The sequence below is a fragment of the Larus michahellis genome, chromosome 2 (genome assembly GCF_964199755.1).
Source record: "Larus michahellis chromosome 2, bLarMic1.1, whole genome shotgun sequence".
Taxonomy (NCBI): domain Eukaryota; kingdom Metazoa; phylum Chordata; class Aves; order Charadriiformes; family Laridae; genus Larus; species Larus michahellis.
In genome coordinates, this window is record NC_133897.1 from 8,213,395 (window position 1) to 8,790,110 (window position 576,716).

At 41.5% G+C, this 576,716-nt stretch overlaps 5 protein-coding genes across 43 annotated transcripts; 3 read left to right on the plus strand and 2 right to left on the minus strand.

The window, feature by feature from the left end:
* Positions 1 to 16,028: 16,028 nt before the first annotated feature.
* GALNT11 (polypeptide N-acetylgalactosaminyltransferase 11) lies at positions 16,029 to 70,230 on the plus strand. 5 transcript variants are annotated; one of them, XM_074574099.1, is made up of 13 exons: positions 22,866 to 23,846; positions 24,758 to 24,956; positions 32,691 to 33,023; positions 36,766 to 36,889; positions 38,849 to 39,015; positions 43,307 to 43,432; positions 45,499 to 45,748; positions 48,662 to 48,779; positions 50,606 to 50,758; positions 53,361 to 53,579; positions 56,939 to 57,043; positions 67,015 to 67,152; positions 69,410 to 70,230. In XM_074574099.1, the coding sequence occupies exons 3-13, from the start codon at positions 32,729 to 32,731 to the stop codon at positions 69,539 to 69,541; spliced, it is 1,827 nt and encodes a 608-aa protein (XP_074430200.1). In that variant the 5' UTR covers positions 22,866 to 23,846; positions 24,758 to 24,956; positions 32,691 to 32,728; the 3' UTR covers positions 69,542 to 70,230. The 5 variants fall into 5 exon arrangements, with proteins under 5 accessions (XP_074430199.1, XP_074430203.1, XP_074430200.1 ...); XM_074574098.1 differs by lacking the exons at positions 22,866 to 23,846; positions 24,758 to 24,956 and adding an exon at positions 16,029 to 16,144; XM_074574102.1 differs by lacking the exons at positions 22,866 to 23,846; positions 24,758 to 24,956 and adding an exon at positions 16,099 to 16,267.
* A 3,218-nt stretch (positions 70,231 to 73,448) lies between these two features.
* KMT2C (lysine methyltransferase 2C) lies at positions 73,449 to 276,615 on the minus strand. Of its 34 annotated transcripts, XM_074574090.1 has the most exons (62): positions 276,541 to 276,615; positions 276,002 to 276,288; positions 275,452 to 275,628; positions 226,225 to 226,313; positions 213,494 to 213,632; positions 199,237 to 199,443; positions 196,348 to 196,487; positions 194,625 to 194,734; positions 169,522 to 169,684; positions 168,654 to 168,825; positions 166,764 to 166,878; positions 165,829 to 166,001; positions 164,927 to 165,087; positions 162,249 to 162,362; positions 160,710 to 161,449; positions 151,306 to 151,425; positions 148,759 to 148,875; positions 144,267 to 144,368; positions 143,986 to 144,090; positions 142,645 to 142,826; positions 141,720 to 141,884; positions 141,000 to 141,109; positions 134,710 to 134,775; positions 133,033 to 133,245; positions 129,149 to 129,307; positions 127,182 to 127,301; positions 124,474 to 124,604; positions 122,622 to 122,808; positions 116,366 to 116,470; positions 115,966 to 116,013; positions 114,687 to 114,824; positions 114,489 to 114,521; positions 114,289 to 114,408; positions 112,069 to 112,207; positions 111,731 to 111,945; positions 111,520 to 111,593; positions 108,718 to 108,900; positions 106,183 to 108,063; positions 104,633 to 104,958; positions 101,958 to 103,780; positions 100,488 to 100,599; positions 99,621 to 99,699; positions 99,441 to 99,504; positions 97,069 to 97,301; positions 92,284 to 94,032; positions 90,372 to 90,584; positions 89,768 to 89,932; positions 88,345 to 88,486; positions 87,414 to 87,561; positions 86,377 to 86,555; positions 86,120 to 86,274; positions 85,677 to 85,929; positions 84,961 to 85,100; positions 83,852 to 83,956; positions 80,869 to 81,988; positions 79,347 to 79,483; positions 79,027 to 79,169; positions 78,593 to 78,761; positions 77,546 to 77,662; positions 76,834 to 76,907; positions 76,327 to 76,435; positions 73,449 to 75,505 (listed from the first exon to the last, which is right to left on the minus strand). In XM_074574090.1, the coding sequence occupies exons 3-62, from the start codon at positions 275,625 to 275,627 to the stop codon at positions 75,413 to 75,415; spliced, it is 15,060 nt and encodes a 5,019-aa protein (XP_074430191.1). In that variant the 5' UTR covers position 275,628; positions 276,002 to 276,288; positions 276,541 to 276,615; the 3' UTR covers positions 73,449 to 75,412. The 34 variants fall into 34 exon arrangements, with proteins under 34 accessions (XP_074430191.1, XP_074430174.1, XP_074430166.1 ...); XM_074574073.1 differs by lacking the exon at positions 276,541 to 276,615 and having other exon boundaries at positions 92,332 to 94,032; positions 129,149 to 129,277; positions 276,002 to 276,404; XM_074574065.1 differs by lacking the exon at positions 276,541 to 276,615 and having other exon boundaries at positions 129,149 to 129,277; positions 276,002 to 276,404.
* Positions 275,172 to 317,354, plus strand: LOC141738615 (uncharacterized). The gene is made up of 5 exons (XM_074574105.1): positions 275,172 to 275,249; positions 275,633 to 275,798; positions 306,388 to 306,500; positions 311,042 to 311,111; positions 314,997 to 317,354. Exons 2-5 carry the CDS (start codon positions 275,654 to 275,656, stop codon positions 315,389 to 315,391), a joined length of 723 nt encoding a protein of 240 aa, XP_074430206.1. The 5' UTR covers positions 275,172 to 275,249; positions 275,633 to 275,653; the 3' UTR covers positions 315,392 to 317,354.
* A 1,035-nt stretch (positions 317,355 to 318,389) lies between these two features.
* Positions 318,390 to 332,299, minus strand: XRCC2 (X-ray repair cross complementing 2). Its single transcript, XM_074574103.1, has 3 exons — positions 332,193 to 332,299; positions 327,568 to 327,649; positions 318,390 to 321,519 (listed from the first exon to the last, which is right to left on the minus strand). The coding sequence occupies exons 1-3, from the start codon at positions 332,229 to 332,231 to the stop codon at positions 320,804 to 320,806; spliced, it is 837 nt and encodes a 278-aa protein (XP_074430204.1). The 5' UTR covers positions 332,232 to 332,299; the 3' UTR covers positions 318,390 to 320,803.
* Positions 332,300 to 355,633: 23,334 nt separating this feature from the next.
* Positions 355,634 to 382,557, plus strand: ACTR3B (actin related protein 3B). 2 transcript variants are annotated; one of them, XM_074574107.1, is made up of 12 exons: positions 355,634 to 355,859; positions 363,424 to 363,479; positions 365,301 to 365,425; positions 366,419 to 366,529; positions 366,922 to 367,017; positions 367,173 to 367,280; positions 368,295 to 368,438; positions 369,046 to 369,219; positions 372,177 to 372,269; positions 380,383 to 380,508; positions 380,949 to 381,032; positions 381,630 to 382,557. In XM_074574107.1, the coding sequence occupies exons 1-12, from the start codon at positions 355,816 to 355,818 to the stop codon at positions 381,723 to 381,725; spliced, it is 1,257 nt and encodes a 418-aa protein (XP_074430208.1). In that variant the 5' UTR covers positions 355,634 to 355,815; the 3' UTR covers positions 381,726 to 382,557. The 2 variants fall into 2 exon arrangements, with proteins under 2 accessions (XP_074430208.1, XP_074430207.1); XM_074574106.1 differs by having other exon boundaries at positions 381,634 to 382,557.
* Positions 382,558 to 576,716: the final 194,159 nt, after the last annotated feature.

A 576,716-nucleotide genomic window follows, 5' to 3' on the forward strand; every position in this document is an offset into this window, starting at 1 on the left:
AGATTCTCTAATGTTATATATCTCTTGTAAGATGTTAGTGAGATGCAGGTGGATCTAATTAGGTCCAGAAACTTGACAGGAAAACCAAAACCAATTTGGAACTGTCTGGGTAAATGTAGGACGGAAGCCTGCATGCAGCAAACACTTTTCTGTTTATATTGTCTTGGGGTTTAAAGTGTGTTCATCTGCAGTTTGGGATGGGTCCACATGCTTTATGAGTTTGTTTTTCATTTTGTTGTATCAGAAAAAAGCTATATATAAACCTGGAAGCCTGAGATACCTAAGTTTCTTTTAGCAGTATGGACTTCAACCTGGCCATACAACGCATGCATTCATGCTATTAAAGAGTAAAGTTTCTTTCTCTTAACATCTGTGAGGAAAACCGTAAGAATTTGATCAGTACAGACAGGCGTGTGTGCAAGGAACCTGGAATAAGAATTGTGAGACCTCTGTATTAGCTTAAATGCCTCCTAATTGGCAATCTGAAGGCCGACGTTGTTAAGTAAGTTAATCATTAACTTATTAATATGCTTATCAATTATATTTTTTGTTCATTATTATTTGTGTAAGAAAACAAACTCAGGTCAAGACTTACACACAAATGCCTTCCTTGGTACCCCAAACTAGGCGACGTATCTGCTATTGTATCACATTCTCTACCTTCCAGTCAGGAAGAAACCAAACTAGCAAAATAGCTGAGATGTCCACTGGCAGTTTTCTTACAAGCAGTTAGAGGATGTCTACTGCCAATCATTTAACACCTGCCTTTCAAAAGTACTGTGTGCTCACAGTTTTTATTGGAGTAAGTGGGAGCTACAGTAGGTGAGGCTATATCTCCTTGCACCCTGTCCCCAGCATGGACCCGACCCCATCACTGACATTAGTGGTCTGAAGCAAGAACAAAGAAGGCAACAGACTCCTACAGTGTGGGAATTTTGCCCAAGAGAAATCTTATGGGGGTTAAATTCTGTGCTACTATTTTCTCGTTTGTAACCCAGGATTTATAAGTCTTCCCTATTTCAAAGGGCTGTGGCATGATAAAGGGTTTAACACAAATACACTGTAGTAATAACATAATATGCTACATATTCATGAAACATTCTCTGAGAGCCTAACAGAATCAGACAAAAATGTTTTAAAAAGCCATAGCTGGAAAAGTAAAGCTGTCTTTTCCTTCTGTTCTGAGTCAGCTTTGGCAAGAAGGGATAAACTGCAGAAAGTACACAACAATTTTTGCCCTTTCAAATGTGGAAGAGAGTAAGAACTGTGTTACAAGAATATTGCATTATAAAAGGATGATCTGAGAAAGCACATGTTGTTTGGTTTACACAAATATCACTGACCTTACAGTTTCTTCTGGTTTTGTTCAGGCTCTCTCCTGGACAGCACGTAGGACACCGATGATCTAGTATCTGCAAACAAGCATTTAATTCCAGATGAACACTTTTGTCTATAGAGAAACCCACTGAAGTCAGTGGAGTTCACTGTGTACACAAAAACATGGTAATTATAGTCCAGCTACAGCACTAGACTTTTGGATCCTGGCTTTCAGAACTGTTCATCACGTTAAAGTGCTCCAAGAGCAATCTGTAGCAGCTAGGGACAGGCAGCTAAATAATTTTAAAATAAGGCCCTTAGCACCATATTGGACTGGACCCTTCTGGCTTAAACTTTGCATGACAGGGCGATGTGTATTACCATTACTGTAAGGGAAATTCTCTCTTCTGCCTGCTTTTGCCAACAATGTTGGCTAGTGAAGTCCGCTGTGTAAAGGAAAAAAATATCCCGCAGCTTACCCTCCCGCTTCCAACCCTCATCTCTAGAACATGAAGATTTAAAGCAACCTTTTGTGCAATACACAAAATAAAACAGCTGGCTGCCCAGAAGGCCTCACCCAAGACAAAACAGTAAGAGTCCTTCAGTTAATCTATCTCCCTGTCTCAACCAGACGCCAAGGAATCCAGAGCCTCCCAGACTTCTGGGAAGCAAGCAAATATCCTAAAATGCCGTAGGTCAAACCATCTAATGCTTCTTTGCTGTCCCTGATCCATAGCTGTTGGGGAACTGCTAGTCCTCAGACTGCTGGCTAGTGCTGATATGGTGGTGGCAGCACTAGCTGGCAGGATGCTGTCACTGCTAGGATTGTGGTGTTCTTCTTTACACAGCAAAAATTAAATCACCTCCCTGATTGCATTCCAGAAAAGGCCTGGTAGCTGAAATTGCCCCTTTGTAAAAAAGGGTGGGGAATAAAAAAAGGCAAACAAGAATGTGTGAGTACTTTGTTAAGTTCTTTTATTTTTTGTTTAGCTAAATACTTTTGGTGTGTTGGAAGCAAAGAAACAGCCTGGAGCTAATACCTGCAGATTAAAATGCGAAGTTGATCACTATCAAAAATAGTTTGTGACCTAAAATGAAGCTCTGAGTAATCATCACAAGTGGCAATAAGCAAACTGAAGAATTAAACTTCTTTAAACCACCACAGTGACATTGTCAGACAGAGTACCCAAAACTTAGTTTCCACTTTAACAGCTTAAATAGTTTTTACTTTGCATGGTCAGGCTTTCTTCATAGGGATAGATTTCACTGTCATACGACGTGATTTGATGGCAGTGTACCAGCAACGCTCTCCATGTATCTCTGCTGTTAGCAGCAACTACTCTTGCCATCTCAGTTCTGTGTTTCACTTATTTATATGGATCTTTATCGATAGAAAATCAGAAAATCTCACAAATTTACTTCCCGTCACTCCTTATCTCCCTTTCCTATAAGTCAAGAACATCTTCTTATTCCCATTGAAGAGCTAAGGAATGAAGGCACAGTGAGAAGTGATTTGTATATGACAGTTGGTGGTACAGGAAGAAACTGAGCATACATCTACAGAAATCCTGGTTGGAAGCCAAACCAGATGACCACATTTGAACCAAATCGAACTAAATTAAATAAAGGCTTTCTGCAGCACTCAGCACAATGTTATTTATGCCTTGAAATAGCATATCTGTTTCCCAGATCTTCCTGTTCAATTATTTAAAGGCTTGGTCCAACAGAGATAACATACAGAATCTGACTGTCAAAAGATCTGCTGCCAGCTGCAGTCACCTGCAGGGACTGGGAAGAAAGACATGTCTGATGATACCATCAAGACTTTGGCTGAGACTGTTAAGCTTCATAAAGCTGTCATTGTTTGAAAAGTGATGTCTGTTCTTTCTGCATCATGATGGAACCAGCAATGATCCATCCCTTGGATTTTACCCAAGGAAAGGCCAAAGAGAAACGTGAAAAACAAAGGAAATGAGCAGACCGCTGTTGCCTGCTTCTGCCCCCGACCACAACCCACACGAGCTCAGTTTGTTGTTTTGGCAGGAGAGCAGGCACTGAATAAGCAAGAAGAGCTGAAACTGGCAGAACAGTCAGAAAAGTATTTAGAGTTGTTTATGTATGAATGATTGCAGGGTGGGAAGGGCAGACATCTTCTATTTGGATAGATCAGGTAAAGCCCTGGGGGCAACGCTGAAAACACAGCCCTTTGCAATCAGATGAGTAACATGATCCTGGACTGCTTTCTCTTTTCCCTCTGTGCAGACTCCAAGTTATAGTCGAGCTTTGCCTTGGAGTCCTATTGAACACATTCGCAGGCATTTGTTAAATCCTGCTGTAGCCCAGAGGATGCCTACTGCTTTAATCCTCTTTATTAACAACTCTCAAATTTTCTGTGTTGTAGCCAAGGTTCGCTTGCTGACTCTCAGCCTCTAGAGGCCTTGGAATATTTATATGGTATATCTACCTCCCTCTGATTTCATTACAGTAGTGATACTTGGCACTTCTACAATACCTCCTATAAAGAAGGGACAGGTCTGTCACTAGGTGTGACACCACCAGCTATGCTTAATTGCATTCAAATTCTGAGCAGTAAACCGAGAACCAGTCTAAATGCAATGCCCGTTTTGCACAGCTAATAATCTAACCGAGAAATTGCTAGTATTTGAAATGTCTACCATTGCCTTTATTGTGGGGATTATAATACCCTTTGTAAACACAGCCACTGCGGGGCAGCAACGCATAAGCATTCATCACTGCAGACAAAAGTCTAAGTGCTTTGCATGTCCCAGGGTCCTGATGAGGCTGCTAAGTGTTGTTACCCTCTGCCTGTAGTCAAGGGGGACAATGCAAAGGGTAAGTGGTTAACACCTTTTGCTGTAAGCGTATTTCCCCAACCAGGAGGACTTAGTGACTTGGGAACCATTATAGTTTTTGAAGATAACGTTGAGATAAGGCAGGACCAAAACTGCTTTATGTAGTTTATATGTCTATTCTGAGAGATGTTGTCAACAACTCATAGCTTAAGGATGTTTGAACTTCACTTGCGCATGGTGCCAAATTATATGTTCTCAGGAGGATCACGCCTACATGCAAACAGGCAAGTTGCTATTTGCTTTTGCCATTTTCCCAGAGGAAATAATGGTGCCAGACAAGTGTGAGCAGCCCAACCTCATATAGTATGTCTGGCTTTGTGGTTTGTAACTCTGGAAGTAGAAATGACGAGCACTCCCACTACACTGTGTGTAATTGCCCAGGGACACAGAAGGGTGACTCTAATCCAGGAACGCATGAGATCCCCCTACCCAGGTCAAGTCTCCACGCTCAGACACACAAGAATTTTCCAAATATGAATCAAAGTTTTGTAAGAATTTCTCACTGTTCCTCATTGTCCTGGATTCCTAGAGCATCTGCACTCATCCTAAATGTAGATTTAGCCTAGAGCTGAAGAATGGAGATTGTAACTGATACGAGCTTGATGATGAAAGAGATAACTATTGGAGGTCATAACCATCACTTAGAAACATAAGTAAACTTAAACAATATAGAAACTATTTTTTCCAAGTTGAGATTCTTGCCGTCAAAACGAAGTCAAAGAGATCATTAAAACTAGTTTCGGTAAAACACAGAAAATTCTATATACCTACTTGCTAAAGCCAGGAAATCAGATGTTATAGTAACTCCTGAGGATTAATTTTGAGCCAGATCTCTGACATTTAGTACTACCATCCCTCTCTGTACTGTGACAGCCTTTCTCTTGTCTTGCATTAATTATTTGACAGACTAAGATTTTCTGAGTTTAAATATAGTCAATAATAATCAGTTTTATTTAATGTAGGTTGGTTACTGAGCAAGGAAACAATCAGTTTTAGTTTTCAGCTCATACTTGTAATACATAGTGCAAGAATTTTCCAAACCTTTCTTTGTCCTCTAAATATAAATCACAGGAAACAAAACCTTTAGTTAAATCAAAATTTGCACTTCTTGGTAGACCTCCACATGAATTGTCTTACCATGTCAAATAAGCAGATGAAATAGATTAACTTAAGGAGCCTGGATAAGAACGGGAATAAAAAAAGAAGAAAAAATAAATCCAAACCTCACAATAACTGAAATTGGATGGTTTGATTTTCTTTCTGAAGATGCCAAGAAGATGCCCGAGTGGGTATTGAAAAGATATCTTTAGATCAGCCCACCAGAGGTAAGAGTTATCCATTCTTAAGTTAAATCAATGCTACAGACTACACTATAAAGAGAGCTAGCTTTGAATGCACAACCCTGAATGTCAGAAAAAGCCAGAAAAAGACAGTATAGAGCTCTCTGCAGATTAACTGATCCCCTTTCTTGCAGGGTGAAGACACAACCCGAGACAGTAAAGAAGCTACATGCCTCCTCATTCAGAGCACCGTGACTTTTAAAGACCATATAGTTCTAACTATAAAAATCAGCAGAGTGAAGAGCTGCTGTGTTCCTGACTTACAGTCTTCTCCCAGGTTGATGTGACAAACGGGTGCTGCAAAGGCAAGAATCACATTCAGACTCTGGTGAGAAGACTCTGGAGAAGGCATCACAAATGGCTACCCACCATTGGGTTAGACTGGCTTTCTAATAGGAGATGAAAATATATTGCTAATTTCTCACTTCTTTTTCCTTAATCTTCTCTATTGAGCATTATGGAATAGAAAGAACTGAAGTTTTGTGTTTGGGTTTTGTTTTGCTCAGGTTTAGGGGGTAAATCTTTTTTAATGTAAGTAAATACTCATAAAACACTTAAAAGAAAATTTCTGAAGATTTTAGCTAAAAAGTCTTTCTTGTGTAGTCACAAGGAAAACACACATGGAAAAGATGATTTTGCTTCTTTGTTTTGACTAGTACGGAAAGTTGCAAAGCATTAAAGATGACTAACTTTTTATTTTGGAAAAGAAGAATATATGCAATTTTGCTAACCAACGAGCTTTGCATCACCCTTTGAAAGGTAAAATAATTTCAAAACTTGATAGGACTGTATCTGACTGGTTATAAGAAGAAGAGCACATTTATTTTAACTTCAGTTCAAATAGCTAAGTTAGAAAGACAGTAGTCCTAGGAAGATCTGCAAGTCCAATCCCTTTATGACAACTTCCCAACACTCTAATCAGTTTTTTAAATCACTAAGTTGTACATCGAAACATGTATGCAGTGAACTTCTGCCAAAGAAAGTTATAATAAAACTGACTGGGAGATACATTTACCTAAATGTGTTCAGGCTATTCAACAAATTGCTTACCCAGTGTACTGTTGTGGGGACCCACCTAGTGAAAGCATGAAGAATTGCACCAAACCAGAAAATGAAAGAAACGGAATATGGAGCCAAGGAGACAAATAATTGAACAATATAATTTAGAGGCTTCCAAGTGGTGAAACATGTGGCAAGACGAGAGAGACCGCAAATTCCAGCCAACCTACAATCACCATCTGGTATTACTTTGCAACTCTCAGATAACTTGGTTCCATAATATGGTATAGCAGAAGCTTGCATTTAGGAGAAGGGATAATATATTTTGGTTTAACTCAAATTGGTACAGTGTCAAAAGACATATTTGGGACTCAGTATTACCAGTATTACCAGGGCTCAGTATTACCAGCCTGAGCATTAACAAAACCAGGAGTCGGTCTCTGTAAAATCAGAATCACAGAATCACAGAAACTTCAGAGTTGGAAGGGACCTCTAGAGATCATCTAGTCCAACTCCCCTGCTAGAGCAGGATTGCCCAGAGCACATTACTCAGGACTGCATCCAGGTAAGCCTTGAAAGTCTCCAGAGAAGGGGACTCCACAACCTCCCTGGGCAGCCTGTTCCAGTGCTCTGTCACCCTCACTGTAAAGAAGTTTTTCCGTGTATTTGTATGGAATTTCCTATGTTCTAACTTGTGCCCATTGGCTTTATGAAGAATGGCTTTATTAAAAAACACTAGAAGATACTTCACTTTCTCTCTTTTTTTTAAATTATTTTTTAATTTGACTCTTGTAGGATAAACCATCATTTCACATGTCAAATCTTCAAGATCTATTTCTCTGACCACAAGGGCTGGAGGCTTTCATTACAGCAAAAGCTGAAATTCTTACCTTATTTTTTTTGGCATCAAAGACTATAAGAACACCAGTAGGATTGTTTGGTTTACGAGAAATTTTTACACAATGAAGTGCTGCAAATTTTGTTACAACCAATATCGATCTGTTCAAAGGGATTTTGCTCTCATTTCCTCATTTCCCTGTCCTCACTTATCTAATCCACAAAAGAACCAAACCATTCATAAGAAATAAATCTGCAAAATATGTAGACATTAAAATCAGACACCTGGCTAAACCATTGGTATTTTATTTTAATGATACAAAAGGATATCTCTTTTTTCCATCACAAGGACATACAAAAGGGGTAGAGATTTGGTATTCATTTAGTGTTGAAAATAGCCTATAATACTCCTTTTCTGCTTGAATGAAGCAGCAACTATCTTTTGTTTTGGCACCTGAAGATCCTGCAAAACAAAGTTGCAAATACTCAGTATCCAGTTACAAATAGCTGTTATAGTGCAGGATTTCCCCCCAAACTCTTAGAATCACTTGCTTTTAGTCTGTACTTGTATAGACAATGCTCTTGTCTATACATTTTTAGGTCCACATGATTTGTGTGACTTTATTTCCAGAAAAGTCCTGGATAACCAACCCCACTTGCTAGCATCTAGAACTGCCGCTTAGGTTTGGAGAAGAGCCAGACCAGTTTAGACACAGAATTCTAGTTTATCTATCCTAATTACAATTTCCTTCTTCTCTCTTTCTTGACAAGACTAGACTAGACTAAAATATTTTCAGTTGTAAGGGATCTACAAGGATCATCTAGTCCAACTGCCTCACCACTTCAGGGCTGACCAAATGTTAAAGCAGTGATTTTTGACCCCAGTAATAGGAACAAAAAGCTTTGCTCCCTAAGGCCTTCCTCTATGGCTCAGCACCTCCTATTCCTCCCTCCCCCTTTGCTGAAATAGTTCCTTTTCTCCTGTCCCCTCCCTGCTTCTCCTTCCTCTTTTCAGCAGCCCCAAATTAGTAGAAATTGCTGTAGGAAGAAGACAGGGTATATTGTTGCTTGCGGTGAATGGAGTTGAGACACCTGCAAGGGCAGGTCTGGGGGTCCCATAACCCTCACAGTGCTATGGTAGAGACATCTTAAGTGAAGGAGTCTCCTCTCTCTGTGGCTCTCCAAAGCCTCTCTAAGCCCCCCTTCCAATCCTCCACAAAATGGGGCTGACCTCTTCATTACCTGGATCCCCATTACCATACAGCTGCCTCTAACTCCTGCTACTGAAAATATTACCTAAAACTGAGAAGCTTACAGCTAATGCTCCTTACTGTAAATGGCAATTAGATCCTAAATGACATTGCTACCAATCCCTCTGCTGCTGCTTTGTGGTTTTTTGTAGCTTCTATTTCCCTTTTACACTTTCTTATCCTCTCTACATACTTCGGGTGTTTTTTCCTGCTCTGACCATGTACAATGGCTGAACTTTATAACACCAGGGGGCACCTCACAACTTGCACAGACTTGCTATCCCCTTGTACAGCACAACGTCTATCTAGGACAGATTTTAGCAGTATTTATCTTCCATTTTCACCGTTTTCCTTAGGCAGTATAGTTCTTTTGAAGCTTGACATTTTCAGATAGTGCAATAATGGTTTCCTCCAGTCATTCATTTAATTTCCTACTAATCCTTTGCTAAAATCATTAACACAAAGGTTATGTTATTTGTATTAGGGTTTTTTAACAGGCCCAAAAATTATCTTGAACTCTTTAATCATATAGGGTTTTTTTCATGCTAAAATGAGTAAGATTTACAAATAGCTGCACAGCTCTTGGGTTCTGTATAGACTGATTAGAATACTTATTTTCTAATCTGTTTTCGTCATTTATTGAAATCAAGTTTATGACATATCCAAAACTTACATTTTAGAAACATTGCTTTCGATAGCCTACCCTAACACATTTCTCTGGTAAACCACAAGTTAGTGATGCAACAAAGAGTATGTTGCTCATGGGGATTTTTTTTTGTTGTTTTGCTTTGAATTTGCCTATGAATCCTAGGAGAGTTGAGAGTTCAAGAGGTCAAGTGTCCTTGTTTGTAGTGATACATAATTGCCCAATACCAAACTGTGTTTGGCCACAAGTTCTTCTAATCTAAATAGATAAAACAGACACAGGCTGTGGGGATAAGAATTTTAGCAACATACTGTATATAACAAATGAAGACATCAAGCAATAAACCCAGATTTATGGAGGGAATGCCTTGAGGGGACAGTCCTGTCCTTAATTCTTGTCCTCTTAGCTATAAGAATATAATTTCTCTTCACTTTCTCATACATGCATAATATAGGAGACACAACTACTACTGAATTTCACATATTCTTCTTTGAAAAAACAATACAAAGTTGAGGTATTCTACTGATATATCTCAGGCACCTGAAAAAGAAGAATGATTTACAACAGCAAGTTTCTAAATAGTTGTCTGATTGTTCATGAAAACTGTAAAGTTGTGAAATGTTTTTAGGATGGGTTATAGAAACAGCAGATGAATGACAAATTGGAGAGGGGGTGAAAGAAGAAGGGGTATAAGCCCTGTGATTACAACAGATAGTAAAGTTCCTACAGACAAGCAGAAACTGCCCTAGTTGGTATGAATCAGCATAATTCTGTAAAAACAATGGGAAAATAGAACTAAAATGAAACTATTGAATATTACCAGATAATCATTCTTTGCTTGTTATACATACTTCCTTTTTATGCTTTTCTCAGTGCTAGGAAAGTGAAAATCCCATCCTTGAGAATGCAGAAAATTAAACTGAAGCATGAAATAAATAAGTAAAATAAAGGCTCAGCATCCTGTTGTACAAAAGGTATGGGGCTAGAGGCTGAGGTATCTTCTAATGAAACATACTTGGAAGATTATACCTGCTATGAGAAAGAATTACCAAAAAGATACCCGTACAACCCAAGTGCCACAGCTCAGGCGTGGAGTCTTTGTCTCAGTTTGTATTGTATCTAACCTCTGTTTATGTGACATAACTAAAAGTTTTGGTTTCTGTGCTTCAGGAAGTCTGAATCTTTCTCACATGCTTACCCATGAAAGCTACATTTCAGACATTTTCCTCAAAACAGGAAGACTGAGTGATGCAACAGAGTGAGCACTGAAGGATTTGGTTCTATTTTTTGTCTGCCACTGCTCTGTTGGATGACCTGAAATAAACAACTTCATCTTTCTGTGCTTTGACTTTCACATCTGTAAAAAGAAGATAATGCGACTGACATCCTCTGCAAATAAACTTTTCTTCCTCCTATCAGGGAGTATAAACAAAGATGGACGGAAACTCTTGGTAGAGTTCTAAGACAACTCATTGGGAAAAAGCTGATTCAGTTATGAGATTTCTGGGTTTTATGGGATTGTTTTCACTCTTAAAACTTTGCAAACCGGTCCAAAGTGGAAAAGAAATCAGCCCAGGCTGGCCCAGACACCGAGCCTGTGAAGTGATTGGAGCACAGTTGAGCAACACTGGACAGAACGTTTAGCCAACTACCTCCCTCCACAGATTCCAAGGAATGTTTTTTTTCAATAAAAAGAAATGACAGAAAATGTAACATCTCAGTCCCAGATCTTAAGAGTGAGAACTTCTGAATACCAAAAACAGATGGAATTTTTTCAGCAACACTTCAAAGCTAAAACACAACTTTTCCACAGTTCTTGAGAGACTCTACAGAAAGTATCAGAAGAGAGGTGTTAAGAAGTACAGAAAAATAACACAGATAGGGCTAAAAATTGAAGAAAAATGTTGAAGGGAACTGAATAAAGTATGACAATTTTCTTCTATGTATACTCAGTGCTGCAATTCCTTGCTGAGACAAAACAAGGCAAAATCCTTAGATATGTGAATTCTCCCAAGTGACTGTCACTCACACAACTGGCTTCTTCCTCGCGTTCGTGCAGATTTTAGGGACACTTCACATATTTTCATCATTCTACCCCGCAACTTCTTTCTTGCTTCATTAGCATGGGTTAATATTCACATATTTAGCTGGTTGGTAGATCTTCTCTGTGTCCCATGTGTGGCAAAAGGGAGATGGGCCTGCTCATTATCATACTAGGTTTGTTCTTGTCTTTGTCTCATCGTGAAGAGCAGGACATTTGAGAGATACAGATGCTCCGTTAACAGCAGTGATGCTAAGAGGGAGTCTCTATTATTTATTGTACTATGAAGGCATTCTGTTAATAAATATCAAATGGGAACACTGCTGCAGCAACAGAACTGGTGACCAATGCAGTTTTAAAACCATAAACTCTCCTTCATAGCTTGTTTTAAGATATCCAAAAAGCAAAGTCAGAACTTGCTGACTTCTTTTGTTACAAATTTCGTCAGCTCTAGAGGACAGCATTAGTGCTACAAGTTCTGTCTTTCCAACTAGAAAATGTAAATAATTTGAAGCGTGAGAGATTGAGGAAAAAACCGATTCTACTTTCCAAAACTCATCTAACTATCATTTAGCTTTTCTAGTTATCTTTTTTTTTTTTAATTTCTTTGGCCTGAATCTTAGCCCAAATTCTTCTTAGGCAAGTTCTGCAACTCTAACAAGATCTGACTGGTTTGATTCACAGAAGGGTGTAAAGCCTGTCATCAACCAAATTACTTTTGATTTACTTTTGTGAAAAAAAAAAAAAACAAACCCAAAAAAACCCCTTTCAGTTACAGGATCTAATGGCTTAAGAATTTGACATTCTGGTGGCTTCATCAGTATTATCTGTGGTTGCCCCAGAACTCTTGGCCATCGGGTATCTTCCAGGCTTAGGGAGTCATCCAGCTGTGTTTAAAGCGTCACTACATATCAATGCACCATTACACAATGCACTGTGAATCTAAACCTTCACGCAATCCTCATTATCAATAAATCTGAGCATCTTAAGAAGGTTTTTCATACATAATCTCTTGTATTCTTCCCCTAAATCAATCCCAGCTGAATCAACTTGGTGGTGTGACTAGCTAAGGAAACGTAAGGAAATAGCATTAAAAAGATAAGCAATATGCCCTCTGGTACAGCCTGGCAAAACCTATAAATTATGACACCTAGACTGAAATGTCCCCATGCAGGTGTCTTCATCTGAATAGAATTTCTTCCTACAGTCTATAGAAAACTACTCGATACAGTTAATGAAGCTGAGAGCTGTTCAGCTGTTCAAAATACAGCTGTTCAAAATCACCTTATATAAGGTGATCTGCATAGCTTGCTGTTATCAACTATTAGCAGGGTTCAGCTTGCTAAACATAGGTGCTTAGTGACAACTGCGATGGTCTGAGATACCAAAGACTCCCACGTGAGACTTCAGATATGACAGGCTTTTTAGGAGACCTGCTGCTTCTTGGAGCAGGAGGCCAGGTAGAAAATGCCACAATACCTAAAATGGCATTTGATGCCCACATTTATGTAACTAAATCCCACATTAGTTCTCTACTATGTATAAAGGGAGCTTAGACATCTGGTTCACATGGAGACACCTACACACTAAAACCCAAATTTAGGTGTCTTAATCTGATCTCTGAATCCACCCTTTACTTGGAGATTTCCTGAGCTGGCAGCTGCATTAGCATTATGTTTAAGGGACATTTTTTCCATTTCTAATCCACTCATGAGCACATTTATACTTTTGGCCTCTATAATAAACTTGCAGCAATTTACAATTGTAACTCAAGAAAAAACATATTTTCTTTTGTTTCTTTTAAACTTACTGCCTTTTAAATTTACTGGAAATTTCACTCAGGACACGTAAATCTTGTGCTATAAGAAACACAGAATTCACCTTCTCTCTAACAATAGATTTTTACATCCTTATCACATTTCATCATAGTCCTTCTTCAAGTTAAACCATTCAAGAGATTCAACAATATTAAAACTCTTTTTTTTTTTTTTTTAAGAAAGCAATTCCACACCTCTGATGAGCTCATTGCTTTTCTCTGTACTTTTCTTGGTGCTGTAGAGAGAATTCCACACAATATTCAAGATGTACAAGCACTTTGGGTTTTACAACAGTATCCCATCTTATGTTTTATTCCTATCCTAATGTATCTAGCATCATTTTTGCCTTTTCACCTACTACAAATCATAGAACTGATGTTTTCAATAGACTAGCCACAACAGCTCCTGAGTGCTCCTAATTTAAGGGTATGTGGGACAAACTTGTCCTACAGGCTTTTCCTCAGTAGTGGATAACAGTCTCTCTCTTCCATTCAGATATCTATTTTGTCAAAGCTATTTAGAATACAATCTCTTTGAGATCTCAACCCACTGTAAAATTTGATGAACATGACCCCGAATTTCAAAAGTATTTGAGAAGAGAGAGCAGAGCAGATAAACCCATGTACATATTCTGAGTTGTTATTTGACCTTCTTTCTAAAGGGATAATGCAGCAAAAGTAACAGTAGGAAGGAAAAGAGCAAGAGCAACCAGATAAACGTCCTGCTTCCTCAAATATTCCAAATAAACTGACCAGCACTTACATCCCCCCTCTTTTAGGGGATGTGCAGACTCTGACTTCAGTCATGGACAGCCGATAGGCAAACTATTATAAAAGGAAACCACTGAAACTATTGCTAGTTATCCCAGCTATTGAAAGAACAGTTGGAGTTTCCTCCAGTATTCTCCATCACAGCTGGTCAACAAGCTCTACACGTTAGCTGGAGAAATTTGTTCTGAATGATCTGGAATAATTTTGTTTGGATTTGGGGATATTCACCTCCTTTTTTACAAAGTAGAAGAGCCAATCTAAGAAATGAGACAGGACTTAATGAATACGTTTTGTAGCTCAGAGTGTCCCTTTCTCTTTTGTCATTTCTGTGTCCAAGACATGTCAACAACAGAAACATTTAATAAATGAAATATCAGTGCTTGAGTGCATATGTATCCCAAATTCTGACCACAACCCATATTGACAGAGGATTACTTTGGGTTACGACTTCTTGCCAGCACTTATTGTAAGTTCTTGTCCTTTGCTCTGAGCACAGAGCAAGTGGGTCAATTGGGCTGGGCAGATTATCATTATCAGGGATTTTGAGAAATGAAACACATGTCTCAAAGACCTTACAGTAAATGACACTAAAAAGTAGCAGTTTATTAATTCTGTTAATAAAATGATAATCCAAGTACCAGGGAAACTCTTTTTGATAAGAACTAAAATAGCTATTTGGCTAGATTAAATACCTGGAATTACAAGGTAGGCAAGAATTGGCCAAATTAGAAGGACTTCAAGGATAACGCTTCTGCAGAAAGCAGACAGTGTGCGTGCTGAGGTTGCTTTTACCTAAAAAAGCTTAACACACACCTCCAGTCCTCAGGCTAAATTATTACAAGAGAAAGATCAAAGCAGCATATTAGCCATTATGAAACTGGTGTTATGAAAAGCTGTCTGATAGGGATGGTGACTATGTGGCTATCTCATTTAACTGCCCACATGACTTTCACCTTGATCCCTGCTACCTCCTTGTCATCTGTCTGCTAACCCCTCCATGGACTGTCACTCCTTTTTCTCTCACTACATCTTCTGATTATATATTGCCTTTTTGGCCTTTGAACTTTAATGCTGTAGCTACAGCTTTTTGACAAGTTCTGTATTCTGCTCTATTTGTGTTACGATAAAGCACCTTGCCGTAATCTCTGGACACCAGGGACAGTATCTGCCAAAGAACGGACTCAGGTGTGTCAACCCTGTTTAATTTCCACTTCACTAAAATAAAATCTGTCATCTTCAAAGTGTCACTTGGCATCTCAAGTTCTTTATCTGTGTATTCACAAAAAAGCTCCTAGTCCTGACTATGCTGAGCAAATCTGACACTTCGCTCGTTCTTAAACGCCACCAGGGTTAACAAACCCTATAATTCCTTCCAGCTTCACTCCTCCTCCCAAAAGGACACCTGCCGAGTCGGGTCCCACATGAAGACAGATCAGTGGTGAAGCTACCCCATCACCCTTTTGTCCACTAAGCCAGTAGTGAGATCACTTACTCTGGATATGAGAGATCTGAGGATTCAACATGCCTCTCCACCTGTGAGGATGTCAACTCTTGTTGCTATAGATGCACATTAATCACCAAGCTCAGGTGATTTTAGGGTAGTTGTGGTTGATTTCCCTCAGCTCTCTCCCCCTTCCTGCTGAACTGAAGAAATGAGTCCTCCATATTCCAGCCAGCCAGGCAAACTACACGGTGAGGAGAACGTGCTAGTTAGCGCAGACATCCTCTGTCAGCCTGACCTACTCTTTTCTGCCCTTCAAAGGGCAAGTACTTCCAGTGGGCACTTAAGACCACGAAGCTCAAAGCAGATGCCTCCTTGGAAGACTGGAAAAGGCTTTTATCCTCAGAGAGGGCTGCAAGGGAACTCCTTGCAAGCCTGGTGGGATGGGCAGATGCACAACAACTTTGAGGGGAGAAGGGGGTTGAAGGCCGCACATCTACATCCCTTCAGTCCTGAATCCCCCTCACAGCTTCACAGCCGTGCACCGCTCGGGCAGGAGCTCCAGACAGGAGCCCCACAGCCCCGCCACTCTCCCCCTTACTGGGCTCGCCATCTTCTTACGCCGACCCTGCCCCCGCCTGTCATGGCGGGCGCGCCCCGTCCCCCTCACGTGACGCCGCCGGCCGGGGAGGGAGGGGAGAGGAGGAGGTGCGAGCGGTCACGTGGGGCACCACCGCGCGCGAGCGGTGCGCGCCGCCGCCGCCGCTGCTGCTGAGGGCACGGGGCGGTCGGAGTGGGCATGCCGCCGCCCCGGTGAGTGCGAGGGGGAGGCGGCGGCTCCGGGGTGGTGAGCGACAGGGGTGGTGCTGGCTGCGGTGTGAGGGGAGGGGGTCCCGGCGAGGAAACCGGCGGCGGTGTGAGGAGCACCTCCGGGGGGTGAGGGACGGGGCCGGCGGCGGTGTGAGGGGCAGCCCCGGCGGCTGAGGGGATGGTGTTTGAGGCGGTGTGAGGGGACGGGGACGGCGGCGGTGGCGGTGTGAGGGGCAGCCCCGGGGGCTGTGAGGGGACGGGGCCAGCGGCGGTATCAGACCGGCCCCCGCCGTTTTCCCGCCTGCCCTGAGGGACGCGGCGGAGCCTGTCCCGGGGGCGGCGATTCCCGTTTCTCAGAGGCCGGGGTCAGATTCAGGGTTTCCCGTCTTTCTGGGTAAAATAAACGCTGTGAGCTGATAGCGGGGAGGCTGCGCTCGGTTGGGTCGCCGGCTGAGTCCGGCCGCCTTAGTTTAACCTGACCGTGGGCCCGGCGAGGGTTGTGGTGCATAGGATGGAAGACAACGTAATTATTATCTCTTTTTAGTCTTTAAACGCATGGGAAGGAGCAGCAGCAGCCGCCCGCCTGCAGGTAGACTGAAACTATGCAACTGTCAGCCCGAACTGTGGGGATCTGTACGTGTTAGCTTTGCTGGCACTGCCCCTCTCATTGATTCATTTGCAGGGCCAGGGCAGGCGTTGCTTTTTGGAGGGCTGTTTGACCTCGTGCAGTATTAAAGCTTTCTTATCTTTATGACTGGGAAACTTATTTTTAAACCATTTCCCTTTTTCTTTTGTTTTGTTTTTTGTTCATGTGGTTTTCAGTATGTACTTTGCAACATTGAGGCTCCCTTTTCCTCTTAGCAAGTACGTGTTATTCTACGTGGCTGGTCTCCAGCCTTTCTAGTCAGTTCCCATTGCCATGTGTTTTGTTTTTTGTTTTGTGTTAAAGCTTGTAAGGAAGGCTGCAACAGACGATGCTGATAGCAAATTAACTGTCTCCAAGTTACTTGTAAGGCAAAAGAAAGGTTCTCTGGTCCCTTGTCTGCATGCAAACAGATCTAGCTGAGCAAGGAACCAAAACCTCTGCGCTTCTGGTAGCAGGGGGTTTAGCAGGTCAGACTCCTCTATGCTCTAGCAGGGCACTGGAAGCAAACATTGCATTCAGTAGCTGCCTTTCCAGATAGCTGTTTCACCTTCATTTGCTTCTTCATAGGTGTCAGCCTTAAGACTGCTGTTGAGACTAATGAAAACACTAATGTCCTCTAGTACAGCATCTCTGCCAAACTGGGTCCTGACTTCTTTTCAATATCAGTTGCAGGGGAGCTGGAGTAGACCTGACAGTATTTTATTGTATAACTAGATATAAAGTGTAGCCCCTACTCTTCCAAAGAAAAAAAAAATATCTTGTGACTTGACTTTGCTGCTGCTCTGTAAACAATCTGTACTTTATCTGTTTGGTCTAGTGTATTTGGAGTATTGCTTTCTGTTTGAAGGAATGGTGAAATCTCTTAATGCCAGTACAGTAATTATGCAGGTGGGCAGGATCATCAGCACTCTGCCAATATGCCTTTTCTTAAATTTTTCTGGAAAATGTAATTCAGCATAAGATCAAATCCACTTTGTCCTTACTTAGAAAGAATAGTCTGTAAGTGACATTAAATATTCCTGAATACTTTCTGATCTAGCATCTGCTTTTTTTTTTTTTCTTTTGTATGGATCTCATCTTAGCAGGATACTTCTCCCAGACATCTCTGATTAGCTTAAGCTGATCCAGGTGCAGGCTGTGCCCAGGAAAGGATGGTACCAGCCTTTCCCTGACAGTATATTTCTGCCCTGCTACCCTGTAGAGAACCTCTGCATATGTGAAGTAGTCCAGCTGTGATTCATAACCTCATTTTAGAACAGCATAAAGGTCCAGGTGGTTCCAGATAAGAAGCTTTTGATTAAAAGCAATTGGCCTCCCCCAGTATAACTGTCTCTGAAGAACTGCATGCCTTCTGCATAAGCTTTTCCTCATCTCTGGGTAAGATAAGCTCCTGCAGAGTTTTAGGAGCTCTTCTGCAGTAGGGAAGGAAAGTAATGCTGCAGCTCTAATGAGCCTTCATCTCTCAGCCTCAGATGAGGAAGCCAGCAGGCAATGTGACATGTTCTGGTTTAAGAGATTTTGACTGCAGATTTCAGAGCCTGTTGCCTGTCTTCTGATAGCTAATCACTTTGTCTCAGAGGATGCAAATTGATACTCCATTATGCATAGGAGTAAAACTGGAAAGAATTCTTGATAAGCTGCTGTGTGATGGTAGTTTATGAGAATGGGTGAATCTGTTCATCTTTTTCATAGTGATGATAACAGTAGGTGTGATTCAAGCTTTTTAGGAGGAAGAAAGCCCTGAAACAGCATGGCAAGGGAAATAAAGATGAATTATTAGCATTTTGAAAATTTATCTACATAAAACATGCTTTCTGATAATAAATGCTAGAGAAACAAAAACTTTAATGGTAGTTATAGGGCATGTGTGTGGAGCAGGGCAAACTGTGGGTCAAATGGATGAGATTAGAAATACCTGAGCAGACAGTAAAATTGGGGATTTCAAATCTTCCAACAAGAAATAATAGGGTACTGTAGGGATGAAAAGAACAGAAGGAGGATCATTCTTTCTTTAGTTACATGGAAGGTATTGTAAAAAGGTTGTGGTCTGAGAAGCTGGCAGGTGGAGTTTGGCAGCTGAGTGTTGGTTACTGAAGCAGAGAAGCAAGGGGAGGCTTCCAGCTGAAGAGAAAAGGTAAAATTTTGAAAAAATACAATCATTCCTCTCTGTGACAGTTCAGTTTATTGACTTCCTAAACAGTTCCATCTGTTGGGCTAGGCAACACTACAGTTACAGGTATCCCTAAAAATCAAGTAATTTTCTTTAGTACTGTTCATTTTGGAGAGGTGCTGCAATACAGCTCTGTTAATTGGTGTTGAAGAGCAAAAGTACGCTTGTGTATTTGAAGTGTAGAATTCTTTTTCTCAAAAAATAATACAGAGTTGAAGTGTGTTTCAATCCCTGTTAGAGTGTGGGAGGTAGATAAACTGCCTTGATTCTTATCTAAGGTTTCTTTTCAAAACATATGGTGGCTTATGGAGATTAATGCATCTGCTGTTGCAGCTACTGTGTTAAAGTACTGTCAGTACAAAGGCCTCGGCTGTTAAACCAGTGTTTAGCAGTGTGAGTAAATGAATTTGTTCAGCTCATTTTGTGGAAGAGTTAATAGTATCCACCACATCCTTCAGCTGTGCTCTAGCATGTTTCTCATGTGAGTCAGCATTGTGTAATAATTACTGTAAATACTTTATTTTGAAAACTCTATAAAACGTAGAAATATACTGCAACACAAAGCGGGGAAATTGGGAAGCTGATGATACTGTTTCAATCTGAAGTTTACTTCAAGTATACTAAGTTTCAGATATTTTGTTGTATGATCTCCTTCACCTAGATGTGAAAATATGCTGTCTGTAGGTTAAAAAACTGATTGTGTTACCAAAATGTAGAGCGTGGATTGAAGTCTCTGTAAGAGTGACACTCTAATGTTGTTGTATCTCATCCCTTTTTTGTGCATTCTAGGGTTTTGGCAGCCAGATACTTTGCATGTTTGAAACTGGAATCAACAGGGGTGAATCAGTTTTTCCGCTGTTTACACTAGTTAGAAACCCCTAATGCAGGGAACCTCAGGACTCCATACTGCCTGCGTTATGCTTTGTAGTATGAGCAAGAAATAGGTGTGCAGGCTAGGGAGAAGTCCAGACCCCACTACCCCATACTGCTCACAGGTAGGTATTTTGGTGTCTTTGCTGGCTTTAAGGTCAATGTGGGACAGGTGAGCTGTTGTGGTTTTCTCTTTTGTGGCAGCAGTGGCATTGTGAGTTCTGCATTTCTGAGACTGAAGGTTTACCATGACTGATAAGTTATACCTTGTCGGCTGAGGTAGTCACTGTTTGTGTGCATGCTCTAACCCCTCTCGCCATGGAGCAAGCTACCTTGACTAAAATCATTTCTCTTGCTGTGCAAGAGGGAAGGAGTGTGAAGTAACATTGCAGAGCGGCTGATGGGTGGTAACTGCTTACCTGCAATAACCTTTTGTCGTTCCTGACTTCAACTTCTTGAATGGTGCTGTGTCTCATAGTTGAATTTTAAATTGACAGGTTAAGCTAATAAACTTGCAGAGGCATGCTAAAAAGAAGGTACCTCAGTAAATGATTGCTGTGTGCCAAACTGATTTAAACAAATACTTAATAAATGTTAGGAGCATGTTCATAGAGGTGGTCTTTTTAGTTTATGTAAAACCATTCAAATATTGCTTGGCTAAATGACACAGATTTTCTCGTGCAGACAAGGAGTAAATTAGATGCTTTAAACCTTGGAGGTGGCCTTAGTTAAAAGAGAGGTCCTTTTCCAGGAAGCATGAAACTGTCCTGTTTTGATAAACAACTCCTTATGAATCAATCTTCATAGGTATATTGACTATTTTGCTAATTCCTGAAGTGTAACATCAGGAGTAAATTATGTCACTGTCTCTGTTGATACCTCTTGTATTTGTCAGTGAATTTGTTTTCTGGAAGTGCTTTCTTTAGTTTTCTGTTTCCTGGAATACCTTAATTTTGTTAGTTAACATGAATCTCTTATCTCTTATGTCAGCAGAGACTGAGACTCATCACTTGTGAAGCAAGAGAAGACTAAGTTTCGGATTGCATGCTAACCTTCTGTGCTAGCAGTGTGTTGGAAAGCATGGCTTCTAGTGAAGTGGGAAAACGTATTTTTGATCTGCTGTTTGTTCTGTTGCAACATCCTTGATTTCAACATCAAAATTCTGAGTACGTTTTCCCATTAGAAACATTGGCAATAGATAAGTAGAACAGACCAACAGGGGATGGAAAAGGAGTGGTCCACAACTCTTTCCTCAAAGGGATTTCTTTGAAGAAGGAAAGAGTGGAGTCTCTAAGATCATGTAGAAGGGAATGAAAGACAAAGGAAATTAATTTTTGGCTCAGCTTGCAGAAGCTTGCTCTCCTAACAGACAGTGTAAAATCTTTTTATGCTAGTGATTTATCATTCTAATCCAACAGTTAATGTCCACAAAAATATTCTTTTTTGGAAGCACGCTAATAAAAGGTCTGTTACTTACATATTTGGAACAGTCCATTATTACACATTGTATTATCAAATACAATGTTTAGCAAGATAATCTTATATTAAATTGATAGCTTAGTTTAGATGTGTGGGTGAAAAGTGTTTTCATTGATTCCATCTGTAGGTATGGTTGTACCAGCAACGGTATCTCTCTGTTAGTATTACTGTATTGTGTTAAGGAAAGGAAAAAGAGAGACTGTTTCCTATATGATGCTAGTAAAATTTAGAAATAGGCTTGCTAGGAGAACAGAAGGAATGAGTTATTGCTGCTCTAAACCAGAGTTCTGCTTGATATTTGTATCCTCTCTGGTTATTGTGGCCTCAGAACCTTTGAAGTATTTGCCTTAATGCATCGTTCAGTTTTTATAGGTGGGAGCTGAGACAGTGAGTTGCTGAGGATCTCATCAAAATCCATAGCAAAGCAAATAGCTCAACCAAAATGTCCCACAGGTCAATCTGATAACTATATAGGTGTTCTGGTTCAGTCAGTGAGTTGAAGTGAGAACATGTAGTAGGTGTATATCCTTAGGATTCCTCTCTTATATTAACGGCTGGAGACATTAGTGAGAAAATGAGTGAAACCTATGCACTGGAATTACTTTAAACTTTTGTTGAGAAGCAAGAAGATTGCAGTGTTTTTTCGTCTTTCATTTTTCCCCATGAGGAATTCTTCCTCAGAAAGTCCCATGCCTCTGCTGTCCCAAATGGCATGGATACTGTGGACTCCCTCCTAAAGCTTGGCTTGAAAAACTCCAAGTGACCTTTGTTTCTGGCCATGAGAAATGGAAATGGACATTGAATTCAATTCAGTGCCTGCTTTTAGAATTTCTTTCAGTTCTACTTTTTTTAACAATGGCCATCCACCCAGGTAAATTCAGTTAGGACACGATGTATTGCGGAAATCTTTAAGATCGTGCCATACCTTAATAGTGTGGAGAAATGTAATGGGAGTTAAGAACTCCGAGCAGTTTAGAATGAGTTAAATACTTTTCTATCAGAGGCAGTTTGGGGATTTAAACTGTAACTTGTTTTAACCTCACTCACAGTTCTGGTGCTACGTTTCATCTCTTTTTTTTTTTTTTTAAACAAATATTGTCAGTGTGTGCTCATATCAGTTTCTCAGGCTCCATAGAGGCTAATAAAACTAATCTGCAAGGGCAGATTGCAGTGCTTCAGCAAGTAGCTGGCCGCTAGTGCTGTCTTACTGTGACATCTGACTGTGAGTGTAACATGTCAGGGATCCAACCATGGTACTTCTAATGTATTTTTATGTAAGTTTCTGCATATTGGAAAGGAAAACCCTGCAGAAAAAAGAGAAATGAAGTAGACTTGTATGATTTGTGGGGAGTAAGCTTGGTGGTCTATGAATTCTGTAATTTGATGCTGTAGGATAAGATGCAATGTAATCATTCTCATTAAGACAGGTTCCAATTCTGTAGTACTGTTAATAACTTAATTGCAGCAGTTTTGCATTTTAAACATGTTCAGGTATAGTCTTTTGAAATTTCTAGTCTGAGTTTGCAAATGTCTTTTGCGTATTTTTTTTTTGTATACAGCTGTTGATTTCAGTACTGAGTTCTGCACAAGAGGATGGTGGATGTCTGCCTGGAGCTAACTGCAAAATTGGGTTTTGCAGAAAAAACTTATGCAAAATGCAATGTCCGTGGTCAGTAGTCAGCAGTTTAAAATTGACACCGGTCAACCCCAGTTTTCACTGTCCCACTCAAAAGTACTTCGGTGAGGTCTGTTTTGTTGCCAAGTTTGCTGCCAGCTTTTTTGGCAGGAGGGCTGTACAAATGAAGTCTGAATTTTTATTATTTTTAGAATTGGAAAATGTGTTTTCACTTTGCTTGTAAAAGACTGGAAAAAAGCCCAAAGCACTTCTGATGAAAATTTTTTAAGATGAACAGAAAGCATACCTAGAAAATTTCAGTCAAAATGTGGAAATTTTAAAAAATTACTAGTGATTTGGAAAATGGGGAGTAAAGTAGTTTTTAGAATTGAAATTTGTATACAACTTAATGATAGTTATCTCTAGCATTGCTGTCGTCTAATCCATTGATATTATGACGAAGAATGCTTTAGAAATACATTGCTTGGTTATGCTTCTCTAGTGAGTGGGAGTAAAATGACCGGTCTTGTTTATGCTGCCAGATCCATGGATCCATATGGATCATGCATCAGCTGAAGAAAAGGAAAAAAGAGAGGGATACGAAAAAAAAAAATCCCAAACGCAGAAAAATAGATTGGTGCTCTTGGGGCAGTGTATGCAGTCAAATGAGAAATAACCTTGCAGCATTCATGTCCTAAGACCCATCCAAATTAGCTTGTTGTTGTAGAGAAGCTCGTGTTTATTACCCTGTTCCCAGGTAGGACTTGCAAGCAGCACTCAGCAACAAAGTGTTAAGTTTCAGGCTCAGCATTTTATTGTTCACTGAGAATGAAGACACCAACTGGATTTGACTGCTACTGCAGTAAATGTGTTTTCACGATGTAACCTTGCACTGCCTCTTTAGTGCCGACTCTTCTGGAAAAAGGTGAGGGTTCTTCTCTTCGGCTGTACATGTAGAAGTGTGTTTTATCTAATTATTTTGCATGCATCTGTATTTTTACTGTTATTTTGGTGAGCTTTGCAGACGTAAAATGCAAGGAACAGCTAAGTAGATTTTAAACATTTAGAAAAGGTATTAAGCAGCTTACTTGTGTGTAGCTGACCTTGTAAGCTCTCTTACATTTTGCAACTGTATATAGTGCTGGAGGGTTGTTAAACTAGTGTTTAGATACATGTCTCTCTAATGTGAGAGAGATGAGTTGAAAAAGAAGTTCTCAGTGTGGGGTGTTTTTTTTTTTTTTCAATCTTGCTTTTTTCTAAGCTATATGTGAAGAAGGAAGGGCTGTATTACAAAATGCATGCATTTTTCTTTGGAGAGACAGTACATCAACATTCTGGCTGCCTTGAGAGCTGATTTTGCTAATGAAAAAAAAAATCTTGCTGTTTCAATTGGAATAAAGTATTTATTAGCAATGAAAAGGAAGAAGGTATTTTTAGGACTCCATGAATGGCATGGCATGTATTTATGTGCCAGATGGCTTAAAGTAATATCCAGCTAGGCAGCCGTGTGGTGCAACGTTTTTAGGGGGATAGATAAGAAAATTCTGTGCATGTAATTGTGCTTTGAGAAACCAGTAGCTTTTTTGGGGGGAATGAGAACACTGCAGCAGCATGAAACTGTCTACTCTATAGCACTTATTTACTCAGTATTGAGCACTAGGATTTTGGTAAGCTCATGTTTCTAATCCAAGTGTACTTGCTTCCTCTAATCAGCCTGGACTATTGTGTTACTTTTCTTGATGCAGTTTGTTGTAACTAAAACTGGTGTGTTTTTTCTGTTGCTTGTTAACATGGGATCCTAACTCTTACGAAACTTTTTCTTTCCAAAACTTGTAGCTGCTTTTTCCATTAAAATTGTGTCCTTAAATGAGAGCCCTTGTGAAATACTCCACCTCTCCAAGGACTGAGAGTATTTGGTGAGAAAGATATCCTTTATCAGTAAGGAAGAAACCTAGTATGTTGTTGACAAAGAAGTGAAAGATGTTACTGCAGAAGATACTTTAAAATTTCTTTAAGGGTGTATTTGAAAATGGAGGTAGGTAAGAAGGAACTTCACATTTTTATTATAAAAATGCTAAAGTGTTTGCATTCACTCTGGTGTGGCAACCTGCGAAGAAAAGCTTTTTTACTGCAGCTGAGAAATTCCGAAAAGCTTGATAAGCAAAGTTGTATTCCTAGAGGAGGCGTTTCAATATATTGTCCATAGATTTAAAAAAGATAGTATGCAATATTTAAACATCTCTGTTTAAAGTCCAAAAACTGAGATACAAATCGGGATATAAGTGAATCATCTGCAGTGGTAAAATAGTGAGGGGTGGGAACCTAAAGACATAAAAAAGATGAATTTTAATTTTTTTCCTAAAGCATTTTATGAATTTTAAACTTAGTATACTCATAGCCTAGTTTCTTAGGTCTTCAGCAATTCATGCAACTAGTCTTATCTATGTGCCTTTCTTTATCTATAAAGTGTAATGAATGTTATTGGTATTTTAAGATTATTTATCTGTGAAGTGTTGATCAAAATTTTGTATTCTTTCCAGGAGGATTTTTTAGGTGGTATGACATGGATTTGTATAGCTGTGCTGAAATGACTAGACTGTTGGCTCTCAGAGCTTTTAAAGTTGCATTTAGAAGTGACTTACAGAGGCTAATTAAAAATAGATCTTAGTGTGTCATCTCATTAAAATGAATAGGAACAGTGATCTTATGCAAGAGGACAGCCTGTGGCCCACAGTGTATTTCTGTGAATGCGGGTTACTGTGACTGGAGTTATATTTGTCTTTTTTAAGTCTTTCATTCTCCCACCTTGCACCTCACTAAATACACTGGTTCTGTTTTCTTGATAACATCCCTGTAGGTAGTAGCAGGCTGCTATTAGGTCCCCCCCGGGTTGTCTCTTCTGCAGGCTGAAGAAGCCTGGCACCCTCAGCTTCTCCTTGTAGGGCAAGCGTTCCTGCCCGCGACCACCTTGGTGGCCTTCCACTGAATTTGCTTCAGTTTACTGATGTATGTTGTCTTATACTGGCAAATCCCAAACTGGGTACAGTACTCTGCCTGTGGTCTTATGAGTGCTGCGTGGGGTGGTGTACTTGCATCCCTCCATCAGCTGTCTGTCCTCCCCTTGATAAGCCTGTATGCTGTCAGCTGTTGTTGCTGCAAGGGTGTGCTGCTGGCTCCTATTTAGCTAGACCTCCCAGAGCTGTTCCCCAGGCTGTGTCAGTGGCCAGGGAGTTTGTCTGTCCCAGATGCAGGACTTAACATTCGTCCTTGCTGAATGTCATGAGGTAGGTTCCCTGTAGGCCCAACCTGTCTTCACACTAGTTACCTGCCTATATTGTGTCAAAAATAGCCACTTAATTCATAAGGTACAATGACCCATTCCTTCTGTAAGGTCAAAAGTTAATGGTTTTGTTTAATTAAAACCAAACTGGCAGGTAGATCCAACTTAGTGCTAAAACAATACAGTAGGAGAGGGTTTTTTATAAGGAGTTAAATTGGGTTGGCGCTTAGATTTTGGAGCACATGAAGCACTAAGCTTTTATTTGGGAATATCTCTGGCTTTTGTTATGAGTGTATGTTCAATGGATGTTGCTCTTAGTGATGTGTGTTGGGGTCTGTAACAAAAGCTGCCTAAGGTGTCCCTTTTTCATCTTGCTAGTTTATTAACTGTGATTCTCCCTTAAGACTGGCTGCAATGTAAAGGATGCCCGGAAAAAAAATTTCACATGAAAGTGCAGAAGTTACTGTGAATGGCATATCTGTGTGATAAGTCTATTCTTGGAGTACTACTTCTTCCTAATCTGGCCTCTGTTCATCATACTGTTAATGCTGCTGTTTGATAGCAATTCAACAAGAAAATAGGAAAGCCTGTTCATGCTGATGCTTGCTTTGGAAGAGAAGTGGTGGTAGCCATAACATCTTGGAGGCCAAGAAATATATAAAGAGTTAAGGCTATTAAAAGAACAAAATTGCATTTGTAAGTAGTGTTACTTTATCTTCTTGGTGCTTTCCCCCCCAAATAAATAACAAAATGAAAATTAAAAGCATCTGTAGGAGGTCATGCAGCAAATTATCCTAATACTCTGTAGAAAGATAAAATGTTTAATGATTTTCATCTTAAAAATGAAGATCATATGCATTCTTCCCTTAATATAGATCCAAAATACACAGGCAGTTTTGCAGGAAATCTGAGTAGTATGAGTTGTAGCTCTGTCTTCAGGTTGGTTTTTTTTGTTTTCTTTTTTTTTTTTTAGAAGAAAAGCTCTTCTTGGAAAAACTACAAGCAGACTTTAAGGTTTTCTCAAATAATTCTTACTCCTGTTTCAAAGATCTTGAGGCTAATCTGATCCTCTGTTTGACCTCTGACAAACATGAGTTTGGCACAGTCATGAAATATCTAGTCATACGGTGTGTTTACTAAACTGTTGAGGTTAATCCAAGCAGATGTCAGTGTTTAAGCAGTGGCTGGTCATAGAGCCTGTAGCTACTTTTGCTCTTTAAGCCAAAATATTGTGAAACGTGGTTGGCTTTTTTTTTTTTTTCCATTAAAAATATTGAAGGTTAACACTTTGGGACATTGTTAGAGCTGCGCAGGTTACTAATGACAAGCTCTCCCAGGCTGTCTGGGAGAACGGAGTTGTATCATTGTTGGGCCAATTATTAAATCAATGTAAATGTTACTGGGTTTGAAGTATGAATTGAATGCCATGCTGGTGTTGTAAGGATGCTACAAGAAGCTGGTGTGACATGGAAAGCAGTATGGCACAGTGATTACTGAAGTTCAAATTTGGCAGGTAGGCTCCTGGAGGTTTTTTTTCAGCTTTGTAATTGATTGACTTTCAGAGACATTTACTAAGTAACTAATATTTAACTTTTATAGTTCTCTTAAAAAAAAAAAAAAAAGGAATGATTTACTACTTGTGCAAGGAACTGAGACTTCTGTACTGGAATTCATGGAAATTAGAGAGGAGTATTTTACTCTTGGCATTTCTGGCATGTGGGTCTGCATACTCAGTTCCAAGGATTTGCCAAAGTCTGCAAACTATCGGGCAATAAATATATGACAGTCAAAACAGAGCAACAAGAGAGAGACTGAAAGGCATAATATTTGGTTAGAAATTCTCAGAACACTGTGCCTTTCAGTCTTGGTCTCTTCTGAGCTGATGCTGATGGGGGCATTTTCTAAGATGATTTTTTTTTTCCTGGTTACCCGTGTCACCTCCAAAATGGATTGTAATTTCCTGATGTAGGAGATGCTGCCACCTTGAATGATTTGTGTTTGTCAAGTTAAAGTATCTCTGGATTCCTAAGTATACCAATGCGCACAGACATAAACTCCATGTATCACTAGGATGTTGTGGATGTGAATGAATGCTTGTAAAATACCTCAAGGTGTTATCATTTATTTGCTGTGAAAGCTCCTATATTGCCAAGGCAGAGGAAATGTCCTGTGTTCATTCTGGAGGTTTTTCGCTACATGTGTTTTTGGGAAAGAGAATTGTTTGAGGTATTTTGGAAACTTACTTTTGGCAGCTGCATTGCTTTTCAGAAATGAAGGGGAGAAACACAGTAGACCCTTCAAGCCTAGTCTCAATTACCAGTAATTGAGGAAATGTATTATGAAACAATTCTTCTTGATATGTTTAAATCATAGATTTTTTTAATGGGAATTAGTGTTTTTCTATGCATTTGAATAAATAAATAGAAATGGATTTTAACTCTACTGTCTAAATAGCAATTTAGTGGTGACTGGACTCAATTTTACTGTATTTATTGCATAGATGAAAATTATTCTTATGAGCTCACTGATATTATAGTCTGGATAATGCAGTTCTGGTTTTTTTTTTATTTAAGCTGTTTCGATCTAACAGTTCAAACCTGCTAGCTCTGCTTGCATTAGCAGAGCTTTAGGGCTGTTGAGTTAAAAGTATATATTATCTTTTTCTCACGCAGTTTGTATCAGGGCAGAGAAAGATATTAATACTTTGGATTTGAAAGGCATACCCTTTGCATCTTGTGTATTCAGGAACAGCTTGTCTCTGTTCGGGGAGGGGGGGCGGGAAAAGGAGAAAAAAAAAAAATGGTTTGGCTTTGCTTAAGTTTCAAAATCCTGCTTGGAGGAACCAACTGGGAGAGGATGGATGTTTAAGACAATCATCAGGGTATCATGACTGTGCACAGGCGGAGAGAGTTGTTGGATAAATTAGCAAAGCCCGTTTTGTAGAAGACTTCTGCTCTCTGGCTCTGTGTCTCCTGGCAGGGTAAGGCTTTTATTCACTGGGTCTAGATGGCTTGCAGAAGAAGGTCATGGATAGGGAAATGTATGAGGGAAGAATCAAGAGCTAAGTGCCTGCCTCTGTGGAGCGAGTGTTTCCTCCTGGGTCCTTGTGACCAGTTGAAGTATTCTCTTCTTCCTGTGGTGTGTATCAAAGTGGTTATTTTTTCACTGCATGCTGAAATGAGTGAGGGGATACTTATTTCTTGGTATATTGCGGAGAAGTAGAAATATATTGATGTGATTGTACTTTGTATGCATAACGGTATAGGGTTGGAAATGTTCTCTTGGCTCCTCAGGGCAGGTCCCAAGCAGGGGAGCATTGCTTAGGACTTGAAAATCTACTGTGACCTCTTTGCTAAAGCGCATCTGTAAGAAGTCATGGTCAATCTAAAACTGGAGTGTGCAGCTCTGATGCAAATTGTGACTTCTGTGGCTGCTTAAATGGTGGATGTGGTTGAAATCCATAGGACAGTGGTTGTGTAAATGCATATGTGTTGGTGAGTAAAGTAAACTAATAAGCCTCAATGTGCTTTTCATAGGCGGGGTTTAAATTTTTTCCATTCTGCTTTCAGAAGTGTCTAACAAAACATTTGGTACTTAGTGAGTCTGTATTTTCCTGACGAATGTATTACCAAATGTCTTCGTTGAATAGCAAGCTATTGAAAGAGACAAGTCTTCTGCATTGTGGAGGTTCTGTCATCTGATTTCATTTGATTTCAACCTTTGTATCCTTATACAAAACTGCAAAACAGTGAAGGAGAGGAAAAGAAGGTGAACAGTTCTGCTCTAGCAAGGAGCATGTGGAAATAACATCACGCTCAGGTTTGCATTTGTTGCCATTGTAACAGTAACCAAGTGGGTGCTTTCAGCCTGGTCAGGGGGCTTTCTGGGGATGGAAGGGATGTACAGCAGTCTTTTTCACTCCGGTGATTACTGAATTGCAGTCTTTTCACTCTGGTGATTACTAATTTACCTCTTCCTCTTTAATCTGAGTATGCTGTGACTGACATCGGGCAGACTTTAACTTTAGCGTGGATAGAAGTGCCACAGCAGCAGAGTGGAGCTCTGAGCTGTAAAAGAGCTGCAAGAAGCTGGGAAAATACTTAGTCTGTGATGAATTCTGCTCTGCATGCCTGTCTTCCTACTGTTACCTGAGATAGCAAGGATTATCTTGTTTTCCTGTGCAACCTGCAGGGTAGATGTATCCTTAAACAGCTCTGAAATGAAAAGGTTCCTTCTCTTTTATAGTAATTTTTATCTTATTAGAACAATTCTGTTCCACACTGCAAGTCCATGTGCCATGATGTTAGGATTCTGCGTTTGTGTTACCATAGTGAATGGAAAAACAACTCTAGCAGGTTTTGAGGAGCAGTACATTAGGCTTGGACAAGTCTTACAGCAGAAGACCTCCTTGTGGCTGTGCAAAAAACCCAAAAAACCCAAAACCTGGCAAGCACCCAGATCTTCTTTTATGGATAAGTATTAATTGTCTGCAGACTGTCTGGCAAGAATAATTATTATAATTAGAGGATGTAACTGTTCATCTAATCTTGTTCCTTTGCAGCCTTGCATGCTTTTTCTCAGCCTCGATTTGCCTTGCTATGATCACTGACCACTGTTTGCACAGGGAATAAGGCATGGGGGATTGGTGGTCTGTACATCTCCAACTGGTAAACCCATTCTGTTAGCTAGAATGAGGGGTTTTTTAATCACTTTTACCCCCAGAGCGTTTGTTGCCTGACTAATTTCATGGCCCTACAGTTAAGCGGCAAGATTTTTTGTGTGACAGTGTTAGAGAAAGAGCCTGTTTCACAGAGCATACAATGCATCTGTATGAGCAGGGTCAGTATGAGATTTAAAACCCGTTTAAGACCTTTTTAAGCTCCTTGGGCTTAACTGCTGCGTAGATTGTTGCCTTGCAGAAGTGAGGGAGTTTGACATGGTAAGAATAATGGGTAAATTATTTTTGAGGAGGTTTGGGTTTTTTGCTTTATTTTACTTTGTGGATATTTTATTTTTTGGGAGGGAGGCAATGACCTGCTGAAATCTGGGAAATGTGAGCTTGAATTTTGATGTGTATTCTTTTTGGATTTAGTCACTTAGGACTCAGACTTACATTGCCAAAACGAGTGGGATCTTTGTAGGTTTCTTTGGGATCACGAATGCCTTCTAGCTCTGTTCAGTAGTTTTCCATATTAAGAAGGGAATAATCTGTTTGTGCTTATAAATGTTTATTCTTTGCCAGGCTGACCTTAGGACTTCTGGTAGTTTCCGACTTTTAAGAAGTCTGAAAAATGCATCAGCATAAACCCTTGACTCCTATCCCAATACTTTATTTTCTTAAAACAAATGTTTTGCTAATTAAAAGGTGATTAAATAGTTTCCTAACTTTTTGTTACTATGCAAATAGTTTGTTGTGGTTAAATAATGATGAGAGAAATCTACTTTGAGTTAGTGTTTTTCTCAGTTTTGGGAACTGAGCTGTGTAGTTTTGGGGTTGTTGGGGTTTTTTGAGCCTTTTTTGGATTTGAGAAACTCCAGAAAGTTTACCTGATTCTCCTGGGCCATAAATAAAATGTTATCACCAGCTTCATATGCTTCACTTCAGGGTTTTGCTTATGTTATGGTAGTAATTTTTAGTATAGCTTGGGGAAGTTGTGTTAGTGGATAGGTGCCTAAAGTAAAACTCTAGGCTGCTTCCTTCCAGCTCTAGGTAGGCATCTCCTCCAGGGAGTATGGAAGCTTTTCTGGAGTCTGCAGAGGCCTGTAGGAACCCAGTAAATGACCTTGGAGCTTTTTGCTCTTTCTCTATCCCATATCTATTTCCTTTCTTTCTGCAGAGAAGAGTATCTGTAAATGTGACTGTCTTGGTGTTTTGTGTTGTTAAATCACACCCCATGATTTCTGAAATTTCTGGGATGCTCATGTTGGCTGTTCTTAAATTTGGGCAAGAAGGACTGAACTTTATAGCTTTTTGAGTCTTTTCTCTCATTCCATGCTTTAGGGTAGGAACTGAACTACAAAAATGGACGTGTCTGGACATACCTATGGGCAACTGGCTCAAAGCGGCTCTGCTTGAGCAAGGGAGTTGGATAAGTTGACCTCCAGAGGTCCCTTCCTACCTCAACCATGCTATGATTCTGTGAAGAATCAGTTCCCTGTGTGTAGTATATTTAGTTATAGTGATATGTTTAAATGAATGCAGGCATACAAGGAATGTACTGTTGTGGAAGAGAGATATAACTATTATGAGGAAAACTCATTTTTATCTTCAATTGTGATGTGTCACTGGGCTCTTAGTGATTGTTTATTTCGTGTTTTAAAGCAGTACTATCTACACAGGTTGTGCAAACTGGTCATGTTTATTTTTTGAATGGGAAAGTGAAAAGGGCTTTCATTCTTAAGGTCTGTGCTTAAAGTTTAAGTTCCAAAAATCATTTAATGGAGGTAACATGCAGCACTCTCAAAATGTGTGCTTCCACTCTCTTTCAGGTAATTAAGAATGGGTCCTCAACAATGCTAAGTCTACAATGGGAAGTGTCACACTTCGTTATTTCTGCTATGGGTGCCTTTTCACATCTGTGACCTGGACACTTCTGCTCTTTGTTTATTTCAACTTCAGTGAAGAGAACCAATCCTTCAAGAATGTGCCCGTCAAGGGGCTGGAACCTCAGAGGCCATTTCCAAAAAAATTCTACCCCCGTTTTACACGTGGGCCTATTCATATACCTGAATTGCAGCAGAAAGAGAATAAGATAGGAAATCCTCTTGGAAATCATGTCCAGGACCCAGTTAAGGGGGAGGTAGAATTTTCTCCTGAAATGGGTAAGTGTTTTTCAGTACTGGTGGCAAAATCATTAAAACAGTAGAAGAAATGATATATTAAGATTTGTTTGTTTTTTTTAAAGGATTGCAGGGAAAATTGTGTAACGAAGTAGTTTTGTTTGTTAAAATGCGGGTGGTACTAGTGGCTCTCTTCATTAGAAATTACTTGAATTTTATCCCATCCTGTTTAATCCAAAATACACTATTCTTAACACTTACAGCTGTGCTGTGTAAGCGCTAATGAGGAGGACTGGATTACAGCAAGGTGTCATTCTTACTTTTGGAAGGTTCAGCGTATGCTTGTTTCATGTCTTAGTCCTATGTTGACTGGGCTCAAATGCATGAACTTTTATTACACACAGAGAAACTCTACTCATGCAGTAATTAAAAATAGCTTCATAACAATACACAATGAAGAGGACCCATTGATTTGGAGAATATCCTTGGAGTATGAAATAATCTACAAAAAATGTGTGTGGGACAAATTACAATGAAAGATTTATTGAGATGACAGTTGTTAGGGCCAAATCCTGCTTGCTTTGCACCAACAAAAGTCTGTGTGTTTCGTTGGAACATATTTCATCAATGAGATGATTTGGGTTTGTCTTCCAAACTTGCCTTCCAAACTAAATGCTTTATATATTTAACTGCTTACGGCTTAGTGTTCACTGTGGTGTTCAGATATGCAAACTGAAGCATGTTGTGTACTGGATCACCAGCTTCAAGAGTTTATAGAACTTCACCAAACCTCAGTTTCTAAGTTGGTCATTAGACCTGTGTGAATATGTAGGAAAAATGCCAATTCACATTGCCCTGTGGCATTGCTAAATATTTATCAGTTCACTGCAAAAAGCATGAGAGCCAAGTGAGGTGAAGGCTAGTCCAGAGGTAGATATTTCTTTCCAACTATTCATTATGGGCCAGGAAAGAAATTGGAGCTTTTTAATGAGAAGTCCCTTGATCTTCAAACCAAGTGAGTGGGTTGGTTGGTGAAAGCCAAGGGGAATTATAGTGCCAGGATAAATTCTATGTGAATCATCAGGAGACGGCTGGCTCTCTGTTAGAATTAGATCAGGTGCTGCAGGAAAGGGCTTCCTGTCTATCTAGGGTAGGGCAGTAATAAACAGGCAAAGTGAAAAAAATGAAAAGCAAGTTGGCATGTGATAGCTAAAACCAGTCATCTGGTGGGACAATCTTTTTTTTTTATTAATCTGAGAGAGCCATGTAGCACTGCTGAAGTAAAGCCTAAACTGATGTTTTGATTGCAAAGCCCTTATTTTCCAAGAGCTTTTATCTGCTGCTTGAACTGAAATGTTTCAGGCTTTTTGAATGCATTTTGGATATTGTTCTTCATGAGAATGTTTTAAAAGTATTAACACTCCCTCTTACCTATATTTAGAAGAAAAATGTAGTTAGTGGTTGGGTATGGGTGGACTGTAGAATGAAACACTTGGTGTGTGTTTCTTAAGCTCATGCTTCGTATGAAGAAAACATTTTAAGTTGACCCAGTGGCACAGTGTTACTGTGGCACTGAGTACACAAGAATGATTGAGCTGGATGTCTAAACTGACAAGCTGAAAACCTTGCTTGTGGTTCAAAGGAGGACTGACTTACCCCTTTCGACCTCTGATGCCACTGTGAACAGACCTCATTCCTGCCCCTGTGATGCAACTTATCCACAGTGGGAGCACTCATCTGTGAGCAAGATAGGGTCAGTCACCACAAGACACACTATGTGGGTGTACCCCACATCTTTTGCAGACATCACTGCCCAGCACTTCCCACTTGGTCCTGCACAAATATTAGGGTGTCTACCCTTAAGGTGTTTTGATAGTGCAGCTGCATTGCCATTGCTGTAATCAAGACTAAAAGTGACAAGGTGCGAAATGTAAATGGTGGGAATGTAGATTCACAGAATTCCCTCTAGAAGGTCATCTTATACCTATAGGTAGACTTTGTTGCTGAAACACAACTGGTACTGACACAGCTGTGCTCTGAAGGCCAAGCAGGACTACTTTTTTGAAAGGGAAGAAAGCTTCTAAACTTTTTAAATGATCTTTTCTGTTTTTTAACCCATCTCATTTTCTCTGGTCTTGAGCTCAGATGGCTTTTGCAGAGCTGTTGAAAACTGGAGAACATAAGGTATGAAGAGAGGCTGAGAGAACTGGGTTTATTCTGCCTTAGAAAGAAGGTTAAGGGCTGAGATTTTATTGCTGTCAACAGCAACTTAATGGGATGCTGTAGGGAAGATGGAGACAGACTCTTGCTGGAGGTGTATGGGATTATGATAAGAAATGAAAGTGAGGAGTATGTTTCTATTAGATAAGAGGAAAAACATTTTTGGTGTGATGGTGGCCAAATGCTTGAATAGGGACATGAAGAGATTGTAGAATCTCCATCCTTGGAGATGCTGGAGGCTTTCAGTATTTAATTGGACATGTTCTGAGCAACCTGATCTAGTTGGATCTGCTTTGGGCACGGGATTAGACCAGATGTCCCTTCCAATCTAAATTAGTCTATGACTCTATGAAACATATTATGCTGGATGTATAGTAGCATGTGAATGAGGAACCCCCGTGTTAATTGTTTTCTGGAGATTTTGAACCGTATGGAGATGATGGGCAGGGTGGAAGGAGATAAATTACATGATCCTTGCTCACTTCTTGTGCTGAAATTTCAGTGAAATAGTCTCTGTAGCTTCATATTAGCTGCAGAGGACACATGCATCTTATTCTGTGCAGCCAGCTGAACAGAGACAATAAAAAGTCATTGCTCTGCTACCTGACTTGTTGCAGAAGTGGCTAGGAGGCACAGCTGGTGGCTACCGCTTCCCTCTTCTGCCTCCATTTTTTCCTGTAGAAGAGTTGAGTGAAGCACCACATGGTTTAGTAGTGGACTTGGCAGTGCTAGGTTAACAGTTGGACCCGATGATCTTAAAGGTCTTTTCCAACCTTAAATGATTCTATGATAATATTTCGTTTCTATTCACGCTGGTGAGTATATGGCCCAGTGACAGAGAAGCCCATGAACTGAGTCAAGGCAGGCAGGATGGCATTGAGGATTTCAACCTTGGCCTCTTGCAGTGCGCTGATTTATACCAGCAGTTGCTGCCCCTGCTCCACCGTGCTCAGGAAAGAGTTGATGCATCTGCTAAAATAATCAATAGAGAAACAGCAAGCTCTGTTGCTATTTTACTTGCTGTCAAAGTCCCAGGTGATATAAACAAGAAGCTTACAGTTTTTTCATAGCTATTTTTATGGTACTGCAGACTTGAGAAAACTGCATGAAATCGGAGCTGCTATTGTGAGGGGTTTTCTACCATTGTAAATGTATTTTCTCTCTCAAAAATCTCATTATGGACTCTTCATCTGTATGGATAGGTGCTGATGCATTGTGTGTCAAAGTCTATCCTCTGCTTGTTTTGATGTTGGTTTTTAGGTGGTGCTAAGAATTAGAGGCCATTTAAGTGAAGGGAGTGTGTCTGGTAAGGCAATAAACACAATGGAGCCATCAGTCTTTGGAGAATTATTTCATTTTATTATAGCTGCAAGGGCTACTCATAAATACTACCTATTTGTTGAGGGGTAATGTAGTTGCATAAAAATACACTTTGCAAAACCAGAGGGATTTTTGAAGAGTGTAATGGATTTTAGGGGAGGTTAAAGCATATGTTTCAATCCTTGATTGTTTTCCAAATGATATTTTTAAGCCTGTCAAGTGATCTTGGCGTGGTTTTTTGCAGGAATGATTTTTAATGAAGACGACCAGGAAGTGAGAGACTTGGGCTATCAGAAGCATGCTTTCAATATGCTTATCAGTAATCGGCTGGGATACCACAGGGAGGTGCCTGATACAAGAGATGCAAAGTATGTACTAATTTTTGGAGAGAACATGGCATAATTTCACGTGCTTAAGGACTTGTTACTCATGTTGTACCTGATGTTGTATTTAACACTTTTGTATTACGTTTCTATTAGAAACTCTTTCAGCCTCCTGTGTTGCTGAAGGCAGATTTTCAGCTATTTAAGCAGGAGTGCTTGAGGGCAGGATTTTTATTTTTTGGTCTCTTTTTGACTGAATATTGTTTCTGAAGATCTAATTTTTTTCCAGCTGGGAAAGGTATGTGATAGGTAAAGCCCCACAGAAACCAGGCTCTGTGAAAAAAGACAGACTGCTGCTCCCTGAAAGCAAAGTGTGTGGCTTTTTTCCTGGTTCTTAATTCACCTAAAGAATGCTTAATGTAGAACCAGATTGGGTATACACTTATTCAAACTTCTGTCATATTAATTTAATTTTTGTGAGTAGTAGGATTGGCAGACAGCTATTTTGATAGAAAGGAGATCCTGAAAATAATACTTTAAATAAAAGTCAATGTGGAAAAGACCTAGGATTCAAACTTTCTTTCCAGCAATACTAAGATTAAACGTTCTCTGTCTCTTTCATCTTGCTAGCTGTGTACTCAGTTACTTAAAGCATGCTACAATATTTTTATTGTTTGAAGCTTCAGTTTGAGATACTCAGTACTGTACCAGAAGAGATGCTATAATTCTGTTCGGTACCTTTGAAAGAGGGACATTAAATGTTCCAGTGACAAAGTTATTGAGAGACTTTCACCTTAGGTACTATTTCACATTTATTGTAAGCCTGCAGAGGAGAAGACAGAAGAATGATTGATGACAAAGGCTCTCTATTTCTTAGTTGAAGTCCTTCCTTGTTATGTAGATTGCACTACTCTGAACGTTTTCTATTAAAAGCAGATATTTTTCTAGGATCTATCTGATGCATATGGGAGGAAAAAACCACCACTGTAACAACAACAAAAGAACTCAATGCTGAATTGAAAAATAAGTAACCCTGCATCTGTTTTTCTAGTGTTTTCTCTGGTGTGGGTAAATGTAATGCATCGTACTTGCTGTAATGTCTCTCCCAAGAAATTCTTCATTCCTAGTCAATGAAGACTCTTCTTGTATATTTCGGGGTTTTCATTTGTAGCTTCTTATTTTTATTGGATTCCTTCATGCCTGGCATCTTCAAATAACATTAATCTGTGATAATGTGCCCTATTAGAATTAGGGACAAAAATTGAAAAAAAAAAAAAAAAGACTTGCTTTGAGTGGGATTCAGTTTGCAGATTAAGATGCTTAAACTTCGATAGCTGCATGTTAGTCAGTTGTCTCTGCTTTTATTATAATTAGCAGAGATCCATTCAATGCAGTTAATGGAGCATACAGAGCTCTTCAGCTGACAAAATGCACTTGTCAGCCTTTGGGAGAGCTGAATACTATCTAGACTCCAGTGACAGCAGTGACTAGATTTAAGCATCTTAATCTGCAGGCTGAATCCCAGCCTTGGTTCTCTAAACAGGTATTTAGCACCGTTGGAGGTATTCTGGGATATTCAACCTCATCTCCAGCAGCTGACCAATAAAGTTGTGGAGTTTTTGTAGGTGTCATGTCATATTTGCTATTCCTATATGTGCCTGAGCTACTTGAGGGTACTAGCCAGTAGTCTGACAGCTGAAAAAAGCCCTTAGTGTTTTCTCTCGTTTATGTTTTAAGGATCTGTCATTCTCACTCCCCCCAATCAGTCATAGCCTCTGTTTTCTAACACGTAGCAATGTTAATTATAAGTCTGTATTATGTGGAGAGTAACTTACGATGCTGAGCCCTACTATAGATGTTATGTGCCTGGGCTTTGGATGTTCCCCCATAGGGGCTCTTCCTACACGTTTAATGTTTGCTTGTTATTTATGAAGTTTCAGTATTGACCTAACCCTATGGAAATCCCAATGAAAATAGTGATAACTCCTGTATTTCTGTTTGCAGATGTAGAGAGAAGTCCTACCCTTCTGATCTGCCATCTGCCAGTGTTATTATCTGTTTCTACAATGAAGCACTTTCTGCCCTGCTTCGCACAGTACATAGTGTCCTGGATCGCACTCCTGCGCACCTTCTTCATGAAATTATTTTGGTGGATGACAACAGTGAATTGGGTGAGAGAACCTTTCAGTAATATTTTGTTTGGTGCTTAGACTTCTTGACCTTCCTGTCTCTTACTGTGCTTTATTGACTGGTCAAAATAAAAACGTGGAAGCCATGATGCAAAACCAATTTGTACTGCAGTCCATCACAAAAAAGTGCCAGCTGGTAGAGATGCATGATGTTCTGAGAAGTCCAAGATGACATCCCCTTGGACACTAGTGCCATTTTACTTATGAGCTCTGTATCATACCGACTTGAACATTCAAAAACAGGTTTTGAAGCTAATAATAAGGAGTGTGTATTTGCAGAGGGGGTGATAAAGCAGTTGTTTATAGTTCAGCTGTTTTTATCATATCTTGCTTAGGCTGCTCTGGTGCTCAGAGCAGATAACACTGATCTTTCCATAAATTTGTGGGGCAATGCACCTGAAATGAATTGAAAGCACGTAGTCTCAGCTGCGGTCTTGCAAATAAGTTGATGTGGCACTATGGAAACAGAACGTCTTTTTTTTTTTTTGTACTTCCGCAGAATTTCAGAGTGGTGGCGTGCTGGGAACCGAGACCAGCCTTTGCTGGGAGGGCTCGGCGTGGCTCTCTCACAGCCTCTTGTGGCCACTCTAGGAGTAGCTGTCCCTGACTCTTGGAGCAGCCTCTGCTCCCTCCTTCTGGGCAGAATTGCCTTACTGTTGTTGAAAGATTGATGCTTCGGCATTTTTCTCTCAAATGATGGACAAGGCGAAGACAGATATGCAATTCAAGCGTTTTGGCACTTCAAAAGCGAAATGCCTGTTGAGGAATGTGTTAGTGTAGCAGTACTTGCAAGCAGGACTGGGCAAGTTCCCTGCTTGCCTCTGTACAAGTCCACAACTTTTTGCTTTTTTAAAATGATTTTTAGATGATATTTTTTTAGTACATATAATAAGCTCCCTTGGTCTCATCGTTTGGTTTCTGGGTTAAGGTCTCACTTGCTCTAAGAGACTGATTAGATATGTATAATGAAGAATGAAATTCTCTTGTTATGCAGCTAGTTCATTTCTCTGAGGTCAGATCAAATGTAGAGAGACAAAGCAGAGAACAAAGATCAAACATTCTGTCCCTTGCTGATAAGAATGTATAATATTTAAAAGCTTGTTTTGTGTTTTGGAAGCAATACAGACTCTTTGCTACAAAGTCTTGTGTGCAAGTTGTTGTTTTTAAAGTTTCATAACCTTTGTATTCAGAACCAATCTTACTCAAAACTCAGGTTTTTGAATACAGTAAGGCATTTAGTTGACGAATATCTGTGTTTAGGCAGTAATACCATCGCTCTCCTGATCTGTTGCTAATTCAAAGGTCAAAACATTCAAGTAGCTACTTTTGCCTTTCTGACTTCAAATGAACATGTTTTGAAGCTGAAGATGGGAGAAGATATTGTTTATACAGAGAATTACTGCCCTCAATGATGGTACTAATGATGTTTGTACCGCTGCTTAATTTTAACGGATGGAATTTTACAGCCAAAGAAATGCAAAGCTGGTCTAGTGACTGAGGAAATGAGCAACGACTTTGGCTGTGCCATGGATGTCATGAGAGCTTGGCCAAATTCCTTGATCTCTATGTCTCTGATTTTTAATTTTTTTTAAATTCATTTTCTCTACATTACATACTTGGTATCTTAGATGAAATTCTGCTTATTTCTTCACCTTTAAATATAGAAGCTCTGCTGCACATCAGTCCTGTTGTGCAAAGCTTGGGTCTTTGCATCTAGTTTTGCCTCAAAAAGCTTCTTATGCTCAGTCATCAACAGGCTTACTAGCTAAGCAGGCATTTCAATGGCTCATCTGAGTCCGCTGTTATATTTTTCCTTCCCTTTGCTGCAAGGCAGGATTTCTTTTTCTAGTACAACCTCCTTCTCCCTAATTTAGGCTTTACCTGTTATGGAACAGCCTACAGGATATGCTGAAGGATGTTACTGGAGGCACTCTTCTACACAGAAGAAAAGATTGAAAAATAGAAAAGGAAAAATTGTCTGCAACTCAGTCCTTTGAAATAATAACACCCCTGACTCCTTGCCTAGACCTCTCTTGTTTGGAGGAGCCTTCGTTACATAGACATGGAGCAAGATGATAGCTAAAGTAATTTTTGGAGACTGTTGACTGGCTAAAAGGGAGCAATTCTCTTCTTGGAGCAAAATTTCTCAGGCAGGCTGTATTGAAGCAATTTTTTGGGTTATGTCAGAAGAAATCAATCTTTTCAGTGGACAATAAGCTGACACATAACACCCCAAAAGGTGTCTGAGACTAAACTGCCTATTGAGAATGGCCCATGATAAGGCTGGGCACAGTTTCCAGCAGAATGCTAGTTTTTCTGGGTCCAAACTGTTCTCTAAGAGCATGTTAGCCATTGGGTACTACTGGCTCTTAAATTCTGCTGTTCAAGCCCATTTTGTGAGCCTGGTTTAGCTACCAGTATGGACATGACCTTTTTTTTTCTTCTGCTGTTTTTAGAAGATTGCATATGCAAAACTGTTTCCTCTTGTATTTTATGTCCTTTCATGCAGCCTTATTGTGCTGCTTGTGCTAATTTTGATAACCGACCTTTTCTGCTCTGGTAGCCCTTTTTTTTTCCTGTGGCAGTACACTATCCTTCCCTTGCTATGATATATCAGGTGAAGAATGATTCAAGCACTAGTTTATTTTAGACTTGCAAATCCTCCTGTCCTGCTTATTTGCGCAGCATACTAGATATTACTTTATTTAATCAACTTTCTAGGAGACTTTCTCAAAAAAAATCTTTCCTATTGTCTCTGGCATATTGTGTCACATTCAAGACCAGGTGAGAGAATTCCTGTGACCCAGTTGAATCCAGTCTGCATCTCCCCAGAGACTTTTCTATGTCCTAGAATATTCTCTAGCACTATATTTGCTCTGTGGTACCTTCTCATTCTTGATCCACGATGCTACCTTGCAGTGCAAATGCTGAGATCTTAACATTTGGAGTTGCTTCTGGGAACCTCCTTTTCAGTCTTCCTGCCTGAAAGTTCACGTACTCCCTGAAGGTTACAACTCCTGCTTCCACATATATTCCTTTGGCATTTAATTTGTTAACAGCAACTTTAATGTTTGAACTGACATTCATGAGCATAAAAATAGTTATTCTAGCATATCCTCCATTGAAATTCTGCTTGCCGTTCTATACTAAGGTTCTCTGTGAAGTCTCAGCTGGCTTTTTGCTTTTCATCCTTGTTTTATATTCCTCTTTGTTTTTCTACAAGCTTTTTAACTTATGTTTTTCCATTACTTAAGTCTTCATGTGTCCATCTTCTCTTCAATGGTAAAACTTTGCTGCCCACTTTAACGTTGGAAACCACCATCCTTGGGGACAGTGTTCTTACTCTTACAACCCTCACTGATGTTAGTTAAGTTACAGTAGTGCTTATAGACTCCAGTGAACTTTGCCCTCCTTTAAAAGCACATGTTTGCCAGCAGTGTATTTGATCCTTTTGTATTTTGGAAAAGCAGCCACCTGAGACTGAGTTGTCATTCTTTGTATCTGCTATTGTGTCAGCTAAGCAGGTACAGATAATGAAAGGTGTCTTCATCTTTCTTTTTAAAGATGTCAGTGTTTGTTTTAGTCCATGGAACACAGTAATAGAAAACATTTGGCTATGTGAAAGGGCTTTTATTACTTCTGCTGCAAATGACAGTTAGCGTGAGAAGAATTTGGAAAGATAAATGCTATTTCTTTGTACAGTGCTTTTTTATTTTGATTTTTTTTTTAGCGGCAGTAATTCCTTTTAACATAGAGTCTAGTAGTTCCAGTTAACTTGAGTCATATTGTATTAAAGGCTTTGAAAACAGAACAAAAAGATAACAATTCAGTCTGTATTCAGGAAGCCAAGGCTAAGTATAAAACCTGAGACAGTTACACTGCATAAAAAATTGGTTGGGAAAATATAAGGAAGCGCTTATCAGCAGGAATGTGCCCTGTGGAAGGCCCAGTCATATGGTGCATTGCCCATTTCAGTGCTGGGGACGTACCTGCTTTGTCCATTCGGGTTTCCACAATGCAGCAGGAAAAAGTGAAGCAATCAATATGAAAATGTGAGAATAAAACAACAGAAAAAGGCCACAGGAATTGCCAGGCAGGTGTAGGATTTGGGATGACTGACTGTCCTTTTGATGCTTTTGGTTTAAAGCTGTGCTATATTGGGATAGGTTTTGATAAAATTTTTGGCCCTTTTTGAGTTTAACATCTTGGGACATTTAAGCAGAGCTTTCACAGTTTTCATCCTGTTGTTGAACTTGTGTTTTTCTTTTCTCAGCTGACTTGAAGAAAGACTTAGGTGAATATGTTAAAACTCAGCTTCCAAAAACTACAAAATTGGTAAGAAATGAGAAGCGGGAAGGCTTGATTCGAGGAAGGATGATTGGAGCCTCTCATGCCACAGGTATACTTTCTTGTTTCTCTTTTCCTTGCATACTTTGACCATATGTTAATTGAGTGACTTCTCTTTCTCTAGTGCAGCTCTTTCAGATGTTGAATATTTGACCCGTGATTGCTTTAGCCCACTCTGGGGGTGCTGCATGTCATGCCATGTTCTTAGCTACACAACTTAGCCATGTGAAAGAAAGATTTGGGATAATGCTATCTTAAGTGAAAGGCACTTTAGCAATTGTTTAGAGTACCGGCGATTTTGAAATGAGTTAATTGCGTTGATCATATTAACCTACATCACAATGGCTACATGAAGTGTCTTCAGTGATACTGGTATAATGATAATTGGAGACTTTAACTAGCATTACCTGTGTATTTAAGTGTTTACATCATGCAGTTGACCATGATCTTTATAAAGCTTTCTCCAGTATTCTCTCATAGCTTTACTGAGTTAGTCCTCATCTGAGGTTTTTTTGTTCTCAGTAAGAAGGAAACAAGGAGGACTTGGTACTTGCTTATATGTAAATATAGAGTAGATGTAATAATTACAAACTATAAAAACAATTTAACTTTAGGAAATCTGTGCTGTGTAAGAGGGGGAGATGTTTTTTCAAGTCACCCAGACAATGACTCGTCAAATTTGGAGCCAAATTTGAGTGTCTTTTAAACCTTGTCTGAAATGTTGATTTGGATTTTTTTCTTCCTATGGAAGTTTGATAAAATTAGTTCATCTTTTAGAATGGGCCAGTGAAATAGTAAGACAAAACCAGTATTTGACAAAATTTGGTGAGGCAACGTAGAATTTTCCTTATTCCTGCCCTAAAAGAATATTCTCTCAGGAATGCCCATCTTTCATGTGAAACCTATCGCTTTAAAATGGCAATCTACTTCCTTATTAAGGTAAGCTCTAATCTGGCTTCTAATTCACCAATCTAATTGTAATGTTTCTCATACAAGCTTTTCTGTTGGTGCTTTATGTACATTGTAAGCCTTTTAACATAATATGTTTTCCAGTTAAATTCTTTGGTGTCTGAGAAAGTATGCACTAGTTCCTCAAATAATTTTGAGTGGCAGATAAAGTCTCTTAATTGGTGTTTACTCATTAGCATTGTAATGGCATAACCCAGAGAGAAAATTGTGCTTGCACTTTCCAAGCCGTGCAAGGATTCATTTGAGTTAGTGCAATTTTAAGTCATTTTATTGATTTTACTGAACTGCTGGGGTCTTTTTGTCTGTTGTTAACAAGTGACTTGTTATATTTGTAAGTTTCTAAGTTGTTTTCTTGAAAGGTCTTTCCCATGTCTTCCACACTATTCTAGTGTTACATAAATTTTTTTGTTGTGCCATAAAAATTCAGATTATTTTTTAGATAAACTGAGACTGAAGGTCTCTCATGGCTCAAACTGTACTCTCTGACCATGGTAGATAATCTCTGTGTAAACTGGTGGGGCTGGAGTGTTGCTTGGTCAAATAGTGGTGGATTTGGCTATGCCCATTTAGGACACTTACTCTTCTTTTAAACTGCTATGAATCCACAGTCACTCTAGAGCTAATGAAATGGGGAGATACTCTATGTTACTTTACATTCAGGAATTTAAATGCTGTGGCCTGTGTCATGGCTGAATGCAGATTAATTCATCGGAATGGCTTGGTTTAAAATCCACAAATCTGAGCTATAACAGTAACCGGATGGATGCTGAAGTGTGATATGAAGTGAGCCCAAGGCGATTACAGTCAGTGGACAAAACTAGCTTTGTCATGGGGATAATTCATCCAGCCCAATATCTGTCATCTTTGGCTATCTCTGTAGTCTAACTCAGGCATGGGAGGTGCTCTGCATTAGGACAAATGCACCTCCTGACTCTTAATGCTGATCTGATGATGTTTCGTTTGTAGTGCAGTAGCTCTGCTGAATCTGGGTAGAAAATTTGATGAGCAATTCATAGCTAACTGTGAATAGCCAGGATCTACCTCTGCCTTTGTGACTGAACTAATCCCTGTGGATTCTCTGGCTTGTCAGCGTTTGTGTGTTTCATGTTACCATGGATCTTTGTATTTTGTGTGCTTTGGCCTCTATAGGGCAAGTGCTGGTATTCCTGGACAGTCACTGTGAGGTGAATGAGATGTGGTTACAACCTCTGCTGACTCCCATCAGAGAAGATCGCAGGACTGTGGTGTGCCCTGTGATTGACATAATCAGTGCTGACACGCTTACCTACAGCTCTTCCCCGGTGGTGCGTGGAGGGTTTAACTGGGGCCTGCACTTTAAGTGGGATCTTGTTCCTGTGTCAGAACTGGAAGGACCCGAGGGAGCCACTGCTCCAATCAAGTAAGGTTCCTCCGATGTGGTGTGAAGCTCTATGTAACATAGGGGTGATCAGAAGCACTTCTTGAGCATTATGGAGTGTATCTGGGTGTGCAGTTTTGGAAGCAGGTGCCTAACATGTCATATCTGACTAGTTTATTTTACTTAAAAATAGTTTTGGTTACTATTACCTCTTTCAGTTTAATTTCGCACATTTAATCACAAATTGGATAGATCAGTTGTCTTAGGTCAAGAAAGTACACTCTTAGAGAATACTTGTACAACAGCAGCTTTTGCTAAAGACAGAAGTCTTAAGGAGCTTATGCTGTTCCGTGTTAAATCTGTCCAGTAATTTTAGTTTTGAGCTAGGCAGTGGTGTTTGTTTCCGGTCTGTTGATGTGTTTGGCTTAATGATGATTTTGATAACCACCTTTGTGCTAGTAATAGCCTGCATATCCCGCTAGTACAGGCTCTATAATTTCTGTGATGAAATGCTAAAGAATTGCTAGATTGGGAAAATATGTTTTTGTGGTAATAGGAAGGTAGTTTCCTAGCTGATGGGACAGAACATCAGAGCATATGGTAATTTTCTATGTCAACATAATTTTTTTGCTTTAGATTTAATTTCTATTTTTCTTCAAGCAAGCAATTATTTTGTCATAAATGTTCCTAAATGAACACACATGGATGTGAAAACCATCTTTAAAATATTACTTGGCTCTTTACACAATGTGGCAAATGCCTAAAACTGTCTGTTGGAAACCTGTCCATATTGTTTTTGTGGTCTGAATTGCTTGAGAGTTGTTCTGAAACAAAAGTCTTGGTAAAGCTTAACACTAGGACTTGAAAGTTACCTTCATTAATCTTTTAGCCGTTGATGGCTGTCTTGCCTGTACAGAGCTGGCAATATCTGGTTCTTGCTGGACATGTAACTGTTTTATAAAATGATGTCAGGAGACACCTTTTTTTATTAGCAGACACATATGCTTCAGACATAAGCATGGAAGCTGTCCCAGTGTGAATCCCTTTATGAGAAGGGCCAGCGCTGGCAGAGCAATGGCAAGAAGCTGATTGTGCTTTTTCTAGTTGCAAGCATCCATCTCAATACAGAATTCAGGTTTGTGAGGTGGAAGGACTTTTTTTTTTTTTTTTTTTTTACAAACTGACTCCTTGCAGTGAATGTGGTACTTCTATAAGATTTGCAAAGTGAGTCAGAAATTGGGCAGTCTCATCGCTCTCTCATTCTCTTTTCTTAGACTGTAAATGAAGAGCGTTGCAGGCTGATGCAAGTAGCTCCAGCGCAGGGTTCTCTGCTGTGGTCGGACAGCTCTGCAGTTAGTCTTTCCACATCTACCCATCACAAGATTTGGTCTGAGGAGCCAGGAAACTTCTTAAGTTACTTAACAGTTTGACTGGCTTGTTTGGAAAGTGTCACTGTGGTAGTTTCTGAAGCTGGAAGGGAAGGGACAGACTGGGAAAATCCGAACCGGGAACCAGCATAGAAAGTCTTAAAATCCTTATGCTGTTAAGAACTGTTCTCACAGTTAATTTGGCGAATGCCTGAAGGTTAGTTCTTGCTGTGTTCAGCACTGTTGTTGCATTCCTTCAACTCACTTTTAGGAAAAACTCCCATGGAAAAGGTGGAGGACTTCATTGTTAAAGGGAGTGTAATCATCTAAAAAGATGACATTTTCTGAGGATGAAAGGGACTTTTCCTACTTAGAGGTCTCTGCCTGCTTTGAAAAAGAAGCTAGACTGCTATTTAACCTTTGAAAATGGCTTTCCATCAAATGGAAAGTCTTAACATTTAATGTTTTAGAGACCTTCATAATGAAATATTTTGGTGTCAGGGATGGAAAAATTGAGAGCAACCTTTCAACATAGGTTTTAAATTGACAGAAACTGTAGCAGGAAATTGTGTGAGAACTAGCAAGAAAATACAGACTTAGGCTTGGTTTCATCACAAGTTTTTATTAACAAGGATGAGAAAGAGCCTGTTCCCAGCCCATTGTATCTTCCAACTATCATATCTATTCATGTAGTATTTTTACTCTCTTATATACTCTTCTAGGGCATCCACACATTATAACTTTCTGATACAATAGCAATTCAATCTAGAGACTCTTCAATGGGGATCATATACATATTTTTACAAAATAGAGCACCATTACAGTAACACACAGGCAAGGCAAAAAAACTTGCCAAACCCCAAAGAGAACATCTATGCAAATATACAAACTGTGAATAACTTGCTAATAAACCTATCATCGCATCAATGATGAAACAGTGTTGCTCCTGGTAATTAAATTCTCTGTATGAGATAGAGTAGCATTTCTTTTAGCAGCCCTCCTGGCTTGTATAATTTAAATTTGGGCCTTGTTTCTTGATCTAATTTAATATGGGAAAGTAATGTGTATTCTGGATTCTGCTCTTTCTGCAGTCCAGTCAAGCCTGGTCTGTACGATTTGCCCCTGTGAGAGGGGGAAGAACACACTAGTGTGTGCAAGTGTACACGTTTGTAACTGTAGGGGAAATAGCTTCTGGTAGAGACAGATCCAGTTAAAGGCAGTTTCTAAATTTCACTGTAGAAAACTGAGGGACTCCAAACTTGCACAAGTTCTTACTTTTTTACTTTTTTTTTTTTTAGTACAGAGATAGCCACTTTGTTCCTCTTTCCCTGTCCTAACCCTTTCCTTAAGTTTCCTATACAAAGGAATATGGTTTATAGTTATTGGAATAATGAAGGATCACAAATACCACTTAGAGCTGCTTTTAAAAATATTTTGAGACTAGAAATGTGATCTGATGATTTCTAGGGTCTGCAGGATTCAAATTGTATTACATAGGTGTAAATTCAAGCTTTGGGACTAGCAGATTCAGCTAAAATTACTGGCTTTTTTCTCTAAAAGAAAATGAACTTTCAATATTCCTTTTTAGGTCACCTACTATGGCTGGAGGCCTGTTTGCCATGGATCATGAGTACTTTAATGAACTTGGACAGTATGATAGTGGCATGGACATCTGGGGAGGAGAAAATCTGGAAATATCTTTTCGGGTAATCTAGCATTTATGTGTATTGGAGGATGAACCTTGGTGTCTGGCTGCGTCTCTTCCCTACATACAGGTTTTTTTAGCACTGGAATAGCTATTTGCACACAGAAATCAGCATTTTTATTTCCAGGAAGGATGCCTACAGTGCATAGTAACTGCCTTTATGATAATCTTCAAGTTAAGTTTTAATGGGAAGATTAAAGAGAATTTTGAGCTCTGTAGTTAAATGTTTGCGGCTTTTCTCTTTGTTTGGTGGAGCGTTTCATAATATCTATAGAGAAGCATAAGAAAAGAATAGTCATGCAAACTTCTGAAATGAGTTTATAAGCAATGTCTAATGAATTTCACAAGCCGGTTAAAAAGATGTGTGGCTCACAGCGATGTTGATAATAAGTAAGCTTATTATATTTCCTTAGACATGTATGGGGCTTTTCAGAGATTTCAGCCTCCTTGTTGAGGGCCTGGAAGTGTAAATTTTTTTTGTATCTAAATTAAGAGTCATGTAGAGGAGTCAGCTTGGTTGGAAAAATAATGAGAAAGTCATCATCAGGAGTGTCAAATGTGGTACTTCATTGGGCTTCCTATATTATTGTCTCATCTTCCCTGTCACTCCACTGAAAGAAAAACAACTTTTTGTGCTCAATGTCACATTTACCTCTTCACTTTTGTAAGGTGGATTCATCAACAGGTTTGACAAGAGTCTGCTTGAAAATTATATGCTATCATGACCAATATGAAAAGGGGGATTAAAAGGTGAAGTTTAAAAAAAAAAAAAGCAAAACCAAACACACAACCTCCAAAACTTCAGAGAAATCTGTCAAATTGGTTAATTAGAGAAATCAAGATTAGAGCTCAAAAATAGTAACTGGCATTTCATAAGTTTGAGTGACTTTAAAGGTGTGTGTACTGAATAAGTAAAATCTTTCAAGTTTTCAGTACAAAATAAAATTATTAGGTATCTGAGAGGAAGTGTGTGGAGTGTGAGGAAATTATTGTTACTGTAAAATACACAGTTTCAATAAAAAGGGCTTTGAAAAATTGGAGTATAATCAGAGAGCTTTAGAACGTCTGGAAGTCCTGTCTCCTTGGGGAGAGAAGTAAAGTTTAGTCTTTATCTTATTCAGGAGGAATTTTAGAAGTGACTTGATTATAAACTGCTAATGTGAGAAGATTTTTCTGATCGGAGAACTCGTTATTCCAACAAAGGGCCAATGATGATAACTTGCTGGAAGCTGAAGTTTAAAAAGAAATTTAAAAAAAATAAATGGAAGTAGAGCGTAAATGAAATCTAGATCTGGGGTGCCACGGAGCTGGATTGAGGCACCTAAATGCAGCATCTGAATGTGAACAGTATTTCTGAGTTATATACTGAACAGAAACAAACAGCTGTGTAAAATAGGTGCTTATACTAAGTTGAAAAGCTCTCCAGGCGCCCACGATGATCTTATCTATCATAGAAGTGTGGACATATAATTCTCATGTAGATAAATACATTTAGATATCTTAATCTGTAAATTGAATCCCAGCCCATATATTTCAGTGTTTTCCAATAGGTCATTAGAGCATAAAATTTTAGAAAATTTACTTTTGTTTCCTGAAAGCCATGACGTGTTATGTGGAAAGTGTGATGATATGACAAAAATAGTCTTTTCTAACATGAAGATCTGATAATTTGACTTGTCAGAAAGCACGACATGTAGGACAACATTGCTGACGCCTAATCCTGTCATACTGTATAAACGTGCCTAAGTGTCCCTTGAAGAAGGGGAGGAGGTAGTGAGTCTTGTCAGTAATCGTACAATGAGGTATGTTCTGCTTTTGCATGGACAGATTTGGATGTGTGGCGGTAGACTTCTGATCATCCCCTGCTCCAGGGTGGGACACATTTTCCGTAAAAGACGTCCCTATGGCTCACCAGGGGGACAGGACACTATGGCTCATAACTCACTGAGGCTGGCACATGTGTGGATGGATGAATATAAGGTAAGAGACAATTCTAGGTCACTAAATAAGGTTATTAACTGTCTTGTTTGTCAAAGGACTGTATCACAGTGGGGTCTGTTAGCACCTCTAATGTGATATTCCTTCTACAGTCTGATTCCCTAATGTTAATTTTGATACAAATTCCTAAATTCTGTAGAATTGTCATTTGGCTTATGAGTGCTCAGGTGTCCTCCCTGTTACTTCTACTGCATGCAGGAGATTCGTTTTTATGCCTTTTTAATGAAGGAAAAGATGATGAATGAGTTCTTGTAAGCTCTGTGTTGCTTTGTGTCCAAATCAGTATCACATGGCAGCCATATACTGCTATATGCCTTCAGGTAGTTTCCACGTTGTTGAGACAGGGATTTTGTTGATTGTTTGTTTGTTTTGTTTCTGTTTTAATTAGCAGTCTGATTCCTAGTCTGTCTTGCCCTGGAAGATCAATCAGGATTGACTTCTGGATTCAGGGCAAGTGTATTCCTTGCTTGTCTTCAGATCTTGGTACTGATGCTTTTAAATGTAGATCAGGTTTTTGTGAAGCCCTGATCTCTGTGATAATTGATGACATTTTGCCTTGTGAGACCATAGGATTTTTTGTGTGGCCAGCTCCTGGGGTACCTACAATTTCTCTACAAGATGTGTTTTATTAACTTTATATTCTTTAGAGGTTTATGTTTCAAACCCCATCCTTTATCTTGATGTTCAGTCAGTTTGAGGAACCTATTAGGGGTCATTAATTTTTATCTCCATCTCCATAATGCATTGGTAGATTTCATCCATCACTTTCCCCTTTATTGATGTCTGGGCACGGTTGTTTTGTGATTAATGATGGCTTTCTCTGAAGCTTGGAATTGATTCTTTGTTATAATTTCCAGCTAATACTGCTTTGTCCAACAAAGACTTAAACTGCTGATTCTAGCAGTCTCTTATCACAGATTTGTGTCCTGAACGTTTCCAGCTGTTTCTAATCTAATTCTCTGATAGTTGCCAGAGACTGTCATGACAGATTTACGTATGGAAGGCAAGCTTGGAAATATTTTTGTTTTTATATGTGTAATGCGAATATTTAGGGCCAGAATAATTTACTGAAGTGATTGTATGATAAATAGTACAAAGATAAGACTTAAAGGACCTGTTTTACAGCAAAGAGCAAATAGCAATATTTAATAAATAAAACTGCACGATGGAAGGGAAACAGCAAAATTTTCATGGCTGTCAAAAGCAAAATGTGAAAGAAGTAAGTTCATGTATACAATGGAAATAAATAATGCAGAAAAGGTAGGATACTAAAATTTGAACTTTAACTAGGAATAAAAAAGTAGCAGAACTACTTTTGAAGCAGACCAATTTCTGATAGTGATGTCCACTCTGTCTCCAAACTTCCTCAGAGTTGTCCACCATACAAGTCCAATGTACTTAATGCGTCCCCTTCCTCTGCCATTAAAATAGCAGTGATACATCAAGTGCATGCAACTGCTCAAAGATCTTGATAAGGACAGATGTGTAATTTGTCTTGAGATGACGCTGTCTGTCATCTGAACATGAGAGATAGCAGTAGGTAATTGAAAACTGTCAGAACCACATTATGGTAAGTAAATTCCAGATGTCTACTAGAGATTATTCCAACAAAATACCACAGCTCAGTGCCCTGAAAACTGATTTCTAAATAATATCTAGTAAATGAGTTAATGTGCAAATACAATGCCTTTTCTATGAGCTCTGTAAACCTAGCTGGAATTAAGGACTTTACAAGGGGATTTTTTTCTTCTAGTTTTGGGAATAGTATTCATGCCACATTGTACATTCATGAATTCCTGTTTGTCCCCATTGTCTCTGCATTAGAGTTGAACAGCACATAAGAATGAGCTGGAATCTTAATCTGTCCTTGCCTAACCAGGTACAATTCCAATTATAATCATAAATTAGAACATGAAAAAATAACATTGTGGGAGCCTTTCTGGCGATAATGCAAATGAAGAAAAAAAAAACTCACTAGGAAAAACTATTCTGATTGACAGTTGTGATTCTTCATGTGAATGAATGCATGGTCCCACTGAACTTCAGAAGATAGTCCCACTTATAGGTCTATTCTGATATGGAATTTTTTTTGCCCTGGTAACTTGTAAAGTTGGAAGGCTGGAAACTGTGGAAGACAAAATACACTTGAATCCCACAACAATGAAAACAATCAATTGGACAATCAAACTAATTTAAAGAAAACTTTGCCAGATGAGGGTGAAGACCACATACATATCTGTTTCTGATTTAATGACTCTAGGATGCCTTGACTGCCAATGGAGTGTAGGGCTGATTTGTTTCCTCCTCAAGTAGGCAACTAGAAAAGGTCAATGGATTCATGCCTGAGGAGTATCGTCATCAAAAAAAGCAGTCTAGAAAGATTTGCTCAGAGTTAAGCAAGATAAATCCCACCTCCTGTGGCAATCTAAACACTGGAATTTTCTAATGCCAGTTTCAAACTTAATGTTTGAAAGCACTAGCAAAATAAAATGAAACTCGGGAGTTCTGCAAACAGGAAGAAGTTGGAAATCAATGATCTGAAATTCTTCTCTTCTCTCCCCCAACCTGTTTCTCTTAAATACAGGAGCAGTATTTTGCTTTGAGACCTGAGCTAAGGATGAGGAACTATGGAAATATTACTGACCGTGTAGAATTGAGAAAAAGATTGAACTGCAAGTCATTTAAGTGGTATTTAGATAACATCTATCCTGAGATGCAAATATCTGGGCCCAATGCCAAAGCTCCGCAGCCAGTTTTTATTAACAGAGCACAGAAACGACCGAAAATAATCCAGCGTGGAAGGGTAAGATAAACTTTCTTAAAAATACAGAATTCTGATTTTTTTTTAAAAATTATTTTGATATTCTTTCAGAAAGATTTGCTCAAATATGAGAAAAATAGTCTGTTTCTGTAGAGCATAGAGTTCTAGTTTTGCAACAAGCTGTCTGGAAAATAACAGAATTTGTGTCTTTAGACCAAGGCAAACTCTGTTTCACTCTGATCTATATTTCTGGTCATTTTCAGACTAAACACTATTCAATGAGATTTCTTGCCTCAAAGCTCTGAGTTATGAAGTTTTGATGCCTTTAGAATGTGCTTTCATGGCTGTTGGTTCTGAAGATAGATTTGGATAGAGGGAAATTTGGCCTCAAATTTCATGCTCTGTTGGTTTATGATAAGAGTACAATGTAATTAGTTTCCAAACTCATTGCTTTTACTGGATAATTTTCTGCAAAGATGAATATTTGCATCTGAGACGGATGATAGCTTTTCGAATCCTGACTCTTAGATAATGAACAAAAAATGAGTTTTGCCCCGTTTTTCTTCAAAGTAGAAGTGAAGAGATAAATTTTTACATGTATTCATGAAGGAAATCATGAGTAAATTCATGCCTTAGCTCTGACACCCATGTTTATGGGTTTGTGTGCAAGCAAAGCCAGCGTACAGTTGTATCTGTTCTCTCCAGTGTCGGATTTGTCTGATTTATGCTTTTTACGCTTTCCAAAATACTGGATAACTTCAAACCCAAGATAACTTTCTCAAGATCTTCTCTGTGTAAGAGAAGACCTTTGAATAAGATTGTTAGTATGCACGTAGATTATGGTTAGCAGATTCCTTTCTAGCTCAAGAACTGGAAGCATTAAGTTGGGAGGTAGGTAACGTAGGCTGCGGTAGCTGTTGATGGTTGCTGGTCGTGCAAGTAGATGCCGGCTGGAGGACCTGAGTTCATGCAGAACCTATTGACATCATTAGATTTTGGCTTGGAAGCAGCTATCTGTGAATCCACAGTTTGTGCCGTATTTTCATTAAGTGTCCCAGCCAAGCTGTAAAGTTAATTTATTAGGGCAAACATGCGTAGTTTCCCTGAATAAAACTGATATAATGGGCTGATTCCACTAGTTGTTAAATGCTGTTATTCCCCTAGTCAGACTTTTTTTTTTCTTCATTAAATTTAATAGATTTCTCCTTTCATTCACACAGAAGTTTAACTAAGAAATTGCTGATGTGGGGGAGGCTACTTGAGGGATCTGAATGCCTCAACACTTAAGGGGAAATCTTCCTAGCAATAATTTCCCATGGCTTAATTTGGAGAAAAACTTTGTGCACCCTTTAAGAAATGGGAGACAAGACACACAAAAATGCAGTTCCTTGGCTTGGTTCTCCGGGGTTCAAGAATTATACCCAGCATTGTGTGAGAGAGTCAGCTTTGGCTCTGATGATTGTATAAACTATTTCCAGATGCCTACAAGGAACAGAACGATCAGCCAATGTCACCACTGTGTGCCAGACTCTTTAGGATTTGGGATGAATCACTCCAAATCCCAGCCTATTCTCAAAAACTATTTGGGCCAGAGAGGAGTGCTGGTTTGACAGCTGGGAAAAACTGTAATGATCACAAATTGTGACAGTTCTTAACAGTGTTATCAAATGCTGATCATAATGGCCAATAAAAACAAGGACAAAAATCATATAAAACTCATGTAGCTGAGTTTGAAAGCCTTCTGTTGAGTGAGGAATGATGAAAATGAGAGCTCTCCTAGAAGTCTCTGGGGTGTGAGGGAATGTTACTTAGAAGGTTTTGTGTAATTTGTTTCAGATGTGTGTAGGGAACAGGAGAAACATGGTGCATTTGAGGAAGCTGTTGATGTGCCTTGGGACAGCTATTTCCAGAAATGGTGTTTAGTGAAGAACATGATTTGGTATTTGTGCACTCTAATTCTTGTCATCGTGGGATGGAACAGTTCTTTTTATTACTGGAAGTGTCTTTTGGTTTCTAAAAATCTGTAGAATTGATACAAATGCCAAGGTGTCTTGTACGTATGTATGTCTTCATAATGAAATGCAGCTAACCAATTAATCAGCCTGGCCTTGTGTTCAGGACAGCAAACTCCATTTTTCCTCTACATTCATCTCCAGATTGCAAATAATTATGTTTAATGTGGATGACAAATCTGGGGCCGTGCCGTCTCCCACACATGCGCTATCAAATGCACTCCCGTGCACTGGTAGAGAGCGGGTCTCTGCTGCGAGGGAGGAAATGGCAGAGTTGTGGCTGTTGCTAGAATAATTGCCTTTCCCCTTTGTATCCTTGGCTGTGTGCAGTGCAGTTCTTGATGTGCAGGCTGTGACTGCTGCCTGAATAGTCAGATCCCCACCACATCAGGCTGAAAAGAAGTATTCTGCTGGCCACCAGTAAGTTCAGGGCATGAGTATAACTTAAAGCCTGAATAGAGGTGTGTTGTCTCACTGAGTAACTCCAGGGGGATATGTCAAGTTCTTAATGATTCTTGACTGTTAGAATAGGACAGCTTAATCTTCAGACTCTCCAGAATGCCTCTTGTGTGACTTTTAGGGTGAGCATCATTGCCCAAACCAGGGGAGAGATTGCTAACTTGCTGAGAACCTCCTTGTTTGCTTTGATGGTAGGGGCTTCCAGTTTTGCATCCCAGCACAGGCTTCTGACCTGAATCTAGTCCTCTGATACAACATTACTCCAAATCAGGATAGGTAGTGCATTTGAACTGGAATGAGCGTTTGAGAGTTCGTAGAACTTTCTGTTCTTCCCTGATCTTCATTAAAATAACATAGCTGGTAACTATGGCTTTTCAGTTACCTAAATGCTCTTGAAAATCAACTTGCAAACAATATAAGCCTCTGAATCTGTTTGTATTTAAGTAATTCCTTCTCCTTTCTAAAAAAAGGTGGTCCTGCTTCATGAGGAGAGGCTGTAGGAGGAGACTTATGTTTAGGCTAAACGGTAGTAAAATGTAGTTTGTACAGTAGGTATTCTTGAGCTAGTGAGTATCTGGGGCCTGAGACTTTCATGAAGAGTGAAGAAGGGAAAGAAACTTGGCAGAGTGTGGCCAGCATGAGCTGAGCCAGGTTGTGTGTACTGCACTTGTACCACAAAGAGGGAAATCTTGATGTAATTAGAAAGCAAAATGGAACTATTTCATACTGCTTTTTCTCCAAATTATCTGTAAACAAAACAGTATTTTAAAAGGGAAGAAATGGGTTTTTTATTATGAGAGGTCTTTTTTTGTTTTGTTTTGTTTTAGTGAGCACACTAAGTTCTAGGGCTTCCAAAGCATTAACATATATTCCCTTTGGTATGTGATGTTTGTTGTTTACTCTGTCCATCAAACTCTTTTCCTTTCATAGTTGTATCACCTTCAAACCAACAAATGCCTGGTTGCCCAGGGCCACCCAAGTCAGAAAGGAGGCCTGGTAGTGGTTCGGGAATGTGACTACAACGATCAAAACCAGGTATGATATTCCTAATTACATTGAATAGCGATTCACATCTCAGAAATTGCTAATATGTTTTCCTGCTGGCAAAATGCCCTAGTATACCATGTCATCAGCAAGCGGGCTGATTTCAAAGTATTGTTCAAACTGCAAGGCTGGCCGAGGAGACTGTGGAGTTTACTGCTCTGTGCCTGATAATCCTGAGGGTTAGATATTATAATCTCCTATCTTTATGACATGAATCTGTGTATGTGGCTGAAGACTATCCTTAAGTGACTCGTGACAGGTTCATAATCCACTGATCGACACTTCAGAATTTGTAGAAGCTCTTTCAGTCACTTCCTTGTACTGGGATTTAAGGTAGCCTTTTCCTGGCCTCCTGTTCTTTGTGTATAGTACAATTAGTCCTCTGCTGCTGGAGTGGCTGTAGTTTAGGGTGATTTGTTGTTATTAAATAAGGACTTTATTGTAAGGAATTTAGAAAATTTTTTTTGATTACAGGTGCATTGCTATTCTGGGGATTACTTGGGGATGGATGTGAAAATCTAATGTTTTTACTACATGAACCCTTTGCTATTCGACTTCTTTCAGGCAACAGAAATTCAGGACCTACATAAACAATCTCCAGGGTAGAGAGATCTTCACCTAATGCCATAAAGATTTTTACCTAGCTAAGAACTACATTGAGAACATTATGTTTTAGGAGCCCATGGGACCCAAGTCTAAAAACTACATCACATTTAAAGAGAAAAGTAATCCAAGACACAGAGCATGGGATGTAACACAGAGTAGCTTTACCAAAGGTGGGTTGTGCTAGACAAACTTGGTAATTTATGAAATGAGCAGTAGTTCTCAGGATATGGAAACTGCAGCGGTGGAAACTGCACGGTAGATGCAGGATGATTTGTGATAGTCCCAAGCAGACAGTTGTTTGCTTTGTCAACTAATGGGACTTTCTGCCTCCTCTCTGTGGTCTCACCAGTTGAATGTGACAGAGGAAGACAGCGTGAGGGCTGTTAGCCGCTGTGTGGATGAGTGTGGTTGGCTCTAGACACATGGTGTCCAGTTGCCACTTAGACATGACCAAGCAATACATCTCTGCGCTTTACTTATGGAGTACCGAGTAGTCATTGTTATGAACAAATTGTAGGTCCCTGTGTTAAAGGTGGATGAATTTAAGCTGGAGTGGGAATGGAGGTTTTCCTATGTGATCTCCTCCATTAGCTATAAGAAAGTCAGCAGGTCTTGTAAGTGTAAAGACTGTGTAAATGTAATCATACCTGATCAGTAGCAGTGATTATATGTTTTTTACAGTGGAAAAGGTGTTACGCTGCTTTCTGAGCCATTCAGTCTGAGTGAGAAAGCAGCAATGACTTCCAGTGGATTATGTCCACAGTAAGAACAGATGAGTCCTCACAGTTACTGTTTCCCTTCTCATTTTTGCAATAGTTCCAGTAGTGAACTTGCACATGGCTGGAGGAGGAGGTCGGTTGTTTTTCCTTATCAAAACCTTTTTCTTATTTTTCTCCTGGAGACAGAAACTTCAGTTAGCCTTTTGGTGTTGAGAAAGAGAAAAATTAATGCTCAGATCGTTGACTTTTGGCTTCTTTTCTCAGTGATTTAGTGGTAAATTAAGCAATTGGTTCTCAAAAAAACCTGGCTGTGCTATCTTCTTTCTCAGTGATTTTGTTCTCCAACCAAACATGTTAACAAACACTATGGTTTTCTGCCATTAGAGTTATTTTGTTCTCCTAATAAATCCCAAGAGTGCATTCAGCCAGCTTTCTTTCATATCCTCTTGAACAAGCTTGCTCTAGATACATGAGAACAATGTAAAGGTGACACTTATTTAACAGCTTCTGCTTATAAAAATAGCAGGAAGCTTCCTGAGTATTGGAAGCTTTTAACTGTTCTTTCTGTTAACACTCAACCCATTGGCATTTTCAGTTGTTTTTTGCTCTAGAACCATCTGGTTTATGCCTCTGGCCTAATAAGAAAGCCTGGGTTGGGTCTGGTGAAAGGCAGGTCCCCTGGATGCCCACTAGCAGCAAGTTAAATGTGTGTTGCTTAATACACACAGTGCAGACAGTTATTCTGGAAGATACCAACCTACACATTTTTTTGACATCGTTTAGTGTTTTTCTGAGCCAAAGATGGTATTTTTATAGAATTTTTGCTTTTTCATGAGTGTCTAATTGTATTTTGACATCATGTAAGCTTTTGGCATCCTGTGGCAGTGAGTACCACAGTTTAACCGTACTTTCTGTGGAAATAATTTGGTGCCACTTGTTGCTGATCTCATTTGATGCTAGCTAATTTTCCCTTGAGGAACAAGAATGTTGTCACTGTTTATTTCTTTCTAGGCTGCTTTTGCTCTGTGAATAGATAACGCCCTCCCTTGAAAAATACATGCTACTGCTCAGAAAGTTGAAGGAGCAACTGCACGTCTACCTGGGAGAACATGCAAAGGGCTGGGAAAACAACACTGGGCTGCCTTAAAACTCATTGATTGCAGTTCTTTTGGCTGGAAAATGATCTTGTGTAATCTTTTGACTGGAAAATAGTCTTCTGTGTAATATAGACAATTTGTACACATGAGAGCTGACCTTGAAAAGTGAGTGTGTGGGGAAAGCAGATTCACTGAAATCATGAGATTGGCCTTACAAGCAAGCCTGGTTTGCCTTCAATTTATGCTTGCTTTGTTTCATCTAGCCTTCATGGCTGATAAGAAACCTCAAATTCTCACTTAACTCCCTGATGTAAAAGAAATAACATGTTGTGAATCTAGCAGTTGTATCACCATTATGGGTAATACTTTTAATTCAATTTTACTTGGATAATCATCATTAAGTAAAGTTAAAAATTACTCAGACACATCAAAGTATCCTGTTTTCTAGGACTTGACATGACAGTGATATTCAGTTCATCTTTTTGCTATGGAAAGAAAAAGCAATAAGGGGAGTGGTTCTCACAAAGGTGATACATCTAGAAAATATTCCAAAATTTGGGTCTTTAAGCTGTAATGAAAACTAGGACATTTCACTAACTCTAACAGAAACACTCAGTCTGGGATAATAATGAGGGCTGAACACAACTTTAGGAATCAATGATAAAACTTCTGTAGTTAGAAATAGCGCAAGTAGGAGAGGTGACAGGATCTAGTAGAATGAAGGTCAGCATGGAGAGGTCTGAAGTAACAAAAGAAGCAGAAAATTTGAATATTCATTTTGCACACAGAAGATTGACATGGAATGAGAAATTTTGTAGTTGAAGAGTGGTTGTGTGACAGAACTCCCAAGACTGCTGAAGTAAACACCCTCCTGGAGGTCAGTAGTGTGTTTGACCTCTTTCTGGAACCAAAACCGAAAATGTATAAGGTAGTGCACACCATGAAAACTTGGGTGTTGAAGGAGGATAGAAAATATTTAAGCACTCTGAAAGATCATCATGAAAGGCTGGAGATGTCTGAAAAGTGGAAGTAAAAACTACATGGTGTGGCTTCTACCCAAAGCCATCATCCCAAGGTTAATTGGGTGATGATTAGGAGGCAAGGATGCTGAAGCAGGATTTGAGCTAAATACTGCCCTAAAGGAGAAGGAGTAGAAGTAGTTACTGAGAAACTTGGAAGACAATTGTCAACACTAAAAGGAAGGTTTTGGAATGAAGCATAATGGCCAACAACAGGACTAACTAGTGGGGAATGTTTGTGATCTAACAGCTGAAAGAAGATTGAGTTTGTCATGTGTCTAATGTGTGCTTGCCTTCCTCCTGACCTAAATGCTTAAAGCCAAGTGCCTTTTTCAAAAAATCTCCTCTTAAAGTTCACTGAATTATGTGGATCCTTTTTTTCTACTGTTTGTTTTCAAATGCACTAGACTGACTGCACAGCTTTACTTTCTGTGTTGTTATAACCTCTCCTCTGTGTGTTTGCTTCACTTCAATAATTTAACCCTTCTCTTACCTAGCAATATATTAAGCTTTAAAAATCTGGGGATGGTCCTAAGGTGTCTAAGCAAGTGCATCTGTTTTCTGGAACTTTAAAAGATAACTGGTTTGAACAGGGAATTTCAGAAAAGCTGTGTTAACGCTCTTATAGTACTTTATAAATGTAAGCATACACATTTTACAGACTCTTAAAAGAGTCAGAGTCTAAAAGGATGTGTTCACGTGTGCGATTCTTCTGTAAAATATTTCTCCCTAAACCTCTGGATCATGGCTGTTAGTTTGCTTTTCTGATACAACCCACGTCTAGAGTGACTGTGAAGATGTGCAAGTTAAGTCTGCTTGCTGCTTTTCCATAAACTTAGTGGAGGTCCCTCAACAAATTCCCATGAAACATCAGGAACAGACTGAACTGTGAAACACAAAGCATGTAGCTGCTTTGGAACAACTTTCAGGAGAACGTTGGGTTGCTGGGATAGCAATAGCTTACAATAATGATTATAGACCACCAAACTTTGCCGTCATTTGGTGCAGTGATGTCACTGTTATCCATAGTAACAGGAGCTGAAGTATATGCAAGTAGCTATGATGCAAGTTGCTAGGCACATCTCTTCAGTGCTGAGGCAGCTTTTTTGTGCTCTTAAGCTGAATTTTTGTCTTTTAAAAACTGTCTGACTGAATAATACAATAGTGCCAATCTAAGCAACAGATTGTAACTGATGAAAGTCCTGGAATGCTTCTCCTGTCAGCGTGGTTCACGGCAGGGATTTTCTTTCACACAAAGGGCTGTTTCTGTAGTAGTTACTGTCTTGTATTTGCTTGACATTTTTCAGTGCATTCCTCTAGTGCTAATGCAATTTGCAGACCAAATAAGAGTGTATATCCACAAAGCTTTGCCAGTTGGCCAGCCATGCCTTTTGCTATGCTCCACTGCGCTCTGAAAGCCAAAGGATAGGCTGATGCTTCCTGGTTTATTTCAAATCATTTGGAAATATTTATTCCCTAGGAACATGAGCTTCCACTTTCTATCTACTACAGATTCTTGTGTTTATTGTTTTTCCCTAGGTTGGCTGATAGGTTTTGTTTCAATACAGTTGTTTGTGTGGACACTGGACTCAATCTTCTACAGTTAACTCCAGTATGGGCTGTCCTCCTAGATGATGAGGCACCATTTGAGCCCTTTTGTCACTTGAATTTCCTCTGAAGTAGTTTAGCTAGCTGTTATCTGTTTACAGGAACTAATTTCATTGTAGGAATAATTTAATCTTTCACACTCAAAAAAAAGTTCAGTAACACAGTCCTGTATCTCTTTATTATGGTAAAAAATAGTCCTGGGTGGGGATCAGTGGGATATAGGGATTTATGGAGAGAGTGAAGAGCATGCCTCCTGTACCAACAGTGGCAACCTGAAACCAGTTAGGAAATCCAAATACTAGTAAAATGAGAGAACACAAAAGCTCCAGTATAAAAAAAAAAAAAGTTAATACTGACAGAGTTTGTGCTTTGGACCTCATCCTATTTATTATGTCTACAACACCTACTCTTGCATGTGGTATGCATCTGTCTGCAGATGACCAGAAGGATACACACTCCGGCTTTGCTCCAGCAGTGAGAATGCTTACCTCAGGTCTGTGGGTCCCATTTCCAATATGGAATCATAGAATGTGTTGGGTTGGAAGGGACCTTTAAAGGTCATCTAGTCCAACCCCCCTGCAGTGAGCAGGGACATCTTTAACTAGATCAGGTTGCTCAGAGCTGCATCAAGCCTGGCCTTGAATGTCTCCAGGGATGGGGCCTCCGCCACCTCTCTGGGCAACCTGTTCCCAGTGTCTCACCACCCTCGTTGTAAAGAACTTCTTCCTAATGTCTAATCTAAACCTACCCTGCTCTAGTTTAAAGCCATCGCCCCTCGTCCTATCGCTACATGCCCTTGCAAACAGCCCCTCCCCAGCTTTCTTACAGGCCCCCTTTGGGTACTGGAAGGCCACTATAAGGTCTCCCCGGAGCCTTCTCTTCTCCAGGCTGAACAACCCCACCTCTCTCAGCCTGTCCTTGTAGAGAAGGTGCTCCAGCCCTCTGATCATCTTCATGGCCTTCCTCTGGACCCGCTCCAACAGGTCTGTGTCCTTCTTGTGTTGAGGTTCCAGAGCTGGACACAGTACTCCAGGTGGGGTCTCACCAGAGCGGAGTAGAGGGGCAGAATCACCTCTCTGGATCTGCTGGCCACGATTCTTTTGATGCAGCCCAGGATGCAATTGGCCTTGTGGGCTGCAAGCACACATTGTTGGCTCATGTCCAGCTTTTCATCCACCAGTACCCCCAAGTCCTTTTCCACAGGGCTGCTCTCTATCACATCATCCCCCAGCCTGTATTGGTAATGAGGATTGTCCTGACCCAACTGCAGGACTTTGCACTACAGGAAAGTTGAAGCAGCTGCTGCAGTCTGAGTGAAAAAAGCTGCTAGAAAGAGGACAGTCCTACAGCATTCACCAAATTAAATAATTTATTTAACCCCAAACTTGATCAGTTTCATTATGGAGAGAGGCTTTTTCCATAACATCTGCCATTTAGGTTTTATTTGAAAATAGAAACAATTCATTATATTCTAATTGCATCACGGTATTTTTCTTTGACTCCAGTGAAAATGGTCAGTGATTTTCCTTAGACCTGTGGAGGAGATCAGTTCTTTGTCATTGCTGGGGGACAGCAATTAAAGGTGCCGATTTCCCTTGTGGTGGGAGCTGGGCACCATTCCATTTTTAAACCCAAAATCTGATGGTAAGGTTCTTCTGGGTGTTAGAAAGTGGATGCAGGATGAAAATATCCTGTACCTTGACTGTTAACCTTCTGGGTTTTTTTAAAATAAAATATATTTTTTAAATTTTTTTTTTGTAGAAAATATGTAGGAGGAATAAAACAAGACATCACTTGGAACTGAGGTACAAATCCTAGGCAGGCACCAGGCTGATTGTAGACTTATGATTTTGTGCTTGAGCCTGAACCCAAGCAAGCCCTGAAGAAAAAGAGAGCGAGCAATTTATTCTCCTTGTAGATGAGATACTGGTGGTGCTGGCTGCTAGAGATGTTTTCTTCCTATACTGGGCTCTTGCTCCTGACAGCCTGTAACAGCAAGAGCTTAACATCATCCTTCCAGACTTCAGCAGCAAAGTAGTTAATACGTTTTGGAGTACGCAAAGGCTTGCAGTTATATAACAAAACCCCCCATGGGGTGGCTTTGCTTTCCCTGTGCTTGAATCTCTTAATAATCTGCAAGTTCATACTGATACTCTAATCTGAATTTGGAACCATAATGTGTCCCAGATTCGGGCCTTTTTTCCCCCCCTGCCCTTTGTTTGCTACACCAAACGCATAATTGGTTTTAAATTAAATTTGGCCATCTTGTATAAGCCTTTTTGGAGAAGTATCACACTGGATTTAACCACTGTTGTGTGTTCTTCGCCATTACTCAGCTTTTGATTAAAGGTCTGCTCCCTGTGTCACTGCAGTCCTTCTCTCTCAGTTCTTACCGGTTTCATCTGTTGTTTGGATTTGACTCCATCATTCTTCTCCTTTTAATAATTGTGCTCTTCTGGCAGGTCCTGCTATTTCTCCATTTTTTCCTCCTCTTTAATCTTACCATGCCTTTTTTCTCATGGCAGGGTTTAAACAGAAAAAGTATGTTAGAGGGCACAGAATTCCTGAGGTTAGGGCAAATTTTAATGCAATACCTGCACTTCCTCAAAGGAGGCCTTCACTGTTTTATAATAGTCACTGTAATAATGAATGAGTGGTACGCTTTTGAATCGTGCTGTCCAACTGAGGCAGTGTCCTGAACCACAGCACCTTCTAGAAGGCAGTTTTTAGTTTTGTCAGACAAAAAGAAAACATTTAAAAAATCAGAATTTGTTTTATTTGCCTGACTTTTCTGCCTGGAATTTGATATTCTATATTCCGAGTGTGAAAGTCATGCAGACTTAGTGGAGAAAAAATAATCATACAGTGGGCATGGTTACTGTAGTACTGAGCTGTGTGAAATCAAAACAGGGCTGGAAGAAGAGTGTACCAGAAGAATTTCACATACCTGTAGGTACAGGTACTTCAGGTACAGTTATGAGGGGCAGTTCCCTCTCATTCACAGGGGCAGGGGGAAGGGGGTTAATGCTGGCAAGTGAGGCGGAGGAGCTGGGATGCTCCTTGTACACACCAGCCTGGGGTCAGGTCTGGGAATGGCAGCAGAGCCAGAGACCTGGCCCCAGCTATACTGTCACCTGCTCAGCATCCAGAGAGGCTGGGAGATATCATCCAGGTGCTGTGTGAAGGCAGGGGCCCTGCTCTGTGTTCAGAAATAGCAGTTGTTTGGTCTTCAGCCAGTTTGGTCTCAGTATCTTCCCTCCACTGCCGTTAAGTTTTTCACCTCCTTTTCCCTACACCTATGTAACACAGGATATTTCGGGGTGCACACACCACAGTTCCTTCATTTCCTTGCTTTCTGGAATAGGGATCCGAGTCTCCTGTTGGTTACAAGAGCTCCAGGTCCTCCACCTAACTGATCTTGGCCCAGCTCTTTGCAGGCCTGAAGGTGCTGAAGGAGGGAGGGAGGACCAGCAGCTGCTGCAGTTAGACTAGGCTGATGGTCCAGCTTTCCTGAACCTTCAGCTGTGCCAGACATGCCTTGCTCCAAAGCAAGGTTTAGGCAGCCCAGGAAGAGCCAGCAGGGTATGGACATGAACTGTAGCACCTGAAGGTTCCAGACACTTTTTTTATGCCAACAATAAAAATACCTGCTTCTGCTAAAGTAGCATGTAGGAGGGGATAAACTGACAGCTTGAGTGTGTCCTTGCCGCTTGTTAGAGGTGACGATGGTTTTCAGTGTGATCACAGAGAAAATCCTCTAATGTAGTGTAAATTCAGGAACCCAAATGCAGTGGAAGCTGCAAATGTGAGCCAGTGCATTCTTGCTTTATACAGGTGGGCCCCAGAGAGGGGCTGAATTCAGTTCCCACCACCGTGTGAGTGCTAGGTTGTGTAGGTTCTTGAGATCCAGATCAAGATATTTTCACGTTGGTTCACCCAAAACAGAGCGGGTGTGATGTGGGAGGGCTGGCGTCCCTCTAAGCACGGCACAGCTAGCAAAAACAGTTGGGCTGGGAAGCAGAGAAGGTCATAAACCTGTCAGTTACGGCGCATGTTGTTTCAGCATGGGAATGGTGAAGCAGCAATTTTTCTCACTCCCTGAAGAGCAGTATGGAAAATTTTGATAGCACCTGGGTGCTGGTGACCATCTACTTCAGTAAAGATCTCTGAGCACCAGGCCACCAGCTGCAAGGAGTTAGGACCCCAGTGTGGGGACCTATGTAGGCCACCTGGCAACAGAATTTGCACAGCTGATTTTTGTTTCTCATCATTGGGCATCTACAAGCTGACCCCAGAGCACAATGTTAAATAAATGCCTGTGTGTTCATTGATAAATGCAGTATTTTCAAAGACTGGAGATACCTTTTGGCCTTGCATGGCTGCCAGGCTACTTCCCCATGGCTCTTGGGCCACCTGCTGTCACCCAGCATCATCCTCTGTCCCCACTGCGTGGCTCCCTGTGTGGAGCTGAGGCAATCCACCAGCCCCTCCTTCATGACTAAAGGATTGTCTTTGGATGAGGAGATTTACTGCCTGGCTTAATGACTTGGCTCAGAGAGTGGCTGGTCACCTCCTCAGAGATCCACCACTTGCTGTCATGTTATCTCGTCTAGCGATCTGGACAGGAGGAACATATGGGGACTACTTAATTTTAAAACCGCTAGGTACAGAGCAGAATCACAAGCGGTCCTTTTAGTGCCTCTGCGGGGGGTAATGCTGTGTGCTGTTGGGAAGGCAATAGAACGCTGCAGCTGCGTTTCAGCTGCTGGAAAAAAGGCAGCAAAAAGGCAGTGGTCATTGCACGGCACATCTCTGAGGTCCAGATGCTAAAGGGCCTACTCTGTAGCTGAACAAAAGATGCAAGGCACCTGCCCTGAAACATTGGGATAAATATCTTTTGTCTTCTCTTTCAGGTCTGGATTTACAATGAAGATCATGAGCTGATTTTAAATAATCTCCTTTGCTTGGATGTTTCGGAAACTCGCTCCTCCGATCCACCTCGTCTCATGAAATGCCATGGGTCCGGCGGCTCACAGCAGTGGACATTCGGGGTAAGTGGAGTGGCTGGCATATAGTACGTTGCTTGTAATTATTTTCTTAATAAGTGACAATAGCACTTACAGAACATCAGGGTTGAGTTTAATTATGATTAAACTCAAGATGTAACAAGTCCGTTGTACTGGACTAGGCCCAGCCTAGGTCCAGGCAGCCTGTATAAAAGTTGCAGGGGTTTTGCTGGCTGCATTTCAGCCTGAATAAGACTTTTGCTGAGCTCCGAGACATGCAGGCCTTTTCCTTTGCAACGCAGGAGGGTTTCTGCAGCCCTATGTAGACTTTTTTTTGCTTGTCACAGCCATCTGCAGCACTTGTAGCTCACAGGGAGGTGCCAGGGAGAACAAAATCCACCCCCCGGCTCTTTGTTGTGTTTTCAGGACTGGGAGTCAGGAGCGGTCCGCCTGGTAACTTCTGTTTAGTGCTTGAAGATGCACAGGGCAGAGCTGAGGTTTTACAGAGGAAAATTTTTGCAGTTGCTTCCACCCTATAACTGCATCATGTTAGTTTAATCGCTTAGAGTCTGGAGAGGCTGAGATCTCACAAAACTGATCCAGTGCTGCATACACATGAAATTCGGCTCCTGGGTGTTAACTCAGAGGCTGCCCCCTCACATGCCCCCGGTGTGGCGGTGAGTCTGTAGCACAAACATCGTTGAACAAAGCGGAGGGCGCTGCCAGAACTGCCTGTTGCGCTTCCAGGACAGCTCGGCCTAAACTGTCTTGGGTTCATGCCACGTTGCTCGTTGGCAGCACGAGTTCCTAAGTGCAGTCAAATAAGGAAGGCTGTTGCAGCCCCGGATGATTTGGAGATAGAGATTGCGTGAGCTGAGGGTTGTGTGTGTCTGACGCTTGCACCGTGGCCGCAAATGGTAGCGGGAGTAGTGAGCTGAAAAATTCTGCTGCTGATAAGAGATTATTCAGGGTTCCTTCAGCTTGAGTTAGTGGACAAAGATTTTACAAGAACAGACAACAGAATGGCCATAGAAATTCAATGCACGTAGCTGTCAGGTGATATCTGTGTTGGTGGTGGAGAATCTGGGCTTCACGTGTGAAAATGGGCTTTAAGCTGGCTGTTGCCACTGGGTGTGCGGGAGGTGGATCTGTAACAGTGTCAGATTGGGGCTCATTAATGATCAACAACAAAAGAAATTTAATCGAATATTAGGATTGATTGGAAAAGGAATAGGAACCAAAGCAGAAAAATGTCATCACACCATTGTAGTTTGCCTGTACTGCATGTGCTGGTCGCCTCCTCTCAGAAAGGCTAAATTAGGGCTGGGGAAGGATCAGAGATGGGTGGCAGGGCAAATCGAAGGTGTGGGACACGTTTCGCATGAGGAATGTGTGAGCAGGCTGGCACTCTTTAGGAGTAGAGAAGTGAAGACATGTGGAAGCAAGGAGAAATAGGTTAGGTGTGTGAGTCACTGGTACAGAGAAGGGCCAACCGTGCACTGTCGGTTCCGGTACAAGACCAGAGGTGGGGGTTTTCTGGAGGAGCACTGTGTAGTCTTGCCATGTTCTCCTGCTTCACTGGACATCTGCTTATGGCAGTAGTGACATAGAGCCTGGTGGTGTCTGTTCTCATGTATTTGCTCCCTCCACGCAGGAGAGCAGGAGATCGCTGCCCACGGGAGCTGCTGGGACTGCACAGAGAGCCCTTTCCAGATGAAAAAGGGACCCCCAAAGTGCCCAAAGCAGTGGCAACAAGCTGTTAGTGGGGGGAGACGACAGGATCCTCTGGGGGAAAAAAAGAGAAGGATCTGTTTCCTTTTCACATTTGACCAGGGTCTGTCCTTGCCCTGGTTGTTGGGACCCGCCATGCGCGAGGGGCTGGTCACCCTGTGTGGCAGCTCCCCAGCACGTGGGTGCTGAGGGCGGTGGCATTGCCGAGGCTTGGCTGGGTGCAGAGCAGAGACCTGGCTGTGCTGCACTGTGGCCCCATGGGCTCTCTCTCTGCTGAGTGCTGGGGAATGGTTTTGCTCATCCCTCCACCTCGTTAAGAGACAATGGTATCAACAAAACACAAACTGGGTCCCTGTAAGGGCGTGAGAGCCTTTGTTTCAAGGCCCGAACGTGGTTATGGGGTGTGCTGTGCTCTGGCTTTTAAGTGCTGCAGCTGTGGGTGTGGTGTGTCAGGGAGGCTGCTGAAAGGCTCATCTGTCAGGAAGGAGCGTCCCCTCCCCTTGAGCATCGGTTTGACAGGGAGCAGAACAGAAGTTTTAATAAATAAATCCCATCTGTCTTTCTCCTCTAGAAAAACAACCGCCTCTACCAGGTCTCCGTGGGGCAGTGCATGAAGGTGGTAGATCCACTTAGCCACAAAGGGTATGTGACGATGGCCATCTGTGATGGGTCCCTTCCTCAGCAGTGGCATTTTGAGAGCTGAGCCAGCAAGGATGCAGCTGAGAAGCGTTAAGCCAAGACCCGATTCCCCTTCAGCCATGATTTTTGGTCATTCTGGAGGGCTTTGCGAGGAGCCCATAGCTGCTACACCCGGCCCAACCATTGCAAGGACCCTTTAGAAATACCCTGCTATGAAGAGCTGTGCGCATGAGAAGGTCCAGGTGGCCACCGCGGTGTCCCTGGTCAGGTGCAGCAGCAATAGCAGCAGCCCTACTGCAGAACAACACGTAGAAGTGCAATTTCTCAGCGGTTCCTTGGATTCTCCTGGATTATTGAACTGTTTTTAAGTAAGAGAAATTATTAGAGCAATGTAATTTAAATGGTGAGATTTTAGCTTTGTGAATCTTTTAAATGGCAGTGACAGAAAGGAGTCCTCTTCAAGTATTTCATGTGCAGTATCTCATTAATTTACATTTTTAGTATGGTTTTACTGGCCAAACTATTTTACTTTTTCTGGAAAATATTTTTGTTCCCATTTTTCTTCTGAAAATTGTCATTTGTAATATTTAAATTTAGCTCTTTTAATTTACAATTTTAGGACCTTTCATGTAGTTTAAATTCCTAGCTGTCATTCGTCACCTCATATTTAAAACAAAGTAACTATTACAAAGTCTATTTTGATGATTCATGACAGTAGCTGCATTTAAAATAAAGTATCATTTTTTTTATTAATCTGCATGGCCTTACTCTTTGTAGCTATTGGACCAGAAAGCACCAACTAAGAGACTGATGCAAATTAATGTTCTCACAATTTGGGTCTTGTCCTGTTTTCACTCCCTTTTCTTCACAGCCGCCTCTTTCCCCCTCTCTCACATCTTAGAAGGTTTGACAGATTATTTCTCTCTCTCTTTATTTATTTTTTTTCTCTGTTTCCCTTCCCAAGTTCATTTATTTCACTATTTACCTTTCTTTGACTTCCTGCCTCAGCCCTGGATGCTTCTTCAGTGCCTGGAAGCTGCTGCAGAAGAGAAAAGCTGTGTTTTTTCAGCATAAAAAATACCCAGCGTATTTTTTCGTAGCCAAGTTGGCCTTGTTGACCTCGTTGACCACGACCTGCCTTCGTTGGAAAGGCTGCAGTTCGGCCACGGCTGCGCCAGGATGGCCTTGCCCTTTCCCTGGGGCAGCGGAAATATTTTCCAACTGCACGAATACTCCAGCATGCAGTTATTGACATTTTGGGCAGAGTGAGGCAAATAACGATAATGTTGGTGTAATTATAGACCCGCGCCTTCCCGCAGAGTGGAGAGATTCGCTTGTGACAGGTTGCATTTGGTCCTGCAGCCACCGCGGGGGGAGAAGCGCAAAGAAAGAAAATGGTCAGGTAAGAGCCATCCCTTGCCGCTGCGCAGCTTCTCGCCTCCTTCAGCAGCAGCGGGAGCAGTGCGTCACCAGCCAGGAGGGGGCAGGTAAGCAGGGTTTCATTGTAAACCACAACAATGGGCTGAAGTGGGAGTTGGTCCAGATAAAGCATTACCATGGGGATAATTAAGTTAGGCAGCAGCCAAGTTCCTTCCTACCAAAAAAAGTCTCTCAAAGCAACCACCTCAGCCCCCTTCAGCAGCTGTGCGGCTGTGCTGTGCGCCTCCTGCCTTGGGCAGCCCTGGCGGGGGCACCCACCATCTGCAAATGGGTTCCCAGATGGCTGGTGCGGGCAGCGGAGGGCTGGAACAGGGTCACCCCTGTCAGCTCGCAGCGACCTCCAGCCCTTGCAGCGGTGTAAAACTGTGTGCCCACAGCTGGAGAGCGGGACGCTGCGCAAATACCCGCTTCCTCGGGGGGACACGGGGGTGGCTGCTGCGTGTGGGATTAATTCCAGTCCTTGTTGCGGGTGAAAGGATGGGCTGCAGCATCGTTTAATTGTTAATCGTCTCATTAACCTGACTGCTCCCACGAGCGAGTGTGAAGCAGCAGCGGGTGCTGGTGCAGCTGTTCCCAGCTGTGCCCAGGGCTGCAATCTGGTTTGGCCAGCAACTTGGCTGTGCTGTAGCCTTGCTCTGCCTCTTCTTTTTTTCCGTGGCCTTTATGTTGTCTTTTTAAAAAACCAAAACCCAAACAAAGCCTCAAACAGGCAGAGCAGAAGTTTGCTTTAGTTACAGTCTGAGGCTGTTGACCTTTTGCCTCTGGTGAGGAAATTTGGAGGCTGCTGTCAAAACCAGCTCAATACGCGTGGTCTGTAAGCCTGCAGTAACAGACAAGAACGTAGAATTGCTGGACCACCGAGTTGCAGCTGGATTGTTCCTTACTATAAGAAGATCAATATTCCACCTCGCTCTTATATAAATACTACACTTTTTTTTTGTATTTTTGTTTAAAATTAGCAATACCCAAGTTTGCAGCACTGTGTGCCTGCGCCAGTGGCTGAAGCCAGGGTTCGTGGGATGCTGCCAGGACCCAGGGACCGGTGCTGGTTTCCAGGAGCAGATGGAGGCGACAGCAGTTTGGTGAGTTTCAGTTATTTCTGCAGTGAAAGAATTTTTTTGGCTGTGTCTGTTGAGCACTGCAGCCGCACAGACGGGTCAGCACGTGAGATCTAACCAAGCAGAGGGTGTTTGTCTCTTCAGTGAACACCCGGCCCCGAAGCTGTTGATTGCTCTCAGCCAGGCCCTGCATGGGCTGCCTGGAATTAGGTGGAAATTCGTAGTTTTATTCCCATATTTGAGTGTCCGCTCACAGCTGACCCTTGGGAATTTGGCTGAGCAGGAAGCATAGAAGGAAAAGCTTTATCCCGGGTTAGAAGCTGTCGCAGCACTCGGTTTGTCATACTGAGAAACGTATCGTTGGTAAAGAAACTGTGCCTGGGACTGATTTTTAAGCCTCTGTGTCAAGTATTTCTTTCTTGCTGCCTCATGGAGTTGGTGGTGGCCGCAGCTGACAGCCAGATGCCAAGATCGGCTTTGCTCCATGGCCGGTTCCTCCCACCTGCCCTGTGCTGACCTGTTTGTGCCAGGGCTGAGGTGGGCACTCCGGCTCCTCGGCTTCCAGCAGCCAAAGTGCACAATGTAAGTAACCAACACCCGAGAACAGCTTTGGCCTGGCTGGTTCCCACTTCTCTGCGATACATCAATCAATCTCGGAGCCCTTTTTTAGCCTTGACCCAGTACTGAGGTCGTGACAGGGCTCCGGTGTGGGGCAGCGTCACTGCAGCAGTGACATGGGTTAATGCCACCCAGGCCCTCGCTCGCCCCTTCCCCAGCAGCGGGTGAAAGCAGAAGACTCGTGGGTTGAGATAAAGACAATTTAATATGTAAAGCAAAAGCCGCACAAAGCAAAGCAAGACAAGGAATTCATTCACTGCTTCCCACCGGCGGGTGTTCAGCCAGCTCCAGGGAAGCAGGGCTCCATCACGCGTAATGCTGACAATTGCTGTCAGTCCAAACGTCCCCCCCTTCCACCTTCTTCCCCAGCTTAATGTGCCGGGTGTGACACCCTATGGTGTGGGACATCCCCTTGGAGGCAGCTGTGTCCCCTCCCCGCTCCTGGCCCAGCCCTCCCTGGCGAGTGGTGTGAGGAGCAGGAAAGGCCTTGGCTCTGCAAGCCCCGCTCACCAGGGACTGACGCGTCGGTGTGTTGTCAGTCACCGCTGTTTCCGTCCCCAATCCAAAGCACGGCACCACTCGCTGTGGTGAAGACAATTAGCTCTAGCCCAGCCCCAGCCAGTACAAGCAGAATGTGGTTGTTCCGCTTTTTTTCTGCAGATTTTCTGGGGAGAACACGACAGCAGGGGCCTGGAATCTGGCAGGAGCTGAGGACGTGGCACCACGGTGTTAACGCGTGGGGTGAGGCTGCGCTGGAGCGGAGGGGATGCAAACGCTTCTCCCCGATGGAAGCGGACACCGAGATCCCGAAAGAACTGGAAACCAGACGCCCCAAATGAAACCAGGAGGGTATCATTTATAGATGTAAAATATTTTTATTTGTAAATGCTGATCTTCTAAATCTGTTTCCACAAATTCCAAAACCCATAACACTCTGTATACTTCAAAAAATTCTTTTTTTTGTGTTGTTTTTCTTTTTTTTTTGCCAACATTAGATACTATTATACAGAACAGAAAAAACTGTAGGACAAATACTGGTAGGATGTTGGAATATTGTACAAGAGAAGAAAAATATTCAAGAAACAATTTCATACAGCTATTTATCAAGAGAAAAATATATACAATTGATTTATTCTGTAAGATAAAAATACATCATGCCATATACATTACAAGTTCAGAACTGTATTACTGAATATACCAACAGTTTACAGTCCACTTTAATTGTGCACACAAAAAAAAAACTTCATTTTTTTTTTTATATTTAGCCTGTGAAGTGTCAGTACCAGAATTTTAAGTACAAAATAAAAAGCTAACCTGGTTCAAAATGCTGATTAAATTTCTACAAGCAAACACAAAACAGTGTTTATTTTTTTAAAGAAATGTAAACAAAAACAATCCATACAAACACATCTTTAAATTACATTTTCCAAACCCCTATTGCCAGAGTCCTGCAGCTGCAAGCACATTACATCTAATTTTTTTTTTTTTTTTCCTCATTTTCCTTTTCCGAAGGCGAGCGAAGCGGACAAGCTCCAACTACATGATTCTATGCTCTTTACACGGTGTAACGTGGGCTGAACGGTCACCTCATCTCCACTACTTCTGCCGAAGAAAAACAACAACCCCGTGTCCAGCCTCTGTTTTGGGTGGTTTTAGCAGTTATTCACAGTTATCACAAATCGTAAGCACAAAAAACCTGACTTAAGAAATAGGGATGCAACAATATAATACAAATAAAATTAATCTAAATTACCCAAACATCTACAAAAGTCAGAGTTGTAATATACACGCCCTTACCAGGCTTAAGGTTTGCTTAAAAAAATTCTCGTAAGACCACAGTTGAGACTGCTTCAAACATAAAAAAAAAACCCCCTTCTCTCTTTAAATTGAGATTTTGGTTATTCCGTAATTGCAATCGCATGTCTGTTAGCACATGAGATCATATTGTAACATCCCTATCGACGTTTTATAATAAGCACCCGAACTGCTGCAGAGTCTGGTAGCATTTGGTCAATAACTATTTTTATACTGTATTTTCTTTTTTTCTCAAAATATTTACACTTTTGTACAAAGTAACAGAGTTTGTTAGTTCTGCAGGTAACAGCAGCAGCTTGGCTTTCTTCTAACTTTCTTTTTAAAAATAGCTTCATTCACTTATTCAATAATAAATACAAAAAGGTTCTCTTATTTTACAGAAATCAAAAACTACAATAAACTGACTCATGGAATCAAGTATTTAAATGTATTTTAGTGCAAGTTATTTTTTCCCTTAGCTCTATCCCTAAGGAAGTCGTTTCAGTACATTCCTTGTTCAGTGGTGTCTACTTTTATTTAAAATTTTTCTTTTAATTAGAGGGCCTGCCCCTTTATCAAATAAGGCTGTGGCCAGCACTTTGGACTTCTCCCTTTCGCTGGTGATTTCAGTCTTACATTCATAGGTGCCCCTGCCCCGCCGCAGGTCAGCCATCGCTTCTCTGCCCCAGTTCAACAGTTTCTCCTTTAGTGAGCTCAAAAACAAAAGTGCTGGACCATTCTGTTCATTCGCTTTCACCTCCACGTGGCTGGAAAGTTGGCTTCCGATTTTGCCGGTTTGCTTCTGGTGCTTGTTTTTTTTTTTTTTTTTCTTTTTTTTTTCCTTTTTTTTTTTTAAACTTTTTTAAATACTCGAGTAGAAATCTGTACTTCCAGAAGTGATTTTTGTTTTGTTTTGTTTTGTTTTTCCCCCTTCAAAAAGGCAACAATTTTCCGTCGACAAAATCCAAATGTGAATCACTTCTTCCTAGGGACAAGCAACCCTCAAAGACAGCAAGGAATGCATTCTAGTTCATCCACTTTCGGCAGTTTACAGCTCCACAGTGACATGGAATCTTGTGCTGGTCATCTTCAAAATCAAACTTATAGTCATAGCAAAGCTGGAAGGAGAGGCAGGAGAACGGTTATGGAACAACTGGGATTTACCACGGTTTGTACCTACAGGTTAAACAGCAAAATACCACTGGTGAGGCCCCACCTCGAGGGCTGTGCCCAGTTTTGGGCCCCTCACCACAAAAAAGGCATTGAGGTGCTGGAGCGGGTCCAGAGAAGGGCAGCGAAGCTGATTGAGGGGTCTGGAGAACAAGTCTGGTGAGGAGCGGCTGAGGGAGCTGGGGGTGTTCAGCCTGGAGAACAGGAGGCTGAGGGGAGACCTTCTCGCTCTCTACAGCTCCCTGAAAGGAGGGGGCAGCTGGTGGGGGGGGCGGTCTCTTCTCCCAGGGAACAGGTGACAGGACAAGAGGAAATGGCCTCAAGTTGTACCAGGGGAGGTTTAGATTGGATAGCAGGAAAACTTCCTTCACAGAACAGGTTATTATGCATTGGAACAGGCTGCCCAGCCTGGTGGAGACGGCTGCCCAGATGGTGGAGTCACCGTCCCTGGGGGTACGTCAAAGATGGGCAGACGTGGTGCTGAGGGACACGGGTTAGTGGTGGTTTTGTCAGTGCTGGGTTAATGGTTGGACTCGATGATCTGCAAGGTCTGCTCTGCCCTCGGCAATTCTATGACTATGATTAAGAATACGCCAGAGGTTGCCCCATTAGGAACCGGCACGATTGGAAAGGGAAGAGGAGAAGGGAAAGGTCCCTCTCCCCCACCCTGGCACAAACAAGTTGGGCTCCTGGCCGTAGGACTCACATGAGGATCTAGAAATGAACGCAAGCAGCAGGAGGCACTGAGAACCAAAGGTGAGCACCCTACCTCCTCCCCCTTCTGGATTCTCCTGCTGGAGCTAATGATAATTTTGTGTCCTCTCTCGAAAGTCACCACCTCAGCCACGCAGTTGGGTGCACACGAGTGGTTGATGTACCTACGAAAACAGAGTTTGAACAAGGCAAACTTTTAAGAAAATGCATCCCTTGAGGCAAATCTGAACCAAACCTTAGAATGACCTTAGCTTCAGGGGCGCACTGACTTTCCAGATATAACTATATTACTCTGTACTTGTTTCTTTACCTAGAAAATGTCAAAAAAATCAAGCGTTAAAAAAAAATTCCATTCTCTCTTCATAGTTGCCATGAAACATACTCAAAAGACGAGCAAAACTAATGAAAAGAGGACATTATTTCAGTGGAACGGTCCAAAGACTGAATGCGTCAGATCAAAAACCACTGAGAAAAGCACAAAGTCGCGTCCCTGAGAAAGGGCCCTGGGCAGGGACGGTGGCCAAGGGCCCAGGAGGTCAGAGATCTCTGCAGAGCCACCCACCTGGCAGGGCCTCCCGTCAGGGTGGCGTCGATGACATGGTCATTGTCAATGCGGAACATGTACACGCCGCGATTCTGAAAAAGAGAATTGGAAAAAAGGCTCTTGTAGGTTTTACGCAGCCGTCGCTGATGAACACGCAGCAGCAGCACGGGTTACCCCGGGTGTCCCGCGGGCCGGAGTGGACACTGCCCGCCGGCTGCTGGGGGGAGCGCGAGTCACACACTGCCCTGACCCTCCCCGCTTCGGGAGGGAATGGACGAGGCAGAAACACAGATCCCCGGCTAATTAATACTTCCCGAATAGCTTCTGTAGGGCCTTTCATCGAGGGCCTTGACGTGCTTCACAAATACGTACCAACTGTTACAACACCCCTGAGTGACACAAAGGAAGTTCCTTTAAATTTAAAGAATTTCTCCTGAAAAACGGAGGTGCTGACATCTCTGCCAGAGCTCTGCCTTCATCCTCTGGGACAGAGGGTGCGTGTTTCCTGCCTGGCCAGGGTGCTGGAGATTAATTAAACACTTAAATACTCTGATCCTTGGGTAAGACACACTGCAGGCTCCTCTGGTTGTATTTTTAGCCCGCTGCATTTATAGCGCAGCAGGAAACGGGAATGAGGGGACCCGAACCCACCCAGCGGCAGAACGGCACCCGCTTTGGTTGTGTGAACGGGTGAAAGGGGAAAGAAACGGTCAACAAACACGACCCGTACCTGAGACTCGTAAAGCTTCTCTTTCCTGTTTGCTACCTCATTCCGGATAATCGTTCCGATATATTCAATGACCATAGTGTGCTTTTCAATGTCTCTAGCAGCATACAAGCCCAGGCCCTACAAAAAAATATGTTGCGGTTTAGACTTGTGTAATAAGCAGACATTTATTTACGCTGCATTCCTCACCCTGCCCCAAAACCCCGTCTGCAGAAAATCAGGTGAAACTGCCCAGCAAGAAGGAAGCGGCGCAGGCAAATAACTGGTGGTGTAACAGCCCCGATGCAGAGCCCAGCTTGGCATCACATTTTTTTTAAGATGCAAGAAAACGTACTTGGCTTCTGCCTAGGAGAGAAAACTTCTCCTCCAGCTCCGAAACCTGACGTTGTAAACATGGAAAATTCACTGAAAAAGGAAGCGGGCCTTACTAGAACGGAGCACCCTAACGGGGACCCAGCGGCACGGTTCAGTCCAACCTAAAATAAATGACAGCTGCGTTCGTACGCAGCGAGATCGGTGACGGAGCTTTTGCAGAACAGGCTGTGGAGCAAACCACCAACACGATTACACAAAGCAACGAATCGCTTAATTATTACGAATGCAAACAAGTCCCGAACTCCCTCCTCACATTAGTCTCACGCCGCTGTACACATACGTCTGAGCGGGTCATACGTCCACTGTGTATTTTTATTAAGCTTTATGATGTTTTTGAGAAATATGCTAAAAAAAACCCCAAAACTTGAAAAGAAACTTCTATCTGAGATGACTGTAACAAATGAATTTTTACGATATTTACAGTAATTGGAAAGAAATCTTAAACTTAAGATCAATGTATGGAAGTGAGTTACCGTGTAAAAATTGCCAATTTGGGGATGAGACTTGAAGCAATTTTGCAATAGCTTTAGTTTCATTTTTTAATAAAAGTTTTGTATAAATATTTATACATAAAATATACAAATACATAAAATTTATTAAAATAAATATAAAAATAGATATAAAGAAAAGTATAAGTAATTATTTCAAGGTACATTTCCTAGAATGAGAGCTGACCTGAATGCGCGAGCGAGCGAGATACACGTTGGACTTCCATTCGGTTTTCATTTTGCGGTACTGAGAGGACTTGGAATGGACGAACTGCTTGCTGTACGGCGCGTTCAGCTCCCCCGTAACTGTGCTCTGAAATGACTTCGATGTGCTGGTGCTGTTCAAGGTGTGAGGCCTGTAGGAGTTGGGCATGTAACAGGAAAGAATACAAGAAAAACTGAAGATTTCTCTGAAAAGAGCCCCAAAACCCATTAAATAATTCTTTCAGACACACAGACACGTAAAGCCAGCTAGCAGAGACGACAAAGCAATTCCTTCCATCGGGGCATGCACATACACAGCCAAAGACGACAGGGTTTGTAAGCAGCAGACGAAAGCACAAATAACCCTAAGCAGCCTATAAACCCTGGGCTGTACTATGTGAAATTAAAACAAAATACCTTAACACAAACCTCTTGACATGGGTACTCATTTTAGGCTCGGCACGGGCACAGCCCGTGGGGTTGATAGCAAGAGGGAGTTCCATTAAGGGGTTTCGGCCATAGCGGAAAGTGTAGTTCTCACAGGCCTCAACCCCTGGCAGCTGCAATAAAACAGAGAAAAAGAAAAAAAAAAAAACAAACACCAAGTAATTATATGTTTATCCCATGTAACAAAATATTTACTTATCCACACTGCTTCCTCTTCCCCTTCTCATGCCTCTATGAGATAGCCGACAATTTGGGGTGATCCAGCAAGGCCTGGGATGGCGAAGACTCACCGATTCGGCAATCCTGGCCACGGCAGAGACCGTCAAACCAAAGAGGTCTTCACCCTTCAAATAGCCGGGGAACAGCTGGAGCATTTCAGATTCTTTTCTAACAGAAGCAACGGGCTCCAAGATTTTATCCCACACACCTACACAACCATACGGGAAAGAATTACAGTGATCAAGAAAATAAAAGTCTATTGTACTGGTTTTGAAACCAATGCCTGAGGATATCAGGAGCCAGAAACCAACAATGAAACAGCATTTTGTCCTTGGTTGCGTACACAAACCGGCCGGTGCTTAAAAAGTGAAGCAGAGAGTTGGGGTCGTTCAGCCTGGAGAAAAGGCGGCTCCAGAGAGACCCTACAGCCCCTTCCAGCACCTGAACCACAGGGGCTACAGGAAGGACGGGGAGGGACTCCTTTATCAGGGAGTGTAGTGACAGGACGAGGGGTAACGGTTTCAAACTGAAGGAGGGGAGGTTCAGGTTGGATATTAGGAAGAAAGTCTTTCCTGTGAGGGTGGTGAGACACTGGCCCCGGTTGCCCAGGGAGGCTGTGGGTGCCCCATCCCTGGAGGTGTTCAAGGCCAGGCTGGATGGGGCTTGGAGCAGCCTGGTCTAGTGGGAGGTGTCCCTGCCCATGGCAGGGGGGTTGGAACCAGGTGATCTTTAAGGTCCCTTCCAACCCGAACCATTCTGTGATTCTACAATTTGGCAAGTTGCTATTTTGTCCTGAACAAACCCCAAACACGCACGACATTTCTACTGCACCCTGGGTTCTTGGGCACAAAGCACTAAGAATTCGCAGCATGGAAACTTTCAGTGCTCTGACAACAATAACATAGACAGATTCTCCTGAGAAAACCTGCATAAAATAGAATTTTCTGAAAATGAACTATCCATCCCATTTGCACTGATTGACTCCAGACAGCTCTCAGCGACTGTGGACAATCCCGCAGGCAGGGGCTGGGCCGGGCAGCGCGAGCCCGAGCGCACCAGCACCCGCAGCAGGAGTGGGTACGACCCAGAGCCTCACGGGCCACGCACCTAAGACCTGCCCACGCGTTCATGGTCTAATGTATGTACTCTGCTTCACCCCGCCAGAGACAATGTCACCTGCCCTGAGAACAACGTGGCCAACTCAACTGGCTTTGTATCGCTTGCTAACTTCAGCACGGCTGCTGTGAAGATAACCCAGTGCTGATACTGTATTTAGACAAAGTCACTTTTCACGAGAGGAAACCCACGCTGACATTCCTACTGTTAGAATTCACTTGCAATACTCAAACTTGGGTCTCCTCCGTGAACTTGTAACAAATCTTCTTGTTTGCAGCTTATACAAGTTCTCCAAAGGTGTCCTCGGTCTTCATAGCATGATCTTAAAAACGGGCCCTGGAAGCTCACTATGAGCACTACATTAGACCAGTGTCTGCAACGTGTTATCTGAGACATCCATCGTGTCTGATAAGCATCAGCAGTAACAAAACAAACCGCAGACCCACAACAGTCACAACCTTAGTTCACAGAATTTACCTTTTGGTGTCGTGTCAGTAAGGACCAGATCTTCGTGGCCTTGCTCCACAACCTTGATGACAAACAACGGAAGCCCGTCCTTCTCCTCAATCGAACAGAGATAGCGACAGCGTCTGTTTGCGTGTCTCATGCTCCAGTACAACCGGCTGGCCTCGTAACCCACCGGGAAGAGGGCTTTCGAGGAGTGGAAAGCCTGCATCTGCTGTGGCAGCAGCTGACCAACGGCGTGGAAAATCAGGCTTCCCACGCGGAAAGTGTGGTCGCGTTCCCCTCGCTGAACGATGCTAGCAATCTGCCGCACCTCATCACGCTGAACATAGACCCTCCTGAAGACTGCAAAGTAACTAAGTTCTTGCTCATGAGTTCCCTTTGGTTTGTGCATGGGGCAAAGCATGGTCTTGTCTTTAAAAAACATGCATTGTGCTTTAATGGCACAGGTAAAGTGATAAATATTGGTGCACCTTAACCTGTGACAACCGCTGGTGGCACCCATTTTGTGACAAAACATGCATTTCATTTGCAAGCCTCTGCGCAGTGCTAGTTCCACGTTTATTAAGGCACCAGCTTGTGTCTCGTAGACTTCTGTAGACCAAAGAGCACAGTTCAAATGGACCCAAAGGTCTAAATCCAGGTTAAGAAGTCTCGCTGGTCCATCAGTTAATCCATCGCCTTCCTCGTGACAGAAGCAACATTTCCTGTAGTCCTTAGGCACAGGATCTGGTTTAAGGGTCGTGCCCAGTTTTTTAAGAAATTCGTCTATTTCTTCTTCACCAGGAGGTTTGAATGATCCTTTAGGAATCACAATCTGAATGCTCCACTTCTTCCATTTCATACCTTTCCATTTCTTACTCGGAGGCCGACAGTCGTCAAGACTACCGTGTATTGCTTTTAACCTAGGTTTTAGCTTCACCGTTACCTTAAGCTCGTCCGGTTTTGCCTCTACCTTGGCTGCTTCGAAGGCAGGGGGGAACATGATGGGGGGCGATGACGGCGGAGAAACCTTCTCCTGCAGCTGAGGCAGACAGTGGACGTCCAACGTGGAGATGTTGTTGCTGTACTGATGGAATGCTTTAGGCGGCCTGTCTTTCATCGGCGACTGCGGCAAAGATGGAACCGATTCCTGATAAATCGATAGAAAACTCTTAAGAAATAAATCCCAAACCATTAATGCAAACACCGTCAGGTCAGAACCGAAGAGGCAGAACAGCAAGAGAGGAAGATGGAAATTTCCCCGACGCGGGCTATCACGGCTCGTGCTGGGATACAGAGCAAAGAAGGTCTCCCAGCAACCTAGAACGTGGTGCCCTTTCATACAGCAAAGGAAATACAAATAATCCTTTGTCCAGGTTTTGAACGAAAAACGAATCCATTGCCCTAGAGGAGCTAACTGACAGATTTAGTGCTTAGGTATTTTTAGAAAGTTTTATGACAACACAAAATAATCTTAAAATATAGGTCACTGAATTACTTTAAAGAGTAAAAATCTTGTTATTTGGTAGAAGGGGATGATTTGGAATTAATGCCACGTATTTTTCCTGGAAACAAGTGAGGAGGAAATTCCTGCCGGGCTCCAGATCAGTCACACACCTCGAGGACTGAACTATTCACTCACAGTAAACAAGAATTAAACCTGCAGAGATTTGTTAAGAGAAAAAAGGAGAGAAAACAAGAACAACAAAGGAAGTTTAGATTAAAAAGTGCTTAATGTGGCTTGTACGATTAATCTTGAAAGAGTAAATGAAAGGATCAAGAGGCTGAACATGACATTTAATTAACTTAATTATGTACGTGCTGATGCACTTGTGCAGAAATGTTACCCTGGTTAAACACTAGTGAAAATGAGCTACGTGAGACACTAAAAGGATGTGGATGTGAACACATTTCTCTTCTCTTCCAGGGTCTGGGCTTTTCATTTGTTTATTTCTTCTGAAAAAAGTAAGTAGGATGCATTTGAAGGAAGGCTGCATGTTCTACAGTACATCCGGGACTATGAGAGCACATTAATTAGGAAACGCTTAAAGCACGTGGCCCGATCTGCTCGCTGGTTTAAGGGAAAAAAAGGAACATTTGAACAAGGAAAAGCAGAAACCAAGCTACTTAAAAGAAATACTCAAAAAGTTTTATCTAAGGGATAATAAACTTAATCAGGATCATTTCGTCTTAAATGAAGACTCTTCCATTTTAATGATTAAATGGAGATAAATCGACGCTATCTTCCTTTGAAAGGGGATGAACCTGGGCACAGCGAGAAACAATGCCCCGTGCGGAGCTCCCCTGGGGCGCGGTGTATCCCTGGCAGCGTCTGCAGGCAGAGACCCACGGCACGGGGCCTGGGATCACCTGAGAAAAATCCCTGCCCTAATTCCACTTGAAATCAAACAAGTTTCTTAAAACGTCTTTCTCCAATAATTACAACCTCCTTTTCCTCGTCACTGTCAGTTAGCAGGCTCTTCAGTAACGTTTTGGTAATTAATGCTTTAAAATGGTGACTTTCCCCAAATAAAGTAAAGGGATAAGATTATTTTTCTAGTTACATTGAACAAATAAGTCTTTTTTTGCAAATCTGCTCTTCAGTTATTATTTGCACAGTTGTAACTTTTTTTTAGTTGCACAAAGCCAATCCCAATGCAGAAAACAGCCCTTAAAGACGCGTCTGTGTTTCGCAGAGAAACCAGGGAAGCCCAGGCGTTAAACGACTGCTTTCGGGAGACTGTGTCTCCAGAGCCTGCGAGGAGAGGACAAGGTGGCCACTCTTCCGCCACGCGTCTCTGTCAGACAGAAACTTCTGCAAACAGGAATTTTACTTCACGCTGCTGGTTCAGAATCTCAACATCCAAATACAGAACAATTTATTTATAAACTTCTAAAACAAAGTGCAAACTACCACCTCTCCCCCCCATCATTTCTGTTCTTCAAAAAATAATTTTGAATAATTTCTGTAATAATTTCCGCTCGCTGGGGTCTCCCAGCAGCTGATACTTACTTTGTTCTCTGAGTTTTTTGCTTGCACAGCTGCTGAATAAAGAACAAAGCAGTTGTTGCTACAGAATACGATGTCCTTCAGTTTATCAGAGCCTTCTTGGGAATCCTGGGAATCAAACACGGAAGATAATCAGAAGTGCATTTTAATACCACTCTTTACATAATAAGCGTAATGAAACAAGTCTTCCAATCTGGCCAGAAACTCTTTATTTGTAGAACGTTTGTGAAATAATGAGCGATAGTGTGATATAAATACTTGATTATTTGACAGATCTAACGCTACCACCACCTACAGCCTTGTTCTTCAGCATTTCTTGCCTTTAACAGAAGTTTAACAACCAAAGCGAAGCACTCTATGCCATGCAGCAGCCATCTGCTCCATAGGCATACTCGCAAAGCAAAACCCCTTTTCCTGTATCTTTAGACGGCAAAAGAATGTCTCATTTCAGCCTAATCAAAGACAGATCACACTGTTTTATCTACTGATCCATCTGCAAAACATCACTGGGAATTCAGTGCTTCTCTGACTACACAAATCCATTACTTTTGTATATAAATTTTGACTATATACCTTTGTCACGTAATTATCTCATTTAAACAAAGAGCAATGGTACTTTTTAATGAGTGACAGTTCCCAGTGCGAATACTCTGCGTATGGCCGTAAGGAGCCGCCTGGTGTATTGTCTACACAATAAACTATGTGAAATACAAGACACCGAGACCGAAATCTGATTCCTGCTCAAAACCCGTTTCAGTATTCTTGCTCTTCTAGTACTTTCCACCACGGCAATACGGCGCTGCCTTACAAACAGGCTCCTTTTGAACTAAGGTCCCCGAAGTGGTCATGGACGGAGGTTAGTGGCACAATTCAGGAGGCTGCTGCGTTTACTGATATTTACTGAAATTCACTTTATGGAAGTAACAACTTCGACATTTCTTATTTGTGCTACCAATGTGCTTTGATGTCCCATCCTGAAACAGGACACGGAGAAGGGAGACTCCAAAGGAACTGGAAGTGGTGTCAGTTGGCATGACAAGCCGTGGTCTCTGCTGCGCCTTCGTTTGCTCACTGACCATCACAGGCAAGAAGCCCCGCTTCCACTGCGGTACCTGTTTCAGGAAAGGCAGGTCTTTGAAGGACTTCCGCACGCCACTCCCAAGAACCACAACTTTGCAATGAGAGCACCATCGAGGTCTCAGTGCTGAGCCTTCCGCGATATTCTGACTGTGATCCTTGTAGCCAGCTATACCTAGGAAACAGATAAATCCGTTAGAAGCTGTATCAGATTAAACCGAATTTATGAGAAGTCACAGTATTCTTCAGTGGTCTAGAGGAGTAGCATCCTCCTGGACAGTGCACGGAAGGCAAGTTTTAAACTACATCCTGATGGGGAAATTGTTTAATTTAGACCAAAACCAACTGTGCAAACAACAAGACAAAAATACATTGTTGTATAAGAAATGAATAATGAAACCAAGAGCGGAATACATGCTTAAAACAGTTGTGTCAAGTTTTCCAGCATAGGAACAATCTTTCTGAATGATGGATTTAAAATCAGACAGGACAAAAAAACCTAAAATGTTGGGAATTACTGGCAGAAATACCTCACTGATGGTGACGTAAAGAACAGAAACTGGAAATGGATCAGGTGTTAATTTATGGTTAACATCAGAAGCAGGTTCACACGTACTGATCACATAAGAATATTTACAACAAAAATCAGTTCTTTAATTCTAGAGCATGAATTTATGAGGCCGAAATGCCTTAATACTGACTCAGTTAAAACTTAGGTACTGAAAACTTAAAAGAATTAACGGCTACTCACCATTGCCGTTTGCAGGAAATGGCACATTAGGTTGTTTCAGTCCGTAAGACCCTACAATCCTGGCAGGGCCCATGGGTCCCGCCTGGGGACCCTGGAGGAGTAAGTGCTGCCTGTACTCCATAGACGGATTCACTCTGTGGCTGTTGGCGGCCGCCATGGAGGATGGGACGTCTGGAGCATTACTAACCTCGTAACTGTTGGGAATTCTGACGTGGAGCAGGTTGGAGAATGCCGCTACAACGCTACTAATGTTCTAAAAACAGTAATAAAAACATACCTTTGTTTTCATCAGACAGGCAGTAAGGTAACGGTAATATAAATTATTAGAAGATTACAACAGCTGCTTTATCATACTACACTATAACCCCTTCAGATACACTAGATATACAATATATTAACTGCTGTTGTATTTTATATACGTAACACAAGCTTATTCCTTTTACCTCAGCAGCTGTGGGATGTAAAGTAATTGCTACGGATATAAGGCCAGATTTAGGACCATTCTGAGATGGTCCAAGCTGAGAGGCAAAGAAGCCAGAACCAGGTAACACTCCTGAACCAGGTTCTGATTTTATATAATTCCTTTTAGCTTCTGAACCTGAAAATAAAACGAAACACACCAAGTTAATCATACATGCAACGTGAATGCAAAAAAAAAAGAAAAGCCTAGTTCTAATTGTTTGCTCTGCTGCAGTCTCACCTTTTCCAGTACTGCTTGGTAGGATGGGAATGATGGGAGATGGGACAGGTTCTGGGTTCTCCTCCTTTACGACTGACAAGTCCGGGTACCTACTTATTTCCATTCCCACCACACTTTCAGGAGAGGAAGAAGGAACAAAGCTGTCGGGAGTGTCCCTGTCCTCACAGTGATCTTGAACCCTGAAACAAAACCCAAAAAAGCTGTTTTGGAAAACTTCTGGAAATAGCCTAAAAAGCTTTGGTAAGGCAAAGTTAAACATCGCGACAGGGAGCTATCGGGAACTTGCTTCTTGCTTGGAACACATGGAACACAATTATGTGGTAAGCCGTTACTTCTAGGTATCTCATACTCCATTGCACATGGCAGTTTCTTGGGACAGATCCATAAAGGAAAACAGAGGCACTAACAAAGCCCAGGCCCCGTCACAGAACTGTCTGTTCCCCATGGCTCCATCGACCTGTGTAAAAAATTAGTATTTACTATTTAAACTTTCTGGTTTAAGTGTATTCAACCAGTCTGTCCCTCCTTGCCCGTGCACAGCCTTCAGCGCTTCTAAGCCACCTGGCTTTTTGTTGGGCAAGCGACCAGGAGGCAAAAGGGAAGATCCTTGTAGGGAGACTCGTGTTCTAGCGAGCATTCCCACAAGGTAACAAACTGAGTAGAGCTGGGGAGTTTTCAGGCTGCCTCTTGCACAGTACCGCTGTCTGCTACAGCAGTCAGGTACTGCCACGGTACAACAGCTCCAAGTTGCTCCAGGAAAAATACATACAGGATTCTTCCGCTTTTAGTAGAGCAAGGTAATGAATTCTTAACAACCTAACATCTCGATCCAGCAGTGGCAGAAGTCCCCTATTTCACTGTGCCACTCTCTACATGTGGAATGGTAAGAGTTAACTAGGACAAACGATCCCGTTACGTTCTCTGCGCTGTGTGGTGGTGCAGATTTCGTTTCTTCGCACCTTCACAGTCTCTTCTCCTACCGAAAGATCACAGAATCTGCTCCAAACAGGTATTTGAAGATGTCAAGGAAAACCTACCTTAACTCCTCCTGATTGTTGTGAGGTGGCGTTGGAAGTGAAGCAGGAACATCCACAGTTTTAGGGCCCTGAGCCATTGCTCTTGCTAATAAATCATCCTGTGGTCTGAAAGGCAACTGGAACTGCTTTGGTCCCAGAGCTTTGGTGACTGAAAATGGAAACACAGGCACAATGAGACACTGCACAGCTCTTCCACTGACAAACGTTCTGTGCAGCAGGTACTGGTGGCTCCCTGATACAACCAGGGCACTGCAGCAGATGGCAACACCACTCTCATCCACTTGGAGTTCAAAAATTTTTGACCGTTCATGAATTATCTCCATATTTACCAAAAACTGCACATTTTGAGCAAAAAGGGCTCAAAAGGCTTTTCAGTGTGCCTTCTGCCAGGATGAGAGGATTTTTGTTTTACTTACAAAAAAAATTAAAATCAACAACTTTTTAACAACAAAAAGGGGCGGAAGAAAGGATTTTAATCACTGAACAGCCCTTACGAAAAGGCAGTATAAAGTTTTATTCACGAGAAAGTAATATTACTTGACCAAATTCCAAGCATCAGGAATACACACCAACTACATATAAAGCCTGCTGAGGATACGTTACAGGGAGACTGTCGCTGAGCTCCCTCAACTAACTGGTTAGTCATTTGTACTGGACATAAAAAAAAAATTTCTTAAGGTTTTCTTTTTCATCTCTGAAGAGTGCTTCTAGCTCTCAACATCTTTTCGAAAAGGAAAGGGAAACGGCTATTATTTGACATTATACTGGTGTAAAATACTACCGGATAATAATGATTACAACCTTAAAGAGGCCAGGCACACTGTTTTTATAAGAAAAGACTATAGCAACTGAAAAACATCCCAGTTGCCTGTTTTGTAATTTGCTACAAACTTGACTCATTTATTATGGAAACAAGAGGTATTAGTCTTACCATCGTGACCTCCTAACATACCAGCCTTGCCAGCAAGCTCCTCAGTGGTTGCGAAGCCATTCACCAACTTCTGGCACGCCACTGGAGGTGGGGTGGGAGGGAGAGAGGCTGGGGGTGTCGGAGGATTGCTCAGATTATTCTGCTGCATGAGAGTAACGAACCGTAAATCAGCCATGGAACACAAGGTGAAAACTTGCCTTGTTCTTAATAACGTAACCCACTCACGCATTTTGACACCCAGAGGTAGTGCTGATAAGCGACGATGGTTAATTCTCAAATATGTGACCAAATACATAAAAGTATCTACTATAAAAGACACAATGCTTTGCTTTTCTTGTGTCAATGATATTACCAGAGAAATAGTTTACATGAGGCGTATACATCACTGAAAGAAGATACGGCTGAATTATTTACAGAAAAGCACAAAAAACATTTTTAGGAATGGTGTGGGAGCCCCAACCAGTTCCTACAGTTTAAGCAAAGGTCTGAACTGAAGACTGAAAGCTATTCCACTGTGACTCTCCATCAGCAAAAGCAAGCCCACCTACCCGACGTTCAGTAGAAGGGAAGCTACCTCACGCTTAGCACAGGCTGGGCTTTCACGGAAGCAGTTACCATGGAGAAGCAGATACTCAGTGAGTTCACACTCCAGGCTACCTCTCGCTAGCTTACTTAACTGCCCGTATTTAAAATGAAAACTAAATGAGAACTTCAGTATCTGTTCTTGTCGCAGTCACGCCTACAAAGCTCATACTTATTACTCACTTCCGACCAGAGTAGCTATCTCTGCTAGGTCACATTCTCAGCTTACATGCCACATAAGGCTGGAGTAAACGCCACTGTTTTTTTAATAAGTTACTGAAGTTTCTATACCAGGGTAGCCGAGCAGCAAATTTGGTTCTGTCTGTTCGCTATCTTGCTGCTCTCCTAGTATTGCCGCTCTGATCTCAGAGACTGAGTTTTAAATTCTGTGTGTTACTAGCTCGTCAACAAACAGTCCATTTTGTTCAGAGTTCTCTGGTTCTTAGATAGGGCTTAGTGGGCAAATGAGGAAGGCCTGTTTCCTATTTAATTCACATTAAGAAATGCTTTAATGCTTTCAATGACTTTGCAAAATACTGAGAATTCAGCCTTTTCTGCTCCATAAAACTGTAATTACAATTTTCGCTAGTTAGCATCCATTCGTAAAAGGAATACTTGTAGTTTTTAATTAGTTAACAATACAGTTTCTAGAACTGATTTCCACTTTCAGAGAGTAAAACAATGGTGACTGTTTCACCACTGCACCATCTTATCTAGTCTAGCAACACACGATTATTTTCTTCTGGTTGCATAAAAGGCAGGAACTCTAACCACCCAGCAGGAATAATGTCATGAACTTCTCCCACAGAGAACACAATGAATATCCAGATTAAAACCATACCTTGTAAATGAGCTGGGAGTAGTAATCTGAAGCCCCATCAAGAGTAGCACTACCAAAACTTCCCACAAGTCGGTTTCCACCATTTAGCTGGCCACTGCCATAGGGAAGAAAGTGTGCAAAGCTCACCCCAATTATTGGTTCCATCAAAGGCAGAAGAGAAAGCTGCTATATTAAAAGAAAAAAAGGTAGACATTAATTTAACTGCAACACAGTATTGCAGATCTCTAAACACCAGTAAAGTGGTTTCAAATTTAAAAAAATAATTGGCATGTACCCACTATCAGAAAACTGCGTCAAACACAGGCCCCTCTGCCTGTTAAGGAGCGTGGTCGCCTGTCCATCGGAGCCACAGAGGCTGCCAGAGCCCACAGGAACTCCATGGCTTTGAGACTACCAAATGCCTGCCACGTCGGTAGATCTTCCAAATTGAAATAAAGCCAGTAAATAAACCCAATTGAAATACACCATACATCCATATAAAATATGGAAGTTTTCATTTTCTCCACCCTGTACTCAAAATTCAACTTAATAATCAACTTCCATCATGAGGAGCCCACTCTTTCAAGTGTCCTCTTGATGCCTCACCCAGCGCCTGTATACCCACCTGCTTTAACTGGATGAACGTATCAGCATTAGGGTAAATAGCTTGCTTCTCTTCTTCCTCTTTTTTTCTTTTCTTGGAGCGAGGAGCTGCCTTCTCCCCTGTCCTCTGAGCTCGCTTATTTCTCTGTTTCTTGGTTTCAGGTCCTACATCTGTTCTTTGAAGCTGGCTGTTACTACACCCAAACGCACCTTGCATCTGGTTTCCTGCAGTTTGCTGGTATAAAAAAAATGAAAGCGAAGCAGAATTTTTGACATTTTGATATAAGTTCATTCAAATTTACTGCACAATAGTCTAAAGAACATGCACAGTATAATAAATCCCATCGATAACAAACTGTATTTTATGGTTTGTTTACTCTGCTGTCTCACTAGCAACTCTAACTGCTGCACTGTCCCTACACACCGAATTATGACTTATCGTTAAACACCACTGACGTCTGAAAACATCATTAAAAACTCACACCCCAGAAACATTTTCTTTTGAATATCCCATAAAATAAAGTTACATATGCATGCAACCTTAAGAGATTTTCACAAGGGCGTAATGAAAGGCAGACTTGGTTGCAGAAAAAAGGCGTGTAAGTTAATATAATACGAATGTATTTTGAGATTAGAAACAAAAACAGTGTTGTGAAACACCTCTGGATTGTACCATTTGCTTAAATACTTTCAGCACGCGTTTGCAAAGCTGTTCTTCCCAGAAAAGCATAGTTGTGTAAAAGCAATCAGAATGGGACTTGGTAATGCGACGGACAGGGGCAAGCCAAAAAAAAGGTCAAATTTCTTTTTATCAATTATTATTTTAAAGAGCTCTACACAACCTCTATCGCAAGTACTCTCACCACTATTCCTGTCATAACAAAACTGAGCAGAAATTAAATATTACAATAAAAAAAAAAAATAAAGTGTATGCAACCTCCAGAGAAAGCAAGTTTCTTTTGGTCTGTTTTTAAGAACCTTATAAATTATTAAATCATATAACGCCATTAATATAAATAATTAATGTCCCCTTCCATTAAAGTAAAATTAATTAGGACAAATATTCTGTAACACAGAAATCCAGCCATTTTAGGAGATTTAGTTAATTTCACGCTTTTGATAAAAATCCCAGAGCATAGTTTCTACTAAAATTAATGACAATATATGACTTTGACAGGCAAGAAAGGAGCCTGGACTCGCTTGCACGGAACACTGCCAATGGTGCAGCTGAAGGGTGCGAAGCCCAGCCCTACACCCCCGCGAAGGTGCCCAGGGCACCCCATACGTGACTGAGGTGGAGTCCCAGAAGAAAGCAATGTACAGCCATACCGTACGCTGTTCAGAAACACAGGAGGAGGTAATGAAGAGTCATACTGTAAAATCTTGCCTTTATCTTGGTCAATATTAGGAAGTGGCATTTTTTATGATGATTATCAATAAAAAAAATTAGGTTTTGCATTTTAACAAGATCTCTGAATACATTGATCTATGAAGTCATTCCAAAACTTGTTCTTTTTATAACACAGATGATTTACTCACGGAGAAAAGGGAGGTAACAATTCCTTAAAGCTCTTAACTCCACTATGTGCAGGTAGGTTATAGAATCATAGAACGTGTTGGGTTGGAAGGGACCTTTAAAGGTCATCTAATCCAACCCCCCTGCAGTGAGCAGGGACATCTTTAACTAGATCAGGTTGCTCAGAGCCTCATCAAGCCTGGCCTTGAATGTCTCCAGGGATGGGGCCTCCACCACCTCTCTGGGCAACCTGTTCCCAGTGTCTCACCACCCTCGTAAAGAACTTCTTCCTAATGTCTAATCTAAACCTACCCTGCTCTAGTTTAAAGCCGTCGCCCCTCGTCCTATCGCTACGTGCCCTTGCAAACAGCCCCTCCCCAGCTTTTCACAAATGCCTGTGGTAAAGGCACAAACTCGCCTTTGGATGTCGATGCCCACTGTATAACAAAACCTGCAACAGGCTCACCATTCCTTCAGCTGGATTCTGCTTCTCTGTTAACTTTTTATCCCCAGAAGCCTCCTCTTCTGTTCGGCCACTGTTCTCTGATTTCTGATTTAGAAGAGATGAGGACTTCTTATTTTTAAGCAGGTGTTTCAGCAGTTCATTCCCTGACTCTCCCTTTGCTGCTGGAATGCTTGCTGGTTGTGCTGGACTCTGAGCTGAAGAGGCAGACTGGGATGTGACCTTATCTTCTTCCACCTTAATACTGCTTGGATTTTCTGGTTTAGGCTCAGCTTGACCCGAGCATTGATCAGTTTCTGCCTTTTCTAGTTTAACTTCTTGAATGCTGGCAGGTGGATCTGCTTTAGCCTTTTCAATCTCGGTACTTACACCGGGCGGTTTCTGAGGCAGACTGCTGTTGGGGAGCTTACATTCCAGCTCCGGAGAGGTCTGGCTCTCTCCCACATTTGATGTCGATGGGCCCGTTAACTCCACTGACTCTTGTTCATCTTGATGACGTGAAAGTTCATTGGGGGTGTTAACTGCGGGGGTGGAGGTAGAATCAGAAATGGTTGGAGTTGATGGTGCAGTTATATCTGAATGGGGAGTTGACGGGGCTTTTATTGACTCGGCATCCTCATCCTTTTTCTTTTTTCGTGTCCTTTTCTTTTTTCCTTTCTCTTCTGGGATTATGTCAGAATACAGCTGTATGAGAGACTGGCTTGATCCAGGGAAGTTTGCTGCCTGGGGCACGCTAGTGTCCGAACCACATGAGGCACCACTACTGAGCACTGTAGATGAAGGTACGGGAGGAGCAAATGGAGGCCTGACTTGGTTCTGCGTAAAGGGGGCACCAGGGAGATTCCCATGAGTTTGTTTTACATTATGGAAATTAGGGGCTCCACCTGGAACAGCAGATGCATCAGGTCCAAAAGCTGTAGGTCCCACTGGCCTTCGCTCACTGCTTTGCATAAAATTTGTGGCAGGCGGCGAGGTCACAGGGCCTTGTTGCAGAATTTGCCCCATTTGTTGCTGTTGATGCTGTGGAGACTGCTGAAGAGGTCGGGGAGTTTGTATGAAATCACAAGGTAGATCAGAATTAAAGAAAGGTATCTGAGATAAGGATGTTTTGTTATTTAATTCTGACCCTATCATACCGTGCTGTTCTAATTCCATTCTCTGCTGTAAAGCCCTCTGTCGATCTACCTCCTGCATAAGCTGAATGCGTTGCCGTTCCTGTTGCTCTCGTAAACGCTCCTTTCTTTCCCGCTCTTGAAAGCTTTCACTAAAAGGGTTATTGTCCTCAAACTCCACCCTTGGTGGTGGCCCTGACTGTGCAGTTGCATTTGGACCAGGCACAGGAGCTGGTGTACCAGGAGTAATTGGCAACGGTGTCATTGGAGGCTGCATCCTTGCTGGATTCATGGAGATATGACTTGCAGGGGTATTTGCAGACTGCCATCCAGATAAATTTGGCATTCTGGTTGGGTTGGACTGCCCAGGGATTACCACTGTATGTTGCTGATGCTGGAGCTGCTGTGCCACCATGGGGAAGTTTTGCTGATTTATTGCTGGTGATGTTCCTCCTGGAACCATCGGTGGCTGAGCCTGGACACCTGGCATTATAGCATGGGGTGCCATTCCACACTGCTGCTGCTGCTGCTGCTGCTGCTTGATTCGATATTCCTCAATTAGTTCTGCATGCTCTTTCTGCTGCTTTCGAATCTAGAAATTAAAAAAGTCATTATTCATCTCTGACACGTACTGACTACGTAAGTAGCAGAAAACATGCAGCTCACCATTACAATTTCAGTAGACAATGAACCCCAGGCAAAACCAGCATGCCTGCATAGTCTTATTTTCTCTCCCTTTTCAAGGATAAATAGCCATTATTTCTTCAGAAACACTATCCATCGCAAAATTTTAGAAAAAATAACACTGCTTCAAAGGTCTAATTACATACCAAGACTCCGCTGCGCTAGAGAATATACAAACCTAAACCAAGAGTGATCTTTGTCCTATGGATCTTATCGTCCATGCACAGGTTAACAATAGTTGGGAACAGACAGGACAAAGGAAACAATGAGGCAGATGATCTTCACACATCAGCAAAATTTTTTAAAAGATGTAATTTTCAATTAGTTTGCAGGAAGACAGCGAGGTAGATTCCCATTTATTCACAGGCAGATCCTCAAACATCACACAGCAGATGAAAATGCCAACTGCTGCGTGAAAATATTAAATTTTAGGATGAAAATAAACTTGACTTGGACACTAAAAGCTAAGTTTCTAAGAAGAAGCCAATGGGACGATATGACAGTGTCAGAGAAGAAAGAGCTTTTCAGAAACACAACAGATACCAAACTACACTGCTCTCTAAAGAAAATAAAAGCCCTTGTAACCTGCTGGTTAGTAATACATACATTATCTCTCTCTCACTTCTGCTCTTTAGATTATGATTTCCACAACTTCCATTTGCTGTTTGTGCTGATAGAAGAAGTCCATAACATAATTAAAAACGTTTGACAGCACTCTCCTTTATCTGGGACGAGAGACAAGCCAGAAAGCTCAGGATAACAGAGATATTACAGGACACGCTCCAGAATGCCGGACAGATGCCCCCAAAAGGCTATTTGCACAGTAATCTCAGGTCCAAGATGATTCATGAGCTCTGGCTTGGCACTGACAGCACCAGATAAAGAGTGCCACTGCATAAAGCCACCAACTGGATCAATCGGCATTGCAGAGTCCAGCACTCCAGGACTTCTCCATGGGTACACAGCACTGAACCTGTGTTGGCTCCGGCTGCCTGGACAACGAGGCTTCCAAACCACTAACGCCCCCCAGGGCCTGCAGCGGCGGATCAGCCACGTGACTGCACTCGGAGTGAGTCAAGATCTGAAAGGACCAGCATCGACTACACCCTGCTGGGTGCGCGACCCCGTGCAGATGGACCTGGGGATTTTAGCCGCGTAGGGGAGAACGCGGCAGAGCTCGTTACCACAGGCACTGTGCCTCACAAAAGCAGTTGCACTGCCCTGGCCGTGGAGACAATACGGTGGTGGCTCCGTGCCTGAGCTAATAACCCTGTCACACATTAGCTTGTGTCGCACAAAGTCAGCTCCAGTTTCTCTGCGCCTGTGGCCAGGACCAGCCATTCACAGGGATTTGAGAGTTCTTTCCTCTATATACAGATATAGAGACTTTGTCCCTTTCAGAAACTAGCAGAAGCTTGATGACAGAAAAATTACTTGATCTGATTTGAAAGAGTGGTGAACTGCTTCAATAGAAGGTCCTTAAAAACATACTTTAATAAAATCTTATTGAAGCTCCTACTAGGCATGTAACAAAGTGCTGTTTAGGATGTGGATGACTGGTCTAAGTCAGTGGTTGAAGGGGAGTGGAGGGCATTTTCCAGCAGTATGTGAAACTAAAGTTTAAAAATGAAAAATAAAAGAACCTTAAGTATGGGGCACTAAATGAATCTGCCGGCAACATCATGATTAGCAGCTCTTACTTCAATGTAACTCCTCCTTTAGATTAGACTGATGTATGTATGATAAAGATTGTCTGAAGTTAATTTTTTTTTACATTTATTCTACTTGTGATTCATTGTGAAAAGGAAACAAAGGAAGCAACGATGTAGATGTAATTTATCTGCTCCATCCCTCTTCCACGTAGTGAAAAGACAAGCTGACTAGGATTCCATCCAGTGCATACTTTGTCTTGAAGCGACCCAGGAGCAAGAACTCGAGGGTCAGAGATCACTTAGGACTTCATTCCAAGACCTGCTGCCAATTTTTTCCCTCATATTAATAAAGGGTAATTCTAAAGCATTTTTATGTTCAGCAGCTCTAGTTGTTCCTGACAATTACGCCAGGTAATTTATAAACAATGTATTGAGGAACACAGCATTCAATACCGTTGGCCAAACCCTAGATTTATCCAAGTTATCACAGCTTTAATTTTAATCTCACTTACTATAATCACAGTTACAAGATGTAGCAAGTGAAATTCCAACTGAATACAAAGAATGAAAAACAAAACACGGTGAAAGTGGTTTCACATTGGAAGAGGGGCCCAGAGAGGCTGGGAAATCTCTACACTTGGAGACTTACAAAACTCGACTGACAAGGCGCTGAGCAACCTGATTTAACTGTGAAGCCAGTTCTGCTTTGATCAGTAGCCTAGATCATCTCCAGATATCCCTCTTACCTGTATATTCCATGATACAATAACAGACAACACTGATGATCAGCGTCTAGGAATCAGACAGATCATAAAACTAGACTAACACTAAAAACATAATGAAAAGAGATTTTCAAACAGTAACATTTAACTGGCATATAACCAAGATCTTCTGATTTCTTAAGGGCACCTGAAAAAGACTGAGTTATGAGGTTCATTCAAGCCTGAAACTAACCCTGCATGCTAAGGCTCTCCTCTCAATCTTTCATTTATGCTTTTCACGGTGCCAGGAACTCCTTAGCAAGTCATCTTACCAAGCAATTTCCCCTCTTCCCAAAGTACTAAAACAGCCTTTTGTCATAATGTCTGCCGTAGCACATTCTCCTACAACTCCAGTGTCACCAGCAATCCAGAGTAACGCTGTTCCACCCAAAATACGATAGGGAGTGGCTCCTAAATAACCTCCACCGTATTTAAGCATTTCAACTCGCCTTTTAGAAGATTTAAAGGAAAGAGTCATACCAGTATGACAGCTTAGCATTAAGGAGATCAATTTGGATTCAGGATGATTACCTGTTCTAGCTGTTTTTGGACCATGCTTTGCTGCTCAGTAACATGTTTAAGCTGTTCTGCATCTTCTTCTGGGAACTCACGGCCAGCTTTCTTGGCTGTACGCTGTTTTGCTGAGAGTGCCTTTTTTGATTTTCTGTGTGCTCCAATTTGCTCCTCAAGGTACTTCTGTTGCATTTGAAGAAGTTGTTGCGTTTCTTGCAGCCATTCCTCATATTGTTTTCTTTGTGAATCATCTGGAGAGAAGGGAGATTAATTATGATATGACCTCATCCTGGGGTGAGCTCCCAGCCTGCTTTTTAGAGATCAAGTTTAACAATCAGATTCCCCCCTTATTTGAAGAAACCACTGGTCAAGTTCAACCAAATCTGACAGATTATTTGGTATCTCAAGAAGTATTAAGCTCTTGGAGTGGAATGAAAGAGACAAAAATCCAAATTACTGCATTTATTGAGAGAAAGCAGTTTTAATACAGTCCCTTAATTTCAAGAGACACCAGCCTGCTGTCTAGCCAGTGAGCCAACGTAGCTTTGAAGGCAGCTACAGAACCTGGCGGTACCCTGCTTGCTCGGGCACAGAAGAGGGGACATGGAAGACCTCTGGAAGCGCTCAGGTAGAGGGAAAGAGATGAGGGAGTGAGGACACAAATTTACAGGAAACTTGGCCTCACTAATTCTGGTGTTTGCAGAATAGTTTTATACATATAAAAATCTATTTTTATTACGACTTCTGAGAAAAAAAATTAAAATTATAAACAACCATCAAATATTTATGAAACAAAAGAAAGATACTGCCTTATAAAAATAACTTATATTATATATAACTTTATATATAAATATTTTATATATAACTTTATAACTTATATAAAAATAACTTATATATAACTTATATCCTCTGCACAGGGCTCTCAGCACCAGTGCCTTTTCCTCCCCACAAACACACACGCTCTCATTTAAACTGTAACTGAGACATTAGTCTCTTCACAAACGAGGAATGCTCATCTGCTATGAGCAGCCCATTGCTTTCAAGATGTGTTTCTCGAGGCAAAACAATCATGTCTGATAACACTCGATCCGCACTAAGTCCAGGAGGCAAGAGAGAAGGTTTGGTGAAAGTATCGTTTGTCTCCTGATTGCATTGTGGCAAAGAGCTGGGTAACCAGGAACACGGCACGGATCTTTCTCGTCAAGAATGTTTGTTTAATAAAGATACCTACACGACAGTACGATTTCAATAGAACCATGTCCTCCTGTCCCTACCACCTTCTACTTTAACAGTCACAGTGGCAGCGACAGCCATCGACTCTAACGGCTCAGCTCGATCAATTCACAGAGCCTGCTACAGGCTCGAGGGGTGCCCATTCTTTCAACGACAAATTCTGCGAAAGTAATCACGTAACCTGAAGGGACAGCCGAGTGGAAGTGACGGAGTGTAACTGCAGATGCGAGCAACGTGAAAGTGCAAATGAAAGTACTAAAATATTAACCAGTTCCAGGTAAGCATAACTACTAGTGAAACGAGAAACACATTTTCTCCAGTGCTGAGAACCACCACCACCCCAACCCCAGCCAGGCCACCGCTGAGTGCCATGTCAAATCTCACCAGAAATTAATACAGATAATATCGCAAAAGCTCCTTATTGCATACTCAGTGCTGCTGCTCCACTTTCTGGAAAAGGTGAAAGTCTTTACTTCTGCTTCTTATTCATAAATATCAAGTAAAGTTTTTGCAGTGATAGAAACACTTTTTTACATGTGGCCTTCCTCTCCCAACCTATGTTCAGTTTTCATTTCTGCTAATAAATCTTTCTCATCATAGAGACTAGGATTTACAATTGATCTAGGGCAACCAGAAACAAGGAACGCAAAATATTAGTGCTATATATTTCTGCTTTCAACAACTGTGGTTCCCAACCAGTCTTGCTTAACTGATGCCTGGAAAGCTTTTACTGGTATTTGCTAAAACGACAACGATGCTGCACAAAACTTTCTGCTTCCGAAATAAAAAAAAGCAAACATCAATATAGACTGTTTTTCTCACTGAGCTCAGATTATTACAACACAACCAAAGACCAGTTTTTTGACATAGTCTGTCAGTTAATAGATTACTACTCTCACAAATCCAAGTAACGCTAGTTTTTCTGACTGTTCTGTTTCCCTCTTTCCTTATGGTGTTTCCTTGAGGACAGCTTCTACGAAAAGTGTTAATAGCATTTACTATGCACTTCTTCATTAGTTGGTATTGTAACGATGAAATTACTCCATTTTAAAAGGATGAACTAGGGACAGGATCTCTTTATGGATATTTTATTTTAAAGAAAACAGAACTATAGAATGAAGCACCAACATACAATAAATTATTAAATCTGTACTTACTGACAAAACCAGGACCAAAATTAGGAGGATTAGGTCTAGAAATCTGAGGTGTCAAACTTCCGTCCTAGAAATGTCAGTAAAACATACAGACAAGGATATTAAATCACGATTCAATTAAAAAAACCCAATTAGTTATCATTACTAAACACTTTTGTTAAACCCCATATCAAGTTGTATTACCTGTGTAATCGCCTGCTGCATATGATTTTGGCCTTCACTGGCCTGAGCCCCTGGCACTGGCTGACCCATAAAGGGAAACCTGTTGATATATAAACAGAAAGTGAAATTATAACTTTTAAAATTGGTGAGCATTTCAGGGGAGAGACAACCTTTGTATTACACAAAAGCATCTGCGTATTTTATAGACATTTGCCTGAACTTCTGTACCAAACTTTTTCAATGTCTGGAGAATTAATTCTCATTTGATGCTCTAAGCCTTTGTTGAAACTACTGCATTTTACACCTTTTTCAAAGAGATGAAGTAAACTTGCTATAACAGTGAAAACGCACACAAATACCTGTATTTGTATTTTAATATATTATGATACAAAAAAAAAAGATTTAATGGATTTCAATATCATGGTCACCAGCACAGTCAACTAGAGTTGGTTAAATGTAAACCTCTGGTAAGCCACATATTATCGTGTAACACTGAAGCATGTGTTAGGAAGGAGCAAACACGCTGTTCTAAGGTCACACAAAAAGAAAAGGTCACAGCTCCTTTCATTCTCCATAATGGATTTAAAGAAAGGATGAAACTTTCATTACTAGGGCTAAATCTTAATTATACTTAGCATTAAATGATATGCCGCAACATGAATTTTAACCGCTACATGGCCATCAACAGCGTTCAAACACAATGCGTGGAAGATGTGTCATTACATTATTAGAAAGTGAGAAAAAAAGAAACGCCAAGGACTATGAACTACATGACATAAAGATTTTTCCACTTTTAAATTTTTTCATTTCCTATGTGCAGTCTCCCCTAGCTCTACTATTTCCTTTTAGATTTTTTAGCCTTAAGGAATGGTATCAAGTGTTGCCTACCTGTTCATAACCATTGGTGGCATCCCCATGTTACTCTGCGCCATGACTTTATTGATCCCCTTAAGAGCTACCATTTTTGCTTTCATTATGGGATCAGTAATTGCATCGAAGTCTGTAAAAGAAAATCAGTAGCAGTGAATTGCATAGCTGAACATCACAAGTTATTAACTGGAACTGACTGTTTAGATCTAGTTCATGCATAAATCATCAGTAAAACAACATAATTGCATTACTATTTCACATTACTTGTCCTCTCCACTTTGAAATTCATGGTTAATACGTAGTTTCATGTATCCTCTAAGGAAAGTTACTCCAGCGGCAACTGTCCTTGTTTTCAGCCACAACATACAAAGACAAGCAGGTCCGTCCGAGAAGGGCTCTAGACTAAATCTGGCCTATGACCCAACAGATTAATAAATTCTATTTATAGGTTTAAGAATCAGGAAGAAGAGTTGTTTCTGTAAGATCAGTTGGCAAAACTGACACACCACCACTAGCGTACTAAGAAAACGGCTTAGTCGCTCAGTAATTACTAGTAGCGCTACAGGCAGCAAGGCACACGCCCCAGACAGCATCTGAAAAGACCATAAGCATGGTGAACTCTGCCTTTTTGCTGTCTCTCCCGTTCGGTGCCTCACCCAGCACGGGATTAATGGCAGTACGGAACGGTTGAGGTTGAAAGGGACATCTGGGGGTCATCTTAGCCACCTGGGGTGGCTACAGCACGTTCTAGCCACCCTACAAATAGGGAACTCTGACTTAGGGGGTAGGTCAAATTTGTCTTATGAACTAAAAGTCCTGATGGCCAGTGAAATTACAACTCACACATTTCTCAAAATTTCGTATTTCATTAATAACAATTACAAGGACAGTGATGGTCTTGATCTGAATGTTCAAACTGCTATTGTTATCTTAAACAGGAACTGACAATTTATCTTGAATACTTTCAGTATGTGCCGAATTAATTGTGATGTTTCTGGGCCTTGCCTAGATTGTGAGTATAGCAACACAGCTTTCGATGATCCCTTTCCTTGAGACACACTAAATACTACAAGAAAAACGTGATAAAACAACCATAAACAGAAAATTCATAGATCAAGTATCAAAAGGTCAGCTATTCCACTTGACAATTTGATTTTTTTTAGAAAGGGTACGTTTACTCCGTATCATGTGTGAGAAGCTGAAGTATAGAGAACACGTGACAGAGCTAATGTCAGAAAAATTAGCAATAACGCAGAGTTACCTGGATCCTGGTAACATCAACAGGAGCCTTGCGCAGAGTTCAGAATTCCACCTACACGCTCTATTTCCATACTCTCATTGTACCTACTAGGCAGGTTGTTTTCTATTATGCCACTTTCAAGCTCCATGTATCTACCTGCTTCTTTCAGTGCTATGGATTATTTAACTGTTTATTGTTGTATTTTAAAAAAACGAACCACTACACAGACAAATAGATCACCCACATACCAATATTGGGGAAAAACGGCTCCGAACGCTGGCGAATCATGGCTTGCATCTGCCGCTGCTGCTGCTGCTCCTGTCTTTCCTGATCCAAAAGGTCCTGCAGAAGAAGTGGCTGTTCCTCTAGCAGAAGTGGTCTCTCTCGATTTTGTTGCTGAGCTAATGGTTGAGGGAGCATCATCGGCTGGGGACCAGATATGCCACTAGGACCAGGACGGTTTGTTACAGCCACAGTTTGACTCGATGTCTGTCCTGTCCCAAAGTTATGGTTAGATGACTGACCCTGAATAAATCCCGGATTTGGTGACCCTTGAGAAAAATTATGGTTCATTCGTGGAACCATGGTCAAATTTGAATTTAATGTGTTTTCCAAGATCTGTCCACCAGGTGTCATTAGTGTTTGTGGAATACCTGATGCGTGGTTCACTTGTGTTGTTGGCAAAGATTGAGATGGAGATCCTAGAGTCCTTGCTTCTGCGTTATCTGAGCTTTCATTAGCTAGCAGACTTGAGAGGACTGGTGTGGATCCAGAAATACTGCAGGAACTTACTGCTCCTTGAACAGGCAGTGGAGCAGAACCCTGAGCATCTGGACTAGGCACAGTTGTTTCTTGACTAGCAACAGCAGTAGTTTTGTCAGGGAATTCTGGGTTAGCAGGCTGTGCAGAAGCCTTTTCTCCATCCTTTAACTCCAGTTCAGCAGCCTGCTGAGTACTTGTGGATTCAGCATTTCCATCACTTTTTTCATTTTCATTCTTCTTTTCCTCCTGAGTGTTTGGGGAAAGTACTTCTGTTTTAATTTCATTTTCTGTAGCAGATTTCTTCTGTGGAGACTGAGTCTCAGGAGGGGAAACAGTTCTATCACCTTGTTCTTTCTGTTTTGGTTCTTCTGTCTTGCCCTGGATATCTAGTTTGTCATCAATGGGGACACTAAGATCCAGTTCTTCATTAAACATTCCTTTCTTATCCCCCACATCAAGGTCTGGGTCTGTGTATGCGATTATATCAAATTCCCCGGATGTTAGAAGATCATCAAGGTGAGGATCATTCGTTTCCAAATTATCTAAAGTGTCCAGTTCATCTCCTTTCCCATCCTCTGTGTCTAGATTCAAATTTTCCAGATCTTCATCATCTAAATCCTTGACTTCAACCCCATCAAGGTCTTTCACATCCAGATCTTTTACAGCAGGATCATCAGGATCAAGCTTTTCTTCTAGACCATCACTTGGCTGGTTGGGAATCTGTAAATTTGCAGATTCATCACTTGGTGCAGATGTAGACAAAGATGGTCCTGGGAATGCATCAGCAACTGGTGGATGACTTAAAGAACGTATTACAAGTGCAGGTGGGTTGTCAGGATTGATTTGATCCTGCTGGGATTGTGACATATGCTCCAAACTTGTAGACATCTGCAACTGGTTAGGTATACCTTGAGAATTATGTCTCAGTGGTTCTGCCTGTCTTGGGCCCGGAAACTCCTGCCTGGGTATAAACCCTGCATGTCGCTGATGTTGTGCTGCTGCATCCATAACATTTGCAGCAGAAGGATTAAAAGGCAGCCTTGGCCTCCCATCAGGAGCTCTGTGGCGCAACTCGATAAACGCCTGACCCAATATATTGTGCTGCTGAACTGGAAGTCCCTGTGGAGGAAAATGTTGAGAGATCCCAGATGTATTATTTATTTGTGGATTGTTCACTGGCCGAGGCATATCAATAGACAGAGATCTTCTCAGCTGTGGTGGAACTCCAGGGCGTTGCATTGGTGGCTGAGGGCCGAGGAAACGTTCTTGACCTGATGGTGGACCATGGCCACCTCCCGGAAACCCGTATCTAAAATAAAGTATGAAAGACTAAATAATCACTTTTCTCAGGACTGCCTAGACTGGCATATTTCACTAAATAACTATTCAGCAAAATGCTTTACATGATGCATTCATTAAGACATTTAAATAAATATTTTGACTAATTATGCTTACATTTAAATGAGCTTTATGACTACAATAAAATAATTGCTTTAATTATGTTTAATAAACAACGTGTTTTCAATTCCAATAATAAAAATGGATAGAAAACTCTGACAGTAAGAACTATCTTATTAAACAAACTACATGTTAATGCCACCCAGTGTAAAAAATAGTAATGCGTGGATTTAGAAATTACTGAAATAAATCAAAAGATATTGAAAATAATTTTTCCTGAGATAACAATGTATGTCAATACTGGTATTCATTTTACATCATAGCATTCACTGTAAAAATGGCACAGACAGAAGCTGATGTTTGATTACATATTCATTATAAATAAAACCAGAATATTACATTTATTCGTTATTAAAACATCAAAGCTAAAGCCAGACCTTTCACTTTTTTTTTTTTAAAATGCCCCAAAACCATGGGTGACGAGATCATAACTTTCACAAGTATTGCAGTTTCTCCATTTGTATTTCTGATTAATTCCCAATAAAAGACAATGTAAAATAGTGTTAGTGTAAAATACACATTCTAATGTTACAGACACGTACAGGAGAACTCACTGTACGTACTGACTTGAGGAAGATTACCAGCTACTGCAGACAACACAGATGATTTTTCATCAAAAAAACCAAACCCCTTTATCTAACAATTTTTGTAAATGTAGAACTACTCCTGTAATATCCTGGTTTTAAGAGATCAAAGAGCTTACCGGAGACCATGAGGTCTCATCCCCATGGCATTCATATCGCCTGGAAACTGGGGTCTATTGAACTGCCCATCAGCAGGAAATGGTCCACGTTGGTCTTTTGGGTATACGGTGAACCTTGGTCCACCTGGAGGGACAACAGAGGACCTAATATTCCCAGGATACGGAGGAGGAGGGCGGTTAAAAATTGGATTTAAGTTGTCTTGCTGCCAGTGCTGAAGAGGAGTTGCATGGGCAGGAGCTGCTGCCTCCTGCAAGGCTTTTTCCTGACGAACCGCATTCTTCTTCTGCTGCTGTTGTTGTAGAATAATTTCACGTAATTTCTGGCGCTGTTTAAAAAAAAAAAATAAAATTACATCATTGTGCTTGACACTGCAATTGACATATTTTCACAGAATCACAGAATCTTCAGAGTTGGAAGGGACCTCTAGAGATCATCTAGTCCAACTCCCCTGCTAGAGCAGGACTGCCCAGAGCACATTACTCAGGGCTGCATCCAGGCGAGTCTTGAAAGTCTCCAGAGAAGGGGACTCCACAACCTCCCTGGGCAGCCTGTTCAGTGCTTTGTCACCCTAACATTTTGAAGTGTTACACTCCGCTAGGTTAAGCCTTTTGGAGGAAAGAAATTCTTCAATCATTACAGAAAAATATTACAAACTACCATAATCACCTCAGAAATTAGAAAAGGGATCAAATGGTGCAAGACACTGGTAATGCAACTTAATCTCCAGACCTCTTGTTGAAGCGTATAGTGTGAACCCATTTTCCCAATTAACATATAAGCTACTTTCTTTTCCTTTTTCTATTCCGCTAATGCAGGTCCTTTTACCACACATCAAGTGCATTCTGATGGAGAAAAGTGACTAGAGGTCTGCTGAAGAAAATTCAGCAAGAGGTTTACAGCAAAGCTGCAGAATTCACTCTCAGTATGATAAATACTACCAATTTTTCCACTAAATCCACTTTCCATCACTCCTTCGAAACAAAAGCCTGAGCAGCTTTCCACAAGTTGAATGTCATCCTACATCTCAGCAAGAGCCGTTTGCCCAACATTCACTGACAAAAACCTGGAGTGAATGTGCCTCAAGAAGAGCAGTGACCAATGGCAGGATTCACCTCAACATGTCCGCCGACGGAAAAGTTAGATGTCTAGTCTGAGATCTTTGCCTATACTCCCTTTTTCAATCAGTGAACAAGTCACTGACAATCCGTTCTTTATCTCGTCTATTATAGGATAGGATTAATTGTCCTTTAGGTGTTTTTTTCCTCACAGTGTAGATAAAAGAGCTATTACAGACCCATCATCTATATCTTCAGTGGCTTCAAAGATGGCCTTTGCTTCCTGTTTGGATCTTGACCAAACTCCTTAAAAATTAGCGGTGTTTCTATATCCTTTATATTGGAGGACCAAATTAACATCCTAAGTGACTTAAGATAATTCTACGTTATATAGCTGTGTTTAATGGTAAGTAACTTCAAATATTAACAAGAAGTGGGGGAAATTCTTCTACTTATGAAATTTTAATACCACCAGTATTAAACATTATTCTCACCTGTCTTAACTTCTCAGTATCTGCTTGAGACATATTCATGGTATTCTGTGTATCTGTTACTCCAGTAGTGGGTGCTGGGCCAGTAACTTGTGAAACTTTGGGAAATTGTTGTCCTTGAGAAGTCATTGGAGAACTTCCGGATGCATTGAAGTTACCCTCAGGTCCAGGCCGTGGCTGCTCAGCAGCATCATGAGCCAGTTGACCAGTTCCAAAAGATTCTGGCTGAGGTCTTGGAGTCATGGGTGGTTGATCATATGGGTCACGTGCTGGAGCAGCTGGACCGTGGCTAAATGAATCTGTTATTGCAGGTCCTGCGGGTCTGGGAGTTTGAGAACATGGATCTGATGGCCTGACAAAAGTGCCCTGCAACCTGTTCTGTGGTGTCTGCAGGAAAGGGTCTCTATTTGGTATTACTCCTGGTCTTGTCATTGCAGGTCTGTTAAAACTCTCTGGAATCCCTGGCCTTGGAGTTGCCGGTTGCTGAGAATAAGGATCATTCAGAACTGGTCTTGGCGTTCCAGGAGGTTGGGCATATGGATCAGAATGTCTCTGATTTGCTGGGGACTGAGCAAATAAATCCGCTGGCTGAGCAGGTCTTGGTGTTGGTGGTTGCTGCATATATGGATCAACTGTGGTGGGCCGAGGAGTTCCTGGAGGTTGGGCATAAGGATCAGCAACTGGCCGAGGAGTACCTGGAGGCTGGGAGTAAGGGTCCTGAGAAGCTGGCCTTGAAATGGGTCCAGACTGAGGGAAAGAATCACTCTGCTGTCGCGCTATCCGGGGCGGATGGGCAAAAGGCTCCTTTATTGCAGGATGGGGTGTAAGGGGAGGCTGGCTGTATGGATCATTAGGCTGATTATGGGAAAAGTTATCCACCGGCCTTGGTGTCAAAACGGGCCTTTCATATGGATCAACAGCAACACGCCTTGGTGTAGTTGGCATTGATGCATAAGGATCTTGCGGGGACTGAGGTGGGCGCATAGGAGTTTTAAAAGGTCCAGGGCTACCATCAACAGGAGTAGGAGTAGGAGTCAATGGTGGCCGTGTGTACGCGTCAGCAGAAGTTACTCTCTGTCTCTGAAACGTATCAGTTCTAGGAGCTGGCTTAGTAAATGGATCACCACTTCCAGCTGTTAAAGGAACCTTCCCTGACTGTTCCATAACGATGGGTGATCTTGGGACCCCCAGCGGTTTGGAGAACTGCTCTGATGCCATGACAGGCCTGGGTGTGTCTGGTGGCTTTGCATAGGGATCACTGCTACCTGGAGATGAAGAACATGAATCCCTGACGGGTGAAGGCCTGCTTCCTGATGGTTCAGTTCCCTGAATGGGCCTAGACATGGATGACTGTGGTGCACAGGTATCTAATGGTGCAATGGTATTTCTTCTAATAAAGTTTTGGTTAATGGGTGCTGGTCTAGGTGTTCCCACCATTTTAGCATATGGATCCATCGGAGAAGGAGGTCTTGTGTTTGTGGAACCTGGAGAAAACATCTGTTGTGATGATGTCTGAGGGGTCTGAGACTGAGACAGCGAATCGTGAACTGGGATTCGGGTTGGAGTAGGGGGTGGGGCTTGTGGTTTTAGGAACACATCATCTGAAGATGCTGACGTAGGCGTAGCAGGTAGCTGCTGCTTTGTAAATAGATCCTTATGGAATGTCTGCTGTGCAGGAGACATATTTCCATTGCCAGTCTGTGGCGTTAAGGGGCTCTGGATCCCACTGCTAGGCGTGTCTGAGCCAGACTGGTTCAGAAGCTGTTGTGAACCAAACTGCTGCTGCTGCTGTTGCTGCTGCTGTTGCTGCTGCTCATTTTTCACTTGTTCGAGCTTCTGCGTGGCTTCTATTTTGGCTTGCTGCTTACTTTTTTGCCGCATTTGCTGTTTTAGAATTATGAGAAAAAAGGTTACACTTGTAAGTCCAGGGTATACAAGATCTTTCTCATGACTGAATCTATAATTTAAACTTTAGGACACATCGAAGATCAATTATAAATAATTGTGAATTGCAAATTTTAAATGCAATGGGAGCAGAGGGTCTAGCTATTTGTAAAGTCCAATTACCTTGACATGCACCTTGATTGCCTGGGAAGAAGCATTTCCCAGGCTGCCTAAAGAGCAGCACTACTTTCCAACCTGACACTCTGAAGACAAAAGGTTACTGACAGATGCAGCACTGATGTAAGGCAAACGGGCTCCGAGAGACAACCAGCCCAATTTGAAGCAGTAGCCTGCAGGACAAGGTTACTGCACTATCGGGTATATAAAAACAAACTACTGCACTAGCCAGCCATAGAGAGAAAGAATAACCCACTTCCACAATAGGCAGGATTAAACAGTCAAAGTTTTAAAACAAAGTTTTCCAACATTTACAAGCAGCTGCTCTTCTGACAGCATCTATTTTCTTCCTGTGCAGAATGGCTGACTTTATACTGCTCTACAAAGAAAGATTAAAATTGATTTTATTACAACAGCTTCCAACAATGCAATAAAAAGCTGGGAGAAAAATAACAAAAACCTCTAAATGCAACACACCTGTCTGAATTTCCATTCCTGCTCATGTTCTGATTCCCTCTGTTTTAATGGATCTTTAAAGAGGTCGGAGTCGATGCGTGAGCTAGGATCAATGCTATCCTGTTGCTGCTGCCTTTTCATGGAGTCATTTGACATCTGTACTTTATTGATGCGCAAAGCAGCTCTATTATCTCTGGCTTTTTGCTGGGAAAAGATGAAAAAAAATGTAGTTAGCCTTATTTTCTTTTAAGTCTGTACACTGCATCTGTTATTCCCACAAAATCTATCAACAAATTATCTGTACAGCCTGTTTTAAAAACACGCATGCTTGTGAAAACTAAATTATGCACTTTAGAAGGAATTCCAAACCGAAAATATTTAATCTCTATACAAATTCTGCGTTTAACATATATGGAAAGAACTAACGAGTTATTAGCAGTAGAGGTTTACTATACATTAGGAGTGTCTGTTCAGGTACTCTGCTGTGCCAAGAAAGCATGAATGCCACCAGTTTACCTTTCAAATCACATATTGGTGTGGTCTGCAGTCTGAAGGCATAAGCACAGCAGATGATGTTTGGATCAATAAAGGCCACTAATGCAGAGAACTTAAATGACAAGAAAAATACAGTCTACTCCATTAAATAGCCTCTATAGATCTCAGTCTGTGTTAAGTTAGCAGTACAAACATAGGATGTGGCCTTATGGATCAGGAAAAACTGGATGGAAGAACAGCAATTCTTCTTCAATGAGGCATTTTACAGCCGTACTGACACTTTAAAGCATCTAATGGAAGTTTCAAAGAGTTTGTTTTATCACCAATCTAGGATGTGATTCCTTTTCTGAATCAAACCCTCACATCTTCTTTTCACAATTTTATTTGCAGTTGTCAAGTAGGGGTTGCCTAGCAGAGAAGGCTTTAATCCTTCCCCTCCAACAATGCCACAGTGACATGGATGAAAGCACTAGTGGCACAGCAGTAGAAAAATTAGTGCCATTTTCCCCTATAAGCGATGGGATTGTGCGTACTAAAGAAAGGAAAAAGCCTACAGTGAAAATTTACTAACGCTCTTCTGAATGTCATTTCTAAGGTAGCCTTTACTCATCCTCACAGAGTGTAAGCCCCTCAGGAGAGGTACCACAGCAGCTTCTGGAGTGCACGATGGCAGGAACACTAGCAACAGCCGAGCAGCCAAAGGGCATGGGCTGTAACTTCTGTGAGGAAATAACTGCTTCTGGTTTTGTAAATATTTATGTGTGTGCACTTGCATGCCCCCTCCTCCCAAACATGAAGGAAATAATTTTTGCAGCTGCTTTTTGGACATCCATCAGGAGAATAGGACTGCATTTCTTAAGAACAATGAAACAGAAAAAAAGTCAGTAATAGAAATAATAGTGAAGTGATAAATGCCTGGATAAAAATCCACTCATGTAAGTGGACAGTATCTTATAAATACTACACAGAAGGAACCACCAGGATTAAATATAGCATGGACAAGAAAACATAGAGGACCAAAGGTGCTGAAGTTAGAGACCTGAATGAAAAGCATAACAACAACGATGCCTCAGTGACACAGAGAAGACAATAGAGAATTATTCTTTCAAGTGGAAAAGGGTTCAGAAAGATCAAGAACTCCACTTCCCACACGGTATTTGGGGTAGTGATTTATCCTCTGAAAGCTGTCAGAGAGATAAGGGGATTTTTTAATTTGGACAGTAGGAGAGGAAGTTGGTACTGTTAAACTCTGAGTCATCAACATTCTTGGGAATCAAATTTGCTTACTAATGGGACTATATTAAAAAAGTGCAGGTGGGGGGAGGCTAGGAGAAAACATAACCCTGAAACTGAAAACATAACCCTGCAAAATCCACAGAACTCTACAAAGTGAGAACGATCATCCAATTGCTGTTGTGAAGAAACAAAGACGAGAAGCAGGAGAGAATGGAGATGTGACAGGAGATTAAAGAAAAGTACATTTGCTAACATGGGCTGGGAAGGTCAAAAAGAACGAATAATACAGGTTCTGAGATTTGGATGTGGACAGGCATCAACAAGAGGTTTCAACAAAGCATAAGGGTCACCCTTTGAATGGTGAAGTTCTACAGAAGTTTGGTAGAATGAGTCAATGACCACGGAACTCCAGATAGCTAGTACAAATATGTGCGTTCACTTGACTCAGACATGAGAAGGTGAATGCTTTTGGAGAGAAAAACCGAGTCCTTCACGCTCCCCACAACATGGAAGATAGCAAGAGAGTTTCCACCACAAAGCAACAGAAGAGAGTAAGTAGTGAAGGGGAACAGTAAGGCAAGAGCACAGGAGCAGAAGAAAATGAGAAAAAGTAGGGATGTTAGCAGTGACGCCTCTGGAATGGTTAGTTCAACAGGTGAAAGGCTTCAGCAACTCTAATAGGGCAAAAAAGAAAAGACTAGCGAGAGGGGAAGATGAAAGAGGAAAGTCACATAATGGTTTGTTATTATCCTTCTGAAGAAACTAGTGAGATTCTGTGCAGAAAGACGGAGCAAAAAAGACTTAAGGGGTGAATCAATGTGGCAAAGAGGCAGCAGGAACCACAAATGTTCTTTGTCTCAGCTGATGTCTTTAGGCTGCACAATACTAACATAGTTTATTCCAAGACTCAAAAGCAAAGAATACAGGTAGAAGTATTTAGAGTCAGAAATTAAATTACAAAGGCATTCTTGGAGTAAGTGAACTTTCACTAACAGTAGAACTTAATTTATTTAAAAAAAAATTAATGAAAATCTTATAAATGAAATATAAATTTGTTGCAAGTATGCGAACGCAGGTGGCACTTGTTCTTACCACATACGGAGCCCTCTCCTGTGAGCTTGCTTTTCTCCACAGTTTAGCAATCTGCTTCACTCTTGTAGCCCAGTCTGCAATCAAAAGATATGTTAACACACAAGGCTTTGCGTATTTAAGTTTATTAAATTGATAAGTCTATTTCACATTCTTTTAAATCAAGATGCACAAATCGCTACAAAAATTGAACTTTATTCTGTAAATCACTCACCCGGGAATTCTTCCTTCAGGTTAGGGAAGTTGATATTTGTATAGAGAACGGGTGCTACTGTTGCCATTTCACCCAACGCTTCTTCTTTCTCCCACTTCAGAGTGCTCCTTTGAGCATTGGACATTGTATCGCCTTCAGCTTCCAAAGGTGGAGCAGATGGTGCCCATGAGCTGTTCGGATCACTCACCATTGGATTGAATGCTGGATTCTTATCCCTGTGACAAACCAGAAAAGGGTTTTGTTTTATAGACAGATTGCTCTCAATAAAAATTAAAATAAAAAAATTAGCAAAGTACTTATTCTGTTTGCTATTTCAGTAGCGAAGAAGCTCGACTTACCTGGTATCAGGATACGGTTGCTGTGTAATGGGAGAGAAAGTGCCCAGTCCACCTCCAGCAGGCAGAGCTGTGTGAGGGAGATGAGGGTTAGGGCCCATCAGGCCATTCATAAGGGGCACTCTTGGAAACGCGTTCTCTCCTGCAAAGAAGTTCAAATTACTGTTTTAAAGGGTGACTACTTTTAAGGCAAAGGTGGAAGTTTTCAGTGAAAAAATGATGCCTCATCTAATGAAAAACTAATTGCTTCAAAACTTTATAGTACTAACCTTATGTTTTTGGAAAAGATTTTAAATCAGTTTACACTGCTTACCTACAGGCTTTAAGGATTCTCTTCTACTGTATCACATCCTTGCACAGATTTTTTTTTCTTGTCTGAAAAACCTGTTGGTTTTGGTTTTTTTTAATGGATTTCCAAAACTTTTGCAGTAGCCCATGCTATGTACTGCACTTCATATCGAGGTATATTCTTAAAGGCTAATGGTCTGTCATATTTGTTATACCCAGATCCCAGCAGCAAGCATGGAGAAGGTTGTTTTCAGTCCTTGCAGAATTATCATTAGTCACCTGAATTAAACATCTCTTCTGAGACTTCTGAGCAGTGTACCAAAGTAAGCCTCATTATCTACTAACTCCTTAATTTGTAACCAATGAAACAGATAAATCTAGTCAAATGAGCATCAGGATTTTCTAATTAAACGTCCAGCCTAGCGGTATGAAGGCAGAAAATTTTATTTATTTGATTACAATATTACAAGTGTGACACAGGCAGATTCATTCCAACAGATGGTATTTGAAGACGTTCCTACACAGAATTAACACTGGCCTTTGAATCCCTGTCCCTTAAGTGCCATTATAACTGTTGTCCCAGTATTTTCTTAAAAGCATAGAAGTATCTCAGGAATTAGATGCACCTGTAGGATGACACTGTATCATTCTCACGTGCTTTAGGAGACTGTCTTCTGATCTATAGGTTACATACTCTATGCAGCAAGTACAGTTTGGATGAAACTCAAAATTTAAGAGAACGTGCTTTATTATAGCTGCTAAATAGAGAGTATACAGTAACTGCGAAGACCTGGCAAATAAACAGGATGGAGAGTCAGGCCTCTGGTTTGCACTGAAGGATCACGTATCTTTATGAGAAGAGAACATTAATTTTATCTGAAATTGCTGAAACTTGATGCAAGCTTCCCCACTACTGAGGCACTTACCTCACAGAAACACGTGGATCATTACACCGTAACTGAACCAAATTTTAAATCTAAAACTCTGTAATTGTGGCAGTTCCCACAGGGAGAAGCTGAACAATCTTACAGAGCTCAAATGCTGAAGTTATCTCCAAGTACTCAAGTAACTGGGAAACAGGCAATGATATCTATATTATCTTTTGCTTTAAATCACCTCATTATTTGCTTTAAATTCTCTCCTTTCTAAGACTTTTTGAAGTCTTTCCTTTTTATGGAAATTCATACAACTAGGAAACCAATCATTTTTCTTCTTATGATTAATTCGCTTGTGAAATCAATTTGCATAACTACTTTTTGTAGTACCAGTATAACAGAATGGGTACTCTTTACATGAGCTCAGGGAAAATCCACTAGAGGTGATGCCTGACGAGAAAAGAGTGCTTTTAATTATGCTCATATATAACGCTGCTCTACTGGTAACAACAATAAATATAACCAATCTGCTCCTTGCTTTCAATGTAAGAGCAAGAATATGCTGTATCAACTCATGATAATTTCAGTCGTAACAAATAAAATAAATTATAATCTCCCAGATACATTTCAGAATTACTTAGCCTTCTATCTATTATTTGGGTAGGACTAGCTAATATGTTAAACTGAATTCTTAAAGGAAATTAAGACCCGGTAAATCACTGTTATACAGACTCTTTCCTTACCCTTGAGGAGATACTCAAAAGTAATTACAGAGTAATGTCAGAACACATGCTTTATCACACACAAATTTCAAAACTATGGAAGTGTCAGCTAAAATAAAAGCTCCGATATGTCAGACAAATCTAAAATAACTGTCCTTTTCTATTAGCAATATTTATGTGCATGTTAATCACAGAACAGTTCAGAACAGTTTTAGAATAATAATTCATAAATTAACAATGGCAGAAAGCGATGTGGGTCCTATTTTCTCATCACTATTTGAAAGATGCACAACTCTCCTGACCAGGCTGCTGTTTTTAACAGTAACAAAGGAACATACCTTGACTGTGCAAAGACATAAGCTGTGGGGGAGGTGGAGGCTGTGGCAAAGGAGCCGGCTGCGTGGTTGCTGGACTTAATACGGCTGTGAACAAATCTTCAACATCCTTTCCTCCCAGCTCTGCAAAAACACTGTGCGTGAGTTGGCTGGCATTGTTTACAAACTATTATATAAAAGACAACAAAGAATAGAACACGTACCTGGGATTTTGTAGAGTTTGCCAAGAATAGCACCTGGACAAAGTGAAAACAACATGGAATGAGTAATCATCAATAGATGCAATAAAATTAATTCTGCAACCAGGTATGTTACAATACATAGATAAGTAAGTTGACAAAAAAAGAGAAAATTTCTACTTAAGTTTTCTAGATGAGCATGATCAAGGACAAAAAAATTACCATCTGTGACCATTTTGTCTAGTTCTGGACTGAGGATTCCATCCAACTGTTCTTCACTCAATGGCCGTGAACTCTGGTTGACATTCGGCTGAGGCAGAGAAGAAGGATCATCAGAGATGGGACCAATATCCAATCCAGCTGAGGGAAGAAAGGATATTAAATTAGATGTAAATAGTAACATTTATTGGTATAGAATAGAGAGCATAAAACTTTTTTTTTCCCTAGAGCTGAGCTATCAACTAAACCAAGACTTTTGAAGATTTAAAAGGTAAGGCAAAATAAGACGTTCATTAGAAAAAGTCAACAAAACCGTCCACTATTTACCTCCAGTTCACTGTATTGTTTGAGGAACGTTAATTGAATAGAATGCAACTGGAAGAATGGGAAATAAGGCTACTGAGTTTAGGTAAAGCATGTTTTTGAGTAAATAGTTTTAGTTTCAGTATATAGCTCCACAATTACTATTTTTCACATTTTAAAAGCAATGACACCAGTAATCGATATGGTTCATCCTCCTGTACCTTAAGGTTCACCCCAAATGTTCTTATTACATTAAACATCTACTGAAGTGCTGCTGAAGTGTAGTCAATATCAAACAAGTTATAGCAGTTTCTGCTTCAAAAACAACTACTGAATATTCTGTTGGTACTGAGAAAACATAACTTACTACTTAAGTTTCCTAACATCCTTTACAAGTCAATAAATATCTCAAACGAGAAAGATCTTTGAAAAAAAAGAAGTACACATTTCAGTATTTAAAATATATTTCTGTATTAGATATCGAATAAAAACAGATTTAAAATAATGAAACATGCCACTCTACTTATTGTCAGCCTGTGGACATCGGTGGTGGACATCACCCAGTGGAAACAAAAATTGATGCTGACTCTTTTATTCATGCTTTAATATATTCACGTTGTTAAAAAGTTTTTAATTCACAAAAGATACCACTAGGATAAAAACTACACACTACTACTGGAAGTAACATTAAAATTAACAGTGGCAGCAAGAAAATGCATGGGTTTGTATCATGAAACACAAAAATTCAGGAAGGTTTTTAAAAGCTGTAAGCAAAACTTAATGCAGTATGCTTAAATGCAGAGTGCAGAGTTTATAGGTCGTGTTAGACTCAAACACCACAGAAAGAGTGGAAAATGAAAGCATGAATTAGTGACACAGTAAAGGAGTACTAGTTTCTACACATGCAGTTCTTTCAGCTAAAACCACTAGGAAAGATGACTACTTCTAACCACGGATCATCCATTGTTTAGTTTCTTACCAAATGGGGAGGGTGAGTTGTCAACCTGGAAAGTGCATAAATCAAGACCTACAGGACCCAAACCAGATAAAATGGATGATTATAACACGAAAACAAAAAAAAAAGTAAAGAAAAAGCTGCATGCTGAAAAAAGCTATGCAGGTATGACAGACAATGGCAGCTCCATTTTATTCTCTCTTAAGCAGCAAAGCAAAGAGCCAAGTAAAACAAAACGTTGAAAAGGCTGGGGATTATTTTTTTTTGGTAGAAGACAACAAAATCATCTCAAACCAAGGTATTCTTAAGATATGAAAATTGTATCTGAAATCACCTAGAACATAACCTATAATACAACAAAGACAACTATAATAAAGAGAAAAAAAGAAAACAAACATCAGAGAGACCTTATAAACATACATACCCGAATGATCTCCAGACTTTACCAAATCATCAGAAAGTATTCCAAGAATATCATCATCAGTATTTAAGACTTCAGAAAGATCGGCTAAAGGATCGTCAGTGCTACCTGTATAAGATGCAAGAAATAAAATCAACCGGTCATGGCATTTATACGTGGCTCTGGTGATGTACTACAGCTTGAGCTACGAACTCAAACACAGATTTACCAGCTCAAGGGCCGTAAGTGTGTTGTATACTGCAAGTCACTCTGGGGTGAGAGACTGTGCTGACTACTCATCCCCTCCCATTCAGTACTGTGGGCACCTTCACACGCTGACGTTGTTTGGTATTTTCTCCAATACAGTGAAAGTGATAAAGTAATCAGTCATGTGGAAGAAAGACTGGATGGTTTTAGGGGAAAAAAAACCCAAGATCTAGTAAGAGCTTGCAGCTCCTAAGACACAAAGGCCTATGAATGTAGAAGTCAACAAATACGTTTTATAAAAGACAAAGCTCACAGCAAGTCAACAGAGAACGTTTACAAAAAAAATAACCAAACAAAACAGGTAAGAAAGTAATCACTTACTTCTCTTACCATCACCATCTTTCTTAAGACTACAGAGCAACCACTTACTACACCCTGATAAGGAAGTAAAACGTAAGAGTAAGAAGCAGCAGTAAGGAAATGGGAACTGGAGATGCTATGTTTGAGATCAGAAGAAATCCTGAAGAAGTGAGAACAGCCAGAGGCAGAAATGTCATGTTTGTTTGTCAACTTGGAAAAAATGGCCTGGTCCTAGGAATAAGTTATTTAATATTAAATAATAAATTCTAGATATTATTTTCTTCTTGACATCCAATTTACTAGAGAGAATTGACTCCAAATGGCCCGTCTGGTTTTATTAACTGATTTTTTAGGACTATTACAGATGTGCAACATCTGAAGAAAATTGTTTGACAAATAAATAGAAGTTGAGAAAAATATTTTTCATAAAAACTGCAGACTACCATGACTATAGGAGCAATCATTGCAAGACCAATGAATCATGAAGAGATGGTAAAATATATAAATACACATGGAATTAAACAGGGAAAAGGGATTAATACAAATCACACCATGTACAATGTGAAAAACAAATACGGGCAGGTTGAAGAGGGACCAGAAAGTCGAAGAGCAAACATATATTTCATAGATAAACGGGTTATCTTTCCCACTGTTAAAACCCAACTGCCCCAGGAAAGTATTTCTAGCTTAATTCAGAGGCCTGGTGCCAAGCATTTACTTACACCATGAGGCTACTTTCCAAGCTGCTAAATTTTAGTGATTTAAGCGTTCCTTCTGCTGTTTTTCAGACAACCCTTCTCCCTTCTACCATTACTGAAAGTCAAAATTAAAACGATTTTTCTTCACTTTACTATTTTTATTCTTTATTTTTATCCTTTGTAATGCAGACAAGATGATACCATCCTAATTAAATCGTATCTTATGTTTGCCATTCCACTATAGAGGATCAATGTGTCAGTGCGGCCCTGTCTGTTTACACGTACATAAAGTATACGGCTCCTATTGATACCAGAAGAAGTATTTAACAGTGCCTCAAAACCACATCACTTTGGGGGTATAATTATTTCGTGTACCTGATAAAAAGTACTATGAAATGTAAGCTTTTAAACAGAATGTAGTTGTTGGGTTTGGGGTTTTTTTTGCATTTTTTTTGGTGGTTTTTGTTTGGGTTTTTTGGGTTGTGTTTTTTGTTTTGTTTTGTTTGTTGTGGTTTTTTAGATACTTGTTTTCCTTCTCGAAATTTGGTCTAATATCAATTATGCAAGTAACTAACTAACACTAGGCACTGCAAGGTGATGTTAATGCCTTCAGCTGGCTGGTGGGCAAAGGATTGGTTTTAGCTGTTCTTTAACCTTCCTCAATTCCACTGGAAGGCAGGAAAGTATCGGGGAGAAAAAAGTCCTTATGAAGGAATCATGGAATTTTTCAGAGTTGGAAGGAACCTCTAGAGATCATCTAGTCCAACTCCCCTGCTAAAGCAGGATTGCCCAGAGCACATTACTCAGGACCGCATCCAGGTGGGTCTTGAAAGTCTCCAGAGAAGGGGACTCCACACCCTCCCTGGGCAGCCTGTTCCAGTGCTCTGTCACTCTCACCGTAAAGAAGTTTTTCCTCGTATTTGATCAGAACTTCCTGTGTTCCAGCTTGTGCCCGTTACCCCTCATCCTGTTACTGGGAACCATTGAAAAGAGTCTGGCACCATCCTCCTTCAACCCACCCTTTAGATACTTGTAAACATTAATAAGGTCTCCCCTCAGCCTTCTCTTCTCCAGGTTAAAGAGTCCCAGCTCTCTCAGCCTTTCCTCCTAAGGGAGATGCTCCAATCCCTCCATCATCTTTGTTGCCCTTCGCTGGACTCACTCCAGCAGTTCCCTGTCTCTCCTGAACTGGGGAGCCCAGAGCTGGACACAGTATTCCAGCTGTGGCCCCACCAGTGCAGAGTAGAGGGGCAGAATGACCTCCCTTGACCTGCTGGCCACACTCTTCCCTATGCAGCCCAGAATTCCGTTGGCCAAGGAAGCACCAAGTTCGTATCAGCAGCCTTTAGTTCTCCTGTAGTATTTTATATTCCGCTGTTTTTCTCCACAGCCCTTAGTTATGTGCTTGGGAACAGTCCCTAAAAATGCAACTTCTAATCTGAATATAAATATATTTAACAAGTAGCTAGAAAGAGCTCAGGTGGAAAGATATAATTGAAGAGTTTACCACCCATGGCTACAAACTAGGCATGAACAAATTCAGGCTTCAAATTAGAAGTCTGCCAACTATTAAGGCAATCAGATTCTGTAACGGCCTTACGATGAGGTTAGTAGGTTGAAAAAAAACTACCCGCTTTCAAAATGGAGCTTGTTACGTCTATAAAAAGGCTGAGTGTTGGTGACAGAAGAGGGCTAGACTCCATGATCTGCGAGTCTTGTATAAGACATCTAATCTAAAGCATATTTTTACATTTTTTTTCTATTTTTTCCCCTCATTTTAATTCTATGTGTACTAAATATTATCTTGGAAACAACTAAATCACTTCAGTCAGCTGCTTCAGATCAGAATCAATAGCTGGATGACATCTGCTGCCAAACAAATAGCTCAATACCGCTCATTAATTTGACTCTTTCAGAAAGGAGATGAAAACTAAGACAAAGCAAAATGGAAAATAATTTGCTCATAATTCTGGATCTCTAAGAGAGCATAGTTCTACTGCTATCTTGTGATCCCGATTCCTCCAATGCATTTATTTTTATTTATTTATGAAGTTCTAGAAGAATAAAAACACCTCTCCCAAGGCCGCAGCCACCCTAAGAGTTTAATCATGCAATAACATATCTAGTTATAAAGTGTCCCAGCAGCATTTGAATCAGCTGCGCAGAGACTCAGACGACTCCTCGACTTTTGTCTAGGAAGAATTTCTTTAGCATTCTCTGGAGACCTTACTTGAACAGATGACTTTTTCAGCATCCCTAGAAAAAGTATACTGAATTTAAGCTATTTCAAACTGAAGGAAAGATCACATTGCCAGAGCCTTCACAGAACGCACCCCACCAGCTGGTCTCTTTTTCATCAGAGATACCCAGGCCAAGAAACTCAAGAGATGCAGACAGTCCTCAGACCACTCAGGATGCAACAGATCCCAATCACCACCTTCATTTGTACCTATGAACAGCCAGGCTGTTCCATCCTGGAGATCTGGAGCTCTGTGTTCCCAGTGAGCAAGCCTCGGAAATAATTTGAAGGGTTGGTCCCATGCAGAACACACTGCACAGCGTGTCACATGTTATAAAATCACAGGAAAGGTGAGTCCTGTAACTGAAAACAAAAAGCGCAACCTCTTTGCCAAACAGAAATCAGGACTGGGAACCTAAAGCTCACTTCAGTCACAGTTACTAGTAACTAATAGTGAAAAAAGGACTCCAAAAAGCCATCTTCTAGCCGGCTCTGCCAATCCCCATCACTACGGCAATCTCATCTGGCAAAAGCTTCAGCTACCTTTAACCAAGCTCTAAGAATAAACAGTCACAGAACGTGGCAGTTCATTGTCACAGAACATTGTCGGTTCATGAGCAGACTGAACACATCACTGTTCAATGCCCTAACAGTCCAATGCACATGTTGAAAAGCAAAGCAGATAGAATAACTTCCTCTTGAGATGCCCGAGAGCTCTTTGGAAGATGAACATGTCTATCTAACCCTTAATCCTGTGATTAAACAAGTGGAGCTTCCACGAGAAGAACACCTTCCTTGTGGAAAAGACCTGTCTGGTTAAGCAAGGACTCTCACAGGAGTCAGCAATCTTTGTGAGAAATGGCACTGTAGCAAAATAACAGTCAGTAACAATACAGTCCTACAGACCCCCAGTGCAGTGAATAAAGCAGTTCATGTTCTTCCTGCTTCAAAGCCAGGTCTGTATTGAAACGACAATAATATCACAGGTGCTTTGGGGCACCGTCCTCAGGCCCAGCTCCTCTGCAACACCAGCCAGAAGGGAAGATGGGACCGTTGCTAGCTCAGCAGCTGGCCAACTTCCCAGGGTCTCCACCACTCAAACGGAATCTGTCCCTCTCACGGTGTGGACGCTGCTGTGGAAATAACCGTCTCCCACACAGTCACAGTGAAAGAGTTAAGAAAAATTGCACTGGAACTGATCAATACTGGCAGATGATTTTACCCACTGGCGCTCCAACTACAACAAACAGCTCCGTCTGGACACAATTTTGGCTGGAAATCTGAACAGTTGAGAGACAATTGTTGAGAACATTCCTATGGCCAGAAAACACTGTCCTTTGAGTCTCTCATACATAAAATGGGAAAGACAGTAGGTTATCCACTAAAACTGTTACTAGTGATTTATTTATTAGTAGCCACCTCGTTATGATTTATCTCTGAATAAAAAGAAGAGCAAATGACAAAGTTTTACAACTTTGTTTATTCACAAAGAAAAGGTTTGTCAAAAATTCCTTTCAAACTTTGGAAAAACAGAACATTAAATTAGCATCCAGTTCATGAAGCTCTAAAACCTTACACTACTGTGATACGTGAGCATTAGTGACTTTAATATTGCAGTTAGGTCTGCAAGGCCAACCAAGACTTGTGAAGCCGTATTTCTCTGGCTTCAAAAGAATGCTGGGGTGAAAAAAGTCCATATGAGCGTATTTTCTTCTAGTGTTGGAACCAATGAAATACAGACCTTGAAACACTCCATTTGCAGCAGTTTCCCCTTCGGGGAAGTTAACTTTTGGACTCTCTATTACTCGCAATTTCAACTGTCTACCGATCAATGTTTAATTATAATGTAGGCTTTTGCTTTCCTTTTAGCAGGATTTCCACTGAATAACAATTACAAATAAGTGACTTCTCTTCAAATGACTCTCTGGACACGGGAAACTATATCAATGTGTGTAAACGTTTTTAGATGGAAAAACTTGTGAGGATGAGCTGAAACAAGCCACAAATTAACTAATATACACAAGAAGTAGTAACAGTTTTTAAAATATACAGAATGATAAGACACCTCTGGCTAACAGCACATACTACAAGACACAAAGAAAAAAATAATCTGAAAGGGACAGTAAGGTTTTTGCTTTTAATTGTTCCTTTGTGTGAAGCTGCCCTTTCGGCAGCGCTTTACAACCCTCTGGCTATTTGCAAAACTCTCAGCAGTATCTTCAGTAAGGTTTTGCAATAGCAAAAGCAAAAGATTGCCTAGGGGCTACAAACTGTACCTGGAAAGGGCACTCATGTTCAGAAAGGACATGGTGAATCAAAAATTCCGAGGAGACTGGCAACCTAAAATAATCTAAAACATTAAAGAAAATAAAAGTTGGATGACATTCATCCAACTAATATTCACTAGACTAATAAAAATATCTTTAAATTAAGATTATTTTTGCCTTTGTCTATAATGGATCTGTATGCTTACTCATACACAGAATTAATTTTCATGGATTTTATAGACATGGATGTTACAGTAAAGAAGCTTAAGATTTGCATTAAGTGCCAACTGTTGCGCCATCCACTGCTCTTTTTGAAACAGCTGAAGCTCTGGACCTGAATAGCGACGATTACCAATGTAACTTAACGTCACAAGGACAGTTAATGTACAGAAATGTTGAAAAAGAAATTAGATAAACATTGTGCGAAAAGTGTAAAAGAAAGTGGAAAAGCCCCAGGTGTAATAACAAAACCAAACTACTGAATTATCACTAACTTTAGCTTTGTATACCTTGAGGTCCCAGTTTTGCCTGAGCTGGGGTGGAGGTTGAGCTAAGAAGGGGGTCAGATGAAGGATCCAGGAAATTGGTGGCCAGATTCGTTTTACATGAGAGCGGAAGTGATTCTTCAGGTAAATTATCTAGGCTCATCTTGTTTTGTCTACTGGTATCTAGTAGGTCTTTCCCAAAGAAAGCTTCCTGCAAAGAAGACAAAATGATTCAATGTATGAAGAATACTGCATCTATTGAAAAAGCTGGGTAAACAGCAAAATTAAAATTAAAAGTTCATGATTATTAGAAATAGAAAAATAGTCTCAGTCTCACATGCCTTCCAGTATGGCAGTACCTCTTCCAGGCTATGAGCTGTGGATACAACTTACCTGGGGCAGCCACATTATTAATATTTTATGAATAAATTCACAATTTAAATTACACAGAAAAAACACAGTCTTCTTATGTACACATGGCACAGACAGTGTACAGATACAGTGTTATTATATATCACAAGTTTTTCAGTATTTAAAGTATTTCTCCTCGCAGGAAAAGGACAGCTGAAGAAGGGGAATATTACTGAGCAACTTCATCCGAGGCCACACAAGAAGTTTATGAAAAACATGCAAGCTCACTGTGATCCAAATTCTAGAACGACCATACGCAGCATTTCACTTCACACACAAATCATCCTGACATCAAACCGCAGTAACAAAACACCTAAAGCTGTTTAACGTACATTAATATCTTTTCAAATATTATCTAACAGCTATCACTCACCTAAGCCTGAGCACTCAGTAATTTGACAACAACCTATCAAATTTTCAAGACAATTTTTATTCATTATATAAGAACTACTTCTGTTTTCATGTAGTCTTTAAAATCTTGATTTAGGATACAGCTGCTAAAAACAAAGCTAAAGACAGACTTTTCAGCATCAGTTATTCCAACATGAGAAAAAGAGGAATCTAAGAAATATTCTACGTTTTGCAGGAGTAAAATGTACATTAAGAAAAAAATATTTATCCTTATGAATCCAAAGGAAATACTGCTTAAGTATTTTCTTTCCAACTCACTCCCCCCACTTATGAAATACACATTATTTTTAGACAGAGATTGTTGTGCTTCTCTGTCAATTCCTTGCTTTCAATCCACATATAATCCATGTCATGAAACTTGGTGAACATTCACAAGATAACAAAGTTCTCATGAAAAAGGTGGCCGAGAAGAGTAGTGAGCCAAATAATGTTCTCAGTAAGAGACATATAAACGAGTCAGTTTACAAACTGGTTGAAGGTAGCTCAGTTACTCAATCACCATTAATATCCTGGTCATTAGCCATGAGTGCTACCTCTCACCTGCTAGGGACATCACAGAATTAGGGGGAGGGAGGGAAGAACGGAGATTATTGTGGTAGGGAAACGCAGGGCACATAAATGAATAGAACTGTAGGAAAACAAGTTTCCCCTGTCAAATCACGTCTTCTGAATCTGTCTTTTCAATCTTCTGAAAAGAAAAATTAGTACCTAGAGGAAATGGCGCGATGAGGCTAAGGCATCCTACAGAGTTGAATGCTGAAAACATCATGTGTCAGTTCAGAGAAAAGAAAGGCTTCTTTCCCACCTTGTCCCTCTCTCTGAAGAAGCAGAGATCCATACATTGAGAAATAACAGCAGAGGACCGGAGATTTAACATAATATAGAGCTTTCTGTACAAACTTATGAATGTTCCTTTACAGGAAACCCATTTCATTTGAATGATAAAATGGGAATTTGGAAAGAAACATTAATGGTTTAAATGAACTGTGAATCAAGACACATAAAGATTAGGTTTTGAAACATATTTACACAAGAAGTATACCAACAGTTTTACCTGCAAGTAGGCAGGAAAAGTTTCTTCAAGCTTATTTTTCTTTTTTCTGTAACGCTTTTTTATTTTCTCGGTACTTTCAGAAGCTGGGGTGGACTCCTCAACTGGAGTGTCTGGCAGCTGTTCCGTCCAACCTAAAAAGTAACATTCAGACAAAATAAATAAAATACTTGGTATCTTGCTCTAAAGGTACAGTGGCAGCAAACCTAATGTATCTTGCTACCTACCTGGGTGGATGGGTTTATCGAATATCACTCTAGATGTATTCTAAAGGTGGCTTTTATCTAGCGAGCTGTGAACTGCCACCTGGTCACCTAGGCTCTAGCAGTAAGCAATACCATACACGTAACAGCCACATCGCTGCCTCACTGGCTGAAAACACACACTTTAAAGCTTTAACTTTCCTATCTCCAAGCCACCTCAGAAATTGGTAATTTGAGAGAAATTATAGGTGCCATTCAACCAGATAGCTGAAAGATAATTCCAATGAGGTAGTATCTCCAAAATCATCAATGTTGAGTTACACATTAACCACCTTTCATTTTATACACTAATTTTTCTCAAATTAAAAGTAAAAACCTTTTTTTTTTTTAAATCTGAGAAGAGACTGTCTTATAAATAATGAACAGGCTAGAAAAAGAAATCTACAAAGAAGCCCTTCAAGAAAAATTACACATTTATTCAGCTATCATATTCCAAAGTGGCACTGTTTTTTCTAATAAACACAAAGGCACACAGTGCTCATCCATCATTCAGTATTTTATTTCAACAGACCAGGGAAAAGACCGCAGGTAAAAGCAGAACTTTTAAAGCCTTGCTACTTCTGTCATGCCAAAGCTAATTACATGAAGTTAATGACCCTGGGAAGTTATTGAAGAAAGTATTTTATTGTGGGAGTAAAATCAGCTATGCTTTGTACTGTAGTAGTCTCGTGTACCATATTCAGAGCCCAGGGAGGAGACTGAGGTTCACCAGTGCTGTGACCTCTGCGCTGCTGGAGAGGGAGCTTTTGCAGAAAAAGGGGGCGGAACACGACAAGAGCAGCAAAAAACTTGGTAAGGCTGATGAGTACTGGCAGCTGAGAAGGCGGCTTTCAGCAAACTATGATGATTTAAAACATACAAAGACTTTATTTTTTTTCTTAACAAGCAATTGTGCCCAAGCAGACAAAAAGAAGCTCTAACTTTTAACCGAAGAATACTTCTTTAAGAATACTGCTTTTTAACAATATGCATTGTACTGTTACCCAGAATGGGGAATTAACTTTTTAGTCTTTTTTTTTTGTTTTAAAGGAGTACATTCCTAAAGAAATGAAAAAATTTAAAGCAAAATTTTCATCACTACCTGAAACACTGTAGTATACTACACTGCAATAGTATTTACAAAGCAGAAAAACACAGCTCTAACACCAATATTCTAGAGAAAGCAAGCACTACATCTGAACAGGGGACCTAGCTAGAATACTGAGTTGCGCTGATAAAAGAAACATTTGTTGGCTTCATAAAGTAGTTCTACAAATGCAAGCAAGGACAACAGTTAACTATTAGTTTTTAATGCTGTCTGGATGCTGTAGTAAAGATCCAGTCTCCACCACGTTGTACAAATACACAGCAAGAGACCAATCTGGCGCTAAAACAGTTAAAAACTCAATAGCTAAACAGACAAGAGGGAAAAAGAGCAGAAATCAAAAGGCTGGAGTCTTCTGAGACAGTATCAGTCAACCTTTAGAAGCAGCTGCCTCCTTCTACCGACTTTATAGGAAACAGGCTCTGAACTAAACATATTCCACACCTCACCTTAATGATACCTCAGTATTTTCTAGATTAGATAGTGTGAACAAATCCAGATGGATGAAATAATTTAGTCTAATCACATACAGCAAGCAAGAGAACAAGGCCCATAAGTAAAATCTGACTTGTTGTTATGTACCCAGTCTACCGAGTACTACAGTGTCAGAAGGCATTAAAAGGGCTTTGCTACAAGAAGAGAGACCAGAGCAGGACTCTTCAACCCTGGAAAAAATGACGACTGATGGGGCAATGCGACACAGATCTAGAAAATCTTTCCTTATTACAAATTAATACAGAATTATTTTTTTTTAAATCATTTTTCACAGCATAAAACAAGAGGGCAGCCTATAAAACTCTCAGATACCCAGTTTAAAATGAAAAAGAATTATTTCTTCATGCAACAATAGTGTATTTTTGAAATCACTAATATAGGGTTTTCCAGAGCATAAACAGATACATAAAAATACCAGACACATTTGTGGAACATGGAACGCTGCTGAATATTCAAACTGATGGTCCAGAAGACACCTCTGGATCAGGACTACATCTGGAGGAAGATGTATCAGAAAGAGGATTCCTCTAAACCTACCTCATTTCTTACGCTGCTTTCTGTCTCCTACTGGTCAAAGCCAGGCTAAACAGAGCTCTGGCACAACACAGCAGTCCTTATAATCCTCACTATTTATCTCCCACAATAGCCTGCAATTCATTGTTTCAAGTTCTTTGTAAATTATGGGCTCTGCTGAAATTGTATGTATGTAGGAATGAGTATTTTCAGTTGAATTAATAGAGCCATGATGACAAACACAAAGAACTTTTCCTTTGTAGCACAACTCTGGAAAGAACTGTATGTTGATGAGTTGCATTATTTGTATTGCATTAAGGATGAATTAAAATTTAAAAGCAAGTTTCTGCACTTACCTTCATCTCTGCCAGGCAACTGCTCAGAAACAGATCCAGAAGAATCTTTCCTGGACAGAGATCTTTTAGTCTTTCCCTGCCCCGTACGACTTCTCTGACGTACCATAAATCCACCAATACCTAACAAGGAAGCAAAAATTCAATATATTGATTAAAACTACGTTTTACAGTAAGAATGAGAGCCAAGATTTTTCTGCAAGTAAAGGGGACTACTGCATCTGTAGAGGTCTAAAAATGAATCTGAGATACCTGAGGAGTTTTCAATCAGAATTTTATGAAAAGTTTCTGAATTTTAATGTCTCAGTGGGTATATATGTAATTATCAAAAAGGATCAGTATTTTAGGACTGTAAAACATCCACAAGAAGTTCAAATTACCAAACGTGGCAACTTTCAGATGTTGTTTTTCCCCTCCCTTGGCAAGCTGATGAATTGCTAGAATTAGAATTCAATCTAGCAAATGAAACCTATTAAAGAACCTTAAAGAACTATAAAAAAAACCCTCTATAAATTGCCCTTGAGAGCCCACCACTCCAAATGATGGTACTACAGAAGGACATATCACAAAATAAAAAGAAAATTAATCAACATCATACTGTGCGGAACTCCAGAATCCTTCACCAGAGATTGACTGCAGTGCTCCTGATCCTTTACAGTTGGTGTGTATGTATGTACATGCATCAGATTCAGGTTTGTTTCATTTTTCAGGGAAACTCTTGGCTGCAGAAAACTAACAGATGGCTGCTCAACTCACGATCCAAAACCACTCCGAGCAAATGAAATTCTCTTCTCTTGAGGACCCAGCAGTAGAAATAAATAGTTTGCTGAGGTACATTATTCGTAGAGAAAAAGGAAATCTCTGTTAAGTGTTGTGGGTTTGTACCACCATCTCCATGGGGTGGGCCCACGATGGAAGGCATTATACACATGGGCATGACCTGCTGAGACAGGGCTCTTGCTCAGCAGGAGGACAAAAGATGGTAGAGATCTGTTTAGCTATTGAGAGAGAAGGAAGAGAGACTGGACCGTGTTGTAACTCCTGCTTCCTTTCCTTCCTTCACTGCGTTCCTTGCCTTCCCCTCCTCAGTCATTTCGTTGCCTCTGTTCTCCCCGGCTATCTCCATAATCAGAGGATATGGCCCCTTACAGCAAGCAGGATGGGTGTGACTGGCAAAAACACTATTTGTGACTGCGAAAATTACAATCAACTTCTTATCCACAGTAGTGGGAGGCTGCATAATGAAACAGAAAACCAACACATAACACTGATTCTGAGACACACCAAGGTGCGGGATACAGGGGCTCTTCAAAAACCCCGGCAGTGTCTAAGCATCTCTTATTATCTTGGGTTCAGTTTTAGCCCTAATGAATCAGAGCTACTTCCTACGGAATCGCTCAGGTACCTCTAAGCTTCTGCCTGGAGACAGCTCAAGTGTTTCTGCATCCAGGACACACAGCTAATCCACAGTCAAGATAATTAAGAGGTGACTGCACTAATAATAAATGAATTCACCCCATAACTGAATTCATTAAAATTCACTGGCAGAAGTAATCTGCAAATACTTAGTAAATTACTCTGATCAAGTATTTCAGAAAATAAGTAAAATACCTGCAAAAAGTTTTCTGAAGTTCAGATATTGTATGTATATATACACACACACACACACACAAACTGGCCTTCATCGATTACATAAATACAGCACATTTTTGTAGATTTGAACTACTAACCAATACTTGAGAGCATAATCAGGACAGGCATACTGCTGAGCAGCAACCTTCAGAAATGTATTTTGATAAGAGGCCTAAAATTATTTTAAACAGAACAGGGGAAAAAAATATCTAAAATCAACGATTAGCATGGAATACTTCAGAACTCCATACTATTTTCTAATTACTTGTTTTAATCATACAGAAAAGAAGTATTAATACAAAAAAGGGACACACAATCATATAAATTATGTCTCCTACCAGGTCTATATGGTTTTCGCTTCCTTTTTTTAATCCCATCAGCTCCTTCTGCTGCTTTGGAATCATCATCCACAGCTTCCCGTTCTGGGCTAGAATCCGATTTTCCATCACAATCCATAAGATCACCTTCTGCAGAAAAGAAGCAATGGTAACTTTTCCCTGGAAAAGGGAAAGACAGTATTTTTCCAGAATTTCTGCATCTGACTGATTTCTGAGAAATTGACTGAGAATTGACTGAGAAAGGGGTGACAGATACTCACACTCTCCAAACACTTTTGGGAAACCCACCCTCTACATATATACAAAGACCCAGTATATCCATACATTTCCTGCGAGAGGATGTCTACACAAAACCAGAGAACAAATGCTGTAGTTACTGTATGTGAATCTGAGAAATTTTTTTGGTGCCCCTTTCAGAAGCCTGTGCTATTGCGTTTTCTAAATGTCTGAGCAATTTCTAGCCATACATCAAGGAAAGCGCATACAATCTACTATGCAAGATGTACTTTTTGTATACCATCCCCCTAAGTTTTGTTTGATAGGATTTGTTTTTATTGAGAAGAGAGACTGAAAAATTGCAGCCTGCGCTTGGAAGGTAACGTGTACCGACTCTCAGTTTAGAGGGTTTTTGACTTGAAGCTGTGTGACTGACTGGAAGCAGAGGAGTTTGACTTACATAGTAAAAAATTCAGCCCAAAGGAATTACTCAGCCTGGAAGATGAAGACTGCTATTTTAAACTAGAATTTATATTTTGTGGGAATGCAGGGTGGAAACAGATATGAAGTATGATGGCATTAAAAAAACCTCTGGTGCTCAAGAGAGAGTGAGTTAATTCTATTTCTGATATCCCCAAAATGTCAATACTATGATGACTTTACATCTTTATTTTATTGTAAAGCTTTTGAAACATGTTAAATGTACTCTTGCCCCTGAAAAGGTACTGGAGTTCCAATTCCCTGCTTTGGATTTAGGTATATAGTTCTATATGGTCTAAACGCACATACAGTTTTAAGAGGGAGAAACAGAATCACAGAATGGTTCGGGTTGGAAGGGACCTTAAAGATCATCTAGTTCCAACCCCCCTGCCCTGGGCAGGGACACCTCCCACTAGACCAGGCTGCTCAAAGCCCCATCCAGCCTGGCCTTGAACACCTCCAGGGATGGGGCATCCACAGCTTCCCTGGGCAACCTGGGACAGTGTCTCACCACTCTCAGAATGAAGAATTTCTTCATAATATCTAGTCTAAATCTCCCCTCTTTCAGTTTAAAACTACTACCCCTCGTCCTATCACTACACTCCCTGATAAAGAGTTCCCTCCCCCTCTCTCCTGTAGGCCCCCCTCAGGTACTGGAAGGATGCCATAAGGTCTCCCTAGAGCCTTCTCTTCTCCAGGCTGAACAGCCCCAACTCTCTCAGCCTGTCTTAGTAGGAGAGGTGCTCCAGCCCTCTGATCATCTTTGTTGCTTTCCTCTGGACTCGCTCCAACAGGTCCATGTCCTTCCTGTGCTGAGGACTCCAAAGCTGGACGCAGGACGCCAGGTGGGGTCTTATGAGAGCAGAGCAGAGGGGTAGAATCCCCTCCCTCAACCTGCTGGCCACGCTTCTTTTGATGCAGCCCAGGATGCAGCTGACTTTCTGGGCCGTGAGCGCACACTGCTGGCTCACACTGAGCTTCTCATCCACCAAATACTGTTATAACAAGACAGAGCTGGACTCTTTCATACCACATCTGCTGTGGCAGAACTACAACCCTTGCTCTTCCACAGGTTGGGTCACAGACCAGACTTTCACATTGATGAAGACTTTTCTGAGCTCTACCAACAAAGCTGGTGGCTTGGCAAAGGCAGTCCCCACTGACCACCACAGCCGATTCACTCCTCCCCTTAAGAGCATGGGTGATCCCTCTTGGCAACATGTGCGCTTCTGGCAGAAGAGAAACCTGCCTGAGTGCTACCGCGTTCTCTTACAAGAAAGCTAAACCCCACAGTGGTCCTTCCTATTTACTTACAAAGCATGGCTCTACAAAGAGGAGCAGAAGAGCCACGTTAAGTCTACCAAAGCTGAAGCTCCCAAAGGAAGCTGAACTTTCAAGTGGACTTTAAAATGTGGAACACCTGACGAAGTGCCAAACCTGATGAAAACCTACAGATGAGATGGTAACAAAATTACCACAAGCTCAGTTTTCTCACATACAGCCTCTTTTTTAAACTGGAACTTTAGAGTGGAAGTAAGGGTTATCCCCGTTTGCCTGGAATTACTACACCATGTTGCTCCAATCAAAGCCGTGGCACAGCTTTATTCATCCTGGTGCTCATACAAAAATTCCAGACGTTAAGAGAACAGGCACTGATCCATTCTACAGAGCACGTGTAGAGCTTCCAGGAAACCCAGCCAATCTCCCATGTACATGCTGTGCTGTTACTGTCACATATATCAATGTGCTCTAACTCTCAAAAAGGAAACGAAAGGTGATCAGAACCGAAATTAAAGTCTGTGGAAGCTTTGGCTCTCCCTTTCATACTCTGCTATTACATTTATATATCTCATTATCTAGTTGAAAAGGGATACCTATAAAAGCCAAGCAGCAGATAATGACATTAGACAGTTATATAGAAAACAGGCATATGTTTGTAAAAGTAAAGATGATTAACCACTGAAAAACAACGAGGGAAGTGGTTAATTCTCTATCTTGATGCCTTCAAACCAAAATGAACAGCCTTTTTTTTGCTTTCAACAATCCACCTGATGGACTACATGAAAGTATAAGATGAAATTTAAGAGTCAGTGTAATGCTAGGATAATGTACCAAAACCTGTGAATACTGAAGGAAAGGAAAGAAGAACAACTAGTTAACTTTTTGAAGGTTAAAACAAATAAAGGGAACCCATTATAAAAACCCCACGCTTCTAGTCAATAGCAGAGGGTAAGAATGTGCTAATCAAACAATGGGAACAATACTTGTATCAACAAGTTAACAGGGAAACTGCACTCATGGTTAAACCACCCAGTTATCTCAAGTACACTCTGTATCTAAAAAAAGCGTTTTATGACATTTAATCTGATTAACAACGAGGCAATGTTGCATAAACAGAAAGCACTTTAGAGTGTGGGGAGGTGGGGTGCCTCTGTTCCTCTCCTAACAGGCACCTGCATGACTAATGTAATGACTTTCACACCTGCCATTTCAGTAAGCCTTTCCCCAGGCCACGGATTAACACCTACCAACACACTTATCAGGAGGTACACAGCCAGACCACAGCAAAGAGGGCATGAGAATGGTATTGAACCACGCTGGCTGCTGTTCCTAGTGTTGAAGAGTGGGATTTGAAGAGTAGGACTGGCTGCTCCCACATGCTTTTCCCACTCTAAGCTCCCACCTTGGGTCTCCTCTGGCTGGGGCTGCTGTGCTTGCCCAGCTGGGAGGGAAGCAGGTAAGACAAGTACTGGTAGCCCTGGGACTTGTGAATCTTTGCTCCCTGTGTAGACTTGCAGTGGAAGGAGCTCTGCCAGGGGCTTCTACCACTGACCAAAACGTCATTCCCATACGCAGGGATGTGTTTGGATAGGCAAGCGTTAGCCCAGATCCCTTCAACTCTCATCGGCCTTAGAGGCTACAAAAACACTGTTAAAATCTTCCCCTCCCTCTGTACTACACAGATACCCCACCCTGGAACCTGCAACCCTTCGGTAGGGCTCTTCATACAGCGTCATCTACTCGAACTAGAGCAACAGCCAGAATTCCTAACTCAAATTCTGTCTTAAATTCTACCTTGGAGATGAGAACAAACAAAACGTTCATTTCATCTATGGATTCATCTATCTGGAATATACACACGGACTGCAACATTCTAGGATACAAGACGTGCCAAAAGTAGACTGTACCTCTACTGTCATCCATCTCCCCATCTCTTGAGTGTTCTGACTGGGCATCTGGGGGTGTCTGAAGCACAGCCACACTGTTCTGATTTATAATTTTCAGTTTAAGCTTTGGTTTCGTCCGTTTTCTTCTCGGTACTGTAACAGTTAGGCTCTGTAACTGAGACATGCCGGATTCTGTCAAGCAGACTCCATCCTGGGTGTACGTCTTCGGTGGGTCTATAAAAGTTAAACGGATCGTAACAGCAATATAAAACTCTTTCATTTACAAGTCTTAGATTTTCAGGAATAGCACTTTAAAGAGTTAATAATCCACATGTATGGAGCTGATTCTTTAGCGAAGAAATTGGTATAAATAAAACATAGATATCTGATACTGTCTTACACATTACAGTTACAGGTTTATAACTTAGAGTCTGATGTCAAATCCAGCAATAATCCATTATATTGCTGCAAAACAACTAACATCAAGGACTCATTAGAAAGAACGATTTGATTATGGAAACTGGCACCTCGCAGGGTATTTCCGTATCCCTGGCACTCACAGAAAACTGCAAGTCTTAGTTTGGGTCCCTGCCGCTTATTGGCCAAGGCTCTCACCCAGCCCTCAGCACTGTACCTTCATCTTATTAATTACCTTACGCTCCCAGAACTTCTGGTAACTCAGGCAAGTTATTAGCCCTATTTTACAGGCAGACAAAATCCAAGTTATATCAAGTGAGCTGCTCAGGATCAAATTGGAAATCATGGGTAGAACCAAAGTCTCCCAAGACCCGCAAGACTGCTTCCTCCTCAAGCTGTTAGATGACAGTTTAGTCTACCGATAAACTCTACCATTCCTTAATTCACCATGTAGAAAGGCGCTGTCATCTGTGCTGGGGCCCTGCAAGTGGAGGTTTGGGAACTTTCAGGGAATTACCAAATAATGAAGAAGCTTCCTCCTTCTGCTCTTTGGAGCCAATTAAATGACAATTTGATAACATGGTTTTTGAAAACATATAACCATCAGAACTTTTGTTCCCTTTAACCAAAAGTGTTTTCTTACATAACATCTCACACCTCAAAACACAGCTGGTTCTGAACCCAATTCTGCCCAGATGACTGTTTTCTTATGTTGAACTAGAAAAGAGTGTTTGCTTTAAAAAAAAATCGCATACTCTTTTTCAGATTGAAGATTTGAAGGGAGAACCTTCTTTCAGGACTACATTTGTGCGGTATCAAATGGAAACAAATTCTGACATGATGGAAGTTGTCCTAACATGATGAAAGCTGTTAGGTACTGTCATTATAAAAAGCCACTTGTCAGTAGGTCTCTCAAGATTATAAACTCCTAGCACAAACCAGACAAATACAGAAAAGTTGTGTCCTACAGCTCGAGCCTGTAAACATTTGTGTACGTGTTTGACTCAGACCCACTGCGTTATCACCGCTAATATTAAGGCAAGCAACTAAGTCTGCAGGATCAAAGCATAATTTTAAGTAATTATTATAATGCAGGTACGGCAGGCAAAAAAGAAGAAAGAAGAGAGAACGAGAAATAAAAATGAAAAGCATGCTGCGGTAACCAAAGGATAGTTAATGCTGTGTGTTACAAAATCATAGAAAAAGGAATTTTTGTGTCATGTAAAAATATACCCTTAAAATATGCTAAATGATCAAAGATTAAGCATTTACATTCTTTACCTAGTTCTTTTGATTTTGAAATAATCTGAGCTCCAACTGATGAATCACAACAGTCCAAAGAAGGCACTGAAAAATATAAGGAAAATCATTTCAACTTTTAAAAATGGTGACTTGATTTAAACTGAATCTATCAATTAATTTTCCTTCAAACAGTTCTGTTAATCTCCCTAATTTATACTGTTGGCAACATTCACCAGCACCTTTAAAATAAAGTGCTTTTCAGCGCCACAGAAGATGTGACTACAAAACAAGCCTGATACAAACTGAAGTCCTCCAACTTCCTAGAGCCAAGAATGGCAAAGGAATGGCACTGAACTTCATGGTAAATGATCTCCTTCTACTGGACTAAGGGTAGATGAATACACTGGATCTACTGGATTGGAAAGTACGCTCTACGCTAGTCATGACGTCCAGGTTTTGCTGACCTAAGGGTGAAAAATGGGAGGGCTTTGTGAATTGAATACGACCGCTCTCGTGTTTGCCCAAGGAGGGGCAGGCACACTCCAAGAGCTTTGCACACAAGACTCCAGCTGTGTCTGTGCTGCCAGGTCTCTTATACAACACATATGAGAAACAAAATAAGGCTGATATATCTGAGAACAGATGATACACGACTTGGTGAAGTTAGATAAGGTAATTCTTATTCAAGATAAGAATATCAATAAATGGAACAGCAGAAACTCAATTTAAAAACTACAGCTTGTGTCTGAACAAATAATGATCAAATTGTTGTACAACACTTCTCTTGTTGTGGGTAGAAATGCTCTTTCCATCTGCCTTAATTACAATAACCGTAATCACACTTCACTAACCTGTGATGTGCAGACTGGACTTTTAATATTAGTAGTGACTTTACAGAGATTATGTAGACAGAGTAAGTAAAGTGAAAATTAGAAGCTTGTATCTCACAAACACTGAGAAGTAGAATTAGAAGACCCGTTAGTTTGGCACGGTTAGCATTACCACATAGTCAAGGTTATCCACACTTCTTTCATTTATATTTTTTTTTGCCTAGAAATCTTATCCATGTTGAATTTAAGACTCAGACAAACATCTGGAGTATTGACCTTGCATCTATCACACAAGATGAGAACAGTGAGGCAAAGCACATGTGGGAGATTCACTGTTTCTCAGCCAGGTCAGACCACGGCACAAGTGCTGCTGCTGACCATCTCACACAACACGGGAGTCGGGAACAGGGCCAGGCAAAGCACAAAAGCTTCCAAGTTACACTTATATTCTTTGCTAAATACAATAATGAATACGAAATCTGGAAGAAGCTTTGTAAGCACACTAAATTTTAAGGAAAGTGAAAGTCTGTCTTCGAAAGCTGTAGTCCTTTAGAAGTTTTATGCAAGGTGTAACTGAAGTATATGACTGTGGTGGTTTTGGCCGGACTGGCCAATGAGAACGACAGATGGCTCTCCCCCCTCTCTCCAAAGAGAGGAGAGGAAGAGATAAAGAGATTTACGAGTTTAGAAAAAGAACTAAACTACTTAAATGAAAATAATAATAAATAAGGAAATAATAAATAATAATTTAAAAAATGTTTTTAAAAGTATATAATATATACAAAACCGTATCCAGCTCCTAGGATGATGATCGCGTCACCAGCAGGCACAGGGAACGTCCCAGACTGGAGTCAGCGACAGACAGGAGCTGAATTCTGGATCTGGAGTCAGGAATGCTCGGATTGGGATCAAAGGCAGACAAACAGACAGGGTCCTCCTCAGACGTCAGCCATTGAAGAAAGACAGTTGACCTTTTGATCCCTCAGCTTTTATACTGAGCGTGATGCAGATGGGATGCAACACCCTGTTGGTCAGTTTGGGGTCACCTGTCCTGCCCGCTCCTCCCTATAGGTGTGACCCCTCTACGCTTTTCCGCTTCCGACCCTCTAACGGGGCAAATAACGGAGCTAGCTGACCTTGGTTGTTATAGCAATAAGTATAAGCAAGAGCCTCTGTGCATACCATTCCTTGGTATAACCAGGTCTTATCACTCTGAGAGCGAACAGTTTCTGAACAACAGGCTCTTAATTTCAGACTTCAGTCAGTTAGAAGAGGCCCCCAGCTAAAAAGCGAAACCACAAACCAGAAAACCGGTTCTGTTTTACCTCAAACCAGGACAACGATATGACCCATAGAAAAATAATATTCCATGCAATGAGTAAATGAAAGCAGCTATGAGGACTACTGAAAAACTGATACACAGGACTAAAAGGGAAAAGACAAGGAACAAAAGAAACTGAAAATGAGATTTTGAAAGAGACACTGAGCTGGAGGGAGACAAAAAATATGGGACAAGCTGCAGGACAGAAGATACTCAAAAGCACTGGACTGAAACAACAGGAAAAAAAGGCAGATTGTAAGAAATACTCAAATTGGGGTAAGATGCCAACAGTTCATTTAATTGGTTATAATTTACAAGGTGTTTTAAGACAGAGATAGCAATTATTAAATTGGAATCTAAGGTAAACAAAAAATTCAGAACAGCAGCTGTGAACGGGAACTTAAAATCCTTATTTGAAAGTCAAACAATAGGGAGTGTTCTTCTGGTCCAGGTCAGATTGTGAACAATTTTAGCTTCGGAGACCGAAGAGAGATGAAATAGTCAAATAAAGAGGCTGATAGTGACAGAGGTGAGACCTTCAGAGACCAACTCACAAAAGCTGCACTAACAAATAGATTTTGAAGACAGTATCACACAGAATTCCAGAAGAGAAGATAATTAGAGTGCAGATTAAGGAATAAAATCAATAAAATGGACAACAGAGAAACACAGTGCTATTACAGAAAGAATGTTCAAGGAAAAAAAATTAAAAATTGAACAAAAAAGTGCTTTATGAGGCACTTCAGCTGAAGTTTAATCAAAATTGTTATGCTTATTTGCAGAAGTGTTTCAACATACTGAATACTGTACAGCATTTTAGCAGCTTCAGTTGAAAACAAGTAATTGCACAGAATACAATACAATGAGAAGAATCACAGTTTCCAAAAGAAAGTGGGCTGCCATTTGTAAGGCTGTTAAAGAAAAGAACAATTCTAGGAAGACATGAAATCAGCATAAGGGACGGAGTGAAACGGCTGATGTAGAAACACAACACTAACAGAGCACTATGGGATGCCTGCACAACTGTATGCATGACGCTGGGATTCCTTTGTAAATACAGTAATTTACAAGAACATAAGAGCTGGCATAATAAACGTGCCAAATAATAAAAAACTCAAAAGTTAATTTTTTAACCTAGAGCGTTACATTGCTTTTGTCTCCTGTATTTGTAAAGTACATTGAATTACATTTCAGAAGGAAGAACCACCGAATTTAGTTTCATGACAACTGCACAACAGTGGCTCCCAGCCATAATACGCTTATCACTGGCAGTATCAGCCATCTCTGAATTAGTGATACGAACTTCTCACAGCCTCTGTGAGCACGCTCACTTGAGCCACAGGAGGAATACGTGCACATGGGCAGCCATGATAAACTGTCACCAGGTCAGGTGTAACTAGCTAAAGAAAACCGGGCAGAGCTGCTCCCTTTGCCTCCTGCAGAGAAAGAAAATCAGCACTAAGGGAGGAGGAAGCTGAAGTACGTGCACGAAGAGAGGATGGGAGTAAGTGAGGAAGGGATGGAATTTGCAGATGGGGCATACGACATACAAGGGCAAACGACAGAAAGGCAGAAGTGATGGGTAGATGGTTGAGACTTGCTTGTCTAGGAGCGACTGTAGGTGAGAGATGCACACACCTCTCCTGAACGTGCAGGAATTAGAGCACAGAGACAAAGCTGCTGCTACCTAGAGCGGCTGCTTGTACCCAGTCATGGTAATACTCAAGCAATCTAAACTAGAAAAAAAAAACAACTCTACGAGGCCCAGCAATACGCTGGGGCACATGCATTATAACTTGAGAGCACACTAAAAGGAGCCTGATGAAGCACTGATGAAAGACAATTCTTTCCAAAGATTCTAGTAATGAAGGTTTCTATTTATCTTTTATTTCTGTTTCCTGAAGATGACTTTGTAAGATTATCAGATACGGTAAGATGAGACAGTGAAGAGCTCTTACACATTTAAAAGTTTCCATTTTCTGAAGCAAGAAAAATGGAAGCTCTTTCTCAATACCTACAGGCTAGAAGCATTTACTCTTTACTAAACCTACCATGCACTGGCAATTTACTAGGTTGAGGGGCTCTTGCTTCTTCTAGAAAGTAAGTAGTTAAAAAGCCTGTAATAGTGTTTGAAACACACCTGTGATACATCAAATGGAAAGAGCAAGAACCATCCCAATAAAAATCCCACAATATGGTACATTTTAAGAACCCGTCTACTGTTAACTAACATTTGTTCCTCTAAGTTAATCAAATGCTAATTGTTCTCACTTTGAAACAAAAAAATTACAGAAAATCTTCAAAGGAGTTGTAGAAGAATTAATGAAAGATCAAAACATTTCATACAAAAGTACATGCAAGTATTTCTATGAACATGCGTCAAATAACATATTCAGACATGCAACTGTGCAAATATGCATGTGTTAAAGAGGTATTATATAGACTGAGTCAAAACATGAAAGAATAAGCAGAGAAACTTGTCTTATAAAAAAAGTCTGCAAAGAAAGCTTGGGAATTTTCTAACAGGTGCCGCAGGACTGGTTCCTATCCCTCGGAAGACAAACCTGAGCAACACAACTTCATGAAGGTGTGCAGGAAGGACTAACTCAGGGCCCAGCTTATGCCTGGAAGTGAAACATCTCCAATACCATCTTGTGAAGTTGCTCCATCTCGCGTATTACAGGCTTTAATTACGTCTAAAAGGTAGCTCTGCCAGCTCCAAAGAGAAAGGAAGAGGGAGTATTTCTTACTTGGACCTTTTTGTTTTACGTGCCCAAAGCTTATTATCAAAATAAACGAAAATCTGTGCTATATCTGCAAGTTTCTTGTTTTTCCCGCTTACATCTTTTTGAATTTGTGAAAGCCGATCCCAAAAATGAAGTGACTTGTAGAAATACGTAAGTCATTCTTCTAATAGTGGTAAAAGTGGGATACTTGGAAGTGATCCACAACCATGTGTAGTTGAAAAGGGAGTAGATAAACCTGCAAGGTCAGGTCAGTAAGTTACAGTTACTGCCACGCTGTTACGAGGATGTGCCAGCGTAAAGGGATGTTAGATGCTCTACTGAGCTTTTCTGGGCAGCCCTCTTGAACACATGCCTCATGGTATCTTCAATCTTGATCAGGAAAGCCAATCTCACTGAACATCTTCTTGCTGGGTACAGATATTTCTCGAAACATTTGCTCAGTTCTTGTACCTTCCTCCTATCATACTGTCATGATAAAGGCTTAATGCAAAGACTTTAACGTGCTATTACGCTAAAAATGGGTATAGGTGCCAATGCTCTGTTACAGCAACAGACTGAAGCAGAAACTCCCGTGAGCCGACATGCAGAGAACGCAGACCTGGGCTACCACTCCTGTAGCAAGACCATAAATCATGTAATAGGCCAATCTAATTGCTGACAGGCCACTCACAATAACATTTGCCCTCCCACAGAACGAGCTGCTGTAGCTGTGCTTAAAGAGAAAACTGCAGTAACCTCAGCTCTGGGGAGCACCGCTGCTACAGAACTGCGTGATACAGACTAACGAGGACGTTGGTACATATATTCGCTGGTAACATGTGTGGAGAAGAGCAAGGAACTGTACATTCTAACTGACAAGCACGCGGCAGCTCCTGAGCAGGAACGTATAGTGTGAGCTTTTAAAGACCGCAGCTAGGGAGGGAAGCACTGGTCTTAAATACTGGGAGAGCAGAGGGAGTGACATTATTAAAACATGAGGGAGGAGGGGAAAAATGCTTAGATGGAGTGTTATTACAGCTCCTGCTACTTCAGACAGCCTCAAAGTATTGAAATATAGAACATTTTTCTGCTTGGAAGTGATTTTCAGAGTCTTCTGCAGTTAATAACTTTAGAGAACTGAGCTTTCTTCCTTCCACTTGACAAAGTGAGATGCCTTTTACCCTTTCAATACCAAATGCTTTTAGTCATTTACCCAAATTATCTTCAATAAATCTATCCAGAATTCCCCCTGCTAGGTCTTCTCTGGCCTTGCAGCCAATCACTAGAGGGTGCGAAAGAGCTGAGGACACTTCCAGAAGGCCCTTACAATAAACACGAAAAATCTTGCTTCTACCATGAGCCCATCTCCACCAGAGAAAAGAACCATAACACATTCCCAAACCTAGTTATTGCAGTGTGTAATCCTGCCATTGGTTTCAATTGTCTTCTTACCGTTTGTTGGTGGTATGTATGGCCTACAAATGGTACAGTCAAAACCCATATCAGCTATGTTTTCCACTTCCTCCTCTGTGTTTAAGTTCTGACAGATTGCATGCATCCATCTAGAAATTAAGTGGGGGAAAAAATACAATTTAAAGGAAATATGTGGTGTTTTAGGAGACCCAAATATCAGTATATGGTCCAAGTAAATGTGAAATATTTGGTTAGTTTAAATTCTTTTAGGGAGAAACGATCAACCAGGTTCTCCGTATATAGCATTCCCCTATGGTGGTGTGTGTTAAATACTGTATATACAGTATTAGATTACCTATTTCCTTCACAGGAAGGAAATCTCTATAAAATAACGTCCTGGAAGCAAATATGTCTTAGTATTATAATTTTCCCCCTATATTGCAATTATTTTAACTGCTTACTTGATACAATGTAGATTTAGCTAGATTTAGTCTCACAACAATAGTCTTGGGAGGTAAATTAGCTTTATTTTTACAGAGGGGGGAAATGAGGCACAGAGCGATTAATCGATTTGCCCAGAGTCATTTAGTTAAGTCTGTGGTACAACTAGAAATGAACTAATAAGAGACTTCTGAGACTCAATCCAGTGCTCTTTACCACAAGACCATTCTCTTCATCTTTATGCTTTTACGTTATGGGAAAAAAAAAAAAAAATAAGGCTTAAACAAGAAAAACCTGTAAAATACTAGAAATCCTTACCGATCACATTGTCTACACTGAATTATAAGCTCTTCGTCCCTGTACGTGCGATAGCAGATTGGGCAGGTAGACAAACTTGCGCAGGGAGCACACTGTGTGTAATTATTTTGCCATTCACATCTTAAACCTGGAGAAGTTGCTCCACAGTGTCTGCACCAAACACACCTGCAGAACAGACAGAATGATCCATTACTTTCAGTTCACAGGAAGGTTATTTTGTGGCTCTCAAACCCTCCCACTTAGAACGGGGTGAATAATTAAGTTTTAGATCACTAACCACTAGGGGGGGTGGGAATTCATGCCAGGTCACACAATATTTTAATTAAATAAAAATGGTATTATTTAGATTTTGAACATTACCAACATCTTTTACACTTTTTACAGGAAGTTCCTAAGTAAGAATTCCCTTCCATCTGCAAAACAGACAGATGGGTGTTTGTAACAGCTCAACAGGTCAAAGGAGTTCCTGCTTCCAGTTGCCATTCACTTTGAGATACAGAGACTGAACCACGTGAGAGGTCAAGTCTGTTTAGTGTTTCACCCAAGTAAAAACAAATGTTTTTTAGAGGGTTTTATTTTGAGAACAATTTCATGAAGCACCCATTCATTTTTCCAACTGAACGTTCCAATGAACGTCAATGAGATTTTTTTTTTTGTCTAAGAGTTTCTAAAGGAAATTTTTGTCTACCTCTAGTAACATGGTTTTTGGCAAGAAGAAACAGTATTAAGAGGAGATAACAGCTTCCCTATTAAATTGATAACTGAATGAAACAATTCAAAAGTATTTTGTTTGCATTGTTGAATACACCTGACTTAAGTACAATTAAAACATTATTACAGTTCAACTGACACTGCAAATATGAAGTGATAAAAAGAAACAAAAGAGGCCAGCAGTCGATATTGCTGACCCCAGACCCAAACACACCATTTGCACTTCCAGCCTCCCTTGGGAACTGTCTGCAGGGGCGGATCTAAGCAGTACGTGTGGTAGCTGATGTCGCAGTCATCACAGAGCAGCAACCTTCCTGGGTCTGTCGCCTTCCCACAGGCTTCACACACCGTGCACTCCAGGCACCTCCAACCTTTGCTAAGCACCACTTTAGTAATCTGCAAATGGCAAGATGAAAATTATTTGAAAACTGCTGTATCAAGTGCAACGGTTGTACAAATTAAGGTCTGGCTAGTGGAGCAGAGGATGCTCTTCTGTGCACACAAACCACATCACAAGTAGCTGTTTATCAATTAGACTTTCTGGAGCCGCAATAAATGGGAACGGATTAAACAGAAAGAAACTCTAATTACTGACACCTGATACTGTTCTGGAATATATTTATTCAGACACCAGAGAATACATACTGCATTGGATCAACACGTAGGACCGTTTACTCCTTATAGGAGTAGCTGGTCCTGTAGGGATGAAGGAGAACACACAGCCGCTTTTTTCAGCTATGTAGTAAAGCCAGGATTCAGGACACTACAAATCCTGTATCTTTCCTGAATTATCTGTGATCGCCAGTGCCGGGGTTTTAGTAATCTGAAGCAAGCAACTAATTTATCGTAATTAATATATAATGTAAGAGTAGTACATAAACACAAAGCCAAATTATAGTTGCATGAAATATACATATGGCATTTTGTAAAGTACATTTAAAATAAAGTTTTGTGACATGTTTAAAAAAATCCCACTTTTGCACAGATATACTTACATAATAAACAATAGTGTATATTGTATACATTGCAGTAAAGAGCTTATTATGTACTCGCTAAGTCATCTCATACCATTCAAATTTAATTTTCACACATTCCCTCCTAGACTAATGAATGTAAAATGTATTAATTAACCACTCCAACTGCTGTCAATTCTGACAGCCAACAGACAAATTGAATCAACTGAACCTTATGCCCCTACTAAATGAAGACGCAGCAGTATACATTTTTTTCTTTGTTTTTAACTCTGCTTGTATTTAGGTTTTAAGCTTATATCTCAAACTGTTATTTTAACCAACTGATGGATAATCAGTGCTATTTATGGTTGCAAAATTACAAAAAGGTTAATTTCTCTTGAGGCAATGCATACTATAAAATGACATTTAATTAAAGTCTTTCACAAGTCGCATACAAATAATGGTCACATTAGCTGATGAATATCTAACAAGCTAATGACTCCCCTAATTACCACAAAACCAAAGGCAGCATAGTGCTATTAAAGTGCAGTATGAAAACAGTGTAATCAAGTATATTCTCTTCATGTAACAGAAGCACTCACCTTAATACTGACACAATATGGATGGTAACACTGACCACATTGAGAACAGGCAAGCAACCTGCCCTCAGCACCTTGCCCAAAACTCCCACAAACTACGCACATATCCTGAAACGACAGAGAAGAGCAGATTTTCAACACGTGCCAGACACTAAATTCTGAAAACACGTACTAAAATCCAAATAGCTTGCTGTATAATTTAACTCCTAACTAGGACGTTCATTTACTTTTTTCTAATTAAAAGCAGAGAAACAAAATGAAAATACAGAAACTATTATCCTAACCTGATGGAGAGTGAACTTGTCACTGTTAGAGAAGAGGACAACTGTATTATGCATCGAGTTTTCTTCCTCATCTTTGTTAGATGAAATATCCATAGTTGTGACCTATTAAAAAAAACAAAAAAACCAAAAAAAACCCCACAAAACATAAATAACAAGAACATCACATTATCTAAGACATGTGACCAGATGAAAATTATTCTCTAAATGTTATTTTAGTAGTACCAGAGCATACAAGCTTTGCAAATATTTATTCATACACTATGAACTTTCGTAAAAAGGTACCTTTATCAGAAATTGCTATATTAATTCACATTTTCACATCAGTACAAGCATCATCACTATTTCAGCTTTACAGACACATTCTCTTCCTCTCCTTTGTTCACCTTTACGCATTACCCCATTGCACTTTAAAACGGAAATGGAAGGAAAGTGGTAGTCTAAGAAAAAAAAAATAAAAATCACTAAGCAGAAATTGTCATACTGTGACCAGTCTGCTCTGTTCCCTACATATAAACACGGAGGTTCTTCTCATTGAATAGTTAATTGCAGCGACATACTTTTGAGTATTAATTCACAGAGCAATTGCAGAAATATAATTTGTCCCATATTGCCTAAAATATGGTTTGTCTAATGTTCCAAGTATGTTAGAGGGATAAGCAAGAGTTCTAAAGTTACAAGAGTTAAGATACTCTCCGTAAGCAGTTTCTTTATGAGGCTTATCTCTCTTGCCCATAAAAACTTGCACTGAACCTGAAACGGCTGTTTTCATCTCAATCCACAAGCTTTACTGCTGACAGTCGTTCTCCTTTTGATCGAGACATTGCTACCCAGACCTGCCCTTTATTAATTCAGCGTATACATGTACGTATAGCTTCTCAGGAAGAAAAAGGAAGAAAAAAAAAAAAAAAAAGACTTAACTGTGTTCTGCCTTTCATGCAAATCTTCCTATGCAGAATTTGGTATCCATGAATTCAAACTAACAGGCCTAACTATTTACTCTCTGAATCACGGAAGCTTCCAAGCCATGGAAGCTTGGAAGATTAAGAACACGAAGTTCTATATAAAAGAAAAAATGCATGACAGAGAAATGTTCCCTTGTTTTACCAGCTGTTTGAATTTTATAAATGTGGATTACTTTAAACACAGTTTAAGTCTTACACAGATAGTTTTGTTTAAATAATAATTTAAATATTTTACAAATCCAAACACCACTCTAGAGACAATGTAAATACTGTTACAACAGCTACAGAATCCTTCTGATAGACTGTTGCTGAAAAGCAGTGTTTACTGAGAAACAGCTACAAAGAGGATATATTGTTAACGCATTTTAATTACCGTATGGTTGAGAGCACTGCAGCTGTAACTAACTAATTAACCAAAAAAACACCCAAAACACCTCTTGGTATGTTCAGGGAGAGCTTTTTCCTCACGCATATTGCCACAGATTACACAAAGTCCTTGGAATTGCTTGCATACACAAAAAAGCAGAATTTGAAGGACCGAATCACTGCAATTTTGATGCTTGCTTAATGCCAGCCTTAACCCAGGTTAGGTTAACCTGTAGCCACCTTCTTCCCCATTCCCAAAATATATCAAGATATTCCCAAATTTCTGTACTTGTCCCCAGGTCATGATCCCACACTGAATAAGAATCAGTTGTGCAAAGGGGCTGAATATACTCTCATTTCAAACATTTATCTGGCAAAAGGCTGGTCTCTTGGTATTGCTACCTTCATCTACTCTATCACGAGACACCACATCTCTGCTCTAGAATTCTGAAGCTGCCATTTACTTGATGAGTCACAGGATCAGATTTCAATAGGAATCATGGAGATTGGTGTCCATTTTGTATTAATAGCAATTTACCTAACTCAATATCCTCTGTTCAGTTACAAAAATCCTTAAGAGTTTGTTCTATAAAACACAGCTTCCCTTGAAGTACAAATTTGTGCTTTGTAACGCAGAACCGTAGAATAGTTTGGGTTAGAAGGGACCTTTAAAGGCCACCTAGTCCAACCCCCCTGCCATCAGCAGGGACATCTTCAACTAGATCAAGTTGCTCAGAGCCCCATCCAACCTGACCTTGAATATCTCCAGGGCTGGAGCATCTACCACCTCTCTGGGCAACCTGGGCCAGTGTTTCACCCATCCTCAGCGTAAAAAATTTCTTCCTTCTAGCTAGTCTAAATCTTTCCTCTTTTAGTTTAAAATCATTACCCCTTGTCCTGTTGCAACAGGCCCTGCTAAAAAGACTCTCCCCATCTTTCTTATAAGCCCCCTTTAAGTACTAGAAGGCTGCAATAAAGTCTCCCCGGAGCCTTCTCTTCTCCAGGCTGAACAGCCCCAACTCTCTCAGCCTGTCCTCACAGGAGAAGTGCTCCAGCCCTCTGATCATCTTCGTGGACTTCCCTGGACCCACTCCAACGGGTTCACGTCTTTCCTGTACTGAGGACTAAATAATTATGTGAATGCCTCCAATTCAATAAGGTACCTATGACTAGCTTGAGTGGAATTCATCCTGTAGGTTTAAAATTACTTATTTGCTTACAAATATTGACCATCCAAAGATTTAAAAGGGAACAATGATAAACACATTTGTTCCTTTCCCAGATCACAAATACCGGAGTATTCCATGAAATTATTATATAGTCAGCAATAAATGGCACAATGCTGTATAAACCCAAACAGATTGTATGTAAGAACACATAAAAAACAGCTCTAAAGAGAGTCTGAGGAATTACTTCATAAAGACATAAAAATGAGTAAGTCCTTCCCTGGACATGAGGAACAAGATACCTCTCAAAATCTGCAAGGCTGATTGATAACCGAACTTTTACAAGTTCAAAGAAGCCAAGTCCATAGCAGGAAAAAAACCTGAATTTTTTGCAGTCCAGGTGTCCACATTTTTCATACCAAAATCCCTCAGAGCAGACCAGGACTGTGTAGGATTTTGGAGTTTTAAAAGGACTTCAAGTGTGAAATAGTTTAACTATCAATTGTGGTGAGCAGCAACTTGCTTAGAATCCCTTCAGGGCGGTAAGTATGAAGGACGGCAAATGCAACTACTGCTTCCTCATGGGGGGAAGCCATGTACCATCCCTACAGAATATCTGACATTCGATCATAACAGAGAACCTGCTGCCACGTTAATATGAATTATGTTTTGTTAAACAGTGAAGGAAGCTTTAATTATGGTAAATGAGGATCTATCAGAGCTCTCTGAAGGAGTCAGCAAGCCTGGGGACAGGGAAATCTGACTGATGTAACTTACTTCATTACCAAATTCATTTGCCAAAGTCCCTCACCAATGCTCCTTAAAAAAAATGATAAACTGACATAGAATTAGAGGAATGGTTCCTATATTGACACAAGACATGAAATAAATTATCGGTTTTCTATGTGTGAGAATAGCATTAGTGGAATCTGATAGGGATGTCTGCTAACAGGCCGTGGTGTTCAACCCACTTGTGTGCAATCTGAAAAACCCAGCGAGGAGCAAGGTGACAAAGCTTGCCAACAGTATTATGATATTCAGAGTAATAAAAAAGGACAGACAACTGTGAAGAACTGCACAAGTTCTTCATAAAGCTGAGTGCTGGGCTATGAAAAGGCAGATGAGAGTTCAAAAAGTAAAAAAATTAATATGACAAAACAAGTGACAAGGATGATCAAAAATATGGAATAGGTTCCATACAAGGAACAACTCAAAATACTGGGATTCTCCAGACTAGCAAGGAAAGAGTGGAAGGAGAAGGAGCAAAACTGACAGAGATGTGTAGAAACTGAGTGGCATGGGGCAGAGGAGGTGAACAGGAAACAACTCTTCACTGCCCCTTCTGTAAGAGCAGTAAGGAGCAGGCATCAAAACCAGCAAGCAGCAATTTAAGACAACAGGTCGATGAGCTGTAGAACTAAAAAACATGAACATGGTTTCCAAATGTTTTTAAAAGTGAGTAGACAAATTCATGAAAGAAAGCTCCAACACATGCTGCCCAGGACAAAGATACCTTCTCCTGTTCAGCAAGTCCCCAAGCCACAAACCGTTGAAGTGGCTCCTTCTCTAGGCCGCTTCTGTTTCTGCACACTTCCCCCAGCACTCAGTTTTGGTCCCCTGGGTAAAACCTCTGCTGTGATCCACTTTGGCTGCGGTTACGTTCTCATGCACAAGCCTTGCTCTCCCCTTTTCTGTTGTTGCAGTGAGTGCTGCATCTACCCAGCATGTTTTCCACCCGAGGAAATGGAAGGAGTACTCTAGGACTCCCAACGGTAGTGCCTTTAAGCGGCAAGAGCAGCATAAAATTGCTCCAGGTCCATTAAGCTACAGTGCTCCAGTTCTCCATCACAAACACTCAGTAACAGCCAGGCTTTATCAATTACCCCTGCTTTTTAACGCTCTTTGGTTTTACACAGTATTTTAATACAAGAATTATAGCTGAATAAAATTACCTTACATTAACAGACCACAATGTGACTTCAAAATAAATGTTCTTACCCCTGGAATGACTACAGTCCCAACTCCATTTTTCAGTTTTGATCTACCTCTGCCACCTCTTCCTGAAAGACCCGCTCCACGTGGCCTCCGCTTCCCTGGGAATCCTGATCCACGGCCCTATTCAATATAAGATAACAATTTAAATGCAACCTGAAGTTCTTTTGTTATATGGGATATCAAACTTGTTCAATTCATCTAGAGAAAAACATAAGTAAACAACCACCCTATGATTTCAAGTGAACATGAGGCCATAATCACTAAGTCACTGCATAAATCATTGTGAAATACCTTTAACTACTTACATGACATAATATCATCACCTTTATCACCAGTAAGAAAGCAGCCAAAACCAGAAATGTTTATTTTCTGCTCAGGAATAACTGGAAATACAGAAATGTGGGGGTTTTTTCCACAGTTGCGAAGTATCCAAAACAAATATGCTCTATCCTGTGATTCACTTTTCTTTTCTTTTTAAACAGTCAGCTCAGACAGTCGTGGGACTTCTGAATAGGGTCTGGACACTTGATTACTTGCAATCATTGATGCTTTTCTTATGCTATGAATAATCATGCAAAAACTGGAATTTATTAGGACTCAATCCTGCTCCCAAAGCAAAGCAGGAGCTGGCTCCATCAAATTCCCTTAATTCAGCAGATACAGAGAGAGCTTTTTATATTAATTATATCAATTACGCTCAGATTGACATTCCCCATAAGATGATACTTTTCTTAGAAAATATCCACTTATTTTTAGACAGCTGCTTTTTTCCCCTTCTTTATTTTAGACGCACGCGCACAGTTGCAGCGTTGTATGTTCTGGAGTATTCACAGTATGTTCAACTACAATTAACTGCGGAAAAGCAAGTATGTTTTCAATAATAATTACCTGATTAATACTGTGACTGAGTTTGAAATTATTATTTTTTTTAATTTCAAAATTAATTAAACACAAAGAGGATCCTTAATCCTCCCTAATCACTTCCAGAGAGAAAAAGAACACATTCACAATGTCCCAATGTTCTGGCTGGTGTATCAGACATCTTTACAACGTGTTTCAGAGCCTCTGATCTGTACAACTGACAATAATTATGGCATATACTCAAATAAGCACTCTTCCTACTATGAAATAAGCAATCAGATTATTTCTTGCATTTCAAATTTGTGAATAATCTCGGCTCCTAATACAGCCCGACTCCATCCAGAGTATCTAGATACGGTGCCTGCATCCAAACGTTTGCTGGAAACTACTTTTAGTACGAAGGCAAAACAGTTACTCAATAAAACAATGTTGATGGAACCACAAAGCTCCTTGGGGATGGTGTGGCCAACAGACATGAACAGTCTTTACTGATGGAGACAGGAGTTTCCTGGATGGAAAGCAGCACTATGGGCTCATTATTACCAACAATATTTTTCAAATATGCCAACTCCTGTTTTAAAGAAGATATAGAAGTTTATGCTCATAATTAAAGGGAGAATCCAAGCATCCCGATGTTAAAATTTTATTAACATCCATCTATTAATGGGAAGAGAAATTAAATTGACTTACTCTTACACAATGAGGTAATGTAACGCAATGCTATTTTAGGAAGCAAAAGGGAGGATGTTACTGATGGTTGAAGTACTTATATATACTAAGGTGAAAGAAAAAATGTTGTCCTTACATATATATGGAGTTAATACATATGCACACACGGGACATAGAAGCATCAATTTTTTTAAGATGTAAACTCTTCTGCCATGTTTCTTATTTTGCCTGTTTCAGGCCAGGTATCAGTATTGTTATTTTCACACAACTAGTAACAGGAATAAGCACATACTTGTATCAATGTTAATGCTGAATATTAAGCTGGAAATTAATGCTCAAAGCAGCAAAAGCTAAGCTAATGTCAAATTAAAATAAAATTAGCATGAGAGTTAAAGTGAGATGAAAATAAATCATTGGGAAGCTACAGCTATTTGTGAGAGATTCATCATTTAGCTTTTTTGCCTTTATTTAAAAGTAATAATTCCACTTAGTTTCTTCAGGTGTTTTTAATGGTAAACGTCACTGTGGATACAAGCTTTGGTCCACCTAATGAGGTAGGAAAGTTGTTATTTTTTTCCCCCCATAAGCTAAAAACGCTGTCACTTTGAATCCACTCCGCAAGATTTCTCCACAGTAACAAATGCAGGCCACCTTCAGACCTCTGCTCCTTTCCGTGCCTGGCTTACCTTGCTGCCAGTCTTAAGGACATTCTCCTTCTCAGGTAATTTTTTTTGACAGCTATGTAAAGCCAACCACAAAAAGTAAAGTACTCAGCACACACAAAAAATTGGTAATACAAGCTATTCTTTGCCATTGAAAATCAGGGCAATGCCATCGTACTGTACACTCTGGAAAGCACACTTTTTTAACCTGAAAGCTCCAGAGTTTCAATAATTTTTAAAGGCCTTAAACAGTAATAGAATGGAAGATTAATTCAGTTGTGAGATACAGAATTTCATCACTAGTCTCTACAGCAGAAAGATAGCAATGGATACATGAAAATAAATTCAAATTATTTACCACTTTGATGCTCCAAATGGCACTGCCAGGAAGCTGTCTGGATTTAAAAATGTCCCGACCTTCTGAAATGTCTGGGGACCAGGAAGGTGGGCTGACTGTATTATTGGTACTCCAAGCCCCCTAGGATACGGTAGGTGAGAAAATAGATGTATAAAACTTTGCAACATAAAAAAAAAAAAAAAAGGAAAAAAAGAAGAAAAAAAGCAAGCAACAAAAAAAAAATCTGAAAAGCAAAGCACATGCAGGCATAGGCAATTCTACGTTAACTTAAGTAGTCAATTAGTTCACTGAGAGGAAGGTGGGAAATTTTTAGGTTCTCATTGAAACATATACTAAAACAAACATTAACCTCCAACTGATGGTTAAGTACAAGAAAATGAGTTTTATAAACAAAGCACAATACAAATCGAAAGCAAGCAATCATAACAAGTTATATCCCTAAATTTTATTGCATCAAAAGACGACAGTAGTTTGAGATGACACCATCCCCTTTTACACTTCAGATCACGTTTTGAAAGAACAGGTGGCCTTAGTCGACTTTTGAGTCTAAACTACTGACAATCACAGCAACAACTAGTCAGAGAAGCGTGTGAAACAAAAGGAATATAAATAAACCACTGGGAAAAAAAGAAAAGAAAAACAGCCATGGTAATTAACAAAGTATCTCTCTCCTGCAAGTCTGCCACAAACAAACCATTAGAAAACTCCACTATTAATTTTTTTTTTTTTTTACCCCAGTGTTTTTATTTTACGCTGTGGTATCAAATTTTAATATGTTATTATATACATGTAGTAATATACATCCATATGCTGTACCTACAAACTCTTTTCAACTAATTGATTATTATCCTTATTTATATAGTTCCCACCACAGTGAGATACTGTATAACTGTCACAAGATATACAGCAAAACAAGAAGAAAGTGCTAAGATGGAAAAGAAAAAAAAACCCGCTGAAGTTCCTCATACACATTAAAATCTGTGGAAGACTTCCTCGAACCCTGAGAAAAGTCTGCAGGAGACAGCCATCATAAATAACTTCATTCTGAATTTACAAATTAGAATAGTTGAAGAATAATAGGTTTTCCTAATTCTAAGTTTACGAGAGTAAGAAAAAAATGAATACCAAGATGAGAAGTAAAACAGATGAAAAGTATAGGTTTACCTTCTCCAGAATGACATTCAGCAGCAGAATCGCATGGATGCTATGGAATGACATTATGCATACTAATAGTCCCAACTATTCACACATTCATCCCTGCTCACATGGGCAAGCCCAAATACGCTTGTGCTTTTGAATACTGGTCTATACAAGCATTAAGAAAAATGACACAGCTTTGCAAAACGTGGGGGGTTTCTGAAATGAAACATTCTCCATCAAGAATGTGCAGGAAACAGTTTCTTTGGAATCAACAACTCATCAAAACATATATTCATCTCAGACTGTAAATCGGTATTTTGCTAACAGCCGTGCTGGCTGAAAATAGGGCTATGCCTCAACTGATTTCAGGCCAGAAGGATCCCGGGCAAGACCTCTGTGACCCATGTAAGGCACGGCCAGGTTAGCTCAATCTGCTGATGAAGGTGGGTATGAGCCAACATCTCGCTTACCCTGGAGCAGAGGAGGAAAAGCTCATGTGACACCTTCTGCTTGCAGAGTTGGGGAGGGAGTAACCTACGGCTGCTCAGATAGCTCAGTATTCAAACTGGCACAACAGAGCCAAAAGAAAAAGGTTGTCAGTGACCTAAAAGTCTAATTATGCACAGAAGTTGCATTTTAAAAATGCTAACATTGGCAAGTGGTACAACCCACAGTGTGGACATGGTGGTATTCAGTATAAATCTGCTTTCTAGGAGTTTAGCTATGCCTGCATGGTAAAGGGAACATGGACAATGTAACAGTTTAGAAAAACCAAAAAAACCCACCACTTTACAATGTTGTCCACACAAGGGGTACAGAGACACACAGGCCATGAACTGCTTAGTGGCGCGAAGGTCACCTCTATGTTTTCAGCTTCCCTCCATTGTCCTCCCCCTGCCAAGATGCTTCGAAAAAAATACTCCAGCTGAACTGCTAGTGCCAGCAACTGCTCACCTGCACTTGGGTTAAAGTGAGTACACTTCATTAAATACCTTACATTGGAAGATTCTGCTATCCCAGTTTTTTTACTTGGCTTCAGTTAGATGGTTATCATGCAGATAACTCAGCAGATCAAAAGGATCAACAACGTCTAACAGGGGAATAGCGTTGAGCAGAAACCCTCTGCACCTGCGAAGTCCCTGTTCACATCCAGGACATAAGGGCACAATATTCATGGCATAACAGGGACACAACTGCACCAAGCCAGAAACGGGCAGAAAGAACCCACGCAAACTTCCACAGAAACGGAGGTTGGATACACCTACCCAAACACACTCCTGGGGTGACTCCTCTGAAACACACATCACTCTTGTGCTGAACCACCCTGGGCCCCCTGCATGGTCAGCAAAGGGAGACGGGTGCTTGTAGAAGGCATCTCATGGCATGGGATGGAAGGTGTCAGATCAGTCTCGCCCTGTACGTCCCCACTTCTCTCCAGTGGCTCCAACGGGAACCTCAGGGTGACTACAACAGATCTCTAACACCGCAGGTATTTGCGGCTGGGTGAATCCCACTCCTCCAGCCCACCGCAACTTCCACCAGGTGGAAATGGCAAGACTGAAGTCTGATTTTGTCAAATCAGGAGCACTGTGCTTTATTAGTCAGTTCTCTGTCCAAATCTCATGTTTTTACTGAGCACTGTCACACTAGTTAGCAACAGCATCAGCACGTTTGTGGAATAGGAGATTTACCTTTGCTATGCGAGACATATTTTTAAAATCAAAGAATGTTAGCAAGATAAAAGTTAAAACATTCATTGAATTTTAGGTACAGTTTCCCTATATTTCTAAATTCATAATGCACAGTAAGTAACTGTTCTTATAATATGGCAACTCAAAGAAAATCTGCGTATCTTGGAAACAATCTTTACATCAATCTACAAGGGGGGCAACACGCTTGCTAAAGGTCAAAATTCAAGATATCAAACTTGCTGAAAATACCTAATCAAAGACTAAAACTACCTACTCTTATTTGGGACATACAAAACTATTTTCCTTTTAAGAAGATACACTTCTCTGGTGATTAAGTATATTCAAAAGATTAAAAAGCTAATAGAATATTAAATCTCAATATGAAATACTTGGTCTTCCAAAACAAAATGAATTGTATATGATTCATGAACCATATTGTTAGGAATTAAATTGGAAATTTAATCCAAGTTTTATTGTAGATCAGAAACATACGAATTCTTGGTCAGATAAACTTAATTAAAAACACACAATTCCACAATACTACGAACAAATGAATTACATCAAAGAGATGCACTAATTATATTTTGGCTTTTAATTAATGCCTATTACCACACAGCACTGAAGAGAAAGTTCTACTCAGTTCATTTACATCAGAACCACAGCAATAATTATGTACTGTGACAGAAACAGGAAGTTCTAATTCTCCATCATATTCTTGAGTCCTCGAAATTGAACAACACAGCTGCAAGTAAATTGTAACAAAAGGAAACCCGATGTCAGCAGGGGTCAGGAGATCTCACTAAATTACCACTGACTGTGTTTAGGTGCTTAACGCTTTATGAAATCTACTGCAATTGCAAATGCACAAACCTGGATTTGCATTTTAATATTTAATGTAATTTTAGGGTCATGAACAAAATTTAATCTGTTCAAAATATAGCTCCCCTCATTAAAAAAAAAAAACATAAGAACCGTAACAAAAACTAATCCTTGAACAAAACCCTTTTTGATCTTTTTTTTTTTCAACACCTACCATGCATGCAACAACAAGCTTAAGTGGCACCGAGTAACTGAAGACAGCAAAAAGGTCATAATACCCAAGAAAGAACACACATCCAGACCCATCACGATGCTTTGCATTTTTGAGTGTCATTTTAGAAAATCTCTTAAAACACCTAGAAATATGTAGTGAGCCATATAATAGCGATCACCAGTATCTCCATGACGAAAATTAAATACCCCTAATAATAGTATTTTCCATTCTAAAATAAAACTTAACGGTAAAACAGAAACAGTAGAAACTTATTATTTTCTTTTCAATACTATTCTACAGCCCATTCTCACCTCTTTGTAATGCCCTCCACTTACTAATTTCATATTATGCTTTCCAGCACACAGTGCTGTTGCAAAAATAACTATTTCACATTTGTTTAATTCAGATACATAGACACTGTACAGACCCAACTCTGAGGACTGCACTGTAAAGACTTTATCACACTGGCAGCTACTAGCGAGTATCTCTGATCTATGAACAACTGAATTTCACATATATGTAAAAACCAGTTTGGCTCCAGTATGAAGCAGGATAACGGAAACATAAAAGAGACAGTCCATGGATCAAAAGCCACGGGAAGTCAGCGAGAGGCTAAGCCTGGCAGATCAGAGAATCACAGAATGCTTTGCATTGGAAAGGACCTTAAAGCTCATCCAGTTCCAACCCCCTGCCCTGGGCAGGGACACCTCCCACTAGACCAGGCTGCTCCAAGCCCCATCCAGCCTGGCCTTGAACATCTCCAGGGATGGGGCATCCACAGCCTCCCTGGGCAACCTGTGCCAGTGTCTCACCACCCTCACAGTAAAGAATTTCTTCCTAGTACCTAATCTAAACCTACCCTCCTTCAGTTTGAAACTGTTACCCCTTGTCCTATCACTAGACTCCCTCAGTCGAGGGTGCTCTCACTGGGCTGGATGCAGATTTAAAGATTACCTGTCGCTGAAGGTATGGATAATATGCTCTCCTAACAAACACCGTTAGCAGAAGTTCACCTTACTTATGCTGACACAGAACAAACACATTCTCCAAAGCAGAATAGGCTTGTACCAGCAAAAGCAATTTTAATCAGTGTAACTGTACCTATATGTTGATTTATACACAGCTCCCCTTTTGTTTAGAAGATGGATTTTCTCCTGTTGCTTCTAACCAAGGTAGTGATGCCTGCAAAAATACTAGGGGGGGAGAAGGGTGGTGACGACAACACTGATAGTTTTAAGCAGAATATTGTCTTCACTGTTTGTGAGATGGATTTTAGTCCTTTCAAAATAGGAGTGATGCAGTGGAGCTGCAGACACATCACTAAAGCCTATTACAAATGCAAACTATAAAGATCCAATACAGGGAATCACTTCAGATTATGCATAACTTTGTATTCAACAGCAAAACCGAGTAATTATTCAAATATATTTTATTAGCAATCGTATTAATAGATTTTGAAGAAAGGGATAATAATTCATCCTACTACCCAGCACAATACATTAACTTTAACGAAAACAAAACCAAATCAGAATCTGATACCCCTGCCTTCAGTGAAGCATGCGTCTTGTAAAATTGAGGAGCAACATATTCAGGATCCAGACTTTTTTTTGTGTGTGTGTTCTTCTTCCTATGAATCAACCCATTGCAATGGATTTTTTATATTATTTTTTTTTTTAAACAGGAACAGGACATTTTAACAGGTAAATTACGTATTAGAAGATTTAAATCTTTTAGGAGAAAGTGAAGAATATTGACACCTACGGAAACTGGCTACTGTTGGCTTGTCTGCTGCATCCGCAGAGTAATCAGACTCTTGATGGAGTATCTATTTTAAACCTGTGCAGTCCTGGACAAGCAAGTAGTTCTGCAACGACGGTTCCTTTGTGCAACAAAAGAAAGCAGCTGCGCAGCCAATGTTAGCTTCACCGCCTATAGGAGCCGCAACCTCTTTAATCGCTAAAAATAAGCCAATCCTATTTGTGTAACCTTTCTTATTTCATTGCCCTCTAAGGCATGTCCCTAAGAACTCATCCAGCTGCAAGGCAACCTTTGTATCCCATAACCGAGGTCCTGACACAAAGCGACACAACAGCCCTATGTGTTATTTTCTAAAGAGAAAGAAGCACACCTCAGACCCATAAAATTTAATCTGCTTTTGAGAAGGCAAAATTCCTCTTTAGTGACACGCAGCAAAGAACTGGTTTATTCCGAACTGCTATACCTAGAACTTCATAGCAGCATTTTTTCCTCCAGATTTTTTTTTCTCAACTTTTTACTTGTTTCAGATCAATGTGATCATCTTCAGACAGACAAGCACTGGAACATTGTGTCAGGCTAAAATGTTTTAAATTAAGTCCCTTCTTCAGCGGTGAGGCCACACTTGGCCTGAAAAATAAGAAGGAACAGCGGAAAGCAGCACTTTTCTCAGCTGCCAGCACCTGCCCAATATGGTGCTCCCCCTAAGCCAGAATTGGGAGAAAACATCCGTTTTGAAGTGTCTGTAGAGTATGACATAAAGAAACAACAGGCCTTAATTCTTTGGTTTTATACCTGGTGAAAGCCTGCTTACTTGCTTTCAAACCTGCCCCAAAGAATGGTCATATAAGAGGAAGCCAAACCCGACCCCGGCACACGGAAGTGTCTGGAGAGCACTGAAGGTCGGCAGGAGAGAGCATCAGAAGGATTATGGTTACAGCTATGAGGATTCTTCTTTCTTTTGCCAATTTGTGAATCAGCTTCTAAAATCACATACGATGAGTTGATTATAAAGAAAGTCATACTAGGCCTGCTGGCACAAATACCAGAAAAATGTAGCTTTTTTTCCCCAGAGAACTGGAACAAATATTAACTAAAAAAATCACTACATCTAAGGCACACTTTTTGAGAAGACATAAATTGAGCAGAATTCAGATAAAAACAGAAGGTGTTCTTTGACAATCAAATATATTTAGAGGCTTCTGCTCCCATCCCGCAACTCTTGATTTGGAAAAGTACGCCATTCTTTAAAAAAAACCTTAATGTTTACATCAAAAATATTAATTAAGAAAACCAACCTAAACCAATTTCTGTGTGCAATTCAAAGGCTAAAACATTTAAATACATGCCTGACCTATTGTGGATTTGTCCAATTACACCTTGCTCAAAAGGAAAGCACCTACCTGTAACTGGACATTGCTAAATCTCTTACTTATACTCTGCAGATCATCTTTTGACAGGTTTCAGTCCCTCAGCAAAGGCCCAACATAGGAAGCGAACATGGCAAACTTGCAGCACCAGAGATAATTTTGTCATTGTTTAAAGCATACCCATATTTCTGAAAATATGATATATTTTCATATATATATATATATGAAGGATATATATAAGGATATGATATATCCTTACTGCACAGTGACCCAGAAAAATCTAACTGCAGCAAAGTAAACACAGAATTCCCAAGTTCAGTTAAAGCAGGAGTAAGGTTCTAATAATAAAGCTGGGTTTAGAAAACATCTACTATATACAAGTTTTTTCTCTTTTTTCATTTCAAGACTTTATCTACAGGTACAAGACTTGTATCTTCATGTCCAACTTGGAAAATGAGATGAACAAAAGTAAAAACTGACCGATGAAGAGTCTGAAAAGGATTCCTACCAACTAGTTAAGCTGAATTTAGACTACTGGTCAGAAAAAAATGGTGTCTATTTCATTAATCAAGTATCTGTGGGGTCTTATTTTTTTTCAGCCCTTACTCAAGAGAGTTTTTCACTGATTTCCATGAGGTGCCAATCTGTGCTAAAACTGAATAATCAGCAGAAAGCAAGAAAACGTACTGGGACTTAAAACAAAGTATGTACGAGTTTTTCTTTGCAGAAAATTGCTATTAATTTCACAAAAGTTCCAGCTTCATAGGTGTTTAAAGTGCAAGACAAAGATAATCGAAATCAAAAGAAACCTTAACAGACTTCTCACATACTTTTACAGGACAGATCATGAATTTTACAAGTAACTTGTTCAGTTCTACAGCCGGCACTGCTGAGCACCTTTGTATTTTAAAACATAATTTGCAAACTGTTGACCAGATTGTATTGACTGAGCATCACAGCTAGGATTTTGTGTTACACCTGACTTGTGAACTGTAATTCCACTCAGTTTATTTGCATCACTCACATCACGTATTAAGAGGTTAATATCTATACAGAATATACAAATTGCTACTTTTACAGCTGATTTTGTTTTGTTTTGTTTCTTTTAAGATGCTTATCTATTCTGCTACAGGCATTTACAGTTGGGGCCAGCCTTCATGTTTTCCTCAGTGGGTTCTCTGGTGGTTCATTTTAGTACCAGTATCATCATGCTGGTTCCCATGCAGAGCAGGGGCAAAAGAAATAAATACAACTCTTACTGGAACACAAAAGAAGACAAACAGACTTCCCCAAGAGAACAACTGAATTCATTTTAGACTGCCTAAGAACCCCACCCCTCTTCACTTTTCATCATAAACTGAGAAAAAAAAATAATAATTTAAGGACAGTACAGACTATTAAGAAAAATGATTTTTACACATGCATGCATTTGAGGGTTAAAAAACCCCAGAGATACTCTAAAACCTTCCAAATTTAAATTCTTATAGTATGTTTATTGACTTTACTATATACTTTTAGCCCTTCCAGAACACTATCTCATACCTTTTCTTAGGAAGCAGTAATTTTGAACCCTTAGGTAACAAGTAAAAATGGAAAGAATTGTGCAATACATAAAAAGGTTTTTAAAGCTAAGTTCAGAAAAGCATGAAATCATCAACCTAGAAATCCCAAAGACTAAAAATAAATTGTGACGAGAGCAGAAATGAAACACTAATCTGTCACACTGACATACTTTTTGTGTAGAATTTTGCAAACACAAAATAAATCCTACAGATTGATGAAGTATTATCCCCACAACTACACGACTCGCATAGAGAGCAAGATGTTGCAGAAGGCGACAGACTTAAGGATTCTTTTCACTTATCAAATTTAATCCGAGTCAAACCACAACCATTTGTACCAGATAGTTCTTTGTAGAATTTGCTAATGTAACAAAACCATCAAATTATTTGCAACACCATTAAAAATGTTGATCAAAATAACATCTGACAGCATGACAGGAACAGTTGTTGTTGCAGGTTTTTCTATAAAGCCAGTTTCAGAAATGTTAACACACTTTGAAAGTACTAGCCAAAATAAATACATATACGAAAAAGATTAAGAGATAAGTTAAAAGGTACAACATTATGTATATCTGCATTTGTAGTGTATGTATTAAAAATATAACAAATTTTCTTTTATTTTGCTCTAAGCACGAGCTGAAAGAAATTTTAATTCTCACTAGTGAACCCTTATGATGTTCGATCTCTCAATTATTTAACGTGAAATTACCTTCTGTAAGGAATAGACTACCATTCACTTAGAAGACTAAATGCAGACTACGTCCTAAAAAATAGGCAGATTTAATGCATTACATGCACTGAAATTTGAACTATGTGCTTCATAAACGTATCATGAAATATTCTACACGCTTACCTGTCTGGATCTGGGTCTTCCAGGAGAAAACTTGCGTTTGGTGATGGCTGGTTTTCCCATGCCAATTTTTGGAGTGACTGATATGTAAGTTGTTGGGAGAGTGCTCCCAGCAGCGGAAGGCAGTGCTGGGGGCTGAGCGTGCTGGACATCTCGTGCAGAATGCAAGTCTAATGAAACATCTGGTGAGGAAGACACATTTGTCTTGTTTATATTAACTGATGGGGGAAGTGAGGGGTAAGTCTCAGCTGGTGATTTTAGGGGTTTGTCTCCAACTAGTGAACTATTTGCAACACCTTCATTTGCAGAAGTAGTTTCTGCTTCTAGAAGAGCTGGTGCTTCTGACTTTTCATGGGTTTCTTCTTTTTCTACATCTTTTTGTACTTTTGTTATTTCCAGTTGTTGTTCTACAGGAATACAAATATCTCCTTTACTTTCAGTCTCCCGTATTTCTGGCGTCACAGTTATGGTCTCAGGTACTGAAGACAGAGACCGAGAGTCTACTGTGGATACTTGTGACACCTCCACACTACCTTGTGGTAGCTGTGTCTCTTCCACTTGTTTGTCTAACTCTTGCTGTATCACAGCTTGAACACCTTCCATCACTTCCATCGTTTTCTCAGTCTGACTGTCACCAGATGCTGGTGTCTTTTTAGGAGATATTTCCATTTCAGCTGAATTAATTTCAACAGAGACTTCTGTTTCCAGTTCTGTGGTCTTCTGTTCTGGTGATATGCCTGTAACTAAGTACAACCATATTAAAGGCTCAGTGCGAAAAAGAAAAACTTACACAGATGTACCGGTCAACAAGTATACTTGGTACACATCAAGTACAGCAAGTCCATATCACTTTACTGAAGTGAATTTAATATGTAGCTTAAAATATACTTCATAAGTATCTTTCTTTATACCTACATTTATAGTAGTCTATGGGTTTAGTTCATTATTTTTCTTCCCTGGAAACACAGCAGAGCAAACCACAAGAAAGTAGGGCCAAGATTAATTTTTGAGGAATCCGAATACAGATTGCCAGGTAGGCAGCTAAAAGAAGAGATCCTTAACCAAAGATATTTGTGGAGTTACAACCACAAATAATATAAACTGGGAAGAAGACCTACAGCGTGCCCCAAAACACACCAGGGAAAATTAATCCAATCCAGTTATTTGCGGCTACAAACAAAAAAGACTTAAAGTGTGGGTGACTGCATTTGAATAGCAACAAATAGCAGTTTTTACTATAAACCTTCAGTGTACAAAAGCATTTAGCTGCATTTCCAGCTTTTCAAGAAAGCCAGTCCCACCAGAAAAGTAGAACAACTTTCTCCTACACAAATATTCTGAAGACCGTCAATAAAATATTCCTTCAGCAAGAAAGTTAATACTCTTGCTTGAGAGTTCAGACAGCAGAACTGATGCAATCTGTCTCCTTTCCAGGCACCTTTTCCTCTTAAATTTATAAAGTACCACAAACCTTACTGAATGGAAGAGGGTTCTGAAGGATTCTGTACTGGCATTTTCTCAGACTGCGAAACTCTTTCTTACCGTCTGTGACACATCCAACAGCTGATTCTTGACCAGGGCCATCACCAGTAACGGGTTGTTCCTGAAATGTTGCATCCTCTCCACCACTTTCCATTTCCATTTCATTTGTACAAGCTTAAGGAGAGGCAAAGAAGTTATCAAAATTGATACAATGTTTATTCTATTACTTTGGCATCAGTAGTTGCTGTCACTGTTTGACTTTTTGGCTAAAGAGAATGATATTTAACAATATGATAGCAGTTAGGACAAATCAGGTCAATGAGAAAGCTACTTCTTAAAGATTAAGAGCCTTTTTCTCATTAACACTGAAGCTGTTTTATATCTTTCAGATAGTGAAAAATGTCTGTAAAGCAATTATATGCACCTAATTGTGAAAATTTAATTTACACAGTCACAGACTTTCGCATTACCTAAGCAATACAAAAAAGTCTTTTCTCAAGTTCCAGTCTGCTAAATTCAACAGAACTTGTAGCATGAAGACTTCAATTTTTTATACAAATGCCGTAATGGCTTATGGCATGGATATGAGGTTCCATCTACTATCAGCACGTGGAACACTGATTTTCAACCTACCTGTTCAACAACATGAAAACTAAATTTTGCCACTTTAATCTGTGGCACAGAGTGAGTGAGTTAATCTGCGAGTTCCTCATATTAAATAAAGGAATTTGCATGGAAAAGGAACTATTGAGCACTTCTTTGGCTGACAGTATCATTATAGAGCACAGAAACAGGAAATACTGGGTTTTTTTCCTCATGTAAAAGCTTTTTCAGCTAAGGAAAAGGCATTAAAAGGCACCAGACAAAGCAGGAGCAGGAAAAACGAAGTATATAGTAAGCGTTAACTCAAAAGGAACTGATCCTCCGCAGATGTTAGCAGAAAAAAAAAGTCAAATGAATACAGTTTTCTGTTCAGGAACGTCTCTTTTAAAGTTCAAAAACCCAGGAAGTGTTAGGTGATGCTACTTTTAGCACCTAAAAACTGCTCTCAGACTTTGCCAACTTTAAAGTGATATTTTAACTTTGAGGAAACGATCATTTAGACTGGCTCCAGATCCGATTTTAGTGTACAAAAGTGCTCTCCTGGGTCTAAAACACTGCATAACTGTACTGATGTAATAGCTCCACATTACTCCTAGTAGTTGAGATGACAGTCCTGTTCTTCCCTGGGGAGAAGAGTATGCTTGTCAATGCTTCTACTCGCTACAAATCCTAACAGAAGTTATTACTTAAAACTTTAGCCTTTCAAATAAACCTGTTACTTATTCAAAAGGGTTTTCAGTAGAAGACTGGGAGTTTTTCCAGTGTAAGTTTTGGATATTACTTGGACATCTTCCTAACTGTTGTAAATACACTGCCTGACAGTCCAACAGCCTCTACTAACCTTTCAGAATGGAAGTGATCTTCAAAGGCTGAAGCCGCCACTTTCTCTAACTTGGTGCACGTGTTCACTGACAGATGACTTCTGCTCATTTACATACATTTACCTACTGTCACTGCCCTTCCTCCAGGATCATCTTTTTCATCATTTCTTTACTGCTCACGAAAGGTATCCACTTATGCGTACAGGCTAACATCAGAGAAAATGACTTGTTTACACAAAACATCTGTTTTAACACACAAGAATTAGAGTTCTGTTGCAGTCTAACACTTCCCCTTTCCAGTCAAAAAGCATCAGGCTTTCGAAAACACAGATACTTATGCAACTGAGCTATCAATTTCTTTTAACAAAAAGATCAATGCATAAGCATTGCTATTTAAGCATCGAAAACGCACATGGCAGTGGTACTTCAGTTAATCTGTTAGATTTTACCTTGCTTCCAAATTTAACCACAACTGTACTTAGGAAATTCAGCCTGAACGTGCTGTCCAACAGAGCACGTGGTGTTAAATACACAAAGGCACTCAGTTGGGAGTTCATTACACAGCTCTTGCAGATGACCCACCAGACTCAGATCAGCAGATCCAAGTTCTCTCTGTTCCTTACTGTTACTTAGTAATTTTTTTTAAAAAATTCTTTACACCTCTCTACAACTTCCCTTTTCACCTTCTGCTTGATTTGTCCATTTAGACAAGAATCTCTCAGAAATAAGATGACTAATCATATATTGTTTTGAGAAAGGACACTTGATTGAAGGCTTTGTAGTTAAATATACCTGTCCCTTAAGCACAGTCCAGCTTCCACTGCTGTCTCCCACCTGGACATAGTGAGGAGAATGGGCACTATGAGACTGACAAGTAGCAAGAGGGAAACAGGAAAACTGAAGGTCTCCAGGAACATCTACCAGAAGCTGGCTTGTGCCTGGTAGTTAGGCACAAATGAATAAAAGAGTTAGGCTGGCAAATGAATACATTTATGAACTGTACCACATCCCCCCAGAATTAGAGAAGTTTACAGCTACAAGCTGGGAAGCTGGAGCTGGAAGCTTGAGAGCCACCATTAAGGTGTTTACTTGCTCATGTTTTAAATACAGGATCCTGAAGCCAGAAAGCCAAAAAGCACATTGAAAAGATGGCTCACCCATGGATTGCTTGAGAAGCTGCTGCTAAATAAAGGAATGGATGAACTCCACAGAGCAGAATATGAGCAGCTGGTTCACAAAAGACTTAGTGAGACAGCTGCATATATTTGTATTTGATACTAGCATTTTGGAAATACAAAGGTTGCGTTTGATTACCTGTGACACTGTCAGGTTCAGGAATGAGTTCGGAAGTGCCCATTACATCACATGACTGAGCCTGATCCCCTTCTCCTTGTTTACAAAGAGTGCAGATGTAGTCTTTGAACTGAGACTCCAATTCACTACCTGGAGATCTGTCACATTCTATGTGGATCCACCTGGGGAGATTAAATAAGTGTGACTACGATTTTAATAGTAAAAATACAAAGTATCCTAGCCAAAATCAATTAGAAAATAACACTGTTTTCCATTCCTATGGGGAAATAAAAAAATTCAACAAATGCTTTATTACAGTGAATTTTAGAGAAATAAACATCATATGTCAGTATGTCAAGCACTGAACAAATGTAAACATGAAGATCTAAACTGTCACTAAAGCCAACTGGACGCCACAACACATATAGCAATATCAAGACGTTGCACAGCAAGATACAATAGCAGTGAATATGAAACACAGTCTATATTTTTAAAAGGTTCCCAATAGTGCCTTTTTTTTTTTATTACTGGCATAGCAAAACACATAAAATTAAACAGGGAACACATAATAGAAAATGTTATAAAAACAGACCACTGCAAACAAGTCTTTAGGAGTTAGGATGATGACTCTTCTAGTCTGCTTACTCACAAAATAACGTCACAATGTAAGAAGCAGCAGCAGCACATATTTCTCTGCACACCTCTGATCACTGCCAATTAATACTTAGTCGCTAAGATTAAAATAAGGCTACCTACTATTGTTCATTGTATTTAGGGATGAAGGATCAAGATGTTGCACAACAAGATACTACAGCATTGTACATCAAACAGTCTACACCCTTCACAGAAATGCATCAATGTCATACAGCTCATCATAAGATTCAAGCATTTTAGTATGATTTAACCAAAAGTAGGATCCTTACCTTTTGCACATGTGACAATGCAACATATCTTTCTGGAAGTCTTGGAGGCACAGTTTTTCACAGAAAGGACAAGATAAGTTGTCTTGCTGTTGGTAACAACTGTCACATACCAAACAATTATGGTGCCACTGACAACTTGTTCGTGTGCCACACTCAGCACATACTCTACAGTTCTAGAGATCACAAGAATTTAGTTGTTAATTATGATATTTCACAATGTGACAGAATTGCCATTAACTGACATTTTCCTGTGTTGAATTAAATTAAATAAAGTTTCTGTCCTTAATAACACTAATAAATTATCCAGGATCTGATAATAGAGCATGAAGAGCCTGTGCAACCCCAAGAAGAGTTTCCTTGCACTACAACCTGACTTGAAAGGAGTATTTCTTCTGAGACTAAACTTTTTTATTGCTAATCTCAGTTGTCTCCTGACTGCCACAAACTGACTATACAGTGACTTTCCCCATTACGCTGAAATGGTATTTTTATTATTACTTACACTTACTCATAAAGTTACTGATAAAACAACAAATTCATCTTGCCCTCCTCAAATGCAAAGGAACCCTTCAGCTGCAGAACTGCCACTCTGGTAAGCAAGTAGTAGTTGAATATAAAGAGCCTTCGAGTATAGATTACATATATTACTGCATAGGTTTTAGTTTACATTAGCGTGAAAGCAGCTCTCATGTAGTGACCCACTAGAGGGTTTGATTTGCTGTCCTACACAGGCTGCTTCAGCCACGTCACGGACAGCCACCCTCACAGAGCGGCTGTAGAGCCACATCATTGTATACAAGCGGGATTCCTTCAGAAATAACAAGTTATGTTACACAGCAACAGCAGGCTGCAATACACCTAGAACGGCATAACACGCTTAACAAAATCTGGGCCCCTATAATGATGAGGAATTATTCTGAAACCTTTCGACTTACTTTACATTTCCAACCATTTGTTGGTACAGCGTCCATAACAGGTTGTAGACAGAAAGTATGGTAACCTTTGTCGCATGTATCACACACCAGCATCTTGTTGTCTTCCCCAGAATGTCTAAGAAAAGTAACAATTGGTTACAAAAACTAATTAAACAAGCCACAACAAAAAAATCTGTTTAATGAAAAGTCTAAACAAGAAGACACATAGCTGAGTACATGAAAATATATGAATACCACTTACAAATTCCAAAGATAATGCCCTCATATTCATATTTAAGTATGAATGAAGACCACTATGCGTACTTCAAAGTGCTGAGCCTGTGCAACCACTCGGACTTCTACAAATGGGTCCACTTTCATTTACACATGCGTAGGTACATTTAATGGCCTTTCTGTACTGAAGTAGTTCAAAATCTGAAATACGTACTTTCTTTCTGAAAAGAACATGCAATTGTACTTGTTCCTACCAACAATCTGTATTTTTTCCAAAGAAAAAAAATGAGCCACCACCTCTGACTACCAGAGCTCCTACAATGTCAACCACTATGACTGCAAGAGCAAAACAAACATTAGAGGAAGAGATTTCAATTTTCCTAGAGTCGCGTATTACAGAGCTCCACCACAAATTTCAGTGATAAAATAAATTTGCAGAGAAAAACACAAATAGTTTGGTAATATCTAAAGGCAACAAGATTTGCCTTGATAAAGCTTCACAAATACAGCATTACACCTACTACATACTACTACATTACCTGGGAGACCTGATATTTTAAAAAACAGTAAGTGTTCTCTCTTTGCATGGAGATATGCTTAAAATGCTGTTCCTCAACACTGGCATAAAACTGCCATACTGCATAAAGTAATAGGTGTGAAAACATCACATTTTGTTCTACTTTTCCTCTGGAGAGAAGGTTTGTTAGCAAATACTGTAATTATCCAGTACAACATTTTTTGGAATACTTTTTAGAATGTGCTCCACTATTACAACTTCATTGTTGGCATTTCCTATCAGCTATGTGCGATCAGGGAACACTCTTCTTTAAAGAGGGGGAATCTGAATGCTAGTAAATATCGAGTGTTCTACTTGGAAAACAGCAAAGCACTGAGTAATCAGGTACATGAGGCAGCAGTGAAGTGGCTTTTTTCCTTCATCCCAGCTGATCTGACTAAAGCTGAACAAAACTCTTATTTCTTTTCTAGTAAGCCCTTTAAAACAATAAACAAGCAAGCAAAAGAACTCTGAAGTGCCCATCAGATTAAGTTATATGAGAACAAGCGTACAAGCCTTCAGAGTCTTCTAAGTGAACCCTTACAATACCACAATAATTATGTTTCGTTGTCTCAATATTTGTCTGATGTAACAATTCAATCATGGTCACTCATGTCACTTTTTTTCTTTGTTCAACTAAGCCATGTTTTTGTTTTCATAATGACTCACTAATTGCCTCTGAAAGATATTACGAAACAGAAGAGAGGGCCTAATGCAGGGTACCTACCCAATGTGTGGTATGTGCACAGCTGAAACCTCAGCTGCATAAGAGCCCAGGTTCCCAGACTGTAAAGGCACTACATTAAATTAATTTATTAATTTGGTAAATGTGAGAAAAATCCTCCCTATAAAAGGAGGAAAAAGTCAGAAGGTTTTGCTGCTCTCCAGAACCTACCAAGATAACAGTTAACTCTGGTAGTAACGCGCAGGAGTTCCAGCTCAGCTCTTTTAGAAGAAAGTTCCCAACACAAGGGTTTAATCAGCTACTTAATATAATATTATAACAGATATATATGGGGAAACAATTGTGGAAAAAAGAACAGTTAATAAAATAAATGTTTTAAAATCACAGCACATAAATCTCAGACTGCCCTCCTCCACGTCTGTTAAGTCTCACTTACTTGCAGTTCTGGCACACTTTGCAATCAGGACACTGCCAACCTGCTCGTTTTAAAGGTGTAACTTGTATGTCCAGGCACATCCCATGGTAGTGCTGGCCACAGGTAGTACAAAAAAGTTGATCTAAGAGGTCTCCAGGGCTATCGCACACTGCACAATTTGCTTCTTCCTTTGCTACAAAGAAATCATTTTCTCAATTATTATTTCATTCAAAATTATGAAGCCAAGAAATTCTTTAGTAGTTCTTACACATACAAAACTTGATCATTCTTATGAAATTCAAATTTAATTAATATACTTATTAGATTATACTCATTTCATTTGGTTTTCTGATATACTCAGCTAATCTTCTCGTAACAAAAGTACTTTCACTTTAAACCTTAATAAACTCTTACCAAAAGAAGCAGTTTTATTCTCCTCAAGATTAAAACTGAGAGCTTTAGGACCAACGCTTCTCTGAAACAAGTACAAAATAAATCTTCTGGCACACACATCTAAACCTATTATTTAGCAGAAGTGTTTGCAATATGGCTGCTCTAACTTCAGTTAGGGCAAGTAAGCAAGGCTGTCAATTTGAACTAAAACCTGATGGAAGACAAGCCTTGTTAGTAAACCCTTCCCTTGTTCTGTCATATAAAAAAAAAAAACAAAACAAAAAAAACCCCCAAAAACTAACTCTGCTGCGCACCACTGCCAGGCTTTAAAAACAGAAGAGTATGAATTTTCATCTTTGTCACACCTTAACACATGTGAGTGACTAGGAAAGCAGGTCTAAACAATTAAACAACTGCACTCTCAAGCTGATCCTACCACAGAGCAGTTTTCATAAAAGCTGGTACTAATTGTGCCATTTGAATACTGGGTACTTACATCTTTCAGGAGCCTGATCAATATGGTCTGGACAAAGGAGGGACAAGTTACTGAAATCCTGAAATGTGCCTGCTCCAGCAGCACAGGGGTAATGGTACATCTGGGTACATTTCTCTTCACAGCATTTGATAGTGGCTCCAAGGTGCTTACAATATGCACATCGCTGAAAAACAAACATAACAAATTGTTCAAAATCTATTTTTTCTTGTAATTTTTCAGCCAGATCTGATCCCCAGCCTCATTTGACAGACGAACACCTCGGCCAGTAGAAGGGAGTGAATACCAAGGAGAAGGAAACTAGTGCGCTGTCTTTCAGTGGCACTCCCAGGTCTTTCCAACTTAAAATGTTTAACGAAATCCACTCTAAATGCATGCTGATGACCAAGATTCTTCCTGTCACAGAAAAGCATTTTTCTTCTCCCCCTCTACTCTGCACTGGTGAGGCCACAGCTGGAATACTGTGTCCAGCTCTGGGCTCCCCAGTTCAGGAGAGACAGGGAACTGCTGGAGCGAGTCCAGCGAAGGGCAACAAAGATGATGGAGGGATTGGAGCATCTCCCTTAGGAGGAAAGGCTGAGAGAGCTGGGACTCTTTAGCCTGGAGAAGAGAAGGCTGAGGGGAGACCTTATTAACGTTTACAAGTGTCTAAAGGGTGGGTTGAAGGAGGATGGTGCCAGACTCTTTTCAATGGTTCCCAGTAACAGGATGAGGGGTAACGGGCACAAGGTGGAACACAGGCAGTTCTGATCAAATATGAGGAAAAACTTCTTTACGGTGAGGGTGACAGAGCACTGGAACAGGCTGCCCAGGGAGGGTGTGGAGTCCCCTTCTCTGGAGACTTTCAAGACCCACCTGGATGCAGTCCTGAGTAATGTGCTCTGGGCAATCCTGCTCTAGCAGGGGAGTGGGACTAGATGATCTCTAGAGGTCCCTTCCAACTCTGAAAAATTCCATGATTCCGTGATTCTATATGTTATCTAACTTGAGCTATGCCTTCAGAAAAGAGGCTCAGAAACTTCTTCTGAGTAATAAAGACAGTAATATGCTGTCAATAGGTTGTTAACTATAAGCCACATAGTTGTGTAAGTTGTATTGTAAAACTGTATACACTGAACTCAGAAATGCAAATGGAAATGAAATACCACGTTATACCAAAAAATCTTATCAGCATTATACAATTCTCTCTGGGATGACAATGCATTACATAACCCAGTGCTTTCTCCTCATCTCTCCTTTCAAGGCTACACAAATAGCACCACCAAACTTCCAGGAGTCATAAATAAGCATGATTATTATTAGAGACCATAGTCACATTTGTAAAGAAATAATTTCTCAGAAAGAACTACCCAATAACCCTCCAGTTCTCTAGTCAAGAGGGAACAGATTCCATCAGCATGCTTGTAAAATATCACTCACACCTTTCTGATTCAGTTAATCAGTCTTTTTTCTTTCTTGGATTCATTACAGTCCCTGAAGCACCGTAACATGCTTTTGCAATTTTTCACCAAGGCAACAATACTTTTTAAGGCTAGAGCACAGCACCATACGATTTGGAGTAAACTTGAGAAAAAACAGGTCAGTGGCTCACAGGAAGGCATACATAACATACAGCAACAACTGAGCTCAATGACTCTCATTTTTTATAATAAAAATATAATACTAACACTGGCATGTTTGATTACTAGCTCGTGTCAAGTAACATCCAAATATTAACATATACCAAATCAAAGAAAAGTTACATACTGCATCTGCTTAATTCTTAGAATACAGACAATATTTATTACCATAATTCTTCTGTGTTTCAAAGCCTAGCATGAAATTAGGCATGAAATAGTGCTACTACAAGTCCACAGATATCAAAACCAGCCCATAGGAAAACACAAATCACAAAGCTGCCTGTGTTAACAGTTACATTGACATCCTTAAAGCCAGATGAAAGTAATGTCTTCTGCAAAATATCTGCCTGCACCACAACTCGTGGACAAGGAAAAGAAAAAAAAAATAAAATACTAGTTTATGCTAAACACAACCGCACTGTAAAAACCTAAAATGCTTCAGCGCAGAAATTAAAGCGGGTCACTACTGCCACGTTTCTGTGCTACAATGCTTAGTGTAGTCTTCAGAACTGCAAAACGTCTCACCTCTACCCACGTCCTACTAACCGTATGGAAAAGATGTATTCTGTTATTTTACTAGGAAAGGAGAGGGGACAACATGAGCAAACAGTAACATGGAGTTCCTGAAGCAGGTGAAGAAAGTAGCAATAGTAATTATAGTATTACATTTAAGGACTGCCAACAAAGCCAAAGTAATGCAAAAACTCATTTTAGGAAACAGTATAGTCAGTAAAGCCTCGCTGAGGATGCTGTAAAAGGTAAATCCTGAAATTAGATGTGAAACCATGAAAACATAGCCCAAAGCCTCCAACTTCATGAACGGCAGCTGCACATTAACCAGCATACAACCCACTGCACTATTTTGTACTTGGCACTCCTACATCCTATTGAGATGGCCCAGATTACAGCTAACGCCCAGCTCTTACAGACAGGCCACACATGTGCCAAAGATATTACTTGGTAAGAAACAGTGAGAACGGGAACTTGGGAGGAGCTGAGGTCCAAAACCTGTCCCTCAAGAAAGTTTTCAACAGAGACTTTGCTGTACCCCATGATTAACCTTAACCAGGAAAGAAAATTATGAAAAAAACCTGCAAGCACTCAAAGAATCCAACATTTATTAAAAGCTGGGAAAAAATGGATTAACTAGCAATATAAATGGCATTTTTAAACATCACATCTGTTTTTCAAAACCGCCAATCAACAATGGTACGTAACAAATGTAAAATCAGAATATACCTTTTCCCAAGTGCTATATGACTAAATGATGAAATCATTAGAAATGAGCAAACTACAAAATTACTGCAAAGCCTTGAAAAATGTTGATGTTGATTTAAGGAACCATGTAAAGATGCTGGAAGAAAAATGGAAGCCCAAATTACATTTAATTGAACCCTTCAAACCCATCTGCTAAACTACACTGGCAATGAAAAGCATTTGGCAGCTGAGTAAAACACACACTTTAAAAACAATGTGGTATATATCATCTGAAGCAAATAAAAAGCACAGAATATCAACATTTACTGAATTTATAAGAGAGATAAAGCAGTCTGAAGAAACAAATGCCCAAAGGGATTTTTTTGGCAACAGCTGTTGATGAGAGAGTTACTTTTCCAGCAGTGGAAGCCAACGCTTCTCTGAAATCAGGCCACATGCTACGACCCCAGAAGAACAAGTATGCCGCTATTACAATTAAATGACCTTCGTGAAGAAAGTAAGGATATGAACACTGAAGTACACTGGTTTAAAAAAAAATTAAAAGCTCTGCAAAATAAACTCAGTAACAAATATTACTTTACTACTCTGTTGCTAAAATATGGCATCAGGACAGTAGGAGGTGGAAGCAAGGAATAAATCCCACTGCCAGTGAAATGGAAGTGTCTTTACCACACTGTATGAGTACAGTAACAGAGACAGAATGGAATCTTCAATTTCATTAGCATGAGCAGAAAATAAGGCGTTATGTGAAGGGGGTGGAAGCTGAATCCGAGTATTCAAAGGGTAGGTATAGGAAAATGGTAAGCTGTCAAAGCAAGCCAAACACTGTTTTGTTTATGGATCAAATAATTTTACAGTCCTGTTCTACAGAAAAAAAAGACTTTACAGGGTGTCAGAAAACTAGGGAGACAGCTCATTACTTATTCATAGTACATTCAGTAAAATAAACGTCACTAAACCAGAGACAGCAGACTATGTTCCCACTCAAAAAGTCCTTCATTGGTTACCAACTGTTTTCTTCCGCAAGCTCCTAGTGCACTTGTCCATAGCAAGAAAGCTCTGATCCCACCCATACTTCTGATACTTCTTACTATTGTAATTTCCATCATTTAAAACTGTCTACACACCTTTTTCTTTTACATCTGATCTTTTTCATATGGACAGAAAAGGATCTCATTTTTAAAAGCAAAGAGCTATGCAGTCTTTCAAATTTCATTTTGAAATGCCCTTTATTCACTAATCCCATTGGATCAGATATGAGATTGTTATACAAATACAGTGAAAGAGGAAGAACTAAGTGAATTAACAGAAAACATTAAGAAAACCTGATCCTTTACCTCCTCTCTTTTCTAGTTGTATAGGAATACATCCTCACTGAAACAGAGCAGCAGAAACCACCCATCAGATTTCTGGGAAGACAAAAACTTGTACCACTACACTACAATCATAATTGGACCAAAATCAACTGAACAAGAAGGTTAGTTCTGCCTGTGGCTTGGAAACTCTGCTGAATGTCTCAAATGCTACTGGCTTTAATGGAAACAGATGTCCAAACTGTAAAATGGTGACAAGAGAAACAGCTTACTGTTTACATCTTCTAACCTTCCTACATCATTAAAAAAAATAAAAAAAACTGACAGAAGATAGCTTCCAACTTTACATCAACCTTCCTGCTGCTTCAGATTCTGAAGTAGTCCAGAACTCAGCGCAAGTTCAAATGAAGAAAAGATGCCTGTGTTTACGAGAATGTAAGATTTTACCCAGATAGTACTAAGAACAAATCAGAGGTCTTATTTTATCATGATTTTATTGCCTTTAGAATTACTTTATAGTATTACCATCTCAGCAACTGGACAAGTAACAACCCTTAGGAGGCAGACATTAAAGAAAGTCTAAAATGTGGACTTTGAATAAATACTTAGTTGCAACCTGATTAGTGCAGTAAAGTTAAATGTTAATATTAGGTATTGCAAGATGTTTTTTTAAGCAAAATGACAAAATGTTTTCACTGATATGAACTTATTTAGCTTTAAAAAGGTCAGCTGACAAAACCTATGATAACCGTAAGGAATTTGAATTTTATGACAGAGTACCCAAAAATGCACAGAAGCCATCTGTCCTTAATTAAACAATTTAATGTATTACCTGTAAGAACAAATTTCAGACTGATAGCTACTGAAAACGGCTATCACACAAACCTGTAACAAAGGAAAACTGGACCTTAACATCCTGTCATTAACGAGACTACAAAGAAATTTTAGTATAAACAGTGATTAAAGAACTGTGTTCCCCGGTAGTTCTGATAATGTTCATCCACTACCCCATCGTCAAAAAAAAGCTTTATATTGCTCATAGACACTAATCACCATTAGCACCTCTGATGTCACACCATGTTTTCAGTACGATAAAGCATTTAAGAGCACAATGCAGTAAGATGGCAACATAAAAAGAACTGAACTTTCGACTGAATTACTGATTAGAAAAAATAATAAGTAACACGTATTTCCAAGAGTACTGGAAATTACCTTCTATTTTTTTTTAATTTTGTATTAATCATGTCACAAATTTGGAAATTATTTAAATTTATAACAGGGAATTAAATCAGAGATCAGTTATTTTTGTTCCTCAATCCTTAACACATGCCAAAATTGAAGAAATTAAAATTCATATTTCTCTAACTGTAATTTAGAACTAAAATGTTCTTAACAGAGGCAGCATGTATTAAAACTTACTACAGTACCTACTTCCCGCTCCAAGCACTCTGAAGTAAGTTTAAAAATAAATAAATCACAACTGTAGAAACAAACTATCAACTTTTGGTTTTAAAACTATGAAAAACCACGGACAAACAGAGGTGCAATTTGGCCAAGCTCGACACATGACTGAGAAAGACTGTCTTCCAATGCAGAACTCTTGACTAGATACTCCATCTGTCCCTAAAATGCTCAGTTATCTGTACAAGAATAAAGAAAAAAAGTAAGAACACACAAATGTTGGTGACTAACACCACTATCAGTGACTCAACACATGTAATCAAGGTAGAAAGCAAAAGTCCCTTTTAAGTGTGGAGATTTCAGGCTCTCTACAACTCACTACTTTGTTTCTCCTTCCCACCAGTTGTCTCCTTTTTCACCTTTATAAAAAATTACATTAAACAAATTATGTCGATATCAAGGCATCTAAAAAGTGGGACAATAAAACATTCATGTTTTGCAGGGGTGGGGTTTTTTTTTAATAGTTGTGACAGGTTAAAAACCCGTAAGAAACAAGTTTGCTAAGGGAGATCTATTTCTTGATATTTGAAGTAGGTACAGGAAAACATGCAAACCTTATGGCACACAAATTCTTCCTCATATAATCTGAAACGTTCCCAAACGCTGTCTACTCAGAAGCTCCACAGAAGCGTTTGTGTGCCTTGAAGTTGCACTCTCCCCATCATTGTATAAGCCAGTGGCGTAACCACATGCACATGATTTCCTCCACAGACTCTGCCTTTGCTGCTTTTTTCACACTTTCATGAAGAAAAGCATCTTTTTATTCACCTCGTCGCTTTCTACAAGATCTAGTAAGATCTAACTAGATCCGATCTAGTTAAAGATGTTTCTGCTTATTGCAGGGGGGTCGGACTAGATGACCTCTAAAGGTCCCTTCCAACGCAATGCATTCTATGATTCTATGATAATGTAAATGTTTTGAGTGGGTCTAAGCTTCCCCACAGCTACCAACCAACTATTCACTTAATTCTCATCTGATATCCACCATGAGAGAAGGGCACACACGAGCCTGTTGTTTAGTTTGCATGTCAACAATGAAAAGGTCAACAATGTTTAATGTAATTTAAATTGTGATTATTAGGCTTCAGCATCAGCAACTTCAGGACAAACAAGGCAAGAGCAGAAATCATCAGCTTTGGTTTAAGACTGCTTTTTGGCAGGCTCAGAGAACAGACTATTGTGCCAGTTCCATTTGATTCATGCTCGGAAGGTCTTAAGAAGTATGTGTAGACATTTCTTTTTGTTGGCAGAGCACAGTCTGAGCCACAAATTGTTGGAGGCTTGAAAAAAAATAATTGGGGGAAACATTGCTACATGCTTGTTGCTTAATGATCTTTTCTAGGCATCTGTTACTGGTCATCGCAGAAGATACTGAGATGAAGTCAACTTTCTGTCTAATCCAGCACAGATCTTACATTGCTAAACCAAAAATATAAGGATTCTGAAATGGCTTCTGCATTCTATAGGTTATGTCTATGCTACAGAACCTCTGTAGCTACAGCTAGCCTGGCATAATTACATTTGCAAAGCCATTTAATAGAAACTCAGTAAAAGGAGAACTTACTGCTAACAGAGTCACACTGTGCTTCCAAACAACGCAAGGCTTGAGATGAGGACATCTAAATTTCAGGCTCCAAATTTAGTGTCTATATATGAGCCAAGTGTTTAAGCTTAAGTACACTTAATAGAGACTTAATAGAGACTTGTCTCTTAAGTACACTTAATAGAGACTTAGTCACTTTATGAGATTTACTTCATCCCAATTCAGTTGACCAAACAGTGGGTGTCCATTTTCGGGCTCCATTGACAACACCGGCCAGCGTTCCATTGCCTATGATTGGAATTTAAACATGGCTCACAGGTAGATGCGTCCACAGGGAGACCTATATTTAGATGACAGTCTTGCGCTGAAGCCAGCCTAAAACATGTTGAACAAAAGTTCTCCATTGGTAACAGAAGTAAGTCCACACCAACGGTTTTGTCAGCATGGCAATACCAACGAAGGGATGTGAATGGCTACTGCTTACAAAGACTTCCAGATAAATTCTGTTCTATTCACCCAAGTTTTCTGAATGACAAACAGTCGGGCTAAAGCTTCACATAGCACATACCTAAATTCTCCTAAATACTTTTGGAACACTTGGTCAAAAATTTCCAGCCATTTCTGAGAACAGAAAAGTCAGTAAGAAAAACATTTTGCTGATCTTAAAAACAACGTCACTCACAGGACTTGCAATTTGGCAAGAATTTTAGCGTGGGGGATGCAACTTCTTTCCCTACCCTGCAGATCTATCCAGATGTGACCAAGCTTGAGAAAACTATTTGGTTTTTTTTTTTTTAATGTAAAACATTTCCAAAAGTTTGTCAGTGAAAAAAGAAAAAAAAAAAAATCACAGAAAAATCTACTCTTGTTGATCATGACTGATCCTCTCCAATTTCTAGCCCTGATCGGACTACGTGTACCTTCTGCAAAGATTGCTTCAGTCTGACAAGGATTAAAGGGAGGAAGTCTGTAATAAATACCCTAAGCCTAAGCACAATAAGCCACTGGAATGGAAAGCAGCGATCCCTAAGGCTCTTGATACTACTGTCACTTGACTCAGCTAGGGAATGAGAGTATCCAGTAGACAGGCAGATGGACAAATATGGGTCAAAGAGACAAAAGGGACTATTTACACCAATGAGACTGGGAGGAGAAACCACGGTCTGAGATGGAAGATGAGAAGGGGCAGGAATAACACTGAAGGGCCAATTAACTAAAACTGGGCACTAAAATTGGATAAAGAGCTGAGGAACTGATGTGCTAAGACGTATGAAATGGTGAAGGCAAAGATCTCAAAAGGAACCTGGGGAAAAGGGAATAGAAAGGTTAAGGAGATGGAGGAAGAACAAGGAAGAGTGGAAGAGGGTAAAAAATCAACTTGAACAAAAAGTCAGAAGTCTGAGGCAACTGAACTTGGATGAAGACTACAAGGAGGAGAAGTTCGCTGCCTAGTGCCGTATGGCTATCACTTAGCCAGCTCAAGCAGCAGAGTCTGTATGCAGCCACAAAGGTTTTAAACCTGCCGTTTGGGAGGTCTGCCTTTTCCTTTTTTTCCCCGACTCAAGGAAATGAATACCGTCAGACAATTACACAGGCAACACAACATGGAGACACAGATAAAGGAACGAACTGACACACATAAACACAACTTTAACTAGGTATGTGCATTAACACACAAAAAGGACTGCAGATCAAACATGGATTTAGTGCATAAAACAGACTGCTTAAAAGGAGTCTCTGCATTAAAGAAACTTGTTAGTTCGAGGCCTGTGCTTAATTTGTAGAGGAGAAAAAGTACGTATTGAAGAGAGTTGTGGATTGCTTGCAGGATTAAAAAACACTTGGTTATGGCAACTGGATGATGACCCGCAAAACGGTCCTAGTTTCTCTTCTTTCACAGAGCTCCTTTATGATATTGGGCAGGGCAATAAGTAAAATTTTTTTTTTAAGTTTTTTTTTTAGCCCTTAAACTTACTGTTAAAAGCTTGGGGGGTTTTTTGCCCCATAAAATAGCCCTGATTTCTACATAGACTGTGCACTCACAACTCCAACAGAGTGAAGAAAGAACTGGAATATCAGTGCAACTTTTTAAGTAAGTCTGAGTATTTTTGAAACTCTTTCAATTTGCCATCCAAATCAGCAGATATTTTTAAGTAAAAATAAAATAAAATAAAATAAAAAAAATCACCTCTTGGGGAAAATGGAGCCTAAGATGCATAGAAAGTCCACATAAATCTGCTATTTGGAAAAATTTATAGACAAGTTATTCACATGTTTATTATAGTAGAAACGTGATAGAAATACTCTTGCAGAAATGAGTAATTCTTTCCTTTAAGCAGTATCTGACTAGTCTACATACCTACACATTGAACAATGTAAAAACGGAATACTGAAGAAGATTTTACTGGGATAAAAACATCCATCTTATGGCCTGAACTAGGCCCTAGCTGTTCTGCATGTGATCATACAATTAAAGACTGCATAATCAGGCACATGCACAAAGGATATTAATTGTGTGCAGACAACGTGTCTTCCGGCATGTCCTAACTTTGTGTGTTTGATTTTATAGTCTTAATAATGCATTCTTTTAAGAAAGATTTTGTAGATATATTAACTCAGTTTAACAGAAAGGTAATGTCAGCAAAAGTCACTATATATACTCAATGATATACTAATTTACAAGGTAATAGTAGGGGATGGAGTGACAAGGAACTCTGGATTATGTACAGACATAAAAAAATACAAGAATTTCCTGCCTTTAATACCTTCCTCATTAGTGAGCACCTCCTTAGTATTCCTTCCCCACTGACTGCAATCAGTACCTTATTGTTCATAATTCCTATTTCCTTGGCTGTTCCTAAATTGCGCTCTCCAAATGGCACAGAGTCATCGTAAACAAAATCCTACATCTTCAGTTCACTAATTTTTGTAAATTGAGCTCAAATAAAGCAATTAGATGGCATACTTCGAAACTACCAGCTTGAAACATTAATATAATTTCTTTTCTAATAAAAGCTTCACATGTTTTATCTGGCTGGGGCTTTTAGGGTTCTTTTTTCAATTTGACTAAATTAGTCACTTACACATATTTCTCCCATTCCTCCTCCCAAACCATGGTATCCCCAAACATTACATAATCCTTTTTTAAAATTCACTAGCTACTGAAATAAACAAATAAACCCTCGTCTTTCCATCCTATTCTATCACTAACATTCCTTGGGCAAGCATCGTGAAGTGCAACATCTTGACCTAGAATTTAAAGTCATGAAATTACTGGTCAAACATTTAGCAGGTAATTCAAGTGTTGTTCTGGGGTTCAGGGAGGGGAGGGTAAGAAGGGGCTGTTCGTTTCATTTTGCAGCATGCTGCCTCAGTAGCTCGTGAAGAAAAAAAGCTGCCAAATTTTGTAATGAATTCCACAGAACATTAAGTCTGATGCTTAGCAGAAGCCATAACTGTTAAGTAAATGATATCCTCTTGATGAATACCCTTATTTGAAAACAACATTGATTCTTCTAACCCTTTAGCAGTGTCCCAAAACAGATGTGCACAACTGCAAATTCTGTTTGCTTTCAGGTTTACGAAGTGTGATGACATTTTTACAATCATGCATGAGCCCTTTTACCCAGGAGTAAAATAAAACGCAATAATTCTTCACCATCTGTTTGTTAATTTTGCATTCATTTAACTTTGCATTTTAAACTAATAATCATTTTCTTATAATATAGTTTGTTCCATTGGTAGAAATTACAGCTGTTCAATTTAAAAGAGAATGGTTTATAACAGTGTACAGTTTTCCTCTAAATACTTCCATTGCTCTTAATTATAGAGATATTAGTGCCATCGAATGGAAAAAAACTGCCAGGAAATAGTGTTATGCTTTACATGTCACAGATTCCCTTAGTAAATGTACATATTTACTTCTGTTCCAGCACCAATTCCCACCTGGTCGCTTTTACATTAAAATTCCTTTTCTGCACTACAAGATTCTTTGAGGTTTTTAACGTTGCTATCATGTATAACAGGCTTCTTACACTCTTGAAGGAGTAAGGCACAAACAATTAGATGAAGCTTCTGTTTCATATATAGCATGCAGTCAAATGAAGCACAGTCCTATTTCTTCACAATGCTTTTCCTTAATCTCTAATGACATGCCAAGGAAGTTTTGATATTTTTATTCTTATCTGGTAAAAGCTAAACTAGGACTAGAATAATGTCCTTAAAGCTTTTTCTCACAATGTTTACAGTGAAATGGGGAAATCCCATTCCTTTATCAAAAGTAAAATTGCATTGAAATAACATGAATAATACATCAGAACTAGCAAAGAGGAAATAATCTGGCTCAACAAAAGACATGGGCCTGGAGAAAGAGCAGGAGGCAGCCTGAGATTCTGAGAGTCGTATCTTGGATTCTGCGTTATGCCCCGGACAGCACGTTTTCCTGCTGCTCCACACAGACCAGGCCCTAAGTCCGCAGTGAGGTTACAAGTCCTAAACATGACTGGGCACACACTAACACAGTGGAAAGTCTACTTCACTGCGGTTCCAAGGCTTAATAATCATAATCATCTACAAATAAACTCTTCAAGAGACACAGGCTGCTCAGATAATTCATGTGAGCAGTCCAGTAATGTTAGAGAGACTGTTCAGATGGTTAAAACAACCAAGAGTCAATCACCATTTCCTAAAACCAATTTTATCTGACGGCATGGAAATCTTAGCATCAGATGATCATCCTAGTTCTGTCGTAGTGTTAAGACAGCAATGCTGTCATAGTAGTCGGGTGAACACTTTACCAAAATCACTCATAATGCAAGAGAAGGTTTCCATAAAATGGATTTATTTCAATTAAAGGAGTTCAGCAAAGGCTGAACTGATGTATAAGACTATAACAGTGCACTCACCTACAGAAATGAACTTCCAGAAGTACCAAACCCAACAGGCTCACATAAAATTAAGAGTGGAAGTACAACCATACGTTACTGGGATGCTCAGCTTCTAGTCTTACCAGCATCTTGAGCATCCTGACCTTTTAGTTTCTCAGATGAGTGAGCATTGCTGCCAGGTCCGACCTTTTCTGAGGGATTTATCCATCACAATATTTTACGTCTGACAGAATGCAAGCATTCTGGAGGTGCCCAAGGCACATTCTGATGTGATAGATGCGTAACGGTAACAGTCTTCCCAACAATTCACCTTCTATTTCAAGTTAACTCTCATTAAAAAAACCTCAGCTGGTATGACACTCGGAAAACCTGAAACTCTCACCTATTCAACGCATCAAAGCCATTTACATTTTGGGAAATGAGCATTTCCTCACAAAGCTCCATGAATTATGATAGCAACTGAACTGTCGTCTTATATTATTTCTCTAAAAACCTCTATTAGCTTTTGACAGTTAATGATTTGTCAACATCTCTCTGGAAATACCATAGAAATAGCACCTAATATTGTCATAACCACCTGTAGTAACTGAAACAAAAAAAAAAAAAACAAAAACAAAAAAACCAAACGGTATTTGCTTGGATATTTGACAGCAGTTTGTTTAGATCCAGACTGACTATTTACTCTGCAGAATCTGCCACTCTTCCCAGTTGTTTGAAAGGCAATTTCATACAGAAGACAGAAGGAAATATTATTTTATGAATTAAAAATTGGAAGTGAGAAGGCTAGACGTGGAAATACCTGCAGTGTTATGTAAAAAATAATTGTCTAGATTGCAAATTGAATACATGTATTCTCATTGTATCTGAAGTGAGACCATGGCACAGAAATATATTTAGGGTGTATCAAGTTGTTTTACCAATGTTAGGTGCTCCAGTAAGCAAATATTTATTTGAGTTTTTGTTTGTTTAATAACAGCTACTTTCCCCCCTCGTCGTACTGAAGAGGAACACGACATCTTTGAAGGAATACATTAATACCACTGAATTAAAAACACACCAGTAAAAAAGCTTACGGGAAGTGCTGATTTGAGAACGTGCCACTTCATCAGTTTTCAATTAATATTAGTAAATAGGATTCTTATTATTAATATTAGTCATGACTATGATTCATGGAACACCTACAAGTTCATTATTGGCAGCAGACCTACCATTGCCTGTCTACTTTTTATTCCAAGGTCAGATCTGCGGAACGGGGAGAACAATCATATAAATGAAAATAAACAATATTTTCTTTCACATAAAGAGATGACTATCAGTAGTAGCCTAGATCATTAGAAAAAATAGCTTTAATGCAAGTAGTGTCTGTATTTATCAGTGTTATGCACTTGCACACGAAGGGCAGTTGGTCCACATTTGTGAAGATTCCTAAGATGTCTCTCTCATGCGTGATTTGTTCCATGTTATTAAAAAAAACATCCAAAGACACCTGCATTAATGGGACCGCTTCATACTGATGCCTGCAATATTTATGCTCAATCTGCAACTCTGGGGCAGAACTTACACTAATGGAAGTCAATAACAAAATCTTTAGGGAGTTCAAAACTATTTTTTGCTAATGGTTTGATTTCGCAAGCTGCTGAGTACACCAATCTCAGAAGTGGTTTTTAGGCTACTGCTTAAAAGCAAACTGATGCCAATAGACTAATACGAGTACTCCTGAGTTTTAAATTAAAATATGTTTGTATTAATTTTTTAAGGATGGGTGAAAACCCCAAATGAAACCCCACAATAATTTATATTACAAAAAATATTACTCGGACTCTTTTGCTTGGAATAATCAAACCCACTTTATAACTCTAATTTCCTTAGAGAGACTGAACTTTAAAGTTCTCGTTCAAAAAAAAAAAAAAAGCATGTGGCCCACATCCATGAAAAATCTGAGACATACTTAAATAAAATACTATTTAAAAGGGAAAGTGCTATGAAACCAAGATCAGAGTCAATTGTCTAACACTAACCAAAAAATGCTACAGCTCAGCAAATATACCTACAACTTGTCCCACAGGAGTACTTTTTCCTTTTATTCCTGTGCTATCTATTAAAGAGCAAGCTTCTGAAGGCAAGGGAGATGCCTTTTTATTTCCATACCGCATAATGAGGACCCGTCCTTGACTAAAACTAACCAATATTAACTACAAAAGACTGGTTAGCTTTTTTTTCATAAATGTAACCGTCACACAAAGGCAAAATTAGACCCTTAAGCACTAACGTTAAAAAAACCCAACAGATCAATCCACATTAGCTATGGAAAAGACTGAACATAAAATATTTAAATAAGATGCAGCCACAAGTGAGGTGGCAGCAAGGCAGGAAAATGAGGGCTGCATTCAAATACCTACAAAAAGCAAGCAGATAGGCAGCGCTGCTACACTTCCTTGTGTAAGTTTTTATGGGCTTGCTGTTGGCATGCTTGTTAAGAGATGGGTACGTTTTCCTGCCTTTTTAAAATATATAGAGAGCTCCAGCCTTCTTATCTGCTGAAAACATTAATGGAATAATTCAAATAAATTTGTAAATATTTTCATAAATTTTAAAAAACATTTTGTTATTTCCTTGTTCCACATTTAAAATTTGTGGGCATTATGTTGTCATTTTCTTTCTTTCACAGACCTTGAAGGACTATGCTACTGCTGCTGAGCATAGAAAGACAGGAGGAAGCAAGAGCCCAAATATCCATAATTCTCATGTTCTACAAAAAAGCACGAAACGGTTCACTCCCACCAGCAAGTTGAAGCACCAGCTGAGGAAGAAGGTACAATCTGGATTTAAAAGACAGTGCAATTTTCCTTTAGTGGGCTTTCTTCACTTTTCAGAGATCAGGTTCTCCCTGTTTTTAACACGTAGGCCCCCAAAATAACTTGGTATAAATAGATTATAAACTCTTGAAATCAAATGCCCAGCAACACAGTGCTACCTCAATGTGAACTAGTATGTCACTGCCTTAATACTTAGGGTAACGTTCAAGAAAGACACCCGGGGGAGAAAAGAGAAAAAAGAATATAGAGAATTTCTTTGGACGTATTATAAAAAAAGTGTTTTCTACTCAAGTCATGCAAAAAGGAAGAAAAGGTCTTTGTGAAACACACTTCACCAGTTTGGAACATGCACTAAACAATTTCACTTCAGAGCTTTCAGTAAATTATTTCAGTGAATGTTACTGAATAAAGGAAACCTGCACTGGAAATTCCTTCAGGAACATAAGCCCTTTCATGTTTCTCAGCTAGGCTTTTCGGCTTTCATTTCTGGGCTATTGCTGCTTCTCTCTCAGCCTCTCTGTGCCCCTAGTCCATTTACTCTGCTTCCTACACCTCCCAGACTGCCCTTACCATCTGCAATGCCCACCGTCTATTCAGCATCAAAACCCTCTCAGAAACGTCTTTGTAGCAACAATCTCTCTCCCCCGATTCTAGTACCCACACGTTTGACATCTAGAGTTCAAGCAAGGTGCATCTTTCATGGCATTCATTTTGAAAAAAAAAAAGCACCACAGACTGAAAACTCTAAGGCTGACTCTGCTTTCCGACTCCAGTGCCAAGGGAACACTGGCAGGGCGAGCTCCCGCAACAGCCTCCTGGCACCGCAGCAGGAAACCAGCAGCACCACTGCAGCGGGAGAGAAAAGGGAATAGGTGAGGCTGAAAAATCAAACACTTCCCTTTAGATGAAGCCATAACAACCATCTTAAGGAAAGACGTCTCCTTGCTGCCTAATTAACCCAAGTCTTTTCCCTCCTCTTTTGCTACTGCGTTCCAGAAATGCAGTTATTATGGGAAAGATCATTTATGTAGATTCACCTGCCAGACATGACATTGTGCTTCTGTTCAGGTCTGCAAAATTGCAAAGGGAATCGGGCAATAAGTCACAGAAATTGTATCCGTACACTGGAAAAAAACTGATGGTTTATGAAAAGTCCTCTCTAAATAAAGTTCATTACTTTAACCTAAAATGTATATATTAGAATACACGCACTAGTCATTGTCCCTTTGCAACAGCTGGCAGGGGTTAAGCTCTAGCACTTATTTCTTACGGACCAAAGAAAGAACAAGATGCCGTTTCACTGATTCAACGTAATCAGGGAGTTACAGTGTGCACTGGCAATGCTACTTGCTATGGAGACAAATTCACAGTATTTTTTTTTCGTATACTTGGAAACAAAAAGGTAGGGATACAAACACAGCTCATTTCACAGAAGGCTCACGACAAAGTGAATCAAATGAAAAATTTATATATAAAAAAACCCCTCCAGTTTAAAAATGTACATCTTTTCTTCTGCTTCACCTAAGATGACAAATGCTCCTCCAAACTGTGGTTTATAAATTAATGTTTGCCTTCCTCTTGTAAACAGAATCAACACATTGAAGACGATATAAAAATTAACTATTGCTAAACTGGTCTCACATTATCACGTGCTCCTTTTTCTCATCAATAGGTGAGAATCACGATGATAACAGGCTACGAAGAAAGAAACTACTAGAAAGACTGAAAAGTCATGGTAAAGTATTTGCCCTTGTTAAGAATCAAACTCCCAAAACAAGTACCCTAAAAAAACTCTAAATCCAACACTTTGCCTACATCTGGTACGTTGATACTCTACTGTAACAACAGACACATAAACTGGACAGTGTGGTTTATGTCTCTCAAGAAAGGAACATTTTGTTTCTTGAGAAGCTAATTAAAAGTGCTAAATTGGGAATGTGTCATATGGCCTTTAAAAAAATATTTCTTCACATTTGTAATAGACTTTTCCACTCATAAAGATTCCATAAAATTCATAAAAATTCCGAAGACCTTAACATGCTGAAGCACAGTATTAGTTTTACTAGAATGTTAATAATAAATATGTTAAATAATGTGAAAATAACTGAAAAATTATGTATTTCTTTAATTTTAAATTCTGGATGGGTACAGGTAGCCTAATAATTATCAGATTATCTTAGAAACAAGTTTTTAATTATGTAGTTTCAGTTTAATACTGTATCTTTTAGACCCTTTATTTTTTTCACTGGCTGGCTGACTTGAAAAGTTACTTAATCATAATAGCCTATCTTACATCAGATAGCACAAATCTGAAATATTAATCCATCTAATAACTGGTGGGGAAAGAAAAAGCAGATCAGCTATCCATTCAACAAACCTCAATTAGACTACCACAAGCAACAGAAACTAATGCACGCAGTAACATACGGAGATTTACTCGAGTATCAAAGTATTCATGAGCAAGCAACAATCACATCAGAAAAACTAGGAAAATAAATGAAGTTTTCTCTCTCAATAAATGGAAAATCCAAAAATAAGACCTATTTCAGACGCCTTCTTTCATCAAAAGTGTTTAGACTTTAGACTAGCTACATTTCTTCCACATGCTCTCTCTTCCACATGCCTCTCACCTTATGATCACACTATTCAGACAGATCACTTGATTTCATCGCAATCCCTTCAAACTCTTAAATACATCACTGAAGATCCACATACAAGCGTGGAGTTAATTAGATCCCAAGGTATCCATACTTTGCGTGCCAAAATAATTACAAAAACATATCAGAAGCAGAGAAGCGTAGAGTTCTTGATTCACATTTACTCAGTTTTAACTATTACTTGATTTTCTTAAATATCCGCAGGGATACAGAAAAATGCATTTTATTTTGTACTAGAAAATGTGGTCTTGAGACAATTAGGGAAACTGAAAACTGTCTTTTGAAAGCTGAGTCCTAAACTCCGTAGTGTTAAAGGTGTTGTGTTTTGATAGGGAACAAAATTCTCTATCTGTAAGAACTGTAGTTTAGTTTTTTCTGTTCCATGTTTCACTGCTGAAGAAAACACAGCATGCACAAAATCCCAGTGGGTAATTTGGGGAAAAAAAAATCAAAAGGAAAACCAAACAAGCAAAACAAACCACAAAAATTTTGCAAAAGTGACTATAGAGTTAAAAGCAACTACCAGACAAAAAGCTAGAGTTTGGGGTTTTTTTTTCATAAAGTATATTATATTATGCTTTATTTGCTTTGTCTCCTAGAGTCAGATTCTAGGTGAGAAGAAAACAGGAAAGGGTGACTTTTTCAATAATCCTAGTAATTTCAAATGTCAAGATTCTTCCTTCTTCCTATCTGCTTGTTCTCACTTCTTCCCTCTGCCTGATTCCTCTATTTTGATGTACGCTTTTCAAAGCAGCTGCTACCGGACAATGACTTCAAATGAACAAAAGTACATCACAGTAAAGCTTATTTTTGGTTCAAGCGAAATAAGTTCATGTGACTTATTTCAATCATTGTTCATGTGACAATACTAATGAGAATTAAGTTGTAAATCTTACTAACTAGGCAAAAATCTGTTCTTAAATTGCTGGACCTGCAAAAAACTGGACACACGTACAGGTCCCACGGCAGCTCTTGAACCAAACAGATCTACCACAGCTGACATCATTTATGGTGTACAAAGGTGTTCCAGAAGAATTACATGTAGTAAATCAAAACCAACTATGATAATTCTAAGATATCATGGCTGCTTTGCAGAACTTGGAAAGTACAGTTATAAAATAATTGACACGGTGGTTCTGATGTCATCAACAAGCTGTAAGAACAGTCTGATTCACGTTCTCCAAGACACAAATGATCTGGCTTTAGGTGACCAAAATCCAAACTGTTCTGAAACAGAGTAATTCATAGAAGATAATTTACAGTGTTAAAATGTTACCAAAGCTGTACTCTTAGTCAATATGTCTTTCCCTGAAGTACAAAGATTATCAGCAGCAGCAGGGAAACGGCTACAAATCTCAAAATAATAAGAAGGAAATTAATGAAAACTGAAATACCTCATGGCCCCCACTGTTGAATTGTTACAGGTTTTCTAAAACATACTAGGAACTGAATGAAACTACCAAGTTGACCAACAGCATCTTGAAGTGTCTTCTTGGTAAGACATTCGTTCTCTAGCACTTTCTGTACTGGAGTTCTCTAAGAGAACAGCAACCTTTAAAAAAAGTAAAATGCTATTTTTGAAGAATATTTCCTTCAGTACTTCCTTCCTCAGTTGCAAGACAAAAGCAACTACAGGAAAAAAAAGCCTTGGTAAGATAAAATCAGAAGCCGGTCCAATAGAGCAGCCAGGTAGTCACTCCCAAGCTGCAGTGAAGGGAGATGAAGAAAAGCCAAGTGCCTTGTGCGTGCAAAAGTACCATAAAAAACTCAAGAGTTGGAAGAGGAACTTCTGAATACCAGAACTGCTCTTTCAGTATCACGTTACAAAGCTTCTCTGAGAAAAATGGGCAGAGGACTCTGCCCAGAACTGGTATAAATTATTATAGATGACGTTCTTTATGCGTTTTTCCCTGGCTTTAAGAATTACTAGCTCTTACAATAATGAAAAAGGAAGAAAAGAGCTTTTAGAGCATCAAGGAACTGCAAATCCTGCACCCTATTTCAAAAAAAAAGAAAAAAAAAGCATTGCTAGATGTTCTGTTCAGCTAGGTTGAGGCATACATGAAGCCTTATCTTCAGGATTCTGTCAATCTAAACCATTTTTCACACACATTTTATGCTGACATAAAATAAAACTAGCTGAAAAAATGCTAAATGGGGACGAACTGTCCACAGTATATGAAGTTAATGGTATATAAAGCTGTCAATGCTTATCTTTAGATACGAGGAACAACAAAAGGAAGTATCAATTTAGCCAAACCGGTTTTCAACTTAAAGCAGCACAAGTAAACATACACACATACCACTAAAAACATGGATAAGTCTCAACAAGATGAGAAGGGTACTAAGGCTAAGGTGTGAATATACATTTAAAATATGGACAAACACTTTTAAAAAAAACCATAAGTTTTTTATATGATTCCCAACTTTCCCCTGAACTTATTTCTTTATGGTTTAGCTTGGTAAGCATATGCTAAACTCCAATCTTCAGCGAGGAATTAGAAGAAGGAAAGGGCTTTAAGAAACAATTTGAGTGAGGTATTTAATATGCAAACCTTGTAACATTGCCCCAACTTGGAAGCATCTACAAACAGCACAATCTCTTGCCTCTGGTGACAGAATTTAAGGGAAGCTGCCTTAAAAAAAAAATTTCAAGACTGCGTTACCGTGTGAAAAGGGCTTACAGGAGAGACGAGTGTCAAAACAGCAGATCGTTTTGAGTCTGGAACAAGGCAAGATACTATTGATTAGCTTGCCTCTATGCAAAGCAACAACTCCTACAGTTCTCAGCAATGATAACATGCCAAACACAGCCTGCAGAAACTCAGCAGGAGTTGAAAACAGCTGCCTTGTACAGAGAGAAGACGCTGCCCTGATTAAATAAAAAAAATGGATGGGTGAGAGAAGATGGCATCAGTTTTTCAGCTGTCTGGCTGCAGGAGTCTTGGTCCTGAAGAAACACTTGATGATTACTGGAAAAATTAAAAGTGGGAAGTAGATAAATCTGCACAGAGCTATACAGAATTTCAAAGCAAACTGAAACCTACGTTTTATAAAATGGAGAGTAGTATAATATTTTGGAATGACTGCTTTAAACACTAGTATCACGTTTCCCCTTTTCAGTCTTTAAGTAGATAGGAAGCTCCTTGGTTTCCACCAATACTGTTTTCTTTGACTTCAGTGTCCTTCACAAATTCTCCCAGACTTGTAAACTGCTTTCTACATCTTGCCAGAAGGAAAAGCTGGCTGGGAAAGTTACCACTGCATCCCTTTCTTGCACGCGGTTTGTTCAGAAGTGGTTCAAACACATTATCTACCAAGTCTTCCTTAAATTCACTTCTTGAATTGAGCTACTTACATTACTGGGGAGAAAAAGCAGACCACCTTATTTGGGACTCTAGCACACACAGAAGAGCTGTGACTGGACAAGTAGTAAGCATTACTATTTCCTTAGCTGACTGCAGAGAAACAGCCACCTACTCAATATATAATGTAAAATAAACAAGGAAAATATAATTATATAGCAGTATTTAAAAATACCTGAAAATATTTCAGAAACCTCTCTTCTTGAAAGCTGAGCAGATGCAAACCCTAAAGGCCTGCATTTTAAATGGTAATGCCAGTAAGTTCACCCTTCCAAATATCAAAAAGCAGCATAGTTAAGAAACCGTAAGACTGAAGCCAGAAATACAAGAAAAAGCAGAAAACTGCCTGACCACATATATTTTTTTTTGCAGCAAAAACTCTTGATTTCTATTTAATCATTTTCCTTTGCTTATTTTTTTTTTTTTACTTGATACCACCTTTGCATTTTACCACAAATATCTGTAGAAACACCTTACTGATAAAAGTCTATCCTTCATAAAGCTGACAATATGACAGCTTCTTTACTATGGTAACTTTCATGTACTGAGTAGAGCTCTTAGGAATTATATGCCATTTAGTTAAGTTTTGGATCAAGCAAACCACTGGAAGTTTTGTCTCCCCTGCCTATATTCCAACGAGTTATTTTCTTTCAAAGCTTCAAACAAAATTACTCCAAAATCCCATGAAAACCTATCAAAATAGTGGGGGAAATAGCTGCCACGTCTGGGTGTTCACGCTCTCTAACTTACATACTGCACTCTGACTTACGTACTGCACAAGCTCCAGAGACGAATGTGAATTCTTAAGAGTTGCCTTCAGAAAAGCTCTGACACTATGCTTGTCACCCGGATCACCAGTTCTTCCTTATGACTTTTTAAACTTAAGAAAGTGGTTCTGAGAAAATTCATGATTCTCACTCCCTGAGATAAGCGAGGTAAACAAGACAAGCAGTGAGATGAAATGAGTCACCTATACAGTCCCATAAGGGCTAGAGCACTTCTACTACCATAAACTTAACTGTATATTCCAGCGTTTGTCAGTTGTTATAAAACAAAATGATGCGCAAGATTTCAAACACCTCATATATACAGATGTATGTATGTGCACTCATTAACATTAAAGAGAGCCAAAACCAAGACTTCCAAAGAAAGTCAAAGAACCCACCTATGTCTAGACACAAAGATGTGTAACAAATTGGTCGGATGTCTCACTAAATAAATTGCAAGGCCTTCAAAATGAGTGAACTGAAAAAACAAACTGCAGAAGACAGACACGCTAAGCAGGATATTTAGTGAAACATGCACAGGCACTGGGATCTCTGTAGTACTGTATTTTAAACTTTCAGCAAATACAGGCTAAGAAGAAAACCAACATGAACTAACCTACACACTTTGGAACAGGTCAATGAAATATGTCTACACAAGCTTTATTAACGCAATCACAAGTTCAGTGAAGCCAAATGGACATCTCAACTGGTAAACAGAGTAATAAGAAACACTGTCATATCCAGTTAAAACAGATTTGCAAACAATAGGCAGCCTAACTAACGAGAAACATGAATGTAACTTACAAACTAGAGAGACCTTCGTGGTAAGAACAGCCCCAAAACGCTCTCCACAAATTAAAAGACCTAAACTAATGGACTACACTATCAAGAAAAAATTTGTTACATGTCAAAAATTAATCTGTACATGAACATAAGGAAAAGAAAATGTACTTTCCTAGCTAAGGAAAGATGTCAAATGCTGCAGACCACACCATAAACCCATGTCATGCCAGAAGGATTTCCAAGAAGACAGAAATCCCCAACCAAGCAAACAACAACAAAAAACCCCAAAGCCAATTTGGTGGCAAGCAGAGGAAATAGCATACAGCTTGTTTTTTATTGAAACTATTTTTCTGTATGCCCTGAGCACATACTTGCATCTGCATTGACAACAGCATTCAGACCATTTAAACAGAAACTTTATTTTTAAAATGCAGTAACATCACATTAGAAAGAAGCCCAAAATTTTAGCAAAAATTAAGCAAAAGCAGCTGTAAACACAAAAACATACATTAAATTAATTGCTATAGCTGTCATTCAAAACTTTTCAAAATACCTCACACACAGAAAATTTCTTCCCTTAAACTAAATTTTCCACTATCACATAGGATAACCAGCACCTTACACTTTTAGTGCCTTCTTTACCTTAATGACAAGTTAAAAAGCAGTGAAAAATTATTACCAAGCACTACAGCCTGGACACAAGGAAATACAGGATTACTTGGGCTCCCAACCAGTTACGCACAAACTCTTTGAGCAACCCCCACATTGCTGCTCCATGGTCAGGAACACAGAACTACAGAAGAGTTCACTCCTTATTTCTTGGAGGTAAAAAAAAAAAAAAAAAAAAAAAAATCACCAACCAACCAAAAAAAACCCCACCAAACCAGTAAAAACTTCCCTGGTATGATTGTGGGATAAAGATGTCCCATTTTCTCTAGCTACTCCTCTAGAATCAGACAATCACAGTTGCACTCTTACTTTGCTCTCCCTGGGGATCTCACAAGAAAGATAAAAGAGAATAACCAGAACAACATCCTTCTTTCCTGGCTGACTGCTGTATTACAGCAAATAAAGTTTCTCAATGGCCTCGGCAAAGACTGAATAGAAAATATGCAGAATGGAACTCGATTCAAGTTTCTCTCATTTCTCTGCGTTGCACAGAAACATGTGCAACAGGGGTATCTAAAAATTATTTGCAAAATTTGAAAAAATTAGTAGAGAATCTACAGAGCAGCACATGAAAAGACACGGCTGAAATGGAATCTATCACACCAGAGAGATGTGGGATTCTGAAAGAATTCGTATTTAAATATGTGCATTATAAACCATATCGAAAGCAACAGAACTGAAATACTGGAAACAGGATGAAATTCAATAGAGCAAAATACAAGCTTGAACACTGCAGCAAGGATTTCCATTAGAAACCAAAGTATTATAATGAAAATGACTACAGATGGGAATGAGCTGATCACAAAATGACTACAAGCCACCATCATCAGCCAAAAACAAGGAGACAAAAACTTTTCAGCAGGGAGATTTAAAAAAAAAAGTAACCAATTTTGGATGTTCTTTCAATTCTTTTTCTAATTTTTTTTTACACATACACACACACACAAATGCTTTAACATCTTCAAGCTCATTTAGAACTTCATACTGACAAGTTCATTCATTCTGAACAGTCCTTTATTTTGAAAGCAGATACGCGTAAATCAATTAAATTATTCAAAGCAAAGCATTTATTCAATTCTATTCTAGAAGTAGAAAGCACAAGGAAAGCTGTATTATATGGCTTGTATTGAAAGACTGATTTAAAGCAGCTTTTTAGTCCACACAATGGAGAACATTTACTTGTATCTTCTGCATCATCTTTTATTTTAATATAATGTATGAAAAACTTTCCGAATCATGTAAAAATAAGCGTAAGCATGATCATGGGAAAACCAGCAAAAATTGCACAGATTTTTTTGATAGCATGGCTGATTAATATAGAAAAAATAAAATTATTAAAATAATCTACAAAACATGATTAAGTAAGACCAAAAAAGACCCAAAACTATAGCTACACATGGTAGAAGTAATGTGAAATAGGTCTCTTCATCATTTCAAATATCAGAATATGACACCAGAAGGAGTCTGTCCTTTGCAAAAGGTATCTACTTTTCCAAATACATTACCATGTCAAATTAGAAGACTAAATATTTATATATGTATTTCTATCAATATTTAAAGTAACAACATAGGCTTTGTGGTAAACACTAGTTTCCTATACTAACTTGCTTTTTGAAACTGGTATGAAAGTAATTGAGAGTCATATAATTTCAGAATACAAACTGGCAAAAGAATTACTTCCTCTACCTAGCAGGGCACTTGCTAATTTGAACTCAAGTTTTCTTTTGTCTGTATTTTGTTTTGGTCAGTTGGGTACTTCCCACATCCTCGTTACCTCAGAACTGATTAAACGATACATTCCATGCAACGCCATAAGCCTTTTTAATGAACTGCAACAATAGATTTTATCATGAAGACCTGTCCAAAGAAACCTTATTATAAATGTGAACTCAAGAGATCTGAATGTGGATATTTTTTGTCATACCTTGTATTGCATTAGTTTACTGTCCTTTTTTTAACCCCACACCCTGTTTTCTTACTGGATTGAGCATTCAAGTCTTTTTACTCACTTCTGTGCTCCCTGAGACAACAGCTTTGTCCACGTTCACCGATAGCTGCTCTTCCGTCTGGCAGACTCCCAATGACCACTCCGCACAGCGGTGATGAGCCCAGCAATGACCTAATGCATGATGACAGAAAAAGAGCTTTGGTTGTCCGACTCTGTCGAGCGCTTCCTGTAAGCATGGAACTTAGTTCTATAGTAAATACTTGCCAGATAAAATGAACAGTCTCTCTTCCTCCCGTATTTCTTGTTGCAATATTTAATATCCTTATTATTATACACTAAATTGCAGTTACTATCAGACACTAAATATACTGCAATTTTTTGGCTACGTAACACACCTTCCTCTTCATTTCAGCACATTCTGTATATCTGTTTCTAATTTTCAGATGCCTGATCATATAATCATAACAGTGGGGTGTATATGATTCTATGACTTTATGATTCTATATGCAATGTTTGTGAGACACACAGAGTTAAATTTGATCTTGTATTCCACTGTAGATAACACTACAGTACTCTTAACTTACAATTCCCAAGGACCAGATGCAGATCTGTGTGCTAATGTAGAAAATGCTCACGTGATGCTTTAGAATTCTACACAAAACTTGTAAAAGCTCAAAATACAGCATGAACAGAAACACCATGTAAATAACTGAGAAAGCTGTGTCAATACAACACACGCATTATAGAGATATAATTAAAATGTTTATCTACATAACAAAAAAATTCAGAATGTACAGAATTTAACAGGTATCTCAAAAGAAATTTCTAATTCAATTTTGGGGAAAACAATGTAAATGATGCATACTTCCAAAGGAATTCTGTGACAGCTTTATACTGGATTCAAAATTATGCTTTACATTAGCTTCTGAAATTAGGTACTTGGTCAACTTAATCATTCAGCAACAAAAAAATCTCCTCCCAAAATCTCTGTAAGGGCTTGGGAACAGCCAACTACAAATAATAATAGCAACTTTAAAAAGTTTAGATTGATCAAGACATACTATGGTATAAATATTTAAAACACACCACTAAATTTTATTTTTAAATAGACTTTGAAACGAATCTACACAGTCATGAAAGAATGACATCTATATTATTGCACAAATGTATTTCTATTTTTGAGGCAAAATATGTGAGTGGACTACTGGCAGAGCATTTGGGCATAGATGCTTTCCGAAAAAGTAATTCATAACTGAGTAAAAAGAAAAGTTCCGTTAAAATGAAAGAGCAGATGACAAACCAGACAGTTTTCTGACAGAAAATCTGCAGGTACTGGAAACATGCAAGTGTATTATGCCTCTATTGTTCTATCAATATTGCTCTTTTAAATCTTCCCTTCCATTATTTCCGATAACCCTGTATTATCAGCAGGAGATTAGCTAAGGCTACGGGATTAAGACTTCAACAATTATATTAAACTGTGTCTCATTTCTTTTTCCTTTTCTCCCCAAAATAGAATAATGACACTGAAGATATTACTACCTGAACACTGGCAGATTACAAATATTTCCCCATACAAAGCTGACGAGAATTCTGTCCAGTACTTGAACAGAAGACTAAACAAAACCACCAGGTAATACTGGCAAGAGCTATGAATGCATCATCAAACACTTGACAAACACCAGAGCACAGAAAACCAACAGCTGAAAAACTTCACTCGCTGTCGTTGTAGCTACTCTACTACTACTGAACAGGACAAAAAGGAGGACTGCAACATATCTTACCTGTTGGCTCAAATAAGGCTTGAACATCAATGTCGTCTGGTAAGCCAACTAAACTGAGTTCATCCCAGAATTTGACAACCTGATCATCAGAAGCAGTTTGGGTGCTTACACTTGTACATGATGCTATACTCGATCGAGATCTGTATCAGGGAACAGAAAAACAAACTTAGAAGTGACCACGATCTTTGTTCAATTAGCTAGACACTTGTAAATGATCCAAAACTCAGGGAAAGTGAATATAATTTTTTCTAAACATGATAAAATATCAATCAACATTAACGATATCTTTCTTCCTCATACTTTAGCCCAACATTTTTCCCAATAACAAAGTTAAAGCTGCTACTCAATAGACCAAAAAAAGTGCTTGCTGAAATGCCCCTCTCCCCAGCCTGCTCTCTTCCATTTCTTCAGGACACACACTTTTTTTAAAGTCCCCTTCTGTTTGATATTAAATCTTGGCCACTCCTAGGAATGGAGAGTTAGGTAAGAGCAAGCAGTCTGTGTTACTCTGGGGAACAGGAGATGTAGAAGGAAGAAAAGAGAGAGGTGTAAGTGGCGAGCATCAGCTGCAGCTTTTGCATGGCCCTCTCTCTCCCTGCAGTCTGAACAGCTGGTCCAGGGCACAGCACTGAGGGTACCCCCAAAGGAGATGGCCAGGGCTGGAGGTCAGGTGCCTGGATAAAATCCAGCAGCTGTGGGGGGGAGGTAGAAAAAAAGGCTAGGAGTAAAAAAACTGCTTGGAAATACATACCTTTATCCAGTGCCACCAAGATGTTTAAAAAAAAAAAAAAAAAAAAAAAAGAGGAGGAGGGGGGTGGAAGGGAGGGGATGAGGACAGGAAGAAAGAAGTAGGGGGGGAATTGAAAAAAGCAGTGATAAGTGATATATAAAGACTGCTGTATTGTGCTGACAGGGGAGGATCTAGTTTATAACCTTATTGATTTGTTCCCCAAATTCTAATACCAACAGAAACCAATTAATAAAACTCAGATTAATCCATTAATAAAACAGAAGCAATGACTCCTCCTCCTTTATTTCTCACAAGCAAAAAACTGTATCTCGGACACCCAAGGCTGTGCAGTAGGGTTACTGATAAAGGGGTCCTGACGTCCTCTAATGCTTAACCGGTTGGTAGCAAAGGAGGTGTTGTGCTTTCTATTATGGTTCTTTAAACATCACTTTTCTCCCCAATTAATAACTCCAACGTGTGCATTTGCTGTTACTTCTCTAGAGTTGAGACAGCACAAAACCACCTCTCCTTCCCGACTGCTCTTCTGCTTATAACCTCTAAAGAAGAAAAAAAAAAAAAAAAAAAGATGCTGTACCACCAATAAGACAAGAAATAAACCCTGGAATTTTACCCTACAATAATTTTGCCTTCTTGAAAACTACATGCGCTCCACTTCAACAACTACATGAAAAAAAAACCTTAGCTTGGGGGGGGGGGGGGGGGAAAGTAACATCCCTCTTGCACTTCCAGAGAAAGTGCAAAAGCTTTTGACTTTTTACATGATATCCTCATGACCCATGTCATGACAGAAGCTGAACAGCAATACCCTTCCCCCCCCCCACCCCCGCTACCTCTGCCACTATTGACATTAAGACTCCCCTTAGCAAAGCATTAAATTAACCTATTCTGATGAACAAAGCATTAAGTTAACTTATTCTGACGAACAAAGCTGGTTCCTGGACACTGCCCACGTCCAGTGGTGCTCCCTCTACCATTAAACTCCTACTCAAGACACAGGAGTTTAAAGGAACGTTAAGAAAAAAGAACTAAATCCCAATTGGACATGGCAGTTTCAATATTAAAAAAAAATATTTCTCACAGGATCAAACCGATCCAATTTAACGACCATCCCAATTTAATCTGCAATTAAACGTTCTGGGGTGTGTTTCGTTCAGAGCTGACGGGCAGCGGCGCGCCCCAGCCCGGCGGGGCCCCTCAGGCGGCTCCGCCTCAGGGGCGGGCGCGGCCGCCGCCCCCGTCATTGTTCCGCTCCCCCGGCCGGGCCCCGCGGGCTGGCGGCGGCCCCGCGCCCGCAGCCAATCCCCGGCCTCCAGCGCGGCAAGGCCCGGCCCGGCCCCGACGGGCGCCCGCGGCCCCCCGCCGCCCTGCTCCCGAGCTCGGCAATCCCCATGTGCGCAGGCAGCCGCCGAAGGAAACCGTGTCTAACCAGGCCCACCGTGACAGGATCTCTACAGCCAGGGGAAAACTCCGAGGGATTTAGAAACGCTCTTCTCCCGTTTAAGTGCCACCGCCAGACACACCATATACTGAAGGAAACGTCACCGCGGAGCTGTGTATGTTCCTGCCGTTTTTCAGTTCATCAATGGTGGAACCAACGCGAGAGGACTCGGGCCGCGGCGGCCCTTCCGAGGGCTGAACCCACCCCGAGAAGAAACCTGCCATGGAACCCCCTTCTGAAGGGCCAGAAATAGGGCCTGTGTGCCCGCAACAACACTGTCGCCATGGCGGGAGCTGGCTGTGGAGGGCGAGGGGAAAAGCTTCAACTGGATGGGCAGAGCCTTCCAGTCACTCCTGTCTACAAAGCACATGGAGCATCAGAAGTCACTTATCTTCTAACTCCTGTGCGTACTTCAACTTCGCAAGCGCGTCTGTGCTTTACAACAACCATGTTTCTTTTCTGTCTTCTTACAGAGTCAAGATTCTTCCTGGAGGGTCTTTACCAACCAGTCTTTAAGAAGCCGAAGAGAGCTATTCCTATACTGCTTACAGTTGGGGTATTTTCCCCCCCGAAAAATGACTAGTATTAATGAACAGCATTTTCACAAATACACGCTATTTGCTTATTCCATCTGTAAAGATGCTTCCTGAACTTCATGGGGGAAAAAAAAGAATATATATTTATTGTAGAACGGACTTACTTCTTCTGTCCTCTTTGTTTGCGCGGCACTGAGTTTTGCCTTGGAGTTCTCTCACAAGCTCCATCGGTGCTGTCGCTGGCTTCACTCTTATTTAAAGGCTGGTTTTTCCATGGGATAACATACCCAGGAGTTGGACTGAATTGTTTTAAGTCTCCTTGTCCTAATGAGCTCCGTTCTCCGCAGTAACAAAAGGCGCAGAGTTGTTCGCTGTGAAAGAGAAGAAAATTACTACTTTTTTGGGGGGGAAAACAGCAGAGGATACACCATCAAAGAGCAACTTTCATGCCAATTTAACCCTCTATAACAAAACAATAAAAGCTCCCAAGTGCTGTCAGGTATCAGAATTCAGTATTCAGGAACACTATTTCCAGCTGATTTAAAGTTGCATTAAAAGAATTTTTTGTTTACAAAAGTGCACGATTAACAAAACAAAAAGAAAACCCCACATATAATAATGAAATGATTAATACAACCTTTTTATTCAAAAATTCTGTATCTCTACACAAATGCTTGCTAAAAGGCGGCAGAAAACAGAACAAAAAAAAAACAAGAATGGGAGGAAGAACTTAATTAACACCTCACACCCATTAAAAAAAACTCAGCCTTGCCATCACAGAAAAGGCAAAGCTCTGCCTTTTTGAACACAACATTATTGTACATAAACCTTTCTGTAAGCACATACACCTTTTGTGTAACACAATGTGCAAATATTATACATCAAAAGGTTGAATGAAACATGGAAAAAAAATGGAAGAATAAGAAAAATCACAGCAATGGTTACCGTCACAAATATCAGGGCATGAGAATACACAAATCCAAATATCCTCATTTACTTTAATATTTAAAAACAAAACAACACCTACAAGTTTTACTAGAGGAAATTTATATTTACAGAACTGTGACCGCTAGAATATCCCTGTACCATTTGCGATTATGTTTTTAACATGCATAACATCGCGACAGCATTGAAATGACAGCTCTGACAGCACTCCTTGTGTCACATCATATGGAAGCGACTGAAAAATATTTCTATAATAAACATATCCACAAACTTAAAATGTGAACTTCTGCAACTAATGCAGCTTGCATTAAAGGAAGGCCATTTAACACATTTTTTTTATGCTTAAATGAGCAATTCTGTTTTCTTCATATTTATGCCCTTAAGACCCCAAAAAGATGCCTCAGGGAATGAGGCGCTCGGATGGAGGCTCTGTTCCCATTTAAATAGATTTCAGTGCATCTGCAAGTTGGCACATTTGGGTTTGGGGCGCTCTGTAGTGGGGGGGTGAGTAGAGGGAGGTAAGATGAGAGGAAGAAAAAAACTTAAGGCTAAACTCCTGTATAATATTCACTAAATTATGGGGGGGAAAATACAGGGTGCCCGTGCTTGTCAGCTGGGTGAGGCAAGAGCAGCAACAGAAAGAGGCGAAAGTAGGCAAGGAAGGTTCCAGATCAGAACAGAAGATACTGAGAATCCAACAAATCCCCTTAAATTTGTTTTAACATACTCTGGAATGGGTCTTTTTGCCCTCACCATAGAGCAACACTAGGAAAAAAATCCTAGTGCTGTTAGGAAACACTTGTCCTCACACTCGTGGCCTCAGTCGCGAATCCCTCACTGATCCTGCCCAAGCACAGGACCAGCATCAGCCAGCACAACCCCTGGAGCTGATGGGAGATGTCTGACACGTTCCAAAAATCTTTAGGAAAAGGTGCCTGAACATAAAAACATCCAGAGAAAGTATGGATAAATGTAGCAGAAGAATGGAGATAAATTAACAGTACATATATGTATTTTATAAGCTAGTTCTCAATGTGATAGAGCAACAAATAAATGATTATTTGTATGTCAGTGAATATAACCACCCGACTACAGCGAAACCTGATCTGGCCTCGCAGCCGGGGTTGGTAAGAAGGGAAGGGAAAGCAAAGCTATTTATGCTAGTTGAGACCAGAGAGACTTGTGAGGAGACTTAAGAGATTTAAACAGGCAGCACCGTGGTACATAAATTACACTAGTTACAAACACAAGATTATCCACAGTGGAATAAATAATTATTCACACATCCTGTTAGGACAGACTATCACTGCTCATTAAAAGACTCAAGGATAATTACGACTAAAGCTCCTTAAAGTGAAGTTGTAGTAAATATGCAATAATGTTAAGGTTTATCAAAGAGAAATACGAAACAGTAATTTAAAAAACCCTAAACAACTAACTTTTAGTGAAGGAGGAATACAGGGGTAGAGCAGATATTTCTGGAGCCTGTAAGGCAGCTCCTGTATCCCAGCTTCCAGCCGTGGCTTTCTGCAGGTCGACTGCAGTGACACAAGGGGAGCAGGGAGTTTCACACTTACTCTGCCGTGTCGTGGGGACAGCTGTGAAGCTGTCGAGAATCATATGGTTGGTGCTACCGCTCCTGCTCCACCAAAGCTGGGGACTGCAGCTGAAGCAAGCGCCGCGCGTTCGCCACAGGGAGGGGGCTGCGGGAACTTTTTGCTGAAGGTTTGTGAACACACAGATCATAAAATCATAGCGGCAGAAGTAAAAGCCAGGAGCAGCAGACCAAAGCCAAGCGACTGCGGGGCTGAGATAGAGGGGGAGGGATGATAGAAGGGGAAAAAAAAGGGTTTCATGCTTTCATGGAAGGCTAAGCAGAGGGGCTTCAAACTTTTCAGGCACCCAAATACCTAGAAACAAGCATGCCCTGCCTCGCATCGGGATGCTAGAGAGACCCTCTGCAGGAAAGCCATGGTCCTCTGCATCCCAACATGTCCCATTGCTGATTTGTCACGCACTACAAAGTGGCCAGTTCCATCACGTTAGTCTTTTAGGTTTAAGTGCTCAGTAAATATTTTAAAGTTACATCTGTATGGGCAGAAGGTAGAGTTTTTTATTCCTATCATCTGAGGATTGCAAAAAGTACTTACAAATCTACTTTCCATATGTCAATATGCAATTAGAGGATCTAAATCTGTGATGCAAGAAGAGCTCTCATATTGAAGGTAACGAAATTGAGATACTGGCAACTCTTAAGATCAAATCCTAGATCTGTTATCGTAATTAGCATATTTTCAGAACAGGCTAATTCAAAATGGGATAACAAGCAAGAGACGATGCGTCACGTATCTTTTTATAAGCTACTACGGAGAAAAAGAAAGAGAAAGCTCACCAATACTCCATTTCAGATATACCTATGATGCTCCAAACCAAAGTATAAATTCATTGTTATTTGTAATTTCAGCTTAATTCCTAAATTTCCCCAGAACAAATGCTACCTTCTTATATAGGTTTAAAATTCCACAGGTGGTTTATTACCAGTAGGTGCTTATAAACTTCACCTCATCCCAAAGGATTTCATACATCTGTACGCACACGAATTTTAATACATAATGCAGAGGAAAAAATATGTTCAGAACAAACCAGACATAAAACTGGGTATAGGGGATGCAGTAAGAGGCAATAAGGCTAATAATGTCTGAAGCTAATGTCTGTTCCTACCAAGCCACGAGAGGAGACCCAGACTTGGATCTTGTTAGAGAGATGCCCTCTCTAACAGGAAGCATGTTGATCTCAGCACTCTGCCGTCATCTTCTACCACTTCTTATTTCATCGAGTTGTGTCTCTTCCTCAAAAAGAATTTACTCAACCCCCTGACAAGAATCTAAGATGCTACGGTCCTCCACAGTCCACATTCCGACAGAGGAAAACAAAATGCCCTCCAGCCAGTTAATCCTGGAGGAAGGGAGAAGAACAGTCACTATTTCCTCTACTTGACCAATGACACACAGTCATTAGGACTCATCCTAAAACACAGACTTTCCTGTTGAAAGGGGTACATTTCAACACATGCGGTATTGGGCAACTAATTGCACAATATTAAATTACAACCAGAGAAGGAGAAACATCTTCTGGTTTGTTTGCAGATACTCATCAGAGAACTAAGGTAAAATTGACAGTTCCCCAAACCGTTTTTACCAGAATTAAGGCTGAGCATCAGGATTACCAACACTTCAAGCACACCGAGTGCCACTGTAGTTCCACTCCCAAGAGTAAGCACAAGCCCCTCCTGGATCCTTCTGAGTTGGGAAATGGCACTGGGGTATCCTGTGTCAGCCAAGGCTCCTTGATAGTAAGCAGATGTGCAGACTGACTTATGTAAACATGTTTTGTTTGTGCGGTGTCCTGTATCTCACAGATCTGCACTTGTGTCTGCACGAGCAGCGTGCTGTGCAGCTGGTGGAAATCTTCAGATTGGTCCACGTGCGTTTGTGTGACCCTCAACAGTATCAGATGTGACCTCTCACTCTCCTGCCTATTTTTCATACCTGGGTAGAAGACACGACAGCCTGCAACGATACAGGGCACTGCCATCCACCCACAACTCTGTGTATACAGCTGAGGGAATAAATGTCCCTTCCTCATTTTCATAGGAAAACCTCCCTTCTGTGTCTCCAGGATCCCCGTACAACCGAATGCCAAGGAAGACAGCAAGCGATCTATGTTGAGCATGTCCATCGGTAAGACACTTGAAGTTATACAGCCCTATTACTACTAAATGGCGAAGGAGGCAGACTAAAGAAAATCCTGCGGCTGCCTGTTCTGCAGAGAGGTGTTAAAGGTCCCCTTCTTTCAGGAGAACACACACAGGGGAATCCAAGCATCCCACAGAGATGAACAGAAGCGGTCAACAGCAGGAAAAATAGAATCTCACAGATTCAGCTCAGGAGATGCTCTCCTCTTACCTGTTCTCAAATCCCTCCCAGCCTACTGTGGGACACCCATTATCAAAAAAGTCTTACTGTGTGTTCACCTTTCCAATCAATCTCATTAAAAGCAGAGGTCATTGTTGCTGTTTAAACAGGAAAAGGCAATGGATTGTACCTGAGAAAACCCCAGGCACAGCAATTCCAAGATCCACTACCTATAGCCTTAATATTAAATACTAAGTTACAGATGATCACTACTGCCATTTGTCATGATAATGACTGCATTAAAGTTTAAAAAAAAAATAATTGGAAAGCAGAAAAGTAAACGTATTTCAGTCATGCTTTGGGTTGAAAAAGAAGGTGAAGAGGGTATCATTTGATTTTTGCTGTGAGTTTGTTTTTAAAGGAATTAGGCAATAATCTTCCTCAGTGTCTGGAAATGCCTTCAGGATATCTTTTCCACACACACTTTAGCATTTTTGAAAGGTGAAACCGACAAGCGTAAAACCTTGGTTTGTGTTGGCAAAGGTGTTACAGAAATTTAAAATGTTTTTAACATCTATTTTTCACAATTAAAATTAAGCTCAGCACAATGAAATGGAATATTTGGAAGCAAAACAGAACTTCAGAGCATCGTTTGTACTGAGTACCGAAGCAGACTGATGAGTATTGGCCTTGAGAATTCTTCTCCCACCTAATGCTGTTAGTAGTTGTAACATATGTTAAAAGGCTAAATTAAACGCTACAGGGGACCTACTATTTATTTAGCTATGCCAAGTTGTGCCAATGCACAAAACTACTTTGCTTTCACTCTCATTTTATGTTGTTTTATTTAAAGAGTAAATTGTTTTCCTCCTTAGTGAAGATGCACCATTGCATCGTTTATGTAAATTCAAACCAGGGCTCACAAGCTGCACTTAAAGTAAAAAAAAGATTTCTGGCTTAAAACAACACCAGGGGTTTGTATCAGTGCGAGATCTAATATATGTGAGATATTCACAGAGGTGAAGTTATTCTAAAACTCAGGGTTTTAGACTAAGCTTTTCAGCTTCATCTAAATATCCTGTAAATATCTCGACTTCAATAATGAAGAAGTTTGAAAAGAAACTACCAAAGAAAACTCATTAGACGAGGCATAACGTCACGTTGATACAGTGTTAACGACCCAATAGATCACCCTTCTGGGTGAATGATAGTAAGGACAGAGAAGGATGAAAAGTGCAACATGGAGATACCACAAAAAGAAAGATGCCAAAGTTCTCAGCTGCAAGCTAGATTTAAGCGTTTGATATGCAAAGTGTTCTCCTTCCAATAGGAAACTGAATCACAGAACAACTTGAAATTTTGAAGTGGTTTGACACTATTACACAGAGCTGGTTTTGAAAGGAGAATTTAACTTATGCAGCACAATTCCTTTAAAAAAAGGAGGGTGGGAGGCAGTTCACATGAACTTCAGGTGAAGAATTTTAATACTTTAAGTTTGCGTAAAGCAATTAAACTGCATTAGACAATAATTGCTTTTCGATTTTTTCAAACCGGCACAGTTGGGAGTTCTACAGCCGTATAATCAACTTAATGATACTCTTCTCACTTGAAAGAAAGAAAATATTATCCTGCAAACACCGCTACTAAACCAACACTTTTTACCAACATTTTAAAATTTAAAAAACATGAAAATATGCTCTTGTTCACCATCAATATGTGTCAGCTTTAATTTAAACAAATGTTTAAAGCTCAGTTAGGACTTTACATATCCTAAATGCAGGAGAGGTTACCAGAATGCCTGTGCTGAATAAAATTAATTTAGATGTCTACCCTGAGACCATCTAGAAACCATTCTTTAATGTCCAATGGAACTGACTCTTACTCTCAAACAAAAGCCCCATGTAGAATGTAACTGTGAGCATACCTGAAAGGCGATACTTCAGGCAAATTCAAGAGGTTATTTAACCTCTGAGTGATAAACCCCGAAGAATAGGAAGTGCTGTGGCCTGGATCTTCGGTGTACCTTTGTGCCCAGAAAGCATTGGCTGTTCAAGCCAAATTCCCTCTCTTGGCAAATCAACACAGATCACACCAGACCCACACAAACCTCACAGAGGTGGCAGCACCTCTTAGGAGGCAACTTCACATGAACAGTATGTAGGGTCTTACTACCTGAAAATTACTGAAATTTAACATATACCAAGTTGGCTTTAAAAAGCAGTTTTTCAAGAAAGTTTCCTCAAAATTGTTCAGTCCCATTAGGGAATGGAAAAACAGGCTGTTCTGCATAACTCAAACTTAGTATTTTTTCTTTGAAAGTATGTTTACAGAAGAGATTAAATACAACAGAGTGGGGCTCTTTAATCAAAACTGTTCTGGGTCAGATTAAAGGTTCATCCAGCCCCGTGCACTCAGTGTTAGAAACAGGCTGAGCAGATGCAGAGGGGATATTAAAGAGCAGGGCAAACATATGATACTACCCGTGCCTCCTAGTACTTTCAGTTCCTCCTATCAGCTGTGATTCCTATATATTCAGTAATTCTCACTTTCTCTTTCATGAACTTTCCCAGTCTGCTCTTGACCTCACATAAATTTTTAGTAATCCACGGCAGCCTTTGGCAAGGATTTCCACGTCGCTCTAGACAGCTATCTGCTGTGCAAAGAATCACCTCCTTCTATTTTGCATTTAACCCTTAAAAGTTTCATTTGATGACTCTCAACTGCTTGCATTAAAAGAAACTCAACAGCCAATGTACAGCCACCCTCTCCATGCCACCTATGATTTTGAAAGCCTCTTACCTTTCTCCTCCAATCTCTCTTACAGACTGGAGGGTCCTGGCTTACTTAACTGTTCCCCATAGGAAGCTACACCACGTCTTTGATCAACCTTTCTGCTGCTCTGTGAAACCTTTTAAGTTTTACTGCATTAATTTTTGAAGTTACAGAGATACTTTCTGTAACCCAATGAAAATTACTCCAAAATTATCTCCAAATGTGTCTAACCTCACCAAGTAGATCCCATGTGCTCAAACAAAGCTTTAGCCCATCGAAGCTCCAAGCTCAAAAATTCCCTCTTCATTCATGTCCATTCTCAGTCCCTATGTGCAAGCAGAGTCCTGTCCACCACCCTTACCCCGTGAAGGAACATTCTTCCCACAAAGGTTAGATCATCTCTGCAACTATGGCTTGGGGATGCTGGGAGTCCAGATTTTGTTGTTTAAGTTGCCTGTACTTTCAATCAGCTTTGAACTGGAAGCGGAGGAAGGAATGATGAATGAACAGGCAGGGCACGGCAGAGGGACTGCTGTGTGAGGGAAATGGAAAGTGATGGAGAAACAGGACAATTGACTGTGGGGAATAATACAGATCCCACAGAAAGCCTACGGAAGCAGGAAGAGAACGCAGACCCAGCTGACAACAAAATGGAGAAGGGGGTGAGGTTAAATATCATGTCACAAACACCTGTCTGGGAGCCACTGGAGATGGAGGGAAGGAAAACGCAGATCAGGTGAAGAGCCAAAAAAGAAGAAACCACAACTGAGTGGAGACTGAAACGATGATTAGAACTGATGAGCAGAGACTAGGATTAGAAAGGTAAAGAGAATGAGAACAGTACGAGTGGTCAACAACATGAAAAAAGACAAGAGTCTGACAAAGAAAGCCGGAGGTGAAAAAACCCCACAAAAGGTGACATTTGGAAGAAACGAGACAAGACACTGTATTCACTCAACACTGGAAAAGAACTAAAGATCCCACACTCTTACCATCGCCTGCAATTAATGTGTATCTATGCAATCCCCTGACAAAGCCGCATTCCGACCACTTCTGAGCTTGGTCTACATGGGGACACTGTGTAACCAGTACTGCTGTCAGTCCTTCAGCATGGCCTGGCAGACCGCTAGACTTCAGCACGGTCCGACAGACTGAAATCCTGCCCATGGGATGCTTCTGTCTGACCGCCGCCTCTCAGAGGAAAGAAAATCTGTCCATTCAGCAGACCCGACCTGCCAGCGCTGGGCTTGCTGCCCATCAGGGGCAGGACAGCTGCACGTAAGCAGCAGGACAGACCCAGGTGGAGACAACCAGCCTTCGTAGGCTGGGAGAGAGACAGAAAAACTGCCTAAAAACATCCATGAGAAGTCGAGAGTGGGATTCCAGAGACCTGGAGCACCTGCTTGCACAGGGCAGGAGAGATTGCTAAATATGGTTTCCGTGGTCAGACCATTTTTCGTAACGGATTAATTCAAGGAGCAAAGGTCCGTGCAACTTACAGACCCCATCATGAATGTCATTGCTCAAGGATGTCAGATCCCACGAGGCGCAAGTTCTACATGAGAGCATTAAACACATTATGGTCACAATGTCAATTGTTCAACCTAAAAGAAAGGCAGGATTCAGGCTGCCTGTGAAACCTCTCTTGGGCCCCATTTGTGCAATACGCCTTCTGTGCTTCAAGAAAGATGGGGACCATCTGGAGAGAACTCAAAACAGTGAGAAGAATCAGAGCTCAAGGAAACACCATCTACAAAGAAAGTCTGAACAAATTTGGGATTTCTGTTATGAGGTAAAGCATGCTGGGGAAATAAACCGAGAGCCTTTCACACAAATCTGTCCTTCCTTATCCTTGGCAGATGGTACAAGTAGTAATGGGATAAACCCAGAATGAGGAGAGTGTGGGTTAGATGTGAGGAACGTGTTTCCAACGGTAAAAACAAAGAAGAGATTGAAAGGGACTGTTTTGGGAAGATCTGGAGCTTTTATTATTGGAAGATTTAAGAGCAGTTTATGTAAACTTCTGTCAGGAATGATAGCTGTAGAGATCTGCTTTGGGGAAGGAGGTGAACTAGATGACTTCCAAAGGTCCTTTCCTGCCCTATGAATCTGTTGCTTTAACAACGATCCGTCATAAAGTTCTTCTTGAGACCATTTCCCAGGTCAATGCATGAAGAGACAGGATGGACAATCAGTACGTATTTAACTTTTTTCTCATTTTCCAGTGTGTGGTCTTAGTCTTCACCTACTGACAACATTCAAATGGTGCCTGGCAAGCCAAATTAGTCATTTCAGTCTGGGCTGGACTGGTCATTGATATAACGCTAAAATAGAATTTCACTATTAATTACATATTTTATTTTTGCAACACGAAGGAATGCTATCTCCACTTTGCAGATGCAGAATTCAATCACCGACTTCAGAGGAAGATACTATAAATCACAGAATCATAGACTGGTTTAGGTTGGAAGGGACCTTAAAGATCATATAGTTCCAACCCCCTGCCATGAGCAGGGGCACCTCCGATGAGACCAGGTTGCTCAAAGCCCCGTCCAACCTGGTCTTGGACACTTCCAGGGATGGGGCATTGACAGCTTCTCTGGGCAACTGTTCCACCCTCACTTACGTGGATCTAGATCTGAAAGCGTAAACACGAAGCTCTGCAATGATTTCAAGTGCCCTGTTTTGTGCATAAGGTCCGTTCTCCACAGAAACAATTCTTGTAGAAAAACACTCCTGTAAAACTACAAACTGTATAATAATACATGTGCATGAAAAGAAATAATCAGAGTTTCAAAATTAATCTTAATACTGCTATCTCCTAAAATATGTGCTTGACTTTGCAATTTTAACAGTTTTTTAAACATATTTTTAATATTAAATATTTTATCTAACTCCCTCCTGCCTAAAGATCTAGCTTCTCCTTCCATCACTGCTGCGTTATTCTGTCCAGATTATCTAATCTCTCCGCCACTCCACAATTTCTTTTTCCACTGAGTGTAACAAGTTTTGTAATGCACTTTCTTTGAAGATTAAAAAGCAAAAGATAAGGAACAAAGATGAAGAAGTTCACTGCTACTTTTTCACTATTTTCTTTGTTCACAAAAGATCAACAGATGTTCACCAACCACTTCTTTTCGATGGAATAAAGCACCCCAGCCCTCCATCTCCAGACTCCAAATTTGATCTTAGCAGCAACAACAAAATAAGGGGGAACAGTGCAATTGGTCTGGAATGAAAATTATGTGCTTTGTCCAATTACAAGTGAAGCAGGAAAGCAGGAAGGTGTGCTGCCAGGGCTTTTTTGTAGTTTCAGCGACAGTCTCACAGAGCAGATACTTAGCAGACCAAAGTACCAAAATCAAAAAAGCTGTGTGAGAATCTCAGCTTTTGTTTATTTTAAAAATGTTCTGTCTTCACGATTATGGCAAAGTGATGCAATTAATGCAATTTACAGTCTCTGGAAGTAGATGGAAAGTACAATTAATCAAAAGGTGTTTTGTTCTTCTACGAAATTGTGTTTCTAGGCCATTCTCCGTAGCTTTTAATGCTTGGAGTTGACAATGTGGGAAACAGAGGAGGAAGGTGGAAGTGGGCTCTGCTGTAAATGGCAGCCGGTTTCTGGCTGCTTGCCCGCCTCATGGGCTGCTCTTCCCCTGCTCTCTGCAGGCAGCACCAACCAAGGGAGCAGATTCCTTTCGAAGAAGCTGGATTCCACTCAGCCATAAGTCCTGCGCTGACAGAAGCTTCTCACAAGGCTTATAAAAAGAAAAAAGGCACAACCAAAGGAAAAGGCTCCAAAACCTATGACGCTCATGATATATAAGAGCTGGCAGCATTACTTTTACCACTGCCAGGCTTGATAGTTTATCTTTGCTTGACGTTACTGCCCCTCCCCACATGTGGTCAATAATTCACTCATTCCTTCTGAGCACACACACGCCTCACCCCCTCCAGCCTCCCTACCCCGGTATGGCTCAGATACTATTTATTTTAATAGCTTTTTAGCACATTGCTTTCTGAGCACCAATCCTAAATCTGTTGTTAAATTCCCCACCCCAATCCCATTTGCAGTTAATAGTTCTCTTGGACTCCTACATCCCAGCTCAGGGATTGACCATCTTCTATCTCGCTTTTCTCTTTAACATTCTTAATTTAGCCTCAGTCTCAGGAGGATCCAGAGGAAAAGAGCACACAAGCCAAGCTTTGGCTAATGTCTCAGCTACTGAAATCCCCAACCTAGTTCTGATATATCCTACTACATTAAAATCACTATTTTTCGGTAGCAAATTATTTCATTATTTCACGGACAAGACTTCATTTTATGCCCTGTGTTCCGTGCTTCTCTAACTCCTTTATCTTCACTACTGAAGAGAAAAACCCTGAATTGCCTTATACTCAATTATGAAAAAAGTGATACAAAAGTAGCTCCACCCACACCTGCCTCTGCTTCTGGTGGGGGCTTTCGTTCTTTTCTGTGTTCTAGGCAATGTCTGCAGTGCCTGTTATAACATACTCCCATAATTCTCCTATGTCCCACATACCTGTTTATTTCTATATATATAAACATTTCCACTGGATTAAGTTACTTATTCCATAAAATAGAAACAGAAAAGCTTAACAAAAAAAAAAAAAGGATTAAGCTGATGAGTATGATTAATTTGTAAATCAGCTTCAAAACTACTTCTGCAAGTTACGGGTTTAAAGATTCTACGGAGTCACACCTTATCCTAAATCTTTGTACACTTCCTCCCACCGTGAACACACGCTGATGGCGTTTGGTTGTGTATTTCACACGTTGTATTTTCTCCTAGAACGGAGTTAAGCCACCCAGAATCCAGTCCTCCCACCCCTGCACGGCTCGGTGGCAGTATCAGCACACCGCAGACAATGATACAGACAAATCGATCAAGAAGTCACAGATCAGAAGAGGCATTCTTCTGCTAGGTTTCAAGACACAATGCCAAAAAAACCCTGACGTGTTTTTTTCCCCCCATTGTTATGACGACATCAATGACTTCTGCAGCTAACACCAATTTTGCCTCTAAGTCTGGAACCAAAATTACCTGGGATCAGAGAAACCTATGACTCCCAATTAACTGTCTCACATCTCCTTAATACATTTCTTTCCAAAATGTCAGAGACAGGGTCTGATCGTTGTTACTTTAGTTAAAATTAATAGTACTTAGTTTTCCAATGCTTTGATCAGCCGAAGCAATGGGCCCATAATACCCTTTCGATCTTGACTAATCAAAGTCGTAGAATCATAGAACAGTTTGGGTTGGAAGGGACCTTTGAAGTCATCTAGTCCAACCCCCCTGCCATGAGCAGGGACATCTTCAACTAGATCAGGTTGCTCAGAGCCCCGTCCAACCTGACCTTGAATGTCTCAAGCGATGGGACATCTACCACCTCTCTGGGCAACCTGGGCCAGGGTTTCACTACCCTCAGTGTAAAAAATTTCTTCCTTCTAGCTAGTCTAAATCTTTCCTCTTTTAGTTTAAAACCATTACCCCTCATCCTATCGCAACAGGCCCTGCTAAAAAGTTTGTCCCTGAAGTCAACACTTTTAGTTGGAAAGAAGAGTAAGTTGAAGGCAACTAAGGGCTGATTCAGAACCATGCAGAAGTTTTTTTTAGAAGACTGTCGTCCAGCTTTTAAGCAACAAATTTATGGCTAGGGAAAGTGCTATAATCAACTATTCAGGATCAAAGCAAGAAACCAACCTTGAGAAGAACAGAGAGCAGATGAAACAGCACTAAAACTTCTGCAAATGATCCAAACCAGGTTCAAATAAAGAACCAAAACAGCTGTTCAGTTCAGGTTCGTCTATGTATTTACTGCAATTTAATACCAGCTTTGGAAAATTCCATTAAGAACCGAAAAATCTGTGTATTTCATTCAGGTATACGCACAAGATCTATTTAACAGAAACTCTCAGTAAGAAGGGATCTATTTGAACCTAAGGAGTTTCTGTGCACGTAGAACATTAAAATTATATATGCAGCAGGTAAACGAAGTAATTTTTTGTGCATGGAAAATATGGTCTGAGTCGGATTAGGAGGAAGTAAAATGATGATGACAATTCTATCCAAGTCCATCAAAATACAATTACACCTGTAGCTGTCTGGTAACAGCAATCTCTGCAGCAGGAGAGACCCGCTACTGGGTTCAAAGCTGGTACTGGGGCTTCAACAGAGCAGCTCTGCCAGAATTCTGTGATACTGCTTCAACAGTGATCACAGACCCTGTGGTTTGGTTCCCCTCAAATAATGTAATTAATACTTTCACTGCTTTTTGGGGAATTTATATTGATAAAAAGTGTTTTTTAAAAAAAAACCACACTAAACCCGTTATTTTATAAATTCTGACAGAAGGAAGAATATAGTAGAAATGACAAGAGATTTTTTTACTTTGTTCCTGAAAATACAGACATACAAGCTGAAACTTCAGAAATAACTTCATATGGATTTGCTAATACACCATTTTCTCAGCAGGAAAGCTTCAGAAATCACATTTTATCTCATATCACTTATGTCTGTTTTAATTTAAACAGCTATTATGCTGTAATTCAAGGGTTTACCAGTGCAGTCTGAGGACAACACTCAAGGAATGTGCTTTTCACCCTGATCTCCCTACACGCCAATTAAGTCATCGGTCTCAAGCGCAGGGTGCTCTTCTTCTTGAAGATGCCAGCACTTCAAAGCAGCAGTAGGGTGTCCCAAGCCTGCACCCCAAGCACTCTGCACCCCACTACCCACCTCCCAGCCCTGCCTTTTCGCTCACTAACCTGGTTTTAGCTTCCACAGCCACGGAGGCAGTGGAGCTCGCAGACTCCTCGGACACTGAGCGCTGAAGGACTGGTGTTAGCTGCTTGGTGCTCTCCACTTCCGTTTGGGCATCCTCTTCTGCAGATTGCTCTTTGACTTCTGTTTAAAAAATAGGAATAACAGTTAGTTAGTTATTATTTTATTTATTTAGACTGTAAAACCAGCTGTAAGGTTTCCCTTGTGCTGCAAACATCCATTTCATTTATAGACAGATTAAGCCATGTAACTATGTTCTCAGACACAATAAATTAAGAGAGTAGGAAAATATTATCCTTCCCATCTAGCTAAAACATGAAATTGAATGCTTATAAAGTTGTTTCCATAGGACACATACCACTGTGAACTAAAGTTGTACAATAAGTAATCAGGAATAGGGCAGGGGGAGTGTTGTTTAATGACAACCTTTTCATATAAGGTTGCAGTTTTAGACCATCTCATTTTCCCCGCATCTCCTCTTCTGCACCTGCTCTGTCACCCCTGCACAAACATCAGTTGAGCACACTCATCTGGGCTATAATAAACCTTTTTTCCTCCCAGATAGCTTTAACTTTCATCAGTTCCCTGCACTAGTTTGTTCCTGATTACACAGCGTGGAGGAGGTGAAGGAAGGCAGGACACGGTTTGTGCCAGCTTGAAATCTATGCCCAACTGTAGAGAAAAAAAAAGCAATTTCTGCAGCATCCTTTTACTTTAGATTAGTTGTTAAACAGAAATATATACATCTACAGCTGACAATGCTTCTGTTTGCCTAGAAAGTTTGTTTCTGCTCAGAAACATGACACACCAAGTCGCAATTGCCTACGCAACTTAAATCTTATTCCCATTTGGTTCTCTCCTTTGCACGGAGCAAGTCATGGATTTGCCAGGAGGACACGGCAACGCACCGCCCCGACTGCATCAGAATGCACAGGAACAAGGGCCACGTCTGGAGAGCAGTAAAATTTGCTATTTCCGCACTCCTCCATACTTTGATTTTGAAAACCAAATAACATAGAAACCATGGGACTGTGGCAGATGGTCTGTGGCATACCCAGCTTAAGACGCTACTGCCTGCTCCTGTCATTCTCCACAGCTGCCACGTCTGTCCCCATAGCAGGGCCAGAGCATGGACCTGTGTCACACGCCACCATCGAGCACATCACCTCAAGCTTCCAGTGAACCTGGCTTTGGGCTGAGAGGCCAATACGTACAGCTCTTTCACAAAAGGCCAGCTAGAGCAAAGCAACAGATTATTTAGAAGACCAAAGCAGAAGATATATTCACTTTAAAAAACAAAACAAAACAAAACCACCCATGTCAAAATATAATCAAATATTGCAAAGGATAAATGATTCCAGTGGAGAAATGGAGGAGTAGAAGAATCTACGACATGGGTGGGCTGCACAAAAACCTGCTTTAATCTCATTTATAAGAACAATAAAAGAGAGGAAAATCCTCAGAACATAGAATTGCACAGCTTGGTCTGTAATATTGAAATAATATGCCTGATAGAGCACATCGAGAAGGGGAAATCTTTCTTGTTTAATGGACAGAGATTGAAGTAAAATTATTCTTTAACCTGGAGTGAACTCATTTAGGAAGACAACGTATAACATTTAAAACTCTCAATGAAGGCATCTAAAACATACTGGAGAGAACCACAAAATTAAGAAAAAAAAGAGTAAGAAATCCCAATTCATGACTAGTTGTGCCAGGTATTTATTTGAGATGGAGTAAACAGGAATTGCTTCACCTATTTCAGTAAAGCTACTCAATAACATACATCTGAAATGTGTTTGGACATCTGACGCACCCCAAAAAGACTACCTGTCTGAAAGCCAAATGGCTTGTGCTAAACCCAGTCTACCAGCCTGTCCTGAAAAAAAAAAAAAAAAAAGCTGGACAATCGTTTGACACGAAATAAATATCCTGTTGGGAATACATCCCTTGAAATAGTAAATGGCTCAGTACAGCAAAATAAAAACACCACCCCAAAACACAAAACCAATCCAAACCCCACACCCTTAGTTTTTGGCATGTCTGAACAAACAATCCCTGCAATCATTCCTGCAGGAGGATTCCTGAAACAGGCAGCGTCCAGCAGAGCCGCTCATTAACGGTCCGTAGCAGTTTCCAAAGTATGCTGGATCTGAAGGATAATTTTGTGCAAGTAACCCCAAATCTCCAAGTACAGCTTCAATGAAGAGCACAAAACATAAACACCTCTATGACAGGCAGACACCAAATTGCTACAAACAAAACCCACAACACAGCCCAGGACAATCGTGCATGCAGTGCTCAAGGAAGACCACCAGAAAGGGTGGCCCTGCTCTGATCCATCTTGGTGACTTTATTTAACAGAGTTAAACCTCGCAAGAGGAACTCTGCTTTATTATGTGCCTGCAGAAGCTTTCAAGCAAGCAAAAGCCATTCACTCTTTGCCAGCTTTCATCCCATTATACATTAATGGGCGCCCATTACACTGGAAAGGCAAAGTTCACGGGCACTAACTCATTCTCAAGAACTCTGGCCTGTGTGAGGAGCCACAGATTGTTTCACGCCACACGATGACTACATGAGCTTACATCCTTATGGTGCTTTTCCCCCTGCTGTTTGCTTCCTTCGAAAAGAAGGGACCCAAATTATACTAAATGAGACAAACAACATCTCAACTGCTGTCTCTGCAAGAAACCAAACTGTGTCTCAATATGCCGTTGGAAGACTGAAAACACGGTGCTCACCAACCAGAATGAAAATAGTGTTTATGTTGGTTGTGCGTGCCACGCTTCAACTTTGTGAAAGTTTTCCGACAGAAGATTAAGGAAGAAGAGACGTAATGCATTTCAGGAATCAGACTCCTAGGAGATGGGAGTCTGGCACTGGCACGGCAAAGGGACAGCAGATACCCTCATCGCTGCCTCAGAGATGTTCTTGGAGGCACCTGGCACAGTACATTAACAGCTTCTCACTGTATTTAATGAACATTCATCAGACTTGGTCATGGCAGCCTACTTTGAAGCTTCTGGGAATGAAGGAACCACAAATGATTAATAAACGTGAAGCTCATTTGCACATCCATATATAAGGCTGTATTTTGCATCCTATTTTCATGACTGTTTCCATCACAATGAAAGTCTTGCCCGTGTATAATGAGTTTGTTGAGGGAACTAAGAATTAAAACAGCTAATTGCATAATTACCAAATGTCTCTAAGTTCTTTTTTTATGTCACTATCCTTTACTGAAACATTAGGAAAATAGTAAAAAATATAGCATTTAAAAAAAACCATTGTTTGAAGACAATCACACCAATAGTTCTTCCCCACCTGACTGGTGAGGACAGGAAAGGTAAACGAAATCCCCAAAAGTACAAGGAGCCACCAAAAGGGGTGAGACTTCCATACGTTTTACACCCTGGGTAACGCTCACAGAACCACAGCATGGTTGAGGCTGGAGGGCAGCCCAGAGGCCACCTTGTCCAGCATCCCCACTCAGGCAGAGCCACCAGAGCCAGTTACCCAGCACTATGCCCAGATGGCTTCTGAGCATCTCCAAGGATGGAGAGAGGAAACAGGGGATCAGGGAGGAGGGAGCCTAACACAGACAAGGGACAGATATGTCACAAGGATTAGTAAGATTTACAGCATGTGCATTAAATTTCTCTTTTAATTAACACTTGCATTGCATTTGCCTAAGAAAGATGTATACATAGGTATGTATGCAAGATGAAAGATGTATACATAGGTTTTACAATACTGAAGAAGTCATGTGAAATTTTTCAAATAAGGAAAAAAAAATAAATCTTTACAAGGGTTCTGTATTTTAAGCATTCAAAAATTTCTTCTCTTCGTAATTATTTTTATTCCTCTTCCTAGAGCAAAACACAGTGAATACTCGACGGCAATAACAAACAGCACGAACCAGTCTCGGCTGATTATGTGGATTACCCACCTTCTAATACTAGCTGGTCTCTCCTTACTTACATCTCATACAGAGTAACGTTCAGAATAACAACAGCATTGACAATTTCCGCTTTTCCTGCTCTATCCTCAGGCACACGGGGAGAGGTTTCCAAGGCACAGACCCATACGGGACACGCAGCCTCACAGGTGGAAGCCCTGTTTTTCGTAAGCCCATCCACAGCAGCGGTTCTCTTGCAGACCATCACAGGGATGCTTGTGGGAAGAAGACTGGTGATGGCTGGAATTTTATACATGATTTCTTTGGGGATGTGATGAAGAAAGAGCAATGAAGCAACACCGGCTAAAGGTCTAATCTACTCTTTGGTTACAAACAGACCTTTTCTGTTTCCTAGTAATCACAAGGTGCTATTTACAAGCTGCTAGAGTAAATCTACAGCAAGATGAGGAGATACACGTGTGGGCTCCGCTATGGCAATCAGGCAAAGAAAAGACACCAGCATATCCAAAAGTTACTTTTAAAAAGTTGGAAACTTCTTTCCAAGTCAAAACCTGAAAATACTGTAAGAGTTCTGCCACATCTCCTTTTACATCTTATAATATTCGGTATACAGTGACACTGAGAAAAAAGAAAAATCAAAACAGCTGTCATAAACCTAAAATAAATATTCTACTGCTGTGTAGATGCAACGAGTTGACTGTTTCACCGGCTTAGTGGTTGGGACTCTAGTGTCAGATCTACTGCTAATTTGGCAGCCACCAAGCAAACGTCATGAGCTTCCAAAACTTTCAGTAAGACCAAAAACTATTGCAGGCTGGAAAATACCAGTATCATCAAAACACAGCAGGGACATTCCAAGGGTCTCAACCGTTGCTTACCGTGATGTTCAGCAAGAGGGAGTAACAAGCTTTTAACCAGCAGATGCAATTGTTATTGTTGAAAATAACAAAACGGCTAATGGGAGGAGGCGTTTTACACAGCGTCACAGGGGTCTACAGAAGTAAAAACAAGACCAAAATGCTCCAGCTTCTGCAGCTTAGACAGAGAAAGAAACCAGGTCAGCACAGCAACAATATGAAAAGAAATTTTAACAAGGGAATGTAAATTATAAACGCCTATCTAGTACTATAATTATCAAGTTTCACTCACTGTCCCAACTTAGGAACAAAACAAGTTTCCACTAAGTCAGAGTTCATAAGTCTTATTACTGTTCAGGACACAATTTAGTAGAAACATCATCGCTGCTGCTACTGTCTGAGGAATTCAGGCTGGCCACCACCATCACCTGGGCTGCTCTGGGTCTGCAGCCACATACTCTTCCCTGCTGAAAACACAACTATGGGGCAGAGGGGGAGAAAAGCACGCGGACGTTTGAGCGCGACAGTAGTAACCACATGCAAGAGCCATTTCTCCATGGACAGAGGCAAACTTTCTTCATCTTAAGTTAACACTGTAAAATTTTATTCACGACAATAAACAACAAAACGGATCACCGCAGCAGAAGTGGTTTGTTGGGGTTTTTTTTTTTGCAAGAGCTGCACGTGTATTTTCTTTTAAAACCACGACTTATCTGTTTGTTCCTACCTGAAGGACATTGTGGCGATTTACTTACTGCAACAGTTGTTACACGGAGGTGAGAAGAAAGCCTGCGGCTACTCTGTTTTTGTACATTTCAGTGTGCATTTTGATAATTTTCATTCTAATAGAACTCCTATTTATTAAATACATTTTATACAGAAAATAACTTGCTGTCAATTTTATAATGGTTATAAAATGAAAATAAGGTTTTCAGTGTAGGACCACTTACACTATAACTTCAGTCATTCTAAACAGAAGACACCATATTATGGATAATCGGCTCTGACTGATCCATGACCGAGGAACTTCCTAAATCGGGGGTGGTACTCAACAGCACTCGTCTGATGATTTTTCCATTAATTTGTTCAGGTCTTTGTGGAAGCCATGTAAATTCTTCATGCCCAAAGCATCCACCAGCAATGAATTCTATAATTTAAGCAGATGCCAAGTGCAAACCCACCTGCCTTTGTGCTCTCAACATGACCTGACGTCCCCTAATGTCTGTGTCGCAAACCAAAACGCATCATCATTCCCTGGTCATTTTCTCAATACCACTCATCATTTTGTGGGACCCTATTAACCTCCTCTCCGGTTGTATCACTTCAGGTTGAAGCCTTTTACCCAAACCGATCCCCATGCAGAAGCTATTATTTACTTCTTGTCGTACTTGTTGCCCTTTCCTGTACGTTCCCAGTTGCAGCTTGTCCTTTTGGAGAAGGGGAAGCAGAACTGCACATGGCATTTAACACGCAGTCATGCCACAGGTTTATAAAGCAGCAGTGGAAAAAAAAAAACCCCACACTGATGCTTTTTTCTCCTTATCCCTTTGCCAGTAATTCTCAGAATTTGATTTCCTTCTTTGACTGATAAAAGCTACGGCAATTCTCGGAAGAACTACAGCACCACTTGCTCAGGTAGCAGCAGCTATTTCAGAGACAACTTTTGTTTACACAAAATTAGGGTGGTGATTTCCCCCTGCATGTTCTTTTACATGCACTACTACTGAATTTAAGTGTCTTTTTTTTTCCCCCCTATGGTCAGCCTTCAGTGCCTTGCAGGTGGGTTCCACTTTATCACCCTAAGTAAGTTTATTTTACCTGTTACTTTCTTCTCTTCTGTACCTGACCTAGAAAAGGGTTACCAGGGCAGATGCTTATGGGACTCCAAAACCAACCTGGTTTATAGTATGATTTTAATTAGGTGGGACTAGGGTCTCAATTTCTCTAATATTTCTTCTACCAAACTGCAGAGTCAGCCTCAACACAGCACTACCGAAAATTAACACAGGTTCATAGAATTAAAACAGAACAGCACCGCTTCCAGTGAGGAAAAGAGTGTGCGGCACACAAGATACATGCTACTATTTCAATATACTTGACTGGTAACGTCAACGCAAATTCCCTCATTATGTCACTAACAACACAGCAGCACCAGCAGCAGCGTTAAGCTTCAGGGCAGCGGGAAGGTGGAATATTCTGGGTCCTTGAAAACTCCTTCCAAAACCTGTGGGTTATGTTTAACGAAGCATAGTTTGATATCAAAACTGCAAAAGCACTATTGAATAAATAAGCAAAAAAAAGGAGGTTGCATCTCAGAAATAACCTCCACAATTAAAAACTCAGTGAGGTTAGAATTTATTTGTAAACAGCAGATTCCACCTACTACAAAATATTCACGTGCTCCCAAAACACCTGAGACAGAGATATCGGTCAGAAGGAAAAAAAAATCCAATTTTTCTAAATGACCCATTTAAAGCGTGCATGATGATAAATGTTATTATCGAGTAAGCCTGTAATGACTTAAAGGCAAATATCAAATAACTTCCTGTTGCATTTGGTTTCCTCATTACAAATTACCAGAATACAATGAAAAATAATAAGATGCTTATAATAATAACAACAAGACGCTCAGTTCCGCTAGTTTTTCCAGCGTCTGGACAGGCAGCTGTCAGATGCCTAAGAAAGAAGGAACTACTCCCTTTATAACGAGTACAGGGAATATTAATTGCCTTAAAACATATTTAAGTGCAATTTTAAGCACATATTTGCCCCAAATATTTATGGACAAATTTAATCTATGGGCAATGTCCTCAGTGGTGTTGATTCTTCCTTTCATTAATTTTAGAAGTGATAAGCGACATAGCGATGAGGCCCAAGTATCTGTCTGAAAAGCACGAAGTGGATTTTTAAAGGTCTTTGGTGTTGCTGAATTAACAAGAGCTTTTGCTATTGATTCACCCAAACCAGGACTTGCTCTCAGGGGTGTTTGACTTGTCTTAGTGGGAGGCTCTGCTCAGTATGGCTCATACTGGTACAAAAAGTGACTGTATGTTCTCTAGCAGGTAGGATATTGCAATCATTTTTTCCTCTAGAAAAGTGCTTTTCAGGCTGCTTCAAAGCTGATGAAATTCTAAATCAGTCCAAAATTCTCTGGCAGCTTCTACACGGATAAGTTTCCTCCACTGAGAAGTGTTTGTTTCAGGTTTTTCTGTGCTTTGCCCTGAGACAAAAGAGGCTGATTAGAAGAAGGCTTCAGGGAGTTCATGTGAAGTCCAACACAAAATCAACCGGCCGGGCAATGTCACTGGTTCTGAAAATAACATTACTAACGACAATAACGCAGGCAAGGAGCTATAGGCTGATAAAATCATACAGATTCTTTCACGTATTATAAATTCTAAAGCCTCCAGACACCATGGGGAGGTAAGGGTCTATTAGTAAGTACTAATTTAAGTACTAAAGATAGTAAACAGAATACCCGACGGATTTACTGTGAGTTTCACAAGAGACTCAGCAGTTAAAATAAACTTATTTTATTGCACTTCTCCCAGATCAGAGTCTGAATCTCAACATTTTAATGCAAGACAGAGACAGGAAGGATTGCAGATTCTAAGAGGAGCTGGATATTTTACAAGCGTTCTCAAAAAAAAAAAAAAAAAAAAAGAGAGAGAGAACGATCAAAGAATTAACACACAAAATTCAGTTTCAGTCGACTTAAACGCAGAACCAAGAAAATACCAAGTACAGAAACTTGCTGAAACTAAGAGAAGATGGGGAAAAGAAGCAGAAGCCAAGTCTTTGTTAATAGCAAAGGGCTACCAAACCTGCAGAGAGCTTACCAGGAGGTATTCGTTGTATTATTTATTTCTTTCAATTAGCAGTTTTATATTTTCATATACATGTGTGCAAAAAGCCATGTGCTTTCCAGACTTTTGTGGTTTGTACTTTTTTTGCCACTACGGAGACTGACTTATCAGAAGAAAACTACTCTTACAGAGAGGATCAACACAATAAGACCTACAGGAGAACACAATATTCTACAACAAACTGTATTTTACTGATACCTAGAAAGGTGGAGAGAAAGTGTTGATGGCTGAAAGGTCTTGACAGGAGCAGAGGCCACAGACACAAACTGAGACACAGGAGGTTCCCTCTGAACATCAGGAAATGCTCTTCTGCTGTAAGGCTGACACAGCGCTGGGGCAGGTTGCCCAGGGAGGTTGTAGAGTCTCCATCCTTGGAGATACTCAAAAGCTGTCTGGAAACAGTCCTGGGCAACCAGCTCTAGGCAGCCCTGCTTGAGCAGAAGACTGGACCAGATGGTCCCCAGAGGCCCCAGCCAACCTTAACCACGCTATGATGCTGTGGGTGCTAAAACAATGGGAGGGATGGACAGCTGGGGGAACCACAAGGAAGAAAAATGAAGGAACAGACGTCTGGAAAGGCCAATACGAAGTTGAGAAGCAAAACAGTCTGTAAGGGATGATCTAAGAAATCAGCAAGAGAGACAGGGCTGGTGGGTAAAGGAAAGGAGTCTCTCCTGTGGTTTACGAGAAGCTGAAAGTCTGTTGATTGCCAGCATCGTTTTTAAGGAAAAAGTTGACTTAGCACGAAACAGATCTTTATTCCATATTCCCAAATCTCCTTTTTCTAATTCCAAATCTGTCCTCTCTTCCCATCCTTAAGAATTCTACATTCATTTATACCACAGCGAACATAGCACTTGGCCAGAAAATGGGCAGGGCTCAGGAATCCCTGTAGTTGGCGGGGAAAATAACCCACGCTGAAACGATGAGCGCAGCACCGAGCTTACCCTGCTTTGCTTCCAATTCTGCCTCTTTTTACATACAAGATTACAGAATTTTGTCAAGGGTAGTAACTTGTTTCCCAAACTGCAATTAAAATGGCTGTGCCTTAACATTACAAAAGAGTCCCTTTTCAGGAAGAAGTTTTGGTTTTGGTTTTTTAACTTGAACAAACATTTGTTTCAACGTTACAAATGGAAATAACGTATAATGTTTAGTAGTTACACCGCCCCCCCCTTGCTTTTTTCCCCATAAAAGATTTGACAGCTAGAAAACACCTCTTTATTCTAGGTGGGATTACATGGGGCATCTCCTTTTTCCCTTCCCTGTGAGGAAAGTTCTCATTCCTCCTGCATCGCTCCCTTCCCTAAAAGTAGAGCTCATTATATTGAATACAACATTAACGACATGGACTTCTCTCATTTTATGAAAATTAATTAATTCATAAAAGGACACCAGTAATGCTAGACTCCGTTAATAAAACAAAATAGAAACAATGTCCCAAACCCAAACAAACAAGAAATAGAAACATCACACAGTTAAAGAATTCCTGATTATTCTCAACACATGAACCAAACAATGGAAAAGAAGCTAGAAATATGGAGACGCAAAATATGTCACCAGTCACACGTCAAGATGTTCCAATGATCTCAAGTTTTATAATATTACTATATTGTGCTTTGGTTTGCCAAGTACTACAGTAAATTGTTGGCAGGTCCACTATTTGTAAGAAAACAAAAGAAAAGACCCTTTCTAGTCAAAGTAGAAATTCATAACCTGTTAACACTAATACAATTCAATTTGATTAACACAGTTTTACATGGAGCAACAAATTAGGATTACTCCTTCTCCCACACTTTGTTATTAACACAAATAATCGCTTACAGTAAGTTATAGAGGCAGCAGCCTCTGCAGTTAATATGATTAAATCTCTTCCAAGTCACACAGTGTTCAACTTTTAAGATAACGTGATCGTGATTCTGTGTCTAATCATCTTGAGCAATTTGTAAAGCTCTTTCAAGTCTATTCTGGTTCCCCCTGTAATAATGGGATTTCAGACCTGTTTATTTTTACTAGGCTTCTTTCCACTGAAGAGTACAGTTTGCAAAACCACCTTGGGCTCAGCACTGAGGTGATGGAGAACCGCTTCCAGCAGCAGATCCAGCGGAGTCTGTGTCTGTCGGGATTTCTAGCACAGTGCTCCACTGCTGCCTGCACCTTCGGAAAGGAGCATCGGCCCTCTGTGACAGCCAGGATGATTTTGATGAAGGATAATGGAGAGACTTATCTATATGCATTCTTGAAGCTTTAAAAATAATTATATGTGTCCCTCTCTCCTCCAACATGAAAACTGCTCTCAGATGTCTATTGAGGAACTTTGTTAATTATGACATGTAAAGCCAAAAGAAAAATGCAGCTATCACTAAATTCCCTACACAGTAGCGAACCAGCAGTTCTTAAGCTTGAATTTCTTTTTTTTTTTTTTTAAGTATTTAAAATTTACAAAACTTCCCACTTACAATCACACTTTCTGTCCCCTTTGCTGATTTTCATAAGGCTGTTTTCTAACACTTGGGATAGGAGGTGTAATACATGGAATACAGGACACAATTAGAACTAGCTTTCCTTTCCCTTACTCTGTTTTTCTAGCAACAAATACCTGCTACAACTTTTTCACTTTCAACTTTAATAACTGGTAATTACCTTCTTGGAGAAGCTAGAAAAGACCATCCAAGTTCCCTACCACCAGCAGCTTACTACCAGAGGCAGAAAAACAACAGCCAGAATAAACGATGAAACATCCTTGTATTAAGCTTTAATCTAGACTCCCTCCACAAACCATTAAAGACACTAATATTCAACACAAGTTGTGACTAAACACTCCTGACGCTCCCCAAAGCCTGCAGTCTCAAGTACAAAGCCTTCTCAACATCGCTCGCCATCTAAACAAGTAAGAAGCCAGAGACCAGCATGCGCAGTCAAAGCTCATCCCCCATCCACATGAGAATTTCAGCCTCCTCTTTTACGGCTTTCACCACCGCAACCATATTCCTGTATGGCCTCTATAAAATGCTGCTGCAAAAATGGCTCTTTTGAGGTCCTCTGCTTGTTCTCCCTATAGATCTACGCTAAACACAACTTCTTCTCTTCAAGGACTCCCCAACTCTATCTCCTTTACTTCGCAGCTATGAGAGTAATTCCACAACTCCCTCAACTCAGCCGGCATTTCCATCAGCTGCCGCCCTGACCCTCAGCTTCCGCTGGCAGTGCCCCTGCGCTCTCTTACGCTTTGCGAACTGCACTTACAGGGCCACCTAATTAAATTTATAAACCCTTATGTCTCGATGCATTTTTAAGGCTTATTCCTGTCAAACTGACAAATGTCTGCCAACTGGCCGCGGCATCACCCTTCCTGGCAGGTTTTGTCCTTCTACACACATTCAGTCCCAGTGTTAAAAACTGGCAAATGGCTACAGACATGTGCCTGGCAAAGAGATGACAGTTCTTCACCATGGCCTTTATCTCGTGTGTTAGCTCATCTGCTTGTCTCTCTAGACTCTCAACCTGCCAGAAGAAAAATCACACGCTGTTACAACAGCACTGGGTCCAGTATAATGAGATCCCTCCGGTAACTGAAGCTTTTGGGTACTATCACAACAAATATTTACAAAAGCAAGAACAGATATTTATCTCGTTTCCTAAGCAGCAGCAGGAAGCATTAACGTTTGGTTATCCCGGTTATCCCTTTGGTATATAATCTGCTGTACTTAGCTGAAGATACAGGTCAATAAGTAATACCGTATTTTGGCAGGTACTCTAAAAATAGCAGCTACTGCTCCAGAGCTTTTATTTTTGTCAGATACAGACTTGCAAAACCAGAAAAAGAGCATCTCCATAACTGCACCATGAAGGCATTCCCATTAGACTATTTAAAAGCAATAGGTTCAAACAGCTTTTATTAATATAGGCTTAAATATTAAAGGATTCTTTTCCTGGTTTATCTGCCCAGATGCACATCTCATACTACAAAACTAAAGAAATATTTCTTGTCTATCACAGTCCTGCGTAACTAAATGCGTTTCCGAGAGAGGAGCAATAACCAGGCAGCATCAACACCACCCTCTCATTACCTGTTTCCACAGTGTTTTCTGTTTCTGCTGCCTCCAAGCCATCCATACTGTCTTCATCCTCCACTGCAGTTTTTCCTCTACTCCGAGGCCTGCAAAGATAAGAAGAGAAATACTCTTTTCAAACTGAAAGCACTTGTAAAATTTTGAAGTTTCAAATTTATCCGGGATTTAAATAATTTCATTTTGAGGGATAAATGTCAGCATTATGTAACATTTAAGCTAACCCGTGATTTGAGTCTTGCACAAATCAGAAGTTTCCTCCCCTTTTTTTTCCCGTTCTAGGTAATGTTCCCAACAACGTACAATTGAGTCAGTCGGCCCCTTCAGTTTTTCTGATTACAAGAAAAATACAGTGACAAACTTTTACTGATCAAAAAATACATTAAATTGGCAAGATTTTAAGATATGAGCATCCCATTTACTCCACATAGGAGATAACTATAGACAGACATGAGAGAACACAATCCAAAATCTGGCCAGTAGTTACACACACTGTAACACAGACACCGATCCATTCAGAGCATCCTTGGAAGAAATGTCTATAGAATAATAATGATGCTAAAGCAACTAAATGGAAACATGCATCACTTTCAGTGAAACAAATATTTTGACACGCAAAATAGTTAAGAGAGACGGCTAGATGTCATCACATCAAAAAAGTCATCACGTGAGGACAGCACATCAAAACAACAATACCTAGCAGATCTGTTTCGATTTCGAGCAAGGTCTGACAGAAAGCAGATAGGTTCGCGCCACAAATTCCAGCTTTTTTTCCCCTGCCTGGCTCTTCGGCAACTACCGCGGTGGGCTGCTGAGAAGCCCAAGCATCCAGATTCCCAGCTGTTCGGCAGCCCATTTGACAGGGAGCCAAGAGCTTGGCACCTCGCCTCCCAAATTTTCAGGCCTCTTGGCAAGGTGCCCGGCGCGCTGACGGAAAGCCTGGGAGACCCTGGGAGCTTCTCATTCCAAGTACACAAATTCTGAGCGGTTTGGGGCATCTCAGCAGTTCCAACCTCCCAGAGCTCCCAGGCAACCATTCACCCAACCAACATGCCTTGAATGGGGATGCCAGGCAGGCCAGCACATGGCCACCCCGCTTGCCACCCCCCGAACAGAAAACCGCTCCGGTTCCTCTTTCACAGAGGACTCTGAAAGGTTTGGGTTTAGTTCTGTTTTGGGGGGGGAAAAGTGGTTTTGGTGTTTTTAAGTGATTAAATCATTCCAAACCAGCACTTCCTTTTTTTTTTTTTTTGTTGTTGTTGTACAGGTTCTTATAATACTTAAATCTACCCAAACTAATTTCGCAGAACTAAATCTACTAAATCAGCTACAAAATAAACTCTATTGTGCAATGCCTTTGGTTCTCATGGATCAAAGCGGATAACGTGCACAGAACTGGAAGCATCTTTGGAGTCTATGTGTGTTGCTCTCCTGCTAGAAGAGGACTGACTGCCTTGGACTGCCCAACAAGAAAACCTTCCCATTGTGTTGGGATCGGTTTTGCCTCTGCAAAGGAGGAAAAGAAGAATTAAAATGAGGCTCAAACTAAAGCCTGAAAAAACCCACTCTATTTACAAAGGAGCCAGGGGGAAGAGGAAAGCGAGAAGAGATGAAGGGACTGAAGGACTTTTCTTGACATCCCTGTGGAATTTGTTCAGGACAACACTGGAAAATGTGGGCGCAACGGGAAGCCCACGGATACAAGACTATCTTCCCCCTTGCCTGCTTATCCATAAGCAGTGAGAGCATACACCTAACACACAAAATAGCCACCTTAGAGAAGACGGAAGCCAGAATTCCCTTCTGGTGTTTGCGACTTTACAAGCTTCCAGAGTAGTTTCTTAAAACCTGTGTTTCGCAAATATTTAAACCAGAATAAACTGCACAGCGACCAGAAGAAACTCTTACATTCCTCCCTCCAGCCACCGTACCAGCCCATCCACGCGTGCAGCAACCAGCGAGCTGGCTGGAAGGTGGATGGACGTGTTTTGGAAGTGGGAAGGACAGGAATGTTTCTCCCAGCAGCATCTGAGATGGTCACACAGATTTATTCCCGTCTGTAACGAAGAGAAGGCAGTAGAACAAATGGGACAGCACATTCATTGGATAGAATGGGCTCTTCCAGCAAGGCTGAGATACAGCAAGAAAGAGGGAACCCTCTTCTAACACTTCCAAAAACAATGCAGCTGGTAAGAAAACAAGAGCATTCAAGTATTCCATTTTTTGTAGTTCTTCACAACGTCCCAGCACACCAGCCAGCACCAAAGGAAAGGATGGGAACACAGGTACATGAAATCACTTCCCTCGGCGCAGGGATGCTCGAAAGCTTTACAGAACACAACCAGCTAAGAACGGGGATTATTTCTAAACCCTATCCCAATTATTCTTCTACCAACTACCCGTCTGCAACGCAAAGTTACAAGGTTGTACTAAACTAGGATTACTTTGCAATCATCACAAAGGTAAATGATAATTCTGCTTTCTTCCCAAGTACCCCATTTCAGTGCTCTCCAACACAACCCTGGAGGTGGAGGTCACTGGATAGTGGAAGATGACAATTGTTTATGTTTATTTAATAATTCACATACACCTTTAGATTTTCTATTAAAACTACATTTCATGTATTAAAGACCGAAGTACCTTACAAAGCCTTTTTAAACATTTTGTTTAAACAAGAGCAGCATTCACTCCTCAAACTCCCTGCCGTATTTTAGCAACCTATTTAACACTAAGGAAAATCAGAGGTTTCAATTAATTAAACATAATTGCCTCTTTCAGCAAAAGATATAACCACATCTGCCGTTTTCTTGCCATTCCCCTCCCCCCAAAATTCTACATAAAGCCTTCATAATGCCGTGCAGGTTTTAAATAAAACTGAAGAAGTGGTGGAAAAAAAATACCGCATTATATCATAAACTTATTTTTGCTAGTTACATTCATTTCACAATCATCAGAAGAGATTTTATAGCCTACAAATTTACATTTGGCTTAGAGAAAAGAATAATTCAAGTCACAAAACAGTGAAATATACACTGTACTGACAACTATAATTTAATGTTTCCACAGAAAATGCCATTCGAAAAGGCCATACAGCATACCTAATCATCGCAATCAACATTTGTAATAAGAATGGATTGTTTAATGCTATTTGCATTAAGTTTATACATTTTAATTAAGAGTTTTATACATAAAGCTTTTGGCTGGTTTGCATAACACTAGATTTTTCCACTGACAAGCCCTGTTGATTTTTTTATTTTTCTATTTACTTATTCCGCTCGCCCTTAAATAAGGGGGGAAAAGCAACCTGTGCTCTGTTCTTCTCCTGGGGCTTGACGACTTCTTCTGAAATTCATCCTTCTGAAGGAGGATGTGAAAAGGCTGCTGGGGCAAGACGTTTGCTGCCTTAAAACAATTACGGAACAACAGCCCATGACTACTCCCCTTCGCTCACAAAAAGCCAGTCGGTACTGAACCAGAATTGCTATATGGGACATTATAACCTCAGTTCTGCTCTATGTCTCCAAGCTCCATCCCAAACTTTCTTACTAGGAGGAGTAACTACATCATGCTTATACACATCATTGGAGAAACCCCACCGGCTCGGGACGGCAGAAGCGCTCAACACAGACGAGCCACGTCTCCAACAGCTTACAAACCAAGAACAAAATGTACAGGCAGAGCCTGGCCGATACGGACCCGACAAGAAAACAACAATAAATATTAGTCAGTACAACAGGCAGTGGGCTTGGTACGCAGGCTGAACTGCTGCCAAGGCTTCCGCGATTGGCTTTCTCGCTCTTTTTTCCTACAATGGAGTTCAATTTAGAAGGAAAAAACAAAAGCACATCTATTTGTGTTTAAAAGAACAGACCCACTGAGAGAAATATAACTTCTTTAAGCGTTTAAAGCGTGTTCAGCATTTCATGAAACGAAGTCAACAAAAGACAAAACTACACTTTTTTATGTATATAGGACTCCAGTTAAATATAATTACTGTCTACAGTAATTTTACTCACATTTGTGTAAAATGGAGTCATTTATGAGAATCTTCTGTGACCTACTCCTAACTTTGTTATCAATTAGATTTCTTAGCTAATGCCTTTCATTAATCGCCGTCCTTAAACACACCACAGTAAAAAAACCCCTCGTAATTCTTCTCTGGGTAAGCAACTAATTAAAATTTAGGAAGAAGAGCCCAGAAAAGCCTTCTGTGGGGCTGAGCAGAGCGTCAGGTGCCCCCTCCACCGGGGGAAAGCCTGGCTGAACCCTTCGCTAGCCCGACGAGATCACCGGACACCCCAGCGGCTTCTGCTGAACTGCACGGAGAGCACTCGGACACACAATCTGGGAGAAAACAGGAAAGCGTCTTATGCACCTGTCAGTAATCAGACACTACTACTTTTAGTCTTTTTTTCTTTTCAATGTATGACTTTTTTTTTTTTGCATGTTTGGGTTTACTGTTTTGTTTTTCTTTTAAGGTGACATCAATAGCACCGTAACCTGACAAGTACAACGCAGGTCTAAAGTACACCGTGGATCTCACTCATTCTTTCCACAAGGTGACCAGAAATGAGGCCATGGGCCAACGTCTCCTGCAACCACATGCAATAACTGACAAAGCTACAATCCTCAGATCCCAGTCACTGCCAGGCTGCTAGTTTATGATTACCCAGAAGTTATTGCCAGACACCAGTTTCTGCAAGTTCTCCCCGAGTTGCTACCAACACAATCAGGCGACAGTTTGTTCAGACCATCCATGCAAACTACCTTACTAACCCAGTGCATTTTGTTCCAGGCTTTTGAGAACGTGTACATATGAACCGCTCCAGAGTTTACCCCTCTTTCTCAAATGCCAAAACCTCCAGATCATTCAGGGGAAAAAAAACTACCTTCCTTCCTACACTTTGCGAAGTGCTGAGCAAAATGCTGGTACTAAATATATAAAACAGGGCCAATAACCTTAAAAAGTGGTGTAACATCTGGGATACAGTAACATCCTAAACCAGCACAGATGTCTTGTTAAATGAACATCTGTCCGCAGCCTTACCCTGGAAGACGGTACAGGAATGATTTATAGAAAGGTTCAATTAGCGCTGCCGTCAGCACGGGGAGTAATGCCTTCGTGTTCACGCGACAGTTTCACAAGTGAAAGCTGTTACAGTCTTTTCAAGAATCTCTTTAACAGGTGTGCAAAAAGCACACGCTCCCACGATTTCTGAGCCCTAAGTTGTTAAGTGCAGCTGTAAAAGTTTAACTGTGCTGAAGTATAAGCTAGAACACCTAAGGTTCAGCCAGTAGCCCCACACGAAGGGATGCACAGCAAGTAAGAATCCACCCAGGGAGACATCTACAAGGAAAAGGGTTTTTTTTTCCCCTCTCTGAACACTACTTTTCAATGTAGAACTTCATTACTTCGAAGAGTTGAGAACATTCTACACCCAAGTCTGGATAAAATGAATATGGCTCTGGAAGCAAGGCAGATGCCAGCTAGCTAGAATTGATTTCTATAGCTCTAAACACTAACAAGCCTAAAATAGGAAACTCGCTATCATATTGACTCCGGCTTCAAACTGATTCCAATTTAAAAGGTTCTTAAGAGGATTTTTTTAATTGATCAATCAGTAACAGGTGAAAATACCTTCAGCACTTGCCCTCCACAACATTTTCATTTGCACATTATAAAAAAGAAAAAAATCTCAACATCTACTTTCTTCCTATTTACTTCTTATATTAGGTATGCGTGTAATAAAGGCAGAAGCACCCTGATGTATGGAAAAGATGTGCAACAGAAACATCACAAGTGATACGAAGGTGAAAAAAAGCTTGACGTTTTAGTAGTAGAGAGAAGTGAAAGACTGTAGGAAACCGTTTTTGTTTAACATCTACAAAACCAGACTTATTACAATTTCATTATAGAATTTGCTCAACCTTCAGTTTCATTATTAAAAGATCTCAAAAATATACTTGATATTGCCTATTAGTCTCCTGGTACAATCAAAGGGAAGTGTGTATCTTAATACTTCTAATTTATAAAGCATAATCATCTTTTCATAAATTACTACATCAAAGAGAAGTGACCCAGCTTACGTTTGAAACCAAAACATTGCAACTTCCCATCTCACATCTCTTTTAACCAGTAACGATCTAAAAGACATTAATCATTCACCCAGGCTGTAACATGTTCAGAGCTGAAACTTTTTTAACATCTATATTTTATACAGTTACCTCTGAGAGCACTAAGCACCTGAAATGAAAAAGTATTTTAGCCTTTGAGATCAGGGATGTCTGAGAAAAAGCATAAAAAGAACCCAGCCTGCGCTCCAGAATTCTTATCTGAACTTTTCCAGTACTCCCCTGTGAAAGGGAGATTTGTCAAAAATTTCTTACCCTATCCAAAGAAATGCAAGCAGGACTCTTTTCAAGATTATTTGTACTGAATGTCATAGATGCATCTTTGCTTTCATTCTAGAGTACAGTCACTGTTGGCAAAAAGAAAGCTAATACAAGGGAAACGCACTGATCAATGCAGAGCTCTTGAGGAAAAAAAAAAAACCTGTCCTGAAACAGGACTTGAGTAAAATATCATGCGTCACAACGAATTTGCATTGCACAGTTTTAACAACAATTTAAAGGTCAAATGAATTAGTACTTTTAAGTAAATGTGAAGTTTGGGTTATCTGTATTGCACAGTTAACCTGTATTGCCTGGGCTCTCGGGCCAATACTGCAGCAAAATTACTTGCCACGGGAGACTGAGAAAAGGCAAACAGGATGTCCTGCCGGCAGGCGCTCATCAGAACTGTCTACCCGAATCTAAGAGCCATAATTGCTGTAACCGGAATGTCATTTCACTGTTGGAAAATCTTAATCTCAACTCAATTCTGCAGAAGGCCACCAGATCCAGGAGCCTGAAGCTACACTCTGCTGGGTGATGAGGCTGCTGTGGCCAAAGCGACCGTCTTCAGCGTTTTCTCTGCTCTTCCCTGAAGTTATTTGTAAAGATAAAGGAGATGAAGACTATCCTAGCTGAAACAGAGCCTTACTAACAAGGCCATGACATCTTCTTCCCAACTTCAACCCATTTGGGAACATCCTCAGTGGGCTGGCGACAGAGACGGAGGGATCACAGCAGCCAAGGACCAAACTAGGAGGATTTATTACCAGTAACGGTCAGAGTCACGTAAATATAATAAACTTTTCACATGAGCCCATAAAATACCCATGGAGTCACAGCTTCAGTTACAGACTAAAATGCTGAGGGTAGGGCTACTACACGGCAAGGTCCTGCTGCGCACCTTTTTGTGATGCCATTACATGAGAAAATCTGAGTTCGATGTTAAAAGAACGAAGCCAGGTTGCCTGATCTAGACGTATGGACCGTTCCGATTTGGAGACAGTTCAAACAGCAGAGTGAGAAATCATATAAAAGGCTTTGAGATCTTTCAGCTTTCTTTTTACTTTTCAAACCAACTGTTTAGACATCTATAAATTCTGTAACTGAAAATTACTTTTAGTGAAATATCTGTCACGTTAACTCAGCAATATAGAGCATCCAAAACTGCTACAGGTTCTTATTTCTCAAGAACTACCTTCTCACTGATGGGCAGTCTCATTGTCTGACTTGCCATTCACAGTTTTAGTTCCGTAGCACAAAACACATTACATATGACCTTAACCATTATACACATTTCAGAAATAATGACATTACCAAAAAAAAAATTCTGATGTAATTGCGACCTTCTGACACGTTACATACTTGCAGTTTTGCACGAACTACATCCTTTATACACTTGTTACCAATGCACTTGGCCATATTCACTGTTAAAAATGATGCAAAACAACATACCAAGAATTTAGCACTTGCACTATTTTTTAAAACCTTTTGTGGAACCACATTAGACAAACCTTCAGGAGCACCAGCAGCTACGAGCTGTCTGCACGTTCCCAACTCCCAGCTACCTCTGTGTATCCACCTGGCTCCGGACCGGGTAACAGCTCCGTTCTTAACGATTGCTCCAGACAACAGTGCGTGTGAGGCTCTTGGATGAATTTGCTAAATAATGCTTATCAAGACCCCTGAATGATTTTCACAGGTTCTTTTTTTTTTTTTTTTTTTGACAGGCAGGGAGAATGGAATGGCAACACCGAGAGACCACTGACATTGTCAAAAACACCGATGTTCTAACCTTGGCAAGAATTTCACGTGTGCAGCTGCACCATCCAACACTACTCGTCCACACTTCTCCTGCCTTTAAGTCAACAAAACTGCATCAAAATATCCTACTGCCTCAAACACTGTCTTTTCTTGACGGGTAGCGTAAGCATCCACTTGCATCAGAACACAAGATTTGTTTCTCCATGACGACGGCTACAGCAAGTTTTAACTCCTCCGATCTTGTCACAGCCATGATGCCCAAAATGTTTTACCCACAACAGGACCAAGGTCATGCCTTTTTTTAAGAATTAAGAACCATCCGGCTGCTTGCTCTTTCATACGTTGCAGGGTTTGCCTGCTACTCTCTCCTGAACAGAGGTGGCGATACAATGGTAAGGACTGTAATTCTCATGTCTGGTGGTTTCAAGATCCCGTACATGAAATTCAGCGGATCTGAGTCATTGCGCATGAGAAACAGCTGCCAAGTACTTGGAACTTGGTGGAAGTTTTGGTTTCTGTGAACAGATTTTTGTAATTTTAGCACCATTAATTAAGAGGCATTTTCAAAGACTTCCTTTTGAAACTTTGCAGTCTGCCGGAGCCTTACCACAGGAAGATTGTGAAGATTCTTTCAAAACGCGTTTGTCTGCTTATGTTAAATATTCTCACTGGATATATTACGTGCAGGTGCAGACTGTGCTGCCTGCGTAACACCCAGCCTCACATGCTGCAGGTACACAACAACCGAATAATCTAGTACTAAAGTTTTTACTCAAAAAATTGCTTTTGTACCCAGCAAGTACAGTCTGCATACAATGATCACAGACAACTCTAACCACTGCTTTTATTAATTGTTAATTCAGTTAGGGCAATCAAAAACCAATGCAAATATTCAACTCTTACCTATTATATCAATTTCTTGAAGAGAAACTAAATCCTGCTTACATTACATCATTTTGAACGGTTTCCAGATCTTACATCTATCAAAATGCATCAGTCAACTCAGAACATCCCATGCTTTCTTACTGAAAAAAGCTCAGCATCTTTTGTCTCAAATCAATTTTACTCATGTCTTCAGACCTGATAGCAAACACAAGTCTTCCTGCAGATTACATGGAAAATAACTCCATTTGTTCTTATGCTTTTGAATTATTTCTGATCCCACCAATACCACAAGAAACCCATCTGTCTGTCCCTCAGATGCGTGTTACAGGATTCCCCGAGAAAGGCATCCGTCCTCCAATTTCACCTGTTTACAAAAGGCGACAAACAACCTACAGGCGACAATATCAGTGTATTTCCCTACTGCTACTCCCACCAAGCATTTAAGCTTGAACTAGAAGAATCACGACATGAAAGAGCCAACAGTACCCAAAGTGATATAAATAACCCGCTTTTATGCAAGATGCTGGCCTAGAACATATTAGGTAGAATTTTCTTAATAATACCCAAATTAATTGATGGCATGTAAGAAAAGTAGTTCTTGCATGTTAACTACAGTCTGTCATTACCCATCTAAAATGGATTTAGACAGGAAAAAAACACAACAGAAATGAATGTCATATCGCCACATATCTTTTCCATCTGTTAGCACCCTTGGTGCTCCTTATAAAGAAATGCATTTTTTATTTCAGATAATGTCAACAAGTATTATGAAATATTTTTCTTTCAATAAAACTGCTAAACCTAGGAAAGCCAAAGGGAAAAACACAAGATCTGCTCACTAATTAAAAATCCATTAGAACTTATTCAGAAGGCTTGGCAAACCTCAGAAGAATAAACATAGACCTAAAAATAAAATGGGCAATGTAATCAGATAGGTATCAGTGCAAATTTATAACTCACATGAATTGTTTTTCTTCTAACAAAATTGTTTTCAAACCAGAAGTAAATCCTAAAAGCCAGATCATGGAAACTATTTTTATACCACAGTAAATAAAACTCTGGAAATACTATTGTGAAATATAAACAACAATACAAGTAGCATAATAAGCAATGCTCCGAAGCGCAGTCACAACTAATACAAGTCTTCAAACATGTTTAAAAGCTTCTGTATAAACAGACATATCAATCTCTAGGGGCATAGGTAAGGCAGAAACGCTGCACTCTGCTAACAAAACCAGCCTGCACTTTTTTTTTCCATCCCTGAAGAGGATTCGTCTAACCTGGAGACACAAATTTGCCTTCTGACAATTACAGATAGGTTACGAATAGCCCCAAATAATTACAAGAGATAACTTCTAATCTTCTGTTCAAAAGACTTAAAATTATTATTTTTATTCGGGACAATGTTCATTGCTGTATACCAATGTTCTTAAAATTTAACCTCTTTATATTTGAGACCACTACAAACCACATCTAGCTACTTTCTCTGCTTTTTCTGTATGCCAGTCTTCTGTCCATTAAGAGTAAATACATAAATTCACAGTATTTTTTTTTAGAACTGTTATTCCCTCATTTCTTTAATTTACCTTTTTTTTTCCCACGTTTTTCTTTAAAGGCACGTTAATAAATAGCTGGGTTTTCCAGCCCTTGATGCTAGAGGAGTTCTACTACCTGATCATCTCGTTCCCACCCCCCAGCACGAGATGAGATCAGGCTGTGACAGAAGTGCTACCAAAAGAATGATCTACTGCCCAGCCTACGTCATACGATACAGGTCAGGGTTATAAACAAAATTGTATCTGTGTCACACGATAGGGGCACGTATCCAGCGAACCTTGTTACAGCAACTACTACAATGGAAGTCATCCAAGACGACCAACTGATACCTCCAGGTCAAGTTCCTTTGAGGCCATCATCCAAGGACACACAAGCAATAAGTTCACTGTTTACTGCACTGCAAGTTGCGAAAGGTCCTCAAGTTCTGCAACTTCCCTCCAGTTCAACAGATACCCTCAGTTTGAACAGACAAGGAAATGGGTTTTTAAGGTAATAGGAAATTAATTCTCAGAATTGATGTTCAGTATGGAGAAAAATGCCAAAACGTTCAAGAATCAAACATGCTAACCTGAAGATGTAGAAATAATGTTAAAACAAAGTTGAAGAATGAATACAGATTGAATTTATACCCAGCAAAACAGGGCTAATTTTCATCCAGACCAGTTATCCTATTTCATTCGCTGGAGGTCCAGGAACATTCGTGCTGGAAGCAGCAAGGGAGAAAAGCAGTGACAGGGAGGAGCACCTAGGGAATGAGGAGAGGGAATAAAGCCAGTGAAGCTTCTTTCGGTGATGGTATAAGTGATGCTGTCTAAAAGAATTTGGAAATTACAATCTGAATCACTCGTTTCATAACTTTTTTCAGAAGCCACCAGAAAAACAAGGAACGAACACAATCAGAAATGATACTGATTTATAATGGGACTATTTGTGTATTTACCTAATCTTTTCTGAGCATAGACCTTCTGGAATGACAGCTTCTTAGATATTTATACTTCTATTTCAGCTTGCTTTTTACATATACACATATGCTTCTAATTAACATTTACAGCATGAAAGCTCAGTTCCACTCACCAGACCACACAGCCTCAAAAATTGTCTTAATCAAACCTTTCAGAAGTACTTGCAGGTATCAAAAGCCGGCAGAGCAGCTCTGTAGCAGCTATACTTGCAACCACTTGAGAAGACAACGCTGCCAAGGGAAGCACATACGGCCAGGCTGCTCAGATTTACCCAAGTACTGTCTTGGTATCACAACGGGACAGAACAGGGACCAAGTCACAGTCCCACCCATAAATTTCAGCAGTAAAACCATTAGGTTTTGTTACAATATTACTTCTGCATAACTTTTTTTTTTTGTTCTATTTTTGCAAACTGAAATTTCTCCTTTAAGTACTTGAAAGCCTTCATGATGACCAAAGAATTACAATTGAGGTATACTGTGTCCTCAGAATCTTAGAAACAGTTTGTATTTTGCAATCGATATATGAAAGATTACATTTGAAAAGAATCTTCGACCACAAAGATGTTCAAAGCTTAATACACCGTCCATGACAAAGCTACTGAAGAGAGTGCTATCAAAACACAAGTCCAACCGCTCACAGACTCACAGGACACCATGCCAGAATCATTATCCACGCGAGCCTAAGATCCATAAATATCACTCAATAACCGTAACTGATTGAAGCCCATCTTTCAGAAAGGCACTCACTCTGCCATGCCCTTTGTCGTTTGTTCCTCCTTATGAATTTGTGCTCATTTCCTATGTGAACTTCTCTGGTTTCAGTTTTAAACTGCTGGATCTTGTACCTTTTCCTCTTACATTAGGGAACCCTGAAGAGCACGGTATTTTCTCCTCCGGAGATATTATCCACTGTAATCAAGTGGGTTTGGATTCCCCCCCTTCCCATAACCTAACAGAGTGAGCACTTTCACCTTTCTCACCAAAGGACTCTTCTCCAAGCTTTGTCCAATCTTTGGTCCACTTTGTGACGTTTTGCCAACATTTCGGTCTTTCAGCTGTGGATATCTGAGTAACGTTAAAATGGCAGCAGCCCATCTAACAATCTCTGTGACAAACAGAGCTTCAGGACACAGCCACAAACATCCCACACTCTAGATGTCTTTCCAGAAGTGCTCCTTTCCCAACTGTAGCCCCACCCCTACACTTCTACACGGTGACACCAGCCCTCTCCTTATTGCGACGAGCATTTTGTTTAACTGTGCTTAATCCAAATCCCACTTTTGCCTCTTCCCTGTGCTCATCCACGTCATTCCATGTACAGATTTCAACAGCAGTAATTGTTATTAATATTGACTAATACCAGACTTTATTGCTGGAGGACCACCCAGAAAACCCAAAGCAAGGCAATGACAGTTCCCAAAGACAACAAAGTGCTTTGTCAGCCAGCCCTTAACCCAATTACTGTAGGTTTTATTCCACTGAATAATTCAAACAAATAGTTTTAATCAGAACATAAAACAGTTAGGCCCAGCATCCTTAAAGAAATCCATTTACATTACATCTTTATAGAAAATATGGACAAAGGATCACATCAGATGACCCAATATCTACATCAAAGGTAACTTCTAGAACTCAGGTAGTAGGTAAAAGATAGGATGAAAAGGAAGGGAAGGAATAAGAAAAAAACATCACCTAAGAGTTCCTGCCTCTAAAGAATGTAGTAAATATATGTATTTCCAACATAAAAATAAAAAGTTCGAAGCCATCAATTCTCCACACCTCTTAATTTTTGCATATTTAACCATCGAGGCAGGTACTACAGCCATCCCAACAGCAAGGGACTTGCTCTCCCAAAAAGTCACGCCTTCCACATCCCCTTGATTTCAGCGGGAACGACGGGATTTCACTGTCTCACAGAAGTGAGCACCATGCACTCCAATATACTTTGCAGCGTAATAAAATATTCTATTGAAATTAGTGGATCTAAAAAACAATGACTTTATTGCTTCTAACAACTTTTTCACTGTAAAATTCAACTCCAAGGTAGTAATTGGCAGGGACAAAATTACGTAGCAATTAGGGCATGACAGCAAAAGCAAACAAGAACTGAAAATGGGTTCGACACTTCTGGTAACAAGCAGGTAATTATCACAGCAGCTTGAAAGGGGCATAATCAACCAAACTGACATCATCCCTCCCACATAATAAAATCTGAAATCCCTTTACGTGCAGTGTAGCTCTTACACACAGCTGGTAAATGCTGCAAGTCTAGTCTCGATGTCTGTCTGCAGAGCAGCTGAGGTTACATTTGGGATAATTTTATTTATTCATTTAGAATGATGGTAACTATTACATGTTTCCATCCGTTGTGGACTACAGAGATTCCTTCTAGAAAACAGTATTTTATGAAAACGCCTTCTTTTCTTTCAGTATAACTTTGTTTTCAAAGTTCCTAGAATACAGAAAAAAATCTCTGCCTAAAAGGCACAGTTACCGTTACACCTCCACCTACAAGTTAAAATACGTTTAACGTTTTCAATATAAAAATAGAAAGTTGCTAATTTTAAATACACTCAACTCTTAAGTACTACATTTTACCAACACTTTTTTTCCCCCCCATGACTCATTTTATTTAAACTTAGGTGTGAGCATTAATTGTTGTCTCAAAGCAGCACCATCCTGCGGACATGAGCGTTGTTCGTATCAACACAAAGTCCAGCTGCATCACAAATGGTAATGCATTCATCTTCATAACATATTTGAGGTAATTAAAATACGATCTGTAAAGAACGTTCATTTATCTGCTGTGCCCTTTCAGCATTATTTTATTGCAAGATTCTCACTCTCATCAGTGCAGTGCTTGGAAAACCCATCAGCCCTGACTGACTCGACAGTGGTTGTTTCAGCTGTTAGAGAACGCTGGGGGAAACCCCCTTCTCCGTTTTCTATATTTTGTATATTCCTAACTTATGTTCCTCTCGATTTTCTCTCTCCTTGTGTTGACAAATCCATTTACCTCCATACTGTCTGTCAATACCATTAGTTTGCTGCTGCCGCCTTCTTCCAGCTCATTAACAGTAGTGAGGCTGAACCCAACACTAATCCCTGCACTCCGCTGTTAACTATTTCTTGGATACAAGCAATTTCAAATGCACGGGAATTGTGGCTCAACTTGTATTGATTTTTCAAGTGAAACTGCCACAAAACATTTACAGGGTACCTCTACCTATCATTTTGTAAACTGTGCTGCAAGCACCATGAGTAAAATATATGATTAACACTTATTTTCTCATCTTTAAAAGCTCAGCACTAACACATCACAACGCGCATTCTTTACACACCTCTTATCTTGAGCAATCTATCTTTTTATTTTTTTTTTGTTGTTGTTATCTTGAGCAATCTAATTTTTTGCACGAAATTCTCACAAAGATAACCCACAGTTGGGTTCCTGGTTGTCAACTTTGCAAAAGTACTAAGGTAATTCTGAACAACGCTATTCATTTCACAATTCAAATTTGATGAGCGTGTAGCCTAGACATGGCATGCCTTGACTTGTGGACGGTTCAGTTTACTAGCAAGAAAAACAGATGCAGGCACACCAGGAGCTATTTGACTGATGACTGTATATTACTGACATGATAAAGATGCTAATACTACCCCAAATCTTGTCTTTTTTACTCGTATCTCAACCATTTTAAATCTCAAATTACTTAGAAAGGTTAAAATTGTATAAGATCTAACAGGGAATGTAATGATAGGACAAGGGGTAATGGGTTTAAACTGAAGGAGGGGAGATTTAGATTGGATGTTAGGAAGAAATTCTTTACTGTGAGGGTGGTGAGGCACTGGCACATGTTGCCCAGAGAAGCTGTGGACGCCCCATCCCTGGAGGTGCTCAAGGCCAGGCTGGATGGGGCTTTGAGCAGCCTGGTCTGGTGGGAGGTGTCCCTGCCCAGGGCAGGGGGGTTGGAACTGGGTGATCGTTAAGGTCCCTTCCAACCCAAAGCATTCTGTGATTCTATGATTTTCTCAAGAATTGTGTTAATTAAGAAAAAATGAGAAAAGCACAGGTTTACCAATTTAAAGCTACACCAAAGGCAGGGAAAAGAAACACTGAGCTCAAAGCTAAAAAAGGTAAAGTAAAAAAAAAAAAAAAATTAAAACGCTTATTTTTAAACCAATTGCCATTGATGAGACCTCATCCTTTTTAAAAGCAACGCTTCTCTGAACACTATGATTTCATGATGAGAACCTACAAATGTGAACGATAGCTTTATGCAGAAAGCTAGCAGAGGTCAAAGCAAAACAAAGAGGACTTGGACAAGGGTCACACATTCACCTGCAGTAAGGTGTGAGGTGACCGTCCCCTTTACAAAGCGGGGTTCTATGTCCTGAGGCAGTTCGCAGCCCAGTCCCCCGGGCAGGCACGCTGGCCGAGGCGCTGGCAGAGCAACAGCGCTCAGCAGCTGCAATAAAAGGCGACTGCTGAAGTCGCTGCTGCCAGCGGAACAGGTCTCTGGAATCATGGCCTTAAATGCCCTGTAAATGTAAAGCTAACTAGAAAGTTTCCATTACTAACAAAACACGGGTTACGTACATTATCAGGGCACAGCTCCGCTGAAGCGATGAGGTGGGAAACCTTCACTAACCTTCGCCACCTCCTCTTCTCCATGTACCTTTGTTCTGTTTCGATGACTGATTACACTAGAACTATCTTTTTACTGCAAACCCGAGAAAGTTACAATGGAATCCAGGCTCTGCAGCATTCAGTGTATTGGAAAGTGGATATTCTAGGATCCCTTAATTCTCAAGACTTGCGAGAAAATCTAAAACACGCAGAAATTTCAGGCACCAATGTTCTGGCCTACAAGCTGCAAAACAAGCACATAAAGTCATCTGATAGAAGAACAAATACTGGTTTTCTTCCTTGCATCTGGATCCTACAGTAAAGATAACACAGTTGGTTCAATGTCCCCAAGGGAACCTTTCTTCATCTGAACAGCTGGAAATAATGTTTTGTTGGAGAAGTACAGTATTTTGAAGCAGAGCTCCTCCCAGTAAGAGCTCTGAGAGGGTGCCAGGCAAACATAAAATCAATAACACCACCACCAATTTTACCTTCTCTAGACACAGGCACAGCCCAATGCCTTATTTTCTTACACGCAATTCAACGTCCCAATTTGCAGATATGTTGAGCGTTTACCTCCTAGAAAAATGTAATCAAAAGCTGATGTTTAGCTTCCCTTGGAAAATAAAAACAAACTAAGGCTTCAGTCTCACTAGACACACCCCACGTTAGCACGATCCAACATTTAGTTTATTGTAGAATAACACTAAGTCGGCAACATACAGTATAAGAACTTAAAAAAATTATGGAAAAACCGTGCTACCATTAAAAAGCATTGCTTATCAATGTCACTGAACTAATTCTAAGCTTAAATAAAAACTATCGCCAAATATGAACTTCATTAGCTAAATAAATTTCTGTTGTTTCACTTCCAAATTTTAAAGAACTCTTCAAATGCTTGGCTTTGGATGTGCACAGTAAAATAAAAATACGTGAGTCCAAAAGCCTGACTCAAAACTATCACACCTGCATGTGCAGTGCTGAATAATTAACCTGTGTTCTTCTTCAAGGACTGTCTGAAAGTCCTTCTGTGTTTTATGCTTTCTGTTATCAGCATCATTCTGAGAGTTTGGATTAAAAGCCTATACAATTCTAAATTATTACGAAAGGATTCATTTTTCTGTATGAAAAACTCTAAGTTCTGAAGGCTTCTTCATGAATTCTTCTTCTGAGTAATTCTGTTCTTTTTTTCAAGTTTCCTTGGCCATATTCAGGTCCATTCAAAAGAAATCACAAAATTTAAAACTGTTAAATTTAATACCTAATAAATATATTTGTATAATCACTACTACAAGGCAGAAAAGAATCCATCAATAGCTTCGATTTTTTAAAATTAATTATAGCGTGGTTTACAAAATGCACTGCTGAAGAATGAATCCGTGGGGGAAAAAACCCTGAAAAATTTCACACACTCCTAAAAATTTCAGATAAAAGTAAGTTTGCTACCTTTTTTTACCAGCCACAAAATTCAATCTCTGCTGCCTTGCGCACACTTGAACACTATGCGAGCCGGGTTTTGCATCATTAGGAAAAATCGTGGGCAAAACACAACAGTGGTTTGATACATTCCTCACGATCACCTTAGGCACTAAGAAAGGTTTCTCTTTCTTTTTATCAAGTAGTTGCTCTGAGTGAGGATAGCGACTACTGATGTTCTTAACACATAAAAGAAAAAACTTTACCTTTGTAAGATCATAGAATCATCAAAAAGTTTGGGTTGGAAGGGACCTTTAAAGTCATCTAGTCCACCCCCTCTCCCACGAGCAGGGACACCTTCACCTAGATCAGGCTGCTCAGAGCCCCGTCCAACCTGACCTGGAATGTTCCCAGGGCTGGAGCATCTACCACCTCTCTGGGCAACCTGGGCCAGTGTTTCACCCACCCGCAGCGTAAAAAATTTCTTCCTTCTATCTAGTCTAAATCTATTCTCTTTTAGTTTAAAGCCGTTCCCCCTTTTTCTACCACAACAGGCCCTGCTAAAAAGTTTGTCCCCATCTTTCTTATATTAGTTTCTTAAGAGGCATAACAGAAACTACCAACGCCAACCAGTTCTTCTACATGACAATGGTATCAAAAGGAAATGTACTTAAAATAAGCACAACTCAGATAAGCAGCTATTACAAGTTTACAACAGGAACCCTGTCTGAATACCGCAAAATGAATTACAGTATTCCCCTACTACTAGATTTTTCAATACTTGCATTAAAGCTACGGAAAACAGACAAGCTCCTATTACATTTTTAATAACAAATTTATAAAAGAAGTACGTCTGAAGCCACATCTTAAAAAAATCACCAGCCAGCAAACTACTTAGAAATTTTCATCCTATTATTCAGGAAGATCTAAGAATACCAAAATATTTTTAAAACAATAATAGAAAGTCAAGATCTAAGCCACATTAGAAAACCCTCCCCTAAAGCTTCCAATTATTGCAATACTTCTTTAGGCAGAGTTTCATGACAAAAATACTTTTTTTGTGCAGCAGAGACATACAAAAGGATTCTTCGGGATGCCAAACACTTTCAGAACTCTCCAGTGATGACTCATCCTGTTATGTATACAAAGCTTTCATTAAAAAAAAAAAAAAAAAAGTCAGTTGGCATCATTACAGATCCTCAGTTAGCAATCTTCAACTTACTGTTATTTCTTGTACAAAGTATTCTAAACGCTCTGCAATAAAGTATTCTGGTATGCTAATTTTGGGGAGGAAAACGTGCAACTTAACTTGAATGGCCTTTCTTACACAAAGACTTTCTGCTCTGGCTCACAAAATGCTCCAAGATGGCCTCGAATACAATTTTTAGCTAGACAGAAATTCTTTGTTACTCCACGGCGGTTCTTTGCCAGTTGCGCTGATCAACTATTTTGCCAAAACAAAAAAAAATAAAATAAGTCTTTCAAAACGAGCCCTGATGAGTGTAACAAAAAGAATCACTTTAAAAAAAAAAAGGAGGGGGGGGTTGCAGTTTAACTGTTCCTGAAAACTTTGAAAGCATTCCTTCTGGCTGCTTCTTTAGAAGCATCATTTGAATCCCCCCCGCATGAATTTATTTAGATAAAACTGTTGTACTTCAACAAAATCGCAATGAACTAAAAACTGCCATACAGGTGCAAATAATTGTAATGAACCGATATACCGATAAGTATTCGCCAGTAAGACTGGTTTCTTTTTTTATATATGACTTCTTCGAAATGTGGTGGTGGGGTGGGTTTTTTTGTTTTAATTGGCTGTTGTTTGCTTTACTTATACATATGAACGGTTGCAAGATGTACTAGAAACCAGACGCTTCCCACAGCACTAAACACAGCACAAGCATCCTGCGCGCTTTGCTCCATCAAGTGTTGGGTCCGGTCTTTCCAGACCAGGCTTACGAGTCGAGAGGATGGTTTCCATTCCTGCCTCTTCATCTTCTACCTGCAGGTACAAACCCAGGTAACAGCAGCTGTGGAGCTTTAAATCAAACACACGTTTACCTTCTGAAACTCATCTCAGGATTTACTTTGCAGAGGCAGCTAGTCTGGGGTTAGTGACGCTCACACTGGCCAAATTCAAACCAACACGCAAGATGCAAATAATTTTTGTTATTTTCAATCCCTCCAGCCACTCACTTCTCTAATAACTCAGTTCCTAGTGTTGATCCTTTTCTAAACATGGCCACACACGCGTAAGCAGCCGCCTCAGCACCAGCTATGCAACTTCTCTTTCCCACTGGGGACACACTTACCAGCATCTCAGATGTTTTCAGAACAGACGCCTCCCCCACCACTGCCACACATACATTTTATTTTATTTCTTATAAACGCCTCTTACCCACAGTAGTTACAAGTGCCAAATCATCTGATTCCACAGAGTGTCAAAAGAAAAGACAGATCTAAGAACTTATATAGCATTTTCTATCCCTTCTTGTTCTGCAACATGTTTGATTTGGAAATAATACCCTTCATTTGCTCAAATTCCAACAACCACAAGAAGCCAGCTGTCCCTCTCCAGTCATTTACATCGATCATTGGACTTGGTCAACTATACCGTATTTCTGATAAGTTTATGCTTTTCCGTAGGCAAGGCTATCCCTGATCAGATATAAGTTAAATCTGTGGATGCTATGAGTCTTTGAGCTTGAAGCCTACCGATTTCTGTGTTTCACAAAAACTAAAGCTAAAGAACAACCCATTTTTTTTCTACTTCCACACAAGATAAGAAGGCCTGTCTTAGAAAGCATAACTAAATCCTTTTGATTTTTTTTTTTTAATTTAGTCACAAGTTTTTGTTATTCTCTCATTATTTATGTACTACCATAGGTGGTCATGGCAAATTACCAACATAATTTACGCTGGTTCTCTAGCTGTAAGACTAGCTTTTCAACTGAATACCAAAAGAAAAAAAAAAAAAAGAAGACGTCTTTGGAAGTTAAAAAGCAGAGGTGTAGGAAAAAAAGGGACACCCCCAGCCAACAACAGGACCTTTGCATTTCATATTTGTCTTTAGAAGACAACATTTTAAATGAAAGCAGACACTGCTTTCATTTTCTCGCATTTAGGCTAAAGCAGCGCATCTTCATCAGAGGTTTGCATGAGGCTGGGGCTTGGGAACGATCAGCCTCACAAACAAGAGAGACGGTTCAAAACACACACCACCCAAACATAACGGAGGGCCCAGCGCAAAGCATGGGCTTGGCTCCATCTAACAAACAAAAGGGGATACTTTAATCACATTTTAATGAGGGTTTGCACGTGACCTGGCCCATTAGATACTGAAATGCTTCTGCAGTTACCATGCGGCCACCTGGGCATTTGGTGGCTAATGCTCAAACTGGCTGCTACAGTACCCTTGAGGAAGGAAAAATAAATAAAGCTGCAGCATCTTTCATTGATAACACTATTAATACACTGGGGGCTTTAAAGATCTGTAGAGCCACAGACAATGACATGATCAAGTGTGAAACCTAAACTCACCAATAACCAGTTCTATCAAGAAACATAATACGCAGAAAAATTAAGTCCATTTATGGTTTATATAAAACAGGCTCACTATCCAGATACAAATATTATTTAACTAATAGAATGAATCAAAACCTAAGCTATGTAATACAGACAGCTAACATGGCCAAACAAGATCCCGTGATTCCTGAAAGCCGCAAAAAGTGAAAAAGTGTCCTGCCCTAAGAACGACAAGAAAACTTGCTGACAGTCCAGACTCCTGCTTTTGGAGTCCACTTGTCTCTTAATGCCTTCAAAAAGCAGTCCCGTTACACAAACACACACACGATTTTTTCAGTATAAATAAAATTTCACTGATGTAAAGTGATGCTCTCAACTAGGTCTTCAGTATTTGTGCACCTCTTTCAGAAGTATACCGTCTGTTTTTCCCATACATACATTTTCATGTATCTTAATAATTGTAATCACAATTCATATTGAAAAAGTGATCACAGAACTAGCATTTACCATTTCTTCCACTACATACTACACGGCACTGATGCCAGCAGGTAGAAGGTTCAAGAAAATCCCAAGTAAAAGGTGGCTGTTCTTCTCACAACATGCAGTTAGACTGAGGTATTCCATGCTCAGCATGCTGAAAGTTTGTGGGACTGAGGAGAGGCTGGACATATTCAAAGGAGATGTCTAATGCTCAACAGACCTAACACAGAGAGTCATCCTTGACTCCAGAAATCCCACAATTCTTTCCCAACCTTCCGCAATTAGTGATTCAGGGAAGCATCGTTACAAAATTACCCTTTCCTTCTTTTCCTTCCTAGGCGTCTGCTATTACCCACTGCAGGAAGCATGACGACGGGACATGCAGATCTCTGATCTGACCCAGAAAAGCTGCTGTTGTGAAACAGACAATGTCTCCATACTATCCTACAAACAGACTCTGAACCCAGAGCTAGGAAAACAAAGCTCACCATGTTGCCCAAATTATTGTCACACCTAAAGACTGATCCTTAACAACACTAACCTTCATTTTCCAGCCTTGTATTCAACATCCTGAACCGTGAATAGTGAACATGCAATTACATGGCCTTTAGTGGTTTATTAAAGTTTCATTCCTCTAAAAGACTAGTTCCTGATTTCTGGTGTCCAGAGACTCCAATGCTGTCCTACAGAGAATCAGTTCTGCACGGTGGGAGGTGGTGGAAGCTAAGAAAATGTCTGAGCATCCTATATACCTTCCTGTTCAGTAGATGGTTTATTCGGATCTTGGTCCATACTGTATTGAAAAGATTATACTAAGCACCATACATGCCTTAGTCAGGTGGTCATTATCTACCACAGTAAAAAAAATAACCACAAGAACAGCAAGCTTCATGTCATACACTCATGCTTTTCCACAGGATGCTTTCACAGTCAAAAAACACCTACTTTTCTTGTAGTTAAGCAACACTAAGCTCTTCTGGCAGCTCAATGGGTTCTCCTAAGTCACCAAATTCCTCACGCAGACTCAGAAATAACCCAGGCACCATGTGTCCTGTCACTGAAGAAAGTCAGGTGACATCCTACTGCTATCTTCTAATTTGAAATAAGATCCAATCCTAGTATACCAGCATTCTAACCTTATTTTTTGTAGGGAATTAGTAATGTGTTGCTTCTTGCAGTCAGTTAAAAGACTAGAGAGAGACAGATTTGTGTGAGTTTGCTGTGAACCCATCTGAGAAGACAGGTAGACGCTGCTTATAGAGAGGGTTGAGGGAAATCTGGTAAGATGGTTGTCTCCTGGGGAAAAGAGAAGGAGTAAGAGGCAATTTCTTATGTGTGGAAGACAAAGAGGTGAGCTTTAGGGCAGGGGTCCAGGGAAGATATTAGAGTATGACTCTATTTTGTCATTTGGCAATTTGTCAGGCTCATGACTTTAACCATCCCACAAATACCAATTTTCAGCACCCAGGCTCATCTTTTTGATGAAATTTGGCATGCATCTTTGAATGCCAGGACCAAAGAGTTAAGGACAGAGTTTTATGAGAAACAGTTGGTGTCCACTGACTGTGAGCGAGTTCATCCTCACACATAAAAGTTGCTTAATTTCATCCATCCACTTCCCATGAGGATGTGGTGAACATTCATGAGGAAATGGGGTAAAAGACCAAGGTGCATGAACCAGGGTGGCCACAGAGCTCTGTCACCAAATTTCACTTTTGCTGCTCAGGTACAACGTGGGTACAGGATGATGTGCAGAAAGTTTGCTTCGCATGACTTTTGCAGGCGTAGGAGGCTGTTGGAAGGACTGGAGAGGAGGTTCCAGGAGAAATTATTTCAGGATACATCTTCTTTGAGTATAGGTTGCAACCACTGAAAAGATTCTGCAAATTGAGTTCAGACACCAGATGTAGAAGAGGTGCTTCCTGTACTGACAGCAAGTGCTTACGGGGCAGCTGGACACTTTGTGAAAAAATAGCACCTATTCTCCTACGCGTGACCAAAAGCTCATCTGTTTTCACCAGTTACAACAGTTTTTACAGAAGATGCAACCACTCCCCCCCATCCTTGCTTCTCTTGTAGCCTTAAGAGACGTAACACCACCACTGCTTTCCTGCCCCTAACTATACCACTCCAGCACTTCTTCCAAATTCCTCACAAATAATTTCACGCACAGAGGATGCTACAGAACAGTAAAAAAAAAAAAAAAAGTTACCCTCACAACCTGCTGAAGAGACCACAACCACCATTGGATCTTCTATGACAAAGGAGACCTTCAAGACAGCCTTCCCCAGAAAAGGTCTCCTACTCTTCACCTACAGATATACATTACTTATCAGGAGAGCCAACTAAGTAGCTCTTTAGCTGCTTCCTGGCCCGAAGAGAAAAAACATTGGCACAGGAGATGGTGAAAAGTACAAGGATAGGGTGTGGAGTCCTACCTGCAAAATTATTCAACCCTACCTCCCTCTGATAAAATTTAACACATAATATCAGTACTTATGATACTGCTGTTTGTCTGATGAAACTCTGTATCAGGCAGCAGGCTGGGTCTCAGAGGCATGAAATACACATCTAGCTCTGGAAGAACACCATCAAGTAAGTCCAGTTCGCACCGAGTGGTCCAGAAGTGTCCTTCATTTTTTTTCTCTACATACAAGATTGTGATTCTTGTCGGTTCTGCGAGCAGTGGCAATAAAACATGACTAACTGGCCAGTCAAATAATGATACAGCAATCGAGAACCAGTTTGCTGAATTTATAATTGTTACAATTTCAGCTTAGCACTGTTTCATGGACTCTTTAAGTTAACAGAACACTAGCCTCACGTTTTCCCGAGACTTGGAGAATCAAAAACTATTCTGCAATGTCTTGTTTATTTTTTCTAAAGCATCCTGTTCCCCACACTTTTTGATCATGCAGAGCAGCAACTGGTTAGCACTATTCAAAACAGCTGGCACAGAACGGACCCGACTATCGAATTCTTACTCATACTGATGAATGTTTACTCTCATGACTATTTTATTTCAATGGAAAACCTTCTATTGACTTCAGTTGTTTTTGAAACAGAATTGTGTACCTTAGAGAATACCCCATCATCCTGATTAATAATTAAATGAATCCATACAGTACTTATTCACTGAGAGTTCTTTATTTGGAGGTCCAGAGGCATCAATAATGAAAACTCTTGCATAGTATTGGTGAAGCTGTCAGCAGCAGACGTTGAAGATTAGGCAGCCGTAAGAAAAGAAATAAACATATAAATATAATACAGGGGTGTTTTTACACATGAACTGCGCGTAGGTCTAGCAATGACCAGGAGAACTACCTCCCCCTAAGCTTCATTTCTCCCAGCTATCACCAGAGCAAACAGTAGCAAACAACCTTCATCAACAGGGGCGATGGCAGCAGATGTCACAACTGGCAATAGCCATTTCTGGCTATACACCACAGTTAGAAACTCTGACTTTCCGGTAACACACTAAACAGAAGTCAACCGATTTCAAAACATCCCCAAGGGAGGCAATAGAACTGCCTAAAATAGTAGCTATTCACCGATTCAGCAGTAGGATTCCAAATTTTCTATGGAGAAGTGACATAACCATCTCAGCAACTGAATCACAGCCCTCAAGACAGATTCAATAGCTACATGTGTTTCCAAAAAATGAAAGAGAGAAAATTATTAACCTAGTAACTCCTCATAGTTAAACACGCTACGTCGTTCTAGGTGGATTTTACTACCCAAAGACAAATATATGGGGCAGGATATACATTTAATTATTTTACATTTTGTAGATTAATCTATAAGCTAAATAAAATATACAGGCCAGGCTCCCCTCCCCCATCCGGTTTCAAGAATTTGTTCATGCAAGACTGTACCCTGATCCACACAAACCACCTCAGAAATCTTCCAGGCTTCCATCACCCTCTTCTTCCAAGAGCTAGACTGCAAATTATAACAGTTGCTACTTCTGGAACTGCATAACACTGTCTTTACATCATTCTTTAAACTGTTTGTTTTTCCTTAAATTAAAAAATCTCGGCTTCCTTTAACAAGGTGAAAACAGAAGATGACAAGGGACAAACGGAAGGGAAAAGATGGTTAAATACACATGAAAAGAAAGAGTGCTCACAGACAAGCTACTGCACCAAGATGGTTTAAGGTGAAAGGAAAAGACTGAAGCCTATGCTTCTCATCCTCCATCTCCCATCTGTCTTCAAGATTACATTCCTGTAACTCAGGATTCCTCTCTTCTGATCAATGCAAACCCACAAGTCTTCCAAAAGCCCTCTACCTTGTTTTTGTACCCATTCCTATACGCAGTCAGCCTTCTACTAAAATATCGCAAAGCCAAAGTGAAATTTTTCAAACAAGAAAAGTCTGTCAAAGGTTAAAAGAGTACTTCCTGTTCAACCCAGACCTCCATTTTATGACAGCTCTGAACACGTAACAGATGACTTCTGCCATGACTGTGACTAAACCTTCTGTACACAAGGCAAGGCAAGGCTGACATGGCAGTGACAACACCTTGCACACCTTTTATTATTTGTCCCAGAACAAGAAACCTTTGAAAAGATGAGAAAATATCCTAGACTCATTCCCTCATGGCTCTCCTTGACCATCGTCAGTCTCTTCTTGCTTGTTAAAACTCATTCTCCGTGGTGCCACAAAACTGTACTGCAAAAAATCACCTCACTCAAGTGGAAAGACAAGGTGAACAAAATAAAGTTACAACCTTACTCCTTCTTCTCATCGCTCCAGATACACCGTCCCTGTACAGTCCCACCCAACACATCCCTTCCCCCTGCCCCATTCTCTTTGTTCTGTCGATTGTATCGTATCCTTTCACCCTGGTCCTCAGGCTTGGAAAAAAATCCTTCAAATTCAATCAAAGACAATCTCCTCACAAGTAATTTGGTTCAAAGAAGGTAGATTTCTGCAGAACTATAAGCATCAATAAGGACTCCACTTGAGGTTTTCTGAATTCTGGAAAAAAACCAGCTCTCCTTCCCCCTGGTCTAATCCCATCTCAAACAGGTGCCCCATGGAATACCAGATGCCCTTCTGTAACTGCCCACTTCAGAGTTTGTCACATTTTTACACTTTTCTCTACAGCATCTGATGCTAGACACTAACAGGGGGCAGGAGTATAATTTAGATCTTAAGCTGGTTGGGGCAGAAGCCTAACTATGAACCAGGCAGTAGTAACCTGCTCTCACGTGCGCTCCCTAAACAGCTTCCAAAAGCAATCTACATTCTCTTTTCATAGCACTAGGGCATTTGGGGCACAAAAATTAAGGATAATAGAGAAAAAAGAAAAACAAGGGAGGGGGAGAAAAGAGATAGGGAGATCTGGAGTAACAACAACATGGAAGTGTTCGTGGTTCGGAGGAACACACTCAGTTCCATCTAAAACAAAGAATTCATCCCCGAAACAGAAGCATACCCAAGAACTGCAAGTCCTTACTAAACAAACAAACAAATACACAAGCAGACTCTTCTTCCATGCCTTCATCTTCCATGAGTGTCTAGTTAAGTAATGTTACTCAGCTATATACCTTTCAATGCTTGGTAACCAGGATAAAAACATGGGTCAAAGTAGCCAATGTGAAATCTTTTCTTTTCTAGCTATATTACAAAAGCACCGTCAGCACAAACCCCACTTACTGTGTAACATTTCACCGGTGAATACAGACAAGAGGGAGACTTTACCGAAGAGACAGAAATGCAACACGCTATGACTAACTTTCAGACGGTCTTATGGAGGAGTCAAATACCCTCCATATGTGCAATTTCATCTATGCTTATATGCCTGCCATTGGACCTCAACTTTGAGATGAAAATAAATCCTAACAAGGCCACGTGTAATTACGATCCATTTTTTTAAAATCAAAGATATTTCCAAAGGAAAAAGCTTCACTGTGATGTTTTGCCACTCATTTTGATATGCAACTGCACCTAAGGTGTTAGGAAAAAATATATCTGCAAAGACCACTCAGTCAAAGACACATCTGTTTGCTGAGTACGTTCCACATCAGATTACCAAACACAGTAATTTGAACGCTTTTAAACAGCAGGCGCTCACCTCTTCCCAACACTACGTGACTGTTTCTCTCCAACCGCCTTCCCTACCCAATTGCTGTGACATTTCCTGGTTCACCTGAGCCGCCCAGAGAGCACAGCTGCGGCACAGCCAACGCCACGAATCGCAAGAAGACATCTGATATCCATGATATCACACACTGGGATACTGCCAGAGGACCACAACACGCCAAAAGGATTTCATAGAGGAAAGGCAGAATTACAAAAGACTAGCTAAAGGCCCACCGTCAAACTGGGGTTTAATACTTCTTTCTGAAAACGCTACCTCCTATAGAGTTCCCAGAAGCCTTTTTAATTACTAAAATTAGAATGGCCCAAATAAAACAAAAAAATATCTTTCAGCTCCTTCAGAATGTGCTTTTGACAATGCTCCAGAGCCAGTTCCCCTTCTTCTCGGACTGCATATTTTATACTAAATGGTTTACAAAGTACACGCTATTCCATACCAAGACTGTCCTATCCACACTTAAAGAACAGGAAAACAGAGCTGCCAAAGCCATAAGATTTGAGAGCAATGATGATAAAAGAATACTTTTACCATTATTTTTAAATAGCTGACTAAATTTCAGGCTGGAAATACCCTGTAAAGCACACGCTGAATGATCCTTTTAGCCTGAAACAAAAGCAGAAATCAATACATGGCTGCTTTTCATTTTTGCTCAGCCATTTACCTTTAAAGAGATCATTTTCAGGCGAGTCCAATGAACAGTCACATTAAGAAAGCGTACATGATGCAACTACTTTCTACTGGCATATTATGTAAATGACAATAATGCCACCCCTTGCCTCCCCTCCCCCCAAAAAACCCACAACTCTCACAGAACATTTTGACAAGGATTTTTCCTTTTGGGAAAGAATAATACAAAAGAAGAAAGAAAAAAAAAGAAAACAAAAAAAAAGGATAGAAGTTAACTGAGTATGCAGTCTGACAAAATAATTATACCAAAATTCAGTAACAATTCCTACAAAAACAGGATGTAGAGTATTTTGCCCTACAAGCATCTAGATTCAATGCCGGCAGAATATTACTTTGCACAGAATAAATACAACATAAGAAGAGCAGAGTCATAAAACAGCTTACAAAGACGACCTGCAAGTGAGGCAAGCAATTAAAAACTACAGATACGCAAACTCCAAGTATATTATCAAAACAAAGGACATTTACAATGAAGTAGTAAAAGAAGCACACACCAAATACTTTAAAAATAAACATATAGTAGCCACCAGTGAAATTAATGAATAGCTAGCATAGATGCAGCTGATCACAGTAGCACTGAGAAAACTGTATCTTGTTCTTCTGCCTCTGTTTCTCTTATAAGTAGATGGTTAAAATATTTACACTGAACAGCCTGGGAGCTGCAGTTTTTTTCTGTAGCAAGTGCATTTTGTTGTGCAGGACACCAAACACAACACGCTAACATCACCACAACATACAGAAAGCACAAAGACCCCTACGTGCAAGCTCCAGCTTAGGAACTGTGTTTACTTCAATACATAGTATTTTATAGAGTCACTGAGAATCTTTAAATGCCTGCCTAGTTGTTTCAGTTTTGCAACAGAAGTATTAACCCGCTCCTTTACTTCTTCAGCTGTGAAAAAAAATGCCAATTATTTTCATACCGATCTTTATTTCTTTCAAGAACTCTACTATGCCAAGCAATGCTATTCTAGAAAACAGTGAAGTTAAATAATAAAACTAAACTAACTCAGGAACATTTTTCAATTACGTAATGAATCTGGTTACAGAATTAACTAATGCTTCACTGGCGAATATCTAATATTTAGCATCTAGAATTAGGTACATGACTGAAACAGTTTTTTAGAACAATACAAAACACCACACAGATTAACTGGCTCATATTTTTAAAACATAGGTTGTTTTGGTGGTGGTGGTGTTTTTTTTTTTTAAACCAACCTGCTACAAAGTAATCCCACTGAAAAAAAGGGACAGCCAGTCTCCCATTTTGTCCAGAGCAAAAAAGAAAAAAAAAAAACCAAAAAAAGACTTTTATTTTCCATTACAGTTTGTATTAAGTTTGCTAAAGCAGCCAGTTACATAACACTTACTTTGACTTATGACCTATTTGCTCACAGCTCATACAAAAATCATCACATACGATGGCCTGAACATCCATTATGCACTAGGAATATGGTATATTTTTTTAAAGTGCTATTGTTCTTTTAATTTAGAACTGTAGATAAAGGCAGCTGAGAGGATCATTTAAAATTAACACTATACAGGTATGCTTTGAAACCATGCAAAATTAAAATAGCACTCTTAAAAAAAAAAAAAGAATAGCGTGTACAGGGTAGTCCAAAACATTTAAGAAATATTAATCCTATCTCATTTTCCATCACTCCAGAATTCACACCACGAAATGAAAGTGCTAAAAAAAAAAAGGGGGGGGGGGGGAAGAGAGGAGGAAAAAAAAAAAAAAAACAGCCAAAACCCAGAGTTGTGCTATAGCTAGCCATATAAAGTCATATTTTTCGGAGGAGATGTGGGTGCGGGCACACGTGTGTGCCGGTACCGGTGCCGTGCTCCCGGCCAGCTGACCGCGCCGGGCTTTTGTGCTGGGCGCCTCTCCCGCCCCCACCCTCCTTTTCCCCTTGTTTTTATTTAAATGCTGGAGGACCAGGTTATCTGGGGGAGCGTGTTAACTCCAACCTATACCCCACACACACCTCCCCGAACCGACACCCCCCCCACCACCACCTTCCTCTCCCGGCCGCCAGCGCCCCCCGCCTCCACCCGACAAGTTTCTGGCCGCGGTGGCGGGGGGTACCCCCGTCGCCCCCCCCCCCGCGGGGGCATCACCCCCGCCCGCTGTCACAGTTTGCCCTTCCGTACAAAGAAGTTAAAACGCCAGACGTACTCACCCCCGGCGAACTGCTTTTGCGCCACATAGCCCAGCCCCGCCGAACCGCTCACGAATTTTTGCCCCCCCCCTCGGAAAATGGAGGGGGGGGCCGGCGGCGGCGCCCGCCCGCTCGATCCGGAGCGAAAGAGAAGTTATTTACATGTCAGGGCCCGGCGCCGTGCGGAGACACACCGACCGCTCAGCACTCCCCGCCATCAGCCATGTTACTCTGCCGGACCCGCCGCTCGGTCGCGGCGCTCCCCAGCCCAGCGGCTCCCCCTGCCCCGGGGCCTCGGCGCGGCTGGGCGGGCGCGGCTCTACAGGGCCCCCATGGCGACGCCGCCGGGGGAGCGATTCGCCACCAGCCCCGATCGCCTCGGAACTTCGGATCCGGGATCCTCCCCGAACCAGGCTGGAGCCGGCGGAGGAGGAGGCGGAGGAGGGGGAGGGGAGCGGAGGGGAGGGGAAAAGGGAAGAAAAAAAAAAAAAAAGAAAAAGGGAAAAAAAAAAAAAAAAAAAAGAGGAGCCGAGCGAGAGAAAGTAGATCCGACGCAGGCGGGCGCCGCCAATGTGCGGACCGGAGTCCTGCGGAAGGAGCCGGGGCCGCCTGCGCCAGCCAAACCGAGCGGCGGCCGGAGGCGCAGCGCCCCCTCCGAGGGCTCGGCTCCGCTCCCCCCGCACCGCACCCCCGAGCCCGGCAGGCGGCCCCGGTCCCACCCCCCCGTCCCGGGGACACCTTCCCCCGGCGCCCGGCTCCCTCCTTCCCCCCTTAACAAAGCGGCGCAACTGGAAAGTTACAAGGCGTTTCCACGGGTGCCGGGCGCTTCCCCGCAGGAGCCCCCCGTGGCTGCTGTGGGCTACTCGGTGGGGATTTCAGCCACACAGACGAACGTGTAACTTCCAGTATTGCCTCACCCCCGCCTCCCCCCGCTCCTTTTTAACATTTTCCAGGCTGCTCTGCGCTTCTCCAAAGCCAGCCCGGAACGGAGAGGCTGAGAAAGGCCGTCTGACAAACGTCCATCTACAAGCGGCTCTTTCCTCATCCTCCAGACGGTCCCTGCCAATTCTCCTTCTCTACGCGGAGAAAAACACATCAAGAAAACATTACGCAAGGATCGTTTCACTGGTATTGATAGATACTTGCAAACCAACCCATTTCAGGAGTAACGCAACTACCTTCGTTCAACTTCCCGCAGAAGCCCCAGATCAGCCGCTGGGTGAGGCTTCGCTGCTGTCCGTCTTTCACAACTTTTCTTAAAATTTTTTTAAGCATCAGATATCCGCAAGACACAGGCTGACATGTCAACAAGAATACTCTGACTTAGCTGCCAAACAAAAATAAAACCCTGCCTTACGTCTATTTTTTCACTCATGAATTATTGGTTTTTTAATCAAATTCTCTTCTGTTACACCGAGATGTAACTGGACACGCTTAACCTTGGGCACCTCCTGTTGTGGACGAGCAAATAAGTTCCGTGTTGTCTTATCAGTACTGGTTAGAGAAATTCTCAATAAATGCAACTCAAAAAGACCATTTCACCTCCGAACACCCGAACACCCCCACCCTGGGATCTCCCCAGGTAGAGGGAGTGGACGGACGCTGCCTGTCATTACGTTTTCACTTGAAACACGCTCTGGGTGCCTGGCCTACAGGAAGGCTTTTATCAAACCAATTCTCCAGAGATTAAGATAATTTTTTTTAAAAAAAAAAAAAAAGCACTCACATGAAAAAAAAACTCCACGTGTTTACTCTGAAACAAGTAACTATTGTATAAGAGCCATTGTGCCATGTCAGTACAGGTACGGACACATACATATATTAAGCTACAAGGAGCTATCAAGCTACCGCTTATCAGCACATCTCTGGTAACCACGCGTATTAGCACACTTTGCCTGCTGCAATGAGAAGGTTAAATATGTTAGTAGTGAAGACGGTAAATGTCAGTATTTTATTTTGCAGTAAGGGCTGGTTATTTTGGTCCAACCAAGGAGCAGTGAATTGCTAAACCACTACTGGACGTTCATCAATTTGCCCAGTGCCTTTACTGCTCACAGCCCTTTGGGTTTTACCAGGACAAACCCCTCTTGCACACACATCTCCATACCGTTTAAACATTTTTCTAACCATGCTTTCGGAGATTAACTAAAATAAGCTCCTCTTAAACCAAAGCAGACACCCAACAGTGGACAGAAGCTGTGTATTTTCCAAATTGTATTAAATAAAATGAGTTTCCGTGTGTATAGTTGGCAGGTTAAGCAAGGCCAGAGCACCAAGTTTATTGTGTCAGCTGTCCCAAAACTGCCAATTTGTATATAAGCTTCCACTACAACGCTGGTGCGGTACCTTCGGAGAGGGTAACCCCTGCAGCACAACTGACACACCATAAATTCATGAAGTTGTTTGTGCTCTTGCACCTTAAACCTCTTGATATTTTCAAACATGTTACATTCTGTTAAAAAAAAAAAAAACAAACATGTTTTAACATACCAGGTAATGGGTCACCTGACAAGTTTAAGTACGTTAGCACAAACAAGACAAGTTGCAATTTAATAATAGCTGGTTAAAATAATGATAATAAATTACTCTCAGTACTTTTCCCTGCTGTTCATGTGATCCGAGATGCAGGCGAACAGGCAACAGGCATGAGGTTGCCTTCCCTGGCTTAGCCGTCCCCGAGAGCTTCGACCATGGAGCTGCATTTTCCCTCACATTGCAAGATGCGAGATTTAGTTCTTTTACTGTAAAAGCACGTTAAGTGCCATAAAAACCTTAGTAACGACAAAACTGTAATTTGACTACAGCAGAGTCAGACACGGTCCAACACCAGTCATGTTGACTAATTACTACTTTGCCACACAAACTGCCCATAAATTGCCTTCAGCAGGATTATACCATGAGCCAAAGGAACAGCTCGGGGTAGGGTTTCATGTTGGCCAGTAATTCCGACTGAAGCCAATCCCACCCTGTGCCTCTTCTCCCCAGCCTCTCAACTGTGCCTGCTCACCTCTATGTTAGATCGCCTTGATGACAACCCTCCTCACTGCAGGGGAGGTTGGATTAGATGACCTTTAAAGGTCCCTTCCAACCCAAACCATCCTATGATTCTGCATTGTTAACCAGAGGAGGGGACCCAGCAAGAAGCAGCAGGGCCAGACACTGGAAAAGGGCAAAGCAATTTTGCCTGCATCGATTCCCTGCCCCAATTCACACGTCTCTGCAAACGCGTGTCGCCATGATGGCAAGGCACAAACTGTTTAAGCCAACAATTCTGCCAAGAAAATGTACATGGGGAAAATGGCATCAGTCATCTCTCCTAAGACAGGCTTTTTTTTTTTTTTTTGTAAGGAACAGAAGCGATGGATTTAATCATTAAGATAAAAACTTATGTCTATACATATGGTGGACTGTTTTCTTCCAAACTCAAACTGATTAACTCAAGGATACAACTCTCTTGAGTTAATCAAGACGCATTTAGCAAAGCATGCCTTATCTGTTTATGATAGGCCCTATTTATGATTTCTAACTTTTGGAGAAAGCTACTTCTCAGCAACCAAGAGAAATTCAGATGTAGATCTGTCACCGCTTCCAATGTATTCCAATTTAAATTTCAGGTGCAACACATATACAATACATGGGGAGGGACTCTTTATCAGGGAGTGTAATGACAGGACGAGGGGTAACGGCCTCAAACTGAACGAGGGTAGATTCAGATTGGGTATCAGGAAGAAATTCTTTACCGTGAGGGTGGTGAGGCATGGGAACAGGTTGCCCAGGGAAGTTGTCAATGCCCCATCCCTGGAGGTGTTCAAGGCCAGGCTGGATGGGGCTTTGAGCAGCCTGGTCTAGTGGGAGGTGTCCCTGCCCGGGGCAGGGGGCTGGAACTGGGTGATCTTTAAGGTCCCTTCCAACCCAAACCATTCTGTGATTCTGTGAAATAAGAGACACGGGCTTCACAACAGAAGTACTATTTTGTTACAACAGCTAGATCATACATTTGATTTGGTACTTGATGGAATTTAAAACGTACAAAGATTAATACATTAAGAAACACAAAAATATGTTGTCTTTTTTAAGCATGTTTCTTCTTAACTTCTGCTGACCTGCTATTTCTGAGATCTTCAATGGTTTTCTATTAATATTATAATAGAATCATAATGACTTGAGAGTAAGTGGCAAGCATCTAGCTACAAAAAGACAGCAAACAGAAAAGGAACCCCAAATATTTTTCCTTAGCCTGGCAATTCTACTGAAATGTAAAGGCAATTTACCTTCTAGCACCTTTTTATGCTTCCATGCTACATACCAACTTGAACCAACCTCTTCTGTCAATACAGTTTCTCTGTAAATTCCACTTTTGATGCCAAAGCATAGATTCAACAGTAGCCTGACTTCTTTTTGATTGCATTTGAAGGGCTTTGGAAGTTCTTAGTTTCTAACCTGTACTACGAAAGTCTCTGGAGATAGAATCCATTTCTAAAAGTTTAAAAAAAAAAAAAAAAAAGGTTCCAAACTGTTTCCAAACCGTACTTTTTCCTCTTCCCTGCACTTTCTCTTCTTGTGCGCATGAACCAGATCATATCTGGAACCCAAGATAGGTCGGCAGCACATCATACAGCCAAGAAGCAGCACATTTTGTGCATTAACTACATACTCAGTTAACATACTATTATAAATTTGATTTAAAGCCATTACATCTAAGATGTCGTATCTACCAAGCGTGGTATTAGAAATAAAATTTGAACAGTAATGTAAGTTAGGTAATTGAAATAGCTTTCCACATAGAAAGTATCAAACTGTCTATTCTTACAGCTTTGACAAACAAATTTTGGCAGATATTACTGAAAAGGCTCAGGGTGCCTTTCTTCCTTGATGTCTTCCCATGCTTCAGCCAAAGGTTACCGTCCCTGTGACAGAGATGGCAGAAAGGACATACCAATGCAAAGCCTACCATTACACTTAACTCACTGACGAATGAGAATTTGAGGTAGAAACCCCAAACAACAATCTGGAAGGTACCCTTCTGCCTCTATGGCTGATACCGTCCCACAGAGCATCAGCACAGATGCCTCAAGGTAGCTTGAGCTCACCAAGTGTCACCAGTGCTTGTCCAGTAACACAATGCAAACAGCAATATCAATGGAGAAACATAGGCTGTATTGGGTTAAAAAGCATTTATGAAAAAAATATTTGAAATAAAAAAAATAGGTCTTCAGATCTCGCATTAGCACTAGAAATCTCAGATTTCCTTACTCACTTCTTCACTTCCCTAACAGCACTATTTCACATGGAGTTGAAGAAGCATGGCATGTGGGGCTTTCTTATAGAAATGCTGCACAGCAGACAAGAGTCTCATCACTTGTGTCCATTTTATACTACTACTAAGTGTCAGTACAGGTAAACTGTGGTGCAAAACTGAAATGATAACGTAGTACTGCCTACAAGAAACGGAAGTAAAAGGGTGAGCAAATGAATTCAGAAAGGACTAAAACCCAATACAGACAAACAGACTACAAGTTGAAATGAAGATGCAAGAAGAGAAGAGGTAGAAACCAGGCAAAACCTAAACACTCACAGGCCATCAAAAAATGACTCACTGCTAATGACATGCCTTGTTAGCTGCTAGCACAGGCAGGACAAAACTGTTCGCAACAGTGCATTATGGAAATCCAGAGAGAATACAAATTCTGACATATTTTCTTTAAAGTAATCAAAATACCCTTTTCTAGCAGATAAACTTTTAAATATACTCTTTAAGAAGAAAAACTGGAATGCCAGATGACACCATTTCTGAAAAAAAAAAAAAAAAAACAACCCACCATAGAAAGGAAGTAATGATTTATTTAGTATATGTGGAATCACACAGATTAATAGATAAAGCAAGTATCAGGTGACAGAGGGAATAAGGAACACAGAAAATGAAACAAAGAGATTTAGTAAACTATTTTCTTTCAAGAAATAATACAGGAAAACACCTTCTACAACGTAAAGGTTATTACACATAATTCACTGTGTGAAAGCAATGGGTACACCATAAATAATGGACATGACCATCAGAGGGATGCTCATAGAACAGGATCACGGAATAACTCAGGTTGGAAAAGACCTCGAAGGTCAGCGAGCCCAACCTCCTGCTAAAAAGCAGAGTCAGCTCCCCAAATGGTCTGCAAACATTTTTGAAGTTTAATTCATTGTTTACATAGCTGTGTAATTATACACAGTGCTGAAATCTGACAGTGGGACCTTATTCGAAATAACTTATGCCCCGAACAAATCAAGTACATACAACAGGGACCAGTGCATAAAGGTGATATCCAGATGGCCTAAATCACACCTACACCCCTTTGTCTAGTATTTTCTATTAGATGGCTTTAAGGAACTCCCTGCTCAGACCTTAGTCCTTCTGAATTGAATTTCAGAGATACCTAGTTCTCTCTTCTGACTAAGCATAAAGACTTCAGCAGAATTTGAGTATGCTTCCTCCTATTCATTAGTAAGCTCCTTCAGAGTAGTACAGTAAGTATTATTATTCTTTTAATGCTTTGAAAGAAAACAATTCAGCTAGAAACTAGACCATCACAATACTGCTGAAAAAGAAACCTAGGTGGCGTGACGATGGGAGCTAGAATTCAGTCTCTGCCCTGTCCCCAAGGCCCATTACTAATAGCTGTTATGGAATAAGCTCCCACACCACATGACGTGGTCACATCCACGCAGCTGTGTATTCCCCGGGTTCATACTGAGGGCTACATATTGGGGGACCAAAAAAAAAAAAAAAAAGGAAGAAAAAAAGGCAACAGAAAACCTCAACAACTTTAATAACAACCCTTAGAGTCTTTAGATAAAAGCCAGCTAACAAATGTTTATCACAATACTTTCCCAAATTCTAGTCAAACAAGGAAAAACAGTGCACCTTAAAGGACAGCTGAGCGCCCAAGCTCCAACTCAACAAGTTTATACATGTCCAAGACAGTCATGACTTCACTTTTTTGAAGTATAAGCATGTTAACTAAGTATAGACAAGAAATCCTCACTGGTCCAAAAAAGCCTTTAAAATAACATGGTCAAGCTAACAATTTAAAAACAGGTTCTTTTTGCCTATCAAGACAGTCTAAAGCAAGTAAAATGAGAAAAGACACATTAATTGAAAAAGTAAACTGAAAATATTCCTAAAACAATATAATGTAAATAAATATTGTTTAAATAAATAAAAAACAATATTAAGTTATCAATAATTTAACCGCCCACTGACAGTGTCTGGTTAACGAGCTTTGAGATCAAGATTTTCTGCTTGTCCATGAAGTATGTACACAATCAGCAGTACGTTCTCTGTTCTGTTCTACCAGTGGATTCTACCAGTGGATCCTTATCGGAGAAGACCACATGTAGAGCACACAGAATATGTGAGTCAGTTTACCAAGTTTTTGTATTTATTCTTTACCAACAAATGCATTCAGAACAGAAATGATTGTATCTCCAAGCTGTACACAGCACACGATAGGACAAAGAATACTCTCCCATTCCGTTACAAAAAGAGGCGACAGAATAGCCAGCCATGAGCCAACCCTTACTGCTACATGAAAGACTTTAGGAAAATAATTTCTTTAAATAATCTCGCTTACAGATCATTTATTTCCTGAGTTCCCCCCCTCTCCCCCCAGCTTCTGGGCCCAGTTCTCTCCTAAAGGGTTTCTGGAAGACACAGGCAGAAAAATAAATTAGAATTCCTGCTGAATCTGTTTTGCACTTTCCTTTGTATAAATCTCTACCAGGATGCCTGATGCAAGGTTAATTATGCAAAACATGAACCAGGGAAAATTGCGTATCGGAAGACTGAAGTAGCACTGAAAGCCAGTGTTTCCCAGAGCTGTATGGCTTGTACATCCCACCTCATCTGCTCCCACTAGAGCAATTCTGCTGTGAGCTGTTCTTCCTAAACTTACATCCCTACGGGTTAGAGAACATTAACTGTGGCACAGTGTTTGCCCAGGAGGCTGAAAGTAAAACTAATGAGAATTCTATCAGTTTCACTGAATTCCTCCTTAAAAAAAAAAAAAAAAAAAAAAAAAAAAAAAAACACAACAAACCACCAGTTATAGTTATACTAGTAAATTAAACATAGCTGGTGATGTTGGCCTTGAGGCCAACTAGCACATAACAGCCTATATCCATGCTCCCTAATTCTCAAACTCCCAAACAAAGCAGCCACACTTAAGCTCCGCTGGGAACGCTGTGTGTCCCTGGACCAGCCCTGAGATCCCTTTGGAAGAGTGCCGGCAGGCCCAGATCGAACCTGTACAAGCAACCACTGCAACGATGACAGCAGGGATGATGGCATCCAGTGACTCCAAACGTGCCCTGTTGGTTTTTTCACGAGCACAGACACAGCCACTGTGAAGAAGCCGAGTGCTTCAGGTGCCAGAATGCTACTACTAGCTACCACCAGGCCACTAATCAATAAAAAACACAAGCACAGTCATTAATTAGCCTGATTTATAAATGGTAAAAATTAAGGAAATCAACATGAAATCTCTTTATTTTGAATTTTATTTCAAAATTCCCTTTTCCAAGACGTTCTTCACAATGCAAAGCATCTGGCCCATTTCTAAGTGAAGCTCTAGTCTCATGCCATGGGCCATGGTAAGAAAAAAACCACTATACTCACTTGCTTTCATTACAAGGAAGGAAAAAAAAGACAGAGGAGAGAAGGAAAAAAGTGGGAGCAGAAACAAAAGCATAAGCATCAGAGAATGGGAACTAGGGAATAAGGAACTAGAAAGGCCATTTTAAACATAAAAACTTCTACTGACCAAATGAGGGGAAGATGATAAGCTTTTTGAAGCAACTAACAGAGCTCTCAGAGCATGTGTCTCGAGGGTAAGAGGAGGCCTTCACCATCCGGACGTCTAATGGAAAACCAAAATAACAGAACAAACAGCCCAACATGTTTGTGAAAATGTTGAGGACAACTGTTTCACAAAGTTGAGGATGCCAGAAGAGCAGTTACTTCACACTTCACTCTATTAGGGCAGGCTCCATTTTAAACATCTCAATGTGTACAGCGATTTGGCTGGAAGTGGTAACGAGAAGCATTCCCTGTGCCAAGGAAGCGGGGGGGGGGGGGAAATGAGCACAGTACAAAAAAGAGAACAAATTTTTATCTTCAATTAACCGAAATAAGAAAAGCAAATTTCAACAAACTCTTTGAACTTGTTGCTAGAATCTCTTGAGAATGTGATTTAAAGGAGGACTGGCAGTTCTTGTACTGAAATACACACAATGACAAAGTATTCCAATGCAGGGGAAAGATAGGAAATGTGGTATTACAATACAGGCTGCATCAAAAGCAGCCAGTAATAAGGGTCTGAAACTAGAAAGAGTCATATTAGGAATGGAAACAAGGGCATTTTAATGAATATAAAGGAACAGCATAAACTGTCAGGGATAAAAATCAGAAGAGATAAAAGCACAGCATGCGCTATTACCACTGTGCAATATAAAAGGCAAACAAAGTTTCAGAAATATTTTAGAAGTAAGAATAAAAACACAAAAGTCAGTACAAAACAACGTTAAAGAAGAACAAAAGGATAACAAAACAGAATCAAATGTCGTTCTCTGTATTTCAGCCTTCATAAAAGAGATTTATTGTAGCTAATACTAAAAACTGATTTTGTTATTAGGCTAAATAGTCAGGGAATTCAGATCAGCAGGACTGGAAGAAATTCACACTATATATCAGAAACAAACGGAAGTCATCTCTAAACTGAGTGATCCATAATACAGTCCTGGTCAAATTGCCCTAAGACAGGTCAGCAACAATGAACTAGAGAACTCAAAGGGTATTTATTTGCAAATTATTTTCAAGCAAGGTTGGAGAACATTGCAAGAACGTTCCTCCAGGACCTGCATGAGGAAATTCACACCCATAGAAGAGCTGCATATGACACATGGCTGAGGCAGGGATTAGAAACATTTTAGCAGACAAGATCTTAATAAAAATCATTCTCATAAATTGAAAAGTCATTCATAGCAACCAAGTGAAACTTAGCAAAGACTAGCAAACTTTCAAAGGATAAATCAAGTAAGTCAGCATTATGATGCTATAGAGGTTAAGCTTGTTCAGTGCAGAACAAAGGAGACAATATCCTAATAAACAAAAGTTTATTATTAAAATTGTTCTCCCTATCAGCTGTGGAGTCTTAACTGTGAATAGTAGAAGACAAAACTGGCTTAATCAGCAGGAAAGAATATTCATTTTATACTTTGGAAAATCAGTTACTGAAGCCAATTGCCTAGAGATGCAGTGGAATTGCATTCACCAAATACTTTAAAAACAAGTTGGAGAAACTTCTGTCAGAAGTGGTACAAATACACAACACAGAAGGATGAGCAAGATCACCCTGAAGTCTTTTTTGGCCATCCAGTTCTATTCATATGTGGTGATACAGCAAAACTAAATATTCATCATATTTAAAAGAATTTCATTGTGCCTCTGAAGTCCACACTTCACAAAAAAAAAAAAAAAAACCCTAAATAATTCACATTCTATATTTATGAAATGGCTTACTAAGAAAATCTCCCAAGTTTTAATACAGTATAGCTCCTCCCTTTATTAATAACAATATGGAGACATCCTATCATGTTTTGTTGAGAAAACTTTCCCTAAGAACACTGCAGACAGGCTTCACTGCCAAAACCAGGAGGGCAGACACCATTATCAGAATATCCCGGGTTCCATGAACCCTGGGATGTTCCAGAAGTCTTTCTGGATTAGCTACGGCTTCCAGACGGTGCTTTCCAACAGTCACATAAGATGCTACTAAACATTAAGCAGCAGAAAATGGAGATTTGGACCACAACTTCACTACCAAAAATTCCTCATATCTTACTGTGCCATACAAGTGATTGAACTGTATATGCCCCAAGGAATAGAAATACCATAATAGACAAAATAAAAAATTGGTAAATTTTCCTAAAGCTGTTTTTTTTTTCAGATAGCCTAATTAAAACTATTTTTAGCAAGAATTTATTGTCAGTAATGAGGCAGCAGAAAAGCAAAAAAGCCTCTTCTTTTTTTTCTCCCCCCTGCCCAAAGCCAAAACTCTAGGGGGAACATCCTGGTTTGACAGGATTTCCAGCAGTTCCTTCAAGAAAAGCAATTAGAATGTTGATAAATACAGCATTGAAAATTAGTAAATATATATTTATATCAGAATGGCTGGCAATAGGATTTGGTGCATGTGCCATTTAATAAAAACATTTCCAAAAATGTGAAAGGAAGAATATTCTGAAAAGCAAGATCTAGTGTTATTTTATTTTAAGTCCTAGATATTGATATACTTGTAGGAAGGAGCTTTCAGAATAGCAGGAACTATTGTTAACATAAAGCATTTTACTTATACTATTATTTTGGGGTACTTTGAATATTCAATTTAAGAATGATTCTGAGGATCAAAGTGAGAACCAAAGTTCCTTATTTAATCAATACCAACATTTGGGGCAAGAATCAGTTAGATGAGAACAACTCATCTCTCTATATGTTGTGAAGAACCTTCTCAACAGCATTGGTTTTTTTAAAGCAAGCAACCAACCAGCACATATAACATGACTATAGGCTGTAAAAATCTCTCACAATCTCCTGTAAGAACTCCTATATTGAAGAACTCAATGGAGTCAGCAAAAAAAAAAACCCAAACACCCCCAAATTTCAGGCAACCGAGGCTCCGGCTTCGCAGATCCTACTCAAAGCTGGCAGCACTACCCGAAGACATAGCTCTGTCTCCCCGCAGCCTGGCCGCTCGCTTTGGCCTCCTCCCTTACGCTATCACAAACACGTTTCTTTGCCAGCTTAGGTTTAACCCAGCTCAGTTTCCCAAGGCAGCTCCCCACAAGGATACACCAACGCCTGGGTCAGCACATGGGAGAGAACAAACAGCTGGTAGCAGAGGGAGGGAGGGAGGGCAGCAGCACCGGTGCCTCTTTTCACTGCCAGAACTCGCTTAAGATTTATGGGGTTTGAGGAAAATAACCACCTGATGCACTCCATACACTCACTGCCGAGGTTTCTCCAAGTAATAAATATTCTAGATTTTAAGGGCTTTTTCCTACTTCATCTTATTTTCTTTCAAAAGCACCAATGCCACTAGAAGAACTTAATGCAGTTCTTGAAGCCTTATTTTGACTAACCCATCTGATAAACTCAGGAATGGCATGAATGGGCATGTTTAGTGCCATCCTTCTATTAAAAAACAGTGAAAAAGAAAACAAAAAAGGTGAAATTCAATGCAAGTTACTAGCGAACAGTATTTGCTACAGTGAAATCCTGCTTATCTGTATTTAGCCAAACTATATGAATCATGCAGATTGCATGAACTGATAAACAAATATATTAAACATAGAAAGGAGAAAAGCTTGCAATATTTTTTGAAATTGTTTGTCGCTACATTGTTTACCATTTCATAACATTTTAGCATACCTGTGACAACTTTTCTTAAAAAGTTAAATCCACAGCATCGGTGTATAACACCACAAGGGAACGATCACTAGCGGTGGGTAAGGCAAGTCTATTTTCCCTGGTTATACATGACCCTGCTGCCCCTCCAACACTGTTGTGGGACAGCTGGGATGAGGAGGAAAAAAACCAACTGTGGCCTGAGAAAGGCAGAGCCAACCGCCTTGGAAACTCAAATGACGACAAGGAATAGAAATGTCCATTTCCAATTACTTATCTTATGAAAGAACAATAACAAGAAGTTAGTAGGAGTTGAGCACCCTAAGAAGAACAAAAAAAGAATATACATGATCAGAGCCAAGAAATTGGAAGCGTTTTATTGTTTTAAGCTGGGAAAAAGTCCCCGGTGTCATTGAATACAGGATGAAAAGGTATCTGGTGTGTAGATGGCTCAGAGAGTAGAAACCAAGAGACTGGGTTCTTATTGCTACTTCTGCAAAGACGTGCCGTATGACCAATATACCTAATACGTTGAGGTCTCACAGACTGTCATCATACTTGGTCTGTCATGATACCACCTGATAGCTCTTGGAGGTCCTCTCATGACAAGTGACACAAAAGTTCAATGGATCATCAAATACAAACGTTAACAATCTAACAACTGCAATGCCAAAAAAAAAAATCCTGAAGAATTCTTTATTTGCAACTGCACTGTTTCAAATTGTGAAAACTGTAGGCTAAGGTTATAGAAAAATATCTATTTTCAACATTAAGCCTCATCTCACCAACCCTTAAGGCTCAAGCGAAGACACCTCTTCACATTAATCAACATTTCAACAACTTTGATAATGTGGCAAAACACATTATCATAACAACAGTTCTATAAAACCCACTATGTGTAACAACTTTCACCATCATCCATCACATAAATCCTGTCATGAGCCAAAAATCAAAAGATTAATACAGAGATCATTTACCTGCTGAGCAAAACAGTACTGTGCGCAGTTACAGCCAGGCTCCCATGCAAGGACTAGACAGGACAGCTGGGGAATTGCTTGGCAGTAAGACTAGGATGGAGGAGGTAACGTAGCCCTGTCTGCTGAAGAAAATGGCATGAAGTTCCCGTGGGACCCTGCTGCATGCAACTCGGTCCTGTCCCACCACGGACCAGTAAGGCCTTCAAAGACCCAATGTCACGTCTTGATTACGAAGCCTACTCCCGTGCCTCACCTCTTCACGCTGTGTGATCTGGTGTGTGCCTTCTGGCTTTTGGCCAAACATGGTGATACGTGGCTTGGAGAGGCAGGAGTATAGGCCACTGTTTGCTTTAATACCTTAACCCTTACCCATGCAGTACTTGTACAAAGCCCATCCATCAAAAAACTCCCACCTTGCCACGTAGTAACAACTTTCCCTAACTATGAACGTGTATTTAGGAACGTCTTTATTGTATAACACAATATAAATTTTACATTTGCCAATATTAAATTTTGAAGTGAGAAAAGGGCAGGCAAGTAAAGATAAAAGCATCACATAGAAGGTGCGTGACAAACTAAAACACAGCTGAGCTATAAAGAGAGTCCATGCAACACATTAAGGTTCTTTTGAAATGAGTGTAGGTATCTTTAAATATTGGCCTACCCTAATGCAAATACAGCTAAAGTAATACGAAAAATTCTTAAATAATCATTTCCTGGCAAAAATACTATGCTTACGTGTCCTCAAAACTATCTGCATGTGTGAAATCTATGGCCTTTGAAAACCTACTGCAGCTTACATTGGCCAAAGCAATGAAAAACTAGGACAAAAAAATTAAAACATAGGAAATACAAAGTAAACACACAAAAAGTTTTCCACAAATGTCATGCCTTTTGAAATCATTATCCTGTGCTGTTTTAAACTACCCACATTTGCAAAAATAATTTGTATCATACATCAAAGTCTGATGGATGCTGAAAATAAAATTTAAAGTGAGCTTAGATACTGACTTACAAAGTAACTGTCATAACGATCACAATTATTAAGACTTCTGTTACCAAATTTTTGCTAAAAAGATACATCTGTTTGTGCTGCTTATAACCTGTATAGATTAAGAAAGCTCTAGCACTTAAAATAGATTACAGAAATGTTGACTGCACCTGTACAATACTATTCTGATACATTTTCACGAGTAACCAGCTGTTCATACAATGACAATATGGTTAAAACAGAACCAACACTCTTCCCCTGCAACTTCTTTTTGAACACATTCCTATCCTTCAGGTCCATAGTCTGGAAGTCAAGGTATAACCAAGTACAGATGTTTCCAACATTTCAGGCTATATGATGAGATGGTCCCTAATATTTCCATTTTTCCTATACAATAACAGCAAGGCTTCTTTTTTAATTAGGCACCACAAAGTTTCTTTCTCCTACATCACTTTGTATCTTCAATAATGCAACTTTATTCTCTTTTTTTGACTTTCATGAGTGTAATCTCGTCACCTTTTAAATTCATTTGAAAGCTGATACTACAAAAATATTTTCCTCATTCATTGCTTTGGTTGTAGTTCTTTGCGTTCTTCCTTCTTCCTGATGAACCATATCATGAACCACCTACTTGCTCTCAATTTTGAGGCTCTGCACAGCCTATTCTAGCTCTATCTATTAAATTTGAACCACTACTCTATACCGATACACAATTGTCAAAACTGTGGAAGAAAAGGAAGAAAAATATGAGTGTTTGTGTAGCATTTTAGGTAGGAAACAAGCTATCTGTGAAAATCCTCAGGGTGACAATGCCACCCTCCTTTAAATATATCCTCCAAGTCTGATGCTTATGAATCATTCACTGATGCTGAGATAGCCAGCGTACTTGAACTTCTGCGTGTTCTTTTGCTCGTAGCATTCTCACAGCTCCCTTGTGCTTTCCCAATGCATTTCTTACACTTACATGCTGTCTTATCTTTACATTTAAATTAAGAAATTGTTTGTGCAGAAGCAAGCTTTGCATATGCATTTGTACTGTATGTAGTGTAATGGTGCCCTGGCCTCTAGGCACAATTACAATATAAATAATAAAAATGAACTGTTCACCTAAGATTAAGTCTCCTGACAGTGCTATTCATGAAGCTATATCCTTCAAACAATGATAAAAAGCTGTTCTAGCATCATGCTGCACTATCAGTAATTCTCCAGGTACTGACGCCACCAATTCCTAGTTCATCACCTATAGGACTCCTCGACTGTTCCCTATACATACCTGTGCCCAGAGCACCACTGCAGTTTTTACTGATAACCAGCTAAAACGCAGAAGGACAGGGACTTGCACAGAGCTGTCCTACTGAAGAACCCTGTGCTCCCTTAACATAAGCCTACTTCTGGGAAGAGTTGAGAATCCTTGGCATCTCGCAGAAGCAGATTCAAGGCAGTTTTCCATCTGTCTGCTTAAACTCATCAAATTTGCTTAAAAACATGGCCTTCAAGAAGGCAAAATACCAACCTACAGCATTCTCCAATATGGTATTGTTCTTTAATGGAGGCATCCATAGCCAAGGAATTATTCTATTTTGGCTTTGCTGGTTTAATGCAGGGCTCTTCATTTTATTATTACTTAGACTGCACTTAGACTGAACATTCAGTGGAACATTTCCTATAATGGGATAAAGCGGCTGAACAATTTGACTGGCTAATAGTGATTTAGACATGTGATTACAGTACAGAAAATGGTCTGACATATGCTCTTTTATCTGGTTTACATGAGGCACATTAATCCAACTGGAAAGCACAGAAGTGAAAAGGAAGGGAGGACCAAGCAGTCATATAAAAAAAAAAAAACCAAACAAAAACCCAGAAAATATTTTTACTTATTTTATTTCTGCATTTGCTTAGCTAATTGTAATCAGTATTTTGTAAGTAGCAAAACTTATGAAATAAAACCATTTTCTCACTAAAATGGATGCAACCAAAAAAGACCTGTCTATATCTACTCTGTGAAAGTTAGAAAAATCATAATATTTTATGAAATCTTAGTTTTAAAAGCATTTATGACTTATGTCATAAGGCCTTTACCAACATTACAGGTTTTCCATAAGGACAGAGAAGGACACCAGCCACACTTAGCACCACAATCATAGTGTGGAGAAAAACAGTATTGATTAATTTTAATTTTTGTCTCAGCTAACTTCATTTCTGGCTCTTACAGGAACACTTATAGTCATGTCAGCATTAAGTACATATATTTACAGGAAAATTTTATTTCCTCCTAAAACTAGTCAACAATACTACCATGACACCAAAAACCTAACTGAAAAAAAAAAGAATCACCTCTTAAGCACCCACTTAGTCATCAAGAGCGTGTACACAACCTCAGGTTGGCCAACAAGATATGCCAATTTTCACAAATAACACTATTTTGCCTTTTGTGCAGACCAGTACATTTCAGCTGTATTTGCGTTTTTCTTCTTAAAACTTCTTCTAAAATAAAGTACTCAAAGGTTTTCTCTGTAAGGTTTGGATTCTATGTGTAGAAATAAAACCAGAATATGTAAAGCGAAGAGTAAAGCAGATGAACCTAAGAACTATACTGTGTGTATATGTTTGTCAACTACTTTTAACTATCACTATATGAAAATTTGTATCAAGTGAATACGTAATATAACTGAAAGAGGGAGCTGGAAAGAATGCATCCCCACCAAACCCGGGGGTGAACATTGAAATCTTTGAAGAGAAACTTTCACCAACAACCAAAAAAAAAAAAAAATCCATATATCCCAAAGTAATGATAGTTCTGTCCTGAGATATTTATGTAACGCCTATTTGTAAAAACAAATCGTAACACAGGAAAGCACAGTCTTTGCCTGCGGAGTCCCGTGCTGGTGTTTTGGACATCCACCGTGACCTTATGGTTGGACTCGGTGACCTCAAAGGTCTTTTCCAACCTAAATGATTCTGAGGGTGAGGCCTGGGGTGGGCGTCCAGGAAAGCGCCAGCCCCTCACATGAGTGGTTAAACAGACACCAGGGGTGTCAAACTGAGAGCGTCCCTTCAAAACAAAGGGGAACAAACTCTGACACCCCCCGGGCTCCGGCAGCCTCTAATAAATATTACGTTTCTTCTCAAAATGTGCTCGCCCGGCTTTGCCCTATTACTGCTGCCACCAGGTATGCCGTGGCAAGGGCCACCCTGCTCAAAAATAACCCTCGGGGACGGCCGCCAGCGCGGCAGCGGCCGCCAGGCCTCTGCCAGCCCAGCCCGCCTCGACGCCTCAGGCCGACCAGCGGCAGCGCGGCCATGCCCTCCCGGCTCCCTCAGCGGGGAAAGGCTCGTCGGCACGACGGGCCGCCCCGCACCCGCCCTGCGGGAACTCCCGGGCGCCCGCCCCGGGGCTGAGGGGAGCGGCGCGGCCCCCTCAGGAGCGGCTCCCCCGAGGGGCGGGCAGCGGCGCGGCCGGCGGTGGGGCTGGCGAACGCCCGCGCCCCCGGCGGGGAGAGGCCGCGGTGAAGGGAAAATGAGACGGAGCCAAGGAAGAGGCGGCCCCCGCCGCCCCCCTGCCCGGCTTGTGTTTGTTGTGCTTCGGCACCGTCCCGGCGGCGCGTCCCTCCCCGGGCGGCTGACAGCTCCCCCGGCCGCTCCCCGGCGCACGGCGGGGGAACTCCTGCCTCAACTTTGCCTGTCCACACCCGCCCCTGTGGGTGTCTGTGTGAGGAGAAGGGGGGGTGTTCTCCTCGCCACCCGCCGAGAAACGTCTTTTTTTCCCCAAAAAAACCCCACGAGAGGTGGGGAGGATCAAAAGGGAAAGGGACGAGAAACTACCGTTCACGCACAGGGAGTAGCGCTGAAGGCAGCCAGGCGTCCCGGAGGAGGAGAGAGCCAAAAAGGAGAAGGGGGAAGGGAAGATAAAAAAAAAAAAACCAAACACCAGGAGGAAGAGGGGGACGAGCTAAAGAGAAACTCCGAAGAAGGAGGAGAAGAAAGGGACAGGGACGGTGAAAGAAAAGTGGGAAAGGGAGAGCAGGCGGAGGAAGACAAAGGTGAAGAAGGAGGAGGAGGAGGGGAAAGTGCAAAGGGGAGAGGAGGAGAAGAAAGAAGGGCTCTTCTCAAAATGGCATTAGGCAGGAGGGAGGGAGGGAGGGAGGGGGCGAGGAGCCGCGGGTCTCCGCTGACAGCTCTGCCCGCGCCCGGCCGCCGGCCCCCTGCCCCTCTCTGCCTCGCACACACAAGCGCTGAACTTACTTCTTTCTGGCTCTCTGGAAAGGGGAAGCGCCATCTTTGCGAGGCCGGCCCCTAGGTCTTTTGTCTGTGGCTGCTGCTGCTGCTGCTGCGGGGGGAGCTCCAGGCTCGGGGGGCTGCTGCTGCTGCTGAGGCGGCTCCACCACCGCCACCACCAGACTCTTGTCCTCCGTTGACATCCTAGTCAGCAGGACGAGAGAGACACATGGATGATGATGATGAGGATGAAGATGAAGATGGTGATGGGGATCCCGATGCTCCTCCTGCTCCCGCGGCTCCTCTCCTCCTCACCTCCGCCTCCTCCACCTCCGCCTCGCATTGCTGGCCTCAGCCGCCGCCGACCAGCACAGGTAGCAGGGGGAGCAGCATGGGGGAGCGCGGGGGGAGGCGGGGGGGCGAAGAGAGAGCGAGAGCGCAGAGGCAGGAAGGGTCTCACACACAATAACACCCCCTCCCCGGCTCGGCGGGGTCTGCCGGGGCTGGGGGAGGTGAAGGAGAAGCGAGCGAGAGGCGGCCGATCCGCCGCTGGGCGCACACACACACACACACACACCCCCTTCTCCTCAGAGGCCCCGGGAGCTGGCGGCGGCTCCGGCTCCTGTGCTGCCCGGCTGCGGCGGCCGCCGCTTCATTGTACACTGGCCCTGCGCCCTCCCCCCGCGCAGAGCCCCCGGGGGCGGAGGAGGAGCAGGCGGCGGCGGCGGCGGAGGCGGCGGCGGGGGCCGAGGCCGAGCGGAGGAAGTTTTGACAGCTCCAGCTGTTGTGTGTGTGTGTGCCGTGGGCTGAGTCCGGCCGGGCTCCGCGTCCCCTTCCCAGCCGGGCCGGGAGCAGGAAGTTTAACTTTGGGGGAAAAGAAGGAGGAGGAAAGGGTGAAAAAGGGGGAGGAGGAAGGAGGAGGCGGCTCCCTCCCCGCGGGGTGGAGAAGGGATCCCGGCGCTGCCCTGGTGTGTAACCCCCCCCCCCCGCCTCCCTTCCCCCCCTCTCCGTCAGTGCGACACATAGACAGGGCGCCCGCCTCCCCCCGCCGCGGCCCCACACTGCGCCTGCCCGCCCGTCCCGCCGCGCAGACACCCATCCGCCGCCGCCGCTGACCTCACGGGCTGCGGGGAAAGCGCGGAGCGGCGGAGCGGGGACGGGACGCGACGCCACGGGGCGCTCCCCGCACCCCCGCTCCTCCCCCCTTCCCCCCCCCCCGCTCCCTCACCCCGCCCTTGTTTTTTTTTATTTATTTTCCCTGTGGAAAAGGAAAGAAAAAAAAAAAGCCCCATCCAGGCTGCCCCCGCCCCATCCCCGCACTCCGGGGGCAGCGCATGGCGGCCGGCCCGGAGGCGCTGGCTCCTCCCGGGGAGCTGCAGCTTGGAAGGCGGGGAGCCCCCCCCTCCCCCCGCCTTCCCGTCCCCTCGGGGCCGGGGGGAGGCGGGGAGCCGCGGCCGCCCCGGGGGAGGGGAGGGAGGGAGGGAGGGAGGGAGGGAGCAGAGTTCAGCGCCGTGTGCGAGGGAGACAAAGTCTGGGGAGCGTGGCCGCTTTCCAGCAGCTCCGGCTGGAACAGCTGCGGCCGGTCGGGGCGGGAGGGGGCCTCCCCCGGGCAGGGGCCTAGCTGGCTGCCTGCCCGCCCGGCTGCGCCGCGGCTCGGGGCGGGGTTAAGCCTCATTACACGGGATTTAACGTGTCCCGGAGGCCGGGAGGGACTCCGGCTTCGAAGCGGGCAGGGGGGGAGGGAGCGCTATGGCTTGGCAGCCGGAGAAAAGTCCGGCCGCGGGGCGAGGGAGCGGGGCCGCGCCCCCCGGACTTTCCTCTCGGGGCGGGGGCGGCCGCGTAGCCGAGCGGGCCCGCCGGCGGGGAGCAGGCCGCTCCGCGGCCCGCCCGGACAAGGGGCCTCCCCCGCCGCAGCGGACGCCGCCCTGAGGGCAGCTCCTGAGGCGGCCTCCCCCCCGCCCGGCCTCCCTCCTCCTTCCCTCCCTCCTTGCCGCGGCGGGCAGCGCTGCGGGGCCCCTCGCCCCGGGCCCCGGCCTCCCTCCCTCCTTCTCCGCCTCCGTCCTCCCTCCTTCCTTCTCTCCGCCCGGGGCTGGAGCAGGCTGCGCGAAGGGAGTCACTGGGTGCACAGATGCTGAATCATGAAATGGGTCGTGTTGGGTAGACAGGGCTTGAGAACTTCGCCGGACTTCCAAGAGACGGTGGGGAGCGGTTTCCCCGAGGCTCTCTGTACAGATAGAGCTACGCCAAGCGTTTCTCCCTTGTCACTGAGGTGTCTCGGAGTCTCGGTTGGTAAAATGGCCTTGGGTGGCACATAGGTACAACGAGGAAGGAGGAGCTGACGGTAGTCACTATTTTTTTTTTTTTTTTTTTACATAAAAATAAACAGCTATCCGGAGCTTTACACTGTGCATCCTTCTCAAAATTTTTGCTCGTCAGCTTCGTGAAACACCAGATGAAAATGGCATGCTGTGGCAAATAAGGCTTTTGCTGGCCGGTTTTCCTGGGAACCATTTCATAAGAAAAAATGCCTTCTTTGGTTCGTTTCCTAGGTTTGTGGGTAATTAAATTAGACCTTTGTGACATTTTTATATCTGTATGTGGAGAGAGAGGTTATACATTTATCTCCATTTATACATGTGTGTATACAAACATATATGTGTATTTCTATAAAGCCATTCCTTTCACTCAGGTGTGCAAGGGCAGCAGCTGGATTGTTGTTGTGACTTTCTTGGCCCTTTTACTGAAAATTTAATCATTTCTGCCAAATTAAAATATACATGCTGAGCTAAATGTTGGTATTATGAGATCTGCGAATGACAACATAGGTATACTGCTCATATGACTTCAGATACGGGAACTTCATCTGTTTACATGTTGTCTGACAGAAGAAAGTGCCTTTAAATTTGTTAACTCAGGCAAGTTAGCATAATTTAACGGAAAACGTTTAATGCTGTAGAGGTCCAGGCTTGGGTGGAGTAGAGGGGAAAAAAAAGCAGGGAAGGGGAGGGAGAGGGAAGTAAAAGGCCACAGCCTCTGCACAGTGGGGTGGCTGGTGTGGCACTTGCGAGGGTTGCCAGGTTGCCATCTGGCCTGCTAAAAAAAATGGCCATCTCCTGCAGCACTGACTGTGCATGTGCGCATCTCCTGCGCGCGCGCCGTGGCTTGGGTGAGTCGAGGATGTGTCAGAGCTGCTCTGCATGTGCAGATTGATTTGAGCTGAGACACGTGAGCGGGCTGTGGGCTCAGATCTACTGCGAGGTGTATGGGGAATAACCGTCACATCCCGCAGCAGAAACGCATTCTGTGAAATCACTAGATGGGCTTGTCCACGCGTGGTTCATCCAGTCCTCCTGTGTACACGTTGTTTAATCACGTTGTTAGATCACCTGTAAGTGGTTGAGCTTTGGCTTTGAACTTTTTTCTCCATTGTTTTTTATATTAACTGCATGTAGCTATCACGATATAAAATCTGAGTGGAGGCAGGACAAAGTTAGCTCTGGTGTAGCGTGGTCTAGGACAAGAGTGTGTTAAGGGAGTTATTAGTTATCCCACTGTGCCTTATCTCGTTACGTGTCCGAACAAAGCAAGGCAGGTCTGTTCTGTGAACTGCTGCAGCCATTGCTGTGGCAATCAAAGGTGTGAAGAGTTATGTAGGACTGAGAGAGACTTGTGAGCAGGAGCCTAAAGCAGAGATGGAATTGTAGGAAACTATTTGCTGGCATTATTTATCACCTAGTGAAGGCAGGGGGACAAGCTGGGAGAAAGTGTCACCAAACAAATCCAGGGTAGGAGTGCTTTGTTGGTTCAGGATGTTTGAACAGCTCTGACAGGAACATTTTTACATTTATACCTGGTCCACGCTAGCCACCTATTATAAATAATCTCTGTCTGGAAAACACACATTTTTACAGCAAAGACGTAATGCTAAAAGTCCTCTGCTTTACTGAATGTTAACAAGATCTTCCAGTTCATTATAAACTAATGCAGGTGAACTGACACACCTGATTTTTTTTAACTTTCAAGGGCCAGCAGCTTTGAAACTTTCAACTAGATTTTTGCATTCTAATCTTCCTTAAAATAAACATTTCTGTGTTTCTGGAGTTGTTGCTGAAATGTAAGTGAGACCATTGCCATGCTGATAAAACAAGACATGCTAACGGTTTTAACTTCAAAACACCTTAAGTTGTCCCAATGCACTTAATGACAGAGTGATACTTTCATAATAGAACAAGTTGAAGACAGGACACTGTCTTAAATCAGGTAGTTAAGGAAAATGATCCTGTTATAGAAATAATTAAAGGAAAATGACAACTGGTATGTAAATACCGTTGTACCATTATACAACTAAAGTAGTATATGTAACAGAAATAAAGAGTATTCCAGATTCTATCAGGAATGGGATCCAGGTACTTTCTCTTTTATGACATTAGTTCAGAACTCTGCCCATTAATGACCGTTCACTACTCTACATAAAACAAAAAGTTTAATTTTTGTTCTTTTTGCATATGTGTTTCCATGGCAGAACAGTTCACCAAGTTATCACAACAGCTTCGTTCGTCAGCAACACGCTAACTTTTTAAATGTCCAGTATATTGAACCACTTGGTCTTTAACCTGTGCTAAACCGGTAATTGACTGTGGTGAACATCTGCTTACTTCAATATGCTGCTCTGAACACTGGGGAGATGTTGGTGCTGGTGCACATCCCATTTGGCTTTCCTCGCTGCAAGAATGGCAAACTGCAGGAAAAACGTGCGGTGGGCAGTTGAGGGTAGTAACCACATCAACTGCCCAGGGTAGTTTTTTACGTTGGCATTCAAATTCAGCCAAGTAGTTCAAAAATAGCTGAATAACTGTTTTTTTCAGTACTTAAAAAAAAGACAACCCCAAGATAATTTGAAAGAGTTCTAGACAGAGACGAAATCAAGTGGCAAAATCGGGATTACATCATACAAATACGTGACTCCTAGTTTATTTGTACTAAACTTGGCTGGACTAAAAAAAAAAGCATATGTTAATTGTCGTATGCTAACAAACACATTGTAGAAGTCTAGTTTTAAACTTGAAATGTTTGTTTCTTCTTTTCATCGGTTTTGCTTACTTGTCATCTTGTAGATCTGTCTTACTTTAGGCAGCAGCACAGCCTGGATAGCGGGTACGACGTACCCTTGAGCGGTGGTGACTTTCCCAGCAGGTTGGTGGGATGCTCGTTGCTGCAGATGGTGGGGGATAAGCCTCACTTCCCATCCGGAGCAGTATTCCCAGGCAGCTGGAAAATTCCAGTTATCAGGTGCTCCGGAGCAACGGACAGATAGCATGGAGGTCCAGCCCCTTAAAATCCATGTAACTCCTTTTTTTTAGGAGTATAGTTCAGGGTGTGTGAAGAAAAACATTTCATTCTACTTCTTGGTTTCTCACCCGCTCCCCACCGCGAAGTATCCCGATTTATATTCTAGAACAGCTGCTCTCCACACAAACTAATCTAGCATTTGCATGAACACGGGCAAATGCAGCCTGGGCTCCGCATCCCCAGCCTGCTTTAACTTGATTAGTTTAGTATGTGTTAAAGGCAGCCTTGCCCACGCTGTGATATATGTGCTAACCTCACACCTTTACACCTTTGGCTCGCCAAAGCCTAAGGCCTTTTCATCATATTAAGCTACTTTGACGGGGCTAATGTGACTGAGAAACACACCTTTTTTATCCATTAAGACAGGGCCAAAAATGTTAAGTGCTCAAGATGCAAGCCCCTAGGGCTTGTCTATATATCGAGTCATTACACGTGAAGGCTTTTATCTTCATAAGAAAATGTTCTTTTTGTGCACGCCAAAGTGTGAATTTAAAACTAGGGGTTATAGTATAACCCTCATGCAGACTCATTCATTCTGGCATCTTCTGGCTTTTTTTTCCAGATTAAATTCTTGAATTCCTTTCAATTAAATAAAAAAAAAATACTCGTATCCAAGTGAGTTTGTCCACATGAGGAATTACGCTTGCCTGACCCTGGTAGTAGTATTAATAATACTGTACTATGTGGAGAAGCTTTGTCTATTAGGAGTGTTAATTTTGCACATATTTGCACTTAATAAGAGCACCACTTGTTTACATTTGAATCTTGCTATTTGAACAAGTGGTAGCTGATGCAGTGTGCTGAAGTTCTTCAAGTTATTCCATACCAAGGCCATGGTCCTGGGGATGCTAAATCAGGCAGATAAGTAAATACATGAATAGTTTCACTGAAGACAACTGCCTCCTGAATAAAGTTTGTTCTGTGTTAAGCATTTGCAGAAATGCTTAAATTATTCTTAAACTTGCAGTTTATGTAATTTGTTCTTAGAAGGAACAATGGACCGTGCTATCTTACGTTGTGTTTTGTTAGCATGCGTGTGGAGTCACATAAAACATCCACAAGTTACTTACGAACTTCAGTACCATTCTTTGTGATTTGCCTAATTCTTTGCAATTTGTGTCTTGTTTACAACTGTATGAAACTGTAATTTTATAACTGTGATTTTATAAACTTTAATATTCTGAGTTTTAGTTTTGACATATATGTGGTAGTGGGCAGCAGAGAAATACTCTTCTGTGATGTATTATTAGTTGCATGATTATTTTTTTATCCAAAAAGGTAAGATGCCAATAGTTTCAGTAAAATTGAAGTAGTATCGGAAGCCAGTAGATGCTAAATGCTGGCTGCCCTGCAGATACATGCAAGGCAGGAAAATACCCCCAGCCAGCAGCAGGCACGCTGGGCAGTAGCTGGCCACTTTGTGTGCACCTCTGGGGAGAGACAAAAGGCTGGTGTGAAGTTAGGACTTTTATCATGCAGAAAGTTAAATAAATGTCTGGGCAGCGTTTGCAGGAGTGGTGCATTGCCCTCAGATTACTTAACAGAAATTATACAAACCTGGCCATGAAACAGGAGAAAGGATTTGTTTGTGTGCGTTCAATCACACATTTTTTTAAGTAGGACTATGTTTTTATTCTGTTTTCTGCAGCACCTAGCGCGTAGGCATCCTGGTTCCTTATATGAGATCCTGGGTGCTACGATAATAGGAATTTAGACATTATTAGTGGAAATAACCTTGTCATATATAGCAAGGAAATAATCTCTGTCCCAGACAGGATGGCCTCACTTTTAAAGGAGTTTAATGTGGGAGAGGCAGGTGCCTTGTTTTGTAATCAGGTAAACACTAGGAGCCCGATCCTGTTTGCAGCTGTTTACTTCAATGAAACGAGGTGTCTGAGTAAGAAGGGCAGTATTTGGCCTTTGGTTTTTGAAGTTAATTGCAGACAATTAATGGGGATGTGTCACCTACGTGAGGTCCAGCCAGAATTCAGTCCTTGACTTCTTTAATGTTTTAAACCAATTAGCTACATACCCATGTGGAAACAATAGTAGAGCCTCCACAGTCAAGACTATACTGAGATTCTAAATTACATATATAGTAAAGGCTGTGCATGCGTTTTCTGGCTGAAAACAATGTTATAGTTCAGCCTCAAGCGAAAATTTTCTCCAAGACATAGCCCCTCAACAAAAACACACTTTTTAATGAAAGTTCTGACACCACCTTAATTACAGTGCAGCAAACATTACCATCATAATCCCATTTCATCCTTAGGCAAGGAGAGCATCCCTGGGGGCCTGGCTGCCTTTCTTTGCTAGTGACCAGTTTTGCAGAAACGGCCTTTTCCCCAATGCTGGTTTCTATTTAACCTCTGCTGCCCTGCCCGGGGGAGGTTGTATGGGACGCTGCTAGTGCCCATCTCCCCACGCTCCTTCCAACCCTCCCGGCATTCCCTGCAGCCCTGGGCCTGGAGGATCGAGCGGTACCCAGGGATGCCCGGCTGTAGGACAGGGGTTTCACCCTGACTCTTTCCAGCAGCCCCCAAGCTGGCTGTGCCCAGGGCCAGTCCCCTTTTTTGCTGGGCTGCCACAGTTCAGAAAAGCCCTTGCTTTGGCTCCAGTAACGCAGGGCTGAGCGGCTCTCCCACTGGCAGCCCTAATCCAGGTGGGTGAGGACAGAGCTGTTTGAAAAGAAGGGCTGCGGGCACTCTCGAGCAGCCAGCAGTGTGCCCAGCTGTGAGGCCTTCGTTTGAAGCAGCCTTGCAGTGTCTCAAGGCTTTCGCATTGTTTGGATGGGTGAGTAAAATGTGATGAGTTTCTCACTACCATATTGATTCAGTGAGTAGATCTTGCGTGTGGACTGCGATATTGACAGGACAAATTTGCTAGGCTATTTGAAGCTGGGATCTTTTCCTACCAGAAATATGGGGAGATAAATCTGTACATATATAAACGCAAGGGTATACTTGTCGTTCTTACATTTTTTTCTCCTGCCTTCTTAAATCAAAGTAATAAATCTGTATGATCAAAAGAGCTAGAATAATCAATCTCTCCTTACATAATTGATCTGAAAATCCTAATTAAGGTTAGAGAGAAATTAAACTTAAGGTTTCTTGTTCTCTCTACAACATTGTCAAGTACAGTACAGTCTTCTGTTACAGAACTCCTACAATTCTTATGTACAGAGTAGAATCGTGCAGCTGAGATACTTTCCCTAAAAGCACGCAAAAGCCCTATGTCTGCTGGAAGGACAGTTCTTTTATCCTTTTCCCTTCTGTTTAGGTTCTCACATTGTGTTAATCACCATGGTATCTCACAGCTTTATAAAAATATAGTGCACCATATGTGATAAATCATTAATATTAAGAATGAAGATGCTGGCTAAAAATATTCTTCACAAACATAAAGTAGAAGACGTGCAGTAATGGACATATCATATAAGTGAAAGGAGCACGTGTATGAATACAAGAGATGGGGTCAAAATCGTTCCTTAGGTGTTAATATCACATCCCATCACGGTATGTGAGTGTGAACATCAGGCTCGCTTCTCTCTTCCCCAACCCGTGCTGTGACACGCTAAAGCAGAGGGACCATGTGCAAGCCATAGCCTATTCCCCATTTTGCACTGCCTTGCAGTGTTCAAGGTCATCAGTCAAAAGAAGAGAATTTGCCAATAAACGCAGTTGTTAATCAGTGCACACATAAACGTAATCCAAACATAAAGCAAAAAGAGGGACTGTACTTCCATTGGAAAGAATGCACTAGACTGGTCATAAGTTATCCCCCCCAGTTGGTGATCCCAGTTACATATTTTCTCATGTTTTTCATTTCCCACTTAGTTTCAGCCAGATCTGTTTTCTATTGATATTGTAAGTGTCAACACATAAATAATTTTCACTGTTCTATCCCTCACTACTAAATTCTTTTTCTTGATGAAATAGCAGAAGTAATTATATTTATAAATGGAATGCCTGTTTTGCCTAAGTACCACGTATAATTCCCTTCTCTAAGAGGGATTTTTATAATTCCTCCAAAAATCTCTTGGCAAGGATCAACCCACCAGTTGGTGGTGTGGATCCAGCCTTTGGGGACAGAACTCAGGATTCTGATCCCTTTGGCCAACAGGCAGGAGGGCACCACAGAAAAAGTGCTTTGGTTTGTTTGAGAGAATGATGTTAAATATGTGCGGTTGTTAAGCACCCCAGAAAGCGAATTCACTTGAGAGTTGCTTCCCACCTGTGGATTTCGCTATTCAGCACAGAATTATTTTGGCAACTGGAGCATTCTTCATTGTGGATGGCTGTGGGAAGATATTAATCCTGCTCTTCAAGTAAGATACACTCACTGATCTCATAGACCTGTTTGTTCCACCTCTACTGCATCACGTTGTGCAAGGAAATCAAATCCCAAGTGAAAGGATGGGTAATCTCGAGTCCTTTTCCCCCCTCTTCTACCTTCTTTTTCAGCTGCTTTCCACAGACAAGTTCAGATGTCCCTTGCTCAACAGGAGTAGAGCAGAGGGAGATCTGTTGTGAGCTCTGCATTGGTTTTTCATCTCCAGGCACTCCTTGAGGAAAACCTCAGTCAAAATCATTGTATGGGGATGGTGGATCGTAGCCACCAACAGTTCACAGCTTGCTCGCTAAATGAAACGGCGACAGGCCTCCTGGAGCTGATCTGCATGACAGGAGGAGAAAATCATGATTTTCTTACTGGGTTGTGCTGTCTGTATGTGCATGTGTGTTCTTCTACTGTAGTTTCTCTAATATTTGATTTGATTAAAGGTTATTTCAGGGTACCTACAAAGCAGTGAGACGTTCTGTTTCTATAGATGTGGCAAGTTTGAGGAAGGTTGCATTGGAGCATTCAGAACACCGTGTCCCATGTGGTTTGGGGTCTATGTGAAAGAGACGTGGCTGATGTAAGAGAAGAGGTCCTTGCCCTCAGTGAAGAGGGTGTCTAAACCTCCAGAGTCCCACAGGGTTTGATGCAAGACCCCGTAGTGTGGTCAGCATTTCCATGTGTACGAGTTCCTCAGCTGCTGGAGCTTCCATTGCCAAGTTTTCACTCAAAACTGTATGATCAGCAGAAACAAACCCATACTGCCCCTGAAGCTCAGCAGCTCCCAGGCTGGTATCTTTAACATAAATCAGTTTAAACTAACAGGGAGGTTTAATAGGCACATCAGTGACTCAGCAACTAGCACACATTTGCATCTGCCATCTCTGCAGGAAGGGGTCCTCCCCGGAAAGGCAGGGATGTCATATCTTCAGCCACCGCAGTGGAATCCGTAGGGGCAGCAAGCAGGAGTCCCAGCAGCATCTGCGGTGCGGTGGCCTAGTTTGTGCAGATGCTTTGAAAAAGCTAGCTCCTGTGCCTCTAACGGTGTCATCCCAGCGGTGTCATCCCAGCAGTGTCAGCTACGGAATCCATCAAGCTGGGCGTGCTCCTGGGTGGTTAGCCCCGGTTCTCTGTGGCTCTGTTGCTGTCCTCGTAGTAAGTCTGGCTTCGCTCTGCTAAAGCTCTGGGTACATAAGCTGCAGCCCCTGAAGCACAGAGAAACCCAAGTCCATTTCCCACTTCACTGTACATTTAATCAGAGGCCTCTCAGAAGTTTTAGACTGTAGTCTTTCCTTTTCCCTGTGTACTCTTACTAAGAGTTAATGTTTATTTAAGATTCAACTTTATGAGCAGTTTTCCTTTATCTCAGTATACACAGTACAAATTTGGTCTGTTCCCTCAGCTTTTGCATTCAGCTGGTTTGACTGATCTAACATTGCTGATTTACCAGTATAATACAGCTTGTCTGAAAAGAGGGAAGATTGATGTTGGCTGAAATAAAATTCTGCGATGCCTGTGGAGTTTTGTTGCCCTAGATTCCTGGATTGCTACTTATTTTAAAAAAGTATGCAGAACTCTGACTTTAGATTTTCAGAAATGCCTACATTATGTCAGTGTTGCTAATTCTTTGAGTCAAGTCACTGTGGTTAGCCAATCTTGTTTTCTGTGTCTGTGGTAAGATTTTAAATCCAGAAGGCTAACCTCAATGCTCCCCCAAGAAAGCAGGCAGAGATGACAATGCATTTCCTTCTTTGACCGCTGTAGTCAAATTTTATAGAAAGATGGAATCTATTAAATTAGATGAAACGCCAAATCACCTGCATGAGAATGAAAGGGTCAAACCCTGTTCCCGTAGCAATATGTGGGGAAAAAATGGACTGAAATGTATTTTTTAAACTAATTTTTCTTTAAAAATTGTTTTTCTACTAAATTCAGACTATGAACTGTAAAATTCTCCCATGCTTGTGAGTTACACAAGGTTATGTATCACGTCAGAGCAAACGAGGTTATTTGGATGTCTGAATTTCTGCATTTTAGTAGTGCAAGGTTGTGCGTAGATACTTGTCTTGAATTTCCGGAGTTTGTAACTTTGGGGGGGGGGTGGTAATCATAATATTCTGATTTCTTTACATAACTCTGGCTTAACATCATTTCTCTGGGGAAAATTCCTTGTTTGATATACACTTTGGATACAGGGAGGGGAGGAGGAAGGTTTAAGGGAGATCCTCCCCTGCATTAACTTCGGCCGTCGTCTCCTGTCCTAGAGCTGACACTCGTTGAGAGGGCAGAGTTACAGCTTCACGTGAGCAGTGCCGAGACTGCAGCTGAAAGGGTGGACAGAAATACTCCTTGTAGAGGTCCTGGCCAGCCCTGCTGCCTTCGCACCGAGCACGGAGCCCAGGCTGAGCGATGCCGTGTGAGAAACAGGTCTGCTCCTGCCAGCGCAGGGCTGGGCTGAATCGCTTCTGCTGTGACAAAGGCCACGGTTCAGACCCTCAGCACCTCCTCTCCGTTCACACAGGGGTTGTGTCTCTCCTTCCAATTAGCAACATAATCATCCATGAACGTGAACGAAAGCACTCGGTCCCACCCAGATGGGACTGGAGCCTGGTTAATGAGTGGAAGCTATATAATACCAGCATTACGTCATATAACGAACTTTGGCTTGTTACCATGAAATGTGCTTGCACACTCTGCTTGTACCACTGGAGCTGTGCAAAGCAGCTGAAGCAAACTGGACATTTGGACCAGGCTTGACTCCTGCTTTAAATCAGAGGATTATCGTGATAGAGCAGGAGTATTCATTTTTCAGATCAGTGACAGAGCACACCAATGACAGCAGGTGGGTGACCAAGAGACCTACCAACGACAACCCTTTGCATATGGTGGAATGGACTGGTGAGTACACAGTTCCCTCTGACTGCAGGATTTCAAACAATAAAAGCACGATTTGGAAACTAATTCTAATAGTGGAGGGACCGCTGGCTACTTTGTCACTGCTGCATCTTTGGCATTACTTAAAACTGACCTGAATTCTTGATCTGGCCAGTCTGTTGATCTATAATCATAGTGATCTGTTAATTACTTGGCTTAATTACAGCTAATTTATGCTAGTGAAAGGTTTAACTATATGTACATTTTTAAGTTTGCACGTTATTCTTCACTGAGATAATTTTGAGGCATAAAAGAGAGCAAGCAGTGCCTGATAGCCACCCATTTCACAAAGAATGTGGAGCTTTACTGTAAATTCCCAATACAATATTCTTCACTCAGGCAGTAAATATCGTAGCGGTGAGAAACATCATGTATTCTTCACACACACAACAGGGGACTGGAATCCCTCGCAATACAATTTCGGCCGTGCACTTATGACCTGTACTTCCATAATACCTCTTTGCTGTGATATTAGCACCAGACGTAGCATCGGTACACCTACCTTTTCATGTTATCTCTGATAGAAAGATGCAGTTAGCAAATGGCATCAGGTATTAATGCAGAAGTGACCTTTTAATGTCATGCACAGACACACGAAGAAAGAACTGCCACTGAAAACTTCTTATTAAAGATAAAAGTGGGCAGCCTGTAAAAACATTAAGATAAAAAGTAAATCCATTTGCCCTGAGTTTCCCCTGCTATCCCACCTCCTACTGTAAATTGATGTTGTCAGCACTCATGATTTTATCACCAGTCTTGTGATCTTTGATGTTTCACTTAGACTCCAGCTACTAGAGTTGTGTAATGAGGTTAGAAACTCAGCTTTCCTCTTCTTTAATTTCAAGTAAGTTTCTAGTCCTAATGGTTAGAGTATAAAGCTTGCAAATGTGACCCAGGTCACAAAAACAGAAAGCAAAGTAAAAGAGCTCCACATTTATAATTTTACAGACAGGCTTATGATTTTGAGGGTCAAACTGTAGTTCTCAAATGTTGGAGCTGGCAATAGTGCCTTGAAAAAAAAAAGTGCCTGAGCAAAGCACCACAATATGTTGCATTTTCCAGGGAAGCATAGTAGCCATTATACCAACAGCAATAATTCTCTTTTCAGATATGCACATTTTGTTATTGACTTTGTTACGCAGCATCTCAGGGTTCAGCCCCAGTTTGTCTGGGCTGGAGGGGATCGTACTGACACATAACCATATTGCTTGGTGTTGGAGGGCTCATACTGCTTGCTTGTGCTAACACGGAGGAAAAGCTTTGCAGCACTCCCTGGTCCCCTGGCACGGCTGTGCGTAACACCTGTAAAACCAGGTGACCTTCAGTCTCGGAAGGTGATCTGCCATTGATAAAGGTGCATCAAGAAACTAGGAATACTCCACGACTGTCAATCCAGCAGCAAAGGGGCAAACCAACCAAGCAAATACAAATGTATAAATACAATAGCATTGAAAATGGTTGGCTTGACTTAAGAAGCCCAAAATGTACCAAGTGCGGGTTTTGATGTACAGACCAATCACACTCAGCTGTTGATTTTGGCAAACCAAGCTCCCAACAGCAACAACTCAGATTTGAAGGAGACACAATATTTAAATCGAGTTCCAGATTATCAAAGCCTTAACAGTATATCACTAAAAATATGAATTATACCTAGAACTGAAGAGGTATCCAAAGCAGCGAGCAGAGCCTGAGTGTTGTATGGGCACGTTGGTCAAAACTTCTCTGCAGTCCACAGACTGGTGATCCCAAAGGTCCCTCTCTGCTTGCCCTAAATTACTGTGTAATCTGTTCTGGAAGTGACAAAATTACGGATGATGGTGGAAAAGTCTAATTGCAAAGAAGAGGTGGAATTCTCTGAGACCCAGCTTCTACATGAGTAAACAGAATACATAATAATGTTTCACAAATATAAACATATGTGACAAACTAAAATTTTATTATATTTTTAAATAAGTAGTATTTGAAAATGAACTAAAGAAGCTCAATTTATCCTATACTGTCTCTGTTATTAATTTTGACTTTGAATTCAGCAGTAATTTCCGTTGTAATTTCAGTGAGACTGCCACATTGCTTCTGAACTGCTTCCTCTGTAGGAAGCTGAAGAAACTATTATTGAATGTTGATCACTTTGCTGAGTGTTTCAAAGGGCACGTACACTTTTGTGCATCTGGACGCACTTTATTTAAGGCTACGGACTTAGAATCATAGAATGGTTTGGGTTGGAAGGGACCTTAAAGATCATCTAGTTCCAACCCCCTGCCATGGGCAGGGACACCTCCCACTAGACCAGGCTGCTCAAAGCCCCATCCAGCCTGGCCTTGAACACCTCCAGGGATGGGGCATCCACAGCTTCTCTGGGCAACCTGTGCCAGTGCCTCACCACCCTCACAGTAAAGAATTTCTTCCTAATATCTAATCTGAATCTCCCCTCTTTCAGTTTGTCCTGTTGCTACGCTCCCTGATAAAGAGTTCCCTCCCCACCCTTCCTGTAGGCCCCCTTTTGGTACTGGAAGGCCGCTATAAGGTCTCTCCAGAGCCTTCTCTTCTCCAGGCTGAAAAGCCCCAACTCTCTCAGCCTGTCTTAGTAGGAAAGGTGCTCCAGCCCTCTGATCATCTTCACGGCCTCTACTGGACCCGCTCCACCAGGTCCATGTCCTTCTTATGTTGGGAGCTCCAAAGGTGGATGCAGTACTCCAGGTGGGGTCTCACTAGGGTGGAGTAGAGGAGCAGAATCACCTGCCTCGCCCTGCTGGCCATGCTTCTTTTGATGCAGCCCAGGATGCGGTTGGCTTTCTGGGCTGCACGTGCACATTGCTGGCTCATGTTGACCATCTCATCAACCAGTACCTCCAAGTCCTTCTCCTCAGGGATGCTCTCAAGCCGTTCTCCGCCCAACCTGTATTTGTGCTTGGGATTGCCCTGACCCACGTGCACTTGGCCTTGTTGAATTTCATGAAGTTTGTACGGGCCCACCTCTCAAGCCTGTCCAGGTCCCTCTGGATGCCATCTCCTTCCCTCCAGCGTGTCAACTGCGCCCCATAGCTTGGTGTCATCGGCAAACTTGCTGAGGGTGCACTCAATCCCATCCATGTTGCCAACAAAGATGTTAAACAGCACCTGTCCCAGTACTGACCCCTGAGGAACGCCACGCATCACTGGCTGCCACTTGGACATCAAGCCATTGACCACAACCCTTTGAGTGCTGTCATACAGCCAATTCTTTATCCACCAAATGGTCCATCTGTCAAATCCATGTCTTTCTAGTTTAGAGACCAGGACATCGTGCAGGACAGTGTCAAATGCTTTGCACAGGTCCAGGTAGATGATATCACTTGCTTTTCCCTTATCCACCGATGCTGTGATGTCATCATAGAAGGCCACCGAATTTGTCAGGCATGACTTGCCCTTGGTGAAGCTATGTTGGCTGTCACCAATCACCTCCTTATTTTCCATGTGCCTTAGCAGAGATTCCAGGAGGATCTGCTGCATGATCTTGCCAGGCACAGAGGTGAGACTGACTGGCCTGTAGTTCCCCAGATCTTCCTTTTTTCCCTTTTTAAAAATGGGGGTTATGTTTCCCCTTTTCCCATCAGCGGGCACTTCACCGGACTGCCACAACTTCTCAAATATGATGGCTAGATTTAAATTTTTTTCTCTATATATTAAAGCACTGTGGAAAATCTGTGTCTTGCGAGAGGTATATTCTTCAGCCTTGGGAACTTCTAAGTAACTTGGAAAATTAGATTGAAAATTCATCTCCAGGGTGTGCAAAGCACTGGAAATGTCTACATCTTTCTATGTTATTTTCTGTGAAGAGGATCTGCACTTTCTCTTCATGTTCCCTCCCTTTCTTTGTACTCTTTTCCAGCTTCTTTCTAGCTCTATTATCTCTAATTACTTTCAAATATACCCAAGTCATCATCCCCGTATTGACATTAACTGTCTCTTATTCTCAGCTATGCAGGCCTCTGCTGCTGTGACACCAAAGTCAGGTGTATTTCTAAAATCTAAACTGAGTAAGGCTCAAAAGATTGTCCCACCTGTTTTGTTCCTGCTTCCACTGCAGTCTGTGGCAAGACTTCTGTTGCTCTGGCAGGACAATTTGATGCTGGTTGTGATTGTTTTTTAAATAATGGAAAGCGTATGAACTCCTTGTGGTACATCTGTGTCAATAAAGCTGCGTTCAAGCCATTGATTTGACTTTGAAACTCCACAACATATGAATTAAGATGCTAGAATTGCCATCCTGTGAGCCTGTCTCCTTTTCTGCCTCACTAAGCATTAATTATTGTGGTCTTGACACTCTGTTCTGTCCTTTTCTTCTCTTTCTTCCTCCCTGCTCCCCACTGTCACTCCCAATGGCTGGGGAGTCTTCCCAGTAAAGCAATCCGGTTCATCTCCCAATAAAGGGCCATCAGCCAACACATTCTGGGCCTAAATTCATCTCATAAATATTGGTACAGGCTTAAATAAATGCAGCCCCTCAGTTAATGTACTAGATTTCAATGGAATTACATGGGGAATTAATTTTCCTCTGTCTGTAGTCTGAAAAACAATAAAATGGGGAGATGCTTAAATTCTATGGCTCGGCTTTCCAAAGTGGTTGAAAGACTGGTTCTTGCGTGTTGCCCATGAGTGTAGACTGTAGCAAGATACTCTGATGTGTGTGTCTTTTCTCTACAAACACATGACGTATTAGGCCTTGCTGATAAAGACAAAAGCACCTCTAGTTGGCAACTCCATTGAAAGGCAGCCTGTGGAGCTGCACGGTTATTTATTACATGTAATGGCATGTATTTTAGGATGTGTGTGTAATTTCTGCTACGTGTGACGACACCTATTTTTGCACGTTTATCTCTTTGGATAATAACAAGAGTTATGATTAGTGTAGCATTTTACAAAGAAGTGTACCAACTGCAGAAAGAAGTGCAGAAGTGTACCTGCAGTGTACCAAAGAAGTGTACCTGCAGCTGCAGGAATTAATCTGACAAGGTCCAGCAGAGTTGGTCTGGCATGTGCTGGTGTCTGTAATACTTCCTTAACTCTGCGTGCCTCGTGATTTGCTCTAGTACCTAAGCGAAAAGATGAGTATCAGGATATTCTAGTACAACTGGATGGGAAGACACACAAATAAAGAACCCGTGATGAACTTTTCAGCTAAAACTTCGTTCCCTTTTCTTTTTTTTGATTCCACTCATTCATCTCCCATCCTTTCTGTCTGCATATTATACACTGTTCTCTTTCTTTACCATCTTTTTCCCCGTTGCCCTGTGCTTTTTCCTTCCCAGATGAAACATCCCTCTTTTTCCCATTCATTGCACCTAGTAGGTTCTCTCCATGTAGTTCATCATTTCTCTCCCTTACTTCCCCTGCTCATCCTAACATCTTGGGCAGGAGTAATGGAAGCAATGGTTTCTGAAAGAGCAAACCATCCTCTAGAGTAGTGTTTCTCTCTCTAGAGAAACACTGCAGATCATTATTTTTCTCTCTCTGTTAATGGAGAAACAGAAAATATATGAAGTCAGCTGATAAATGGTAAACGTGTAGATGACAGTCCTTTTGCTGCAAGAGGTATCATAAACACAAGGTACCCACAGGTATTTGATATGAGCAACATCTTCCTTGACTCTCGGTATTCTCATTCCGTATCTATCTATAGCTGATGTCTGTACAAACACACTGAAAGTCCAGATCTGGGCATTAATGAAGTGAATGGGGTTCTAGTGTGGAAGATGCAAGAAAATATTCTTTTATCTCTTCCAGAATGGGCAGCACACAAATTGTAATAATTTGCATGCTGGTTGTTATCATGATAAAACTGAATCTGTCCAAGAGCCTTTTGCTGACTCTTCACGGATCAGTTAGGTCTGTTCTCACAGTGAAATGTGTTTGAACTGTAGCGTTACCATTTCAAATTATTTTCTAACTAACTGCTCTCTGAAAATAGAAGAAAAATAAGAATACAATAGTCGGGACCCCTTATAAAATCTTCCTAGAGGAGTCCAAGGATACTCACCATTGGTCTCAATAGAGCTTTCACACATCCTTGAAAGGAATTCATTAGGCTGGAAAAGCTGGCTAGAAACCAGCCTTCCTATAATGTCTTCCATAATTTGCTTCAAGGGACACATTTATAGTCACTCAGCCTTTTTTATAGATCTTGTGCAAGATGAAGGGCTGGGTCACAATTGCAAGACTTTAATGAATAGATGTTTGTTGCATGCCACAACCCAAATAATTTTTCAAGCATCTCAGCGCAGTGCAGGCTTTTCAGTATGGACTTTCCCAAGGATATGCAACAGGATGAGAGCTGCAACCTCTGGAATCACAACGACAGAGTGACCGTTTTTGTCCCAGGTTCTCCTTCTTCCACGCTGACCCATTCAGATGCAGGAAGAAAGCATCCAGCAACTGCAATTTCTACTCTTGATTGTTTTCAAGGACTTGAAGGTTTCAGCTATTTCTTTTTATTCATATTAACTTCTCTACAAGCTTGTATGGAGACAGATTACAAGAGAAAGACTCCTCCAATTAACAAAACATCACTGAAACTTTGAATATCTATCAGACATGGCCAGATCTTGGCATAACGTACTGCTTTTCAAAATAGTCCTAAGATCTTCTTCATGAAGTCTGTTTAATTTACGAGAATTGTCTGTCATTCCCATTCTACCAAATGCTGCTATTGGTTTATAATGCTTAGAGAGAAAGGGAACAACAGCAACAAAAAAACCCCCAGTTTTTGGGTGTGAAGCTTATGGGAGTTTTAGAATAGGGAAGTAGATTTGGCTGCTGACCTTTAATTGCCAAATACAAATACAGTCAGAAACTTTTTATCTGAAGGTAGTCCAATTTAAGAACTAGCTCCCTTCCTAATGCTCCTTATCTTTCCGAGAAAACTGGGCATATTGGCACTGGGCTTTATTGCTGGACCTTTTCCCCCGATCACAAACATTGGAAGTTACGTCTTAGCAGGGTAAGCCAAGTAGCTATTGCACAAAGAAACACTGAATGCATTTCTATATTGCAGCAGAAACAGCCTTGAGTCACCATATTGATATACAAAGGATCTGATAGTAAACCATTTATTGGCAGCCAGGAATTTCTTTTGAAAATGGTTCTTTTTCTTTGACATCCCCACATATGTGCTGAAGGATGCTGGTACAGTTCGCTTTCTATCAAAATAGGATATAATGTGTGACTGTGTTCTAGAAAAGTGTTACCTTTTTTAACAGATTTATAATTTTTTAATGTCAGGCCACCACAAAGCTTTCAAGCAATAGCTGCTGGCCAAAATTACATTAGGAAAGTGCACGTTATGCTCCATTTCCCTTAAGGAAGAGGAGGTAAACATAGGCAATCTGGACTGGGAGGGCCAGAGCAGAGGTAAGGAGGCAGCCAGCTCCCCAGTGCTTTGGCTTTCCCTGTGCTCTTCCTAAGGTCTCTGCTGGATTCGTCCATGGCAGTTTCAAAGAAAGATAACGGGGCATTTCCTGAAACGATCAGAGCCCTTTGCTTTCATGCCTATATCCGTATTTAAGAGAGAGGTAGCTGGTCCTCAGCTTTCCAGGGCAGGCCTGTTAGGCTGTGTGAGACAGACAAGCTGCTCCTGCCCGTGCCTTCTCAGCAGGGTATGAGCTTGGGCGCTGAGCCATGCTAATAGAGCTCCATGGCTCCTAGACAGTGGCTGGCACAAGTCCGGTTGGCTTGGCGTGTGGGCAGGGTGAGCTCACATCTGTCTGCACCTGTCTGTGCTGACAGAGTTAAAAACCAGGGTGGAAAAAAGAAACAGGAGAAAACCTAAATGAGCCCCCCCTGAATCCCCCTGGGGTGAGCGGGCAGAGTGCTCAGAGTCAGGGGGATGCTGGGGTGCAGCCACTGGCACGGCGGGAGCTGCTGGGCTGCATCTCGCCTCTGCAAGAGAGAGGGAGGCTCCAGAGCCAGCTCCTTCCACATCGCCCGCAGGAGCTCAGCAGGAACAACAGCTCTTGCTGAGTTTCCACGGGCGGCCCATACACCCATTTCTTCCCAAAATGGCAATACAAAAGTAGCAATACAAAATACCAAAGAAGGGGTATTGTATTCTGCTGAATGCCAGTGACTCCGAGGAATGGGCAACACAGCGCGATTATTGCATCCTGAGGGGGAGATGGAGACAGCATCCACAAAGCGGGAAACAATATTTATGGTGAATTCACGCTGCTGACAGACATACCTGCTCCATAGGGCTGGTGGATGCTGTTCCTTCAATCTGCAGGGAAAAGCAATGCCCTCTAAAGCTTAGTGGCATTTTGAAACACCTGTGAAGTCTGTGCAGCACAACCCGAAACTATTACCTGGTTAGTCACCATGCTGCTAATTGCAACAGTCACTTTATACTGGGGAAGCTGGGTTAAGGAACTGAGCTCAGGAAAAAAGACCACCTAATTTAGGTCCCCATTAGTCATCGCAAAAGCTGAAATTATGGTCCTGACTGCAGCAGGACAAGGCGGGTCACCTAGATTGGACATTTAGGCTTCATATGCAGAGGGTGAGTCAAAAAGCCAATCTGCTTGCCCAGGTGAAGGCAGAGTTGGTGGGATGGAGCCGGTGCTAAATGCTGCGTTTGCGTTCCCTGCCCTCCCCGAAGCTCCAGCCCTTGCCCGAGGGCTGCCCACGGGAACTGCTGCCCTTTGGGCTCCTGGCCCCAGAGGAGCCTCTTCTCTTGGGTGCCAAACTGAGCTGGGTTCGCTCTTTTTTAAGAAACAACCGGTGGCACAAGGCTGAGCAGAGCCTGCAGTGTGCTTTTCATGCTTCCCAAGCGTGTGTCCAAATGGCTGTGAAAAAGATGGGGAGAGATTTCACCTCCATCGCCGTGTTTCTGTTTGCGTTTGTCGTCTTCTTCTGAGTATGCCTTTCCAGTGATCTTTCAAATGATTTGTAGGATTTGGCCTAAATCTAGGTTGCAGAAGAGCTTAGATGGAAGAACGACCTGGCTTTCAAGCTGAGGAGAAGGGCTCCTCAGGGATTAGGCAATGATGGTGGTGAGGCAGTGCTCCCTTTGGCACCTCTGGAACTAAGGTGCCTAAATTCTGCCTAAATCCAGAGGTGAAGGAGCACAGATAACACCCTGAGTACCTTTCTTAAAAAGCAGTCAATACATAAATTGCTTCTCCTGCCCTTAGACAGCCTGCATTGTTTGGTTGGGAGGCAGAAGGAAGCGGGGTCAGGTGTTCCTTTTGTGCTCAGTGAAATGGTATCTGTGTGCCCAAGAAGCTGGAAGGGATATCTGAGGTCACCGAGTTCAGCCCTTCACTGCTGCAGACAAACATGATGTCACCCCTTTCATTACAGGAGCAAACTCCCGTTCTAAAAGTAGTTAGTTCTGCTTGTTTTCTTTTTTTTTTTCTCCGCCTGTTTTGCTCTCCTCTCCTCCTGCAGTAAAGTTATGTCCAACCTTTCTTTTGATTTTTGAGCCTGTGTTTATTCCAGGCTGGTTTTACCTATTATACTCTTACGTCTAGCCCTTCTCTCCACACTTTTTGTATTTCTGGTGAGTGGAAATGGAAGATGATACTCTTCTATCTAGTCCTTGTCTCCACATTTTTTGTGCTTCTGATGAGTGGAAACGAAAGATTAAATCCACAAGAAAAGAGTTCAGTATCACATTTGTGCACATGAAATACTCAGCCCACTAGTGCTTGATTAGACAATTTTGAGATACAGGGAAATTATAATTACATTGGTCACAATACATTTAACTGAACATCTGAAGTAGCCATTAAAAAGAAAACCCTTCTTGGACCAGAAGAACTTTTATTTTATTAAACAATTTATAATTTGCTCATATGGTTCTTGAAGATACTTATAGCAGAATTATAAAGTAGCTTATTTCACTTAGTGTCACTTTACATTTTACCAGTTGGAAGATCTGCAAAGTGTTTCACAAGACAGAGATAAGTCCCCTGGAACCTTCCAATCGCGTCTGAAAAACTTGGGCTCCTTTGCTCTCCCTTAGTCGTAGCATATTCCAGCTACCAGCGATGTCCCAGCCATCCAGAGCCCCCACCAGCAATCTGGCATCTTTTTGCTCTTCGTCTCTGTCACATCAGACTTGAGACATGATTTGAAGCCAGTTTCGTAATGGAGGGAGAACAGAAAAGCACCGGCTTGGGAGCAAAATGATGAGGGTAGAAAAATGTTCGCTAACTGTGTGCAGGTGACTGTGGTTAAAAGGAAGTGTGAACATTTGCTGGCTTGCCTAGCACAACAGAACACTTTGAGCGGCCTTCCCTCCTGATACATTCAAGGCAATTTTATTTCGAATTTCTTTCCAAGTAAAATTTTGAACTTGTTTTTTGAACAGTTTAACACGTTGGTCCCTGGACATTCTGCCCAATGCCTGTAAGACTGCTGCTTCTTCCCGTCCGTCCTCAAAGCTTGGCTCTCCCCCATTGGCTATAACATGTAAAAACTTGGATAGGTGTAATCAGCAATACGTATATTGGTTCACAATAACACAAAACCAGTTGGAATTTGCCTATATGCATAATCAGCACTACATGTATAGATTCATGATAACACAGCCAATTTGAATTTATATATATATGCATAATCAGCATCGCATGTATTGATTCACGATAATACAAAGCTGATTTGCAAATCTGTACATACTCCCGAATTGCACGGAACCATTTGGATGTCTCGACTCATGGTTTGTGTGGAGCATTCACCCCTGTAGGATGATTCTATGAGTAGTTACATAGGTACATCCAGACCCTGGGTCTGCAAAACCTCATCCTCCCTCCGAGGATTTGGGTGCTGGTGCTCCGGGCCAGCTGGGATGCAGGGTGGCTGCCGCCCGGGTGTGGGCTGCTGGGGAAGGGGCTGTGTGAGACGAGCTGGGAGAACCCCATCAGGGGTCAAACCCTTCACCCGGAGCTGCCTCTGCTCCAGCCCTCACCCCGTCCTCGCCTGAGCAATGCTGCGGCTGAGCCTGGCCACGTCCCTCGCTGTCCCTCGTCTTCCTGGCTCGATCTCGGGGCAGCCTCATCCCATGCGCAGGCTGGTGCTCCTGACCCCGCGCATGGGGCAGCTCAGGTGCGTGGAGCTGAGAGACGTGCTCTCCTTCGCGGGACACGGCGTGGGCTTCGGGGAAGGGGAGGCACAGGCACGTATTCCTCACATTCAGGATTAGCAGTACTGGGCCCCGTTCCTGAGCAGGCACCTGAGTGCTGCGGTCATGTATCTTTCTATAAATTATTACTTCACTTCATCACTCGCAGCCTCTTTTCATCACCTCTTTTCCTTCAGACTGATGACCGTTTGGGGATGGAAGGCTTTTTTCCTCTCCGGCTGGACCAAGGCCATTCAATGGAGTGAGCGGCAGGAGGTACTGAAAGAGAGATACTGCTAGCACTGTTTCCACATACCCAAAGACTGATCTTTATGCAGCTGAGACTACAAGGGATATCCCTTAAAATAAAGGCCAGCTTATTACCCATCTTCTCCAACTCCTGTGGAACTAAATATCCTGAAGTTGAGAGGAGCTGCTGCACAAAGCTTCTTTATAGCTCTCAGTGTGCCTTCTTTGCTGGCTCCAGCTGCCCCTACGCTCTGTTTTTCCTCAGTCTTTTCTTCAATATTTTTTCCAGTTGACTTAGTTATTACAGTACATGGACCAGGCTGAGGAAAATACACTGAAGGTTGGAGCTGGCAGAGCAGGGGGAGCTGCGAGGGAAGTGCTTTTGCCATCCAATGACATCATCTGCGCGGTAATTGGTCACATTCCCGCGGATGGGAGGCACTGGCCGGCGTCCTTGGGCTTACTTCCGTGATACAGAACAGAGCCGGTGCCTGTCTCCTGCCAGCCTCTTTCATTGCCAGCCTTCTGGCAAGGCTTAGGACATTTATAAAAACAGTACAGTACTTTATTTAGCCTCTAGTGAGAAAAAGTCACTTCACAGCTCCAGTTTCGGCACAAGGCACTAACAAGCAGATTTAAAAAAAAAATAAAAATCCCTAACATAAAAACATTTCAAATGAATACATGAAAGTTGATTTGTATTCCAGATGACCTCGCAAATCAGGAGATTGAGCTGTGCCTTTTATCTCCAGAGAAATGGGTTCAGATCCTGATTAGCCCATAGAGGAAATTCCATTTAATGGTCTAATTTTGGTGGGCTGAAAAGCTGTTCCCTGCCTAGAACCACCATCTATTATGGCATGATTGGCAGTCTGTGTTCAAGACAGAACAAGAACTTCACCTCATCTCTACTCCTATTACTTCATCCTGCCATCAGCTCGCGCTACCTAACCCTCCACTTCCAAAGAGCCTGAGAAAATAGCCGGAGTTTACGGCATGATCGGCGTCATCCCAGCTGTGCCCGGGCAGAGCGGTGCCCGCGGGCCGTTAGTAGGGGCTGCGGTGGTGCCAGGAGGAGAATGGCGAGGTGGCAGAGGGGAGCCTGAGAAAACGAGAAGGACGCTGTTGGGGGAAAGTTTCAATGGAAGGAGATGGAAAGTAGACAAGGAGGGGAAGAACAGGGGATGAGGATGGACAGGGAGGGGATGTGTGGATAAACTAAGGGTGGGATGCAGGTATGCCCGAAGCTGAAGGCAATAAACCAAAACTTGTCTAACTCCATCTAATCGGCAGAAGGAAACGTCAGCTGTGGGAGGGAGTTTCTCAGGGTCACTTCGTTGAATGGTTTCACTGTGTCCGGTGGTCCTGGTTGGTATAGAAATGCCCTTAGTGTGACAAAAGTGGCTTAGCATTGTTGTTTTCCCAAGTGTTCGTTCCCCAGAGCATGAAACATTCTGTTCTGTAGAGGATTTGCTAGGCTGATCAGCAGCCAACTCAAGTCTCCATCATATCTTTGCAGAAGCCACAGGTAAAGAAAAGAAATGCTCATCTCCAGTCTAACCACTACAGTATTTCCAAGTTGTTCAGTTGTATTTCTCCTGACAGCCTGAGAAGCTCGTGTGGCGTCCTGTTAGGTCCTCTCTATGGGCACAGCAAGTGGAGGAACACAACAGAAATTGGTACTGTGGCACTAGTAAGGCTTATGACCCTGTTCTGTGCAGTGCTGTCCGCAGACACAAAACGTTGTCACTCCAAAGTGGCTGCAGGAGCAGACAACAGATGAGAACCTGTAGGTGATGGCAGTGAAGGCATTGCTGTCACACTAGGAGGGCATGTCAGCCAGACCTCACTGTTGTCTTTGCCCTTTTCATGACCACCTTTGGTGTGAGAACGGTGAATGCGCTCACAGAATACTGCTGTTGGGGTGATCTTACTTGGGACAACAAAACCTGAATTTAGAATATTAGTGGGGAAAAATGTTATAAAATCAGCCTGATGATGAAGTGCGAACTACTGCACTTTGGGAGGAGAAATGCAAAAAGGAGTACTGGAGTATTGTGTGCAGCTCTGGAGTCCTCAGCACAAGAAGGACACGGACCTGTTGGAGCGGGTCCAGCGGAGGGCCATGAAGATGATGAGAGGGCTGGAGCACCTCTGCTGTGAGGACAGGCTGAGAGAGCTGGGGTTGTTCAGCCTGGAGAAGAGAAGGCTCCGGAGAGATCTTATAGCACCTTCCAGTACCTAAAGGGGGCCTACAGGAGAGATGGGGAGGGACTCTTTATCAGGGAGTGTAGCGATAGGACGAGGGGTAACAGTTTTAAACTGAAAGAGGGGAGATTTAGCTTAGATATTAGGAAGAAATTCTTTACTGTGAGGGTGGTGAGACACTGGCACAGGTTGCCCAGAGAAGCCGTGGACGCCCCATCCCTGGAGGTGTTCAAGGCCAGGCTGGATGGGGCTTGGAGCAGCCTGGTCTAGTGGGCGGTGTCCCTGCCCATGGCAGGGGGGTTGGAACTGGGTGATCTTTAAGGTCCCTTCTAACCCAAACCATTCTGTGATTCTATGAAAAAGAGGACCTCCCAGCTGAGCAGCAGCATCAGGAGGGACTGAGGGCACAGAGTGGACTAAAGGTGGAATATAAGGATGATATCGGGCGTCCTTTTCTGTCTGCTCTTACTCCACAGCAAAAGCCGCCATCTGTAACCCTGTTGCTCATCATCTCCTTTCACCTGAGGTTTTGGCTTCTTTATATCTGCTTATATCTCAGCCTTACCTGGGTCTGTTAAAGTGATGATGAGAGAAGACCTGTTATTTGAATTACTGACTCTAACCTGGATCGTTTCCCCAGATTGTGTTGGGGAGCGATTATTCGGCAGTTACACTGGTTGACCTGGGAGGGGAAGAGCCCGCAGCTGAGGGGGGGTGATAAGCAGCTGGAGTGGGTGAAAAGAAATAAACTTTTCACCCAGCTCAGCTGCAGGCAGAACAGGATGTGTGACTGCAACCTAAGACATAGGAGATAATTATTCTACTCCACTTGGCACCGGTAAGGCCTCAGCTGGAATACAGTGTCCAGTTTTGGGCACTGCACTGTAAGAAAAATGGAGACAAACTGGAGAGAGTCCAGCAGAGAGACAGTAGAAATATCGGAGGCATAGAAGGAAAAACCTAGGAGGAAATGTTGAAAGGATTGTTTGTTTAGTCTGGGAACAGTGGAGTCTAAAGAAGAGACATGATAAAAATCTTGCAATATGTTAAAGTTTATTGTAAGGAGGATAGCGATAAATCTTTCCCCGTGGCCACTGGCGGATAGGGAAAGAAAGAACCAGCTTCATTTGCAGCTAATAAAATTTAGATTTGACTTTAGGAAAAACCTTCTAGATAAGAGGGCGATGAAGTAAAGCTAGCTAGGGAGTGCATGGGTCTTGTTAAAATTCATAATAAAGGTGTTTTATTTTAATAATGAGCATTGAAAGAATAAAGATGGTTTTATTTAAATAACTATTTTGGGCTTGCGCCTGGGACTGGATCTCCGCACGTCGACAGTACAACCATGTAGATGCACTTGCAAGAAGTAGCTCTTGGACTGCAAGCTTCAGGGCATATACTCTTTTTTCATGATCAGCGTGTACAAAACCCAGCATCTTGTGACCGATCTCTTATTGCGGGATCTCTACCTGCCGCTGCAATACAAATAAGCCACGATGTAACGCAAGGATTTGTATAAAACTTTACAAATACAGGAATAACCTTTCTCTTACGATTTCATTTCTGGCCCCACTGTATTTTTTTCCTTGCAGGTTCATATCCTCTGTCTCTAATACCTTCTTTGTAGATTTGCTGTCTGTGCACAGCTAGAGACGTATCCACTGATTGCTGTTAATCCTTTGAGTGTTTTTACATTATACGGCATACGCCCAGTGAAAGTTCTGTTGTATGGTTTTAACGATACTTGCTAATCCTCCAGTGACACTACTGGAAACAGCAAATTGCACCATTGTGTTTCCGTCCCAGGAAGTTCTCAGGCCATGAATTGGGTTTTCTTCCACAGCAGAGAATCAAAAAACCTCTTAATATTTTCAGAAGTTCGGTCTAATGTATTTGCAAACTTAGAGAGGAAGAGGAAGGTTGGTCTAAAGGCTGGATGCGGAGGTGGGAAGTCAGCACACAAAGGTCCCACACTGGGTCCTTGGACTTGCCTGTGACGTCCCAGACGTTAAAATCTATGGCTGTAGCTGGTCAAAGTTTTTTCATGAGGCTTATGACAGAACATGGATTTTTTCTCATGAAATAAAGTCAAGTCTATCAGGAAATACATTTGTTACAGAATGAACTTTCTAATCTTAACCTGTTTGGTTAACTAAGTCTAACTTTAGGTATGAGTGTTTTGGGTTTTCTGCTCCTTGGTTTAAATTTAGTTGCAAAATCTGTTAGAGGTGTTTTACTTTCCTTTAAATTTCAGATATATGTGCTTAACATTCATTCCACTTTGAGATAATTTATCTGTAAATGAACACTAATCAACAAACCTGAGGTCACGGCTACTGTGCAATACTGCTAATATTTTGAAGACGAGTAATACTATGCCTAAATCCCATTTAAAGAGCATATTCATTGGAGTACCAGAGCAGTACAAATCAGCAAAACAAAATAGCCAGTTAAACTGGGTTTATAGCCGCTTTGCTTTCCAGAAAAGTACAAAGCACCCACAGGGTATTAATTACCATATTAATTAATAATTTTTTTACAGTTCTTTGCAGAAGATAGGTGTCTACAGCACGACTTGTGAAGAACCGAGAAGTGGTCACTCTTATCTATTAAAATAAGCTGGGAAAGGAAGCCATATCTCATTAACCTCCTCTGCACATCCGCTGGGTGACAGGAGAACTTCTGGAGATGGTTTGAGCCCAGGCTCCATGGTGAGCCTTCCAGCCCCTAACTCTTGGTTGTTCTGCAGGGGATTAGGATAATCGCGTGCTCCCAGGTCTTCCTGTTAGAGCTGTGGCAACATGAAAAGTTTACTGGGATAGGAGGAGAAGACGGGAAAGGGGTGGAGGGAGGAGAGGGGGAACTCATCTGCCCTGATTTAGATATTGAACAACTGGACTTCAAAGACTCTGTTAGTCACCCCAGGCTCCACGTACAGTCAGTGGAGAGGAAAAGGAACTCGAGAGAGATATTCGTCTCCTTTCAGGACAGGAAATGCCTGTTTCTCTGCTGCCTGGATGAGACATCTAGGTATCTAGCTACTTGATGTGTGAAGTTAGCTGAGGTGACCTTGCATGGCCTATTGGTTATGGCACTTTCGTAGGAGGAGAAAGCCTGAGCTCTGGTCTCTGCTTCAGGGACTTCTGATAGAGTTCGTGCAAATTACAGGTCATACAGACATGAGCAATAATGAACGCACAGCCTCCCTCCGCCCTCCTGCCCAGGAGAGCACATTATAGGTGGTGAGGTATTGCCAAGGAAGGTGGGAGATGTGTGTTTGAACGTCCTACTACAGGAGAAGGAATTCAGTCCATGCACCACTTCCCCGAGAGTGCTCTTAGCATCGGGCAACTGCCTGAAAGAGGGAACAACCTCCTCTACGGTCCCTGCTTTGCCTGAGGGGCAGTGCCGACTCCCATTACCTTTTGTAAGGAGGAAGACCACCATTGAGGTCTTGCCATGACCTGGAAGCCCTGGCAGACTGGTCACTTTAGCAGTTTAGGCTGAAGAGCAGTTTCAGAGGTCCAGATGGACTTGGAAGTGAGCTGGCTGCTGAACTTTTCATGCTTGTCAGGCCTGAGGCTCTACCTAGGCAGGAACATGAAATGTCAAAGTTAAAAAGACGTCCCTTCACTCATCCATACCTGACATCTAAGCAAAGCAAACCTGACGTCTCTCTCACAAGGGTGTCAAACCGAGCTCTTGCTGGCCTTTCCCTGGCTTTCTGACAGCCCCTGGACGATCCATGGTGGCTCTCAGGAACGAGGCACCAGCTGAAGGGCTCTAAGGGACGGCTGCTCAAGGGCACTCTGTTTTCCCAAAGCCTTGCTGCACGCCACGGTGAGAGCCTTGCAGGCAGAAGGCTGTGCTGTGGGCCCATGGGAGGGAAAGCGGGAGGAGGAAGGACACAACACATCACATTCTGCATCGTGGATTATGTGACTTTGACATGTCCTGTATCTCCCAGCGCAGCACCAGGGAGGTGACACTGTGCCGCGCTGTGTTAGCAGTGCTCACTTCAGACAGTTATTGTTAAATGACACAGAATCACAGAATGGTTCGGGTTGGAAAGGACCTTAAAGATCACCCAGTTCCAACCCCCTGTCCTGGGCAGGGACACCTCCCACTAGACCAGGCTGCTCAAAGCCCCATCCAGCCTGGCCTTGAATATTTCCATGGAAAGGGCATCCACAGCTTCTCTGGGCAACCTGTTCCAGTGCCTCCCCACCCTCACAGTAAAGAATTTCTTCCTAATATCTAAGCTAAATCTCCCCTCTTTCAGTTTAAAACCATTACCCCTCATCCTATCGCTACATTACCGTCTCATCAGAGGTTCTCCAGTTGTCATGTCTACCGTGTCCTTATGGGGCAGCTCCGTAGATAACGCCTGCTGCGTGGCACCACGCCGGAGCTGCACGTGCATGGCAAGGGACGCCACTCTTATCTCCTTCTTCAGCTCCTTGCAGAAGGAGGGAGGCTTACGGATGAGCCCTTCACCCTACTGCGGGCCAGCTCCTTGGTTTGCATTTAATTGCACCTCAGGAATCGGAATCCTTGTCGCTTGGGAAGCAAAATCCTTTGGCACTGTAACCAGACCAAGCCCATCCTTGCTGGCGTTATGGCCCCTGATAGCTTTTCCACATTTCACACGGGACTGGGCTCTCGAATGCTTTTCACAAACTCGACCAACTCCCGCCAGCGGCTGGTGGGGTTTGGTTGCCCGCTGATATTTTGCTTATTCCAAATGAACTCCACACCTTGATCATTGGGTTTTCTTTTCTTTTTTTCAGCAGAGAAACGGGCGAGTGAAGGCGCATCACGTGTGGCGTCTGGGAGCAGCGCGGAGGCGGCCAGGCGGCCGTTGCAGGGGTTTGGCACCTCGTGCGGGAATGAGCACATGCAGGTAGAATGTTATTCCGCTGCTCCCGCTGAGCGCCGGGCGGCTCGCGCGCTGCTGAATCCTGAAGCGGAGCGAAAAGCAGCTGGTTAAGGTGGAATTTGAAAATCAGTCATAAGATAAACAGGTTGCAACATTAAGCACTCTCCGAGGGAAAAGCAGCGTGCAGCATATGTTCTTACTTTGGAAGATATTTAAAAAAAAAAAAAAACTTTAATGGACCCTTTACTGGCTTATGCTAGTGGAGCTGTTAATTAATTAAATAACTATATGTGAATGGCATCCATTGGGAAAGAGCCTCACGGCTTCCAGATGCCAGTTATTGGCCCCATTACGGGCCTAAAACTATTACAGTAAATCATTACATGCTCCAAGATGAACTGGCACAGGATTGCTGGGAGGAAGGATGGAGCTATTCTCACTTGTGCCATTTTGTGCCAGTTTTTATCTAGTGAGATTAATTAGTACTTTTAGAAGTGCAAGTCAGAGCTATAAAATATTAAAGGATATTCCATCAATGGAGTGGAGACATGCTTAAGCAGGGCTTTTAAAACTTTTGGATGTTGACGGATAGATAGGAGTTGGAAGAGATAACGAGCAACATCTGATTTTGATTTTATTTAAAAAAAAAAAAGGTCAGATTTATAGCTAGCGGGACTGCATGAAGTCTCCTTTGTGTGCTGTGGGAATACTCTGATGAGGACATTAAAGTTTATCACTGAAGTTCAGGTGCCAGGTAAGCAAACAGTTTCTCAGGCCAAAACCAATCATTTAAGGCAGTTACTCCAAACACAAAATCAAGCAGAAAGTATTAAATAACCTTTTAGCCTGGGTCCCCCGCCGGGAGGGGAACATTTCCTGACATTGGATGGCAGCCTAGAATCTATGATCTGGCCTAGAAACGGATACTTTTTTTTTTCTTTTTTAATTAATAAGCTATAAATTTTCACCCCAAATGACCACTGTGGGCTTTGCTGTCTTTGCAGGCTGTGAGAGATAAAACCACTGAGTCACCTACATCATCCCTTGCCCAGACAGACCGACCTTTGAAAATGGTCTTGCCTGCTTGGTCTGTTTTGAGCCCAAAAAGCTGAGTACTGAAGAGGCACTCCAGGGACTGTTTATACAGTTTACCCAATAATTAGTTCTTAGAGACATTAATTCATGGGTAGACACTTCCTCCGAGAAATTATTCCACAGCTCAAAGTCCTCCCACAGCTGTACGAGGCAGGCCGAGCAGACGGGACCGCAGATCTTGCAGTCAGGCAGGCAGAGGTTGGGAGGAGCAGTGCCGAGGGGACCTTCGCCACCGTCCTCTCGCTCCAAGCCCTGGTCTGGGCCACACACAGACTCTCTCGCCTGAGCGCGGTGGTTCGAGCGGGGCCAAGGGGGCTGCAGGAGCCGCAGCGGTGCCTTTGCTGATGCCGATACCCAGCGATGGCCCTCTCATGCAGCCCCGCTGGGGAAGATGGAGAGATGCCATCGCTGATAGACCTCACCACAACAACCTGTTTGCCCAGAAGGACAGACGAGATCTCCCACGGCTCAGTGGGAAAGCTTCCCAGACCGCTCCGGCACAAAGAGCCTCTGCATTTGCCCCGGGACGCTTACCAGGGGGTGGCAGAGGGGCTGCGAGTGAAATGCAGCTCTGCTGCTCGGTCACTCACATCCAGGTCAGGCCAATTGCCTGGAGGACATCCCCTTCCTACACCACGGGCTACAGGACGCTGTGTAGACCGTGTGTCCAACAACTCTTCACCATGGGTAGAAAAATTAGGTCTTTATTGGTTGTGAGGAGTGACAAGGGAATTATTCTATGATTCTGTGATATCTCAGGAAAACCAACCTCATCTCGCTGCTTCTCCTCAAGCGAAGGTAAGGCCACAGTCAGAAACCGCATTCACACGAATGCTACTGGGAAGTGTGACTTACTGTATGAGAAATGCATGAGTAAGAGTTTGCTGACTAACCCCTAGTTAAAAGAAATAAATTGATTTATTATACGAGCATGACAAATTGAGGCACCGGTCTTGCAGGTTGGGCTGTGTGAGCAGATCTCGCTGTCCACGTGGCTCTGATAGGGCCCAATAAGGCTGAGAACTGGGAGCTGTAGTTGCCAAACTGGCAATATCGCTGGCTCGAGAGCAAAAGGTTGGCAAGTTTGTGTTTACACTTTTCTGACACGCCTGAGATTCAGGTGGGAGGCACGGGACCTACGGCACCCAAGCTGAAGCACAAGGAGGGACGGCTGCTTTGTCAGCAGGGCTGCCTTTCCCAGTGTGTGTGCTGGTGAGAAAGCACCGCCTTTTGTGTTCTTAAACGAAAACAAATTGCTTTTAGGACCTTGGATCTGATGAGGGGAGTGTCACCATGTGTCCAACACAAACAAAAAACCGAGCCGAGCCAAGAGCAGCCCAGTGCTTGTCTCCCATTCCCTGGCTGTAACCACAAGACTCCTCTTGGCTTGTGTGGGAGTGGGAGGGAATGCAATCACGGAGCAAAAAATGTTGTTTCTACTTGATAGTTTAACGTTACGTAGGCAGCAGTAATGCTTTTCTACTCAGCGTACTTTCCTGTTCTGTGGAGTCTGACTGGCCCATCCTTGCCATAGAGAAAATGAAACCGAGATAGGAAAAATGTAGTTACTTTTTTTCCGTGACACAGATTATTATATTTTGTTGTGTTTTTTTCTGAGTGTAACATTTATACCAAAAAGACTAGTGTGGTGTTAAGCCATCAGCATGATGACTGATGTGTTTGATGGGAAAGGGCTACAAGTGACCGGGGCATGAAGAGTGTAGGGGACTGGCAAGAGAAGATGTTTAGATCATGGATTTTGATCCAGAACAAGATGGAAGTGAGTGCAGGTCACCACAGCCTGGTGACAGGACAGTGGCCTCTGCGTAGTGAGCCTGTGGGTGCCACGACAGGCCTCTGAATCGCAACGTGAGACGACAGCAACTGTCAGCCCAGCCTGCCTGCCTCCTCCAGCCACCACCAGCTGGCTCTGTGGCTGCATGTGCTCTCCAAGCCACCACTACGGTTTTTTCATGCCCCGCGTTCTGAGTATTTTGGGAGAGAATTAGGAAAAAGGAAGACAGCCATATATGATGATTGCACACTCGATGGTGGATTTAGACTTTCCAGTTGGACGAATAATGGACTACTGTTAGAAATCTGGTTCAGTTATGTATGTTCTTCTAGCAGACACAGCTGGAGAAGAGCTTTAGGTATAGATGCAAAGTCCGGTCTGGCTCTGTAAAGATGTATGCACACCCTTAATTTTAAAGGTATAAATTTTCCTGTTGACTTCCCCGGAACTATTCATGCATTAAACATATGCATAAGCCTTTCTAGAAATAGGGAATATAAATGAGACTACCAAAATAGTTAACTACAGAAATACTTTCTGTACAATGAAATGGGAAAATTTACAAGGGGTGTGCGCACAGGAGCTCTCCGGAGCAGATAAAATCTAGGCCACCTTGTTAAAGGACAAGGCATTCTTGCTTACCTACGAGAGGGTGTTTCCAGCTACCCGTAGAGCAGACCAGAGTGCAGTTTGCACTTGTTACGTTAATTAAGCAATTTACTGGAATTTAGCATGTGGTGGATTGGCAGGAGGCAACTTTAACTTGGGTTGTGCGGCTGAGCTCCTTTCATCGCGTTGACAGCCCTGAGTCCTGCCAACAGAGCAGCACACTCAATGGTGCATTTCTGCTGGTGGCTTCTGGGCAAAGTCAAACTTAACCAAGGCCATTAGGGTCTGTCAAAGAGAACTGATAAAAATGGACAAGATCTACATTACTTAAGGAGTCTGTTGTGGGCAAGATATCCAGAGTCTGGTGATAAGTAACGAGTTACCATTCAAGGAGTAGCTTCTCCGGACTAGTAAGACTTCTTCTATTAGTTATTAGCCTCTAATTATTTTTATTTTAATATTCATAGGGGAAATGTTTCCATTTTTACTGTCTGTATTTGCTTCTTCATATTGTTTCACGTCTGTTTTTCTTGATAGATTTATTGTTTAGCTTATACTGTGTGCATTAGTATTTAAATCCATAGGTTCTTCTGGAGTTACCATGGTCTATGTTTGTGAATGTTAGCTACACAAACTTCCAGCAAATAAGCAATATTGCGACTTGACCCAGTGGTTGGAGAGGAACATGAACCCAGCCTACACCGCTATCAGATCCATTTTGTGGCTGAAGGCCCCTTGTTTTTGCAAAGCTGCGCTGTGCCCAAGCCTTTTAGACCTGTGTTTGCTAGATCATCTTAAAACAGACCTTTAAGCTTTGCTGTTTGATGGCAGAAGTTTTGGCAAGCTGCATTCTCAGCTGTCTTCCATGTTTCTTTTCATGCATTAAAAATGGATACTTGAACAAGGCCATCAGCTGTAAGTCTACAAGAAGGCCACTCCTTATTCAGGAGTACTTAAGGCTTTTCTACAGTTGCATGGGATTGGGGGCGGTTTGGTTCTTTGTGTCAAGGCTACACTCTGACCTCTCTTTTCTTCTGTATTCAAAACCTAACGTCACCCTACCCAGGATTACCAGCATCTGCTTTTGAGTATCAGAACCAATGAAGCAGTGAGAAGCAGACGTGCGGGGAAACAAGGCAAGTCCAAAACGAGATGCGGCTCCGGTCTCTACTTGTATTTATTCCGGTTTAAAAAGGTCTTCTTTTGGCATGGGGAGACGCAGTGCTCTGAGCTTTGGCACACTGCTGCAGACAGGGAGGAAATCTGGGACGGGAAACCACAGGGGAAGAAAAGTTGTCATTAAAGTTGCTGGAGCTAAAGGGTTTCTCCATTCCCTGTGAATGTCCTCCTCTGTATCATGATGGCTTCGCAAGAAGCAATGCCTCTGTCCTGTCTGTGTGTTGCTGTTGGTCACAGGAATCCTAGAGGCAGCTAACCGTGTGTTTCAGTCGGGGGACGAATTAACATTTTAGTTTTAGTACATCCAATCCCATAATTATGCTGAATGGTGTTTGGAAATAGAGTCTGAAAACCTACCTGGTTCCCAAGGACAATGGTTTTGGCTTCAAATAAAATGGCAGGACAACAGTGACGCTGAAATCGCCGGAGCAGAGATTAGCCAGTCACCAAATCCAAATACTGGGAACTCAGCACATTTTGAACTTTAACACTGGTATTTGGTGATTTCTTACCCTAACAGAAAGCGTTTTCGTTTGTGTTACCTTTATCTTCCTAGAAGCTAGACCTTGCTCCTGGAGAAAACAGGTTGTCGGATCAAAAGATCTAGAAAATCAGCCTTGTTGTTGTGTGTCGGCGCGTTTCCATCTCCAGGCTCTAACTCGGCCGTGCTGTGTATGTAAAAGTGCAAATTCAGAAGGAGCAGTTCAAAGTTTTACTCCTGGCTTTCAGAGGCTGCAGAATTCTGTTCTCTTTATATCCAGTGCGTTCATTTAAATACCTCTCTGTCTGTCACTGCGCTCACGCTGTCTTCTAGTGCTCCCTCCTGCTTATCCCATTTGCCCGTGATATCTCTGATCAATCCACGGGCAGAACAACGCTGTTGTGTAATGCGCGGTCCAAAGTGGAGTAGGGCTTCAGTCCAGAAAATAAACCCAGAGACTCTGTCCCTCCTCGCCTTTCGCCTCTCAAACCTCCCGTGGGTAGGATACCACACACCCGGTTTGACTTCCCAGAAAAGGAAGTATTGGGAAATGCTGTTTCCTGGAAGAGATATTTGTAGTGGCAATAAAACCCAAACAAACACAAAAAGAAAAGCCTGTTTTGAAATCTCGACACTCCGTTGTGCTGCTCTGACTCGTTAACGTTCAGTTCATGGCCAGTACTCCTAGGCTTGGGTAAAATGTCACCGAAACCGGTAGATACAACCTCTGTCCTTCATTCAGAGCCGCAAAACCACTCAAGTTTCTTCACAAAACAAAAGTGACTTCAACGCAAAACACAGGCCCATGATCCTGCCAGACCAGAGCCATGTGTAGAGCTCAGGAATTTGATCAATACGAGAGAAAGGAGTTTCCTTGGTGGTGTCTGTACTGCGGGACAGCGGTCAGGAGTCACTGCCACCACATTTGAGCATCGTGCTCTAGAGAGGCGAGGAGCCAGGAGGAACGTCTCTCCAGGAGCCGTGATGGACCTCCCAGCAGGCGCCTCCGGGTGGGACACTCCTCTGGGCTGTGCTGCTGGTGGTCAGTCACTGGGGTCATTTACTGATGGCCGTGTGAGTTGATCTGCAACCAGCAAAGACCTGAGAAATGTCAGAAATTCCCGTTTCCGCCGCTGAGAAAGGCAAATTTGCTACTGTGGTGAACATGGTGAAAACGGGGCACATTAGGATTTACCTTCTGAGTCCAGAGGGGTGTCCCACTTACTGCCTTGCTGTGGTGGGAGATGAAGCCTTTGCTGAGGGCCCTGCGCAGCCGAGCCCTGCCTGCCTCCAGCTGGTACCGACTGCTGTTCGTAACCACTCCTGTGGGAGCCAAGGAGAAAGGTCGGCCAGTTGTTAGGACGCTTACAGCGTCCCACAGGACACTTCCACAAAAAGGACACCTGTGCCAGCAAATACCTTTGTGCATCTGCTCTGAGGGATGGGGGTGTTTTAAGTTTTAATCTTGAGCCAAGGACTTCAGGCTTAACGTGCTCAGAGCGGGTGCGCAGGCCATATAAATCAATGGGAAGGGCTGCGTAGCATCAACCCGCGAGGTTTGTCATGACCAGGATTGCAGAATAATCATATTTTGAATGCCTCCGTGGGTTTTAAAGATGGTGAGCCCCTTCCTTTAACTGCATGGGCTATTCAAATACCGGGCTCTTCTGGCTTCTGTAGCTTCATTGCCTGTGCGATGGCTCTATATCATTTCCTGAGGTTATTCGTAAATTTTATTAATAGCATCATTTTTTTCTGATGGGTGAAAATAGCAGTGCCTGTATAATTTCACAAAATGTGACTTTATTGTCAGAAAAGTGCCACTGATGCATATGGTAATCAAAGTGCAACCAGTGGCAGCAGCAGTCTCACCGCAGAGCCACAAAGTTCAGGTGTTAAAATAAGGGATGAGGGAAAGTTCAGTCATGACCTTGTAAGTGAAAGCTCCCCACCATGGGGCAAGACTGCTCAGCAGCCACGGGGACAGGGAGGCCTCCCCCCAGCCTTCTGCTGCCAGAAGGGGCTGAACTGTGTCCCCTCTCCAGCTGGAAGGAGCTCTGACGGGAGCTTCAAGTGGCAATGTGCTGTTCCCACCAGGACACGCTCAGAAGAGTTGAGAGGAGCAGAACAGCAGTTCTGGTGGTGTCTTGTCTCCAGCCAGGTGTTCCTCTTCATGATGGCCATCCTGCAACCTCTTGACCATCTTAGAGTCTGTTTGCTGTTTCCAGCTAAGCCGTTCATCGCCACTGTGGGCCTTCTTCACCAGGCTCTTGAGTGAAATGGAGCCCTTTGCCTGCCAGCTTGTGGGGACCATACAGCTTTCCTTTCTCCCATGCATTAGCAAAACCACAAGGAGTTCCCCAAACAGCCTCCCTTCTTCTCTACTGCTTCCCCTCTCACTTCCCTACTCAGCCTGGGCAGTAGTTAACGCCCAGCTTCAGGATGGTTTGGCTCTGTGAGTCGATAGCCTTGCTGGATGAGAAATTAATATGCTCTTATTCATTATTCAGAATTGCAACAGACAATTTTTATATAATACTTTCCTCATTTTTATACCACTTCCCACTTGTGGCATAGCTCCCCCTTGGAGACTCTTTCCCAGTTGCCCTTCCACGTGTTTGGAAGGTGGAGTATGAGAAACCTCCATCATTTCAGAAGTGGTATGAGGTGCCTGAGAGACGCGGGGTTGTTCCTCCACTAAACTGCATTTCACATCAGAGAGGCCGTATGTGATCAGCCTCTGGATTAACCGTGTAGGGACCCTGCTGAGGTCCGGTTAGGAAATGGTATCGTACCACACTACTACGGACAATATGTTCACTGGAGGACATGACCCTACCCATGAACCAAAACCACAAAGGCATGCTGCTTCTTGAGGAGGGCTGAAGGGAACCCGGCAAGTGATGTCCCGCTGGTATTCACCAGACCAACACCGCCTGATGTTGTGCAGCTGGAATGGCACAACTGCCACTGTGCAAAGCAGTGAGAAGGTTCTCCTGGCCTTATAGTGTTGGGGACACACTAAAGCAATTTCTGTACCTAAAAAGCCCATTTTATATTCCTTGCAAAGTCATTTTTTGGTGGTCCCAATGCTGTTTTATAGCAAGTTGTGGGTCTCCCTGGGGCTAATCGTATTTGTGCCTTGTGAACTGTGGTGTGCCATGTGCTGCCTTATTACTTACTCCTGCAGTCATTCTTTAGCAGATCAGAAAAACACTGTTAGCATTTTGCGAGTCAAAAGTAGCTTCAGAGTTGTTAAAACTGCCTGAGATTTTACCGAGCAGAATTCAACCTGCTGTGACGAGATCTGCACTAACATACCCTGCTTTTCTAACCCATTCATTTCATGGTCCCAATACAGCGTATTTGTCACACAACTGTGGGATACTACTTGAAGTTGTGCACTTCTGTGAAAAAGGATTCTTCCGTGACCCTGGTGAACACACAGCACAAGAGACTGGGGGTCAGCCGGGGGCTCAGAGATGGTCCGAGTGCCGACCGAGTGCTGGAGGACGGGTTTGCAGACGGTCGTCTGGCCGTTCAAAGGGTGTGGAGTTGCTACTGCATTTTCATCGACCGGTGTCATCGTATTGGATATGCAGAAGTTGGAAATATGTTAAAGTTGGAAAGTGGGGCTCAAACCTGCCCCAGATGACAATGCCCAGCACCATCTACCAATGCACAGTATCGCCCACGTCCAGTGGAGGCGAGTGTGATGATGTTCACTCACCTCTGCAGCCCTGCCGCTCGTATTAGGGAGGAGGAGGCTGGGAGTCCGTGGAGATGTTGGGCTGGAGGCAGAACTGTCAGTGACGGAGTTTGAGCAGAGCTGTCGAGATGTGCTTCAGAGACAGCACTGCTCGCCGTAGCATGCTCTTCTCTCTCTGCAGGATGCTAAAGTGGGAGAATACGCATATATCCTAAGTTAAAAATCCTATTCAACTCTTCGTAATACAGACAGCTGCTAGGGGTGACGTAGAGTGTGTCCCTTGACCTTCACCAAGCCACCTTTGAGGCCTTGACATTTACCTGCCGCTGCCGGGAACCTCATGGCCTCGCTTGGTCTCTTTTTGTAGCAATGACCTAAAAACCTTGTCCTTCTTACACTCGGAAACGGAGAGTTCTTCTCTTTCATCTCTCCCCACAGGGCTGGGAGGTCTTTAGCACAGGCCCAGCTAGATGTATGAGAAAGAATCCTGGCAAATGGTTTAAATTAAAAACTGTAGTGGTTGTGCCAGCTCCTGCAGTATGAGAGTGCCAAGATCCAGAACGTGGCTGCTCACCAGCATTTGGCAAGGCGGTGACATCTTGTCAGTGCTATCCCTGAGCGCGGAGGCCCACACAGGTATGCCGACCAGTTGGCTGGGGCAGGATGCAAAGCAGTGTGGGAAAGCAGAGGGAAGACTGCCAGGCTCTTCCCAAGGGAAGTCACAGCCGCATTTCTTCAAAATTATCTACGCCAATGTGACATTACTCCTGATTGCACACAGAATGAAGTCTCCAAAGCTATTTACCAGTTACACTGATGCGTCACATGGTCTTTTATATCCAGTTATCCCAGTCTGCACTGGTAATAAAGAGTGTATGCATCAACTCTCAGCAAAGGAGAAAACTATGCACTTCCAGTAAAGCACAGTCCTGACACAGAAAGCTGTGAGTGCTTTTGGAGCTAAGTGCTGACTGCTGGGAAGACGCCTAGAGCTGCAGGGGAAAAAAAAGATATAAAAAAGAAGAGGAGTCTGTTTTTACATTTAATTCCTCCTGGGTCCAGAGGAGCAGGGTTTTACATCTTCATTATAAATAAGCTGTACAGCATCTACATAGTGGAATCCATCACCAGTTTCATCCCTTGGTGGGAAGAACCTGCAGGTCAATTCTGGCCAACTTTATATTTGAAAGCATTACCATGCTAGACATCTTAGCAGTTCAAGAACCTTTTTGTCGTACTACACGTTATTCATCGCTCAGTGCCATTCTGCTGTCTTCTTTCACGCACGGGGATGGCCAGACCTCTAATTTCAGAGGCTGCTGCAGGGCATCAGAGTTTTCTGTCCAGAAGATCATGCAGATGCACTGTACTGATGCTCTTTCCCTGTCTGAAAGTTTTTTCTGCTGCCAAAAGCTTCCAAGCTCTTCCAGCATTTCCCCTTCTTCACAAAATGCACAAGTCCTGTGCTATTCCTTAATTGTTTAAACATTAAAACTGTCTGCAGCTTTTACGCAGGTGAACATTCGCTGCAGCTTCCTACACCAGCTCCAGCTGGGTGGCCTGGCACGGCTTTCTCCTGAGGTGGGTATTAAGTTTGGCATAAGGCTTGCTGATCGCAAAATGATGTTGCCCGTTGCCGCAGTATGGTATTTGCATATCAAAAATACATTTGAATAAAGAGGTTCAAGAGACAATCAGTAGAAGAGACACAGAAAATAACTACAATGTCATGTTCTTCTCCTGGACATGGTCCAAACCTCATGTCCAGCAGCCATCAAAACGGTATGGCCTTCTGCCTTTCTCCATTACTCTCCAGTAAAAATACAACTGCAGGTATGTTTCCACATGGGAACCTTTATCTTCTGCCATTTCCAAACTCTATGGAAAATGAAGTGGCTGGCATCAGTTATGTAAGGAAAAGGAAACTTGAATTTTATGTGCAAGCAGAAACTTAAACCAAGCAAACTGTTATTTGTATTTTATTTGCTTTATTAAGAACCCTAGGAATACAAAAAACTTTTTGCTGAGTATAGAAACGACATTTTCTTTCCAGGTGTCCATAGAAATACCATTTTATTTAAAAATAAATATAAAACCTGCAAAATACCTTAATTTGTTTTTGCTAAAAAGCTCTCTCATTATAAAAAGGATGGGGAAGAAAGGGTGAGCTAGTTCCTCTTTATTTCAAGCTTGCTCCTTTAATTCGTTGTTGCATATGAAGCAACAAACAAAAACTGTAAGGAATGTAAGAAGTTCCTCTGCCTACAAAAGCCTTAATAATACAACACTGAGCTGGAGAACAATGACACTGACATGAAAGGATTTTAATTTCTAAGAATGGATAAATTAGAGCTTCGGAATATGTGCATTCTATCCTCACACTTAACGATATGCGGTGGCGCTTATCTTTGCAGGGCAACATGGGCTTCCTCCCTGGGAGACGGAGCTGCAGCAGCACAGGTCGCTCCAGGTTAGAGAGTGGGCTGGAGACTGGGCGGTAACTTACGTCTAGGTGAAAGAGGAGACTTTAGATTTAATATTATATACTAAATATAATGCTCCATTTAATATACTGCTCCTGGCTCATGAGGAGTAACTGCATTCTCCACTAACTACGATTTATATGTAGTTTTAATGGAGAAAATTCTCCATTGAAAAAAATGGTAAAAAAAAACCATTTTAAATACCCACAGGTAATTAAGGTACAAACAAAATTGCTGCTTCCCAGGTTCTCCATCGCTGCATCTTTCTTAGACTTGTATCCTCAAGGTTCATTTTTTCAAATGGCATAATTTTGGCAGAGGATAAGGTCAGCGCACTCCCCGATTGCATACTGCCTCTCCCTCCTGCAAACTCACAGGGATATGCAGATGCTCAGCGTCTCTGAAAGCAAGGCTGGCTATATATCTCAAACAAATGTGCAGAGCAGGAATATTACAATTACCAGAGAATTAAAAAAATCTGTCTGCATTCAAAGCAAAACTAAAACTGGGAAATTTCAAAATCTCCTGAGGTGCTCTTTTTGATCAATTAGAACTCTGGCTTCACTTCAATTTAGGCATTTATTTTATAGTACAATGCAAAAGATAAAACTACATTGTGAATAATATAAAAGCTTTTTTTCCAGACGGGAATGCCAGACCATTTCCATTGTTTTTTCTCAAACGTATTTTTTAGCAAGTATGATTTTACAAAGCAGTTAATCTTCAGTGGAGCTGTATTCTCTGATAGAAAAAGGGATTGCTTTCTTCTTTGTAACAGAAATTATGTAGTCCTATAATTTTAACATTTAAAAGTCCTGTAGTTCTACTTGAATCTTCCTGGTTCTTTTACAAAAAAAATGCAAGTTATGTCCTTTATCATAATTCCCAGTGGAAGCATCTACTCATGTTAAACCATCTAACTTGGGTCCAGTCTAGGCTGAAGAGTTAAGTTGTACGGTTTTCATCTATTTGGGTACTTGTGCAAGTTCTGAAATAAAATAAATATTGGTGCTGATGAAAGAGAAAGCACAAATGAAATGACAGTCTATAAAATCATCACCCCTGCAGAGATGTTGAAAAGGCAAAGTTTGCTCACGTGCCACAGTAAAAGAACTGACAGCGTGAAGAAGCAATCAGATGGCAGGTTTAAAATGAGAGGGGAAAACCCCCCAAGTTTTCCCACAGGAAGAATAATTAAACTGAATCATTGTGAAAAGACAGGGTGGAACCCAAGAGGGTAAGTTAAAAATGGACCGGACAAGTTCACAGAGGATAGGTCTGATCAATGGCCATCAAACAGTGGTCTGCCCACAGGCTCTGCTCAGGAGCTCCTCGAGCCCTGTGATGTGAGAGGCTCGGCCAGCGAAAACCGATTATTCTCACGCTCCTCCCCAAAGCTTTGGTACTGGCAGCTGTGAGAAGGAGGACGCTCGGCATCTTTGCAAAAATCCGGTCAAATCACAGAGATGCCAAATTCTACAAACAACAGTATTGACACACTACTAGGTCTATATACAGAAGTCTGGGTGCACATGCCGAACTATACACAGCTGGGAATCCAGATATACATTCAGCTTGAAAAAGCCCGCTTCAGAAGTCAGGAAATTAAAAGTATCTCACAATAGAGTTTTTTAGGCATCTTCCTCAAAAAGATACTGTGCTAGATACTTCTTCTTAATATGCATTTTTGTTAATAATCTGTTCAATCTAAACTATAAAACATGCTGTGCAACATGACTGAACGAATATTGCTGTGAGAAATATTTTCCCCTTGTTTGAGTAATTTAAATTTGTAAGCTAATGTAAGTTTTTGTATTAAAGAATGTACTGTGTGCAATTTTCTTTCTTGTAAAGCACTTTGAAGCTTTCAAAGGGCACTCTAGGTTAATAAATAATATGGTACTCTTTGCCAGAACTGTAGGGCATTTCCCATAAGTTCTGAATCTTCTTTGCCAGAATTGCAACATGTTGCATGCCAAATCCTGCACACAAATGTTCTACATGTGGCAAATACATATTGGTAAAGACCAGAGGCATGGCATTCCTGGATTTCTTAGAGAGAGTGGGGGAAGGGAAAGAAGTGGGAGGGAATAATGAGGGAGGGCAGAGAAAAAAAAACCTATGTCTGTGCATACATCTAAAAAAAACCCAACCAACAAACAACCCCCCACACCCAAAACAACCCATGACCTACACTTCATTAGTTTCAAAGACTAAACTGCTTGCTCCATGTGGCACAAACTCACAGGTACCCAGCGATGGGTCTTCAGTTTTTCTTCGGTTACGGAAATCAGGCCTCCATTTCTGCCATAGCTGTAGACTCTTCAAACTTAGCTGCTTCTAAGGGTCTAAACACCTGCACTTCTTGCTTCTCCAAGCACATGCTAACGTAAACAGAGCGGCTGCAAGCCTGGAGAGGCACGGTCAGGATTACCACTATTTAACAGCCTGTGAAAATGAATCCTCTTCTTCAAGCAAAGTCGTGAATGCATTTCAGATGCCCCAGGCTACTGGGAATGAACCAAAACCAATATTTATAAAGAGCAAACACTCGCCTTTTTGCAGTCTCCCCCATGAACGACTGGGCTCCTGTTTCTGTAGCTTGGAAGAGGAGGAGTGGAAAGCAGTAAGACCCAGAAATTAAATGAATGCATTTGGCCACATATCACATACGTTAGATCACTGAACGATACTAGGAGTTTAGAATGTCTTTGGTTATAATTTTCTTGATTTAATCTCTTTATGCATTAAGCACAAACAAGTAATTTCAACATTCTTCGCTAGTTTGGACTGAAAGTCTACAGTAATTCAAAAATTTTACCATTTCCTGCCTTTCACTAAATTTTAAGAAAATGGTGACAGAAATTCTGAATCACCCAGCAACAACCAACTTGTTTAAAAGGTACTAAAAATGACTTAGACCTAATCAGGCCTTAAGCACCAGGATTTCCTACACGTTTAAAAAACAAACTGAAGTTAAAACTGAACTCCACATTCTGCAACATTAAATGAACGCTTTACTACATGGTTTATTTTAAGGTGGCAAGAAATAACGGTAAAACCTTTGCTGTTGCTAGGACTGCACTGCTTAGAGAAAAATATCCTGTGGGTCACCATTTGTTGCCATGATTTACAAAGATAAGGTCTATAGTCTGTATCAGTTTCATGTTGAAGTTTTAAAGGAAAAAAGCTTTCTGCAGAGTTTGTAGATTTCTGCATAAGTGTCTGTGTTGTTGCAAAGAGGACTAAGTGATGCTCCCTCACAAGCTTTTCAAGAAAGTTGGCGCATTTCTTCAGATTCATCTCCTGCAAGTTAAGACTCTCCCCTCCATTGCTTCTGTCTATCCAATAAAAAGCTGACAGGCTATCTAAAATCAAAAGGCAGAGGGAGGGATGAGTGCAAAACATGTTTTCCAAAGAGTAGAGAGTGAGGAGTAACTGGGTGCTACTATTGCAGTTCACATGAAAAAGCCTTCCCAGGCATTGCTTTATCATTTCTTCTGTCCTTTGTGCCAATCTGCTCTCGAGAATGGTAACTAGACGAAGCATATCAAAATGGTAGTCCATATCAATGAACATGACTTCTATTTCCAGTCCTCCTCCTGATTTTGGAATGATGCAGCGGGCTATTAGGTGATAAAGCATTTCTGTTTTTCCTGTTCCTTCTGGACCATGGAATTCAATGACATCTCCTGTTCAAAAACAAAGCAGCAGGCTGTCAGGTAAGAGAATTTATAGCTCAGTTTTCAGTGTTTACTGAGCCAATAGTCAGTATTACACTAATAGGAAAATGTATTTTTTACAAGTTTGGCATTTGTAAAATTGTTTAAATCCAGATTAGCACCTACCAAGAGAAATTTTAATTTGCAAGAAAGGCCTCTAAAGTGAAGAAAATCAACTGAGAACAAAGGTTGAAAACCCGCCTGCCAATAGCATCTAGGACACCAGTATCAATAAAAGATTGGCAACTAGATTTCATCTATCGTTACAGGTAGATGAAGGCTGAAAAGGAAGCTGCTACACAAAAGTGTCTAAGAAACCATCTATTTACACTATATGCACAAAATTAAGAAATAAAAAAGTAGTGGATAAGCAAAACAACTAAAAAAATTTGACATATTAGAGGTCCAAACCATGTTGGCACATCTATTTTTATAGCAGAGACTGTCCTTCAGCATTTCATGCCTGGTATATGCATCTTCAGTACCTGCACGTTGCAAGATACCAACAGGAATCTGCGACCAGTGAAGAGAACACCAGTATATTTATTTAGCACTTCTATTCTTCTGTGGTGATCATTGCATGAAAATGCTTCTTTTGACAAGGGGGACTCATGGATACCTTGAATTTCAGGCAATGATTCTACTGGCTGAGGCAACGGATCTCTGTTCATGAACAGATTCAGCCTAACTGCCTGATCCATGTGGGTCAATAAAATACATATCACATAAATTTAAAATGTTAATTAAAAGAAGCATTATGCTTTTCTAGGAAACCAGTTCTTTTGTTGTATGTGAAGGCAAGATACTCTAAAGTCTTTTCGAAAGTTGTCATGTCATCAGAGCAGGACCCTAAAAAAGGTTAATTTATTAGTTGCTCTTTATAAATTTCTAATTCTGGAAACTGGATCATTTATTTTTGACAGTTTGGATTTTAGGAAGAAGGGTAAAGACATGCAGTAAGTAGAATCACACAACTGTAATTGCAGGAAGGTGAGATATTTCTGTGGCCTTGCCAAGTGCAAACGGCACAACAGCTTTTCAAAGGGGGGATGCAAGAGTAGAGAATGAATTGCAACTTTACTTAAACATGTTTGTGCCTGCCTGAGTTAACAGGGTTTTTCAAGTCATTACTCAACTTCCAGAGGATATCCTTGTTCAGAAGCGCGTGTAATGTCAAGATGCAGCTTGGGATGAGGGGTGGAAGGTGGTGGGGAAGAAACTAAGCTCTTACTTCACCTATTGCACGCCTTGAAAGCAATTTACACCTGATGTGACAATTCTCTCCATTTCAGTGACACTCGGACTGCCTGCCTCTCCATAATGAAATTGCTGCTGCTTCACAACTGCAATTCCGTTTCCCTGAATTTCTTATAGTTTGAAATTTATTTAAAAGCTTGATTGCCTCCCAAACCCTTATTTATCTGTTCTGAATGGCTCTCCCCACTTTTGAGACAAAAGATGACTCCACGTCCTATGACACAAATCTTCATTTTCTCTTCATGTTCAGAGGTTACAATGTCCAACTCTGCCACTTGCAGCCAGCAGCTGCTCTGCTGTCACTTTTATGGTGCCAGTGACATAACCGCACCCTGTTAGGATAAGATACCAGCTTGGAAGGACTCCTCCTAAACGTGCTGGGTAGGGCATTCCCTCATATTTCATGTCTATTGGAATATTTTAGAACAATTGCGTAAGGCAGCTCTTGTTAAGGAACAAAGTGTATCTTTTCTCTGCAACTGGCTTTGGCACAAGACTTCTGCCACCCTGCCTGACATTTCTGAATCCTGACCAACAGCTGAATTGGGCCAATACGCAATACAGATTGCTTCACCAACCTGTACAGCAAAATATGACTTGTTTAAGAAAAAAACCAGCAAGTCTGTATGGGCACTCAGAAGCAGCAGTGGGCAAATCTGAGTTACTGTTTGGTAATGATTCAAAAAAATTGAAATAAATGCTTGACTTGACCCATTTGAAGACGTTTTATCGGGATATCTATGTGTTACCTCACATAAAACTTTACATAAGGGAGCTGTATTGCATGGAATAACACTGGATGAGCTTTTATTGGCAGAACTAATTTAAGTAAAAATTCTAAGTTGAATGAAAACTCATTCTTAGGAGTTTTTGTGGTGGTGGCTTATAAACTTCAACAGCAAGGCACACTGCAAACCTTGTTCAACATTGCCGAACAAGATACACACCCGGATTGTAGTTAGACCAAAACACTTAAGTTACTCTGGAAAGAGTAACAGCTTGGACTGTAAGAAAACCTCAAGGGAGCCGGGGATTTCTGTGCCTTCATGATTATCAAAGAGGCTGCCCACAAGAAGAACTGGTGCAAAACAGAAGCCATTTATAGCAACATCTATAAATGTAGGGTTTTATTAAATTAGCCACCAGGCTGTTACAGTAAGATAAGAGGGGAAATTCATCCTTCTGGATCAGAGAGGACAAACCATGATGCAGCAGAGGAGGAAGTGTGGCCAGCAACATTTTCAAGAAGCCTTTGATACCATCACAATAGGTCATGGAAGAAATTTAGTGATCAGTACTAGCATCATCCATTAATGTCAAAATACTTCGAAAGGAGGATTAGTGAAGAGATACTGTTATGGGAAACAGTCTGAGAGGCAGTGTAGGAACAGACACTTTAACGTGAAAGAAAAGTGAATGGGAAATTTTCCTATTAGAATTGGTGTTGCCCAATGCTAAAAACAGCAGTAGATGTATGTTCCATTAGCTTGGCAAAACATGTTGAAGACAAACTAATTGGGTTAATCAAGACTTAAAACTGTGAAGATTTAACAGATCAAGATGGATGAGCAGAATGATTTCTTATGAAATTCAGCACTGACAAATTCAAGAAGTACATTTTAAGGAGTCACCCAAGACATTGCTTGGCTTACGGTAGCTTGAACTGGCCGCTACGGTCAGATTAAAGAGTACGATAGTCCACTGCCATGCCATGGCATACAGGAGAAACTAAATGATGTTGCGTAAACTTAAATATTTATGTTAACACTAATATATTTTTAACTGAAACACTGTGCTCGGTCCTGGTCATCAGTTCAGTGTTATCTTTTGAATGAAAAGGGCTCTAAGTTTTGTCTGTAATCACTACACTAGCAAATGTTGGTTAAACGATTTTCTGACATTGCAGTTACAAACAGCCTATTAGAACATTCAGCAATAGCTCTGCAGGTTTCACATCCTCAGATACCTTGAAGTTACTGGACTAGTAATTTACAATACTGTGCAGAAGCTGTCACTAATATTTGTACCATGTATAAGTGAAGTAGAAAGGCCTAATATTTATTACAAGTTAATGTTGGGTGTCATGCTGCTGCTGAACATCAGAGCTTTATACTGACACCCACACCTTCATACCAGCGGCATAGGAGAAATATGACTGGCACTAGTGGAAGATTATTTAAAGCTCGTGTCACTTTTGCTCCATTCCAGAAGAGCTTAAATGGTATGTAATTAATATGCTCACGTCTTCTTAAATATGCAAGTCCATCGTAATTAGAAACAGTGCCTAGAATATCACAGCAGTACCTATATTACCCGTTCCTATTTTATAGTGCCCTGACATACATGTTATGAACGCTTAACTATGATGTAACGTTTGGATAGTTTAATGAAACTTTATATAAATGTTTGTTTGTTTAAAATACCATCAGGAAAAAGAATAATTTAGGTCTTTGCATTGCTTTAATCATAGCATTTTAGATTAAGAGCTGTTCAGTATGGACTTCATGGGCAATGTATTATAATATTCTACAGTGCCCTACTAAAAGTCAAATTCATGACAAATAGAGAGGTAGGTCTTCAACAGGGATTTAAGACCGAATAATGAGAACACACATCAAAATAACACATGGACTCACATAAATACTGTGGTATTAAAAGACAAAGAACGTAATAAAAGGTGAAGTCCATTTATGTATATAAAGCTAAAGAACTGTCCTAATATGTTATGCAGCTTCGCTAATGTCAGTCAAAAAGCATGACCAATACAGATAATAATTGATGCCATTTGTTAGCAGCAGAAGAAAAACAGAAGTGCTTCAGGAGCTCCATGACCATGTTGTTGGCACAGAGAAAGCAGTGATAAATTTAGAAGGTTTCCAGCCATCTCAGAACTGAGGTTCTGGAACAGTCTTTGGACAGACACGAACAACCTAACTTAGCTTTCAGATCAAAGCTGATAATTTGATGAATGGAATTATGTAACGCTGTGGACTGTGACGGCAAGGGCAATTACTGACCCCCACGAAAGGCTTCTTATAGTCTGTTCTACCACAACATGGCAAATTTATTCTCAAACATTCATTTCTTGTGTATTAAGTTCATTAAAAAAAAAAACAACCAAAAAAACCACCAGGCTGAAAGATCCGCATTTTCTATTACTGCACTTTTTCAAAACAAAAAATATCTCATCTTTTAAAAACGTTAAGAACTCGGGAGCCTTGTGAAGCATATACCAATTTCACTACTGGTTCTTAATTCTTCTTGTGGGTAACAAAGCAGTTCAGTATTTAAATAATCTTCTCTGCTCCATTCGCACTGGCTTACCAGTATTTCTCTGCCCTTTATCTTTGTTATATCACATTTGAAACTTTCAGGGGCATAAATCATATATTGCTAAACCCCTAATGTATTCTCAAGTGCTGCAAAATAATATACTAATAGTCTCATAGTGACTGCATTTGTAGACTCAGCATCATCTCTCGGCCAATTATCCTGATTCTTTTTATTGCTTTTTCTGCTATTTCTTCTGAACCTCCTATAATTTGTGGGAATTCAAATTGCAGACAGGCATGTTGATAACCACTGCAGCCACACACTTTTCATATGAAATCTATTAATTCATACATACATTCAACAACTGTAGTACCTCACAGCATGATCCTTACAGTTTGCCATTCGTACTCTTTTTTTACTATATATTTCTAGTTTTGTATAATCAGAGTAGACTCTTCCTTTGTGAAATCCATGAATTTCCAAAATCTGGAATTCACAGACTGCAAAACCAGTCTGACTTGCTGAATAATCAAGGAATTACTAAGTGTGCTAATTTCTGTTTAGCTCAGTAATTTCTTTCATTAGAACATCCAATCTTGATCTTAAAACTTCTTGCTAGAAGAATTTACCTTAAACTTGTTGTACTGGCATCCCTGGGAGGTAGCCCAATTTCTCCAGTTTGAAATTCTCATTTATTCACTGAAGGTCTATATAAGCCATTTTGATTCTAACAACATCTGCAAATTCATTCAGCTCATTAGTACCTATGTTGCTAATGGAATTGCTTCCAAAGTTCCATCTAAGTATAATCAGGACTTTTCAGCCCAAGACTGCATGGCTTGATGACTTGGCTTTTTTGAAAAATACTGTTTGCTCATGCCCCTTCTCCTAACTGATCCAGACCACTCCATATCACTGAACTCTGTGTTGAACCTCAAGTTGTTTGCACATTTCTGCAGTTATGACTTTCATAGAATCGTTAAGGTTGGAAGGGACCTTAAAGATTATCTAGTTCCAACCCCGCAGCCATGGGGAGGGACATTTCCCACTAGATCAGGTTGCTCAGAGCCCCATCCAGCCTGGGCCTTAAAAACTTCCCGGGATGGGGCTTCCACCACCTCTCTGGGCAACCTGTTCCAGGACTTTGTGGTGGCTTTTTAGACCACTGATTTAAAAAAAAAGTTAAATGACAGAATCTAGAACAAATTCCTGTAAAACTACTAGAAACAGTCCAACGTGCTTAGTATTTACTCACCTACACCTGTTTAAAATATCCACTTTATGGGTATCAAAAGTCCATTTAATAATGTTTGGAATGGTGACTTTGCGTTATTTCATTTTACCTCGTTTGCATAAAACTACATCAACAATTAAAATTCTGTATCCAGGGCAAAAAGACCTACATGTATGCTTATCTCTGTCACATTGCTCTGAGAATATGTAAAACACTAACATTTTTCTATAAATAGGATAAAGAGAAAATTTTACCATGAACAGGAGATCCTTCCTCAGCAAACAGATAAGGTTCAAGATTCTTCAGAGAACTTCTGCCCTCAAGTCGAGCAAGTAGCTTTTAAAGAAAAGACAGAAGAGACGTGCTGTTAACTCAAAATAGTAGACCTTGGGAATCAAACTTAAAGCATTCTGAGAACTGGGAGCTTTCTGTGACAGCCCTATCAAAAGATTAGTTTGATTTTAAAAATGTTTTCATAAGTACATATGGAAGCCTATAGTCTGGACTACAACAACAGAAGGTTCCATCCTTACAAATAATTAGCACACAGATTCCATGGCAGTAAGGAGTGAGTATACACTAGGGGAAATAAAGCTTAAAGAAAAACTGCACAGGTAGACTAGCAAGAGGGATCGCCTCTGGTATACAGCAGTGCTGCCATTTGACAGAACAAAGGAAAAGAAGATAATTTGTAATAACCATCACCACCACGACAAACTACTGGCTCTGAGGTGAAACATTATCCATCATTAGTCTTCTGAGTCAGTCCCTCTGAGCATTTATAAGTAAAAACATGTACATTTCATCTGAAAAGTTATACAGGGCTCTTCTGGTCTAAAATCCTATTATATCATAGTTACTTGTTCAAACATAGTATGGATTAAGAATGATCAAAAGTAATTAGCCACCAGTGGCTCTGCAAGACTCTAAAGCAAGCTCAAGTTCGTAAAGCAAGTTCTTCCAAAGCCCCTTGTAAAGTAAGTCCATTGTAAAACAAATTAGTCCAAAGTTCATGGTCAATTTCTTAAATTGAAATGTATTTGCATAGCAAGTAGACAGGTATTCACGTAACTTTTATTATTTGTAGTTCTGGCATACATTCGTAAACCAAGAATTAACATTTCACCCAGTGCCAGAGCTGTTATTCCCTACGTGTATTAACACACGCGGGAAAGGACACGCTATCAGGATGCTCAGAGCACTGCCAGAGCACGTACCCTGGTGCCAAATATTTCATTCTCCAAGATGCCCAGCTGTCATTTAAAGATTTAAACATAACAAATCCCGTTCAGTTTTATTCTGTCCTCCTTAAAGCCAGTCACCAAACGAGCAGGGAGCACACATTTTAAACACACGCTGCTTTATCTTGCTTTCTTCCCTGCCACGCCGATGAGCAACATTTGCTCTGAATTGTCTTAAAAGTTGTTTAAATAGTTGCATGTGTGTGTTTGCCTTAATAGTAGAATAAAACTCCATTAAATGGCCCTGAATTTACTTCAAGTGGTCACGATGGGAATCTAAATGTGACATTTTCATTGACATTTTAACATTTCCTCTCATTAAGAAAATGTCAATTCGTTTGCCTTTGTTTGCCTGTTCACACATGTTCAGGAGAGTTTTCCGACACATCCACTGAAGGGCTATAAAAACACTTGAATTGACCTTGCTCTGGATCTGCGGATCCTCCCGTTACGTTTCACACATTTCTGCAGCACAGAAAACGCTTACATGGTGAACTCTTGAATGTTTTGGGAACCAGTAGGGTTCTCTGACCCGGACAAAGCAAAAATCCAGATGGACACGTATATAAAAGAATACAGGAACACATTTCGGGGCACACAAACCAGGAGCTTGCAACTACCACAAGGGCCACAGCAGACCCTGCATGTGCAGCCCTCCCATGCAAGCAGCCACCTACTTCTGGCCCTGGCCCCCGGCGAGGGAGAAGGGCCGGGAATCTCTCACCCTCCTCATCCGGCCGTGGAAGTCGAGAGAAACAGGAAAACCACCGCCTGCTGCTGCTTTCTGATGCTCTTCATTTCTTAGCAAAGGAAGCACCGCTCTGGCACTCGGTGATCACAGGGGCTCGATTATGGCGCTGACAGGGCCAGGAGCCGCACCTATTGCTGGTCTAAACACATTTCTGCCCCAAAATTTATTTCTACATTAATTAATACATCCTCTGCAGTTTATTTCTTCTGGAAATGAGCCTTCATCTCTTCTTTAAGCTTACTGCTAGAGCTTTGGAAATACATGGTAGATTGATCACTATCGTTTAAATACAAAATTGTGGTTATTTAAATTACAAGTTTATATATTCATCTTAAATAACTACAGGTGCTTACTCTGAGCACTGCTCATGTAGGTAATTTATGATAATTCGCTGATGATAGTGCACCTGTGTTTTTATCAAACTTGTATTTACTTCCGAGTTCTGGAGCAGAATCTCCAAAGGCACTTGCCTCATTAGTGTCACGCTGGGAGCAACGGGGTTCCTGGCAGAAACAGCTAACAATTTTCCTTCAAATCTAACAAAGGTTTGTCCACACTACAGCAGAAGTGGCGGAAGCAAAGCTGAGATGAGACACTAGGCAGGCATCCCTCACCTCTGCTGATGTTAAAGATGGGGATAACACGGGTTTTTCCAAATTGGCAAAAGCCACCTTGGCTCCGTTCCAGGGGAGGCGTTTCCATTTTCCCTGCTCAGATTTTCTTATGTAAAATGAAGCGGGGCGGGGATGGAATCTACAGGCAATTAAAGGGTGATCTGGATGGTGGACATCAGGTGTCCCGAGCTTTGTGGTGGAGAGTGTACAGAACACAGCACTGCTGAAGAGAGCCTTTGAGTGGGAAGAGCTTGGAAAAAAAACACCTAAATAATTTCAAATCACATACTAGAGACTCCAGATTTATAATTTAACTGTAGATGTTAATTTCTTCTTTCATAATGCTCTTTTATACAAAATAGCATCTTTTAACAAGTGGTGTCTAGTGGTACGTCTTCACTCTTAGGTGTTCTTCAAAAGTGTAATTATACTAGCAAGAAACTGCACATACGTGCAGCTACATGTAGAAAACAAGCTATACTGCAAGAGTCAGGCAACAGTTGGGTTAAATTTCATTAATGACAAGGCTGATGGGGCTCAAATATTTCAACTATGTCTTTTATAATTTATCAATTTCATCTTTTTAATAAAGAAATATGCATATGGACAGACCAATTGAATAATACATTACATGCTTATGCTGTATTGGTTTCAATGAAGCTATGCATAAATGTAAGCATACATGTAGGTCTTGTCAGGAATGAGATATTACTTCATTAAAATGTTAAAGAAATTTAAATTAAATACTCGAGCTCTGTTAGAGGCTGTGAGCTAACCTACAGGCTATTTACAAATACAAACCTATCTCGAGTACGAGACAAAATTTAATTTTCAACCACTCCAACTGAGCTTTTGTAAACTTTGGGCACGAAGACATATGGAAGCAATTTATCATTTATTTTACTGTGATACACCAAAGGTGTTTTGCAAGAAGTTCTAATTTGTTGTATTAATTATATTCAATAATAGGAGTACAAGACTGCGGTCTCGGTATAACTCTCACTAAAATCTGATCTTACACATTTGAGAAGCATTGTTTTAAATTAAGTCTTTTCTGTGTCAAGGGCTTCTACCATTTTTTCTGGACCTTGTACTTTAATGGACAACGGCCTTTCTTAACCCATTGTTTATCAATTCCTCCCTCCTTCAGGTTTGGTAATCCCTTCCATCACGGGCAGTTATTGCCATGTCCATTCCCTGCTGGCACAGCTTATGTGGACAAAGAAATGCATTTACCCACTCAGACACAGAGCACAACTCGTGTCCTTCATTTGCGTATGTTTCCTTAGAGTGGGTACTCTTTGGTTGTTTGTTTTTTAAAGTGTCAAAAGGGCTAAAGAACTCGAGTCCCACTGAAAGAACGTGGAGCTTCAACAAGAATTATTTATTATCACAGTTTTATGTGTGCTTTTATGTGCACTGCTCGGGATATTCCGATACACCAATCTCCAAGTAATTAACTTGCCGATTGCAAGAAGTCACTAACAAATGCCTGGTCTAGTGGGAGGTGTCCCTGCCCACGGCCGGGGGGCTGGAACTAGATCATCTTTAAGGTCCTTCCAATCTGAACCATTCCACGAGTCAATTATAAATAAACCATCCATCAGAGACAAAAAACAAACAAAAAAACCCCAACAACCAGAAAAACAACAACAGAACCTCAAAACACTTTTCTCCGAAGAACAGGAAAGCAATTCCACCTTACATACTCTTTTATTTCAACGCAATCTTCCTCACCGCTACCACTCTATCGCTTGAGAAGGGGGAGGGCAAAGAAAACATTTATAAAACAATTACCGAAACACCTGAACAGCCTCCCCCCGTGCTGTACCGAAGCACCACAGCAGGCGTTCAACCCCAGACACAAAAGCAGGACTTCTGCCCTCAGCCACCCTCCGGCGAACCCCAAAAACGCTTCAGGGGCGACCGAACGCCCTCAGCAGCCCTCAGCCTCAGAGGGGGCCCCGCTCCCCCCCTCACACAGGGGGCGGGCGGGAGGAGGAGGAGGAGGAAGGGCGGCGGAGGCGGGAAGGAGCGGCTTTCCCCCCTTCTTCCCTCACACACCGCCCCATCGGGCGGCTCCGCGGTGGCTGGGCGCTCCCCTCCGCCGGCCCCGAGGGAGTGGGGGACGGAGCTCCGCCTCGGGGCCGGCGGAGGGGAGCGCCCGGCGGTTCCTGGGTCTGCAGCCTCCCCTCACCCTCCCCGGGTTCCTCTCAGCCGCGGGGCGCCGGGGGGGGTGGAGGGAGGGTGAAGAGGGGCCGCCATGGCCTCACCTGAGTGCCCGACTCCGCCCTCCGCGACGCGTCACCCATGGCCGGCGGGAGCTACTGCGCACGCGCGCACCCTGAGCGCGCCCCGCCCCTCCCACTCGGCCGGCCGCTGTGCGCATGCGTGCTTCCACCCCGGGAGGGTGGGGTGGGAGCCAAGAACCGGGGGTTCGAGTCCCGCCTCGGGCTTATGGCGCACCCGCGGGATTCCCGAGGGACCGGTCACTGCAGGGAGCCGGGTGTTTATTTATTTTTTTAAAGGACCTGCCTTTGTATAGGTTTGTGGAGTTTATTTCCTGCTCCTGATGAAGTGGGGGCAAGTTGCTGGGTTGACGTGACCCAAGGGATGCTCATCTGTGACATTGGGGTTGGTGTGACTCAAGGGATGCCTGTCTGTGACATTGGGGTTGACGTGACTCAAGGGAAGCTCATCAGCGCGGCCACGATTAAACCCTTGACGCCTTGTGAAATTGCCCTTTGCAAAAGCCAGCTATCAATTATGGGTTAGATGAAAAGGGGTCTGGAATATTTTAAATAAGAGCATTGAATGAGACGGGCTCACGTGGTGTGTGATGCTCCAGGGCAGGAGCCGAGGGGCCGGTGAGTCCCTTGCGTGGGCGACTGCGTGCCCACAGCCAGCAGCAGGACCTGCTCCGCCTCCTGAGGACCATGGCCCATCTGCTGAAGTTGTGCAACCTTGAGGCAGTGAGAGGGACGAGCACAGGGAGAACCTGTTTGTGTTTTCCATAGGCTAAATGCAAAAACAGTAAGATAAGAATAGCAGCTCCCTGTATCTGCATATCAAAGGGCAGTAATTGTATCACCCCTTGGGTTTAGTGAGGTTATCTGCGTTACTACATGCTCTTACAGTTAGGAGGAGAAACTGGTGGTGGAGTTCTTTGTTTCTTCAAAGAAATCACGTTTGTCTATATAAAAAGAGTTTCTGCTAACTTGGTCCGGAATGCACCACAAATCAGAAAAATCTAACCTCAGATGCAAGGCAGTGGCTCTGTTTACTATTTCAACCTTCTTTCAGCCCAAAATACAATATGCCATCTGCCTCCGCAAGGTCGGTCAGATTTAACCCAGCTCCAATCAGTACTTTTAGTGTCAAATCCTAATACTACTCATTAAACATGGAAAGGAGATGGTGTCTTTGCACAGCTGTTATAGCCTTTCTTCTTCTCTGTGTGTGGACACGTATGCACGATTATCAAGATCAAGGAAAGTGGTTCTCTAGTGAGAAAGACTCAAATGGCTGTGGGGGGACACATGGCACAAATACGCAACCACGATGCCATTAATTTAATTTTATTGAAGGCATTTTGGAAAACGCTGACATAAAGGACAGACAACCTTAAGAGCTGCATGTCTGACTGTTGTTATGGTACCTTAGAGGTCTGGACCATGTTCCCTGGAAGAGTTCAAAAGACTTGTTAATTAGAAGTGATTGCCCTTGAAGCCGACTGATGAGTGAACCTAACCCAAGAACAGAGTGGACTCGCTGTGACTTATGACAATGACACTACTCACTGCATTAACTACATGGCTTTTTTTAATTACAGGCTCTTTGTTGCTGTTCTCCTCTAATTAAAGCCATTGCACTAATTTTTTAAAAGTGATTGCTACTTGAATTCAGAGACATAAAATATACAGCACACATAAATGCCAGGTGACTGAAACCCACTCCTACCTCATCACTTACCATTGCCTGTATCCCAGTGGCATCCTTCGGGAGCCTTTCTACTGCATGGGTGAACATGGTTTTGGTACTACAATCTAATGCAAGATGAAGTATCACAGTCCAACGGAGATCAAGCAATGAAGATTCAAGAGGGAGAGGGGAAAAACACTGAATTCACCTAAGCAATAAAAAAAAAAAAGTATATTAAATTGTTTAATGTATTTAGCACCTAACAGTTAGAAGTGTGTAAATAAAATACACTGGTCGCCTTGATAGGCAGATTGCCGTAACCACCTCTCGTATGTTACTTTTGCATTCGTTTGCTTCATACAGTGTGCCTGGCATTATGAAGTTAGAAAATTGACACTTATTTTGACAGCACTCTGCCTTAATAAAGACTCACATTGTGCTTTTTTCATTTATTTGTCAGCGCTATAAATTCTTTGCAGATCAAAAGCGAGATTTTGGCAACGATGCACACCTCAAACTTCAACCCCAAACCAGCCTTATGTAGATCTTTGTCCATATAAACCCCTGCCCTCTGCACTTCAGCAGTCAGCATCGCTGGCATCTTACCAAATTCGATATTGTAGTATTTTCTCAAAACCGTCTATGCATTTCTCAGCTGATCATCATCCTTTGTTATTCTATCTGCAGAGTAAATCTCTGCATTCACTTTGCTCCTTTGGAGAAAAACAGTAACACAGGTAAGCAGGAAAACTCTAAACCATTGGCTTCAGCAGAGCCAGGATTTTATCCTCTGTTTTTTAGGTTTGTGGTATTTGTTTTTTGGTTTGGTGGTTTTTTTGTTGTTTTTTTGTTGCTTTTTTATTTTTTTAATTCTCTCTGCATTCTTTCATATTTCTCTGCAGCGTTTCTGAGTTACAGTGTGTGATCTGGTAGTACAGGATCCTACCCACTCCTTACTCTTGCTTCTTAAATGGCAGAAACCTCCTTAATGCAGCACAGCTATAAGTAGCTCACAGTACCCAGGGACTCTATGCCCCAGCACTCCTGTTTCTACAGGCAGAAAATTAGTCTTCCTTTGTTTGGCATGTGGGGAGCCCGAGGGTGCCCCTCGAGCCGCCGGCACTGTTTATGGAGCAATTCAGCAGCAAGAGCAATGACTTTCCTAATAGCAGAAAGATCAGACTCTAGGGGTATGCTGCATCTCCGCCTTTATGAAATGTGTATTGTGGAGAAAATTCCCCTTTCCCAATCTTGATTTTCAGCATCTTCCACACCGAGATGCTGGGTTTTCCACTGTACATGTTTGAGATCTTCACCGTAGGGAGAGAAAATGACAGTGCTGGAGAGGAAGGTATCTGAAGTGGAGTTGCAGCCCTGAGCAAAATCATTTTTTATTGTTTGGGGGGGGTATCTTTTTATTCATATGTTCATCATTGCTAATTTCAGCCAGCAGAAGGAAACATGGCTGGGTTCTGTGGAAGGAAGGACTAACCCAGGTGCCCTGGGGCTGTAGAGAACAGAGTCTACTCTTTATAGAAACATTTAATTATTTTTTTTAAGAAGCAAAGTCCTAAATTTAAATTGCCAGTTGGTCTACAATACAGAGCCAGTCTAAAAAATTAACACCCTATCATGGAACAAAGCCTGAGGTAAGAGCTTAAACAAAAGGGAAAAGCATGAAGAAAACCAATGTGGTGACAAGAAATTTAGATTGTGTGAATAAGTTTGCAAAAAATACATCAAACTTTTGTATTTAATTAAGTAATAGCTAAATTAGAAACCGGAATGTAAATGTTTCCTCCTTTAAGCGTTTTTTTTTCAGCCTCAGAGATTTTGTTCCAACATGAGCTTCATCATCTTGAGCGTATTGTCACTTAATGTTCCCTCACAAGATTTGTGTGGGTGACATTCCAGCACAAACCAGCTCCAAACAGATCTTCTCGGTTGAAAACAGTTTGTCTCTGTTCATATAGCTGAATTAAACTCTTTCAGTAAAGTCAGCTGTTGTTTTTCTAATTAACCTCTAGACTCTTAAATACCTTCACTCCAAACGTGACTAATTGGCTATCCGAAAAGTCATTAAACAGAAGAATCACTCCAAGAAACAGAATAGAAAGGTCTTGTTTTCTCAATCTGTCTTATCTACTCCTTTGTGTAGTGATGCTCAAAACCCAAGAGGGTTTACCAACATGATCTTTACCAACTAAAGATCATGTCAAAGTTGTAAGTAGATGTCAGCAAGGAATAATAACAGTAGTAGTAGTAGTTAAAACTAAGGCTTAAGGTAGATGTCGAATCTGCATGTGGCAAAGCAAATGATGAACTGCCCGTTGGGTTATTTGCAGCCTCTCTCTTGTGTGACTCTCCAGTTTCATGCGGCTGATTTTGGCCCTGCTGTTCCAAGTTTCTCTCAATGAGTGAAGTGATCTGTCACCGGGTTTTATTAGATTTTTTTAGAGCAGATGGCTGATTCTTATACCTGGAGAGCTGCCACTTTCTTTAGATGCATCTCTGGTTTATGGTAGTCTAATTTGTCTGTTTACTTGAGAAATAAGTAACTTAAAATACAAGGGTGCTATAATTTCACTGACTTCAGAAAAAGTGATAGATTTGCTGTATAACCTGGAAAAAAAAAACAACCAAAAACGAAAGAGAAAATAATTTAGTCCATTGGTAGCCATGAAAAAAACAGCCCAGGTCATTGCTAAATTCTGGCATCTGTGATAGAGTTTTGTAGCTGGTTGCTGGATATTCTGCTTTCCATTTCAGCTTGCAGAGTTACATCGGGAATAAACTTGCTCTGTGTTGCCATTCACCTGTATTTATGTCTAGATTTCTTATTTCTGCCAGTTGCCTTTTATCAGCTTGTATTCCTGACTTGGAATTACTCCTTGTTTGTTCGTACCAGGTTGTTCTTTTCCTGCTGCTTCCTCTGTCCTGTCTGAATAATTCTGCACGGGCTCATTGCGAAGCTGCCGGATCCTCCTTACTCGGACGTTACTCACGCAGATAGGGACTGGTTTCGTATTGGTGACCTGGCCAGGGGTATTTTCTTGCTTGTCTTTGGGGCGCAGTTTAAGGTTAGCAACAAATAAATAAATAAAGGCTTGCAGAGAACAGCACATGATTTGTAAAGACACCTTCATAGCCAGCGGTTACTACAGATGAAGTTTCGTTCTGAGTACTTGATCTCCGACCTGCAACCCACAGAGGGAGAGGTCTCCTGTTTGACCTCATGAACCTCCATCGCTGCTCGTACCCCACTGACGGGAATAATGCAAATTTTGCCCCAGTCAAACGTGCTTGTGAAAATGTTCTCCGCCTTCTACAGAGCTGTTCAATGAAGTATGAATGATCTTTCTAAATTCTACTCTTGTGAGTTCCCCTTTACTTGAATGTTGACGCCCTTATACAAGCCCCAGGTTTTACAAACATGACAAAGAAGCCACGCAGGCAGTATGACCTTGCTGAAAAATTAACACAAATCCTAGGTCTGTCAATAGGACTGAATCAGTATTTGAATTAATTAGCCATGTATGCCACCCTGGATATGCCAATAAAAGACACATCTCCAGGTAGCTGGCACCAAATCCAAGCTGACTGCTACTCCTTGGTGAGAGCAAAGCAGAATTTGCCCCTTTGGTATAGAGACCTAATGGTACAGGTCAAGCGTGCATTTCTAACCATGAGATAAAGCCCAGGAAGAATAACTGTATAATCCAGGCCATTTCCTTTTTCCCCCCTTTTTTTTTTTCGCCTAAACTGACTAGGGAATCCCCATTTTATCCTTTTTACACAAATTTAGCATTAAAGTTTCTGTTTTCTGTAATCTCCGTGGACCTCCTGTCAGCGTGAAATATACATCTATTTCTTTTCTTTTTGATCTTAACACTTGTAAGTAATAAATAATTGATTGCCAAAGGAATTCTGGGAATATATTCAGCCTTAAATTGAGCACTAAACTATTTGCAAATGTGCTTAGGCACTAGCCCAAAAGATACATCAAAAGAATGTCAATTCGAAATTGGGAAGTGAAGTGCCATCATATGTTAGAATTAGGAAGCATAAAATATAAGTAGAGAGATAACAGCTGTCAGATCCGCTACTGGTAGTAATAGAAAAAGGTATGTTTTTATAGAAGGCTATAAACTTTTGTTCAAGCGAGACCACACTTTCACCTCAATAATGACACTCCATTCATGGAATGCCTCGGGTTTGACTGTTGTCTTGAAACTGGGGCTTGACACTGCACTCACCCTGGAGATATCTACAACTCAGACTGAGCAGTCTGTGAAATAAATCTATTAGAAAAACTTGGGGTATATTTATTGCAGTGACCAGCCACCTTTGGTACTGATGACAGATCTACTGCAGAAGTCTCATTTCATCATGGCTACAAGCCCCACCATAAGCTTGGTCAGCAAAGCCATAGTCTGTGCTGCCGCGGCCAGGCTGTAGGGTCTAAGCCAACCTGACTACACCTACACTGCTGCGCTTGCAACGGAGTCATACCCAATATCTGAATATCAGTGAATAAATTTAGATGTCGTATGGTGTTGGCCTTGCTACTGTAACTAAGGCTCGAGCACGCTCTTCCTGGGGCACATCCTCTTGGAATCCATTTCCAAACACGCAAATGACAAGAAGGTAATGACAAGGAATAATGAGGATGGATTTATTTGCCAATGGTAAATCATGCTTCATGACCGTTTTATGGTGAAATGGCTGGCTAAGATGAAAGAAGAGCGATGGATATAATATATCTTGTCTTCTGTAAGCTTTTTGACACCATAGCATTCTTATCTGGAAGCTGAGGAAGTATAGCTTGGATGAATACTGTTAGCTCAGTTGAAAACTGCCTGGACCATGAGGTTTGAAGAAGAATTATCAATGGCCTGATGCCCAGTTGGTGGCTGGTTAGTAGTTGTGTACTGTGGGGTTGATATGGGGGCTGATATTGTTCAGTATTTTCATCGTGATCAGTGAGAACGCACTCTCAGAATGCTTATGTGTGATGCTAAATTAGAGGAAATGATGAGCATGCCGAACAACAGAGCTTCAGTCCAGAGGGATCCTGAAACTTTTGTGGATTGTACCTTAAGACATTCAGTAAGGTGTGTGAAGCTTGGTACCTGGAGCAGAATAACCTCATGCAGCAATACAGACTGGGAACTTACTGTGAGAACTGGAAACTGAGGGCAAATTCGAGGGCAAGGTCCACGGTTTGCATCTTGGGAGATTCAAACTGGACATTAGTAAAATTTCTTCAGGAGGAGGACAGTACAGCACTGGAATACATTATTTGGAAGAATCTCGATCCTTGGACGTTTTCAAGACTCAGACAGATAAAGCCATGGCTGATTTGATCTAGAGTTGGTGATATCCTGGCTTTGAGGGGCAGGTTGGTTCAGATGGCCTTCAGGACCTTCTTCTAGTGTCTCTCATTCTCTAATCTTTGTTTCCACTCAGCAGCTAGAAGAATCACAAGTGAGTTTGCTTGTGACGTCCCTAGATCTGTTAGGTTTGTCTTGCTTAGAAGTTTCATGCATCTGTGCAAACTGGACATCTGTGTCCACAGGTGTAGATCAAATACGGCTTTGCATTGGCTTTGTCAGAAGCCATTCTGTCTTCTAGTACTATGGAAAGCGATATCATCCACAATGTACGTTACATCAGCTTCAGGGATTCTCTTGTGCAAGGCAACTTGCAGTAACTCTTACGAAGTTGCACATGCGGAGTGCTGCAAAGAGAGCATGCTCCACCCATGTTCATCTGGCATATTCGTGGTTCTTCTGTCACGATGATGGATGATGGTCACAGTAGTGACATAGAATAGAGTCAGTCAAGAGTGTACTGATCAGTAGTTTTCCTATCAGACAATACAGATTGGTGTAAAAGAAAAAGTTTTTGCAGACTCTCTTTTCATCGAAGGAAAACAGGTTGGATGGATTTCTTATCTTCAAAACTTTGGGAGGTTTTCTGGAAGTGGTCAAGACATCATCGGTTAGCAATTTCAGTGTGAAACCTGCCTGTGAAACAATTTTTCTGATAGAGATCTTAAAGTTAATTGTACTAAGATACTTGAGAGAAAAAGGGCCATAGTTGAAATGAAACATTTAAAAAAATGTTCATGTTGGCTCACTGGTGGATTAGAGTACAAGACTTTGCTCTTTCAGTTTTGAAATCTTGGAACTCCCCTAGGATGGGAAACCTCTTCCTACCGTTTGTTCAAAAAGATAGCCACCTAATGTTACATTAGGCCAGGGTAGCACAAAATCGCCTTGTTTTGGCTTGATTTCCTGTATTTGGTGCATCCTGACACTAGTGCAAAAAGTCACTTTGGGATAAGTAGCATTTCTCCAATTTTTAAGTGTATTCACTTTGCTTGTGTTCATACCTATTTCAGTGTTTGATTTCCTGCAAATGTTCTGACAATAAGCTGCTGATGGGTATGCTCACTGAAGCAGCAACTTTCTAAGTGAACATTCCAGTATATCTGCAGAAAATGAACTCTAAATATATATATAAAACACAAGTGTTTTTCATCAACTGTATTATCTTCGCATCACATAAGCAGTGATGGCCTGAATTTTCTCATAATGGATGTTCATAACCAACTTGCTGAGGGATAGATTACAAAAAGAGACTTCTTACAGAAAAGTTTGAAAAAAGGTTAGAACTGAGATTCGGTAATGGTGGTCCCTGGAGAAAAAAAGTCTATGATAACATTCCTTCTCTGCAAACAGGTTCTTCTGAAATACTTTCTCAGATTACGTAGATCATCACAACACGGTCACCTCTTTCACTGCCGTAATCTTTGATAAGCAGTGCAGCAGTGAACAGCGTTGCATCGAAATATTAACTGTGAAAATTAATCACTTCACTGAAACAAATCTGAGCAATTTAAGATCTTCAATGTGCAGGCTAAGGCTGCAATTGCCTGATTGCTTTACAATGACATAAATTCAAGCTGCTCCTGCCAGACGTGATCCCTCTCTGGGCTGCGCGTCCTCGCCGCCTCCTTTGGGCTGTGCTGGTGGTTGTGTACTGGACCAGCTCAGCCCGTTGACCCAGCTGGGAGCTGATGGAGGTGAGAGGAAGGAGTCTGTGTTTGATTGCTGTGCTCCATTCCCCGATGTGTAGACGACAATGTGAAGCCAGAAGTGAGAGAGGGCAGGACTCTCTCATGCTGGCAGCCTATTTAGGTTGTCCAAAAGTGACTACAGAGACAGTTGCAGGGAGAGCTCAAAGCACTGGTTAATCTCAAAGGTTAATTTCTCCTCGGTGAAATTTATGGTCCCAAAAACAAAGCCTGAAATTCTGAAGCCCAAAATGAAGTGTCCAGAAGAAAATACCCTGTTGCTAGGCCAACCGGAGGTGATCCAAAACGGTTTTTGTGACTGACCCAACACAGGGAAGTTTCTACCCTTTAAGTTGTGAGGGAATTGTGATAGATCTGTAGGCTAAAATAATGTCTGTATACATCCTCTGACAGCAGCAGAGTTTCAACAAGAGTAATTTCACCCAAGGTAGCAACTGCAGCATGAAATGTGCTACAATGCTTCCAAAGACCAGCATGCAAGCAGTAGCTTGGATTTATTAAATGGATGGTCAATAACAAAGAAAACAATCACCATGGCAGGGTGGGAAGTAGTAGCAGACTTGTGGGAGCTGCACAGCCCATGACCAGTGGTTTGAGTGGTATTAAGGGTACTGAGAACCGAACACTAGGACAGAACAGGACCGGTTTACAAGAAGAGGGGGGAAATCAGGGCTGATATGGTTAGGAGTCTGAGATTAATACCACATCTTCTAATTGAACACAACAGCCACTAAAATTGGTGACTTTTTTTTCTGAGTTTAAGAATAACATGGATTATTCAGAGAGTAACAGGGTTATGGGGACCCAGAAAAGCTCTTCTCACTCCATAATTTGGAGTCTTCAGCCAACTGTCATGTTTGCCTGCCCTTCTAGAGTGAACCTAATAGCTCCTTCAAAAATAGCTTTAAATAAAATAACCAGAATCTTTCTCTCCATTCCCCTTTCCCTCTTGCCACGGCAGACAAAGCCCTGACAGACAAAAGCCTTCACTGGTGCAATCCCCAACCCCCCAAACTACCTTAAAAGGTAGCATGGAGGCAAAAAAATATCATATAATCTGGGTGATTCTACCCATTATTATAACCTGAAGGCTGTATGAGCAAGTGTTCTCCACCTTCTCAAGAAATGAGGTGCCTCTGAGGAATTAAGCAAAGCTAGATAGATGAGGAGTCTCAGGAGCAGTGAAAGGGAACACAAAAAAGGTCAGCTTGCCTTCCCTGCAAACAGCTCTGCTAATGTTTTAACGCAGACATAAATTAGGGGCCTAGAGAAGGAAGGGGAAATGGTCCTGATAAATTTGAGTGATTGTGGAAGCATCTTTTGGAGGTAGAAGTCCAACTTTATCTGCATCTTTATTATTGTCCTTTTTCCCTTGGGATCCTGTCTTGGAAAAAAATATCTTATTTCACAATACAAGGTAATTAGCCAACAACTGTGATTTAAACCATTAATTACAAGCAGCTCGGCTTACATATGACTATGCATTGACCTTTGTATGGCTAGATAAACTCCTGCACCACTGCTTTCTTGTATCATTTTATCATATTTTATTATCAGTCTCTTTCATCCTTATGGCATGTTGTCTTGCCGTGCTTTGCCCGTGGGATATTTCAAGCCAGGTAGCAGCCGTGTGCTCCCCTCTTCACAGGCAGTTCTTTGACTTGTGTTCTTCCCCACCAGCATGCTCGGTCCTTGGTGCCAGCAGTGACTTGGCACAGAAAATGGTGGCTGGCGGATTATCGTAACACTGTCTTCACAGGGACAGCCAGGTGTTGACCACAGCAAGAGAAATAAATGTTCATTTTCTTTTTCTCTGGGTCATGCACTCCCTTTCAGTTAAACAAGAGGTGAACCAGGCCCAGCCAGTGCTGAGATGTCTGCTGACGTTCTCCAGCTGTGCATTTATCATCTGCTTCTATTCTTTATTTCGCGCCCCCCATCCCTTTTGCAGGATGAAAGTAATGACAATGTGGGATTCTAAATATATCCGAGCCGCTTGCAGGTTCTGTGATTGCGCTGTAGGCTGTGTGAAATCTGCAGGCAACACTACGCCCGCTTGCAGTGTTGCTTTAGGTGAGAATCTGTTTAATGCCCTAAGAGAAAGTTAGAGACGTACAAAGCCCCAAAGGCTAACACACTGAAGGAGATGTTGGCAGTGTTTGCCTGAAACCCTCTGTCTGTTAGCAGGTAATGTCCCTGCTGGAAAATAATGAGTGTGGTTCAGCGGTAGGTCTCCATTACAGCGCGTTAGACACCTACCAGCACACAAAGGTTCATCAAGTGAAGCATTTCAGGGAGAGAGCACATCCATCCTCGCAAGGGCGCCCTCGGAGTACTTGATCCCAGTGAGGTAGTTATTTTTGTAGGCTGTGAGCCTTGGACCTGCTGAAGCAGTCCCTCCTGCTCCCTCACCTCCTCCTACTCCCAGCCACTCCTTCCCACTCCCTTACTCCTCCTTCTGCTCTGCTGGCACAAGCACTTGGGCATGTGGTGAAGTGCAAAGGGAGAGCTAATCCGACTGAAAAAATCCTGGCTGGAAAAGAAGGGGTGGGGGGTTAGCCAGCTCAGCTCCCTGCTCAGATTTATTTGCAGCAACCCAGGAGGTACAAGGAGGAATGATGGAGGAGCAGGGACTTCTTAAGCACACAGAGCTGCTGAAAATAATGCTCATCGGGCTATGATAGGATTTCCTTTTTGTGGTGACTTCTTCCTGCCACCTGCAAGGAGACAAGACAGCTCTGTTGGAGTTTGCTTGGGGAGGATGAGGAGGAAATCACCTGCTCACAAGTGCTGAACTCCAAACTGGGCATCGAAGGGGAATTTAGAAGAGACCATCAAGTGATAGTCAAGATCTTTTATATTCTTGTTTGTTTGGCATATAGTTCAGTTCAAAGTAGCAGTTCCTAACTAGTAAAGCTCTGCATGGTCTGAACCTCACTACCTCCAACCGCAGGAACTGCCGCTTAGTTCAAAGCACCGATAAGAGAAACCAGTGGACCATTAGAGAATCATCTACCAGAAGGGAAATATCCCCGTGGTTTATACCAAGGAGTACCTCATTTGTACTCAGAAACTTAATGGTTTATGTAATTTCTAAAATATATTGTTATGCTTTCTTCATGTGGTGTTAAATATTATTATTATTATGTTTCTGTGCATACGTGTATATATATATAACCTCCCCTCTTTTATTTTTCAATATTACTTATGGAATATTACTTATCCTGGCCTTAAGAGACAACTGGAGGCTGTAGAGAGCGTTTCCAATGAGTCCATTTGAAAGTTACTCTGGGGATCTGAGGTAGCACAAGTGCTTTAGAAAACACAACTGAGGACTCAAATATACCCAGTACCTTCAGGCACTGGGTTAAAGTGAAATAGTGCTTCAAAACTAAGTCCTGGCCATCAGGCAGTGATTACAAGCACCTCACCTAAGTGAAGACAGATAGCTCAGAGGGCACGTCAGTGTGCGTGAGGCAACACCTCCCCTTCTGTGTGTAATGAGCCTAGCGGATGGTGAAGCCTGTGGACTAAAGAAGCAGCTCTTGGGCTAGCCAATGAGAAGTGACAGATGAAGATGCGTCTGAGATCAGCTGCCTGACTTAGGACTGCCTAGGGGGCATCTCTGTCCCTTCCAGATCAAGAATACTGAGCTCTAAGAAGGTAGGTAATGACAGGTGGCCTCTTAAATGGAAAAATACAAGCAGTCCCAAACTGAGAACGAGATTCCTGCCTTCTGGAGATGTTCATCAGTAAGGAGTCAGATTCACACTTACTGTCTCACCAGCCCGTTGAATGTTGCCTTCTTTGCAGCTCAGCGCGCCAGCCGCAGTGGGAGGTGCACGGGAGTGACTGGGCACTTTGTATTCTGATGGCGGGAAGATCTTGCTGGGAAGTGGAAGCTGTGGGAAATAGCAGTCTAGGTCTTTAAGAGCTTAGGAGTGTGCTGCAGACACTCAGTTACGATACAAAAGGCTACCACCATCTTCTCCATCTTTGTTCTGCAGTGAACTCCTGTGTAAGACTCACTTGGATATACTAAGATAAACTTTTTTCCCCCAGGGATTTTTGCAGGAAGCACAAACGCTTTGCAGCAATTTGGGGACAGCATTTAGGGACCCAGCATGTTTCTTCTTTTTCAGACCTCAGGTAAGTTTGTATGCCAAAGTGGTAACAACAGTTGAGATAGAATCTAAACACATACACATATATACAAACACACATACGTAGAATCACAGAATCATAGAATGGTTTGGGTCAGAAGGGACCTTAAAGATCATCTAGTCCCAACCCCCCTGCCATGGGCAGGGACACCTCCCACTAGAGCAGGTTGCTCAAAGCCCCATCCAGCCTGGCCTTAGAATCACTGAATCGTAGAATTGCCTAGGTTGGAAGGGACCTTTCAGATCATCTAGTCCAACCATCAACCTAACTCTGACAAAAACCATCACTAATCTAAACTATATCTCTAAGCACTATGTCTACCTGTCTAGGGATGGGGCACCAACAACTTGTCTGGGCAACCCGTGCCAGTGTCTCACTGTAAAGAAAGTCTTCCTAATATCTAACCTAAATTTTCCCTTTTTCAGTTTAAAACCATTACCCCTCGTCCTATGGCTACACTCCCTGATAAAGAGTCCCTCCCCATCTCTCCTATAGGCCCCCTTTAGGTACTGAAAGGCCGCTATAAGGTCTCAGCCTTCTCTTCTCCAGGCTGAACAACCCCAACTCTCTCAGCCTGTCTTAGTAGGAAAGGTGCTCCAGCCCTCTGATCATCTTCGTGGCCTCCTCTGGCCCCACTCCAACAGGTCCATGTCCCTCCTTTGTTGGGAACTCCAAAGCTGGATGTAGTACTGCAGGTGGGGTCTCACGAGAGTGGAGTAGAGGGGCAGCATCACCTCCCTCAACCTGCTAGTCACGCTTCTTTTGATGCAGCCCAGGATGTGGTTGGCTTTCTGGGCTGCGAGCACACATTGCCAGCTCATGTTGAGCTTCTCATCCACCAACACCCCCAAGTCCTTCTCCTCAGGGCTGCTCTCAATCCATTCTCCACCCAACCTTTATTTGTGCTTGGGATTGCCGTGACCCACATGCAGGACCTTGCACTTGGCCTGGCTGAACTTCATGAGCTTTGCACAGGCCCACCTCTCCAGCCTGTCAAGGTCCCTCTGGATGGCATCCCTTCCCTCCAGCGTGTCGACCGTGCCACACAGCTTGGTGTCATCGACAAACTTGCTGAAGGTGCACTCAATCCCACTGTCCATGTTGCCAACGAAGATGTTAAACAGCTGTGGTCCCAGTACTGACCCCTGACCCCCTATACATACATATATGTATGTATAGATTTAGTTCCTCTGGCAGCTCTTTGGTACTGCTGGGCCAGTGGTCAGAATCACTATCTGAGAGTGAGTTCCCTCAAACTGGCTGATTTCCTGGTGATGTAGTTGGGGAGGATCCGGCCTTCTGGCTATTAAATCAGGCAGGCATTTTTTTTTTTTAAATGAATTCTGTTCACACAGAACAAGCCCCTTGTGTTACGCTGTTTTCTCATTCCAGCAGGAGCGGTTGGGGACAGGGGTGTGGTGCACAGAGATGAGCCCTGACTTTGTCATTAAAAAGTAAGTATGGGTTTACAAAGTGATGATGCAGTGTCTGTGTTCCTGCAGTGTGCCGGGCAGATTTTGACTGCTGGATAATCTTTAAACTATTGCCTCACTCTATGTAACTCTGAGCTCCTGAATTACATTAGAATCTTGTATTTCATCCACAAAGCTGTGAAGCAAATACGTTTTTCAAACAGTAAAGAACATTTTTCTTTCCTATTTTTTTTAATGCTAATTCTATACCCTTCCTGGGGGAGCCAGAGTGCCTGGCTAAGTAGAAAAGTAATAGTGGGTCTGTAATAAATAGATAAGATGAAAAACTTGCTCTATTGTAAAGGGTGCAGCTGCTTGATTGCATCTGCTTGTTTTGTCAGCGTGTGACAGCCACTTTCTTGTTTTCAGGCTTTGAGATTATTAGTAATGAATCTTCACCTCATTGCTTGCATCTACTGATAGTCTTTCTTACTTTCAACCTCATGATGTGATAGTCTCAGCTACTGTAATGATAGCTCACTTTATGCAAAAAAAACCCCACAAACAACAAAACAAAACCATCTGAGGAAAGGCACGGCACCCACACAAGTACCACAGAAGTACTTCTTCCCTAGCTGCTCTAAAGGCTTGCTACAAACCTTACATTTCTCAGGGCGGGATTATAGGCAAGAGGAAATTTGGTATGCACAGGCGCACAGAGTAGTGGAGTGGGCACGCATGTTTGCCTCAGCTGGGGGGGTTCTGCTTGTTGTGTGGGTAAATACATTCGATTTAGCTTTGATCTACTTTGCTTGGGCAACAAGCAAAGGGTGAAGAGATCAGTGGAAGAGCCACCCACTTGGTTAATCACCCACAGCCCACTCCATGCTGCTGCGTCGTCACTGCTACCCATGGCTGAGATATATAGATTAGGAACACTTTGCGTATGTTTACAGGTGCTGCAATTGTTTTGGGTTGTCTTTTTTTTCCAGTTGCAGAACAGACCTGTTGCTTTGTAGTGTACGTGAAGGTATCGTGTGAAGCCAGGTCTCCACAGACTTGAAAGACTTTTGTTTTCGCAAATGCTGAAGCTGTGATACAGGAAACTTTGAACCATCAGGCTTTGCCTTTATACAGTAGTAGTATCAAAACATTTTGTAATTTATTAGCAAAATTCATGGAAAAGTCCTAGTTTGTCTGTTAGTTGATACAGATTTCAGCCCCCCAAAACAAGAGGAGCTGGATACAGGGAGGTATTAGTGGAGACACAGGAGCTGGGGGGGGAAGAAATAGCAGAGTATTCGAGAAAATGATCTTTTTCTATATAGCAGAAGATGAAAACACTAGTTTTGGAGGGTGGGTTTCCTTTGATACCTCATGTAGATAAATACTAAGTTTTGATGGTGACTGAGCTTGTATAACTTAAAACGCTGAGGCTGGCACAAATCTTTATGGTGCTTCAGGTAGAGGAGCAAAAAAAGTGTAAATCAATGGACAGTGGGACAACTACCATAGGTCTGAGCACTCTGCAGTAGGTGACAGCTCTTGGATGTTGGACCTATAAACTTAAGTCGAAACAACACCCTTTACTCAACATTTTTACTGTTAAATGGAAGAGTGCTTGCAGTGAGTTAAGTCCAACTAGAGATTTTGGGATTTCTTATCAATTTTAGTATGCAAATGCCCAATAAAGGTATATTTTCTTGAGTTAGAAGTAAGGTCCATCTCCAATTTTTGTGAATCTTTTTGTGGGAAGGTCTTGGAAAAGGAAACAGTCCATTCTCCTGCTGGCAGAAAGAATATGCCAGGATTTTTGTGTTACTGAAGAGAATTAGCCTCTGGCCTCTGTGGAAGGCTGGGTTTCCACCTCCGAGTACTGTGTGCCGGTACCAGCCTCAGAGCCCTTCTGGTGTGTGACTTGTAACCTGAAATATTCACAAGATTTTCCTCAAAAGCCTTTTTTTTAAAAACAGTTCTTCTGCTTAAGAAAGTTAAACACAGACTTGGAAAGATATTTGGTATAAAGAGCAGGGGTTTAGAAGATGAGGAATGGCACGTTGCTTTTAATGGTGCTTCAGAGCAGCTAGTGTCCTCCTCCTGTGGCAAGACTTGGCCAGACCCCTTTTCGTGCCTCTGGGGTTGATCCTGTCACACGCAGTTTGGATGTCTGTGATTTTGGACGGCTGTATTCAGCTACGATAAATGATTTCTTAAAGCCTGATTAGATCAAAATGATGTTTGTGTTGTGTGTGACAGTGCTTGTGGCGACTCGGAGAACCAAAGACTTCATCTCCACAAAGAGGCTTCTTGATATCTCTCGTTTGGCTGATTAACAAATGCATTTAGTAACTAGAAAAATACGTTGCTGCTTTGTTGACGTGTTGACTCATTTGATGTATTTTAAAAGAAAACAAACAACGAACTGATGTGCTTGTCCGAACGAGCCTAGCTGACATATCTGCAGAGGTAGGCTGGGCTGGAGGATGTCAAGATCGTCTCTCATCAGATTATTGTGATCTGTTTGCTTCATGGTCTGTATGAAGAAATCAGTTCTGTGTCACCATCAACTCTTCTGGGCCTCAGATGAGGTTTCATATGGCATCGTTGTGACAAACAGATCTATGCTTTATGAACAGCATGTCATGGGAAACTTACCAAACCGTGAAACTTGAGCATGTTTCATATTGATAAAAACTACATTGCATACAAGTTATTTGAATGGTATTTTAATGACTCAGACAGTAACAGAAGAAAATATTCCATTCAGTGCACAGGAGACAAGATGTGCAGTTTCCAAGCTAGAGTAATGGAGGGTTACCTCAACCTGCAGGCAATTTTATGTAAGGATGGAAACCATTGGATAGGAGGTTCTGCACATACATATGCGAGCAGTTGCTTTTGAATGACGCACTTCTGCTAGCGGGGGCGGTTCTATATGGTGTGTAGCTGGGTTATTGTTTCCATCCTGGAGGAATCCTGGAGGAACTTAAATCTCTCTCTTTTTTGGTGTGTCTAAACAGCCTGAATTGCCATTTTTGGAACTGGCTGTAATGCATCTGTTTCCAAGCAGATCTGGTTGGCCATACATACTCCACCAAGGACAAATTCATCGCTGTATTGCTGTGTTCTGTACTGTTCTGCTGGCTTTCTGTAGCTGTTTCGGGAAAATGATGCAAAAAGCCCTTTAGATAGTGGCACCTGGGAAGTTGCCTCTGCCATATTAATTTGTTGTTGTCTAATAATATAGCTGTGCTGACGCTGCAATCTCTCCATGAGGACGATATTGGCCTTTCTCTATAAGTTCTCCACTATTTTCTTTACACAACTACTGGAAATGTTTACATCTTTCAGACCTCTAACCCTTTACTCAAGCTTGGGTGAAGTTCCTCAGTGAGTTCGAGTTGGAGGGAGGGAAGAAACTGTCAGATAATACAAGCTTTTTTTCCTATGAATATCAAACTGAAAACCCAAAGACTGAATCTGAAAGTGAGTACTACAATTAATATAAAAACTTGACAAATACAGCTGACTTTATGCTATTCCTATGTTCAATATTGGCAATCTTCTTTCTTTTTCCTTAAATTTACGATTCATAAGTGGTATTGTTTAGGAAGATAGGGATGAATGAGTAGTTCAGACCCTCCCCAGGTACTAGCTAGACCTTCTGTTGTTTTCCAGATTTTTTCAGAAGTGCAGGGGTAAAATCCCCTGATGTAAAAACATAGTTCTGGTGTATTATTTCAAAAATTAGAGATGTAATGTTTGACAAATTCCATGGTGCACCATCACAAAGTACATAGAACTGAGTACAAGGAACAACGTTTTGTGTTCTGTTTTAAAACCATGCAATGCAGTCATGTCATTGTATATATACTTATACACATATATATGCAGAGGTTTACTCTGTAGTTAATAATAACGAGATTTCGAACTAGACAGGAGTGTTAATACATGTGAAAGTCAGCATGAGAGTTTACTGCAAGTCTGCTGGCTTTGCTTGAGTTTGAGCAACTGATGCTTTCATTAATTATGAATGTTCTATATCATAGACATTATGATATATCGTATCATAAACATTTCTCTTTGAGAACTACCAAACTATCAAAATGAAAGCGTATTATTCAGATAGGTGTCAGAGTTACTGCAGTTGATCTTCTCAGCTAAAACTGGGTCCCGGGTCATGCTGGACTGGCTTCCAATTTCAGACTGTTATTTGCGAAGTGCAAAAGGGTAATTTCTCAGCTGGCGTACGATTAAGTTGTTAGAATTCAATTTTAAAGGCAAAGATTCAGCGTGGTTTAAAATAAACTTTGCATAGCCTCTGCCTCAAAGATACTTTCTAAGGCATTCAGCTACCATGGTGATGAATGTGGTATAAATAGAAAATGGATTAGATAGAATCCAAAATGTGTCTGAGTAGATCTAAATTAACAGTGGCCCCTCAGGAAAGAGAGGTAGGAAGCCACTGTGCAAAATTTAAGAAAATGCACACCAATAGTAAATCTAGAGTGGTTTACAGAAAGAGGAAGGTAGGAAGCAGTTGATAACATCATGGCTGGTAATACAACACCAACAAGAGTATTGTATTCTGATTCTGTTCAACCCCAGCACAGAAAAAGCAGACACAGGAGATGTTTTAGAAACTCGAGAAGCACAGAAAGATTTTTACCTGGGAGACGAAAACCTCTTTTGAAGAGACAGGTGCTAGAAATGGCAATGTTCCCCCGTGTATCTACAAAGCAAATAAGGATCCCACAGCAGTGGGATACACAACTAGGAAAGACACTCAGAAATAAGTCACCTGTTCTGCAAAAGATGTACATCTCTGTCTCCCCCCAACACAACCCTCTTTACCTTATCATGTCACATAAAACCCCAGTATAATTTAAAGACAGCAAGTACGTTTTTGTCTGTTTGCTTAAGCAGCTTGTAGTCTTCTGCCATAATATATTAAAGTCAACTGTTCAGTAGGAATTAATGCTTGCTTAGGCCCCACTTTGCAGATTTATTTAAAGGATGTAAAACTTTAGAGACATGGATAATACTGTTGTTTTCAGTGGGACTATTCACATGCTTTAAATTGCAGGTGGACTGAAGTACCCTGCTGAAGAATGGTCTTAGAAATAGCCATGTGCAAGTCTACATAGGTATAAAGAATTTAGAACAGGTTAATGTACTCTACAGATATATCTTTGTATGAATAGTTTGCACTGTGTTGCTGCATTTTTTTTTGGGCTTTGCTTCATCTGCAGCCAAGGGAAAAGCTTAGCTTCTCCAGCAGTTTACTTTCCAGTGATTGAGTAATACTCTGTGATCGCTAGTGTGTGAGCACCATGACTGGGTGACCTTTCCTAGTGATTGTACGATGACAACTGCATAACAGCTGCCCTTAACCTAGCCTCATGTTTGAGATGATCAAGGGATTAAAGACCTGTCGTGCTGCTACTTTTTGAGCTTCTGAATTGAGTCTTTTTTACGTTGTCATCGGTTGTGCTACTCAGAAAACAAGTTGAGACTACAATCATGTATTTGTGACCAAGACGTAGGCGTGGGTTTTTTGGCTGGGCAGATGAGCGAAATCAGATGGTGTAGTTTGTCTAACTCAAAAGTAATTCACTGAATATGATCTGATAGCAGTTCTCCACTACTTGCCAAAAATCAAGGTTTAAAAGAAGAGTGCTGACCAACCATTAATCTAGAGACTGAAATTTTAGATTTGAAAGTATTTTTTAAACAAATACATGGATGAAATCATTTTGGATGAAGGATGATAGCTGGACAGAACAGAAACTTCAGGGTATGTGTGACAGTGCTCCCTCACCCTCATGTTACTCGATTCAAGATATTGGACCTCTCTGCGAGGAGGCAGAGGTGCAGGAGAATGTTCTCGTGGCCTCTATGAAGGTGTCCGCTAAATAAGAAGCAATGGAAGAATATACTCTTACAACTCTCCCTTTAACTAGAATTCACCATGAACATGTGCCCTGCAGGTAAGTTGTTCGGGCAATGTGAACCGAAGTGCTAGCAGTACAGTCCTTCAACAGATCTTAGGTCTTATCAGTACCACTGAGACAGCCCAGTGCTTTTACAGATCAGCTCAGCAATGAGGAAAAGCTGACTGAGGCCGATCTCAAGCAGGGGAGAGGTTATGTAAACAAAGAAAACCTTTTCTTGTTGTCTCTTTTCTTTGAGGGTATGCAAACACAATTGGTTAACTTGCTAATTAACTTGGTGATGTCCCTGGACCCTGAGCTGTCACTAAGCTTTTGCATGCATTTTGCTTAGGAACCCCCGTCTCCTCCTGACAGATTACGTATGTAACCAAAGCTGGGTTTCCATTACCCCTACTCTGAAATAGCAACGTGATATATCTGGGTATGACACTATCAGCTTTTAAGATGCATGATCTAGAACACAACGTGCAGTTCATCTTAATAACACAAAGCTAGCATAAGTGCATCAAAAGCACCCTCTTCTCGCATCCTGACTGGCTTCTCATAGCCAAGTGCAGGCTCACTTTTCCATAGTTACCTAAGAGTTTCTTGGGGGCTGCTCTGTTACTGTTGAATAAATTCTCACGGGAGTAAAGGGTTAACAAAACTTCAACATGTTCTACTTCTTCAGATTACCTTCTTTATTGTAAACACAGAGTAGCGTCAACACTTTAAGATAAAAACCCTAAAATAAAAAGTAAAAAAATCAAACCTCTCCTGCCTACACAGTTCTGTCTTTGAGACTGAAATGAAAGAATGGCAGATATTAGCCACATCACTTAACATATTCCTGGAAGGCATTTGGATGCTGTGGTGAAAAGGGGTGTAGACAAACCAATGTAAAACAGCACAGCTTCAGTCATGTAACTCATGGCAGGCTTTACCGATAGTGAAACTGAGACCACGTACACGTCTTGGGTGTCCATTTCTCTTTCAGTATAGTTTAAAGTCGGCTAACTGTCGTGGCCTATATGGTGCTGAAAGGGGAAGGACATAATGATCTCTGCCAACTTAAAGCATAAAATGACAATAACAACAGCTGTGTTCTGAGGGAGAGGCCATGACATCCTCCAGATGCCACATGATGATGGTATCGGAAGAATCTATCATTCAATAAGATGTATATATCAGGATCCCTCCTCTTCTACCTGAGGAACTAGTTATCATTATTGTCATTTAAGTAATCATTAGATACTTGATTTCTAATATATCACCAGGATGAATGAACGTTTTCACATTTCTCTTTGCTGTAAGATCATCAGCTGATGTATGTTATCATAGTTTCATAGCACAGTTTTTGTTCCAGGTTTTCCGTGGACTTGTCTCTGTTACTTAAGACAACGGACAGATGTCCTCTTCTGGATCCAGCTGGAACAGCTTAAGATGTTACTGTGCTCTACACCTCCCCTCCTTTCTGCTAACAAAGCAACTTGTTTGAGTGCTCCCTAACCCACTTCAGGCACAATCAACTGAGTTAGCGCGTAGCTGTTTGAACTACCTCAGCTGATTCTGCTTGAAGTGGGTTACGGAGCACTCACACAAACAGCTGTGAGAGCTATGGGGATAGTTATCAATGCCCCAGGGACCCTGATAAACAGCTTGAGAAGAGAAGGGCAGGGCACAAATGTTTCGAGCCTCTGCAGCTGTTTGCAAATTGAATGTCTACATAGAGCCTGTAGGCTGCATGTGAGCTATGGCAATACCTCTGTTTCCAGCGGAGGCATTCTCCTCAGCTGTAACACCCAGTGACTTCTTAAATAAATTTAAAAAAAAAAAAGTAGTTGAGAATCATAAGAAAGTTTACAGTGATGTGCCCATATAGCATATGAGCAGATATTCTCTAAGCCCAGCACAGCATATTGTGCAACAGCATGGGAGAGGGGAAATTTTGGCCAGGAAAGTCAAAGCATATTCTTTCTTTTATCTGTTGGATGCTAACGCAGTGCCTTCCACGTGCCGTTTTGATTTGGCTGGCCTGAAGAGGAGGGCAGACAATTTCTATCGAGCTTCAATCCCCAGTCCTGGAGCCTACTTATTAGGGTCTGTTATCTGTTCCAACCCACCGATAAGGGAGCTCTTCCAACAAACAAATTGGGCTGCCTTCCACACTCTCTATCTTCCAAAATCTCCGAGGGGAACAGAGTGAACAAATATGTTGAGCAAGTGTGCTCAGTTTGCGGTAAATGGCTGAACAACCCCCCCCAAGGCATATGCACAGTCTACGGCCATCGCACCAACGTTGGGTACGAGGACCAGAGGACACATCTCATTAATTTTCTTACACAAGCCCTTGGCCTGCGGGAGCTTCTGGTGCGGCAATGCGGAGCTGGGAGAGGGCGATGGGGAGCTCCACCCTGAGGGGAAACACGCTGCTTCTCGTGGTTCATGCTTGGGCCCAGGCATCTGGAGGGTCTATTTCTGGCGTTACCACGCACTCGCAGTATGACCAGGGCTGAGTCACAAATGAGACATCATTATCCTGTATGTAAATCAGGGATCAACAATTTCGCAGGTGATGTTTGTTGCAGCCTATTTTTTTTTTTTAAGTGCTTTAAGTGTACTGAAATGTTGTATTCTGGGCCTGTTTACAGCCAACCTGGAGGACTTGTGGGCTGTAGCGTGGCCACCTGCACCCAGAGAAACACAGATTTGTGTTTCTTTACAATTGACTGACTCAGTGTTGGTGTTTTTTCCTGGGGCAATCCCCACCTTCACTGAAACGTGAACTGTGAGGCACGTCTTGCTCTGAAGGGCAGCCGCATCTGCTGTGTTTGCTGGGGGGTGATGAACCCTTTCTTCCCCCCCACACGCACTGTATCCTTTGTGGTCATACATGGCTTGAGAGAGGTTTTTAAGCTGATGAAATCCATCTTGGCCTGTGTGTCCTTGCTGGGGCCACCCCTGGCCAACAGGCTTGAGGCACTGGTCGGGATGAAGGAGCATCCCTTAGAAAGCAGGAAGGCAAGTACAGCATCAAGCCCAAAACAACTACGATCATGTTGACACTCATGCCCTCCGACAAGCTTCTCCAGCGGCCTCCAGAGCCCACGACAGGGGGCCGGGACCGCCCGCATACCCGCGCCGCCCTCACCCAAGATGGCGGCCAGCGAGCGGCGGGGGCTGCCGACGGCGGCGTCAGGTGGCGGCGGCGGGCGGCGCATGCGCCCTGGGGGCGGCGCTGACAGGCGGCTGCATGGTGCCGGCCGCCCCGCCGCCGCCGATGCGCTGAGGCCGCGTCGGGCCGGGGGAGCCGGCGGCGGCCGCCTGGATGGTGGCGTAGGGCCCGCATTGCCGGCTCCCTAGCATGGCGAGCTACCTGCCCCCTTGCGTGATAGACGGAGGCACCGGGTGAGTGCGGGGAAGGGGGGGCGGCGCTGCCAGTCAGTTTCTGGGGAGTGGGGGGTGTCTCCGCCGTGCCCGCGGCCCGCAGCCGCCTCCCGCTGACCCGTGAGGGCCTGCAGCGGGGAGTCCCGTCCCCTCTCGTGGGACCGGACTCTTGCCGTGTGTCCCCATGCCCTGGGGCGGAGGGTCTCTCCCCTCCAGGCCCCTTTGCCGCTGGGGCGGCCGCTGCTGCCCACCGCCCTTCACCGAGTACCCTCCTCCTCTTGCCCTGCCTCCCGTTGGGAGCTGGCAGCAGGGCACTCCGGCCGTGCCCCCGCCAGGCCCCGTGTCCCCCTGCACGGTGTGTGTTTCTGCGTGCCCTTTTCTCCTCTTGGGTCCAATTTTTGTTGGTGTTCTCTGACTTCAAACTATTGCATGATTAAAATGTTGAAATGGGGGCTGGCTTGTTTCAAATGACTGCCTGGAGAGAGGGGACAGCGTTGGCTTTGCCCAGGAGCTGTGAGCCGGCACAGAGTGTGGTCCAGAGGCAGGTGAGGTCTGGGGTGAGCTGTGCTTGCCGGGCTGTGGCGTCTCCTGCGTGCACACACAGCTGTAAACCCGCCTCCGGACAGCATCTACCTCTTCTTGAACCTTTCCAGGTATCGCCTCTGGCCAGCAGTGAGATGACAGCTGCTGTCTGACACTCGTGGCATTTCTTGGTTGTAAGGTCATCCCTTCTTCAACTTTGGTAAATCAGTGCGAGATTTATTCTACGTTCAGCCAAACCACAAGTGGTGTAACTCAAGTCTTTGGCGACTAAAATGAATCTGAATTGCAGAGGCCATCAGGAGGCATTTCAGGAACAGGTCTTTCCTACCCATCTCTGGCTAGAGAAGACCCATTCGTCGTCCCATAGACCAGTTCTGCTGTGCCTCAGGAGTGGGAGGTGTCAGAGGGAGCTGTAATGAAGGTGATACTGAATATGTGGTGTGCTTTTGCTAATATCTTTCCTTTGACCCGACAGTTACAGAGAGCTTTGAGGAGTAGAGGAGACACCAGTACATGAGTATTCAGTCAGTAACTTTACTTGTCAGGCTCTGCCTCAGTGTCACTGATTGCATTGATTTATTGCAATAATAGATCTTTCCTCTGCAGGGAATTTACAGTACTGTTTTATTTCTTTAATGCTTGGAAAGTTACCTTTAAAATTTCCAAAACTGAGACATCTTGAAAAAAACCAAACCCAAAACTAATGAAACAAAAACACCCGACCCCCTAGATAACTGGAGGAAACACTTCCCAATGATGTGGTGGCACGCTGCCTTCTCCTGAAAATGTGTTTTGCATTTTGAAATACGTCTGTATTAAACTGGCATAAAACTTTTAGAAGTCTCTTGTCTTGTTTCTGTTAATACCTTATCTTAGCAGAAATCAGCTCTGTTCCCTCAATGGGGAATACTGGAGTCCACAGCTGGAAACTCTGGGAGTAGAATAGAGACCAGGTTCCTTATTGCATGTAATTCTGCCTGGGTATTAGATACTCCTTGGTAGTTTCACAGGTACCTTCTATTTATTTGCTGAAGATATTTTAAATATCTGTTCTCCACAGAACTGTTGGTGTTATGGGAATACTACTTGACAGTTTTGAAGAGTTTTTCAAGGAGAGAAATTGGAGCTCTAGGTGGATCATTTAAAAAGGCTACAATACAAACTACAAAATCCAGAAAATGCATTAAACGCAATGTCTGTCTTTTGCAGGAGACCTCCTTTGCTCTTAGTTTGTGGAGTGATTCCAGTGCTGCACTAGCAATAGATACTGCTGACCAACAGTCGTACACAATAAATAAGGATAGAAGATGGTTTATTGTGTCCTTTCAGAGAAATAATAATTCAAGTAGAATTTCTAAAATCTATTTTGCCCATGCTTGCATGGGTAAAGCTGATGGAGTTTGTGTGTGTGGGCATGTGTATCGGTTTGTTTCAGGAAGGGTTCAGATAGTTTGGATGCGACTTTGCATTTCCACGCCTCCAAACGATCTTAGTTCATATGAGACAACATGGTATCTCTGCTGATGGGCCTTCTGCTTGACTTCGTTGCAGGGCACTCAAATGTGGAAGACTTTTCAGCAATGAGATTATTGAATTTGAAATAAGTTATCGTACAGAATTCAAGAAAAAATAAAGAGTCTGAAACAAAGCAGGCAGAAGAAGTAGATTGACTCACTGATACACAGTCTCTGGAATTTTCCTCTGTGTGGGCTGAAAACCTTCTTATTGTTAGAATGAATCTACTTTGGGTTACAAGCTTCAAACGCTTCATTCAAATTATTCATGAAAGGGCTTTCAGATTAAAAACTTGGAAGAGCATAGCGGAAAGGAAAAGGTGTATGCAGACATGCACTGTGGAACATTACGTATATAAAATACACTTTTCTACTTCTGTCTCTGGTACTGAATGAGGTGCTTTGTCCAGGCACTAATCCCTCTTCTTTTTGTGTAAGGGGATTTAAGAAGTTTGTAAAAAGACTGTCTTTGTTGTTGTTGTTGTTTTGTGTGCAAGGAGCCTGCTTTAATTTGCTGCTGTTTGCAGCCATAGGCCTCAGTCATGTAAAACACTGGAATATCTCAAAAAAAAAAAAAAAAGCAACAACAGGTACAGACCTTTAGTGAGAAACATATTGTCATAGCAGGACTGGATAACATTCTTTTTCTCTATTGGATAGATAACTTGAACTTTCTTTGTCGTGAACTGTTCACTCTTTATTAACAATTTTTGTAGAAAGTGATAACTTGCTATCATCTTTTCCATTAGTATTTGCAAATGACTTGTCCTACTTCAATTTTGTTGCATTACATCTTCATTTTCTTCGCATGAGGTTTTCCTCGTGATCAGTTTACACATTGCTGTCGGTCTTTTTGTGGAGAAGGGCATGCTATTTTTAGTTTCTTAAGGCTACCAGGCCTTTTTGGTGTTGCTGTTTTAAGTAGCTTTAAACTCCACAACTAGTTTTATTAACTGGCATTTAGCTGTGGGACAGCAGAACACTAGTAGGTGGGTGTGTGAAACAAAGATGTCTTAAAATACCTCTCTCCTCTTCAGTGTGTGCGCTTGCAGACACTAAGGAGTACTTCTATTTTGGGTGTATTTTATTGAAGTCACTCAATTTTTCTTTTAGTAAAGAATAATTACTATGACAAAGTCTTACTGATGTGCTTAGAGGTAAATACTTGATTTCTGGCAGAAGTGAGCTTATAACTTGAAGCTTCGGGTGGTGGTTGTTGCTGGGCTATTAAAGATAGCTGGAACCTCTGAACATGTTATGGTTTCCCCTTCTTTTTGTATTTCTGATGCTAAATGAGTTGCTTTAGCCAATTTTTACCTCTGCTCTTTACATGTGAGACTTGTGAACAAGCATTATTGTAATTGCTGTTCTGGGTCTAAGGAGCCTGGGTTAATTAACTGTTCTTTATAATCACAGGCTTCAGTCCTGTAAAGTGCTAGACTCTCAAAAAAAGCAACGGCTCTAACATACGCTTTATTCTTATAGTGGCTGCTGGTGCTCTTGGGTAAATGGAGCCGACATAATAGATTTTTTTTTTTTTGTTTGTTTGGTATTTCCTCCTTCATCCTTTCTTTCCTCATTCCCATTCCTTCATCATGTCCTCCTTCATTTCGAATATGCCTTTCCACATCTTTATGAAGACCTTGTGTTGCGAGTTTCGCAAGCATATTTGTAAGAATGATAATACAGTCTGTTTATGGCAGTGTCACATCACAGGTGTCCTGGCAATAATAACTGTTAGTTATTTAGCATCTTAGCTGTCAGGGAAAGTGTTCTTTTTACAGAGGTTATTTTTTGTTTGTTTACAGGATTCTCTTAAGGTATTTTGTTGTTTCCAATCATTTCATGTCTATCTCTTCTGAGCTCTTTTTTTTTTTTTTTTTTTTTTTTTTAATGAATGTAACACATGGTTTAAAGATCTGGCCCAAAAAAGCAATAGAAATTGAGGAAATACTAAAATGTTCATAGCCGGCCTTTGGTCTTTTGCATATTTGTCCAGAGAAAAAATTGGGTGTCTTGTGTTTTGAGATGGATAAAGCAAATGCCTGTGTGTGTGATTTTATATACCTAAACTATGTTGTTCTCATGCTTTAGTAAGAATTTTCCAAAATACATCCCCACTCTTTAAAATGGTTGAGAATGCAGTATCTGCTTCCAAGTTTGGTCCATTTGTACATCTTTGCAGTCATTTTTCTATCTTAAGTTTTTCTGTTTTTTCGTGGTAGAACCTCGGAAAAGAAACGCTTAGGACTTACCATTGCTCAAGCAAAAGCTATTGAAACTGATTTGTGTGCTAACTAATCACCTGGGAAAACCAGGAGGTGCTGAAGAATATTTATTTTTAGAAACTATTTGTTTGAACAATATACAATTTTCAGATTTTTTTTTTTTGATGAGTAGTCCCTTCAAATCCCCTTGCATAAAATAGCCTTAGTCTATTGGATTGCTTTTCTGCTAATCTTTAATGCAGTGTCTAGTATCCTATATTCTGGAGAGTTTCCAGTAGGTTCCTATCTCACTGGCAATAAACCTGCTACTTTTAATGAAATGAAGCTGGAATACTGATGATCTATGCGTTCCCTCCAGCTGTCTCTGTAATTTACAGATTACAAGACATTGCATTACCATTAGTCTGCTAGGCTGTAACCCAGGAGAAAGAAAACCATGTTTTAGACGCTTAAATATTCATTGGGAAAGGGACTGGAGACCAGGTAACCTCTCTAACTGTTTAAGTCCAGAGCCTTTCAGGTCAATGAATATTTAAATATCTTGTATAAAAGGGAATGATCTCTGTAGGAGGTCCTGGAAGTGGGTCACCCAAACACTTTAATGTACTCTTGGGTATGGCTCTGGAAGGTGGAATGTGTTCGGGTCCTGCTGGGCAGGAGAAAAATCTGGGACCAAGCCTACCATGTCATGAGTGAATAGTCTACTGGATAAGAAAGGGCAGCACAACCGCATTGTCTCTTTTCCTTCTCTTCCTCAGTGGTTTTGAGAGTAGTTTGAGTTTCCCTTCCATTTGGTTTTGTCAGAACACCTGAAATACGGCTACTTGTTCAAGTCTCTCTCTTGCTTGGTCCTAAATAGATTGTCGGGGTTTTTTGAACAGCGTTTTTTTCCGCTTCCTTGCTTCAATATTGAATGGAGAATTTAGTTGTTCTCATAATTCTAATATTAATCCTTCATGGATTAATGGCATACAAAAGAAATCTTCCCGGATGTTATCTTCTGTGAGATGTGTTCTTTGAAGAGAACTGTTTTTCACTGATAACTGAGAAATAAGCTTATCCTGTAGTTTCAACTGGAGTTAATTCACCTAGTGAAAAAAGAAATCTGTGAAATATTGAGTCATAGGCTTTTGGTAACTTTATAAGTTATTCTAGTAGGGGGATCTCATCCCTACTTGAGAGGGAAGGTGAAGGCCCAAGTTGACTTTTAGAAGGTGTTTTTAATACTGTGAGTGTGTGTGAGTTTAGCATGTGTGTAGAGCGGGGAAAGATGGCAAACTGAACTCACCTCTTGGCCAGAATTTAGGTTAAGAAATGAGTTCTGGTTATATTGCAGGAACCTTTTAATTTTATATATATATATGCACACACACACACACAAAAATTGTATAAAGAGCATATATACATATTTACATGCTTAGGTATATGTGTGTGTATATGTATATATATTAACTTTGTTTTTTCACTGGGGCTTAAAGGGCTGTTTTCATGAGGTTTCTGCCTGATTGCTGTTCCTAAGTCTTAGAACTAGGTCTCTTGAATCCAAAAAGGTTTCCTTGGTCCTCACTGGGTGCATTTGAGCAAAACCCATTTCAGAGAGCAACGAAGAGGAAGTACCCTGTAATGTGTCTTAAATCCCAGTGTAACTCCTCCTGTTACTTGTTGTATTTTGACAATATTCCCTAGGTAGGCCTCATTCTAAAATGTGAAGAAACTGTGCAATAATAATAATAAAAAAGAATTTACTAGTAATGGCCTTCTTTACAAATCAGTCTAGTTTAATGACCTGATTATATATTTTGAGAGTCGCAGAAAGTATGCATAAACATTTTGGATTGGACTGAAAGCATATGCCCACATAATGATGATTAAAAATACAACAAACCCTTGCCCCCAAAACACAGTCCTTGTCTTTTTAGCCTTAGGGAAAATGGCTTTTTTAAAGATTATTTGAAATCTATTGAAGCTATAGCTTTGAAGAGATGTTGAAAATATAATATTTAAATTCCAAGGTCATTGCTATTCAGTTTTGATTTAATTCCTTTATCTAAGCAAACTGACTCTTAATGAGTGTTTTTGTATCAAATACTCCATAAAGGGGAACTTACTGTTATGGCTGTTAATGAACAAGCAACCCTCTGCTTTAGCGATGGCATAATATAGTTTCCAAATATTGATAGTAGGATGTAGGCAAAGACCCTAAATTCGCTTTAGGACCTAGATTGTGATTGGTGTTATTTAAGAATGCCATGGCTTTACATTTTCATGGTGAAAATGGATGTGAATAATTCTAATTTCCTTCAAATTGTGCTATTATTGTACTTTTGTTCCAATTCAATGACAATATTGGAGAAAGACTTCAATCTCTGCAACCATTCAATTAGTTTTGTTGGCTTTTTTCCTTTCTTTTTTTTTTTTTAAATTGCTTCTGAATTGTTCCCCCCTGCCCCCCCCCAGGAGTTAGAATTGTTTTTCATTGTCTAGGATGTTAATTATTTCTAGCTGCTAAAGACCTGAACTAGCTTGCAGCCAGTAACACCATGCAAAGATTTTAGGTTTTGTGTGAAAATTCCTTTTCTTTTTTTTTTCCTTCCCCAAGTTACCTGTTTTTTTTTTTTTTCTCTTGACCTTTTACTTATTAATATAGTTATTATGGGTATATTCAGAGAGACAGACAATGCTTCATACCATCTGCTGCCCATTTCTAAAGCATTTTATCAATGCATGCTTACTTTGGGGGTACTACATATGTATTGCCACACACAGATACTATACCTGTGATAACAGGAGTGATTTGTGCAAGGCATGAGAAGGGTTGCAACTAGACTTCTGAATTGTGGTTTGTACTTGACACGCTATTTTTTTCCTGTATTTGACAATATTCAACAAACACGCGATGTCTAATGACATCTTTGCTTGTGGTAGCTGTCTGAAAGGTAAGATCTGCAACAGCCTTTTTTTTTACCAAAGGGTGGATCAAGGCCTGCCTAACTTTTGTCATAGCTGGTCAAGAAGATGGAGAAAATAAGGGCTGAGTTTTCAGATTTCATAGTTCAGAAAAAACACTACCAAAATTTGTAAGCTGATGGTGTCTGAAAAATAAATAACACTTGAAATATTTACCACTTCTGAGTTTTCTTCTCAGCAGGGTGTCATGTGAAAGCATAACGCAGAAAATGTAGATGTGGTAGGCGGTTGTTTGGCCTTCACCTTAAGAAGTGTTGCGAATTAAAAGTATTTTTTTTCCCTTTTTTTTACATCTAAGTGCATCTACTGACCTTGTGATCGTTCTTTTTCTAGGTATACGAAACTTGGCTATGCAGGAAATACAGAACCTCAATTCATTATCCCATCATGTGAGTAATTTCTCGTGCCTCCAAATTCTGATATACACCGCTGTCACTGAGCGGTTTTATGAGTAAATGACTCCCAACTCAGCCTTCGTAGTCTCTTGTCCATCTGGGAAGTGATATTTGTTGCATTAGCATCTTTGGCTAGAGTGTAGCTAAACAGAACTCCTTGTTTGCAGTTAGCTAGGACTGTTGCTCATTAAATCGGCTTCTTGGTTGCTATGACGAAGATGAAGAGAACTCCAGTCCAATTTCCTTTTTATCTCCATTATTTTTCTGCCAGGACTCTTGAGTAGACAGAATGCAATTTACCTCCTGTCTACCTGACACCATGGTTACTGCCTGGATAATCTGGGGAAGGCTTCCAATCAAATTAAGTACTAAAGTGCAGGTGGTGTCTGCCTTATTTACATTGTCTGGGACTGTAGACAGTTTAATATTCAAAAAAGTTGTTCCTATTAGAAAGTGTTCTTTTTGGGTGTGTGTTTACCAATTAAATGGTTTTGCTGATTTAACATGCTTTTGTGAGCAGGCCTACTCTTAATTTTTTTGTCTGTTAAACGTGTTTAAAATGTTATGCCGTTTTGGTGTTCTTGATTTTAATTTACTCTCAAATGCTATATATGTTTATAAATAATAGCACTAAGTATTTATGTCTTTAATGACACCTATTATCTCATGGTTATCTCCAATTATGTTAAACACTGCCTTTTACTTGTTGTGAACTTCCTCAATTAACTACTTATTAATGCATCTAGGCTGCCTTGTAGCTACTCACAGTAGAAGGTATAAAGATAAGGAAATAATAAAGATTATCGGGGGCCAAAGAGGTAGAGGGGCACATGCTTTTTATCAAATGTAGCTGCAGTAATGGTTATAGTCTTACTATTTTAAGTATTGTACAAAATTCAAACCTGAGCCTCTGGTAAAGATTTAAATTTCTCGCGTTAAAGAAGTGGGATAGGAGAAGGTTCCTGTGAATTTGTTATAAATCCTATTTTATAAAACTATGAACTTGTTTGGGATTAGGTGTATTTCCAAAAGAATTGTTTGCTTGTCAGTAATTTTTGGTGCTGATAGTATTTGACGCGTTTGTGGATGATGCCTGTCTACTCTGCGTTTGCTACTGCATGTTATTTAGATCCTGATTATAGCCTATTAAAAGAAAACTGTATATAAATAAGGTTACGTTTTAAGAATACTTTATTCCATTTTTATTTATAGCTTGCCCCAGGTTTGTGGTTTTGCTGTCTCATCATCTTGCCTTTAGCAGCCATCATCTAATAATTTTAGTGATAGTTGCAGGCTGCTAATGGGGAAGCACAAGAGTCTCCAAAGATTTCTCTGTAGCACTGAAAATTGATTTCTCCCCTTCCCCCTTGCTCCTTCTCACCAACCGGGATAATGACTCCCATACTTATTTCTGAAGTTCATAGTTTATTTTCTCCTCCTCCTGTGCTCTTTCTCTTAATTCTGAAGTTGAAACTCAGAAAATCATGTTGCTTACTGGCTTAAAGAGTATCTCCAGTGGAATGCTGCACTTGCGCAGGTTTAGTGACTGCTGTTGTCTTTAAAATAATACATTTTTAAGATTTTTCTCTGCGTTATTATTCACATTTATGAGGGATGGGTGACCAGAATCCTGCGTGATGCAGTGAGAATGAACTCTGCTGTATTAGCTTGTCCATAGATTGCTTATATAATTTCTGCTTTCTGGAAACTATGCTTTCTATATTCCAATTTTTATTTCTGGAAAAGAACCCTTAAGCAAATAAACATTCATTACATGGTATTTAGCTGTTTGATTTGTTTGGGTTTTGTTTTAAGGTATCGCAATCCGAGAATCAGCCAAAGTAGGTGACCAGGCTCAGAGGAGGGTAATGAAAGGTGTTGATGATCTGGACTTTTTCATAGGAGATGAAGCCATAGATAAACCTACCTATGCTACAAAGGTAAGCATTGAGTATTTTTATGAAGTCATTCCAAAGTTTCACATTTTTATTAATAAAATTCTAGAACTTTTTGATAGCCATTTAAAACACACATTTTCTTTTTAGCCAAGTATTTTTGTTGCTTTTTAAAAACTGCATGACTTGGTTCTTGGCTTTACCTTTTTTAAATGTCTGTTTTACTAGTGCTGTCCTGTGTGATTGGTGCTTCAACCCTTGGGTAAATATCTATCGATGCAGTGCAGCTGTTCAGTTTTCAAAATTATTAGCTATTAAAATAGTAATAAACACTGAATACTTAAATTCTTGCTAAAAGTGTATCCTCTTAACATGGCATATGAACCGGGGAATGAGTTGAATGCTTTTGCTTTAGGGAATGTCACCATTGTTTTGTGGAGGGCTGTCTTCAATGCAGCTTTTCTGTGAACCATATTTTCCATACCCTAGTAAAGGACGACTTGTACTTACAATATGTTACCGGCTTATGAATTACGTGGAAAAAATCATATTTTATACATCCTACTGTATTACTTAAATGTCATCTGTGTTCTTAACATTGAACAAAATGTAAACATCATCCCTGCCAGAATTTTCGTTGAAAAATGTATAGCCTATATGGTCTTTATTTCTTTTTATAGATTGGGAGGCATATTGAAGCCAAGTATGATTCTCAACTTTATAAATGATAAAACTTATACAAAAAGAGATTAAAACAGAGTGCTGCAATAGAGCAATAACAGTATTAGGAATAGAGTCTGGATTCTGGGTTCTAGTCCTGCAAGACAGAATCGCAATTTGAAGTACCTGGGAGCAGGAGATAACTTCAAATAGTGCCTCTAAATTAAAATCAGAATGGAAGATTTGATAAGGTAACCATGAGATGAGTTGTTTTCATTCTTGCAGAAGATGTAAGGGTTTGGGGACTTAGGCTGTTCCTATTTCTGGGTTTGTTTGTCCTTGTACGGTTAAGAGTGTTGACAAGTTTTCTTGCTGCAGTGGCCTATACGACATGGTATTGTTGAAGACTGGGACCTCATGGAGAGATTCATGGAGCAGGTCATTTTTAAATACCTGCGAGCTGAACCTGAGGATCACTATTTTTTAATGGTGAGTTAATGAGACTGGGTAAGAAAATATTTTTTTTAAGAGGACAACTAAATAATGTTCCAAGCACAAGTAGCTCTGTTGGAGTATTTTTCTCTGTAGATATCTGTTATTTCTTCAGCAACTGGGGAGGGGGCGGAGGAAGGGGAAGAGGAAAGTAATCTGTAAAGCTGCATTATAACTAAATTGTGTTGATTTTACGATGGAGGCTAGTGCAGGTTGGATTTTGTTTTTGAAAAGCTTCAAACACTTTGTTTAAACTAAATTCTGTTTGAAATTTCCTATTTTGAGTGCACTGAGAATTTAAAAAGTTTGATTACCATATCAAGCTAGTCGGTGCATGAACAGTTAGAACTCTACTGAAGTGCTTTTTCAAAACTCTTTCTTTCTTTCAGACAGAGCCTCCGCTGAACACACCAGAAAACAGGGAGTATCTTGCAGAAATCATGTTCGAATCATTTAACATACCAGGACTTTACATTGCTGTTCAGGTGAACAAAGTGAATCTATACTTCCGAAGTACAATATAGCTGCAGGATGTATAGTCTTCCATATGCACGTGTCTAAAATGTTTGAAACAGTGTTTTCTGAGATTGTAAATGAGCACACTCTGCCTGCTTCTAAATATAAACCCTTTCTCATGTAGGCAGTGTTGGCCTTAGCTGCCTCTTGGACATCACGGCAGGTTGGAGAACGTACTTTGACTGGAATTGTCATCGATAGTGGTGATGGAGTGACCCATGTAATTCCTGTGGTATGTATGTAGCAGGATGCAATTTGAAATTATCAGTGATATGGACAAGTACAGGGTTTGTTTACTATAGGCTTAAATAAGACATGTAAAATGAAACTTAATTTTTAGCGTTTCTTGGTTGTTTGGGATTTTTTCCTTCCTTATGATTGTTTTGAAAAGTATGTATTTTATTATGTGAACTTTATTTATGCAATTAATTTAGTTTGCAAACTATAGGAAGATCACAATAAGGAATCATCAGGCCATCTTTTTAAAGGCTATTTTGGTGCAAAACTTCGTCTTCTGTTGGTGTGATGCCTCAGTTCTGTTTAATATTAATGCTTATCTCAGTTTTGAATGTCCTGCATGCTACCAATGTCTGACAAGAAATGTCCTAACTTTTTTAATGTCCTACACTTCGATTGTTAATACAACTGAAAATGTGTGCTTTCTATAGGATTTTATTGTATTTCACAAGTTAGTGAACTCTGCTTTTATGGAAACAACTGCAAGCTTGTATAAATGCAAGTTCATATACATGGTCAATCTCCAACAGCTTAATTATGTTAGGATGTTAAAAATATAGAATCATCTTATCGTTAGATACTACTTCATTTGATTTTTTTTCTTGTCTGAGAATTTTAATAAATTTTATACTTTTTCCTATTAGCATTTCACTCTCAAACAGGACACGAGTGGCGCATTTATATTGCGATTGCTTTTCAGATGATGCCTAAAAGGAACCATCTGACCAGACTTTGTCTTCTAATATGTGCAAGATTCTTTCGTCTATCACTTGTGTATCTATTAGATAATCAGTGTCTGTTTACATGTGGTAATCAAGGTCTTTTAAATAAAAATAATATCCAATTTGCAGTGGGTTGCACGTTTTTGTAGTAATTTTACAGTTTAAAGATTTTACTTTTAATTAAAAATCCAAACAAAGTATTAGAAAAATGAATGTTAGTTTTTCTGTTAATTATGGATACACACAAGTTTATCCCTAAATATTTTTTCTCCTCTCCTCCTACATAGGCAGAAGGCTATGTAATTGGAAGTTGCATCAAACACATACCTATTGCAGGTAGAGATATTACTTACTTTATTCAACAACTCCTAAGGGAAAGGGAGGTGGGAATTCCTCCTGAACAATCTCTGGAGACAGCAAAAGCCATAAAGGTACACCCTTCTTTATCTCTTAATAAATAAATAAAACTCCGAGCCAATTTTTTGGCTTTAACAAGTTGCCGGTGGCTCTCCTAAAAATGCAGATGTAGGCAGCGCATTGTAATTACACAAGCTTATGGTGGTTTATCCAATCAAGCGCAGGGGAAGGAGAAAGAGGAAGAAAATCTTCATGCTAGACTGGAGTGAGTATGTTCTGCAGATTAAATCAGCATTTTAAGCTTTAGATTTGTTTAAAATTTGCTTTTGAATTTAATGAAAAATAAATGTATGTAATGTCAATAGGGCGATTGTGTGGGTCTGATCTTGCAATGAGAGCTCGCCATTGAACTTCTTTATTGTCACAGACCTAATGGTTGTGATGTTTTCATTTTGAGAGAGACTAATCTAGATGAGTCAGCGTGCAATTTTATTAAAACAAATAGGCCATGCACGTCGTCTTGTAGGGTTGAGTTTTCAGTAGTCATTTGAGTAAGGACATCTGTTGAACATCCCTAACTGAGAATGCTCACATATTTTTGTTTTCTGATTGTGTTATACTTTAATTCAATGATGGAATGATTATTTTTGGCACTTTTTAATGCATAGTATTTCTCAACAGGAGAAATACTGTTACATTTGCCCTGACATAGTGAAAGAATTTTCCAAGTATGATGGAGATCCTCGGAAATGGATCAAACAGTATACTGGCATCAATGCAATCAACAAGACTAAGTTTGTTATAGATGTTGGTTATGAAAGGTTCCTCGGACCTGAAATTTTCTTTCATCCTGAGGTAAGAATAGGGACTAGCAATATTAAGTTATAGAAACTTTACTGTGCAAGTGAAGGTGGGGCGGGGGGGAGGGAGGAACTGTCATTCTTGGTGCCAGTGCGCCATCACGTGGAGATAAGAGATCAATGAGTCTCCTGACTTGTACAGTCTCAGATAACTTAAACACAGAAAAACGTGTAACATTTAAAACATCTTATTGTGTTTTTTTAAAGGCAATCTAAAATTTAGAAGAAATTTTTTGAACTTAGAGAGTCTATATAGCGTTTTCCTTCTTTCTTTCAGCATTGGTTTAAAACAGTGTGCCTTTATACTGTGTATTTGGTTATGTTGCCAATCCCTTTGGCTGCTACTCTGCATGGTAGCATTGCATTGGAAATATTCTAGATCTTGGACACTGACTTTTGATACTGAGTCAGTTTATAAAGCGTGGATGCTAAATTTGTGCTTGAGAGAATCATAGAATCGTAGAATCTTCATGGTTGGAAAGGACCCTTAAGATCATCGAGTCCAACCAAACAACCTACAATCTCTGCCACTAGAGCATGCCCTGAAGTGCCACATCTAGACGTTTCTTAAACACCTCTAGGGATGGTGACTCAACCACCTCCCTGGACAGGCTGTTCCAGTGCCTGACCACTCTTTCAGTGAAGTAATTCTTCCTAACATCTAACCTAAACCTTCCCTGCCGCAACTTCAGACCATTTCCTCTGGTCCTGTCATTCTTTACTTGGGAGAAGAGGCCAACACCCACCTCTCTCCAACCTCCTTTCAGGTAGTTGTAGAGGGCAGTGAGGTCTCCCCTCAGCCTCCTCTTCTTCAAGCTAAGTCTGTGGAAATCTCTGTTGGTGTGGCCAGAAGTAACACGTACAATTCTGGGAAACGTTATAATACCTAGTCTGTCTTGTGTTTGGTAGTTCAGTTTGAGTGAGCTTTGGGATATTGTGGGAGAGGACAGAGTCAAGTTGTAATATGCTACAGCATAACAGAGGAGGTCCTCTCCATTCCCATGCACTCCATTGAGTTTATTGCAGGCACCCATAACCTGTAATACTGTTAACAAAATTTAGTCAAGATCCACATTAATACTGGTGCAGTTTCCCTTTGTCTGCTCTCTTCCTATTGGAAGAATATTAAAAAACCTCATTCTCTCACCTTTTGTCTAAATTCCAGCCTTAATCTCTTTGTGGTCAGTTTATAGCTTTCTGATCTTGTGCCAACGTTAAACCTCTGGGCTAAACAGTTTGTCCTCCCTGCTGTTTACCCATGGGATCTTACAGAGAGGCACTGAATCCCATGTCAGACATCGTTTTAATAGCTCCTCTTTCTATAGTCCCTTCAAAGACTCTTAGGAACAGGATAAAGGACTAATTTCCATTTTCTTCATTTCTTGATAGTTTCTTGGCTCTGTATTGAAAAAAAAAAACAAACCAAAACAAAACTGAACTGACTTTCTAGATGAGAAAAGCGCACTAGATGATACATACTGCATCCAAAGAGAATTTCTTGCTGGACTTCATTAACTCCTCACTTCAAAGGGTGACAAGTTAGTTAGGTAAAAGCTGCCTTTGGTAAAGCTGTCTTGTAATCTTTTCCTGTTTTCAGTTTACAAAATTTGTTCTGAAGTCTTTAGTACTCTTGAAGACAGTCTTTGGGGGTTGTAGTTATATAGATTATTTCTCCACTTTTAAAATTAGGTATTTTACTCGCTATAGTCCAACCATATGGTATTTGCTAGCAGACTGCAATTTCACATGTCAGTTCTCTTGTCCCCATTCTGGGGGCATGTTATGCTCCGCTTTGGATGCCATAACTCTCATTTCTACTTATTCCTTTTGCCCTGCTGTTTTCCCAGTACCTTTATGGAGAGCTTGGGATGAGTTTTCAGGCTGTAGTTCGTTCAGATGAGAATTCTCCTTATGAAGCAACACCACTTCTTTCTTCTCTTTTAATTTACGTGGCTTCATGTTTGAGCTTCTTGCGTGATTAATTCTTACTGTGGAAATTAGCTTGAATTCTTGGGGATTTTTCACATCATTCTTATGGCTCCTGATCTCCAAGCCAACTTCCTTTGCTAATTTCTCTTTCAGTTCAGTGTATACTTGTTGTGTTTTGCCCTTGTTATTCATCCAGTTAAACACTTCATTTTGGTTAGGATGTAAATCCCAAATAGTTTTTATACCTTTGGCAAAGTTTTAAAGTTATATAACAATATATGTTAATATATTATTATGTATCGATAATTCATTTAATTTTTCAAAGTTTAATCTCTGAAAGGGCAAAACTTAGGCTATGAACTATTTGGAAGCTCATGTTAAGTTTTAAGTGGAAAATTGCCAGTAGTCCAAGAATGTTTACTCGCATTAGCAACTCTGACTCTCTAGTATTTATAAATGCAGAAATTCACATTAGCACTGTATTGATGTTTGCATTGATGGGGACTTCCACTCAGGACCCTAGAGTATATATGCCTTTTTGAATATTAGAGATTTTCTATGCTTGGAACAAAGTCTGGCTCTTTGGTGGGAATTTAACATAGAATTTTTAACCCTACTAAAATACCTTTACAGAGGAACATTTTGATTTGCACAATGATATTTTTGATTTCACTTAAAAGGAAAGGCAGGACCACATTGCACAGTAACAGTGTGTTTAATATTGCAGGAGAACTCAAACTCATGTCACGTGAAGTCCATAGTGCATAAATTGTAAACAGTGAATTCATGACTAAGGAGGAGAATCTGAATTTCTCAGCAGAAAAGGGAATTCTCATTTCCCTTGTACAGAAGTACGTTTGTTATAATGTAGAATAAGTGGTGAGCAGAAGTAATACTGACATTGATTCCCACCCCCCTCCTTAAAAGTGCTATTACAAAAGCTCTCTAGAGTCTTCCTTCTGCTTCTTTTTGTTTCTGTATTCTTGGGACAAAAAATCTAATGCCTGTTCTATTTAATTTTAGTTTGCTAATCCAGATTTTATGGAATCCATTTCGGATGTAGTTGATGAAGTTATACAGAACTGTCCCATTGATGTCCGGCGTCCATTATATAAGGTATGGTCTTTCTGCTGCAAGATTAACTTAATTTATTTGAAGATAAATATCAACATCATTATCGTGAAGCGTGTATGTACCTACCACTTCTCCCACTATGAGAAATGTGAACTTTGAATAGAAATAAAGTTCAAGTTACGCAAAGTGCCACTTCTGAATGAAGAGTACTTGATATTTGCTGATTTTAATATATATATATTTATCTTTTTCACAGTCTTGACTTGTGTCTGCCCACTGTATGCAGTTTTACCCAGGTATTGAACCCAGTATTAAAGTACATGAAAACTTAAAATCTTTTAGGAGGCAATAATTAGACCTGCTTGAACTAGCCCAGGGTGTAGTCCAGAGAGTACTTCCACTTACTGATTTTTAAGAAGTGAAAAGGAAGGTGCTGACCAGCATAGCCAATGGCAAGCATGCTCTATATTGGCATCACATCCTATGCTTCCTGGTTTTTTTTTTTTTCCTGCTTGTGCAGCAGCAGTGCCCTTTTGGAAATAACAGTCTAAAGTAATAGCGTAGAAAGGTTTGCTTGCTTGAGAAAAGGTGGTAGTTTTCCTCGCCTATTAGAATAATCGTTAAGTTCCAACTAAGTTGTATCTCAGGGTGATTCATAACTGAAAAATTTGCAGTCTGTTTTACTTGTCTAGTAAACATGCTCTGTAATCTAGAATGGGACATAGCGCTTCAGAGCAAATCTGTGGAGCAGGGTAAAACACAAAGTTAAACTACTTGACAAGCTCATATGTGGAGCAAATTTTGCAGTTGATGTTTTCAATCGTTTCAAGCTTAGGTATGTTGCAGAAGGTTTTAGGAAACTCTTGGTTGTCTGGTTGTGCTTAGGGTCTGCTCTTTTTTTCCTGAAAGGCCAATGTTTCCATAGAGCAACAGCTTCGTTGCTTGGTAGGGTACAGATTAGTACTGGCTTCTGGAAAGTGGTATTTAAAAATTGAGGTTAAGTTACTCTTTCCTCACCATAAACAGCAGGCAAATAACTTTCCCTTGGCTTGCCACTGCTTCAGACTTTGTTTTTTCCATTTTATGTTTTTAATGATAATTGCTTAATTAAAACAATGCTCCACAACTACCTATTGAATGTAATGATAGATGTCAGTAGTTATTAATGCTAATAGTTGTTATTTCTTTAAGCAAAGTCACTGCAAAGGGATAAGCATCTCTTGTTCTCACTGTTTAAAACAGTGTATAGGTGCAGAAATCCCCTTGTACTTTCTCTTCGTTTCTGTGGTTTATCAATTTTGCTTGCCCACAGCGCTGCAGGGTGGCCAGCCAAGGCCCTGTGCTTGGCAGCTGGCTTTCCATCAAATCTGTCTGGATTCTTCCTCAGTGTTCATGCAGAAAATACCTGCAAGTACCCTTCTTGCAGGTTATATGTGGTACGTAGCCTTCAAAGTGTTGTTTCACAACCTATCTTTTGAAGTACTACAGTATTTCTCTTCTTAAGTTTTATTGCTGGTATCCCTGTTTCCCAATCTGGTCAACATCTCTCTCATGAACCGGATTATCTCACCTTATGTAGATGCTGGGACCAGCAGGACCTTCATAAGACTGACTTCTTCAGCCAGATCCCAGAACTTGTAGCTGTTCAGTATCAAGCACAAACATTCTTTCACACGTGATGAAGCCTTTTTAATTGTATAACAGTTGCCAGCCATGCAGTCTTTTAATTCCCATGATCACCCCATCTTAATGTGATTGCTTGGAAGAATTGATTTATATTCTTATTCTATCTCTCTCTGTGTCTCTAACACAGAGTTGAGAGTTCTGGAGTGCTTGGGATGAGCTGCTTTTTGCTAAAATGGAAGAAGATAGGTAGGCTGTTGGGTTTGGAACCAGGGGACTTGCACTGAAATTTGAAGAAATAAGGTGTATTTTTTCTTTTTTTTAACAAACACCAATCTTTAGAAAGCAGAATGAAACTTAAAGTGAGTGCTCAGGTGAAATGATGGAGTAATTTTGGATCTTACCACATGACTGAAATAATCTGGCATCCTTGCTATGTTGATCATTCCTGTGTGTTGAATTCCACTGAAAAATGACCCATCCTGCATGCAGCTAGAAATGCCATCATGCTTTTATGGGACGCAGTGAGGCATTGCACCACTCTTGGCATTCTTTGAGAAGAATGGTCTATAATTCATCTAGTTCTTTTTCCTTTTTATTTTACTTTTTGTAGAATTCCTGAGCTTCCTTTCTTTCTTAAAATACTCTTCCACAATTTTTCCTTAAATTTATCTCATATTTATATAAGCAGGTAGTTTAATTGATATCACAGAAACGCAGAGGAATTAGAGGAGAGAGCAGTAGCATGATGGGGACTGTGGTCTGCAGAAAAATGCGGTCCTTCCCCCAGCTTTCAGGTTCCTGTGAGCGTACCACTACACACAGTGTAACTAATGCACACCTGGCTTGCATCAGTGGGAAACGTCCGCTTTGTGATGCGGCCACAATAGGTGTTAGGGTTGGATGTTTTCAATACTAGTTGCTGTTTAAAAATCTCTTTACAACCTGGAAATGCTCTGAAACTTGCCCTAACATTTGTCAGCTGGCGCATGAGTTTTGGCACTTAGTGTCAAAAAGAGTAGCTGGATTTAACAGTCACCTAGTGAATATAGTTATAGTAACTTCAAACGTGGACACAGGACTTTCAGAAGTTCTAAAAACTGCTTGATATTCTAATAACAGGTATTTTTTGTTGGTACCAGGTTCAGATACTGCCAGTCTTACTCCACACTTTGCTTCATCTTCCTTTTTACCTGTCGGAGTCTCTCCCCATATACTTCCAGAGTTTAGATGGTAACAGGAGATGAGAACGGTATTGACAGTTCTGAGGCCTGTGCCATCTCCCAGTCAAAAGGATGTAAGTTGTAGGGTCATCGGCTGTTCCCGCAATTGATTTCTTTCAACTTTGCTCTGCTGTGCTTTTGGCATAAATAGATGGATGAAAGAATTTAAGATAAGTGACGTCTGAAACCAGGTAAATTCTGTCAGAAACATCTCTGAAAGATCCTAGCCAAACATGTTTAAATACTCATAGTTCAAATCATGATGGATCCAGTTGTAACGTCTTTGACCTCAAACTTTTAAGCTAGCTTCTGAAGCTGAATGCATTGCAGGAGGTGGGGACTGTAGTGTACTGGCAAGTGTGATGTTTTATTGTAGATAAATCATCCAGGTTTTCAGGGGAAACGTTCAATGGAGACAGGATTTTAATGATATTGGCTCATTTCCTTAGAGAAGATAACTTTTTAGCTGGGTGTGCAGCTATTGTGGACAGTAGTGAACTTGAGCTTGTTGATGCAATTAAGATTTGGGCTACATTTATATTGGTGTTTTCTTGGAAGGTTAAACTTGTGACTGCCTGGATAATAACAAACCATCCTCAAAGCCTGGAGAGAATCTGGGGTGCGGGAAGGTAAAGGGGTGGCAGACATCCCCCTAACTCACTTCTAACTTGAATTGCGGGTAAATACTTTGTGTGAAAACAGCTTCACATGTGCTGAGTGGTGTGTAGATGGCGCTGCCAGACTGCTGTGCAGCGTCCGGCTGGGCATCTGCGAGCTGCAGAGAGAAATACAGCCTGTGATGGTGCCCAGTTTATTTGCTGTATCAACCCTGTTCTTGCCTTTCCTCTCTGAAACTTGTAGGTATCCTCAAGCAGAAGACTGGGTAGGGTTCAACTGACTTTTGCTTACCTGTGCTTCAGCAAAATGACAATGTTTGCTGTTACCTAACTAAGGACAGAGTGGGGAGGCTCTGTGGAGAGACAGCCAGGCCATTAGATCTGCATCATGTTGGCACTGATGATAAGACATGGGAAAGGAAAGGTATTTCTGCTACCTCACGTGAGGCCCCAAGTGATTAACAGCGTAGCACAGGAGTACTGAGGAGAAAACCTATTTATTCCTATCACTGCTGTAATTACGTTTATAACATTACCCAGGGTAGCTGGTTTAACAGTAGCTCAATACATCTGCAGTATTTTGAGGTTACTTGTGTGTCTGAGTGCAAGCGCATTTCTAGGAACAGCAGGACCAAAAGTCATGCTGAAATCTTCTGTTATTACGCGCACTGTTAAATGAACATTGAAAACTATGATTTTAAAGAAACAGAAATTGTTTCTTCATTATTAAAAGTCACTTATTTAAAAAATAGTGTTTCTCACAATACAGTTACTTCATTGTTATATATGTGTTGTTTGAAATACATATATATATAATATTTCTCCTTATACTTTCCCTACAACGTTGGCAAATATTGCCCTGTTTTAACTAAATTAACAGAGACATGTAGCTTAATTGATTCACTTGCTCATGAAGTGCTTGGCTTCATCTTGTGAACCTTCTGGTTTTTACCCATAATCATTTTTATTAACAGTCATATATTGCTCTCATCGCATGTCTCTGGTGGTGTGGTTGTGTCAAGTTTAACAACTTTAATTGAAGCTGTAATTTGGAAGGAGGGGAAACTGGGATGTGTTGTTGATGTTCATATTTACCAGAAAAGCAGTGGATGATTCTCAGCTGCAAAATCTGAAGTGTCCAGCTGAGAGTGCCCTTACACCGTGTTAAAAGGTGCAGTAAGAAGATGCACAAACCAGTTCAGCCCCTCGTGTTTGGTAGTGTTGAGTTCTGCAGAAGCTAATTTAACCTTTTGGAATTTTTATGGACACTTTATTTAGATAGAGATTTCTGTTAGATAACTGGGTTGTTTTGTTAGGTAGCGTCATATCTCTGCAGCATTGCACTGTACAGGTGTAATATCAGAAGTGGTATAGAGAGAAACTCAATACCCTGAAGTTCATAAGAGAAGCAGAGGGAGTGGATGAGAAGTGAGAAATTTCCTGCCAGCCCTTTGAGATGATTGGTGTTCACCTTCCAGTTTCCTTCCAGAAATGGCCTACTTTCATTATTTACTTGTGGTTATTTTTATCAGGTGTGTTGAAGGTCTTCCACCCTCTCTTCTAAGAGAATATGTTCTTTTGAAAAAACTTAAATTTTCAACCAGTTAGCTATAAAAGTAAAAATCAGCTGGAACTTTTTTCTGTCAGATGATATGGTAATCACCGTTAGCTGTGAAACCTGTGGTCTGCCTAGAGCTGTTAAACCAGCTGAAGTGTCTTTGAGCAGAGTAAGATCAGAAGAAATCTTGTTTAAAGGAATCAGCTGGAAAGAGATACCTAAATCTTAACTTCCTTGATGTCTTTTTTCTGAGAGGCAAGAGACTTCCCAGGCAGGCTGAAAACCCAAACATCACTAGTAAGCTTTCTCTGCAGATTTGTTTAGCATGCTTCATTGTTAGCTTCATTGTTACGTTGTTTTTGTTGTGTAGTTATTGGAATTACTGTGTTGTATTTTACACAGTTATTCTACAGAAGGTATTTGCTTGGGGATTGCAGTGTGTGGTTTCTTGGTTGTTTTTTAGGGCGTTTGGTGTTTGTGTTTTGGTGTTTGTTTTGTTTTTTTCTTTTTTTTTTTTGTGTGTGTGTCTGTCTTTTCCCAGCTTCATTGGGTCCTTTAAGTGGTGGGTGTGTTGTTTGAGGGATGGGGAATGTGTAAGGATTCTGCTTTCATTGTGAGTGAGGACTACCTGGCTTCTGACCTTGCAGGAGACTGACCTGTGGAGTCGTGGCAGCTTACTGAAGCCCATATGTGGGCAGTCGTCTACTGAAGAGTTAGCACAGATTTGGCCCAGTGCTGACAAGAAGTGCAGGGAGCAGGGGAGCTGTAACTGTGTAATTAACCATCTTATAACAGCACTTGGTGTCACCTAGGTACTTCTAGCCAGAATTCTGCTTGGCCTGGCTTGTCCAGACTTGTGGTAATGAGATGACTCACCTTTTCAGCAATATCTCAGTGCGTCTGTTCTCCTTGACTGGCATTATTGTTAAATTTCTTTCAGTGTGTAGAAGTATGTGAATAATCATCATCTGAGGAAGGTGTAAGCTCTGAACTTCTAAACTGGAATGATAAAAGGTCCTCCCAATATTAGTGCTAACTCTGTAGTTGCATGAGTTGGTCTTGGATGTATTCAAACAATTATTCTCAGGTGTATTTTGAAATCTATTTTTAGTGGTAGCATTGTCCACTTTACGGAGTATACTTGAAGTTTAATTTGCTTTGAATAGAATTATTGCTTTCACCATCTTCGCCAGCTTCATTATCTGCAGGTAATATCTTCGGATGGCATCTTTTTAATTGCTGTTTCATCACTGGGGTTGGATGTTGTCTCTTTTCCCCATTAGCAATTTTCTTTTCCCTTGTGGAGTGCGTGACCACTTTGAGGCAGGGGACAAAATGTTCTTGTGTTTGGGGGGAGCAGGGCAAATCTCCCTTCTGTCTTAATTTTAGAACCAACTGTGGTTTCTGGCTCCTGCTTATGCATATGACTCCTTTCCTCTTCTCCGTCCTTCTCTTTCTTTTGGGAAATGTTTCAGTAATATTATGGGGATGTGTGCTTTTCTTTTAAATACACCTGCCTTGTTATGCACTCTCTATATTGTAGATAACCTGAAGCTGTGAAGAAATCCGTTTTTCCTACTGTAATGTTTTTTACAATGTGCAGAGATTTATTTTTTTTCATAAATAAACAAACAGCTTTCTTCTCATTTTACAAGTTACAAACAAGATTTTCCTTGTTATCTATTGCTTGAAATCCAAGCAGTTAGTTCTGCATCCTGCAAGTGTGGATGCTTATTATGCCTGTCTTTGACTCTTCAGATCGCTGTTTGCAGACAGGAAGCCTGCACGCAGGTTCTTTCATTATAGAGTCATAGAATTGTCTAGGTTTGAAAGCACCTTTAAGATCATCAAATCCAACCATCAACCGAACTCTGACAAAACCACCACTAACCCATGTCCCTCAGCACCACGTCTACCCGTCTTTTAAATACCTCCAGGGATGGTGACTCCACGGCTTCCCTGGGCAGCCTGTTCCAATGCTTCATAACCCTTTTGGTGAAGAAATTTTTCCTAATATCCAGTCTAAACCTTCCCTGGCGCAACTTGAGGCCGTTTCCTCTTGTCCTGTTACTTGGGAGAAGAGACCGACCCCCACCTCTCTACAACCTCCTTCCAGGTAGTTGTAGATTACGTGCACAGTCTTGATCTGCAGTGTCAAAAACTATTACCGGGAGGTAATCCTTTGACCTGTGGACCTGTGTAGAATAAACTCTTGATCTCAGTTTAGTTCCTTGTAGACATGTCTAAGGCATATGAGTGGTTTCAACAAGCACTAATTGTCACTTTGGTTTGCAGTTGCAGCAGTATGCGAGGGCATGCATGCAGTTTTGTCACATAGAGTTCATTTTTCTGATTACAAAATGCATCTTTGCTGCCACCAACGTTCTAGGCTTCCTGTTTTGAATCCCCCCCACCTTTTAAAATGACTTCTCTGTTAGTCTATGACCCTGCAACACCATCAGAATTAAGGATGTGATGTTCTAAAATCTGTATTCAAAATCCAAGTCCAGGCTAAGAGGCTTTTGATTCAGCTCTGGGAGTTAAATACCAGGCAAGCAGGTGTAGACAAGAAAAGTGAAAGGCATTGTACCTTTCGCTGTTCTGCAGTCCTATTTGGAGGTGTGGTACCTTTTTGAAGAATTATTGGACTTGCTTGTTGCTATGTTTAACTCTTAAAATAATAATAAAAAAAAAAAGAGTTCTAGGTAATGTTACAGTTTCGGGAAAGATGCTAACAGTAGTGTAACAAGGCTTGAGCCTTATTTGGCATCAGGGCTAAAACTGCTTACCATGAGCATCCCTGGGAAACTTCTTGTTGTAGTGTCTTATTTCTGCTGCTGAGCACATGTCGTATACTAGCTTTATATATATATGTGTATAAAGCTAATATACACCATTTTAATGGAATCGTTCTCTTTTGTAATAACGTATTCTACATAAAACTCCTATTTAAAAAGTCAAAAAAAGAAAATAGGGGACCATGGACCTCCTATACAAGGTATTTGCTTACGGTATTCGCTGTAGCTTGTCATCTTGCTAATGATGTTAAGATCTAAATAGTCACCTCTGCAGTGTTGGCTTTTGGGAAACTCACTTGAAAATGGATTTAAAGAGTGTGTCTATTTTCTGCACAGAATGTGGTCCTCTCAGGAGGATCCACGATGTTCAGGGACTTTGGACGACGACTGCAAAGGGATTTGAAGAGAGTAGTGGATGCGAGATTGCGACTTAGTGAAGAACTCAGCGGTGGTCGGATAAAAGTAAGTAAGAATTTCAAATGCATTAATTATGTGAGTAGTGAAAGAAAGTTAAGTTAAGAATTTTCACTTGACTAGTGAAAATGCAGTGTTGTAAAATGAGTAGTATATATGTATGCCTTGTTAAACGTGTTTGTAGCCTTGCAATGTATGATATGTCTTTACAGGAATCTTAAAGTTACTGTGAGCAGCCTCTAAGGGCATTTCTGGTTTCCCTTCTAGGAGATAGGTGATCCTAGCGGTAGACAGGAGGGATTTAACTTAGCATACTAATCATGAAGAGTTTTATGATTTGGTCTCCCGGAGAGCATGGCAGACTGAGTAATAAATGTGAGATAGTGATGTGAACGGAGGGGTGAAGATGTCTGGGTCTGAGCATTTTCGGTTTGTAAGGATTTTGCTAGAAAATGTAAACCAACTAAATACCAACTCTTTCTTATTAGCCCAAACCAGTTGAAGTTCAAGTGATAACACATCACATGCAGCGTTACGCAGTTTGGTTTGGTGGTTCCATGCTGGCTTCAACAGTAAGTCTTTATCAAAATTGTTCTGAATTTTTTTTTTAATTGCATATTGTCTTCTGGCTAGATTTGATCCGAGTGCTATGTTTTAAACCTTTTCATTATGACAGCCTAAAATGTGTAATATTCTGGAATCCTTACCCAACTTTTATCTCAGTAAAATTTGTACAAGGCAAGTGGGAGATTTACTTGCGTAAGGATATCATGATTTGACATAATTCTGAGGTAATTTTTATATGATAGTTGCAATATAATCCCTTTATTCTTGAAGTCAGCACTACAGATTAGTTAGGACTTCAGGAATCTAAGATCCAAATCAATGGCCTTAAGCCTAAGGGAGAAGCAAATACAGGAAAATGGGAGCAATTCCTGTCTCCAGAGTGGAATTTCTTATTGCTTTGTTTAAAAGCAATCTTCTGTCCAGACAAACTTTTCTTGATTGGTTGTATTCATATCCTAATATTTCCAGTTTTGTTCTATTTCAAAAATGTAATAGCACATCATAAAGCTGCAGTCTACAGAAATGTTAAGGTATTGGTTTGTCAGTTTTTCTACTCTGTATATTCTTATGCTTTTGAGGGGATTTGTTTTATATTTTCACAGCCAGAGTTTTTCCAAGTATGTCACACCAAGAAAGACTATGAAGAGTATGGTCCTAGTATTTGTCGTCATAATCCTGTTTTTGGAGTCATGTCATAATGCTCGTCTAATGGAAACAAGATCTCTGATACCTTGCTGGTGAAGAAACTCACGTAAAGCGGAGGAAGGCAGCAGATACTGTAAATACTGAAGCAAGATGTGGTTATCTCTTGGAACCATTTGGATCACCACCGTGCACAAAGGCACAACTTAAACAGCCCCAAGTCATTTCAGTAAAAGCCATTTCTCTGATGACTTTAAAGCCTATCCTTCTTTCTTCCTAAATGTGAGGTAATTGAAAATAGGTGAGTCTCAGTTTAGGAGGTTGTGCAAATACTACTGAAACTGAATCTAGAAGAATAAGGCAGTGTTTTACTGCTTGTGCCCTGATTCTGCAATCAAATCTTTAGCCATGGAGCACTAAATACCACATTGCCTTCAGGGGAGTTGGAATGGATGCAGGTACCTGCCCAAACGGATTAGATTGCAGGATTGGGACTGTACTTTGTAAATGTAGGTTTTTCATATCATTTTGTATTTTATGATATTGGTAGGGTGAATTGATGACTAGTTCTAAGCACGAACAGCTATCAATGTCATGGAGTGATGCTACGCATTTCCAGGTGTGAGGCATGTATTGGAGTTGTGCTGGTATTTTCTTTTGGGGGGGTAAAAAAAGCCATGTGTGCTAGAAACTGATTTGTTCTTGTTTGGATGACACAAAGTAAGTGATTTACAGTATTGTATGAAGTTTATTATAGCCACTGTTGCTTTGTTTTGAATTTTCTGAAACTGTTTTATAGAAGATGATGTTTTGTTTTGATGTTGGTGAGTGGTGGATGACACACGGGCCTTGCACCAGTGAAATAAAAGCTGTTAACATCTTTATGAACATTTGTGGTAGTCCTGATTTACATACTCCTTGGCTTTATCGGACAAGGTTAGCTTTCCATTTATGTGTCAATGTACGTGGAATCATACTAACACTGAAGTTGGAAGGGACCTCTGGATGTTTCTGGTCCAGACTCCTGCTTAGTACAGGGCTGCCTTCAAAGTCAGGTCTGGTTGGTCAGGGCCAGTCAGGTTTCGAGGATCTCTGTGAATGCAAGTTCTTTAACACCTCTGGGCAACCTGTTCCAGAGCTTAACTACCCTATTATGGGTATATGTTCTTGTTGTGGACACAGCATTTGTTCTTCTACGTTTTAAATCCAAATAGGGTAGGAAATCCTACTTACACTCTCTGTGCTGTTATTTATCTGATCTCTGGCAGCGGAGGTTCTGTAACAGTTTTGTAGCCCAATAAGAATTTTGCAAGACACATCAATTTGGTTTTAACTGGCATGGAGGGATTGAGACCAAGCAATTATTTGTTCAGCATAAATTAGAAATTAAACAAAATGGGACTCCATGCCTCAAGCCTGGTTTTGAATGCTTTTGAACTTAAAGCCCAGCTCTCAGGAGAAACACATTGAAGCTTTGCTCAATCCTCACGCTAAGAAAAAAATGGGTAATCTAATACAACGTGTACAATTTCAGCTTGTTCCAGTGTTACATCAGCTTGTCCATGTTTAAGTCTGTGTTTCAAGTTTGTCACTGCACTGTTGGCTACTCGGGTTTTTGGCCTGTACAGCAGAATCCAGAACCATGGGTACAGCATGGCTGGAGGAAGATTTACATGTCTAGTGCGCTGAGCAAATGTGGGCTGAAACACTGGCACGCTCACTTGGTGCTACAAAATAGGGAATGCTGGGGATGTGCCATAGCTACGTGTGGCCTGCAGTCAGTTTTAGCCAGGCACTGAGATACCTTAGAGTTAGCAGGAGGTGGCCTTTTTGGCTCCACACTAATGACATAAGGCATGGGCCCTCATTTTTTGGAGTGAAGAAACTTCTTTCAAAAAGCAAACAAGAATCGCTTTGAAAACAAATGAGGAAATGCACTCATTTTCACTCTTCATAAAAAATCCAGATAACTAGTAAGAAAACTAATGGATGTTCAGATGTCCTGCAGTTAAGTTTCCCCTGTTCTTCAACTTTTGGGAAGACTGACCCTGCCTACCACACACGCTACAGACCACGTGAGTTTAAAACAGTCATTGAGCAGAAGGAAATTCAAGATGAGATGTGACAGAGAACAAACACAAATGTGAGTTGTTAGCCCCTTTTCTTCTCTCTTGCCTAACTACTATTGGGCTAATTCAAGCTTGTTGGCAAGTAAGCTTGCTTTTTCATTTACATTTTATTTTATGCCTTAAATCTATCAAAAGGTACTGTAAAGGTCTAGGTCAACAGCATTGCTTCAGTGGTGGGACTGCGTGGAGACAGAGCGTAGGTAAGCTAAATTGCAGGAGGAAGTTCAGTCTGATGGGTGCATTATTGGGGCTTCTTTGTTGAGGGTTTATGGTACCACATGCCCATTAGAAAAGGGGATTACCTGTCCCCGTCAACCAATTAGCAAATGATGTGTTTTAGCCTTGATTAACTTTGATTTGCTTTGAGTCAATGCTTTGAAAGTGCAAGGTATTGTTCCCTGATACTGATCCTCTGAGTGTTTTCCTTTTTTTTGGTAGTGTTTAAAAGCACTTAAGGCTTTTATGAACCTGAAGAGCATTGTGCATATTTTCAGTGTGGTATTTCCAATTAAATACAATTAGTGAAGTCTTGACGTGAGCTGGAGTACTGATCCTTCTGTAAATAATTAATTCTTTATGATCACTGGATTCTCTCTCATCTGGAAAAATTACTGTTGTGCCAAACAAGTGTTGGAGATGGAACAAGTGAAAAGCTTATTTAAAACCACCGGGGATACTGAGCAGAGATACGCAGCCTCCTGCTTAATTGAACAGTGCGTTGCATAATATTGAGAAGTGCTGTGTGATGGCTGTCAGGTCGTTACAGTGAATGAGAGCTCAGGTAAAACTATGGCAAAGGACTAGCTAGTTACCTCATTTTCACACGCTGGTCTTTGCCAAGAGCGTTTCTGTGACAGGTAAAGAAAAAAAAAAAGGAAAGAAAGTAGTGAAGAGGAGTGTCTGTGTAATTTTTCAGCTGCTTAGGTTTCTTTTTTGTAAGCTGAATGTACACGATAGAAGAATGAGGCAGAATTTGTACCTAATTCACAGCTTGCTTCTGTGCCCACTTTGTTCCTGCTGTTTCAGAGCTGATGATTCTCCTGTAAACACTCAGAGCCTGACCCAAAGTCGGTGGAAAAAGACTCTCTTTGGCATTATTGATCCTGTAATGTTCTAGATTCTATCTCTTACTGCCATCTACCATGCCAGTCTTGACCATGCTCAAATCAAGACGTAGTGCTCGGCAATACGGTTTTGTCACAGTTAGGTTGATGGTTGGACTAGATGGTCTGAAAGGACCCATCCAACCTGGGCAATTCTCTGATTCTATGCTGCATCGTTTTGGGCAGGTCACTTCATTTCTGAATGGTTTTTCCTGATCTTTTCCTAGCAACTGCCTCTTAGACGATACCTTAGCATTTGGCTGCTCTGACATAACTGTCAGATCATTAGGTGCAGATGTCTGACGTGGTCACTTTGGCTTCAAATTTGAGTAGCATAATTATATCCTGAGGGCAAGTCATCTTATCCTAGGGTATGCATCTAAAACCGGCTGGTTGACTCATCTGTTGGTAGCGCTTTCTCCAGTCAGTTGACTATAAATTTCTAGGACGTCTAGCACAGATGTTGTATCTAATTCTTAAAGGCTCCAAGTTAGAGGGGGAAAAAACCCCAAATAATCCCACCCTGATTTTTGGTGTCTGGGCACTACAGACGGTACACACAAAGCAGTGTGGTGGGGGAGCAGGCTCACAGAGGAGGAGGGTTGACGCAGTTCACCGCACTGTACCCGTGAAAAGCGATGAAGGATGAGTGCTGTGCTGCTTTAGCTTCCGAACGATGTTGGGTTTTTTTACCTTAACCTTATTTAAACGAACAACCTCTGTGGTTCTGCTTGTGTGTTCACAGCTTTACTCTAACTGTGCCAACCTGTTGTGTGTTAGTTACACTTTCTGCCTGTTTTTATGAATGGTTTAAGAGTGATTCCTGTAAAGTGCCGCTTATTCACGGGCAAGGTAAGGGTGTGCTAGGTCTAACAGCTGCTGGGCTGCGTGTGTAAGGGTCTAACAGCTGCTGGGCTGCGTTTTCACAGCGTTGAGCACAGAGCTCCCATGAAGCAGTGGTTTTCTCATGTGCACCAGTTTTTGTCACGTTGTTCCAGAAGGAAATATTGTCCACTCCACATGCAGTGCAGTTTCGGTGGCGTTCATGTCTTGTGGCCCTCTCCTGCCAGGCAGTTGAAAGGCTCCGGAGCCAGCCTAAGAATGTCTGCTGCCTTCAGCTATTTTCGAAGTAGAGGTCAAGCTAAATCAGGACGTTTGGATTATTTTTTCAACTTTCCTTCTGGTGGAATTGGGAAGAAGAGGGAGCGTTTTGTAATTTCTTAGGGGTTTAAATGAGACTTTCTTTTTTTATCAATGCATTACGATAAAAGCTAGATGTCTTACTGGGGAGAGGCATGGGGTTCATAAGTACCTGTTAAGTAATTAAACAGACTCCCTGTCGCCTTTCCTGCTTCTCTAGTGCTGTTTCCCTTTTAAGTTCTCTTGAGTTCAGCTGATGAACATGACTGGGTTATATTATAAGTCACTGTTTCTTACCTACGTCTAGTTTGAAGTTTGGTGCTGCTTTGCTTCTGGTCTCAGGAGCCTGTTACATCTTCCCAGTTACATCAGCTGTTCTAAAATTAAAGATTTTACATTTCCCAACAAACACGGCATCTCGTGCTATAAATGAATATATGGGAAATCATGCAGGATTTTTTCCCTCATTTTCAATTGATCTCCCTCTGTAATTAGGGCAAGGAAGAGACAGAGCTGCCAGTAATGGGAGGTGTTTAACCCTTTGACTGCCTGGGAAACAAGGAGCTGATGTGGATTTGAAAGGCCAGGAAAGAGGGTGTTTATAAGGATGATAACCGCCACCCGTCTTGAGTTAGCCATCGTGTGCGTCTTGTGTTTGTGATGCCTGTGCAATCGTGTGCATCTGCACTTCTGCAAGTGCTGCCCTGCTGTGTCTGCTGTACATCAGTAAATAAAGGAGCAGTGTAGTTTAACTGGGAGGCTGCATTCATCTCAAGCAATTTTTCAGCCATTCGCTGTGCTATTGTTTTTCTAGCACCCTGTGGGGTAATGGCAAGAGTTGCAGCCACTTTTTCAAAGGGCATATTGTTCACTGCCTTTGACAGGTGGCAGATACTGTCTATGAGAGATATTTTTAATGCAAACCTGTATTGCTCCTAATTCTATTTGTACTGGTAATTTGCTGTTTGGTACAGGAAACAGGTGTTTTTGGTGGATTCCAATAAGGATGTAGTCAAAAGAAGGTAGAAGATGTGTTGCTGAGGTGATGGGCACCTACCTGGCCCACAGAGTAGCTCCAGAATTGGCAGCTGGGTGCTAAGGGTCCCCTCATCTGGACTAGTCACTTAGGGTGCCTGCAATTAGTATATGAACAGGGATACAGCCAGCCCATTTGAAGTACTAGGCATGACTGCATCCTAATTCTTGTCCTTCCTCTGGATCATCAAAGTGCTTTAGGGACACTTTGGATCCAGAAACAGGATGCGTTTTTGGGAGGGGCTTACATTAGCCTCCTTCGAAGTTCACTAGCTTGGCAGGGCTCAGCCTTTTTAATGTGGCAGGCGGTGCCTGCCTCTAAGGTACCAACCTTGTGGTGGGAACAGCTGCTGAGGAAACTGCTCGTCAGGTTGAAGTGGTCTCTCCGACTTTTGAAGTGTCTCGCACCAGGAGAGGGTGTGAGAGGCTGGATCTTGCATCCGGGAGTGGAGTGGGCAAGTTCTCCTTTCTACGTTTGAACTGGTTAAGCATTTGTAGTAGTAATTATTGGTTGAACATACAAGTATCTCTTGGATCAGTAAAGAGATTCCTGAACACAGCATTACCTATCTTAGAATAATGGCTAGATTCCACATTATATTTCCTTTTAAGATTTTTATTTCTGGTCCCACGTGCTGTATGTGCACTTAGGCTGTAGATAAGCAAAAGATTTAAGCAAATTTTCTCAGCTTCATTGGCTTTTGTTTTCCAAGTTAAAAACAAAATGTTGGCAACGTTAGTGTGGAGAATATAATGAGATGGACAGCATAATAGTCCTCAGTAGCACTTGGATTTATGGTCTGTTGTGGTTTCATTCCATTCTGGACTGGCTCACCATCTACTGAGGTTTAAGTTCTCATAAATTATTTCCTAAGAACAGCTAGAAATCTATTTCTGCCCTTTGCTTGATGGTTGATTGACAGAAATGGCAGTTTATGACCGATTTCTTTCAGTAGTTTTAATTTGTGCGTCCAGTAAGTTACTCTAGAAAACCAACCATTGGTGCAACAAATATGCAAAGCGAGAGTAAAATCCTGATGTTTTCTAGGCTGTGTATTCTGATGCTTAGTAATCGTGCTTCTTGTTCAATAGCCTGCATCCCTGGCTGGGCTATCGCTTTTACTGTGGCTTGCTTGCAGAATGCTTTAGTACGTTTGTTCAGCTCGTCGTATGGTATGTCTATAATGCATTAGATGATATTGGCAATTAAAGGATTACAGCTAGGATACAATTATGGCCCTGTGGAATAAAGTTTTCAAATTATTCTGCTGCAGTCTATAATTATACTGTGTGTGCCCTGATGCCAAGGATTAATAGGGGGATTACAGACTGTTTTCCTGTAACATGGAGTTCACAGATACGGAGTTTACAATTCACTGGCTTTAAGGAGCTAGTGACCTCTCATGGGAAATGTTATTAAAGGATACTATCCAGTGGAATGTTTTTGTGTTATATTATGCTTGTTTCCCTCCCTCACCCTGAGTTTATCATGCGGTGACTAGCCACGGTAGCTCAGATCTTGGGCAGACAACCCTTAAACTGGAGTATTATGGAAGTGAAAACAGGCAAGCTTCAGTAGACAGCCTTGCGCTGGTAAACTTGCTCCTCTTCAGCATAAGCAAAGAGCACAAGAGACGATCTCAGATGCTCTGGATTCTTTGTCCCCGTGGAATGGACATGACAGCCTTGTTATGTCATTACATATTACACAAGAAATAGGATTTAAACATTTTATTTCTGTATATCTGAAAATTATTTACTCTGAGAACCTCTGCAATCAACGCTTCTCTGAAGAACTGCAGTTGTTTAGTTGTAATGAAGATAAACCAATGCTGATGCTATTTAAAATGGATGAGAATGTAGCTAAGGATCGTCTTTGAAGTAGCAACATAGCGCTGAACTGTCAGTTGAATCCCCAAATGGGAAACTTAGGCTTCTTTTTGCCAAATTACAACAAGTAAACTAAATGCCATTTAATTTTCTCTGAACTCGGATGATTCTCTTTAAGGGCAGTATCAAACCTTGTATTAGCTTTGAAATGCAACATCTTGCTTCCCACCTCAGTTCTGAGGGTTGTAGCAATGCTTGTAAACGAAACGTGCTCAAACCCCTTCTCTGGCTCTGAGACCCGCTGGCTCGAAGCAGCCTGTTCTTACTAAACTCTCCTGACTTTGCCAACGAGACGACCACAAGTGGACTGCTTTTTTGGGCTGGTTTCTGGACTGTGTTCATTCCTGAGCTGTGCTCTGCCATTGGTTGGCTCAGTGACAATTGGCAATGGCCAAAAGTGATGCTATGGATCATGCTTACAATTTAACAGTGTAGTTGATGGCACTCCAGTGCCCGGGAATGTTCCTTGGCACTCTTTAATTTACCAGCATAAATTGAACCTGTGTATTTTCAGTGGCAGAGTGATGTCAAATATTTCAAATAACAGGCTATTTTATTTTGTTAAGGCTCCAGATCTTTGTCCTGCTGTTTTTCACATGAATCTGATTTATGTTTTAGGAGAACACCTCTACTATAGTTGCTGAAGAAACGTGAACCTTGGGCTGTCAGGTAACAATGGCAAATAAAAGACTCTCCAGTTTGTTTTGAAAAAATATCATAATTTTTAAGTCAGTGTTATGGTTCTTATTGTCAGAATAATATTTAAATGTATAAGTTGTAAATATGTAAAAGTAGAGGGTCAGTTTATACTCTTAATTTTCTGTAGTGGGGTGGAGGGTTTTCCAGTCTTTCACAGTTAACAGGGGTTTTTTTCCTTAGTCTTTTCATTTCACTGTTTTGCCTGAGTTACCATCATTTAACCTCAGTAAGGCCCTCGTTACAGAGATGTATCTAGCATCTAATTTGTCTTTGAGAATCTTTCCTCCTGATGGGAGCATGTGAGCAGGGAAAAGAACCCAGCTTGACTTTTACATTTCTCCGGATGGCTTTACGGAACTGTAAATCGAACAATTTGTTCTGGAGTATTGCCACAAATAAGGCCTGGCAGCTGGAACTAGCCTGCTATGTGCATTGCATGAACATTAGAGCTCATATGTCTTTCTCTAAAAGCAGAAGCTGCTTTGAAATTGTAGTCAAAATTCTTCTTTCTCCTTTCCTGTCTGTATGGTATTTCCCTCCTGCCCCAGTTTTCTTCTGTCTTGGACCTAAGAAACTTGCATGGGATGTTTTGATGAAATGATTAAATTAACAAAAAAGATTGGCTGTGACAAAATGGCACTTCTCAGTGGAAAGGGAAAGACTTTTTGGGCAACTCTGCTAGAAACGGTTTCTTTGCATAGTCGTTTTTCAGAAGAAGGAATACAATTCCCAGTATTTGTCAAGATGCAGTCTTTTGAACCGATGTGTTCCCAAATGGGTCAAAGTTAATGAAATTGTAAAGCAGAATTAAATACGCTGCTAGGTGCAGTTGCCATCGTGGTTTGCATAGCAGCACAATAGCATGAAAAATAAGTTGTTAGTATGAGTAGATGACAAGTTTAGTGGTATCATGTTTGTCAAAGCCAAGGATTGCTTTCTTTTCATAGGCCAGGCTGTACGCTCATAATAAAAACCAAAGAAAACAAATCTTCCACAGAATAGTAATTTAAATCTGTCTTGTGAGTTAGAGACACTGGGTCAAGCGTATGCCGAAGTCCTAATAACTGAAGGTAACGCTGAAATTAATTCCCCTTTCGCCTTCTGGGGTTAAATGTAATCAGGCAACAGATCAGTACTGTAATCAGTTAGACAGTACGGCTGTAAATATCCAAAAAATTACACTAAGTAAATTGTAGCAAAGCCAACTCGGTTCTTTCCCAAGGGAAGGTCTGCTTGTTCCAATCATGATTTGCGCCACAGGCTTTTATAGCAGGACTGCAAAACTCTTATAAAAATTGTATTAGAGTAGGATCAGCCACCCTTAAACATATTAGGCTTCCAGCTGTGAGCAAATCTGTCCCAGAAGCCCAGTGGGTTTTGTGTGAGCTTCCTAATTTTCTCAAAATCTTTCTTTAATGGTGTCTATTATTAAAGCTATTTCTTCCTCCTGGGTGTGTAGAGAGAAACAAGCAACTCATGATTAAATGCATGTTGGGGTCCTGGCCATAGCACTTACTGATTCATGAGCCATTGTGTCTTCAGAAGCAAAAAGACAATTACGCTCCAGAGAGCACACTTTAATTGTTCAAATAGGTACATTAAACTTTTACACTTGAATAATAAATTATGTGGAAGTAGATCTGCCTCTTTGCAGCACTTTTTATCTGCTCCAGCCACCACCAGACATCACCAGACAGATCAGCATCCCACGGAGATCCTTCAGGGAGCTTCTGGCCATGTCCTCTGGATCGATGCTCACAGGTTGCCTGTGTCAGGATTGCGTTTTGGCTTCTGCTGCCTTCAGAGGGATCGTTGTGTAGCTTCTAGAAGGAGCTGTCTCTTGAAATGAGATGCCCTGAATTAAGCATTAATGTTTCTTTTTTTAAATGCGTGTAAGAAAAGAAAAGGGCTGGCTGGAGTGCAAAAAAGAGGCATTGAAAATGGCTTGGTTACTGTATTTTATGATCAGGCAGAAGCGTAATAAAGCACAATGCTCATGAGCTGGAGAATGAACGTAACACGCAAGAGCACAAACACACTGTGGACATCACAGTAAAAGCCACCTTTGTTTAAATGAGGCAAGCTTAAAATAAATCAGAATAATCCATTTTCCTCATTCACCCCATTCGGGGCTGTGCTGAGACTCCCAATAACCTATCCAAGCAGCATCAAATGCGAGGATGATTTTGGGATCGGCACAACTAGGAGCAGAGCTGGGACCTGGGGATCCCAGATCATGGGAAAGGCACAGTCCTTGAGCAGAACTCCATTAGCTTTGGCTGTCCCAAAGTGGTACCAGCTCAGTGAACGAGACTAAGGAGGATTCATGATGGGCTGCTTGAGGTTTTCTCAGCCAGGTTGGTTTAGGCTGAAAAACATTTTTGATTCAGCAATTTTTCATTAGAGGAGCCTTTTTTGTGTGGAAAATAAAGCATTTCAGTCCCTAAACTGAAACTGTTATTTTCCAAACTATGCTAATATAAGTGTTATGAATCAGGTACCACTCTTAAGCTGCACTTTCCCTACAGGTTGGCTCTGGTTGGGGTTTACCTTTCCTTTGGGACTGCAGGCAAATGCTTCCAGGATTCCTCACTGGTTTGTTTTTTTGTTGTTGTTGTTTGGTTTGTTTTTTTGGAGAATAAGTTTTCATTTAATTTGGGAGATCTTCTGAAAAGAGTTCGGTCAAAGGGCTCTTTTGGTTTTGTGGGCAAAACGCCAATAAACCTAATATTTTGACCAATTTTACATACTCTCAGAGATGCACTCAGCATGCTTCCAGACCTTCACAACAATAATTAACAGCAGATACTAATTTTCTTCAATGCAGATGATCTCTGATATTCTCATGGGAATGGTGAGCGCTGAGTAGGAAGGCAGACATATGGCAGCCTGGCATGCCTGGGCAACACTGGCATCTCTGCTCTTAGATCTTTTTTTTTTTTTTTCTTTTGGCCTGTCAAGCATGCTGTCACGGGTTGTCAGCTCTCTGGGCAGCTCTGTGAAGGGCGGCAGAGTGGAGCTAGGTGTGAGCAAATCCACCTGGAACAGGAGATATGAAAAACTTCTTACTTTACAACCGTTCTTTGTCCTGAATTTCAGCTTTCACGTGAGGAAAACAGTCCTCACGTCGGATATTCTTGATTCCCTAGTAGATATTCAAGTAACTCACTGTTGTATGCTGAAAAAACGGGGTTATAATCCTGAGGCGAGGTGCTATTTTTTTAGAACAGAATTCATCTGTTCTACTTCATGATTCTCAACGATACCTAAATCTGAGCTCATCAGTTTTGACTCGCTTTATAATCCACGGAGAGACGTGTGCGCTCGTGCGTGCGATTCTCACAGGTCTGAAATAAGTCAGATGAATGGCTCCGTGGCACTGCCAGTTTCTTTTCATGAAGTTAGATCAAGACACGCAGCTGAACTTAGGCGAGAAGAGTTTTCTTCCCAGAAACTCAAATCTGTGTCAGAAACATGGACTCTCATTTTCTGACAAGAACAGATTTGCTAACCCTTCTTCAGAAACATTGGATTTTTTCTGAGTTTGAGAGTATCAGGTTAAGACTAAAACCTCTGAAAGGCTGAGAAAATCTGTTTACTCTTAGAAGCAGGGAAAGACCTTGCATTTCTTAATGAAATTTCTGGTGATGTTTTCATGTTGTGCTGAATTGGAGTCAATTCAGACATCCATTTACCAATTACCTGCTGATAGTAGCACTAAATTGAGTGTAACGGTCACGATCAGGTAAACTGTGAGTGTTTTTTCTTTCCATGCATCCTTTCTACATTGTTCAGTTGTGCTTCATGGTGCTGTATTTTAGCTGCCCGGTGTAATTTGTCTGAGTCTGAATATTCTGTATTTTCAAAGGCGCTGGGTTGATGTGCGGTGTCAGAGCTGCAAAGGTTCATTTCACATTGCTGCTGTTTATGACAGTACTGCTTATGCTTAAAGATCTTCTTTTGACATCTTTGAAATCGTCTCACTTCTGGACTGTAGCTGGTCTTGGGTCCTTCCTTGTCTGTGTTTCAAGATTCTGCTTTTAAAGTTATTTTTTTTTCTTGTCTTCACTGAGCTGCCAACATCTCTTCCTTCTAGCGAACAATGCTGCAATGACGCGCTGTATTGTGATTAATCAAGTACTAGGGACATCAACTGAGGCATTTATTATAGCTCTGTAGTTCAATAATAGGGGGTTCAGATTACAGGATTCTTGTCTTATTATCCTAAAGGCAGCTGTTAGTTCATTAGTGACTGTAATTCTCGTTCTGGGTCTGTATCTGTTGCCACTTGAAGGCAAAGACCAAACGCTTAAATAGCTTCATAAATTCATTTTTTATCGTTTGGGATTGCTTTAACCTTTTCCAAAACAGACAGAAGAGGAGGAAGAGAGCAATGTGTTAAGTTTAAACACGTGTACACTGAAAAAAGATGGGGACTAAAAGCCTGAGCAGCCCCGCAGGGAAAGGAGGGCAGCCAGCTCCCCAGAGGAGCCTGTGCTTCTGTCAGTGCTTGCTTGCTGAATGGATGCTGAGAGGGAAGGTGCCATAGGATTGAAGGGACACTGGTACCTTGGGCCTGATCTTTTGTCTTTATTTTAATCTCAATGGGAATTATTAGACCTGAGGCAGCCATGCCATAGCTTTGCTGCATGCGGCCTTTTCCACAGCTGGCCTGTTTGTTTTTTTTTTGACATCTCTGATTGCCCGATGAAGATCTGTACTGATGAAGAACGTGACCAGTATTGACAGGGCTTTGAATGATCATACCCAGCTTGGTGGTCCTTCTCGTGCTCTTCCACAAAGAAGGTGAGGTGGTGATGAAGATCTTGGTAAAAAAAGCTGCACTCTGGTTCCTGTGGTGTTGTGTAAAGTCCCTCTGCAATCTCTTAGCTGTTGGTGTAGCACGAGCAGAAGTAAAGAAAAACTTTGAAGTCACAAGTATTCCCTTCGCTTAAATTTTAAACAAATAAATGACTAGGGCCAAACTCATTGGGCAGCAGTTCAAACACCACTTTTCACCAGTCTGAAGCATCACCTGTGGTTAGCTTAGCACTTGCCTTTCAGGACATTTGGGCAACTACAGCTTGGTCACGTTTTCATTGGTGCTATAAAACTGAACGCAGTGTTTCCACTCCCTGCTCTCAGCTGCCGTATGATGTTTGTTATTACGCAGTGTCCATCTATCAGGCAAGCTATTCAGCTGCACGATATCCAGCTATTTATCTTGCGCTGAAAATTACTGCCAAGTGTCCTGTTGTTTCAGCCATGTTTGCTTCTCGTAAGGTTGTTACCTGTCTGATCCACTTATGTTCTGCAGTGAACAACAGCAATTGCCATTGACGTCAGACTGCTGTACGTCAACCATCTCTGTGTTTTGAGGTGCATCCCAAGTTCCTCATCACAACATGATTGAAATGGTGAAGGTAAGTAGTTGACCCATTAAGAATGACTCCAAAGAAGCAAAAGGCACGTGCTGTTACCTCACCTATTTGTACCATTATACCTGCTCTTCAAACCACATCATGAATTGTGTGGTTAGAAAGGGTGTGCTTGTAACAGAGAACAATGTATGCCGAGTTACAGGAATAATATATGGGCTTCCTTTTTGCAAGTCAAAAATTGTACAGAGTGACTAAATATTTTTATGGCCTCTTGACAGATGGAGGAACAAAGGCAGAGGACAGTAAAGGACTTGCTGTAGAGCATACAAAGGATTGGTGGTGGTGGTAAAAACAGAGCTGAAGTATGGAAAGTTCCTCTCCAAGCCCAGACTGGAGCATTTTCCCTGCTTACATACAGGGATATTAATATTCCCTTGCTGTGGGCTGCAGTTGTACTAGCACGTTACTCTGAGGATAGTCTTCTAATTAAATTGTTTACAGATGGATGATTTGCTGGACTACCCACATGGTGTCTTAATAAAACTGCCTTTCCTGAGGGTGTCAGGTGTTACAGTAAAAGAGGTCTTTCAGCTGCACTGGTCGGGAGTGCTGAGCACGTCGCGGGGCTTTTAGGTTCTTTGCAGGAAAATTTTCCCTGTGAAGGCACCAGGGGAAGCGCGACAGCTCTGCCTCTGCCTGCTCTTTCTGAAGGACTGACAGAAGCAACACAAGCAGCTCAAACGTTGGTTCCTGTAGTCTGTATTGACGCTCTTTGGGACAACACCTGGACATCTGGAAATCCATGATGTGGATTTCCTTTGTGCTGTAATTGTGTCTTTTGAAAGCGTACTATGGCTATGGGACATCAGTGGTTGTAGCAGACCAATATTTCATGGGTGAATGTTGAATAATGTTCATTTATTTGGTTATTTGTTGGCAGCTTTAGAGCAAAGCGAGACACCAGCACGCACACAGGGGCAGATGTCTCTTGCAGTCTTGGCTGGGAAGGATCTTGACCGTAGATGTTTCTGGCAGTAAGGTGGAGCTCTGGGGTGCTCGGGAAGGAGTCACCTATAGAAAGCACGCACTGGGGAGAAGGTAGCAGCCCAGATCAAGCAACTGTTGTTTTTTCCAGGCTAAAACCAGAAGAGCAACAACAGTGTCTGCAAACAGGATCTCCTCTTGCTCACTGGTACTGGGGAAGGTGTCTTCAGTTTATCCTCTTTCTTGGGAGCTCAGTGCAATCCTGTTAGTCAAGCTGTTTTAATACAGCAGGCGTAACTTTTAAGAGCTTCCTCAGGGAGTCAAAAATAGCGTTAATTCACTCGGATGGCTGCATTACTCCGGATTGCATTGACATTTGAACACAAAGAGTTGTTGGGCGCAGAGGGACCGGGAGGAGGGTTGTGCTGACATTTAGCATAAAGCCCGTGGGCACCTGATGCTGTTTTCTCTGCGTGCCTTTACTCCACAGGTACGTGTACCTGCTGGGGGAAATTCTGTATCCATCTTCTTTTGGAGATTGCTAGGTTTATTGTAGCATTGCATTTTGTCCTGCTGATTACCGTGGTACTTCTGATAGTCCTAAGAAAGAACCCGAGCTGCTGTGCAGGTTCATAACGTGTGGGAGAAGCTACACTGATTTCATCCCATGTGATCGCTAGGGAAAGTATTTTTATTGCTCTGTGATTTTCTCTAGGGAAGTTGCTAAAAGTTCAAATGCATTTAAAAAGCTGATTTAGTTCTGCCTACTTGTTGTTGTGCTTAACTTGAATAAGAATTTGAAAACATTTGGTTTTCTTAATTTTCATGAAAAAAGTTTGTGTGAAAAATTTTCCAACTGCCACCCACCACCACTGTCTTGAACAATGTCCATTAACCTGTCAGCTCCTGCTTTCTAGTCAGTTTTAAATCCTTCTTGTAGTGTTAAGATCCTGCCACTACACTTGATAATTTAAAAAAATCCAAGCGTCTGGCCAGTTCCTTGCATAGAGTTTTAACTGATGCAAACCTTTTACTCTTCAGCTAACATTTGTATAAGCAAAATGAAATTGCACCACCGTGGTTAGCCTACAAGGTGCAAAGTCATAGCTGTTGGGCAGCAAATTCCTTCATTACTCTGATTTTTGTGTAGGTAAAGTACTTCTGGTATATTGCCAACCATTTTTTTTCAAGGTCATTTCCATTTAATGTATCGTACTGCTTAATTCTGCTACAGCTCTCCCTGAGCTGAATTACGAATCCCTGTGTGCTCTGACAGTTTCTTTTGAAAGCATACCTTGGTTATACTTTTCAGAATAGGGAAATGACCAGGTATTAATAGGGGTGCTTTTTTCAAGAATTTTGAAGATAGTAAAAAAAAAAAATAAATCTGTCATTCACCTACAGTGTTCTTTTGCTGAAATTTAACTGGGGCACTTGATGGAAGCGTGGAGGCATCTCAAGAGCCTGGACTTGGTTTACTTTCTCCACTTCAGAAGTGAGTGGGAATCAGCAGAGGAGAGCTTTCAGGCAACGTTGATAATTGGAAATCTGATGGACAGATTTTGCCATTTTTGTGTGCCCTTTGTACAGTCAAAATGTGTCATCAACACATCATCAGTCTTAGCAAATCTCCCCGACTCCCAGCAATGATTGCACCTAGCACCGTCCAGTGCTCGCTGTCCCATTGGAGATCAAATACAGAATATAATGTTCAGCAGTGAGTTAAACTGAAAAATCTACCCTCTTTTAGTTTAAAACCATTACCCCTTGTCCTGTTGCAACAGGCCCCACTAAAAAGTTTGTCCTCATCCTTCCTGTAGCCCCCTTCAGGTATTGGAAGACCGTGATAAGGTCTCCCTGGAGCCTTCTCCAGGCTGAACAACCCCAACTCTCTCAGCCTGTCTTACAGCAGAGGTGCTCCAGCCCTCTGATCATCTTCGTGGCCTCCTCTGGCTACGCTCCAACAGGTCGATGTCCTTCTTATGTTGTGGCCCCCAGAGCTGGACACAGTACTGCCGGTGGGGATCTCACCAGAGCGGAGCAGAGGGGCAGAATCACCTCCCTGGACCTGCTGGCCACACTGCTTTTGATACAGCCCAGGACGCGGTTGGAAATGGTGCTGGATGGTAATTTAAAGTTGAAGCTTCTTGTTGTGGAATAATGAAGAAACTTTAGTTTTTGATCTGACTGAAGACAAGCAGGAAAGCGTACGTGAAGCACAGCCTGGCAGGGGTAAGATTTCACATCATCCTTACCCCATCCTTCAGCTCTCCCTTCTGCCCTTCCCTTAACTTGGCAGCCCCCTGTTTGGATTCAATGCGGTAAAAGGAGGACTGTATTTGGTAACAAAGCCTAGCCCAAATTGCCAAAGGACCCAGAGAGTAAAGCAGAGGTATTTGTGAAAGCTTTCTTGTGTATCTGAATGTTTTACCACAGACACATTCTTTGCAAAATGTTTATGCTGTCTTTCACCTACTTTTCTCCTCAAACCAGAAGTACCCTGGCCCCACAGGTGACGATCGTAACGGCTTTAATTCCATAGTAGAAATACGCCATGTAGCAGTGCTTGGACATCACTGCAATGCCGTGATTTACCCAATCGTCCTGCTGCTCGTTGGTAGGTAGGTGTTAGCATCCCTGTGACTCCGTGAATGAAAATAAACTAGCAGCCAGCACTAGTTTGTTAGTTATGGGAAGGCAATTAAGGTATTCATTGGAAAGGGGGTGCATAAATTTGACTGGCATGAGTAGGGAATGCCTGAGGAAGCTGACAATCCATCTCTACGATGTTGTTCCTCAGAAATTCTAATTAGAGATAGCAATTGGCTTCCTTTAATTTTCTTCCGTGTGCACTCCAAGCAACATGAAACCAATTAACTTTCTTATTGCATCTATACGTTACTTGATGTACAGAACACAGTGATAGAAGACATTTCTATTTGAATTCTTGCCTTTTGGCCTTTAATAGAAAATCAGATAGTTGCAGTTTATTAGACTAATAGAGAGTATATAGGAATGCGAATTTTTATCTTTTTTCTACCAGAAAGGAAATCCTAGACCTTTATACTTCTAGAAACTTTTTTGTACAGTGCTTGTGATTTCTCAGCAATTTTCTAAAACCTGATAAGGATGCACATTAATTAAGTTTGGATGAAGGAGACTTCTTTGCAGTTAATCTCTGAAGCTCAACTGCTATTCTGTACATGAAGCTCTCCGTGACGAGGAGCAGGTATTTAACCAGGATTTTGTTTTGAGGCAAGGAGACATGCAAGCTTGAGTCTGGGCACATTCATACAGAGGATGGGCTTTAACTAAAAATAAGCATCTTGGTACAGGTTGGGGTGATTAATAGGTTTAGCTTGTCCCTTCCTGGCTTTCTTCTCTTTATGAGAGGACATATTTCTCAGAGAAAGTTATAGGAAGCTGTAAGTTAAAGTCTTACGGTGATTCTAATTATGTGGTTAGGTGTTGCCCTAATGAAGAGAAATACTGAATTGAGTTTGGTGAGGGGCTTGGGAGGAGGTAGACACAGATCTGTCTCAAGATGTTGTTTTACTCTAAGTCCTACTTCCATTTACTTTCTTTATCAGTTCTTCCTTCATGGCTCATAAATCAAGAAGAAAGACCATGACGACTTCTGAGAAATGGTGTCTGTATTTGGGAAAACTCAACCAAGGGTGAAAACTGGCAGAGATTGAAGTACCTGGCACTGTCTAGGTGTAGATTTATGGTGTTACAGACGCCCAGCTGCCCCCGTCATGGCCTCACACGCTGCTGCCTGTGCTCCATGATGCAGAAGAAAGAAGAGGCTGTCTGCTCCCGATGTAGGACCTTCCCCAGTCTATATTGCAGCTCTGTCCAGGTCTGATAGAGCTCCAGACCCAGGTCTCTGTTCAGACATCACCCCCAGACAGATGCAGCTGAATGAGAAACCAGTTTCTCTACTGCTCAATAAGGCAATACAGGGCACCTGTACTTTATTTTCCTCATAACCTGGGCTGAGGTCCTCCGCAGAGGATTAAAGCACAACATGAGTCCTCATTAGACCACGCTGCTGCAAATAACCTTTGCAAGTGCTAGATCTGGGGAATGTGACCCCATCCCCATGATCTGGCTCTCCGGGGATGAACCTTCTTTGCCCTCTGGAAATTAGACCATTTTTATCTCCTCTCCCACCTCGCCTGCCCCTCCAGCAGCCATTGCGACCACTCTTGGTACCTACCTCGTACCTGAGGATGGGGAGAAGAAAGTGGGGCCGGGTGGGATGGTTGCTGCTGCCTAACAGACAGTGCAGAGCTGTGGCTGCTGGGCATGGGATGTTCAAGAAGCAGAGACAGTAACTCAGACCCGTGTTGAGTCCGTGCAGGCTCAGGAAGGGGTGGGAGGGTCATCAAGCCGCTTGAAGACCTGTGCCCCATCTCAGCTGGGGACAAGGCAGCAGGTTGGTCTGTAGGTTTGTCAGCATTCAGAGGGATTTTGAGTAGATGGAATCAACCTTTTTTGGGAATGCAGAATGACGCTAATTAGCATGGCTGCAGCGAGTGTAGGCACTGCCCTCGTTATGTTCCCAGGAGTCTGTTTTGCTGGAGGAGTACTTCTCCCTTTCTCCTGGCCAGTAAGTAGCTGTGTATCACAGTTAATCTGTTTCCAGTGTATCGGTTATGGGGGGAATGCTGATTCTCCACATTTGCTTTCAAAAAAATGGGAACCGTCCTTTGGCGAGTGCTGCCAGATGCATTTGAAGAGGTCCTGCTTCCCCTCCCGAAAATGGCTGCATTTCGGAGGTAATTGAACAATTTCTGCTTAGCCACCTCCTCCTGGTGAACTGGGAGAGAAAACCTCGGCTGCGTTACACAGGCTGACATAACAATATTGACAGCTGTGATTTTTTTGTTGTTGTTTTTGGGGTTTTTTTGGTAAGATGTCCAGAGAGTTACAAGAAGTGGCAAAAACTCTTTTAAGCCAGATTGGATTTAACATTAAGGAAACAACCTCGGAAGTGACATCTCAGGAAGCCGTACTTAATGGCTTACTTGTTCATATTTATTGCTGTCCTCTCACCTGTGGGGTGATGGGAAGTCGACTTTCATGCTGCATGTGCACTATACTGCAATACTTTCTGTAAAGTACAGCTTGCGTATGCTCAGCGTTGCTCTGTGGTGCAAGAAATAATTTTGTGCTCTTGAACACTATTTGCTTAGCTAGAGGGAGCTCTTTGTCTAAGATATAGGCTGTTTCAGCCCTGCTTTTTCTCGTCATTAAACAGTAACTTTAATATCACCGACCTGTCACGACTGTTGTCCTCCAAAGTAATTTTAAAATGACATTTAAAGATTTAGAATAGGTTTTCTGTATAAGAAACTGGTTTTTGCTGAGTTTGTTTGCCTGTCTGATGTCCAGAAAAAGTTTGGTCACCCTGCCAGGTGACCAGCTTCCCTTGTGATGAATTCCTACTACAGTGAAAAGGCAAATAACTCAATACCTGTTAAAAATAATCTCATGTTTAATATCTGAAGTTGGTAGAGCTGTAAGTAAGTGGTGTTTTCCAGTGAGACGCACATCATGCTCACGTGCTCATGTGCTTGCTCCTTAACAGCCTCACCCAAAGCTCTTTGCTGTCCATGGGGTGACACTCACTGACTTCAACAGTTTGACCCCAGTTGTTTCCTGCTGGAGCTGTGGCTTCAGACAGGAAGGTTTCTCTGTCCATTTTCTTGAAAAGTTTGTGAAGACTCTGTAGGTTTTCTCTTGTAACAGCTTCTCCCTCCTCTCACATTTGGGTTTGATAAAAGGTTTTTTGGTGCTTTCTGAATCTTGAATTAGCACTTTTCCCTGATGAGACCATCTTGCAACTATTAATGAAATAAACCCTACAACATCACACGATCCCAGCAATGCTGGTGTTCCCAGTTCACAGGTGGCAGAGCTGAGATGCAGCATGAGCCAACAGCGTACGTCGAGACATGCAGGATTGTCACATCCCACTCCCAGGAAAGAGGGGAGGGTAAGTGACTTCAGATTTGTAAATTCCCAACGGCGCGGACTAAGGTGAGATAAATCTCAAGGTCCATATAGAAACATTTATTAGCTTCCCAAAATGGTGAGTATAGGTCTTAACAAGTCCACGATAATTGGCTGGGTATATAACAAATTACGGCAAGTGGTGAGGTGTGCATCGTGTTACTTAACAACAGGTATAGGACAACTTATGGCAAGCAGTACTTAAGGTCATACTTGAGGTCGTTACTTAACAACTCTAACCGTTACTTAATAATTCTAAGAGAAAAGAGAAACTGAGGGATAGAGAAAGTAAAATCAGAGAAAAAGACAGAGATAAAGAGATCAACGGTCCTGGTTCCAGTGTCTTTTTCAGGGAATCTTCCCAGGCATGATCTTCTTTCTCAGAAAAATTTTCCCAGGTACGGTCTTCTTTCTTGGGAATAATCTTCTCAGGCACTATCTTCTTCTATTGTTTCTTCTATTGTTTCTTCTTTGTTCCCCCCTAGGGGCACTTATTTTCCCCTTTTATGTTTGCTGAATAAGCATGGTCCACCCCCCTTGCTGAGGACAGCCTCGTCTCAGGTTTCTCCCTTCTCCCAGGTGAGGTGTAGCATGATTTGTGTGGAGAGACGAGTGCCATAGTCACACATGTTTAGCATGATCTCTATAATCTTAATTAGCATATGCAGGGTGTGCGCTTTCATATGCATTTCGCAGATAATGAATCAAACGTCACTTATTGGACACAATGGCCTTGAGAACTGAGAACTAGCAAGCTCACCACATGAGTGGCAGAACTATCCTGTCTTCACAAGACAGTTCTCCCACGCTTTAAGGCTCCAGAAGTGTTAACCTTATTGTTTTTTTGAAGGCCAGGCCTGCATTATTTATTTCCTTGCGAGTGTTTGAGGTATTCCATTGAAGGCTTGGAGGGCCTTCTGCCCCTTGTCGGGGAATTTACGGTCCATCTCTTACAAGGATTTCTCTGGAAAAGCCCCCAAACCTTCCTGCATCCCTGCCTTTACTGTGTGGCCTGAATTACAGTGCTTGCAGGCTTTTAGATGTTTGCACGTGTGCAGCTTGTGACCCTTTTCCTTTCTGGTCAAGGCTTTTGCGTGTATTTCTGAATATCAGTACCTCCATGAAATGCGATGTGCCAAAGACAAAATAAACAGCCCGACTGACCCATACCTCAAAATCTGGTTTGTTGAACTAGAGCGATAGCGAGATGTCTCAGATGTGTGTGATGGATTTGTGTCTGTACATCTTTTACAGCAAGCTGGTGACTTGGCCCAAAAATGTGATGTCTTAAAAGTGGAATATCGGCATTTGCAATTCAAGGCTGCAGGATTCGTTTTTGTGTGTGGAGAAAATGGGTATCAAGTCTAAAAGACTGCTGCACAAAAGCAGCGCTAAAACCAAGTGGAGCATGGAGTACTTTTCCGTGCAGATGAAATCAATGGCTCTCTCAGCTCCAGCTGCCACGCGTGGCGTCCCAGCCAGGTCTCTCTGTGCAGGAAGCCAATGACCCTGGGAAGGCTTTTGTAGGCGGAGGGTTGGGTCAAGTACCTGATTTCATGGAATGTCGGGAAGAACTGGCTGTGTAACTCCACCATGGCCAGGAGCCTTCTTTCTCTGCGAACAATGTGTTCTGGGAAGGACAAAACATCGTTTCCATGTTTCCATTTCAAAATAAATATATATGTTAATGAAAAATATGTTTAGTTCAAACACGCGAAAAAGTGAACAACTGATTTTAAAAATAACAGAATAAAATACTTTGGAGCTCCTGAAAATTGCTGTATTTTTCCTCCTCAAAATGACTCAAAAAAACTCATGGAAACTTTTAGTCTCCCAAAGAGAGAAGGGAATTGTCTGGAAAATTTTGCCTAGCCCGAGGCCTCAGCCCAGCATTACATGGCCCAGTTGAACACTGGCTGCGCTCCAGCGTGAAGGGGGGGTGCTGCACCACAGCTGTGAAAATCAATATCATAGTTTGAAATATTTCTTCTAAACAACCTGGAGAGACAAGATGGGGTTTGCCTTTTCCTGTCCCTCAGGTGACTTTTGCAGGACCTGCTTTCTAGATGCTCTTTAGGAACATCAATCAGCCACTTTGGTCCATAGGGGAGCACAAATGAACACAAAATTTTCTTTCTTATCTGCAGTCAAAGGTGCTTCAATTGGCAGCTGTGGCTGAAGTCACTTCCAATCTTGTCTTGCAGAAATATGCTGCCAGTCAACGTGCACCACCTTTCCCTTCTCCCCATTATGGACGCAGCTGCCAGGAGCTGCAGCTGGTCCCACTGGGGAAACTGGCCACCGACTCTCCAAGTTGGTGTGTTCATAGAGAGAGAGAGCGGGGAGATGAAGGAATGCTTTTTCCTACGGATCTTCTCATCCCAGATTGTGGATCCTGGACCTGGCAGTGATTTTTTTCTTTTGTTTGTTGCTGTTGAGTCTGTTTTGCCCATGGGTGCTGGCCCAGGGACTGCTCCTCCCCATGTGTTGGTGCAGGGCTCGGCGTTTCTGTAGTGCGAGAAATGACAGCAGCATTTCTGGAGGCTGCTCAGGTCGTGTGGATAGCAGTACCCGTATGAAACTCTTCTGTAGGAGAGAGAGGATGTGACAACACTCAGCATGGCAGCACCTGTGGACAGTACATATGAGCACAGATTTCCAGGGGGCAGGTTAAGAAAGATCCAGCCCACCCTGATCAGCAGCAGCCCCTGAAGCACGTTCCTGCCGTGCAGCCCTCCAGCTTGTAACACAATGCATCTGGCCCCGTGGAAAGGTCAGGGGGATTCCCAGCACCGCTATAATTGTTTTCTGGCTGGTGAAGCATTGAAACTGCTCCACAGCCCAAGATTTAATCTCTGTAAAATTCCCAGGCCTGGGACATCTGCCATTAAAAAATCCTTGGATGAAAAGTTCCTGCCAGTTTAATGTTTTCAGGCCAGGATAAGAGTCTGCTGAACTGTTCTTCTGCGGTGTAAATAACTTGCTATACATACATACATGGTGTAAATAAATAATTTTTGGGAAAACTTTTAGAATGCAGTTTTTCATATGAGACAGATATAATCCAAGCGGTGTAGGCTCGAAGTCTTGGAGCTACCTCAGAGGTTTGACTTTGCTGGTTCAGTGGAAAACAATGAAAATGATTTGAGGATCATCTGATACCTGGTTTAGATACCAAAGGTTTTGTGGCTACGGTGTAAGCGTCCGCAAGTGAAGCAGACATCTGAGCTCTCATAGCTGCTGCTGACGGAGGAGTGGAGGTGTCTGCTTTACACTGAGTGGAATCATTCTTGAAACTGTTGCTTGACTATCATCTACATCGGGATCTTAGGCACCTGGCTTCCATGTATAGAGCTATAGGCAGTCTTACATACTTACATGTAGGTTCATCCATCTCCAGCTGAATCCTGCTGTAAATTTATAGAAAATATAACCTGGAGACATTGAGAACAACATGGTTGCTCAGCCTAAATATGAAAACACTGAAGAGGAGTGGTGCTAGTCTTCAAATACACTGAGGACTGCTACCAAGGACAACTTGTTTTCCAAATCCCTGGAGAATAAGTGATGGATTTCAGTTGTAACAAGGAGGATTTAAGATTGACATCACTAAAAACTTGGTAAGGAAATACTGAATAGATTTGCTGAGAAGGACGTAGAGCTGTCAATGTTGGAGGTATTTGTCAATAGAATATAGACAAATATCTGTCAGAGGAAGTTGGCTTAGATACCTTCCCGTTCAGTGCCTGAAAATAAGGTCACCTTACTATTGTAATATAATTGAAAGACACTGTATTACAGCTGCATTTATAGAGACAGTTGCCCCCACTGGAATTGGGGATGTCACCAGAGTGGGATGGTGCCCACCTGTAGGTTACGGACTGTGCTTGCATTTTCCGGAGGAGTCACTGGTGTGGCAGCAAGAACAGCGATGTCTTTCTGGAGCAATGCAAAAGCAGTTTGGTTTTCAAAGGCTTAAGTTACTTATAAAAGAGAGTGGAGGTCATCTTTAAAGACAAGTGGTGTGAGCATTTCTGGTAGCATTTCGGCTGCTAAAGGAATCCCATCCACCGTTTTGTTACTGTAGCCCATCGTGTCATGCAGAAGCAGCTTCTGAAGCTGCAAGAGTCCTAGCAAAACCCGTGCAATCTGGAGCACATCACACTGTTTGTGCTCTATCTTAAGGCTGAGAATTTGCAATGTGCACATAAGAAATGCTTAGATACTGGATTTTCCTAGCAAAAAATAGGGAGAAATGAAATCTTCAAAGGCATTTGACATGAAGTCATTTAAGCCTTGTGAACTGCTGAACCAGCATGTTTGGGTAGGGCTATCTACTGTAGCTATTATAAATATCAAGCAATATATTACTGTGGCTGTGTTATCTCTGACAAGATTAAGTGCATTCCTGTCAGAGAGAATTTTCCGATAAAGATTTCATTGCCCGTTCCCCCCATACAAAATGATAAGTGACCCTGATATTTCACTGCTCTACTTTATCAATAAAAATTGTTCTGGTTGGATTATTTCTGTTCGTCTCCTAATGAAGTGACATTTTGGGATGTGTCAGTCAATCCTGGTATTGAGAAAGACATATCAGCTCAAATCCACATCCTAAAAGTAGTAGATATGTACCACACACTGAAATATGCTGCGCTGTGCTTTTAATCTGCTTTACTCATAAAAGCATAAATCACCCATTAAAAATAATTACTGAGGTGAGGGAATAGATTACTTGATGAGCCAGATTGCTCACTCTGAATCATAGCATCACTTGCTGAAACAGACATGTGACCGTATGGAATTGGAGGCATCAAAACTGATTTAGGAAGAGACACTAGCAATGTTAAATCAAAGTTACTGCTCATAGAGCAGAATATATGATCTGCTGGGTAGCCATTCTCAGGACCACGCGGGGTCCTATGAATATTAAATATTCCATGCCACATGTGAAAAATGCAACAGGGAAGTCTAAAATATGCATAGAGACTTGAATTGATGACAGTGGCTGCTGCATCGAAGTCTGCCATCATGACCTTTTCATCACCCAGCCGTCCTAATGCATCCATTTCCAGGGAACATCAGCAGCGCTGTGATGAACCCTCCCCAGTCAACTGGGCCCAGCACAACAAAGCGGCTGGGATTTCCACGTTGGCACAGGTGAGCTTACCCAGAATAAACGTCACCCCTTGGAATCTAGGTAGGTTGGAGAAGCTTGTTATGGCTAAGGATACTTTCCGGGGCTTCTTGTGAAGCGTGAATTCTATTTTAAGAATATTTTTAGCAATGGAGATGGCTCGGGGGATGCTAGAAAGAGTCTATGTCCAAAGAAGTAGGAGCTTGTAATATCTGACTGTTCCTGGCTTGGAGCATCAGGGAACCATTGCAGGTGGTATCTGGTGGAGATTGCAACCAGAGCTACACCTCCACCAGGAGGAGACTAAGGCATGTGTTAGTCCCAAAGTATGAGAGGAAGAAGGTGGAAGAGCATTTAGGAGAGGCTGAGGCTGGTGAGATTATATCTAGTTTAGTGCATGGAATTTGCTGTCTAAACTGAAGGGTGGAGCAAAGCAAAGAGCCAAGAAAATGGAGCAGTGAGCTGTGACTAGAGAACTGAGACTGTGGCATGGATGAATGATCGGTTTCCCCCATCCAAACAAAGACTCATTGGTTCTTCTTAGACCACTGTCTGTTCTGGTGGCTTCGGGCTACCTGAGTAGCAAGATCAGAGACCGGGTAAATCGATGTGGGTCTGCAGCAGTTAGTGCCACTGGTTCTAAAGGAGCTGCAGCTGTTTTCATAGGCGACATAGTTTTCATTGACCATTATGATGTCAAGTGTGTTAAATTTACGATGCAATGTGTTTATTTTAATGTGCAGTGTCTGCACCTCACCAGCCACATATATTTCCCTCTTTAATGTAGCCATCTCATTGTGTTATAACACTCTTGCATGTTTACTCACAGGCTCTCTGAATGGAGAATTGAGCAGTATCTCATGGCATTTTACTAATTAAATAGATTGTGTGTTTTGCTGGCAGTGTGTTGTGAACATTAACTTCTGAAAGCTTTTTCATTTATCATTGTCTGATTCCTTGGCATTATGATTACCGCAATTTTATATGTGATAAGACTTTACAGCAAGTTAGGCTGTATGTCAGAAATTCCTGCCCGCAGCAATCTGCTCCGCGAGATAGAAGTGTAATGGGATTCATAATGTTCACTCACACTCTCTTCTCATCAGCATTTCCTCCCTCCTCTTGACTGAGGGTTTTTATTTGTCTCTCTCCCTCTTCCATTTGGTCTGTGGGGAGGGGAGCAGTGCTTGGTTTTGATTTCCTGCTTTGACCTTGACTGTGAAACACTCTTTCTTATCAGGAAGCTGTTAGGTGGTGTTTCAAAAAGGCCTGGATGCTGGAGGAGCAAACGGCCGTGAATAGGATATGTGCTCTCGCAAGTGCTGTCGAAGAAAAATGCCTCTTAGCATGCGGAAAAAGCTGCTCCATCCCTAAACCTCCAGCCTCGTGGCACCTTGCTGGCAGGGTGTGAGGCACAAAACCACAGAGCTGAGCCCTTGCTTGCTCCTGGCACCGAGCGAGGTTTATGCAGCAGTTTATAAAGCTCCATGTTGGCTTTAGGGTTGGCCCTGTTGTTGCAGCAGAGTGGTGTTGGTACCTGTGTGTGCCTGTTTTCTACCCTAGAAAAGCCATGTCTGTCAGTCTGAGCGGTGGTTATATCTCCTCTCTATATATCCAATATATATATCCTATATATATAGGATTTCTATGTTATAAAAATTTTCCTCAACTATTCTCTAATATGGAATGAAAAAAGGATTTATATTTGGAAAAAGAAGAGATGTATTCTAGTCTTGACTTCAGAAACTGCTGGTGGGATTCGTTTGGTCCTAAATTTAGGTACAATTGAACTCTCAGATCAAGGTAGTTGTGTATGAGCCAGGTGCCTGAAGTCCCATTTTAATCCATGAAGATCCAGTTGATGAAGCCAGCAGAATGCAGAGAGCTCTTTGGCTCTGCATAAAGGTAGGATGAGATGAATATTTTCTAGATTTCACTAACTGTATGGGCTGGCGCTCTGTGAGATATAATGGGAGCTCACACGTAGACATCTCTGTGTCTGGCAAGATGTGGTGCCCGGAGGTGATGGTGCTGGATGTAGAAGCTACTGTCCTACCTTCAGTCTGTAACCATGATATCTGTCCCTAGGGATGGCAGGGACCTTGAAAATTGCCATCTCCAGGCACCTCATGTTTCCTCATGTGAAAGAGAGCCCTTCTAGAAACGCTGTTGAGGTAAACCCGAGCCTGGACATGCTTCTTTCCTCCTTGTTGATGCTTCCAAAGGCCATGGGCTTTGTGTGTGGCAGACTGCCTCCCACCTGAGCAATGGAGTGTGCACAGCGGTGCCCATGCTGCACTGCTATTTCTGCAGGATTCTCGTACCTTGATGCCTGTTCTCAGCTGCATCTCCAGGAGAAATCAGTCTCCTCCAATCTGATGAACTACATTCTTCCCTCTGCCAGTGCCCTCATCACCTGATGACATACCTGTTTGAGTACGTATGTGTTTTGGAGCCCCTCTAAGCACTCTGATCTTTGACACTTTTTTATTCTCGCTAGGCCCTTCTATTTCATCAAGGTAGGGAGTTGCTCTTGTAAGTTATATTTTTTGAATTGATTTTTCCTTGGGCAAAATAAGATCAATCAAATCATATGGCTAATAAAATTGATAAAGAACCAATAAAAGCCCAGTGACACACCATCTGGCACGCTGAAGATGAACAACAAGAGAACCAAGCCACTGCTCAAATCTTAACCTTCCTTATCACATTAGAAGCTCATTCACACTTCATAATAGCCCAACATTTCATCTCAGCTACTGAGATTAATGCCAAAGAATGCATAATCGCACAATAATTCTCTGTATCTTTCTATCCAGATGCATCGAGTGGAGTCATCAAAATAAACAGATCAGCCATTTGCTCCCCCCCCACCATCCACTGGCACCGTAACAGCAGCAACTGAAACAGAACCTCTGCAGGAACAGGTGATCCCGCTGTTAAACAAAAGGCAGCTGGAAAGAACAGATATTGCAAAGCATCAAAAGTATTTAGGGGGAGAACCTCTGTTAAAGTCCACAAAATTTCAACTTGTAACTCCTGGGGCCTCGTGCTGTTGAGCCATCAATGGGCTTTTGAAATCTTCACCCGACCCTGCCAGGAAGGATGTTACCACAAAATATAAAGTTGAGGCTCAGATGCAGATCTGATTTGATAGCACCCCATTGCAGTCAATAGAGTTGTATCTTACCAAGGGCTGATTTTGGCTTTCAAACTTCAGAAAGAAATTGCAAAAGCCAAATAGGGGTTATTGGAAGTCGTAGCTCTGAACAGCCACATCTATAATGTGAGTGACCTTTTAGAAACTGCGTATGAACATACCCTTAACATGAATCATGACCCTGATGCACCCTGAAAATATGGGGTATTATAACAAATATTGACAAATTGTCAGTATGGTCATACCAGACAGGGCTGGAGATTTGAGTGCATATTTAACGTACAGATTGCTAAAGGCTCCTCCGTTACGCCTGTCCCGGTACTGACCGCTCCTCTCGTAATGTAGGATATTTTGTACTCACCTGTTGAAGTATTGTGAGCTGTTCACAGTGCAAGTGATGGGTTTCGGTCATCTATCACCGCAAGCCCTAATCAGAGTGCCGCTTTACGCATGATGTGTTGGTGTAATACATCTGCACAGAGACACGGGTGAAGATTGCACACCCACACGTCTGGCAAATGCACATGCCCCGTGTGTTTATAGATGTGCATGGAGGTGTCTATGGGCGCGCACACGTAGCTGTGTACTGTTGCTCTCTTTGGCTTTAGATTAAAATTGTATTGATGTTTACGGTGTAGGTCAGGCCTCCTGGAAGGGAGGGATATATCTCTTGAAATGCCTGTGGACCCAAGTAATCCTTGGTGTATCTGCCCTGTGGGACGGCATGAATTTGGACCAATGACTTTGGGGAGAGGTGCGATGTGAGTCTTCAGACGTAAGCCCCCCCCATGACCATGAAACTGTTTATTAAGCCTCACAATAAACGGCATATTAATCCATGCAAAATGTCTTAAAAAGCGGACTTACCAGGAGATCTCGGTGAGTAGTTATACATAGGGTGTAGCTCAGTGCAATGCATGCATTAATGATCTAAAGGAAAAAATCAGCTCATTACTAGCAAGGCTCGCAGTTTGGAGCAAGAGCTGGGAGTGGTGACTAAAGGTAAGGGATAGGCAGTTATACGTCGTTTTGTAAACTGAAATGATTTAAATAACAAGTGCTTTTAATGTAACCAAATGCCAGCAGATGCTTCTGGGAAGTGGAGATGTGCATTGCACTTACAGGATGCGGGGCTGCCTGCTGGAAGGCATTGACTCGGAGAGGGGATGGGCGGTCGGGGTCAATAAACAGCGTAGGACGGTTGTCCGATATAATCGTGCGGCTGAGAGAGCTAATGGGAGCCTCAGATGTTTAACCAGGGGAAAATGGAGTGGAAGGAGGAAAGTGATATTACTGCTGCTTGCTGCAATAGTATGTCCATTGGTCAGAAATGGTCCTGGGGTCTGGATAAAGGTGCAATGCAGGAATTACTACTACAATAACTACAAATATTTTTTGAAAATTATCTGTCCGACTGACAAGAGGAAGGTTGCTCAGAAATAAAGATGTGTCTCACTCTCAGACTGTAAGCACCTGTGTGGTGAAAAAATTACTGAAGGCAGAGGACGGGTAAAATGAGCAGGTAAAGACAGCGTGAGATTCCATGCCTGGAACTGTAAGCTGGGCATGTTCAGGGTAACAACATGAAGTACCTTTTTACAGCGTAACAGCCCTGGTAATACTACATCTAATGATTTTGTGGATTTTCCATCCCTCCTGGATTTATCTCGGCAAGCTTTACTCAGTTCAAGCAGAAGTTATGCAGGAATTACCAGGTGAAATGTTATGCCCTGTGTTATGGTGCTGTCATACTCACTGATCATAATGTTCCCTTCTGGCATTACAAATCTATGAACCTGAGACATGCATGACCCAAGGGCAGCTATGGTGCAGCTACTGCATTCTTAAGTGGAGAAAGCTATCTGGGTCATATCCTGGGGAGAGAGACTGTGTTATGCCGGGGAGATGGGCAGAGGCGAGAACCTACCTTTGGCTTGTTCACAGTGACAGGAATTGCAAATACCCGTTCTTTGCAAAAACACATCTTTTCCTGCCAGTCCTGGGAAGCCTTACTTCTGCAAAAGTCTGCTATAGACAGTACCTGACTCACTCTGACACTAGGTTTTGAGAGGGGGTACACAGGGGGGCAGGCATTTTTACAGGGGAGCGTTCGTAGGGGTTGTAGTGGAGGAAGGCTATTTGGGTGGCCACTGAGTTGAGCCAGCACATTTCTACCCTATTCAAGCAATATTTCAGACCAGTATTACCCATATTTAGCTCTGTCCCATCCCCTACTGGCAATACTCCTCATAATGCAGCCCAGGGTACCATTTACCTTCTTAGCTGCAAGGGCATATTGCCTTTGAAAGGGTTTATGGTCAACTTGGTGCCCACCAGGACCCCCAGGGCCTTTTTGGCCAAGCTGCTTTCCAGGCAGTCAGCCCCTCCGCATACACTGGTGCATGGGGTTGTTCCTCCTCAGGTGCAGGATTTTGTACTTGCCTTTGTTGACCTGCGTGAGGTTCCTGTTGGCCCATTTCTCCAGCCTGTCGAGGTCCCTCCGGATGGCAGCACAGCTCTCTTGTGCATCAACCACTCCTCCCAGTTTTGTATTGTCTTAAAACTTGCTTACCAGTTCACTAGTAGCCAAGTTGCTGGTGGATGTTCTGCCAGCTGAAGCATCTGTCAAGGTTTTCACCAATGCAAGGAAGGCATCGTGCCCCCGCAGCCTGACCTCCCTGATGCTGTGAGATGAATGCCACATTTGGGACACCTCTACAGAGCAGGTTTGTGTGACAGCAGCCCCCGTCACTTACACTGGCAAATGGCAACCATGGGGCCAGGGAAACAGGTATCTAGGAAAGGACTGACAGTTCCTGTGCTTCATTTTTGCCTGAGCTGTCAAAAATGGCCACGTCTCCTTAACCCCCTGTACCCCTCCCTAGCGCCAAGCTACGCTAGAAGACCGTCGCTTGATCTATCCCGCCTTTGGTTGTGCCTGTCCCTTCTAGCTGATTTCAGTGCAAACATCAGCAGGTTGATGTGGAGTTATCTGCTGCAGACGTGTATCATGTGGGCTGTTGAGTCACACAGAGATACTAGCTCAGATCCTAAGAGCAATTCATTGCTCTTAGCACAGTGATAAACTCCAGCTGATAATCCCTGTCCCTTAGCAAAACTACTGTACTCAGAGCTAGGGCTGTGCTGTCCTGGAGGCCGGGTGGTCATCTTTTGCTCCAGCATTTCTGCTCCGTTTGTCATGGTGTGATGTAGAAACACTCTTAGATTCTTTTCAGACTCACTAAATCACAGCAGTTCCCAGGAACTGAACGGGGAGTTGTGTTCTCAGCTCCCTGGAAAATGGTGGCTGTCACACTGTCAACAATTGGACAGGCATTTTTACAGGCAAATAATAACAGATCAGGTGGGGAGACTGAAAGGTGTAACCAATAAAAAGAACAAAGCAACAGGGATGGAAAATTGTTGCAGTGCAGGTTAGTTGCAAAGCCGTTACAGATGTAAAGCGCAAGTCAAAAAAGTCAGGTAGGCAAAACATAGCTTGATAGACAAGGAATAAAATGCAAAGTACAGGAACAAATGCAATTTCACCAGGAAGTTTTATGAGGAATTATTGCCCTGAGGTAAAGAATCTGAGGCTGGAAGAAATACCCAATAAAGCAGAAAGAAAGTAGTTTATTATTTGAAGAGGTTAAGGTTTAGGAGCAACATCTGTGACGGCCGTCTAATATCAGCAGAGATCTGACTGCCGTTATTCCCCTGGGTAGCCTTGAGACAGCTCTGGGGCTTCTCCATCCTGCAGAATGAGACCAGCAGTAGCCTGCCCCTTTCATGAATGATTGTGGGTCCTCTCCATAATTCAACAAGATGGGACAGCGAGAAACTCAGAGGTAGAAAATGCGAATCTGAAGGCTGAAGGAATTTGATGAATACTTAACTTGTGAAATGTATTGCCCTGGGCTGTCATAGTGCCCACCGTGTTGAGACAACTCAGTGAAAAAGTAGTCATAAGGAGAAAGGCTACATTAAGTTGACAGGTTGACATTACAGTTGAGCCTGTCTGGCCTATTGATCTGGTGTAGGAAGCATGTACCAGTTTTTTCAGCTACTAGGTGTGTGATGCAGCTATCATCTGTTCAATATAGGTAGTAGCTCCTGCAGTGTTCACAGGTAACATTCCTGTCATTGAAGCTACTTGACATATCCAACTATAGGACTGTCACATTAAGTTAGCATAACTTTTCCAAATATTAATCGTTAGAGAGAAATTTTCTTGGACAGACAGTTCAAGGAGGATAGGATTGTGATTTCTGTCTTCCTCAGCTTGTCTCTCAACCATGCCCAGCTCAGGCATGGGTACATGATAACAGGCTTGTTTTGGGTCCCCTTGGGGCAGCCAAGGCCAGTTGCCCTCAGCAGTCGGCATATTACTGAAATGTTAATTTCCCTCATTGCTGCAAAGGGTTCCAGCACACAGTTACAGAGGTTGCGTGTGCAGGATTTGTGTTTCCAGGGAGAGAAGAGTTTGAAGAGTATGAATCATTCTATGATTCTATGACTTCTTTCCCGCCTGGTGACTAATGAAGAAAATTGAAACCTTTTATGTATTGATGCCTGATCCAAAACCCACTGGCAATCTTCTGGTGAAAAGCATTTTATGGAAAGTGCTTGAAAACCTCCTAAAGATTACCAAGGTCTTGCAGACTTCATGCCGTCCTATACTAGATGAAGGTCCCTGGAGAGCTTACCCAACAACTCCACCACTTCACGTGGAAATGGCTGCCTTACGTACAGAAGAGCTTTCTGAAAAAGAAAAAAAAACCCTATTTATACCTTTTTGTTTTGTTAACTTGTCCATGTAATATGAGAAAAACCATTCTATCAACCTGAAGGCGCGTGTGTGGGGAGGGATAGTTTATACTATTGACTTTACCGAATGAACAATTCATAAGAACATGAGAAGGACCATACAAGGTCAGATCAAACGTTTACCAAAGCCTGTGTTTGGCACAGCCAGTAAATGTTGCATAGTGAAAATGTAGAACAAAAGAGCAAAGCAGACCATATACCCTCTTTACTGCCAGCACTCTGTGCCTTTCTTATATGTATACGGGTTTTTTTGGTGGTTTATTCGCCTACCTTCACAAACATAGCTCCTGGTGCTGAAGTCAGTACCCATACTCTAGATTTATATGAAAAAGTCTGGCGCTCTCGTCAGGCTGGGGTCAGTAATGCAAGGCATGCCTAGGTTGACCTGCCACACTGATAAAAAGCTCTTTCTGCAGGAAGAGTCCAGACCTGGAGGTCTTCAGTCGTAAGGCTTAGTTGCAATTAAGGACTAGATAGGATTGACTGGTTCTCTGGGAACTGGGATACTGATTTGACATTCTGTAAAAGTGGAGATAGTCTGGTTTGATTTACCGGGGATTATATTTCACTACTAAATAAACTTTGGTAGTGAATCCCCTCAAATAGCTTTCAAAGATACACATTGGTGTTTCAGTAAAGATCAGGAGCCTTGATGATATAACAAAGCTGATGTACTAAAGCAAATGAAATATTGGCCAGTGAATGCTTGAGCTTCAGCCAATCCGTTCTTTGAAGCCAAGAGCATTTTTTCTTTTCATTACAGACTTTAGTCATATAACAGTAAATACAATAAAAATTGCTGTAAATTTTGCTGGTCATGTATGGTCAGATTACTTGTGGGAATGATTGCTACATGGACTAGAATTACATTACCTTGGGTTATTGGATTACATATCATGTCTTGCTGAATTTTAATATCATTTTGTTTAAATGCAAATGCTAAAATAAATGATTGCTCTGCTTTAGGGCTGTGGATTAGTTATTCAAGATGATCTTACTATTAACTGTGCGGGGAAGATAAATTGGTTAAAGGAAAAACTTGACATTTTATCAATTTTTTCTATATAGAGGCTTTAGTGGAAAAAAATGCTTGTTGCAGCAGTTTCCTTTTAGTTCCTTAATCATGTGTTAAGTAAGTCTGTACTAGGAGTTAAATACAGAATTTTAAAGTGCTTAGACCTACTGAAATCTGAGAAATCACTGCATGCAGGACAGTGGCACTGCGGCAGCAGCAGGACAAGGCGCCTTACAGTAGGAACAGCCCCAACAAGGCACGTTGGCGTTCTTCCTTCCCAAAAACAAATTTACCAAAGCTTTTATGTTGCCTGGTGGCACCAAATGTGGGTGCCAGAGATTCACAAGAGAGGCAGGTAGGCGCTATGTGCTCCCGGGGAGGGAGGGGACACGCAGTTGTGCACTGTGAGAACAGCGACATTTTACGACTCGGTGCAAAACTTCTCAGACAGCAAATTGGAGAGACTGGAAAATAGGACAGAGAAAAATGAAATGAGAGGCAATTTGGAGGAGAAAAACCTGGCACAAAACCCAGGTTCAGTGGAAGGACCAAGCGCATAAGGAGTAGTAGGAAGGGGGTAGGGGGGGAGTGCTGCGGCAGGGAGCCATGGGGCGAGAAGGCATTGCCTCCACCTTCCCCAAGCCACAGTGCCTTGGATTTCCTGGTCTCCCTGGGCAGGTCATAACTGGGACACGCTGACGCACCTGATAGAATTCAAGCACAGATAATAATAAGGGCTGTATGGCAGGATTTATGAAGAAAAGTTAAGCACCAAATGTGCACAGTTTATCTCTGTGACAGCCTGACGTTAGAGCGGTGTAAATACAGATGAAAAGGAAGAGGTGCCATTTAACATAAAAGAAGGATGCTGTGAGCAAGGGCTTTCCCTGGCCCTTACTTGAAGGAAGTCGACAGTTCATGAAGCATCCCTTCTGCGTGCTTGGCTGCTGCTGAGGTGGCCCCCCCCAACTCTGCAGCCTGTGTCCTATCCCTCCTCCCTGGAGGGAAATCACTCTCAATCACATCCAGGTGGGATGAAGAGGTAGTCCCTTCCTCTCCTGGGAGTCAGCAAAACTCCCTTCCCATTTCTCCAGAGGCTTGGTATAAATCCCCTTAGTTAATGTTATGCTGTACTCAACACCAGCTCTCCTATAGCCTGTAGCTCAGGCTGTGTTTGAGTTGCAGCTATTGAGGTTGTTATCTTCAGTTACTTGAGCGCTCCCATCAAACACTGCTCCTTGGAGCAATGGCACATAAAGATCTGGGTATGCTTGGCCCTGAGCAACCAGTGAAATGGCTCACAGAGTTACCAAACCTCAGGGAAAGCTTTGGATACCATCAGGTAGAAAGAAAAACCTGTCCACCAGAATAGGACTGTCTTGCAAGTAAGAGCTGTGGCTCCTCTGTCTGCAGCTCTTTTTCCAAACCTCGCCATTTCCTCACTCAAGGGTAGCAACTGCATGAAAGCTCAGAACATGGCAACTGGTGCTCAGCTATCAGGAAAGTATCCAGAAGTAGTAATTTCCCATTATTTCTTAGATTGCATTTTAATTGTTGACAGGCAGACAGCCAGCATTGGATGGTGATCACTGCTGAAAGCCCAAATGCCCAAAAGCATTCTGTAGCAGGGGGTTAAATTTTGTTAATGACCTGAGTTTCTGGCAGACTCACTGCTGCATATCACGAGTGACACTAACTAGACTTGGAGGCTATTTCAGTTAAGTGCTTGCACTTTACTTACATGAACCAATTCATATACTGCCACTCAGAAAATACAGAAGAGCAAAGAGAAGAAATAAGGATGGGTCAGTACCTCTAGATGGCTGACCAGTTTCCTTCCCCACATTGTGGAGTTATTTTTCTGCAGTTGGGGAAGAAATCGGCTCTTAAATTGTCATAATTATTTAAGAAAACTCCCTCTTTCCACTGCTACCTGCCCTTCTGCCTCCCATTCCAGGAAAGAATTTTACTAGGGAGTCTGGAAATTCTTGTACAAGAGGAATGTTATGATTTTTGGGTCCCTTTCTGAAGTGCTAAGGAGTCTGTTTTATTTTTCCTTAGTGCTCCAGTCCAAGCAGTTATACAGGCAGTTTAGACTCATTACTTCCCTCAACAAAGTCTCTTGTGACCTTCAGCTTCCTTACGGGTTACCGAATCCATCTTCCCCCACACCTACCCCTTTTTTCCTTAGGGTTGCAGCTCAGCACATTTGTATTTCACTTTTGCCCTTACCCCTGGTATATTAAATTCAGGGATCCATTTCAAATTCATTTTCATCCATCTATTCCCCACTTCCGGAAAACCATCTTTCTTGCATTACTCAAGGTATTCCAGCAAACCCTTATGCTATCCAGTCTTCCCAGAACTCTTGGTAGACTCTTGCGGCTCTCTGCCAGAGGATGATGCTGGTGCTGACAAAGATAGTGGTACTGCTGCCACCGATTTCTTGGCCATGAGGAGGTTTTCCACACCCACCTCCTACACTCCAAAATATGAACACAGCACTGACAGAACATTCAGCAAGTGACGTAAATGCACGTGATATTGCAACAGGAGATGATGCTGACAGGATGGTGATTTCAGCTCATTGCTCTTGTGGCCAAGACTGCTGGGAATGGTTGGCAGAGGGAATGGGGACTGAATTACCAGCTGGTCCCATCCAGCACCAGCCTTGCATTTGGACAGCTTGCCTGGCCACTGCTCTTTTCTTGAGCAGTGGACACCTTTGCAATACCTTGCAAGGTGATTGCTTGGAGATTGAAGAACATCTAAAATGCATGCTTTCTCCTTGTACCCACACAGGTTGATTACAAAACCTTAAGCAGGATTTCTTCACAGAAAGAGTGGTCAGACACTGGAATAGGCTGCCCAGGGAGGTGGTGGAGTCACCATCCCTGAATGGGTTTAAGAGCCGTTTAGATGTGTTGTTAAGGGATATGGTGTAAGGGAGAACTTTGTAGAGTGGGGTTGGTGGTTGGACTCGATGATCCCAAGGGTCTTTTCCAACCTAAATGATGCTATGATTCTATGATTCTATGATTTAGGACTGAGACTTGTGAGAGAAAAAGTTGTGTGACTCCTTACTTCAAATCAAAAAAAGCAATCATCTGTTAAGGTAGCCTATTTTCCCTGTTTTATCTTCTGAGAAGAAATGTATGGCTGATAAATTTATAGATGGTAGCTTGAACAGGTAATTTCAAAGGAAACATTCACCACCCTCAAGAAATCCTTTCCCCTCACATTTGGCTGTCCACCAAATGTCTGGCAGAAGGGCTGGTACTGACTGTTTTAATTCTGTTTTAATTACTGACTGTAATTAATGAGAATACAGCTATGTATTACCAGTCCCTCTCTTTGGGTGAGCCTCTGCTCTATTCTGAAGGGTGCACAGCTGGGGAGAGGAGCTACATTTGATCAGTTCAAGAACATACTTTCCACATAGGTACTAAATGCGACAAGAGAAGAAGAAACATCTACCCAGTCAACTGGATTTAAGCATGATGGGAATCATGATGAATGTCTGAACCATGACGGCTATTCACTCATTAATGTGTATCATCTTCTCGATGGTTACTTTGTTGCATGAGTCTCTGTGATCATTATGCTATGACTGATCTGCTATAAAGAATGAAATGAGGCTTCCTCTCGTATCAGCCTCAGTATTCCTGCAGCTTGGTCCTGTCCTGGGTTTCTTTGGCCTCTGGGTCTCTGAGTGGCTGCGCCACCTGCACACTTGATGGATCTTCTTGTACTTACACTCTCTTCACCTTCAGTGGAGTCTACCATGAAGCAGATGTCCAGAATGGATCAGATGAACCGTGTCCATTAAGTATGCAAAGGCACCACAGTGATAAGCTCAGCTGTAAAGACCTTCACTGTAGACATCCAAAGTCTTGGTGCCTGGTAGGCCCACTTTCCCCCCCAAGTATGGGGTCTGAACTTCTCACTTGGTCAGTCATACCTGAAAGGGTGGCCTCCTCTTTCTCCCTGGGGAAGCTGTCCATGACCAACCTGAGAAGGACCTGTAGGGAGTATGAATCTATATGTCCTGCTCAGGACAGCAGGAAAGAGGTGAATGTTCTGTCACTTCTCTGAGATAAGTTAACATGCTGTACTCATGTGGCTACATAGTCTTAATAAAACCAGCTATTAAAGCTCTAACTCCTCTCCTCTCCTCTCCTCTCCTCTCCTCTCCTCTCCTCTCCTCTCCTCTCCTCTCCTCTCCTCTCCTCTCCTCTCCTCTCCTCTCCCTTTTCCACTTCTTGTATAAATAAAAGGCTAAGTGTAATGCATCTCATTAGCGATCTTGTTTTATATTAGTTAAGGTAAACCAGGAGAGGACACTGTATAAAGCACTTAATTGAGTAATACGCTTAGTACTAGCATCTTGGGCAAACAGAAAAAGAAATTCCCAGAAGGCTCTGTGCTTTGTGTTTAGTTTGCTACCTTACCTAGTTCCTTATCCTGGTAATAGACTCCCAGTAAAGTAAAATAACGCTTAATAAAACTTACACTTGAAAAAGTAATTTGCTTGGGCTATTGATTTAATTAACTTGAGTCCATTTGTTTAAGCACTGTTTGTGTTTTAAATGCCTAGCACTGAACCTACAGAAGAATGTTCCTCACTGGAGTTCAGTACTATATGCCTTGCTGCAGGGAGGTAAAAGTTTGGAGAAATTTCCCTGTGCATATGCCCTGGCAAAAATCTAAGGATGGAGGGCTAAACTAATCCGTCAATGACCTTGGGCCCTGGTTCCAAACTAGGCTGATGTTCTGTCCACCAGCAGCCCTTTGCGTGCTTGATTTAATCGAACATGTGGTTCTAGTAGGGAGAGTTGGCAAATTTACATAGATGGGGATTTTGTCTGAAATTGGCTGGCTTTCCTCGTCATTTCAACAACAAAAAAAAGGCCTTTAAAATACCATGAAACCTTCCAGGCTTTGCAAAGCTGATGCCTATTCTACCAACTCCCCCCCTTTTTTTTTAATGTACTCAGCTCTATTATTTTGTAATGCCAATATCACTTAATTAGCTATGAGTCACACCATTCATTAGATTTGATTGAGTAAGTGTTATGGAAGACCTCATCTGTGAAAGATCTTTGGATGAGAGCTTCAAAGGTCCTTCTGTTTTGCCATTTGTAGAGTGGAATTGCGCTTTCCTACTTGGTTTAGTGCTAGGAAACAGTTTTCAGGTTGAAGAAGCAGCAAGTAGAAGCTAATTTTAGGAAACTTAACTCTTTAGTACAAGTGTATATAGACAGGTTACCTTCGCTCTATGATTGCTAATAAGGGATGAGAAAATGTCAGATATCTCATTTTCTCTGTGTCTGTTTTTAAGGCTGAGATGTGGAGGGTGTTGCTTTCAGCAGTGGCATTCCTTATTCCCATCACTCACTATGAACTGGGAGTCAGTAGTGTTCTGTAGGAGTGTCTCTAAAACCTATAGAACTGATTAAAAATAATTTTTTTATAAAATTTTACTGGGTTAGTACAGAATAAAATTTGCGGGGGAACTTTATAACTGCCTCTTGAATTCTGTGCCTCTCTCTTGTGGGAATGAGACTAAAAACTCGAAATTACTAAACTTTCTTTGTACAGAGAGTAGAAAGTAAATAATGTCCACTCCTCCAAACACTGCAGAAGACGGTGTCACAACTCTGTCATCTGGGGACCCTGACAGGGCCCCAGAGGATGGGCACATCACTGAATTTTTGCCTGGAAGCCTCTTCAGACCAAATTTCCATTTGTGAAAGTTGCCTAAGTATATTTTAGGGTTCACACTCAGATTTTGAGAAATAAGGGTCGTATGAGAACCTGAATAGGATGGAGTAAAAAAAAAATCTATTTATCTTCTTTCCTGTTTAGTGCAACATATTCTTCATAAAACTCAGAAGGTGGTTTTGAATTTCTTCTTCTATCATGATATAAATGTGTATTTTATCCTGACATTTCATTTCCCTCCTCAGCCTTAAAGTTGCCATTTTATACCATCAATAATTGTTCACTAGAGTTGAAAAGGGGTGAGGACTCAGACATTTCCACAGAAATCCAGAAGCCACTTGGTGTCTGTGGTTGGGTTCACGTAGCCGAGTGGGCAGGTTTACGGTGCAACTGGTAACCTCTACTCCTTTGACAGTCAAAGGAGATATACTCCATCAAGCCAATGAAGTGCATCTAACTAAACACTTTCTTTAGGTGTTGCAGTGAGGGCCTCACCACATAAGCTATTGATATTTCAATCCATTTGGAGAACTCTCAGCATCCTCAAGGTGCCTGATGCTTACGGACTGCTGGCCTTCATGGTTGGCAATGCTAACATTCTGTTCGTTATGAACAGGTTAATGCCCAGTTACTTATAAGCAGGTTCATGCTCTTAAAAAATGCTATCATCTTTCCTGTCAGAGAAATGATTTCACAGTCAGCGAAGGTTTGGACAGAAAGAGCTGTTGGTGTTATTATTCTTCTCGATTTAGAGTCGCATGGATTTGTAAGTGTTTTGATTAGTTTATTTAACTCCCATTATTCAATATCTCTATGCCCAACTTGAACTTGGAGGAAGACGACATTGTGATTTATTATATCTGTTTCCTAACATGAAAGATATGTCTGATATTCTTAAGGTTGTAAATCCACATGTAAAGAACTGAGGAAACTGCAGCCATCTCTCTCCCTCTTTGTGCATCATTTAATGAGACATACATGGAAAAAAAATCTGTGAAGGTGCAGTTAGAGATTACATCATGATGCTTTTCTGGGACAGACTGCTAGCTTTGTATGGAACGTGACAGGGTTTAAAAAAGCTGAGACCATGAAGTTCACCATGTAACCAGTAGCATGACATCTGTTGGACCTCAAGACAAGATATGAACATTGGGAAACTGTTGGTTCCTCATGAGTATCACCCTGTCGTCCTCTGTTCTACTAGCTGCAGATACTGGGTTTTTCATAACAACGTAGCAAAGATTATGTATGGGCCCTAACGTAAGAGCTGTGCAAGATGCAGTATAACATTACAAATTCCCTCAGCCGTTCTACATACTGTGAGCTCCTCTGCTCCCCATCAGTTCAGCCGCGAACGCACCGTTCGCAATGTTACTGGCTGTTCTGGGCAGCATCTCCCTCGAAGCCGTACCAGAGGGGGCTGGGGGACTGTTGGTACCATACTGATTGTGTGCAAATCATTCTCAGTGCTGTTGAGAATGAGAATAAAGAAAAGGAACAGCTTTTAAATAGTTAATTATTATATCAGTTAAATAATATTAAAGCAAGTAAGTGCTAGCTTTGTTTTTGTTATTTATTAATTTTTAAAAAAAGAGCTTATTTTCTAGCCAAGCAGGAATTTTACTGCCTTAGTGAAAGGAATCATAAAATCCGTAATGTGTCCCCTTCCTCCCCACCATCTCCTTGTTGAGCTGTGTAAGACGTACTTGGCCAGCTGCTGCAACATACTGATGCTTTTAAATACAGGCCATCCGTCTTGTAATTGGTTGCAACTAGTGAGGTCAAGAAAGCTTTGCAGAATCAGCATTTTTTGGCTCAATACATGTAAAAAAATTAAAAGCCCATACTTTTGAGATAAAGAATTCCTTTGGCAAATTCCTCCTTTAATCACAATCAAGCCAGATTTCTATTAAAACTCACTCAGCACTTGACTGCACATGTTACAGGAACCACAGTAAACAATGAGGTATTAGTTGTCTTTTTTTCTTTTCCTTTTCCTATGACCCTTAAATCTGTACAATATCCATTGAGTGCAACTAACTGCATTCTCCGTATTTAATTAAAACAAAGAAGTGTGAAATGAAAAGCAATCACACAGAAAATATGGACTCCAGTCAGAGCACTTCTGCCTTTTGGTTTGGGAATATAAATTGGATGGATTGTATAACTTGGACCAGTCTTATCAAAGTAGTACTGGAAAACCAAGCCAGTTGTTGAGGAGAAAAACCAGATGCAATCTATAGATTTTCCATGGTATAGTGGACACAAAGCAGCCAAAGTTGCAAAAGTGTCCAGTGTTGAGTCAAGCTGGGACTAAAGGGGATGAGCCTGTGCTGGGTGTCCATGGAAAGGCTCCGGTTCTCACTCTCCAGGGGAGGCAGAAAGTACCAGCCCTGCCAATTTTGGTTATCACTCTGGAATTGCTGAATCAGAAATTATAACAGTGGGCATGCACTCTCAGCAAAATGAGCAGCAGCAATGTCTGTTTTGGTTTGGCATGTTTCTCAGGTCAGATCTTAGCCATATCCTCCCTTGGATTTCTATTTTATCTGATCTTCACTGAGGAGGCTTTGAAGCCATTAAAGAAATAGTTTAACGCTTAATCCTCTCTGTGCCAGAGTTCCCAGCTCGCAAAGTAGAAAATGAAAGAAAAAAAAAAAAGAGAAAATGATTCCTGGTTTTTGGAACCCTGGGTGGGGTTTTCATCCTCTATGTGCATACATCTCCTGGCCTAGTGGGAGCTTCTCTCTTGATTATTTCCGTGTTACCAGGATCAGTGTAATAAATGCACAATTCATGGCCATGTTGCTTTATTCTATAGATCAGCCCATTTGACTCAAAAATCAAATAATAATAACATGAACATCAGGTACTCTAGGTACTGTTAAAGATAATAAAGCTGTCAACCACCGTATCTAAGAGCAGTTTATGGTGGTGGTCATGTACTGTGGTAACTAGTCTGCAGACAAGGTAAAAGTGTAATACTCAATGTTCTCTTTTTAAAAATAACACAGACAAGGGTCCATTTTTCCTTTTCTCCATCCTTATTGTGCATTGGCTGGGATATAAACTGTTCAAGTAGCATTTTATTTTTTTTTATCAGTGTTATCTACAGTCCCGCAGTGTGGAGGCGGCTGGTAATCTTACATAGGCGGTTTAAAAACAAACCTACTGTGTGTCCTCTCAAGAACCTTAAAATGAAAGAAAGGATCTCATCACCTGTGGCAGATTTCACTCTTGGTAAATTCACTTCTACATTTGGCCTATATCCACCATTAGTCTTTGGCAGAATTAGGATCAATTCCATTTGCGGCACCACTTGGATGGACACTGCAGGGAAGCCTGTAAATATCCATGGAAAAATATCTTTCTAAACAGCTATTTTTATCTTTATTTGAATCAGGATTATGAAAAATCTCACCACTGTGTTGTCCCTCCAGGCTTCAAATCTAATTAACATGAGCTCAAGAAATTTGGGGATTAATCCTGCATTTGTTTGTTGTTAGGTGTAGAAGGTAAAGTGTGGAGAGCTGTGCAGCAACAGGGAAAAGGAGAACCTCACCACCTCGTTCAGGCCAGTACACCTTGGCTGGGAGAGGACCCTGGGAGGGAGGAGCTGCTCCTCCTCAGCCAGGAGCAAAGCTCACTTAACTGGAACATCCCCTTGATGTGAGGATGCGGTGTGTAGAGACTGGCAGACACACAAAGGGGCTGTAGAAGAGATGAGGACCAGGAAAATCTGAGTCAGGAAGCAGACCCATATCCAAGCCTTCAAGGGGAAAGAAGGAGAGACATTTCCTACAGACCCTGAGGGACGGGGAGTTACTGAGCCCCAGAAGTTGATGAATGTTATTGGGCTGAGATCCAGCAGGAGTAACGGACCCACGATATGAGGACAAAGACAGATCTCTTTCAACCTCTTTTTCTTCCTGGTCCATCACACCCACAACACCCAAGTTTCATCCACCTAAAGTTCACCTCCTTCTAGTGTGTGCTCTGAAGTGTAGAACTTGGTCTTCAAAGATCTCTGCGTGTTTTTGATGGGAAAGACGGAGGTAGAGCCCTCTCAAAGCCTGATGCCTTCTCATGGTGCCGAAGAGCCCAGCCAGGCTTGCTTTGGGAGTCAAACCATACTGTCCAGCAGGGACTCCACCCTTGGTCTCCCCAGCATCAACCTAAGAGCCTCCCCGGCATGAGGTGATGTAGGAGAGGAGTTCTGCATCTTGTTTTCTGAGAACACCAGGTGCCTGGGAAGGGTTGGGAAATGGCTTGATGCAGCCAAATTTCTGACGACAAAGTGTGTCCTCCCCTAGCAGTATTGAGTAGAGGAAGAGGGAAATCCTGAAAATCACGAGCAGTTTTTTCCAGTTGATAATTTCTGTGGTTCAACAGGAAGGATGACTCCGTATCTTTCATCTAGTAGTTTTAACACACCTCATGGCTTCAGCGCAAGGGGAGGAGGACAGCAGGTGAAGGAACAGTGTTGAGTGGAGTGCTTGCCGCTCCACCAATTGTTCATTGGGAGGGTGTGTTGGCCACTGACTAGAGGAGAGGTGCAGGTTTGGTTAGGGTCTCTGACTACACACCTCTCCAGTCTAGCAACATGACAACACCACAAATTTATTTATGTTCCTTCTTCTTCCCACTTCTGGTAATGTTCTTCTCTCCTTTCTTCTCAGTTTTCCTGCTTTCTAATCCTTTCTTCAAACTTTAAATCTCTCAGTGGTTTCCTCCCTGCACTGCCAGCACTGTCTCCTAATTTCTCCTTTCACGGCAGCTCCCTCTTATCTTCTTTTGAGCCCAAATTACTTTTGTTTAGTACCACCCAGTGTTCTCTCGCCAACACTATTCTTCCTCTTTACAACCCGAACTCTGTTTTCCTAGGAGGCCTGGCTCATCCCAGCTCTTTGAATTCAATTAATTGATCTTCATCAGCCAGATTGCCGTTGGCAAAGAAACCCAGCACGCTGACTGTCTTTGTGCTTTAACTTCTGTTTTATCCTCATTTAATTTGTGCCCTTTGCAGCTTACTGAGCCCTGATTACCTCTGCTACCACCTCACCGTATTCAATTATAGCCTTCATCTCGCTGACCTGACGTCTCTGTCCTCATCAAATCTCACCTCTCTGACTTTGCCCATTATTTTTGTACAAAGTCAGTACCCTCCACTGGGACCTCGTTTCTTCCCATCCCTCACTTCATTTTCTTGACTACTCTGAAGCACGAAGGGCATGCTTGCTTTTTGTTTCCCTGTGTTCGCCTCTCCCAGCAATCGTGGGGTTCACCAGAGCATGGATGGACCAGTGGCACTCAGACAGTGGCTTCAATCACTGTGCCTTGACCTGGCTTGAGGAAACTGGATCTATACACCAGCATTTTATAGTAAGGGGAAAAAAACCTCCCACACTCACTGCCGAGCTGTGATAACCCCTCAGATGCCCATACAAAGCTATTTAATAAAATTTTTGTAACACTTTTTAGTGAAAGCTGTCCCATTGGTGCCTGGGTACCTCTTCTCCTGCTCCTTTTATTCATCTTACTATTATCTCTTCTCCCACTGTCCCATCCCACTGCTGTCAGGTCATGATCCCTAGATAAGCTTCTTTCAAATAGCCTAAATTTCCCTCGTCCTTCACTCCCTGACCTATTTTTGTTCTGCTCCTGCTCTTTTCCTTCTTACCAGCCCATCTCTAGCGTGGAACGGGGCTCCAATCTGGCACAGCATTTCTTTCTCTCACGCCTTTGCTGTTCCTCCTCTCTCTCTTCATTATGCTGTTTGTTTATCCCTGATCTTGTTGTCTTCTCTGGAAAGGCTAATGACTTGCTGGTAGCTAACATCCTTTCCTTTTACCCATTTCTAATTATTACCTTTATTTTCCTATGCCTTGTCTCCCATTACGGTGATTTCTGAGTGATTTATGGGCTGTTATTTGATAGTAGGGGTGGTTCACCACTTGAAAGACTGTTAGCCACAACACAGAAATGCCCCTGAAGGTTTACTTCTCACTGAGCTGGTCCTTCAAAGTGCCTAGGTTTGACCATTTTCTTCCTCTCCTTCCTTTCTCACCTCCTGCTCTGAAGCCCCGTCCTATGGCTGGGTTGGGCTCTGGGTTATGCCCACAGCTCTGTCCTCCTCTTTCAGCACATTTCTTATCAGCGCTTGTATCTCTGTGGGTCACCAGAAGCAAGCTTTATCTACCAATGCCAATATACCATGGTCTGTGGTGCCTCCGTATCTGTTAATTCCACTCACCTCATTAGCGCTTCTTGAAAAAAAGAAGTTCTGCGACTGCTGCTGTAGTGCCCCATGTCAGGGATGTTATGAGAGGAGAAGATCTGGGTGTGAGGACCTGTTGGAGGAGCCCAAGCCTACTAAGAAATTACCCATCTGTGTAATTTCTTTCTGGTTTTGTAATCCGTCTCAGAGGTGAGGAGGGTCTGGGCAATTACCCTCTCGAGGTTACGTGAATCTGAACTCATTAATCAGGTTCTGATTCCTCATGATGGTCTGATTCCCATTTCAGCTCATTTCTCTGTTAGATGTTGGGCCTCGTCATTGACCCCAGGAGCTCCACTCCTCCGGTTTGGCTGAAGAGCAGCACTGGTTTCTCACAGTGCTGATGGGGAGAAGTGGCCATGAGGATGTCTGCATACCACAGGTGTTATGTTGTAGATTGTGCGTAAAACCCACCGGCCTGGGTCTTTTGCTGTGCACAGGGAGTCAAGGGCCAATGTCTCGCAGCTGAGCCCCACCTCAGGGAAATTCTCCAATAACAACTTTGAGCTTCTCTCTCCCACAGAAAGAGCTGTTGCCCTTGGTAGAAGGAGGGCTCCTGAAATCACATGCAAATTCCCCAGTTGCTAGCGCAATCTCAGACGAATATTTTCCAGTGAGGGACCAGGCTGTGAGTTTTTCCTCAAGTTATTTTCTTACTTGGGGCTTGCTCCAGAGGCAAAGAGCAGAGTTACTGCTTGATCTCTCACTCGCAAAGGAGTGAAACATAGCATGCCGAGTTCCTCCTCTGACCTTATGTTAGAAGAGAAAGTGCTTTTTAACACTTTTTCTTTCTGACATGACTGTACTCTTTTGTCTCCTTTGTGTTCTTCCTGAACCTTAAGCTGCTATCACAATCCCTGTGCTAACCACAAAAGTCCCCTTTTCCCCTCTCCCTTTACTCTGCTGTGCCATTAGAGAGATACATGAGAATAAAACAAAAGAAAGTGTAAATTTGGAAAATACACAGCTGTTTTGATTAACTGGCTGCTTTTGTGCCTTCCTTGAATGTACTATTTCTGTGTGGCATACTGTGGTTTTTTAATCAGAGGAGAACTTTCTGGTTTCAGTGCTCATTGAGATGTTTTGTGGTACACACAGGTACAATAATATGACAGCAGAGCTTCAGGTATGCTCAGATTCCCATTTATCCCAAAACTTTGCATGAAAGCAAAGTATTATGAGGTCATTGAGTGTCTTTCTAAGGCTCCCAGAACAGGCAGTCTGAACCCAATCCCTTCCCAGGGCACAATGAAATGAGATCTTCTTCTTCTATTGCAATATTTATCCTAAGGCATCAGAGGGGAACGACAGAGCTTAATACTGTAAGGTATTACAGAAACATTTTTTATTATGTCCAACTGACATCTCAGCTTTGCTTTAATTTACTTACCTTTAAATTCAGTGTATTGATACTTCAAATGCGCTCTGTGGCTATTTCTGCCTGGTGAAAAATAGATAATGCGTGTGCTTACAGCATCTCGTAAATGTGCATAGGAACACATTATGAGGGTCAACTTTCCAGCAGATACAAACCAACCTCGATTCATTAATGTGTTCGTAATATCAGCCAACTTCCATGCTTAGAGCTATTTATAGCCATTTCCCCCTTTATACAATGCCTGGGTGTCAAGGCTGCAGTTACCAATAAAACAGTGAAGAATTGCGTCAGACTGGAGTGTCTGCACCTACTGCAAGATGAATAAGCTACTTAAAAATGGTGGTGGTGCCATAGAACCCAGTTGAAATATAAAAATATAAATTGGCGGGTGTTACGTGTATGGGCTTGGGAGCTTGTTGTCTGGAAGGAGGGATTCAGGGTTTTACCGTCTGTTTCCTTAATGGATGTGCTGTAAGCAAAGCAGAATGGTGCAATGACGATGGCACTGGGTGGTTTACCCAAGGTGGTGTGCAATTCGGGGCACATCCTTAACCCAGCCACAGTCTCTGCTCATTGAGGTAAATAAAGGTACAGCTCCTCTTCTCTGTACTGTGGACCTTTGAAAAGAGCAACTTTTATTTTTTAGCATAAAGCCCTCATGGAGAAAGACAGGTTGTGTCTGTACTGATGCATTGCCTGTGAGGGTGAACACCAGAGCTCTTCTCTTTTGATGACGAATCATAAGCACTCTCAATTTTTGGGAGTCCTGGGGGAACAGGTAGAGGCAAATCTCCATGACGTCCATGAATACTAAGGTTTTTGTGAAAGCTGTTCCTTTCCTAGCCTGGCTAATGTAGGCTCTGCCTTGCTGTCATGAAAGACAATTTTATGTGTAATGCGCTTTCGCCCCCCACTCTCCTCCTGGCAGTTTTCTTCCAAAGCAATCTCAGAGCAGTAATTTGGGAAGCCATGCTTTAAGTTTCCAATTCCCCTGTTGACAGACCTCTTTCAGAGTCCAGGTCACTCCTTTAATGGCGATTCACCTTTTGCCACCCTGAGCAATAGGTTTACTCCTTCATAAATTTAAAGTAGGCTGAAAATGACATCTTCTGTTCTGATGTGCTGGTAGAGCTGCAGACCTGAAACACGTCAGCAAAAACCAGTCAGTCTCCTCTCCATCCTTTGGAGCGAGGGTGTTGGGGTGTTTCTTACCTTTTTTTTGTTTGGGGTGTTTCTTACCTTTTGGGACATCTTCTGTGTTTTCGGTGTCTTTCGTGCCTTCAGACCGTTGCTGCACTTCGTGGCCCGTTTCTTTTTAAGGTGGATGCATGGGAGGGGAGTGCAGATGGAAAAGGGTGTGCTGAGCGTGGGGTTTTACTGCTGGGCTTTAGCTGGGAGCATTAGCTGCATATCGCTCTGGAGCTTGGGCTGGTGTCAGGAGGAGACAAGGAAAGTGAGTGTTTGGAGATGCTAAGGATAAAATGGTAAGGAAGGGAAGTGGTTATTAAGCAAGGAATATGGTCCTCCAAGCAGGGTGTCTCCTGGAGAGCATTGCACAGGAAAAGGGAGTGTAAGCATTGTAAGAAAAATAGCTTTATTTTTGAGTGGAAGACCTTAAGGAAGCTATGAAAGCACTGACAAGTGAGAAGAAAACAGTTCAATCTGTGTTTGGTACATATATTAATTATCTGTGCCTGACAAAGTCTTGGGACCAAGCAATGATTCTGCCTTGCTTTTGTGCTTGGGGGGGTGCAAGGACCTGAGAGGCAAGACCCCGTTACTCAAGATTTCCTGTGGCTGAAGGACAGCTTCATCCAAGCAGGCAAATCCTGGGACATTCTTGAGTCTCTCGTTGATTTTCCATGTCCTGTGTCCAGCTTTTAGGTCTCTGGGTGGCTTCACCACGTACACAGCGGAGTTCCCGGTGCTTACTCTTGTCTCCTTCCCTGGTTCCTGTTTGCAGATGACTTAGTACAAAGGGGTCACTAATTCCATTTAGAGCTTGTCCATGCCTTTCCAGTGTTGCTGCCAATAAGGATTGAACAAACTTAAAGGCTAACCTGCAATGAATGAGGCTTGCTAAAGAATAATTCATTAACTTACCATAATCACACCTTGCTGAGATTTCTTGTCCCCAGGGAAAACGAAGACTTATGTGACTGGTGCTAGAACTGGATACAGGGCACAGTCTGTAGCTTCTCGTCTTCCTGGGAGCTTTGTTTCAGGAGCACTGGTAATTTCTCCAAGGCTGAGGATGTTGAAAATTAATAATTCCCCACTTGAATTAATTAATGTATTTCAATTGTCTTAGTATTAGGAATGTAATGAAGAAAAAGTGGTTGTGGGGGAAGTGAACGCAATTAAAATGTAATTGTCTCTTTCAATTCACAGTCTTGCGTTAGTGAATTTGTGGAAGGGAGTTTTTATAATTAAAAACAGAAGTAGGTTTGGTGATGACCACCACCATCACATTGGGAGTCCATCTATATTGATTTACCTGTGGTCCTCTTCAAAACTTGCATTGTAAAACAAACAAAAAAAGAAATTCAAGACACCTGTGTTTGGAAAGAGCATCTGTTTTGTACCACTCCTTTCTGACTTGCTAAGGGTTTGTTAATCATTTACATGTGAATAGAAAAAGCCAGTCAAAAGAAGAAAATATATCACGTTAGGCAGGTCTTTTACCATCATTTCTAATGCTGGAAATATGTAATGTATCATGGTGGGGACCCTCCTCCAGCATGGTAAGGTTTATAAGCTTGATGAAATGACTACCTACTAACTAAATTCCATCTGTTCAAGATTCTCCAGGAAGCACTATATTGCAGTAGGTTTTGGCAAACTTTTATATGAGGTTCAGCCCCGTTTTAGCATTTTAATTGCTGGCTGATTGCTTTTATGTTGCAAATCTCAGTTCGCAACAGTATGTAAGTTGCAATTAGTTTTTACTGTGTGATTCATTAGTTCCTATAAAGCATGTCGTGCTGCAACATTTGGAAGGTAATATGCTAGAAACATTAGCACTCGCATTAAAAAGTGTGGAGCGGAGCTGAAAATGTACTAGTCCTGCCTTTCACTAACACACAGCCCGCGTTTGTTGGCAGGACGTATACTCTCAAATGAGATTTAGCTGACAGCTGCAGAGAAAATTGTTTTGTAGTGACAGGTTTTCCATGTAAACAGCATCCTGGTCCTGCAGTCTGTTCCGTATGGGTTTGCATCTGCCTGGGATTTGACCGAAGCGGGTGGAATGGACACAGGGGTGAGAGTTTCCTTCGTGGGAGTTTGGCTGCCGAGCTCAGCCTGGCTTATGATATTCCTCCGGGGAAGTACCTGACATCTTTTTCATGCCTCAAGAATTGCACGCTTCTTTTGGAAGCGCTGCCTTGTTCACATGCTTGTGATGGGGAGGATGCTTATGTTTAATCAGTTCTACCTTGAGAAAGGGGGACAAATTAAACAGCATCTTTAAGACTTTCCTACCTCTATCGTCCTGTATTCCTCAGGCAAAACAGCAGCTATTTCGCCTGGGTTAAAAACCAGCCAAGAATTATTGGCTCCATTCTGATAAGAACTGAGGTTCACGTTGCCTTGTTCCACCTCTTTTGGAAATTGTTGTCTCTGGCAGAAAATTTCAACAAATAATGCATGAGGATGTGATAAGTGAGTTTTCCACTGGTATGTGCATGGTATGACAGCTTTTGGAGTATCCATGACAGTCACGTGTTATTTTTCTCTTCCCTGGCTGTGTGAAACTGCCTTGAAAAGTTTGTTCTGTGTGTGGGTGCTGGCAGTCCAAATTGTAAATCCAGGCTGTGAACGCTGCGTCTGGGGGATGCTGCGGCGTCTGCTGTGCCGCACCACACACCGCTCTTCAGCACTCACTGCCAGTACCTCACCGAAGGCGTAAAGCTCAAAATGAAGCCTATGCTCTTGATAGGGTATTTGAATTTCTCAAGGCTGATGAATAAAGAAAGGATGCAAAGAACAACAGCTGAAAAATCTCCCCTCTGGGGAAACTCCCATGGGATTTTTTAGGTTTTCTTTCTTCTGTTTTCACAAAAACCCTGAAGATTTGAAGTCAAACTTTGGTCCCTGGTAGCTGCCAGATCTTTTACACTGGGGGCATTTGCCCAGTGAAGGAAAATGCTGCTTATTCCTGCAGAAATATCCTTAAGCCAAACTGAACTGGTACTTTTGTAATTATACGACGACTCAGGTAAAACACAAACTTTCAAGACTTTGCCTCAAACTGTATCAACTCACTCAATTTTCTAGCACATGCTTTACACCTGTAGGAGCCAAAAGCACCTGCAGCTGTTCAGTCTTCCCCATTAATTTGGAATAAGTGGCAGCTGCCTCCGAGCCCTGATTTCGATCTCTTGGTTTAAGCTTCTTGCTGCTTACATCAAACTGTAATGCAAAGCGTGGTCTATGCTGGGAGATTTCAGATGTATGCTCTACTTATACGTTCACAACTCTGGTTTTGGAATAAGAGTTTCCTTATTTTTTTTAGCTTAAGCTGTGCAATGTGATCTCTTTTTCCTAGGACAGAACGACTACTGAAGGGGTGAATGCGGCAGTCAGATGTACTGATGCAGGTTGAAAAGCAGGTGAGGTGGATGACTCCAAAGGTTTTGTGTTAGGTGTGAGTCAGAAACTCAGGACTTATGGCTCTTTTCATGTTTTTGCTGCCTGGAAAGTGAAAACCATAGGAGCTGTACTGACAGCAGCAGAGGTAACACCAAAATGGGAAAGGTGGAAGTCTTTCACCTGCTGCCTTTTCTTATTTCTATAGGTTATGGTGCTGGGAGGCCCACCAGCCAAAACCTTCATTGAAGTCTTGGTTGGTAGTTGCTGTTGGTCTGCTGTGCTAGCAGTGCCCGTGAATAACTTCTGTTTGAGTTTTCGTGGAATGAGGGCAGGTGGGATTCCCCAGCGACGGGTTTGCCTCGCTCAGGTTAGAGGACCAAGTCCCACTTGACCGGCGTAAATCAGCCGCTATGATTTGACTTTCCTGTGTGGCTGTGCTTAGCGTATTGGAAGACTTGCCCCAAGTGTGAGAGTGTGTGAAGCAATGGCCAGAGAAACCAGGAGCACCAGTTGTTCTCTGATCTGCTCCCTGGCATGGCAGGGAACTGGTGGGGATTTGTAAAAGCTTCTCCTTTCAGTAGGAAGATGGAAGTGCATGGGCAGCATGGAGCAGGTACTGTATATGGGGGAAGGGAAAGTGATGGGCAGAGACTTGAATGGCGCAATGCTTATTCGGTGCCTGAAATGAAGGAGAGCGGACGCAGAGCCTGCTGAGCTGCTGGCCTCTCCAGTCACCCTGGGTTTAGTCACGTAAATGTTACCCAAACTCTCCTCGGGATGGTGGCTATTCAATACCCAGCAGAGTTGGCCTCCAGGAGTGGAGTCTTGTGTATCATGAAACTATAACCATGAGGACGTAACTCCCTTGAAGATCCTCCTCTGTTATAGTGACAATATTTTTTATTTTTTTTTTCCAGCACAGATTAAACTGGTTAAAATGACAAGCTAAGCTGGAAAAAAGGCTGTGTTATGCTGGAGTAGGACTGTCTATGGGGTATATGAGTATAACTGTAAGTAACTGAGAATTACATGGTGCATTATAGCCATCAAACTTTACTGCAGAGGCAAATCTTTAAGCTGGAGCCTCTAAGGTCTTTGTTGGGCGTCATGGCAGGAAAGGAGATTTTTCCACAGTCAGTTTTTATGTGTAAGCTGTACAGGAAAATGGTGACTTCTTTGATGTCATATAAATTTTCATTCAAGAAATAAGTAAACTAAGAATTTTCTCTAAATGCAAAATTATTGTTCTTTCTTCCCCTCCCTTTCCGAAACATTTCTTTGGTGAGGGAGAGGGGGATGGGAGGGTTGTCAAAACTTCTGTGTTTCATCCCAGCACTGTCAGCCTGCGGTGGATTTACGGTCCTCTGTAATCTGTGCTGAATTCATGATATGCAGCTTCAGGTGGGAAGCTGCTCCTTAATAAGCTAAAATGGAAAGGCGTATTTACATGTGAGACACTTCTTTGTCTGCTAGAAGCTAAGAAGTGTCTAAATTCACTGAATTGAGAGGTGTTTCGTTTCAGATGTTTCCTCCTCTTCTGGCTGCTCTCAGAGCTGACCTCAGACACTGCCTTTGCAGGGATGGGGAAGGTGTTTGGAGAGAAGGCGTTTGCTTTGTGCCACTGAAGAAAAAAAGGAACAAAAGCTGATGGTAACATAGGTCTTGGTACATATTTAAAAAAAAAAAAAAAAATACATGGCAGCCCCGTGCTGCTCAGATTTCCAGCTTTGTTCTCTTATTCTTTTTCGCAAGCACAAGCTGTAGGTGGGGAAAGTTGAATGGAGGTGGTAGAGGCATCTTGTGCGTGTCTGTGCTCCTTTTAACGTACCCCACACATCACTGGCAGCGTTAGCCAGCGCTGCTGCTTCCCCGAGGCTTTTGATGGTGGTTTGCTGAAACTTTCTGGATGCACAGAAATCCTGGAGAGAGACAGATTTTCTGTTCCATTGCGTCTTATGGATTGTTTTTCGAATGTTTTTTACTCTGGTGGACAAATGAAAAGCTTAACTTCTTAGTGACCCGATATTTAAGACACATGGCATTGCAAGGGGGCAGAAGTGTTCATAGACCAGCTTTGCAAATGGAAAGTGGGTGCAAAATTCTGTATATGGGAAAAGAAAATTTGTTTCTCGCTTGGATGCCTGTGTGGGCTGAGGGAGAGGAGGTTAAGGCAAGCCTGGGCTCAGCCTGGCATGGGTGCAGGGGAATCGTAGAATCTTCATGGTTGGAAAGGACCTTTGAGATCATCGAGTCCAACCAAACAACCTACAAGCTCTGCCACTAGAACATGCCCTGAAGTGCCACATCTAGACGTTTCTTAAACACCTCTAGGGATGGTGACTCAACCATCTCCCTGGACAGGCTGTTCCAGTGCCTGACCACTCTTTCAGTGAAGTAATTCCTCCTAATATCTAACCTAAACCTCCTCTGCCGCAACTTCAGACCATTTCCTCTGGTCCTGTCATTCTTTACTTGGGAGAAGAGGCCAACACCTTTCAGGTAGTTGTAGAGGGCAATGAGGTCTCCCCTCAGCCTCCTCTTCTCCAAGCTAAACATGCCCAGCTCCCTCAGCCTCTCCTCATATGACCTGGTCTCCAGACCCCTCACCAGCCTGGTAGCTCTCCGCTGGACATGCTCCAGCACTCCTGTGTCCAGCACACAGGGGAGTGTGTTTGGTGTCTGCTATGCTCTCCAAGGCCACGCCACGTGAAAGGAGTGGACGCATCTTCAGTGTTTCGGTGTAATGGAAAAATTCAGTGTAACAGCCTAATGTTCATAGGAGCTAGCAGCCAACTCCTGCTCTCCTGCAGCAAATGGGAGCAGAGGGAATTGTGGCTTTAAGGAGACTCGTCACGTGGAACTGTCAGATCAAAGATGGCATGAAGCAAATGTGTAAGAAGTCCCAGCCCCCCGCCCCACTTTCTAGCTTTGGAGTAAGACCAGCTGTATGCTCCAAGGTGCTACACGATGGCAAAAGCTTATGGTAAGGCCAAAGAAAAGTGTCATTCAGTCTCAACCTAGCTAACTAGCCGACCTCAGTGCTATAGCAGATCAATTAATGGCTGATTTATTTATCCACGTATTTCTCCCGCACACTTGGCCTCTGTTTTTTGGAAAAGCAAAGTATTTGTGTGTTTGCAGCATGTAGGAGTTGATCTGTCAGAGGAGCCGCTCAGGATGCTAGTTAAGCACAAAATAATTTTGTGTATTTTACTAAATGCAATTCATCAGAAGCCGTGCAGATTAACCGGGTAGAGCTACAGTGAACACAATGGCATCTGCAGATAAAAAATGACAAATGATGATATTACTCCTGCTTTGTGATTCATTGGGAAGAACTCAGAAGCCAAGCGCTTTCTTAGAACAAATTGTTCAATGAAGACTGAACAGTGACTATAAAACAACAAAAACACCTCCTTTGCAGTGCTTTTAAATATTGTTGTACATAAAATCTAATTTATATGGTATTAAAGGCTTTTCTTTGTACTACAAATCATCTTTGGAAAATGCTATCTTCTAAATGGTTCATCAGACACATCTCAAACACTTTTATGATTATTAGTAAATGGAATTAGAGCACCTTGTAGTAGTTTTATTGCATTTTGCACAGCCGTAATGGATTACAGAGAGGCTTACGCTGCTGTAGTTCAAGCTGCATAGCAGCTTCTAAGTCAATACACGTTTTTCCTAGGTTCTTTGCCTTTTGGGAAGATACACTGCTTTGCTGTGAAATGATCCATGCCTGATCTCAGCTGAAAGTAGGAGCAGTGGAACTTAGTTGCATAGATTCGTTAAGAAAGCCCACTAGGTGTGTAAATTCCCGGCCTTTACCACCTGTTTTTGTTTCTTGCTTTATCTGACAATTAGAAGGAGATTTGCTGTGCCCCACCAAGCCATTAACACCACCTTAGGTCGATGTTGGTTGTGTGGCGTTCCTGTGATCTCATTCCCTAAGCTCCCATGATATGCAGTGGTGTTAAGGGAGGGACTTCCCCTTCTGGGATGGCACCTGGTGGCCATATGTGATAACCCACGGTGCCCAAAGCAGTGCTAAGCTCCTGTGTTTATGGGACTGAATCTAGCCCTCTGTCTGCAGCTAAGCTAGTCAGTGTAGGCCAGGCTGGAGAGAGTAAGCATGTCTGGGGCATGGGTCATCTCAGTTTAGATGTCTGCTTCGTGGTATGTTAGTCGGCAACACGAATTATAGAGAGAAAAGTAGCTTGGATGGCCACATGCATTTGGTCAGATGAAACCAGCGTGTTTAATCTAAACTTGTGTGGGCTTTTCCAACAACAGCACAGAAACAGAGAGTGATTCATCCTACCTTTCTGGGAAACCTTCAGATGGGATGAAATGGTATCTAGAGACGTTCTCCGCTGACTGCAGAGAAATCCTGGGTGACTTGTTTAGATAGCATGTCTTACCTGTAGCCAGCTCAGGTCAAGTGAGATGAATCCTAGCTTTACAGGGATGAAGAAAGACTTCTGCTGCCTAAAGTTTGCAAGTTTTATCCAACTACATGCATCCAACTACCATCATATAGTGAAGAATACCATTTCCTCCAAAACTTATGTATTTTTGTCCTTAAATCACCATAGATACAGCACCATGACTAGGTAGTCACTCTAGAAACTGGTCTTGGCTTCTGATTTATACAGATACTTTTGAAAATATAAGCCATTACCCATGGTATATAAGCCATGGTATCTTATCCCAGTAGTGGCTGGCCCAATAGCATTGGTAGGACAGTTCCTACAGCACCCATGTTTTTCCTTATTCACAAATGTGCATGCCAGATATGTGTTGAAGTTAAGCACACACACAAGTGCTTTGCTGAACAGGGATTGATTAAAATACATGCTTTGGGGCCTTAGTTAATTATGTGTCAGGGACTGTATAATTGGCACTATACCGAAGACATCTAATAGCTTTCTTCTGATAAATCTGTATGTGCACAGCAGTCCTGAGCTGTAATTTAGCATGATAATGCCAGCTTCACCAAAGCCCATGGAAAAAGCAGAAAGACGTTTGGATCTCTGAGTCCTTGTGAGCTGACTGAATTAGCGATTGCAGTCTCCGATGTGATAAAAAGCAGTTTCCAGTGTATTTTTCCACTGAAATAGCTTCTTACTTGAGTGGAACCAAGGAGCCCCTGCACAGCTGGCAGATGCTGAGCTTCCCCAGGTATTAAGGTAAATTTTCAGCCACTAGTCAGAGTTATACTGACAAACAGTGGCACAAGATAAATTCACTGCATAACTTAGAGATTATAGTGCCTTAAATATGTTTTAAATAATGGTCTGGTGCCTGATGTGCAGGACACTCACTAAAGTTCGTGTATAATAAAAGACATTAAACTGTTCCTGAGCCCTCTGCTCTGTATTTTCAGGGCTGCTAGAAAACTCCTACACTAAACTAACACCAGCTATAGAGCCTCACAAAATGTGCACGTTTAGTAAGCACCTTTCCTCGAGCCCCTGTTGCGCCTGTTTTCTTCCTCTCTTTCTTGTAATACAGAGTAAAAGACAAACTCTTGTGCTGTCAGAGTGCAGATGTGTGTTGATGCCCACACCAAATACAAGCAGAAAGAGGCAGGAGAGAGACCATTGAGGAAGGTGCACGCTGTGATCCAAAGGTTGCATGGGTCAGCTCTCCAAATAAGAGCCTGGATGTAACCGCTGATTTGTCATTGCTAGCCACGGACTGGGCTTACAACTTGTCTTCCTGCTGCTGTCTTTCTTCTCTCAGTCGTTCTGCAGGGCGGCTCTAACGTCTGTATGCTGGTGTGATCCTTGCTGAAAAAAGCCCAAACAAAGACTTGTAAGATGTGCTGCGCTGGGAAGAAATATGTTTTTCTTTGCAACTGAGAAGGCATTGATGTGTATGTTTGAGTTTTCCCGTGTGGTTCTGGAGCTCAGCGTGTGCTGTATTGTGTAGTGCAGGGAAATAAGCCTGTGCAACGTTAATACCCCTGGGGCCAGGGAGTCCATGGTGGGTGCAAGGTCCTCTCTAAAAGGAAGAAGCTTCTGCAAGAAGCAGACAGGTGAAGCAATGAGTCATAAAATGTTTAAATTTGCCAAGAAAATCAGCATTTGACAAGAGAAGCTTTTTGACACCTGCTATAAAAGTGGGAAGTGGTTGCTGAAGGATAACTTGCTACCTCCAGCAGCCAGTACTTCACAGCTTGTGGGAAGGAGGGTTCTGCCTGGCCTGAGGCCCATCTGTAGATATTTGTCATGGGGTTCATCCCACCAGCCCATACTCAGGGCCTTGTTAAGATATTATTTTCCATTGGGGGGAGAGCTAATGACTTGAGCAGGTATTTCTTTCCAGTTCATTTATGAGAAACAATCAAAAACAAGTCCTGCTCCCCTAAAGATCATAGAAGTATGCAGTAGTGGAGGGTTTTATACTAGCTGTTCCTTAGTAGACAGCAGTCCATCCACAATAGGGTCTCTTTCCTCACTGAAGCTTATAGGAAAAATATTTGGCTTATTTTCAATAAACCTGAATGCCATTAAGTAGTGAGGCATTAGGTTTATGTTGGGATCTGTATGTTGTCACAAAATTAGGGGAGCAGGAGAGTTTGTCTTGTGCATACCTCTGTCCTACAGTGAGAATATTTTTCTGTGAGAGCAGAGATCCAAATCAATGCCTCACTCTAAATCCAGGAGAAGGGATACTTCGTCAGGTCTTTGCCTGGGCAGGGAAGGACCCTACCTGGTAGGCTGACAGAACTGAAGGGTCACCCGGAATGCACCAAACCTGCCATGACATCTCTCTTCTGACACATGCAACTGTAATCCATTCAACCCCCCTCTCTCATGTTTCTACAATGAATACTCTTTTTTGTCTTCTTGTTCCTTGCCTTTGCCTTCAGGAAGATCAGTGCTGTGCATGGTGGCTTTTGCAGCTTTTAACTGCAGGGCTCTGTGCATGAAAAACTAATACCAGGGTCAGAGGTACTGAAAGTCTGGATTTGTAATGAGAATTATAAATGGCCTTTACATTTACCACTAATCATATCTCATATATTGGTATTGATGGGGTTGAGAGCTTTTGGGGATGTCGAAAGCATTATTTTTTGGTGGGGGAAACCAAAACAGAGAACCCCATAACACAGAAAAAAAATCTCAACAAAATCTTGAAAATGGATGTATTGCATTGTTACTTATAGTACCTCCAGCCAAGACTGACCAGATGAGCCACTGCTTGAGGTGACCTTACACTGCCACAGCCCAGGGAGATAAGCCTGCAGGCCATTCAAAGACAAAAGCATCCTTGGATGCTCCCGCTCGCCTGTGAAGGCATGAGGGCAGCCACAGCCAAAGCTGAGACTTCCTGAGCAGTGACCTAGAAGACATGAGAAGATATGGACATGTTCACTGTCGAGCTGTAGGGGCCGTAGTGTCCTTACAGCTGCTGCACTCTATGTGTTGTGCAATGGGAAGGGGCAGCACAGACCCACTCCACCTCCAAGGACTGTCTTGAGCTTAAAGGCCACCCTTGTCAGAAGACACTTTGAAACTCCTGTGGTAGGCTGCCAACCAGCCAAAGTCCATGTGCAGTCAAACATAGATCCCAAAGACATGGGGAAAGATGCATGACTGTCTGGAGGGCAATTCCATATGTGGACTGGCTCAGCTTGCCAGCGGCAAACTGCTGTGAAAAAAGTGGCAGGAGGCCTGTAGAGAGGGCAGATGGCACAGAGCTTGTTATGGCTTTGTGTGCTAAAGGGAGAAGCCTGTTCTGCGAGACAAAGCATTTGCCAAATTCTCCCGCATTTATGATATTTCCAAGCATTTAAGATACTGAATGCATGCTTTTCTTCTCTTTTTCTTTATTGTAGCTTCTGTTGTTTAGATGGAATTAACTTTCTGTTGGCCTCTCTAGCACTGTTCTTGCAGTGCATTGGTGGATTGGTAGGACTAGCTTGCATAAAAGGAGGTTAAATAGCTTTTCTTTGTTTATGAACATACTGCTGACATAAATATTTTAAGATCATTAAGTGGCTGCTCCTCTTCATGAGAGTGCTAAATATCATGCAAAACTGAAACAAATGTTATATCAGGGAACTCTGGGGAGCACTAAGAAAAACAGTTTTTAAAACAGGAGCAGAACAGTAATTTATGTTTTTACTTAATTCTGTTTCCCAGGAAATTATACAGTTTTATAGTATAAGAAGAGTGATCTTGCCCAAAGGGGAGATACATTTTACTAAATGTTGTATAACCTTAAATCAGGACTTACTGCTTCTTGAACAAGGTGGAATGGATGTTAGAACCGCATAAAAGAAAACAAAGCATCTTTGACAGTCCCCTAAAGTTAAGCAAATAGCACATAATTGTTAAATGGAAGGTAGGAAAGGGGATGTAATTTTCAAGTATGGTTTCTTCAGGGGGAAAAAAACCACCACAATTTCAAGAGGTTTGGGACAGATGAAAGCTACAATCCAAAGAGCTGTAGTTGTCTTAACCAGAAACATTTGTTAGGCAAGAAAAACAATGAAGTAGGCACAGATGCAGTCAGCAATCTCATCTTGTCCTTGCTTGTCAGAGCTGGTGCTGCCTTCTGTAACCATTTCAGGTGAGGTTTCTTTGTCTGCGTGAAACTTTGGAGTTCCCCTGTGATCCCTTTATAGTCAGTAGAAGTTTAGTACTCAGTAGTGGAGACTGGATCACCATCATAGAGTAAGTATCTACAGCAAGCCAGAGGGATTGTGTTCTCAAGGTCCTTTCACAGGAAGGGAAGGGATTTTGGGCTGACGGCTCAGCTGCAGCAAGTTCCAGAGGGCCCAGCAGCTGCGGCATGGATGGAAAGTTTTTGGGCCATGCAGCTCACTGTGAGCCATCTCCCATACTTTGGTGCTGAGCTTTAGTGTCCAAGCGTGAGTGCTGCTTGAGAGAGCAGGAACTGCATGAAGGTGTGTGGATGGGGCACAGGGATGTCTCCATGCCCTCCTCACCCCACAAGCCACCCAGGCCCTTTGTTTGAAGTATCGCATCTATCAGTAGGAGCACACAAGATGAATGGCAGGCATCTAAATTTAATGAAGGGTGTGCTGCAAACAAAGTAGGAGCAAGATTAATTTAACGATATTTAGGGAGCTAATAGAGAATCACAAAACTTCTGGGAATAGACAGCGCTGAGGATTAAAGAGTTGTGAATTATTAACTTCTTGCCATCAGATAATGAGAGAGGCATAGCACAACTGATCCTCTCCACTGCTGCTTCCCTGCTATGTGTGACTTACATCCACCTTAGCTTACAGAACCTGCCATAAAAATTAAATCGCGTTACTAAGAACATTTCAAGGGCAAAGACAAAACACCGAAGGATGCTCACACCTCTGCAGGCGCTGGTGCTTCGCAAACAGTGAGAATTCACCCAGCAGTTCAGATTTGTGCCCCAGGGATTTCTGCTGCAGGCTGGTGAAATTCTCACTGCTCCTGCAGTCCCGGCATCCTCTTTGCAGGAGGGTCCCTTCTGATGCACTTCTGCAAAGACAAAGAGTCTGTGTCAATGAGCATAGCTCCATCAGTCAGAGAGATGCACTCTTGTTGTAGCCAGTCCAAGTGAGATATTCCTGGCTCCTTGCGGTCCTCTGGCTGTGTGTCCCCAGTAGTCTCCCATTGAAATCACCCTTCCTCAAGTACCTGGATGCTGCTCCCCTCTTCTTGCCAGACAGGTGGGATGCTTTTGCTCGGCTTTGCCATGAGAGGGGATCTAAGAGCTGTTGAACGGATTCATCCCCTGATTTAGCTGCATGCATCTAGAGGTACCAGAGAGCAAGCACCCAGTCCCCTCTCTTCCCTGCACCCCAGCTACCTGCTGTGTTTGTCAGAAGGTCGGTTGAATCAGTGAATGACATAAGACCCTTTTATTTTCAGCTGAATTTTCAGCTGTCAATACACCCTCATGTAGCCTGAAGGAGCGGCTTGAACTGCTGCTGCCCAGCCTGGCGCTGAAATGCCCAGACAGACGGTGCAACCCAACGCTCGCTGATGGGGTGTGATTTTGAGCTTGCATGACTTTGACTCTCCGCTGCCTCCTGTGCATCTCCTTCATGCTGCTGTTACCAGAAAGCAGAGTCGGGGATTGCTCTTGCAGCAGATTTCAGGCTGATAACAGCCTGTTGACAAACCGTGCAGGTAATACAGAGCTCGTTTATGTTCTGCTTTGCTCAGCTCTGCTATCAACCACCAGTTGGTTCTGGTTTCATTATTATCAGGCTGCTACAGAGACCTTAGCGTGAGGCGCAATGCAAATTAAAGACAAAGAGATGTACCCAATAATTCATTGCCCCCCTCACTTTTAATTTGGCTTTGGGAGAATATCACTTCCCAATACAACATTTGGTGCCTGGCCAAATACTAAAATTAGATATTCATTGTCCCGTTTACTATTCGCATGCAGAGATAAATATTGCTCGTCGAGTCATTGTTATTACCTTAGAAATAGTTCAGCTGCCCTAAAAACTTACTCCTTAATTGAAATGAGCAAAAGGTGTGTCAAGAACAGAAAGCAAAACAGCTCGCAGAGGTGATGCTATGCCCTTTCTTTGTATACCACTTGATTAATTTTTATTGTTTACTGCCTGGAGGGAAGCATTGTGCATCACTTCTAGGTAAATATCGTAGGGCATGACTTCATTTTTAATACCGGAGGCTATGACACTGCATTTATTGTCGTATTCTTAGCTATTGCGATTTGTTTTTCCTGACACAGATCCCGGTGTAGTTTGTCTCACAAGGACATTGATAATGGGGAAGCGGTTTCTCTAGAATAGGAACTCTCTGTGGGAAGATTTGCAAAAGAGCTTCTCCTTACCACTGCTCCCTTCCCTCGCTGACTCTGATAAGCAAATAGCAGGGGCTGGCCACAGCTCGTGCACAAGAGTTTATCATCTGCAAAGTTGCAGGGCAGTGTGGGGGCAATGAGGGCCTGTGGGTATAGCGTAGCCAGTGCATGGGGTTTTAATAGGAGAGACAGAAGATTTATAAATGGTCTTGCATTCTGAATACCTTCATGCACAAACATACAGAGAGATGTCCACCGCCAATGCTTCTTCACTAGCGATGTAACGTTTAAGTAATGAGTAAATCATAGATTGGCCCAAGAAGTCAACACAGTTGTGACTGTGGTTTACGGTGAGCAGCCACTACGTGTCTTGCTGAATCACGATGGCTCATTTATATCTCGTTCTCCTGCATCCCTGTGCACGGTGCCAACTCCTCTTCCACACAGTGCACCGCTCAGAAAGGACTCCTGTACCCCATCGCCAGGGCTGCGTTTTGGTTGCCTCCTTGATTTTTTCCTTCAACATTTTTGCCTGCTTCTGGATCCCATACCAGTTGCCAGACATGCATTCCTCCAGCAAACCACATGCGACTCCCCTCAGCACCCGTATTCACAGGACTTACCTCTTGACTGCCTGGTCACAGCTTGGGACTCCTGGCTGCTAGCACATCAGCTGTCCTACACATAGGCTGTGCCCTAATTCACCTGGAGGGAGGATGGTCACCTACTCATTGGCGTTGGTGAATTTTCTCGTTTCCTGTGTGGGTTTTTTTTTCCTTTTTTTCTTGTCTTGGGCACAAGGATTATCTTCACTCCATATTTTTAGAGCCACCCATGAAGGAGGTTTGTTTCTTGACAGAGGCCCTGGCTGCTGCTGCACGTGGGTGAGCCACGAGTGGTCCTTCCTGGTGCCAGAGTAGGTGTCACAGCAGTGAGCCGATGCCAATGCACAGCTCCGGCTGCGGCTGTATCCCTGCCATTTCTTCTCCTAACTGCTGGCGTGCAGAAACAATGCTACAAAGACGATACAGCTTTAAGGTGTGGGCTCCGTTTTGCAACGGTTTGTTCTGCTAAGAGCCATCCAGAAGCTGGAAGATGAATTTTGTTTGCAACCCACGGCTGCCTCTCGCTCTCTTGCTTGTTCGGCTGGCAGGCTCAGGGAAGACACAGGCCACTTGTTTGCTTCCTCGTTTCTATGCGAGAGCATGGTGACATCTGTTCTGTTTGACATCGTCTGTGCTGAGTGCAAGATGCCGAAACATGGATTTTATGACTGCTGCCTCTTTGGGAACGCCAAGAAAATTAGATGCTTGTCTCACGAGGTTCTTCCAGGGGACGAAAATACTTAAATAACTGCATGAGGCTGGACTAATGCCATTCTTTTCCCTTAAGAAGAGAAAGCAGATTGGTTTGCTTTTGGCCCTCCACCTCTGCTATGTGTATATTTTGTCTCATGCCCAGGCTGATGGTGGTCACTGACAAAGAGAGAACAGGCTGATTTCATAGAATCATAGAATCTTCATGGTTGGAAAGGACCTTTGAGACCATCGAGTCCAACCATACACACATAAAAAAACCCCCAAAACCAACCCCTACAATTTCCACAGCGCTTTGGGTAGCATTTACACTGGTGCACATGTACCAGTTTTAACACCAAATAAAATCAGTCCATGGAAGTATTTAGATTTATATGAACATCACAGAGCAGTGAGAATGGCTCTGTTCTGCATACATCTGTGCTATTACACATATGCCTGTTAATTATTGGCCTGAATGAGTTAAATTTGACAATAACTGGATATTTCTGTGTTAGGAAAGACAACTCAGAGGAGCTGATGCTGAGCACCTCCTGTAGCTACGTACTATGATGAATTTTATTTCAGACCGAATTTAACCTGGTGCTCTAGAGTGAGCGTTTCCACCTTACACGTAGCTTGAAGCTGTCCCAAGGACCAGCCTTTGGTTTGGATCCCTAGACCCTGTTTAGACGTGGGATTTGGAGTGCATTTGGTGAACACCTGGGGAAGAGCTTCTGATGTAGTTTCCTCCAGAGGAAATTTATTTTGCCCATGCCAACACTATGCTGCAGACCAAACCGATGCATTGGACGTCAGGATCATCTGGGGATTCACTTCAAAACCTCCTTGTCGCTTCGAACCAAAAAAACACCCTAATGCAGACACAACCATCGTGAATTAGAAATGACCGGGAGTTTTTTTTCACATACGCCCTGTCCACATTAGCTAGAATAGACCTTCCTGCTCCCACCCTCTCTGTGTTTTGGGTGCAAATGGGAAAAAAATTGATTAGAAAATGCTGTTGGAATGGCACATACATAGGAATTAGACTGGAGTTGAGCTGTAAACCCTTTATTTATGACTGGGTTCAGTGAGCCGTGGTCTTGAGCTGAGGCTCCTTGAAACTGTATGGGATTCATTTGCTGCAGCCCACGATGGGATGGGCAGCTCAGCCGGGGTCTGTCCCAAGTACCAGGAGAGAAAAAACAGCATCAAAGCCCCCACCAGAGAATGCTGAACTACATTAGAGCCTGTATTTTTGGGCAGATTTTGTGATATTTTTTTTTCTCTCTCTTTTTCCCCCTTTTAATTCACATTGGTCTAAGCTTTTCATTTAAAGTTTGAAATTACCCTAAGCAAACACCTTGAATGAGCACAATTTTCCAGTATAAAGCTGTTATTAAACATTTTGATCAGCCCTGTTGATTGTTGAATTCTTAAAGATTTCCTTTTGGCATGGTAATTCAGACTTTAAAAAGGAAATCTCTTAAGAAAGGACTCAGTCGTTAGTTATAAAAAAATGCAAACAGATGTGGCTGGCAATAAAATCACACCATGATGTCTTTTAATTCAATATTAATACATAATTGAGTAATAAAGTAGTAGCCTAATGTTTTGCATGCTGCAGTTTTACATAGCCATAATTTAGCCTGTAACGTTACCTGGCATTCTTAATCTCATCACCGTATAAAATTGGAATTTCATTATTGGAATGAAATTCTATTTCTGCTGCACTTTTTGTCTGAGTCTGCCAGGCAGTACTGAAAACCTTCAGGACAATTTACTAGAAGCTAAAAGTGATGCTTATCTTTCAGCGTAAGACTCAAATTGGACAAAATGACATCTTCCGGTAATGTGGATAATATATAAAAGCAGAGCTCTGTTAAAAAAAAAAAAGGGGTTTATTTATAATTAAGAGTAGGATAATCATTAAGCTTATAAAGCCAGCATATGCAGTTGGTACTGAGATGTTTATGCCACACATATTCTGTTTTTTTTATTTATTAGAAATCTGTAATCTTTCAAAAAACGTACAAAGCCCTGGAAGCTCTCTGGGAGAATTGCTTACCAACCTGTTTTGAATGCAACAGAAACAGGTTTCATTTACAGCCATCTTTTGGCGAAGCTTCTCTGTCGCTTTTAGATTCAGTTTCCTCTGGCTCGCTCTTGTGTCTAAACATTTCTTATAGAGCAATGTAGGGCTTTAAGGAATTCTAAATTGTGCTTATTCCTGTAAGTCATGACCGTTTCCATAGGATGGAAACAATACACGCACAATTTGTCTGAAAGTGGTGTTAACGCAGCGACTGCTGCTGCTTCAAGCGCTCTGCACACGGATTGCTTTTAGCTTAGGCAAGCAAATTAAATTAAAACCACAAAATGGAGACCATCAGATAATTTTGGGGCTCTTTTGTTGTCTGTAAGCCGGGCTTTTTAGAGATGTTTTAGCTAGGCGCAATGTTTCTAAACTGTAGAATATTTTACCCATTTTCACCAGCACATTAGATAGTTAATTTGTGGATCTAGCAAACCATAAATGTTGCATTTAAAAGCAGAGGTAGATTCAATTTTTCAACAGGAGCTGGTGTTATCTGAAAAGTCTTGCTGAAAAATGAGGTTTTCTTTTGAAAATGCTCATTCAGCAAAGCCATATTGCCGGAGGCAAAGGCTTTGGGAAGCGCCTTGGGCTCAGTGTACAGCACCAGAAGATGGAGCCTTGTCCCATGTGTCGTCTGAAACACAGCCTGTCACGTTTTGGGACTTGGGCTTTTTGCCACCAGGTCAGAGCTAGGACAGAAACATGGAGAAGTGCAGAAAAAGGCCTTATTTTAGACAATTTTCCTGGAAAACAGCATTTGCCTTGGTATATCACGTGTTTTTTATCTCAAATCTATACTTCTACTGCCTTCAAATGTACTGTTGGTCATCACAAGCCTCAATTTATTGGTGAAAATGCTATGTTATCACTTTTCATATATTTCAGTACATTTTGTTTTTGTGAACCTACTCATAAAAATCCATACCTGTTCCACTGACAATTTTAAAAGAAGTTCAGCCTTAGCAGAATCCATATTCAGCAAGCTGCTGCATCTGCCCAAATCCATTTACAGAGAAAAATAGTCTTTCTGTTGCTGCATTAGAGATAGGAAAGGATGTAATCAATTCCACATGTTTTAAAAAAGTTGAGAAAACTGGTGTTGAAGGTTCTGGAAGTTTGTGAGTTTGTGTGTACTCAGTGTACCGAGTCACTAGGTCCAAGGTACTTCTAACAAAAGAAGTTCAGAACCAACCTTTTATTAAGATTTGGCCCATCGGTGCTTGGGATGACCTTAAAAGTCAACAGTTTTTTTTCCCCAGAGAAAATGACTGACTCAGGTAAGATTCTCTTATTTGCTGTGAAATTAAGTATCCAACAGCCAACATATATCACTGAATTAAATTATTTTCCATATTTTCTTTTTTTTCTCTGGGATGTTTTTAGTTACGGTACACTTCTGACTAAAGAATTTGTTCTTTTTTTTTTTTTTTTTTAATAACTTGCTCTTCAGTGGATCCTTTATGTCATAGGCTTGAGTACATCCCAGGTAAGACTATTCTACTTCTAAGACAACACCTTGAAATCGTTAGTATGCAATTTTAGCACGTAATTAGTATTCAGTCACAAAAAATGTCTTTCCACTATCTTCCTCTTTGCCACTGTGAAGGAGAGGTAACCCTCACCTTGTCTCTAAAGAAAGTGATAATTGTTTGAAAAATATTTAAGTTCCTTTCAATATACGTGTAATTATCTGCGTGGGTGCGCCTCGATGTTTCACTGTGCTGAAGGCTGACAAATGGGTTTCCTATAGTTTTGAAATTCCCTTGGCAGATGACAAGTGACTGAAAACTTATGTTACATAAACTTCCAGATCAAAGGATGACTTTCTCGTTGCGCTCTGCTGCGTTACACAGTATGGGAGTGAAGCACCTGGCTGGAAGCAAATATTTATTCTTGTTTTCCTTTGAATAGCAGATGTATTAAAATTAAAATTAGCAGCTCCAAATGAGGTTGCATTTTCAAAGTCCCAGCCATTTATCTGATTGCAGTAACCTTTTTACATTTGCAACTATTCTAAATTAAGTTTCACTGCTGCCTGGCAGATAATCAGACAATGGATCGTTTCCCTTTGAAGCACAAAGAAACAAGCAGTTTTTGAAGACATTTTTGTATATCCACGATGTCAAGTATTAGTGGCTGCAGAGAAAAAATAAGCTATTTTCAGCCATTTCATGTGTTTTTCTTTTCAGTTGGAAAAGGTGTATATACATGTACAAGGTATAGAGAGGAAAAGTTGATATATTTTTAGTCATTTACAAAGCTACTGAGATGCATCCTGTTATCTCTAAATTTTGTTTTCCAAGGTTCACACTTATTGGGGTATCCATATGATTGTGGGTAATGTTAAAGGACACTTCTATCCCTTTTGTTGTCTTGTCATTTTCTATCTCTTCCAACGTTCTTGGCAACAGAATGCTTCAAAAGTTTTGCTTTTAAAAGCTGTAGAAATTTATTATGATCTGCTCTATTTGCGTGCTGCCTTCTGATGATCCACCATGAGCAACTGAGAAACTCTGCCTGCACAAACTGCAATAAGCCTTAAGGCAATTATGGCTTTCCTCAGTGATCCATGGAAAATCGTATCTCCGCTCAAGAAAATGCAAAGCTTTTCCTTCTTTCAGGGCTTATGTCTTGCCTTGCTGACGGGATGTTAACATCTGTGTCACTGTATTGGTCATAAGCTCTTTAATACTCTGATGCAACCAACTGTAAATACATAAATAATCCACCAATTTGAGTTTAGCTCAAGTTCACTCAGTCTGCTTGTGCTCCCTCTGTGTTGGCTCATAGCTTCCCAGACACTGAGTCTAAGTATGACTGGTACTCACCATGGGCAGTCAGTCCATGGTTAAAATCATTTTTGGAAAGCAAAAGAGCGTGTGCATATGGTAATTTTAAAGCACTAATCTTTTTTTCTGGCCAGGTTGAGGCTATTCAAAAGAAGTTGTTTGACAGTCGATTTTCTTTTTTTTTTTGTTAATGTCGGTAGTGGTTGAAATTTCATCAGTTTGAAGCTTCTAGTGAAGCTTATGATCCATTGTTCTTAAAAGGGTTGCATGAATGTATCGTTTTGTCTAGGATCAAAAGTAGTGGACATGATATTGGGCAATAAAGTGTCTCAGTCTTCCCTAAAGTCCATCTTTTTATATGTGATGCAATTGCCAGATGAATTGCTTTTTCAGGACAGCCACCTAGGCCGTGTCCTTTATTGTTTACACGTCTGATATTTTTAGTCTTATTTGGAAGGTTTCAGCAAACTTGTGCTTCCTACAATGTATTTAATAATTTTAGATTACATACATGTGTCATCTCAGGAGGTGGACACTGAAGAGGGAGTCAGTAGTGTTCCCTTCCTAGCAAGACAGCATTGCTACTTCAAGAACGTTAACTGCCAGTTTAGTGTCAGCAATGGATGCAATCTCATGGGATATTCTTCTGCGCTTCTTGGATCCACAGCCATTTCCATCTCCAGATGCCACCAAAGCTTAGTTAAAGAGGAAATACCACAGATTCAAAAACCCTCAGAACAGCTGAAGTGGTTTCCTGGTGAAAAAAATTTTGAACGCTATCAAAAGACTTGGGTGTTAGGATTCTAATGAGGGAAGCTTCAAGGAAATCACTGAGACGGGCTGCAAGTTGATCAACCACATGTAAGCTGGAATATATCTTCTCTCAGAAATGAAATGTGTACTTGAAAAGACAAAGCACTAATGAAGTGTTGGTAAGTGCAATACATTAGGTGAAGATGGACATGTGGAAAATAACTCGGCTAAGAAGGTAGGTGAAAGGATTCCTACCATAGCCCATATAAATACCGCAAAAGGTTCCTGCCCCAGTAGTTATTATCACTGTGCATAAAATCAAGAAGAACAAAACCGGAAGTGTAGAATACTGTTAACATTAGTAATATATACATTGCGATAGAAAATGTTGCATTCATCAGAAATGAACCTTTTGCTAATGGCTTCCTAACTCCAGATTTCACAGAAGGATGAGTTGAAGCTTCACAGGCAAGAGGTGACAGCAAGTACAAAAGATGGTCTCCTTGCTTTGAAACACATTGCAGTCAACCGTATCTCTTGCAAAATTATCAAGAGAGACAAACAAAAGTAGTTCATCAGCCAAAACAGAGGTACTAAGAAGTTATTTCAGTGATGCCTTGTGTAAGAGCAGATGGGAAAAAAAATCTACAGAAAGCACATTTTGCTTCTGTTTGCTCTGGTAATTAATATGGATTTTCTAAAATCAGTTTCATTCTCTTAGTAAATTAATGCATTACCTGTACTGTTCTACAGGATTTAACCTTTGGAAGTTAGGATTTGTTTCAGAAAAAGATGTTGTGTTCACAAGAAACATTAATCTTGTGTGTTTCCTACTCCAGCTTGGAGCAACATAAGTAGGCTGGAGAGGTGGATGAGTGTGGGTGTTTACTTTAGACCGAGCTGGATAACTCTGTTGATTGAGTTTTTTACCTGGTCGCTCTTGGCTATAATGGGAGTTTAGATTCATGTAGACATATTAATTTTGGTGCCTGCTTCTTGAGGTGAATCCCACATGCAGAGATAGTAAAGGCTCAGTTCAACTTCCCACTCACAGACATCTACCGTCCTTTGATATGTCCTCAGGAATCCTGCTGAGGTGCCAGTGCATCATGTGATATACAGGGAGCTGGTATTTATTTTTCATTCATTAGCATGAAATCCCGAACATGGCTGTTAATGCTGGAAAAAGTAAGCAGAGAAAACAACGCTGTTATCTGCAGAACAGTATTAACGAAATGTTTTTGGATTTCTGCTTTACAGAAGAGATTGCAAAAGCTGAGAGTGAGCATAGAAGAAAATGCATGCTCACATATATCCCCCAATAATCTCATTTGCTGGCTGTGGGTCTGTACTGCTATTAGAGCGAGTGTGATTGAAACAATGAGTGGTGTTAACAAGACATTAGCTGATTGGGATGTTTCTGATCATTAGAACTCTGTGAAGATGCATAAAGTCATAGAATTAATGTAGTGTTCAGCATTTACAAGGAGATATCAATTAAAGATGCTGAGAAATTAAATAGGGGATTAAATACAAACATTTATTTCAAGAACACAGGTGCAGGTTACAAAATCCAGTCTATAGTCTCATCACCAAGTCAAGCCTTAGCACGTCCTAGCTAGAAAAATGGGAGTAAAAAAGATTACAAAGACTTGGTAGGCAAGTTGTCTCTTGTACTTGTGAGCCCCTCTGATTCCAGTTAGCTTAAGGCACTGAAGGGAAGGAGAACGGTGCTTGTCTCCCGAGGACTCACGCTCCAGTGATTTATCCATGCAGTGTTTGTGTCCGGTAATGGGTACAGACCAGTCAATCAGAGCTGAAGAAACAGGCAGTTGTGCACTCCCTGCCTTTTGTGTTCGGCAATGTAATCACTGCCTGGTGTATAAAACTTTGGAAGAGAATTGGACATGCTTTATTGACACTAATGAATTAGCATTCTCTTTTGGGACATTATTGCAGATTTTGCTGGTAAGAGAAAGCTGGCAAACTGAAAACTTTTGCAAAGTCAGTGTCAGTGAATGTCTTTACCAACCCTCCTGTGTCAAAAGGAATGAATGTGACACTAATCACCCTATTTCTGCATGTGTGATGTGTGGACCATTGACAAGAAGTCAGGACAGGCTCTGACAGTGGAAAGATGGTGGTGGGCATGGTGACGATGCTGTTGATGCCAATGGAGTTAGGTAGGTCATAGTAGCTGGACACAAAGCTGCCTAGGAGGCTGTGGAATGCAGCTGTCTCCGTTTTTGACAAATCGGTGAATGCAGGCGCATTAGTAACGTACTCAAGCGTGCAGTGATGCACAAGTATTACCAACCAAAAGGATGATGCTGAAAAGGAAAAGAGAGTATTAGATCATTTCAATGAAGATAAGAAGGAAGAAGAGAATTAGCATAGTGTTTGAAGTATATATCAAGTGTCTTACAAGTGCCTTGCTGTATGTTTAATGTTCTTTTATCAGAAGAAAATATTGAGTTGTTTATGTCACTTTAAAAAAGGGATATGTTATGTATTTTTAGTTTCTTGTATGTATTCAAAACCTCTTTTTTGAATAATGAGTAGTAAGATTTAAATAAATTTATTGCAAGATTAAAGATTATTGCTGTGCAGATTACCATTCTGCTTGAGCTATCCTTCAGGGAAGGATATCGTACCGAAAGCATGTCTGTGGCCACAGATGTCTTCAAAGAGCATTCTCAGTGTTTGCCTTAACGTGTAAAGTCCTAGCAACAGCTATCTTTTCTGAGGTTGGTTCATTGATGACCGCCAGAGATTGCATGGCGTTTGCTTACTGAATGCAGAACTACTTAGTGGGAGTAAATCACGTTTTCAGAAGTCTTAACAAGGAAGTGAAACTCTTATTTTATAGTTTAGGTTGACAATTCAATGTAGAATCGCCCCATTCTACAAAACCGGACAATTTTGTGGAAAAAGAACTCTCCCCTTTTTTTCTTCCCATCACCTTTTATTGGAGTATGGGGTATGCAGCCCCCTTTTCTACACCCCAGCCTCTGCCCTGGCTGTACTCACCGCTAGCTTGGACAACAAACACTGGGTTGCCATGCTGCACGTGCGGTACATGGACAATTTTCTTTTGGGAGCTGACCAGAAACTGCATTGCTGTAAGCGCATAACATCTTAACATGTTTATTTGACATGTGTCAATTGTTCCGTGGCCTCAGGTCTAACCTGACTTCTGTTTTCAAAGGATTACTGGGACCCATTTACACAAGGCAGATTGTAAATGTGTTTGAAATACCATGAAGCCGTATATCTGATTATTTTTTTTTTTCCTCAGCATTGCTGGATTTAAGGGCAAACTCCCAGACTTTGAAGGCCTTATTTCTGTCTCACTGAAGTTGGTGAGTGTTTTGTTATTGATTCCCCCAGAGGGAGGGCTGAATCGTGCAGCATGCAGCTTTAGTTCTGGGTTGCTTCATCTTCACAGTACTGGCAGAGGGACAATGTGGATGGGAGCAGAGTGGGTGGTTTGAAGGTGCCAATTAAGGCCTTGATCTTAGATTTAGGTCTAAAATGACTGTGCCCCAGGTGCCCAATGAGAAATCCTTATATGAGGCCAAGCGCTTGTGCCAAAGTTTAACAGGCCATTCTCATTGAGGAGAATACACTGCGCTTTGTAAAGTGTATACCCTGCTTAAGTCCCATGGAGTTCAATGGAACTAAAGCAAATAATTGAAGTTACTGCAGAGTGGGAGCCTCTTTGTAGCATTTTTTCACCCTGCCCAATGTATTTCATGGCTGCTAAAAGATCATTTCATCATTTTTTTTAGCATGTGGTGCTAGCAGGTATGACAAACTTTCATCTCCTTGCACTTGTTCTGATAGCAGTTTTTCCCTAGCATGCTTCAGATGTGTGTGGTGAATCCCTCTTTAATTTGGCAAGAGTAAATAGTTGCAGAGCTATTTTAATAATTTATCTCTATATTTTAAGATGAGTTGTTATTAGGGCTTTCTTCCAGTCTCCTTAGGATTCCTGTTTATTTCTCTCATCACTGAGAGAACATTGGCCTTTTGCCTTTAGAAAGAGAACAGAAAGTTTAGGACAGAAACAATTGTGCTTTTTTAAAAAATTTTTTAGTTTATTTTTTTAACTTTAAATGTTGTTGTAGTGGATACTTTACATGGTACTGATAATAAAGTTAAAAGATCAGCCATACATCATAGAATATGATGATGCAATAGATAATGAATTAAATGCAACCACATTTTCTTTTATTCTAAGTCAAGTTTAAATTAAATGTGACATTCAGATCAATGAGATGATTTTGATATTAAATAACCCATTATCCTCTAATGGAACAATAAATATTGGATAGTTACTCTCATTGGAATATGGTCTATCTGACTGTAGAATGCTTTAGCTTTTAGCTCATGATAGCATTTAATATGTTTGTGTGTTAACACAATATTTTAAGTCAGTTGGATCCACCCTTAGGGAAAAGAAAATGACATGCAGATCTCTACCTGAATTTGATTATCACTCCTACTTCACATAGCCTTTCTAAGCTTTTTGTCCAAAAAGATAGTGAAATCAGTATGCAGTTAGACTTGCTAACTGAACAGCAGAACAAGATGTCATTTAAGTGTGTCACAATAAGGAAAAAATAAACAGCAAAATTAGGGTATAAATCATGATATATTTAAACAGGAAAACAACGCTACCTCTTCATACCTCCACCCTCTTTATGCACACAAGAGCAGGAGGTGTTACTTTTGAACTGGAAATACTAAATGTGCAAGATTCGAGTGCAAGTTGTGTGTCCTGTCAACACTGGGGTTGACTGGGACCTTAGGAGAAATTGGAGAAAAGTGGTAGCTCTGTTAGCACCATCCAGTTTGCTGCAGATCCCATGGGGGACACAACAGCTGGGGATACAGAGCTCTCAAGGGAAAAAGATCTCCAAGGAGATCTCCAAGATCTCCACAAGTCACTCCTATTCTGGCAGCTCACAAGGCTGAGAAGTCAGTAAGACTGTAGCCTACAACAGGACCATTCCTGCAAGAGGTACTCTGAAGGCAAATCATCTTTCCGCAGGACTGGTATGGCTAGAAGGTGGCTAGACCAGGTCTTGAGGAGGGCTTCTGGCAAGATAAAGAAAACTCAACACCCCAAATTGTAATGATGGGTTATCCTTTATCTTGTGTCTCTTCAAACCTTACTGGGTCCAGTTCTTAGGTGGTGTGGGTTAACACACGTTCCATTTTCCTTGGGGGAGTGTTTTTTTTTTTTTTTTTTGACTGTATCATGTTTTTTAACTTCCAAATTCCAGGCAATGGCCATCTACCTTGGGGAGAGCACAGCAGTATCATTAGCCTAATAGACATGCAACGCTATGGGAAAAGGATTGGCTGTGTAACTGTGGGGTTACACAGGCTCAGTGGAACCAGAGACCCACCACTCAGGATAAACATCTCCTGCGGGTTACTTCTGAGGTCTTTTTACTTATAGACTTATGGATGATATTTAGTTGGTCATGGATATTCTGTCGAGGCAAACCGTTGAAGTACGAGTGAGAAAACTATACTTGCTTGCTTGGGTCTGATCCTATTAAAAATCTTCTGAATGTTACAGTTATCCATTGCCCGCAAACTTTGACGTCAGGCTGACTTCAAAGACAGGGTGGATGTGAGGAAGTATCTGACCAGGACCCAGCTTCACAAAGAAAATAAATGTGACTGGCTTGAGCCGTGATCTCCTTTTCCCGAGGTTCCTCCAGCAGTTCTTCCAGGGATGACTCTGCTGCACAAAAAACGCGTCAGATACTAAACTCAAGATTAGTGACAGGGGTCAGAGTCACATCATACTGAGTGCAGTCTGGGAAGGTCATTCGGCAGCAGCAGGAATTCCCCTACCTTGGAAGCAACTGAAGCTGATATTAGAGAGCACTCATGTTTTAATTCCTTGTAAGACACAGGTCAGCAGATGCATTCTCTTAAAATGATTTCCCTCTACTCAGCTGTTTAGAGTACAGTGGAGGAGCATTCTTGATTACTACAGTGTTTTCAATAGGCAAATGCAGTAAATAATATATAACAGCAATTGTGTCTCAAATCTGCTGCACGTGCTGCTGCGAAGTGGGGCGTGCCAAATTGTTTCACTTTCTGTATAGTCTGATATTTTTAGATTGTTTTGGTCACATTTTCTCCTTCCTAAGTGTCCAGTTTGTTTTGCCATTGAATAGAACATGAAAGTAAACAGTTTTTATATGGGTTTGCTTTAGATTTGTTTTGAGGTTTTTGGATGCAACACCAACAAAAACAAAGGTTGGGCAACCCAAGCCTGATCTTGAGGTCTGTGTTATTCTTGAGTTTAGCCTAGTGTTAACCCAATCCTCATTTGTTGAATTAAAAGGGTGGAACTGAGCTCTTACCAATCCAGTTAAACCCCTTAGGTATGAAGGTTTTTGTATGACAACGTGAGCCTTGTATCATGACAACTTCTTTAGTCAACTAAATAGAACATACGGGAAACCTTGTTTATCATAGGCATGCACCAGACCGCTCCCCTGAGTGTGTGTGTGCTCCACTGCTGCCTGTTACATCACGTTAAGCAAATGGCCAGTGTCATACAGAATCACAGAATGGTTCGGGTTGGAAGGGACCTTAAAGATCATCTAGTTCCAACCCCCTGCCATGGGCAGGGACACCTCCCACTAGACCAGGCTGCTCAAAGCCCCATCCAGCCTGGCCTTGAACACCTCCAGGGATGGGCATCCACAGCTTCTCTGGGCAACCTGTGCCAGTGCCTGCCCAAACTTTGTTGAGTAAGTTAACACGCTCAGACCTTTGCTTCCATTGTGCATTGAACGTGGCTAGCCTGATCTTAAACTCTAGTCATATTTTGATTAATGAGCGTATTAAACTCTGATCTTGTGATGCAGCAAGAAGGAGTAATAGTATGAACAATTGAGTTTCTGTCAATATATGTAAAGCACAGCTTAAGGAACCTCGTATCTGACTATTAAGCCTTAAAGGTTTAAAGAAATATGTGCATATCTTCTCTTTATGATCAGTGGGAAAAGCCCCAGTTCCAGCTACATATGTGCAAATCCAAAATAACGTCTCTTAAAACAATAAATCAAGGGCTTGGCTTTGCTGAAGTGATCCCAAATTTACCAGGTTGAGGTAAAGAACAGCATCTCATCTAATGAAAGTTTCTAAAGGACCAAATCAAACAGTCACTGGAAATTTGCTTGAGTAAATGGAAGAAGAGTTTGACTGAAAAGCTAACTACACACCAAGGCGTGTAGTTACAGGGGATTTAACTTATCCCCTAACGTTATTCATCTTTTCTTGCTTTATTTCAGTTTACTTATAGCTGGTAAGGAGGGACAATTAAGTGTTTTTTTTGAGAAAACAGAAATGTTCCTGCTGGAGCTTTTGATTCCACAGAAACTATTGTTTTCCACTGGAACTAACATTTTGACTGACTGATCATTCTTCTGGCTGGCAGCTTATACAACACCTCTGTATATTTGCTTTTGGTGCAAGCTTGGTGTATAGTGTTGCGGTCCTGTTTCCTCACTGAGTAGCTGTGAGTGTGTCAACACTGACTTTAATCCACTGCGGCAAATCAATGGCCGTCTTAATCCCCTTTGTACTCAAGTTGAGGCCAATGCATTCTGAAATGAAGAAATCAATAGATAATTGACATCTTGGAGGAGGTGAAAAATGAAACGTGAGGTGTGAAAAAGCACTACAAGACATACACAGATCTGATGGTGAAAATGGCCTTAGGTGAAATAGCTTCACCTGATTTGCTACACCTTTCCTAGAGAACTTGTGACCGTTGCATGTTTGCCAGCAGAATTTTCTGATAGTTATGCATCATTGCTTATACCTAATGTGATATTGCTCGGGTTACTGTCTTTGCCAGTCTGTTTTGCCTCCTTTTCTCAATTCGTTGCATTTTAGCAGTTCTTTATCATTTGCCTGTTATTCAGAGACTGCACATTGTTTTGAGCCTGCCAACATCTCCTCCTACCTCACAACTTTCTCTTTTTATCTTTCTCTTGCTTCTGGCATCGTTCTACCTTTCATACAGTACTCTACACTTTTCAAATTGTTATCTTGTGTGCTAATTGCCATTCTTATCTTTCTTTAAATCTCCTGTATTTTCTAAGGCTATAATAAAAATCCCGTAGGCCGTAACAAAACCTTTTGAAACTGGTTGGTGCTTCTTGCATTAATGTCAGCAACCTCTGGATGAGTCTAAGCTGCTTTTCCTTAATATGCTAATTCATTAATGTGCAAAATGTTGCTGGTGAATAGCCTCGTGTTCTAGCCTGCAAACTCTAAATATTAGTAAAGTTGGCTTATGAGTGGGTGTTAACTCGCTAGTGCTGGGCCAGCCGACACTGAGAAGAGCTGCAGAAGTGAGATCTGGGCAGGTTTAAAAATGCAACAGTTTGTTCTGTGACCAAGGGAACTGAAATGTTGGTTTCCTGCAGCTTTATATCATATGGTTGGATTATTCTCCCTCAAATTAAGTGCAGGCTCTGACTGAAACTTTTCCTGAATTTGTAACAGTCTGCACTCAGGGGATTCTCTGATGTCTAACTTCATAATTAAACTCATGCCGAACTAATTTAAGTTTCTCCTCTACATTGGAACCTCTTTTCAGAAAACTTTTAGGGACTACATGTATTTAAGACTTCAGTTCCTCTTTTCAAATTTTCACTGAAACTGGCTGAGCAGTTCAGATGTTCAGAGGACACGCAAAGGCCGTGTGATTGCCCAACCCCTTTTTGTCTCAAACCAACCTTAGAAAAATGGTTGGAGCAGGACTCAAGATGCAAATCTTTCAAAAATTGATGGCACTTTCCTAGTTACGGGAATGGATGGAGGATTGTCTATAAAATTCTCTGCTTGTCTTTTAGTGCAAAGTGTCGGTAACACTCAACAGATACTCACTGAATTACAAATATACTGTCAGTATCCATCACCCATGGACATGCATTAAAAACCATCTTGGTGTGTCAGAACATGTAGAGAACAAGGTTTATTCTTGTTTTACATATAATTTTCTTGTTTCCCAAGAAAACAATGGGAAATAGAACTTTGTAACAATATTAAAATATCTACCCTTTTGATAGAGATTTATTTTTGAAGTGTATCCCTGTAGGATTAGGAAGCGTAGACAATTTAGTTTATAAATGATGTGAAAAGCAAGAATGTCATTTGTTTTTTGTAAATTATTAGAGAGAAATCCAGATTTTTAAGCAGCCAGAGGGCACTTGTGTGCTTGCCTTTTGAAAGAGATTCTGCTTATGTGGGTAGCATACGCATCTGGCTTTTATAGTTATTGGACAGCACAGAGAGGCATGCTCACTTTGATTTAGGTACTTGTTCTGAATGGGGAAATCAAAAAAGGGGTTTGGCAGAGCTTGAGTACTGATAGAGAGTGGGAAGGAATGGGTTGCTGTTGTGTGTAGACAGGAAATAAAATCCCGACGTCTATCCATCTAAGAATACTGTCCATGAAAAAAGAAAAGACTGGCTCCTCCATCCCCCAGTTTTTCACACTCTGATGAACCCAGGTGATGGCACGGAGTTTCATTTTCCCCCATTCACTGTGCTGCCTTGCTGTGTGTTTGTCTTGACCATTTTTGAAGCAGGCGTCATCTTCCTGCGTTGTAATCACAGCTGACGGCTAATGCCTATCTGCCTTCTAGAAATGCCAAGAGAAAAAACAAAGACATGGGTCCTGGTGTGAGGAAACACTTGGAAACCAATTTCTGTAGTGCTTTCTGAACACAGCATTATTTTCCTCTGCAGAAACGCAGAGAAAGGGAGTGCCTGTAAAAGTATACTGGGATTTAGTAAGACCTGTGTTGCATTAAGTCACCCTGAAAAAATGTTGTTTTTCCAAAACACGTATTTTAGAAAGTTTTTTTAATTGCAAGGGATGGCCAGTGCCTTCTAGTCATTTGTAAGCATCCTGTAGTGATTAATTATTCCCTCCTAAAAATTTGATTTTATTTCTTGCTAGAATTTGTTTCACTTGAGACATTGGACCATGTTATGCTTTTGTCTGCTAACCCAAAGATCCTGTTAAGTCAGAAAAATCTCTTTCTTTGAGTAGGTATTTATGGACTAATTCATCACTTAAGCCAAATTGAGCGTTTTTAAATCACTTGGTGCAAAGCTGATTTTAGAGACTTTGAATTATTTTTCTTTATCCTTTGTGAACCCTTTCCTGACCTCCACACTCTAAGAACGATGATGACAAAAAAGTAATGGGCTGATCTCCCGTTGTGATGTCTCCATGGTCTTGTGCACAGGCAGTCCTATATTCTTGTGGGATATTTCTATTTTTAGATTTCACCGTTCCACAGCTGTCCCAGACAGAGTGTTGTTAAGACCTCACCTGAGTTATAAAAAGGAGATGTATATTTATTCTTTTTAGCTTAATAATTTAATGCTTTGCTTCTTAAGCTTCACTGGTACTTTAAGGTACTCTTGCCTGTTTATCTGTTAATTTTTTGAAGTAAGAAGCACATGCTTAGGGGTAGAAAAGTCTCCCAAATGGTCTTGCTTTCCACTCGTTGAAGCATCCCAGCCCCGTCCAAAGAGCTGATGAAACCGCAACCACAGAGGATTCAGAGAAAGCTAATAGGCAACAAATCCATATTCCTCATGACTTCGTTGTGCGTTCCTTGTTCTGGTATTATCAGGCAGCAGAGTCAAAGCATTTTTTCCACCCACCAAATATATGATTAAGCCATGCAACATGTTGCAACAGAAAAATGCAGAAAGCAAGTGGGATGGGACAATTTCACACAGAATGGCTCCACTTCTAGCTATAAAACACAGTGATCCAGCTGCAACCATCAATTCAGGAAATTGCTAGTCGTATTCTTGCTAGGAGTATACGTCGTGTCGTCTTGTGAAGGAGACTTCTGCAGAGTTGTCAAAGCCATCTCAGTGGGCATCAATACTCTGAGGACAAGTTTCTACAGCACGTGATTCCTGCCACTGTCAGCTCGTATGATCACTGCTAACGACAGAGGGAGGCATCCCCACCAAAAGCTGTTGTGAGCTTCAGGGCTACAGGAATGAAGAGCTTTAAAATGAAATCAAATGAGAAAAATGGGCTTGTGATGACTGCAAGATGTTTGTTTCTCAGTGTTGCTTGAGTATCTGCAAGTGTCTGTGACCTCTGCTCTGTAGCAAGCAGTGTCTCTGTTGCTTCCGTCAATGCTGAGGATACACCGTCCATCGTGAAACAAGCTTCTCCAGGGAGAAGTAACCTGGGGTTTACTTCTGGGTCCAGTCTTATTAATCTTCCCTTTTTCAGAAGCACTCCAGCACAACACGCTCCAAGAAAGGATTTCAGTAATAGGACCAGAGTTCAGGGAGCTATCAAGTTTCTTCCACTCTCTGGGCAATAAGCAGATGTATCTTCTCATTACAGAGCTTTGTTGTTGGCACATTAATCTGAAACCAGGAAGAAAAGACCAACAAGTACTAAGGGTGATATGGGATTTGCTGACATCTCATGAAGGCAGCTAGATTGCTGCAATGCAACTGGGAAATAGGAATATTAAAGTCTACTCTAAACTCTATTTTAATGTAATGATTCATGAAATATTGGTTCTTTGCTTGAAGAGACTGTGGCTGTATAGTGACTATGCATTTCTGGAGAAAGTACCTCTAAGTCGGGTACTAAGAATAACTTATCAAATTGAGAGGAAATGAGGGAAAGAGATTATTCTTTTTTAACCCAAATGTGTTTTTCTGGCCCCAGATTTTTGAGTAAAAATTGAAGATAAATCGTAAGGAAAGAAAAAATAGACTATAAATGCAATAACTTGCTAGAACACTTTATGAACCCTCAGTACAAACAGTATTTCTTGTGATAGCTTTGAAGAGGGAATTTGGGTCATATTTCATGTGCTGATGCGTACAACAGTAGCTCTAGTATGTGACAAACATCATTTTTTTGGAGAAAGCCTACATCCTGTCAGTACAAAGACCTACCACCTAGAAGTCATATTCCACTTTGTTATCTTGTTCACTATAAATCTGCAAGTGCTTTGTCGAGGGGAAACAAAGAACGGCAAAAAGATGGATTATAATCTCTTTCATTTTAATTGAGTTCTTTGGTGGACTCGTTTGGACACTAGAAATGCTGTTTGCAATGAAACCACGTCAAAGAGCCAGGTCTTTAATTCATGAACGTAACGATGCTCCGCAGTGCAGCTCCACAGAAGTCAGCAGAATTGCTTCAGATAACCCCAGCGGAGGGTCTGCTCCATCTGTTCAGCATCAGAACAACTTAATGCAGGGTTGATATCATTCTTCCTTGGTTCAGTTTACTGTGCAGTTATTAAGGGTGACCTCATCCTGCTCAGCTGTAGATGTCTGTAATCTAGTCATTTGCAGCCGAACCCACCCAGCCTGTGCTCCTTTTAGTCAATAGGTCAGGAGAACTGAGCCCTAAAGCTGTCTGTTCCAGGGAGCTGGATGAAATATGAAGTAGGGATCTAACCTTTGTGAAAGGAGGCAGAATACAGATATGCTGTCTTTTGTAGGTGGTTATGAGCTCGTTTTGCTCTTGATCAGCATCTGAAAGCAAGGTACCCACATTAATGTGAACGTCCTGTGTTTCAGCCGGCTGGGATACACACCAGGTACCCACAGTTGCTTGGATTTGAGTTTGGATCAAGAGAAGAGCAAGCATACCTGCCGGCACCGTGCCTCTGAGGCTGCTTCCTAACTATTGCCAGCCCCATCCCGTGCAAGGAACCGTCATGACTCACATGTGCAATACAGCAAGCTGGGTGAGCGGCTGAGCCAGCACTACCCAGCGCCCCCCTGAGCTGTGTGAATCCACAGCCAGGTAGTATGAGATACGAGAAGAGCTGCTGCAAAAGTGCCTTCTGGCTATTTTTGCCCTGCAGACCACTTTTGTGTTTCCCGGGCAGCATCTAGTCCATCTCAATTATTTGAAGCCGGTATCCAAACAGGGGAAGAAAGATGCTCAAAGCAGACTGCATAGCCACCAGGACTCACCTACTGATAAGGAGGCAGTGCATAACTAGATACCATGGAAGAACACGTGTTTACCCCACATGTTTTCCTTTCCCTTGTTTTGCTGCTATAAAACTCTAGCTTAAGGAGGCTGCCTGTGCCTTCTGCTGCCAAAGAGCCTCCACTAGCCAGGCATCAAAAATGGAGTTGGGTCAGAATAGCAATTTTTGGCCTCTTGTGATTACTGCAGCCTAGTGAAAGCTAAAAAAGCCTGAATTTTCTTGTAAGTGTGAGGGGAATATGAAGGAGGCCTGCCAGCCATCTTTTCACATTTCCTTGTCATTTGTGCTGTTTTATTTTGCTGCACCTCATGATCCAGCTCACAGTAGCTGCCCAGTGAAGAAGCTCAAATACGGCTTAGAGCTCTCAAGCAAGGGAGGGAATACTGAGACCGACCTTGCATTGCAACTAGGACCACGGTGCTGCACACCTTGCAATATTGTGTCCTTAAATTTGTTTACCCTCAGGAGCAGATCCTGGACAGCATTTATTGCAGCAGGCTTTGAAGGGAACGGTAAGGACAGTAAATACTCTGCTAGGAGAGATTTATGCACAATTCACTCTTGATGCCTTCTCTGTCTTTCCCAGCACAGCGCAGGAAAGGTGTGAGGGAGAAGAAGCAGCTGCCTCGTGGGAACCCGTGTGTCCCCTGCCAGGGCTGAGAGCTGCGATAGTGGTTCCACTGCTGATGAGCAATGTGAGGATGCATTTGTAGGGACAGGCACCAGCAAATTGTAGCTGGTCCTGCCTGTGCCCTGAGCCACTTCGAGTCCTGAAGTCAGAAGCACAGCGCAGTGGTGAAGATAACACAGCCTGTCTCCTCCCAGGTTTAGTTTTTCTGGAGTTAGTTACTTGGAGAGAAAAAAACCCAACCTCTTAAAAAATCCTTAAATCTGTGTCCAGAGATAGAAATTATATTAGTGCACAAGTTAGTCTGCCTCAGGAACTGGGCAATAATCTAAATCAGTCCAATGTATAGCAACAAAATATGCAGTGAAAAAAAACCCCACATTTTTTCTGAGTAAAGACTCCAAGATACTGATAACATTTAACCTTCTCTCTTCTTCTGTAAATATCTCTCCCCTGAAAACCCAGACAATGGTTTAAACCCAACTTTTCAGTTCAGCAGAGCTCCAGAGACATCCTGCTGTTCTAAAATGGTGACCGTGAAACAGGATGGCAATAAGTCTTATTATAAAAATTCTCTATGATACTGTTTGGGAGACAATTTAGTATGCAAGAAGTGTCTTCGAGCAGGATAGAGGGTTTCACTTTTTTCATTCTCCTCTGTGATGTTTTCTGTGTGGGAGGCAGTTGTTGGAAGGCCTGCAGGAGCTTGAGAATTTGACTGAAAGCCATAAAGTTGCACAAATATGTTCAAAAGCTTTGTACAGTTTCCACTGGAAACTAGTCTGCAAGTTTATGATGGAACCAGAAAACTTCATCTGCCTATTCTCTTTTTTGATGTGAATGTTTTGATGTGAATGTTTTGATGTGAATGTTTTGGAACATCTAATTTGAAATACTAAAACCTATCTGGAATAAGGAAGAGGTAGAAATAGTTTCCTGGAATCAACCCTCATGCAAGAAATTAATTACAGAAAAGAATTCTCTTTTCTGGATAGCAACAGCTATCCATACGTCTGTTTGCATCTAGGGCTGCTGTTCGTTGCCATTCAGAGGTACTGGCAAACCATTTTACACTATTGTGTTAATTAAGATGATGTTTTCATTAGTTTCAGTTCACATAATATTTTAATCTAGATTTTTGAAGAAAGGGATTTTAGCAGATAATGGAACGTGGGCAGCACGGTGGAGGCTACAGGGAGCTCATTACCTTTTTCTCAATTCATTGTAGTTTCATCTGTCTTTAATTCCACTTTAAGCTTCCCCGTTGGTAGAATGCACATTGTGGGTGACTTTATTTTTCATATTCAACAATGTGCCACTTTCCATACATAATACAAAGGTAGAATGCAATTATTGGCACCATTGGAATACTTCAAAAGGTTTAAAGATGTGGAAGAAGGCTCCCGGAGGAGCGTGCGTTTGAAAGTGTTTGAGACAGCAACACAAATAACCTTGTAAGGCTGTAAAAAAGGCAGAGAAGAAAAGGGATGATATTGAACTTGCTCTCTCTGAGATCACAAAGTCAGGTTGGAAGAGGCGTCTTTGGTCCAAGTCCCTGCTTAAAGCAGGGCTAACTTCAGTGTTAGGTCATGTTGCTCAGGGCCTTTTCCAATCGGGTTTTGAATGTCTCCAAGGGTGGAGATTCCCCAGCCTCAGAGGACACTGATTCCAGGTTTTGACTACTCTCATGGTGATAAGCTTTTACTTGTATCTAATAGGAATTTTCTTTGTGGCAACTAGCATCTATTACCCCTTGTCCTATCACTGTTCACCTCTGAGAAAAGTTTTGGTGTGTTTTCTCTCTATAACCCCCCCATTAGGTAGTTAAAGACAGTAATAAGATCCTCCCTTAGATCCTCTCGCTTTTCCAAGCTGAACCAACCCAGCTTTTTCAGCGTCTCATGATGCTTCATGTGCTTCAGGCCCTGGAGCATCATGGTGGCCATCTGCTGTTCTTTCTCTGGCTTGTCTGTGTCCCTCTTGTGTATGGGAGCCCCAAGTGAGATGCAGTACTCCATATGCTGTCTTGCAAGTGCCAAATAGAGAGGAAAAAATCACTTCCCTTGACTTGCTGTCTGTGCTTTTCCCCAGTATTTTGTTGCTTTTATTTGCTGCAGAGGTGCACTGCTCACTTGTGCTCAATTTGTCCACCAGGACCCATGGGTCCTTACTTGTGGAGCTGCTTTCCACCTGGTTGGCCTCTAGCCCGTGCCACCGTGTGGGTTATTCCTTCCCATGTACAGGGCTTTGCATTTGTTGAACTCTGGGAAATTTCTGCCAGCTCATTTCTCCTGTCTGTTAAGTCCTCTCAAAAGGCAGCCCTGCAGCGTATTGGTGACTTCTCTCCCATTTGGTATCATCTGCGAAATTGCTGATTGGAGTCCATGCATTTGCCCAGGTTGTTAATATAAATGTTAAACGCTACTGGCCCTCGTTCCAACTCCTGAGTAATACCATGAGCAGCAGACCTAAAATCGTATTTTTAACCTCTTACTACTACTCCCTGTGCTATAAGGACTCGGACAGTCATCCACTCACCTTTTACACAACCCATCTGGTCCATATGTCACCAATATGGCTACAAGGACATCACGGGACACCTTGCCAAAATCTTTGCTAAATCAACATCCACTGTTCTTTTCCTGTCATCTTGTTGTAGAAGGCAATCAGATTTGTCAGGTGTGATTTGCTGCTGGCAAATCTGTGCTGGCTGATCCCAAACACCCATCTGTCCTACAGGTGGCTGGAACTTGCTTCAAGGAAGATACACTCCATAACCTTCCCAGGACTGGGATGAGCGGCCTGTCACTTCCCAAGCTCTTCTTTCTTGCTGTGCTTGAAGATGTGTATGATGTTTGCTTTTTTCACGTCATCAGAAGCCTCCCCTGTCACCATGACCTTTCAAAGATGACAGAGATCAGGTTCTTAATGACATCAGCCAGCACTCTTGAATGTACCTGCCTGGCCCCATATACTTGGTACAGGCGTAAGTGGTCCCTAACTTGATCTTCTTCTACCACAAATAGTATTTTGCTGCCCCTGACTCTGCCCTAAGCATAGGGACAAGGGAGAACTGAGAGAACACTTTTCCAGTAAAGACTAAGGCAAGGAAAACCTCAAATACCTCAGACATTTCTATGTGGAGAATCAACGTCCACACCCACCTAAATTCACATGTATGTGCTCGTGTCTTTATATCACACCCCCCACCCCAGCCCATTCACACACAAGAACTAAAGGGCATGCACGTACAAAACTTTGTGCCTTGATGTCCCTGTTTCCTTGTAAGCCTGCAAACGGACTACATGCATACTAAGGCCTTCACCTGGGAGCTGGAAGCAAGCTCCCCAAAACAGATTGACATGGTAGTAGATTTAATGCTGGGCTATATGTTATTAATAGATTTACCATCCCATTCTGGTTGCTTATGAGGTGTCGTGGCTTGGTCAGATCCAGAAGTGAAGGGTCCCCCTAGAAAAGTGAAGTGATGACTGGTTATGTCAGGTCTCGAGCAGATGTATGCAGAGAAAGGTAGGACAAAGAACTACCAACTATCTGAAAAGCTGAAGAATAATCCTGGCACAGTCCTATAACTCACAGAGTATATTAGGTGCTGAAATTCTTATTCCTCATTTTCTTGACAAATGATGCAACAGGAGCAGAAAATGGCTACTATGAATCTTGTCTCAAGACTATGACTGCAGCAGTCATAAGAAATGATGTAACTTAACTCATTCTTGTTACAGAGTACTAAATGGAGTGACTTGGACTACAGGAGCAGTATGCAGCCAGTGCAGGAATTTGCTATGAAATAGCTCTTTAATCACCCTTCTCCATATTTTTTGAACTCTGATTTAGCAAGCACAGTTCTTGTATAATAATCAAAGTTACAGAAAACAAATACTTCTCGGCTGTACCTTTGACCATCAAAGACAACTTTGTTTAACGGAAGGACTTCAGTAAGGATATAAGGCCATGAAACATTCGTTCATAGGCAACATGTTCTGGTCAGGTCCAGTTCTGTTTTGTTTTACTTGAACATGAAATCTTGCAAAAAATCATGGAATGTTTTGGGTTGAAAGGCACCTTAAAGATCATCTAGTTTCAATCCCCCTGCCCTGGCCTGGGACACCTCCCACTAGACCAGGCTGCTCAAAGCCTCATCCAACCTGGCCTTGAACATTTCCAGGGATGGGCCATCCACAACTTCTCTGGGCAACCTGTGCCAGCGTCTCACCACCCTCAATGTATGATATAGAAGTCATGGGAAAAGGAGGCTTCCGTTCCTGGAGAACTCTCTTTGCTGCTCTGTATCTCAATCCCTTTTTATATTTTCTAAGTAAAATATAACTAAACTAGCAAGCTTTATTGAATCCAATAACTGACATAGCCCTTCAGTTTGCTTTCATGCAGCTTTAATGTGTTTCTTTGTCTTAGGAGGGTGCCCAGTCTTTCTAAGTCACTGTTTTGCATTCGTCTGGGGCGACAGGCTGCTGAGCTGTCAATACAGGGATTATCTTGGGCATTATTCTTGACCCAGGGACTTGCCCCTTTCACTTGCTTCTGTCAAATTCTGAGGACTCTCAAAAGGCTGTTTACCTTAAACTTCTTGTTTTCGTCTCTTATTAGTGACCGTCATTGAAATGATTATTTCTGGAACATGATAGCTTGGTTTACCACTGTCCATTTTGCCAAATTCTTGCCTTTTTTTTTAAACTGTGGAAACATTTTTAATTTTTTTTTTTAAATACTTTGTTTTCAACTTCTCTGTTCTTTTGTGATGTTAGTATTTCTTTAATGCCTCTACTTATCTGTGGCCAAATGAAAACTATTTTTCTTTATTGGGATTTTCTGATTCTAGTATTCATTCTGATATTTTCCATTCCATCACTGTAGGAGTTGTTTTGCTCATCCCTGAAAAGCATCCCAGACTCTAGTGTTAGTATTTTGATAGTGGGAATATGCAAGCATACAGATCCTCTTCTATTTGCCATGTTTCTTCTTGAGTGATTTGTTTCTGGTTCATCTTGCAGACTTGCAGATTCAATGCAAAGCTTTTTATCACGTTTGCATGCAGGTTTACTGCTTGTTTCAGATCATTAGGTGCTCTTGAAAGTGTTTGTGCCATTACTGATGGCACCCAAGCTGAACCTCAGTCGTGATGAAGTACTTTCATATTTGCAAAATCCTTTTTGGTGATATCTGTTGGAGTTTCTCGTTTGGGTCTTGCAGCCAGTGCTCTTTGATTAGTTTCTGCTTTGAAACTGCAACTCCAGAGGAAACTTGGAAATGTTATTCATAGATCCTTGCTTAGGTCCATATGGCAAATGTACCATCTATATCAGTCTGTGTACACACCTTCAAGTAGGTCTTAAACCTGTGGGTGAGTAAGAGCTTAATAAACAACCTGCTCTGTGATTCTGCAGGAGTACTGTTCCCAGCCCTCCCTGCTGCTTCTGTGAAGAGGGTTTGATGTCTTTCAACAGGTCAAAAGTTGGTGTTTGCTTCTGACACCAAAAGGTTCTTCTTTTGTAGAGCTCTTCTTGTGCTGTGGCATCAATGCCTGTTAGCTAATCTAGCATGGGTTTATAAGCTTTGCATGGACCTTACCTTTACCCCTCCTATTTCTGACCCATTTTATCTTCCAGTCTTGGCACACGCATTATTACTTGAAAACGATATTCATGGAACAAGGGTTTTTGCACCTGAGAATAATATGTCTCTTGCTTGAAAGTAAGGTTTGGTCTTCTGTGGCTTAAGACCCTTTGCTTCGGACATTCCTAATGTTTGCTGCAGCTCTAATCCCTGTGCCACCAGCATGCCCTTTCACATTTCTCAGGTGCACAATGTCTGGCTTATTGTCCAGTGAAATTTCTTTGGAGAAAAACATATTCCTATAGAATGCTTAAATTCTACTTTACAACTGTGAGGTCGGCTCAAATAGGAGGGATTCAGCTCTGCTTATAGATTTAGCGTCCTTCCTTCCTTCCCAGTTTCCTCTCTCTCATGGCATAGAAGGGGCAACAGTGTTATTTTGGATTCTTTGCTGCATCCCATGGCCTTGTCATGAGGCAAGAAGAATGCTCAGCTCCTTCTCCTGTTAATCTAGATGCTTCTGCATAATTTTGGCCAGTTGCAGTCCAAGATAATAGCCCAGAATTCTACCAAGGTGAAGAAAATGGTGTTTACTGCAATAGAAGTTATTGTGTAAGGAAAATGTGCTAGAGGACCACCTCTCTCTGATGGAGTTGTGTAGGTACACCCAGGCTATCTACATATGATACTTGTCTAGCCTGTTTTCTAAGACTCCTATTTGAGGGAGATTCAGCAGCTTCTCTAGGTGGTATGAAAAAGATTTTTTAAATTTTGATATGACATTGATTTCACCCTTGCTTCACTGGTAACCAAGGAGAAATCAGATCTGTTGATCTGTTTTTTCTCTGAATTATGTCTCCTGCTTTTGTGTAGCAGATGCCACAGGCTCCACGTCTTTTCTGAACTGCTGTGATTTTACTCATATACTGTGTTCGGTCATATTTCTATTCTGGTCTCTGCATAGGATACTCTTTTGGTGCAAATTAGCAGTTCCCAATGTGTTTAATTTCATAGAATCATCGAATCATAGAATGGTTTGGGTTGGAAGGGACCTTAAAGATCGTCTAGTTAGTTCCAACCCAGACCCCATCCAACCTGGCTTTGAACACCTCCAGGGATGGGATGTCTACAACTTTTCTGGGAAACCTGTTCCAGTGTCTCACCACCCTTGCAGTAAAGAATTTCTTCCTAATATCTAAGTTAAATCTACCCTCTTTCAGTTTAAAACCGTTACCCCTTGTCCTATGACTACACTCCCTGACAAAGAGTCCCTCCCCATCTCTCCTGTAGCCCCCTTTTAGGTACTGCAAGGGGCTATAAGGTCTCCCTGGAGCCTTCTCTTCTCCAGGCTGAACAACGCCAGGTCTCTCAGCCTGTCTTCATAGGAGAGATGCTCCAGCCCTTGGATCATCTTTGTGGCCCTCCTCTGGACTCGCTCCAACAGGTCCATGTCCTTATGTTGGGGACCTCAGAGCTGGACACAGTACTCCTGGTGGGGTCTCACGAGTGTGCATTTGCTATCTTTAGCTATACTTGTCCCTCTGTGTCCATCTTGTACGTGTTATGTGTGTTATTGGAATACTATTTAATTGACAAGATCATTTAAGAACAATGCTTCAGAATCCCTTTCTGTGTTTAAAACACACATCTCACTGCCTTTTTGGTACACTGGAGCATAAGCATTGTACAATAACAGCCTTTTTTCCATTGCCTGTGCAGTTGCTTGAACAGGGACGTTTCCTGTAGTCATGCTGATTGCTGTTACTGGCATTGCTTCCTGCTTTCCACCCTTTGCAAAATATATCCAATACATCTCTGTTGCATTTCCTTCCCAATTTTGCTTACAGATACTTACCAATATATCTTCTTGGCCATTCTCTAGGGTTCCTTGTAACTGTTTCTTTTGCTGCTTGATATACACATATCTGCATATATCTTTACTTCAGTAGTGTCTAATCCATCCCAGTAGAGCTCACAGACTTGTGTTTTAATAGTTATAACCTGTCTGGTTTTTAATAAGAAAGTCTTTTATGACCCCATCTTCAGAGGTAAGGATCCTTAAATTTGCCTCTTCATTTCATCTCCTCCTGATTGCAGTTTTTTAATAAGTAATGCACAGTGCTCTAGACTTGCTATGGATCTGTAAATGCATTTCCATCTTTGCTGAGTTTTTGTATTAATTTTCAGAGAATACATTACATTCAGGGGATAAAGAAAAAAAAAGTAAATGAGACTTTCTTCAAACAACTAGTAGAAGCCTCATGTTCACGAGCCCTAGACGTCATGGTGGATTTAAGCCAACAAGACATCTGCTGGAAAGGCCATGCAGCAGGGCACAAGCAATCTGTCAAGTTTGTGGAGGGCACTGATGACAGCTTCTTGACAGAGGTGGTTGAGAAGCTGATGAGTTGGGAGACACTCTGCTGAACCTCATGCTAACAAGCAAGGAGATAATGCTGGGTGATGTGAAGTTTGGCAGAAACCTTGCTGACACTGACTGTGTGATGGTAGAAGTCATGATTATGAAAGTAAGGAACAAGGCAAAAAGCAAGGTCACAGCCTCAGGCTTCAGTAGAACAGACTTTGGCCTCTTCAGGGACCAATCCTCGTCCTGTCCAGTTTGAAAATCTCAAAAGCTGGAGTTTCTCTGAGTACGACTCTCCTCGTGAATGTCTTTTGCCACTCTTCGATTGTCCTAACTTCTGTCCCTTCACAGCGCAGCTGCTGGATCATCCCATCTCTCTTCAGCAGCTAAACACTTGCACTGAACTGTTGAAGTCAATTAATCTGCTGTGCCCAGTGCCCTGTTCAGTTTTCCTGTTTCCTGTTTTATGGGGCTTTTAATCTCTCCAGGGAACGTTTCAGTACTGCACATCAAAGTGGTCATGGGCTGCTGGGGAGAGGCAAGGATGAGAGAAACAAGGCCATAGGTGGTGTTATTATCATCCCATTCAGTCTGGGGTCAGTGTACAGGGAGTGTGCATATCCATCTTGTAATTGAACGCATGGCTACAGATCAGGAGGCCTTTGTTTTCCTCACCCAAGAGCGATCTTCTACAGTGATGAGCAAAAATGGAGACCAGTGAAGATCTTTGACTTGTAATTAATCTGTTCCAGAAATAGCATAAACAATGACGACTTAGATGGACATATAAACCAGGCTGGGTTGCTCTTCATAGAGTCGTAAGACTGGATAACAATCACTGTAGTGCAAGAAGGATGAAGAATAAGCAGAAGGAGCTGTAAGTCTTAATGCAAGTTGTAGTTGTATTTCTTTGCAACAGATATGTGGGTATTTCAGAGGCAGTGGGTCTACCAAGTTCTTTGAACATGCTTCTGAAGGACTTTGGTAAAGATGATTAACATAACTGGAATAAGGTGAACTTTGATTAGATACTGACCAATAGAAAGAAACACTTTGTTTAACAATGTCTAGACAAAGGCCAGGTTAGGTGAGAATGATCATGAAATGATACATTTATGATTCATAGGACTCGCAGGAAGATAAGTAGCAAACCAGTAACAATACATGTCAAGTAGGAAGACTTCAACACTCACAAAATTGGAAGGTGTTGCCTGGGAGGCAAGCCTGATGGAATAGGGAATTTAAGAAAGCTGGCAGTTCCTTAAAGAAGTATATTAATAAAGCACTCTCCTTGTGGAGGAGAGATAAGAAGTCAGTAAGAGATCAACGTGGCTAAATTATGAGCTTTTCATTGACTTCAAACACAGGAGGAAAGGATACAGAAAGTAGAAACTAGGTCAAGCTACTAAGAAGGAGAATAAAGGCATTGCAAGAGCTCTCGGTGACCTAATCAAAAAGGTCAGGGCATAAAGTGAGATGAAATAGCAAGGTGCATTAGTTACCAGAAGTCCAAAGATTGACACTTAATAGACAGAAGATCCGGAGAAGCCTAAAGTGATGAATGCTTTATTCTATATTGATCTTCACTTGCAATCACGTGGATGGCACTATTAATACCAGTGCCTAAAGGGGTGAAATGCCAGCCTAAAGCAGGAGAGGAACACAGCAGAGAGAGTTCTCAAAATGATCATGCAAAGATTTTGTCAAAGCAATTTTAGCAGCCCTTAGCAGTTTTTTGTTTTTTTTGGAGAGTGCTTTGAGATAAGTAAGATACCCAGTGGGTGTAGAAAGTGGATGGATGCTAGGGAAATATGGTCTAGAGGAAATGACTGTAGACTGACTAGTACTCTGAGAAGAGAATAGCACACAAAAAATTTCATGTTGAAATGAAGGATATTGTTAGTGAAGTTCTTCAAGGGTCTCCTATGAGTTTGGCTCTGCTCAGTGTTTTTGTTAGTGATCTGCCCAATGGAGAGGATACTGAGATGAGAATCCCTATCACTACACTGTGATACAGATCATAATTAAAAAAAGTCTTGACAGAATGGGTGAGAATATTATTTAATAGGGAATGACTATATATTTTTGTAGGAATAATCAAGTATGTGGATGTAGGACATGCAGAAAAATATCTGGACATTCAGAGATGGGTGAAGAGGTTATGGAGGACTGCAAACTAGACACAAGTGAATGACGGCAAGCTTTTGCAAACCAATTAGTGTCACCAGGAGAGTGTTGAACGGGAGCACAGTCTGCAATGCAATGTAATTAATTCTTCCATGTACCGAAAGGATGGCCTTAGAAGGAGAATTTTGCCATTTTTGGTGCAGCTCTTCAAGAAAGAGGTGATCTATTCTCTAGCAGAGTACAAGTAGAAATACGACCTACAAGGAAATATTGAAAGAATTGAGTTTGTTCAAGATAAAGAAAGAATGCTGAAGAGAACATAGCCTCTTCCTTATTAATTTTATTTTTTTTCCTTAATTGTTTCCCCTATTTTCTCTATTTGAAGAAAAAAGAGAGTATCTCATAGAACTGTAGAATAGTTTGGATTGGAAGGGACCTTTAAAGGCCATCTAGTCCAACCCCCCTGCCATGAGCAGGGACATCTTCAACTAGATCAGGTTGCTCAGAGCCCTGTCCAACCTGAATTTGAATGTTTTCAGTGACGGGGCAATGACTACCTCTCTGGGCAACCTGGGCCACTGTTTCACCACCCTCACTGTAAAAAATTTCTTTCTTTTATCTAGTCTAAATCTTCCCTCTTTTAGTTTAAACCCATTACCCCTTGTCCTGTCGTAACAGGCTGTACTAAAAAGACTGACCCAATATTTCTTGTAAGAAAACCATTTTATTTTCATGGCTATTTGGAGGCAGTGAGCCTTCTTTTTACTAATGCCATACTGGCTTCTGAACAGAATGATGTGAAGATGAAAAGGAATTCTGCTGACAGTAATCACTTGCTGTTGCCCTATCTTTAATTTCGGAGACCTAGTCACTGAAAGAGGGATAATATCACACGGCGTAGCTGACTGCTCACATTATACAGACAGCTAGGGAAATTCATATATAAGCCTTTGACTGAAAACTGTTTAACTCTGTGTGTAATCTCACTTCACAATTGACAAGTGAGCAAAAAATAAACATCTTTGTGATCATTTGTTTATAATACAGACAAATCTGTTCACAGTATGAAATGAAATCAGTTTTACCATCTTTTGAGATTTTTTTTCCCAATGTTTGTTATGCTTCAGAATTGAATAAATCTGAAAGAGCATCTTAAACAGGCAAAATATAATTGCTGAAGATGGAGGTTGACCAGGGAGTAAGGACTAAGTTGTCTATCATCTGTCATTCACCCATTGTAGAGGGGGCATAGATGGCTCTTGTTAGACTCTGAGATGGTTTATGTTAAGACAGAGTTTGGTGTGTTCAATGGCACTGAAACTGTCCGTGAGGCAATATGTTTCAGCCTTGTGTACTCCCAGTTCTCTAAAATATTTGCACATAGAATTTCCTAGAAATAAATGCTGCTGTGGGTTGATTAACGCATATGAAGCCAAAGACCCCAAAGACTGTTTAGCAACTAAAGAAACTTCTGAGGAAACAAGGGCAAGAACAAGACTTTTCTTCGTAATAAATCTGTGCTCATGAGCCGTGAATACTTCTGATATCTGGGACGACTTTTTTCAGGACAAAGACCATCATGTTTCAGTGTTTGAGATGGTTGCACTTACATGTCATCTGTTCCTGCATACAGAAAATTGCTGTATTCTGTTGAGGAAGCTAGTTTGAGTACAATCAGAATGTGTAATCAATTTTTTTTGTTTCAATATTTGTTACTACTTGTGGTAAGTTATGCATAATGCAACATGTGAGAATACCTTTAACACCGCTGCTAAAGAAAATCCATTTTTTGAAAATCTCAGGATTTAATGAATGCAGGAGTGTGTTATTCCTTGCAGTCATTATTTTGAAGATTATCCCAGGTTATTAGATTTGATTAAAGGATTTTACGCTTGGCTTGCGTGAGAGCCGAGGATTAAGCAATAAGGAGCTTTCTCCTGTGCTGTATCTTTGAGCTTATCATTTCAGTACTGCAGGGCTCTGATTACTTACCCATTTTTGTAAAACATACAGATTTTGTTCATTTACAGCTTTTTAGAGCAGTCAGAGCTATTAAGCCTGCTAGGTGATATCCTGGCTGACAAGTCCTATTACAGGCTAGGTTTGCTTCTGTTGGCTTGACCAATGTATGTCCTTTGTCAATGCAGAGCGCTTAGTCCATGTGGCATCTACAGGGACTTCAGTGACAGTGGGGATTGAACTCGCCTCTCTGTTAGCAAATACGCAGAAAGTTTTGGGATCAGAAGCTTTTTTGTTTAACTAATATGAAGGACTTGACATTCTTCAGCTTCACCCAGAGATAAGGAGTAGAAGAGGTCTTCTCCAGGCCAATGGGTATGCTAGGCTGTTGCGATGCATTTGTTCTCATTCACAGCAGTCTGTGTACCTGGGGTGTTCAGGTGGGAATGTGGTCACTCACATCCCTCCCAGCTAAAGCTGTGGCAATTTCAGCAGATGCTCTGCTGAAGGCATCTCTGCAGCCCAGTCTTCCCATGTACTCTGTCAAGTATCAGGTCAAATTCAAGTATGAGAGTTTATGGTTTGTGTTGATCTTCAACGCCACTGGATGCATCTTTCATAAATATGGTCTTTGTCCGTGGCAAATGACTGTCCTTGTCCCTAGGCAGCTGCCTTGAGGTTAGAGCTTGTGTTTCCCAGACACTTTCTTGCGATGGTCCTTCAGCTCTTTTCCAGTGTAGGATGAAGAACCTTGGAGTTTAGAACAAAACAAACCCTCTATTTCTTCAACCTAACCTCCCACAGACAGATCGCTAACTGCTTTCTGGTATTTCAGCACCCTGCATGCTTATAGATTCTTTGGATGTTCTTTTAAGGATGTGGGCTGGCAGTCACTTTAGTGTTAAACTTCAGTGTACAGAAGCAGATAAACACAGTTGCTGAGCTATCACAATTGTTAATGCATTTAATTGTTACTGTCCCATCTGACTTGATGTTCCCACTTTGGTCTTTGACTTTGATTTTTTTTCCAGCTTTGACCTCTTTTCTATATCAAAGAGATGAAAAACAGACACCATTCTTTTACTTTTTATCCCCTGAGGTCAGTTCATAACTTATTCAGCCTATTAACTGTGTGTTGCATCGTGCTTGGCCTATCTTTCTTCAAACAACTCATCTGCAGAGCTGCAGTTCAATCTTGTTGCTAGAGTTCTGGTGCTAGTTCTCATTTAAAAGGACTTAAACCTAGATTCAGCAGAAACCAGTTATTACTCTGCAGCTAATAACCCGTGGGAGTGCAGGGAAAGCTCTGGACTGCACAGCTGGAGCCAGCTGCTAATTTGTAAGGACGTCCAGGTGGTGATGGGGGCACAGAAGGAGTAAGTTATAGCAGTGCCAGAGGAGAGGTGTGAAAGGGAGCCAAGACATTCCTAATGCTGTTGACCATGTATATTCCTTTGCTTTTCTTACTGGCCGTTTCTTGCCAGGACCTTCTTTCTTCTTTACATACTATCTTTGGTAGAGGCAGGTTTTCACAGGTTAGAGAGTACAAGGATGCATATTTTAACATGAGCAAAATGTTCTGCTCAGCTGCTTTCCTCTCAGTTGTCCCTTTGTAGGTTTGGGAGGGATGGCCCTGGGTAACCTGAGGGAGTGGTGAACGAATAATTCAGAAATCCTTCCTGGCTGAAACACATCATATTTTTTTTTTGTTTTGGTATTGTTCTAAACCACAAATTAAACTTATTAAAATATGAACCATATTCAGACATTAAATGCCTTTCACCTATCACGACTTTAGCTAGAACAATTTTATTAGTGTTCTCAGACCTCCAGCGAAGAGTAATGATGGTAAATCATTAATATATATTCTGCCATTTTAAAAATTAAATCTGTGCCATGATGTGTTTTACTGTTTTATAGCTATTATATGAAGCCCCTTGGGATGTTCTCATAAAAGGTGCCCCATAAATTTTATATAGCCTTGCACTGCATTATATTTTATTGCAATATTCCAGCTTTTCAAAAAACCTCCAAGGCATCATTTTTTTTTCTGAAGGCCTCCATGGGAGAAAGACATCAAAATTTGTGTTGGCAATTTCTAGTGAAAACACCTACCGTTTGCGATTGTCATCTCTGTTCTCAGTGACATATTGCCTTCTGTCACTTTCAATGGAAAAAGCTTAGGTGAAAAAAATACGAAGGGAGATAGAGCTGCAAGAATAAGGGGGATCTCTTTTGTATGTATTTCTTCTGTCTCCGATTACACATCAGTTGGTTTCTCTCTGCTTGTTTTACCCTCCCGCTGAGCTTTAGCATGCTTTCCTGCAGTTTAGCTACTTCTATAAAGGCAGATAAAACTGCAATCTCGAGGGGAGGACAGAGGCAGATGCTGTGCGTGGCCCACATGCTCCCAACTCCTAATCCTTGCCCCTGGGGATAAGCAAGGCAACCCTGGGGCAGCACCCAAGCTTGGGGATGCTGCCCCATAACCCCTCTTTGTAGAAACAGGGAGGAGCTGATTTTGTCAAGCCTCTGAAGGCTTGTAGACCCTATGGAGGAGAGGAAGAACGGTCTCATGGATGCTAGCTAGGAAATTTAGTATGTGAGCTTAATTGCCACATCTGCCACAATAGGCTGTCTGTATATTGGTATAATACTGTAAGAGGGCAGGCTTTCATGGTTATTTTGGAAGGCTAAAGATGCAGGTCCTCTCTGTGTTTTCAGTATGGGGATGCTGCAATGTTATGGGGTGCTTAAATGATAAAAAATAGAGCTGGGTATGTGGAGGAGTCTCTGGGACAGATGTCGTCTCACTCTGAGTTGTGCAGCGCCCAAGGCAGTGGTGCCCAAAGGGAAAGGAGTCCTTCAGGAAAGCAGCGCTGCTGGCATCTGTGATTCTTACATTCCAGAAACAGCAGCTGCTCCAGCTCCAGACTCCGATGAGGAGGGACTGCAGAAACCTGCCGTCTCAAAATAGACTTTTGCAGACTTTTGCAGACATCAGGGAACACAGAGGAACTTCCTCTACGCTGCGACTACTTTTTGGTGTCACATCACTTGTTTCTTAATGTAGGAATGAGTTTGTTGCTACCACTCTGCTTAAGGATTGAAATTAATCTTTGCTTGAATTACTTTGGGGCATGTAGGAAGGCGATACTTTCCAGGTCTTTCAATTTCTTCAAGAGCCATCAATGCTTTTCCTTAAAGCCTTACTTGCAATGATTCTCAGTTACCGATTAAAACGCTCCTGTAGTTTCCAAGCTAAGGTCAGAAAACATTAAAAATCAGAATTCTTAAAGAAAAGATGCTTTCAAAAGGGCCTCATGAGTTTTCAAGCTCCTGGTGTTTCTGAGGACTTGTCAGTCTCTTCAGTTATTTTTGGCAGAACCAGTGATGTGCCAGCTAATTCTGCCCACCGACAGATCTCATACAGGGCAGGACATATCAGAGTTGATGCCTTTGAGCGAATTGCTCAAGCTGTAATATCTCTTAAGTTGTGCCTTTTGAATGATGCATGTATCTTCTACCCACTTTGACACCAGCTTCAGCTATGATCTAATTCAAAGAGTGAACTAAAATCGGGAAAGAAAAGAAGGGTTCGAAACATGCTCAATTCTTGTATTTTTTCCATCTGAGTTTTTCCCTTGTGATCTGGTTCGGCTGTTGTATTCGGTGTGTTGCTGTTCCTAATGCCTCTGTAAGCCCATTTACAGTCCTACTATTTGCTATGCTCCATTCTGTTGATCGTTATTTTCCATCCTTGTCAACAATTCCAATCACAGTGATGAAACCAGATTAAAACTATTTAAATATGCTAATATGGTGACAGGCAATTGAATGGCTTCTTATAAATGACTCAAAATCAAACACAGCTTCCTGTGCCTCACACAGCTGCACCTGATTAGCTTTGATATTTCTGCTTGTCAAATACATTATATCGCCACTTACTTTCTTTGTGGTCTGACTTACCCTTTTGATTGCTCTCCGTTTATTTCATATTCTTCCCAAATTGCATTCCTGTGTTTCTCGCGTCACAAAGGTGGCTTCGTAAAACTGCACCACAAATTGCACCTAATTGCATTTCTTATGCATCATAACCTACCAGAAAAGCAGGTGATTGACCATGAACAGTTAAACAATCACTGAAGGGCTTAAAAAGCTAAATCAAGGATTCTTGACATCCATTTTCCAGCTGGCAAGCCCGGAGATTTAAATTCAAACTTTAGAAACCACTGACTAGCAAGATGTAGGAATACAATGGCAGCACAGAGTTGCCAAATCTCCTGGTGAGGAGTTTCAGCCCTACAGCAAGATAGTTACAGGGCTGATTTTATTGCCAAGCTTAATTTGGTCAGCCAGAAGTATGACTTCATTTCATGCTCCTGACTAACCTAATTATGGTAGCAAAACATTGTGCAGTAGCAGTCTCCAGTGTAACCCTAAATGAAAAAGACAGCCCAGATCCCAACAGAGAACCTAGCCTGTTTTATAATTCTGGCAGAGTTAGAGGGAGTGGGAATAGAAAAACAGCGTGTCTGTTTTGTGATTGCAGAAGAAAAGCTTGTCCTACATGGAGTTATGTGGGGGATGCAGACTTTGCTAGATGATGGGGCCTCTAGACAGCTTTTCTCAAGAAGAATATGTTGTTTTCTTCAGTGTTTACAAACTGAGTTAGTAAAGAAACTGTTTGGAAATTCATCACAGAAAAATGGAAAATATTGGATTGTTTTTGGTGTAGGTCACAATGTTTAGAGAAAACTAATTCGTGAAATCCTAGAGGGGAAATTTTTCCAGATATTAACATTTCAGAAAAGGTAGGAAAGTCTAATTTTATGTGTCGTCTTTTTGTGACATCTTCGTGACCCCTGGTGTACTGTGCTGTGCTATTGCAAACCCATACGTTGCGCTGGGAGATGTATATACAAATGCTTATTTGCAAGAGACTTTAAGTCCACGCACTTTGTAGTCAGCAGTGGTTAGATCTCAGCTGCAGTGTTATATGCACGTATAGGTTAGACATTTAAAGAAAATGCTGATCAGTTGTGGAGACTCTGGAGAATGAACTCCAGAAGGGGATGCCTAGAAAATGTGACCTAAGCCTTAAATTTGCTGAAAATGGGGAATATGAATTTTGCAGTACTCGAGGAGTTGGGAGTGCTGAGCTTAACCCACAGAAAGGGAGACTCAGGTTAGAATTACATTCAGGTTAGGAAAAAGTCTTCTGGGAAGAGCTTTAGAGCTGTGTGGGAGACATGCAATATCCATCACTGGAGGTCCCTGAGAAGCACTCAGCTCAGCATTGCTTGGGATGATTAAGGCACGGCAAATCCTCAGCAGGGTCATAGCCTGTAGGTCTGCTAGGTTCCCTTGTTTTCTAATTACTGAATCAAATGGGGTAATAATGATGTATAAAACCACAAAAAAATTACAATAATTTGTCATTTCAAATAAAATACTAACAAACCCCCAAAATAATATCTGGAAGGCCACAAACTGTTCTTCCAAATAAATTCCCAGTTCTAGACTCTGGATAATGGTAGATAAATTCCATGAGAAATGTGGGAAGTGTTGGAGAGATTAAGTAACATGCATGTCATTCTTTTCTAAGCAGGATGCCATTTGCATGCTTTGTATCAAAACAACCATTGTAAAACTGCGGTGGTTTGTAAATTCCGTCTTCGCTCAAGCAAAAAAGTCTCTTACTGTCATGTACGCCCGCTATAGTCTCCTTGAAATTGAGCTGGGAGAGAGTGAGTGACCTTCAGCAGAAGAAAGAGGTTGTGTGTTGAGGATACCTTGGGACGCCTTGTCTTGTTACATCACCATCGCATGCAACTATGAAAGATTTTCAAGAGGTAACCAAAATCCAGCTCTTACAGGGATTTCCAGTCCAACATGATGAATCGTGTTTGCTACCCAGGCATGGGAATAATCTTGATGTCATTGCTACTACCCGTAAAATCAGGAGCTTGCTTAGTGTAGGAGCAGGCATCAAAACCGGGCAAATAATTTTAGTAATTTTCTGCCCTGGTATGCATAAATATAGCAGGTGAATCTACATGGGCAAGAATACAAGATTTGCCTCTGAGTTTAAAAAGCAAATGGAAATAAATCAGTGTATATAAAATCAAGAGAGAAATGTAATTAATGCCTCTTAGTGCACTCTTCTTCAAATAAGAAACCTCCAGCAAAAACTACACCTGCAAGCAACTGGGTAATGTAAGGTGTCACTTACAGCCTTGGCTAATGGAGCTCTCAGTACATAAAATGATGAGCTCCTAGCCCTAGGGTTTATTGAAGATGTTAAATAGTTCAAGGCACATGAACACAAGCCGAGCTGAACTTGCTGCTCAGCTTTGCCAAGCGATCTGCAAAAGGGAGGTTTAAATGGGAGATGGCAGAAATCTTCTGCCCTGGATCCTATCACCCTCCCCAGTCAGGGCAAGGCGCTTCTTCAGAGCACGTTTTCTAGCGTTTGTCTACCTATAATCTGTGATTGAAAGGGACAGATCCAAAGATAATTACACGTTGCTTTAAACATAGCTTTGAATCAATACAAAATTAGTGTTGGGTGCTGAAGTGCTTTTATTCCTTTGTTGGATTATTATCGTCTCACTGAGTTGGACCAGTCGAGAGACGTTTGTTCTTTTGTTACATAGATTTCTTCTGCAGTATTCTGTGATTAGAGCAGAAGGAAAGCTGCATTTCAAAATCTGCCAGGAGTCTTAATGTAAATGGACTTTAGAAACATCATTCCTTTTGTCATCTTTTCACTGATGCCCTCCCCATCCCCCCCCCAACATTCTCAGCTTCAGCTTTTAATTTTTTTACTTTGTTTCCACCTATTTATATTTCAACCTGTAGCCTCCATAACACAAAATAGTGGTATTTTATTTCCTTCCTGTTCCTTCCCTTTTGCATGTCCCAAAGCTTCAATGCCAGGGCTCAGCTAAAAAATGTGGCACTGGTTTAAATTCGGTTCCCTGAAAGACATAATTTGGCTGTGGTCTGTACAAGGTCTGCTTTCCTGAGGTTTGGTGACATAGAATGTACTGTTGGAGGGAGCTCTTCCGTCTCTATGAACGAGCAGGACTAGGCACAACAGTCTCAGTCTTGACTCCCGCCTTCAGGATTTTTTTAGTAAAAATAAATAATAATTAAAAAGTGGCAAGAAGAATATAATTACAGAGCTATCGCTCAGCGGCCACAATCAAGTACTTTCCCTGGCATCATTGTTAATAGTGTTCAGCTAATCCTTTGGAAGAGTTTTTACTGCTTATGCTCAATTCAATTTATTTTCTGTTTTAACTCCTATCTATCTGTTTTTATGATAATGAAAGTTTGATCCCCCATTCGTCATTCCTGGTCCTAGTATGATCCATACCTGTGATGTAGCTCAGGGAATTAGCACAGCCAAGTGTGAGCTGCAGGACATTTTCTGGCTTTTCTTTTGGGTGGGTAATTTTTTTTTCAGGTGGTGTGTCTATTTTGTTTAATGAAAACAAATGAAATGGTAATGCTGAAGGGGAATGGAGGAGAAGGGAGGATTAAGCACAAGGTTAAAATGGGTTAATAGCAACCAGGCAGAGTACCTGTGTGAGAGCTTATCAGTATTGCTTCCTCCCTAGATGTAGGAAGGAGCCCGGATGCCGTAACCATTCAGGTGGGGATGGCTTCCCAGTGCTCTGGTGGTTCATTTTCACTGGCTCTGTATAAAACCATAGAAGTAGGAGAAACTTTAGAAAAGAACACATGAGTAATGTTGTCAAAAGTGACAAGCAACAGAAGACAGCAGACCTGTTTTTGATGTTACACAGGCAATCTGAAGCCAATGTCTGGTTGACTTTCAAGAAGAGTAAGACCTGAGGGGTGGTGGTTGTTGGCCAGGGTAGTTGTACTGATGAGTATTTGACTAGCAAAATGCAGGCAACTTATACTGGGGAAGTGAAGTTTCTGCTGCCACAGCTTATTCCTTTCCCGTGAGCAGCACGGTGGCAAAATTACATGTGCAACACAACCAGACTACAACCAGACTGCAAAGCTTTTGTCAGCACAGCTGTTGGTCACAAATCACAGCTTACCCAGCAGCTGGGTGAAAAAAGTATTGTAGCAATAGCTGGTGACAAAGATGTCTGCAATAGGCCTTGTCCCTCTAAAAAACCCATCCTGTTTTAGAAATTCTGGCAATACAGGCAACATGGACCTTGCTTTGCTTACACCAGTGTAGACGTTATTAAAAGTTAATGTTAGTTAATTATTCAGCAATTTCATTGTAAAGATGCTCCACTAGGTTGCATTGGGAACTAGCTTACAAAGCTTGAGCAGTAACAAAGTTGAGGCAGTTCTTAATTTGGACGCAGTTGGGTCAGTTCCCATCAGAACTTTTTAGACCTTGCCAAAACCTTTCTCTGCTGTTCAGTCTTAATAGCGACATGCTGTGTAGGCATCTAACTATAGATGTTTATGAGAACAATATTGCACAATACAAGAACAATACAGGTCATTCATTACCCGAATAATACTAACAAGGTGAGAATAATTAGTTGTTATGCATAAAAATTTCCCTCTAAAGCATTTTGTAACTTTTTGCTGCACAGCCATATCCTGGTCAGCTCAAATTGCCACTTTTCGATGTGACGCGATAAGTTCCAGATGTGACAAACTGTTTCCATAAGATCTTTTTTTTTTTTTTTCATTCATGTTGACACTGATTGCAGAGTTCTTGTGCGTTTGTGTGCCTGTGCAGTGGATGTCTGTTACTGTCAGCTTCCCACCGGGCAAGACACATTAAAGGAGTTATTGGACAAGGCTTTAAAATTCTTTTTGCGTCAAACCTTTTATGGTATCAAGGCTTCAAAATGAATAACAATTTTTTACAGTCATTACCCCCAAGCCTACCCTAAAGCCCTTGCCCTGCAGCACAGGTATTTGGAAAACACACAAATTACTGGGATGACAGTGACAAGCCATCTCAAGGTCAGCTAACACATTCCTAACCTGGAAAAAGTGTCAGGGCAAAGTAATTTATCTTCACTTCCCCCTCCACAGATGAGATTAACTTGAATTGCATCATGTTTGTTGCAGGCTGTGAGTTGTCTGTTCAACATGGGAAGCGTCGGAATGTGCCTGTGTGCTCAAATCCTCCTGTCCAAACCAGAATCAAGATCAGTTCGGACATGGAAAAGGTGGCAATCTTGGTAAGATCCATAAAAAGACAAAGGAGAAAGAAAAGAAAGGAGTGAGGTAGCAGGCATATCTGTGAGAGCAAGAAGTTGCTCTGAACATCAAGGCAGGGTATCTGTTTTAACAGGGTCAGTGCAGCGAAGCTGCAGGCGTTGAGTAGAAATCTGGGGGGGGTGCAAGTTGGGTGGAGTGTAGGGGCATGAAGAAACAGCAGGAAAAGAGATCATATTGTAGGCAGATTTCTTTTTTTTAAAGAAAAAGGTGGGGGGTCTGGACTTGATCTATTAGAAAAGAATACCTGGATTCAGTTGGACGAACAGTAGAAAAGAGATTTATGGACCTCTCTGGGCAATGTTCAAGACTGTGGCTTGTTGTATGTCACTCCAGCCAGTTTCCCCCAACCATCATATGATGAAATATGGACCTGCTAGGCACAGAAGACGCGGAGGGCAGCTGGGGTAAGGCTGATGTAAGTGTGGATAGTGGAAAAGGCAATAATAGAGCTGCCGAGATCCCTGAGCCAGCTAATCAACACCTTTTTTTGTGAAGCTAAAAGCTCTTAAAGAACAGTTTCCATTTGATGGGCAAGAGGAAGGAAGCCTGCAAACTGATTATCTTTCCAAAAGGCGACTAATAGCTCATACAAAGGCAGAATTATGTCCCAGCTCTTCTGCCACAAGCCATTGAACTTACAGTGAAATATGAAAGTGCCATTTTTGGCCAGCTTGGATTATTGAAACAACTGCAACTATTAGCAAAACTAAAGTCACTGTGAGATACAGTTATCCTGTGGAAAAAAATTGTTCTGCAATATAAAAAGTAGGTTCATTTGGCCTTCTTGATATCTAATGGCTTTAAAACTGCTTTTGTTAGAACAGTGCGGGGAGGCCTATGAATAGGAAGAAAATGCTTTTGTGTGTATATTAACTGTGAAATGACTTAGGGATCGTAAAGAAAATGATTTTCCCTTGGTAAGAAGTTCTTTCTGTCCTTTTGTGTTGGCTTCTTCCTCTGTTGTCATATTGTCATAGATAGGATGGAAAACATACATTAGGTGAATGGACAACTTGCTATTCCAGCTCTGTCATGTTTCATTTCTCAGTGGCGATATCCCACCTGGGACATGACAGAGGACACAAGTACTACCTCAACCCAAATTTTCAGACTAATTTTGTTCAAATGAAAAAAAAAAAAAGTTTTCTAAAATAACGTTGTTACAATCTCACATTGTTTCCATCAAGAGGCAACAAAGCATTTTCACCCATGTGTGAGAGATGCGTACCCAGCTCTGCCTCCGAATTTGCCACAGCAGAAGGCTTGTTGGGGTCGGGCAGGAAGAGCTGCCTTGGGCAGGCAGGGAGGCTGGAACGCCCCATGGGCAGCCACCGTCACAGCCTGTGTGGAAACGTTGTGGTTATCAGGTCTGGCCCTGGGACTGTCCAATAGCTCCTCTACTGCAAATAACATTTCCATGGTTTCAAGTCCTGGCCTAATGACTCCTTAAATTATTAAATTAGTGAGTTTTTTATTCTGCTTTTCTATTTCACAGTTATGCCACTGTTCTCCATCAGCAGACTTCACAGCATGGACAACGCAAAGAGCTTGATCAGTTTTCCTCTTGTTTCTGCTGCGTTTTGCGTTGAATTTTCTTCCTGCATGGCTGTAATGTGTAGTTGGGAGCACTGTAGTGGGATATTAATTGAATTGTAAAGAGTGTTTTCACTGGATTAAAAAAAGTAATGGAATGTTAGACTCAGGTTCTACTTAAAAATAAAATTCACTGCAAATGTTAAATTTTAATGGATAATTTCTGTGATGCTTGAGGGGAAAAAGTCAGCAAAGCTCACAACATGTCTGAACCCCATTGCATTCGACCATCCTTCTTCCAATGCAATAATATGATTGCTATGAAATAACAGGTTAACTAACCAGCAGGAAGGAAGCACGGAAGTATCCAATCTTGTAAGTGAAGAGAAATCTCAATAACTCAGATTAAATGAGCTGGAGATGATAGGCGTCTTCTGGACTGAGTATGCAGAAATATTAGCAGATGCCTGGGCTTAACAGCATTGCAGCATCCCAGTCAATATATCACAACGAACCCCGAGATCAATACTTACTTGTTTTGCATCCTTGCAAGGCTGAATGATTAATTTAGCAGACAAATATAACAGAATGACTATTCCTACTGGAGACCTTTAGAGGAGCCTCATGATTCCCTTTTCAGTAGAGTCGGAGGTCGGTGCGTTTTATTACGTCTGGTTCCCAGACAGTGCTGCCGAGGTGCCTCCTTGATCGGTCAGACAAAAGGGATTCACAGGGCTCCCAGGTGATGAGGGACTGTGTGATCTCGCCCTTCGGGTATTTCCACAGGATGCGGAAGATGGGACAGGAGTTATCATCTCCGTGCACTGCCTGCTGAATCCTTCTCTGGAGCAAACGGTCTTGCTCAGAGATTCCTCTACCACCTTCCTGCTTTTTTTTTGCACGGCTTTCAGTGTGTTACTCAGTTGTTGTTTATCTGTCTCTTGAGAGGGAGAGTCCAGCATTTTACTATGTTTATGAGTATTTTATACTCCCCGTTCAAAATATGCTCCTTATTTATAGTCTGAAATTATAGTGCTTCATTCTGCCTTATACAACTCATCCTACTTTCAGAAATCCTTTTTCTCTGTGGGACACAAGGCTGACATGGCCACTCTCTATGAACCAAGCTAAAACCACACAGGAATCCCTGAACTAAGTAATTTCATCTATGCCCACTGAACTCCTCACAATCTGCCTTGTGTCTGCTGCTGAGCTCGTGTGTACCACACATCGTTGGGTGCTTACTTCACCTCGGTTCTCAGAGTTGGCTGCCTTGACTTTCTACATCTTTCAGTAGGTGACAAGGTTGAATCTTCCCTCAGAAACCCATTGAGAGCCCTTTTCCCTTTTCAGTCTCTTACGTGGGACTTTGCTCTCACATATCTTGGAGATGCTGTCCATGCCAGGCTGTCCCTCCTTCTGCACCACCTCTTCCCCTGGGCTGCTTCTCAGCACCTCTGCTGTCAAACCTGGCTGCCCTGGGCTCTGTTATGGCCTTTGAAGTACAGACTGAACGCTCTCACGCGGAAGCTGTTTGACACTGAGGTACGTAATGAAATGAGGACCGAGAATCTGTGTTTGTCATTGCTTTCGTCCCCTGCTCAGGGGGACTGTAACCATTAGAAAATGTACTTCTCGGTATAGAAATTGTAAGTACTTAAGTGGTATCTGGTTTCCAAGAGGAGAAATGGAAGTGGTGGGATTTGAGCCACTTGTTATGGTAAGATCTGCACTCCGCATAGAAACGAGGACACAGCGGTGTGCATGTCTGTGCATTACCTCTGGAGCCTGGGCGGAGGATGTCAGCTTGCACTTCGGCAGAAACAGGTTCAAATCCCAGCCTTGCCTGGCCAGTAATAGCACTTTTCTGTCCTTGTCATCCTGAATCTGGTGGAATGAGGGCTGAATTTATCTCTTCAGGCATCCAGCTCTACTAACAACTGTGTTTTCTACCCCCAGCCTCCGGTGTGAGTTGCAGGGAAGTGCAGAACTTTAGCCAAATTTTCTTCCTGATCAGTTTAGTACAGAGGAGATATTATAAACAGTTCATTTCCCAGGTACATGGAGTCGTGGAAATAGTACTTTCTAATTAGAAATGGAATTGCCACTTAGGTAGCCAGACAGGCGTTAAGCCACCTTCTGAGCTGAAGGAAATGGCTCCATGTCAGAAAACAGGCATAAATCAGCTGGAGATATAAGCTTGAAGTGGTTTGGTGAGTTGAAAATATAAAGAACAGCTCTCAGAGCTTTTCTAAATAGCCTGTGTTTAGTTAAGAAATAACACGAAATACCGAAGGGATGTGCTTTAGACAAACACTAATTATTCAGCTTGATGCAGGAGTATCTTCAACAAAGGCAAGAAATTCTGTGGCCAGCTGATACAGGAGATCAGAGCTGATGTTCTAATCAGCCTCATACGATGTTACATTCCTTGAATACTGCAGGGAGAGGGAGAAGAATCTGATATGAAATTTGGTTTGGGAGACAGCTGAACCCATGAATGTCAGAACATAAGGAAAGCAATCAAGAGTTTAATTCAAAATGGGAAAAACATTTCCATTTAAAACACTGAGCCTTTTGATGCTTCTGCCTCTCCAGTTAGCTTCTGCAACGTTATTGAAAGATTTAGAAATACAAAAGATACTTACTAGGTCACATGTCTATCACTTTCTTAGTAAAAGATTATTTCTTCCAGAAATGCCACTATTGTGAGCCGCTGTCCTAGTGAAATCAGAATATGTCAATGGAGGAAGGTAGGAACAACAATACTGATGAAATTGGTCCAAGTGTCTGAGGATTAAAATAAACTTCTGATTGGAGTTATGTCACTTATGACCATAATTGCCTTACTGTTAGCTATGGTAGGTGCATGTGTCTTCCCAATGAAACCAAGGTGAGGGTATTTTGTGTGTGTGTGTACAGGTTTCATTTAGTGCAGTGTAGAGGACAACAGTGCGTAAGGGCTGAAAGAGCTCATGGCCTCTCCCGTGAGTAGGCTGAGACAAAAGAGGGTTGCTCTGTGTGTTTTCAGTGTTCACTGGCAGAAAATGCCTTCTTGTAAGTTGTCTAAAGCCATTAGCATTTCAATTGTATTAATATGCTTCCTTCATGCATGTAATCACAGCCGTTGCCACTGCTCTTCTTAGACTTAGAGAGGAAATAATTATCAAAGAGGGAAAGGAGACCTCAAGGTCAGGTTTCTATCTGAGTGCTTCATATTTCAGACATCAGCAGTGACACAAGCCCTGGGACCTCTCCTATGAGCCTCACCTGGCTAAAAATGCCCTGGGACCTCTCCCATGAGCCTCACCTGGCTAAAAGTAGGTGTCTCGTTGGTGGAGAGCAGCATGTCCACACGTGTCCTCCATATAAGTAGAGGAAGTTCAGACATCTGCCTTCAGCTTGTTACTTTCAGGTGGTTCCTTTGGGGTGGAACGAACCCTTTCTTGACTGATTAAAAGGAATTTTCTCTGTTCTCAAAAAAACCCATGGCTTTCAAAGGGCTGGCGAGTTGGTTACCAAATGGGACTTCCCTATGCCCAATACAAGTCAGTCAGACTAGAACTTGAAGTTTTATATACTTATGTATTTGAAAAGAAAAGTACAGGTAAGTAAAACAGTATGACACTGGGCTTGATTTTCCTATGTGGGACTTTGCTCAGTTTTTTAAATCTGTGGAAAGTAGGAACAAACTTTGTTATTCTAAAATGTACTCAGCTCTTGCCTTTCAATGTGTAAAAACGTGACATACAGAGCAAAGGAAAATTCCATCCCTTAAACCTGCTGTATGGATATGAAGTAGCCCCAGTTCCATATATGACTGCAGCTCATTAGCCGTCCTGCACAAAAGGGCAGGATTGCCTGTTTTTTTCTGATGCCATTAAAACCTCCTCCTTTTTCTACAATACTTCAAGCTGTGCTTTCCCTGGGTGGTTGCCTGCCAACTACTGTGCCCGTTGGCTTGTAGTAAACATTTTTCTCTTTATACATCAGAGGCGAGGGAATTTTCAGGAGAAGCAAATGCCAGATGGCAATTTTGGTAGCTTTTTGTGGACTTTTCTGAGCCAACATCTCTCTTCCTTCCCTTCATCTGAGAATCAGTGAAGGTTGCCTTGAAGATCGAGTGTTGTTTACGCTTACCCATGTGGAATAGCAGGGCTCAAAACTTCACTGCTTTTACTATCCTTGTGCTCTGAGAGACGTGCTGTGAGGATAGGGACTTGACATAACATTTCTTTTCCTGTCATCTCTGACGATGCAGACGCACAAACGAGGTTCTAGCTGTTTACTTGCATGTTAATTTTAAGCTTAATTAGTAACACAAGGGGTAAGGGGAATTAGTGTTTGACAAATGGAAAAAGACACGTTTGGTAGGAAAATGAAGCGGCGTTTATTTTTAAGCTCCTAAGAGGCTGTTGCAAACTATGAAGAGAAAAGGAAAACAAAGTTGAACTATAGGAAAAGTACTTGAGAGTGTGTCCCTTCAGGTACTCCTTCCTCTAATTTAAAAGCCTAATGACCGCAAATATAAAGAATGCAGCAAATTTGTCCTGTATTTAATTTGCTAGAGGAACAAGAAGCCATTTGAACCTGGCTGTTCTTTCCGTAGGGAAAGCCTTGGGACTAAATTACAAAGGAGGAAACATTGTCTATAACCTCCCTGCTGGTTACATCTTTCTCCTAAAAGCAGTGAAAGTACCTATCTGGTCAAGTTGTTCCACTGGCAGAGAGAGATTTACATTTTAAAAGGTTTTAAGGCATTTATACCCTTCCTAGAAGTTTCCTTACTTTTATTTTGAGGATCTTACCTCACCCATCAGCCATATTGAATCACTGTGAAGTACCTGATATATTTTCTATTAGGGGCCACAGGTCTGGGGGCTTTCCTGTTTGCGACTGTGCCTTTGTTCCAAGGCTTTCTTGTCGTCTTCTCTTGGTGCTCTCTAGGCATGCAGGACTTCTGCAAGTTAAACGGATTTCATAAAATATAATTCATGCTTAGGAGGTTAGCTTCTACTTAAAAAACCTGTAACTCCCCTGGACTGAATCTGCCTGTCCTGCTCTTACTTTGCTTTCTCTTGCACTGACCTATTTGTTCCCTTCTGTTCGTGACGTTCGGCCCAAAGCCAGTCTTTGACAATTAAGAAAAGTGCATTTCTACTGAAGGATGCACTTGGTCTCCCTGTGGCCAGCAGGTAAGTGACTGGTTAAGGATCCAGTCTTCCCTTCCACATGGCTGACAGCCATCCCACCCCAATGCCCTGTACGTATCGAGGGTGTAGAAATGGATCAGAGGAGCCTGAGAGCCAGGCTAGCAAACCTTGGGTTGGGATTTAAGTCAGAATATAATGGAAAAGGGCACCCCATATAATTTTATCCATCGGCCCCTCTGTGATTCCTGTAATCCATTAATGGCTTTATTCCAGCCTTGTGTTGGTTAAACATCAACAGAAGAGATTGCTTCCTCATCCCTGCCTGTTCACTGCTAGGGCACCGGGAGAATGGCTTTAAGGACCCCTAATCTTTCCCCTTCCTAACTGAAAAGCAGCCTTTGTGAAGGATCTCACTTGCTCTTATTTCTAAACTCTTTCTTAGACTGCAGAATGGCACCAAGGGTAATATAAAAATGGATGGAGAGTCAAGACCTGGTCTGAGGGGTAAGAAGTGTGTACAAGCACTAAGCAACCACATCAGTTATTCAGGGGACAAGATTTAACACTGGCTTTTGTCATACAGTTGTTCCCAGTGTGTTTAGAGGCAATATCTCACCCTTTCCTGCTGTACATGCCACTCACTCACCTGGAAACATGGAGCAGCAAGATCAAAGCACGTGAAGCAGCTACATTGCACTTGCAAGGTACTTTAAAGTTTTGCGCCTCTGTTCTTGGGAAGACTGCAAGCTGTCAGTTGTACAACCTCAGCAAAACACGATGGCTTTGCTCCACAGCTTGCTTTTGATTTCTGAGAGACTCTGGAGGGTAAGCACTTGATTTAGAGTCAGAGAAAAAGACTGCAAAAGTTCAGCAGGAGCAGGTGAAGGGTGGGAATTACTGTGCAGCTCATGCATGAAAGCTAAGAGGTCATGGTTCCCGCAGCATTTAAGCTTTGAATGATTATCTCTTTGGCACAGTACTTTGCACAAGAAGCTTGTCTCAGGTCCTCTCAGCAGCTGGAGTTCCTTCTGTTTTTGTTTTGTTTAAAATGTCATGCAGCAACTCTGACGAGCAAGGGCACGTGGAGAAGGCACGCTCAGTCACCCATGCTGAAGGTCAAGAGAAACAGCTCAGCACTTCTCATCGCCAGAAAGGGCTCCTTCCACCACGGTCCTCCAACAGGATTCTCTTCCTAGTGCATTTGTGCTGTTGCGGGAGCACCACGCAGAGTTGCCCTTGAGCCCTGTTTTGCTCTGTGTTGCCTGGTTTATTCCCAGGTGTTCCCCTCACCTGTGCTGACTCTGCAGGGAGAGGGAAGGACAACAGCACCTTCTGGTTTTGGTGGTCCCTGGGAAACCTCTCCTAGAAACATTAGGGATTTTTTCCCTTTTCCCCACTCTACACCTCTGCCATTGAAACTTCAATGGTCAGTTATTGTTAATGTTTGGTATAAGCATTGCTGTTCAGCATGTTTCTTCTTGCATGTACAAAGAGTTGAAGAGCAAAGAATGTGTCTTTGCCAGGTATCTATTTCTGTATCAATCTGCAGGTTTGAAGTCCATGTGGGTTGTAAAACCTGCTATGTGGTTTGGTTTTTTTTTGTTTTGTTTTGTTTATTTGGGTTTGGTGGTTGTTTTTTGTTTGTTTCCCCATTTCCCCTTAGAAAAATACAACTCTGGTACTTGGTATTGAGTGCTCTTCTGTTCTCTCAGAAATTTCGGTGTGGTTGGTAATGAAGTGAATTTACTCTGGGGTTTCTGAGTGGAGCAGCTGGCCCTGCGTAGATTTATCTTCATTGCCCTGTATGAGCTGGTCTATACAATTTTAATTCTGCTGCTTTACACCTCTCCTGAGAAACCATTTGATTTTCCTTGGAATAACAGGGAGTGCAATGGAGACTGGGTTGGTTCCCAAATGCCATAAGTCTTTTTTCCTGGTTTTGGGAGGGACCTTCAAAATCATTGACTAAACTACAAGCAGGGTTAAATACATGTTATACAACTACAAACAATCTACTTCTAATGTTTACACTATGTTTACGATCTCTATTTCGCTTTTTTTTAGAATCTGTTACAACTTTTCTTAGCGCTTCAAGCTGGTAGTGCATCTGTAGTTATTTATGGATAAATGTAGTATATGGCTTATGTGGGGAAACAGTAACCTTCAGCAGCCCTCCGCTGAGTTGCTTGAAAGGAAAAAGCCCATTCCATATTTTAAATTTACCAGCTTTAATAAGAGTAAAAGGCATAGAGAGGTTTCTCCTTCCTCCTTCAGACTGAGCTGAAGACAAATATTTTCTGTCTTCCACCAGGGACTGAGTGCAAGGATGCTCAGTGCTTCCTTAGCAAGGTTTCCTGAAATCACCGGGGAGGCTTTCCTTGTTGTGAATTCAAAAGGCATCAGCACAAACCCTGGTTCTCAAACAAGCACTCGCTAATACTTTTCTCTCTTTATGAAGTCAACTTTTTCGAGACCGAAGGAGCACTTTTCTAGATCTAAGAGGCATGTAAGGATATGCGTTCTGGTTATAGTCCCTGTGCACAGGTTATCTGATGTTCCAAAAAGTTTCTGGACAGCTGTTGCATTATTTTTATTGCAGTCCTTTATTTTTCCATTTCTTAGCATTAGTAATTGTCCTGGTTAATTCGATGAAATGTCAGGATAAAAATTACAACCCTATTTTCTTCTCCTGCGAAGAGAATGGTGGGCTTGGTTTTTTGTTTGTTTGTTCGTTTCATTTATTTATTTATTTTAAATGTCAGGATATAACTTATTTTTTGCTAGCAAAGTTTTGGGTCACAATCGTCTTTTGAGTCAATGACTGTCATAACTGAGTTGAACCCGACAACTTTTTTTCAGTCTTCTGCAGCTGGATAATAATTCTGTTGAGGTTCATGTAAAAATTCAATCCTGTTTATCCTGCTTTTGCCAGTCACTCATGCTCAAGGAAATCTTATTAATAAGACATAATGCTACAGGCCTGTGCTGACTTTAACCCTGTTCAGCTTTAAGGATAACCCCCACCCCCTTCCCTGTGATATCAGCTACCCCTTTCCCTGTGATATCAGCATCCTACAGGTAATATACCATATGCGTTTAGTTTTTATGTTGGTCTTTTCGCTGTACTTTCTTTATGCGTTATTTTTGTATATTTATTCTGGAGACTCTTGCCTCCAGTTTATAGAAAGCTTTCCCATGCATTTAAATTTTTCCCCTAGAAAAGGAATTTGTATCCTCTCTTAGGCTATACATTAAGATTTTTGTTCTATTCCACCCATTTTAATTATAAGAATGAGAAAAGAAGATTCAACTTGATCCAGAGAAAAAAAGACAGTTTTTCAAATCCAGAGGACATTTCTGTACAGCTTATTATTGAAACACATCCTTATTAATGATATTCTACTGTCTAGGAGCCCATTCAGGGACTAAGTTCCCCCCCATATTTTATAACATATGTGGAACAATTACTAGTTTTCCTGCTGGCGAACGCAGTGCTGTTTTCAGTGTTGTGCATTCATGCTTTTTCTTCACCTTCTCTCTAAGTTGTTTATGGAATTTCTACCTACTTTTATAGGATTTCTACCTACTTTTGGAAGAAGAAAAGTGATATTTTCTTCTTCTTTCTTTCACAGACTGCTTCCTCCCTTGACAAAAACCTAGCTGTTTGCACTACTTCTCTTCTTGCAGGAGCTTGCTTCCTTACTCCAGTTCTTATTTAAAGGAGGATTTTCTGGTTCTGTGCTGTCTACCCCAACGGCTCATGTGCCTCTCGTTAGGCTGGTTGGCTGCATTCCCGTCTCCATATGTGATATCATAGTGCTGCTTGTCAAGATGATAGATGAATGTCCTGGCTCTGTGGGATCCGAACAAAAATAATAATATGTGGAAGGAAGGATTAATGAATTAAATTAAATTAATGAAATAAATTCTAGAATAATGATGTTTCCTGGTCTGCATTCTGTGTGCTATTCCCCTAGTATAGAAGACATTATCGTCACATATTTCCCTATTATCCCCAGATGTCGCTCCTTTTCTTCTTCTCACTAAGGTACTGTGTGTCTTATTCCTGTGTGACTCCACAGAGGAAGTCCACGTGGACCAGGAGGAAGAGCAGGGGATGATTCAGGCTATGTGAGGTTTTGCCTAGTAGAAGGTCGTGAGGCTCCCTGTGATGAGCGGGATGAATTTCTCTGACTCTTTAGAGAGCCGGTATATGTGTGGGGGTGTGTGAGAAAAGGCTGGCAACAGCAAAGCCTTCTCTTGGTATATGCTGGTTTTGGAGGGAATGACCGAAACACAGAGCAACGGAGCTGGGATTTTAATTTTGGCAGTGTAGGAAATGATTGGAGAGAACACCAGTTTAATGCTAAACACTCCACAGACACACAATGTTAAACACTCCAATGTTAGAGCAGGCTGGTCTTTCTAATTACACCTACCCTGAGCCACTGTGACAGATCCGCTGTCTTCTGACATTACTGGACCTACACAGACCTTCCAATGATTTCAGCAAAGCTGCTTTATCCTTTAGTATGCTGCCTTCCCTGGGGCAAAGGTAATTTGCATTCACTTTTGCTTTCCTGCACTGCTGTCTCTCCTTACCATGGAGGAGCCCTGGTACTTTTCCAGTGTCTCTTATCTAGGTGTGTTGAAGAGACCTAAACAACACCTCTTCTTCCTAAATCTTCTGCTGTCACTGGTAGTACTCCAGAGGTAGACATAAATCAGGCCTAATGACTTTTCTTTCTCTGTTGTAATACACCCGGCTCCATTAACTTCGGAACATGAGGGCCCATCTTTCAAAAAGCATCACTAGTTTGACGTGTTCAGGGCCTGATGTGAAGGACCTGGTGTGGGAGAGGAGAAGAGCCTCATCCCATCCAACCTTCACACACTGTTTCTTCCCTGAAAGTGCTTGTGTTTACTGATGTTGATCATGAGCACAGGGCAAATCCAAACAAGGAGCACAGCACGAGCTGGAAAACAGCAATTTTAAATGAGAGACAATTTCCAGCAATCAGCAGCCGTAACAGATAACTCAAGGAGGCGCCGCTTGCTTCCCAGGCCATTAGCATCAAGGGCAGGCACCGTGCGGAGAGAGCCGCAATGCAAAGGAAACGAAAGGGTCAAACCGTCTCTCCCACGGACTCTGCTCCTTCCTCCCTAGAGGAGAACCAGCCTCAAGCCCCACTTTTCCTTCCAGTCTCCCAGTGTGAATGAGGGCTCTTTCCTGCTTCTCCCCATTTTATAACCAGGACTAGTCCCGAGAAGCTTGGGAGATGGAAGTAGACCTCCTCGTTCAAAAGTGGCTAGTGAATTTGCTGGGCTGTTGTCCCTTGTTTGTCTTTCTACAGACATTGGGTTTGATTTCTTTTTAGGAGGTACTGAGTAAGCAAAGAGTAAAGAATGAAAAATGTATCAGTAAGTGTCTTGGTTTCTTGCGAGGTAAAAAAGTAACTTGGCACAGTACTTCCTTCCCCTGCTCTCCCACCTCTGTTATTTGTGGAGATTATTATAAAACAGAGTCTGGCCCATGCTTTGCAACATATAGATTGTCTTTCCCTGCAGTGATGTTGTGAACTGGATTTTTGGGAGGAATCTCTTGGATTCCCCTGGGATCTCTCGTTTTAACTCTTCCCACTCTTCAGCTTTTGTTAACAGGACCTCTAAGCTTAAGGAACTAAATGGCTGTAAGAGTCACCTGCTCACAGGCTCTAAAGTCTTTAGATAGACCTCAGAAACCATATTCATCCCTCCGAGATAACAGCCTATTTGTATGTCTACGCTTTCTTTTATGACTTGTCTGGTATTGGGATGCAAATACATATTTTTACCCATTTGAGGACTTTTAACTATCACTTACTGGTGAACACATCGATGACTAATAGCAGCAGGGCCCTTGTCTCTGTGCCTCCTTCACCGTATTTCTGTATGTGTGCTACAGCAGCTGTAACAAGTAGTGATACAGCATAGGTAAAGCAGCTTGATTAGGGCGGACGGGAAGGATGGCCACCCCCTGGGCAGCATGGACCATTTGGGTGATGGGGCTGGTGCTGTGTGGTGTTGTGCAAGGGCTAGGAAGTCTCTGATAATATCCCAACTGCCTCTTGTAAACTGAAATGCCTCCAGTTTATCAGCCCTGGAAGCAGCACCTCCAAGTCTGTCCAAACTCACTGATGACAGAATCATCTCGTTACAGGAAACTACCAGAAGCACGTGTCCAGCAGTACTGTCCACAGTTATGCCAGCAAAACAGCATCAGTTTCACAACATGAATTATTTCCAAACTCAAAAAATTTAATAATACAATGAGTGCGTAAAAATGATAGCTTAAAAAAGTGAATCTCATAAAAGTAAATTGAGTTCACTACAGTCGAATGAGATACGATGTTTTTTTATTTTTTGGCTCCCCAAAATCTTGTTAATTTTAGGTCCTGGTCACTGGAGTGTTTTACATAATGAGATCACTAAAAATAATTAGGTATGTGTTGCTGATGTAAAGGAAATTCCAGCAGTGATTGTATATAAACTGGTAAAGAATTGCTGCTGGTGGAGTTCTTGGAAATTGGAGTTGGAAAGAGGATAATTATTGTAGAAATCTTGTTGACATTAGTCAGTGGTTACATAAAACTGTCCTAGTCTGTTAAAGGCAAGCCTGTTTCCTCAGAAATAAGACAATATTTTCCTAACAAGGATATTGCTTGGCATTGCTGATGGCATTCATCTAAGAACCACCACATTCCCTTCATAGGAGGAGAAATATAACAGACCATGTCTGTACATATGGAGCTGTAATTTGGACGGGACTCTGTTTCAGATGAGAAGACAACAGGCACCTAAATAAAGCTAGGCTCATGGTTTGGGGTAAATTCTTCTCTTTTTCTGCAACTATCAATTATTATGAAAGGTGCATCTCACTTCATGCCATTTCCAACTACAGGATCACAAGGGGCTGGTAGCTTGCAGTTACCACTGAGGATTTGGGGAACTGGGGGCAGAGGTGTTTGGGATACAAGTGTCGTTACAGAAATCTGTAGGCCCACGACCTGCCTCTGGTACCAGCCGTCACCTCCTGCAGGATTTGGAGGCCAAGCCAGAGCTATGAGGAGCCCAAGGGCACGGCCCTGCACAGCCCAAGGGCCAGTTCTCCATGGTGCCCAGCTCGGGGGCAGCCACGGGGCGAAGTCCAAAAAAAAACCAAAGAAGTCAGACTGGATTTGCCATGCTAATCTTTTCCAAAAGAGCTGTGCCAGAGTGTGATTTACCAATAGCCTGCTTTTTTTTTGGAGCCAAAGGTGACCTGGACTCCTGGGTCAGTGCTCCTTCTGGGCAAAGGATCATATGCCAGGTGAGCATCTCCATTTCTCCCTGTGCTGAGGTGCCAGAGAGGCTGCAGGTTTGAGGGTCTCCTGCCAAGATGCACAATGAACTGAGTAGTTTTCCTTGGATTTTTTATGACATTTTCAAAGTAACGTGTAGCAGTTCTGCCTCCGTTGAGGAGCTGGGCAATAACAGCTCTGTGAAGGAGGTATTTTGTTTCGTTACTTTTCTGCCAGAGAAAAAGAAGGCTGGAGAACACTTGCACAAGCTCCTGCACGCAAAGGTAAGGTTCATCATGGAAACATGGAGACTCCATGGGGGCTGGAAAACCCTCATGGCAAATGCTGCCCACTGGCCAGCGAGTTCCTCCTCTTTGCATCTCTGCTCTGGGCCACTACTAACCCTTGATCTTGGTGTGGCCCAGTAGTTCTGAGCTCTCAGACCTGGACAAAGTGCTTTGAATCCTACTGTCTGTCTCCACAACAACTGCTTTCTCTTGCTGCCGGCTTTCATACAGACTGATAACGTCTTGTTGTTTTGAAACCTTGGGAGGCTTACCTTCACCTCTTGGCAGATAATTGAGTCTGAGTGCCGCTGAACTCAGCTTCTCAAAATGATTCAGTTTGATTCAATGCTCTTCCATGAATTCAAAGCTATTCTTTTGTCTGCTTCACCTTTGCCCTAAAAGCTTGCACACCTCCAAAAGCAAACTCCAGGTAAAGGGCTATTGTTAGAGTGCCAAAACCTGTTCAATGTGGGTGTTAAAAAGATACTGCAAGCAATTACACTGGCGCTAATAAGGGTAATTGGAACTGTTTGGCTTTGAAGGATCATGGTGGTTTTAAAAGCCTAAAAGCTGCTGAGCTCTCTAAACGGAGAGATCATCCTCAACAGGGAATTATTTCATTTATTAAACAAATGTGAGCTCCTACTCTGGACAATAAGTACTGAGAACAACCGGGTTAGGAATGTTTTGGCTTTTAGGATAATTGGCCTAATAATTTGGGTCATAGAAGAGATTTGACTTCTTAAATTCTGGTCTTCAGATAAGCTTTTTGTGAGTCCTGCCATTTGAGAATCACTGGAACAATTCCTATTAAGAGGCCGTTTATGCTGAACTCACACTTATAAGGAAAAGAGAAGCATGAACTGAAATCCTGAGTTCAGTAATTGTAAAACTGCTATTTGCTTAAATGGAAGAAATTGCTTCTGTGACTTATGTTGGGAGAAGGGTGATATGTTTTAGAGCTACTGTAAAAAAGTGATTTCTCATGTAAAATTAAGCCAAACTGTCAAAAATGCCCTCCTAAAAACCAGGGAAAAGGCTGCTGGAAACCGCCTAAACTTAAGTTCATAACTGAGGCATAAAATGTTACTCTGTGTATCTGAAAAGACAAGAATAGAATAGCAGAAATAACTGTGTTGGGAGCTCTCTAAGTCCTGGTAAATGTGAAATAATGAGGCTTAAGGTTTTTTTCCACTGAGATGAAAATAACTTGTATTACACTGTACTTGCTGTGTGTAGCAGTGCCTGTGGATCGTTATCAAGGCTCAGTAACCTGACTTTACATCTGAACCTAAAGAACAAAAAAAAATGGAAAAAAAAAAAAAAGACTCTGAACATTTCATAAAGCACCAGGGCTGGTGGGACTGGGATTTTCCTTTTTTCATTATCTGGAAGATCAAAGCTGCTTGCCCTCTAGTTTGTCTTCCTCTCCCACACCGTGGCATGCAGCCCATTTACCCCATAGGTATGTAACAGATGATCAAAAGCTTTTATGCTTTTTCTGACTGTATCAGCTAGTCTAATAAAAATAAAGTCATCTTGCTCTATGTACATTGCATCCCGTGTATCCTTAAAAGCCTACAGCCTTCACACACAAAAAATGTGAGGGGAAACAGATCAGAAATGGGGAATTAACTCTGTATCATTCCTGCCTGGTTGAGGATAACTCTTTATCATCGCTGTCCACCCAGTTAGGACAGTGATCTAATGATACACTATCTGTTTTAGTGTTAAGAGTATTCACGTTTAATTGGATAAAATATTGCCTTTTTGATATCTCTTCCTTGGCCTTGATCTGATCCACTGAAGTCTTGAAGCTTCTCTGTTGATTTTATCAAGCTCCAGGTGAAAACCATTCAGCAAGTGGTAGAACCTGCTCAGAACTGTCTGCAGTTCAGGTGGGAGACACTCATGTCTATAAATACTGACTTTCTCCTTTATACCCTGCTGTGACTGGCATTTGTGTCTCTCTGTTCTCTCTTTAGAGCCCAATTACTAATATCAGGGGAGCTCAACGTAATCCTGGCTCCTTTTGTATTACTGAGCGAGTGACTCCTATTGTAACATTGAGCCAGTTAACCTCTGATCTATTAATATTAAATGATAAAATTCAATAAGTAAGGGCTAGGCTTTAAATAATTGAGCGCAGGCTAGTAGGGTAATTAGATATTATGAACTGGGGGTGAAGAAGAGCTAATAACCTGGGGAGAGACGTAAATCCACAGAGAAAACTTCTCTAGAGAATTACCCCTTTTTCACTTAGGGGCTGCTAGGCAGACAACGTGTGGTATGTATGCCTGCAAACTGCTCTGTCAATACCCTGTGGGTCCAGGGGGAAAATATGTATAATGCTGACATGACCAATATAGAATATGTGCCAGAGACTAAGTAATTCCGATGAATATTTCTTAATTAGCTGAGGAAACATGGTGTAATTCAAATATATGAACAATCCTAATTCGTGATTTATTCATGGCTATTCCTACATGCTCTGCAAGCAAACCATGCCATACTACAAACCTCTTAGGTTTCTGTTGATAATAAAACCAAATCCAGTGGTAATTAACTCCTTATCAAATTGTTAGTCCTGGTACCCCAGAATATTTTTTCTCAGGCAGCGCTGAAGGGAAAAGGTCCAGATCCCAAATGTTCCCTTGTTTCTGATGGGGTTGAAATACTTACTCAGATCTTATAGGATCACTGCAGCTGGACACCTCAAAACTTAGGGCAGGGACATAAGGTCCCTTGGTGGTCACCAGAAAGCTCCTGTTGACACAACTGTGTTTAAAATAAAGCTTTTGATGTCATGAAAGCCACTGGTGCTTGGATCTGAAGATTTTCAAGGAAATCTTGAGAAGTTTGGTAAGTAAATGTTTCTTGCTATTCCTTCCTGATGTTTGCTTGCAAGAGTTCAGTCAGTTTGTGTGTACTGTTGAAATTGCCTACAATTATCCACTAGTTCACAGCAATTGCTCAAACTGTGATAGAGAACAATATTTCAGTGTGATGAAGTCAAGACATTACTAGTCTAATGTATTTTGAACTCAATGGGACTGCTCGTGTGGTTAGAATTAAGCGCCTCTGTCAGCTCCAAAATTAGTAGACAACGTCTGGATTTCACAATCAGTTTATTCACCCCCTATTTAAGGGCATATAACCGGATATGCAAATTGTATATCTCCAAAAAGGTGGCTATGAAGGGCACCCTCAATTATCTTTGAATCTCTGTCAGCACTTTATTTTAAAAAACTGGATTGGAAAAAGTGGTATTTACTGCTCCTAAGAAGAGCAATTCGTCTTCCTGAGTGTCCACTGTCTCCTCAACAGGAGAGAAAATCCTCCTGACAGTTGAATTAATGACATCTATAGCTGGACCAGCCATCCCATGCTCCTACCTTACTGTCTGAACTGAGGCGCACTGAATCTCTCCGTGATTCATCCCACTCTGTGTGTTTGAGTGGCTACATGAACACATTCCCATAGCCAGCGCTATCCAGGGGAGACAGGCTTGACTTGTTTGCAATGAGAAGCAAAAGAGAATTCAGCCTTATAGCCTTCTCTGCTCTCCTCCAAACCTCTTTCTATCCAGGGTCCCACATAAAAAATAGGGAACTCCTCATCTTTAGCAGGGAAAACACAGATGTAAATGCCAATATAGCAGCTATTCTTGTTCACAGAGGCCATTTGGACAACTGTTCATATTCAATGTACATTCATGATTGCCTCGTGACCTCAATAAAAATCCTGAGGCCCCTGGGTAGCACACAAGGCACAATCTCTTTTCTTAAATTAATTCTATTCAAGGTTTCCTCTGGGGTCTCAAGTACAATCAGAATGGTGTCAATGTCCCTGGAAAGCACGAAGAGACAGCTTTGGAGGTAAACTCAGCATCGCAGCTCAGCTTTGGCATTTATTCATTATGTGTTAATTCCCAGTGAGGCTCTTACAATGTTCTACCGGAAATATACACAAATGGAAATTCTCCAAAAGAGGGAAGATAGATGCTGTTTATAGATTAAAAGTAGGTTAGCAGGAAATTAAATTTTTTTAGCAAAATTTTGGCTGAAAATCTTCACGGTCTCTTGGGCTGAGATAAAAAAAAAAAGAAAAAAAATTGCACTGAATTATTTTTATCAGCAATTTTTGATGACTTCAGTGGTCTGTAGAATTATGCCCTCTCTGCCAACAACATTGTTATATAGATCCAAATGAAAACATATTCCTCATCTTGAAGAGCAGACATAAATGCTATAAAAAGAGAAACAGCACAAAGTGTAAAAGAAATCTTCCTCTTCAATCCACTTTTATATCTGTGCTGCAAGCTTTGCTGCAAGACCCTTCATACTGACCGGTCTATACCCTTTTTTCACAGCCTAAAGAGAAAATTAAGTGATTCGGCTTTTATACCATGTCCAAATACAAAGCTCACCTGCTTGTTTGTGAATCTTTTCATTCCTCTCTTTTAATTGCATCCACGTGTATTAGCAACCGCTAATGTCTCTAATAACGTGGCAAAACTTGCAAAGGATGAGTGCCAAGACTGGAAGTACTGAAGTGTGAGTCTAATCGTGCTAACTAACACTCTGTTCTTCTTTGTTAGGTGGGGGTGGGATTCTGTTTTTGCAACATGCTGCAGAAGTGGCACCTCTCAGGGATGAAGAGATCGCTTCTTGTAAACCTCGCTAAAAGAAGAGTTAGGAGTAAACAAGTAGGTTTTTCCTTTCTTCTTTTTTTTTTAAAAAAAATATTATTTCTGAGGTTTATTTTGTGTGAAATAAGACAACCTGCACTTGCTCAATGTTATATTTAAGCAGTAAGACATGTCAGGTATTGCATTTTGGGCTGATAATAGTGCATTTCAGGTGGCAATTTATTTATTTATTCGTTCCCATTTCTACGTGCACTTTAACAGAGCACCTTTTCCTGGATCTAGACCCGTACTTAAAAATTCAACCAAATTAAGACAAGAAAGAGCACTAGCAAACTAGGAGAGCAAACTTGGGCGTTAAAATAATCTGCAAAAACCAGATATCTCCTTCCCACCTTTCCTTCAGACTATCTCAGTCCTTACGTGCAAACACACGCTGGATCTCTGAAGCCCTGCAAAGCCCATCCCCAATGGGATTTTCATGCGCCCTCAGGAACAACAGACCTGGGGTCCTTTGGTAGCAAAGAAAATGAGGATTCCCAGCTGCAGCATTCTCGGAGAGCATATTCCACTAGTAGCTTCCTTTCGTATGTTCAAAGCAGGGCTCAGCGCTTCTGTTGGTCTTATCTGTGGGAACACAGGAAGAGACAACGCCTTGGCTTCGAAAGAAGCTGGGAAGCGAAAACGTACTGATCCAGAGATGCAGAAGTGTCGCCAAATGTTGAAACAAAATACTTCAAACCACGTAGGAATACAAAACTTGTACCCAAGCATTTTAAAAAACTTGGCCATAGAGTCCCACTCTGATCTTTCACCAATCTTGGAAAACTGGAAAAATCCCGTCTTCCTGAGCAAGCATAAAATGTTCGGTATTTATTAGTAGTTTTAATTTTTCAAAGGAGCTCTTCCAAATCAGTTCTTATCCCTCATCATGTAAGGAAAAGGAGAAAGAAACTGATAACATAAGGTTTTTCAGAAAAATGTTGTTTGCCATCTGCCTTTAAAACACTAGCATTAACCCCCCCGTCCCTATCCCTTCACTCCTTCTTCCGAGACTGACCAAATTCTCTTGATCTTCCCAAAATCCAGATTTATGTGTAGGTTTCTACTTTGCTTTTATTCATGTTAGTTTCTAGTGGGAGACTTCATAATATTCTGCTAAACGAAAACACAGAGATTATGTCTGACAGGCTTTTAAATGATCAGGAGCGGAATTTGCTAGCCTCACTGTATATTTCACAGCTTTCTTCAAAAGCATTTAAATACAGTTCACTTTTTTAAAATTCTGTTTTCAGACAAAATCAAATGCCCGTATATAGGATTCACTACCCTTTCCCAAATGTGTTTTGCAAAGCTATTAAGTATCATGTTTTTTGACAGGGCTTTTGTGTCACCTGTCAGTTAATTCCATTAAAATTCAGGCTTATTTTTTGTCTCATTGTAAACTTTGTAAACACTTATAAAATATTTAAGTAACCCAAATATAGTGCTGTGTGTGATAGGAAAATTACAGACAAACATTGAAGCTGCCATTTCTTGCAACTACCAAGACAGCTTTTACGCTTGCAAGAAATTACATTCAATAATGAGCTTTGTATAGTCTGGAAACTGCCCTGATTTGTCACATCAGGGTCGATGGAAATGAATAGTCTCTGGGTCCCAGGATGCCAAAGCCATTTAAAAAACTCTTACTTGCTGCTAGAGTGTCTTGAACTTGTCTTTTTGTTATTGGGTGTAAATGGATTAATATAAGCAACTTCCTGAAATAAACTCTGAGCTCATCTCTTGACCACATTCTCTCTAAAGTTGGTCAGGTCAGGTGGGTCTCTGGATGGGGAGGCAGGACTGTGTTCCCTGGCATGATGCTGGGGTGAAGAGTATCCCTTTTTCTTGGAAGTGGATGGTTATTTTCTCTGAATGGTGCTGAAAACAAATAATCCTACTTGAACTAGGCTGGCCCACAATGTTGCACTTGGGAACAGCAGGAGTCCTGCTTCGGTCTCTCCTGGAATGTTCGTTCCTTCTCAGAGGGCAGAGAGGACCAAAGGGTTTTGCTTCTGCTGTGGCGTGCTGCTGCCCCTGGTGCGAACTAGATTTGCTGTAAACTGACTTGGGAGATGTGTGTTTTGGGAAATGGAGGAGTTCCCGAGGATTAGCTCTTTCGCTAGGTGCCCCTTGGGACATCGTGGCTCATAGCGCTGAAAGGCGTGAGTGGTGCCGAGGGAGCTGTAGAGCAGAGAAAGAAGAATCAAACTCTTCTATTTCAATTAAGATAATGGTTAGTAGAAAAGGGTCTGTAACTGCTAAGTATTGTTATTGCCCTAAATGATCTGCAGAGACTTTGGAGACTCATTTTCCCCTATTACAGAAGACACAGCTATGAAACTCTTTCTCCAAAATAGATGCCTGTCTTTGGCCGTAGCAAGGCTACTCACCATTCCAGTTCAGTACTGCAAAGAGAAAAGGGAATCAGGCAGTGAAAAGTGAAGTATAGAATTAGTACAGAGCTAGGTTCATAACATTTCTTTCACAGTAACCACATGTCTCGTCTGCAGAGAACTAAGTGCAAGGTGATAATGAGATTCTTCTGTACCTTAGAAGTTAACTCTGAATTGAAAAATGTGAGCACTGTGGCAGATGTTCAGCTGCTGAAGCCAAGCACAGGTTTAGCAAGTCAAGCTGCACAGTTCTATCCCAAAATACACTAGAGTTACCCTAAAAGAAAGCCTTTTGGCCAGCTTTAGTTGGAGAAGCCATAGAAAAAATGCCTTGACTTCTGAAAATTTTTTTCTAAAGGTCATCAAGTAGTAACAGAAAACCAGTACTTGGAGATAGACCAGAGCCCCTAATTCATCAAGTAACGTATAGAAATTCAGCATCACAAAACTTGGCTTCTTACTCAAGGTGTTTGTGGTCTCTTTTCAGATCTGTTCAATGTGACTTACCTTAATTGTTGGCAATGCAAAACTGAGACAGCAAAGTGCAGGTAATCTGGATATGGCTTCATTTTAGGCATCATTAATAGTCTAGATTAAGGAATTACAATAATTTACCTTTCTGCAGCTGTGTAGCAAAGCTGCACCCAGGATAATCGGGGTTTATTCATCTGTCAGAAGCTGTATGATGGGAATTGATTTTTTCAGAAGTCCAGATTGTGGTTTATTTACAATGCTAGTCTGACTTTTCAGAGCTGGGGGCTAAAAAGCCCTATCATTTCATGGTGAATTTTTTTCTGTGCTTTTGTCTGCACGTAGCACATGATAGTATCATCACATATTCTCATATGAAAGGAGACAAATATGTTCAATGTACCCGTGACAATTACAATTATGTTAATATCAGCTAGACATACCCATGGATGTAAATGTAGGAGATTGATCTGGAAATAAAAAAAAAAAGAAAGCGATAAAAATATATTCCATCGTTCTGATTGTAGTACTACTTCTGAAAAATATTTAGTACTTTAAGCAGGGGCCCCTTTGTTAAGAAGAAACCTTTAGAGTCTCATCTTCCTTGCAGCCACGTGTAGTAGTGCAGATCCTTAGGCAGTGGCTCAAAGCAGAGTTCTTATTACTGATCTCATCCATTTCCAGCTACAAAATCCAAAGCGAACTCCAGGAATGGAACGAATTGTTGTCCAAACCAGACGGACTGATGATCAGTTTAAACTTCATATGGGTTGCCTCCCCAGCAGCCATTCAGTAGAGCAGAGCAGCTTGACTTATCCCCCAGAAGATGGAAAACAACCTGTCAGGAGGGACAAAACCACAATCCATTCAAACAGATCTGTGCTGATAACGCTGGTTGAAACTTGACATGATTGAACTGCGTGGTGCTTGAATAAACGTCCAATACCGACCAATAGCTCAAAATAGAAAGCAAATTGAAGGGCCTATCTCAGGTTTGGAGTTTGGTGTGAAAAGAGACTGAAATTGAGCTTATTATTCACAAAACTTACCTGAAATTATCCAGACCTTCAAGCTCTGTCTGTAGAAGAGATTAAAGTAGTCTTGTAAAATCCCTGGTGCTGTCTGATTAGTGCTGGGTCACAGAAGACAGGACAACTTCACTCCTTTTTCTTCATACGGTTTGGATGGGTCCTACCATATTAAAGGCAAGGGAAGAGTCACAACCTGGCTCAGGCCATGGCCGGCCGGGTTTCAAAGTCGCTGTAGGGATACACACGACTTTAAAGCTCCAGCCCGGTGCATCGGCTGAACTGTGAGCACAGCTCACAGCGTGTGCTCTGTGCCTGCGGCAAACTCAACGTATTGCAGTTTGGCTTCATCTCGTTTCGCTGCAGGATAAGCTGAATTAAACTACTCTGTAGCCGGTACAGAGGCTAAGTTGATGTGCGGTAACATTGTGGTCATGCCACCACCGTAGCTGAAGGCAGATGAATCGCCATTATCTCTTGAACTGGGAGAATGCTTCTGAAGCTGCTCCACTACTTGTCCTTGGGGTCATGTTGCAGGCAGCTCTTGAAGCACGTGAACTGAGCCGCTTGACAGTGAAAAGTATTCCAGAAGATGAGCTCCAGGAGTGTATCTCTTGTGCTCAAGCTGCTAATAGATGGGAACAGACCATGGAAACCAATTTATCACTCTTCTGAAATAAAACCAGTAACACGCTTAGGGTGAGTGTTAGGTCACAGTGCTGTTTTTCTCTGCATATCTAATTCTACTGGGACATGTTACTCAGTATTGTGACTACTGCCATTATTTCCTCCAGTTTGTATCTTGAAGCCCATCAGGTGCTAGAAATCATCTTTAGGTGTCAAAATTGCCTGTGAGCTCCAGATAACCTTCCTGCAAAGGAAACGAAATCTGGGTGTTGCTCTTATCGGTGCAGTGTTTAAAAGGGTCTCAGTTGCAAGCAGAGCAGGAGCATGAGAGGTACTCTGCCAACCCAGAAGACAAGACAGGCCCTGTCCTCATCACTTAGGTGACAGCCCAAGAGTATGGCCAACCCCATGAGTTTAAACATCATGGATCAGGTCCACCTAAATTTAGACTGCAGCTTTAATTTATTTATTTATTTTTCTAATATTGAACTCCAGGTTCTTTTAGTTTAGTTCCTGGTAAGAGAACCTTTGCTGTTTGTGTTCTTAAATCTTGGTTTTTGTGTTTGGTTTTTTTTTTTTTTTTTTCCCCCTAAGTCAAAGGGAAGGGAAACTATGTAAATGAAAGAAATGGCAGGAAAGATCAGAGGTGGTGACACTCAGATAAAGCTCAAGAGGAAACCACTGCTGATGTTATCCCATTAATGCTGGAATAAAGTTGTCATGCCCTTAGTCTATAAGTGTTAATTTCCTCTAAAAATTCCTTGTTACATTGAAGCCATGAAGGAAAAATTCCTCCTTTCATGAACATGAAAAATCACAAAGTTCTTGAGTAACTTGATCACTCTCCAAAGCCTGACTTTCCAAATACCGTCAAATCTTTACATAGGGGCAAACTTCACTGATCATAAATCTTTAAAGATGAAATCTACTAAGACAAAGTGTTTGAAGACAGACTTTCTGATGGGCTTTGAAGTCATAGGAGGCAGAAATTCCTAATTGCTGGGGAATTTCCCTCTAACCACGCTCTTATCAGATGATTCAGCTGAAGTTTTAGTATTACTAAAGCTATTGTGTAAGATGTAAATGTGCATCCTGGTTCTCATAGGCAGCCTCCTACAGCACAAACAGAAATTATTACACTGTTATGTCTTTGCAAGAATTCTTATAACTCTTCCTGGGTGCTACACTGGATTTTCATGTAGACTACTATCATTTGCTTCCATGACTACCGAAGTTCGCTTTTGGGAGTTGGAGAAAAGTGGTTGGGTTTATGTGTTTCTTTTGCTTATGTTATGCCTAGGAAAAAAAATGAAAAAAACTTTAGAGAGCATAGCAAAGACAGCCAAAACCATTGGCAAATAGTTTGATATCTTTGCCTTTCCTCTAAATATTTCACTGTTCTTTCTTACTTTAACGTATAGATATATGAGCATTTGCGACATAGCTATTATTTATCTCTGTGTTCTCATAAAGAAAAAACGGATATCAGTATGGAATAAAGCTTTTCAGACCTGCCTCCCACATGTGTTTCTATGTCTTTAATGCAAAAAACCTCAACCAGACAAGAAACCTAGCAAAGTTACTTGCTTCCTGTACTTCAAAATTGAGTCTGAAACAAATGAGGTGCATGGAGTCCTTGATGTGAATGTTGCTCTCTGTTTTCACTTGCAAGACGGACAGATTTTTTTTTTATCTTATATGGCAGGACTCCAGCCATAACTGTCTGGCAGAAGAAAACCTTCTCTGAACATACAGCCAAATGCTGTAGATATAGTTCTCCGGGAAACATAGTGGGTGATAAAGGTTTTTAGAGAGTAATAAAAGTAACACTTAGCTCTTGTGTAAAGTTTCCATTTCCAGATTGCTCTGCAAATCTGAGCTGACCCACCATTTCTCTGTGAGTGAGATAACAGCCATTACCCCCACTTTACAGACGGGGAAGGTATAAAACTATCATTATGTTTGAAATTACTAGTTTCAGTGTTTGTGAAAACCTTATGCAAAAACATAGATGTGTCTGAGGCCTGGTGTTTGTCCACGCAGATCAATGTGACTTCAAAATTTCATTTTAACAGATCTCAAGGGCTGTGTTCTCTTTTGCAACGGGGAACTACTCATGACTTTGTTACCAAACAGTTGTACTTAGTTTTTGTGTGGGATATGCATAAAGATTTGGACACATATATGTTTGCTCAGCTGAGCTAGGTTTACCCAAGCCTAGCTTTGATGATGAGCAAATACTATTTGTAAATGATGTGGCTGTTCCTGATAATATCCCTGACTAAGCACTAAGGTGGATGTCCATGTCTGAACACTTGATCTGTGCTTGACCTGCACTAAAAATGTATGTGTTTTCAACCCAAGTTTTCAGTGTTTCAATGTTTTCAAGCTTTTGGTGAAAGTTAAAAAAGGAAAGTTTTCAGTTGTAAAGCAGAACATTCCAGCCAAAATTTGCCAAAAAACCTGCCAGGTCCCCATGGCAGTTAGGTTTTTTTCTGTTTTCCTTTCTCTGTAATACCACCACTCTCCTCTGCAAGACAGATTCTCCTATCCTCCCCAACCTACCGTTTTCAAAATACTTCTGAGCCAGGGACTTCATATAGGCCACCTTCACTCCCATGATGGGACAGACTTCGCGTGAAATTTAAAGGGCCCAGAGCATCTTATCTGAACTTGAGTCAGGCAGGTGACCTTTGGAAAAATGGGCAATATTTTGGAAAACTATGGTTTGTTAAAACCAAAAGCATTTGTTAGAAAGGTGTCTATCTCACAGAAGGATTTTCCTGCCAGTTGTGTAGAAAAAGAAACCTACTTATTGTAGAATAGCCAGTAGCTATTCTAAGCTGAAATGAACAAAATCTGTTGAAGAAGAAAATTTTCATTTTTCAGTGAAACCAGTGACGGTTAAAAGTGAGACTCACATAGCTGAAATCTTAATGTCCCATTTAAGGGCAGTGGCCATCAAGGATATTGACGTGGTGAACTCCAGACTGGATTGTGCACAACATGTGCTTTATTTTGAGTATATTCTTGCATTTGTACTCTCCTACTTTGAAAGGCTAGCCCTTTATATCTCACAGCATAAAGATGGGTAGGCTTGCTGTTTTTTTGCCAATGGTGTCTGTAGAGGCTGTTCTCATTCATAAACATTTTGTTAGGTGAGCCAGGATTACCCAGCTCTTGTGATTTATTAGTAATTCAACGTAAAATAATTAGCTGCTTCTGTATGGAGCAAAATGCCTTTTAGATATTCAAGGGAATGCAAATGAATCAAAGTATTAAACACACTTTATCTCAGCAGCTCCTCAGATGCAATTATGGTCTCCAAGAACTTGTAACACTTGCACCTTTTAATATGAAATCCAATTCAGCATCTGATAGCAGTATGTCAGAGACCATACATGAAAGCAAGCATTCAGGAGCGAACACATGATCTGTGATACATATTGGATATACTTAGATTTTTGTCTTGTTATAGGAAACCATGCAGAACTCGCTCTCTGCCTGTAATGCATGCGTATTAAAAGCTGTTCAAGTTGCAAAATCAGTATCTCAAAACATTAGGAAGTGCCAGTATAAAAGAATCATACTCAGTCTTTTTTTGGTCGCTTTGGGCATATCTGTCATGGTATTGGCTTTAGTCATTTGTAAGCATAGCTGACATTTTAATTTCCACAGGATTTCTATTTCTGTGTTTAAAGACCAACAGCTTTCCCATTCCCTTTTGTGCCCTTAGATGTCTCCTGGCTGCAGAAGGAGCAATGAGAGGGAAAGTTTTTCTCAAATCCTGAAATCTTGGGTTAGACCCTTCTCAGTACAAGCAGTATATTCAGAAATCAAAGCAGATGCACATGCATGGTTGTACACCTGCATATGTTGTAATCTCTTACCAGATCCAACCTCTAAATTCCCTTGATCATCTGGGCTGGAGTGAGGTAAAGTGAATTTTGCACTTACTGACTATGAGGGGAGGCTTCAGGAAATACGGGCCACAGATAGATATCCAAGGCTGACATCTGAATTTCTTTTCAAGTATATTTAGCAAAGAGGCAGAAGTGTGTCATGAGGATAGTGGTAAGTATATAAGGCCAAGCAGAGTCCTGTACGACTGCTTTCTGAGGCACAGAAATATTTCCAATTCAGGTGTGATTGCTAGTCAGGATGGTGTATGCTGATAATGACATGTATTTTACAACCTGCTCCTGATTTCTTCCTAACCAATTGCATGAACTCTGTAATAATGGGTGCAGGTGTGTTCTTATATTGTAAAATAAGAGCTCCGTATTCTTCATTTCACAAAAGCAGGTACATTTTTTTGTGCAGCTCATTAGTCACGGAGCTTGCGAGAAATAGGAATGTGACATTTTGCTGTGAGTGTGCTGGGCATGTTGGTGGCTGGACGAGTGGGCATCGAGGTGGCAGTGAGCTGACCCCAGCAGAGCCCCAAGTGAAGAGAAACCTGAAGTTACAAACCTGCTGCTGTCAGCTGATGGTACTATAGGTGGGCTGCTCCTAGTGCTATCTACAATATGCCAGCACTCTGCAGAAGATCAAGACTGGAGGGTTTTTGGGTCACAGACCTTAGATTCCTCTTGAGTAACTAGTCACTGAAGCCAATGACCTCTGCACAGGAATTAAGAGGGAAAGAGGGATTTGAGAACAAGCTCATGTGAAGAGCAGGGTCTGGCTTGTCTGGATGGTATTGTACAAGTAGCCGGAAAATGGGCTTGGTTGGTAGCAATGTCAACATGAAGAATGTAATGAGAAAATCATAAAAGAAGGAGAAATAAGAATGCCCAAATTATCTACCCCAAAATGTTCTGAGGTATATGAATAGCAGACTGTGAACACTGCATCCTCACACAACCCAAAGGACTTCAAGGACCCACTCTTCTTCAATTGTCCCAGAAAAAATGTGCATTAGAAAGTCCCAATCCAGTTTGGATTCAGCTTGAACATCTTGTTAAAAAAGTAATCTTGTTTCCAATTCTGTGCCCTACTATAACCCAACAACATTCTTCCCACTAAGATCAGCAATCGGGTCATGCAGCTGAAAGACTGTGATACCCAGCAGAGCCAAAGATGTGACACTGAGACACCTCATGTGCAGGCTATTTCCCTTGTCCTGTAAAGCTTTGGATCGGGCAAGAGTAGCTGGATACTAATGATGCAAATGGCACCCTTAACTGGTCTGTGCAACAAAAGAAGCAAGTTTTTGCTGTTAGTTGCACCTGTGTGAACCCAAGGAAAATTGTCCCGGATTTCCAGCATGGCTCACGGGCAGAACTTCACCTACTCTTTGTTTTTGTTCTCACTTGCATTTGTCTTTGTCCTATCTGCTTTCCTCCATGCTCCAAACCCACTTTCATCTTCTAGAGCATCTCGAAGCATTTCACAACCATAGGTTAGTTTGCACTTTCAGTCCAGCCTTTAGAAATAGGTCAGTACCTTTATCTAACACAAGAAGGCTAGAGCAGTTTGCCCTGTTTGCTTCGGATCTGAAGGATGATGGCTATCTGCTGGACAAAATGGGTATGTGCTTATTAAAGCTGACACCAGGAATGATTTGTTTTCTCTGGTGCAGGATGAAGTTCAGCTACCGTGTTCTTAGAAACCTCTAATGCTGACAGTCTACACCCCTCCCTGCTGTCTGTTCCAGCTCTTAAATATCCGTACAGTAAGAGAGTTTTCCCAATGTCTAAACATCCATTTGTGTAGCTTAAGCCTCTTAGCTCTCCTAGCTATAAAAGGCATGAACAGCAGTTTATTTCTCTCTTTTTTGTATATGTCTTTCATGTTGTTGATGTTTGTTTTCTCGGTCTCCTCCTTCCAAACTGAACTGACCCCATCTTTAAGTCTTTCCTACAGGTCACGTTTTCTAGAGCTCTTGTTTTTTTCTACTCTCTCTGATCCATCCATTCCTTGAACTGTGATGCTCAAAGCAAAACATAGTGCTTTTTTAGGGATTTGGTCAACTTTGAGTTGTAAAGAAGGAATTCTGTTTGCATTTCAAGAGTTAGTTTATGGTTGGGTTTTTTTGTTTGTTTGTTTTTTTCCTGTTTTTACAGCAGTTTGGCATTTACTTCTATTTACTTTGTAATCCTCTAGAAACTCCAAATCCTTTTTGTAAATAGTTGCATAACCAGCTGCTTCCCAGCTTTTATGCTGTCAATTATTCTATGGAGTTTGCACTTGTGCTCTGCATCACGTTCCTTACAGGCTGCTTCTCCAACATCACAACATCAAGAGACAAGGGGAGAGCAACTTATGTCATTTACCTGGACCCGAACAAAGCCTTTGACGCTGTCCCGCATGACATCCTGGTCTCCAAGCTGATAAAATATGGGTTTGATGGATGGACAGTTCAGTGGATAAAGAACTGGCTTGACGGCTACACCCAAAGAGTGGCTGTCAATGGGTCCATGTCCAAGTGGAGGCCAGTGACAAGTGGAGTCCCTCAAGGATCAGTACTGGGACTGGTCTTGTTTAACATCTTCGTCAGCAACATGGGCAGTGGCATTGAGTGCACCCTCAGCAAGTTTGCCAGTGACACCAAGCTGTGTGGGGCGGCTGACACGCTGGAGGGAAGGGATGCCATCCAGAGGGACCTTGACAGGCGGGAGAGGTGGGCCCATGCCAACCTCATGAATTTCAACAAGACCAAGTGCAAGGTCCTCCATCTGGGTCGGGGCAATCCCAAGCACTGACGTAGGCTGGGCAGCGACTGACTTGAGAGCAGCCCTGAAGAAAAGGACTTGGTGGTGCTGGTGGATGAGAGGCTCAACATGAGTTGTTCCCTGAGCACCCAGACCCCTGAACTAGAAGACAGGGATGGGGAGCAGAATGAAGCCCCTCTAATCCAAAGGGAAATGGTGAGGGACCTGCTTCAGCACCTGGAGGTGCACAAATCTATGGGGCCGGATGGGATCCACCCAAGGGTATTGAAAGAGCTGGCGGAGGTGCTCGCCAGGCCACTTGGTATCATTTATGAGCAGTCCTGGACAACCGGGGAGGTCCCAGCTGACTGGAGGTTAGCAAATGTGACACCCATCCACAAGAAGGGCCGGAAGGAGGATCTGGGGAACTACAGGCCAGTCAGTCTGACCTCGGTGCCTGGGAAGGTCATGGAACAGATCCTCCTCAGTGCCATTACACGGCACATGCAGGAGAACAGGGTGATCAGGCCCAGTCAGCATGGGTTTGTGAAGGGCAGGTCATGCCTATCAAACCTAATATCCTTCTATGATAAGGTGACCCACTTAGTGGATGAGGGAAAAGCTGTGGATGTTATCTACTTGGATTTTTGCAAAGCTTTTGACACTGTTTCCCACAGCATTCTCCTGGAGAAACTGGCTGCTCATGGCCTGGACAGGTGTACTCTTCGCTGGGTAAAAAACTGGCTGGATGGCCGTGCCCAGAGAGTGGTGGTAAATGGAGTTAAATCCAGTTGGTGTCCAGTCACAAGTGGTGTCCCCCAGGGCTCGGTGCTGGGGCCGGTTCTCTTTAATATCTTTATCAATGATCTGGATGAAGGGATCGAATGCACCCTCAGTAAGTTCGCAGGTGACACTAAACTGGGCGGGCGTGTTGATCTGCTTGAGGGTAGGTTGGCTCTGCAGAGGGATCTGGACAGGCTGGACCGATGGGCTGAGACCAATGGTATGAGGTTCAATAAGGCCAAATGCCGGGTCCTGCACTTGGGACACAACAACCCCATGCAGTGCTACAGGATTGGGGCAGAATGGCTTGAAAGCAGCTCGACAGAAAAGGACTTGGGAGTGTTGGTTGACAGCCGTCTGAATATGAGCCAGCAGTGTGCCCAGGTGGCCAAGAAGGCCAACAGCATCCTAGCCTGTATCAGGAATAGTGTGGTGAGCCGGACTAGGGAAGTGATCATCCCCCTGTACTCGGCACTGGTGAGGCCCCACCTCGAGTACTGCGTTCAGTTTTGGGCCCCTCGCTACAAGAGGGACATTGAGGTGTTGGAGCGTGTCCAGAGAAGGGCTACAAAGCTGGTGAGGGGCCTGGAGGACAAACCTTATGAAGAACGACTGAGGGAGCTGGGGTTGTTTAGCCTGGAAAAGAGGAGGCTGAGGGGAGACCTTATCACCCTCTACAACTACCTGAAAGGAGGTTGTAGAGAGATGGGGGCTGACCTCTTCTCCCTGGTGACAAGTGATAGGATGAGGGGAAACGGGTTCAAGTTACGTCAGGGGAGGTTTAGATTAGATATTAGGAGACATTTTTTCACTGAAAGGGTTATTAAACATTGGAATAGGCTGCCCAGGGAGGTGGTGGATTCACCATCTCTGGAGGTGTTTAAAAAAAGGGTAGATGGGGCACTGAGGGACATGGTTTAGAAGTGGCTCTTGTCAGGGTAGGCTAAAGGTTGGACTCGATGATCTTAAAGGTCCCTTCCAACCTCAACAATTCTATGATTCTATGATTCTATGAGCAATCAGTGTGCACTAGCAGCCCAGAAAGCCAATCGTATCCTGGGCTGCATCAGGAGAAGCGTGGCCAGCAGGTCGAGCAAAGTGATTCTCCCCCTCTACTCCACTCTCATGAGACCCCACCTGGAGTACTCTGGAGCCCCTACTACATGAAAGATATGGATGTGCTGGAACGTGTCCAGAGAAGGGCCACGAGGATGATCAGAGGGCTGGAGCACCTCTCCTACTAAGACAGACTGAGAGAGTTGGGGCTGTTCAGTCTGGAGAAAAGAAGGCTCCAAGATGACCTTATAGTGGCCTACCAGTATCTTAAGGGGCCCTACAAGAAAGCTGTTGAGGGACTTTTTAGGATGTCAGGTAACGGTAGGACTAGAGGGAATGGATTAAAACTAGAGATGGATCAATTCAGACTGGACATTAGGAAGAAGTTCTTCACCATGAGGGTGGTGACACACTGGAACAGGTTGCCCAGAGAGGTGGTGGAAGCCCCATCCCTGGAAGTTTTTAAGGCCAGGCTGGACGGGGGTCTGAGCAACCTGGTCTAGTGGGAGGTGTCCCTGCCCATGGCAGGGGGGTTGGAACCAGGTGATCTTTAAGGTCCCTTCCAACCCAAACCATTCTATGATTCTATGATTCCAAGGGGGTAGTTTTATCAGTTTTTCACACTGATAGGCAGAACGTACTAGCCTTAGTTTACAAATATGCGAACCATATTCGCCGCACTTGTGGCTGTTTTAGTGTCCATGAAGAGTGCACCTGTATCTGCAAGAAATTTGGAAAAAAGCATATAATTTTTCTTTACCTTGAGCATCTTCTATCCCATTCATGTGTAATATATGTGCACACCATTAAATGCCGACATGGAACCATTTTGGAACAGAGCAAAGTTCAGGTCTAAAAGGATAAGGGAGAACGTAGTTCATTGGATCACTTTTTCTAGTGGAGTTTTATTGAAATGCTGGTATTTTGATGGAGGCTGGTTGTTGTTGTCCTAGTATTTTCTGAGGCTGAAGTGGCCAACTGTAGTGTTTCCCACCAGCTCTAGATCAGAGCTGAGTTACAGCAGGGCTCTTTTTACATGCCAAGTTATATAGGAAATTTAGGAACCTCCTGCTGTCTCTGCATGAGCCTGAGGATGTTGACTACAGGTAATTAGTCACTAATGGAAATTAATACATGACTAATATAGGAAGTAATTTAGGTCCTGCTTATGTTCTTCTATAACGAACAACACTTGCACTTTCATGTTTGCTATTATCACAATGTGAGCTCTTATAGAATAAGAGAACTGGGGGTGTAAATCAATTTGCCATCAAAAAAAAATAATTAAATCTGGAGGGAATCAATTCAGTGATTGAAGTATCCTAAACACTTTAATCGAAATGCAGTATCGTTCGCTCAATGGCTATGCCAAGTGTTGATGCTGTATAAGCCAGTGTCACAGCTGTCATTCTTTGCAACTTCTAGTGGGATGAGAATCCTGTGAGTGAAGTTGGTTTTCTGCGATCTGCATGTCTGTTTCTGTCTGAATTTTCACTAGGCTGTGTCTTCTTTCTCCGATGTAGTTTTGTGCTATCATGTACTGCAGCTCCCCTGAGCTTGTAGTTTCAGCGAATACAACTTTGTTCTCTGAGCTCGTAGGGTGCTCCATGCTGTCTGCTGGGTGGAGGTAATATTAAATCAAATTACTACTGCTCTCTCTCTCTCAGGCATTAATTAAAAATGATCCTAAAATGTGTTGTGGTACATAGCCTGAGAAACCTGACAGTTGTGTTATGAAAAATAGGGAGATTAGCTTTCTCCCTTAATCGTGGAGAAATCCCCAGTAACACAGTATTTGTGAACAATTAATATAAATAATATATGCATTTTTTACAGTTGTGTTTTAAAATATAAAAACCGTTTAGGAGCTGGAATTACATCTCTAAAAGCCCTGTGAACTCTGCTTCACTTCCTCCCATCTCAGTAACATAAATCTTACCTAGGGGAACTATTTGCAAACTCAAGCAGGGGATTTCAAGCCTATCTGAGCACCTTCTGCCCATCTTGCAGTGGATCAATCAATACCACAGCAGCACGATAATGCTCTGCATCAAAAATTCTGCAGGAGCCTTATCAAGTCCTACCAGGGAATGAAGTCATAAAGTGTTATTTTGAAGTGCAAAGGCTGGCCACACATTTTGAGAGCGAGGTTGTTAATCTCAGCACTGTCAAAAAGTGTGGTACCCAGGGAAGAAATAAAAAATAATATCCGCTTGCTTTTGTTTTTATATATATGGCTGGGGAATGCAGTATTTCCTTTTCTCAATCCTGCTTCTGCCTTCCTCAACAGATTTCCCACCACCGTGGTGTAATAGGTCAAGTTAATAACTGATAGCGCCACTTGGTTTGACTAGAAGAAGGCATATGGTTTTTTTACCCCTTTCTTTCTGTGTACTTTTGCACAGCTGTCCATTTGTGGTATTAATATTTTACAGATGATCCTGCAGGACTTGGTTCCTAAGGCAGAAGAAGAAAAACATTGTTATGGAATAGTCAAATCAGTTATGCCCATTTTGAAGATGACTCTCTAGCATCTTGTTGCAATGCAGCCACTCCTCCCCTGAAAACTGGGTATAAAGTGCCTACAACAAGTGCAAATAGCTGTAAAAGCATGCAAGGCAATACACTATCTAGCGCTGTGACCCTAAAGTTTTAAAAGTGAGGAAACAAGAGTGTATTTTAACCTACAAAGCATGGCTTGCTCTTGCTTCTATTGGGGAAGAGATCTCTTCCAATAAAACTCTTATTAGTCTCTTATAGTATTTATGTTAATCAGGGCCAAACAGCTGACTTAACGTGATTCATGTAGAAATCAAGAACATACTGCGTCTCTTATCACAGCATCAGTGTGATGGGTAATTAAAAGTTAATCAAGCAGTCTCCCAGTGGTTCTGGGCCATAACCTACCACTGTAGCCAGCATGATGGATTAAAGCAGTAATTCTGCCTGATAAGATAGAATCCATGATATTTTTCCTCATTTTAATTCAAATGATAGAATTTTATCCTTTTGATAAGATAGATGATGCCATTTCATTATATTGTATGTTTGTGGGTAGATTTAGGAGGGGAAGACACGATAATAAGTCACAGGGAAAAAGAGAAAGAGGTTGTTGATAGAGCAATAAAATACAGACAGCACAGCAAGGTGGGCAAAATGGTGATCTTAGAGCTCAGCCCCTTTCAAACAAGAGCTGCAGCTTGGTGCAGTTCAGCCTGTGAATCCTCATGGATGCCCTGAGAGCTTGCATGGAGTTTGTTTTTTGTTTTTCTGGTTTTTTTTTTTCCCCTGAGAGAAGGGTTCCAATACGCCTTCTTTTCCCTCCCTCCTAATTTCCTGCTTCCCGTTCCTACTTTTCTTCTTCGAGAGAATCTCACCCACTTGGAAAGCAAAAGTACAAAGCTCAGGAACTACAGGCCAGCTGGTGTAAATCATCACAGTACCTCTGGAGACTTTGTTAGCTGTGAGTGTGCTCTGTGATGTGTCTGTGAATCGTGAAACTGTCTGGATTGATGGGCATGCACATGGAAGTTTATACTGATTATCCTCTTAACTCAGGATTTATAGTTCTAGCAAGAGCTGCCAAGCCCAGCCGTTGGGTACCGTGGACCATTCTCTAGTAACACAAATGGAAACACAGAGCTAAACCCTTGAGGCTGTTACATTCAAGACTCTTCTCCATAATTTCATGCAAAAATCACACAGTGTAGAGTAATCATGGGAAAAGTGTATTTTTAAGAATCCAAGACTCTTGAAGGCCTTTGTGAAACTGTGTAAGATCTATCATCCTACGCCTACTAACACTAAAAAGATAACCGTGTTAAATTAAAATACACAAGGCAGATTGTTATTTAAAGCTAAATGCATACTTCAGAGAATGAAACCAGGACCAGCAGGGCTGAACTGGCGTGTGTTCTTGCTTCATCATGACTTCCCAAAGTTGTTAACAACAATCTCTGACAAGAACATGCCTTTACTATCTGCCCTCCAAGCAGTGTCATTGGGCCGCTTGCATCAGGGAAGGAAAAACCACTCTCTTCTCCTCAGCAAACTGGTGTCAGTAAAAATGATGTGCAGCCCTGACAAGTTCCGGATGGTATCAGTGCTTGTTTTCAGTAAATGGTGTGACCTTGTGTTTGACTCTATGACATTTGTCATTAGTCATAATTGGGTGTGCATTGCATCCTATAGCTTGCAACCTTTCTCTGCCCAGCATTTTATCGTCATTCTCCTTCACTGCTTAGTTTTCCAGAGTTCTTCCTAGAGCATGTTACACCAGAAATATGCGGTTATACTCAAGCTTTTACTTCTACTTGAAGAAGAATATGAAGCACACGGTTAGCTTAGATTAGACCTGAAAATCATAGAATCATAGAATCATTTAGAGTGGAAAAGACCTTGAATATCATCTATTTTAATCAACTATTGAGAAGATTCTAGTAAATAATCAACTATTAAGAAACTCCTAGATTTTACTACTTGTAATTAATCCAATTATTACCTTATTGTTTAGAAACGCTTCAAAGAGCACTCTTGGAGGGCTGGTGTCTGAGCTGCAAACCAGGAAGTATAAATAACAGTTTACATTTTTGTTGGCCAGTGTTATCTCTTTTTTCCTTATACAATTCTCCTACTAAAGTGGGAACACAGACTATTAACACGTATCTTTCTTTGTAAGCAATAACATCAGCAGTGGATTTGAATTGAGAGAATTGCCAGACTCCTTGAAAGTGCAGCTTAGCATTGCTGGAGGTCAGGGCAGAAGTCCATCTTGCTCCGTACCATCTTTGAGAGTGGGCAATAGTAGACGCAATATAAGGCCAAGCAATGTGGAGTGATATTTTCCACCGTATTCTTCTAGCCTCTCATGGTACTCAGCAAATTTCTTAAGCAGAGGTGGTAACATTTAATCATCATTTAACGTCTCTTTATCTCTTTTACATCTCTTTCTCCTTTAATTTGCCTTATTGCTTTAAAATGTATTTGTACTAAACTTTCATGTAACGATTGACACAAATTCCAGAAGTTAGACAACTCCTTATAGCACTGGATGCCGATCTCTGTGCCAATGCTTTATACTGGGAGGCAGGGCTCTCTTAGATGGAGGGATGGAACCTCGGAGTCAGAACACTATGTTAGACTTTGGTTTTATAGTGAGGGAGTTAGGACAGGCGTTGTCCTCCTCCACAGTAGGGCAGTGGCCCTTCTCCAGCGCTCTGCCTGCTCTGGGAAGCCTTGCATGGTGGCCCCCATGGGATTGGCTGTTCTCATGTTCCTCCTGGCATTCACCCGTGTGAAGAAATAGGCTTTTATGGTGAACCCCTGTGTTGCTCCAACAAACTGTGCACTTGTTTCTCAAGTCATTTATTTTCATATGGTTCAGTGCTGTACTGATTCTGCAATATAGCTGACTTTCTGCCCTTCCATAGCAATGACTGGTCTCTTAACAGGCAGTAATAAAACTTGACCTATAGAGCATTTTTTTCCCCTAAATAGTGATTATATTTTAACATGGAAGGAAATATTCTCATGGAAAACATTTCTCAACTGGAGAAGGAATAAAAATAAATAAAGAAAGAAAGAAAGAGAGAAGACGGAGTGAAAAGAAAACGGGACTTACTCTGCTTATTCTGCTCCCTGTGACCCGACAATAATTTATGTGCAGTATTAAGTAAAAGAAAAGTTGCCATAAAGTTGCATATTGTCTTCCTCTTGAGGGAATAATAATTGTAAAATTGCAAAACCCAGATCCGGTTTACTGTTATGAATGGATTGTATATATGAATAGCTTTTGGAGGTAAGTGGTGAAACTGTTGCTTATGAAGGTGTTTATTTTATATTGCTTTTGCATGCAGGGCAATCACTCTCCACCTGTTTGTGATTTTTATTAAATGTGATACCCACTCATAGTTTATGAGAAATGTTTATGCAAAGTAATCTATTTGATTCGGCATCTCAATATTTACCTAATGAATATTTATTGGCTATGATTAATCTTCTTACATTTTACTGTTCCAAGCATTTAAAAACCAGAGTGGGCAGCTCCATGCTATGCAATAAACTGCAAATGAATAGAGGCTTTTAGCAAAGGTGTTTGAACTTACAGCTCATGGCTGGCTTGCAATGTTTTGCTTTCAGACAAAATGAGTTTTTTCAAAGAATTCTATTTTTTCCTTCTTGTTCTGAACTAAACTGAACCGAAATGCCTGACTTGCAGTTTATATGATTTAAGAATTTGAACTGTGTAATTGGATGGGGTCTGCAATTTGTTTCCGTCCTGTGGTTGTGTTTGTCTCTTCTTGTTTCATCAGGTACTGCAGAGGGAAAAACTAGTTCACCCTCTTCATAGTGGAACAGAAAAAGCCGAAATTGTTTACAAGTTAGGGCACCTCTTGCAAAGCCCTTCTATTCCCTAATATGTTCTTATAAATTAAAATGCCCTGGAAGTTGGTTTTGCTGTCTGTTATTGATACCAGGGAAAAGGGAGGACTCCCTTTACTACACTTTGGAATTCTCTCTTAATGACTATGTCCCTAGAAGTGAAAGTTTCAGAAGATCTGCAGACAAATAGCCAGGGAGTGATATGTGTCACTTTTTATGTGAACCTTTTGTCTTGGAATCGCAGTTGTGCAACGGAGCTCTTGGTCTTGTCAGTTCCCCTCCTATAGCTTTGGATGCAGTTGGACATTTTCACTCAAAACTGGTGAATTAAAAGATCTTAATATCTTTTAAATAAAGGATAAGAACACCAAAGAAGGAACTCAGTGAGACCCCCTGAGAGTGGCATTTATAAGCTCTTATATCCTGAGCGGTAAGAGACACCTAGCCAGCCTCCACCAGCCATGTCACATAAGATCCAAATAGGTCTACTGGAAGGAACTGGAAGTACTGGTTGAGGTGGATGGGAAAGAAGGCAAAAAACCTGACTTGCAGGATGTAGGACACAAATCTGCAAGAAAAAAGTCTTTTTTAACTTTACCATTCATGAAAGAGCTTGTTTATTTTGGGGCCGGGTTGGGTTTCTGATACGGTTAAAGCCACACTGTGAATCTCTACTGACAAGCAAGACGCTTTTTGTTCATGACTGACAGTCCCTATATTGCTGTGCAAGATAAGAGCTTTGAAGAATCAAGTCTGTGGCAAAGTCACAGTGATGGGGAAGCAGGGATTAAGATATGGATATCATCCCAATAAGTAGGAAAGTAAGGGAAATAATACAATTTCCTAGATACTGGCAATTAAATAAAGTAGTATATCCTATTTTTTTCACACCTCCTCTAGTTTTCATACAAACATACAGCACCTTGGTTTAGTGGCTTTTTTTTTTTTTTTTTTTACAAAAGTGGGTTATAATAGCACAATAGTGTTATTAAAAATATAAGAACCAGCTTCACGGTCTAGACAAAAAACATGTAGTCTCTAGTCCTTTCTCTGTTAGTAATCAGTGATTTATATGTATGAGGATTAACAGGTCACGTATGGAGCTATCTTTACCTGGTATGTCCTACCATCCCCTGGCAAACAGCAGTTCAAATAATTTCTGAGCCAGCATTAATATGCAATGACATATTCTCTATCAGTGAGTTTAAGGTCTTTTATGAATGAGATTTTGCTTTTGTCTCTACAGTTTCCTGTGGCAATGAGTTCCACAATTTAATTATGACATGTATGAAAAAATAATTTCTGTTGTTTTTTTTTAAACCTTCCTTCTGATCATTTTCTGACTGCCTATTTCTTGGGCATCATGAATAATTATTTGCAATTTTTCTTGTCTGCACAATTCCTAGCTATATAGACCTCTCCTGTCCTTTCCTTCCCTCTCTATAATTCCTATGATTTTGTATGTGTGGTAATGGTTTTTTTCCCCCCAAATGCATTACTTTGTATTCATCAGTACTGAAATTCAACCGCAATCTTATCACCCTGTCACTCAGCATTGTGAGATCCTTTTGTAAGTCTTTGAAATCAGCACAGAATTGACTATTCTGAACAATTTTGTGTTATTTATTCTCTTTTCCACACCATTTATGAATATTCTGAGCTGAACAAACTCTGGGATAGATCCTTGAGGGGCTTCCCTGGCAACTTTCCTTCACTCTGAAGAAGTTATCTGTTATTCCTTTTGTTTCTTGTATTTTAAATTTGTATTAGTCTGTAAGGAGATTGGTTGGTTGGTTGGTCTGTCCATGCCTGTAGTTGCACTCCATTGCTTCCCACCCGTATCTACATGCTCCTGCTCCAGCTGAGATTTTTTCACAAAGGGAGACCAATTCCCTGCTGATTACATGGGAGTGAACTGGGAGCAAGGCTAGTGGAGTTAGGAGCAGCTCAGCAAGCCTAGAAATCCCACTAATAAAGGAGGCCGTGATGCCTTTCTATTTCCTTTATCACCATACTGGGTTTGCATGGCTGGGTTTTGGTAGTTGGGAGGGCTACAGGGGTGGCTTCTGTGAGCATCTGCTAGAAGCTTCCCCCATGCCTGACAGAGCCAATGCTAGCTGGCTCCAAGACGGACCTGCCGCTGGACAAGGTCGAGCCCATCAGTGATGGTGGTAGTGCCTCTGAGATAAAGTAGTTAAGACGGCGGGGGGAAGTTGCTGCGCAACAGCAACTGCAGCCAGAGAGTGGAGCGAGAATGTGTGAGAAACAATTCTGTGGACACCCAGGTCAGTGAAGAAGGAGGGGGAGGAGGTGCTCCAGGCGCCAGGGTAGAGATTCCCCCGCAGCCCATGGAGAAGACCATGGTGAGGTAAGTTGTCCCCCTGCAGCCCGTGGAGGACCACACGCCGAAGCAGGGGCATCTGAAGGAGACTGTGACCCTGTCAAAAGCCCGTGCTGGAGCAAACTCCTAGCAGGACCTGTGGCCCTGTGGAGGGAGGAGTCAATGTTGGAGCAGGTTTGCTGGCAGGACTTGTGACCCCATGGGGGACCCACGCTGGAGCAATCTGTTCCTGAAGGACTGCAGCCCGTGGAAGGGACCCAACTGGAGCAGTTGGTGAAGAACTGCAGCCTGTGGGGAGGACTCGTGTTGGAGAAGTTTGTGGAGGACTGCCTCCTGTGGGAGGGACCCCACGCTGGAGCAGGGGAAGAGTGTGAGGAGTCCTCCCCCTGAGGAGGAAGGAGCATCAGAGACAACGTGTGATGAACTGACTCCCATTCCGCATCCCCCTGTGCCGCTTGAGGGGAGGAGGTGGAGAAATCAGGAGTGAAGTTGCGCCTGGGAAGAAGAGAGCGTGAGGGGAAGGTGTCTTCAGATTTGGTTTTATTTCTCATTATCCCACTCTGGTTGGATTGGTAATAAATTAAACTAATTCCCCCAAGTTAAGTCTGTTTTGCCTGTGACAGTAATTGCTGGGTGATCTCTCCCTGTCCTCATCTCGACCCACAAGCCTTTCATTGTATTTTCTCTCCCCTGTCCAGCTGAGGAGAGGAGTGATAGACCGGCTTTCATGGGCACCTGGTGTCCAGCCAGGGTCAACCCACCACAATCACCATCAGAAGAGAACAACTACGGCTACCACAATAAATGCAGCCTGTGCTCAGTGCACCAGCAAGATGAGGGAAGGGGAGAGCAGCAGACCTGGCCGGCCGTTAATTGAGCCTGACAAGTGTTTACACGAGGAATCAGACTGGCAGTGGCCTAAAAGCACTGATTTATAAGGCTATTGATTAGCAGTGACCCAGTCAGGAAGAGCAATGGCAAACTGCTGCTTCAGCATTGCCCATGAGAGCAAAGTTCAGTGCAAACAGCCCACGTGTGTATTTATAGAAGTATCCATACGCTCATTACCATCCCAGACTTCTATTAACCTATCCATATATTACAACATCTATGGATTCACCAGACCAAACCCTTACCGTTATTCTTCACATTGATTAGGTTTTTACACACATATTGAGACAGATGTACTAGATGTACTTGTTTTTAGCTGATACATATTTATAAAGGCAGACAACTAAGTATGCACCTGTGGTCACAGTTTATCTTTTGCTGCCTTGCTTTCCTAGGAATACAGCACAGCTCTCTTCAAGATTACTTCCCTTTTTATTGGTATCTCATCTTCCACACTGAAGCTGCTTCAGTCTCTAAAGTCCTTCAAATTATAAATACATCTCAGCACTCCCTGATGTAATGCATCATATGTATGCGTCTCACACTCCAAGTATGAAATATTCACTTAGTCTACTTGGCTTGCTGTACGTGGAATATTTTAATATTGTACAAATCAACTTTTTTCAGGCAAATGTTTTTTTATCACCGTAACATTGAAGGACTTTTTTTCAGATGTATAAATAAATTCAGTGTTTTAAAATCCTCATTTATACTAATGCTTTTGAACATGAGATGCAAATACAATGCAAAACGAGGCTCACCATTTGCCCTTTCTCTGATAGCACAGAGAAATATTCTATTTCAAGTCCAATTTTCATTTTTTAACCTGAGTTTGCCCATCTAGAGTGAGTAGGTAATGGACTGAGGATTAGGAATTTTTCGGAATTAAAAAGACTTCAGGGTTTTCCTACCACTAAATTGAAATCTGAAATTTTGCAAACCTAGAACCTGGCAAACCCCAAATCCCAATCTCAAAACCTTTTCTAACACAAAGCCATTCAATTGTTTTTAATCAAGCCCTTTGATTTTTATTTTCATATTTTATATATATATATTTATACACAAAAGTGAATATAAATTATTTAAAATTTCCAAACATGAAGATGTTTTTAAAGAAATAGTTTTCATAATGCTGAAGTCAGGTATTTGGAAGCGGTGGTATAAAAATATTCTGATCAGAAAATTCAGAGAAGCTGACTCCCTCAAATGCCTTCTGTTCTCATGAACTTCCATCTCCTGAGAGGACAGAAGCCGTTAAACAGAAAATTCACAACCAGTTCTACTGACACGCTCTCTGTGTGAAGCTCTGCAATTCTCTTTCTCCACCTGTGCTATATCTATCTATTTACAGGCAAAATAATGAGAAATATTGCGCATACAGAACCCAAAAGTGCTGGAGCCTCAGTAGTATCACCTCTCCTCATTTACACAGCTCATTCATACTGGTTGTTGTTCATATTTATTATTTTCCTTCCTCCTTTTGCATAGCTTGGCAATGCTTAACAGCCCTGGGGCCGGTGGCTGGGGAAGTTGAAGCAGCCAAGGGGAACACCAAGAGGTGTAATGCCGTTCTGCACATCCAGGCTTCCCCAACCATCCATCAGGCAAGGACATCTCCCAGCTTCCCTTCAGTAGATGTAGGAAGTTTTTCTTTCTGCTTCTCAGGTGAATCAGACCTGGCTTCAGAGTCCTGATTTCCACACGCCAGTGAGGTTCTAAGTCTCTCTGGGAGCGATCTAACTTTTAGAAGGTGGCTCTTGGGAGCTGCTGGCTGGAAGTGGTGGTCTGAAATGACGAGATCTTCTTTTCAGAATCAGCATCATGGATGCTGAAGACAGCCAGAGCCAGGAGCAAACATAGCAGGGTGATACCCTGTGCAGCATGGGCACATTTTGCTTCCTGGGAAGCTTTTGGAGACACCATCAACATCTGGGACTGAAAGCAACACAGATGTCACCAGACTGTTCCTACAGGTTAGATGCATTGTCATGAATCTTTGCTTGAGGCGCTCAGAGGGACCTGTGGGTTCGGTTGTGGCACCACGAACTGCTGGGATGGGTCCGGTAAGGTGCAAAATGAAAAACGTCCTTTAGTAAAGAGTTGAGAGTGCAAAGTAGGGGGGGGGTCATCAGCAAAGAGAGGACACAGTGCCATGAATGTCATCTAGCAAAACAAGCCAAAGCTTAGGTCTCCGTTAAATAGATAAATTGGAGCTTTTTACTATCAAAGCTCTCATTTGTAGAGCAACCTTTCTGGCCATTAGGATGAAGTTTGCCTGGGATACTAAAGAAAGAAAGCATTTAAAAGACAGAGCTGTGCAAACGGGCTTGAGAAGTAACATTATTTGTGTTTGTGAAGACTCATATTATAGCGATACTCATAGCAATACTTTTGTTTGACTGGTGAGCAAGTCCCTGAAACAGCCCACTGCTCCCTGTGCCCCGTACGTTTTGGTCTGCTGTCTCAGCTCTCACCAACTCCAGACAGTAACATCTTATTCACCAGGCTGGTCTCCTACCCTGACCTAGGTAAGACTGATCTGTGAGCAGTTCCCAGGTCCACATCACTACCTCTTGCCTCCTGGAGAACCAAATGAGCCTTCTGGGAGAGAGGCAGGAGCCAGAGCTGAATCATTAATGAGCACAAAGACCATTTCCAGCCATCTTTCACTCTTCCACTAGTTCTACAAGAATCTTTGTATGAAGTTGTGAGTTCTGCAACTCTATAAATTGTCCTGGCAAGAAATCAATAAAGACTAAAGCCTAATGAATTAGGTTTCCACAACTGATTTCATCAGAGGCCCCAAATCAGCCAGGTGCTTGATGGGCTTACCTTTAAGCATCTGATCAGTCTTGCTTCTAGTCGGCTCTCTGCTGTCTTAGCTCCAGGCATGCAAGCAGTTCAATTAAAGATGTCTTGATGGAATAATTTTATGTGCATGATAAATCATGATAAATGAAATACGTGCTTTGTGCTTTCCTGAGCATAGACTGGGAAAAAAAAAAAAAAAGGCAATTACTGGCTTGTTTTTGCTTTGAAAGTCCTTTGTATAGAAATGTCACCTATTAACTTTAGGCATGGCTAAAATTCACTGGGCTGCATGAACAGAAAAATAACTAGAAGAATTTTACAATGCAATTAGGTTTAATGCTGGGGAAAGTTCTGAGACAGCAGTCTGGATCTTCAATTATCTATTCTGAATGCTGGTTTGAACACTTGGTGTGAAGAAGGCCCAGGTTGCACCTTTCTACCCCTCTGCTGCCCCTGTGGTACGGTAGGCTGGGGTGATGGACAGCCATAACTTCTGGTCTCGAAGGCTTACACTTAACATCCTTTCCACCTTTAGTAATCTCTGGGAATTACTAATTAGATTTCCTATTAGTGCACTCTGAGAGACCCAGTTTCTTTAAGTGAGAAAGGGTGTTGGAGAGAGGCAGGATTTAAGAGAACAAGAAGAACGGAACTGGAATGCCGAAGCTATCCTAGTTTGCAAAGTACATTCAGCTGTGACTGTTGTTTTGCATATGTCTTTCTCAGTTTGCAGATAAATAGCTGCACAAATGGATTCACATGTAAATTTGTCCCATGATGATGCTATGTAGCAGCAAAGAACATGGCTCTCCAGGGCTTGTCTGCTTCAGTTCAGGGGGTAGCAAGTTCCCCTGTAAAGCTGGCTGATGTGCTCCGTGTTTGCAGGAGTGACACCAGAGGAAAGAGTGAGAAAACACATGAATTCTTTTTTTTCTACGAATTTTGTGCAATTGTGAGCTAGTCTTTCCAGCAGGTTAGCAGCATACATCAGTGTGGGGAGGGTAAAGGGGCATATTTCTGTTAGGAAGCCGATCTCCTTTAGAGCATCTGCACTTTAGAACCATCCAGGTCCCCACCACTGTTTAATTGATGGGGCTCATCCCCCAGAGTGCAGAAGGCAGCCGCTGCATGGCTAAAGGGAGGCCACTCAACCCAATATTTGTTAAAACAATACAGACCCAGCTCCGCGGGGCTGAGTGATGGCACAATTCTGTCTGCAGGAGCATTTAGCCGACTCCCCCTGAAAATCAGCTGTTTGTAATGGAAATGCTGATCTCTTATCTGCAGTGACAATAATGGAGGAACCATGAAATACGCCCAGGGAGCCCCTTTATTGGTTTTAAAGTGAAAATGGAGGCACATTCACAACTGTAATCTGCTCAGGACAGAAATTTGCTCCTTGTTATCTGTGGGTCCAAATGTAATGCGTTTTTAATTGCCTATTCAACACACCTAGCAATTAAGGCGAAATGATATCTCTTCTTTTGAAAATGTATGAGCTTTACAATTAGAAGTAATTGTCCTTGTTAATTGAAAGTGCAGCTTTATTTTCTGTTGATTGTATTTTTTTATTAAAGGATTCTAAAGGCTTTTGAAATCCCATTAAAGGGCAAAGGCTATTGTTCACTTCCACTGCAGTCCCAAAGGACAAACTAGGGGGTCAGCTCAGCCCTTGTGTGGGTCTTTAAACTCTCTGAGTATTCAGCTTAAAGTTAGCGATGTTTAAATATGCTAAGCTGTGCTGGAGTGTAACTTTCACATTGGACATCACTTTCTCACAGCAATCAGTAGCACTCAGATTCTTGCCTCTTGGGACAATGGCCATTGCTGCGTTATGTATATGTGCTATTCCAAGGAAAATAGTGCCAAGCCCTTGTGTGCTGCTGTTTGATGAAGGAAGATTAAATATAACGGCACTGCACGAAGAAGACGACACTCGGGGATCACCGAGAATTTTGGAAGGCCCAGAATAGCGGGCACAGGGTCAGCAAATCCATAGCTGGATCAGGGAAGCAGCCAGAACAGAGCACCCCACACAGGAACTGCGGCTGGCGCGTCACATCAAGGTTGCAAGACATTGGTATGATCAAGCTGTTTTTCAAATGATCATCTCATTCAGTGTACAAGGGAGAGCTCCTATATGCTGCTCTCTTTCACATCTGGGAATGGTCAAACTGAAGGAAGTCGGGAAAAATGCTGAACTCAGATGAAAATGTTGGACAAAATACATTTTGGAAGTGTAAACACCAGGGCAGTCCTTGTACACCCGGAATATCTCACTCCATACACAATGGTACCTATAATATAAACTGCATCATGATTTTGATAAACGGCATCACACCTCCAGTGGAGGAACTGGGACATCTTCAACTCCCAGGCTACTCTGCCTGTCAATGGATGCCAGAATTAAAGCTCGGTGCATGAACTTAACCCTCACTGCTGTGCAAAGATCCTGCACAAGACCCTCCGAGTCCCTCTTCACCCTTCGGCAGAGAGCTGGAGCATGCAGAGGTGGGCTGACTTACATGCAAAGTCATCTTTCATCTTTTCTTGTCCATGCTGTTGCAAATGGAGGCAAATGGACACGGCCAGGCTTTTCTTCTGAAAAAAAAGGACATTCTTCATGTCACCTTTAAATTACTAGATGCTGTGTTTCGCCGAGCAGCTCCAAAGAAAGACACAAGGCAACTGCTTCATTTAACACTGCTTGACAAAGTGATCTCTCATGACCTCCCATGACCTCCCAGCAGCAACCTTCTCACTCATTTTAAGTACAATGTAATTGCTGGATGTCTGACTCACCTCGCTGTCTTTCAAGTGGGCTTCTATGCCCACATTTTTAGGCATGACTTTAAAATACATCGCTAACGCTATCTGCTTGTATTTCTACATTATTCTGGTGTTCTGGCTGGGATGTCTGTCATTCAAATAGATGCTTAACCTTTTCTTCTGAGAGGAGAAAATAATGTCGGATAATATTCATCGGTCTGTGAGAAAAGAGTACTTGAAAACTGCATACATCTGCGTACTTGTTTGAGTGTAATTATTTTTAATGGGACAATGTTTGGGTTGCTGCTCCCCAGACCTGGCAAACATCCTCACCATTTGATTTGTGAGTATTTCAGTAGTGGCAGTCAGGGTCCAGTTCAGCATTTGAGTGGTTCGCTGCCTCTCTGGCAAAGGACTCTGTATTCTCAGTAAAATACCGGAGGATGCAGACCCGCAAGTAACAGGAAAGACGGAGCTATGGTTGTACTCCTCATTAAAGCACAAGAAAAATGCTTGTGTGGTATTCATTTCCAGAGGATCTCGCCAAAATCCTGGTGCTACTGAAGCTGACAGGGAGTGAGCAGCATCCCTAGAAGGTAATTCATCCTGTCTTCAGAGCAGCCTCTGAGCAAGGGGCACGTATTGCTCTCAAGGGGTGCCTCTCTTTCCTTTAATTATAGTAGAAGGTTAGTAACTAGCCAAGCTAAATAGTTAGTGTTAGCTGAAATTGATTTCCATCACGCTTTCTATATAATCACAGTGCGATCAATGTGTTGGAAAATATTCCGTGTAGAAAACACCTTTTATTCTACAAAGGAAATTCATGCTGATTCTGCTGACATCCACATTAAGATGGGCTGAACAGCTCTGTGGAGGTGCCCCTCTTCCCACTAGCTATTCAAGGAGCCCAAGAGTATACTTTCAGATAGCCAGAGTAGTCAGAACAACCCCAGCCCAGCTTGGTGAGCCATATTTGGCCACCTATTCCTCAGTTACAGTCTTTATGCATAGTTTATTTTCAAGTTTCAGTCAAATATATTAATGGAACACAATAATATAATATAATACAATTTAAAAACACATAAATTGTATACCCTTAAAGTTATTCTGGGGCATTTGCACTCATGCTACCATTTTGCACTAAAAATAGGTGTCTTTAAAATCCACAATTACTTCTGATTCCTGTTGGGGAAACTGTGGGTTTAATTTGGACCTTAGGGACAGACTCTTGGCTGGCGTAAATGGGTGCCTGATCCTCTGTCTTTAAGTGTCAGCTGTTATGTCTTAATCTGGAGATTAAAATGCTTTTCAACCCTGAGCACATGTAGTCCGATGTACAGGAGAAGTCTTGTTTTCTCATTGGTACTGGTCTGCTGAGGTGAGTTGGATGCTGGAGTTTTTCATCTCAGATCTCCTCAAGGTAAAATATATCAGTCATAAGCTTTGCCCCACAGGGTCCTGAGTGCCTCGTGGGAGCCACAGAGAGTAGACCTAGCTTCAGTGCTCTCCCATTAGCACTGAGAGTGTTGAGTCCCTTCAGCAGGGAGATTTTAAAGAGTAGGGCTTGGCTCCTTCCGTATTTCCTTCTTGATCTCATTTTACCCAGCCTTCCCTCCTATTGTAAATAAGACTTGATCCCTAAAACCAGAATCCAGCTTTGTAAGAAAGTGGTTGCACAAGGTGTTGTTTGCATCAAAAGTTGTTAATGTATGATGAGAATTTGGGGTGAAGCAATCTTGCTACCTGCTAAGGCTTGAATGGCGCCTCAGATGAATTTATAGTAGCTCATTCCTATGTTCTATAATTCATATGGATTTTTAATTCTCCTTCCAGAAACATACTGCCTACAGTGATGTGCATTTTTTACCGTATTTGTTTCTCCTGCCATTCCCAAGCTGGCAAGTGGGGAGAAGGCATCTTTGAGGCACAGACTAGCAATTACCACGTCTATATGTAACTTAGCCACAAGCAGTAGGATACGTCTGACTGAATGTGGACACTGCAGCGCAGATGAGCCAGTTGACTGGAGCTGCCCAGGGTAATGGTGTCAATACAGTACAGGATAAGATCTGTGTTCTCCTAAAGTAGAAGTTTAAACAAAATCAGATACATCATGTCTTTTTCTCTCCATCTACTAGGAAGGGAGCTGAGAGAGGTTCACCTTTACAGGGTCTATACTACAGATATCTGAAGTTGGCTACGATAACATCCCTCGCTCCCTATATCCCACTGGCAGATCCCATGTGATAAGAGTTTACAGGGCTATGCCCAATCGTCATCTTGGCTCTAGTTAGGGCTCTGTCTCAAAATCATAAGTTGGTAAGAGCGACCCAGAGTTTTGTGGTTCCAGAAACTACAACAGTGCAGCTGCTTATGGGAAAGAGAATGTCAGAGATTTTTTATGTGGTTGTTCATTCCTGCAAATCAGAAAAGTCTAGAGTATTCATTCAGTCTGTCCCCAGCAATTTCTGTCTGTGGCCTTCTGCAAAGACTGGGCTCTGTCCCCAGGAAAAAGATTCTGAACTGCCATAGCCAGTTCTCAGGACACAAAACCCCCAGTTTATTTGGTCTAAGTTCATATTTGGTAGGAGAGCACAATGCGCTGTAGAAATGGGTTGACTTTATCAGTGCAGGAGTGTCCAAAGACAGCTTCAAGTCCCAAAGCATGGCTCTGAATTCATCTCATTCTGAGGATAGATGCCAGACATGGGTGACCTGGGAGTTTCTATCTTCAGACTGGCATCACTCCAGTTTTTCTTTGCCTTGACTGGGACACAGCTGCTAATCTTGAAAAATCATCAAAAACATTTATTGTGCTTATTCATGTCTAAAAGAGTTGCAGAGTTGCCCATTATGAATTAATTAACACTTTAGTATATGTCTTATATTACACCAGTGCCTTCAGGGCACCAGGGAAACGTTAATCAGGATCAGGAGATGACATGGAGAGAGCAAGAACTGTATGTTCCCTCTGGGGAAAAGCCTAAGAACAGACTTGGGTCTAAGAAGGAAGACCTAAACCATCCTGGATCCATTCCCTCAGTCCATAGTGCAAAGGGCTGTAGAAGTCTATGAGGACCATTGCCATGCATTGATGGGAGCCACGCACAAAGGTGGTGGAAAGTGGTCTCTTAGGAGAAAGAATTATAACCCTCATCTGGGTACGGCTTGCTGTGCCAAAAGATAGGTAAGGATATCTTGAATGTGGGAAAAAACATTGAAAAACTAAAAAAATAGTCAAAACTAAAGATTAAAAGCCAGCATCTTCCAATTCCTGTGTTTTCCTCTCACAGCAGCTTTTCTTAATGTTTTCTATCTTTTCAGGTTTTCTTGGCAGATAATTCTGCTGTATGTTACCGCTCTCCTGTGATCTCTTCCCGTACAGGAATGGCTTTATTCTGATTTGTCTTTTTAATGATTTCTGAATATTTGATTCTAATGATCACAGCATGGTCTGAGGTGAGGACGTGCATCTGCACCAAATGGTTGATAATGTGGCTGATCGTGACCCAAATCATATTAAGCGGTGTTTTTAGAAAACATCAGCCTGGCTAATGACAAAGGTATCTTCTTGGTAGGAAGAAGGTGGAATTTGACTGTCTTATTTCATTGGTTTGAGACTACTCACTATGTGCAATAATGTAGCAGCAACATATAACAAAACTGTCCCCTGACAGCAACTCCACTTTTTAGCCAATTGACAGTGTTGTAAGGCTTCCCTAGCACCATATTGGAGTGAATTGATGTGAAGCTATTCTCTTTGCTTATGATGTTAAATTAGCGTGTCACAGTTTAACCCCAGCCAGCAAATAGGACCATGTAGGTGCTTGCTCACCCCCCTCCTATTTTCCTCCACCTTTCTAGGGGGAAGATGGGAAAAAAAAGGAGGGGGAAGGTAGAAGAACACCCTTGTGGGCTGGGATAAAGTCAGTTTAATAGAGACAATAACAGAAGAGGAAAAATAACATTAACAATAATAATAGCGACACGAGTCACTCACCACCTGGTGAAATGGCACCATCCCAAGCAGTGATCGCGGATTCCCACCCCGTCGACAGCTCCCATTTATACATGGAACTTGGCGTCTATGGTATGGAATATTTCATTGGCAATTCCATTGTTCTGTCTCTGCTTCTATGGGAAGCTGAAAAAGTCCTTGTATAGTGTAAATATCACTTAGCAACAACTAAAACCAATTGATATTACTGACATTCCTTTCACAGCAATCACTAGAAAGAAAATTAACTCTTTCCCAGCTGAAACCAGGACACAGTGTTTTACCCATACTATAGTTATACTCTCCATAGAGAACAGGGGAGGTGGTCCCAATTTTAGGACATCATGATGGAGCTGGAGAAAAACAACAGTTGCAAAACATCACCAGTGACCTACAGTAGTAAGTCACAAGTTTGGGGGTGATTTCTCACCAGAGGGCAATTTTCTCATCAGATTGAAGGTGCCTGGGATGAGAACAGAAGGTGTCTGGGTTGAGGATTGAAGCTGTCTGGAATAGGTTTCATTGTGGAGGGGTGACAGAAAAAGGTAAGCCATTTTTACAGATTGGGATGGAAACATCCCTGCTCTTGAGCATTTCCTGGTAGGGTTGTGAGGACTAGGAGTGGGTCCATTTCTTTTTAAACTCTTTGTTTGCCAAAGTTTCTTCTTTTCTACGTTCTTGCTTGTTCCCATTTTCTTTTACATGATGAACTTCTTCCTCTCTTCTGACATTTCCTTTCTCTGTGTTTCTTTTCCCTGTGCTACACATCTGTTATTCTGCCTCTTTCTATTTATTTCCTCTTCCTACTTTCCAAAATCACTTAAAATCCTCCCCTCTGCCATTTCTTCCCTGTCAGCAGCCCTCAGGCTTTATATCTATCGATCTGTTACCCTGCATTTCGTCTTGTATTATTTTGTTGTCTTAAGGGTGAAGCTTAACTGTGCAGGTGAATTGTCACTCCTGCACTGACAAAGCACTGGGCAGCTTAAATGGTATGGACATGTTTTGCAATAATAATCACCTATAATGTTTATATTTGCATGGAAAACTAATAATTGCAGGCAAGTTAGAGGTATAAATCCTGCAAATTGCAGAGGTTTCTAATTATGTGGCTGCAGCAATGACTTAATAATACTGATGGAAGTTCTGGGGTTTTTTTGTGCATACGATGTGAGAAAAGAAGTGGCAGAGACCTGTTACAGATTGTGCCTTTTACCTTACTCCACCCTTACCAGCAGAAGTATCACCACCAATTCAGCACGTAGTTATTTTTATCACAGATTTCTGAGGTCAGAACTGTGCATTTTACAAAACATAAGAAGCTTTGTTATAGTACCATATGACAGAATACCAATAAAAAAAAGGTGGAAGAAAGAATTTCTTTTTTTCTGTACTTACCACGTAGTAAACTTAAGCTCAAAAGGTTTTAAAAAGGCCTTTCCTTTTATTACAGGTTCAGGCTGACCAGCAACGGGCAGACCCCATACTATCCAGAGTACAGGGAAGCCTCACCGGGTCCTTTACAGCGGGTTGGCCGTGTGATGTGTAAATGTGGCACACGGTCGCCACTGAGACTTTTCAACTATGTCTCAGGACTAAATCCTTATGAAAAGCAAGCTCTTAAGCATAGAGCTTCTGCTAACATCAGGTCCAAATTAAGTTCCTGGGGGCAGTCTTGAAAGCAAAAGACATCAGATTACAAGAATGTGGCTTTTATTGCCACTTGAGCACCTAAACAAATCACAGAGACGTTTATGCTAACAAGCTGTTTCAGCACCCCAGCATTAAAAATACTGCTTACATACATGCATGAGTGACGCATGTGTGTATGTCCACGTTGCCATGGGTATATACACCCCCCCACACACGGGAGGAGAGGGAGGGAGAGGATTTTTTTTGCATGAGTCTCAGAAAGTCGATGTGTATTAAAGGCGCAATAAAGATGCAAAGACATCAATGAGCACAACACCCAGTGCAGTCAGAACCAACAGGCAGAGGTCTCTGGAATACATGATTTCTTCGCTTTCCCTTTAAAGATTTTTTCGAAAGTAGCAGTGAGCATAATTTACTGTCCTAGCAAGATATAAATTGTTTTCTGAGAAAAACACTGGGCTTTTGCCTACATATTTCATGCATCTGTGATTATAGCAAAAGAGGTTTTAGGAAACTGGCTTCCTCTGATTGCATCCTTGTTATAAATGCATTCATTTCTATTTCTTTGTTTTGTTACAGTTGCAGAGACATTTTATGGTTTTTATTTTATTTCAATTAATGTTTATTTCTTAATCAAAACAAATATGTCATAAATAAGTTATTCCTTTTAGACAAGGTTCCTTACCCAAGTTTTAGGCATCTTTCAATCATTTGTATTCTCTCTCAGCAATGAATCTTCCCCCGATGCTCTCAGATCAAGATTGGCTGTCTTTATGGAGAGATTAAGGAATCATCACTGTTTTGTTTTTTTTTTTAAACAAAAGACGAAGTGGACAAGCTGGTGTCAGGAATGGCAAAGAACCCACTGATTTTGTGTCTAAGGGTCCCTTCCAGTTTTATTTTCCATGACACCATTACTTCATCAAAGAAATTCCTGGAATAATGCTCTGGGAGTGAGAGCAAATAGGGAATGATATACCAGAGATGTGCTCTGTTCTGTCACACTGTATGTAAACTATGAAGTTCTGAGTGCTAAGAAAGGTTACAGGGCTAAGTTCCGACAGCCTGGTTCAGGAAAGACAGTCTGTGTTCAGAAAAAGATCTGGGTGAGGGCAATTATTAATCTTGCTCCACAGTGTTTTCCACGTGAACTGAGTCCAAACTCATTGTACTCTTGTAATACATTACAACATCTGAGTACAAATACCAGATCCATAAAGACCCTAAAGCCCATCAGGAATATGCAAGAATTCAGAATTTCTCCTTGATCCCTGATGGAGCAGATCAGAGTGAAAACATCTTCACACCTGCCAACACCTTCACACCATCAAACACCTGACAAACACAGTTCTCATCGCCAGCTCATCTGTTACAGTGAATACTCAAAATACCAAGGTTGAGTAGTTCCTATTAAAAAAAAAAAAAGTTTTGGAGCAGTGCCCATCCTATCTATCTGCTAACCTCATAGCCTTAACAGTCCTCCGTCCTGTGGAACCCTTCCTCAGAAGTAGAGCCAGCAGTTGGCATCATAGCAGGACTCATGGCTGTGCCTGCAATATACAGTAAGTCAGTGGGTGCTTCTGGAGCTTTAAACTGGAATATATTTTCAGACGTGGTGAGGCAAGGCTGTCTGAAGCCTTTGAGGGCTGCATGTGCCTGTCTGAGGGTAAGATTAGGCCTTTGCTGTGTTCTCCATGGAGCCAACACTGAAAGTGGTGTGTGTTGCAAGACGCACAGAGCTCCAGCACATGAAACACATGTTTTCAGGTCACAGTGGCAGGGATCATAAGTTTGATTTACAGTTTGGACTTGCTGGATAAATTACTTCTCTCCTCTGGCCCATAAAACTATTACAACAGTTGTTCCTGCAAGAGATACCACACTTTAAAAAAGCCCAGCCACTTTTACCTCTCTGGCACAACCAGCATGATCAGTTTTGCGATTTCTGGCATGTACAGCTGCTTCTTATGAGTGGTTAAAACCCACTTCTTTTTTATAACTAATAGTTCTGATAGAGCTATGTATCCATATTCTCCATAATTATTGATACTTTCTGTCAGGAAGTGGTGTGTATTTTACACTCTGTTGCTAATTCTGAAGTTGAAATGAAGGCGTATCTTCTACTTAATTAATAGCATTTTCATAACCACCCTTGGATGGGTAATCTAGAGCCGAAAATCTGCATACCTCTGTCTGTTTTACTAATAGATTGGGTACTTAGTGACAGTACAGATTCAAGAAACATTTCTATTAAGGCATCCAATAAGGGAAGTCAAAGGTATACTTTCTATTATCCGTAAACAATGGCAAATTTTGGAGCCTTGCAAATCAATTCCTGCTAAAAGTAGTATCTATGGGATGGAATGCAGTTTTTCTTCTAATCTGCGTTCTTAATAAAGTTTATATAACGCATTCATTGTGTAGGGAAATGTTCAGAAAAAGCAAATCAAGCTTTCACTCCAGACAACCACAAAGCCATTCACAATTCACTCAAATTAAGTCATAAAATAAACTCCCCATAAAATAAACTCCCCAGAGGCAAGGCATCACCACAATAACAATATGGCCTTTCTTCAACACTCTGGAATCCGGAGAAGTTATAAATATGGGTGTAACAGAGTCTTTTAGTGCCTCTCACAGTAAGAACAGAAGAAGGCTGTGTCCGTGCTAGATAGGCAGGCAAATAACCAACCATTGTTTGACACTTCATGAAAATGAAAACAAATTCAACTTTGGCTTTTGGGGATGTTTTTAGCTACTTCTGTGTCTATCCATTTGAGAAATAATTAAATTTGGGCTCTTTAATGGGAAAAGTCCTTTGGTTGGAACGCTCCATGGTCTCAAGTGTTTTGTTTGGGTTTTCCTACATCATGAATGGCAGGGAGGAAGGCTGTGTTGAGAAAGGCATGAAGAAAATCATATTCTGCTTAATTGTGGTACTTGAAGAATTTGTTCTTTTTTTAAGCTGAAGATTTGATTCATCATAGCTCTAAAGAAAACGTAATTAGAGGGTGAAAGCTTCTGGCATTCTATTTTGCACAGTGCATAGCCACACCATGGGGAATTGTTGTAAGGAAGGTCCGTTTGTGTTCCACTTAGTGGCTTTTCCTCCTTGGAAAGATTCTTTGACGATAAATATGTTTAAAAATCCATTACAGCTGTTACATTGGATTGTTTTGAATTGTAAAGGGGGAAAAAAGCCGCATAAACAATTTTATATTTCAAATGCGATTCAAGCTGAAACATTCTGCTGTGGCATAATTTAAACTGCAGACAGATCGGAACAAATAATGCAGAACTGCTTTGTTTTAAAATAGTGGTATAGATAAAAAATGTATTATTCAAGGGAGCTCTTTGGGCTAGTTCTGAAATAGAAAATAATGTATGCAGATGGTCTTATATACATATGTAAGTGAGAAATTTGAAGAAGAAGTAGCACATGGGACCCAGCTGTGATCTCATCAGATGCTCTACAGGGATGCTGTTTAGCTTGTGAATTTTATTTTTCCTTCTTCCTCTTCCAATTCCAAAGGCTCTGGTAAATATTTTCCATCTTTCATCCTCTTCTTTACCCACCTTATTTAATATGCCCTTGCTTCTTCCTTCTTAGACATCCTTGATAAGAATATGATTATTGGTCAGCTTGCTTATACTTTTATTTGTCTTTTTAGTGTCACTGTTTTTGAGCTCTTCATCTGCAATATCTTCAGTGGCCACAAAAAAGATATCTTCTCTGTTTCCTACTCTGGCCATCTCTATGCCTCTTTGGAGTGTTTTTGGACTGCTTGGAAGGTATTTGGGACAGAGACTGCTCTGAGGCCTCAGCAACACACTCACGCTATTGCTTAATCTGGAAGGAGCCACCGTACAGGTCTCCCTTGTAACACGGTGGATGTTGTTTCTTGCACAAATGTTCTTCCTGCAGCCTGTCTGTGAAGCCCTGTTGCCAAGAAGTTTAAGCCACCTTGATCATCTTGTGTTTGTTCCCAGAGACCAGTCCTGTCCCTCAATCAGCTGAAGTAGGTGTAGGTTCTCCGCTTTCAGAAAGCGTTGGAGACCTACACAGTTGCGGGGCTCACTCTGATTCCTGTAACACACCTCATAAGTGGAAACTCAACAGCAATGACACATTATACTACTTTAGAAGCAGCTGGACCTGTTGCACCTTGTTATTTTAAAGCGGGGATTGCCAGGATTTTATTTGCAGCACAAACATTTCAAGTGGAAAGCAACGAGGGGCAGTTTAAACTTAGTGCCCACTTATAGTAAATCTTTAGGTCATAGCTCATGGAAAATAAGCGTCAGTTGTTGACAAGGACTGCATTGTGGTAGATGCTGTATGGCAGAAAACAAAGAGACAGTGTGTCTGCAGGAGTCTGCAGTGCTATCCTCCTGCGTGAAGGCAATATGTTGCCAGAGAGACTTTCTGGCGTTGCTTGCTGCCAGTGGAAATGGCAGGAGGGGGTTCAGGGCTGGCAGAAAGACTGAAGCGTGATGAAGACTACAGTCCGCTGCTTCCTCCATATGGCTGCCCTTGAGCCAACAGCAGCTGAGCCCCCTTCCCTGACACCCATCACCAAACACGTTTCCCTTTCCATTCCCAGCACATAGTATTGAGAAAGGAGCTGGGATTTATCTTCTCCTTCACAAGCATCAGGACCAGTGCTAGCAAACTGTCAGGGCTTATGTCTGCTGGTGGCTCCCTGTAGAGAAGACCTGAGGGTTGTGGGGGACCCCTGAGCCTGCAGGGCAGATCTGGGGGGAGCAGGGGGCAGTCTCAACCCTGGGCATGAGGCACCTCTGTGGAGACAGGCTGAGGTCAATTTGCAATACTTCAACCAAAAAAGACGCACTTTTGCACTCAGACTTGCTCTGGGAGAGATGGAAGGCATCAGCCATAGTGCTGGCAGGTATTTTTTCAACCCTCTTCATGTCCAGCAGCTGCAGATAGGCAAAATTATCTCGAACTCTACAGCCTTTCTCTGACCCTGGCCAACATATTGATCCATTCATGAGCGAATCAGCAGGAGGATAGCCTTCAGCAAGTGCCATCACTGCCCCTCGGGCAACAATTATAGTGACTCTCCAAGGGAAGCATCAGATGTTGCCCTGTGTGGTGGCCTGAGGTTTAACTTTTTCACCTCCTGTCAATAAACGGCAGCCAAAGCTACCTGACCACTTGAGATGCTCAGGACTAAATGAATCCACTTACCATTACAATCAATTTTGAGGCCAAAAATATAAGGCCAGTGCTTTAGCCAGAGAAGGTATGGAGTGCTCTAGGTGTGATTCACACCTGCTGACATAGGATGAGGCTTAACTTATTCTGGGCTGGTGTGAACGAGGGGATAACATTTTCAAATGTGTCTAAAAGCTGTTGCAAGGGACTGCAAACCTTTAGGCAAGGAGGAGTCTCTGTCTCCAAAGTCAATATTGTCGTATTTGTAGATGACTGAGAATCTTGTGACAGCCTTTCTTTTGTTGTGCGAGTAAGAGACGATGTGGACTAAAGTACTGGAGAAAAAATCAGTAGCCAGCACCACAGAAAGCAGAGAGTATATTTGATTTCTGCCCTTGAGAGAACTGGTGATAGGAGGGACCGTTCAAAGCAAAGACTGAAAAGGGTGTTAAATTATTTCATCTCCCTGGTGTGTTTTGCTGTACATTTTTCTTCCACCCTTTCAGCCAAAGAAACTGTCTGTCAGGTGGCATTTTGTATAAAAACAGATCTCAGTAAATAACAATATAAGGTTGACGGATGTCTTTAATATCAGCAATGTACATAAGTACCTTTAATAGGTACGGCACTAGCTGTAAAAGTGACTGCTCTTTATGAACATCTCAAATTGGCATATTCTATAGGATCTTTTCGATGTGTTGATATGATCTGTCTCTGAGCAGTGATCATGCAGCTCACGCAATGGTATTAGCATGTAGACTGTGGCGGTCGACTCTGTAAACGCATTCTGCTGCAGCAGATGGAGTAGCAGCTTGTTTTTGAAATTGAGCTAAAATATAGAAAACTAGAGGCTTTTTTTTTTTTTTTTTTTGGAGGGGGGCGCTACTGACTGTAATTTTGGAAGTTCTCAAAATACCAAGATCAAGCACCTGGGCCCTCTTTAGTTAAAACTTTATCACCATGAGATAAAAATGTTGATTCATTCTTTGCAATATCAGCATTTAGATTTTTCAAAAACAGCCCGTTATTTCTGGTGGCCCAGTTTCTAGTTTCCTAGGTTTTTTTCCTCTGTACTGAGACCTATTTTAGCAAAGAGACACTTCAGAAATCAAGCCTCTTCAATGCGATTTAAATTGGGCACGCAAAATCCCTACTTATTTGTGAATAATTCAGGCCCAGCTAATTCTAATGTAAATATCCATCATTTACCCATATCCAAATCAGTTAATATCAGAGGAACAGTTTAAACCGATATCAATTCGTTAATGTTTTATGTGTATGTGAAAGGGAGGAATAAACTATTCAGCAGGTCCCTGTTGGACAGGACAGAAGTGATGGGATTAAACCCAATAGTTTAGATTAAATATGAAGAGCAGCTTTCTAGTTATCACTGGAATAGTTTATCGGGAGGCTGGACAATCTCTATTGTTCGAGGGTTTTGTGAAAACTTAGATACTGGCCAGAAATGATCTGTTAGATCTCGTCCAGCTTTGCATAAGAAGATTGACTAGGTGAGATCACAAGGTCTTTTTCAGCCTCTTTTTCCATTATTGTGTAGAAGTATATATCATGCATAAATTCTGAACATCATGTTTATGATTTAAAGATATAATTAATTCTATTTCCACATGTATATACACATATACAGCGCTCACAGACGAACATATATTGATAGGTTACAGATGTGGCCTGCTGGATTTCTAATTCTTGACACCATGGCATGAAAAGCTAGTCAGGCTAATAATAACAAAGGCCACTGTATCTGCCAGGTTGGCAAGAATAGACCAGAAGCAGAGATTTTGCTAAAGAATCCGTTCTTCCTTTTCAGCTCCGAGAAAAGTCTGCAGCGGGACCACAAGGTGGCAGATCAGCTGCAAAGATTACAGATTAATAGCTGCAAAATAAAAAATAGATTGCAAATGACAAGTCAAAAAAAAAAAAAAAGAGAAGAAAGCATTAAGGATAGAGTAATTACTGCGCTTTTAGGCGCTTTCATAAAAAAACGGCAGTGCTTTCTGTCACATAACAAAGTAGATCAAGTACCCCCACCCCATTGCATCAGGTTTGGGTTCTAATTGTACTCAATGGTAACTAAATCAACCATGGCCGGTTTTTGGGTAGGATCCTCGTCTTGGGCATTATTCCAGAAAATTTACTGTGTTTGGCATTTCATCCGTGTTCAGACTGAATCAGTTCAAGCATGAACTAATTTTTATCTGATGCTCTGGAACTGTAGTGAAGAAAAACAAGAGTTTCCTTGAGACTGGAGCATATTGTATACATCGTGTGTTTGTGCTGGAGCCCACACCTACTTGTTCAAATGCCTTTATTTATCTGATGGCTGCAGCAGAATAGAGAGGAGGGATAAAAAGTTGGCAGCACCTATTTTATGCAGTTCAGAACTAACGATTAGAAAAGGTGAGCAGGAGATCCCGGTTCTGGTCTGAGCAGTTTGTCCGATGCCTGGTAAACTCATTCTTTTTCTAGTGGTTCAACAGCATTTTTTTACTGAACTACAAGGAGTCTGTTCTGCATGACTGACTTACAACCAGGCTCAAAAGAATCCTCCTGAGCTGTTATCATTTTCCTTTTGGGATAGACTAAATTATAGGTGCTGTCTAAACCACTCCCCACCCCACCAAACATGAAGCAGACAGGGATCATCCCGAGCAAGCTCTAATTCATTTCTTCCTTTCTCAGACTACGCAAGCTAAGCCCCATCCTGCACCTTGAACAGACTTCAGGGAAATTAATAAGCTTACAGGGTATTTCTTGCTGCTTTCAACTACTGCTTCAGTTTTCAGGTGCTGTAAAACCCCATGGCCTTCATGGAGAGCCGCTCTCAGCATATGCCTGGTCGGTGTCTTCTGTCTCCGGCCATCCTGGGGATGAGAGCAGGAGGCTCCTGTATGCCACGATGTGTGTTCTGTCACGAGGATGCTCAGATGCTGGATGATCAAAAGAGGCTGTTTTAGCCCACCCCCAGGGATTCAGCATCCTGGGGCTGCCGTGGGGATGAAGAGCCAGCATCGCTCCAGGTATTTTGCCTGAGCACTAGTCCATGCCCAGATCCGATCAAACCAGCCTCTGATGGACACGGCAGACTGGTCTACCTGGGAGCCTGTGGAGCAGGGCAACACTGCAGATACCCTGGCCCCTTGATGTCATCGGGTTGACCATTTCATCTTTTTACTTTGCAAGTCCTGTTTCACTTGGTTGTTTTAAAGAAAACTGAGTTCTCCTTCGGATTTTCCTCTGAGGCTGATCTGATCCTGTTCCTGTAAGAGCTATTTGAAGCACGGAGTAGCTTTCAGGCAGCGACAGCCCCTCTCTAGCAGCAATAAATGTAATCTGAACAAAGACAAGCTGCTTGTTAATGGAAATGTTAATAACGGCTCCATTGCTTTTGTAGTTTTAAATAATTTTACTGAATAATTAAACAGCAATTTCTTCTTCTTTTTTTTGTTGTTGAAAGCAGTCCTCTCACTCTTCAGCTTGTTTTTGTTATGCTGTTGTTGATTTTCCTGTGTTTGATCTTATGTTTGCTATAAGGAGGATATATACTGAAGCACTTTTAAAATGTAATAGATAAATGAATTTGCTGCCTGTGGTCTTATGAAAGGCTTTGCAATTATATGAGTGAATCTTTTGTCATAAATAATTCAGTCAGTATTAATTAAAAATTTTTGTTCAGTAATCACTGGGTTCCATATCTCCTGTTTATTAGTTTGACTTTTATTACAACAGTCTCTCATAAGTTATTGTCATTAAAGGAACTTTCCAAGTATACTCCAGGGGGATCTGGTGACAGTTGGAGTAAGTGGCCAAAAAGAGACTCCTGTCAATGTTTTTTTAAAGGTTCATCCTGTTTCTGTTACTTTTCTTACCTCATTGTCCTAAGAACAAAAATAAGCAAATTTTCAGAGGGCAAAAGAGAAATGTTCACTGTGCTTCTTGCTTTAAGGTTGGTTATGGTGGCTAATCATAATAAATTAAGAATATTTAATGACGAGGTTAATCAGAATTCAGCAAAATCAAGAATGCTTTTACACTGTCTGTGTTTCAAAGGGTAATCATGAATTAGTAGCTTATACCTATAAACAAATTCAGCTTATAGTCCGAGAAGGAAGGAAAGAAGATGTTAGGAGATACAAATTTCTGGAGTAGCTAAGCTGAACAAGAAGAATGGTAAGTGCCTGGTGATGTGAGCATCCATAGCTTTGCCTGGCTTTGGGGGAGTCAAGGGCATTCAGTACTTCTCAGGTGTGGGCACAAGTTCTGGAAGCATTGACAGAAGAGTCTAATGGCTCCTCGCTGGAGCTGGCACAGCAGACACTGGAAGCGCTGATTTTCTCTAAGTTGCAGTACTTACACTAATGAGATAAAATAATTTGATTCAGGTAGTATTTGTTCACTCTTCTCCTTTGCATTTCCTGATTTATCTTGGTTAGTTATTTCTGTCCCTAAAGAGCAGTTCCAACAAAACCTCATCACTGCAAAGAATGTGGTTTTCGTAATTATCACAAACCTTATAAAAATCAAGTGCTCTTTTTTAATCAACTCTTTTGATATTACCCTTCAAAAATGAACCCACTCGGATTTGCCATTCAGTGAATTGTTTTCTTAGGGGAGAATGACTATATTATTACCTTTATTGACCCCACCACTTCGAGTATTTAGAAGTTTGAGCAGCAGGGAAGTAGCAGTTAAGAAGTTACGAGGAGTGCACAGTTTGTTAAGCCTTCTGGACATGTTCAGTCTCTTGAATTGTGTTTCATATGTCATCTGACATCCTGAATGAAGTCAGTATTCTTTTAGAAAAGCTCAAACAACAAGACCCTGTGCACAGGAATTGCTTGCATAGATGTCTACAACTGAACTTGTCATCCTTGCCTTCCTTTACAGACACCATACTCAAAACATGGGAGTTATAGGGTGTTATTCTCAGCCTAAAAATACTGTAAATGAATCACACCCTCGAAGTGTCTAATTCTTCCTGCTGACCATAAAGAGACACTAAAGTGATTAGTTTGGCAGCTGACGTCCTTTCTGTGGATGTTTAAAGCTAAGTGAAATCCCACCCACATAGAATCTGTGAGAGAAGGCAGGAAGACTTTGGCATCAGGAGGACTTAAAAGGTGTAAAGCTGGATTCATTGTATGAGTCATTGATGCTATTGTCGAGGTTTGTGGAATAGCTAAATCAACATCATGATTACAGTATCAGACTTTTTGCATATTTGTAGTTATAATACTGTGATTAGCTATAATATTATTCCATAGTTATAATAGTATTATTATTATTATGAGTTATTATGCTATGATGCATTTCCTAAGTCAGAAAAAGCAGGAGAAGCTATCCCTAGAAGACTGAACTAAAATTACTGACTTAAAAGTCTATGTGCTTTCCTTATGGATCAGGTTTAAACATAGTATTTAGAATTTAAAATGGGCATTTATGAATTCATCCTCAGAGTCCTATCTGGGGGATCTCAGGTATTTCACATACTTGTTATAAAGCACTAATGTGATACCCCACTTGAGAAATGAATTGGAGAAACTCAGGATTGATAATCGCTGTGGCTGAACATTATTTCCATTTTATAACCTACTGTACTTTAGTTACACGCTAGAGTAAATGGATATAATACTTGGAAGGGAAGTTTATTCTGCCATTATAGGCCTGCAATGCACATGAAGACCTGCCTCACTAATGGGCAATGGAAGGAAACGGAGATAATACCAGAACCATTCATGGTTCTTGGCAATTTTGGTAGAAGACATCTTGAAAATTAGCTTATTGCTAAATCTAGGTAACATCTGCATTGCTACAACCGCCCACGTAGAAATGAAAGCATGAATCCTGGAATCTGTGAAAGCAATGGCATATTATAGCCTTGGAAACTGTTACAAGTAAAACTTCAAAGAAGGCAAAGTGGAGGAGATAATGGATTGGGAATACTGATCCCGGCAACCTGTACGTGTCAGAATCCATGATCAGAGAGCATTTCTTGTCGCAAACTTCCATTTATTGCTCCTATAAGGAACTACAAGAGAATACTCATAGTATATTGTAGCAGATGAAAGATTGCTAGGGTTTATTAGGTGGAGTTAACCTTCTCTATATAGTTTTTATCCAAGTCCTGAAATTAATTTTAAGTCCTCTGATACTTCTTGTTTCTTCCCCATGTTCAAGTAACCCCTTGTTACTTCTGTTGCTTCCAATGACAAACAATACAACAGAAAGAATTTGTGCAGATGTAGGGTATGTATACTTTTCCTCTGCTTTCTTTTGTGTGGTTAGTTCCTTTTTGCAGTCAATAACGTCTCATCCAGGTATAAGCTGGAAAAGCTCTACACAAAGACTCTATGAGTCATTGTTGTACAACATTAATAAAGCATTATTATCCTTTTTTTTTCTGTGTTATCGTTGCAGCCTTTGGTCAAAACCTCCTCAGACTATTTATTATAATACAGAAAATATAGACAGGTAATTACAATAGTCTTCACTCCAGTGTAGCTGACCACTCTTCAAAATGCAGTGTTACCACCTGCAACTGACTTCTACAACAGGACTCTCCCTCTGGGACCATTGCTGGGTGTAGATGCTGGGAGACAGATTTAGACCCTTTCTCTGTAAGTATTCTAAGGAATTAAATTTGTCTGGGACTGGCACAATGTTCAAGTGACACCAAACAGCCCACGTCCATATTATCAAGTTCTCTTACTGTCCAAAGTAATTTACTGGGAATGGCCAACTGTGCCCAGGAACCTTGTGAGGTTCTGGGAGACAATAGTCAAATCTACCCTTGGAAGCACTCTGACAGCGTACCAGGATGGACAATATTTCTAAATCTGGGAAATTTGTCTTGCATTTTTCAGTTTAGTATTAGAGATACAGCTTTTGCAATAAACAGAGTTACATATATTTTAATATCACAAATGCCAGTAGTCAAACAGCTACCTCTACCAGCAAAGTTTAAAGAGTTATATGCCATTTACACACACTCCCAGTAAAAAAAAATAGAGTTTATAGTCCCTGAGACTGGGCACTAGAGGAAGAACACATGATTCAGGAATTCAGGAACTAAATCACTCTACTATATATTATCTCTTTTTGACAAATGCCTCTAAAAGGCAAAGAGTTTACATCATTCCTCAGCTGCCTTCATACACAGACATTGTGGTTATTGGTGGGAATCAAATCCATGACCTTCAATACCAAAAGAGTAAGATCATAGCCAAAAAAGTAGGCTTTTTATCTGTAAGAAACCAGTGGACTATTACAGACACTGGAGCTAGCTATTAGATGAAGACATGATTATACACTAAGCCAGTGTATTATTACACTTTCATTTCCTCTCCTGAAAGGTCTATTATCCTCTCTGTGAACATGATCTAATGTCTGTTGAAGTCAGTGTGAGCTTTTCATTGAGTTTAATCGGCTTTGAATCATGATCAGAATGTGTGAGCCTGTTCACATCATCTAGAATTAAACAGGATATAAGAAGTATGAAGAGGTGATCTTTAAATATCTATATATCTATCTCTATATCTACCTCTCTATATACATCTATCTTCCATGTAAACACTGTTTTAGACATAACAGAATAGCTATCTGAAGGTGATAACACAATGTGTGAAAGAATCCAGCCTAAATTTAATCAAGGAGTTGTAAAGAGCAATTGGGGTAAAACTAGTAGAAGATAAAGGAGATTTGTGGGTGAAGGGAAAAGAAGAGAAGGAAGTTCTCAAGAGTAACCTTCACAAAGAATGGAAACAGACGCAGTGTCGTTGTGGGTGGTTTTTCTACGGTAGCTCTGAATAACTTGGCTATTCTAGTTCTGATAAACACATTCTCTTACGGCCGTTTTTTATAATCAGCATATATTTGTTTGAGGTTTATTTTCTACTTCTTCTTTCTCTGTTACTGCAATGAATATATGCTTTTTTTCTACCTCTGAGTATTTTCCTCAGATATTTTGGCCGCTGATTTCTTAACAGTTCTAAATAGAGCATGGGGAGGGGGGGACTCAACTGACCTCAGCCGTATAAAGTCGGTCATCTGTTCCCAGTAAGACATGTAATCTCACCCTTTAATCAGTGCAGAGGAATATAAGCTCCACAGAAACATGTATACCACACACCTTAGGCACTTAGGGTGAGACAAAACACTTTTTTGGAAGACGTCCATCAGCTTGCAGAAGACTCATAGGCCACTTATGCCTGTGAGAGGTCACACACTTGTTGTCTGCCTCCATACCTGTGAGCTCCCAGGTCTTTCATATTCTACCCTTTAAATACCTAATTCATGTCTAATTGAACAGCTCTAACCTGTGAGCCTACCTGAGCAGCTCAATCAGTGGGCTGGCTCTCATTTGCAGCTTTAACATGCACTGAGTTTCACCATGAATATCTTAGAACCATAGAATCATTTAGGTTGGAAAAGACCTTTAAGATCATCAAGTCCGACCATTAAAATAACACTGCCAAACCCACCACTAAACCATGTCCCTAAGCACTGTATCTACATGTCTTATGAATACCTCCAGGAATGGCAAATCAACCACTTCCCTGGGCAGCCTGTTCCAATGTTTGATAACCCTTTATGTGAAGAAATTTTTACTAATATCCAAACTAAACCTCCCCGGCACAATTTGAGGCCATTTCCTCTTGTCTTATCACCTGTTACTTGGGAGAAGAGACTGACGCCCCACCTCTCTACAACCTCCTTTCAGGCAGTTGTAGAGAGTGAAAAGGTCTCCCCTCAGACTCCTTTCCTCCAGGCTGAACATCCCCAGCTCCCTCAGCCACCCCTCATCAGATTTGTGCTCCAGACGGCTCCCCAGCTTTGTTGCCCTTCTCTGGACCTGCTCCAGATTCTCAATGTCTTTCTTGCAATGAGGGGCCCAAGTATAGGGGGACAGTCTCTTCCCTAGTTGTGCTCACCACAGTATTCCTGATAAAGGACAGGATGCTGTCATCGTTCTTGGCTACCTGTGGACACTATTGTCTCATATTCAGCCGACAGTTGACTAACACCCCCAGATTCTCTTTCTGCCGGCTGCTCTCCAGCCACTCTTCCCCAAGCCTGTAGCGCTGCATGGGGTTGTTGTGACTCAAGTGCAGGACCCATCACTCGGCCTTGTTGAACCTCATTAACATTGGCCTTGGCCCATCGATCCAGCCTGTCCAGAACCCTCTGTAGAGCTTTCCTGCTCTCAAGCAGACCAACACTCCCACCCTTAAACCCGTACAACAGTGGGTGCGACAGGTGTCATTAAAGGCTGGTTCTGTGAAGGTAGGGTGGGTCTAATCCAAAATCCATTGTCAGTGAAATCAGCCCTCTGTGGCTGTGCAAGTGATATGGAAAATTGTCCCATCTTTCTAATCCTGGACCATGTGAAATAGACCACAGAGTCTGAATATTTAATTATTTTAAATTGTTACCAGAGCACAATGCTTTTATATGGACAAGACTGGGGCTTTAGGACAGTTTTATATTGCAGGAAAAGGGCTTTCAGTCATACTCAAGTACTTGACCTGAATCTGTTATGTCTCCTTATACTACTCTGTATAAGAATGACCACATTGGTCAAGGCAAAGGTTTATCTGGCACTTCATCCTATGCCTGGCATTTGATAGGCACTGATACTTAGAAAAACACTTAGGACATCGACATAAAGTGTATACAGAGCTGTCCTGCTATATGTACCTCTTAGCTTCTGTTAGTCAACAGTTTAGGAAATTTCTGAGCCGTAGGTTTTACAAGTACTGTTATGTTTAACAGCCAGTCTCAGTCCTCCCCTCTGGCGTTCCAGTTAAATTTTCCAGCAGAGTAGGGGATTGTCTAATGTATTTCTTTCTTGACAACTCCAGCTCATTTGCATATATTCTCATGGCAATTAGTTGATGAGCAACTAAGTTAGACTCTAAAAGGAACTGCACAGGGTACAATTCTGCCTACACCTTGGGTTTCCCCATTTTCAGCCAGCTGTATAACTGCACAATTGCAAATTTTTATTGTGACAGCCAAAACTTCCATTTCCACCAGTGGAAATTACTCCTGTTGGAAAGCAGGTGAAGATATTATCCTGCAAATTATGGTTGATTGCCATAAAGAGTCCATCCAAATGGAACTGCAGTTGTGCAGCTACAGTGGTAGATGGATCAGCTTAAATCTATAGTATAGACGATAAATCAGTAAACATTCTCAGTAGACTAGCTATTTCAGCCACAATTATTTATTGTAGTGAAGATTAACATACATTTGATGTCTGTATATAAAATGCGATGGAAAATACCAACTGAGAGAGCATTACATGGCATATGGCTGTGGGTTGCATGCTGCTGGGATCAAATTCTCCTTTTCATCAAACTCATAGAAATACTGACACAACTAAAATTTTCCATAGTTTGTCACTGACAATAGAGAAATCACTTGGTTAGTATTATGGTCTCTGTAAATAATGGAAAACTATCATAAATCAGCCACTCACTTTTTAAATGAAAAAAGTATCTTAGTAATAACACAGTGTTGACAACTTTGAGCTCTCTGAAGGGCTCACAGAGTCTTGCATTCAAATCCTCTGCAGTGAGTAGAAATAACTTTGAAGGATTTGGGTCCAGGTTTTCTGAATTTCCTTATCTTCCCCTGCATCTTCCAGTCAGCTGGCATCAACGTCAATTGCTGTACATACTGCAGGAAATGAGAATGCTTTTCATACTGTATTATCGGTCTCTAAATCATATTTTGATCAACTGAACCTGAAAACTCAAACCAGAGTCCAAATCATGTGTTATGTAGCAAGAACACAGGTACAGAATGGGAAACCTTGTGGGTTGCATCTCCTCTACTTTCTCCTACCAGAAAGCACCTCCCTGAGGGTCCCCAGGTTTCCAGGGGCGCTGCCAGAAGATGCATGTCGAAAGATGTGGCTCCATCCTGCATCTTCCCTCTTTCCCACCCTTGTCCTGTCACATGACTCGATGTGGGTCCCTCTTCATCACTTGATCCGAAGAGGCAGAGGTGCAGAAGGTAGCGAGAGGAGACTGGAAGATGCATGGTCTGGAGATCCGGGCTATGTTTGCATGACACAAACTGCGTGCCATTTTAGCACCCTGAGCTACAGGACACATCTATTTTTCTCTGTAGCGTATTCTGCTTGCCCCATGTGCGGCTGGAATAGCTTGGATTATGACATGGCTAACACCAAATCCATGGATGAACTTTGCTGTTTTGAGAATAGCATTAAGCTTCTGCCACGGAGAACCATCCTATTAATTAAACTTTCTCCAGTAACAACATGGCATCCCTAGGGAAATGGTTGAGACAGGAGGTGAGTATAAAAAGGAAGGAAATACAGTTTAGGGCAACAGTAATTTTTTGTGACCCTTTTGGTACACTTAGCAGGGGTGGGCACGCTGTCTGATCAAATTTACTTTTGACCTAATGACCTCAGTCTGTCTTAATATCAATGGAGACAAGTAGGCACTGCTAAGGCATGACTCATCTCCTGAGAGCAGACATGTGAGTCAGATGAAGCCCCCAGAAGTGCCTATTTCTTTCCATTGATTAAAAGGGTCAGATGTAAGTGCTCATGTCACAGATAACAAAGATGGGGTGTGTGAAGGCTCCTGTAGACACTACACTCAGTGAAGAAAAGCACTTTCTACCTGTCCTTCCACCAAGTATAAAAGGGGCCAATCAATTACATGATTAAATCTTTTGGGAAGGAAATATCTTCCTGACATGCTGGTGCAGGTACAGATCTTGTAATAGCGGTAAAGGCTCTCAGTAATGTCAAAAGAGAAATAATAATCATTTACGTATCTTATTTTCTTTGGGCAGATATCTGATTTCTGGTGAGATGCAGATGCTCAACATTTTACCGTACAGAAACTTAACCTCTACACTGAGATCTGTCACAGAATCTATGAAATACAACTGACATTAACAGAAAGTTAAAATAAAGAAGTTACCCTTCAGTAACCTCTTAACTATTCTGGGTGAAATTAGTTTTTATCATTTTAGAGGATTATGTTTCCACATAAACTTTTATTGGTTACAACATCTTTATTACTTGAATCAAATGGAGTCTGGTTTTCTGGATCTTATTTTTGTCTTGCAAAGATATTTAATTTCATCGGATTGTTTGATCTTGTCTAAGTGCAGCTGTTAATCAGTCCCTTTCTACATCCTTCTTTCTTCCTCTCTCTTTTCTGGAAAATTATTTCTGTCATTAAGACCAAACTCTGCTGGTCTTAGTAAAAATCATCTTGCTCATTGCTATCATAGGAAAACTTTACATACTTTCCAGAAACCCAGACTTTTCCATAGGACTTATATTTATCAGGTAGCTGAAAGAGGGTCTGGTTGGCTTTGGGCAGCCTTGTTACATTTGCCTCTGTGCATTGTTTTAGATTCTCTGGTCATTAGCCCCATACATAATTTGCACAGGATTACTGAGGGTTTAGACCTTGCTGCTTTAATTTGTTATATAAAATATCAGGCTATCATGATTTTTTTTGGTACATTACACTTAAATACAGATGAGGGGACAGTTGTGGGGATAGCTTCCATTTTGTGTTTCTGTTCATATACAGATTGTTTCTGACTTTAACCTAGTCTCAATCTTCCTGAATCTCAAAGATTTTCTAAATGTTTTTTTCTGACTTTGTTTATGCAAAAATAAAAATAACCTGCTGCAAAAAAAGCGCAGATATTTATTCTCTATAAATAGAAAGTTAGTTTGTTTTCCAGGTTGCTAGCTATCCACTGCTAGACAGTATAGAAATATATTACAATTTATGCAGAAAATCAAGGAACAGGAGTCAACAAGGAGGATGAAAAGAAAACTGATGTTGGACTGATCTGTTCTTTCAGCATCTATAATTGGACACCACAAAAATCCTGATTTATTTATACACCAGCAAGGGTATAACGAAGCTAAAAATAGAGTTAAATTAGCCATTGCATATCTCTATAATATACTATGTGCATTTATAGATTCTAAGAAAACAGGAATGTTCAACATATACGGCCGAATTGAAAGGTACAGGTGACAGTATGCTGTCCTGAATTGAATTAGATTCAAAGGAGATAACGAGGTGCTACAAAGGATGCTCTAAAACTGTTTTTTTCCTATTTATTATAGACCTCTGAGTACCCCCAAAGGGCATTGTTAGTGGATATGCGGTCAGTCCACATCATCATCATGTTATAATTTTGTCCTTTGCATCAGTGAACGCCATAAGTGATCGCAACCATGCAAAGGGTTCATGAGCTCCTGGAGTTTGTGATTTTTTTCTGTTTTGGGTTTCAGTTTTGTTTGTTTGTTTCACTCATATAATTTCAGCAGACAGGATACAAATACCCAGACTTTCTAGCTTGCCTCTCAAATGAATCAGCGTTTTTTCCTACCACCTCTGTGTTGGCCTATGTGTGTTACCGAAATTCTTTGTATATTTGGGCTTTTTCATGTACTACTTGCGAAGGATTGTGTTAAGCCAAGTGGCATGGAGTACTGCACTTCAAAAAGGTCAAAACTACAGCTGTCACATTACACACCACACTTGAACGACTTTTATGATGTTAACACGAGCAGGATAACTGAGGCAGTGGAGAAACAATAACCTCAGGAAATTGTCTCCCCTCTCCAGGTCCATCCTGTGATTGTTCCCTAGCTGGAGAGGAGCACGTGCAGCGTATCGCTCCTGCATGGCGTGGGGCAAAGGGACACACTCTGTGCAGCTCAGTCCACATTAACCCAGATGAAACGCTGGGCTCACAGAACAGCACTGATCCTCTTAATTTGGTCCATTCAGAGCTGTGCACACTTGGGTCCTTTTCGTGTCTGGGGCAGCAATTTCCCCCCAGTTTTGGTTGTTTGCAGCATGTTCATCTGTGGGATGGAAGAAGTGATGCTCAGCTGCAATGACCCAGCAGTGTGTCTTCAAGTACGACTTACTTCAAGTAAAGAGTGCGTGCTCCTCTGTCAGCATATGGGCAAACAAATCAACACATACAGTCTCTCCCTTTCAGGCTATCTCTGAATGCTGATCATCAGCCCATAGGCCCTTGCAGCCCCTGTATCATATGGTTTGTGCACTTCATATGCTCTTTGCAGCTAAGAATTTGGTCTAAAAGGAGGAATTACTGCACCAGCTTGTTGCATTGCTTCTATTGTAGCTATATTTTTCTTGTTCCCCTCCAGAAGCTTAACAGACTGAGCAGGTCTTTGAGTTTGAAAATCTCAGTTGTGCAAAATGCAGTTTAACAAACTGTGAAACTCCCTACAGTACAGAAACAATATTAACAGTAGATGATGATTAGAGCTATTGGAGCCCAATTGTTAATTGGATTGTTACAAATGAAACACATGGACCATTAAAAGGACATCAAATATGGTGGCTTGCAGTAGGGACAGCAGGCTTTGGCAAAGACAAATTGTTCATTAAGGCCATATGATGACTATAAGTAGCAGTCGTTAACACCAAATTTCACTCTAATGGGATGCTCTTTGGTGCCTGGCTAATTTCCCTTCTCATCTTCTTGTGCTGCTTTAATGAGCTTTTTCCTTTTTTTGTGTGTGTTTTCTTTGGATTTGTCATTGTCAGTTGTATGCACTCTTGCCCTGACAGTCTCCTGACAGGTTTTCTGTTTGCCTGTTTGTTTGCGCAGCCATTTCTTAAGTAAGTCAGTGACATACACCAGGAGACACATCAGTCCTTTTTAGCCTGGTGGGAATGCTCCAGTGCACATGAGAGCCCTCTACTACTCTTTATTATCCTGCTTGTTTCTCCCTTCTGTTCTGCTATGTCGGTCCTAGGCTACCTGTACAGCCACAACTTAGAAAAACCTGTTGTTCTGCACTGAAATGGCTAATTTTCTCATTTACCCTGCCCTGACCAGAAGCAATTCCAGTTGTATCAAAAGCAAAATCAGGAGCAAGGCCTCAGTAAGTGATCCTCCACGTATGCCAAGGTGGTGTGTTAGTGCTCTGGGACAGACTTGGTTCTGGGGAAGCCTTTCAGCTTGCATTTCTTAGGTGTTTTTGACTAATTTCAGGATGGACCTTTATTTTTCTAGCATTTAATTCCTGGAGAGTTCTGCACTAAGCAGCATTCAGCAGCAGGCAGCTGGTGGCAGCGTCTGAGCAGAGCATCCCGCAGTGTGCCCTGAGGTCCCGCCTCCCTCTCTCCCACATCAGTGCTCTAGCTCCAGTGCTGGGCCTCGTCTGCAGCTCCTCGTGGAGGCTTTTTTTCCCTCAAAAACAAGTGCATGTTGCAAACTCAGGCCTTGTCCCAAGACCCTACACTCAGTTTGGGATATAGCTGTGATATGCACCCTTGCTTAGGGTCTTGGAAACCCCCAGAGTTTGACTGCTTTTTCCAAAGTGTACTGACAGCAGCAGTAAGTGACTGCACTCCCTCTTCTTCAGACCAACTCATAGAGCCTTGCCCAGTCATGCTGCTCAGTGCAACACTAGATTTAGCACATCCCATTATTCAGAGACTCCTGGTACCCAGTTTTACTGCTGCTGAGAAGCTACATGGATGGGTCCAAGCCTCCAAAACCCCAAGCTCAAAGTACCAAAGACACAGTTCCTCTCTGTGTATATTTGCCCAGTTGTTTATGCATTATGTAGCAACAGGGAAATCACCCCGAAGGTTCTCATCAAGCATCTGTTGTGCCTATTTTTATTGCTTAATTACTTTATCCGTACTTCTAGCACACAAACTAGCTCTAGTCTTTAGCAACACCAAGTATTCAATTGATGCCATGCATCTTTAAATGCTGTATTGGAACATTTTCCCAGTCTAGTCATCCTCCTCCATACAAATAACACACGTGTCTTGTGCAGACCCTCATTAGTCCTCTGATGGACGACAGGCAGCCTGCTCATTAGTCCTGCATTTAATTGGTTATCAGTCACACTTTCAAGCTTCCCATTCCTTGAGCTGCACAGCTACTTTTATTGAACGTCACCTTTTTTTCAGGCCTTTCCAGCATTTCTTTATCCCTTGCTTGGATAGAGAAAGCCTCAAAAGATTTCTAAGGGCACGGTGCTGGTCAAGAAAAGACTGAAGAGGGGAGGGATGCTCTATTCCAGTTTTGTTCCAAATAGGTGAGGGACTTCTGGGCCTCATGGCAACGTCCTTTTAGCTTGGTTCACCCTTCTTTAGTAGCTTATGTCTTATTTTTATACTCAGTGGGATTTGCTGGTTTGCAGCCCTGCCTGTATGCAATCACACGCAGGTAATTTTGTGAAATGACCAAATGCTTACGTGCTTGTGCAGTCCACGGGAAGTAAAATAACCAGCATCTGCTCTGGGGGAAGGGGCTGTCAGTTTGGCATGTAGCTTGGCTTGAAAAATTAGACTGAATAAATTCATACAGATGCTCTGTCAATCAGCTGCTGCAGCTGCGTAGCTTTGAGGAGTTTGAAAGTCATTGGTGTCCTTCAGAGACAAGCTTGCAGCAGACACATGGTGTGATAACGGCATCCAACTCCACACGGACCTTGATTCTGCAGCTGATATTGCGAGCAGAAGTCTTTTCCCATGAGGAAACCTTCTGACATAAAGATTTCCCATGCTGGCAGGGCCAGCTGCAGACAGGTGACAGTATTTGTAACATGGTGGCCTGTGCTCCACAGGGATAGAAATGGCTTTGATAACAGACTTACCTTCAGTAAAGACTAAATGATTCTTCTATTCTGTTGCTAAGATTAATACATCATATGTATTCTAAACACTGTCTCTCAAGCTGTCTGGATTGAATTTTGGGTGATGGAAATGATATTTTTTCCTCCTTCCTGCTTAGAGTTGTTGAAGAAATAGCTTTTCACAGGGGACATCAAATTTTGCAATGCTTTAATCTTTGTAAACTCGGAAATCTGATGTTTATAATTACTTCCAATTATTTCTTATAGCAGGCCTTTCTAACCCTAAGAAGTAATTGATGTCATTATGTTTGATCCTTGTTAGGCAAATGATATCCTGTAAAGTGCCTTGAGAAAAATTAATTGCTCCATCTTTTATTGATCTGTTTGGTTCATGCAATTGATTTACCTTTTGTTGCTGATTGGCTGATGATATTCATAATACAAGTTGATAAATAAATCCTTTTCTTGTGCAAAGTATCACAAAGGAAATTGCCCACCAAAATCTTGTTCTTTGCAGCAGGTGTTTAACTGATACAGAAAGGAGATCTGTCACAAAGGATAAAAAAGCAAAGGTAATCTTTGCAATGGGGAGAGATAATTCCTGAGGATTGAATCTGCTCTGTCTGGTCACAGGTATACTGCTCCCTCTGGAAAATACCCTTTTCCCTAAAATACCCTTGTCTTGTAAATTTAACTAATCTTCAAGTTCACTACATCAGTTATGGAGAATGAATGGTGGACAATGAATGCAGAATGATCCAGGACTTGAAGCTTTTCACTTTTCTGTGAAATTACCTTGTTTAATGCCAGTTCTTGAGGGTATCCAAATTCGTAGCTGGTTGCAAATCACATTATTATTGAAAGATACAACTGGAAGGTGAAGACCTTTGACTGATCTATTGCCCTTAATCAGTCTTTTCCAAGTCACGTGGGTGAAGTAAATGGGGTGAGGACTGAGTCCATCACCCAGGGTGCGGTTAAAGGCAGCTCGTTTGACTTAAATATGCCATGTGCCAGAGGGTGATGCTATCACTCTGCTACCCAATGTGCCGCTGTACTCCTTTGTAGGGAATGATAAATTAAAGAGTGGTTGGAATCTAATCTATTTAGCTCCATTTGTGCTTGCCTTGCAGTAGCTTGAAGGAAAGAGTGGATGCTAGACCTACACAGACATACCTTGGTGGCTTTCAGCCAGCACGCCACTGAGTCGTAGGAATAACCTATGTGAGTCATGACCCATACCCCTGAATTGCCTTCTAAAAGATCTGTGAATTGCAGCAAAGAGTGAGTTTACCTACGCTGTGTGTCCATCTGTGTATGTGAAATTTCTAAAAGGACCCTTACTCCCACTGAAAGGTGTCAAGGGATCTACCAACCTGGAGAGGCGAGACAGAGCTGCTTTAAGAAGCTGGAAAAGCACTTGCTCGTTCCTTTTCCTCTTTAATCATCTTAAGGATCATATTTAAATGCAGACGAAATCAATTGCATATAGATATGTACAAAGTTTCTCTGAATGCAAAAGCCTTAAAAAAAAAAAGCAAAGCCTGGAGTACCATTGCGCAACATGGATTCAGTTGTGGAATGTGCTTGGACCCACTGTCCTGTACCAGCCCTGTGCTGGGGGACAGAAAGGGTTTGGAAACTGTTGGCTTGTGAGTATTTTAACACAGTGCTCCTGAGTAGCAGGCTTGGGTAAGATCTTGGTAATTTCTACCATGACTAAACAACAAAAGGTGCTTGTGCTCAGTACTCAAAGTGTTGGCAGTTCTCCAACCCATACAGCATCACCGGGAGCTGGAATTCATGTGCTAAATTATTAGGTACCACTTACAGGTGATTTTAAGGGAGTTTTTGGAAATCAAGAGGGGGTTATGCTGCCCATACAAACATAGCTTGAGAATCAGGACCCCAAACCAACCTGCTCATGATGAAGTTGGTAATAAATTCTGCCTTATTCTTTTCGTGACCAGCAGCAGGATGTGAGAAAGCTGCTGAAGGTAGGAAATTATGGGATAATCAGAATTGGGTCCTTTGATTATTTTCTGCTGCTCTGCTCTAACCTGCTAACCCGCTGCTTCTTTTTGTTGGAAAATGCAGAAAAATATTAATTGCCTTACATAATCCACATGTTCTTATTAAAGAGACTCCCGCACCTGGATCGTCGCTCCTTGAGAACTCCTTTGCATATCCCGTTCTCTAATTGCCAGCCACACTGACCTTCAAGCGCTTTGTGCAGAATGCTGAAGAATGACCAAGAGCAACATTTTAATAACTTTGCTGGCACGTTAAAATATGGGGAAAGAGCTACTTTATTGTGTGGAACAGCTGGTATTCATTCCAATAGGATTTACCAAAAAACTTTTTTGCTTCTGGCTTTAGGATGAGTCATAATTGATCCCAAGAGGATAGCTCAACTAATCTCTGAACAAAACATAATTATGATAAGTATTTTGGAACATTTAATTATTCTGCCCCTGGGAACTGACAGCCTTTAGAAGAGATCAGCTTCTTACCAGATTTATTTGGACTAGCGATTTGTAAAGGGACAAATAATGTTTAACTCCCATCATAAAACAACTTTAGTTTTGGTCTCATTAAAAAAATTAATCAAGGAACACACTCTTCATTCTAAGTGACATTGGTGTGTGGGCCAAGATCCGGGTCCTCAAAGGCATCCAATTGTCCAGATAGGAATTAGGCATCTAACAGTCATTGATTTTGATGGAGTTATTTACTGAACTACCTTTTTGGGTCTGAGACTAAATCCTAGAGGGAACCTGGGCTTTCAAGAGACACTCGCAAGCACCAGCTGGCATATGTGCTGCTGTGTAAATGCTGATGTTCCACAGCAGTGAGCGATACACCGAGAGAGCAGCTCTGACACAGTTGTCTGTGCCTGATAAAGGTGGGAACTGGTGGTTTGGGCAGCAGAGGCAGAAACCAGAGCAACGTCAATTGCAGTCAGACAGAGAAGGGTAATGGTTTCACACAAATGGACCAAAGACCAGATCTTAACTTTTTTAAGTATTAGAAATCAAATCTTGCTCAGTCGGGTAACGTTTGGATTTTGCGTTCCAGGACTACTGCTGGAGGTGTGATCCCAGAAAAAAAAAATTAATTCTTCCAGTGAATGGTGACAGGAGCAATACATTCCTGGTTTGATTTAAGAGGGAGCTCTCATTGGTAAATCTGGTTTCTGCTCCTGGGCTCCAGGAGAGACGGTGTAGAAATATTTTCAGGAAAAAATATGTTTACAAGATACAAGAAAAACCTTTAAAATAAAAAAAACCAAACCCCAAACAACCATCCCATAACCAACCAAACCACAAAACAAAATAAAACAAAACCAACAAGGAGAAAACAAAGATATTTTCTACTGATTTCAAATGAGCATTCAGTTTTTCTGTCTGTGGTAAATTAGTCAAAATAATAGAAAGAATCTGTCTTGGTGTCCCATGAAAATAATGTTTACTTTAGTTAAATAGTGTAAATATATTTTTGTTAGTAGGAAAAAATATAACTCTAGACTATTTTCTCAAGTCCCTAAGATAGCCTTAATAGGGGACCCTGAAGCTAAACAAGCGCTCACACTTATCAAATGCCTTTTCACTGCGTACCTGACATAGTAATGCTTTAAGAATGGAAACAGGTTGGTGGGCATAAGTTTATCCAGTCTATTGTGAGGTGTGGATTTAAATGTTGCACTGCTAACTTTCAACGTACAAAAACTCAGGGACTTATATCGAGTGATAACATTGACACCAAAAAAGCTGTGGAGCCAGACTCTGACCCGTATGTAGCACTGCTACGATACAGAGTGGGGTGCGTGAACCATCGTCTGTCACCTGTTGATGTTCTGCTACGCAGAGTGCTGAAAGGAGGGGATGTGTTTCTGCTGTAGACTAATGTCAGATCCGGTTAGGAGCTGCAGATGTTGGAAGGGAGAATTTGGAGCCCGATGTGGGAATCTAGCTGCTTTCTCTCGTGCACACAAACTGCACTGGTGCTGCTAGAGATAAACTTTGCCATCATCTAGGGAGTGGAGACGGAAACAACCCTTCAGAGAAACAGGCAGCCCTTTTGAATCCATAAAAGAAGGAGCCAAGCCTCATGGATTCAGTTACTTGCCCCCAGGTTTGGGGAAAGCAGCATCTGTCTGCAGGCGAAAGGGCTTGCCATGTCTATAAGCTGCGGTGCTTATTGTGGAGCAGGTGTCCCAAGGGGTTTTGCATTGTGAATGCCGCTGCTCAGAGCATTTTGAAGATGGTTAGCTAGTAAGGTGTGTATGGATAATTGTGTATGTATGAGGGTTTTTTTGTATGACTATGCTTCACCAGGGTGGGCTATAACTTCCAAAAGGCTCCTATGAGCACTGCTTGCTGTGTTGTGGACGATATTCACATTAAGAACTGCAACTAGATCTGTGACAAAATCCTGAAATGGATTTTCTTCCACAGCATGGGCTCATGAAATCTTCAGAGTGTGGAACAAAGTTGCACCAGGGGAGGTTTACACTGGATATTAGGAAAAATTTTGACACTGAAAGGGTTATTAAGCATTGGGACAGGCTGCCCAGGGAGGTGGTTGAGGCACCATCCCTGGAGGTATTTAAAAGCCATGTAGACGTAGTGCTTAGAGATATGGTTTAGTGATGGTTTTTGTCAGAGTTAGGTTGATGGTTGGACTCGATGATCTGAAAGTTCCCTTCCAACCCAGGCGATTCGATGATTCTATTAGTACTCTGGAGGACTGGAGAAAATGGATTGCAAAATAGAAATGTATGGGTTGGTGCCTCACAGACCTCTCAGTGAATTTATTTGTCTTACAAGTAAACGATCTATTTATTTATTTATTTCTGCCAAATATCAAGTTCAAATTCAGTCTCAAATCTCGAATTCAAGCTGCAGACCCCTTCCTATTCATCATCGCTAGTAATAGGAATTCTTTGTGTTAAGCTGCCCTTGTGCAAACGCATTAGTCTTCGGCTGGACTGTAGGATTTCTGTATCTGGGCTCAGTGCATAATTTGTAGACAATGGAATTATACAATTGAAAATGTGGTGTACGTTCATGTCTGTGAATTCTACCTTTGATCTGCAAGATGGTCTTTATTGGTGAGCTACCTTTTCCCCTTACATTTTTTTCCTCTTCATTGTTTAAGAGGATTTCAGACAGCTTGCTTGCTTTCCCCATCTTTTCTGGGGCTTTTTATTGACACTGATGCGTGGCTGTTGTTTAAATGAATAATTGCATGGATTCAGGGTTAAATATTGATTAATTGTTAAGGAGTCTGGACTCAAAATGGTTGGCTGTACAAAGGGCTGGCACATGTGAGAAAGGAATTGCCAGGAAGGAAAAAAATCATATTTATTGGCTGATTTTGTCATGTATTACTACACAGCTTTAAAACACAACGTCACAAGCTTTTCATCTCCAGATTTGATCCTGCTGTAAAAGGATAATATCATTTTCCCCATTATGCTGCTGCAACGAAAGAATTGTGTGACATGCCCCTACTTACTTGCAGAGAGGCAAAGAGAATCCAGTGAATGCATCCAGAGGTTCTTGTCGTGCCATCATGTTGCCTGATTGTACACGAAGGCTGGTTGGTGTTTGAAATCCAGATCCATTTCCCAAACTATGCATTCCTCACCAGTAAGACTTCAGTTCCCCCAAAATGCTCAGACTGTGTAAAATTCCTAATATAAATCTATATTTTGAAGCTTGGAGTCTTTGAATTTATTGTGCAGCCATGTGGTCCTAATGGCAAATCCATAGTCGAAACAAACACCGTGTGTGCTACTGAGAGCGGGTAAGTCACGGTGGCTAAGAACAGAATTGTAATAAATTTGCTTAGCAGAAGCAGTTAATGAAGGACGGAAATATCCTGTAGGATGTTACAGCCCAATGGATCACCAATTTTAGGAAGCTGAAGAATGTCCCAATTGCAGATGCCCCCTACTATCTCCTGCGTTGCCATTTCTTGCGACAGGAGACGATAGCTGTGTGGCAAGGGCAGTTACACTACTGAAATCAGTGGAGTTGGTTTAGATTTACTATGGCAAAAATAGGATCAGAATTTGGTTTCATCTTTTTCTACCTTAGATACCTGTCAGTTGATGTGCGTGTTAGGTCTCTGCCTAGGTGGAGACTGGCCAGAAAGAGCTAGGTTTAATAAGCATATAAAACTAATTCTATCAGTAAGCAGGGAAAAAAAGAAAAGAAAATCTTCCGTTTGCTGACCCATACAAAAAAGCCCATTTTTCTTTCATAACAAAACCAAAGAAGTAATTTCCATTCTGGAGGAAACTGCAGAGACGACATGAAAAGTGCTTCTTCCAAGGATTTTTCTCCAAGGCAGATGCACCTCGCATCCCAATGACGACAGAGGGCTGGTGTTCTGTGCAGTCCCCCTGCTCCGGAGGAACATGGGGTGTATTAGTCCTGAGTTACAAATGAACAAGCTACACCCTCCTGTTACATTCAGACCAGGATGATCACTCTGTCCGTCAGTCTCAGCAACTGGTGCTGCTGCCCATCGTCAGGATACCTTAGCACTCGCCATGCAAAATTCACTGGCAATAGCAGTTTCTGGCTCTGGTCCATTATCATTCATTTCACTATCGGGCTGAAAACCCATGTGTCTGAGAGACTTAGGAAACAGAATTAAAGGAGCCCTTTCCATGTGAAACACCTAGCAAATCTCTGATGCAGTCCGTCTCTCTGTTTTGGTGTCTCTGATATGCAAGCCTGAACATACTGTTTCTGGTCACGTGGATTTCTCAAATCAAGAGATGTGGGGTCACTGTCAGAAGCTCCAAACATTTCTGTGCCTGTGTGTGGAAAGTTGAAAGAAGCCGGGGGTTCTGGCTTTGGCTTTTTTGTTACATGTTTTCATTGAAAGTAGTGATCTGAGGCAAGCATGAATTTTAAGGGGAAAAGTAAAATTGCAGAGACCAGTGCTCTAGAGATTTCTGTTTCTCAGCATTGAGTAATACATTTCCACAAGCCAGTGTATTGGCTTCTAAGAGGGGGAACAAATAGGACCGTAAGGATTCATTTTTCTCCCAGACAGCAGTGTTTGCTGCTTTGTGGGCAGGTTTGTAACCCTGCACAACGGCAGTCTTTATTACTTATTTGGCTATGCCAGGAGTGGTATTGCTGCCTTCCTTGCTGTAGCTTGGCTTTTTGTGCTGTGAAGGATCTGCGCTGCCTGGGTGAGAAACAGCCAGCAGGCTGGAGGAGACGCGTCTCCAAGGAGGGCGACCACGAGGAGACGTTCGCTCTTTTCAGCAGCCAAACAAAAAGCTTTTGTTTTTGTACTTTCAGATGGTGACCCCATATCCTGTGATTTGATAAATCAATATCTCCAGAAACAATCTGGCCAGACCTCGATATCAAACATGCCCAAACAGTAAACTACTTCAGAGCTGTGCTGCATACCAGAGGTGAGCGGAGAGGTCATTTGTCCACATCCACAAGTTCAAGCAGAGCTGCCCTGTAGCACTGATGAAGCTCTTGGCACAAATAAACTCTCTACTACCCAGCTGAGAACTAAAAACCTGCAGTGAAGCTTGCCTGGTTTTGGAAGAAGTAGAATTAAACTAGCACTAAATGCTTCCTAAAACTTTAGCTTCCCTTGAGCCTTTTTGAGAATTCAGATCTTTTCTTTGACATGCTACCTGCAGAAATGTTTATATCCAGTATCAGTTTGAAGAAACAGAAGTTTTGCCCTCATAAATTAAAGAAACACCAAAATGCAGGTTTGGACCTTTGCAAACAGCCAGTCTGAGATGCCACAAGACTGTAAGAATGTAAGAGTGGCCGTACCAACTGAGATAAAAAGTCCATTAATCCCAGCAGTGCATCCCATTGCTGCTCACCAAGCCTCTGTGCTTCCTGCAAAACCCTGAAGTGGAGGGAATGGCTCCAAAAAACCTGTGTTCTGTCTGTATCAAGACCACTGGGTTTGAGGGCTTCAGCTGGTTGTGTTGTGTTTTCCATCCCTTTCCCGCCATACAGGTTGCAGCCACCAGTGCTGGTGAAATGGCTACAACAGCAGCAGCTTCTGGACAAGATGACCCAAGCAATGCTTGAATATGAGGAGAGCCAAAGCTGAAACAAATCACACTGAATCTAATATTGCTGCTCGTTTTCCTTATTATAGCTTCTATGTGAGGCTATCAAGCTTTCAGGCTGTTAGCGTTCTGGGTCTCTCTGTGATCCTTTAATTTTCCACCCTCTACATCCTTCAGTTCCCAAGGAAGCTTCAAGTGAAAGGTTAAATGTTGCCATTGGTAGCGCAGCTATTTCATCGCTGGGTTCCCCTAGGAGGAGCGGATGCCCTGGTTGCTAGTGTTCACTTTGCCTATTTGTACTATCACTTCTGTGATTATTTCAGTCTCAGACATATCTACAGGCTACCAAAGGGTATACAAGAGTCTTCCCAGCTTCTTCTACAGCAAAGTGGAAGACTTCTTCAATGAATACAAAGAACTTTTTAGCTGCCCGGCAATGACCTTATGTCACTTGTGCACCTGAGTATTCCTTGTCTACTGGGATCATCAGTTGGCCCTACAGACTCCCTGTGCAAGCCTTTTGCTCCTGGTGTATTAGAAGAAGAAATTACTATTTGTTTTAATCTTCTAGTCAATTGCTGCTCAAACTGCTTTTCATCTCCTTGTTTGTGTTTACTAAACAGAATTTATGATGCTTCGCTATTATTTTTATTATTTGTTTTGGGTACAGTTTCAGTCTGTTGAATGATTCCTTCTTAATTATAATAACCCCCTTTTCTTTGCCGTGTCATCACACTGGCTTCCTTTTATCCCTTTTCAAGACTTTCTTAATGGGTGGTATTCACTGGTGCTGTACTTCCAGTTTTGCATGCTTCAGTAGTCCCCATACTGCCTAAAAGGGTTTAATTCCCTTAGCTGCCTGTTTTAACTTTTTTAACAAGCTTCCTCACTTTTACTGAAGCCGTCTATTGGAGTTTAGCTCTACTGTACTGGATTTTTGTTGCTCTTGTAGGGATATTGAATCTAAGTGCATTTTAGTCACTGTTAAAGCGTAGGGCTTCCACTGTGCAAGTTTGAATCAGATCCAGTGCATTGCTCAGTATCAAGGCAAGGGTTGCTTTTCATCTCACCATCTGCTTCAATGAACTATTGCAGATAACAGAAATCCCTGATATATTAAGAATATAATTCCTGTTTCACTAAAGCCATTGTCATCACCATTTTAGAGGATCCACTCAGGGAAGCTGCAGGCATAGGAAGTTCAAACCCATGCTCCTGAGATTATTCATTTGCAGCCAACCTTTATCAGTGGGGTGGAGAAAAACTTGAGGAATGGGAGCTATTCTTGAATTTCGGAGCATAATTCCCCCTTCCACGCACCTCAGTTCATCAGCAGCCAGTACTTAGTCTTTAATGCGAGTGATAACCCTGCTCCCTAATTCACCCCCATTGGGCTATTTGCCAGTCTCACGTGGCGTGGCTGCAAGGCAGGAGAAGAGGAGACCTTAATGGTAACACAGAAAGAAAATCCCCTCCAACTGCAAGCCAACCACAGACTTTGGGGGTGTGTTTGTACCATATGGCACCGCACAGCTCTGAAAAACAAACCTGACAGAGCAGGCTTTGCTTTCTTGCTGTTATTTCACACTTAGGTACAGCTCTGGGAAATCTTCAGCATATGCCAACATAACCCAAATATGTATTCTACTTTGTCTTTTTTTTTTTTTTTTTTTTTTTTCTGGGGTCAGTAGTATTAGAAAGAAGCTTTATAATGACGAACTAACTGACACCAAATTTACCTTATTCTGCACTGAGATAAGGTGATATTCTAATTTGATTTACAAATGTCTGTCCCCTATTCTGTATGCATTGATGTCTGTCATAAGTTTTCAAGTGTTTTTAGGAGGAGCAGGACTACGGGACAGGGCTGGAGTAGTTTTCACAGGAGAGAAAACCATGTTCCTAAATCATGAATGCAGGGAGTGAATCGTCACAGACAGTGACTCTTACTCTGTGCTACTAAACACTGCTACAAAACTGGTTCCAGATACAGCTGAGGTGAAAGTAGACTGATACCTGCTGAACTTCTGGGTTTTATTCTTGCACTGTGAATATCCTTAGATGAGTTGAAAACTTGTCAAAGACTAAAGACATGGCTATGCCTTCCTGCCAACCTACAGCAAGAAGGTATGCAGGTAAGAGACGCTGAGGGAAAACATTATTCTTCTCCTGAAAAATATTACTTTTTGTTTAAAAACAAAATCCAAGCCCCAAGAGCAACAACTAAAATGATGCATCTCAAGTACTTACCTCTCCCTTTTACTGTCATTTGACACAAACAAGTCCCATCACTGAGTTGTACTCATGCTGGTTTTGGATACAGTTTGGCAATGGTGTCACATGATTGGCAAGAACTTAAGTGAACAGAAACCCATGAAGATACCTAATGACACATTATAATTTCTGAATGTGTTTCCCTGGTGGCTTGTTCACTCTTAATTATTTATCCTGCTGGCCATCTCTCGTCACTGACATCCCCTGTGGTAGGCTTGGCCATTAATGGAGCACAAAGGAGTGCAGAGATCTGTGAAACTCAAGTAAAATACACATTGGAATTCCCACTGTATTTTCCTGGGCTGTCAGATGGCAAATATTTAATCAGTCATAGATCGGTAAAGAACACATCCCACCTGCCAAGGTCTTTATTCGGAAACAAAGCCTTGAGAAGTAAGACCATTGTATTTCTACTCTTGTTAAGAGTGTGTAGGATTGGGACACCATGGCTGTTGTTGGCAGTCTTATTTGCAGCATCTCGTAATTTCATTAGGATTTGATTGTTTCTCCTAGAGAATTTTATGAGGCTTTTTTTTTTTTTTTTTTTTGCCATTGATTGTTACAGAAGATGACACTGTTCCATCAGATCTTACAAGAAGTGCTCTTATGAACTCTGGATGCTATGTACACTATGGGGAGCTTTTCTCTTTTATGGTAAATTGCAAAGCTGAAATGAGAAAAACAAGTTTGCGCCCTTTATTGCTTCTTTATGATGCAGAAAGGCAGTTTCGTTGTCTATTCTGCCACTGGCCTTTCAACACAAATATCAAACTCGGAATACCTGTTTTTTTCTCATGATCTCTGAGAAGAATAGGTTCAACGAGACAGAAATATCACAAAGGACGGAAGCAGAACCTGCTTTTTATTCCTCATTCAGGCCCTGAACTGCTGTGTGATTCCCAAACTCTACTTTCTCTGTGTTGGGGTCTACCTCTTTGCTGAGATTGATTTCACCTAACTTCATATGTCACCCTTTAAATCAAGGGAAAGAAATAGGTGTGTTTAGGGAGTGGCTCATCTGACCTATCCTAGATGTCATTTTTAGCTTGAGAAGAATCACACCATTGATCCAGACACGCTTCACTTTGTCATAAAGAAGATGCCCAGAATAGGTCAGATGAATCACTTAAGGTTATGGAAAAAAAATCACTGACGGGAGAGCTTGGTGCCTCCTTAACCTTATTTGCACATAAACACTTCAACTTACACAACAGAGAGAGTCACCAAGGCCACAGAGTTCTTCCTCTGTTTCCTGCGATCACATACTGAGTAGCTCTATCTGATTCCCAGGGCACAGTTCTGCTTTATTTATGAGTCCAGTTATTTTAAGGCAGAAAAACATCAGAGCTGCTTCTGAAGAAATGCTCCAGCTTTTCATCCAAGAGTAAGAAGCTGCTTGTAGGCAAAGAAAAAATCAGCTTGGGAGATGGGGTATGACAGTATTTTCCAACTATACTTAAGCATAAGAAAAGCAATTCCATACGTCATGTGGATGGAGCTGGCTGGCAGCATAAGACATGGTGAACTTGAGCCCTCATCTAAGCAGAGGTAGTGAAGACACTCTAGAAATAGATGGTGGGTCTCACATGCAACTTGTGTTTCAGCCTATTTTGGTTTCTAACAAGTAAACCCCAGGCCAAAAAGATAAAAGCAAACTTGCTATTCTTGGTAGGTAACAGGAAAAACCACCTCGTTCTGATTAAAGGACTTGAAGGGACATAGTGACAGGCATATGAGAGAGTGACCTAGCACTTGATCAAACACTTCTAATACGTTAGAAAACTTATTCCTGCTGAACGCTGGTGCTGATACACCCTTGGGACACGTAACAAGGACCAGACTTGAATATAAACGTGTGCTGGAAAGGTTGTACTCTGAACAGGGGAAACCTGTGCATCGTGATCACCTCTCATGCAGATCAGAGCAACTGCTGGGGGCAACCTGTTGTAGATAACAATAATATACCCCCATACCACACTGTTTTCCATACCTACATCTCCACCAGTATTTTATGCTCCCACGTTTCTGACAGAGATAGGGAAGAAAGACAGGGATGCGAATGGAGGGTTGTATGTCATCTTTGTCAGGTGTCAAGTGGGTGTCCAGTGTATAGTGGCTGGTTAGGCTCCCAGTGGGTATCTTCTAAGGAGAATTGATTCCACCAGCAAATTATCCTGTCTGAATACGAAGGAAGCCTTGAAACTTGTTTAAATTAGACAGGTAGAGTGCAATCAATCCGACTACTTGAGTTCTTCCTCCCAGAGATAGGAATCATTTTATCTTACTTTATCTTCTTTTTCAGTCAATTAACAGAAAGAAGCAATTTAGAGGATGATGTATGCAATTACTTAGACATCTGCTTTAGGGTGAGATAAATCATAAGGCAAGATTCCCTTGACTGGTCACAAAGACAAAGGTTGACTGATGTCTAAGTAAACGTGAGCCAGTCCTTACTGAGTCTTTTCTGGTCCAACTCTCCTTTTCTTCCCTTTGTGCTCCAAATGCATCTCTTCTTACCATTTCAAGGGCAGTAGTTCATGCAATACTGAGTGGTGTCAGTCTAGCAACACAAGCAGCAAACCCAGCAGTACTACGGCATCACCTGCTAATAAAAAATTGGCAGACAAGTCTGAGGAATGGGACTGTGTGAAAGATACCTATAATTCTGCATTTTGGAGGCAGCCCTGGAGCATAGCTTCCTTGGAAAAATAAAATAAAATGTACTTCAGATTTTAGCTTTGAGTTGAAAAGTCAACACAGGTAGCTGCCTGCAACCAGTGGCTTCAGTTTGCTATGTTCACCTCTGGAAAACTGTTGCTCATCCAACTGTGAATATCTGACAGAGAGCCAGACACCCCTGAGGGCACCTCAGGAACTGGCAGTTTCAGTGGATATGAGTATATCATCAGCATGCACATGCCAAGCAAAAACTTGCTGGTGAGACCTATTCCCAAGTGATGGCAAGTAAATCAGAAATAATATCCTAGGCCAAAAGATTGCAGCTCTGGAGGTTGCTGTGGTGTAGTTAAATGGACAGAAGGTGAAAGTGAATGACTGTTAAATGCAAGGAAATTGAGGGAGGTATCTGGGTTTCATGAGGTAACCCCTGAGATGGAGAGGCAGGGCTCCAAAGGGCCCATGGGGATTCGAATAGCAGGTAGCATTAACAGACACGACACCATGGAGATGGGATCGATATGGCCGGAGGGGAGTTAGATTGGCTTCCCTGGATGGTGCATGAGAAGGTTGTCTCTGGAGAGGGGTGAAGTGAATGTCCTGCACCCTGATGAGACAACAAATAGATCCAGTGGAAGATGATAGGGCTAAAAACCCACTTGCAGCATGATCCCTGACGGACTGCAGCAACCGAAAATGGACCTGGGAACAGGGTGTTGATTACAGGTGCACCGATCCAGAGGCACCCATGCCCGCCCTAGGGAGGACCACTTTTGTGCTTGCACAAAAAGAGAAGAGCACAACTGGGAGGCGGCTGAGTCTCAGGCTGACCCAGCTACCTGGGTGGAGTACCCCATGAGGAGTGATGGTCTTCACTTGGTTCAGCGGGGCATTTCCCTTTCTTCACTCTTAGCTAGCCCTTCAAGGGGTAGCTAAAGGCTTGTTCCAGCAGGGAAAAGTCTGGAAAAGCCAGAGTATAAACCCAAGACCTAGAACTTGGTTTCCCATACTGGTGAAATATTAGTAAATATTATGACCCAGGCCGGTTATTGTGTGGGGAGTGCCAGAGGCCACCAGGCTTTAAGGACAAACCACTGTGCTTTTGAAGTGAATAACAGAGTTTAGCTAGACTTAATCCAGCTAGAGTAAGAGGACATCTTATTTACCAATACATGCACAGCACTCAGATCAGATGTAAGAGATGGGAATACAGGGGAATTGTTAACGAGGCTAACCGTCTTGTTGAGGTGGTCTGAAAATACCAACAAAATATTTTTCTCTTCCAAATGTTTTAATTTAGCAAATTTCAGTTGTTTCCATGGAGATCACAGATTTTGCTGAAGCTCCAGTAAAACAGTGCTCACCATGTACTTTTCTGAACCTTCTTGTGACCTTTGTGCCCTGCCACAGACATGCACTTTTCTGCGGTATAATTTTGTGACACAACCAGCCCGCTAAAAATGAGAGGTGTCACTTTGCCATTTCCCTTGGTTGGGCTGTCTGCTTCCATCCTCCCCCTTGCATTGTTGCCGCTGTTCATCACATCCTGCAAGGAACTGTTTCTTCTTCCACTTTCTTTCAATGCCACTTAAATACTATCTTTTTTTTTTTTCTTTTGCAAGCACATCATCAGTCCTTTCTTATAAATTGTCTCTCTGTGGCAGTCTCAAACACGTTGTAAAGACCATCCTAAATTCTTGCTCAGACGCATCTGTTTTTATTCTTGTTATTATGCTTCCAGCCTCAGCCAGCAGAGGAATGGTGCTGGAGATAAAGCTTTTAAGTGTCACTGATTAGCTTTGGCATCTATGTGTCAGGGGACAGCAAGATCAGGGCCATCGTGTGAGCAAAGGTGAGATGGTGGTGGTAACGGGGCTGGCACGGGACGTGGATAGGGGGTCTGGAAACTTCTTGTACCTCTTTCTCAAACTTTGCTAATTTCAAAGAAATCTGATCCAAGATTACAGGTGGCATCACATGGGAGCAGACCTTGAACACAGGCAGCCAGACCCTTAGGAGGGGAATGGAAGGAGAGGTTGCAAAGGAGGATTGCAGAGAAGTTGGTTACAGGCTGCTTAGAGGAGTTACAGAATAACAGAATCACAGAATCTTAGTGGTTGGAAGGGACCT

Bases quoted from the DNA above. Each gene is read 5' to 3' on its own strand.
- ACTR3B (XM_074574106.1), top strand. From the start codon at position 355,816: ATGGCGAGCTACCTGCCCCCTTGCGTGATAGACGGAGGCACCGG. The intron at 365,426-366,418 runs GTAAGCATTGAG...TTCTTGCTGCAG, and splicing joins AACCTACCTATGCTACAAAG to TGGCCTATACGACATGGTAT. The intron at 367,281-368,294 runs GTATGTATGTAG...CCTCCTACATAG, and splicing joins TGACCCATGTAATTCCTGTG to GCAGAAGGCTATGTAATTGG.
- XRCC2 (XM_074574103.1), bottom strand. From the start codon at position 332,231: ATGGGTGACGCGTCGCGGAGGGCGGAGTCGGGCACTCAG. The intron at 327,650-332,192 runs GTGAGGCCATGG...TTTCTTTAAAAG, and splicing joins GGGCGGAGTCGGGCACTCAG to CTACTTGCTCGACTTGAGGG. The intron at 321,520-327,567 runs GTAAAATTTTCT...GTTTTTGAACAG, and splicing joins GGAAGGATCTCCTGTTCATG to GAGATGTCATTGAATTCCAT.
- KMT2C (XM_074574090.1), bottom strand. From the start codon at position 275,627: ATGTCAACGGAGGACAAGAGTCTGGTGGTGGCGGTGGTGGAGCCGCCT. The intron at 116,471-122,621 runs GTATACAAAGCT...CATCTTATACAG, and splicing joins GGCAAAACTGGGACCTCAAG to GTAGCACTGACGATCCTTTA. The intron at 112,208-114,288 runs GTATGTTCCTTT...ACTTCTTTGCAG, and splicing joins TATGTCTTTGCACAGTCAAG to GAGAGAACGCGTTTCCAAGA.
- LOC141738615 (XM_074574105.1), top strand. From the start codon at position 275,654: ATGGATGATGATGATGAGGATGAAGATGAAGATGGTGATGGGGATCCC. The intron at 275,799-306,387 runs GTAGCAGGGGGA...TCTTTTTTTCAG, and splicing joins GCCGCCGCCGACCAGCACAG to CAGAGAAACGGGCGAGTGAA. The intron at 311,112-314,996 runs GCAAGTCCAAAA...GTCCCAATACAG, and splicing joins CAGACGTGCGGGGAAACAAG to CGTATTTGTCACACAACTGT.
- GALNT11 (XM_074574098.1), top strand. From the start codon at position 32,729: ATGGGAAGTGTCACACTTCGTTATTTCTGCTATGGGTGCCTTTTCACA. The intron at 43,433-45,498 runs GTATACTTTCTT...TGGCCTCTATAG, and splicing joins TGGAGCCTCTCATGCCACAG to GGCAAGTGCTGGTATTCCTG. The intron at 53,580-56,938 runs GTAAGATAAACT...TTCCTTTCATAG, and splicing joins AAATAATCCAGCGTGGAAGG to TTGTATCACCTTCAAACCAA.